The following is a 576716-nucleotide window of genomic DNA, read 5'->3' as shown; positions in this document are numbered from 1 at the left end:
CTTAAGAGTCCATGCTTTTGTATTATGAAATTTTAATTTTTACTCTTAGAAAATGAGCATTGGAATGTGAATTGACTTTTGTCCATGCAGTCACCAACTATAGATTTCCTTGCCTTTTCTTTAAAGTCCCTCTTTACACACCCACCATTCTTCAAAAGGATTCTTATCTTTTTAAATGTATGTTCCTAGGGGGAGCTGAATTTGGACTGGGGAATAGGTGCTGTCCACAGGAGTATGAGAGGAAGGCCACTGGGGTTGTGTGAATGAACTCGTTGTCTCCTTTTAATCAGAATGTTACATTTGGTCCTATAGAAATGACGGACGTCTCTCAGTGTACTTCTGTATAATGGGAAGCTACAGTTTTAGTAGTTAAATTAGACTGGTACAAGAATACATCCTCTTGATTGATGATGTCTGTAAACGCCAGGCCAGAGTACTGGCCTTTTCCATTTTATTGTAAAAGTTGGAGGAATGTGGTTCTATACTTGCCTAAAGTGTTAATGACAGGCTGTTAGTATCTAGTATGTAAATGTCATTTTAAACTCTCTTTTACTAGTAGTTTAAAAGTTATTTAGTGGTATAAATTTGGCAAATATAACTCTTATCTTTCAAAGAAAATTTTGGGGTTTTTGCCATTAGAATTTATATAATCTAGGGAAGAATATAGCTGAGTGGTAGAGTGCTAAGCATGCACAAGGTCCTGGATTCAATCCTCAGTACCCCCTCAATAAATAAATAAACAAACAAACAAACAAACAAACCTAATTACTCCCCTCCAACCACACACAAGCAAATAAAAATTAGAATTTATATAGTCTTGCTCATATGACTTTTGTAACTGATTTGTTGGTTAAAAGTTACTTGGCCAAAAAATAAATAATACTTTAACTATTATGGGATGTGTTTTTTTTCCTCAGGGTTGCCACATAATGTTTTGGAAATATTAAGTATTCCAATACCTTTTTAAACATGGTTAATATTAAACCCACTTTATAGTAGGGTAGACTGAGTCACTAAACATGTAAAATATATTTTTTGAAGCCATACAGGTGAATCATTGAAAACAGAATAGAATCAACAGACCTCAAATACCCTTTTAAATATCCTATCAACAGGGAAAATCTTGTGGGTTACATAAAGATGAACTAGAAAATATTTAAGGAAGGCTGTTTGAGGAGGAAGGTAACAAAGGTGGGTAAGAGACTGCTGTTGGTTATAATTCTTTTCTCCTTTCTGTCTTTTAATATCTTCCAGGTAAAGAAGTTATTTAAGTCCATGTGTGTTCCTTATTTTTTACTCAAACTTGATCAAGCAGGTAAGATTCTGTTTAATATGTAAATTATATTTGCTGACTATATATTTTATTTAATCTGTTCTGCCAGGCTTTTATTTTTATTTCTTGAGATTTTTATTGCTTTTTAAGCTCTTACCAGTTGATTCTTCTTCTTGATCATTTAGACAGCACACTCCCCTAAGACTAATCATATTTACCTTTAGTCTTTACCTAGTTTATAGCCTTGGTATTATTCTGAGTTTCCTATTGTTAAAATCTTTATTTCTATTAACCTTGAGTCAAGTTACAGGTACAGTATTTGCTGGTTTTATGGTAACTATTATTTTTGTAAACTTGTCTCCTTTCTGGCAAGTCATATCAAGTAATATTTTAATTAAATATAAATTGAGATATATTTAGAAACTGTGGCAAGGACATATAAAGAGCAGGAATGACAAAGATCCATAAAAGGAGCCATTGGGAAATAGTTGTGTATGGCTGGAAATCCTAGGGAAGGAAAGGCTGGCAGAGTAAAGTGGATAGCCTCATCCTAGGACCATGAAAGATTCATCAGTCAAACATTATTAAGCATCTGATCGAGTGCCAAGCATCATCATTTCTATTGCAAAAAATGGGTCCCTCCAGGTCAGGAAACATAGAGAACTTTCATGTCTAGTAGCTTGGGGAAGCAGAGTCCTAAGCATTTATAGTCTCAGCGCAGTCCCCAAAGGAATAAAACAAAAAAGCTGGAGAGCAACATGGGAATTGGGGTAGAAGGCTCATTTCTAGAATCAGGAGGAAGGAGGTAGTTGTGGGGCAGGAAACTATTATTTGATGCTTCTAAAGAGAGATTCCTTAACACAGAACCGGATAATACCTGCCACTTTATTGAGTGCCTGCTGTTTCATAGGGACTCTGCTGGGTTTATATACCAAGTCACTAATCCTCACAAGAACTCTGAAAACAAGATATTATCTGTGTTATAGATGAGAAAATGGAGTCCCAGAGAGGTGAAATAGCTTCCCTGAAGTCATACAAGTAGATCTATAATTTGGACACAGGCCTGTCTAGTTACAAAGTCTACATTCCTTACATAATACCATGTTGTCTGTCTCTCCTAGTATGACCTTTCTATTCCTCCGTCAAGGAAGACTCTTGCCGCTAAACAACCAATAGTATGGGGAAGGAAATCCCAATAATTAAAATTTCATTTGGGCCAAAAAATGGCCTTTTAAAAATAAAAGTTTTTCTGGGAAAGTTAAGCCACTTGCAACTTGGTGTGAATTAGGGGGAGGAAAAAGTAATTGAACTAATAAGATAAAGCAAATGAACACATCCGTTAAGGATGGGAAAATTAAGGGAAGTAACATTGGAAGAGGATGGTCAGGATGAACATACTGTATTTGGGAGGCATAAGTCGGAAGGCAAGGAAGTTGGGAAAGGTGCCAAAAGGTGGATGTGAGGTCAGTAAAGGCAAGCGTCAGTACTCTAAAGTTTTAATTCTGGCAACAACGATCAGGTGGGACGCTCCTTCCCTTTGCTATGAAAGTGGCCATAGATTTGTAGATCACTGCTGGGAGCTCCCACTCACCTCTTGATAGAGTCCAGCCTAAGAAAACATGAAGTAGATGAGTTGGGATAGGTTGAAACTGTCTGTAGTTGAAGGATGGGAGCCTCTTACTAGATGAGAGAGCAGATGGTCCTCTGTGTCCTCCCTTTTTGCTTCATCACACACGAGAAGCTATCTTCTCATATCCATAGTCTGGGCAGCTTGTAGGGACAGATCAGGATTTAGAAAGTAAATCAGCAGTTCTCAGAATGTGGTCGGCAGACCCCTGGGGGTACCTGTGACCTTTGGGGGTCCTCAAGGTCAAAACTTTTTCATAATAATGTTGAGATGTTATTTATCATTTCACTGTTTTGACATTTTCATTGATGGTGCAAAGCAATGGTGGGTAAAACTGCTGGTGGCTTAGCCTGAATCAAACCAGGGCAACTAAACTATGCTAGTTTATATTATAGTCTTCACCATCACACACACAGTAAAAGAAAATGTCAGTTTTGCTTAAGACTATTTTTGATGAAGTCATAAAAATTATTAACTTTATTAAATCTCAACCCTTTGAGTACACATCTTTCTAATATTCTGCGTGATGAGGAAAGTATGTATAAAGTGTTTTGCTGCTTGAAGTACGATGGTTGTCTCAAGGAAAAGCGCTTGTGCAGTTAATAGTTTGAGTTGTAAACTGAACTAAGTGCTTTTTTCATGAAACACCATATTTACTTGAAAGTATGACTGACAGTCAAACTATGGTTATTCAGGCTTGGGTACTTGGTAGACGTTTCCCCCAAAATGAACACTTTCCTGCCACTTCAAGGAAAACAACTGACAGTGTTTGTTGCCAATGAGCTTTCACATGAAAATTAGAATTTGGAAGCTGTTATCTGCCATGTGAGCTCAATAGCTTTTCAGTAAAGACTTGTCTGATGAGGTTGGTGGTACTATTTATGAATGTAATTATAAAAACTGTTCTGAGTTGAAATATGTCAACATTTGGAAGATCTGCATAACTTAGTGAATGAATATTTTCTTGATAATCAGTGTCTGATCTTACAAAGTCATTCATGGGCGAAAGAGCCATTCAAAGTGTAGGACAGACCAATGGGTTTTAATGTGATAGAGTATAAAAACCTCATCCACATGGTTTCAGATTCCACATTGCACCTAACCTTTAATCAACTACCACTTGTTGAGTTTTGATATAGCATCAAAAAAGAATGTCCCCAATTATCTGAAAAGTCTATTAAATATTTCCCCTTTTTTCAACTGCTTGTCTTTGTGAGACTGGGTTTTCTTCATATGTTTCTAAGAAAACAACATATATCACAATAATATTGAATGCAGAAGCGGATATTAGAATCATCTTCTTTAAACCAGACACTTAAAAGAATAGCAAAAATGTGAAATAATGCCAGCCTTTTCATTTTATTTTTTTGTTTAGGAAAATACAGTTATTTTAAAGTAGGTTATGTTAACATGTAATGGGTCAGTTATTGTTAATTTTGGGAGAATTAACAAATATTTTTAAATGCCTGTTTTAATTTCTAATACAGTAAATATTGATAGCACTAACCCATATAAACAAAAGTTCTTTGGGGTCCTCAGTAATTATTTAAGAGTGTAAAGGGGTCTTGACACTAGAAGTTTGGCGCCACTTGTTCTGAGGCTAGTAGGAAGTGTGAGTGTTCATGCAAGCACTTTGGATTCTGTGAGCCTTGCTTGTCCCCAGCTTAGGAGCAACACGGTCCAACACGTGTTGGGCCTCAGGACCAGCCATATGGAAGAGATACATGATCTCGTCCCTGTCTGCAGGAAGCTTGTAGTTATGGAGCTGGAATTGCTGGTGTGAGCTCTAAGTGCTGGTTTCACGAACAGTCCTTATCTGTTTCTGCTTGGCTCCACAAAGAACCCTCCATAGGCATGCTTTTCATGCCAGTCTTGGCTCCCTAACCTTTCCAGTGCCTAGATCAGCGTAGATTCTCAAAGAGCCAGAGGGCCAACTGGTAGTCAGGGGCATTTGGTATAGAATCAGGTGGGTGCATTTATCCTATGACCATGAAGCATGATTAGTGAGTGCTTGCCATGCTAGGCTCGGTACTAGGCACTGGAAATACAGCAGAGAGCTAGACAGGTGTGCTGCCTGGTCTTACGGAGTTAACGTTTGTCTTTTCCCCAGAAAACCCCCTTTATCTTCCTTTGAAGTTGAGAGCCCGTGGCAGCCAGTGCAGTGTACCACCTAACTGGATTGGTAGTGGAGTGAGTGCCTGTGTTTGCAGTGGTATCCTCTCTCAAAGAAAATCAGGAAAGGGAGGCTATGCTGCCGGGAACCTCCCCTGCCACTCTGACATTTTCTTCTTCCTTCGTTTTGGGCTGTATTTGGAGCCTGTCTATATGAATAAAGGTTATTATTTGAGAACAACTGTCAAGATGATCTGAGGTCTATTGAGATTGGTATTGGAGAGAGGCAGGCGCTCAGGGCGGGAAGGCATGACATCAGTATCTATGTGTGGGCCATGGTGATGGTCAGAAATACTATCCTCCCTGTGCCAGAGGCTTATGCATGCTCTCCTATTTAATCTTCAGAATACCATCAGTGAGGAAGGTGGTGATGCCATCTTTGTTTAATGAGGAAGCAAGCATAGAAAAGTACTGCTATAGAAGATAGGTGGCTTCTAATGAACCCATTGGTAATTCCTGGTCCCTCCCCTCTGCTTCCTCTGATTCCCTCCTCAGAACCTTTCCTGACTCACTGAACTTGCCTTATGTCTTGTCTTAATGGTACTGATACCATGATAGGTGTTCCTGGAAGTGACCTGTGGCTATTGTAATTGGAGGTTGTGCAACCTGCCACCATGACAGCTGCATCTTAGCTCTCCCTGTGGACGAGCTGCACTCACAGGGCTGGTTGGTACATGAAGCCTCGTGTCTAGGCCTCAGTTGTCTGCCCAGGGGCTTTGATCTGAGCAACAGACAACATCAAGTTAATCATCTTAATCTGATCTGGTGGCTGCTGCCATTCTTCGACTGTCAATGTGGAAAGCAGATATAAGATCTGAGAGGACTTGTGTGACAGTTTACCAGAAGTGTGTATCTGGATGTCATGTGTTGTTACTAGCTCAGGGGTTCTGGGGTGTATCATCCTTGTCCCCTGGCTGCTTACAGAGAGCAGGCTTTAATGCCTTCAGCAGGAGGGAGAGGAACTAACATTTGAGTTATATTGGTGAACTAACATTCCCTTTTTAAAATTTTTTATTTTTTATTGAAGTGTAGTTGATTTACAATGTTCGTTTCAGGTGTATAGCAAGGTGATTCAGTTATACATATACATATATACATATACTTTCAGATTCTTTTCCATTAAATTACTATATAGAAAATAAACAACAAAGACCTACTGTATAGCACAGGGAACTAAAGTCAATTTCTAACATTCCTTTCTTATGCCAGGGTTTCACATCTCTCTCAGTTAATCCTAACAATGACCTTGTGAAGTTGCTGGATTTGATTCTGTTTTGCAGGTGAGGAAGCAGGTGCTCAGCATTTTCGTAGCTTGCTCGGGGTTGCTGTGTCAAGCCCAGGTCTATCTTGGCCCCAGTTGCCTCTTCAGGGATTGCTTTCCTTAAGAAAATAAAAGCCCCTAACAGGGAGAGGTACCCAGGCTAGCTTAGATCTCACCACTTTGGTACTGATGCTTATTCATTTAACAGATGTATTTGGGGCACCTATTTATGTGCCAAGCACTGGTAGGAGAAAAAAAGATGAAAAAGGCAGACTCTTGTTCTTTAAGCTCATTCTACTCATTTGAATCTGTCTCCCTGCTAAAGGCTGTGGGATCACAGAGTAGCCATGATAGGATGTTGGACAGGTGTTTTCCTGGCAGAAAAAGGTGGTAGGGAAGGAATTCATCATGGCTTGTTCATTGAGAGTGAATCTAGTATGCAGGGCCTGCAGAGAGAATGATGACAGATAAAAGTGGATATGTAAAGAGACTTTATCCTGTAGGAAATGGGGATCCATGGGAGGTTGTTCTGTTTATTTTATGAATGAGGCTTTTTAATTGCCAGATATACATTCTAGTAAATTATTCATTCTTTTCATTCTTTTAACAAATATTGGAAGGTCTGCTCTTATACATAAAGGATATGAGTTCTGCCTTTCATGGGGTTAAATTTTGAACAGTGTCTAATGTAACATATTGTTGATGGTTACTGTGAATAACTAACGTGTCAAAGGGGAAAATCCAAAGTCTTAACCATACTGAGGTCTTCCTAGATTTATACTATGCCTCAGGATGTAATGGTGATAAATAGTGAATATCTACCACGTTCTGAGCCCATTACATCTACTTACTCATTTAATTTCCACTGCCACATAAAGTGCAGGTAAACTGAGGCACAAAAAGGTAGCAGAACTTGCCTAAGGGCATGCCGCTTGTCAGCAGAAATGCCAGGTTAGGTGGCTTCCGTAACTATTGGGCCATACTGCTTGTCAGGAGAAAGCTAGATGAGGCTGTGGGATCAGCTCAAATATCCACAAAAGAGGAGAACTGGCCACATTTGGAGGCAGGAGGACTTAAATATTAAATTGTCCTGGATACAAGTAAGGAGAGGATATTTAAGGGATGTGGAATCCCGAAGACTGCTTGGAATTGGGATAGGTTGTGGGGCTCTAGTAAAAGTGATCTTTAGCAGAGGTAGAACCATCCTCATCCTTCTGAGGTTGCAATGAAGTCTAAGTGTAGAGAGCAGCTATGAAGAGGAGATGCAGGAGGGAAAGTAGGAGGTACCTGATGACCTTAAGCTTTAGGTGGTATGCTGGAGCTGGTCCTTACAACTTCAAGAGAGCCATGGTTAAATGGTCAGGAATTTTGCAAGCAAGTTGGTAGCTTGAAATCAGTCAAAGTGGGAGTATTTATACCACAGAAATTGGTAAATGCTGTAAATTAGGACTCCCCCCACCACTGCCACCTAAAGCTGGTTTACCTGTACACCTTAGACTCTCTTCTCATCTCCACTTCACTAACATTTGAAAGCATGCTGTAGTGCCAGTTGAATTCAAACCTCAAGTGAGTGCCTGCCTGCTATGGGAAAGGCTCTGTGCCAGGTACTAAGGATACAAATGAGTTTACTCATCTGCAGATGGAGGTAATAATACATATTCCAAAGGGTTATTAAGATGATTAATGAGAACATGTAAAGCTTCTGGCACAGAAGTGCTCAATAAGGGACAGACAGTTCTACGGGTGGCAGACATGTAAACAGACAGCTTTAATGCAGCCTGATGTAAGAAATAAAGGAGTGACTAATTCTGTGTTTGATCAGAGAAGGCTTTACAGAGATCATGGTCCCCCAAGCAGATTTCAGAGTTTTCAAGGTGGATGGTTCATGGATGAATTCTGACTTGGTTCTTGTCAGAAAATTAATGCTTTTTTTGTTTTTTTGTCCTTACAGCATGTTGCTTTTGCCTTATTTTAGCCCACACCTCACTATACATTATTGAATCACAAGACAAACAGTGGATTTGGAGATAGGCACACCTAGATTTATATCCTAACTCCAACACACCTGCTTTGTGAACTTGGGCAAGATTCTTAACTTCCTGGAATTTCTGTTTCTAATTTTATAATATGGGTGTAATTCTTGGATGATTTTGAGGATTAACTGAGAATGTAGGGGAGAGAGCCATATACTTACCTGCTTTGTGAGCCCCAAACTGAATCCAGTATACATTTATAGTTTCACTTCCCCTTGTGTTTCTGCATCTAATGCAAAAACACACCATTTCTTTCCTACTACTGTGTTTTTGTACATATTGCTGCCTCTGCTTGGAAAAATTCTTCTCAAGAGGTAGAACAGCATTGTGGTAAGAGTGGGTATCAGTCTCAGCTCTGCCAATTATTAGCTAGGTGATCATGGGCAAGATAATTATCCTCCCTATACCTCATTTTTTTTTCCCATAAAATGGGGGAAAGAATGGTATCTTAGTCATTGGATTTTGAGGATTAAATTAGGCATGTGAAGACCCAAGTTTATGCCTGGCACATAGTAAGACCTGAAAAATTCTTAGCTATGATTCCCACTCCCATTACTACTCCCTTTATTACTCCTCCAGATATGGTTCAAATATCACCTGCTTTGTGAAACCTTCCCTAATTTTCCCATGCTAATATTTGCTTCCTTCTTTGAAGCTGATGGACCAACACAGTTTGAGCACTTACTGTGTTCCGAGGCACACTCCTAGGCACGTTACAGATGTTATATTATAGATGTTATTTTATTTAGACCACCCAGTATGTCCTAATTTACTATTCCAACTACCCTCGGATTGATAAAATTCTTAAAGGTCAAATTCATTTTTATAGGAGGACTGAGATCTCTGACAGTTACCATGTAAAGACTTTTTTTCTTTCCTTTTTTTTTTTTTGCTTGCTTTTTGGTGGGGGGAGGTAATTAGGTTTACTTACTTACTTATTCTTAGAGAAAATGCTTGGGATTGAACCCAGGACCTCAAGCATGCTAGGCATGCACTCTACCACTTGAGCTATCCACCCTCCCCTCTTTCTTTTCCTCTTAGAAAAAGATGGAATCCACAGATTAACTAGTAATATCCCCATTGTACAGACTGAGTCTTTCAACAAGTGTTTATTGAGCAATTTCCAAGTGTGTGAACTGAATTAAGTGCTGGGAACACTGTGGTGAACATATATAATCCCAGTCCCTGCACACGTGTGGCTATTTACATTTAAATTAATTAAACTTAAATGAAATAAAAAACTCAGAACTGCCATATTTTCCAAGGATTAAACAAGGAGAAATCTAGTGGAGATGCTGGGGATCGAACCCAGGACCTCATACATGCAAAGCATGTGCTCTACCATTGAGCTACATCCCCAAGTGCTCTAGTTCTATCTTATTTGCTCAATAATTACATATGGTTAGTGTATATTAGGTTGAACAGTGCTAATGTAGAATATTTACATCATCACTGAAAGTTTTATTGAACTGCACTGTTCTAGAGGGGAAGGCATTGATCAAATAACCATAAATAAAAATATAACTGCCATTGTGGTAAGTACTAATCGTAGAGAATACCATGGTAACACAGGAGCATTTCATAGGGGGATTTGGTCTATGTGACCAAGACATATTTGAACCAAGATTTAATGAATAATTGGGAGTTAGCGAAGTCTGTGGTTAGGTAATTAAAGAGACTGAAAAAAGGCTAATGGCCAGGGCATAGAGAGGAGGAGAGGTTTAGGTGAGATAAAAGAGGTAGAAGGACCACAGAGGACCTTGTAAAAGAGGATGAGGAAGCTGAGGGCCTGAGTAACTTGACTCTCTAATCAGTGATAGAACCTAGATTTGACTTAAGTCTATTTTGCAAAATACGTATATTCAAATGACTTTGCCTCTGTAATGATCTCCTCTCTCTCCTTTCCTCTTTGGAAATCACCAAATTTCCCTTTACTAGATTATTTCTTCAGCATAAAAACATGCTATAATAATTTCTTTCTCAAACAAAACAAAACCATAAAACTTTCCTTGATCCTACATCTGTCTTCAGCTATTCCCCCCCCTTTTTTTTTCTGTTTTTATAGCAAAACTTGAAAGAGTTGTCTATACTTACTATCTCTATGTTCTTTTTTTTTCTGTTTCTTGTTGAACCTCCTCTGCTTAGGCTTTCTTTCCCTCTGATCATTTTCAATAAAATCAGCAGTGACTTCGATGATTCAGTCCTTATCTTGCAGGATTTCTCAGCAGCACCTGATGTAGTTGATCTTCCTCCTTTTCGGAGCACATCTTCCTTGAGACACCGTATTCTCCTGCTTTTCCTCCTACCTCCCTCCAGCTCCTTCTCAGCCTCCTTTGCTGGGCCTTCTCTTTTGCTCTTTGCCAGGTCTCAGTACTGGACCATCTTCATTTCTCTAAATATGTTAACTTACTAGGTAATTTCATCTAGTCCCATGGTGTGATGGTTAATTTTATGGTGCCCAGTTGTCTGGTCAGACACCAGTCTAGATGTTGCTGTGAAGGTTTTTGGTTTTTTGTTTTTTTGGGGTTTTTTTGGTGTGATTAATATTGAAATCAATAGACTTTGAGTAAAGAAGATTATTTTGCATAATGTGCTTCAGCCTATCAGTTGGATGGGCTTAAGAGAACAGATTGAGGTCTCCTGCAGAGGAAGGAGTAGTACCCCCAGACTTGCCTTCAGACTCAAGAGTGCAACATTAAGACTGATGGAATTTCCAGCCTGCTGGCCTGTCCTGTAGGTTTCAGACTTGCCAGCCCTCACAATCCTGTGAGCCAGTTTCTTAAAAGAAATCTCTCTCTCTTTTTTCTACACACACACACACACACACACACACACACACACACACACACACCCTATTCTATTTATCCAGAGAACCCCAACATTGTATACAATGCAATATATATGGTATTAAGTATCTTTTATATTTGACTTCCAGTTTTTATTTCTAGCCCTGCCTTCTCCCCAAATTCCAGATTTGCATACCAACTACTTACTCAACATCTCAATTTGGGTAACAGTAGGTCTCTCAAACCACACTGTGGATTTGTCCCAAACTATTGCTTTCCATCTCTCCCATCCTCATCTTTTCCCCCTGGGTGTTCCCTCTCTTCATTAAGGAGTGTCCGCATTTACCCAAACGCCAAGGCCAAAACTCTGGCGTCATCACTGATCCTTCTTTCTTTTACATCCCTCATTCTGTCCACCTGTAAAACTTATTAGCTTTTCTTCAAATGTATCTTCTTGCTTCACTAATCCAAACCTTCATCCTCTCAGCTTGGACCACCACAGTAACTTCCTACCTGGTTTGTGTTCCTCCATTCTAAGTCCCTACCCCCTTAGTCTCTTCTCCACAGAACAAAGCTCTCCTTTAAAGATTCAAACTAGATCATTTCCTGCTCCTCCCTCAAGATACTTTGGCTCCTTATCACACTTAGATCAAAATCCAAAGTCCTGATTATGGCCTTTGGGATCTGACCCCTGGCTACTCCTCTGACCTTACTACCTACCACCTTCTTCCTCACTTGCTGAGCTGTGGACACACTGGTTCCCTGGCAGATCCTTGAACAAATCAGGGGGCTCCCAGTTTAGGGCTCTAGTACTCCCTGTTTCCTCTGCTTAGAAAGATTTCCTCCTTGTAAGTCTTACTCCCTCATTTCACTGCGATCTCTGCTTAAGTGCCTTATACTTCAGTCTTTCGTGACCTCCCTACGCAACTTTATTTATCCTTTAGGAGACAAAAAGTATTTTTATTCCCCCTGTGAAGGAGAGCAATGAAATGAAGTGGTAACTACCAGGCTTGGGCACATGGGATCATGGAAGGCTTTTTTAAATGGGAAAACTATATTATGTATTATTATGGGAATGATCAAGTAGAGAACAAGAAAACTGATGATGCCAGAGAGGAAGGCTGATTTGAGGAGTGAAGTTATTGAAGACTGAGAAGGCAAAAAAAGATGAAAATCTGCACACAAGTGGAGGAGTTGGCCTTCACTGAAACAAGAGTGAAGGCAGAGAATATGGCAGCTGGGTGGTTGAGATGGAAATAGGAGGGAGTTCTGTCTAGTTGATTCCATTAAAGTAGAAAGCAGGTCATGAGCCAATGACAAGGTGTAGGAAAGTGTTGACTTAAAGAAAAACACACAACATAAGAGCTGGGCATTTAGGCAGAGTGGGTATAGCTCAGTGGTAGAGCACATGCTTAGCATGCACAAGGTCCTGGGTTCAATCGCCAGTACCTCAATTAAAAATAAAATAAAATTCCACTTCTAAGCGTTGTGAGTTTAAGTTTTATTCAGGGTCTTACTGAAGACTGTAGACTGGAGACAGCTACTCAGCTCTGAGGAGCTGCTCTGAAGAGGTAGGGGAGAGGCCAGTTTAATTATGATATATATGATTTTTTTTCTTTTTTTGGCTAGGAAATATGCACACTCAAGCATACATCTTGGTAAAAGTTTACTGCTAATCACAAAGAACCGATACCTCAAGTTAATTATTCAGTGCTTATCTAAATATGGGAAGACACAAAGATCTGGGGTCATTTTCATTCTTCCTGAGATATGCATCTAAGGGCCTGTTTATCCAAAGCACAGAGGGCCTAGTCCTGATTGCATCCTGAATTCCTCTCAGGTCAGTGAGCAACTGCATTGGATTAAGACTTAATCCTGCAGAACTGGGTGGTGTGTGTTGTGGAGGGGGAAGTTTCCCTTCCAATATATTCTGAGATTTTGTGGCTAGACTAACACTAAAATTGACACAAGACAGATTAACAGGAGGAAGAAAATTATTCTCCTGTTCTCCATTTTAATTCATGCACATTGAGATCCCATAGAAATGGGACCAAAGCAGGCAGCTTCTAGACTTTTTAGACAAAGAAACAATACATGTGTGAAGAATTGACAGGACAGAGGAACTTAGGTTTTGGGTGCCCAGTTATTGAAGCATATAAACAGAGGACATGGGGTAGTAAATTAAAGAAGCAACAAGGTTTGTCTATGTAGACTTACTGGCCCTGAGTTGCCTATCTTTTGCAATAAGGCTGTGCTACCTCCAGATGCAGGAAGTGCACCTTTCACATGAGTGACTTCTTCCCTGCTTTCAGGGAGACAGGAGGGTCAGAGTGTCCCTCTTGCACTGACCGTTTCTTAAGTAACTTTAATTCCAAGTAATCAATTTGCATTAAAGCACATTTTAGGACAGCCTAACCTGGGCCCCAACATGAGCAATGCTCTTTGTTTTTGTTTGTTCACACTGTGTTAGAGGTTTGGAAAAAGAGGAATAAGTATAAAATAGTCACTCTGGAAATTGGGAAAACAAATATACCAGAGATGCAAAGGACTGCTGGGCAGCTTTGGGGACACATTGAGGTTTGTGATCTTGACTTTAAAGTGAAATCACTTTTAATTTCTATATTTTCTCCAGCAGTGTATTCTGGCTGTAGGGTACAGAATATATAGACATCTAGGCTTATCAAAGATGTTCCTTGCTGAGGCTGGAGGGCATAGCTCACTTGGTAGAGTGCATATTTAGCATGCATGAGGTCCTAGGTTCATCTCCTGTACCTCCATTAAGTAAATAAAGCAAACTTAACTACCTCGCCTTTCAAAAAAAACCAAAGAAAACAAACCCACAAAGATGGCCCTTGCCAAGTCAGTATATAATAGGGGAGTTTGGACTTTATTTTGAGGTTCCTAGAGAGCTACTGGAGGTTTGAGCAGAGAAGATTTGGGTGTCAGAAAGGTGGTTCCAGCTTAGTATGGTGTATATGTGTCTGAGAAAGGCTTATTGAGAAACAGTAGTTTTAATGCATTAGGACCCTTGATCAAAAACGCCTTCATAGACCTGTTAATAATGTGCTTAAATGACAGCTCAGGAACATAGAGAGTCTCTCCCAACATTTTCTGCAAATTTACTATATATAACAGGTTCTCAGTGGACAAGATAAATCAAGCAAGGGTTTGCCTTCCCAAAACTCTCTTGGATTTAGATGATTTGTGATTATTTTTAGGTGTTTGGAGACACAGAAGAGGAAAAGAATGATAAACACTGGGTAGGAATCAGGACAGTCCTCCTGAGGAGGTGACATTTTAGATGAGCTTTGAAGGAGTAGGCCTTTAGCGAGGGAAGATAATTCTAGGCAGGGGGTATAGCATGAACCCAGTCAAAAGATGTAAGATGTATGACTAGAACAAATGCTGCATGATGAGAAATGGTGGGACATGAGGCTCTTCTTCCATTAACAAGCAACTATGTAGAATTAAACAGTTTTCTGTATTTCCTGACAAGGGTAAGGCATCTGGACCCTGATCTGTAGTAAGACTGGTTTGAAAGGAAAGCGAAGTTTTTTTTTTAATAGTGATTTATTTTTCAGACTTAAAAAAAAAAAACTACATGAAACTACTCTAGGGATTTGTGCTATAATCTGATCACTTCAGGATAGTGTGAAGTCAAGGAGGGGAGGGTATAGCTCAGTGGTAGAGTGCATGCCTAGCATGCCAAGGTCCTGGGTTCAATCCCCAGTACCTCTATTATAAATAAATAAACCTAATTACCTACCCCCTCCAAAAAACAAAAGAAAATGAAGTAAAGGGGCCACACCTTAAAAAAAAAAAAAAAAAGAAAGAAAAGAAAAGAAAGAATAATGTGAAGTTAAAATGCCTTACCTAGCCTTTTCTGGAATGCCATTAGAAAATATCAACTGTGGTATCACTGACCTGTCTGTCATACAAGGCTGTTAGGAGTCAATCCTTATCATTTGTTTTTAGTACATTATTTTAAGTTAAATAATTTTAAAGTCCCTCTGTATCCTAAAACATGCTTTTGAAATGTTTTTATATATTTTTAAGACTGTGGACTTATGAGCCTGGTTCCTGGATTGTTATTGTATAGGCTAAATGAAATAAGACATGTAAAATGGTTAATACAAAGCTTGGCACAGCTGCCAGGAGTAAATGCTAAGTTTTCTCCCTTAATCCCAGCTTTCTTTCCCTCACATTTTTCATTCTTCCGTCCTTAAGTCCTCTTGTTTTCTAAACACCTGTATGCTAGACCCATACTCTGTTCTAAGGACCCTGGAATAAGGTGAAGCATACACTCACATAACCACTAAACAGGGAGACTGTTAGTTTAGCGTGTTGTAGGGGAACAAAACTTGTCATCCCCAAATGTGTCTCTTTGGCTTGAGGCTTATTTGGGGCCGATTACTTTTAAGAAACAAAAGCTCAGTAAGAACTTTTTACCTTCTCCCCTTAACCTAAAGGGCCTCTTCCAGGAAGAACAGCTATCACCATAGAAAACTAAAGTATAACATGAAATAGGTGTGGTAGACCGGGGAACTCAGCAAGGCCTGTTTGATCAAAGTCCTCTTTGGATCCCATTGTCTCTGCATGGCCCAGCAAACATTCATTTATCAAACATTTGCTCACTTTCATCTTCCTGTAAATTACTTCCTCCCCTTTGAAGTCCCAAACCCTTAACTTCTCTTTCTCTCGGAAGGTATATAAGCTTCAATTGCCTAAACCTTACATTCTCATGTTGCTCCCCATGTGTGTAATTAGATTTGATTTTCTCCTATTGATGTTTCTTGCCAATTTAATTCTTAGACCAGATAGAAGAACCTAGGAGGGTAGAGAAAAGGTTTTTTTCCCTCCCCCACAGTCTGCGGGGGTGGGAGGTGTGTGTGTGTGTGTGTGTGTGTGTGTGTGTTCACACTGCACCAGGCCTGTGACTTGCACTGGGAAGGGACTCAAAGGAGCAAATCATGGCTTCTCGCTGCCTTGAGAAACCAGGAACCCTTTCGCCTGAGCATGCTTCAGTCTGGCAGTATCCAGAAAAAGAAGTGTGAAAGACATTCATTTATTTATTTATTCAGCAAATAGTCCTTGCCACCTACTAGTGCAATGTGCTGAGTAAGATGATGAATAAGAGCAGGAAAGTATGAGAGCATGTGGCTGGCTTGGTCAGCTAGCTGCAGCTATCTTGGCATGGCTGGAGTTAAACATACTCTCTGTTTTCCTTAAAACAAGTATGACAAACCAAAAATTGAGTGGGATAAGGAGGAAGTACTATGAATCGAAGTTATGTGTTGGTGAGAATTAGTCAGGATGGACTAGATGATAATTTTCAAAGCTTGATCACTTCCTTTAGGGAATCGCCAGACTGACTAATCCATTCCCTTAGGGCAGTGGGTCCTACACTGCTGTTCACTGGAATCATCTAGGGAGTTTTAAAAAACTCAGATGCCCAGGTCGCACCCAATACCAATTATATCAGAATGTCTGGGGGTGGGAGCCAGGCGTCAGTATTTTTAAAGATCCTCGCGTGATTACAATCCGTAGCAAAGTTCTGGAGTCACTGCCTGAGGGCATAGTCTATTTGTTTTTTCTTTCTTTCCCCTTTTTTAATAGTCCAGTTTTATTCAGTTAAGACACACTCTTGGTTCTGGTTCCAAACATTCCTTAAATGGTTTTTGCCCCTTTCTGGGGTTGGGGGCGCTGTGAGCAGGAAGAGGATGTGCTGTCACCCAATTAGGAGATCCCACTTTGCTAAGTCCATCAGCGTAGTTGCCAAGGCTGCACGAGGAGTGGATTTTTGCTTTGTCATTCTGACTCTGGCGGTTCGCCCGCCCATTCAGAGGAGGGCGTGGCTTCTCGTAGCCACTGGGAGCCCGCAGCCCTTTCCCCTCAGTCTGCTCCAGTCCCGCATTGCATCGGAGCTGAAGGTGGTGAGACCGCTGAAGCAGCGCCGGATTCCCGGGAGCTCGCGTTCGTGTAAGCTTCGGTTCAGTGAAAACGGAGGGAGCCCCGAGCGTTTAGGCTGTGAGCACGCTGGGGCCGAGAGCATCCGCCGGTCGGGTGCCGGTTGAACGCTGGGGACCGGGAGAGGTTTGAAGGCGTGTCTGAGCAGGGGTGAGGCTTTTCTACGGCAGGTGAGCTTCCCGGCGGCGTTTATTGTTTTGCTCGGGTCAGTGAAAGCTGAGCTGTGGTAAATGAGACCGGCCCCCTGACGGCTGGTGGTTTCCTTCCTCTAGCTCTTCTGTATAGAGACGATTTGCAGAATATCGGAGAAAATGGGGTTTTATATCATTTCCCAGTGCCCGAGTCTTGAGATGTAGGTATCAATGTGATGAAGAGATTAAAAGACTCATCATCAATGAGAGTATAACGATTTAAGGATGCCTTTCAAGGAATTTGCACACCATTGAATCCTCAGAAATCATGAGAGGTCTCCATGTGTTCAAGTGGGGAAACCAAGGCTCAGACTCATGAGACTTTCCCCAGGCTGTTAAACAAGACAGCTAAGAGGAACCGGTGCTTATCTCACTGTATCAGGCGGAACAGGGAAGGGGTTAAAGGCTATCCCACACTGCCTGGGTGGAATCCTGGCTCTGCTATTGACAATAACTAGCTGCTTGAGTTTGAGCAAGATCACTTTTCTGTGCCCCGGTTTTCCTATCTGTGAAATGGACCTGATAGGACCTACTTCAAAAGGGTAGTTTGTGAAAATAAAGTGTTAATATATGCAAAGCACTATAGAAGCATTCGCTGCTGTATTATTATTATCAAACAACTACACTTTTGAGTGCTTGTATGGATTTTGTCTGATGAATGAGCCTGATACCAGTGTAACTGGAGTCTATTTTTACTTCTCACTGACTCATTCTGTACCTGAGTTCACCCATTTGTAAAACTGGACCAGCTGCACCCGGCTTGTCATGTAAGGTGTTGATGTATTATCTTAAGGTTCTTAAATAAAAACACCCTAAGTAGGCAGAGTGTTCTTAATTTTGCCCCATGGTTTCAAATTTCAAAGAAGCACTGGAAGTTGGTTTTTGGCATTCTGTACAGATGCAGAGTTCAAAGGCAGATTAAGTTGGGAGGTGTTTTGTAAGAGCTGAGATAATTGTGCCTTAAGCTTCCTTTTAAAGTTCTGGGTCTACTGGAAAAGTAGGACGTCTATTTCAGCGAGACTAGCTCGTCTTCGAGTCGGGCCGGAACCCTGGCGTTTGTAGCCGGCCCTAGGCCCGGTTACCAGCCAGCGTGCAGGTGCGCCGGGTGGGACCCGAGCCGGTGGCGGGCCTCGGTCGAGGTCGGGGATGGGGCTGGTAGGGATGCGCTGGGCGGGCGGCGGCGGCGGCGGCGGCGCGGTCCGGTCCCCGGGGGAGTGCAGTTGGGGACGCGGAAGCCCCGCCCCGCCCCGCCGCGCACTTCCCGCCGCGGCCGCGGGCGGAAAGACTGACCGTCCCCCTCTGCTTTTGTGCCACAGAGGACGGGCGGGGCCTCGAGCGAGCGCTCTCCGAACTGACCTCCGAAACCGACGTACCCGTTGTGTTCGTGGGAAGGAGAAAGCTAGGCGGCCATGGTCCGACCCTGAAGGTGGGTAGGGGGGCCTTAACGTTTCTTTCACCCGCCGGAACTTGGGAAGGGGCTCCTCGAGCCGGTGGTCGTCTTGGGCCCTGCTATCAAATCCCGGGCAGTTGTGAGCGAACCTCCAAACGGAGCACAGCCTTAGAAAACGACGGAGAAACGCGAGGGCCAGCTCACGTGGTTATCCACGTTGGTGAGACATTTCAGAACTGGGAACCTTGCAAGGGCATATGTACCTATTGTCATCTTTTAAAATAGGTTTTAAAATTGTCCTTTTCTTTCTAGTTCCCTTCCTCTTTTCCTCCCGATAAATCTAAGTAACAAAAATTTTTAGCATCGGTGTAAACTGCTTAAAGTGAGTTTTTTAGGGAAGTATTGAGAACAGTGGCTCAGGAAGTGCTTATCTTTATCCAACTCTAGCGTCTTCCTCTTTAGTTCTCAGGGAGGGAAACCCAGAAACCCTAGGCTCGGGGGAGAGCAACCAGTAAGCTCCTAGAATGAGTTCATTTCCCTTTAGGTGTCTTTTTTCTAGCCCAGAGTTAACAGCTGGGTAGAGGGAAAGGCGAGAAAGAAATCTTTCCTCTGGCTGGTGGCGGGGGCGGGGTTGCAATCTTCCCTTAGGACCACCCACGAAGGGTGGGTGGGTCATGGTCTAGCATATGGGCCAGGCGATGGTAGGCTGGGTACGACATGGATAATGTTCTACATCAGGTGTGGTTTCCAGGTTAGAGCCTCGTAATATCTTGATACATCTCCTTTAAGTTTTGCTGATGATTTTTTTTGTCCTCGTCCTTTTGTGTCTGTGTAATTTTTAAGAAATGTCACTCATACTTGAACATTGTCTTCTAAGGAGTGAGCTTGAGGTCTCAGGAAAATGTAAAAATGTATTTAGATGTGTGCATCTTTAGGAAGGGTATAACACTTTGCACCTTCGTTTACTATTTCTATCTTCTAAAAGAATCTTATTTACCATTTTGAAGAAAGGGTATGGGGAATGGAGATAGACTTCAAAGACAAAAACAGTAAATTGATGGAAAATAATTAAAGGAGATAAAAAAGGTTTTTAGCTTGATATAAAGTATATTGTGTTATTCAGACCTTTAGTTTGCAAGTAGAGACAGTTCTATCAATAGTCCATCCTGTCTGATCTCGTTTCTCCACCTGTGTCATAAATTTGCACTTAAAAAGTTGTATAGGCATTTGATCTTTATATAAATTCTGTAGACGGTCCTGGTTTTAACACCAATCGGAGTAAAAAAGATCACTTTTTATAAGCTTTGCACCCACTTTATTTATTGATAAGATCTGATATTTTCAATGCTATATGATCATAGTTAATTTCAGACATCTAGTGATGTGAATGAATGAAAAGCATGTCAAGTTATAATTAAAATTAAACTATTAAGCACATCTCTTCTAAGTAAATTTACCACTCTCCTTTCTATCATTTATCTTTGGTTTTTAATGAATACTAAGAAATGAAAGAAGACAAGAAGATAAGGAGTACTGCTTTGAAATATTTGTGAATTCCCAGCCAATTGTTGCACACATTTGGGACTAAATGGTAGGTTCTGAAATTCTTTAGGGAACATTGGGTTTGAGTGGAGAAAGGCATTTATTTAGTGGAGAAGTGAGTGATTATAGGATTAGTGTTATAATCCTGAAGTTGGCACCTTAAAAAAGGTTAAGATTTCCTACTTCAGCTGCAACATAAATAATGGAGAGGGAGCTCATTAAAATGTTTGCTTTTCCTTTCTCCTCTCAATGTTGTTTCTTCCGTTGTCTTCCTTAATAAACAACAGCAGCCTCAAAACCTACCTTGCTTTCACAGTGTGCTGTAGAAGACAAAGGTGATCCTATTGGAAGGAACTGATAAATTTAGATGACTACCTACAGGACGAAGGCTTTAAAGAAGTATGTTTCAAAGAACTGTAGTCTGTGCACCACCTGCACAGAATCCCCTGGGGTGCTTGTTAAACATGCATGCCTGGGCTTTTCCTGAGATCTTGTTCATTGAAGCCTCTGGAAGGGGCTAGGATCTGCCTTTTCAACAAGCCCCCTCAGTAATTCTTAGGATAAATATCACATCTGAGACTCTAATGTATAAGGTAGTTTGGTCACGATCAGTTGCTAAATAATTATAATCGAGGAAAACCAAACAAGACTACTCTTTAGTGCCTAAAAGATATTAGTTAGAAGAGAGCAAATAGTAACTCAACAGGTGAGTAACACTTTGTATCTGAATAGGAAAATGGGAAGTTATGCTATCTTTGGCCAGGGCTTGTATGTCCATGTGTGAAATTGGAACTAGTGTGTGAATAAATTCTTAAGAACTGTAAGTAGAGTTCCTACTGCACAAAGACATACACTTCCATAAAAATTTTAATGAGAATAAGTTTGCAAAATTTCTTACAGGGATCCTCTTTTTTATGTAAATCAGTGTCTCCAGGATTCCAGCATTTTGAAACCAGTATGAAATGAAATGAATTGGTGGTATTGAGAGGAAAAGCAAAGTGAGTGAAAAAGTGCTTCTTGGAATATTAAGTGCCAGGCATGGTTAAGACTTCAGTAGTTTGAGGTAATAGACTTGGGAGATAAGACTAAAACTTGCAACATGGGGTTTAATTTCTTCCAGGTAATAATAGGGATGATGGACACAAAGGAGTACGTGATTCACATCCAAGTGAATTATGGAGACAGTGTGGGAGGAGCTTAGGGGTAACCAAGTTTTAGTCAGGCTGGGGGCCCCACACTGGGGGCAGATAGAGGGGTGTGTGTGGGGGGGTTAGACACTGAAACAAAGGCAGGGCTCCTTTCAAGTCTAACTTTTAAACTTACCAGAAACCAGATTCTTAACTGAATAGATACGAGAAAATGAGTAGTAATTTAATAACTCTCCAGCCATTCCCTTTCCTTCTTAATACTCTACCAAAACTGGCAGAAAACTTGATTTCTTTTGATTCTTTCCTCTGAGGTAACCCCTTCTGCGGAGATTAGTAGTGTGTGTGCTTTTTGGCCTAGTTGTTAAGGTTGAGGCCTAAGGAGAACTGAAGGACTGCTTTGGGGATGAGGGAAGTGACTGGATTCTGGTTTGTGTAAGAAGGCAAGGGATAAGGACTCATGAGGTTTATAAGAGGCAGATTGTTAGGAATGCAAATAAGTTTGTCTGGTGCTGATTCTGTAGTAAAATTTTTCCTAGTTGTGAATCTGTGTTGAGACCAAGTGCTTCTTCCTCCTACCTAAACCAAGTGACAACACCAAGCTCTTCTTTGCTGGGTGTCTATTCTTTTACAGTAGTGTCACTGTTCTGGTCCTGGCTTCGAATTTCCTCTCATCTTCTGTCTGTCCATTTACCCGGCCCTGACTGTCTCCCACAGAGGTGCCTACCGCCTCTGTTACCTTTCGCCTAGGCTACTTCAGGTCCTTATTTCCTCTTGCCTAAACCACTTCAGTGGTCTCTGACTGGCCACCTGCATCACATTTCTCCCCTTCAAGTCCATCTGCTGCACAGTCGTCTTCCTGATCGCTTCCTCACTGCCCCCAAATCTGCTCCCAGGTTAAAGTGCACCTTCCTTGGGTTAGTGTTCTGTGTCTTCCAGGGTCTGGCCCCAACCTGCTTTTCTGGTTATCTCCTCTCCTCCTTACCTTCTGGAAGCTTGTGGGAATATTGTTGCAGCTGTAGTCCCTAAAATGTCCTTCCTTTGTTCTGTTCTTTATTTCAATTCCTGACTTCTCTTTCCTGCTCAGACCCACTTTTCCAACTGCCTGCCAGTTTCAGAGTACAAGGCCAGATTAGCCCATTCTTTCCCTCCTCTGTGCTCCCACAGCACTCCCACAAATCCTTATCTCTGGAAAAAGGGGGACCTTACCAACGATAAGGTTTTCGTTTACATATCAAAAGTGGAGTTAGACTTCTTTGTGCCTATGATCCCAGTTCTGTTCAGAGCTCAGCAGATACTTAAATGAACATGCCTCTTAATGATAGTAGCTATTACTTGAATGTCTACTGTGTGCTAGCCTCCAAATGCTGTAGTACCTAGTTGGTTGAATCCTCACAGCAGTCCCAGAAGGAAGTGGTATCATCCAGTTTTACAGAGGAGCAAATGGAGGCCCTTAGAATTTAAGAAATATGCCCAGATGACACAGCTAGTAAGGTGGCAGGGCCAGGAATGGAGCCCAGGCCTGTCGGTATAGTTCACTCTGGTGTACTCACACTTCTGGCACTTGGCTTTATGTTATCACCATGAGGATATGTGCCTGATCTCCCAGGGTGATTGTGTGCCCATGATTCAAGGCTGAGCCCATGCAAATCTTGGTATTCCTAGCATAGCTCTGGCAAATTGGCATGCATGCATAAGATGCTTGCTGAATGGAACTGCATTCCTTTGTGCCTACCAAACTGTACATTCCTTTAGCACAAAAATGATTTGTTTTTGTATCTTCCATGTGTTTTCTGAACATCCTGTATGCACTCAGTAAGTATTTGTTGAGTGAATGGATAATGGTAGGGCCCGAGGAGACTCACTTCCATGAGGGGTTTAGCTGCAAGGTGTCTGATTTTGTGAAGGTGGACTGTCTCTTTCAGGGATTAAGCCCTACGTTGCTCAGGAGAGAGCCTGGGCAGTATATAAAGCAGTTCGGAGCAGCACTCCCCGCCTGCAGCAGTTTGTGTGTCTGTGTCGTGGTCAGCTGAGAAAAAGGTCATATTACATCTATTTAGCTATTGCTTATTGAGCCACCTGTATTTTTGACATTGCGCTGGGCCCTGTCTGTTATCTCTAACATAAGTCTGTAGGGCGATGTATATATTTTAAAAAACATTTGTCAGCAGATGTTTGTCTATGATTTTTACAGAGTCACAACCACTCTGTATGACAGAGAGGAAATCCAATAGACTCGTACAAATGAGGAAATTCGAAAACTGTGAAGGAAGCAAGTGGAAACTATAATAAAGCACTAGTTTTAATTTTAGCCCAGGCCTCCAGAGCTGAGTTTTTTCAAGGCTACCTCCTTTAGAAGACCAATACCCAGTGCTTTTCATCCCCAGTCCATCAAAAAACGAAGCTCCTGGTCAGTGCCAATTTCTGAGGTGTCACAGGAGAGTTGATAATGGCTCCTATAACCTGAAAGGTTCTGTTCTCTTCATCTCACACCTTTGTTTATGTTCCTTCTTGAGACTTGGCAGGTCAGCCAGCGCTCGGTTTTCTGAAGTGTCAGTTAAGTGTATGACTTGACCACAGAGCAAGGGCAGAGGTTTTATATACTCTAAGGTATTTCAGTGCGTGGGTCTAAATTATTTTGTGGGACTTGACAGTCATTTTGTCTTTTACTTCAACTAACAACAAAGGCTTCCTATTTGAATAGAGCAGTTATTCAAAGCCTCTTTTGGATACCAAGTTTTTCAAAGAATCTGTGGAAATCTAAGGAGCCATTCATGAGAAAAACATACATAAAGAATTTTGCATATAATCTCAGACTCTTCGTGACCTGCTGCAGAATACCTAGTAGAGTGGTTTACCCTTCAAAATACTATACATACTTCCATTAGTTGAAATCTTAATAAGCTTTAAAATTACATGGCAGATTTATTTTCACTGGTAGTATAATGAAATACGTTTCTGTACTCCTTATGGATTTAGCCTTTAAAATATTTTTCTGTTCCCAAAACAACATCCAGGAGTGAAGCTACTAGTTTGTATACCTTTTTTTCTGTTTAGAGTCTAATGTTTTATTAATAATTTGCTATCTTTGGGATACTGATGATGTATTAAGTACCTACTCAATAGTTGAAAATATTGTCAGAACCATCACATAATTCTCATTCAATACATACAGTAACTTTATAATGTAAGTAGTAATATTCCCACCTTACAAACGAGGAAACACTAATAGCTAATAGGTCAAGATTGGAACTCAGGTTCGCCTCCTTCCACTGTCTATGGTCTTCCCAGAAACTCATTTTAAAAACACACAGATACCTGCCTTGATCATAGCAAAATTTGCCTTTAATACTGAAAAACCAAACAAAGCAAAAATGCACATACAAACATAAAAACCTTAAAGGAAATTAAGATGAAAGAGAACATAAACCTAACATCCTGATACTCCAGCAGATCAAACTAGGCTTTCACCATGTCTCTTCACAGCTGAGTGTTCAACAGATACCCTGGCAGGATGAGAGGAGAATAACTGCTGGAACAGAAAACTGTAGGGAGGCAGCTAATAGCAGGATAAGTTTATCTGTCAGAGTGTGAGACTTGAAACTGACTTGTTCCTGGCTTTGGCTGAAAGTCTCTTACATATCTATTTGTTGTAGATTAATCGGGCAATAATAACCCTACTAGAAAAGATAGAGGATCCTGTGTAACCTCTTTTTTCATTTGATTGTAGAGAGACCCGTAACATCCATCTATCCCATCATGTTTGTGTTGAACATGGGGTGTGGTTTGTGGGAAAGAGCTTAAGAATTCTTTGAATGAATGAATCTCTGAACTCCTAGCAAAGGAAATGAAAAATAATTTCAGAGAAAAAAACTAAAGAAAGGAAGAAAGGAAATGGAGGGCCATACGGAGCCTTTGGCAGCAACTCCTGAATGAGGAAAAGAGGGGAGGGGAGGCGCTAAATTATCTTGGAGGCCAAGCTGTGTCATGGGGTCCTGAGCTAGTCTTACTGCATGAAAAGGGTAGACTTTAGTGATTTCTTTAAAATACTTTGCACTCTTGCTCTCTGTTACAATCATAGAGAAAGCAGGTTGTAGAAGAACTGAAATTATGTATTGCTGTGCATGCTTTTTAAGCTGCATTTATATAATTATTACTAGTAACTGGATGTAGGGTTAGAAAATCACTGTTCAGTAACCTAAGGATTCACAAGTGTAGAAATCCTGTTCTTTACATGATGAGGGAAAAGCACAGATTTTTACTTTGTAGCAACACCTAAACCTTGTGCTCTAAAGGTAGATTTTAAAAGACAATACAATGCAAGTGTGACTTTCTGAGGGTGATCTCAGTTATATGTTACCTAGGTTCTTAGAGACAGGATCTAGCATAGAATGAATTCAGCACTGGAAATCACAGCTTAGTAATACCATGCTTGTCTTGATGTGTGCTGTTGCTCCCAGCAAGCTGTGTAGGCTGTTATCTGCTGAGAAATCTCTGTAAATGGTATTAGTAATACTTTATAAGTAGGTTGGGAGAATTTATTTTTCTAAAGCACTTTAAAATTCTTTGGTGGAAAGCTCTGTATGGAGCAGATTGGTGTCAGCCTGTTTTTCCTCCTCTGAGCCAGGAAGAAGATAGGCACTTTAGGGTGGGAAGTTTGGCTTATCTTTTGGAGTTTTGTTTTTTTTTTTTTAACATTTTTTATTGATTTATAATCATTTTACAATGTTGTGTCAAATTCCAGTGTAGAGCACAATTTTTCAGTTACACATGAATATATATATTTCATTGTCATATTTTTTTCTCTGAGCTACCATAAGATCTTGTATATATTTCCCTGTGCTATGCAGTATAATCTTGTTTATCTATTCTACATGGAGTTTTTATAAATTGCCTTTATTGAATTTGAAATGAGTATCAGAAGCTCCCAAGAATAATGTTAACTATAAAAGCAAAGTTTTATGGATTTGGAACTTGGAAGTATGTGTTTTCATCAAAGATTTAAAACAGATTTAAATATTAATTTGTAATTGGCCAAAATTTGGGGGGAAAATATATCCTTTGATGATTCTGGGTCTGAACTTTTTCTCTTGCTTTTTTTTTTTTTGTATTTCAGAGAAGGGATAAGGCTAGTTTTCTGAAAAGTAGTTAACTTTTATTTTCAATATGTAAGATCTGTTTCTTCCACTAATCTGTAAAATTGATATTTCTGCCAAATAAATTGCAGTAGATGCTGGAACAGAGTTTCATCTACACTAATACGTTTCAGTGTGCATACTTATATGTATTCATGTGAAAACAGTTTTGCTTGGACGATTTAAAACCAAGTTCTTGCTTTAGGGAAGCTAAAAGTCTAATAAGCCAGAGTAATATATATCACAAGTGACCATAATGCATAGTTACTGAAAAATTTGTGTTTCTTCCTGAATTACCGTTACTTAAAAATAATAATGGTGGACAATGAGGAATATAACTATTGAGTAATTTAAAAGTACTGGGCTTTGCTGTTCATGCATTTGCAAGAAACTTTCTGGTAATGTCAAAGAAAAATGAACCACTATAGATGAATAGGAAGGAAGGTAGGGCCAGTGTACTTCCTGGTGCCTTGAAACTGGAGCTGACAGATGCAATGTGGTGGTCCCTTTCCCTCTCTTCCTGTGACTGATGAGCTGAGCCCTTTCTCCAGCTGTATGTGATGTTCCAGTGAACTAATGAGTGTATTTTTCAGCGTACATTAGTCACCTGATTCAGCATTCATGTTCATATAATATTGTGTTTAAAATCTTAATAGGTTTCTGTCCTTTTAGGGTTCAGATTTACTATCCATTCGGTCTGAAACCTTTACTTTTGGCAGGCTTCCAAATAAACAGCTCTTTGGCAGAGCCCCTACCCATTTTATTCTTCCCTTGGGTGGTGGAGAACCAAAGACCACTTGTGTAAAGCTGGAGGACGGGGGTGGGGCGGTGGGGGAGTACACCTTCGTGCATGCGCTGGCTCTGACACAGGCACACACAGTGAACCCGCTCCCCACTGGGATAGGTTGGAGAGGATTTGGCCTTTGAAGGCTTTTGAGGGCCCAGGAAGATAATGAACCCAATTTACATTTGTATAATGCAGAATGAGTTTCTGGCAACTACTCTGCAAATGAACCCTGAGAATTTGGTTTATCTGTAACGGAGATGCTGCAGGTCACGACCCTTGGCTTTATGAGCAGTTTGTAATTTAGCCAGATTTGGTTCTCAAAAAAAACTAAAAAATGTCCCAACTTTTAATAATAGTAAGAAAGAAAGAACGCTGCTACAATATGTGACAACAAATATTTTAAAGCCACAGGAAATTTAGTCACCCCACAATTTTGTCATGAGCTTGTCCAAGTGTTTCTTTGAAAGCTAGATGGCCCTGTCAGTAAACGCCAGAATAGCACCTCTCGCATGAACCGGTGGCACTCCAGTGTGGGGTTGGGCCTGTCGCCGCCCGCGTTCTGTGCGGGTCAGGGACTTGTTCTCGAACGCTGGGGCTTGGGCTCCGCGGGGGCGGGGCGAGCTGGGGGCGGGGCCGCCGGGCCGCACCGCTAGTGCGCATGGGCAGACGTCCTCCTCGGCTCCAACTGACCCCTTCAATTTACGCCGTTGTCCGAAACGTTGCGAAGGCCGTTACCTGAGCGCCAGCAGTCCCCGACATGGCTGATGAAAAAGGTACCCTGAGGGGAGACGTAGAGGAGGGAGAGGAGCCGGTGGTGGCCGTCACCGGTAGTGCGCACCCTGGGAAGCAGGCAGAGGAGGAGGAGGAGGAACCGATGAAGGTGGGAGTGGCGGTGGGGGCTGATGCCTGCTCTGACGACCTCAGCTGTGGGGAGGCCGATATCGATCCCAGCCTCCTGGAGCTCGCGGACGAGGAGAAATGCCGGAGTATCCGCAAGCAGTACCGGCAGCTTATCTACAACGTCCAGCAGAACCGTGATGACATCGTGAACACGGCGAGCGACTCCCTGACCGAGGCTCTTGAGGAAGCCAATGTTCTGTTTGATGCAGTCAGCCGAACAAGAGAAGCAGCTCTGGATGCCCAGTTTCTTGTTTTGGCTTCTGATTTGGGTAAAGAAAAAGCAAAGCAGCTAAACTCTGATATGAGCTTTTTTAATCAAGTAGCGTTTTGTGACTTTCTGTTTATATTTGTGGGTCTAAACTGGATGGAAGGTGATGGACGTGAGTTGAGTGATTATGATGATAATATAGCTCTTTCCTTCTGGGAGACAGTGCAAAAGGAAGCAACATCTTGGATGTTGCAAGCTGAGAAATTCCACTTTATTTTTGGTTCATTCAAATCAGAGCCTTCTGCGCGAAAGCCCCGACTTGAACACCGGAAAAAAGTTCACAGAATGGAAGAAAATGGGGATATGCCTACAAAGCTGAGGAAGTTGGATCTGAACAGTAATCAAGAAGCAACAGAAAAAGAAGTAGAAAGGATCTTGGGACTGTTGCAAACGTACTTTCGAAAGTATCCTGACACTCCCGTGTCCTATTTTGAGTTTGTGATTGATCCAAACTCTTTCTCTCGTACTGTGGAGAATATATTTTATGTTTCTTTCATTATAAGGGATGGTTTTGCAAGGATAAGGCTTGACCAAGACAGGTTGCCAATACTAGAGCCAATTAATATTAACCAAGTAGGTGAGGGAAATGATCCCAGTTCCCATTGCAGAAAACAAGGAGTTATATCTTTGAGTTTACAGGACTGGAAAAATATTGTGGCAACTTTTGAAATTTCAGAGGCTATGATCACAAATTCATACTAAAGATTTTTGTTCTTAGTATAGGATGCATTTTGTGGCTTTTCTAAAGCATATCAAAATGGATAGCAAAATCCAAACAGAAGCACATATTGTATCTCTTGTAAAGTGATAAAGTATTTTCAAGAACATCAGAAATTGTTTTGCTGTGCAGTGCATTTTTCTTGGTAGTTTATAAAGTTGTCAAGATTGTTACTAAAAAGTTCATTGGCATGTTCACGGAAAAAAATTTTTTCTCTTTAAGACTTTATTAATAAAAGTTCTGAATTTCATAGATTAAAAGGTATTTGATAATTTGCCCCAGAAATCAGTTACGATTTTTTCTCTGTGATACTGCACTGCTTCCTCTGCTACGGGGAATCAAGGGAATCCCAAACAGGCCTCTTAACCAGGATGGGGGGAAGAGTGGGTGAAGAAAATGGTCAATAAAGACTACCTGTAGGGCAGTGTATGTGTGACCTTAATACTGAAAAAAAAAAAATGCAGATGCCATGCTGTATCGCAGAGAGGACTCAGTAAGATTAATGAGTGGGTATCCATAGTCTCCTGTGATTGGACTCAACAAAAGTAGAATATCTTTACTGTAGTAGATGAGGCATCAACAAAGTGCTGAAAGATGAGTAGGAATTGGCCAAAGATAGGAAAGCTATTCTAGCAGGGAAATATGGAGGCCAAATACATGGAATTGTGAGAAGTTATGGTACCAGAGACCTATAAAATTTTTTGGAACTGTTCCATTTGAATGTTATAATGGGCAAAAATTGATTTACCTCACCTATTTGTATTCTCAGCGGTGGAAAATATCTTTGTCAAATTATTTAAAACACTAAAGTCTTTTAGCATCCTGTTACAATTTTTATCTGCTTGGTTAATTTCTTCTCCAGCCCCTAGTTTCCCTTTGTAATTTTTGCTAGTACACACAGTGTTCCTCAGAATCAGTGATGTTTCATTATGTAACAGCCTTGAATATTTGTTCCCAACTCAATTTTGTATTTCTTAACAGGGCTTAAAATGCCTGGAAGTTGTCCTTGTTTAAACTGAAACATGATTAATTTATCCAAATGTTCTTCACTTGTATAAAGCCATAAAGTTTTTTTGTTGTTGTTGTTGCTGCTTTTAATTGTTTTAAGAGTATAAATTACAACCTTACTTGGAGGCTACTGCTGAAAATGTGGGTCTTCAAGAAAACAGTTTTTGAAGGCACAGTGAGCATGCTATAAACCTCTTGATCCTTAGAGAGTGGGTGGTAGTAGTGGGTCTTACTATTAAACATCATTTGGCAAGTGGATAAGTATCAGATTTGCATGGCAGTAACGATAAACTTTCCTAAGTCTAATGTAGTACAGGGAAGGAAAATCCAAAGACTAACTTAATGACATTGATTTTGAGAGGAGATTGAGATTGAGAGATTCTTCAGTAATAGTGGTTTTAGCAAAAATAGAAATTTCTCATGAAACTTGGCCAATTATTTTCTAAAGTACTCATTCTTCCCACTTTTTCATATGAAGGGGTGCTAACCCTTCCCAGTGTCTACCACCCTTTGATTTAGCAGTTGTGGAAGCATCATTTGATCTCACTGATCCTTTCTTTAGCGTGCCTCTACCAACCAGGTTCCTTAGGTTTTCAGAGCTTTGTTGTTTGGGGAAATGACATCTTAATGATAGCAAAAAGATCTTGCCTCAGGTCTGCTCACCAGCAGATCATTCTTTTAAAGGCAAGAGTCTTTACTAGGAGTGTTTGAGACTTAGTGATGACTGAAAGCATTACTAGAAAATGTAGAGGTTTGGAAGGAAGGTAATATTTTGGGTCTTCTCTGAAGTTATAGCTGTTAAAATATAAATCAAGTTGACCACTTGTTTCCATTTTTTAATTGATTGTCATGACACCTGTATTGCCTCATTTATTGGAAATTAAAGCAACTATTTACCTTGAAGAAAAAAGGATAATTGACCAATAGATAATACATTTATAGAGATTAGATATGAACCAAACTGAAAGTCTGCTAGTTCCTCACTAATATAGTTATAGTGGCTTAAATTTCACAGGTTCAATAAAATCAGATGAAGTTTAGGAGAATATTGTGGAAATTTTTTAAACTAGAATTTTGTTGTATAACAGAACCGCATTCTGATCAAAGGTCCTGGGATCAGATCCTGACTCTCAACTATTCTAGTTAGAGATTTTGGGGAAATTAGATACTCTTTAGGTAAATTATTGAACCTGCAAACTTCAGGTTTTTGATTTGCTAAGTGGGAAAAATTATGTATGTATTTACAGTAAGGATACAATTAGAAAATGTATGTGACAAGTACTTTGAATTACTGGCTATAGTACAGTGAAAAAAGAGATGTGTAATCATTTAGACCTGGGTTTAATTCTTGACTCATGGGCAAATTTCTTAATCTTTAAGGCTTTCTTGTCTTTTCTGAAATGGGAATGACGTACTTGGAAGACTATTGTGAGGATTAAATGGGATGGTATATGTAAAGCATCTACCACAGTGTGGGGCTCGTCATGAGCCCTCACATTAGTGCCTCAACAGATCATCAAAAAGTCCATCATGACATCTCTATCATGGTTCACTCAGATTTTTTAAATTCTAGACATGACTTTCTCTACCCTTGCCTTTGTTCTGGGGAAACCATTACCAAGTGATTACAGTTGGCCTTTGTTAATTCACTCAACGGCTATACCAGGCACTGCTCTAGGCACCCAGGGAAAAGTGGTAGACTGAAAATTGCCCATCTCTCACGGAATTTATATTTTAGTAGGTGTGTTAGTTTCCTATTGCTGCTATAACAAATTGCTGTTTAGTGGCTTAAAACAACACAAATTTATTATCTTTTAGTTGTGGAGGTTGGAAGTCCAAGATCGGTTTCTCTGGGGTAAAATTAAGGTGTCAGCAAAGCTGGTCCCTGTTGAGGCTCTGAGGGGAGGATCTGTTTTCTTGCCTTTTTCGGTTTTTCGAGGCCACCTGCATTCCTTGATCACAGTGTCTTCCGCCATTTTCAAAGCTGCCAGTGCAGCCTCTCTGTCTTCATCTTTATTACCATAATGAAGTCTCCCTCTGCCTCCCTCTTACAAGAATTCTTGTGAATAAGTTGGGCTCCCTGGGATAATCCTAGAAAAAATCTCCCCATAACCAGAGTCTCTTTTACAGGTAGTGTATTCACAGGTTCTGGGGATTGGGATTTCAGTGCTGCGGGACCGCTGTTGAGCTCACAGCATGCGAGACGACAGTAATCCTGTTGATGATGAGTGATGTGAGGAAAAACTGCTTGGATGGTGGTTGAGATGCTATCTTGGTGTGGTAAGGGAAGGCCCCTGGGAGGAGGCATTGGAAATAGAATGTGTTTGTTGTGAGTAATCTGCAAGAATACTTGATACAGAGTAAATGTTAAATATTACTGCACCTAGATATTTTGGGCACAAAATAGCTGAAGATCTGCATGATTAATTGGTTATGGAGAATCAACTTCCCTTTCTCCTTGGAGAAAGATACTGTAGCAAGCATCTCTACTTCCCTGAGCAGGAAGACAATTCTTTGATTTGTACTCACCTCAGTATTAGTTTGGTACTTTCCCAGCACTACCCAACAACTGACTCAGATTTTCCCTAGGCCAAGAGTTGGCAATTTTTTTTTCTGCCAAAAGCCAGATAGTAAATATTTTAAGCTTTGTGGGCCATATGGCCTCTGTTGAAACGAATCAGCTGTGCTCTTGTCGCAGAAACAGTGGCTATAGACAATATTGAAACACATGGGCATGGCTGTTTTCCAATCAAACTTTATTTATGCACACCAAAATTTGAATTTCATATAATTTTCATGTATCATGAAGTATTCTTGATTTTTTTCCCTCCTCATTTAAAAATGTTGTGAACCATTCTTAGCTCAGGGGCTGTTTAAAAGAAAAAAAGGCAGACCTACTGGGTTTGCTCCATAGACTATAGTTTGCCAATTCCTGTCATAGGCCCCAGGGCACAGACTCTTCTAGAAAGTTTGTAGCATTTAAACCATCATTTAATGTTATCTCCTGCTTGGCCCGTAATCCTCCAAAGCACAGCGAGGTTTGAGGCACAACCCCTAGCGGGTGCTGTAGCACACTGGCAACATAGTCAGGTTTCAGAGGAAACAAGCAGTCGGCACCTGGTGTAATTTGTATCATCACTGCAGACAAGGACCCCAGGCAGGAGAATTTCAGGAGCTTGCCCCCTATTATGTAAGAGGCAAAGTCAGGTTTGGATCTGGACTAAATCCAACTTCTAATCCATGATGCTACACCTCTTGTACCCCACACTTTTATTTTCTTGGGTGAGAAAGCTGAACTGAAGCCCAGCCTCTTAGTATACATAGCAGAGTAGAAGCTAACACCCAAGTATTTTATTCTAATAATTTTATTCTAAGAATATTTTCCAACATCACATACATGTAAAGTTGGCACTGGTGATACAGGGATGAAAGACAAGATGCCTGTCCTCGCAGAGTTGATGGGAGTGTATGAAGATGCCAGTGCATCCTCCTGGCTCCCTGCCCCTTCAGGAAGTCCTTGGAGGTCAAAATTATGTTAATACTAAGATGTTCGTTGTCTTTTTCACTCTAATTCTCTTGTAAGTCTACCATGGAGTTTTCCAAAGGCTTCATGGCAGGCAGTGGTGTAACAGACTGAACACAGAAAAGACATGAACTGTCTTTTAATCACAACAGACATCAGAGAGAATTATGGAGATATGAAGCAATGCCACTCTTCTCACTAATTAAAAAAATAATTTTAATCGTTTATGTTTAACAATAATGTTAAAAGTTTTAAAGATATTTAGTAACTTAAAATATTTTAATATTTAAGGTATTTAAAATTTCCCCTTACTTTTTAGTTTCTAATATACTAAGTCCCACACTAATCAAAGTTCTTTGAGTGAGAGGGGTCCTAAATAATTTAAGGTTGTAAAGGAATCCTGAGACAAAAAATGTTGAAGACCTCCTGATCTTAATCGGCTACTCTGATAAAGCTCCTGTTGCTAGCAGTTGTAGTTGGGGAACGGGGAGGATGCAGGGGGCATTTTCCCTCTTGCCTCACCATACCCCATCTGCGCACTCCATCCATGCTTACACTGTAGGAGAGCTGTCTTCTGCTGTCTGTCTTATTTATATTTCAAGTGGTCAACCACTTACCTGGAGTTGAATGACAGCAATTTCAGTTTTAAGTTTTAGTTCTGGGGTCTCCTGAATGCTATAATTGTCTTCCTGATTTCACTTTACAGAATTAAAAATCTTCAGGCTCACTCAGAGCTTTCTTTGTAAAATCTGTGCACTGGTTGATACAATTTGACTTAAACCTGAACCATAAGAACCCAGGTCTGATACAAAATTTTAGTATATAACAGATTATAAACATTGGTGGGAGGAGTCTAACTTTTCAGCATGACGGTGCATTTTCATCCTTTTGTTCCAGTATATATGTTTGAGGGAGGTCGTTTTTATTTAGACAGCCAGTGATTGTGTTCTGGCACCATCTGTGTTAAGTACATGCAGATAAAATAAGGCTGAGATTTAAAATGGTTATTTTTCCAGAACATCTAGCTGCGTTTGTCTCTTAAACTAGAAAGTCAGCCTTATGCTCTGAAATCAGCTAGAGAGGGACGCTTGTGAACTGAAGCATACGTTTATTCTCTGATCCGAAAGGCTGTTATTACCAAGTTGTGTCTCCCCCAATAGTGCACTGGAGGAGCCTGCGCCATAATGCCAGTTGAAGAGTACTACTGGCTCTGTTTACCAGCCTCTCCTATTAGACCTTTGGTCCAGACGGTCCGGGTGGTGCAGTCTTGCCCCCGTGGTTGCTGGTTGCCTCTCGTCCTCCCTTCCGTCCCTGAGCCCTCGTCGGTGCCTGCCCCCATGCCCGGCGGCAGCCACAGTGCCGCACCTCCTCCTCCGCCTTCCTCCACCGCACCCCCTTCCGCATCCCAAGCTGGCTGTCCTACTGACTCTAAGCTCTGCCTTTTGCCCCTCACATCTAATGGTAGGCAGGAGAAAAATGGGCAGTCTGGGCTGGTAAGTTTGGGGACTTTTTTATTATTAAAGTTAAAACTTGATTTTTTAAAAAGTATTATTTTGTGCTCATCAATTTTTCCAATCATTATCTCATGTTAGCACAGATTTTTGTTTTAATAAAAGTTAATATTAAATATATCACCAAAATAATGTTCCAGCCTAATGTGAAATGTGACTAATATGTATTAAAACAAATGGAATCAAAGGATTTTTCTAAAATTAAAAATCTAACATTTACATTGTAAATGCAAAGTACATGGAAACCAAGTACTAAATACAGGAGGCTTCGTGCATAGGTAGATTAAAGAAATGAGCTTTAAGGGTTGCTTATTTATTTAGCCCTTTTTTTTTCTTTTATTTAAAATGCCTTGCATAAACAAGTTTATACTGTATGTCACAGGAAACTATATTCAGTATCTTGTAGTAACCTATAATGAAAAAGAATATGAAAATGAATATATGTATGTATGACTTAACTGTTATGCTGTACACCAAAAATTGACACATTGTAAACTGACTATACTTCAATTAAAAAATAAATTAAAATAAATAAAATACTTCGCAGAAGCAGGGACTTTTACATTTAACTTTTCATGCAGGTAAATGTCAATTAAGGATTTTGTTCTGAATTTCTAGATTTTATGCTTTACCTAAACAATGTACAGAAGTGTTAAATATTGGCTGATCTGTTTCAGTTTGTTTCTCTTTATCAGGTCCCTATCTTAATCTGAGACCTTAGCCCACTCATTCTGCCCTTGACTAGAAAGTAAGAATAATTGCTAGATTGTATTGGGTCTTTTAAAAACCTACAGTACTGATGTTTTTTAAACTAATTTAAAGCCTCGTTTAAGAACTCTAGGGAAAAAGAGCTAGTCAAACTTAATTTAGGCCAAAGTTGATTTTATCGGTCTGTCTGGACCTTACTTTTGTAGAAGTGCTGTGTGAACACTTCAAAGTAGCTCTCTGTGATGTGGAAAGGAAGTAGGACAGTCTCAGAACGCAGGTCACTGATCACCACTTGAGGGAAGGCTGAACATTTCTAGTTGTGTGCTGTAGTATAAACCAAACAATATTTTCCCCTTTTGCTGTTCTTTAAAGAAGGGTTTTCTCACAAAACTTTTCAGACGTTGTTGCTTTTAAGTAAAATTATTTTCCCTTCCATTGTTTTTCTTTAGTCTTATCAGGAGGACAGACTTCAAAAGCTACAGAAAATGAATGGCTCTGAGGATCTCCCCGAGTCCTATGACTATGACCTCATCATCATCGGAGGAGGCTCAGGAGGACTGGCAGCGGCTAAGGCAAGGCTCCTCATGCGCTCTGGGATATGGGTAGAGAAGTCACATCCCTGACCAAGTTCTCAGGTTCTTGGTGGAATTTGTTTGAGCTACTCTTGTGACATTATGTGTATGTTAACTTGGGCAGGGCATGATAAAGGACATTTTCCCAAGTTGAGCTATATGTTCTTTTTATAAAAATATTGGGCCCAGTGTTTTGGGACACATTTTTATTTATTTTAAGTTTGATTTTTTAAGGTGATAAGGGGTTTATGTTGGGAATGGCTTGAAATTAAATAAATACATTTTTATTCTTTATAAATGTAATTGTTAGGTTTTTCCTCTTTGATGATTTCACTGTTCACAAACCCACCTCCCCAATAGAAAGATGGAGAGCAGTTGGATTTCTTAGACTTAATTATTAAGAGTGCTTGCCTTCTGTGTATATGAGGTGAGCTAAGAGTCCACTAACTCTGTGGCCTGGGGGTGGTGGGGCAGAGGGTGTACAAACAAGGGCAGTGAGGAGTGGGGCTCCTGGCCCTGAACATTTTCCATATGTGAGGGGCCCTTAGGCCTGCCATTCCTCCCCAGCAGTTTCTTTTAAAAGATGAGGTGGCTGGACTCCTCTAAGGTATAGCTTGTGGTGAATCAGTAAAGAAAAGTAAAGTGAAACTGTTCAAGTTGGGAGTAGGCCACTCTGCTGTCAAGCAGTGCTTTGCTGTAAATGACTCAGGGGTGAGCCTAGTTTTTTTTGTTTTTTTTTTAATACTGAAGGACACATGGACTCAGTCCTTTCACATCACCTTTGGAGGTCTGGTTGCAAATACACAAAACTAATTCTCTGGGAAAGATCAAGCATACTCTGCAAAATGAACTTCTGACTGTTGTCACCACTTCCCTAAAATATTTGGAAACCTTATAGAGATCTTCAACTTCTCCATTGGCTCTTCACATGAACATTTTAGGAAATCTTAACAATTTCAGAAGAAAAACTTCTCCAGTATTCTGCCTGTAAACTGAGTTAGATAAAATGTAGAGGTACAAAAACATTATCTTATTGGGTACAGGGTGAATTGGGGACTGTGGAGTATCAGTATATCTATTTCACTGGCTTTTACCACTTGCTTAGAAATGGCCACATATTTTTCAGATTATTGCTTAATTTGTTATTGTTTGAGTGGAATTATGTAAAAGGTTTCTAGAGTTTCCATCAGACTCTTGACAGTTTTACAGCTGTAATCTGTTTTCTTTAAAGCTACACTTGTGACTAAGTATTGCTTAATTTTTATCTTGAAGTTGCACTAATCATCTTAGCATATGAGATTCCCAGGTATTAATAACTGGTTATGCTTTAGGTTTTACAGCTTAATAAAAACAGCATGAATTTTTAACAGCCCATTTCCAGTCCATCATATTAACCGTTCTAACTCATTTTAATAATTTTATTTTCCAGGAGGCAGCCAAATATAACAAGAAGGTGATGGTCCTGGATTTTGTCACTCCAACCCCTCTTGGAACTAGATGGGGTAAGCATTTAAAATACCTTAGAAATGAATTTGTTCAAACAGAGGTTTTCCCTGGTGTTGGTTTAAATGGCTTCTAAAACCCAATTTAAAAATTTAAAAATTAAAAAAAGTACACAAAACCGGACACGTACTACTTTTACTTGCACTAAGTTAAAATGAACCCCAGTTAAATGTTGAAAATTTCCGTTCCTTGGCACAGAGCTAAGATAATACAAAGCCTTATCCACAGCTATTAATGGTGATTTAAAGCTGTGTATATATGAGTAAACTGGTACTTAGGGGTTTAATAACTGAAAGTTTAAAACTCTTTGTAGATTTCTGTTTTACATCCACCTCCTACATCCAACAAGAACGGGAATCATACCTTAATGGATAGTTCTTGCTTCTTCTGCATCTTGGTGAATTCTGTGTTCATTATTTATTTATTCAACAAATATTTTTTGAACACTTATTATGAAACAGGGCCATGGGGATATAGCAATGAACATGGTAGGTATAACATTCCTGCCCTTGTGGGGTTTTCATTCTAGTGGGAAACAGAAGAACATTATGAATTATGATACCTGGTACTGAAAAAATGATTTGGTGGAATAGAGAGGAATGGGTTAAAGAAGAATTTGACTTTGAGAAGATTATCAAAAGGAGAGCTCTGAAGAGGTGGCATTTAGATGAGGTCAGAGAGTAAGAATGAGCCAACTGTGCTAAAAGCTGAGGAAGAATCTTCCAGGCAACTTTTCTCTGTCTTTCTCACAGAAAAGCACACACAAAGGCCCTGGGGTAGGTGTTGTTAAGAGTCCTTCATGCCTGTGGTATGGATGGTAGGAGCTGGAGGTAAGATTGGAGAGAAGGACAAGTGTCAGACTGTACAGGTCCTTGTAGGCCAAGAAGAGGAATTTGGACCAGATAATCAAAACACAGTGGGAAGCCTTTGAGGAGGGACGTCATATGATAGGTAAATTTTATTAAAATGATCCAGCTGCTCAAATTAGAAGGAGGCAGGAAGTCTGGGTAAGACAGTGTCACAATTTCTAATTCAGTCATTCAGCAAATACTTGTTAGGTGTCTCATACTGGGCAGAGTCACTCTGGCCTGTAGAGCTCACACCCCATGTAGCTTTCTCCCCAGAGGGCCTAGGTTTCGTAAGCTTGAAGTCCATTACCATCTTGCACTCTTACTCGTGCCGTTTTGACTACCTCCCCTCCTGCCTACACTTTATTCTAATGGAAGCAAGCTATCACCGTGTTCTTTAAGCTTAGAGACACTAAATCTTTTTGGGGTGGGGAGGGGTGTCATGAATCCTTTTGTGAGAATTGACAAAGGCTGTAGACCACCTCCTTGAAGAAATGCTCATGTACACCAACTTTTACATGTGGTTCCAGACCCACTGCAGTCCACCCATGCCCGGCTCAATAGTCCCTTTATGTTAGTTCTCTTCATAGATTTGGTAGCAAGTATAATGTTGTGTGCATTCAGTTTCTGACATCTTTACCAGTAGTCAATGAATTTTGACTCTTTCTAAGTATATGGAAGTTGTGGAAATCTGCTCATTTTTGTTTTAGAATAATTTCACTATAGTTGGTCTGTAAGGCTTTCTGAACTTAGAAATGTCTCAAGACTAAGGAATAAATTTGAATAAACAGTATTGACCACATTAGGCAAATAAATTATGTTTAATAAAATAGTGTTGGGGTTTAGGGCAGGCTGCCCCCAAAACATGCACGATGGCATATTGATTATTTTGAATTAAAGTTGCTTAAGAAAATGGCCAATGCAAGAGAAACATTGTGACCCACCTTCTGTCTCCCTGATAGCAGGAAATAAATGACATGAAAGGTGCACTCCCTACATCTGGTGGTAGAAGGACACCCTTGGACACCCTTACCACAAAAGATAGGGAATCTGGGGCTAAGAAGCCTATATAAACAAACCTTGTTGCTTTTATAATTTACTGTCCCAAGCACAAACATGGTTTAGATTCTTCAACTGAGTATCCTGTTTCTTGGTCCTGTCAGTTCTCAAACATGTATTGTTTCTTAGTTTGAAAAGTTATAAAAGCTGCCTGCTTTGGCCACTTCTTAGGTCCCATTTCTATGACACCTTCATGTGCACAAGCTAAATTTTCTTTTTCTCCTGTTAATCTATCTTACATCAAATTTATTATTAGTCCAACCACAAGAACTCAAGAGTGGTAGATGGGGAAATTTACCCCTCCCTGACAGTGGTAATAATCGTTGGCCTTTTTCTGTGGAGGATTGTAGGGCAGGCTATAAACTGATTTCTCAACATTGTTGCAGGTCTCGGAGGAACCTGTGTGAATGTGGGTTGCATACCTAAAAAACTGATGCACCAAGCAGCTTTGTTAGGACAAGCCCTACGAGACTCTCGGAATTATGGGTGGAACGTGGAGGAGACCGGTATGTGGGGGAAGCCACTCTTCTGCTCATGCTTTTGAGGGATTTGAGCTGGGGTCTTGCAATGCACCATCCATTTTTATAAGACTAGCAAATAACCTGAAAGTTGTTTCTATTTTTTTTGTTTGTTTTTAAGTAGGTAAAATCACTGCAGTTATCCTGTGTCATGTTAGCCACGTAGCTATTATGGCAAGAACAGATACTGCATTTGGAGTATCTTTCTATAACAGAAAACCAGAGTTCTTCCAAATAAATTCTCATAATCATACAGAGCTTCGTAAGGGCTTTGATGCTGTTAATTTTTTCTCTCGCCAAAGAAGTCTGTTTCATGAGTTGATACTTGGAGGGATTGTTTGTTAAGAAAGGAATAGTTAGTCCTTGTTGGATTAAAAATACTTCGAGTGCCTTAGAAACCCTAGAAAAGTTGAAGAGGAATTTGTTGACTTTAGAAAGTAGACTGCATTATCTGTTGGAAAAACAAAAAGGTCTGGCACAGCTTCCTGGCTCATTAATTACCTTGGTCACGGTGTCCTTGAAGAGTGAAACGACAACTCCTACCTGATTTTAGTTTTGAGATCTGTAGACTTGGGACATTTAAGGGAAAATCTTCTACCCAGTAGCTCTGGTAATTTATTTTGTGGCTTTTTCTGAGTTTTAAGTAACAGTTTATTAAATTTATACGTTTTTAAAGGCATAAATACATGCTTTGAAAAATGTTGCTCTTACTCAAGCTAGTTATGCTGCCTTTGTTGATGCTTTTACTTAAGTTTTCTTACACTCGGGGTCATATCTCTCTCCTCTGACCTTTACAAGGCTGCTTTCTGTCCATGACTCTTGGAGACCTGAGGCTAGTACTGGGAATTTTGTTCAGTTCTGAGATGTCTTGCTCTGTGTCCTTCTCTCTTGTCCAACAAAAAGGGCAGTTGAGCAGACTTTTGACCTATGGAACAAGAATTTAACACATACTCTCCTACTAGTCTGCCTCCATTCTTTCTTCTGCCTCCCCACCCTGACCCCCTCCAGTTTTTGTTTACTCCCTGGTCTGAATGCTTCACAAGATCTGCCATTAACTCACTCTTTCCCTTTCTGGAAATTCCTCCTATTAATATACTCAGATAACAACAGGGGCACCCTTCAGTTAATGTGTTAGATTTCTTAGTAAACAGTTTAGAAATCCTGCTAGTGAGGTTGTATATTACTAGTGAGCACCTCCCTATTTCCACCGGCGTCTGTGCTGGGGAAATACAGAGATAAGTGATACAAATCCTGTAGGTACACAGGTTTTGCTCTCCATGATGTACTGATGTAATTAATGTACCAACTAGGTACCCGGGAGCCCAGAGGTGGGCTTGGTGAGTGTGATTTAAGACGTGACTGGAGATGATTTCTTAGATATTGTGTCCTTAACCATCAGCAGAGGGGAGGGGAAGGTTCACTTCATTTAGATGGTGAGAGAAGAATGAACAAGGTGCATATTTGAAGAATAGCAGATATCCCAGTGTGGCTAGAGCAGGTGCCTGTGGGGGAAGTCCGTGAGGAAGAGTGTGAGGACTGTTACTGCGGGCAGAACACTCTGGGTGGTTTGGTGCGAGGGTGGTAGGAGGAATGCAGATCAGCCTAGCAGGCTGCACGGTTTTGCTGAGGGCAAGTTTGAACAGATGCTTGCAGATACTTCCTTGTGTGGTTCTTGGGATAGTAGCAGGAAGAAAGTGGGGAAAGGAGGTAAAGACCATAGATCTGGGGAGTGGAGTAGCTGAATGTCACAGCTAAGAAATTGTTGTCACTAAGATTTAGACTGAGTTCTTTCTGACTTGAAAGCACATGGGGTTATACCACGAGCCCTCGTGGCTTCAGTGGCAGCCCTTTGTAGGGGCAGTTTTTGGGAGCTGTTGTAGGGACACATGGAAGCCTTTGCTGTCTCTGTGCACCTCTCTTCACCACATGCTCCCCAGAAAGGGTAAGTTCTGTGTGTGGTCTGTAGGTTGTGCTCCAATTTCTCTTCTGTCTTTGGGAGGAAAACCTAAGAACTACCCATTTTATTTTCTAACCACTCTTAAGGTCTGTGATTCCCCCACCCCCACCATTCCATGCTCTTCACCAGTGTTCTCAGTGAGACTTTTTTCCTAGAATCCTAGAATCACCCCTGCCCACTTGTCCCATCGTACCGGGTAGGTTGTTAGAGTAGATAGACTTGTGCCCTCATTCTGACTTTGCTATTTACTGCCTGTGTGGTAAGGATTAAATACAATAGTGTGATTAAAATACATACCCATCAACAAATGTTAGTTTCTGAACCTTCCCCCTGGACTCGCTTCTTTTAATTCTTCCATTCAGAGTTTCAGTAAATTGGAGTAGACTCTGTCAAGTACTTTTCTTGGTTCTTTGTCTAATGGGTTGCAGAAAAACACAGATATTATAGAAATTTGTGTATTTAAACCAAGTTAATTTCCTCTTAGAGAAGGACATGTAATGAGAATATTAATCTGACAAAGTCTAGAATTTGTTGGAAAAATAAGGTTGATTCAAGCAAATTTTGACTTAATGCAGTTATATTTCCATGTACTTTGTTTTTCATTCTGATTGCCACTGGCCCTTAAATCTTCACAAGTAACAGTGCTGTAACTTAGAGTCATAAAAATTGTATTCACTTGTATAAGGTTTCATACCCAAATTGGTGTGTTGACATTTGCTTTAAACTATCAACTAGTTGACGTTTGCTTTAAACTATCAACTCTTAGGGAAAATGAAGTCAGTGGAACAGAATAGCTTCATATGGTTATAAATGTTTAGGAAAAAATATATAGTGGGTCTTTAGAATCTTTAAAAGACAAGAAACACGTACAGGCTTCTGCTGAGTGAATTTCATTAACAGGGCCAACTACATATAATTTTAATAAATTCAGTAACCGAGTGGGTGGTGAAATATAATGTGAATTGACACAACTTCCCAGCAAAAGAGTATGTATGTGGCTGTCATGTAGCCATAATAAGCAGTGGCTATGCTTATGTATGTTGAATTTATTTCTAAATTACATAGTCAGGAACCAGTGATTGAGGCAATAAGGAAGCCACTACCAGCATGGTCCAGATCTGCACGGTAAAACCAGCAAAAGCTCCCTGAATTTCACAGAGTTTTAACACTTGGACCAGTCCTTACAGAAATTATTTATTCAACTAGTTTTAACAGTTTCAGCTATTTTGTGTTTCTTCCCCTTTTCCAGGTTCTGTTTGTATACCTTCTACCCCCTGTACTCATTTGTGAGCAGCAGCAATCCCCAAGTCTCTTGACGAGAGCTGGTGAAGAGCTGTGCCCTCTCTTTAAAGCCCTTTACTCTTCCTAAATGGAAGCCCGGTAGTTTTATTGTTATCTTCTCTTTTCTCTTTAGGCTGCAGGCCTTCTGAAGCAAGCTGTGGCCTGGCTCTGAGAACCAGAGCTGGGTGTGTTGGGAGTGGTCCACCGGGCCAGCCAGGACCCACCTCTAAAGGAGCACTCATTGCCTCCCTGCTTTTTGTGCTAGAATGCTTGTGGTGACGAATTCTGTAGATTTAGACAAAGTCCAGTTACTTTGTCATTGGATCTTAGAAGAAGAAAGAAACTCAGAGGTGTATTTTTCAGATGAGAACCCCTTAGAGGCTGCTTAATCCATGCTCCCAACAGATGAAGCATGCAGGCTTATTCTTCATTTTTCAAATGAAAACATATCTAATCTCGTGTCCTTGACCAAAGAACAGTGCTCCAGCTTTCTTGGAAGACTGTCTTCTCTGACACTGCAAATAGCTGTGAGCAGGGTGAGGGAGGAATGGGACCTGGGCCAGGCAGCTCAGCTGAGTCTGCCTGGTGACGGGGGAGTGACACGTCCAGGACTCAGCCATGATCTGCCGTTTTCGTGAAAACTCCAAGCTGAGAATGTGCCGGGAAAGTCTCAGGCCTTAAAAAAAATTGCTTGAGCTGTGAGCCATATAAACTGGGTGAATCGGTCCTTTCTGGAGGGTTTACTGGTTTCATATTTTTTCAGGTTTATTTGTTTGAGTTCTTCTGTGCTCAAAAAGTAAATTTGCCTTTAAAAGTCAAGCATTTTGGAAGTTTTAGAATCCTGTTGTCACTAGAGGGAAAGCAAGGTCATTGGTTTGCAGTCGGGGACCTGCAGAGTTTCTGGATGTACATATTCCCCCACTACACACCTACACATGATTCATACACGGTGTGGCTGTGATGGCCTTGAGTTTGTGTGTGGCCCTGTGCAGGTCACCCATCCTTCATTTCCCTGTGTATATAATGGAAATAATTTGTGTCCCTTCAGGTGCCTTGAGGTTCAGGTGAGCAGGTAAAGATGCTGGTTAGCTTCGTTAGCCTGATTACTGTTGGTGAATCTAAGGATGTGGCCTGCTCTGTTGTGGGTAGGGGCAGATCAGAAGCAGCAGAGAGTCCAGCTGCTGAGGTGGACGTGAGAAGACATCCGGGCGAAATACAAGTCCTGCCTAGCCAGCTGGAATCTACATTGCAGAGGCTCAGCATTGCATTACCACTGGTAGACGAAGCCAGCCAAAGCAGGAGGCCTAGGGGAAACGCTGGGGCTCTGCCAGTGAGTGGACTGAGTGGGGATGAGGAGTATTTGAGTATTTGGGAATGCAGGAAGGTGGTGGGTTTGGGTATTATTGGAAGGCAGGGCAACCCTGGAGAACTGGGGTTCTGGGCACATCACCACCCACAGTCCACAAGGATCCAGTTACCACTGGTAACATATAAAGTAGAAAAGTTTTTTTTACAAGATTTTACAAGACAGAAACTCAGTTCTCAGAATGGAATGCAAGATCAGGTCCATAGGAACAGCTGGAGTCCTGGGTGCTGAATCCCAAACTGGTGGGCTGGAATTTTTAAATTTCTCCTACCTAAGCATAATCACACTAGTGATGGGTGACCGCCTATTGTACCAGGGGATGAAGGAACTTTGGTAGAGAAAAGGAGATTTGAGGAGAAGGAGAAGGAGAAGTCAGGTGGGGCCTGACAGTTACAAAGGAAGGCTTTAACAGAATTGAGGTTGGATTAGGTCTAATGATTGAATTTGAATTTCTCTCATTGAAATAGTTTAATGTTTTCTTTTAGAACATGTTATTTTCCTGTAGGATTAGCAGAGTATAATCTGCTTAGGACTCCTACCACTGTAAAATTTCAGAAGTGAATCCTTCCTTTGATTCTGTTTTTTGTTTCTCCCTGGAGGCGTTATTGGCACGTTGGGCCAGATAGCTCTGAGTTGTAACAAACTATAGTGAAGGATATTTAAAATCACTGGCCCTTGGGTATCCCTAAGTCACAGTGACAACCAAAACCACGACCAGTAAAATGATGTCTGGGATTCGCTTAAAGTATCCTGGTACAAAAAGAGATGAATGTGTAATGAGATTGGTAAAATGTTGGTAGTTGTTGCAGCTAGACGATTGGCACATGGGAGTGAGTTACATGGTTCTGTTCTATTCCTGGTGGGGAAACAGTGAGTCTTCTTAAAGTGGTGGTAGATGGAGGTCAGACCAACAGGTTGGTCGAGGCTCTCTGCAGTGTCCCCATGCCCTAGCGCCTAGTCCATGACCACGGTGGCTGCCGCAGTCAAAACTTTTTTTTTTAAACTATTGAATGGATCCCTGAAGGTTTGCTTTAGTTCAGACATTTTATGATTCTATGAATTGAATCTCTGTTATTTCTTCTCTTCTTCCTTTTGGCCACAAACCAATTTTTGTGCTGTCATTCCCACTTCCAGAGGCTGGCCACTGGTTCTCATAGAGTTGATCTTACCACTTCCTGCCTCGCCAAGCTACTTATAACCCTGACCCTAAGACTCACTTCTCAGTTCTGTGACAGTTCTTCTCAATTTATGTTGATTCTGTTTTCCTTGCTTCAAAACCACAGCTTCCCCAGAACCTGTCTTCCTGCTACCACCAAAATATGTTTTACCTGTGTCCTGTTTTTTTTCCGGAGCCATTCATTGTTAATTATTAATGAATGAATGACAAAGGATTGATTTTTACCCATTGAAATTTAATGTTATATTAGTGCTTTGGCTCAAAGGATTAATTTTATGATAGAATTTAAAAGATCTTCCTCTCTGGTGAGATGGGGTTTTGTGGGGGGCCAAAGAGACTCTTAAAACTCTCTATCTAAACCAGGGATCAGCAGACTTTTTCTGTAAAGGGCCAGATAGTAAATATTTTATGCTTTGCGGGCCATCTGGTCTCTGTCACAGCTACTCAACTGTATCATTGTAGCACAAAAGCAGCCCTAGACAGTATGTAAGTAAATGATCGTGGCTGGATTTCAATAAAGCTTTATTTACAAAAAAAGGTGTTTGGCTGGATTTGGCTGGTGGAGCCATAGTTTGCCAGCCCTTACTCTGGATACTGTTACCAGTTTAGTAACTCCAAGCCTGGCTACTCAGAATCCCTTGGTGATTGTTACACATACAAAATCCTGGGCCTCACCACACCTCATTACCTGAACAATCTGTTGACAATCCAAGGTAAAATTGGTTGGTTGGTCTCTAGATAAAGAAGAAAAAGTTCGGGTATGGTTATTTTAGTCTTAAGAATTGCCAGGATTTTTGCACTAAGCTGCATGGTCATTTTCTAAAAGGGAGAGAATACGTGAAGATGAAAATGTTATGTGCTTGAAATGAAGGACTTGTCCTTTTAGACCAAATAGTTACTGAGAAATGATATTTGCCAGGTAGTGGGAAAGCTGAACGTTTTATCTTACTTTCTTGTGCAGTTAAACATGACTGGGAAAGAATGACAGAAGCTGTGCAGAACCACATTGGCTCTTTGAACTGGGGCTACCGCGTAGCTCTGCGGGAGAAGAAAGTCACCTATGAGAATGCATATGGGCAGTTTGTTGGTCCTCATAAGATTAAGGTAATGCAGTGACAGCCTGAGTAGCTTTTCTTTGTTTGTGTTTTTAAGCTTTCGTTGGGGGCCAGGGAGGAAAAGAAAAAGGTGATTATTCTATCTAATAAAAGTAATAGCCCCTGTGACCAAGACCGTCCAGTTTGGTGGTTTGCAGTCACTTCTTACGGTGGTGCAGTAAAGGGTTAAGAGGACTGGATTTGAGGCCAGGTTACCTGGATTTGAGTATTGGCAGCCAAGACTGCCACTTCCTGGCATTGTCACCTTGAGCAAGTCTCTTAACTACTCAGTCTTAATATCCCTTTCTTACTGCATTAGCAGATTTTTCTGAGGATCAAATTGGACAATATGGTAAACAGCCTTTTTCATTTGATGATAAGTTACTAAAAATTACATTGATTTCTTGTAGACAACAAATAACAAAGGCAGAGAAAAAATTTATTCAGCAGAGAAATTCCTCATTGCCACTGGTGAAAGGCCACGTTACTTGGATATCCCTGGTGACAGAGAATACTGCATCAGCAGGTAAGGACAGACTGCAGGAAGAAAAGACGGGCTAGTCTTTTTTTCTTCAAATCCATTTAATTCTTTTCCTGGAACTTAGCTTTTCACCACGTTTTTTGCTGAAAGGGGCAAGGGATTAGGAAAAAGAGAAAGGAAAAACTATTTCACAAAAGAGAACATTTAAAAAATTCAGAATTAAATGTTGATCATCTTATCACCCAGAGTTAATATCACCGCTAACATAGATATATGCTTATAGTATTTGTATTTGAAATTTATATATGTGAATATATATTACAAATGTATACTGTATAAAACCAGATGGATATTCACATTTTGGAAAATAATTGATACATGTGTATGTACTTTTTTCTCCTTTTTTGCAAAACTGGAATCACGTGTGTTATGTCTTATGTGGTTGCTAAAAGAATTCGAGGGATAGCACGCCATTTAGGTTTCTTAAACTCTAGTTTTTCCTTACTGATTGCTCTTTGAATGGTTGCAGTGTCAATGTAGAGGGACCTCCTGAAATAAATGAGTCAAGCAAGGTTTTGCTGTGTGATTTATTTTTTCCCATCAAAACATTGTTGTTCAGAAGTTTTGAATTATTAAGTTGTTAAGACAGACTGTTGATAGATAGGTCCTCTTAGTTGCTTTTTGCTCAGGAGCTCCTGATTGTGTTGTAAATTACTCGTTTTTATTATAATATGATTTTATCCTTTGTGCCTCCTCTGGGGCAGCACAGATGACAGTTCTTGTCCTTGCTGGCTTTGGATGGTCTCCCTTCTCATATTTTAAAATCTCACTCCCTGATGATGCTTTTATGATCTATCATGTCTTGTATCTTCCTCTCCTGGAAGATTTTGTCATGTTTTGCTTTTTTTACAGTTGGCTTTCATATTCCGAAACCCATACATTAAAAGTTTTTTCCCACCTCTCTCTCCACTCTTGATAATATTGTAGATGAGAAGTAACACAGGTTTCCACCAGGGAGAGCTGGGGGTGGGGACTTGGGTTTGCAAATGTATGATTTCTAAACGCATAAATGGAGAATTATTCCAAATAGTACAAAATAATACTGTTTGATCATGGGTTGGACTAATGTCAGAGTTACATGGTTTGTGTGGTTAGCCACGGGATCTTGAGCTACTCCCAGAGGAACTGAGTGGCTGGAAAGGGAGTGTCTAAGACCTTATAAAAACTTCTCAAGTATTATGCGTGTAGCAATTGTATGCTTTTAATCTGAAAAGTGTCTTGTTCTTAAGAAAGTAAAAATGTTTACTTTGATTTGGTCGTTATTCACATATGAACATTTTTCTCATTCTTTTCTTCTTCTTTTTTTTTAAATTTTTTTTCCAGTGATGATCTTTTCTCTTTACCTTATTGCCCGGGTAAGACCCTGGTGGTCGGAGCATCCTATGTCGCTTTGGAATGTGCTGGATTTCTTGCTGGCATAGGTTTAGATGTGACTGTTATGGTACGATCCATTCTCCTTAGAGGGTTTGACCAGGACATGGCCAACAGAATTGGTGAACATATGGCAGAACACGGTGTCAAGTTTATAAGGCAGTTTGTGCCGATAAAAGTAAGTGGGGTTGCTTAGAGGTTTGTTGATTCTATACTGTGCGAGAAAGAGTTGGGGTGGATGATTGGAGCATCCTTTCGGTGTTATAAACCATTAGGAATGCTAACATGAGTAATTCTTTGTGTGATTTGGGTGTATAAACTTACACCTTCTTACCACCTAGATAGCTTTTGTTCTTATTTGCAAATTAATAATTTCTTCCTTCCGTTCTCAACTTTACCACCTTTTGTTCTCTTCTGTTTAATGCTTCCCTTTATACATTCCATCATTTTATTATTTTTGGTCTATTATACTTTCTTTTTTTTCTACATACCAGAGATTTAAATAAGAGTTTTAACACTAGGCTGATTTCTTTTTTTTTCTTCTCAAAAGACATTTCTCCTTGGTATACAGTGTAGTTCACAGGTGCATTATATTATTCTGGCTTCCCTGGAAATGATTATTTAATTTTGTTATGTGGACTGACCTTTTTTGCTCATTTAATCTTCTTTCAAAAATGCTGAATAATAAGCCAAGTTATATCTGGGACTTGTTAATATTACCACAAATGTTTTGATAAAGTGACAAATCTATTACTTTGCATATCTTAAACTAATAGTTTCCTTTAGTGCAAGTAAGGATGGGACTATTTTGTTAAAGTTAAGAAATTTTTGCTGTCTTTTAAAAAATAACTTAATGGGTTAGTAACTTAGGTTGTTTGCAGGACCATGAATCTCTTGTAGCTGAGAGGTAACAATATGAGCACTGGGATCAGAATAACCTGGGTTCAAATACTGTTCTGCCAGTTTCTTGCTATATGACTTCGGGAGAATGACTTAATTTCTCGGAGCCTCAGTGTCTTCTGTAAAATGATGGTAATAGATAGCACCTATCTCAGAGTTCTCCTGAGGATTGTGTTAGCATTAGGACTATGATGGGAAGATGACAGCTGTATGTGTATGCTGTGCTGATGGAACAGCAGCGTCTTCCTTTATAATAGCTTAACATTTGGGGAGTTGTGGGCCTCCGAGAATGTGGTGGACTATCCCAGGTGACATCAACCTGTGTCTGTATACATAGCATTTTGCTCAGGTTACCAGGGTGTCTCTGATCCCTGAAGGCGGGAAGTGAATGCTGGCTGTATTACAAAGTGAGTGAGTGGAAGAACCTTCTACAGAGAGAAGGGAGAGAGTGCATTTTGGACAAAGAATATAGCATGTGCAAAAAGGCTGTGTGGAATAAAACTGTTCCAAAGGCAGAAAGTGTTCTGGATACAGAAAAGGCCTGACTGGAACACAGAAGTGAGTAAGGCAGGAAGGAGTTTGAGGTGGGATGAGACCCTTATTCTTAAGCAGATCTAAGCCATGAATCAATTCAACTCTTCTCCAAAGATTAGAATATTTTAATTTAAATTAAACAGGAAAGAGATTTTCAATATATTCAGAGGGGCTTCACTATTTAATAAATGAAGGGAATTTTAGAAGGAAATCTTTTCTATTTGTTGATGTTGAAAATAAAAGGACTTCACAGTTTTCCCATTCAGAGTGTGTTGCATTTTACAGGAAGAGTAGAACTTGCAGATGATTTTATGGGTTTTCTCCTAGTAAATGTTTTACAGAAACCGATGATTTGGCGGTTGACCTCATTGTGTAATAGGCTAAGTGTGTTCAGTCTCATTTGCCACAGCACAAGTACCAGGACTTGCTCATTCTCCGTACACCTTTAACAACTGAAGGCAGCCCCCAGTTGTGAAACATACCTCCATGCCCCTTATGATTTTTAGGGATTTCAAGCTCTTAACTGTATCACAACAGACCTACTCCCATGTCTGTTCTTTGCTGGCAAAGCTGAACATTGTAGTCAAAAGCGAATCTATGAATGTGAGCCCCAGGGTATTAATGGTTCTGGGTAAGTTAGAAGGTAGGAACCTGGGAGAAGCAGTAAGTCACTGGTTTAATTTTAGAGACTGTAGTGCACTTTCTCTGGCCTTTTTCCTTTCCCACGTTTCTCTCTGAGCTCTGTTCTGTTTGAGAACTATCATAAAGAAAACCCCTCTAGCAAATACTAAGCAGTGAGAAGACGGTAAATAAAAGAATCACATATCATCCTTATGATGTTAACATGAGGAAGGTGGGACGTGAAAGCCAGATTTCGTGTTTTAACTTTGGGTTAACCAGACAGAAGGAGAAGACACAGTTATCCTCTTGACACATGTGTTTACTGTGGAGTAAGACTTTATCACTCTTACAGGTTGAACAAATTGAAGCTGGGACACCAGGCCGACTCAGGGTGGTAGCGAAGTCCACCAATGGTGACACAACCATCGAAGAAGAGTACAACACGGTAAGAATGGGCCTCGGTCACACTTCATCAGAAAGCAAATAATGTGCTCTTTGGATATTTGCTGGGGAGTAATAATAATGGCTGTTTACTATTTCTAAAACCCTTGGTTCTATTCCTGTTCTAAGACATCTTTATTACTTGTGATATTATAATTTGTTTTGGTTACAGGGATGGCTTCAGATTTTCTCCACTGTAACTTAAATCTTGTTTGTCAAATCGTGATTAAAAAGTGTCAGCACTTTTAAATGAGCTAGAATTTCTCTGCCCCATGTTCTTTTATCTCCCCTGCTCACCACTTAAAATAATTTAGTTATAGGCTATGCTGTCTTTGTCTCTAAACTTGGCTAGATTTATTAAGGAATTGTTCACTCCCTTTTTCTTAACAAGAAATGGGTAAGGATTTTTACTTTATCATCTTCAGAAGATTTAATTTAAATAATTTTGATTTGTTTTAACTCTTATATTATTTTCTTAATGTATTATTTCTTTCCAGGTCTGGAAAATGAATCAGATTGGCTTAATAAGCAGAGAAAAATATGATAAAATAACTCATGCATAGCCTTTTTGTTAACAGTCACTATATATTAATAATTTTTCAGGTATTGCTGGCAATCGGAAGAGATGCTTGCACAAGAAAAATTGGCTTAGAAACTGTGGGGGTAAAAATAAATGAAAAGTAAGAAAAAAATCTTAATTATGTCCTATTAAATACTATTTTAGTTATTTATAAGATTGATTAATACTGGAGTCTTAGATTTTTTAAGTTAGCTTTTACCATAGTTGGCAAGATCCCTTTTTAAGCTTAGAAAACTCTTCTTTTAGTGCCACTCACAGTATTTCCTGTTTGTCTTTTTTTCCCCTCTTCAAAATCTAAATGAAAGATACCCTGCTTTGCATATTGTTTCTTTAAATGTTTATGTGTACAGAAAAAGACCCCTCCCCAGTTAATTGCAGGTATGTGCTTTGAAAGTTTCATGAAGTACGTAGATTTGAACCATGTTTAATTTAAAGCTACCAAGTTTTATGGTAATAGAGTGGTCACTACATTTCTAGTGACAAGTCTGAAAACTGATTTTTCAAAGGTTTTAACAGGTAAAATCCTTTGGACTATACTAGATAATAGAGACTGTTGTCTGCTTATAGGAGTGGCGTGGGGTATTTCCCAGTGTCACCTTTCTTATATCCAAGTGAAAACAAGTACACAAGTGCTGTGAACCGCTAGCTGCCTTGGAAACTGAAAATAGGACAGTTTGTTTTTTTTTTTACCCCCACCTTTCAGGAATAACATTTATTCAGAAGAGATTCTTAATCTTAGTATGAGGATTTTTGCTTTATTATTATTATTTTTTCCTTGAGTGGGAGAGACAAGGGAGTTGAGGTCTAATAAAATTTAGCAGACTAAATGTTCCACCACCTTAATAACCATCTAGCTTGTTTCCAGTTAAGGCCAGGGTTTTCCATTTTGTCTAATATTAATAGCTAACGTTTATTCTGTACTTACTGGGAGCCATGGACTGTTATACTAATGTTTTATATGCATTCTCATTCAGTCCTCACAGCCCCTTAAGGTAGACTGGTGGTATTTTTCTTCTTACTCTTATTTCTATTATCATTATTCCCACTTATAGGTGGGAAAATGAGGCTTAGAGTTAAATAGCTCTCCAACATGGCAGAGGAAACAACTAACAGACCTGATTATAACAATTTAGAATCCTCATTAATTCTTAACCACGGTGTTTTAGTTCTCCTGTTCTAGGGTTTCTAAAAATTTTCCTCCTATTGCTTTGATTTTCAAAATAGCCAGAATCTCTAAGCTTTTGGTTCCTCTGAGTTTTGGTGGTGGTGCTGCTTTGATAATAAATTAGAACTTTGGTCTCAGGTAGGGTCACAGTATTGGGCTTCTTTGGGAGAAAGGGGGTTTTGTTCTGCTTACTTAAAAGTGGTAATTGATGATGATTTTAACTGAATGAATTTGCAGGACTGGAAAAATACCCGTCACGGATGAGGAGCAGACCAATGTGCCTTACATCTATGCCATTGGCGATGTGTTGGAGGGGAAGGTGGAGCTCACCCCAGTAGCAATCCAGGCAGGAAGATTGCTTGCACGGAGGCTGTACGCTGGCTCCACCGTCAAGGTGAGCGTGTGGCTGCCACCCACCAGGATACTGTTTTTAATACTGCTCCCGGCGCCCTCTGTAGGGATGGTTGTGAGGTTTGACGGTGGCATCCTAGGTTCGCTTTATTAACTGTATTCCAGACAAAGAATCATTGTTAAGACTGCTGTTCCTTTGTGATTTATTAGGAAATTTTTACTCTTAGAATCACACTAAGAACAAAATGAGCTTGATTAATCAAGTTTCAGCACTATTATGTTCCATATACTCATAATAGTTACACTTTGCACCAATTTTATTATTGCCAATTCAAGTATAATTTTCTAAATCTTTTTATGGTACGTGTCTAGGCTATGACAGGATTTGGGGGTTCTAAGTAATAATGTCAGTGTGCAGAGCTGCTTAAACCAGAAGTCAGACTTTATTCCCCCATTCTTTCTAAAAATAGGTCTTCTGCTCGTGGAATGTGTAATGTGGTGTATTAATATTTTTAATTTAATATTAAATATTAATTAAATTAATTAATTTAATATTTAATATTAAAATATTAATATTTAATATTTTAGTTTTAAAAGTTAGTATAGGAAATTGAAACTCTTAGGTGGGTTTCATGGGACTAGATGGCAAAAAAAGAAATATGTTCCAATTTTTTTTTAAGACAGTTGTTTTTAGAGCAACTTTAGGTTCACAGCAAAACTGAGAATTGAAGGTATAGAGATTTCTCATATATCCTGTGCCCCATTATCAACATTCCTTCCCTAAGTATTTTCTTTAAAGGATTCTGGAAATGTTGATTGAAGAATTTAGTCATGACTCATTTTCATTGTGCATAAATCATCATGGGTTGATTTAGGTTAGTGACAGCAGTGGAAACCTCAGTACTGCTAGTAAAATTTGTGACAAACATTTTGAGTGTACCTGGGATTATGTTGGATTGTAGCATAATAAAATCTTGTATTTTGAAATTAACAAGATTGAGGTTAAAAGGGGTTAATCCCAGGTTGTCTGATCATCCAGGGAATAGTAGTTGGTTCATGTTGCTATTTGGAATAAACTTAACTACCTCTTTTTTTTTTTTAACTACCCTTGTGAGTTATGTCTTGTATTGTTGAAATTATTGAGTTACATGGTGACCAAGAAAGTATATTCAGAAACGTAGCTTGAGGTGCATTTAGTTTGTTCTTAATCTTTTATATTTGTGATTTCCTAAAATGGAAAGATATTTTTTATAACAATAACCAAAGGGCAAATATGCAAAAATTTGCGCCTAAATAAATTTGAAATTATTGTACCACAAAATTCTAAAAATCTAATGGATCTTTCCACCTACTTTGGTTAAATCCTTCCATGTATGGGTGTAGTAATATATCTTAGCATCTGCCAGGTTGAGCGAATTCTTTCTTAAAGTACCTTAAGCTTTTATGAGCAGCAGAATTTAATGTAAACTGAAATGAAAGGACTCCCTTTTTTGCTTGTTTTTTTGGTTTGTTTTTGTCTAATATGGAAAGTGCTTTACCGAACGGGAAAATAAACAGGTGGTGTTCAGTCCTTAAGTTTGAAATCTCACCAGTCTGTCCTTCAGTACAATAAATAAAGCTGAAATGTCAATAGATACCTAGACTAATTGTATTTGGAAGAGTTACACAAGTTTTTTTTTTAAAGAGCTGTGTAATCCCTTTAATTTTGTATTGATGAGAACGTTCACAGTTTCTGAGAGCGTGAGAGGATCCACATCTGCCTTCCTTGTTTCTAAAGGAGCAGCTCTCCCTTAAGCTGAAAAATTCAGCTTAACATAAACCCTGCCTAAATAAATCTGTTATGAGATTTTAAGAGAACCCAAATTGAATCATGGGTGTTTGTGCCTTCCTCTGAATTGATGACATATATTCACTGCTTCATGAGAATGTTCGAAGCAAAGGGGACAAAGAGCAGCTATGTTTGATGTGCTAAGTGTTGTGCACACTTATCCCACCTCGGCAGCTGTGGAGACTGGTGACAGTTACAGGAAATTAGGTAGCTGTCCAAGATCACAGTGCACAGAGGCAGTGAAGGCATAAATCCAGTCCACATCTCATTGTAGGTACTGCTGTCTTAACCATGAAAATGTATCATTTGAGAGAGGAGGAAGATTTGGGAAATATGGATTATAGAAGAATAGGCGATGAGGATAGAAAAGATGTTTCAAGACTTGAAAAAATATACTGCACCTCTGTAATTTAATATTTTACTAAATAAAATGAAGTGGAAGATATATTGGAAAAATTTAAATGAATCTTCTTAAACACTTAGTAATGATGAAAGTCATTTTCAAAGTTGCTAAAAGTATTTGCCACTAACTAAAGTAAATATTCTGTTTTTTTTGAAACATAAATGAAAGAATGAAAAAAAAATTACCATTTCAAAAACAGATAAAGAACTGACTGTAAAACTGAGTCAGCCTATAGATGATGGGCTTTCCACGAAGCTCTTTAAAAAGCCAAGTGTTCTGACACACGTACCAGCTTTAAAGCACAGGGTGATGATGGGCATTCCAGCTGTCATCTCCAAGGACCAGTGTCATCCCTTAGATCTTTTTAGAATTCCTCTCAAACACTTGAAATACTTTTATGTTTACAAATAGCAAGTGTTAGCGTCTTTATTATTACTTAAAGAGGTACTTTGTAAGTTAACTCAATTTTTCAGTAAATATAAAAACATTTTATATGGAAACTGTAGAGAAACCATAGTACACATATCTGCAACTTGAGAATGGGTTGTATTCTAAAAATTCATTAAGTTGCTTGTTGTGAAAACTGCAAAATGTTTTATCCAAATAAAAGTATTAAAAACAAGGATTACATTTCGCGGTCTAGGCCATAATAGTTCATTGAAACCAATTGGAAACTGAGTATTGGGACCAAGGAGAAAAAAAATACCATATTATGTGGACCCAGATTTCTATTTGATACACCATTTTCTGCCTGAAGAACTTCCTTTAACAGTTATTTAGTGTATGCACGGTCATGGTTAATTCCTTGGCTTTTGGGTTTTTCTTTTTTCCTCAAGTTTATTTTGCCTTCGCTTTTTGGAAGATAATTTTGCTGAATATAGAATTTTGGATTTGCAGGGCTTATTTAAATATTTTAATAATTTGCCCATTGTTTTCTGGTTGCACAGATTCTAAAGAGAAGTATGCCATGCCATCATTTTTATTTTTGTTCCTTTTAAGATTTTGTGTTTATCACTGTTTTTTTAGCAGTTTGATTATTGTATGCCTTGGCTTATTTTTCTTTGTAATTATTTTGCTTGTGTTTTTGTCAAGATTTGGGGGTTTATATATTTATAGTTTTTCATCAGATTTGGAAATTTTTCATCAAATTAACCATTTAATTAATTTTTCTGTTTTCACTCACATTTCTGTTTTTCATTTTCTTAGTCTATTGCAGTGTCTTCAAGTCCACTGATCCTTTCTTCTGCACTGTCTTGGGCTGTAAATCCCATTCCGCGTTGTTTGCACTTCAAGTGGTTTCTTTCATCTCTGAGTTTTATTTATTTAAAATATATTTTCCTTTTCTCTCTTCAGCAGGTTCTTTTTTTTTTTTTTTACCTCTTTGAATATGCAGAACGTATTTATAAAACCTCTTTTAGTGTCCTCTGCGAATCCCATCATCTCTTTTGTTGTGTCTGTGTTGATTCATTTTTCTCTTGGTATTGGTTCATGAATTCTTGCTCATTTGTTTCGTTACTTTGGATGGAAGTGAACTTTGTGCATTTTACATTGTTGGGAGCTGAGTTTTGTTGAATTCCTTTATATAGTGTTGGACTTTGTTTTGGCAACCCATTATGTTACATGGGAGTAGTTTTATCCTTGTGTAATTACTTTTCAGCTTTTTTAGGGTGTGTCAACAGCAAGCTTTCATCTAGGCCTAATTTAGTTCCACTCCTAAATTGATGCCCTTCCTAAGCCTCCTCGGTGCTGCCCTGCCTACCATCCAGTGTCTGCAAATGTGTTGCATATTTGTCTGGTTTTCTAACTAAAGCAGGAAGTAAACCTGGTCCGTTATGGCAATAAGCGGATGGCTACCTTTACTTTTGAATCAGAATTCCAAAGGTTTGTGTTCATTTTAGAGAAAAAAGATTATATACTACTTCTAGAGGGAGGCACATTTTAAAGATTTTACTTTACCATTTTAGAGAGCGAGAATTGATTGAATTTCTCATATTTTAAATGCAGAACGACTTACCTCTGTACAGATTTGGCTGGGTAGGTTTAGCATTTACAAACATATTTGGCACTTATGTAATTACATTTTCACAATTCACATCAGCATATTAAAGGCTCTGAGAATTCTGATAGTTGAGAAACCTGTTTATTTGCTTAATACAGCATTTTACAAACTTGTTTGACTTCAGAACCGTTTTGTCATCCATGCCTATTAACATAAAATATGCTTTAGAAAAATTATCATTTTAATGGCTCCTTAATGTTACACTGGGAATATGTACTATAGAACCACTTCCTTATTTGTGTTTTTAAAGCCACTCCAATATTGCCACTATTGATGAGAACTGTGGCATTGCTCAATTAATGCATGTAGCTTTTTCTGTATATTAAATTATTACAGATTTCTGAAAATGGGATTATTGGGCCAAAAAGTTTAACATGTTTTTGTGGCTCTTAGTATGTATTACCTAATTGATTTTCCAATAACCTGTTAACTTCTGCCACTGATAATATGAGACTTTCAGCATTGGGTACACTAGTATTGTTTTGGCTGCTTAATTTAAGGGAGAAAAAGTATATCCTTGTTAACATCAGTTGGTAGATCAATGGAGAAGCCACATAAGCCATATATTCATGACTAGTCTTGACAGACTTTAAACCTCTGCTAAAACTTTATTGCATCAGTTAATGATTCTCGGCATAGTAGGTTTTTATTAGCCTACTTTCCTCTCCTAATTTTGAACCTTTTTAAACTATATACTTTTTTGAGTTATAATTTCTTCTGTCATAACTCTCCTCCATTTTCAAACAGTGTGACTATGAAAATGTTCCAACGACTGTATTTACTCCTTTGGAATATGGTGCTTGTGGTCTTTCTGAAGAGAAAGCTGTGGAGAAATTTGGGGAAGAAAATATTGAGGTAAATTCTACTCTTTACTACTCTTTTTTTCCCCCTAACTTTAAAATAATTTCCAGCATACAGAGAAGTTGAAACAGTAGAAAGAACTTCCATATACCCATTATACAGATGCACGTATTACTAACATTTTGCCCATTTGTTTCATATTTTTCATACTCTCTCTTTGTCTGTCTCTGTGCATTGCATCTGTGTGTATTTCTTTTTCCTGAATCATTTGAGAGTAAGTTGAATACCCTTTTACCCCTAAATATTTCACTGTGTATTTCCTATGAACAGGACATTTTCTTATATAACCACAGTGTAGTTACTACTTTTAGACAATTTAATTTTGATACAGTACTTTATCTGACCTACCTTCCAGTTTTCAGTTTCATCAGTTGATCCAGTAATACTTGGTTCTACTTTTTAAAACCACTTTTATTAGTTTCTTTTTATTATTACTATGAGAAAAATACAGGAAAATACAAGGAAGAAAACTGAAAGGTACCTGCATTTCTCCTGTTCAGTTAGTAGAACCTTCTGTTTCCCTCTAATTGTACTAACTTTTGCCCCTCACCTTTTATCCTATAGTCAAGGAAAATGCGCATGAAATAAACTACTCTCATATACACAAATAACACCACACAAAGGGACTTATGTATTAACCCATTTAGGGGAGAAAGTTTCTAGTAAAACGTTCTTCTAAAAGACCAGATTTATGAATCAGTAAATTTTGTGATATAGAAGTCTAGTTTAAATTTCTTAACATATCTTTTATTATATGCTTTAGTAGTAGCATGTAATATTGGTATATTAGTAACGTATTATTAACATTTTTTTCTGATTATAAAAATAGTATATGCTCAAAGGAAATTTGAAAAATCAGGAACATATTCAGAAGGAAATTTTAATTCATGAGTTCATATGATCATGTTGTATGTATAATTTTGTGTAGGTCCATTTATCTAAAATTTTTAACTGTGATTAAGTTATATTCAGTTTTCTGTCCTACTTTAAAATTAATGTTGGATCACAAGCATTTCCCCCTAAAAACACCATCTTTTAAAATGAGAGATGCTGTACAGTAATTTGTTAAGCCATTCTTTTATTGGATTATTTACAGTTTTTCACCGTTATGAGTAGAATGATGACCATCTTTTATATTTGTCTGTTTCTCTGATTATTTTCTGAGGATAGATTACTATCAAGAGGTATTTAGGTTTTAAAGTTCTTAATATATATTTCATAATTTTTTTCATAACCTTTGGCTTTTGTTTTATTAGAATTTGCATTTTTCATTATAAAAGTAATACATTTGTGTTGAAGAAATTTTGAAAAATGTAAGGGAAATAGGAAACAATTACTCATAGGCCTATGTCTGTAACACAGCAGTTGTTAGCAATTGGGGGTAATTTCTGTAATTGTTTTTTTCCCTGTGTAATGGTTGTGACACTGTGATACTATACATTCAGTTTTGCAACCCACATTAAAAAAATTCACCTCATTACAACATAAAGGAATGTTACATAATGTCTACAGAATCAGTATTTCTTTAAAAGATCCTACCAACCATACATGTTTTGAATTGAAGCTAGCAGTTGGAGGAGGAAAAACCTCTCTTCAGTCACTTAAGACTTAAGCTTATGAAATACCAATACAGACGTCTGCGTGTCCTCCTGTCTGCCATCTTCCTTCCTCCCTCCCTCCTTCTGTACCTTTGGTGAATAATCCCACAGGAGGGGATGTCTTTGGAAATATTTAGCAAGAAAACTAGATACTTGCTATAATTGTTTCTGGCCCAAGTTGTCATTCCTGTGAGAATAGTGTTGGTGTTTGTTTCTTTTTTAAATTCAAGACAGCAAGAAATTACATGGCTTCGTCCTCTCATTTGCTTGCTCTTTGTTGTTGTTACATAAGGTTTACTCTTTTGAGTTTGAGATGTAATTAAGGGATGAGCTTACAGTGAAAGGGCTTGTCACCTATGAGTTTAAAGTTATTTATCTTTTGGCCAGATTCCTATTTATTTCATGAGTTTTACTGTTTGATGAAAGTACTTATTAAAGGGCCTGCACCATCTTCACTCTATGACTAGAGTTTGACAGGCTACTCCTTAAGACGATGGGTCTAAATTGTGCTGCTCTCTTCTTAGGTTTATCATAGTTACTTTTGGCCGTTGGAATGGACCATTCCATCAAGAGATAACAACAAATGTTACGCAAAAATAGTCTGTAATATCAAAGACAATGTAAGTGCCATTCTCATTTAATCCTTTCTACTAATTTTATTTTGTTCTTACTGTGTAACTCTGTTTTGATCACATGGTACATACACACGGCATTCCTTTAGTATTTTACCTGTCGGTCTCCCCAGCTTTATGGACATTATTTGAGGTGAGGACCGTGACGATACTGCTTGACTCCCTGCTGCAGTGGACATAGTGGACAGGCAGTCAGAACTTACTGAATGAAGGAACCAGGAGGGAAACTTGAGAACTGTTTGTGTTTGTTAAAGGGGACCAGTGACGCCATTGACTATGTAAAAATAACGACAAAAAAGAAAAGAACGGGGGTAATTACCCAAGTTTGTATCCTAAGCAGCTGGCACTAGTGAGAAAGTTGTATTGGGAAGAGCTCTTAATTGGGTTCTGATTTTAAGATTTGCTCGCTGCTTCACGCAACAACTAGTAATGAACGCCTGTGGGCAAGCTCTTTGACCTCACAGAGTTTGTTTCTGGACCTACAAAGTGATTGAATAAATCATTGGTTTTTTTGAGACTTTTCTGATTGCTGCCCCCATTTTCTCTTGTAACCCAGAACAAGTGTGTATCTCTGCACATATTCTGTAAATGTTGTGGATTGAATCCGTGTGTGTGTGCGTGTGTGTGTGTGTGTGTGTGTGTGAGATTAGAACTTTTACAATTTACTTTCTTAGCAGCCTTCATATATAACATTCAGCAGTGTCAATTATGTTAATCATGTTGTCCATTACATCCCTAGTACTTACTTATCTAATAACTGAAAGTTTGTACCTTTTGACTGTCTGCACCCAGTTCCCCTCTCCCCACTCCTTACCGCTGGTAACTACAAATCAGATCTCTTCTTCCATGAGTTTGTTTTGAAGGATAATTGATCTACAACACTGTATTAGTTTCTGGTATGTAACATATTTCTGTACATTTCAAAATGATCACCACAGTAACTAGTTACCGTCTGTCACCATACGAAGATACTACATGATTCTTGACTGTATTCCTCAGAGTGTACATTTTGTACCTGGGACTCATTTTGTAACTAGAAGTATGTTCCTCTTGATCTCCCTCACTTAATCTGGGTTAAGTCTCATGAGAATTGGTATTTTTAACATAGCTGAGGATCTTTTTAAAAAAGTATCCCCAACAGTAAAAATACAAACAATGCTAAGGAACCTGTATGTTAAAAGCCTAATAAACTCATTTTCTTATCTCCAGATTTGAATATAATTAAGTTATATATTCTGTTTAGAAACTACTGCTCTAGACAGCACAGTTGCAGATTGCTTTTTACAGAACACAGGATTCTAGGAAAACCTGGATCCTCTACAAAAAAGGTCATCATAAATGCATTTAATAAATGAATGTACTAGGATAGCCTGTACCAAGCTATACAAAGTTGACCTAAAGAACAATTTTATGTAGAGACTTTTCTTTTTATATTGTCTTATTAAAGTCATTTTTATGAGTATACATTAGACACCATGCTACTGTGATAGAAGGATCCAGCAAGAGATACTTCATTTGCACGTAACAGTCGATGAAACTGCAAATGTTTCCTTTACACCAAGCAAATCTATTTAATTGTATAGTTTTTTTGTCCTTTTTTTTAAAACTACTGTCAGTTGATGAAATGGCATTTTTTTATATAATATGAAAAATAATTTTCACTACCAGTAAACTCAGTTAAAATGACTGAGGCTGTAAGTAGGATGGTACTGTTGTTAATTATTGTCATAAACAAAGATAGAAGAGAGGAGTACTTGCCATTGCTTGTCATAGTGATCTCGAACAAAAGCGTGCTTCTAGAACTTGACCTTCCTTGAGGCATGCTTTATTCATTCCGAGTCATTCACTTCACAGTGTATAGATGTGCTGGATTTTAAGTAGTGTTTAACTTGCTAGGCTTTTATTCTTTTTGTATGCTATTCTATTTTTACATGAAATATTTAAAATTTACATTCAGAGATAGGGAAAATACCTACCATCCAGACTCAGTGAATAGTAACATTTTCCTATATTTGTATCAGAGCTTTCCTCTTAGAAGAGAGAAACCATCACAGAGGCAGTTTGTAATAGCCTCTATTTATTAGTGCTTGCTGTGTTCCAGGCCCTACTTAGTGGTCGACACGTACAAATTCATTTAGTCCTCACACAACCTTATGAGGTATGTGCTGTTCTTACCCCCGTTTTATAGATGAGGAAACTGAAGCATGTGGAAGCTGAGCAGTTGTGCCCGGGCACTTGCTAGTTAATGGCAGAGCAGGAATTCAGTGCTAGGCAAAGTCGAACCCGCGCTGTTAACCGCTGGCCTGTGCCTGCGTGGTCCTTTCCCTCCTCCTGGTGCTTCACCCGCCTTGCCTTCCCTACCCCAGACGCAGCACTGTCCTCAGTTTGGACTGTCTCACCTGTTCATATTTTTGTGTTATTTGCTGCCTGTTATGTATCCATAAACATCATACGTTGTGGTTTAAAGAAGAGGGGTATCCTTAGCTAAATAGAAGCCTGCACCTTTTTTTAAAATCTCATTTTTGGAGATTTGTCCATTTATTGCATGTAAATCTAGTATATTTTAAGAGCTATTATAGTTACGCTTTGTTTATCCCTATACTCAAACCCTGAATGTCAGGGTGAATAATGTGAGAGTCTAGAGTGGAATATGTCATGCACATGACCTTCCTGATGGTTTCCAGGGAGCTGCTGAACCTTAGATTTGGCCTTGCCCCTCACAGCCTGAGCTGCCTCATCTATTATGAGGGGACTGGGCTGGACAGTCTGGCTCAGAGCTGGCTCTCAGAGTCTGCACAGGGGAATGCATCAGGTTTCCCTGCTTTCGGCAGAGGTAGCCTGAGGTTGGGGCTTAGATTTATCCAGAGTAATTCCCACCCAGGTATTTCAGGGTTGCCAGATGTTTTTCTCTTGCTTTCAAAACTATTTTCACATTAGAAGGGTCTTAAGTCTGTGCTATCTACCCCCAAACCTTAGTATAAATGATTTTTTAATTTGAATGACTGCTCTTAAATGTTACAGCTATCACAGGTAGTTTATTTGGGGCTTTGATACAGCCAAATGGAGGAGATGGGGGGCCCACATTTTTGCTTTTCATGTTTTTCCTTATCGTCACTCGTGGCTGGTTCTTGCCTCTTCTTTCTTGATGTGACCACCAGGCTCTCTATTGGCCCGTGTAGGAGTATCTTCACCCAAAACAGCTTCTAGCAGCAAACATTAATATAAGTCTTTGGCCATTTCTGAGTGGGATTTTTAGATTAGACTGGGAGGATATTCCAGGCAGTTAAGGGGAAGAAATCCATGTAATTGTATTACTCTTTTATATCTCAGGAACGAGTTGTCGGCTTCCACATGCTGGGTCCAAATGCTGGGGAAGTTACCCAGGGCTTCGCAGCAGCACTCAAGTGCGGACTGACCAAAGATCAGCTGGACAGCACCATCGGCATCCACCCTGTCTGCGCAGAGGTGGGTCGCCCACACTTCGATAGCTCTGTTTAAAAGTGACAGCATCACCCAGCTTACAGGGGGCAGATCTGGGATTCTGCTGTTCTTCCTACTGTTCCTGAGCTGCTTCGACCACCTTACAGCTTATTAGTGATGGAGACTACCTCGAAAGAAGGTCTTGTCTTTAGGGGCAGTTTTTCCTCTTCCCAATGTTTCTCCTTCCTGGTAACTGGATAGTATTGCCATGCTATTCAGTGATAAAAATGATGAGAGTGATTTATAGAGATGTGCCTTAAACCTTACATTTCTCAGGCCTCCTAAATTATTTTGGGGGCAATTAGCTAATAATGTCATTCATAGTCAGCAGCATAAATCCTAGTCATCCTAGAGCCACCTGGAGGCTAAATGATGTGTACCTCTTTAACTTTTGGTATCAAAGAATGAGATTTCAAAGTGATGCTTTTTAAAAGATCAAGAGCTGGAACTGGACTAGTCTGGGCCTCTGGGTGTCAGTGTTTCTTCATGCCTGTCAGGGCTCATCCAAGAGTTGAATGTTGTGATACCACTAAGGAGGGATTGTAAACCCAAAGTGTGTCTACGCTGGAGAACTTGGAGTTTGGGAGGAGGTGTCTCATCAGGAGGCTTAAGTATGGAGCTGAACATTGTAGCCCTGGAAAGTGTTCTCACTTCCTTTTGCTTTGCCTTTTCTCTGATTAGGGCTAGTGTGTGTCCTTCTCTATATTAATATGCATCTGTTTAGTGACTAGGAAACTACTCTGTGTGTGTGTGTGTGTGTGTGTGTGTGTGTGGTTTGGTTTTGTTTTTGTGAAGTAAAACTAAGTTTCAAAAAAATAACATAAAAATTGAAAAGAGAATAATAGATTTTAAGAATCTCTTAAAGAACATGTAATTAGTCTTTTATTCAGTGTGATGACTAAGACTGTCTGCCTAGGGAAGGAGCCAGTTCATTTTTTTTAAAAAAAACAGTGTGTTAGTTTCCTAGGGCTGATGTAACAAAGTACCAAAAATGGGGTGGTTGAAAACAACAGAAATTTATTCTTTCCTAGTTTTGGAGGCTTGAAGTCTGCATTCGGGGTGTTGGCAGGGCTGTGCTGCCTCCAACGGCGCTCCCTGTGGAAGACTCCTTCCTTCCTTGCTGCCGCAGCTTCTGGGGGTGCCAGCAAGTCGTGACAGTCTCGGCTTGTAGATATGTGACTCCAGGCTCTGCCTCCATCTTCACGTGGCCTAGTCTCCTTGTGTCTGTGCTGAAATTTCCCTCTTGATATAGGACATCGGTCATTGGATTAGGGCCCACACGAATCCAGCAAGACTTTTTTAACTTGATTACACCTGCAAAGACACTATTTCCAAATAAGGTCACAGTCACAGATACCAGGGTATAGGAGTTGAACACATCTTTCTGGGGGACTTAATTCAACCCACAGCAGTGAGTATATTTAAATGTTTAGATGGCAGCCTAAGATACTTCAAAACAGCAAGTCCTCTCCAACATGGATAAAAACCTAACTTCCCAACTTGGGTGTGTGAGTGTGATTTTTTAACCTGAATTCAGTTCTCAAATGGGCTGATTAAGAGGCTGATGTGTGCTTGGTGAGTGCGGCAGCTTCTGGCGGGGGTGCAGCTGCCGGCTGGGCAGAGCGATGCTGGGAAGAGGCAGGCGTCTTCCTGAAGCCCGGGCCTGCAGGGAGGTCAGCCAGAGGCCTGCTCCCCGTGCTATGCCTGGCACTACAAGAACCCTTCTTAGGTTTTTGCTGCTGTGTATCTCCAGTTGTTGGTTCTCTTATGACTTTGAAGCTCAGAGGTGAATGTTCCATTCCTTTGATAGGGCTTTTTGCCTTTTCTTTTTTTCCAAGCTGGTGGCTGATGAATGAAATTGAAAAATTGGATGCTATTTTCTCACTCTCTGTGCACATCTGTTGTGCAGCTGTGTGCCTAGCACTGTGCTGGGTGCTGGGGGAGCAGTGGGGATTTAAGCCGTGATGCAGAGCAGGGAGACAGATGAGGAAATGCCAGATACAGTTCACTGTTGGGAATCCCGGGATCAAGGTACATATAAAATGTTTGTGGCAGGATAATTGGGGGTGAGGGGGGTGGTTCTTGCAAAGCCGAGAAGGCGGCATTGGTGTTATCCAGGCAGAGGGAACAGCAAATAGAAGAACTCTGTGGGTGAGATCATGGCTTCTTCAGGGAACTGAAAGGCCCTCAACATTGCTGTTGCTTGAAGAGCTTACAGGAAGATTAAAAAAAAAACAACAAAAATTAAGCTGGAGAAGTAGGTTAGGTGGGAAGATCATGGCCTTGTAAACCAAGACAGGGTATTTTGACTTTGTCTTGGGGCCACAGCAATTCAGCTGAGAGTTTGGAAGCAGGTGGAATGGGGTCTGAAGCATTCCTGAGAGAAATTACTTTGGCCCCGCCGCCATGGAGAATGGGCTGGAGGAGGCACATCTGGAGACAGGGGAGGAGGTGCTGGGTGCCTGAACTAGGGGAGTGGCAGTGGATGTCCAGAGACTTAGATATATTTGAGAGGGAGGAATAGGAGGTAGCGTTGATGGGACTTGCCCACTGTTCGGAAGTGGGGAGAGGGGAGAGCTGAATGGTTCCCTTTTGCTGCTTGAAGGAGGAAGCAGTCATACAAAGAGGGACTCCTGGGGAGCCATCTGGCAGGAGCGCCAACGTTTGTGAGGGTTTACTGTGTATCAGGAGTCTGCTCTCTCCCTCTGTGTGTTGTCTTATGTAGTCCTTACAGGAACCCCACCAGGAACGTTGCAGTAGCATCTCCATTCGACTGGTGGGGAAACTGGGGACAGAAGGGTTGAGTAACTTGCCAGCTGGAAAGTGGCAGAGCCGAGATTCAAACTCAAGCAGTCAGCTTCCCCACACCTTATGGATGATACTCAGCTTCCCCACTCCTCCCTGTCGGGTGTTGACGGGGAGAGGATGTGACTCGCAGGGTCAGGGAGCCATGCTCTGCGGAAAGTGACTAGGGCAGCTCCTGGCCTTTGGTAGATGTCCAGTAACTGCATCTGTTAGCTGGTGTTCCCCCGGATATTTCATTACAAAAGATGTGGCTTGACTGAAGGGTCATCATTAACAGCATTTTGTGGGGAGGGGAGGTGGAGGAAGGATGTGTATTTTGAAAAAGCTCCTCTGGTGATTTCTTTTACCTCCTGATTATGAGCTACTGGCTTAGAAACTAGACTTTGAAAAACCAAAGACTTCTCTGACAAAATCCTGACTATGGAAATCTTTCTTAAAGCTGCTTGATGGAGGGAAAGTGAAATGTGACTGGTAGGAGAATTTTAGGGACACTCTTGCTAAATGCTGGGTTCTCACTGGCGTAGGATGTAATTGGGTATGCTACTGGATCCACTGTTTTGTTTGTTTGTTTTGCTTTGTTTATAGCAAATAACCTTGTATTGTATAGGGCACCACTCAAAATGCAGTCCACAGAATGTTTGCTACTAATCCATAATGAGATAAGGAAGGAAATGAAAAAGAAAAGTTTAGAAACTTAAGGGATAATTTGACAATATCTGATACAGTAATAGAAAATCTGAGTTTTCATTTCATATGCCTTTTAAAAGTTCATTTTCCTTATTCATTTGATTGAATTTCACAAATGTCAGTCCATTGGTTGGATTAGAAACAATAATAATTTAAAAACTGGTCCTGAGCACTGCTTTAAAGTGCTCAGAAGTAGCCACAGCTCCCGGGCCAGTTGTAGGTGGTTTGCAGAATGAATCATTGAGTGAACACTTAACCACCATTCTGACAAAATAGCCCAGGCGATTGCACAGCCTTTGGCTCTGAGAAGTAATTACTTACAGAGGTTGACAAATTCTTCATTGGAGACTTTGAGCACAATAATTTCCAAAGAGTTTCCTTCTGGAGTTGCTGTAGGAGGAAGAGAGCCCAGTGTTGTTTTGACTGAAAGCCCCTTGGTGTCAACACGAGGGGGAGTCTTGGGGCCTGGGGCATCAGTGATGCATTAGCATTATTCAGTGTGAAGATAGTATGGTGAAAATTTATTCTGGATGCCTGAGCATTAATAATTGAGTGGGAAACTGATTATGCATTATTTTGAGTAGTAATTTCAACTAATCAAGTTTATTTGTAGGGCAGAAAATAATAGCTCAAGAAGAAAGAGCAAGGTCCTGTGGCATGCCATAAAATGAATTTTATGCCAAACATCACAAGTCCTGTTTTATTAATAGTCAGCATAATCACAGTCTCCAGTGAGGGGTCTTGCGAGGCTGGGAGGAGGTGCTGCAGATGGAGATGCGGCATCCGAGCCTGCCAAGGCATTTGTGCAGCATTTGACCTTCTGTGAGTGTTGTGTGTGTTGGGATAGAAAAGCGTGAAGGGGCTGCCTCTGCTCATTTTTTAAAATGGTGTGTTTATGAAAATTCTAAAGCAGCTGCGTGCAGAGAAAATCTTTGTAAGAATTGACCACACACACACACCCCCTCTGCCACCCATTTTTTCCATTTAGACTAATCAGTAATAACAGTTTGGCTTCTCCCATCTCTTTAACATCAGTGTGTTTTCAGTATAAGAAAATTAGATAAGAGCTATTTTTGTTTTGTCCTTAATTTGTTTCCCTCTTTTGATGGGTTTAGTTTTCTGTCCACATGTCCTACAATTTCTCTTCCTAAATTCCTGAGGAATAAAACTTTTAAGCTTGCAAATTCACAAACCTGAAATTTGCTTTAATGTATTCCCTGGCTCATTATTTTTCTTCCTTTAAAAAAACTGAACAGAGAGCATATCTGATGGAATTTTAAATTGCCCGTGATGCCATCACCCTAACACAGCTGTTTCCATCGTCGCACATTGTCTTTCTGTCCCCATCCACAGCCATGCATCTTTTAAACAGAGGAATTTACTTGCTTTTCAAAAAAGACTTGTACTGGTTTATAATGTCATCAGCATTGAATTTGAGTGCTAATGAAAACCTTGCAAAATTCAGTGTAAATTTTTCTTTACTGAATATGAAAAGCATAACTGACTCAAGGATTTTTACATATCTTTGTTAACGAGGATGAAACTCTTATAGTTATTATTTTTCTGGATGTGAATTGTTCATATATTTTCTTCTGGGTTCATACTTGAAATGTGTTAAGATACTAGCCATTATTACTTGGGTCTGACTTTGTTGAGGTGCTGCTGATGTGTTGGTATATAGAAAGGAAGAAGGCTTTGGTCCCTGCTTTGAGGCTGAAGTAGGGCAGGATTTCTTTCTGTTTCATTCCTCCTTAATTCACAAGTATTTCTGATGCTGATTCTGGTTGCTTTGGCCTGTATATATCAAGTGGCCTTGATTTCCTCTTTGTATAGAAAACTAGGAAACCAGTTATTTCTCAGAAAGAAGAGATTCAGCTGACCAGAAAGTCTGTCCAGGTGTCCAGGTGTGCCAGCAATGGTGCAGGCACTCAGTGAGTCTTGCTTCTACTAAGGCCTCTCCCAAATATGCCGTGGCCTCTTGTGTCATTGAGACACTCAGTGGCTCCAGAAGGTCAGCCTCGCTTGGAGCAGGACAGGTGGACACTGTAGAATCTCACCAGGGTTACCCTTCAGTTCACTTCGTGTGGCCAGAGATGCTTGGCTTGAAGTCTTAATTGTATTCAGTTACCATATAAGTTTCTGAACTTAATTGAATGAGCGCAAAGCCCTTTTGTGTTTTCATGCCTGAGCAAGTCGATGGTCAGCGTGGGTGGCATTTTTGGTTTTGTTTTGGTTTTTGCCTGTAGAAACAAACGTTTATTACTCACGGTGCTCTGTGGCCACTGAGGACCAGCTGTGGCTCAGCTTCCATGTGTCATCACTCCAGGGCCCGCTGATGGGGTGGCCTCTCCCCGGGTCACTGCTGGCTGAATGGCAGGGGACAGGAGGTGTCAGAGAAGCACATTGAGCTTCTGTTTAGAAGTGATGCTTCCCACTTCTGCACGTGTTCTTGGCCAGAGCAAGCCCCTGGCCCCCACATCCTCGTCCAGGAGGACAGGAACATATAATGTATGGGCTACACAGGAGGTCCTCACGGGTGAGGAAACCGTGTGTTTTGGAAATGAACAAAAATTTCACAGTAGTTCAGTCAGTGTTAACACAAAGAGGATCAGATTTGACAAAAAAGAAGCAGAATATCTAAAACTTACTAGTTGGTGATATATCAGCAGTAATACAAATAGAAGAATTAAGGATTAATTCCAAATGCGTGACCTGAGCAACCAAGAAGTGGTGATGGATTACAGGAAGGTAAAGGGTTCAGTACGGGACAGCGTTCGATTTGAAAGTGTCATCTTCCCAGAGGTGCTGGTCAGGTCTCACTGGCTTGGAGCTCAGGAGAGACACAGCGGCTGGAAAGGCTGCGAATCCATCGCTTGAAAAGGGAGAGAGTCAAGGCCAGGACCCTAGGGCAGTGCTTCCTGGCCTTGCTTGTGCCGCGCACACGTGGACGGCGGCAGGACTTGGCAACGCACTGGAGTAAGTAGATGAGGTACCTGGGTCTGCAGCCAGCTCACCTGGGGGATCTGGCCACCTCAAGGGCCAGGGGGAAGTGGTGTTTCAGCAGCACATCCCTATGATCGGGCTGAAGAGTAGCCACGAAAGAAGGAAACAGAAAAGAGAGCTCTCACGGAAACAAGAAAAGGAAAGAGTTGTTAAAAGGTCAGTGAGCTCAGCAGCAAGAAATGCTGCAGAGAGGCTGCAGAATCAAAACTGCAAGGTGCCCTCTGGGTCTGGCCAGTAGAGGGTTACTGATGAACTGCAGGAGAGCTGCAGGTTTCCTGTTTGGTGAAACTATGAAACTGAGCAACTGACGGTTAGTTCAGCGTGCAGCAGACTTCTCGGCTTTGGATTTTGCAGTGAACTCACAGCGTGTTGCCTACGCTGGTGTTCCAACAAGAAGTTCTAATATGTGGTCTTCAGGCATCCTGCATTAGAATTACCTGGGACTCTTGTTAAACATGGGATTCCTGGGCCGTACCCTCCGTCTGTCATTTCTGTGTATTTTAATCCTTGTGAACAGGTTTGAGAACCCCCCTTTTATTTGTAGAGGCCATGCTAAATAGTAGCAAGTCAAGGTCACCTAAAATGGTAAGGCTGTAAGTCCACAAGGACCAAATGTTCTCAAGGATGTGAAACAAGGAGAACTTGTCATTTACTGCAAACGAGAGTAGCAGTTGGTCAGGCACTTTGGAAGTGCAGCCAAGTCAAAGTTGCACCTGCCCTCCCAGTCAGCCGTTGTGCCTCTAGGTCTGGGAGCAGGGAGACGTACTGGAATGTCACAGCATATCGGCTATAGCTTGAATGGCCAGCAAAAGGAGCCCTGTTATGTAATTTGTAATATATTCATGATTTGAGTAATTGAATGCTGTAGTATGTACACTATACTCTATATGGTGTAGTATAGGATTGTAATCAAATACAATTCAGTGAAAAAAGGAAGAATTAGAGCTATTTGTGTCTGTATGCTTAAATCACAGAAATACAGTATTAAGCCAAGAAAGCAGGTAGCAGAAGAGTATGTATGTCATCTTGCCGTTTGTATATAAAGTTTTTAAAAACCTACAAAGAAAAGCAGGTAGAAATGCACAGAGGTGGTTAAGCACTGGTTAGAGGGCCAGGAGGAAGAGGTGATCAGGAAGGGACTCGTGTGGGGCTCCAAGCCTGTTACACAGCTCCCTGAGCTGGGTGGACACAAGGGTGTTTGTCATCATACTCTTTACTCCTTCTTTGTACCTAGAATATTTCAGGATGCGTTTCTTTTAGAGAATTGACAAGCAAGTGGGGTGATGTTGTTTTAGTTACCTCATGCTAATAAGTGCTTTATTAGATATAACTTAGATTTTTTCCCTCTCTCTCACCTTGGTTTTAAGATGCTCCTCTCCTTTTGTCCTCTGGGGAAATTGCAGATATCCTTGGTCATATTACTTCTCTGTTTCATTCATTTTAAGTAGTCATCCAAGTCATTCTTAATACGTATGGTGTTGTCTGAACTACTCCCTGGTAACCTTTGCCCAGATGTCTGAAAATCTCGTGCTGTCTCCCCCCCTGCAGGTATTCACGACACTGTCGGTGACCAAGCGCTCTGGGGGAAGCATCCTCCAGGCTGGCTGCTGAGGTTAAGCCCCAGTGTGGATGCTGTTGCCAAGATTCTAAACCACTCCTGTGTTTCTTGCCCAAATCCAAGGCGAGGTTTTTGGGGAAGGTTCCTGGGCTTCAGCACCTGCTTGTCCTGTGCTTACACTCCTGAAGCCCCCTTGGATCTCATGGGTAGCAGGTGGTGGGTGGAAGGCAGACAGCATCACACTGGGGTCACCATGATGGACTCGAAACTGACATTCGGTGAGCATCGGAGAGATGCGCCCATGAAGTCACCAGCCTCAAGCCCGTGCGGTGGGCGGTGATGGAACCGTCGAAGCAGTTTTCGCATGGCCTTTCCTTTGTGGGCTTTCTTATCTACATTGTCAAGCTTTCTAATGTTGATTGGTTTTTGTTTTTTGGGTTTTTTTTTCTCCAAGATGTTAATGATACTAGAGACGAAAAAATGTTAGCAGTCAATCTTTCTCCTGCTTTTGGCTTCAGTGTGGAGATGAGGTGGCTCGTTGCTGGGAAGGTGTGATGGGCTCATAGGCTTGTCCCATGAGAAACAGCCGCCCAGGGACCCAAATGTGGTATTTTGCTTGGCTGGCCTGTTCTGCAGTGGCTCCCTAGGGAGTTACATGCCCAAAACAAGTCAAGTTACGATTGGCCAAATTTGCCCCCTTGCGCTACACTGATTTTATTTTTAGTTCTGTTTAGAAAAGGAAATGGCTGCATGGCCAGCCTATTGGAAGTGCTGTTCCACTGCACGGAGCTTGGTGGCATATTGTGCTTTCCACCGTCATCTGTCACAGAAGCAGATGTACACCTGAAATGGGGAAGAACAATAAATGTCTTTATTTAGTCCATTGTGTGCTGGTCTAAGTGAGCTGAGGTCTTTTGCAATGGAAACACTTCACGTGTTTGAAACTTCGGTGGGTGGCTTTTGCTTTAGGCTAGAAACGCAGAGTATCACAGCTTGTCTGTCTTATGTGTATGTGTTACGTATCTATCCCTAAGAATTAGATTCATAGGAAAAATAAGTCTTTCCACACTTAAATGATTTCACTCTTTTGTGGTAATTACTTTTTTTTTAAAGGAAGCTGTTAATATCATAACTTATTATTTTTGAGCACAGGTGGATGTGAAGGATTTTCATTTAAAACCTAAATGTTTTGACTTTTTCTATTGAATGAATAACTGCCCGGGGTGGTATTTTTGGCACAAGTGTTTCTGCTCTGCTAGCATTCCAACTTGTATTACCACAGAGAGTTATTACCTCTGCAGTTACAGATTTTTTGCTAAATGTGCTGACTGCGGGGTATGTCAGGCCGTTTTCGCTCTAGAAGCTGGGTTTTAAGCCTGCCGTGGACATTGGGCCTCCCCCCAGCAGTTCTTGAAGCTCCTTTTTTCCCTTCCCCTCTGTGTGTGTTTCTCAGCACTGAGTGGTTGATTCAAAGTACATTTCCTGTCACCTCAGGGAACTCTTGCTTCTGCCCGGCGTTTGGTCAGCAGAGCTCCTAACCCTGTCTGCCGCACAGCTCTGCCTCATGCCTCATCCCGTCCGCCTGTGTGGAGAGAATGGGGAAGGAAAAGGGGGTGGGGGTCGAGGCAGCTGACTGTGTGCAGTTTTATTTATTTTTTTTTAGTTTGTTATTTCTCCGAGTCTGCCAGGCTCTGAAGTCAGAACAAGGCAGTGTGAGATGATCATGCCTAATCATGTTGTGATCCTGTCTTCCTAGTGGAATGGAACGTTCTGCCCCCACAAGGAGGATTACACCTTATCGACTTCTTCTCTGTAATTGTCCACTGTATCAAAACCCGTATTAAATTCCATGTATTTTTGTTAAAAGTCTTTTGAAGAAAACAATGTGAAACATTAAAAAGGTATTAATATCCACCCTGTGTGCCTTGTTATTGAACGGGGGGCTTGGAATTCTTTGCCCGAGAGCCTTGCGGCCGTCCGGCTTCGTGTTGGCGAGTGTGAGACCTCGCCGCTGGTTATTTCCAGTGACGCGTGCTGTCTGGAGTGGTCGCCGTGCTGAGCTTTACATTTTAGCAGCGTTGGCTTTTCAGATTCCATTTTCCAGCTTGTCCTAAGTTGACCTGTAAATCTTGGTCAAAGCCTCCCATCCCCCGCAGCACTGCGAGGGGGTAGGGTGAGCCTGCCTTTCTCCCTGGACCGGGTCAGGAACATGCTTGGGGGTTCAGAAAGTATTTCACGTCGATTGTCACACACAGATTTTTCACTCACGTGCACTGCATTCTCTTGTGTCAGTTGTTAAGTAGAAACTCCTATTTTGTGGTAATTCTTACCAAAAACCTCCAAGATTTTTCCGCCCTGAGTAATTGCAGCATGTTAACAGTGCCGGTAAATGCGTGTCCCTGCAGTGCGTGCCGGTCACACGACAGCCCTCAGTAAGTGCTCCTGTACCCACCTAGAGATGGAGAAGCCAGCTTGGGTAGAACTCCGCTTAGGATTGCACAGCTGGTTAGTGATATGGCACGTTCTCACAGCCCGAGGTCGGTCTGTGCCATCGGAGGCCCATCTGGTGTACTGCCTCCGTTTATCCTGAAGGTTAGTGGCTTTCAGGGCAGCAGACTCAGTTCCTGGCGTCTCATCTTTGTTCACGTGCCGTCGAGCAGTGTTGTCCACATGATTCATAAACACCTTGTCTGAGATGTTGAGATGTTTTAGAACTTTTTCGAACTAGTCTTCCCATTGCCAATTTAATTCCACACTATAGTCAGGATTTTATTGCTCAGACTTCCCCTGCCCCAAGCCCTCGGGGTTTTCCAAAGGCCCATAGTCCCCTGCCAGGCACGGCCTGTCACCTGCACTGCTGACCTCTTTTCACTTGCCCATTCTGGCCACACCTGCTCTCTGCTCCTAACCTCCCTACCCTGGATTGCCTCCAGCCAGGATTCATTCTGCCTGTACTCCACAGGACTATTTTCTCTGGAGCACTTCAGATTACCCTGCATGAACCCATCCCTAGAGAACTAGGGTTCTTCACCTCTGTGTGCTGCATGTCTAGCACAAAGCCCGCAAGCGCACTACAGAGGTATGAAAAAATTTTGCCCCTTGACTCGGGGCTGTCAGAGATGGCCACTTCGGGATACAGTTCATTTCTCTTATGTCAGGAACCTTAAATGTCAGGAACCTTAAATGTCAGAAAGGGCATTACCTCACTGGGTGAGGAAATGCAAATTAAACTGCTGTTAGACACCATTTCCTACCCTTTATATTGCAGATTTTTAAGTCTGACAGCATCAAATGTTGGCAAAGATGTGCAAGTGGAACATCTTTATTGCTGTCAGGAGTGTACGTTGGTACAATCATGGAAGATGGTTAGACATGACCCAGTAAAGTAAAAAATCTGTGCACACCCTGTGACCAGCTCTTTCATGCACAAATGTACATCTATGCACCAGAAGACACGGTACTGTTAGTACAGAGTGAAAAGCAAAACCTGGAAACAACTCAAGTACTCATCAGCACAGGAATGGACAGGTGAATTATGCTGTATCCATGTAACAGAAAGCAGTAGCAAAATATGTTTAACGGATGATTTAAGAAGCAGTACTGAGTGACAAAGTCAAAGGAGTGTTGCAGTGTGATTCCAGTATGTACACAAACAGGAAAACTCAGCTATCTGTGTATGTGTTTAGATGGACAATTGGGATAGAAGCATAAGGCGAGCAAGAGAATGCAAGTTCAAAATGAAGAACATGGAGTTGCAGCTGGTGGTTACCTAAGAGGGTAGAGCAGAGACTGCGGTCAGGAAGGAGCAACCAGGACCTGAAGGCTTCTTTCCTAACCCAGGTGGAGAACTTGGGCATTTGTTGTGTCATTATTTATGTTTTGTTTTGTTTTTAACAAATATTGTTTGCATCTATTCAGTAGTGCTTCATATAGCTTTAAAAGGGCGGGGAAGTGGCACCTTGGATCATTAGATGCCGGGAACAGGAATGTGTCCATCGAGGTTTCACTTAAGGAGCCAGGAGACCAGACTCAAAAGAGAAAGAATACAGCAGAAGGCCTTTCCTGTCCACCCATCATGATTCCATCCTTGATACAAGATCTCCGAATGGGCTGGACACGCACTGAGTTTTGGGTTGGTTTGTGACACAGCAGGAGATAATGGATGTGTGGGAGGTGGAGAGAGAAGTCACAGAACAAGCAGCCTCTTTCCTTAAACCCACTTTAAATCAGAGCACTCAACTTAACATTTCAAAAGATTTTATGTAGAAAAAGAAAATAACTTAGAACAATTTTTTTTTTTAATTTGAAATTCACTCTAAAGAAGCAAGGTTTTTTACTGCAGAATCTTTCCTGCTGACATCCTGTGGTGTCAATACCATATGTTGCTCCTTGGACACGCCTAAGAGTCTCAGGAGGAGCTGAGCAGAGCAGGATTGGGGTGTTTCTGGGTCCCCTGGCCATCTCTGGGCGTGATCCTGCCACCGAACAACCTTACTGCAGCTGTTCGTCTCTCAGGCACTATTGCGTAGGCTTTGAGATTAGAAAGGGAGGTCAGCTCCTCCAAGATCATCTACGGACACAGAAACTGAAGGCTGGACAGTTGAAGCTGCCTAGTCAACATCAAGGTCAAGGTTAAACAGCTAAACAGCAGAGACCAGAAGCCACCTGACTTCCAACTATATACTTTTCCACAACATGTTACTACTTTGTTCTGCTACCGTCTCCCTTGTAAATTCTCCCACATCTTTTAGCGCACCTAGCCGTGTAAGCACACCCTGGATTGCAGTGAAATTGAAGGACATGGTGTAGGATGTGTCAACTCTGAAAAAAGTCAATAGATGTTCCTTGGCCTGTGGTTGGCCCACAGTAGGTGTGCAGGAGATGCACGCAGACTAACCTGAAGTGAGGCATCAGAGCCCTCAGTGCTGGCCTCCCTGCGTGTGTGATGGGGATACCTTCTTGTCTGTCAGGAAAATGAGGCACAGAGCCTGTCTCGTCACTGTAGAAGCAGCGCCCTGGATGAGTGTTTACTAAGTGGGTGAAGAGATCAGAAACGAAGTGATGGAATGCTCCTTACACCAAGGCAGAGTGAATACAAAGTAAGCGAACACTGTGGTGGTTAATTTAGGCATCACCTTGACTGGATCCCAAGATGCCCAGACCTTTGGCTAAACATTATTTCTGAGTGTGTCTTGAGCTTGTTTCTGAATGAAATTAACATTTGAATTAGTGGACTCAGTAAAGTGGTTTGCCCTCCCCAATGTGGAAGGGCACCATCCAATCCACTGAGGGCCTGAATAGAAGGGCGGAAGAATTGGGCTCTTCTACCCGATGGCTTGCGCTGCGACAGCGATCTTCTCCTGCCCTTGGTGTTCCTGGGCCTCAGACCTTTGGACTCAGACTGAACTACACCACCTCTTTCCAGGGTCTCCAGCTTGCAGATGGCAGATTATGGGACCTCTCAGCCTCCATACTTGGATGAGCCAATTCTTTATAGTAAATCTTTTTATAAATATATGAAAAAAGTATATAAATATGTATTTGTAAGCATATATAACTACATAAGTACATGTAAGTATATACTTATAAATATATATCTATGAATCGTTACCCATAAAGCATTGAGAGCATATATGTATATAAATATATACTCTTATAATGTACTATATACTATATTATAGTATATTAGAATATACTATATAGTAAATCTTTTCATATATATAAGTATATATAAATTTGTATGTAAGTAAGTTAGTTCTATAGAATGTAAGATGGTGATGAGAAAAATATAAGCAGGGAAGCAGATGGGGTGTGAGTCGTGGGGAGGGGAATTTTAATTCAGGTGGTCAGGGAAGACCCCACTGAGAAGGTGACATTTGACTGAAGACTCAAAGGAGGTGATGGAGACCCCAGGGGAAGGGGCATTCCAGGCAGAGAGGTCAGCGAGTGTGAAGGCCCTGAGGCAGAGAATACCTTGGATGTTTGGGGGAATGACTGTAAGTCCGGCATGGTGGGGTCCGCGAGCAAGAGGGGATGAATATGAGTTGAAGTCAAGAGAGGTAAGAGAGGGCAGGCCATGCAGGGTCTTGTTGGTTGTAGTAGGAACCAGCACGACTGGGGGCATCTGGAGGGCTCTGAGCAGAGGAGGGGCAGAGGTGCGACTCCACTTAGGACTATCAGGGGCGTTCTGGGGGCGGGGCTGCGGGCAGCCTGAGGCTTGGGGCAGGGTGGAGGTGGCTGCAGTAATCCGGGGAGAGATGTCTTAGCCCCGTGTAGCAGTAGGTGTGATGAGCAAATCCCAGTCTGACATAATTTGAGAGTAGAACCAATAGGATTTAGTGTTGGGTTGGACCTGGGGTGGGAGAGAGAAGTTAGGGATGACGCCAACATTTTGGGGCTTCAACTCCGGAAAGACTGAGGCTGGAGGTGCCATTTCACTGAGATGGGAAAACTGTGGAGGAGGGACAGGTTCGGAGGGACTATCAGAAGGTCCAGTTCTGGGTGCCAGGGCATGATGCCAAGTAGACGTCTGAGTAGAGCTGTGGGGTAGGCAGTTGGACACATGAGCCTGGAGTTCCAGAAAGAAGTTTGGGATAGAGAGTTAAATGTCAGAGTGTCATCCCAGAGAGGATGTTTAAAGTCCCGAGAATGATGAGGCCCCCAGGGAATGGGAGCAGATGGAAAAGAGGAAACCAGCAGCTGCCCCAAAGGAGGGACCCTTGCCAGGGGAACAGAGCAGGACGAGGGGGTCTCCTGGGGATACTCCTGTGAACCAGATGGCAGGTTTTAAACCCATGGTATGGGGTAGAGAAAGGACTTTGCAGACGGACCAATCAAGTCGCAGAAATAGAAAATGAGAGAAAGATGGAGAGGCGAGTTGTAAGTTGTCCCAGACTTCAGGCCATTGCTTTTAGACGTCATCATGGGGCCCTGGGAAAGAGGTGGAGAGAGTACATGACTGCGGGACCAGGACTGGGGTGAGGAGAGTGAAGCAGGCACAATCAGGGTGGTGGACGTGCAGGGTCGACCCCTGCACAACTCTGAGAATTAAATCCCTCACCCTCGGCTCCTCACTCACCTCAATGATGGGCAGCTGGGACCAGTGGATTAATGTCTTACCTGACTCGAGAACCAGGCAACGCAGGTTAGAATTGCCACTCTGCCATTTCTTGGCCAAGTTGTCCAGGCTTATCCTCACTCTGCCTCAGTTTTCTCATCTTCAAAATGGGAACATTAATTGTAGCTTCCTAGAGTGGCTGCAAGGGTTAAATGAGTCGATACCAGTAAAGCATGGAGAGTAACTCATGGTAAAGTTGACTGTTGTTATCACACTATCTGATCGGGATAAAGAGTTGGAAAGGAGGGTCAGAGAGAGAAATCTGCAGGCAATTGCAAGTCAGAGCAAGAGATAACAGGAAGCCTGAAAAAGGCAGCTGTCAAAGAAAAGATGAGGTGATGAATATTATCAAGAGAAAAGTGATAAAATCGGTAGGACCTGTTGGTGTGCTCATTCACTCCACAGCTTATGTGTAAAGTTCTTACTACGAACTTGGAGTTGTTCTGACAGCTGATTGCTTGGAAAGCAAGGGAAAGTCTAGTCTTCGAAAGAAGACTCTGGGGGATAAAAGGAAATGAGCAGATGGCAGCCTCAGCTCAATCCCCAAACTTCCAGCTGGGAAGTTTGGCAAAAGAGACCTAAAAACAGGCTCATTCGTTGGCCTGGGGGAAATCCCAGGTGATTTGGGGGTTGCAGGTCTCAAAGCGGGAGGAAGGTTTGAATCTCCAGCAGGGCCTGGGGCAAGGCTTACCGCTGCTGCTCAAAGGAGCCTGATGGAGCTTGGATCCTTCAGCAAAGAGAGAGGCCTGAGCCCCGTGCGCTTCCAGGCAAGTCCACACGAGGCTGAAGTGGAAGGGGTGGGTCATGGGGAACATGCCTTGTCTCAGCACCGAGTCTCCCCTGAGAAGGGGACTACCCACTCATTCGTCGTGTATGAGTTTGTCTGTACTGCCTGTCAGAATCCCCCAGACTCGGTGGCCTCAGCAACAGGAATGTACCTTCTCATAGTTCTGGAGGCCAGAAGTCCAAGGTCCAGGTGTTGGCAGGTTTGGCTTCTCCTGAGGCCTCTCTCTTTGACTTGCAGACGGCCACCTTCTCCCTGTGTCCTCACATGGCCTTTCCTCTGTGCGTGCATCACTGGGGGCTCCATGTCCAAATTTCCTCTTCTTTTAGAACACCAGTCATGTTGTATGAAGACCCCGCCCAGATGCCCTCTTTGAACTTCAACCACCTCTCTAAAGACCCCATCCCCAAATACAGTCAGGTTTGGAAGTTAGGATTTCAACTTAAGAACTAGGGAGAGGGAGGGACACCATTCAGCCCATAAAACACATTCATTCTCAAACATTTCAGGGCCTGCAGTGCCCTGTGCTAGACCCACATTCGTGTCAAGCTAAAAGGACAAATGACATTGGTTTCCTTTTAAAATAAATGTATTAAATAGCGGTATAGCTGATACATGGTATGGAAAAAAAATTACAAAGGTGAGTTTTTTAGTGACTCCAGTTGAGAAAACACTGAAGAAGATGAAAACAAGAAGTGAGAATGCAGACTGACATAATCAACAAGCTTATATAACTCTTTCCCTACAAGGAGAAAAATACACACTTTTCTTTTACATCCATGAAACATTTCTTGAAACCACAAGAGAAACCATAGTCCGTTTCACAGAAATGTGGTATCACAACTCTAATACCTGATTACCTAAATCAGAAGCAAAAATGTAATTCAGAAAACTTGCCCACCTGGAAACTGAGAAACAGTCTTCAAAAACTGAATCAAAGAGGTACTTAAACTATAATAATTGAAAATAACAGAAAAGAGAAATACCTATGGGATGCAGTTAAAGTTGTACTCAGATGAATATATTTAGAGCCTTTTTTAATTAAAAAAATTAATAAATAAAAATTTTTTCAAAAAAATGAAATAAAGATTCAGTTGAAGAAACTATTAGTTTTAAGTATACAGCATAGCTAAGGTGACAGAAGGAAAAGGAAGCTGTGCACCAGGCATTATGCAGGATAGTATAGACTTTATTTTTTAAATTCTCACAATAATCTAGCTAGGTCTTATCCCCACCTTCCACAGGAGGAAACTGAGGCCTAGGGAGATTCTGTAATTTGCCTAACAATCTGTGATTCCTAGATTACAAAACTGAGATCGAATCTAGGTTTCAAGCGCTTGTTTAAATACAGATTTCAGGGCCTCACCCCAGACCAGCAGAATCAGATTCCTCAAGGGATCAACCAACCTGGTGATCTGTATTTTTATCAAATACTCCAGGTGATTTTTATGAGCAAGCCCGTTTTGTAAACACAAGAGTACATCCTATGGAAAGACTACTCTGAACAGAGTAGTAACAGCAAAAGGGAATTTAGTACTTTCTTGTCCAGGTACTTTGCACGTATTGACTCCTTTTTTAGAATCCTCACAATAACCCGAGGTAGGGATCATTAATGTCCCATTTTACAACTTAGGAAATGGGCATAGAGAGGTTAACAAACTTGCCCAAGGTCACAGCTAGTAAATGGCAAGACAAGAATTCGCACCCAGTGGTCCTGGTTCTGGGCCTACGTTCTCGGCTGCTACTCTGGAAAAGATTACCACCCACCCCCAGCCCCCGCCCTCAAGTGGCGGTCCAGACCCAGCACTCAGTGGGGTCCATCAAGTGGAAGATGGGGAAGGAGGGGCGGCACTGGGTTTGGCAGTGTTTACACAGAAGGGCTCATGGCAGTCAGAAGACGAGTTAGTGTTGCTCAGGGAGAGAAGGCTGGGCTGTTTTATCCACTAAGTGCAGTGAGCAAAAGACCTAGTGTTAACAAAAAGACTTGAGACCTTTTAAAAACTGCTTCAAAAGATGAAGAAAAAAAAAATCAATGCAGCAAAATTGCAGTGGGCAAATCGTTAAGTGTCTTCATTATATTATTCCAGCCAATTAAATGCAGTTGGATCCAATGCTCATATATTCATAAACATATTTCACGTGGGAAGGGGATGCATTTCATTATGTTTGGAATGATATGAGGATAGCTCTGCTAGTACAAGTACATGGCGGGGTGTGCGAGGGGGTGGGAAACAAAGGCCTTAAAATGGCCCTGAGAGGAACTGTGAAGAGAAGAGGCATTATTATTGGAGCTGTGGACCAGGAGAAAGAACTACACATCCAGGGCACTTTCCATGCAGTGAGTGGTTCAGTTAGTCTTTGTAAGAACCCTCAGGACCCATTCTTCAGGTGAGCAAAATGAGGCTCAGAGTCACTGGTCATTTGTCCAAGCTCACATGGCTTGTGAGGCGCAGAAAGAGAAGGTGTGCCCCCTAGTGTCCATCTCTGTGAACAGCAGGCTACCCCTTCTGCCTGGCAGCCATGGGTTTTGTTTTGTTTTTTTTAATTTTTTAGTTGAAATGTAGTTGATCTACAATGTTAGTTTCAGGTGTACTGCAAAGTGGTTTGGTTATACATATACATACATCTATATATTTTCTTTTCAGATTATTTTCCACTGTATGTTATTACAAGAAATTGAATATAGTTCCCTGTGCTATACAGTAGGTCCTTGTTGTTTATTTTGTATATAGTAGTGTGTGTCTGTTAATCCCCCACTCCTAATTTATCCTTCCCCATGCTTTCCCCTTTGGTAACAATATTTTGTTTTCTATGCCATGGGTTATTTTTTAAATATGTTTATTGTGGTATGGTTCCTGTACAGTAAACTATACATATTTTAGATATACAATTTGATGAAATTTTTTTAGCAGCTTAAAAATTATTTTCTTGGTTTATTTTATGTTGCTGCTACACAAGCCATCCCTTTTTGTGTGTCCATCAATAAGATATCTGTGGTGCTTTTGTACAAAGAACAAAGATGCTTTTTATCAATTTTCAGAAGTCTATAGGACAAACCATTCATGCTGTCAAACTCCTTAAAACCCTCTCAGCAAATAATGAAATCCATCAGTGACAAATGACAATATACTAATTTGTTAAATGCAAAACAAGAGCAACATTCAGACAAGAAGCTTCATTTCATGTTATATCAGCACTCCAATTTGTACCAAGTTTATGGCAACCCATGGATCATGCAGTATTAAACGGGACTGTGTTATAATGACTAAAACTGGGACAATAAACTGCCCTTAGCTAGAATGCTGATAGTGCAGCTGACACACATGCTGTGATTCTAGCACATTCACCTTCTTACAAACTACCAGAAATTCTATGAAGACACCTATTTCTAATAAAGAAAATATACATTTACCAGAAATATATTTGGTATAACCCAAATAGATGGGTTTCAGGTAGATGAGAAAAGAAACTCAAGAAATAAAATTGAAGTCCTAGAGAAGACCTTAAAACTCAGTCCAACAAGACCAATCAGAGGAAAATGAAATTCTTTTTTTATTTATCAAATTTATTTTTTTATTATGGATATTGTTATAGCAGAATATAAAAATTAAATGATAAAAGTTTTTCTAAGAGTACAATTTAACTTCACCTTAAAAAAGTTCATCTATTTTTTAAAAAAATATACATATTCAGGTAAAAAAGGCTCTTTGACTTAAACTTATGACTTCAGAATTAAACTCTAGAAATAAATGCTATGGCCATCTAAAAGTTTATATTGACAAACTGCATACATTTTCAAATTATAATCCAATATTTGTACACAGAATAACTATATATACACTTCACTTACATTGCTGATACATAATAGTTACCCAAACTGTCTTGAGAAATGAGGCTTAATATAGATGCAAACTAAGTAGAAGATCAGTTTCAATGACATTTCTTTCACAACTAATAAGAGATAATCCAAACATTTGCTGACTATAAAAAAAAATCCCATGCTTCGTGTGTGCTCTGGGAATTCCAGTATTATTTTAGATGAGAGATGTTGACATGAAGGAGTTCACTACTGTGCTCACTTGTAAAGTTCGAGGAACTCTGGTCTGAAGGAGGGGATTGCCCTCCATCCATTGGCCTCAGTGCAGCTCAGGTGGGGATCTGACTGAGTGAGTGAGTGCAGCCTGGCAGCCTGGGAGGCCTGAGTGGAGGCGAGGGAACAACACGGCTTTAATACGAGGGCCCACTCCTGGGAAAGGGACCATCAGGACTTGGTGCTTGGTCCCCTGGCTGGTTTGTAAAAGCCCCTTGTGATGTGCTGATTCTCATGACCTCTTCCAGGAACTTGAGCGCTTTTAGCATCTCCGCCCTCTCTTGTATAGACTGCAGGGATCTCTCTGTCTTCAGTTCTTAGACGAGAAAATTGATTTCCTTCCTCGAGCTCAGGTTGACCATCATCAACTTTCTCTAAGTGTCAGCGAGGCTGGGTATATTTGCTGGCTCCTTCTCTAGCCTGGCGTTCTTTACAGTTGTCTCCATCCTGGCACACTCCTTTTTAGCCACACAAAGCTTGTTGATGAGGTGGCATTTCTCCTCAATCTGTGCAGCCAGTGTTTTTGCCAGTTGCTTTTAATGTCTTCCATTAAGTTGACTTCTAACAGACTGAATAAGTCTGAAAGTAAATAAGATACCCACCAAAAAGGTGAGGACAGGCAGACTCAACACTGTCTCCCAGTGGAGGCTCTGGAACATGAACTGAGGAAACAGGCCATTGGGCGGCAGCAACACCAGGACCGCACTCAGCTTCCTAAGGATCAGCCCAAAGCTAAGCTCCACAGAGGATGGCAACCCCTCCATGGCACTGACCCACCACAGGGCTCTGCCTAGTTACCGTGGATCCACCAGCCACAACAAGTCCCAGGGAGCACCCCAACATTCCACCTGGAACCCAACCAGCAACTGACATCCCAGATCGGTCAGTTCTCTGGTCAGTGTTGGTGGGGAGGGGGAGGGTTGTCAGAGGAGTGGGTTGTAACTCAAGTGTCATTTTCTCCTTTATTGTCTAATGGTAATTTTTTTCTTACCTCTTTCTTTTTGTGTTTATACAATAAAAATCTGTATACAATAAAAATATGGTGAAATGTGTCAATGTAAAGTTTATGATTTTAGAAATCTTTCAAATTCCTAACCCTCAACAGTATCAGAAAAGTCAGTGTATGAACCATATGTTTGAATCACATACATTAACAGAGAATATATACCCTTGTCACATTTCAGTTGAAATACACACACTCTCATGACATGCATCCCAATTTGATGAATTTTGATAGATGTATACACCAATGAAACCACTACCACAATCAAGATAGCTAACGTTTCCTCCCTAAGAGGTGCAATTTTCAAATTCCCAATTTATCCCTTCCCATCCCCTTTACCCTCTGGTAACCATTGTTGTATATGTTTGTGAGTCTGTTTCTGTTTTGTAGATAAGTTTGTGTCATTTTTTTTTTAGACCCCATATGTAAGTGATATCATATGACATTTTTCTTTCTCTTTCTGGCTTACTTCACTTAGAATGGTGATCTCCAGGTCCATCCATGTTGCTGCAAATGGCATTACTTTACTCTTTTTTATGGCTGAATAGTATTCCAATTGTATAAATATACTACATCTTCTTTATCAAGTCATCTGTTGATGTACATTTGGGTTGTTTCCATGTCCTGGCTATTGCAAATAGTGCTGCTATGAACATTGGGGTACATGTGTCTTTTTGAATTATATTTTCTCCAGATATATGCCCAGGAGTGGGATTGCTGGATCATATGCCATGGGTTATTTTGATTGGAACACAAACTATCCTCTTGAATAAATAAGGCCACAGAGCCTAAAAAGTTACAGGGCTTGCAAATCAAAAGAGAAGGACAAATACTTTAGCAGATAATGTGTGGCAGACTCGATCGCTGTCTGTGTAACTGTAAAACCTCATCCTTATCTAGCACTGGATAACAAAGGTGAGACCTAAATGTGCATGGTACAGCCGTGAAGTTTATGTGGTAAATACCAAAAATATCTCTGTGACCTAAAGGTGGAGGACTTCATAAACCATGGCCTCAAAGCACAAGTCATAGGGCACAATGTCGAATGCATGGACTGCATTGAAAAGTCTGACCCATAAAGACTATCATGGAAAAGAGTTATTAGAGAGACAACCACACTGGGTGAAGACAGTTTTAGTGTCTAAACCTGACAAGGGACTTAGACCCAGATGACAACAAGGAATTCTGGCTCATCAATAAGAAGACAGGAGCCCCCAAAGGAAAGCAGGCAGAGGACATTGAATTGGTTATTCCTCAAAGAAGAAACACCAGAGTCTCTAACAAAACATGAGAAATGTACAAACTCATGAGTGATTGAGGCAAATTAAATTAATGAGAGATCGCCTTTTACTCATAAGATCTGCAGACAGAAAGCTGATGAATGCCAGGTGGGGAGACTCCCGGGCTCTGCTGGTGTGAGAATAGACCGCTTACTTCTTGGTGTGCAGACAAGTCAAGCACTGTGTGCCCCAGGACCCAGCATCCTGCTCCTGGGCATCAGCCCAGAGAAGCTGATGGACGTCTCACACGTGTTCAGGAGGGAGCATGCATGAAGACGTCTGCTGTGGCATCATTTGTGATGTTAAGAAGGTGGACCCAATCGTGACATCTCTCATTGAAGGATGGAGCAGGCCAGGTGGAGGTGGGACAACGCAGCAATATAGCAGGATGTACCATGACAGGGGTAGATGTGAATGAAAGACAACACAAGAAAGAGAATGAGCACATCCACCTGTACATGAACAAACAGATGAAAGCACAGCCTTGTGCCTTCCCATTTAGGAACCCTGTAAGGGGACATGGTGGTGGGTTTTATCAGGAGCCAATACCCCCATCCCCCTTCCCAAAGCCCTAGTGTAGGAAGGGGATTTTGTGGGATGAATCCCCTTCTAAGGAGTGACATGGTGATTGGCTCTGTCACCAGTACCTACCTTCTCTGGCCCTCTTCTGCATAGTGAATTTGAGCCTAGTAGTTGGTGAAATGAATTTCTCACAGTGAAGTGAGGAGACAAGAAAATGATTTAGAATGCAATTACCTTGCTTCCTATGTGGCTCACCAGCTTAATGACTGCCTTATTCTAAATCTCTTTTTATGATTCTTGTGGCATTCATTCTGCCGAGGTCCACATCCAGGGCTATTAAGCAGAGGAAGGGAAGAAAAGACCATCTGTGGCTGATCTGGCCTGGATCTGCTAAGGGCTTGTCCCTGGCGGGTATGGAGTCAGGTGGCTCCAGAAGACGGATGGGGCTCCCCCACGCCACATGCAGAATTTCAAGAACTGGGCTTCCCACGGGCGTAGCTTGCTGTCACTGTCATCACTCTGCCCTCCCCTGAGCCTCTGAAATCAGAAGGATGCTCTAATAAAAATGCCGTCTGCCACACACCATCTTTCCTGCATTATCGCATCCAGCTCCCAGGTGGACCCGAGTTGAGCATTATCAGCCTATTTTTCAGAAGAACCTCCTGGTGGTAACACAGATGCAGAAAGTGGACAATCTAGTTTCTTCAACATATAAAGTAGAAAGGGGCATAAGACGGAAGGAACCAGTGATCCTGGGTGACCAGCCCTGGAGCACCCCGCCCACCTCCCACTGCTGGATGAAGGAGAAAGAAATGTGTGGCTTCTCTGGACCACCCTTTGAAGATACAGCACTTTGTGGTCTCTGATATAGCAGCTTAGCCTGTATTCCAGCTAATACAGTCATTTAAATCTTTTTTTTTAAAGAAAATATTTAATGATATGAGAAAAAGCTTATAGATTACAGCTTAGGAGGAAAATCAGTATATAAAAAGGAAACTCATAGGGCAGTGTAACTACTCTGTACGATACTGTGATTGTGGATACGTGTCATTATACATTCATCCAAACCCAGAGAATGGACAATACCAAGAGTGCACCCTCATGTAAACTATGGACTTTGGGTGATAATGACGTGTCATTGTAGGTTCATGGATTGTTAACGGCGGGGATGGTGGCGGTGGTGGAGGCTGTGTAGGTGTGTATGTACTGGGCAGAGGAGAGGGTTATGTGGGAAGTTTGTACCTTCTGCTCAATTTTGCATAAACCTAAAACTGCTCTAAAAAATAAAGTCTAGTTTAAAAAACCGCCGTCACATAGGTGTACATCAAATATGAAAGAAACCCACATGTTTCTCTGGGGTGTGACCTCAGCCTTCTTACGGCTCACTGAGAGGCCCACACATTTACTGAAGGCAGCACCTGGGACTTGGAGTTTTGTATCCTAGTAAATAACATAAGAGGCATCTCTGTGAGAGATGTTTAGGTGGGTTCCCCAAGGTTTAGCTGGGCCTGGGTCTCAGGATCCCTCCAACCAATGAATGAGCAAGAATTCAGAGATCACAAGAAAATCAAGCCTGCTACTACGTAAGCGACCATCATGTGACACGCGGTGTATCACAGAGTGACTATTTATGACGGTCATAGGCATTTCTGAGCAAGTTTTCATTTGAAATTAGTTGGCCTTGTTCTGTGCAATGGTAGTCACGTCCCACCTCTTTTGAATGCAACACAACTCCTAAAACTATTTAGAAGAAGTATGTGCTTCGAGTTATAAGGGCTGATTTTGAGTCTGTGTGTATCCTCTGAAATCTAAATTTAGTCATGGATAATGACAGTGTGTAGCTCTTTCGAAACTTTGTTCATTAGATTCATGAGGTGTTGTATCTGAGAAGAATGAGAACGCTAATTGTATTTATAATGAAATTCATTAGTGCATAAATAAAATGCATTAATATTTTATCCATAATGATTACGAGCTGCAGGGGCAGCCAGCACTGTGCTGGGTACCAGGAGTTTGGAGCCATTGCTCCATTTCTGCCTGTTCTCTGCTCCTTTGCTCAGGTGCACGGGGACCCACAGGCACTCATGCAGGCATGTGCACACACCTACCCCAAGGACCCTCCCACAGAAGGAAAAAGGACGATGTCCAAGTGACACATCCTTTCTGGAAGCAAATACATGTCAGGCGTGATCTGATGGAGCCTTCATTCCTTGGATGTGACAATAGAAACAGAGACCCCAAATGGTTCTGATGGTCCACGGGAGACGGGAGATGCCCTCTGTGCTGAGAGCCTCCTCCTTAGGGTCTGTGCCCTCCGCCTGGGCTCCCCTTTCTTCAGGGGAGAAGAGGTCCTGGGGAGGGACTGTTCTTGAACCTCAACAAGCACCTTCTAGCCTCCCTCAGTGGGGGAAGACGGAGGGGGTAGTGAAGACCCTGTCCCCCGCCCCCTCCCCTGCAGAGATCCCCATGGACTTCCTGTGCGTGTTATCCTTCCTGAGTCACACTTTGTGTCACCTCTCTGTATTTATCTTGCACTCTACCTTAAATTGACCCCCCTTCTTTTAAATGTAAACACATTTCTTTGAAAAGAAAATATATATCCACATCGTAAATGGAAACCAGCCTCATTTGTCACAGAGATTAATTTTTAAAAATAAATACAAAAACATATTTGCATATACTCACATGCACGTAAAATATTTCTGGAAGGACAAATAAGAAATGCATGTGGATTGCCTGTGGAAAGAGAAGAGCTGTTGGCTAGGGGTGGATTTGGGGACAACTTGTAGTGACTATTCCTGTGGATTCCCACTGATACGTTCTGCTTTGGGAATTAAATAGAAACAGACAGTTTGGCATTAAATTCTGGCCAGATAGGGTCGCTTCCTAAAGGCACTGATTCCCCGGCCTCTCTGATAAAGAGGACTGGCACGCTCAGGGAGGTGGTCAGGAGATGCCAGCATCCAGCTGAGACGTTCTCTTTGATGTGATGAAAGGAGGAAGCAGAGTAAGAGACTATCTTTCCCACGTTGTTATTCATGCCGCCTTCCTTTCTGCCCTTCGTCATTCTGCTGCCAGGTCTCTGCATCCTGGCCCTGACTTACCGTAGGCATTGCTCCAGGAGCAGAACGGACTCCAGGAAGTCAGAACTGAAGGCCGCCCTAGGGGGCCTCCAACCGAATGTTCCCGCCCTGGTTCAGGCATCCTCCAAGGGGCTCCGTGAACCCTTTGAAATTTTACCCAACATTTTATGCTCATGCGTATTTCCTAGGGAGATGGTGCCTGGTCTTCGTCAGATTCCCGAAGAGGAAACTGTGACTTCTAAAAGCAGCTCACTTTGCAGAAGCAGAAACAGGTTCAGAAAGGAGTGACTTCCCCAAGCACATGCAGCTGGTGCCTGGCAGCGGCATCAGACCCACGGCTCCTGGCATCTCTCAGCAAACTCTTTTTGGATGCATTAGCGAGGTCATGGGAAGGAGGGTCCTAGATCTCTCAGCTGCAGGAAAGAAACTGCAAAGATTCATTTTGTCCAGCTGTCTGCCTCTCAGGTTCAATTTCCAAAGGAGGTGTGGAGGCCCAGAGAAGCTAGGAGATCTCAAGGATTCTGATGGCTCCAGCATTTACACAGTGATCAATGTCACTGTCATTCAAAGCAAGGCAACCCGAGTGTGGGAAGACCCGCCCTGACAGCGGGAAAATGGGAATTTCAGACATCACCGACTGCCGGGACAGAGACGGCACTGACTGATGGCTTGTGCTCCAGGGCACCTCTGCTGTTCAGATTGTGTTCTTTCCCAACTGTGAGGATGATTCAAAGATGGGAATGTGCATCAGGCCTAATTCTCTGTAATTCTGAAGGCTGTCTCTCCACTAGAAAGTGGAGCCTGGGACTGTGTTTTGGCCACGTGTTCACAATTAGTCAGTTTTCGCAGGAGGTTGAAGGCTCCTTCCTTTGATTGATGGGCGTGTTGACTGTGTTGGAATTTCTAACCTGATAGTTTGAGAGCAGTAGTTCCCAGCTAGGGGTGACTTTAGCCCCAGGGGACATCCAGCAGTGTCTGGGGACAGTCTGGGGGAGGGGGTAGGGAGGAGTGCTACCGGCATCTGATAGGGGGAGGCCAGGATGCTGAGAATCATCCTGTGATGCACAGGATGGTTCCTGCCACAGAGAATTATCCAGTCCAAATGACCAACCACATTGAGGCAGAGAAACCCCACTCAGGGTTACTTAGAACGTCTTTCAAAGCTGTTTCCAAGATGCCACACAAAAAACCCCATGGAACTCTGGAAGGACCTAGGCATTTGACACCTAGTTGGGTCACCTCTGTGCTTTCAAGGCCTAAAACAAAAGCCAAATCAGAAGAGGAGAGAAAATGGCATTGGCCCAGAGAACATGTCACCCTCCTCAGCTAGGTGGAGGGACTGAGGTTCTGAATTACAGGAAGGAAAAAGAGCCACTGAAATCATTTAGTTATCTGTTCATTTATTCCCTCAGAGACCACCACCGAGGGCCTACTGTGCCCAGGCTCTGTGCTAGACTTGAGGCCATGTCTGTCAATGAGACCAACAGGGTCTCTGCCCACATGGAGCTTCCAGTCCAGTGGGGGGAACAGACCTTAAATAAATAATTGCATAAATAATTATTTTATTACCATTGTGATAAGAGATACAAAACACAATACAGAGAACTTAAGACTATTTGAACAGGGCAAACCACTAACGCCGGAACTGGGGATGAGGCCACATGAGCATTTATACAGGCAGATGGAGGCCGAGGGTCATTATGTTCCTTTTTGACACACAGCAGTTGTGCTCATTTCTCCTGACATTATCCAAGAAGGTGGTGGCCAGGACCCAAGTGTACCAGTGACCACACTCAACCATACCTCTAAAGTGGGAGAGGAGTTCACTCAGTATTACTTAAACCAGACTTAACACATTCTCAAGCTTCTGACAGCTACAACAGTTACTCTTCCCTTTCTGTGACCAAAGTACCAACGGGTTAGTGTCTGAAATTAATTGAGAATGCCATCTTGCTTGCACAGAAACTTGGACCATTGACTCAGGAAAACACATTAACTGCTTGAATGAAGTATTTATCTTTCATGGCCAGTAGATTTTTCTGCTGTATGGAATTTCTGCGACCACAGTGGAGGCAGCTGTGAAACAGCAGGGAGAGGCCTACAGGGCATGAGAAAACTTTAGCCCATGTTCTGTTGACTAGCAATGGGACCTTGAACAAGACACTCATTGTCTCTGACCTCGCTTTCCTCATCTGAATAATGGAGATAGTAATACCCAAGTGTATTGTTTAGGAGTGGTTTTGGCTGCAAGTAACAAACACCCAGTAATAGGGGCTTAAACAAATTAGATGTTTATTATTCTCACATAAGAATTTCCATGGCAGGTGGTTCCAGCTATAGGAGCAGCATCTCAGCAATGTCAGGGTTCCAGGTCTGCTTTTTTGTAGTTCTCTTGTTCTTTCCCTCATGGTCACAAGATGGCTGCTGCAGCTTCAGATATCAAATCCATATTCAAGGTAGTAATAAGAGGGATCAAAAAGTGTGGAACCACCCTATTACATTTTATTCAACTGTCCTGACATTCCCTAGCAGACTTTTGCTTTTACTTCCTTGGACAGAGCTGTGTCCGTGGCCACCCCTAGCTGCAAGGGAGGCTGGGAAAGTAAGGGTTTTTCTAGCTTGTCCGGTCTATTGAGTAGATTAGTCAATAAACAGCATGTAAAGAAGAGACAACATTAGGCAGTGGAGGGAGGCAGAGGAGAAACTAATCTTTGTTTCATGCCTGTCCTCCTCCCACAGGCTCCGCCCACTAGCAATGGGACCTTGAATAAAACACCCCCCACAGTCGTTGTAGGGTTCAAAAAACATTGCTTATGTGAAAGAGCTTCGTAACGTGCCCCACAACAAGTTATAGTTGTCACTCAGAGCATCAGAGCTGCCTGAAAGGAAAACAAAATTAACCATCCTAAAACAGTCTGCTTTCCCCTCTGCTTACTTGTTAGAAGGTTTGGATTTGAGTTAAATTGTCATTAAGCAGCCTCAGCATTTGCTTGGAACCCTTACCTCTTCTGATCCCTCCTTGTTCTGTTCATTCTTTGTTCTCCGTGCAACAGGGACCAGTCAGTTCTCTCTGCAAATAAAATCAGCGGGAAACCTTCCGGGTATGCTTCCAGGCACAGACGGCAGCGTGGTGAATGCTGACTGGGCTGGGGCATGTTAATTCATCAGCAGGGAAAAGACTCTGTCAATATTTGCAGAGGACAGAAGTCTCTGCGAGTGAGAAAGGCCACATTATGGAAATGGAGTGTTTGATGCACAGAGACATTTTAGAATCAGGGAGGGTTGGTGCAGAAGCTCGGAAGGGTTAAGTACTTGTATGTCAGAATACGGCACAAACAAATCTACTGGCTGAGAAATAAAATGAGACTTCTATAACCTGCCCCGCCCTGCTGCCCCATGTCCCCATTTTAGGAAATAATGGACATTTCCCAGGGACTGTTCTGTGGAAAAATCTGGAGGTGCCTATGCCAGAAAGACTGAGGGAAAATCACCGCTCCGAATCACCACGAGGTCCTGTGTTCTGAGTAGTTTGGCTGCTTTGTTCCTCTTTGGCCAAAAGAATTTAGAGGAGGGTGGTTGAACTAACAGCTTCTTTTTACATTTTTAATTAGTTTTGAAAATTTTTATTGAAGTATAGTTAGTTTACAATGTTGTGTCAGTTCCTGGTGTACAGCACAATACTTCAGTTATATAGAAACATGCATGTATTCATTTTTATATTCTCTTTTACCGTAAGTTACTGTAAGATATTGAATATAGTTCCCTGTGCTATACAGTATGAACTTGTTGTTTATCTATTTTTTATACATTAGTTATTATCTGCAAATCTCGAACTCCCAATTTATCCCTTTCCACCCCTTCCCACCCTTGGTAACCATAGGTTTGTTTCTATGTCTGTGAGTCTGTTTCTGTTTTGTAAATAAGTTCAAACTTCTTAAGCTGGACAAGCTGGGTTCAAATCCTAGCTTAGCCACTTACTATGTGATTTTGGTCTTGTCATTTAACCTCTCTGTGCCTCAGTTTCCTCAGGTGTAAGATGGGGAGGTAACATCAGCACCTTCCTCGTGTGGTTGTCACGGGGATTAGATGAGTTACCTGACAACCAGGAGGCACGTAGAAAGTGCTCTGTCGGAGGTGAGCACTGATTATTCGTGAGGCAGGTGGCAGGTTTGGCTGTCAGGGAACACTGGGTTTTTCCCATCCCATGAATGTCTTGTGTGATCTGTCAAAAGACATGTTTTTCTCTTTCTTTCCCCTTTGGTAACCTGAGCAGTGATTTTGCAAACAATCCATGCATTTTTGAGAAGGAAGGCACAAGAGACAGGGGTGACCAGGTGCTGATAAACAGCATAGCCCAAAGGCAAGGCGTCCGAGCTTTGCCATCAGACACGTTTGGGCTTGAACTTGGTCACTGCTACTCATGAGTGCAGTGCGATCCTGGAGAAGTTACCTACCCTCATGTATGAAGGAGAGAGGGTGAATGCCCCAGGGTCGGAGGGCTGCTCAGCAAGGTCATAGGACAATGACATAAAAAGTTTGTCACCATGTCTGGCACATGAGGGTTCAATAAGTTAATTTAGTAATGATAATTCAATCAAAAGCAGCCTGTGGCTGAGGGAGAGGGGTTTGCCTCCCGACTGTCTGCGCCATAATCCCTCATCCCACCAAATGGCAGACGCAGACTGAATGCAGGGTGGAGGTTGTGATTGGGACCTGGCTTTGAATGGAAAGCTGCCATTTCCCACTCCACCCATTTCCGGTCATTCCTCGGCCAGTGGACGCCACATGGGCAGTGACCAGGGACTGCTAACAAGGTCTCGGAATCCTGGAGGGCCACCCCAAGAGCTGGGCTTTGAGAGGAGGTGGATGTCAGGAGCTGGCACTGGATAGGGAAGGGGGCTGTAAGCAGAAGAGACTGGACAACCTCCCCGCCGTCTTTGGAGTCCCCTTTCCCGTTTTCATGCATAAGGCGTGGGCAGAGGGGGCTTCAGGTGAAATCGCATACCGGCCTCTGTCAGGAGAGGAGCAAGCTATCCGATTCAGGAGCTCAAGAGAAGGCACTAAGCACACTCAACGCATTCTTTCCCCTTTGAGGGCAGCCTGTCCACAGGAAGAACACTTTCCACCCAACCTGTGCCCCAAATCCCAGCAGCTTGCAGGGGCAGGTCCAGGGTATGAGCGGGGTGGGGAGAGGCCTGCAGAGGCCCAGACCTGCCCCGGGGTTGGGTGACCGCTCGTGCTGCAGGGGTGTCTCAGGTACCCCGTACACTGTCTCATGCCTTCTGTCCTCCTGCCTGGCTCTTGGAGAAATGAGTTTTACTCTCCATCCTGTGACTCCCACGTGCTCCGTGGGCCGGCGGGGTAGGGAGGGGTGTTGCCGATTCACCCCAATTCTGTGTGTCCCTTCTGCATGCCCCAAGCAATGCTTTCTTGGCTGCAAATTCTACAGTTTTTAATTCAGAAGGATTTTTTTTTTTTTGTATTTGACTCAGGAAGATCTGAAAATTATTCAAATATAGGATGTTTAGCCTTTGGGGCAGAGACAGACTGCTTTGTTCATGTATCCCCTGGGCCTAACATAATAGGTATTCAATAAACATATGTTGAATAAGTAACTGAAAATTAATTTAAGTAATTGGCATCTGAAATATGTCATAGGCACGAAGATGTTTGTTGCAGCATTATTTATAATGGTGAAAAAATGATCTTTTATGGTCTGGGGGAGAAATCTGTGGTATTGAATACAATGAAATGGATGCTATTATTAGAATTAATGTGAGGACTATAAAAACATGAGAAATTGTTTATGAATATAAAAGAAAAGGGTACAAATGAAGTTTAATAACACTGTGACTCAAACAATACAAACATGGAAATGAACAGAGGTTAAGATTGGAAGGTACACTTGGAAATCGAGTTATTATTGTGTAAAATCAGTGGGCTTCTGAGCAGAGAAGCACTTTTGATAACGTTTTACAGTGGATTCAAGAATGTTTTCTAAACATCTTTTAAAGAAACCCCTGCAGTACTTTCTAAACAGATGAGCCTGTTGTTTGCTGTTTTCCAGGGTCTGTTTGGTGAGCTGTGAAAGGCCCCATTGGAGAGGGGGCTTCTGAAACTTTCCACCTCTCCACCTCCTGCTGCAAAGCAGTTGGGACTTGACAGAGTTATTCTTGGCAAACATAATCTGTCTGGGTTCTCCGTGCAGAGAGCCTCCAGCGACCGAGGTGCTATAATCTGTGTTGGTAAATCCTGGTCCACAGCGGTGGTTTGACAGAGGGCTTTTCAGGCCTTTATTTCCAAGTCAGCTCCTCCTCCTTTTCCTTTTCTTTTTTTCAGTTTTGGTAAACAACCCAGGGGTGTAGTTTTGCGCTCCTCCAGGTCTGTGTGGTTGGAACACGTGGAAGGAAGCCTTGCCCTGGCTCCCTCCCACCCCACCCCCACCTCCCCACCCACCCCCCGCCGCCACCTCTGCTCTGTCCCTGCAGCCCAGCCCCTCCCACCCCAGCCCCCATCTGTGGTCTCACCCAGGACCCCAGGGCTCACAGAAAGCCAACCTGTGCCCACTCTCACACCTCTTGCCGCTGGACCTCCCGTGTCCCTAACGAGACAGCTTGACTCTTTGTGGGACCTGCTGGTGTCCTGCCCAAGCGTTGGGTTAACTTGCTCCTGGAACTGCAGCTTTAAATTATCCATGCCTTCATTTGCAACAACCACCCTCTGGGACACCGAAATAGGTCTCCCTGGAGGTCCAGGTGGCCCTGGCCTGGGCTCTGCCCAACCCGGCTGGGGTGCCAGTGAGACAGGCCCCAGCTCACCAAGGCGGGCAGAAGCCATGTGGGGCCACTGCAGCTTCTGGTGGGCACTGCCTTCTCAAATTTCTGGGCCTTCTGCTAAGATGAGTTACAGCAGAATTCTGAAGCTTGGCTTTGGGGCCTGATAGTCTAGAAGGGTCTTAGTGTTTATCTGGCCCCACCTGGCATCACAGGACAAGCAGAAACTTTCATTTCACTTTTACTTCCCAGAACTGCCATTTACTAGGGCACGTTTAATAACCACTCTCATCTGTTCAGCACTAGTTAGGTGTATGCTAAGCATTTTACATGCTCCATCCTCTGTAATCTCCGCAGCTCAGGGGTATGTGTACTCTTCAGAGATGAGGTCCAGACAGGGCAAGCTACTGGTCCAGGGACACCCAGCTTGCAGTTGGTGAAGCCAGGATCCAAACACAGATGGATTTTCCTCCCAAGCCAATGACTTAATCCTTGCCATGCACTACTTCCGTCTGTCCTGCTAAGTCAGTTTCCCTCAAAAAGCAGCAGAATGACTATATGCCATGATCCCATCTCCATAAACCTAAACTGCAAAACTTCTGAACACTGGAAGTTGGTTAAAAAGAAAAAAAGTACTTCTAGCTCCAAAACTCTTCTAGTGGTAAAACCTGCCCTGAGCGGCCATGAGGCTCTTTGTGGTCTTGATTTATCTCACTTATTGTGAATGTTCATGTGTTTTACTGAGGAATCTAAATAATGAGTTGGGTTGTGGGTCTGCCCTGGAATCTGCCGGAGATGTAACACAGTATGTAGAGTGTACCTTGTGGTGCTTCTCTAGAACCTGGAAAATTCCGAATTCTGAAATACATCTAGTCCCAGAGGATTCAGGTGAATGCTGTGGATTGTATAAAACCGTCCCCTCACCCCACAAGGGCTCTCCTGCTCACCCAGTCCTTGCAGGAACTCGACAGATGTAGGCAATTTGGGTGTAAATGTTGGCATGAACATGCCCGTTGACTCAGCAATTTCTTCTCCAGGAATTTCTCCTAAGGATTTTGGGATAAGGGTATTCATCACCAGCCTGGGAACAGCCTAAACATCCCAAACTAGGGAAATAGTTTAAATAACGACTGATACATTCATACAGTAGAATGCTATGCAGCCATTAAAATTGGTGCCTGACTTGTAAAGTTAGTAATATGGAAACGTGCTCATTATGTGCTATTAAGTGGCTGGGAGCAGGGAACCCAGATTTACAAAATAGTATGTACTATATGTCCTATTTTTGTGAAAAGGAGAAAAAAGGTAAAATGACAAGAAAGAACATGGTCAACGCATGTCCACTCCTGGAAGAACATCTGTCTGCCTCGCATCTCTCCCTCAGCACTGGGCTGTCAGAGCACGGCGCTGGCTGAACTGGCTGTTGAGCTGTGATGATAAAGGACGCCGTCCATCCCTGGGTCATTCAGACCCTTCCTGTCCTCGTCACTGCCCTCCCTGTGCAGGGCCCAGGCGTAGATGGCTGAGGTGCTAGAACAGATTTTCATTGCAGCGTTTTCTGCAGCCTGATGTGGGGTCATCTAGGGATTTTTCATCCATTCCTTCAACAAACATGTCCTGTCTTTCCCAGGCACTGTGTCCAGTGCCAAGGGTGTGGAAACGAACAGGACAGGAGGCTCCTGAATTGTACGCTCCCCAGCAGTGGTAGCTGTGTCTATTCATCTCTGTCTGCCATGTTTAGCGTGGGACCTGCCACCTCCTAGGCAGGGCTGGCCAGATGAGTGATGAATGAAGGGGTCACTGTCACGGTCTGGGAGAGGGAAAGAGGTGAAGAAATAAGTTTGATTGGATGGTCTTGGCGGCACATCCTGGTGGGCACACACAGGAGGGAAGATTCATTCTAGGGGCGGGGGAGGGGAAGGCTGGTGCTAATTCAGGTTTGGTTGGTTTCACAAGCCCTCTCTCTGGGTGGATGAGCTCATTGCACCTAACTGGACTGTTAACTCCATCGCAAAGACAACAAGCTTAGTGCCTCGGAGCAGAGAATACGGGTGAATGTGGGCTGGGATGAAGTGCTCCTCGTGTTAAGTTCCTAATAAAGGATGGCGACAAAGATGATGTAGGCGCCTGCCTGTTTAACCCAGCATGCTCTCTCCCCGTTTGCTGTTTCAAGTCAAGGGGAACTTGGGGAGGAGTGGAGTCCCGGGAGTTCACCGGTGGAGCCATTTTATTTTTCAGACTAGTTTCATGGCCCTGAAAGTGCCCTGTGCTTTGTTTAACCACCTCCTTCCCCCAACCCCTGACAACCACTGATCTCCATAGTTTTGCCTTTTCCAGAGTGTCGTATAATTGGAATCATATGGTACATGGCCTTTTCAGCTGGGCGTCTTTCACTTAATAATATGGATTTAAGATTCCTCCATGTCTTTTCATGGCTTGATAGCTTCTTTCTTTTTAGCGCTGAATAACATTCCATTGTCTGAATGTACCACAGTTTATTTATTCATTCACCTGCTGAAGGACATCTCGGTTGCTTCCCAGTTTCAGCAGTTATGAACAAAGCCGCTACAAACATCAGCACGCATGTTTTTGTGTGGATGTAAATTTTTAACTCCTTTGGGTAAATACTGATGAAGTAGCTTGGGTTATGGCCATTCTGCTTCCTGGTTCATGACCCAGCAGGAAGGACCCAGCTAGGTGACACATGGTCAAGGGCAGGACCAGAGGGGAGGTGAATCTGGGCACCGATAAACAACTGGGATTTTAAAAAAGTATTTATGCTCATTAAAAGCAGGCATTTAACAAATAGTTCCAGCGTGCCTACTCTGGCCACAAACAGAGCTGCTCACAGATCTGACTTTCCAGTAAGAGCCCTTTGTCCCTGCAAGTGACAATGCCCGTGAAAGTGCAGTTGTAGACCAGGAGCTCTGAGGACCCCAGGGCCACTGGGGCATCTGGTATTCATGGGGAAATCAGTAGGGGACACATGAAGGGGGATGTGGGGGAGAGAAGCCCAGAGTCAGCCTGGAGCCTCCCTGCGTCATCTTCCCAACTCTGAAAAGTTCCCTCTTGACCTTTCGGAGGTGGTCAGGGAGACAGCTGTCTGTCCAGCAGCCAGAAAATACAACCACCTGCAACTTTCTGATCACCATGAGGTCACTTCAACCCCTTAAATGGGGTTTGTGGTTTCCTTTCCTTTAATCATAATTGTAGTGCTCTGTATATTCCAGACACCATTCTAAATGGTTTACATGCAGTAGCACCTGTAAAATTCTCACAACAACCCCGTGAAGTAGGTCCTGTATTTTGATTTTTGTATCCATTATTCAGAGGAGGATGCTGAGGGAGAGAAAGCTTGTCCAAGCTCACCCAGCTGATAATCCATAGAGTTAGGATTTGAACCCAAGCTGACTGAGCTCAGCACCCATTTTCCTAACGTCTGGGCTCTGACGCCTTGGGTTAAAATGCCAGTGGGTAGGATATGGTCTGCGCACAGGAGGCACATGACTTGTTGAGGGAGACAGGGCTGTAAATAAGTAGCTGTAATGCAGTGTGGTCAGAACTGTGACTGTGGTGTGTGTCTGGTGGTGGAGAGATGCTTACGGGGTGACTGACTGCCCAGCAATTGTCTATACTCCTTCCTCTCTCCCCTTCCTTCCCTCTTTCCCTCTGTTCCTTCCTTTCTGCCTTCCATTTCCAAATATTTATTGAGCATTTATTATAAAATGAAGATATGAACCAGGCTGTAATACAAGATACATGGAGTCTGCCCCTGGGGATCACTGTCTAACGGGGAAATCAGAGAGTGAGGGGGAATTGCACCGATCCTCCGAGTCTTGTGTAGGGTTACCAGATCATCCTGGTTTTAGCACACAAAATCCCCAATTCTAGGAACCCCCTCAGTCCTGGGCCAACAGTGTTGATTGGTTTGCAGGTTGTGTGCAAGGGGAAGTTTTAACTTCTGTTTGATTTATTTGTAAATTTGCTTTTTGATAAGTATCAGTTGGGATTTCCTTGTTACGTTGCCTTTCTTTTGATCACAAGGGAGGTTGAACAATGCTTTTGATGCTTTTTAACCAGATGTATCTCCTTGTGTGTGAGTCAGCTGCTCCCGTCTGTTGTCAGAATGTGTCTACTGAGGCAGAGGCTCTCAAACTTGAGTGGGCATCAAATCACCTGGAGGGAGAGCTTGTTAAAACAAAGATGGCTGTTTCTGATGTGGCGTGGGGCCTGAGAGTGTGCATTTCTAACAAGCTCCCAGAAGAGGCTGATGCTGCAGGTTGGTCGGTCCACCCTTGAAGAAGCGAAGTGGGAGCTCTTCATTTCACAAAGTGGCTCTCAGCCCCGCTGCACGTTAGAATTACCTGGGGAGCATCCCAAAACAAATACGGATGCTCAGCCCTACCCTGGACCAAGTGAACCAAACCTCTGGGAATGGAACTTGGGCTTTGGTGGTTTAAAAAAGCTTTTTACGTGATCTCATCATCTCTGTAGAAATGGGCAGCAAGTGGAGAAAAGAAACTGCATCCTACTTTCTTCAAAATAGCTTATTGTATGGGTGTGTTTTACACTTTAGAATTAGTTTAAATTTGCCTAAACCTAATCCCAAAGACTTTCTCCTGTCTTTTCCTAAAAGTTTTAGTTTTATGTTTTGCGTTGAAGCCTATCACCTATTTAGAGTTAATTTTTGTATAAAGTGTATGGTTTATTTTGAGGGTTTTGTTTTGTTTTAGGTTTTTTGTTTATATATTGTTTGTTTGTTTGTTTGCCTGTGGATGTCCAACTGCACTTGCACTGTGTATTGAAAAGGTTGCCTTTCCTTCATTGAATTACTTTTGCATCTGCCAGTAATTAATTGAGCATATTTGTATGGACCTATTTTGGGGTTCTCTATTCTGTTCCATTGATCTATGTGTCTAATCCTCTAATGCCAGTCTTAAGGGGAAAGCACTCAATCTTGCATCATTAAATAGGATGTGTGTGTGTGATGGTGAGGGTGGGGGGCAGGGAGGTAGGTGCTCTTTATTAAGTTAAGAAAATGTTCCTTTATTCCCATGTTTCTGAGTGGTTTTTTTGTCATGAATGGGCATTAAATTTTGTCAAATGCTTTTTCTGCGTCAATTTATATCAACACGTGGTTTTTCTTCTGTAGCCTGTTGTTATAGTAGATTCCACTGATTAGTTTTAAAATACTGAATCAGCCTTGCATTGCTGGGATAAACTACACTTGGTCATGGTGTACAGTGCTTTGTATATATTGCTGAATTCTACTTGTCAATGTTTCATTAAGGATTTTTATGTCTATTCATGAGGAATATTGACCTGTAGTTTTCTCTTTTGTGTGCTGCCTTTATCTGGTTTTGATATCAGGGTAATACTAGGATAATACTCGCTTCATAAAGTGAATTGGAAACTGTTCCCTCCTCTTGTATGTTTTGATAGACCATGTGTATAATGTCAGTCCTTCTTTAAGTATTTGATAGAATACTTCAGTGAAACCATCTGGATCTGGAGACTTCTTTGGCCGGGGTCGGGGGAACTTTTTAATTACAAATTCAATTTCTCTAACACTTGTAGGCATAATCAAATGATCTGGTTTATATTGAGTGAGTTGTAGTCATTTGTGTTTTTCAAAGAATTGGCCCGTTTTATCTATGTTGTCAAATAATGTGTGTTCTCAATACCTTTTTAAAATTCACTTTCTTCTATTAGTTCCTCTCGAACTGAAGTGAGTTACCTCCCACACCTTCCCCACCTTCATTCAGGTCACAGAGCTGATCAGTGAAGAAAAGCATTATTCTGTGTCTCAACCCCGAACTGGCATCCTGGACCCTCAGGCAGAGCCCAGGATGGGGCAGTCCCCACATAAACTCACAGAGTTTCAGGGAAGCAGCTGGCTTTGGGCTTCTCTCAAGTGTCCTGGAAACCAAGAGGGCAGGAGACCCTCTAAATCTTCCAAGCCTCCCTGCAGAGACCTCAAAGAAAGGGAGGTAGTCAGAGCCCCTTCCTCCATATCAGGTTTGAGAAGAAACTCTAGGGACCCTGGGCACCACTAGGTGGCGCTCAAAATGCACAGTTGCTTGCAGTGGCCAACTGTAGATCCCAGTAGCTCAGCTCAGCAAGACAGTTGGGGCATTCTGTTCTTTTAGTGAAATGAGCTCTTAAGTCTACAGCCTGCAAAGACCCTGGGAGCACTAGGCTGGAGGAGTCTGCAACACTTTCTCAGACTTCCCTGCAGACAAAGGTGCTAAAGCTTGAGAGGGTGGTGCTGGCTGTGAGATGTCAGAAGCACCAAAGAGCAGCTGCAGAGACAAGAATGTCTCCCCGGAGCCTCTGTCTGGTTAGGAGGCAGTGACCACCACCCACCAACCTCCCAGCCAGTCCTGGAGCAGAATCCCAGAGAATCTGCCCTGGTTCCCTTCTAGCCCTGGCTCCTCAATGCCAGGCTACCCATTCCACCCCCAGGATCCAGCCCCACCAGAGACACAGAGATCCCTCCCCCTCATTAAATATACATTAAGGAAAGAGCCCTCTGGAGTCCATGGTGGGGACAGAGGTTGTTTCTGCCTCTGCCACTACCCGTGCGCCTCAGGCAAGTTCTGTTCCAAGTCCAAATCCTGACTCAGCCACTCCCAGGCTGTGCCACCTTGGGAAGTTGCTTAGTCTTTGGGAGCCTCAGTGTCACGCCTGCCACGTGGGGATCATGATGACACTCGTAGTTTTGTGACACTTTAATCTAGGCTGATGGCAGGACAGAGTAAGCCCTCGATGGATGTCAGCAGTTATTTTTATTACTGCTCCTATTAGTTTCTGTGCCTTTCCCACCTGGGGCCCTAGCAGTAGATGTATCCGTTTCCTGCTGCACTGTTAACAAACTACTACAAACTTAGAGGCTTAACACAGCGCAGATTTATTCTCTTACAGTTCTAGTGGCCAGAGGTCTATGATTTAGGTGTTGGCAGAGTCACATTCTTGCTGGAGGCCTCGGGGACAACTGGTTTCCTTGGCTTCCCCAGCTTCTAGAGGCTACCCCAGTGCCTTGGCTCGTGACCCCGTTCTCACATCACTTCCGACCTCTTGCTCCCATGGTCACAGCTCTTCCTACCAACTCAGATCCTCTTGCCTCCCTTTTTAAAGGATCCTTTTTACCTTGGCCTCATCCCGATAGCCAAAGATAATTTTCTCATCTCAAGCTCTGTATCTGAATGATGACACCCAGTGAATAGAGGAGCAGTGTGTGAGAGACTCCAGGGAAAGTTCTTCTCTTCCACGGGTCAGGAATGAAAGTGAAAATCATTTAAGCAGTAGGTGTGTACAAATGCCACATGCAAAGGATTTTCCTCACAGCATTGCCCGTAACAGTGCACAACTTGAAGAAGTCATGGAGTTTGGTTAAGTGAGCGCCAGTGTATTGATAAAAAATGCTGAGCTGTTATTTAAAATTATACAGCAACTATAAAACATGAAGAAAGGTTTATAGAATAATATTAAGAGAAAAAATTAGGCACAAAACTCCGGTATATATTATATTAAATATGCTGTGATTATAACTATGTAAACATTATATGGGTCTATAAGAATTAAAGTTAGAAGGCCATTATTAATACATGGAAATAATTACTTTGTAAGGCTGCTGGGATTTTGAGTCGTTAAAAATACCCTTTAAACTATTCTACAGTGGACTCTATATTTTAATTCCTCTAAAGGCCCCCCTGCAGTAATTTCTGAACAGGTGAAGAGTTCATTCCCATTTTCCAGGGTCTCCTTGATGAGCACAATATCCCAATTTCCCTGGCAGTCACCCGCCACTCTTGAGGGCTCCAACCCTCAGATGGATGCTGTGTGTGGCAGAGTGGAGAGACTGAAGGGGACAAGGTCCCTCAAGGTCTCAGCGAGCTGCACGCCCACACTCGTGACTTCCACCTGGTTGGGCCCAGGTGTTTCCCAGTTTAACACAGCTGGGCTTGGGCTCCTGTCGGAGGTAGAAAGCATCATGACGTCAACCCCTTTCCATGATTTCTCCACAGCTTTCATCCCATGTCAACAACATTATAAGGTCAACATGTTACCTTTAAAAAGCTGTTGAAAAGAGCCACTTTTGGAAACTGTGTTCCATAGAAACCACCTTTCCTTATGTCCTTTGTCCAAACTTTTGTCCATTTTTTCCTACCGTCTTTTTTTCCCTAGAGCTATGACCCTCAAACTTAGGCTATGTCAGAATTATGGAGAGGGGCTGGGTTTTTTAATGCAGATTCTTGGATCTCACTTCCAGAGTCTGCTTTAGTCCAGTTCCTGAGTGGGGACTTTGTATCTACATTTTTACCAAGCTCTCCAGGTGACTGTATAACCACTGGATTTGAGAATCACTGTCCGGCTACATTCAGGGATTTGCCCCTGGAATCATGGGCAGACCCAGAGAGGGCAAAGGGAAGAGACCATCTGAAGAGAATCAGCAGTGTACCTGCTTCTTTTTCCTTCAAATGCATAATTAAACACCCGAATGAAAAACAATGATGATATTTACAAATCATGTATCTGATGCAGGGCTAATATCCAAAATATAAAGGACCCCTACAACTCAATAGCAAAAAACCAAATAATCTAATTTAAAAAATGGGTGGAGGATACAAATAAACATTTTTCCAAAGAAGACATACAGATGGCCAATAGGTACCTGAAAAAGTGCTCAAGATCATTAATCATCAGGGAAATGCAAATCAAAGCCACAGTGAGATATCACCTCATACCTGTTAGAACGGCTATTATCAAAAGACAAGAAATAATCAGTGTCAGAGAGGATGTGGAAAAAAGGCAACCTTTGTGCACTGTTGGTGGGAATGTAAATTGGTGCAGCCACTGTGGAAAATAGTACGAAGTTTCCTCAAAAATTTAAAAATAGAACTGCCATATGATCTAGCTGTTCCACTTATTTATTCAAAGGAAACTAAAACACTAATTTGAAAAGATATATGTACTCCCTCATTCACTGCAGCATTATTTACAACAGCCAAGACATGGAAGCAGACTAAGTGATGGACCAATGGATAAAGAAATTATTGTCTCTATGCACAATGGAATACTATTCAGCAATAAAAAGATTGAAGTCTTCCCCATTTGCAATAACATGGATGGACATTAAGAACATTATGCTAAGTGAAATAAATCAGAGAAAGACACATACTGTGTCTTACATGTGGACTCTAAACAACAGCAACACACTGAGCCCAGAGGTTGGGGGTGGGGATGGGAGGGCAAACTGGGTCGAGTGGGTCAAAAGACGCAAGCTTCCAGTTATAAAATAAACAAGTCATGGAGTTGTAATGTTTTGTATATTTGAAAGTTGCTACAAGAGTAAATCATAAAAGCTCTCACCATAAGAGAAAAAAATCTCTGTGCTAACTAGACTTATTGTGCTGACCATTCCACAAATATTGACTCATTATGCTAAACACCTGAAACTATCATCATGTTACATGTCAATTGTATCTCAGTTTAAAAAGTGACTTGTGACCTGCACATCCAGAAGAACTTTGGTAGAGATTTATATGCACCTGATTTGGGTCAAAATTAAGCAGCCGTGCTGAAAACTATGCCCTTGTCAATGACAAATTGAATGTGCTCAAAAGATTCATTTGAACAACTGATTAAGATCCTGACCGAGGTGAAAAGTTCTTTACAATCAGAAGAAGGCACGGACTTTTGATGATTCAACCATTTTTAATATGCTATGTCCTGTTTATAATGAGAATGTAATACTATTAACGTATTTTCATTGATTCTAAGGTGCAACTCCTGCCCCCCATTACACACATTTTTAGCAGTTGTGTAATTGGGTGTCTTATGATCAGTGTCTTATTGTTATTGACACAAAGTCATGACGTGGTTGTCATTGCCTGACACCATCTGTCAGATCCAGAGTGTAGCACCCTTGAAAGAACATTCCCTCATCAATGCCATCGATTGCCTAGAGGGTAACTTTGGGCTGAAAATAGGAACATTGACAGCATTGAGTTGAAAATCACTAAGAAGATTTGGACTGTGAAGAAGTTTTCAGAACAACTTAACCATTTTTTTCACTTGTATTTTCCACTTTAGGTGTTCCCAGTGGCGAATAAGTACTTTCGATAAGTCTGAAATACAAATGTTAAGAGAAAAAGCATTGCATCATAGTTTAATTGGTAGCAGTTTTTTCTTTCCTAGTGCATAGGACAGTGGTGCTTCTCACAACCGCTAGCATCCTAGAACCAATGAAATGCAAGAACAGCTCACACATAGCACTTCCGGCTTGCCAGGGATTAACACCTCATACCCACGATCTCATTCAAATCCTGTCAGTCCATTTTACAGATAAGGAAACTGAGGCACTTAGGAAATAGGGTCACACAGCCAGACACTGGAAGAGCTGAGTGGGGTTCCACCCCTGGCAGTCAGCTCCAGGGCCCAGGCACAGACACTGCACTACAGGGTCTCATGTAGAAGCGTGTACATTTGCAATCTGTCAGATAGTAAAGGGTAAAGAGTTTTCAACCAGATTGGTATTTTAGCATTTTAGCAAGCATTGTATTAATTAGGGAAGAAAGTGGAAATGTGCTGCAAAGACAAGGTCTATTCTGCGACAGGCAGAAGGGCAGCAGAGGCAGCCTGCATCAAGGTTATTTCTCACCCTGAACTCCCCTGCAAGCACTGCCTCGTTTTAGCAGGAGCACCTCACATCAGAAAGTGTCTCTCTGTTTCTCATTGCATCCAATGGAACATTGAAAAGAGCAGAAATAAAAGCTGTTTGGCTACTTATCTTTTCCCATATTACACTGAAATGAGGAACAACTTAATGAAGACTTTTGCACAGATGTTTGCTGCCTTTGTCAGGGGAAGAGGCAAACCCAGTTTTCAGGGATCAAATTCTGGGTTGAATTATTATTCTTCGCAAAAGATTAAATAGACACGAGGACAAAGGGTAAAAATGTGGACTCATGGTAGAGGCTACCTCACAGATTTGCTTTGCTTAGCAGATTTTTTAAAAGCCTGAATTAGTGCCAATTTTATGTTATTTTATTGCTCTTGCCACACATGACAAGATTGATACGATGACAATGAAATCTGAGATGTGGATGACTGCAGTTGATCATGAAAACTGAATCTTTGAAGGATTAGTTCATTTGCAGGTGACAAAAGTTCCAGACTTAGTGATAAAACAGGAACAAAAGAATCAATCATCTTTGCTCATGGAAAATTTCTTTTGAAAACAGTTTTTTTTCCCCCCGAGGTAAAAACAGCCACCAAAAAAAGAGACTGGGATCAGAGGCCCTTAAAGCCCATTGTCTAACTTAAGCTTCCTGCTCTCTCAGCAAGAGGATGCTCATGGACTGTCCCGGGACAGGAGACTCAGAGAAGTGCACAGGGCTTCATCTGGGTACCACTTTCTCCTGTGACTTCCCCACCAGCATCTGCCACCTGACTTCTGCAACCCATATCTTTATGAGCATCTGAATTCTCAAAAACCATGAAAAGAAACTGCCTGGGTCTTGAATCTGCTATGCGGCATGCACTCCCTTCAATTCAGCCCAAATTTTCTGGAATTTACAGCCTTGACAACTTAGTATTGACGGGGGGAAAATGTAGAAATGTTTAGGAAACTTAAGATTCATTTAAAGCACTAGTTTTGTGTTAAGAATCAAATGCAGCTGTATTACTGAGGAAATGTGAAATCTAGGTGAATTTTAAAGAGAAAATTAAAATTAGCAGATATATTTCTGGCTCCCTGGTCAGCTTTGTGCTAGACCCCCTACCCCTAACAGCCCCCAGAGTTGAGTGAGATTCGTTTCCAGCTGCCCTGAGGGATACTCATGTGGAAAAGTTTGAGAAGCTCTGCTTGACAAAGAGTCCCTTGAGCCTCATGGCCATTGATCATCAAGTGGGAAAATACACTCGGTCCCTTCTGTCCTGGGCTGCCTTCCAGTGCTGTCCACCCATGGCCGTGGTCTGCCCATTGATGGGCAGGGTCTTCGGAGTTGAGGGCTCCCTTGGCAGAATGCTCCCTGTAGTTTTAGCCCGGGAGCCCGTGTCGTGTGGTTTTCAAGGCTAAATTAGAGACCACCCTAGAATTTTGAGGCTGAAGTGGAGACTTCTCCTCACTCTGTCTCATCTGGTTTGGGTGTTGCAGGGAGTCAGAGCTGTGATGGGCTTGATTTGAGAGCCCAGTGAACAGAGCACTTTGAAAAACCAACAGAATCCACACCTTTGTGCATATAGAGGATGGAATCTTTGCAAATCTTTGAATAAAGCTTTCCTTATTTAAAAGAAAAAAATACATTTCCACATATTTGATATTCATTCAACCATATTTTGGAGCTGCTGTAGGCATAGGGAATGCAGCAGCAAACAAAACAGATGAAAATCCCTGCCCTTGTGGAGCTTACGTGCTAAGGTGGGGAGTGAGAGAATTTTAAAAATCATTAAAATATCTAGAATATCTGATGGTGATCTATAAAGAAAAATAAGGGAAGAGGGGTGAGAGTGTGCATGTTCATGGGTTGGCTGTGATATTAAGTAGGATGTTTAGATTTCAAACAACTGAGGGATTCTGGGTCTGTTAGGTGGCCTGAGGGATGAAATATAGGGTTGGATTGAGAGAAGGAGAGAAACCAGAGAAACCAAAGTGAGATAGGCAGCATATGGCATGGTTCCCAATGAGCCCTGCCTCCTGGTATTCATGTCTTTGTGTAATTATGTTCCTCTTGAGTCTAGGCTGGACCTAGTCGCTTGTTTCTAATGAGTAGACAGACCATGGCAAAGTTGATGGGATGTCAGCTGGACCTAGTGATTTGTTTCTAATAAATATAACATGGCAAAGTTGATGGAATTTTATTTCTGTGATTAGGTTACAAACGATTGTGATGCCCTCTTACTGGCAGATTCTCTCTATTGCCTGCTCAGCCTGCACGCTTCAGTGAAGCAAGATGCCTTGTTGGAGAGGTTCACATGGCAAGGATCTGAGGGCAGTCCCTGGCCAACAGCCAGCAAGGAACTGAAGCCTTCAGTGCAACAACCCATGAAGGAACAAATCCTGCCAAAAAGCACATGAGCTCAGGGTGGGTCCTTCCCCAGCTGAGCTTTGAGACGAGATCACAGCACCTCCTAACCCTGCGATTGCAACATGGGAGAGACCCCAGCTGAGCCCATGTCCAGATTCCTCACCCACAGAAACCTAGAGATAATACACATGTGTTTTAAGCTGTTAAATTTGGGGATAATTGGTTATGCAATAATATATAACTCACACACAAGATTTTGGGTATGAACAACTGGAGGAATTAAATTATCATTTATCATATCATAAGATGAGTGTAGATAGAAGGATTTTTTGGTGGGAAAATAGTAAATTTGGTTTTGGGTAAGTACAATACACACATATTTCTGTTTCTGTGAGCATGTGTCTCATGAATTTTTCAAATGGTAGCTACCATATATGATCTAGATGCACTGCCATGAACTGCTTTTAAAAATGTTAATTAATGCATCTTCAAAAATCAGATTCTATAATAATTTCAGTCACAATTATTTCTAGAAATGGAGAACATCAAATCTAGTATCAACCCATTAATTCTGATGTCTTGCTTTCAAAGTTTTTTTTTTCGAGTTTATGCAAAAACTGGGATAAATTTTTGTATTTCTATAAGGAAAAGTTTTGCTGGAACAGACCGACAGTATAAACCATTTAACAGAAAGAATCTTTAATTTTTAGCATTCATAAAGGATTTACTTTACGTTAACAAAGCCATTCACTGTTGGTAGAAGATTATCCAACCTACCAAGGTTTTGAATTATGATAGCCTAGAGAGAGACCAAAGTAAGGCATGGAACCAAGAGACATGAAGGAGGTAAAATTGGCAGACAGTGGGGATTGTTTGGTGTTGGGGTGAGGAAGAAGGACTGTGGAGATATTGTATGCTGCTTATCCACTCTCTCATCTTTCTTGCCTAAAGAATACCATTTTGTTTCCTGTATCAGGTGGCCAGTGTGACCAGAGACGCTGGGTCTATACATGACCCAAGAAGGTGAATCATTGTTAATCTCAGCCATTCCGATAATCCCATTCCCTTTGCCCATGACTTGTTTACCAGTGGATACATGGCACAACCCTGGGGCACCTCTGCAAACGGTTTCTGTGCTCTTTAGAAGAGAATATTGAGGGGAGACTTTTATATCCTACCTCTGGACATTGCTGTCTGCTTACATGACCTGGATCCAGAGACACCATCTTGGGACCATGAGGGGAGTCAGGCTAAGAGACTGAGTCAACAGGCTGAGGGGGGCCAAGTGGAAAGACAGAGGAACTTGGGTCCTTGGTGCTGAGGTTGATCTGCCACATTAGTCACTCCTGGAACTGCTGCATTTAGGGGCTTGTTTTTACATGAGATGGAATGTTTCCTAATGGTTTAAGCCATTTTGAGTTGGGTTTTCTGTTACTTGCAGCTAAAAGCATTCTAACTGAGACAGGAGATTCAGGGATAAGATCTAGTTTTCTGGCTTGGTCAGTGGACTCATTTACTGAAAGAGGAAATTCAGAAGGAGAAGGTACTGAGCTAATGAAGGAGAGAAAGTAGAAATGAAGGAGAGAAGGAGAGAAATGAAGGCCTGGGTTCAAGACATGTTTAGTTAGAGATGCCTGTGGGACTCCCAGGTGAGGACATCTGTGGAAGTCCTGATGTGCAGTTCTGCAGGTTAGGAGTGAGCTCTGAGCAAAGGAAGAGCAGTGGGCATCCTCGTGTAGCACAGAGGTGGTAGTTTTTAACACAGCCTTGGCTTGAATTTGAGTCCAAGAGTTACCTCTTAATACCTATGTAAGCTGGGGTGGGGAACGTAACTTTTCTACTTCCCCATTTGTAAAGTGGAAACGCTTGGTTGCCTTAGTGCTTCCAAAGTAGGAATCTTACTGCAACATAGCAGAGACCATGCTAGATCTTCATAGAATGAATCTGTTTTCCTTTCCTCCTGGGCCCATGGGCAAACCTCATGTCTCAGCATCCCATGCTGTTAGGTGGTATCATATAGACGAATTATGACCAGTGGGGATGTGATGCTCTCCCTTACCTCACCTGCCAGCTGGATGCAGAGAATCCAGAGGAGGCCCTGAGGCTCTAGAGAATGAAGGAACCTTTAGATGAAAGAAGCCTGGGTCCCTGAGTGACTTTGTCCCAATTATCTACATGAAACTGTGGCATGAGCAACGAATAAACCTAGACCATGTTGTTTCTGTATTCCCTGACTCGCCTGCCCAGCATCCCCTTCCCTGACTCACCTACCCAGCATCCGCTGCCCTAACTTGCTACATAGCAGTCCCGACCCTGACTTGTCTACCCAGCATCCCCTACCCAGACTTGCCTACCCTGGATCCCCTACCCTGACTTGCCTACTCAGTATTTCCCAGTGTTTGATAATCAAGATGATTTAGGTGGTACCCAAATCATTACAAATTTTAAATTGTTACACTTTTATTTTAAAGGTATTAGAAAAAATACATATGTGTGTGTGTGTGTGTGTGTGTGTGTGTGTGTGTGTGTGTACACAGAAAACTAGCTTGATGCATCAGTCTTATGATTTCAGAAATATTATTACCTGGGGCAAGGGCTGATTTAGTAAATTTAGTTGGTTAAAAAATATCAAAAAAAATACAGGTGTTAGGTGAAAATGGTAAAAATGTTAATGGCAACACACACCCTGGCTTACTTCATGAGGTGGCTGTGAGGCTAAAAGGACATAATGTATGTAAAGTACCTCTCCAAGGCCCAGCACATAGTAAGTGTGTGATAAATGCTAGCTTTCATCTTGTAGCTCACAAACCTGTATCATAGCATTTATCACCCTGCATCACATGACTGGTTAATCATTTACTTGCTTATGACCCCCACTAACACTGAGCATATTAAAGATGGGGGTCTATTTTATTTCTCTTGGAATCTCAAGTTGTAGCTCAGTGCCTGGTACCTAATGGGAAACCAATAAATGGAGGATGAATGTTGATAATCTGGGGGCATATCATTCTTTCTAAGATTACAGATTTAAATACACTAGACTATGAACCCCATGCAGACAAGACCCATCTGAGTCAGTGCTGGGTCCCAGCATCCAACACAGCATCGTTGGTGCTCAAGAAAGGTTTATTGTGAATGAATATGTTTAATTAATCACTCTCCTGAACTCCTCCATTGTCTTCATGGGCCTGAACCCATGTTACCAGCTGAAGATGAGGGACGTAAAGTCTAGAGAAGCAAAGTGACCCCAGGAGATCACATAGACACAGGAATGTGCCGTGGGGCCTTTGAAAGTTACATAGGATGTGGAATAATTCTTCATTGTATAAGACTGTCCTGAGCACAGTGGAACATCTAGTGTCCTTGCCAATGCCCTCTCATGCCAGTGGTGTCCCTGGTCCTTGCAATCATCAAATATGCTCTCACAGATTTTCAAAACACCCCATAGGGAACAGTACCCCAACTAGGAACTACTGGTCCCAACTACTCTCCCAAATGGATGAAGAAACTAAAACCTAGGGAGGGAGAGAGACTTGCCCAAATGCCAGAGCCAGGATTAGGATACAAATCTTTGATGTTGCATCAATAATCTTTCTCCAATCATTGATAGTGTGAACTGTTCAGATCAAAAAGTGAGCTCCAGGAAGGAGCCAGGGTTTGGGTTTGGTCATGACTTACCACCCCAAGGTGGTATTAAGGCTCCTCCCACTAGCTGATGAAAGTGGAGCCCATACCCTGTTCTCCATCCCTCCTCTTGTCTCCCAGCAGCTCAGTCAGACCCCAGGGAGGAGGAGGCATGTGGGAGCAGGGAGAGTGTGGCCAGTGAATCTCCCTCCAAGGTAAAAGCTGGCTCTGCCTCCTAATAGAACTGAGATGAGTGTGTGTGTTTTAAAGCAAATAAATGTTTCAGGACCTGAGAAGGGAGATGTTAATGGCTCCATTCGAATTCAGTAGAATTTATTTTCCATCAGGGCCAGACTTTCTGAGAAGCATGGTTCAATCAAGGTTAGACATGAAAGAAGCACTTGTGGGCTGAATGGACACAAAGTCAACCCCTAGACATTCGTCCACTGCACATTTCTTAATTAAATCTCTGAACCTGCAGCTGCCTCTGGCTGGAACACAGAAAGACATGCTAGCTTTTGCTTGCTCTTTTTGGCTTTTTCCATGTTGGAAAAGATCATCTTTTTAAGCTTGTTTTTCACAATCGGCTTTGAGACAACCAGCTAACTTACTCCCCTAGCTGACCACGTGTTTGTTGCTTCTCCATCCAAGGGAGTGCCCATCAGCTAGTAATGAGAAGTTCGGCCTGTCCTTTCAAAAAGATTATTTTAAACAATGAATAGTGTTTGCAGATGTGAGACTGCGAATAGAGATTCATAATGAATAGCTCCAGCAATAATTACTTATCTTCTATATTTATCGAAGAGAAAAATGCAGTAATTATCACAGCTACTTATCTACTTTCCTATTTTAATGACTAGCAATTGCTATTTTTTAATTACTAGGGCAAAAAAGAAAATGTTACTCCTTAGATGAGATGGCTCTAGTGTCCTGAGAATGCATTTGCACATTAATATCTGTAACTTGGTGTGCAGAGAAAAAAATATATGTGTAGTATTTGGGCTTTGCAGTAGATCCCCCAGTTGTTAGGCCTATGACAGAAAAGCAACTTGGGGTTGAAACTGTTTGTCCCTGGATTCCTAAAATGAGTTAGTTTTCCTCAGAGTTGTATGTGAATCACCTCTCTTAACAAAGGAGGCAAAGTCTAAGAGCCCACATTCATTTATGTTTAATGATGTACTGGTAAATGTTTAACGGGAGACAAAAATCCTAATATATACTGTTGGTCAATTTCTATGGTGTAGATACTCCCTTCATGGCAGATTTGAAGATACCAACATGATATCATTGAATGTGCATTTGAACCGAGATGTGTGTAATTGACTCTCATGAGCCAGAGTGAGCTGGCTCCAGCACATGGCTGGATATAAGTCATATCTGACACGTATTTATTGAGACCCTACTAGGTGCGAGGCACTGTCATAGGTGCTGAAGTCACAGCAGTGAATCAAATAGAAAAAGACCCTGCCCTAATGGAGCATAGATTGAAAAGGAGCGACAGATGATAAACAAACAAGCTAACCAGTGAACATGTAACATACCTTCAAGGAGCGATGAGTGAAAAACGAAGCAAAGTGAGAGGGAGTGTTGTGACAGGGTTGGAGGCAGGAGCGCTTTTGCATACAGTAGACAGGGATGGCCTTTCTGAAGGGTGTCACAAGCACAAATTCAGTGAAATGAAGGAGTGAGTCCAGAAGGATGTCTGGGAAAAGAACATTCTGGGGAGAGGAAAAAACAAATGATGAAGTGGGAGTGGGGAGGATGCCTGGTGTTGCATTTGGTCTCTGTTTCTGAAGGGCCTAAGATATGGCACATCTAGGGTTATCTTCTAGGACACAGATTTCTGGCTATTCATGCTCCAGTGAAGCATTCGTCTTCTAGATTTAGGCAAGGATTGAGACTGGCAGTGACCCACAACTCTCTTCCTCCCATCCAAGCACAAAGGTTCTCTTGCGGGGTTACATCCCAGCTTTTATTCTCATGTCTACCATGCCTCCAGCTCCTTCTTGTTTCCTCTCATAGACTGGCTCTTGATTTCCACATTCCTCTTACACTCAAACTTATGCCCCCTGCCTGGAATGGCGCTCTACAGGGAAATATTTGTACACTGCTGATTTCCCATCTTCCATAATAGGGCCTGGTCCTGTCTGCTGGTCAACATTCAGTAAATATTGAATTAATGAACACAACAAGATGTAAGCGTCTGACTGGTTCATTAGGACTTCCAGCCAGGTCTGGCCTGAGCTGGTACTCACACTCTCAACATTTCATGTCCCTCTTCCTGCCAGTTTTGTTCACCACTCAGCACCTTCAGAATTGTTTGGGAATAGACACTCATAAACATTTGTTGAATGATTGAAAGCATGGATATTATTTTAGTCTAACTGACTTTAATTTTTATTCTAAATTACTGTTCTTTCTTCCTCCTTCATATTATAGATAGGACATTCTATTGATTTTTTTTTTCAATTGTGTGTGCAGGGAGGTAAAATTATGATTTCATTTCAACATGGCAAGGGCGGCCTTACAATCCTGTGTTCTATGAAGGGGTACCTGGGTCTGACAGGTGTGAGAATTGCTGGGCTGGACAGAATGATCCTCAGTTTCTTTCTAGTTCGAACAAGTCCTGGTGGTCACCTTGAGCATCTCTGAGGCTGTAAGAGAATGTGGGCAGGCTGAGGGCAGCTCTGGGGACCTTGGGAATCTCTGCTGGGGTCTTCAATGAGACCCACATATGGGACAAAGGCAGGCTTTCCTTTCTGGGCATCCCCAGTAAGCACAAGTTAGAATCCAGAGGGAGAACCATTTCATTTCCAGTGCTTTTAGAATCTGTGCAATGATTCAGAGAGTGGAGGTTTGGAATGAGTTTCTCACTTCATGCCATATCTGATGTCCAGTGCACAGAGAAGGTACAAAGTCAGAGACCTGAGAAGTGAGGGTCCCTTCCTTGTGGGAGCTAAGTCTTGCTGGGTTTAAACACAAATCAATGTGATCTGTGCTAATGATGAGGTTGGGAAATACATTGACAGTGCAGGTGTTTTAAGTGTGAAGATAAAACAGACAGCTCTTTTGATCTATTTATCAGTGACAAGTCTCCCAGCTCAAGAGAGTTTGTTGTTCTATTTTATTTCTTTTTCACACTGAGTTTTAAGGTAAAGAAATTCACTGAAGGACCTGATCTACAGAAATAGGTAACTGACAGCTCAGGTTTCAGAAAATGATACTGAGGGCTGTCATAGAGTAGACTTTGGCTCTGCCTGCCACATCCTGTGATCAAAGCTGGAACACATCTCTGTGTTAGAAACCAGGAAACCAGGCTCAGAGAGGTGGATGGATTTGCCTGAGACCAGCCTTCTGTGAAGGGGCAGTCCCGGGCTCAGACACAGGCTTTCTGGCTCTAAGAGTTTTGACAGGGGAGTTAATAATAGATGGTAGGAACCATACTCTATCTCCAGAGAAACAGAACCAACAAGATGTGTCTACACAGATATTTAGAGAAAAAGAATTTATTCCAAGGAATTGGCTTACCCGATTATGGAGGTTTGGCACATCCAAAACCTGTAGGTTCAGCCAGCAGGCTGGAGACTCAGGAAAGAGTTGGAGTTTGCAGAGTCCAAAGGCCATTTCATCTGCTGGCAGAATTCCTTCTTACTCAGGGAAGGTCAGCCTTTGTTCTATTCAGGACTTCAACTGATTGGATGAGGCACACTCACATTATAGAGAGTAATCTACTTTACTCAAAGTCTACCAATTTCAACGTTAACCTCGTTGAAAAATACCTTCACAGAAACATTCAGAATAATGTTTGACCAAATATCTAGGCACCATGGCCCAGCCAAGTAGATGCACTAAATTAACCAAAGCACATACATAAATTTTTAAATATATTTCTTAATGATAGCAAATGCAGTATATATTCAATATAGAAATATGAAAATTATAAAAAATATATATAAAAAAAACTTTTAATCCTACCAGGGCCTATTGGGATGAATATTCCTTATTACCTCAATTCTAGGCATACAAACACCATAAAAATATTTTTTCATACCCCCAAATGGGATCATTTCATGATAATGTTTTGTAGCATTCTAGAGGAAGGTTTTCTTTTCTTTAGGTTTCTAGGCTGGAGCAAGATAGGTTTAGGTCTAAGATTGCTGGAGACCATTTTTGTCAATACTTGGACTTGATTCTAAGAATGAAGCCAGTATATAGGAAAGCAAAGTAGAGAAATGAAGAAAAGCAGACTCTTGATTACATTATTTGAACACCTGGATCCAACCATGCCTGAAGCTACTCTCCTATACTTTTCAGCCATGGAAGATAATAAATTCCTCCTTTTTTGCCTAAGCCAGTAGAATTAGATTCTATCACTTTCCCCTGAAAGAGTTCAGAGTCCTATCTGATATTGTATCTCTCCACCTGACAGGCACCAGTACGTGACTGTATGTTGTTTTTGTTTTTGTTTTTGTCTTTTTTGACAATTTACCCATGATGGGCAAGATGTTGCAAAGGGATTTGGAGATTGCAAGGTGACTTAGATATATTTCCTGATCTCAAGAAGCCTGTGATCCAGTAAGTGAGGCCAAGTACATTTTCATCACTTATAGGGATGTAATTCCAGCAACTTATGGGGATCAGGACAGCTTCTCGGAGGAATAAGCACTTGACATTGACCTTGAAGGAGAGGGAGGAAGGATTTAAAATTCCTTGTCTGGATCCAAAATATCCTATGTGGCCCAGTCCTGAACACAGTTTAATGTGCATATGAATGGTCTGGGGATCTTATTAAAATGCAAATTGGAATTCAGTAGGTGAGGGGTGGGGACAAGTTTCTGCATTTATAATGAGTTCCCAGGTGAGGTGGGCCCTGCTGGTCCACAGGCCGCACTTTGAGGAGGGAAGGTACAGCTCTTGCCCACTCCTGCCTCACCTCACAACAGCCCCCGCGTGACCCCTCTGCCCAGCCTGGAAGGCTTCTTTGTGTTCTGGGAGCACACCCAGCTCTGGCCTCCCTTGAGGCTTGCAACCCACTGGAACCTTTGCCTGGATTGCTATCTTGTGCCCTCCCACAAAAGGGCTACTCTCCAATCTCCACTCAGATGTCCACACCTCAGCAGGCCATCAGTATCCCTGACTATTTCATGCGGCACCTCCCCAGCACTCATTATTTGCAAGCTCTTTTCACATCATGGTGGAGGCAGGAAATGATACTGGTAGGGCTCACCGGACTAAATGGGTGAGGGAAACATCACGGGGCTCTGTATCTCTCACATCTGTCATCTACTCCTGGCACGTGGCCTGGAAGCTCTCTTAGCAGTTACCAGAATTTGCAATTATCAAGTTGATTTGTTCACCCTCTGCCTTTTCCAATAGAAGATAAAGCCCTGAAAGGCAGAGCCCTGTTCATGTTGCTCACTGTTCTCTCCTCAGTGGTGTCTGACACGTGGCAGATGCTCAGCAGATATTCCTGAAGGAACTAAATGCATGTGTGGATGGGGGCACAGACTGAGACAGGAAGCAAGAAGGACATTTCTGGCAAAGGGAAGATCCGGAGCAAAAGTGGGCAATAAAATGAATCCCCCAGTTTAGCTGGACCCTGAGCAGAGTGTAGAGGAGGAGGTAGATGGTAAGGAGGGTTCGGACTGTTCTGCAGAGAGAGCTCCTGGCGAGGAGCAGTACTTCATGTGACAGGTGATGGGCACCTTGATCAGCTTTGATCACACCTCAGCTGGAGGAGTACCCATCTGGCTGGTGGGGTGGGGAGAGGAAGAGGGGGCTGGGAACGGGCACCGGTAATTGCAGAAGGTTCCTAGGGCAATTCAGGTGAAGGTGGATGTGGCGGTGGGAAGGGAGAAGAGGAATAGATTTGCAGGCAGGTGAGGACTGGGAGTGAAGAGGATGATGAGAAACATGACTTGGTGACTGAGTCGGGATAAAGGACCAGGGGTGTGCACCCAACGAGTGTGAAGCTCTGATCAGAAACGGAGGGGCTAAAAGAGAGGGGCAGATTCTGAGGGGAAACCTGAGTGAGGTTAGAGAAATTCCTTGGTTCGTTGATTCTGGTTTGGAGGACAGATGGAGTTATATAACTTGAAGTTCCAAACTTAATGAAAGTGTCAGCCTGGGGTGCTGATGGCAATAGCAGGGGATGCTTCACCTACTTGTTCTGAAGTTCAGTGTCTCAGATCTAGAATAGAGGTGACAAGTGTACCTTGTAGAACTGTTGTGAGGTTTTGAGAGAGCACACATAGTGAGTGTTCGTGGTAGGATGCAGTGGGGGCATGTCACACTGTACCTGCTGGAACCCCTCCAGGACAGGAGCGTTTATTCCCCTAGTTGCTGGGTATGTTGGTGGCTTATGGCTGACAGCTGTCGCTGTAGAGCCCTGCCTCACCCAAGGTCAGCCCCACCTAGGGGCGGGTCTATGTCATGGTACAAAGGCAAGTCTGAATCCCTAGCCTAGCTCCAGAGCTCCCAGTGGGATAAACGAAGGTTTTGTTGTGACTGCATCACAGCTCATCCTCTCCCTCTGTCTAGTCCTGCTTCCTTTGCTTCTCCGACAGGGACATACATTCCCCAATAAACTTCGTGTGTGTGAATCTCCACCTCCGTTTCTGCTTCCTGGGGAACCCAACCTGTGATGGATGGGATTATTTTGGCACAGTGACTTTAAGTCACAGAATATAGGGTGTTGCACACTGGCCGGACTCTTTGACATTATTCTGCAAATTTGCAGAAGCTGAGAAAGAAAGCAGTGTGTTCTAGAGGCCTGGCCTATGAGTCACAAGGCTTCTCAGGCATGTTAGAAATTCTTTTTTGTGCTATGGACCCATTCCTAGATTAGTTTATAAACGCAAAAAACAAATACATAGGGTTGCAAAGGAAGCCCATTTTAATGAAACATAGTTATCACACTATTACAAAAGTAGACTATGACTAATAATAAATGATACAGCAATATAAAAATTATTGTGATACATTAATATAGCTAATGAAATTTCTGTCAGTGGGTCTAATAATCTAGAAAAACAATGAGTTGATATCTCAAGATGTACATGGCAGCTGAAATATGATATGAAAATATCTGGCTTCTGTTGATGAGAAAGTACAGGGTTTGCAAATACTGAGGTCAATGAAAATAAAGACGTAATTTTCCTCCACCCACAACCCACAGCCGAGGAACCCCTGAATTCTATGCATGGAAGCCCTGGGAATCTGTCCAGTTGAAAAAAAAGCCTTGGTATTATAATGTCTGTAATCTACCTTAAGATACTTAGTTCCAGACGGTTACGCCAGTTAGGAATCCACACTCCCCGGGTGATAGATAACATTGGATCAGAAGGGTCACACCTCAAGGAACCTGCAGCCAGCTCTTCTGTTTTCCTTCTCGCTGGTCAATGCCAGGTGTCTTACTAATTAACAAAGAGGCTAGCAAAAGGGGGATGTTATCTGTGAGGTTTGTGGCTAACAACCTAACAGATGTTAGAAATGGGATCTTGTTAATAAAATTAGTGATATTCAAGATTAGGGGATTGGCTGAAAGGTTTCTGAGACACTCTCCATGCTTGGATGAATCGGGCAGAAGAATCAGACAAGGCTCATCCTGCACCCTCAGGGATGGTGCCTGTGTCCGGCTATGGGGTTGGAGGTTAGCTGGTTGCCTAATGTCAACCATAGGGATAAGCGGGTCCTGCCTCTGAAATCCTGTCATCTGATCCTCAAGAAAACATTCCCTGTAACGTGTGAGCAGATCTGTTAAAAAATCGGAGAGCTGGAACTTTACAGAGTTTATAATTATGTGTTATAAACCACTTAACTCCATGCTTGCTAATAAGTAAAGTCTGTGACGTGTGGTAGAATTTGGTCTGAGGCTAACTTTCAGTATTACTGGTAGTGAGGTTTCAGAGACGTTAACCTTTGACCACTTCAGAGGTTCTGGAAACTTCTTATATCTCTCAAAATGAACCCAGGAGATTGTGCATGACTATATTGGCTTAGGTCCTTTTGCAACAGTGAGACTTAAAAGTTCAAGAGTTCTGTTGATCCAAAATCATCGACACCACCACCAGTGCTTTACAAAAGACAGGTTTAGGGTACAGATGGAAGACCAATCAGAGCAAAGGAGGTGGAGCTTTGAGTTAATTACCCTATGGATGTTTAGATAATTGGCCTGGAGGGGATGAGAGGAGGTCAGAGCTTTACCCAAATGGCCCCAGAGAGAGGGTCTGTTTGACTTGGCTGCTTCCCTACGCAGCTAATGTGGAACAATTCTTGCTTTGTTGGGATGATTCCAGCCTTAACAAACAGCCAGCCGGGCTCCCCTAAACGCTCCTCCAGAGAGAAATGAATCCTGAGACGGGAGGGTCAGGGAGGGCCAAATGTGAGAGTGCTGTGTCTGCTCTCCTCGCTGTATTGGGCTGCATCAGAGACGAAGAAAAATCTCTTTGAGTCTCTTACTTGGAAAAAATGCAAGGTTTTATCAGGAATGGATCATAGTCTGAAGTAATCCTTTCTTTTTACCAATAATCCTTTTGTATAAAATCAAATAGCACTCACAAGACTGGGGTGAAAGAAAATAACACACTGATGCATCTGTAAGTTATGAGAGAGGGGAAAGAGGAAAGAGATGAGCCTGCCATCCATCCACATCACCTCAGTAAACACTTCGTTCATCCCAGAACATACACTGAAGACCAACAGGCTAATCCATCCACCATCCACCCACTCATTCATTCAACATATGCTTATTTATTTATTTATTTTACCACCTACAGTGCACTGGTCACTCTGCCATACTGGGGCTTGTAAAGAACAGGAGAATGAAGGTCTCGTGGATCTTAGACACATAATTACACAAATTAGCATATAACTCTAATCGTAATAAATGTTAAGGGGGAAAATGGAGAATAGCATAATGTAAAATGGGAGGAGTGGCATCTAAGGTAGCCTGGGAGATCAGGGAAAGCCTCCTTGAGGAGGTGACATTTAAGCCAAGGCCTGAAGATTGAATCACACATGAGGAATGGCACCTAGCACATGAAGAGTGTGTGTGTCTGTGTGTTGGTGTATGTATGTGTAGAGCATTCCATGTAGAAGAGCTCATGCAAACGCCTTAAGGTGGGCAGTAGCCTGGCCAAGTTCAAGATGTAGAGAGAAGGTAGAGTGACTGAGGTGGCGCATAAAGGCAGAGTGGTAGGAGAGGCAGGGATTGTGCTGGGGATACCGATGTGAATTAGATACAACTGTCCTTGGGGCTCACCATCAAGTGGAAGAGATCATTGTAGGACTGGGTGAATCATAGCAAAACAGAGACAGCTACCAAGGGCCTGAAAGTCTTCAGAGAACAGAGTAGTTGATACTGCCTGAAGGAATCAGGGAAAGCTGCCCAGAGGAGGTGATATTTGATCTGGGTCTCAATGGTTGCATAGGAGTTTGTTAAGCCAAAAGAAAGGCAGATGGAAAAGCATATGCAAAGGTGATCAGAGTGACTAGATCATAGAGTGTGGTACAGGAAATATCAGGAAATGATCTAAGACCTAAGATGTGAGCTGAGGGCCAAGGATATTTATTTTTTCTTTTAATATTAGCTCAAATGTGAATTTACTCTGCCTTACAGACACATTCAGCTACATTTTACTGATTTGAAACACTGAAAATGTTGCCATCATTTTTGTTTTCTGGGCTCATAAGTGGATTCAATCCTTGTCCTTGGTTGGTTGGAATCTTTTCAGTGACCCCAAAGCTAAGGCCTCTGCAAATATCTTTAAAATAGTTATAATCTTGCACATTTATTCCACACTACCCAGCCCTGGAGTCTGATATTTACATAACTCAGATGTCTGAGCTGGGGGCCATGACACTGATTAAGCTTTGAGGAATTTACATTTTTCTATTTGGAGACTTAGTGAAGCACAGCAATAATTCTTGCTGTATCCTTAAAATCCTCTCATTACACACATACACTACATTGCCTGGATCTAGGTAGGGGCTTATTATTTCTGGAATATTCTCTAATCCCATCCATTTCCCAATCCATCAACAACATACTTGGTCTGCCATTTCCCATCAATAGAATCATGTCTTGGTTTTGGTTAAATATTAATATTTCCATTATACCAGTGATTAGCTATGCAGTAGTGTGCCAGTTAACAGGGAGGAGGAGTCATGATTTGTACCGTCTGCCAATTTCTATCGTGTGAATATTCCCGTCATGCTAATTTCAAGCAACTTATTTTTAACAACTGGCTCACAAAATTTCTAAAAATTTAGCAATCGGCATCCCACTGGAGCAATGTGACCTTTGTCAATTTACTTAACAACTTCCGACTTTTCTCATCTGCAAAATGGGATAATAATAGTAACTACTTCCTAGGACGGGTATGAATATTAAATAAGTTGATGCATTGAAAGCTCTGGCCAGAATACTCATATATATAATAGAGCATGCGTTTGACAAATAATTGTTGATTATTGTTATAGTTTACAAGTACCCAATTACTATTTAATGAATTAAGCCAAAACAAACAAACAAATCTGTGGATTTCCACAGATTGCCAGATAGGTGGGTCATGTATAGTTAATTTGCTGCATATGAGTATTTTATTAATAAGTGGGATTTTAGTCACTTCCATTTAGCAAAAGACAATTCTACAGTTGCTTCAACAGCATCCTGCTAGTGTATTGTTAAACTTTCATGACTTTGTCATCTTAAAAAAAATCTTTTGGCTTTTCATGATTCAAAAAAACCCTGCTGAAAGCATGAAAAATGTCCCTTACAATTTTCTCTTTAATACCCAGAAAGAACTGAATTATACCCTGTTCCTTTGTGTATTTCAGAGGGAACGGAAATTAACTTGCCTGCTTTATGCCACTAATAATATAGTACACGACGCTGTCAAAACAGCTTTGTAGACTAGCAGCACTACCTGCGGATGCCCTGCCTGCCTTCAGAAGTTATATTAATGGGCAGCTGCTGAAAATCTGGCAGAGGGAGCATCTGAGATAATGGTTTGGGTGAGAGCTTCTAGAAAGTCTCTTGTGATCCTTAAAGAAAAACAGACTAGGAGTGTAATAATCTTTCATTTTTATAATAAAGTGTCAGGATGTGTCTGGCTACACGTTACAGAATACCTAATGATGACTGGGGCAATAAAGACATTTAATTATCTCTCATAACACGATGTCTGACGATAAGCAGTTCCGGGTTGGTGCAGTGGCTCTGTGATGACTTTATCTCTCCCCTCTGTCATCTTCACTATGTTGCCTTTGTTCTTAGGCTTGTTGCCTCATGGTTGCAAGGTGGCTGCTGCAGCCCCAAGCATATTGTCCTTATACAACCATGTTCAAGGCAAGAAGTGGGGAAGGGATGGCATTAAGGGACTCTCCTCTTGTGACTTTTATCAGAAAGCAGAAGCCCCCAAGCTAACTTCTCCTTGAAACTCATGGGCCAGAACTCAGGCACGTGGCCTTGCCTGACAGCAAGGGAGGGTGAGAAAGACAGTAGCTGGCAGAGTGCAGTGGGATCACCACATTGGATTAGACCAATCATGATTTATCCCCTGCGGTTTGGGGAGGAGTCCTCAGTCCCATATTTCTGCTTCCCAAGTGCCTGGCACATAGTAGGTTCTTGTAGTAGTTAATCCTTCCATTGGGATATGGAATCTATATCCCTTCTCTTGAACCTGGGCTATGAGGTTGGTCAACCAGAAGAATGTGAGTGGATGCAACACTGTGCCATTTTTGAGGCCCAGGCCTGAAGAAACTGGCAGCCTCTGCTTCCTGTCTCTTGGGCACTTCGCCACCATGCTGTGAAGAATCCCAGGTTGCCCTGCAGAGAGGCCCCCATGGAGAAGAACTGACAACCAGCACCAACATGATAGCTGGGGGAGTGAGCCAACTTAGAAGTGGATCCTCCAGCCCTAGTTGCTCTGTTCCCACTGACACTGAGTGGAGGTGTGACCTGCTGTCCAGCAGAGCCCGGCTCAAACAGCAGATTTGTGAACAAATGAAATGATTATTGTTGTTTAAGCCGTTAAGTTGGGAGTGATTGGTTATGCAGCAACAGATAGCAAAATAGGGCTCAGAAAATTATTCAGGGAAAGACTAAGTAAATAAACCATCAGGATTTAAAGAGAGGAAACAATTTGCTCTTTAAAGGATTCTTGGTTGTTTCACCGAAGCGTAATTTTAAAGTTTATGAAGCATGTTCACAAAAGCAGGGAGGGATGATGTCTTTCCAAATGAATAATGCTCCAGCTGTATTTGCATCTTGTAACAACCAATTAAAAAGCAGAAAAATTCAAGAATGGCCACTTCACTTTGAATGGCTGAACTTGATGGAGGTATTGATACAGATTTTGTGTAATGAAGCTACTTGGAAAGGAAGATTTCAGAGTTCACTGTACCACAGAATCTGTTCCACTCCCACCCCCACCCCCAGGCTAAATCCTGAGCAGGGAGCTGGAATTGGGTTTCCAGGGTGGGAGGATCGTTTCCCACCCACTTCTGGAATCACCGAGTGATATTCTCCTTCAGGTGCAACCCAAGGTTTGATTACATCCCTAACAAGTCTGCTGAGGGGAGAGCACAGAAGCCCTTTCAGAGGAAAAAGGCATTAAGAATTCAACATCAAGATCTTGATTTATAACATTCACATCTACCTGTCAGTCTCCTTGGATACGCCTCTCAATTGCAGGGTGCGGTTTCGGTTAGGAATTCTGCTCACATGCCAGGGTTGGTAGCTGCATAATTGAACAGAAAAGAGTCACCCAAGGAAGCTGGAGGAAGATGACTGCCTTCGGATGGCTGGCTAGGGAGGAATCCCAGGACCTCAGAGCCACCTGCTGCTCTTTGCCACTTCTTCCCACCAGAGTGGGAGATGTTTTGCTGCCTACAGAAGGCAGGGGTTTATCAGAACTCCCTCTGACCTTTACTATTGATTGCATGGCCTAGGTCCGACGCCATAGCTTACTGATGCCTAAGTGCCCTCCCTCACTCTGCATTAGGCCCATTCACCTACCCTGGACCAGGCAAATGCAGGGCTAGACCACTAGAGTGGGTTGAATAGTGTCCTTCCCAAATTCATGTCTACACAGAACCTCAAAATGTGTCCTTATTGGACATATGATCTTTGCAGATGTAACTGGTTAAGATGAGATCTTACTGAATGAGTGTGGGCCCCAAAGCCAACGAGTGTTGTCCTTATAAGAAGAGGAGAGGACATAGAGAGACAGACACAGAGAAGACCCTGTGAAGACAGAGGCAGAGATCGGAGGGGATGCAGCTACAAGCCAGTGAACACCAAGGATTCTTCCTCAGAGCCTCCCGAGGGAACCAACCCTGACAACACCTTGACTCAGACTTCTGGCCTCCTGAATGGGAGGAAATGAATTTCTGTTGTTTTAAGCCACCCAGTCTGTGGTACTTTGATCTGGCAGCCCTGGGAAACTAACAACAGTCAAGGACAGTGATGTTCTAGGCAGACAACAAGGGAAAGAGGAAGGATGGACAGAGCCAGGAATGCTCTGGTCCTCTCCCAACTCACCAGGAAGATAAGTCACTTTGGGTTTGGAGGGGAAGCCAGGAGTATGCCCCATGTGGAGCTCATTTACATGGAGAGACTTGAAGGAAGATGAGAAATGTCTCCCTCGACAGCACCAGCAACAGAAATCACCCCAGTGGAGTGAAGCCTTAATTTGACCTTTCGTACTGACTAAGCTGGAGTCCTCACCTAATGAACTTTAATTCTTTCCTCTTTCTTTCTTCATCAGAAAAATAAATACGCTATCTCAAGGACTTGATCAAAACATAACCACATCCAGAGATGATCATAAAAACGTGCAGATATTTTTATCTGCAGGTTAGCAGTACACTGTTTGGCTTGAGAACAGTGACCATAGCTGTTCAAAGTGGCATGAGTTCATGGGGCTCAAATTACTCAGGCAGGAAAGGCCGCCAATAAATGTTATATTTCCAACCACAGGTCTGGGTATGGCTCAGTAAATAAGAAAATTCAATCATGTAGAACATATATGTATTTGCCTTGAAAATTGTAGTTAATCAAATTTCACTTCTGTCCGAGCCAGCCTGGGGATAGAGCCAAGCCCAGGTGACACACAGAGCAGAGAAGTGGATCTTGGTAACATTGTTTGGTGCCTAGATGAAGCTGTGCCTGAAGCCATCAGTGCCCACTGCCTTTTTTAAAAAATTGGACATGAGTGAAGAAGGCTGAGTTAATCATAATCCTCAGCTCATGGCACTCTATGCAGACTCTCCTATTTATTTCTCTATTTCTAGTAACTCTTACTGCTTACTCTCTTTCCCCATCCCTCCCTGTGGGCAGTCATTCTGAAGTGTCTAACGTGTAACTTTGTGTTTGTATGCTTTGTTGCATGTATTTTTAATTTACACAATGACTTTGTCATGTTTCATTTTTTTCCTTTATTTTTTTCACTATGTACCATGCTTTTTAAAATTGAAGTATAGTTGATTTATAATATTGTGTTAGTTTCTGATGTATAGCAAAGTGATTCAGTTATATATATATATATATATATATATATACACACACACATATACATGCATATATATGTTCTTTTTTAGATTATTTTCCATTGTAGTTTATTACAAGGTAATCGAATATAGTTCCCTGTGCTATACAGTAGGACCTTGTTGTTTATCTGTTTTATATGTAGCAATTAGTATCTACTAATTTGTCCCTCCTCTCCTTTCCCCTTTGAAGCCATAATTTTGCTTTCTATGTCTGAGTCTGTTTCTGCCTTGTAAATAAGTTCATTTGTATTATTTTTAGGTTTCACATGTAAATGATATTGTATGATTATTTGCCTTTCTCTGACTTATTTCACTTAGTATGATAATCTCTAGGTACATCCATGTTGCTGCAAATGACTTTATTTCATTCTTTGTTATGGCTGAGTAGTATCCTATTATGTGTGTATATCTGTATGTACCACATCAGTCATCTGTCAGTGGACATTTAGGTTGCTTCCATGTCTTGGCTGTTGTAAATAGTGCTGCTGTGAACATTGGGGTGCATGTATCTTTAAGAATTAGAATTTTCATCTTTTCTGGATATATGCCCAGGAGTAGGACTGCTGGATCATATGGTAGCTCTATTTTTAGTTTTTTAAGGAACCTCCGTGCTGTTTTCCATAATGGCTGCAACAGTTTATATTCCCACCAACAGTGTAGGAGGGTTCCCTTTTCTCCACACCCTCTCCAGCATTTATTACTTGTGGACTTTTTAATGATGGCCATTCTGACAGTGTGAGGTAATACCTCATCGTAGTTTTGATTTGCATTTCTCTAATAGTTAACGATGTTGGGCATCTTTTCATGTGCCTATTGGCCATCTGTATGTCTTCTTGGACAAATAGACAAATGGAGACATGTCCATTTAGGTCTTCTGCCCATTTTTTGATTGGGTTGTTTGGGTTTTTGTTAGTGAGTTGTCTGAACTGTTTGTATATTTTGGAAATTAAGCCCCTGCTAGTTGCATCGTTTGCAAATATTTTCTCCCAGTTCATAGGTTGTCTTTTCGTTGTGTTTATGGTATCCTTTGCTGTGCAAAAGCTTGTAAGTTTGATTAGGTCCCATTTGTTTATTTTTGTTTTTATTTCTTTTGCTTTGGGAGACTGACCTAGGAAAACATTGCTGCGATTTATGTCAGACAATATTTTGCTTATGTTCTCTTCTAGGAGTTTTATGGTGCCCTGTCTTACATTTAAGTCTTTCAGCCATTTTGAGTTTATTTTTGTGTAAGATGTGAGGGAGTGTTCTAACTTCATTGATGTAGTTATGCAGCTGTCCATGTTTCCCAACATCACTTGCTGAAGAGACTGTCTTTTCTCCATTGTATATTTTTGCCTCCTTTGTCGAAGATTAATTGTAGGTGTGTGGCTTTATTTCTGGGCTGTCTGTTCTGTTCCATTGGTCCATATGTCTGTTTCTGTGCCAATACCATGCTGTTCTGATTACTGTAGCTCTGTAGTATTATACAGAGTACCATGTTTTTAAGGTCCAGATATGATACTGTGGCTACTACATTAACCATGCTTCTTATTAATTTATACTTCTCCCTGGTGTATTATATTCACTCTATTTTACATTTATATTCCCCTGCCACAAAATATACTGTTTGAACATGCTCTAAATGTCCCCTGATGGAGCTAAGTAAGAGTTTTCATGGGTCATAACAGCATTGAGACTGCTGGCCCCTGCATGACTCAATTTGACTAAGCTGCCTGGTTTCTCTGGGTAGTGGATGTCCCAGTCTGCACACCCAATAGCAGTGTCTGAGGGTTCCCCCAGTCCTTAGCACTTTCCAGCTTTCTAGTTTCTACAGCCAAGTAAAAATAAGGTAATATCTCATGTTTTTAAAATTGGCATTTCTCTGATTACTAATGACTTTGAGCATCTCTTCATATAGCTGTATTTTGAGTCACCATTTCTACAAACTGCCTTCTATAAACCTCTGTAAACTGCTTCTTCAGATCCCTTGCCCATTTCCTCTTCTTAATTTGCACAGATTCCTAATATATTATAAAAATTAACCTTTGTTGGTTTTAGAAACTAAAATTTTCCTTTCTTTTATCTCTCCATGAACTTTCCCCACAGTTTCCTTTGTGGGCCAGAAATTCTTAATTTTAATGTCATCATGGTAGATAGAAATCCAAAGATGTCCTCCCAAGATTCTCGTCACCCCTCCCCCCACCACCAATTATTCAGTCACACAGTAATCAAGATACTGCAGTGCAGGGACTTTGCAGATGTAATAAAGATTATGCGCTGTGATAGTTGTTCTGGCTGCTACAACAAAATACCAGAGACTGGGTGGCTCACACACTTCTCTTTTGCCATAAACAAACGTTTATTTCTCACAGTTCTGAAGGTCAAGCTGTTGGCAGATTCAGTGCGTGGTTCACGGATGGCACCTTCTGGCTGTAACCTCACGTGGCGGAAGAGGCAGGGGAGCTCTGTGGGGCCTGTTTTATAAGGGCACTGGTCCCGTTCAGGAGGCTCTGCCATCATGACCTAATCACCTTGCAATGGCCCTACCTCCTCACACCGTCACCTTGGGCTTAGGTTTCCACACATGAATTTGGAAGGACACACACACATTCAGATCATAGCACAGACCTCAAAGTAGGAAGATTACCCTGGCTTATCTGGGTGTGTCCAAGCTAAGCACTTGAGTCCCTAAACGTAGATGTTTCTTTGGCTGACGTCAGTGAGATGCAGGAGGAGAAATCAAGAAGGGGAGTCAGACAGGTTGGAATCTGAGAAGAACTTGAATGTGTGCTGCTGGCCTGAGAGACGGGGGAGGAAACCATGAACCAAGGAATGGGTGTGGCCTCTAGAAGCTGAGAAGGACCCCTGGGCTGGCAGCCAGCAAGCAACCAGGGAGCTCAGACCCACAGCTGCGTGGAGCTGTACTCTGCCGACATCCTGACTTGGGACCTACAGAATTGTGAGATAATAAATAAATGCTGTTTGAGGTCAAAAAAATTGTGGTAATTTGTAGTGGCAGCAATAGGAAACTGGCATACTAATCAGATTTATCAGTTTTTTGCTTTATGATTTGTGCCTGCTTTTGAATTAAAAAAATTTTTTTCTCCTAACCTATATGTGTGCAGCATTGCCAGTGGGTGAGGTGGGATGGTGTGGGGGTGATCACCCCCAAAAAGGGGAAAACTAGTTTCTGAGAGGTGAAAGTTATCTTTACTCCTTTTATGTATAAAGCACAGCTATATATACAATATATAAACAGAATATCAGTATATATGGTATTAAAATTTCCCTGGGGTGAGGGTAGGGAGTTACATTTAGTAGAGAAAAATATCTAAAAAAGCTCCTTGAGAGGTGATAACAGAAGAAGACTGAGAAACATTGGCTCGTATCACAATGATATTCTGTATTTTTAAAAATTAACTTTATAGTTTTATCTTTCATATTGAGGTCTTTATGTACAATTTTACTGAGTTCCTCTAAAAAATCCATATGAAATTTTTATTGGGATTGCATTGAATTTATAGTTTACTTTGGGGAGAATTGACAACTTTATAATATTACCTCATCCCACCAAGAACACAGAAGGACACTTCACTTATTTGGACCATCTTCTGTATCTTTTACCAGAGTTTGAAAGTTTTCGCCATAGAGGTTTTGTGTATTCTTTGGTAAGTTGTTCCCAAGGCACTTTAAAATATCTGTGACAATTGTGAATGGTGTCTTATTTTCAATTCTGTATTTATTTGACTCTAAGATGCCATCAGTGTAAGATGCATCCCAATTTCAAAGATATTAAATGGGGAAAAAATAGTTTAAAGTTTTTTTTTCCTGTTGATGTATTGCTGGTGTCAAGAAATGCTATTGATTTTCATGGGCTAATCTTGTATCTGGCAACATTGCTTATAAATTCTAATATTTTGTCTGTTGATTCTGTTGGTAGTTTTCTAGGTAAATGATGACAGTTTTATCTCTTCCAATTTTTACACCATTTCCTTCTTACTTTATAGCCTTGGCTATGACCTGTAGTACTGTGTAATCATTAGTGGTGATAGTTGACTCTGAACTTTCAGTTTATTGGTTTGTAAGTTATTTTTTTAAGTCAGTATGCTTGGGTTTTCTGAAATTTACAATCCAAGAACCCTAACTGATATGAAGTAACTTCTTCAAGAGTACTGAGTGCAGAACTATATAGCCAATTCTTGAAGGAATCTTAATTTTTCAGTCATCCATCTTGTCTACAGCACCTGGTACAAATGTAGTGGCTTGATACCAGTTTGGTTTGTGAGTGAAGGCAGATTCTCTTAGAAAGGAGTGTGGGCAGGAAGAGAGTAATTAATGGGTTTAGTAGAGTGATAATAATAATTAAGATAATGACAAAGATAATGATGATTCTTCCATCTTTATGACTTTAAGTTTTCAAAGTAATCCTTTACCACATTTGAATCTCATGACAATCCTATGAAGTTGGGTAGGAAAAGTATCATCATTTTCATTTTCTACATGAGGAAAGGAGAGCTTTATTTTCTACTTGGGTCCATGGGTAGCTAGCTTCTTGGCACTTGGCTTACAAGGGTAGGGGGAGCAAGGCAATGGGGTAGAAGGGTCCCTGGATCAAGTAGAGCTGGGGTTGGGAGTGGTACTGCTTATTCAAGACAGCCTGCAAAGCATGGCTCAGATAAAGAGCTAAACATGTGAAGATGCCCACTGTCAGAAAGAGTATTAGATCTGAATGGAGAAGATCCAGTTGAGTAATTCAGAACTACGACTTTGAACCCAGGTCTGTGAGAGATCATGACTGAAAAAAAGCCCACATCACATTTGAAATTTTATGTCTGCGCTATGCTAGCATTTGCAGCAAAGGACTTGGACAGAGCAGCCCTGTTCAAAATTTTGTTAAAGGTCCTTCAGCCCCTGTATCAGTGAGAGTTCCACCAGAGAAGAGGAACCAGTAAAATTCCTATTGATTGATTGCAAGGAATTGGCCTGAGCAATTGTGGGGACCACCTAGGCAAGTCTGCAATCTGTGGGCCAGGCCACGATGCAGGGCAGGTGGAACTCTTGGCCATGAGCTGAAGTTGCTGTTCACAGGCAGGTTTCTTCTCCCTCAGGAAAGGCGCAGTTCTGCTCTGAAAGCCATTCAACTGATTGAATCGGGCCCATTCAGATTATCTAGGATAATCTTCCTTCCTTAAAGTAAACGGATTATAGACTTTAATCACATTGACAAAATGCTTACACAGCAACACCAAGATGAGTGTTACATTGAATAAGTGGAAACTATAGCCTAACCAAGTCGGCTCATAAAAGCATTGGCCCCTCTGGAAATAGCAGAACCACGTTCATCTCTTGAGTCTTTTCTAACCTGAGTCTGTTGACTCGAGAAGTAAGGCTGTTGAAAGGTGGTAAGCCCTGAACTGCACGAAGAGAAGACAGTAGGTTGATGACATCAGTTTCTTCCTCCCAAACAATCTCTTCCAACCTTCCTTCCTTGCTGCTGACTGGCCTACAGGAATAAACAAGCCGTCAGGTGTAATATAAATCAGAGAGAAATATTAAAACTAAAAAAGGAATATCCACCCATTGTACCTTGGCTGCCCCACCCTGCCTCTTTGCTGTCCTTGACAACTAAGCTTGTGTGGGTTAGAGAATTGTTTTGTGAAGCTCTTGCATCTATTCAGTTTTCTTGTTTTGTTGGTTATTACACTCTTCGATTTCATACATTATGCATGTTTGTCTTTTACAAACTCTCCTGAGGGTAATGTGGTGAGTTTCGAAGATGAAGTGTGAAGTGGAAGAGGAGAGTTCTAGGGCTCGGTCTGTGGGCAGTCCTGATGCAGTTAGCGACGAGGAGAACATGTGAGACCTGACACCGAAAGTTAGTCATGAGAAATTATGGTTTTCTGAGACATCTCCCTGCACTACTCAATTAAGAGACACAAGCCAACTGTTCTTTACAATGAAAGCCAATCATGGTGATTGGCTTTCACAAGCTGGTGATCCACTAGGTCCTGTCCCACTGTGCGCAGGTGTGACAAACAACTCAAAAGTGCAGCCGTGGCCTGGTCCACAGGAAAGGTGCTGAACTACAGGCCATGGTCATTGGATAAGGAAAGAGCTGGTCATCTGAAATGGCTACCGGAATCTCAAACAAACAGTGTAAAGCTTTGGAGAAGAAGTCACACTCAGGTGCAGAAAGCAGGTTATCTAGCAGCAGAACTTAGAGCCCAGAAAAGGAAAGGTCACACAGTTCATGCAAACCTAATAATACCAGTTAAATTTTAGTGAATAAAATATCAGAACAAGCTGTAGCATGAGGAATTGGAAAGTTTCCACTCTCAAAGAGTATTACAAGTCAGTGTATTGACGACATGTCACATGATGCTGAAGAGGTTTATGTAATAAACTGAAAAACAGTAGCTTCTCTATCCAGGTTGAGATGTCAACAGATTTCACCAATATATGTCATGGTGTAGCATTTGTAAAACTTATAAATGATGAAATTTTTCTGCTGCAAAGAGTTGTCCCAAACAAGCAAAGGCCAACATGTAGCTTTTATTGTCTTTTTTGCATCATTTTATTTTATTTTTCATTACAGCTTTATTTTGGTATAATCGCCATACAATAAATGGCATAATTTGATGAGTTCTGACATACTTGTACACCAGTGAAACCATAATCCTATAATCAAAATAATGAATAAACTCATCAACCCCAAAGCTTCCTCATACCTCTGTGTAATCCATTTCTCTCTGCTGCTGGCTCAGATGAAACCATTGATATTACTGCTACTATAGCTTAGTTTGCATTTTCCAGAATTTAATAAATTGCAATAATACAGTATGTATTCTTTGGTGTCTGGCTTCTTTCATGCAACATAATTTTTTTGAGATGCAACAGAATCATCCTGTTGTGTATATCTGTTCATTCTTTTTTATTGCTGAGTTGCATTTCACTATATGTATATACCACAGTTTATCCATTCACCTGTTGATAGTTGATAGTCATTTGATTTGCTTCTTCTGGCCAAGCCTCTAAGAACATTCATGTACAGGTATTTATGTGGACATACACTTTCATTTGTTTTGAGTAAACACCTAGAAGGGGAATGGCTGGGTCATATGGTAGGTATACGTTTGACTTTATAAGAAACTACCAAATGGTTTTACAAAGTGGTTGTACCATAGCAAATCTATCACCTGCAGACTGTGAGGGTTACAGTTGGTCTACATCTTCACCAGTATTTGATATGGCCTGTCTTTTCAATTTTAGTCATTCTATGGTGGGCAGTGTTCTCATTGTGGTTTCAGTTTTTATTTCTTGAATTACCAATATGTTGAGCATCTTTTCATGTGCCTTCTTGCCACCTGTATTGCTTCTTTGGTGAAGTGTTCAAATGTTTTGCCCATTTCTTATTAGGTTGTTTATCTTCTTATTGAGTTGTTAGTACCCTTTATATTCTAGATACAAGTCCTGTGTCAGCTATATGTTTTGCAAATATTTTTCTGTCTAGCTGGGCTTCCATTTGAATTTTCAGAGCTGTTTTTTGAAGAACATATTTTTAATTTTGATGAAGTCCAGCTCATTGATTTTTTTTCTTTCATAGTTCATGTTTTTTTGTGTCCTATTTAAGAAATCTTGGCTGAACCCAAGGTCACTAAGATTTTTTTCTAATGTTTTTGTTTAGAAATTTAATATATTTAATGTTTTTTTCACTTTGGGAAACAAATGGTCTGTCTTATTTGGCACCATCCATAGTTGACTCTAGGAAAAGTTTTGCCTCTCTTATAAAACTGACAGTCTGGATGTTGTCAGAACATCTGAAAATATAAAAAAACTCTTGGTGATTAATTGAAAAAATTCTGACTGAAGCCACAACAGTAGTTAACTTATTAAAGGAAGACAAATTCATTCAAGATTGTTTAAAGATGGTGTGAAAACCTAGGGTGAAGAAAAAGGACTTTTCTCTTGGAATACTCACTCTTGTGATCTAGCTGCCATGTAACAAAGCCCAAGCAGGCTATGTGACCACAGGAGAAAGAGAGGCCCAGTGTTCAGCCATCCCTGCTGTGATGCCAGACATGTGATTGAAGCTATTTTGAATGTTCCAGTCCCAACCACCATCTTACTGAAGCCACATGAGAGACCTCAAGTGAGACCAGCAGAAAATGCTACTGAGCAAAGGGCTCAATGACTGACATACATAGAAGCCAATACTATGGCACCACTTTCTGAGAAAAGAGCTTTATATGAGGTTGACCAGCAAGAAGACAGGAGGCAAGGCACAAATCTATTTCCCTGATTGGAGGTTTGGTCAGACTTTTATGAGTTGGGCGAGGGGGCTGGGTGGCAGAAGCACTGACTGGAGGGGTTTGGAACTTGGCCATTTAAGGTAAGGTGTGGTAGAGGGGCTTCAGCAGCAGATCTTCCTGGACAACAACTCTTCACTTCTGAAAGATTTCTGGCCTTCAGCTTGCGGTCTTGTTCCTGTCCTTTGGTTCCATGTGGGGAGAAACTTAGGTTCTGGGTGTAGTTTGAGGTCAAAATCTTCCCCTCTGCCCATGCTTTGGCTGCATGACTTGCAGGTTTGTTCCGTTGTCTCTGAAGATCAACTCAGTACCTTGTTAGAAACAGGATAGAACTAGTTTGGGGCTACTTTTGCCGTTACAAAATGAACCAGCTGGTCAACCCGCAGAATTCTGCAAGATAATAAAATGGCTGTTGTTTTAGCCATTAAATATTGGGATAGTATCTTACCCAGCAATAAGTCATCAAGCAGTCTAGTATAAAAGTCCCCTCGGAAGCTTCCAGGGTTGAGAAAATAACCTTATTGTAGAGTATGACATTGCCGCTCTTCCAGCCTTTGGTAAGTTGCTCCCATGACTGAACAGAGCAGAACTCCACCTCTGCCTTCCTATAGTCCTGCAGCCTGTTCCCAGCCTCTTCCGAGTCCAGCCAGCCCTGTCACCACTGTGCCCAGAGCAGGGGGTCTGTGGGTCAGAGATGCAGGCTCACATTCCCCTCTGCACCCCTGCCTTGGAAGCATTTGCACTTGTGCCCCAATATCCCTCTCTATGCCTTTTCTCTAGAAAGATCCCTGACTCTCAGGTTTGTTTCGAGAAAAAAAACTGTGTGTCTGTGTGACTTGTTAAAATGCAGATTCCTGGGCCATATGCTGCATATGTGGCTTCAGGATGCAAATAATTACACAGCAGATGATTGTGAATAGGCTGTCATGGGACCATGTTTTGAGAAACTCCACCCTGGGTTTACAAGGTTCTCCTGGTGGACAAGGGGCATTTCTTTGTCATGAGTTGTTCTTGATAAGTGACGGTGTGAACACACACAAGAATGTGTGTGTATAAGTGTGTGACCGCCAGCACGTGAGCACGTGTGAGTGAGCGTGTACATGTGATACAACTGTGTGAACCCACCACTGGGAGCATGCGCATCAGACTCCAAGTAGGACCCAGGGTTGGGCGGCGCACAAGCAGGGGAAGGGGTGCAGGTGTCCCGGGAGGAAGAGAAGGCCTTTGGGGTGGGACACAATTAACTTGGTGGCAGTGGTTGCTGTCCCTGGTGGCCGCCAGCGCCTAGCAGCTGCTCTGCTTTTCCTACAAACACGTGTGCCTGTGCTCCTGCTGAGTCCAGAAGCTCACGTTGTAAAAAGGTGTCCTGTGCAGGTAATGGAAAAAGGGCAAAGAAAACCATATGGACCTGGGAGGGGATCTCGGCTGTGCCGGAGCTTGGCAGGCGGCTGGGTCCTCCCCAGGCTCCCACCGCCGCCTACCAGCCCTCCATAGCCCACGGCCACACTCATAAACGGCCTGGATGGCGGGGGATTGCACCTTGTTTGGTACCGCCCCTGGCTCCCTTGAAGCGAACTCCTGGCACTTGAGCTGGCAATTAGTCTGGGTGTGCTTTTCAAAAATTCTCCACTGCCGTTTGGAAAGTCAAAGACATAAGAACAGTAATAATAACACTTGCTAGAATTTATTGAGCGTAATTCTCCATTCCAGACACTGTGTTGAGTGCTTTTGGGGCCTTTGCTCATTTAATTTCAACTTGTAAGATCATAGATATCGTCTATGATCTTGAATTTAACCTTAATCCTGAAATTAACCTTTAAAACAAAGTATAGATATCCCTGCTTAAAGGAAAAGTTTTAAGTAAAAATATAACATGTAGGAAAATGCACAGTGCATCAGTATGCAGCTCAGTGAGGTCCCATAGGTGAGCACACCTGTGTAACCAGCCTCCAGGAAGAGAAATAGGGCTTTGCCGGCCTTCCCAGAACCACTCCCGCAGGCCTGCCCAACCACTTACTCCTGCCTCCTTTCCAAAGGAATTGCTGTCCTTTCCTGTAACCCCTGGCTTCATAAACCTTCTGTGAATTGACCCACACAGGAGGTAGTTTCTTGTGTCCGGCTTCTTTCCCTGGATGTGTGCCTGTTAGGTGCAGCCAAGTGGGGCATGTGGCAGTGTTTCCTTCGTTCTCTTTGTGGTAGAGGATTCCATTGTGTGACGACACAGCATTTTATTTATCCATTCTTTGTGGACAGATCTTTTTTCGGGCTTGGACTATTACAAATAATGCTTAGGTAGCTTCACTTTTTATTGTTTGGTTTAAGGAAATAGTATGATATATTCATACCATATTCATACCATATTCAACTGACGGTCAAAAGTGCCAGATTCACATCCTGGATACACTGCTTACTAGCTCTGTGAAATTCGGAAAAATTCTTTAACCTCTCTGAGTCTCTTTTTCCCCTCCCTGGATGTAATAACAATGCCTACCTGACTTCAGTTTCCTCATCTTTCAAGTAGGAGTGGATAAAACCTACTTCCTAGGACTACAGTGAAGGATGGATAAGATAAGACCTTTCCTCAGTTCCCCCTGAGACCCTTGTGGAATTAAATGAGGCATTTCCTCCAACATGCTTGGTGACAAAGTAAGAACTGAGCCAACATATTTCCCTGTCCTTGTGTTAATACTGGGAAAAAGAAAAAAATAAATATTCCTGGAATATGTTAAAGAGAAAAACCATGGGCCCAAAATGGCGTCACTTGTGCTAAAGCCTGTGATACCAAACCTGTGTTTAATACCTAAGCTAACTGGAGTTTCAGTGTTCACTGAAATCTCAATCATGTAATCATGATTCAGACATGTAATCTTAATCAACCAGTTTGGAATTTTCTGGTCAACACAAATGAGGTGATTTTTCACGTGGGCTCTCTCTATTCCTGCAGTAAGTCCAATGAACTTAGTTTTGCCTGACCTCTGGGTTTTTCTGGTCTTTTGGGAGGTCAGTGGTCAGCATTTCCGTTTCTGCTCTCTTCTTTCCAAAGGTATCATCTCATTTGATCTCCTAACAGCCCTGGAAAGTGGGTACTATTTATCCCTATTTTATAGATGAGAACGCTGAGGGTCAAAGAGAAGTAACTTGCTCAAGGCTACAGTTTGTAAGTAGAGGGTTTGAAGTCGGGTCTGGCCACGCTAAGACTCTGCTTGCCTTTGTGCTTAGTGCCAAGCAAGTGGGAGGCATTATTTACATAGTTATTACCTAGAGTTAAGCTGACCCCTCTTTGCCTCTGACCACTGCCTCCTGCCTTTAGTCATCTGCTGTTCTAGACCCTGTTTTGTAGGGGAGGAAAAATTTTCCTTCTTCCCTTATAGATTCTTTGGCTGGTCTAAAAATTAAATTTACAGAAGACAGCTTAACTGGAGAAAAATGAAGTTCAATAACATGTATACCTCCTGTCTACATGGGAGAGACCCAGGAAACTGAGTAACTCTCTGAAAAGGTGGAAGCCTGCACCTTAAATACCATCTTCAGCTAAAGACAAAAGAAGATGTTCGGAGTGGGAGTCAGTTATGGGAGGTGACCAGGAAAAAGCACAGTGAACAAGGGTAAGGTTGTGAGGCAGGTTTAAGTCCTTGCCTTCTCCACTGATAAGAGTTTCTAGAGACTCAGTCATCCCTGTCTTTCTGGTACAGCAGGGAGACACCCTTACAAATGGTGTCTTATGTCTTATGTCTTATGGTGTACAAACCTTATGAAGGGTGACTTCTCTTTAATTTTCGGAGCTTCTCCCTGTCTGCCGTTTCTTAAAAATAACCAATTTAAGATAATCCTTATGCCCAAAAGACATATTTTGGGGTGACAAATTCTGCTCCCCTATAGTTTATATATTCAACTAAAATAGTCTTCTCATCAAGACAAGCAGCTGAAAGGTGGGGGGTATATCTCAGTGGTAGACTGTGTACTTGGCGTTCAACCCCCAGTACCTCAGTTAAGGGGAAAAAACAAAATTAAAAAAAATTTTTAAAGAAGACCAGCAGCTGAGTAGTGAAGACTCCTGCCTTTCATCTCACACCAAGTCAAAAGCTACTGTATCATATGTTCACCCAACCCCAAACACATGTTACTATTCCATACTCAATTCACCATTGAAAGTGCTGAATTCAAGTCTGGATACAGTACTTCCTAGTGCTGTGAACCTTGGGAAAATTACTCACCTTCTCTGGGTCTCATTCTCCTCTGGAAGTGATAATGCCCAACTTGCCTCAGTTTCCTATTCAATCTACAAGTATTTATCAAACAGCTGCCACACACCAGGCACTGTTTTAGGAGATTAAGGTGCCAATAGCACAAAGATCCCAGTGCTATTTTGTGCCTTCAGTTCCTCCTTTTTTTTCTTCCAGTTTTATTGAGATATAATTGACATATGTACTACGTAAGCTTAAGGTGGACAGCATAATGATTTGACTTTGATACATCATGAAATTATCACAATATGTTTAGTGATCATCCATCATCTCATATAGATACAAAATTGAAGAAAAAAGAAAAAATTTTTTCCTTGTGATGAGAACTCAGAGGATTTACTCTCTTAACAACTTTCACATGTAACATAGAGTAGTGTTAATTGTATTTATCATGTTGTATGTTACATCCCTAGTACTTATTTATCTTATAACTGCATTTTGGACCTTTCGCCTGCCTTCATCCAATTCCCCCTACCCCACCCTTCAGTCCCCTTTTCTGAGACGCTCTCTCCCCTTGAATCCTCCCTCTTCCTCTATCCCCACTTCCACATTTTCCCTAGCCATCGCCTCCTCATTCTCCTACACTCAAGTCTTCCTTTCCTCTAGGAAGCTGTCCAGCAGGGCACTGGTCACTGTTTACTGAAATGCTGGGGAGCTCATTTTCTACAGTGGTCTCTCCATCATCTGTGAGCTTCCCAGGCAAGGACTGGATTTCCTACACCTTTGCATCCTTGGTACCTATTTCAGGTTGGCTTATGGTGAATCTCAGTACAAGTTAAAAACAATTTCTGTTGTACAGGTGGCAAAAAAAGCCAGTGCGATGGACACTCAAGGCGTATCTGTTGAGTCATCGGCACTCCAGGGACATGAGTACTGCCCTCAGAAACCAGAGCTTAGTCCAGGTAGTTTGCAAGGGATTCTGCCATGTTATGGGGGTTTGGGTCAAGAACTTGCCTTCTCCAAGCCTCTGTTTCTCGTCTGTTAAATGGGAAGAGCAAGAGCTGACTTTACAGGGACATTTGGAGGCTTAAAAAATATATATGTGAAGTATCAACATCTAACAATAATGGACACACGGACTAAATGTTTACTATCTATTCACTGTCGACTGAAGAAAAACACAACCTAAACGTTGCCAGTTCTGTTTTATTTGGGGATCTTCCTGAGAACTGTAGTCTGGGAGACAGCCTCTTAGCTCTAAGGGACTGTTCTGAAGAGGTAATGGAGGAGCCAGGATATTTAGGAATTTTTGCTAAAAAACAAAACAAAATCCATGTAGTCGGATATCAAAAGATTACTGCTAATCACAAAAAACAGACATCTCAAGTTAATGATTTTCGTGCTTCTCTGTGTATGGAAAGATGCAAGAATCTGGACTCATTGAAGTTATTCCTTAGGTATGTATCTTAGTTTAGGGCCAGTGTCCTGTTTTAATCCATCCTGAATTGCCCTCAGGGCGCACCTTCAGGGGCAGCTACAGTGGCTGATGGCTTGAAGGTGGTTAACAGACACTGTTTACTGGAATGGCAGGCAGCATTTTCTGTCAGCCCCAGTTTAAAAAGTGCTTTCTATATTTCAACTCATTTAATCATCTCCACACTTTCGAGGGAGGGGGCTATCATTATTGCCCATTTATAGATGAGGAAACCAAGGCACTGGGGGTTTGGGGAATTTGCCCAAGGCTACGCTGACCCAGCCAGTAAGGAGCAGGACTGGAAATGAGACTGTGATCTTGACTAGCATGGGCCGCACGGCTTGGGGTTGCTGCTGCCACCCCGAGACTCAGCTCAGAACGTCCACAGAGCATGTTAGCACAAGCTACACAAACCCGGCGGATCTCTCTCTTCACCTGCTCGCTTCGGGCAGTAAGGTCAGGGCCAAACACAGCTTCCTTTGAAAGCCCAAGCTCGGTTCTCCTGTCTTTGTTGATGAGACCTCAGGACAGATGAATTCTTGCCTAAAGACAGCAGCAGCAGCTTATGTGTGGGGGGAGCTCAGCGAATACTAATGATAGTTGAATCGAAACACTCAATTCCGAATGTACTGATAATAGAATGAACTGATAAATTCATTCATCTTATTTAACAAATACGTTTTGAGCACCTACTCTGTGCCAGGGCGAACTAACTCTAAACAAGACAGCTGAGGGCCTTGCCCTGCTGGAACTTACATTCTTGAGTTGGGAGGCACAAAAAAAGTTGTGTTTTTTTTCCCCATCACTTTTCCTTCTTTTACTTGTTTAGTTTGTCCAAATTTTGGTATTTTGGTTTTTCTGGTATTTTCTGGTATTTGGGGGGGATATTTTTGGTATTTTGGCATTTCATTGTTACATTTTTTTCCCTAAAATATGAAAGAGAGTTTAAAACTTTATATGTATATATAAGATATATATACATATGTGAAAGTAAAAATGAAAGTCTTAAAGAGGGATTTATACAATCTAAGAAACATGAAATTCTAGCATTGGAAAGAAACTGTCTGATCCAGACACCTGTCAAGAGAATTCCATATGAAAAGTCACAGCACAGTAGAGCTGGCAGGGACTTCTGAGGTCTACTAGGCCAGTATTCCTCAGGCACTGATTTATGGAATGGCCTTGGATTTCAGGGAATTTTCCCCTACTTATAGAACTTCTAAATCTGAAGGTATTTACTTTTTGAGTCACCTGGACACAAATGGACAAACACAAACCTTACTCTCCATGGTCAAGCCAAAACTGTGATTTTTTTTTTATGGCTCTATCTAAATATAATTTCCCTATGAAGATTTGTGGGGTTTTATTAAGGCTAATGACTAAAAAATGAAAGCTTAGTAAAAAAAATTCCTAACTCTCCTGAGGAATGTAATATACATGCTACAGACTGAATGACTATGTCCCTTCAAAATTCCTCTGTTGAAACCCTAACCCTGCCATGTGACAGTTTTTGGAGATGGGGACTTTGGGAGATAATTAGGTCTCGAGGGTGAAGCTCTCATGGTGGGATTACTGTCCTTAGAAGAAGAAACAGGAGAGAGCTTGCTTCACCTCTCTTTGCTCTTGGCCGAGAGGATGTGAGGATATGGTGAGAAGGGAGCTGTCTGTAGCTGGGAGGTGGGCTTGCCTCCCCTCACAGTCAGCCTCAGAACCATCAGAAATCAGTGTTTGTTGTTTAAGTCACACAGCCTATGGTATTTTTGTCATAGCAACCTGAACTAACTAAGACAGTATGCTTAACGCATATCTGCTTGTGCTCTCTCTCTCTCACACACACACACATACACATTTATATATAACTATGCAATTTCAGTGAGCAATGATCAAAACTTTAGATATTTTAGCATTCATAGTCTTATTGAAAGATAAGGAAACTGAGGCCACCAAACATACACAGGTTAAACATATACATATGTTAAACACATATCCATATGTTTGGAAGAGAAGAGTTGGATCTGAGCCTGGAGCTGGTGTTGGGGGGTTGCAGGAATAGGGCTGATGAGAGAGGAGGGGCCAGTCTGTCATGTGATTACTAAGTCACCTGCTGAGATGGTGGGAGAGAGGTGACCAGTGGGACTGCTGAGAAAGGGGGCCGTTTCAATACCAACAACATGGGGGCTTGATTACATCTAATTGTATAAAGGAAATGTAGTGAGTGGTGAGAAGGGAGAAATCAAAATTTAGTCCAATAAATAATTTACACAACCTCTTGAGGGGTGGGATTCTCAAAATTAAACGCTCAGTCGTATAGATTCCATCCTGCACCCGCTTCTCTGTAAGACATCAGCTGGGTGCGCAGAGGAGGACTCAAGTGACTTCTAGAGGTGGGGGAAGAGGGCCTGGGTCAGGGCTCCCCAGGATCACCCCCAACTTTGAAGACTTGCTGGGAGGACTCTCAGGACCCAGCACGCCATTCTGTTTATGGCTGTGATTTATTACAGTGAATGGGTACAAAGAAAAGTCAGCAAAGGGTAAAGGCACCGCAGGCGAAGCCTGGAGGAGACCAAGTCCAAGAGCCCAGTGTTCTCCCAGTGGGGTCACACAGGATATGCTTTCCTTCAGCAGGGAGTTGTGACAGCCCATGTGATACGGTGTCTATCAGGGAAGCTCCACTGAACCTAGGAGTCCAGGGCCAGTCAGGTTGGCACCTTTGCCTGGCATGTCCGGAAATTCCAGGCTTCCAGAAGGAAGGCAGGAGTTTTGCATAAACCGTATCATTAATGCAAAGAGTTTTGGCCCAGGGGGCCACTGTTGCCGGTTCTGGGGATGGTGAGCACCCTCTCCAAACCTAAGTTCCCAGATGGTAGCAAAGGGCTACCCTGGCAAATAGTCTCAAGCCGGCTACGTTCACTCTTTTCTGCACCAGGCCCAGATCCACACGTGTCTTCTGGATCCTGGATCTGCGACCACGGGGAGCTCTTGGGAAAGAGGTGCGCACTTTCCTGCAGCAGACGCAGAGCTGAAGAAGGTAAGCCTGGAGCAGGTGGCGACCACCTGAGAACGAGGATGACACGAAGGTGAGCAGAGCAGAGCCTGGAGAGAGACAGTGTCCTCAAGACACAGCGGGAGACCTTGAGTGCAGTCATCCCTAAAGCTGGCTTTGCCCCTTCGAGATCCCAATTACAGGAGCCAGTGAAGGCCCTTTTTGTTCATCCTAGTTGGAGTTGGATTTCTGAACCCAAATGTTGCTGACTAATAGAGTTGCTTGGTCAGGAGTCACCTTACTGGTATCATTTGATGATTGATTTTGTTCAAGTTCAACACTCTTTTTTTTGGTAGGGGTGGGGGTGGGCAGCAGGGAATTAGGCTTACTTATTTAGCTGTTTTTAGAGGAGGTACTGAGGATTGAACCCAGAATCCTGTGCATGCTAAGCATGCACTCTCTCACTTGAGCTGTACCCACCCCCTGAAGTTCAGCACTCTTGAGCGTAATCTAGTACAACTCCACAGGAGGTGCGGTCTTGTCCAAATGGCATTGACCTTACAATTAAAACCAGGGAGAAAAGATGGATCCTTCACCCCAGAGAATGTTCCTGCCGAGAGTTACTACTTGAATCCTCTTACTTAACATATCCTAACAAACCCTTGTGTATCTGGGTATTTCTTTCCTCTGGCCTTATCTCACGTGGCTGTTGAGACCCAGGGACGGGCAATGACTTGCTTTAAGCCACCTGGTCAGCTGGTGTCTGACTTTGGATTGGAACTCCTGCCTCTGAATCCCGGCACTGCTCGCTCCCTGAAGCATCTTGTGTGAGCATAATCCCTCTTGCTCCCGTGGCTCAGAAAATTCACACCCTGCTGTTTACAATTAGTCCTTGCTGCCTCCTTTGCTCATCAGTGTTCCTAATTTCATTTTCAGAGCTCTGAGTTTATCATTATCATAACAAGATTATTTAACATCTTGAGTATTAAAAATTTGACTCCACAGAATAAGGTTTGTGTTCCAAGGTGATGGCTGTTTACCCACACCCATCATTCAACCTGCTCTTTTTTTGTTGTTTTTGAGAAACATCAGTTTGAGGGCAAGACAACCCCCCCCACTCCGAGAAGAGGTCATGTTTAAAAGGATCTCCTTTGGGTTCCTGATACAGTTGGCACTGATGTGACCCATCAGCGGGAAACTAGAATTATCAGCTAACAATTTTAGAGTCACCCCAGGATCAGAACAAGAAGGGATCTTAAAGGTTATTTAGCCTGGTCTTTGCAATTTTTAAAATCATATTTCTTCTATTATTTAAAGATGTGCTTTTGCAGGGGGAGGGTATAGCTCAAGTGGTAGAGCACATGCTTAGCATGCATGAGGTCCTGGGTTCAATCCCCAGTACTTCCTCTAAAAATAAATAGATAAATAAACCTAATTACCCACACACACACAATAATTAAATTTTTTAAAAAGTATTTTTTAAAAAAAGATGTGCTTTTAAAATTAACACTTAATTTTTTTAGAGCAATTCAAGGTTCATAGCAACATTGAGATGGACGTACAGAGACTTCCCATATACCTGCCCTTACTCATGCACAGCCCCCCATTATCAATATTCCCCACCAAAGTGAGACATTTATCACAAGTGAGGATATCCTGATACAGCATGATCACCGAAAGTCCATAGTTTACGTTAGGGCTCACTCTTGATGTGGTGCAGTCTGTGGGTTTAGACAAACGTGTACTGGTGTGTATCCACCACCACGGTATCACAGAGAGTGTCTTCACTACCCTAAAAATCCTGTGCCCCAGCTGTGCATTCCTCCCTCCCCTCTAACCCTTGGCAATCCCTGATCATTTTATTGGTCCATAGTTTTGCCTTTTCCAGAATGTCATATAGTTGGAATCATACACTGTTTGGCTTGTTTCCCTTAGAAATAGGCATCATTCCTTGCATTTGCCGATGGGAAAAGTGAGCTTTGGAAAGTCAAGTATGTATCAATGGGAGTTCTTGGTTTAAAGGCAACTACTCTGCTAGCTTAAGAAGATCGTGAATATTTGAAAGGATGTTAGATAGCTCATAGAAATCCTAGGAGGGTCAGAGAAGCAGGTAGGAGCCTTCTAAACCAGAAACTAGCCCCTCAGGGGCTGCTCCAGTAAAGATTTCGCTATTACTGTCTGTGGTGGGTTGTAGTGGATGATGGGTGGCCGCCAAAGTGATAGACGTAACCACCCTTGGTGGCTCAGCCCCATTGCTAGGATAAAGGACACCTGTACTTCCAAAGGGGTTGTTCCAGTTGCTTCAAGGAAAATGTATCATTTAACACAAACCGTTGCTACTTTGATACACTAAAATGGTGTCTAAGAACACCAAAATGGTGTTTTGGTTTGCTTATTTTAAACTACTGAGGGTATACCTTTCCCCATGTTCTATTATTGAGTTAACTGTCCTTTCTGGATGTGTGAAAAATGCCATCCGTGTCTTTCGTTCACAGTGTTTTTTGGGGTCTCGGTGGTGTATTAGGTTGTTCATGTGAGCTCTTTATATATAGTAGTTTCACCTTTCACCTTCCTTCCCTCCCTCCTTACATTCTTTCTTTCTTTCTGTGAACATTTCCACCAGATTTTTCTTTGCTGTTTAACTTTGTTCCTTTTTCTTTGACATACGGGAGTTTTATATTTTGGAGATAAACATTTAACAAATATTTCTCAGGCTGCCCACATAATGCAAGAGATTGTTTTTTAGGGAAAAACGTCTCTAACCCTGAATACTTAGCTAATTCCTCTTTTTTGTGCCCCGCCACCTCACAATGCTTTTGGGTCAGTAAGTTTATAGAGAGCCCTTTCATCTCCAGAGAGAGTCATAAACAACTCTGAGAGGCATGGTTTTTCACTACACCCCAGGGCAAAAAAAAAAAAAAAAAAAGACAAAGATGAATATTGTTTGAGCCAATCTTTTACACAGACTCAACTCATCCTTCCATCTAAACTATTGTAGGAGGAGAGGTGAGGGGGGACAGAGAGGCTATTAAGGTCTGGTTTAAAAGCCACTGAGATTTGACCCATACTAGGAAAGGCTCTGAACATGAGTTTGTCTGTGAGTGCAAAGGCGAGAATCCAGATGACTGGAGGAAAAACCTCTCCTTTAACTCCTAATTGCTTGCCCCCAGCTCCCCTGCACACTATGATCTCTGTCTCCAAGCTCATTTAAGGGTTGATCTTGATAAGGCATGATCTTGATGAGAAGTCTAGATGGGGTGCTGTTAGATGTCTGTGGAGCAAATAGACATGGTTGATAGACTCTGAAGCATGGGTCTTGGTTCAAACCCACCTCCCACCCACGTGGAACAGCTGCATAAATGTGGGCAAGTCCCTTAATCTTTCTGAGGCTCAGTTTTGTCATCTGTGTAATGGGATACTCATGCTGTCCTTGTGTGACTGATGTGAGGATTAGTGGCAGTGTGTGTCCTGTGCTTAGCAGTGTCTGGCCTGCAGTAGATGTGCAACCGGAGCCCATTCTAATGTATCAGGAAATTAACTGGCAAGGGCTTGTGGGTCATCTGCTGTGTGTCCAGCATTGCACCATGTCTGTGGCAATAGGTCCCAGCGTCAACCTTCCTGAGCTTGTGCAGCATGGCCCAGGAGACATGGCATAGCTCACCAACTGACTCTACAACTATTCAACAGCCTGGAAGTGCTGAATTATCGAGGAGGGGTTTAATTCTTAGAAACAGGAAGATATCTCTGTAGGCTGAAGTAAGTAGGGAAAGCTTCACGGAGGAAGTAGGGGCTTGAATTGGATCTTGATTTAAGAAACATATTCTCCTTTTATTAGAATCTTTTTTCCTCTGAAAATGAAATAGCTATACAGTTTTCCTTCTTAAAAATAATATATACTCTTTAAAAAATACTTACAGGATATAATAAATCAATTTTAAAAAATCTCGATACCCATGGAATACCTATTATTAATATTTTGTTGTATATATATTTGTATATAAATATATTTGTATTTGTTTATTTATACAAAGCAAGAGCACATCTAGACACCTTTAATTGGTTTGGCCATTTCCCTTTTTAGTGGCTGTAGAGTAAGCATTCCATTGTATGGAGGTTTTATAATTTGCTTAACCAACTCCTGTTTATTAGACACTTAGGTTATTTTTAGCCCAGCTCCAGATCTCTCAACAGTAACTTAGTGATATTAGTCAAGTTATTGCTGGTTCAATTTTCAGAAATGTTGTAAAAGTTGTATAATTTACACTCACTTCCACTCTCGGTATATAAAGGTTCTCTCTTCTCCACATCCTTCCCAGCACAGGGTATCACCAATATTTATAATCTTTACTAGGATGCTGGGTATAAATTATATCATTCATTTAAATATGTATTTCTAGACGGTCCTGTGTCTACACTGTCATGTTAGATGTGATACAAACGTGGTCCCAGAGCTCAGAGACCACTGGAAAAATACACATTAAATAAGTAATTACTGTAAATTCTTGATGAGGACTGTTACAATAAATTTCTTTGAATCAGGTCTTTAGTTAAATAAAATAAAACAGGCCCATTGAGGTTTTTCAGTGATGTAACCTCATGTCTATTAGTGGACCAAGGAGTGGCTGTTCTTTTTTGCCTCTGTTAACCCATGGAAGGACATAGATCATAGGGCAGCAATACAGGACATCCCAAGGGATTTGGGGGAGAAAGGTGAATTCAGTCATGCTTTTCTGACCTCATTTCTACAACATCATTGGAATTCTGTTATTATCTTGAGGACTGCAGCATGCTTATGGGGATTTACATCCTGATGTGGCATACTTTAATTGTACAACATGGGCTGAAATCATATAAAACAGTGCTGGAACAACTGGATATCTGTATGGAAAAAAAAGAAGAATCTCCATGCTTACCTCACACTGTACACTGCAATTCACTCAAAATGGATCAAAGACCTAAATATAAGTGCTGAAAATATGACACTTTCTACAAGAAGCCACAGGAGAAGATCTTTGTGGCACTGAGTTTGGCGAAGATTTCTTTCAGAGAACACAAAAGACATGAACCATCAAAGAAACAATTTATAAAACGGACTTTATCAGGTTTGAAAACTTTTGCCCTTCAAAAGGCCCAGTGAAGAAACACTAAAGGGCAAGCAGATTGAGATTAAATATATACCAACCATATATCTGAAAGAGCTGATACTCAGAAAACATAAGTAATTTAATAATATTACAACTAATGAAAAAAGAGAAATCACTCAATTTTAAAAAACTGGTGAAAGAGTTGAACAGATATTTTACAAAGGAAAATTTCTGAATGATCAAGAAACACATGAAAAGGTGTTCAACATCGCTAGTCATCAGGGAAGTGAAATTAAGACTAAGTAAGATATTACTACACACTCAGTAGAATGGCTAAAATCAAAAATACTGACAGCACTAAGTGTTGGCAAGGAGGTGGGACTCTCCTACTTGGCTGATGGGAAGGCAAAAGGGTATAGTCACTTTGAAGAAGGCACAGGCTCATGGAGCATCTTAGATGGTTGCCCAAGATAATGAAAACATTTGTCCATACAAAGACTTTTACGTAAATATGCATTGCAGAATCGTGTCATTCAGATTAGTTGAAAACTGGAAAAAGTGCAAATGCCTATCAATCAATGGATGAATTGTAGGAAATCGATACTACAGGATACTGCTCAGCATTACCTCTTCCAGAATTTTTGCCCCCAAGAATGTCTTTATCAAATCCCTGAGGCAAGGGAGCACAAAGCCTGCTTGAAATGGAGGAGCAGAGAAGTGAAGAATACCAGGAGAGCAAAAGCAAATGACTATTTCAATAAATTACCATGTTGTGATGTCAAAGTGGGTTCCAGAAATGCTAATGTCACTAAGAAGGGGCATACCGAGGGGCTAGCAGAGGTGAAAAGGAAAAAAAAAACAAAACCAGGGAAGTCACCCAACAGTCGCTGAGTGCCATGTCACCCTCTCTGGTGTCCTGCCCATTGCCGCAGCTATAGCTGCCTTCATTTTATAGGCAGAGAAGGTAGGGTATAGAGGGATGAGATGACCTGCCTCAGGTCACACAGACCCACCTGGTTGGTCTGAGCCCTCAGCCTGACTGGCAGTCTGGAAGGAGAAGAGAGGGGACCCTGGAGTCCCTGCCGCTGGTTGCTTTCTAGCTTTTCGACCTTGGATCTGCCAGCACCAGCTGTGTGACCCTGGGTGTGTCACCTTTCTCTGCCTCAGTTTCCTCCTCTGTAAACCGGGAAGAATGGCCCCATCTGGAGGCTTGTGGTGAGGGAAAATGTGTAAAGCACTGAGGACACCATGTACACATCTGGCTTCCCCTGTGGCCACACTGGAGACGGGTCCCTGGGGTCGGCAGAGGCAGGACCATCTGACTGGAGCTGAAGAGCTTCTAGGTCATCTGGATGGGAGTTTGGGAGTTGACCAGGGACCACCAGTTAAGAAATCCTTGAGAGAGATGAGCATCTTGGGGAGCTGATTTCTGGGCTGTGGGTGGAGACAGGGAGGGTGGCAGAGGCCACCGAAGGCAGTTGAAGGGAGCTTGGGGTAGTGCCCGAGGGTCTGAGGGTCCAACAGATGTCTTTCCTCTCTAACGGAGGGAGAGGAGTCTCTTGGGCCTAAACTGGGTGGAAGGTCAAAGGCAGAATCAGAAAGTGAAACAGAATAATAGCAGCTCTTTCTTTCCTCCCTTATTTTCCTCCTCTCCCTCCCTTATTTTCTTCCCTCCCTTTCTCCTTTCCTCCCTCTTTCTCTATCTCCTCTTCTCTCTGTTCTCTCCTCCCTCCCTTGTTCTGAAAGGCCAGGGAAGAAGAGCCTCTCTCAGAGCCATGTCATGAGTAACCCACTTGTGTACTTGCGGTTTACCTACCTGGAGAAGAGTGGTACCCTAAGGTCTCCACATGCTGTAGGCAAATGGTTTCTGATTCAACTCCACAAATATTTACTGTGCTCTGGTTAACTGAGCGTACTTTGTGCTGGAGGTGCCAGAGAGATGCAAATGGGCAGAGCCCATCCTGGGAGGAGCCAGTCTGGGGCTCCTGGCTGATGTTGGCTGAAGACATTACCCCCGCCTTCTCTAAGGATGCTAAAGAGCTCTCTGTCTACAAGTGCCTTGAGCCCACATCTCCTTCCAAAAAAGTGCAGAAATTGGCAGCCAGTTCTGCAAGATCTTAACAAGACTGTACATTGAAGGTGTCACCTACAGGAATGAGGTAGAACTCAGCCTGCAGGTATGGGAGGGCTTGGTAAAGATCTGCTGGTTCACTGCTGATGGCACACACAAGCTGGAATTCTGATGTTGCATCTTTCTCTCCTCTGAATTTTCCAAGATCATCCACATACACAGAACTTTCTCCTCAACATGGTTTTCAGGGGCCACACCAGCAGTTTGAAATTGACAGAGCCTCAATTTAATTTGTATATGTTGCTTCATTTGGAGAGTAAGATTCATGCCTCACGATCAACCAAGGGTTAGCCAGGCCCCATGATGAGCCCAGAGCCGATGTGCTGAAGCTCTCGGAGGTGAAAGGGTATTTAGAAAGACGAGGGAAAATAAGGTCTGAAGAGGGACAGGGGGCTGCAGTCAGGAAGACAGTTTCCAAATGCTTTGGGCTTTCTGACTTCCTGGCCTGGATGGGATGTAGAGCAGAATATGAGTAGTTCTGGCCAATGAATGATGAGCAGAAGTGACACGTGCCTTTTCTGGGCTGGATCACTGAATTGTTGGGGTGAGGCCTCCTTTCCCCAGGCAATGTTCTAGCGGAGTGCTGCTTAAGCCTCTTCCTGTACGAGGTATTCCACATGTTCAGCCCCTCTGCTGACCCATGGCAGACAGGTGTTGGAGTGAGACCTCAGCCCTGGATGTTTTAAGCCATTAAAGTTAGGGCTTGTTTGTTATTGCAGTGTAACCTCATCCGTCCTGACTGGTACATTGGGAAAACAAAAAGCTTGATGTGAGAGGCAGCCTTCTGTTTACTTCTCTTCAAAATTCAATACATCAAATATCCTTCCTCTTCAGTCTTATCAGTGAACACTGTCCTTTATTGGGTCAATATTTATCATGTAGCATGCATAAAAGATACAATGAAGTTTTGTTACGATAGAAAAGGAAAGAAAGCAATGACTGTGTGATAAGAAGACAAGAAATAGAACTTTTCTCTCATCCCTAATGTGCATAGAACAACAGAGTCACAGACTATCACCACTGACCATTACCATAGACTTCAGAAGGGATCTAATTCAACTTCCTAGTCCAAGAAGGCATTATATCTCCATCTCAGACTTATTTGTACCAGAGCAACCTGGTGCCAGTTGCTCTGCTGAGCACGAGAAAGCAACAGATGAATAAACTCAGTTTAGTAGGTACAGTGACCCAAGAGGGGTTTGGACCTAGTGCTCAGAGCAAAGAGGTGGAAAGAAGCCACTTCAAGTGAGAAATCAGGGAAGGCTTCTTGGAAGAGGTGGTGATTCACCTGTCAGAACCTTATTCCTCACTGTATGTTTGGGCCCATTCCTGACTGTGAGAATGCAAAAATGGATGCTGGGCATGGTTCACCATCCTTCCTCACCAGAGGGGCCAACTAAACCTTCCATGACCCACCTGGGATTTGGCTTCTGACCTCCACCTTGGCCCCATGACTTCCCAGACTGCCTTATGCATGTCCAGGCTTTTATACAGGAAGGCGAGAGACCAGTTGGGTGACCTGGGAGCAAATCCCAGCCTGTTTTATAAAACCAGGAGTTAAATGAGAGCCTTACATTCTCGGCTAAGCACTGCGAGTGCCCATCTAGCCATGCTCCTTGCAAGGAACCCTGCCTTGGTGGAGGTTGGGTGTGTAGGGTAAGTGTAGCTCTCATTCCTGATCTCCTGTTGGGGGCACAAATCACTGAAGAATGACTTTGTACTGGATCTTGTTTAGCTCGGCTGCCTTTACAGCTCATTCACAAGTAAGCACAAATTAATACAGTACAAACCGGCCACATAAATATTGTGCTGTAATTGTCTTCTGTAATCAAAGTCAAGGCTGCTGACTTTGTTACTTTCCCTACTTCCCAACTGCTGGAGGAAGACTTTGGGGGAGGGGAACTGAGGTTGTAGAGGTGGTTTTTGTTGCCTGCATCTGTTTTCAAGTTGTGTGTCTTATGTATTCAGAGGAGGATAAGGCTCATTACATTCAGATTCAATAAGTATTTATCAAATGCCTGTTATGTGAGATGTATTGAAAGACACATTATCTTATTTCATTATTAGATGAGTTAATAGTAGTAAAGATTTGACAACATGCACAAAAGTTAGTCTTTACAATAACTTTTTTTCCCTGGTATATATTGTTGGAATTTGAACAACCCTTTAACTTTAAAAAACCTGTTGTAAACGTATAAAAGGATATGACAGCCTTATCTCTTTGCTCACAGAATTCACAAAGGGCAGAACAACAAAATCTTCCACTCTGGGTAGTTAGATAAGTGGACTATAGTAACCAGTTTTCTCCAGCTAGTACTGGGTGAGTGAGTCAGTGATCTCTGCACTGTATACCAGTATCCACTTGATTGCTAAACAGTCTAAATGCATGGAGTTGGAATTTTCAAATCACTTCACCCAAAACAAGAAAACAACGCCATCTTTCCATTTACCTGCCAGTGCTAAAGCGGGCTTGGTTTTTTCCAGTGGTTGGTTGTACCAGGAGGAGTGACTTCGTGGGGGCATCCTCTCACATCCACTGCGCTGACTTTTTTTGCACTTTGGAGGATTTGGAGGGAGCTCTCCCCTTTGGGAAATCAAACTTCGAAAATCCAGAAAACCCTTTTTGCCCTGTTGAGGGGGGTGGGTGTCAGAGACTCTGCATAAACCCCCGGGAAAGCTCAGCTGTCGCCTGACCCCTGAGGGTTATGTAGTTTTCCTAACCCTGACCTCAAGTCAGCCGTCTTTAACCCCTTTCCAAAAGGTCGCTCATGCTGGGCTGTCGTTTAAAAGAAAAAAACCGAAACCGCTCGGTTCAGAGCTACAGGAAAAGGCCACTCGCTCCCTGGGGGCTTGGGGTAACTTCCAGGCTACCCTAACCAGGGATTCGCAGGAAACCAAGGATTCCGCTGGACCTGCTCTTCCCGTGTCCCACCCGCTCCCCGTCACTTCCCTCTTCACACGCCGGCAGGAGTGGGTGGCAGCACCGAGGCGATTTTACTCGTATTTTTTTCCTCCGAGTTTTGTCATGGAAACGCTGACACACACAGACGGCGGCCGGGCACGGCCGGGGACTGAGGGCTTTTGGGACCCTGCGGGAGCGCGGCGCGCGCTCCGCACTCCCCGGGAAACAGCTGGACGCGACCAAATCCAGGGTAGGGGCGGGGGGAGCGCGACGCTCCGCCCCGGCGCTCGGGTCCCTCCCTCCACCCTGCTGCTCCCCGCAGGCGCCCTCCCCTCGCCGGGGGCTGCGAGTTGCATTTGGTAAAACCCAGCCCCGGAATATATAGATCATTGGAGCGCAATGAAGTAGCCTTTGGAGAGGAGGGAGGGGGCCGGTCCGACTGCCACAACGGCCAGCGCAGCGGCAGCGGCGGCGGCACCATCATCATCGCTCGCACCCCAGCCGCCCGGCCCGAGAGGAGGCAGCGGCGGCCACCGGCGAGAGCGGAGGCGGCGGAGGAGAGGCGAGGAGGAGCAGCCGGAGGAGCAAGAGCGCGCGGCCGGCAGGTCCACGCATCTCCGCACTTCCAGAGCAACTCCGGCGCCTTCCACACCCCTGCCCGGGGCCGGAGGCTCCGAGAGCGCCGCGAAGCCAGTCCGATCCTCCTTGCGAATCCTGCCCAGCCTTGCTCTGCGCCTCCCGGGATCCGCTCCGCACGGCGAGGTCCTCTTTTACGCGCTCCGGGCGCGCCTCCCGGACACCCGGGTCCCCGTAGCCAGGACAAAGCCATGAAGCCGGCGCTGCTGGAAGTAATGAGGATGAACAGAATTTGCCGGATGGTGCTGGCCACTTGCTTGGGATCCTTTATCCTGGTCATCTTCTATTTCCAAAGTATGTTGCACCCAGGTAGGGGGCGCGTTAGCGTGGTTTTGTTGGATATTTTCTTCTCTCGCGCGCTCTCGCTCGCTGTCTCACTCCGCCTGGTTTCTGCCTCTTCCAACCTTACCTCTTCTCCCTGGGCCACCTCAGGGTTCCTTGCTGACCGGGTCTGCCTGGATCACCGAGTCGGGATGAGGAGGAGGAGGGAAGATGTGCACGCTCTTGTTCTTCCTTCCTGCTCGAGGCTGGAGGATGGGACCAGAGCGGCGGTAGTTTTTTTTTTTTTTTTCTTTGTGTCTCTGGTCTGCCAGTCTGCGAAGGTAGCAGGGCAAGACAGAGGTTGTGGGAAGCTCCTGGGGTGGGAGGTTGATTTGAAGAGAACGAAACTCCCTCCCCTCTCCTGCCGAGGTTTGAAGATGAAACAGGCGCTGGGAGTCGGCCGCCCCGCGCCCCAGCGCTCTGCCTCTTCCTGGCTGGGGGGCCAGGGGCGAAGGGTGCGCGCTCCAGCAAGGTTGCGAGTCCCCGCCGAGAGCTGGGGAGCCCGGGGCTAGGCTCCCACGTGTCCGGGGCTTGGCGCCGCGCTGAGCAGGTGTGGGGAGAGGTTGGGTGCTTGGTGCTACCCCTCACCTGGCTGGGGAAGGGGCCCGGCGCCGGCTGTTTGCCCCCGGGGTGCGGCTCCGCATTGACCTTGCGGCTGGTGCCTCTGGGCCTGCTCCATCCCCCACAACACCACCCCCTCGACCCTGCGCTGGGGGATTCAGAGCTCCTGGGTCGTGCCTCCGTAGTTTGGGAGGAAACTTTGGCCGAATCCTGGGCTGACCGTCAGATTGCATCCCCCACTCCTGGGTTCTGAGCATCTGGAGTCCTCTGGTGGCCCCGGCCGTGTAGGAATGAGCCCCCTCCTGGTAGCCCCCACTGTCTTAGACAAATTACGCACCTGAAATCTGGACTAGGGGAGGGACAGGGCTAGCCCCTTCCGAGGGGCTCGAAGGAAAGTTTGGGACTTGGGGAGGAAGGGGCGCCTTCGAGCGTGGCGGCCCCTAGTTCGCAACTCCGCTCTGAAGCCCAACAGGTAAAACCTTCCAAAGAGGCTTCCGGGGTAACGCGGATCTCCCCGTGGAGCCTTGGTCCTCCACTTCCTGCCCCCCAGCAAGCCCCTACGGGGCCACCTTGGCTCCCAAATACATTTTTCACGTCTCCGAGTTGCCCTTCTCTGTATAGTCACAACAATAATTTGCTTTTATAATTGCAAGGAAAAGGGAGCTGGAAACACATTTCCTTCCAGGGCTATAGGGTTGGTGTTTTCTTTTTGCCTCCTGCGTTCTCCTTTCAGTGAGTATCTAACACTTTAGCACACGCAGACCCGAATTCATCTAGCCTGCGTTTGGGTCCATGGCAGAGGAATAAAGCTGTTCTTTCCATCAGACAGGCACAGCTGCCGGGTGTGAGATTCCTTGACTGCCGGGGATGGGATGGCCCCTCTCCCCTGCTTAGTCTGGAGCAGTTGTTAAGGCGGCCACATTGCCAAGGATATGGTCATATGGCAGGACACTACCATATGTAACCTCAGGACATCCGAGCCAGTCTTGTAAAAGGTGGCTTTTGTTTGCAGCTGGGTATTTTTAGTTTCATGTCAGCAAACTACAGCGGTGTTTGTCTCCTCACCCAAACCAGTGGTTGTGAAACTTCTAAGGGAATTTAAAAATGGACCTGGCTTGCTTGCTGGCAGCCAGGCGGTGGTTGCAGTGGGCAAGACCAGACAGACAGCGGCATCCCAGAGACCAGGCCAGACTCCGCCCGAGGGCTGGGGGACTGGGTGGTGTGCAAACATACTGGGGCTCCAACAGTTTAAACAAAGGGTCAAATGATTTGGTCTAGACACTGCAGATGTGTTTGGGCCATTTAAAGTTTTGCCTGCACCGAATGTGCCAGGTAATTCTCTGCGGAAATGCCCGGAACAGGGATGAATATTAGTCTCCGGCAGGAGTGTACTTTAACCTGTGAGTTGTGTAGTGACATACTCACTAGTCAGACTGCTACTATCCATGGTTTTCATGCATCTTGTTCTTTTCTTTTCCTGTGTGAGAATTAGGAAATAATTTGCTAGCCAGAGATGCCAGGAAGAAACTTCCAACTTATAATTGGCACTTGCAAAAACTCCCAGCTCTATTTGGAATATTAAGGTGACTTGAAAGTGGCATTAGCCCCTTTCAGTCTGGCCTTTTGGAATCAGGGACAGAACCTTTTCTAAGGCTGTCCTGATAAAGCTTCTCTGTCCCTGAGCCTCTGCTTTCAGCCTTGGCCTCCCTTCTTGGTCCCATTTCCTCCCCAGAAATGGCATTTGTGGATTATTTGCATCTATATGAGTATGCTCATCTGATATTTTGTCCCCAGTCCATAGCAAATACTACTTTCAATACATTCTATTGAACATAGAAGGGCAGGTAGCTCAACTGAAAGGTCTTCCTTATTTTGAATTACATATGGTTCCAGAAAAACTCCATGTCAATGGTTTATTATTACATGGGACATAAAAATATGCTTTGAGATTCTTATTAAACATTTACTTTTGCTCTCCATTTTATTAAAGCACACTGATGACAGCTGATGCTAAATCTTTTTCTTATCATTTTGAGTTTCCTTAAAAGTTAGCTGAAATTTGTTTCTTGGAAGGATTCAGGGTAATGATAGATGATCCTTTAGCCTGCCTCTGCAGTTTCTGTCTCTCCAGATCACCCTGGGAGAGGCAGAAGGGACCACAGCATGGCACAGATTGTGTTGCTAAAAATTTGGAGCCCTCTGGCAGGAGGGCTATTTCTGTTTCTATCTGGAATAGCAAAATAGTATTCTAAAAGAAATGGATTCCTGGCTTCATTGATAGCTAGCGAATACCTGGAGTGTGTGGGGAGGGGGAGAAACAATAAAAGGAGACAGCTGGTGGGGGGCTCGCTGTTGCTCCCTCTAATTCTAATTTGAGGTTCATTATCTTTTATACTTTTCTAATATATAAACTTGAATAATTGATCTTTAATTTGGTTGGAGGGTTTGGCAGAAGTGGGCCTTGACAGTAGAGGTGGTTTTCTTTAGATCTTTGACACTCTGGGTTAACAGTCTTAGGGCGGGGACCAGATTTTAGACCCCATTCTAATCCCAGTGTTTTACACAGTACCCGGCACATAGTAGGTTCTCAATAAAATAATTGCTGGAGGAATGCAAGAAGTGCCTGGACTCTAGGAGATCTGCTTCTTCAGTTTTTAGCAAACCTTGCCAAGATGTGTAGTCAGTAAGTCTGGCTTTTGGGAGGGAGGGCAGGGGAAGGGACAGGGAGTGGGGGATGGAATAATTAATTCTCCGCCCTCCTGGGCTCTGAGGTCCCCTGAGTCTTGGATCTTGCTCACCCTGCACCAGACGGCAGCATTTCCCATGGCATAGATTTGCTGTCCTGAAGTGTGAGGCAGTGAGGCACTGCTGGGTGTCCTGGGCCCTGGGGAAGCTCGGCCTCATTTAGTCACTGACCAGTAGAAACCCATCCACATGAGAGATACCTTCTGTGGGCGTGAACTGCTCCTGATTTCGATGAGAATGGAGCTGCATGCCTGTGGTTTGTGCACATGTCAGAGCCATCAGTGAATGCATCCCGTGAAAGTGCATCCCCAGGATTGAAGTGTCTCGCCTACCTGCCCCAGCCGGCTGGCCTTTGATGGAGCTGTGTCGGGCAAGGCAAAGCAGAGGGGCCCCCAGGCTGCATTTGTGCTGAGTGTGTGAAGACAGCTCCTCTGAACCTTCCTTTTGTGTGACTCCGTAGGATTGTGGTTTTGTTTGAAAGCTCCTGTTCATAGAAGAGAAGCCAGCGGAGAAAGCCTTTTTTTGCTTTCTTTCTCCTCCTCTCTCTTTTTTCCCCTTTGCAATATGTTTACTTTCACTGTCGCCTGGGATTTCTTCGCCTTGGTTGAATGTATTGAAAGATTATACCCTTTATTTCCAGACTTCTTGGGTTACCCCTTTGTAGTTCACTTGATTAGACTGAATGTAAAATACTCTTGTATTATCATTTTAATCTAATTGTAAACACAGTGGGTGCTCACTTCAGAAAAATTTAGGAAGTACAGAAGAAAAACAATCTTTCATTAACCTACCACCCAGAGGCAATGGGGACTTTCTTCTGTAGATTACAGAATATATATTAAAAAATTAGTTGAGGTCACATCATGGGTTTTGTATCTTGTTTGATGGACAATATGTGTTTTAGACAAGTGCATCATTATAGTGACAAGTTATTAAGTTTAAAGACAGACAATTTAACCACAACTGTTTAAATTTATAGAGTTGCATTCACCTCTCTGCTCTTGCCCCCAGCCCCTTTGCAGGCTATCAGTCTGCAATGGTGCTGCTTTTTTTTCACCCCCTGCACATACTTAATTTTAAATTAAAGAATCTTTCTGCTGGTACATGAAATGAGTTTGGATCACACTAGTTTGTAGGGGCTGTTCTTATGTTATCTATCTGAAACTTCCTTTGAAAAGATGTCAGAAGGGCCTCAAATATAAGACTGTTATGAATCCTGGAAATAGCACTAAATAACCCAAGGATAAGACGTTTCCAGCATGGGGTGTCTCCTTGGCAGTTTAAATGTTTGCGCCTCAATGGGGAGTTCCATAGCTGCATGAAGATGAGACAGATACACTTAGGCAATTTCCTTTGACAGTTACAGCCACTGCCCAGGAGTCCCCATTTCTCTGCCTCTGAAATCGGAGTGGTGATCAGGCACTGGAGAGAGAGTGGTTGGGGAATTTCTGATGGGGCAGGGGTGAGGGACTCCACCCTCCTGCAAAGGTGGCTGCTGTTTGTATTTATCTGGATGAAAAGTCATTTTGCTTATGACGAGCTCTATCAGCAACAGCCATTTAAAAACAGGAAATCAAAGGCTTACAAGCACGGGCACCACCCTTTCCCTTCTTAAATCCACTAAAGGGACAAACCTCTTCTTAATCTGTTAGTAAGAAAGACTCTTGAAAGTCGCGACCACTTGTAAGGTCAGATTCTGAGCAAACCCGGAAGTTGTTTTACATACTCATTTTCTCTTTTTGTTTTTCTTCTCTTGAATTTTGAGTCCCCATCTTTATCCCAAGTGAAGAGAGAGGCATTTCATCTTAGGAGCTCATTGAGTGATCTGATCTGTCCATTAAAAAATCCCGGAGTTTGTAATGTGGTGTATTTTAGATCAGATATGACTGGTCAAAACTTGAAAGCAGAGTTGCTCTTTCTTTCTCTGTTTCTCTTTGCCCTCTACTCTGGGTCGTGTATTGTTCTAGGCACTGGGGGTATAACAAAACATGACTTCTGCCCTCATGGAACTTAGATTCTAGTGGGCTAGGCGGACATCAAGCCAAGGCAGAAGTCACATGTCTGGCATGTCAGATGGTGTGCAGAGAGAAGAACAAAGCAGAGGAGATGAATGAGGGCTGTGGGAGGCCAGGGTTGCAATTGAATATAGAGGTAATTATGGGATGTCCCTGATATGATGACACTGGAGAACAGAGATCTGGCCATGTGGCCACCCAGTCCCAGGCAGAATGTTCCAGGCAGAGAATAGCACAAGTCTAATCCCCGAGGGAGGCAGGACCCTACATGGCAAGCAGCTCTGAGTTTGTGGAGCAGAAGGAGGGAGCAGTTAAGATGATGAGGTGGGGAGACTGTGTGGACCTTGGTCTTGACTGGGACGGGATGGGAAGCCCTGGAAGAGTTTTCTCCTGGAGGAGGGGTCACAGAGCAGGGGTGGACATGCTGGAGCCTTTGTCTTGCAATTTTGTGTTTATCTTAAGGCAGCCATAGTGCCCTTTGGTGAAGTGGTTACCCTGTAAATCCCACTTTCCCACCATCAACCCCCCAAACTAGATCACCCCTGTTTTCCATTTTTTAAAGCAGTAATGTATGAATCAGAAAAAAAGATTTGACAAAAATTGTAACTGTGCTTGTGTTGGGAAATTCTTCAAATATTCAGGGTACGATCCATGGCGTTCGTAGATAAAAACAACCACAAATGGCCCCTGACTTGCACAGGCATTCAAGAAAACTGGAGACTGAATGGGTTGATGATTTGGGAGTGAAAGACCAGGGTCCCTGTGTGGGGACCCCCTACTGCCTAACCCCATGAACTATTATATTGTATCAATTTTAAGATACTCATTTTTTTTTCACATTTTCCTATTTGTAAAAATTTGTGTTGTAATCGATAGTGTCCTGATGCTGTGCCGACCTTTACCGAGGAGCTTTTTTTCCTTAGTGGTCCGTCAAGTGGTGGTATGTCTTACAGCTGATGCCCTCGGACCTGCTCCTGTAAATTGTGAAGTGCCTTCTGTAAACCATGGCACACTGTAACCTCAGTAAGGTGATGAAAAATGGCACTCCTGCAAGACTCAGGCTCCAACTGAGGGCCTGGAGGTACCTGATCAGCCCTGATCACCTGCTTTGTAAAGGCTTTGCCAGCATGCAGGCCTTTAAGTTTTTCCTGCCCTCCCTGGGAAATGTGCACTCTTTTCAGAGCCTTAGGGCTTGCAGTCAGTCTCTCTCTCTCTTTGGTTAACTGATGAGGTTGGTAAGTGTCAGAATGGGAATGTGGGAAAGTAAGTTATTTAACATGGGGCTCGAGCCTGGAAGTTCACGGAGAAATAGACATGGATGTTTCTTGGGGAAAGTGTCACCAGTGTGGATTTCTTTCAAGGCCGTTGAGGTCCCATGATCCTCGAGCATTTCTTTTCCCTAGCCTTTTTAGAAATGCGTTGTAGTTGGTTGTTTACTTGTACATCTTCCTCTTTTGAGAAACCTGTGCCATGTTCCTCTTTATAGCCTCTGAGTTTGGTCCAGAGATGCTTAGGAAACATTTAGTAAGTAAATAAGTGATTGGCCAAGATGCCTCTTCTGCCCCCACCCACATCCCACTAATATGAATAGAGTCCAAAGGGGAGAGCCAGCTTGGCTTACTGTGTCCAAACAGCTTCTGATATGGTCTGTTTCATTTACCTCCCAAAACTCTTTGCTCCTGGTTTGCTAGGATTCAGTCAGGCTTCAGGGCAGGAACTAGAAAGCGGTCTAGGTATTTTAGGCAGAAAGGTATTTAATGGAGGGAATCTGGTGCTTATAAAATTGATGAGAAGGCTGGAGGCATAGGGCTCTTGGCTGGGCCTCCAGAAATGGGTCCCAGCTAATCGTGGTAGTGTCTGTAATAACTTACAAGCACATATTGACATGACTGCTCAAAAAAAAAAAACTGACCCACCAAGCTTGCTACTACTTTCAAGACCATTTCTGGAACCACTGAATCCAAGAACAAACTAATGACACTGGGAATGGGGCATCAGAAATCCTGATTCCAGAATTGGAATGTTCTCCACTATAGTCACCTCTTGACACCCAGAAAGCCTTTTCATGAAGCACGGTGGCCCCTTTCATGCTGTTGCAAAAAGCCTTCACATCCACATCACCACGTCTGTCAGTAGGAAGACAACCCAGAAGGCGGGAAGGGGGCCTTTAGCTCATGGCTTCTTTCTAAATCTTGAGTGAGTGCTTCTATTTCGGGGAACCAAATTCACATTCAGAACCCTGGTTTCAAGAAAGCCTGGGAAACACAGCTTTTAAATTAACAGCCTCTGCCATGTAGAAAGGCCTTCTAGAAGGGGGTGGAATGCATGATGAACAAACATCCAGAGTACTCACCACACCCTATTGGTAAAACATATTTGAGCAGATATCCCCCATATATTTTGCTTATGGAAAATTTATACACATTACTCCCATTATCCAAATATGTAGAATAAGGATATTTATAACTTTCAACAATAGTGATTGTCAATCCACATGTTCTTTATCATCTGGATAATTCTGTTAACTGACTCCTTGTCAGTTCTGATTCTCTCATCCTTTTTGCCTTGTAATGTGGCATACAAGACTCAGGGAAAGAGAGGAAGGCCATTTTCTTGTGTGTATGCGTTGTGAATATTATGTCCAAGCTGTGGTTTCTTGGCTGGGATCTCTTTAAGCTTCTATGCCATTTTGTGAAGATTAGTTTAGGTGACAGTAGACAGTCATATCTGTAAATCTACTTACGATTCAGCTGTAAATGATGGCTCATTGAAATATGCTGAGCGTAGTGGGATTATTGAGTTTCTTCACCTTGTGACTTTCCTCCTCGGGATATCTGAGTTTCATAAACAGCATGGAACTTGGTATGACAAGTTAGATTTGGGTGTTTGTTTCAATTCATATTTAACATGAATCTGTATTTTTAACATTAAGTTTCTTTTTCTAGAGTCAATGAAAATGGAAGGCCTGATGTTTCCTATTCAGGCCCCTTTGTGGCAGAGTGCACGTCCACTAGGCTTTGGAACCCAAGGTGTAGACTTGTCTTGAATGTAGCTGGGTGATTGGCAGGCCTGCCACAGTCAACTTTGGGTACAAGGACAGTGTTAACCCAGGGCTAGTTCTAGCAGGGGTGAGTCAGAGTTTGGCTTTAGATAAATAGTATGGGCAGGACTGATACTTACAGGATCACTGGAGCTTAACTCTAACTCAGATAGATATGGATTAGACATGAAGAAACCTGGTAATGTAAGTGTTTAAGTCCTTATCAATCTCTGGCTTAAGCGGTTATCTTAAAAGCCTTGTGAAAAAAGAAAAGAAAAAAAAAAACCCACAAAGGCAACGCAAATGAAATAGGCTGGTGGCTGGGTTTCTGTTAGAAACTGTTAACTTCAAAGAATCCCGGAAGAGGCACAACACAAAGGCCCCTCTGAGGTGGTGGTGTAATGGGACTCATTACATTTCTTAACAGTTGACATAGTTTACCTTTAATGCCATTGTTCATGGTCATTCACTCTGGTGCAGAAAAGCACAGAATTTGCAGTCCAGAGACCAGTGTCAGGCCTTGGCTGTCCACTATATCCATTTGACATCACTGAAGAGATTTTTGTTGAATCCTTGTTGAGTTAGGCTCTGTTCTCGGTGCTGGACATTCAGCAGGGACAAGGGACAAAAGTTCATGTCCTCGTGGTACATCCGATGGGGCGGAGACATAATATAAACAAATGCATGTTTAAACCATAAATATGTTTGATGGTGACAAGTGCTACAGAGGAAAAATAAAGCCAGAAAGGGGGATGTGAAATAGAAGCAATGAGGGGACTGCTCTTTGAAATAAAGTGGTCAGGGAAGGCTCCCTGAGGAGGGGGCGTTAAAGATGGAGGGAGATACGGGCCCAAGAGGCAGGAGCTGAAGAAGAAATACAGATATTTATTGGATATTATTTATCGAAGGCTGACATGGGTCAGGTGTTTAATACGTATTATTCCTTACAGGAATCTGACATGGTCCACCTGTTATAATCACCATCTTACAAGAGTTGGGGGGAGACCGAGCTTACACAGGGAGGAGCTGATGACACTAGAATTTAAACGTGGCTGTCTGACTCTGTGGCTCTGAATGTCTAGTAGGGGCTCTCAGTTGGGGGTACTCTCTGCCTCCCCTGTTTGGAAATGTGTAGTGATGCTCATTTGGCCTGAGGATTGATGACGTCAGTTTAGTGGTCAGGGCCAAGGATGATAGACATCCCGCACAGGGTGGGATCTTTCTGCCCATCAAATAGTCATCCTAACCAAGGGCTGATGGTGCTTCTCCTGGAGAAATACCTTAAGACTCTTCATGCTTAACAGCATCTGGCGAGGTACCTGGCCACCCTCCATGGCTTGGGAAAGTGCCCAGCATGCTGTAGGGGCTTAATAATCGATCGAATGAGTGACTGAGTGAAAGTCACAAACTCAGAGATTTGGTCCACCTCATTTGCCAAGTGAAGGTAGTAATAGGACCTCTCTTATGTGGTGGTGGTGAGGATTCAATGACAAATGAAATGTGATAAAGACATTGAAAGTGGATGAAAGGTATATGTGTATTGTTAAAATAAATGCACTGTGGTTCCTCATCCTAAGATTTTAATCTTCATGTTTACAACAGTGCTGTTAGATTTCATTCTGCTTGAAACCTGAGCGAACGTTTATCTGTTTCATAGGTGTGACCTACACCGTAAGGTTTGCTGAAAGTGTCGTGCTCCTAGAGTCCCACAATACCTTCCTTCTATACACACTGACCCGCCGCCTGCTGTGCTGGCCTTGTCCCTGCCTCGGTGTAGTGGTGTAGTGGTGTAGTGGTGTAGTGGTGTTGTGGTGTAGTGGTGTAGTGGTGTTGTGTTTTGCAAAAGCAGAATTTATCTGGTGAAAAATCAGCTTTGTAGTTTCATGCTGAATGCAAAGGCCATAGCTCCCCCCTACCCCTGGTTATGCCCATAATTACCCATTGAGTTCCCATTAGCTTTGAATAGTGACACTTGAAAAACAACATGGGACACCTGTCAATGCCATTTCTGAAGCTGAACTCGGAGGTGGATGAGAGTCATTTCAGAACGATAACCGTTGGGTAGCAGCAGCCCTTACAGGAGCTGGGGATGGGGCACATTGCCTGGGACAGAATTGATTGGCCACTGTCTCCACGTTTGAGCCTGTGTTGTGCAGACGAGGACTTTATGGGTTATTCTTGAACAGGGACCAGTCAGCCCCACTCTTAACCTATTAGCCGGGAGCTTCCTCTGGTGCATGGTGCTCAGCAGGGCAGAGGTCTGTTTCTGAGCATCGTCACCGGAGCGGGTCCTGAAATTTAGTCTCAAGACTGTAATCTGGATTTGGGTGAGGTGCAGAGTTCTTCAGCCTGAGACCGAGGGCCTATCTGACGTTCTTCCTCTCCACCTCTGGTCCCTCGAGACAGTCCCTGCCGGGCTTGATACTTAAGTGTGAGTGGAGGAGTCTGTCAACGCTAGTGATTCTTTCAAGTTGAAAAGTATCTTTTAAACCATGCAGCTCTGCTGGTGAACTTTCCTCCTCCCTTCATTGATGTGGACCAGCAGTTTTCTCAGCTGGGGACAATTCTGTTCCCTTCTCTCCCCTACTGCGGGGGCCATCTGGCCATGTCTGGAGACAGTTTGGTTGTCACAGCTGCAGAGGTGGGTCCTACTGGCGTCTAATGGGCAGAGGCCATGGATGCCAATAAACATCCTACTATACACAAGACAGGCCCCCACAACAAAGATTATTCTGGCTCAGAATGTCAGTAGTTGTAAAAACCCGTGTTTAGACTTCATATTTTTCAGATACTTTCCTAAAAATAGCACTAATGAGTACGATCACTTAGTGATGCTGTGCATCAGACAGTATGCCAACGGCTGTACTTGGATGGTCTTCACCATGACCTGGTGAGGGTGGGCGTTTACCAGCCCCATTGTACAGATGAGGAAACTGAGGCTCAGAGAGGGTAAGGAGCTTGCCTGAGGTCACAGAGCTGGAAAGTTGGAACAGGACCCTGGCTTGGGTCTGACACCAAAGACTATAGTGTTCATTTCAGCAGTGTATCCCATCTACATGTTCTTGGTTTTTAGCTAATTAAGTCAAGAAGTAATTATTTTATAAGGGCCTTAAGCTCAGCATAGATGCTCAGTGGGACCTTCAGTGATAGCCCCTTCTCTTCTTACCCTCCACTCTATCCCCTGGTGAGCTCATTCCCCCTTGGGGCCGGCACTGTATCAGCTGTGTTCAGATGACACTCACCTCTCTTCAACTTGGATGTGTCTTGAGGTGAAAGTCCAGTTCATATGTTACCTCCTGTGTGAAACCAGAATGCAGAGTAAGGGGTTGGGTGTCCCATGGTCCTTCATGTGTGCACACGTCTGTTGTGACAAGTGCTGGTATGCCGGCTCATCCAGAGCAGGCCGTGTCTTGTTTGCCACAGTATCTCAGCACCTAAATTAGAGCCTGGTAATAGGAGTTGTCTTACTCTGGCTGGGCTGCTGCAACAAAAATCCCACAAGACTGGGTGCTTCTGAGAAAAAGAAATGTTCACATGTTGATATAGGGAAGTCGTTCTGGCTTGTACATGAATTCACTTGAACTTTATGCTAACCAAAACAGCCTGTTTGCAGCCTAGCAAACATACATTGTGCATCTGCTTTAATTATTAAAGAAAAGGGCACATTGACCAGAAGTAAAGAATGACCATGTTAAAAATAAAGATTAAATGCCCCTCTTCCCAAGACGCCAATGCTGGTCCTCCCTTGATGATAAGACTCCCTTCCCAGGTGCCAAGGCCACAGTGTACGTGCTGTACGTGCACGCACTGCTCTGGTGTTTTTGAAACCGTGAAGGAAGGTATCCCTGACTTGTTCAATGTTCTTTGTTCTGACAAGATATAAAGCTGTGCTGAAAACCCTGCTTCTCCAGAGAAGTTTCTCAGAGTAATCTGGGAAGCTGGCTTCCGGGTTAGTCCTCAGTTTGGCTCAAATAAAACTCTTTTTTATTCTTATTATTGATTGTTTATTGTTTATTTTCGTTGACACTTACAAACAACAGACATTCCTTTCTTGCAGCTCTGGAAGCTGGAAGTCTGAGATCAGGGTGCCAGCATGGTTGGGCGAGGGCCCTCTTCTGAGTGGCAGACTTCTCATTGAATCTCCACATGGCCATGGGGCAGGGGAGCTCTCTGGGATCTCTTTTATAAAGGCACTAATCCCACTCGTGAGAGCTCTGCCCTTGTAACCTAACCGCCTCCTGAAGGTCCCACCTCCTGATACTGTCACCTTGGGTACTAGGTTATCAACATATGAATTTGGAGCCGGGTGGGGAATAACACAAATATTTAGACCATAGCAGTAGTCACTTCGTAAATATTTATTGAAAGAATGAATACACTAATGGTAACTGGCCACCCAGAAGAAAATCCCCCTTATGGGGATGGCAGATATGGAATCTTCAGCTATTTCCTTGCCGATCTGATTTCAAATTTGAGTCTACAGTGAGTAAGAGAGCAAAGAGCAACTCATTCAGCACCATCGCTAGATGTAGACACAGCCAAATGGTGAACAACTCTAGAAGATGTGGTTATTATAGTAACCAGTGTGCCCTGGGAGGGGAGTCTGCTGACTCAGCTAGGAATGCCCTTCTAGGGCAGCGCTGCCCAATAGAAAATGCTGTCAGCTCCATAAGGAACCCTAAATTGTCTGGTAGCCACATTAAAAAAGTAAAAAGGAACAGATGAAGTTAATATCAAAAATATTATCATGTTAAGAAGCAATACATGTTAAAAATTATTGAGATATTTTGCATCGCTTTTTTTGTACTGGGTCTTTGGAAACCCAGTGTATATTTTACATTTACAGCACGCCTCAATTCAGACCAGCCACATTTCAAAATGCTCAATAGCCATGTGTGGCTGGTGGCTACCATATTGGATAGTGCAGCTCTGAAGCATTGAAGAACTTTTTATGCATTGGATTAGAGTTTTTTGGTTTACTTTTTCTTCTTTTTTTGCCCCTTCCCCCTTTTTTTCAGCATGATGCATTCTTCCCCAGGTTTAAGCTATACCCTTTGAGAAGACTGTTGACTCTCTTAGGACTCAAGGTGTTAAGTAAGAGCTATCTGTTGTGGCGTCAGATGTATATAGCTAATTTCAGGCCTCTAAGGTCTCTTTAGAGTCTCTTGGCTAATCAGTTGCCATCTGAAGTTTGACCCTCCAATGAGATCCTAACAGAGTCTCTAATGTAGAGAGAGAAACTATCAACTTCCTTCTACAGAGGCAGTGGAAACTCGGTGGAGTTCAGGGAATTGCTTAAATTTGCTTTAAAATGGTTCTAATGCAGAGATTTGAGTGCAAAGACTGGGCCGAGGAAGATTCATTCTGTTGGGGTGGACAGAAGCACGTGTGATTGACTGTTGTAGGGGGCCACACGTAACTGGGGTTACAAAGAGAGACAGACTGCTAAGGAAGGGGTGGGGTGATTGATTTAGGGAGGGGCGTGGAGGAAGACTCCACAGGACAGGTGATGTTTGCACTGGGCCCCGAAGGATGGGTAGAGATTTGCCAGGGGGACATGGAGGAAGGAGAAGAGAGACACTCCAGGTAAGGGTACCTGTCAGAGTTAAGGCAGGGCGGGAAGGAGAGTGATGCCTGGAGGCCGCGGAATGGAGAGGTGGGTGGGCAGCCGACCTGGAGGGCTCTGAGTGCTCTGAAGTTTGAATTTTATTCTTGGGCCCAGGGAGCCATAGGAGGTTTAGGGTCTCTTGTCTTTCAGATGATGAAGATTAAGCTCAATTTCATGAAACACTCTTGTTTCATTAGAAGGGCAGAGGTTTTCAACTCACTTGCTCACAATGAACTTGGAACCATTTTGAAATGGTTTCTATTATTATCATTTAATGGAGGCTAAGAAGATTATTCATGAATGTCTAAAGTGCAAAGTAGGAACTAGCTTAAAAGCACTCTGTGATGGGGCTTAAAACCCCGCTGTCTGCACTACTTGCACCAAAATTAGAGGCCGTGGAGGTTAAATTGCAGTCTCTCCGTTGTTCATGGGGCCCTAGGCTCACCCTCAGAGGCCCTGGGGGGAGTGGCAGGAGAAAGGAAGAGTGTGTAAATAGTTGCAGGAGGAGAATTTCTCGCTTCAGTGTGAGCTCTCGGGTCTGTCTGGGGTCAGGTTGCAGCTGTGGGCAGCCGTGGAGATGAGCCGGGTAGACTGGACCAAAGTCAGCCACTTCCTCCTGGGAACCCAGACCCCGAGCTTTAAGGCCCCAGGAGACGCGTCCCCAGCACCGTGTGTGGGGTCTGATCTCATTGTCTCCCTGAAAGCTGCCGCCCTGTGTAATCTGCTATGAAAAGGCTGCCTCTTTGGAGTCCGGGCTCCTGGGCTGTGGGAGAGAGGATGGGTTAATTGTAGAGCTCACACACAATGTGAAAAGGCATCTCTGGCTTTCAGAGTCACTTCTAGGGGGCATTGTGCTAGGCACAAAGCTGAGGGTCCCCTTCGTTTTCCCTGCTAGCCCGGAGCACTCGACACCTGATGGTAAATATGCTAGAGCTGGTTTCCTCATTGGGAAATCTCACCACCTTTGATCTCCCGTTTTCTCCCCGTTAAGACAACAGCACACAGGCAGAACTCTCCCAAAGGCTTAATTAAAAAACCAGAAAGTACCATAATGGCATCACAGATGTGCAGCATTTTGTAAGGGGTCATGTGGCCATGTAAACTACAGGGGTTTCTGGATTTACACTTGCCGATCTGTTAAGGATTTGGGGATTAGGGATTGGAAGGTCTAATTAAGACACTACCTGTTATTGAGGGTCTATGCAAAAGTATTGGAATCTAGCTTACTTTGAAGATGGAAGGGTTAGATCATGAATCCTTTAAGAGCCAAGGTTTTCTGGTACCTAAGGGCTCGCTGTATAATTTTGCTGTTCAAAAATGGAAGTACAGGTTTAAAATCAGAAATGGAACTGGCAATTTTTTAGTCACCTGTAATAAAACAGCTTTTACTGGGAAAGCGTGAACCATTCTATGAAAGACAATTATGTGCTTAAAGATACTAACTGGTAACGGTGGCCTTGCTCATTTTGGGGTAATCCATTTAATTCAGGAGGGGAGTGGCTGGGGGCTCTTTTCCTACAGGATTCCGGAGAGAATTCTTTTGAGGCTTGTGCAGCCTTTGTTTCCTGTGTCTGTAAAAGCAAATTGAGAATTTAAAAATAAATACGGGCCTGATAGCAAATGCCTTCCTGCAAATGGGATTCGAGCAACGTGAAGGATGTTGTCATTGGAAAGTCACAGCGACATTCCTCCTTTATTTTCATAGGAAATAAAAGAATCATGGGTTCAGAGTGCTGAGGTCTCAGCCTGTAAGCCTTGGCTTTGATTCGTTCTAAAACACGGGTAACCCTGCCAAGAAGCAGAGGTGCAGTTAAGGAGAAAGGGCGCTGGGTAGGGGGTCTGGTCCCCGTTCATCTAGGGGCCCTCTCACCTGTTACTAATGAATGTAGACGTTGGCAGTTTTCAAACTGCTCCTCCAATCCCAAAGCAGAAAACTTAATATCAAGGAAGGTTCCAGTAACCCCACCCTCCTCAGAGTGGCTCTGTGCTTATCTGTTTTATATTTTGAGGTTCTGAGTAAAATTTTGTTAGGAGAAAGTGTTTCAAGGCTAAAACCACCACCAACTTTGCAGTTGACTGCCGGGACTATTTCTAAGTCTGTTTCTCCCAACTCAGATTTTATTCTGTTAGCAGTTCTCAAAATTGATACACATTTACAGTTAGAGTTAAATCACAAGTGACGTGAATAATGACCATTAATCCAGTATGATCAGGTTGACCTCTTTCCACCCCTCCATCCATAACTCAAACATTTATTGACCAAAACATTCATCTGACTACAGAGACAAATCTAAATAAGACTTAGTTCCTGCATTCAGATAACTTGCCATTTAGCAAGTGGTGACAGACTCGTAATTGTGAGCTGGAAAGCTTTTCAGTAACAGCTATGGGCCACTAGAAAAAGAAGAGTAATTAATTTAGGGGAGGTCAGGGAACTTCACAGAGGAAGAACATCTGAGCTGGACCACAGTCATTTATTCAGTTATTCAACAAGCATTTATTGAATGCCTACCATGTGTGCCAGGACCCTTCCAAGTGCTAAGGAAACAGCAGGGGACGAAACAGACAAAAATCCCTGTCTCAATGGAGCTGACATTTCTTGGCATACAATTTATAAAGTGTCAAGTTTGGCAACACCGTTGGCTCCTTCTCCACCTTTGCCCCCTCCCCTGCCCTGCAGTATCAGAATAAAGCAATGGTTTGTGTGTGTGTGTGTATGTATATATATGTATATGTATATATATGTGTGTGTGTGTGTGTGTGTGTATATATATATATATATATATACTATATATATATATATATATATACATATATATATATATATATTTCAGATTATAAATTAAATTCCAGCATAATACAGAGAATTTTGAAAAAGATGAAAGCCACTTCCAAAAGAGTCACCCCTGATCCTCCCAGCCTCTGGGTAACCTCTAGTCTGTTTTCCTATGCATCCATACAAATATCTCTATTATCTATCTCTATGTATTTACAAAGATGCATATATTATAGTGTGTCTTGCTTTTGTCACTTAGTATTGAATCATAAGTATTTTCTCATGTCATCCCATTTTCTTTGAAAACACTATAATATTCCATCGTATGAATATGTCATCACATGGATGTAATTTAGTCACTCTCTTTTGTTGAACATTTACAAAAAAGATTTTCCCTTTTAAAAAATGGCCATGGTTCACCTTTCTGTACATAAAGCTTTGTCTGAGTTTCTTAATGTCTCTTTGAAATAAATTTCCAAAGGGGAATGCCCACGTTATAAACTGTGGGAGGCTCTTGGTAGGTGTAGCTAAACTGTTTTCTAGAAGGTTGCATCTATTTCTGCTCCAGCAGGCAGTGCAGGAATGTGTTGGTCTGCCTGATGGTAGCCGGTTTGATTTGGCCGCCGTCCAGATTACTAACAGAGCCTCCCTCAAACTCAGCATGGATGCTCTTGTTTAGTTTTTGGTCCACACCAGATAACGGGCTTCCGGAGAGCACAGAGCGTGTCCCTAGTGCCTGCCCTGTCACAGACTTTGAATATGTGCTTGCATGTCTGAACGAGTAAGCCGCAAAGGTGAGGAAGTTTCAGCCGACAGGGGAAGAGAATAGAACTTCTGCACCTTATCAGTGGACTTTCAGGAAGAGGGAAACCCGTCAATACACAAGTGCTTGTCTGAAAGCCACCTTCACAATCCTGATACATATCTTAGAGGCCTGTAAATCATCCTCAGGGTTGAAATTCATTTAAAAGATAACGCCTGGACTGCTGACTCCCTGAGCGTCCTTTATGTGTGTTAAATCTAGCGAGGGAGGCACTCAGTTTTAGGTGGGACTCAGAGATGTTTTGTAATTAACTTAAGGTAACACAGCACAGTGGTCTAAATCTTTGTGACCTCCCCAAATTCATATGTTGAAATCCTAACCCCTAGAGGTGATGGTATCAGGAGGAGGGAGCCTGGGGGGTGCTTAGGTCATGGGGTGGAGCCCTCGTGAATGGAATTAGTGCACTTATACAAGAGGCATCAGGGAGCTCCCAGCCGCTTCCACCACATGTGGGCACAGAGAGAAGGTGCCAGCTATGAATCAGAAAGAGGGCCCTCCTCTGACCATGCTGGCCCCTTGATCTCAGACTTCCAACTCCCAGAACTGTGAGAAATTGATTTCTGCTGTTTTGAAGCCACCCAGTCTGTGGGATTTTGTTGCAGTGGCCTGAAGGGACTAAGACACAAGACTGGTGAGTGATAGAGCTGCGATTTCCTGGTCTGTTGGACTTCGGATGCTCTCCTAAGAACCTAACTTCTGTGTGCAAAGCATGGGCTAGTGTCTCTGTGAAAACCTCCTGTCTGTGGTTGAGGAGGAAAAGTGGATACCAGGGCGATCCGTGAGCTGGAAGGAGAACAGAGTTGTTCTACAGTGGCTAAGATGTAATCAACCATAGATCAAGAGGCATTGTGTACCCGATGGTTCCCCACCAACAGTGAGGAAGGATTTTGTGTAGTGACCAGGATCGAGACATTGTGGCACTGTGGAGCAATTCCTTACATGCTTAGCACCACTCTCAGGAGTGTGCTGGTTAGCAGCGCCTGGAGAAGGAAACCTTTCCCTGGGAAGATGACGCTCCCAGGGTAGGGGAACAGGCTCCCCTAAACAGGAAGCGGGAGTGGAGGGGGTGGGGAGAGAAAACCAAAACCAAACCCAACACATGACTATATCTTTCCTTTTGCAAAAGTGAAAGATACTGCTGCTGTTCACACACACACACACACACACACAGAGCAGATGGGGGCTTCTCGTGTACTGTCTGCATTGCCTCTGCCTTCAAAGAGTAGGCCTAGATATAGTTAATCATTCCTTTTTCTTGGATATTTTAAAACACAATCCCCCCTCCTTTTTTTTAAAGCCACAATAACCATTTTTATACATTAATTTTTGAGTTTTGTATTACTTCTTTGAAATAAGAATGGAAAGTAATTTATTCCTGCTATTAGAAAGAGACTTGGTGTCGGCCACTCTGGTGGCAGCACCAAGGGGTGGCTTAGGGCAAACTGGGCCCCCCATAATTTCCACCAGCCCACACCAGGTCTCCCCAAAATGCACACTAAGGAAAAATGCAGTGTTTGCTATGCAGGTGCAGTGCCTGGCCCCGCTCCTCCTCCAGAGTCTCCCCACAGCCTTTTTACCTCCAAACTCTGGAGCTGTCATAGTTCCTCTCCCCGTATTCCTTTTACATACGCCCTGACTTTCCGTCAATGTGGCACTTAGTGGTAGAAGCAGATGAGGAGGAAGTGAGAATAAGTCTAAAATAGCCAGCTATTAGGTTTCCTGTTAAATAGGATGTAGTCAATTAACTTGGGTTATCTGTGCATCGAATTCAGGCCCCCCTGCAACAGTGAGTGTGCAGAGGGCCCTGGTGGTCCCTGAGTGGGCTGAAAGCAGTTACCGGGAGCACTGGGACCCGATGACCACCTTGAGAAAAGCCACTGTGATAGAGCCCTTTGTGAAATGAAGGTGATGCCACCTGTACCCGTCAGCAGTCACAGACAATTTCAGGAGCTCCAGGCGATGGCTGGAATCACCTAGTCACTCATCATTTAGGGGCTGTTGACATGGCTGGGTTCTTAACACGCAGTGGGAGAGGCTGTGAACTGGTCCCTCTGATCTGGGAGGTTACTGAAGGGAGGTTTTTTTTTTTAAACTTTTTTTTATTGATTTATAATCATTTTACAATGTTGTGTCAAATTCCAGTGTAGAGCACAATTTTTCAGTTATACATGACCATGTATATATTCATTGTCACATTTTTTTCTCTGTGAGCTACCATAAGATCTTGTATATATTTCCCTGCGCTATACAGTATAATCTTGTTTATCTGTTCTACAATTTTGAAATCCCAGTCTATCTCTTCCCACCCCCCACCCCCTTGGCAACCACAAGTTTATATTCTATGTCTGCGAGTCTATTTCTGTTTTGTATTTATGCTTTGTTTGTTTGTTTTTTTTTTAGTTTCCACATATGAGTGATCTCATATGGTATTTTTCTTTCTCTTTCTGGCTTACTTCACTTAGAATGACATTCTCCAGGAGCATCCATGTTGCTGCAAATGGCGTTATGTTGTCGGTTTTTATGGCTGAGTAGTATTCCATTGTATAAATATACCACCTCTTCTTTATCCAGTCATCTGTTGATGGACATTTAGGCTGTTTCCATGTCTTGGCTATTGTAAACAATGCTGCTATGAACATTGGGGTGCAGGTGTCACCCTGAAGTAGGGTTCCTGAAGGGAGGTTTTTTAAAACTGGAAATGACAGATGGAAGGGGAAGGGGGAGGGCCTGGGGGTGAGGAGTGTTCAAGGGCCATGTTTCAGAAAAGTTACCCGTCTTTATGGCATTTCCAAACTTGCTGCAAGTATTTGAGGTAGTCTTAAGGTATTGGTCAGTAGTCTTTCAGATGCAAGTCTTCCTCCCCCTGGCCTCAGTCAAATTGGTTTAAGCCAAAAAGGGACTTTGTTTTGGCTCCGGGAACTGAGAAAGTCATGATGGCAGGTTTCTGGGCTCTCATCCCTTATCTCTCTCTGTGTGGTGGCAGAATGGCTCCCAGCACTGGCAGCCTCCATCTCATCCTCTCAGCAATTCCAATAGAAAGAGCACTTCTCTTTCTGAGCAGTTTCCAGAAAAGTCCTGGAGTATAAACCTCACGAGGGCAGGGATTTTTGTATTTTGTTCACGGTCATATCCCCAGATCCTAGAATAATGCTTGGCTTAATATGTGTTAAGTGAGTAAGTCTTTGGTGTGGCTGGGGTCACATGCCTAGTTCAAGAGTTGGGCTGAAAGTAGGGGAGGATGGTTCCTAGAGCAAACTGGGGTGCTGTTCCTCAGGGTGGGGCATTGGGTGCTGGACAGAAATCACCCAGCATTTGAGCTGAGCTGTCCCAAGGCTGTCAGAGCCATGTTGAGAGCATTGGAGGAGCCGCCTAGCAAAACCGAGATGAGTCCTGGGTGCAGCCTGAAACCCAGCCACCAGGGCTGGGATCCTTTAACTTCATGATGCCCTGATTGACAAGCTCAGGTAAGAGCTTCCAAGACTTATCTTGTGACCAAAATAAGAGGCTTAGAATGGGCTGTTGAAAACTTTTTGAAAAATAAGACAGCATCTGGGCATGCTCGCCCCATGTACAACTTAGGGACATATGTACCCAGATAAATGTGGCCCGGAGACATGGTCCCCATGTGGCATCATGGCTGCTTTGGCCCAGGGTCGCCCTGGGCTGCTGAAGGATTTTTTTTTTCTATGATAAATAACTGAAGCAGGAGGTGAATAATCTATAATTGGATTTAAAAGACACTTGGTACTCTTGTAGTAGGTGGTACTCTTTGGACTTTTTTTTCCCCATTTGGAAAACCTATTTGTATTAAAAGTAGTGACATGATTTTTTTTTCATTGTGTAGTTTTTTCTTTTTAAATTGAAGTATAGTTGATTTAGTTGATAGTGTTGTGTTAGTTTCTGGTGTACAGCATAGTGATTCAGTTGTACATATATATATATTCTTTTTAATTATAGGTTATTACAAGCTATTGAATATAGTTCTCTGTGCCATACAGTAGGTCCTTGTTTATCTATTTTATATATAGTAGTTTGTATCTGCTAATTCCAAACTTCTAATTTATCCCTCCACCACCACCCCCTTTCCCCTGTGGTAACCATAAGTTTGCTTTGTATGTCTGTGAATCTGTTTCTGTTTTGTAAATAAATTCATTTGTGTCATTTTTTTTTTTTAGATTACACATGCAAGTGATATGATATTTGCTTTTCTCTGTCAGACTTACTTCTCTTAGTATGTACCTAGATATATCTCTAGGTCCATCCAGGTTGCTGCAAATGGCATGATTTTATTATTTTTTATGGCTAAGTAGTATTTCACTGTGTGTATATACCACAATTTCTTTATTCAGTCATCTGTCGATGAACATTTAGGTTGCTTCCACGTCTTGGCTATTGTAAGTAGTGTGGCTATGACCGTTGGGGTGCATGTATCTTTTCAAATTAGAGTTTTCTCTGGATATGTGCCCAGGAGTGGGATTGCTAGATCATATGGTAAGCCTATTTTTAGTTTTTTAAGGAATCTCCTTACTGTTTTTCTAATGGCTGCACCAAACTGCATTCCCACTAGCAGTGTAGGAGGGTTCCCTTTTCTCCATAGCCTCTCTAGCATTTATCATTTGTGGACTTTTTAATGATGGCCATTCTAAGCAATGTGAGGTGATACCTCATTGTAGTTTTGATTTGCACTTCTCTGATAATTAGTGATATTGAGCATCTTTTTATGTGCCTATTAGCTATCTGTATGTCTTCATTGGAGAAATGTCTGTTGAGGTCTTCTGCCCATTTTTTGACTGAGTTTTTTTTTTGTTATTGAGTTGTACCAGCTGTTTGTATATTCTGGAAGTTAAGCCCTTGTCAGTCGCATTGTTGCACATATTTTCTCCCCATCTGTAGGTTGTCTTTCCATTTTGTATATGGTTTCCTTTGCTGTATAAAAGCTCGTAAGTTTAATTAGGTCCCATTAGTTTATTTTTGCTTTTATTTCTATTGCCTTGGTAGACTGACCTGGTAAAACATTGCTACGAGTTAGGTGACATGAATTTTTGATTCCATCTACCTCCTGTGGTCCATATGTTTCTCAGATAAGCTGTTCAGGGCTGATGCAGTGATGCCCTGATGCTGGAGGCCCACACGCCCTCCATCGTGCTGCTCCACTCTGCCTGTGTCGTGATCTTCATCCACCTGTGGAAGCTGGCTCACCTCCATGCCTGCCTCCTGCCAGTGGGTGTGAGGAGCTCCGCCGTCACCCCAGAGGGCGAACACAGCACATCTAACACCCAGCCCTGACTCGGGGTCATTCGGCTTGTGTGCAGATGTGACAGCAGTAAGATGACTGAGTTTAGCCTTTCTCTGCCGAGAGAAGACCGACGCAGGCACCTTGTCGTGCTCCCATCCATTGTCGGAATTGGGAGCTTGGGTTCAGATCCAGAGCTTGGTCTTTAAGGTTGCACAGCACTTTTATGATTGGGGGGCTCACCATGAGTGCGTGAGCTGCAAATGGAAACGGTGGGACAATGAAAAGGCCCCTGACCGCAGACTTCCTGCTGGCCTCCCTCCCTCCTTCGTCGGGTGCACCCCGGGTTGTAATTACCGAAACGCTATTTTTAGGGGTCAGGGCGATCTAAGGTGAATTGGGTCTTTGCACAGCTTGTCTTGGCTTGAGGCTGGAGCATAAATCATCATGCAGCTCTGTGTGTGTGTGTGTGAGTGTGTGAGTGTGTGTGTGTGTGTGTGTGTATGTGTGTGTACGTGTCTCTCCTTCCCTCCTCGCATCCTTCTCTTCTCTGCTGGGGCTTGGGTGCCTCCTGTGCCATGAGTTTCACTTTGTGGGGCTTCTCCCAGCCCATGATGCTGCAGCTACTCATTCCTGCTTGACCTTTAGATTTTTCTCTTTAGGGAAAATATGATCATTAGATGTATTCTCGAGCAGATGTATTTGAATCACAGGCTGTCTTCCCACCTCCCTTCACATCCATGGGAGAAAAGTGTTTTAAAGTCAGCGTACATTTTTAAAAAATACTACAGAAATGAATACTAGATGAGAGGACCATGATACGGCGAATGGCCGTTCAGGTGAGAGTCCTTGCTTTTGGAAATGATGACTTCAGCTTTTGGGGGGTCTGGCTTTTGGCCTGTTGGCAACATGAATCGGCTGGACTGTGGGGTTCATGAGCCAGAGCCCAGCCCTGGAGCTCGTGGCCGTCTGTGCTGGAGAGTGCGCTAGGGCCAGGCCAAGTGTAAGGGCTGCCTCTTGTGCTTCGTTCCTCTGGATGGTGAGATCGTCTGGAGGGTGTGTTCCTGGAACTTCTCAGTCACCATGGTGTGTATTCAGTGACCACACATGAAAGGCCTGACGGCCAGGGCCACTCCCCAGGACAAACTGAATCACGGACTCTCAGGACTGGAAAGAGCCCCCTAGCAAACCCAAGGGAGGAGACCCTCCCTAGGGCTGGGGAGACCCCCACTCAGGGCTCCAACTGGCTCCTGTTGTGGCGGAGATGGATTTCTGATGGAGAGGGTGTTTAAAAGCCTTGGAAGCCTGGCTAGCTTTCCACTTTGGTTATGCAAATGAGTAACAGTCCAATTTAGTAATCCAGTAGAGCTGCATCCTTACGAGTAGGCATACCCAGATCGAATTAAGACTAAACAAAAGCAAGCCAAATTTCCGGTGTGATTTTTCAAGTCTCACCTTGTTTTAGGTGAATCCATTGGTGGAGGCATTAGACTGTATAAATGAAGAACCCGGCCTTGGGTCATTTTCATTTCTGCCTGCCTAAAAATAGTCTCCTCCCCACCCCATGACTGTCAAAAATTCTAGCTTATAATGACACACTGTTACCAACAATTACTAGACTAATAATAGTGGCGTGTCTTCTTGAGTGCCCACTACAAGCTGCCCTGGGTACTTTAGAAGCAATATCTTGTTTTACAAGATTACAACAGCGTTTACCAGATTGCAGCAACTTTGGAGAGGTTCTCAGTGTCCGTATTTTACAGATGAGGAAGTTGGGCTTGGAGAAGTAGGGAAATTTCTTTCAAGGTCACGAGTGGAACTTAGATTGCTGGTTCCATTGATGCTTAAGAATCCTGTTAAAATGCGCACGGAACAGTCTGTATCAGCTTTTTATAAAAAAAAAAAGTAAATCTTCCTGGGTAACAGGTAGAGTTATAGGTCGTTTTATTATTTCCGTTTCCTTGTATGTATTCTTTGCATACTGGTAAAATCTTCAAAAAGGCATATTATCTGACAACTGAACTTTTTATGTGGGTGATTTTTTCTTTTGTAATTAGGTTAGCTAGTGAGGGGCCAGGACTTGGGGGAATCAGACTGTGCACGTGGGAATAACGTTTGAGGGAAGGAGGGGAAAGAGGCTTGTTCTGTCCCAGGAAGCAGATCTAGGTCAAGGCACCTGGGAGACTGAGGATCGCTCCTGTGGGTGTGTATGTCTGTGTGTGTGTGAGTATGTGTACACACCCAAGCCTGCTTGTTCCCCACCATGTTAGTCTGCTCGGGCTGCCACAACAAAATCCCACAAACTGCGTGGCTTCAACAACAGAAATTTCCTCCCGGTTCTGGGAGCCGGAAGGCTGAGGTCAGGGTGTCGGCAGGTTTGGCTTCCTCCGAGGCCTCTCTCCTTGGCTTGCAGATGGCCACCTTCTCCCTGTGTCCTCGCGTGGTCTTTCCTCAGTGATTTACTTCCTTTCTTGAAAAGTTCAACACAGCCAAGAGGGAGATTGGATCTAATGCTATATTTTTACTACATGTTAAGTCTTGAAACCGTTTTTGCTGAACTCGGGATCGGGGAATTTGAGAAGTAGAAACTGGTCTTCTCTCAGGCTTTGAAAAGAGAGGATAAATTCATCGCAAGAACTGACTGACATTTCAAAAAAGAAAAAAGGCTTGAGTGCGTGTGATGGGTCTGAAGAGAGAACCACTAGATCTTAGGAGTGCTTATTTGTGAGCTGTTTCCAAAATTCTAGAGCAAGATGTGAGAAATAAAATATTGACCATTGTTCAAAGGGAAAAATACAGGGTGATCTTTGGCAAAGCTTGACATTTGGCTTACACTTCCCTCATTTCTCTTACTTGTGAGCCCCTGCCGTGGACCAGCTCCTTTGCTGTATGCAGGAAAGGTCTCTTGATTTTTTTGATCTCTGTGTTAGCATCGAGCTTAGTGGACACGGTATATTAAATCATTTACTCATTTACCCAGCAAGCATCTCTGAGAGCCTGTTGCATTTAGGCATGGCTCTGAGTTCTCAAATAGTCTCTCACTGGGCACATAGCAGATGCACATACTGTTAGATTTTCTCCAGATACCTCCCTTCGTGACCACCAGAGAGAATCCTGTAATTGCCAGTCCCTTCAACCACACTCACTGCATTTGATCCTGACTTTTTTGAGAATGACCTGGGGTAGGTTGGATAGGAGAATTTAGCAAGAGCATCTAAGTAAAATCCACATGAGGAAGTCAGACAACAGTCTGAAAGAGATTTTTTAAAAACAAAAATCAGTTTACCTTAGACCCTTCCTTAAAACCCTCCAGCAGTTTCCATCGCACTTGGGATGAAATTCTGACCACCGTGTACCAGGGTCTACGAGGCTCTTCAAGACCTGGCCTTTACATGCCTTTATGACTGTTTCCTGCTACTTGTGGCCTTACTTGCCATGCTTCAGTCACATGGGTCTTCTTTCTCTCTCAAAAACTGCCTCAGGGCCTTTACACTTGCTATCCCCACTACCAAAAATGCTCTTCTTCCTGAAGTCCACCTGATTTCTATGAATCAATCTCAGCTTACACCCAGCCTTGGAGACACCTTCCCTGACCATCCGTTCTAAAGAATTCCCCTTATTACATCACCCTCTTGTTTTTTTCAAAGCTTGTATCACTCTCTGAAATTAGATTCTTTCTTCATTTCCCCTATTTTTACCCTCTTCCCGCAATCAGCATAGAGGCTGCCTGAGGGCAGAGCCTCTGTCTGCTCATCCGTCCCTGGGTATCCCTGGCATCTATCCAACTACCAGCTTGGAAGTAAGAACTCAATAAATATTATTGTTGACTCATTGAATGAATAAATCCCTGTTAATGCCCTTTGGAAGCTGTGAATAAAGAATGGAATTCCTGTTTAAAATTACACTTCGGGCTGTTGAGCTAGGCTTCTGGAACAAGACTTAGCTTGGAGATACCACCATGGGGGCCTGGATCAGTTGAACTGATGCGGTTTTATTAACAAGCATCCAGGAGGTAACTGAGGACAATTTTTAGTTGAAATCCTATGCCACACTTACCCATAATTCTCTGCTCTGCTCTCAGCCAGGTTAGATTTTCTTGACTAAAAAAAAAGTGAGCACGTGAAACCGTCATTGAAATGGTGTGTTGCAGCTCAGTGGTTTGCTGGCAACTTGTGTAGCCTCGGCTGTTCACATGCACCGGAGGGGCTTCTGATCTGTGTGTACTTCAGATCTGGTGTCTATCGACGTGACAAGATGTTTATTGCTTTGTCATCAGATGATGGATGTGGAAGAGAATGTTTCTGCCTGGAACCAGGTAGGCTTTGGGCCATTTCTTGAGCTCTTTCTTAGAAACAGGTGTTTTCAGAGGCCCCAGTCATTCCCTTAACAGATGCTTATCGAGCACACCTATTAAGTGCGAGGTACTGGGTGTACGTTGTTGAGTAACGCAGACGTGCTGACTTGTAATCCAGTGGCTTGGGACACGTACTGTGTGAGACAGGTGGAAATAACATATGCAAATATATCACCTGCTTCATAGATGGTAAAGGCGTTATTTACTCATGTGGGAGATGTGCTGGGAAAGCAGGCTTCAGGTTGGCAGCGGAGGGGCCGTTTGAAGGCCTGAGGGTGTGAGGAGCCAGTGAAGCATCCCTCCCTCGACCCCGGCGCAGCTTGACGCTGTCTGCCCAGCAGGAAGGGAAGGACAAGAGGGACTTGTACGGAGGAAGACACTTAGTCACTCGGTGTGATGCTCCCTGGGGTTTTACATGTGCAGAGATGAGCTCTTTGCCATTTGTGACCCAGCCACTGTACGAGGATTTGGGACTCCAGGCTGGTGGATAGAATTGGGCTCCTTTCCCCAGATCTCCAGTGGGGTCCCATCTGAAGGGACAGCATGGAGACGACAGAGCCTGTACCGCAAAGCAGAGACCCTTGGCTGCGGCTCCAGAGCCGCCATCACCTGTTAATGTTCCTTACAGCGGCTCTTATTTGAATGGCTCAGAGCTAACAGCTTTGAAATGCAAAAATATGGTCTCCACTTCTGAGGATGTGATAAGTGATTTGGAGGCGATTTCCCAGGGGAAGGGTTTTGTCTCCAAGCATTCCAATAGAATCCATTCTAAGTCCGAGTACTTGGAAAGTTCACTTCTCGGAACTCCTCCATCCTTATCCTCTCACTAGTGGCAGACTCCACCACTTCTCTGAGCAGTCTTGTAGGTAGCTGAGCTCTGCAAATCACCAGCGATTCTGAATAATATCTCTGAGGTGGGGTGGGGGCCAGCTGATGGACTTAAAAGGCATTGAGAGGTCATTAAAAAAAAAAACATTTAAACAATGCATTTTTTTTTGCACAGATTAAGAAAATTGGTTGTTTAAAAAAACACATATCATAAAATTTACCATTTTAGCCATTATTAGGTGTACAGGTCAGTAATGTTCAGTATATTCACATCATTGTACAATAGATCTCCCAAACTCTTTGTACCTTGAAAAACCATATCCATTAAACAATTCCCCATGGCCCCCTACTCCCAACCCCTTGCAACCACCGTTCTACTTTGTTTCTTTGAATTTCACTATTTAAATACCTTATAAAGTAGAAACATACACTGTCTATCTTGTGACTGGCTTATTTCACTTAGCATAATGTCCTCAAGTTTCGTCCATGTTGTATGTCTCAGAATTTCCTTTCTTTTTAAAGGCTGAATAATATTCCAATGTATGTATATATCACTTTTTTTTTTTTAATCCATTCATCCATCAGTGGACGTGTGGGTTGCTTCTACCTCGTGGCTATTGTGATGAGTGGTGTTATGAGCATGGGTGTGCAAATATCTCTCTGAGATCCTGCTTTCACTTCTTTGGAATAAATATCCAGAAATGGGATTGCTGGGTCATATGATAATTCTGTTTTTAATTTTTTGAGGAAACACTGTACTGTTTTTTTGTAGCAACTGCACCGTTTTATATTCTTACAGTATACAAGGATTTCGATTTCTCAACATCCTCCCCAGCACTTATTTTCTGTTTTTTGTTTTTTTTTTTTTTTTGGATAGTAGCCATCCTAATGAGTGTGAGATGGTATCTCATCATGGTTAAACAATGCAGTTTTATTACTTCTTCATGTTGTAATCAATACATAAACTGGTACTAATCTAAACTACTAGCAACTGTTTATTGAGTGTTTGTTAAGTCTTCTAAGTAACTCTCACTACCATTCTATGAGGAAGGTTCCATTTTTACCCCATTTTACAGATGAGGAAATTAAGGCTCAGAGACTTTGAGTAACTTAGCCAAGATCACACAAATAGTAAAGGCTTACGTCTGGATTTGAACCTGGCTGTCTGACTTCTAGAGAATTCTCTGCCTCCTTCTTCCTAACTAACTAAGCTGTTTAAAATTCACACCCTGAGCTGACCCATATCACAAAAGTTACAATAGATAATGAGATTCTCACTCGAGAATAAAGCTCCTTGGTGGGCTCAGGAGTTCAAAATCCCAGAATAAGGCCCATGCTTCAGTCGTCACTCAAGCGTCCTGTGGGAGCCCAAAGCTGGGACCCCATGAAAGGAGGCCAAGCCTCCTAAGCCCTTGACTTGTCAAAGACTCTGTGCCTTTTTAGCCTGAATTCCCTTAAGTCTTGAGTAAATAATAGAAGAACTGAGGCAAGAGACATAATTTTAAATGTTTCTTTCATGACAGTATTCACCTCCTGAATTTAGTTTCTATTCTGTGTGTGTGTGTGTATGTGTGTGTTGGGGGAGAGAGATGTTGAATTAATGAGTTGTTTTTGCATTAGAGGGTTTATTCTTAGAGCCCCTGGATTTTCTAGAAAGCCATGGAAATATTGGAATGCCTGCCAATTTAAAAATCAATGTCAAATACAGTCTTCCCTTGATATTCTCTGGGGATTGGTTCCAGGATCTCCCACAGACACCAGAATCCCTGGATACTCAGTCCCTTATATAAAATGGCTTAGTATTTGCATATAACCCACACACACCCTCCCGTATGCTTTAAGTCATCTCTAGATTACTTGTAATACCCAATAAAAGTAAATGCATGTAAACAGTTGTAAATACAATGTGAATGCTGTATGAATAGATGCCAGTGTGTGACAAATTGAAGTTTTGCTTTTTGGAACTTTGTGGAAAAAAAATTTTTTTTTTTGATCCATGGTTGGTTGAATCTGCAGATGTGGAACCTGCAGATACAGAGGGTCGACTGTGTTTGGTTTATTTTTTTGTTCATCTTTATCTTATTTAATTGTTTTTAAATTAGGCTTATTATTAGGTTTCCTTTAGGGTGTTACTGAAGTGACTGCTGGCTACAATCCCCCATATCAGTTCTGGGGTTTGTGTTGGATTACTGTATTCACAAATGCTTTGAATTACATTAGGAAAACTACATTACATGATTTCAAGTCAGGGGAGCAATGCTGCACTCACACCCACTAATCCTGTCAGTAAATAATGGCCCACAGCCGTCCTAACAGAGCCAGTTCAATCTCTGGGCTCACTCTTCACTCCCTGAGATGTTTTGTTTACAATTTTCTTTTTTTGGCACCATAAAATCATGTCTCCATTAAGAGCTCAACTCACAGACTAATCCTCTAAAATTTTTTTTTTAAACAAGACAGAGAAAACATGATGTCGTTTCCTGTAACAAAGTCCTAGAGTTTGAAGGATGAGTTTTACGGTGTGTTCTGGGTTCACTGAACTGGGGAGTCCAGAAACAGCCTTTCCACTGGAGCTGGGGAGGGAGGCCTGCTCACCCCTGGCCTGGACTCAGCCCTACCTCTGTGGTTATGTTCTTGGATAATTTAGCCACCTTCTAACTGTGTGACACTTGGAGCCCTTGTCTATGGCTTGTGGAGAATACCTGCCTCCTAGGACCTCTGCGAAGATTTAAGCTGAGGTGCATCAGGGACCTGGCGTTATATGATTGTCACACGCCTTAAAGGATGGTTACTGCCACTGTCATTTGTTATGGGCTGAACTGCTTCCCGTCCCGTGATCTTGCTCTCTCTCTCTCTTTTTTTAATGTTCTTTTTTCAATTAAAAAATATTTATTTATTAAAAAATTTTTTTGAAGGAGATAATTAGGTTTATTTATTTATTTAGTTAATTTTTAATGGAGGGACTGGGAATTGAACCCAGGACCTCGTGCATGCTAAGTACACACATTACCACTGAGCTATCTTCTCCCCGACGCTGTTCCAAATTCATATGTTGGAGTCCTAACCCTCAGGACCTCAGACTGTGACTGTCTTTGGAGACAGGGTCTTTAAATAGTTGATTGAGTTAAATGAGCTCATATGAGTGGACCCTCATCCAGTCTGACTGGTGTCTTTGTAAGGGGAAATACGAACACATACAGAGGCAGCGGAGGTGCAAGCTCACAGAGGAAAGACGTGAGGACACAGGGAGAAGGCGGCTGTCTGCAAGCTGGAGAGAGAGGCCTCGGAAGCAATCAGCCCTACTGACACCTCAATCCTGGTCGTCTAGCCCCGGAACAGTGAGGTGACACATTTCTGCTGTCTGAGCCACGCAGTTGCTGGTGTTTTACTGTGGCAGTTGTAGCACACGGATTCCTTTGATGCTGTCACAACTTGCTGAGTACCTTGTGAGTGAAAAGAAAAGTTCGCATCCTCTTTTCTCTGCAATTAGTTTCCTTGAAGTTTTCTTCTTTTGTTGTTTTCTGGGTTTTTCTCTGAGGGGCCGAAGTCTCTTGGCCTCCACTCACGTTTCCTCCCCTGTGTTGATTCTGTCTTCTTTCTGGGGCCCTGGATCTGTGATGGGACTGGGATGGGATGGGGAAGAGGAAGGCAGATGCCAGCAAGCACGCTGAAGCCAGCTGCTCCTTCACGGGCCATGTACATGTCGACACGTGGCGCCTCGTCAGGGTCCCCTGTGCGCTGCATGAGTGCTGGTGGGCGTCTTCCTGGCCCGTCTTCTTGTCCCCTCCTTCGTCCCATCCTCTGGCTCCAGGGATGTTGGACATCACGTCTCATCTCCAGCTTCGAGAGGGGGATCTCCTCTCCCTCCTGGTCTGTCTAGGGGTCAGATGTAAGCTTCTCCGCTTCCCTATGCACATGGGTCCATTTTGTTTAAAAGGCTTTATTGCTAACCATTACTGAGAGACAGACAGATAGAATGAGGAGTGACTAGATTTCAGGGGAGTCTTAAACTGCCAGGGTGAGAGCTTCACTTTAGCCCTGTAAAAAGCAGAAGAACAGAGGGATGTGCACATGAAGGACAGGGGCGGTGTTCATGTCTCATGACCGGAGTAATCTACCGGAACTATTTGTGCAACTCCTAATGATTTCCGAGAGCCTGATCAAGTGGATGTGGGGAGGATTCAGTTCAAAGAGCTGGGATGCTTGAGTTAGCTATTGATTTTAATAGTCTTTTGCAGCTGATAACATTGTTAAAGGTATCTTTTAGGAAACTTCTAATAGTTTTGAGGAGGCTGGGGGGAGGAGTTATTTTTGTTACTGTTCTTTTCCAGCAGTAAGAAGAGAGAGAGAGAGAAGTGATTCCGTTTTTAATTTCTTCTCATTGGTTCTTGATCTTTTTAACCCCTTTTGAACGTGGCCACCACTCTCCTGCTCTACAGCCTTCAGTGGCTCACTATTGCCAGTCCTCGTCTTCTTTTTCTCCCAGGGCTAGTTTAATTTAGGTTTCCCCAACTAGTCCACGGTTCTTGTTTTACAGTTCATATGGATCTCAAAGACTAGAGCAAGCATTCAGCAAAATTATCAGTGACTCTTATTTGAGGGGAAGGAAGGGATATTTGGATTTTTATCCTTTTCTAATAGGCTATTAGAGAAGCAGTTTTTTTCTCATTTAAAAAATTTTTTAATTGAAGTATAGTCAATTTACAGTGTGTTCAGTTTCTGGTGTACAGCATAGTGATTCAGTTTTACATATATTTTCAGGTTATTCTGAATATAGTTCCCTGTGCTATTACAGTAAATCCTTGTTGCTTATCTATTTTATGCATAGTGGTTTGTATCTGTTAATCCCATATGCCTAATTTATCCCTTCCCCCCTCCCTTTCCCTTTTGGTAACCATGAGTTGGTTTTCCATGGAGAAGCAGACCGTTTTGGTTTACTCCTCTGCACCTGGACTTTCTGTACAGGCCACTGGGGGTGAGGATATGAGGGGTGGGTGTCTTTGAGCCTGGATAAGAATTGGGGTGAGACCTGTGACCAGCCATTTGGAGCTTCAACAGTTGAGGTAGAAATGCCTGTAGCCTCCTACTGGTCCCTCGCTTGAATGGGGTGGAAGGGAGGAATTGGGGGACCCCCATGTCCAAGCACCTGGGCTGTTCTTTGACCCTCTCCTCAAGCCTGGAACAGCAATTGCTTGTTGGGTCATTAACTTTATGCAGTTTGGGGGCCAGATTGTGCATTCTTTAACCTTGGCTTCAATAAGAAGACATCAAGAGAGAAGACCTGGAGAAAATGTGCCCTGACAAATGGATACAGATCCGTGTTGGTGGGTTGTGAGAGCTTTGTTGAGTGTGAATTAGTCATTATTATGCAAATCAAATAGACACTGAAGTCTGGACAGCAGGTAGCTCAATACTGGAGAGTTCAGACCAAAACCAAAAAAAGAACCCCCCCCCAAAAGACAGGAAGGGGAATCATCAAAAACAGGCATGGGTTCTCTGGGGCCTCAAAACCACCTCCTGCCACTGTGTAGGTCCTCAGTACCCCCTCCTCTCATTCTGTGCCTCCTTTTCTCTTGTCCTCTGGGCATCCCCCCACCTGGCAATGAGGCTGCCACCGTAGGGTCTAGGGCGTTCTCTGGCCCCCGACCCCGTACCCAACGCCTGGTCCAGGCAGCCGGGGGCCCAGCGGGGAGCTGCTCCCTCTTTTGACGGCACTAAACCAAATTCAGACAGCTTCGCAGAATTTAATCATGGACTTTTATTCCAGCACCCCAGGTGACCCTGAAGCTCTTTCTGTTTCCCCTCCACTGTAGCTATCTTCTGAGCTACATTTGCCCTGGCCTTGTTAATGGTTTGTTTTTTCTGCTTTGATTTATTAGATTCCAAGCTCTGTTCTTGGCCTCCCCGCCTCCTTGGGAGATGTTCTTGCTTCGTCTCCATAAAACGTTGCTGTTGGGCTTTTTCCTGGTTTATTGCTCTGCATTAATACCTGGCAGTTTACATCTGGGCTTTCTTTTTATTTCCTTAATATATAATATTGCCTCCCCTTTGGAGGGCCTGGTCCTTGCTAAGGGTTTGTTGGCCTCTTATTTTTTTAAGTTGGGAGGTTAAGGGTTTGGATTTATCAGAGCCAGCTTAGTGATAAGCAGCACAAGAGAATTTTAAATATTCATTTTAAGCAATGTGATAGCGGGCAAAATGAACCAAGGGTACAGAAACGAATGGGAAAGGAAGGAGGTGCATGGGCTTCTGACGTATTCTGCCCTTTGGGGTCTTACCCGTATATGACTGATTTGTTTCCAGCTTGGTGTTTCTCTGTGAGGCAGTAGAAAGGATTGCAGGAGCGAAGAGAGGAGCGTTCAGCAGGAAAGGGGTAGAGGAACAAAATGCTTTGGTGATTATGACGCTGGGTCTATTAAAGTCACAGATACACTTTTCCCCACAAAACCTATTTCAGTAGAGGAATTCATACCCCTTGCACGGCAGGGTTTCAGTTGGATGACAGCCGCAAGTCGTTTCTTGCCCTGGGTTGGCGTGGGACTCGTTCATCCTCAGGGTTTTAGCTTTCAGTGCATCCGATTCTCTGAAGTAAGGAAGGAGTTGAACTGTTGCAGCAGGCTGGTGGGTTAGTCTGGGATGTTAGGGAATAAACTGGGTGGCAGGTGGGGTTGGGGGAGGTTCCTCAGGTTCTGATCTCTGCAGGGTCCCGTCTGGAAGGTACGTTTTCTCGGGTGCTTGAGGGGGTTGGGTGGAGCCCTTTGATTCCATCCCTAGCGCAGCAGCCGGCATTCAGTGCAGGCAGGGCCCGCAGGAAAAGACGCTTCATTCCCCTCAGAGTCCTTGAGGATGGGAAGGGCTCTGAGCATCTCAGGCTTACAGGGAGAGAGGGGCATAAAAGTGGAGCAGCTTTTCAGAGCATCTGGAAGAAAAGCTAAGACCAGGATCTGGGGACAGAGTAGAAAGAAGCTCGAGATAGGACCCCTCTCTTGCATTCATGACTGGGCCCCTGACTGTAAAGGCGGCTGTCTGGGAAAGGACAGGTGTTAGTACATCCTGGTGGACACACAGTGGGGCGCTGGGATCCAGGAGGTAGCAAGGCGGCACTTCTGAGTCCCTGGAGGCAAGCACCTTAATTTTGCTGGGTAATCTTGTGGAGGCACTAGGCGGACGATGTTGGACCTGGAGTACTTTTCTCCCACTTGGGGACTGTGGTCTGGTGTTTGATGGTCACATCGTCTGTTCTAATCCCCGCCCAACCACAACTAGATCCTTGACCATGGGCAAGTTACTTAAGCTCAAGGATACTGAGGCTGACCCGAGAAATGGGCTCAGGTTGGTGTGGGGAGCATCCTCATGGACATTTTTTTGTCAGGAGGATGTGGGGGTCAATGAAGGGATTGGTGTAGGAGTAGATGGCTTAGGAGTTCTGGATCCTGCTCACTGAGAAAAATTAAAATTGCTAGTTATAAATGGCCTGTCCCTTTTAAAATAAGGTTAATGGAATCTTATTCAGCCTGAGGGCCGGCTAGTAACCTCAGCCTGGAGGGAGTGGACTTGTAGTTACAGTCTGCTCAGGTCCAGATCCATCAGGTGTCCCCAGCTGTGGGAGGAAGGACCTAGTCTGCCCCTAGGAATTCAAGGCAGGTCTCAAGTACCTTCCACCAAACCCTGGTGTCAGTCACTGTGGGAAGTGTTCCTTAGACCCTAGGACCCTGCCGATTTCAGGGTCAGGCACAACTGTGAGCAAACACCTGACCTTCCCTTCTCCCCCTGACAGCACATCTGTGGCCTCAGCCACTCTTTCCTCTTCCTTCTAAGTGCATGGTTTTTACAACAGACTGGATTGGCCAGATAATTCAGTTAATGAATATATACACTTGTCAGAGTGCCTGTTGCTTGTTATGGGGCAAAAAGTAAAATCCCTGAAAACAGAGCTCCTGTCTTTCCCCCAGGTGACTAGTAACTTAATTGGCTGGAGATCATTTGATTTGTGGATCGTCCTCTCCGCAGCCGGTCTTTTTGCTTTTCAGCCCCACCCCCTGCACGTGTGAGACAATTAACAGGTGAGCTCTCGGGGAGACAGCGCCCAATGCTAAATTGGGTAGCTGATGAGACGCTGTGTGAACAATCAGAAGTAAGATGGGGGGGACACCAAGGTGGGGCGTCATCAGGAAGGAGTTTCTGAAGGAAGTACAGCAATGGGAGTGAAAGCATCTTTTGTTAGGCTCTTAAAAACTCCTGAGGCCCAGAACCCAGGAGAGGAGATTCCAGGGGCAGCTCCTCATACTGAATCAGGAAGAGGAGGGTCTTATCTGCGCTTCTCAAATTGGATTCAGGGGGCTGGGGGCAGGGCCTAGGATTCTACCTTCCAACAAGCTCCCCAGTGATGCGGATGCTGCTGGTCTGGGGACCACCGTCAGCGTAGCCAGGTCTTAGGTACTATGTGTAGATCTGTAACGTGACGAGAGGCGTTAGTTACCAGGGAGAAGAACTGTTGGCACATGGGGCTAATACAGTGTGTCTGGCCAGACGTTCTCCACAACGGTTGCAGAGGTGAGTGGCTTTGTGTGGCCTGCTTCTTAGGTGTGTGACTTGGTGTCAGTCTCTTCAGGCTCCTCTAACAAAGCACCGCAGACTGGGCAGCTTATAAGCAACGCACTGATTTCTCCCAGTTCTGGAGGCTGGGAGTCTGAGATCAGGGTGCCAGTGTGGTCCGGGGAGGGCCCTCTCCTTGGTTCATAGCTGGTGCCTTCTGGCTGTGAGTTCACATGGTGGGAGGGGCTGGGGATCTTTCTGGAGCCTCTTTTTTAAGGGCATTGAGCCTGTTCCTGAGAGTTCCACTGTTAGATTTAAAGGACCTCTCAGAGGCCCCACCTCCTAAGGCCCTCATCTTTGGGGTCAGGACTTCAACATATGAATTTTGGAGGGACACATTCAGACCACGACATGGGCAAGTCGTTAACCCTCTCAGAGCCTCTTTGTCCACCTGCAAATGGGGGATAGTAATTAGTACCCACCTTTAAAAGAGTGTGTGTTTAGGAGTAAAAGAGCAGGTCTGTGTAAATGCTGACAGCAGCTCCTGGCCTACACAACCAACAGGAGTCTTTCCATTCTCTGGTCTGGGAGCACCTCTGCTTAATTGGACTTGATTAGTGAGACTTTCAGCCCACAGCCCTATGTCCCCTGGGGACCTGGCCTCCCCTCACCTGGTCCTTCCTGGGAATTCTGGCCACCACCAGCACACAGGATTCATTAGGGCCCAACCCCTCTCTCTTTGAAGAACTGACTAGAAAAGCCAAAAAGAAGGGCTGAGACTGAATGGATGTGGATTTGTGGGAAGAAAAAATCCTGTGAGGAGAGGAAAAAAAAATCATTGGGCAGATTCATGAATTAAAAATGGTGAAGCAGCTTGGGACTCAACTTAGTATTCTGGAGCTCAGAAAGCCCCTCAGTTGCTTTGTTCTCCGCCCAAAACTTGGTCACCGTAGCTTGGTGTGTAAGTCTAGGAACTGCAGGTCTGGTCCTGGGACTGGACGGCATGGCAGTCAGGGCTTCTAACTACACCCTGGGAGGTGCTGGCTGAAAATTAGCATTGGTTCAGGAAAGTTCCCTTCAGATATAGGAAACAAACAAAAGCAAAAAGATGGGGCCTCTGGGGTTCTTAAAAATGAGCCCAGTTCCCTTCTCACCGTAGGTGCTGAGTGTCCTGGAACAAATGACTCGGGCTCTGAGCCTCAGTTCCCTCATCTGCAAGACAGAGGCCAGGATGATGGAGATGGTGCATGCGTGTTGGATGCACACTGCGTAAACGTCAGCTGTGTCTCTGTGGCTCTGCCGAGAACCTTGCACTGAGCCTGCTCCCGTCAGGTTCTGGCTGACTGACCTGAGGGTGCCCCGTACAGCGGGCAGCATCCTCACAGTCATCCTCTCACTGCCGGCAGAGTTGGTGGCCTGGGGAGGAAAGGTTCCTCCGGGCCACCATTAGCACCTCGTGCAGTTCCGCAGCTGCGGAAAAGTCCCACGTGTGCGTCTGATTTCCCATGACTGCCCTTGGCTGGAGAAGCCCCGCCTTACCCGACTCCGTCAGGCCTTGTTAGTGTAATTAGCGGCAGGTGTAGGCGGCATTTAAGACCATCGGCCCCAGAGCGCTGCCTTCAGTCCTGCGGAGCGCCACGCTGCGGAGCTGGGGGCCTCCTCGCTGGGCCCGGAGCACCTGCGGGGCCCGTGTGTGGTTCATGCTGGTTGGATCGTAGCTTGGGGGAGCCTGAGGACTCTCAGGTATGATTTGGTTTCTTGGAGTCAACTGTCAGCAGCCTGTTTGGGTGGGGAGGAGGCCTGAGTCACTGACAAAGAGGGTAAAATCCTAGAATTTAGGGCCGCTTGGAGTGTTCTGGGCTAGTGCTTCCTAAAAGCCAGTTCAGGGATGCGGTGTATTAGAATGTTTTGAGGAGCTTGTTTAAAAGGCAGATGCTGGGGCCCCATATTTAGTGGATGTGGATAGTTGGGTAAGGCATCCCTTAATCTGTATTTTTAAAACAATTCCGAGGTGGTTCTCATATGCAGTGAGGTTTGGAGAAGCCCTGCTCTAGTCCAGCCTTTTTGGTGGTGGGGCTGGACTCAGGTGCAAATCTAAGTCTGTCACCCCAACTTCACAGGGCTGGCACAGACAGACCTAGAACCCAGTCCTTGGACCTCAGAGGAATTTTTTTGGCCCTGACAAACACACAGGCCTTTGATTTGTGCTTACGAACCTCTGATCCATGCCAGAAATTCGGCCCAGCAGAAAAGCACACTCATCTAACTAGTGGTTCTCAGCTGGGGGCTGTTTTGCTCTTCTAGGGGGACCTTGGATACAGCTGTAGATAATTTTGGTCTTCATGACTTGGAGAAGAAAGTGAGTTCCTACTGGCATCTGATGGGTAGAAGCCAGGGATGCTGTTAAACATCTTTCACGGCACAGGACAGCCCCCACAGCAAAGAATCATCCAACCACAAATGTCACTAGTACAGAGGCTGAGAAACCCTGGTTTAGACAAAATGCTTCTCAGACTTAACCTCAATTAGTAGGTTGGCTGTGTGGCCTGGGATTCTGCATTTCTAACAAGCTCCTGGTCAGTGTCCATGCTGCCCTTCTGGGAACCATTCTTTGATAGCAAGTGTTTTTACAGAGTTGATTTCAGAGGGACTCCGATGTGGGTTGAAATCACAGCTCTACTACTTAACTAGCTGTGTGACCTGGGGCAGGTTTTTCAACCTCTGCACATTTAAGTTTCTTCACCTGTGAGTTGGGGATAATATTACATGGGCTCAAATGAGATGATGTCTGTAAAGAGCTTGGCCTTGGAGAGCATTCACTAAATGTAGCTGTTATGTTCATTATTCCTGTTATTATTATTGGCTTAGCAATTCAACGCTATCTGTGTACCTACTTTGTGCCTCATGCTTTGCTAAAATAGGATTAGTTGGGAAGAGATACAAAGGATTATCTCTGTGAAGGTGAACTATGAAGATAACTAGTGTCAGTTTTACTCATAAATCACCCCACCCTTTGGCATTGGGTGGGAATTGAGGCTGGAACAGATGTAAAACCAACAGTGTTGTTTTCACATCCCTGAAACACAGCAGTCATACTACACTGGCTCACCAAAAGTGAGGATGGAGACAGTTTCCTAAAAATAAAGTTCCTGTTTTCAGAGGGGTTTTTTCTGTCTCTTTTTTTTTCTTTGAGGGGGAGATAGTTAGGTTTATTTTTACAGGAGGTACCAGGAATTGAACCCAGGACCTCGTGTATGCTAAGCATGTGCTCTACCACTTGAGCTATATCCTCCCCCGCAGAGTTTTCATTCTAATAACGTTTTGTGGATAATGGAGAAACATGACAAGTGAACATAGATCCCTATTTTCATCAGCTTTCAGAAATACGTACGGATGTCAGCTCGCATACAAGTATTTCAAAGCAGGTTTAGAGTGAGAGGTTGATTTTTTTGCTCAAAGCCCAACATTGCCAGGTATTAGCCATGTGACCTGGGCATTACTTACTGTCTCAAAGCCTCAGTTTCCTTGTCTCTAAAATGGGACAAAAACTACCTACTTCTAGAGCTGAAACGAGGCTGAAGTGAACCGAAGCATAAATTACTTGCTGACTGTGGACCAGTATTGTTCTCAGCCTACAGTGTAAGGTTGTCACTAAGAAGACAACTTTTAAGAGTTAGTGCGTTAGAATTATGGGGGAAACTTGTGAATCTGACTTCTAGGGCCTCCCCCAGGGAGTGTAATTCATTAGGTCCAGGGTGAGGCTCAGGAACCTGCATTTCAAACAGGCAGCCCAGGGGATTGTGGTACTGGTGTGCCACTTTGAGAAATGCAGTCCTAATGCTGAGGTTAGAGTGGTCACCTTTGGTACTGTGGTGTTGGGCAGAGATGGAAAACACACAGGAAACGTGGCCGAATGAAGGGGGGAGAGGATACAGTAACTCCTCAGAGCAGTTCTGACAGACATTTTATTTTGGCAGAGGCTTATGCTTTCTTTGCCAGGCTATCATCCATTACTTGGAAAGAGGCAAGAGCATGGGGTAGGGAGAGGGGACATATACAGCTGGCTGTCAGAGCAGTCAACCTCCAAATGGGATAACTTCAAAGCCAGGCTTCAGGCAATCTGGAAGCAAGACGTGGAGGTGAGGGAGGTGAGAGCGGAGGCAGGTGCTCAAGGCATTTCTGCAGATTTCCTGGTAAATGTGAAAAGGTGATGGTGCCAAGCTGGAAAGGCTTGCAGGGGGTGAGCACGGTAGGGACATCGGGTGGAGGGGACACCTTTGCGGCTCCAGGTGCTGGTGTTACCAGACTGAAGTCCGGTCTGCCTGGCTGATGCACAGCAAAGCTAATCTACTGACACCAGTTGTGGTGAAGGAAAGTAAAGTGTATATGGCGGGGTGCCAAGCCTGGAGGACTGGCAGCTTGTGCTGCAAAGACTCCAATTCCCCGATGGCCTCAGAGAAGGGTTTTTTCCTGTTGTTTTTTTTAAATATTGAGATATAGTCAATTTACAATGTTTTCTTAATTTCTGGTGTACAGCATAATGATTCATACCTATTAATTCATATTCACATATATACCTTTTCATACTCCCTTTCATCATAGGCCATTACAAGGTATTGAACATAGTTCCCTGTGCTCTACAGTAGGACCTTGTTTATCTATTTTATATACGGTAGTATCTGCTAATCCCAAACTTCCAATTTATCCCTCCACACCCACTTTGCCCCCGGTTACTTAAGTTTGTTTTCTATGTCTGTGAGTCTGTCTCTGTTTTGTAAATAAATTCATTTTTGTCCCCCTCTTTCTTTTTTTAGATTCCACATACAAGTGATTTCATATGGTATTTTTCTTTCTCTTTCTGGCTTACTTCACTTAGAATGGCAGTCTCCAGGTCCATCCATGTTGCTGCAGATGGCATTATTTCATTCTTTTTTATGGCTGAGCAGTGTTCCATTATATGTACCACAACTCAGAGAAGGGTTTGTAAAGGCAGCATTTGGGGTGAGGGTTGCAACACATGGACTTTCTTCTGATTGGTTGGTGGTGAGGTAACAGGGTGATGTCTGGAGGAGTCACAACCATCAACCTTCTGGTTCCGCTCAGTGTGAGGTCTCCGTGCTCGTGGTCAGCACGAGTCACCGTCCTCCGCTGGGGAGGGTGGTCTTAGTTTCTGCAGAACAATTCAAAGATAAGTGTCAGATTGTTGTCTGTATCCCTTCAGGAAGAACTAGGAGTCCTGTGACTATTGTTCTAACCATTAACTGCTTGAGTCTGCTCTTTGGAACAGAAGGAAGGCCAAACAAGAAGTGGGGGATACGGAGGGACTTTAGTACCTGGGGAGGCCCTGCAGGGTCCTGCTCAGTTTCAGCACCCCCTTGTCTTTGATACTCCTTAATCCTGAGGGGAACAGAGGTGGGGCAAGAAAGGGAATGAAGTTTTGGATAGAGAGATTCATCATAACCTTGGCAGGGGAGCTCAGGTTTAAGAGGACTGGGTTCCACTGGCCCCAAGGACGCATCTTTCGGGGAAGAGGATCTGAGTGGTGACGGTGCAGTGCGGGGAGAGGTGTGGGGAGCTCAGGTGGGCAGGCTCCCCCTGCGTGTTGCAGAGTTCCTGGGAAGAGCAGATGGTCCCCGTCACTGCCAATGCTAAGTCAGTGACTAGAGGGAGGTGAATGCACTAATTAGCAGATTCCCAGGCTTCCCTCCTCCCAGCCTGGAGGCCCCACCTGGAGCCCACGAGGAGTGCTTTGCCGCCTGATAAAGATTCAACTCTGACTGCTTCATGGAGAGAAGCTATGGTGAGTGAGGTGGATAACAGCAGAGACTGTAGAGCCACTGCCTGCCTTCAAGCTCCAGCTTCGCCGCCTACCCGCTGTGTCACTGCGACAGTTACTTCCCTTCTCTGTGCCTCTTCCTCCGTCCATAAACTGGGGGCGATGACAGTAGTACCCCCGCAGTTACTGCCACAGTGACGCTGCCTGGCAAACAACCGCTAAGCCTCAGTAGCACACGATAATAACCGATAACAGTTCACACATCTGGGGGTCAGAGGGCTCTGTGATCTTGCTTCTCATTAATCCAGAATGGCCTTGGCCGGGGTGGCTGAAGTGTTTGGACTCTGCTCCACGTGTCTCTCACTGGCAGGGTGACCCAGGCAAGCCCTCATGGATGTGATTCAGGTGCACTGACCAGCAAGCCACTCGTGCACGTGCTTTTAAATCCACTGTGGGATGTTGCTCTCATTCCATCAACCAACCAAGTGCCCCAGCTGAGCTCAGAGAGCGAGGGGCAGAGCGTGCTGCCCAGAATGGCACACAAACTTATGGCCAGAGGGGTACATCAGGGTAGGGTGAAGAAATGGGGCCATTTTTGTAACTGACCACACTTACTAACCTCACAGTTCTTTACACGAGCAAACCCTCACCCACCCCATATGACACAGGGTGATTTTTTTTTTTTTTTTTTTTTTTTTTTGTGGATGTGATAACCATGTGAGAAAATGTGGTGACGTGGAAAATATCTCCTGTGATTATTTGGTGGGACAGTCGTTCTAATAGCTGACCCAGCATTTTACTGCCATCGAACCATCATCCCTACCACCTCCTCCAGCACCACCAGAATTATTGTCATCATCCTTTAAGCCCTTGCCAGATCATCTTCTCTTGGATGACCTTCCTACCGGCTTCCCCCAAATAAGTAATAATGCTACACTATTTTGTATCTTGTATGTGCTCCTGTTCTGTCACACTGCATTTGGTGTCCAGTATTGTTGGGTCTCCTGTTTACCCCTCTGTAAGGGGGCAGAAAACATGTCTCTGAACCTTTGTATTGAGAGCAGAACCTTCCGTGGAGTGGGTGCTCAGTGAACACCTGTTGAGGAACCATGGGTAGAAGAGTCTTTCTTTCCTCACTCTGTGATACCGTCGTTCTCAGACCAAGGATCGTGGGACAAGCCTGCCAGGCTGCTGTGCTTTCAGAGGCGCATAATCTGAGTAGCGTTCACAGGTGACACTGGATCCCTGGATAGGCACATTTTAGGAAGCCCCAGATCAAGTGGGGGCTCTTAGATGTTAATAAATGGACTCCTCATGACTGCCAGTATTACTGAAAGTAACGTTAGCTTCAGTAACATAAATCCCCAAGTCTTAGTAAATGAACACAAGAAAAGCTTCTCACTGAGGCAGTGGTCTAGAGTAGGAGATCCTGGTTGGGCAGTTCTGTGTCATTTGGTGTTTCAGGGACCTCAGCTCCTGCCATCTTGTTGATCTGCCATTTTCAACACAAGGCTCCCAAGATCACTCTGAAGGTCATCTCCTTTTTTTAGGCAGCCAGACAGATAAGAACACTGAATTTACTGAGTCAGGCCTGGAATTGGTTCCTGTCACTTCTCCCATTCTGCTGGCCAGAGTTTTGTCTCGGTGAAGCAGAGAAATGTAGTTCACTATATGTTCATTTTCATTTAGTAAGACCTCCCATGGCAGTGTGTAGGCAAGAGATGTGTAGCATTCTGTTTTTTTTTTTTTTTTTAACACCTCTATCTGATTTTCCACTGTTGAGCCAATCTTAACCAAATCCGACTTCCATTTCATGCAACATTGGGTTGTAGTCTGCAGTCCTGTGACAAAATGGTGATCTTTGCACCAGGAAGGAGGGGTTGGAGAATGTGAGCTGCTACTAGCGTGTTGAAGATATGAGTGTTGCTCTATGTGCTGCTTAGAACATAGATCATTTTTAGGCTCAATGTTCATAGGTGTGGTATTGCTGGCTGGCAGCTCCAGGGACACAGATTCCATTTTGCTTGGTTTAAAGCCTTTGAGAACAAGGATGGCTGAATGTGCTTTCGGGAGCAGAATTTAATCTGCAGGGAGGTGGTGACTCTTGAATTTAGTGACTGCAGCAAAACTTTGCTTTTTTCTCTGTGTCGTGGAAACATTGTACAGCATGTCTTCCATAATCAATACAAGCGAGGCATTGGTGAAGAGAATCTCTTGTTCAGCAGACAAAGCTTTCTCTTTGTTGGGATTGAGAGGCTCAGCTAATTTCCTGGGAGTGTACTTAGGAGAAGGCGGTTTGTGATTCTTGGGAGTATGAAGTGAGGTTCTTGAATTTGGGTTTTTTTTTTTTTTATTTTAAATTTTGCAGAAACGTCAACAACCCATTGTGTTCTTGCAAAAGTATTTCGGTAGCTTCTAATTTGAGGAATGTACCCACAAGAGTCCCTAGTTTTATTACATACTTTAAAATAGGTTGGGTGGAGGGAGGATTTGAAACACGAACATCTCACTTGAAAGAAAAACATCTTGTGTTCCACCTGAAACTGCCATCCATCAAAGCATTATGGGAGGTGAATTTTCTAGATTCTATATGTGGGATTTCACTGACAAGAAGTTGGACAAAATGCCAGAGAAGTCCAGTGCAAACCCTTGGTTCAGTAAGTCTCCACCCTCGTGGAGTTTATAGCTTAAATGCCCTTCCTTCCGTGAAGGCAATTTTCATCGGTTCTGTTTAGTTATAGAACCTTCCCTCCCCTCCCTTCAGAGAAGCAGGGGCTCACTTCTTTTCATCACTTAGGAAATTCTGTTTGTGGGCCCCATTTTTGGGGTTGGCCAGCAAAGTTTATTTGGCACTCGGATATCGAGATGCCAATTTCTGCCTCCCTACTTTTGCTCAAAGAGAGGCTGTGCTGTAAGTTACCACAGGGTCCTGCTGGCGTTCTTCCAGGTCTCCTCTCTTTCATTTACTTTGAATCCACCTCATGTGAGAGTTAAGTCCAATAGACAGTCAGTGGTATAGTTGGACCACGCGTGGCCAATTTCATGGCTTTGTTTAGTTCACTGAGTATTATGCCACCTTGTCTCGATCATGAAATGGTTTTGAAGATTAACACGTTGGAACCGAGATGTTACGGCTGGTGAGTTTTCTAGTCAATGGAAAGGAATGAGCTTGGCCAGAGTCTGTGACCTTGCGGGAATTCTTTATTCTTGCTGAGCCTCAGTTTCTTTACAGAGAGACCAGGTCTACTAATGCTTTCCTTGTTAGGGTTGTTGGGAGAACACATCTAAGGTTCTTCAACTGTAATTAAATACACAGGACTTGGTAAGTGATTGCTACCTTTAATAATAATAATAATAGATAATAATAATAATATATATATTATTATTATTATTATTATTATTATATACACAAAATCACTATCAGTGAGAGATTTAAAAATAGCCATGGTGGAAATAGAATGAGCCAGAATATTGGAAGCAGTGATTTTTCTGGTAGGATTTTATTTTGTAATCTCCAGCATCATTTTGGAGGCAAATCTGTAGCAGCTGAATCTGTGGTACCATTTAGAATGCCTATTATTTGGAGATTTAGTTCCATAAATGTTTATTATTTAGCACCTATGGTGTTTCAGTGTTATGCCAGGAGCTATTTGGTTAAAAAGATCAGACAGAGTTAACAAGGTAAGACAATGCTCTTTTTCTAAGACCTTATATTTGGAGTGACCCTATGCCCCAGTTTGCCCTGGAGAATTCTAGTCTCTTGTGGTTGTCCTGGCATAATTATTAATAGTGCCTCTTTCATTTCAAAAGTATACTGTTTTGAGAAATTAATTACATGGTCACTAATAGTCTGCTATTGAGACAGAGGGAGTTTCTTAAGAAGAGAACTGTTGAAGTCACTGAACAGGACAGAGCACAGTGAAAGCTGTTCCTCAGTGAGTTGAATCCAGGCTAGATGGAGGACCAGAGAGGAGGAGGCAGAGGGGAAGGCATTTTGGAACTAGAATAAGCCCTACCAGTGGGATGGACAGAAGTCCAGCTGGAGACTTGAATTCCACGGTGAGAAGAACCAGCCTCAGGTGCCCAGGCTTTTTTGTTTAGGTTTTACCCATCAGCAGGTCCCCTCGTTTTTTCATGGAGACCCTAACTATCAGGTTTTAACTTTTGCCTAAAGAATTCCCAAGCAGAAGAAGGGAGGGAGGTCTACTGCCTGCATGTCAGATGCTGAGCTTCGCTGAGTTATTGCCCTGGTTTTTATGACCATTTCCTTTCTGATTCTAGGTACTCGGGTCCTGAGGGGTGACACTCAGGGCTACTTTTTGCATTTCCACCAGGTCTTCAAAGTGACCCGATTCCTGGGGGGGAGGTGGGGCAAGGCGTTAACCCTACCTTGACACAGTGTTTGAAATCGGAGGGCTTCGTTTGCTTCTTTGTGCCACATCTCACATACACAGAACACTGCTTGCAGTGGGTTTGGGAAGCATTATAAGGTGATATGTACATGTGTCCAGAGGTTATTTCTAAGGCAACAGCCAGGCAGAATGCAGTTCAGTCTTTTTGGATTTGGGATGTGAATTTTTCCCCCTGAGTGTTTGCCTTTGGTTTAAGCATCTTAATTACCATTCAGGGAACATTTGTGAAATTAAGGTGGAAAAAGAGTCACGCCTGGCTTAGGTATTGAAGTATGACACTGTGTGTTTATTGTGGAGCCTTCACCTTTGGAATTCCTATTTGCAGACCTGGGCAGCGCAACCAATTTTCTGTGTCGTTAACTTTTTCCTGTAACACCAAAGGGCAGGAGGCTGCTGGTCTCCACATTTGCTTTCTCCGAGGCAAGTTGCACCAACCATCTGTGTTGTGAGATGGATGGTCTGTGGTTGCCCTCTTGTTGATTTGGTATTTGTTTTAGTACAGGGATCTTTGCTGATTCTGATGCTCACTTCACTGGAATGCTTGCTCCCTGCTAATTCTCTGAAACCAATGATGAATTGATTGAGGTCTCTGTATCCAGAAAAAAATCAAAGAAGAGCAGTATTTCCTGACACATGAGAATTCCATGAAATTCAAATTGCCAGTGTTCATACAAAAAGTGTCACTGGAACTCAGCCCTGCTCATTTGTTTACGTATCTCTTGTGACTGCTTTTGCATTACCATGGCGGAGTTGAATAGTTACTCCAGAGACTGAATGGTCTGCAAAGCTGAACGTGTTGGCCTGGCCCTTGGCAGGAAAAAATGTGCCAGCCCAAATCTAGAGCAATGATGATTCTTGTAGCAAGATGAACCAGGCTCTCCACAGAGATCTTTTTCCCCTGATGAGGCTAAAGCTTTGGGAAAGCTCAAGCTCTCAAATCCCTCAGGAAGGAACTCTAAGCTAGTTTGTTCATTCATTTGTTTAATCATTTGTTCATTCTTCCTTGCCCCAGGTATTTCTTGAGTTCTTGGCATGTGCCAGATGCTGTTTTGGGTGGTGAGGAAAAAGCACTGAGCGACATAGAAAAACATCCCTGCCCTCACAGAGTTTACGATCTAATGACAAGAATTAGATAACACGTGGATGAAAGCCCCTGTCAGGGGTGAGCAGTGCTGGGGATGGGGGGAAGGCGGGGATGGTCAGGAAGGGAGGGGCCTTACTAGGAAGGTGATAGTTGATATGAAGGAGGTGAGAGGTGAGCCCTGACAGACATGACAGGTTTGGGGGCCAGGAGGGAAAACTACTCAAGCAGAGGGGAAAACAAGCCACAAAGCCTTGGGATGGAAGCTTCAGAGAAGCAAAGCAAGGCGTGCACAGTGGGGTTGTTTTGTTTGTTAATTTCAGCATTGGCTACAGAGCTTTGGTAATCTGATTTATTGCCATGTCAAGAAAGTGTCTATTGTCCTCTTCAGGCCCATTAGAAAACAAGAGGGGAGCCGATACAGTGCAGTGGATAAGAGGAGAAGTTCCGGGGCAGGGTTTCTCAGCCTCTGCACTGTTGACATCAAGGACCCAATAATTCTATGTTGTCCTATGTACTGTCGGATGGTTAGCAGGATTCCTGGCCTCCATCCACCAGATTCCAGTAGTAATCCCTCAGTCATGACAGCCAAAAATGTCTCCAAACAATGTCATACATCTGCTGCAAAATCACCCCCCCCCCCCCCACTGAGAACCACTAGCCTGAGGTTAGGCTGCTTATCAGCTGTGTCACTTTTAGTAAGTTACTTAAGCTCTCTGGGCCTCAGATGTCTCATCTGTAGAGTGAAGGTAATGCCTCAACCTGCATCCTAGGGCTGTTGAGAAGATTAAAGGGACTGCACCCAGCACTCAGCTCGGTGCTTGGTATGGCTCAAGCCCTTGACAGATGTTCACTGGGAGAGCAGAGACCCTCGCTCTCAGTTTTCTCTCATTCACCTTGTTCTTCAGCAGACAGCACAGTGTCCATTCGTGTCTTGGTGAGAAGTGTATTTATGTGCTTTATATGATTGGCTCAGATCCGTGTGCAAAAGGGTCATCTTTTATTTTTTTTTCCCTTGTCATCATCATCCTTCATGTGCAGCTGCCATTTGACAGCTTCCAAACTGACCTGTGAAGCAATGAGGCGGACATCATTTCTTTTCCTTTTACGGGTGGTTGGAAATGGAGAGCCTCTGATCTTAAGGAACACTCCTCAGGTCCCTGAGTTCTGAACCCTAAAGGCAGGGCGCTCCAGCTCCTGGGGGTCTGGGCAGCCCGGCCAGTGTGATGTGAAAGGGGAGGCAAATTGTGCAGTTAGAAAAGGAGACAAATTTTTGCACTGTTCCTCTGTGGCCGTGCTGTTGACATATCCATTAAAAATATATATATGAGGGGGAGCGAGTAGGTTTATTTTTATTTGTTTTACCGGTACTGGGGATTGAACCCAGGACCTCATGCATGCTAAGCACTCACTCTACTACTGAGCTATACCTTCCCACAACACATCCATTTAAAAGGGCTTCTGTGCCCCAGGGAGCCCCTGGAACAAATGCTGGCTAATTCTGACTCATAATGTCTCCTCTGGCCCTACTGGATGAAAGGGACACCTGCTTTAAGAGGAGTGACAACTGGAAAGAACTGGCAAGACACATGGCAACTTGGCATTTTAAAAAATTTTTTTACTTATTGAGGGGAGAGGTAATTAGGTTTGTCTGTTTATTTTTAGTGGAGGTACTGGGGATTGAACCCAGGACCTTGTGCCTGCTAAGCATGCATTCTGTCATTGAGCTATACCCTCCCTGCTGCAAGCTGGCATTTTTGTCTCCCAGTCCACTCAGGGCACCAAGAAGGGTCACACTGGGAGAGCCTGAAAGTGCCCCTGTGCATCTGTGTTCTCTGTTGGACTCATTTGGGCTTATTTCCTCCCCTGCACCGTTCACCTGTGTCTGGGTCGTGGGACAGAGTTCCTGTTGGCACTTCCTTATGGACTGTCGGTTGGCGAAGGAACAGTGACTCATGTTACTGAGCACTTCGAGTGTGCTGGGAAGTGCGCCCTGTGCATTATCTTGTTTCCCTCTCTTCCTCCCCATCAGGGCTGTTATCTCTACTTAAAGACCCAGAAGAAAGTTCCCAGGAGGTGAAGTAACTTTCCTAGGTTCAGTAATTTGGAGAAGCTAGCTGGAATTTGATCCCTCCAGTCTTTTTCTTTCACAAAATCTTGGATGCAACAGAAGAGTAGGCTTCAGATTCTCCAAAGAAATGAAAATCGCACCCCAAAGCTCAGAGTCTGGTGGGATTCCTGGGCTCCACCTTCAGAGCGTTTCACCTGTCACTGATCCTACTTTTCAGTATGAATGTGGATGAGCCCCTTAAAATCTGTCTCAGTGATGGGCCCACTATGTCTTGACAGCTTTCTGGGGAGTTATTTTTAATAGTCTTACAGTGTCCTCTCCATTTCTCCATCAGCATTCTGAAGCTTGTCAGTTTTAAGGCTGGGAGAACTGGGGTGCATGGGGGAGCCTTCCCTCAACCTCCCCCCCGCAGTCATCTTTATAGAGCACGCCTGGATGTGGAGGACTCCCCCCCAGGGATCTGGTTAAAAAGCAGATTGTGATTCCTTTGTAGGCCTGGCCTGGGGCTCGAGTCTACATTTCACATAAACTCCAGGGTGAGGCTGAGGCTGCTGCCCACTGATCACACTGTAGCTGGATATAGATGTCACCCTCACCCCCACTTCAGAGGCTGAGCCAAATTCTTAGAAGAAGAGTATTGCCCCAGAAGAGACTCAGGAACCAGGCCGCAGGAAGAATTCCATCTTTCCGGGGCGCATGGAATCAGTGTGATGTGGGGTTACTAAGCTGACTGCTGATGAGCCTGGTGGAATTAAGCCGGATGTTTTACTACTGATCCTGGCTATTAAGGGAGGGGCTCGTATCTTCTGAACACCTGCTATGTGCATTTGCCTTTTGCCACTGAAGAGCACGCTAGATCACTTTGGACCTGAGTTCCCTTTGGCAATGAGAAGTACAACTCCTTTCTAATAAGCTCTGGCCTTCAGTCAGCAAGCCCGCCATCCATCTGCTGGCCAGGAACCTGTGGGTGAGAGGGAAGATGAGATTTTACACACATTTTCATGCTGTATTTCCTTCATTAGTTACATGGGTTCTCAGGGAGCCAGCTTCTTGGAGGCCCGGTAAGGGATGTTAGGGAGGTTTGTCAGTTTCCTCTGCACCAGATTTACTCTGACTTTCATAAAGCCCCTGGACGGGCCTTCACTCTCAGACCCCATGTTGTCTGTGCCCGTTGATCCGGGTGGCACTTAGGAGAGCCTGGGCAGACACGCTGTCACAGTCACTACACCCTGGGCTTTCCCCTTGCTCTGCATATGGTGGCTTCTGTGAAGAAAATAGACTAGAAAATCATCTGTGTGTCTCTTGCAGGAAAAAAAACACTTCAGGTAATGAGGCAGGATTTGAGGATTTGAGTGGGAAGTGATGATAACAAACCCTTCATTCCTTCTCTGCAAAGTAGTCAGCACACCGTCTCCCAAGCTGCCTAACGAATGTAGCGCCCGACTGGGGAATGCTGGGGGGGCAGTAGTTTTTATCTGTGATCTGATATTAATTTGCCTTAAACAAAAGAAGTAATTCACTATGTACTTCTGAGGCTTAGGGTGTTTCTACTAAGTCCTTTTATCTTTTGAAAGATGGTGTTAGGCATTTTAATAAAAACTATTATTTTCTTTATAATCTTTTTTTTTAAATGTTTTCTTCTCTCTTCAATCAAATCATAGAGTTGGAGCTAATATTGCAGAGAGCTTTGAGACCCAGAGCTGCAAATCTTGAGGGGTGTGTGTGTGTGTGTTTGTGCAGACAAGTGTGGTACGATACCCTTTGTGGAGAAAAGCACAGTTGCTCTCCCAGGGGCCTTGAGCCTTCCCAAACTGTACTTGATTTGGGTTTTGTGCTGTGTGTGACGTTTAGCCAGTCTGTCAATTATAGGCTTCCTTTAAGGAGTTTCCAGGAAACCCTCTTACCCTAAAGGTACAAATTAATGTTTCTCTAGTTTAATGACAGCAGTTTTGAAAGGAAGCACCTTTCAGACCATTATCTAAAGCCGGCTTCCTTTAAAATTAGAGGAGGGCACAGCGTAATAGATGGAAATCTGCCCTAGCACGCTCAAAATCACCCATGCCTGGGGGCAGTCACGTGATGCCTTTTGCCCTCGGAGGAGAGGTTTAGTTTTTTTGGAGATCGGAGTGGGGGTATCTGTATATCAGTGAGTGGAACGCCTTTGTCTTAAGGCTGTCATCATCCTTGTCCGATTCCAACTCTCTCTTTAGTATCCACTTCCCTGCCTTGCATGGAAGTGACCCCAAGGAGCCCGTTATTACGGTCCTGGCTTGAAGGATAATTACTGGTTATGAGGTTTGATTTGACACCAGCATTTTGCATGATAGCCTGTTGGATTTGCTTGGCTCCAATTGATACTTCCATTCATCTGAGCCTGCAGCGTGGAAACATGGTGGGGTGGGGTTGGCCCAGATGTAAAGATTTCCTGTGCTATAGCCATACCAGGACAGTCGTCCTGAGAGCTGTTTCAGCAAAGCCTTCTCAGTTGAAGGCTTCCCTTGAAGGCTCTTCTGCAGATGCGGGCTTGGATTCTGAAGGATGATAGTCTGGTTTTCCTGGGAGACTACTTGCAGTGTGTGTACCTGTGTGTGTGTTTAGTGTAGGAAGCCCAGCTGTAGAAGAGAAGGGGACTCTGCCGGGGTACGAGGGCTCCTGCTGCTGACCTTTCTAGCTGCTGGCATCAGAACTGGACAAGGTGCAGGCTGTCATCAGAGTTGCTTGTCTTTCTGCACAGTCGTGCTGCAGGCAGTGAGGGCTGCAGTAGCAAAAAATAAAGACTTATTGCTTATCAGCCATAAGGCCTTAGGGGAACTGCTGAGCATCAGTTTTTTAATCTGTTAAATGGGTCTAATAACACCTGCTCTGCTTACCTCACATGGTCATACATATCCTGTGAGATACCAATAAGTAAATGCTTTATCAACCATGAAGGAGTAAATGTGGGTCCATTCAGTGAAAGGCAGTACCACCTGATGGTTCGTGGTGATGAGTGAGCAGAGTGGTTGGAGCAGGTGTTAGCAGTAAGAAGGGGGGTAGTTAGGGGGAGAAGTACTACGGCTGCTACTGCTTAGCCAGTTGCGGGGGTTTTTTGCCTTTTTTTTTTTTTAAACTGTTAGTTTACTATAGGACAGATGGTTCTGTCGCCTGAAATTCCAAAGCACTTGTTGAAGGAGATTCTTAGGTTGTACTCGTCTTGTTCCGCGATAGGACCTTTTTTGCGGGGCACGGCCCTGGCAGCGTACAGGCAAAGCTCTGTGCATCGAGCCAGTGCGGTGCGGTGTCCTGTGGGTGAAACTAAATCTGTCCTGGGCTCTGAGCCTCGGAGGGGAAGGTTTTGAATTCCCTTAAGGGCCCTTGACCTTTTGTCTCTACTCAGGAAGTCAGACAATCCACAGCCCCTGGTGCATGTATCTCCCCTTGTGTTTTCTGGCCTTGGAGGCTGCGGGCCTTTTGTTTTGAAGTCGACTGCCTGATACTCCTTTGGAATACATGAGTCAAGGGGGAAAGAGCTGGACACATTTCGAATTTTGCTGGTGGCCTTTTTTCATCTATTAAAGGAATCTTGGCATCACTTAATCAGACATCTTTTTTCCCCTAGTTGATTTGATTAAATAATGGTAATAATAATAATAATAATAATAATAATAATAATAATAATAATAATAATAATAATAATGTTGATAATTGATCTCAGTGTCCCCTGTTCCCAGTGCAGTTGCTCATATGTATTTATTCAATGAGTGGATAGACTTGGAGATCTACAGATCTTCTCTTGGAAGATTTGGAGATGTACCATTAGCTTCAAGTCTAGGGGGAGCTTTAAGGCAAACATTCTTTTTCTCTGGACTTCAACTCTTTCCTCGTCCCACATAACCGTTTTCATCTTATCCACACGCATACTGCGATGCACATCCCCATGGATGAGCTCGGGCAGTATGATTACAAGTGGGTTGGCTTTTTCCCTCCTACAGCTTCCCTGTGCTCAGCATCTCGGGAAACTTTATAGATGGTCCAGCCGGCCCGGTGGCTGCTGTGGTCTGGGTTTTGTATGATGTCAGAGCTGGTAGGGAATTCAAAGATGATCTCTTTTCACCCCTGCATTTTGGAAACTCAGGCTCAAAGTGAAGGGACTACTTGCCCAAGAACACCCTGAGTCAGTGGGGCGGCCAGATAGAAACCTTCCTCTCCTGACTCTTCCTAGCTCTGGCCGAATTCCAAGAAAGCAGGCTGTGACTTCTGCCCTTGAGGGCCTGGCAGAGATGACACCCTGGAGGATGATAGTCTGCATGAGGTCAGAGCAGAGCACCCTACTCTGCCCCTCTGGGGGACCCAGGGTGACTCTGAGTCTTTGGACACTGAGGGAAAATGGGCTTAGGTCTTCTCTGCTGTCTGATTAAGATGGGACTTGCCCTGCTCCAGTCTGACGAATGGTATCCTGTTTCCCTGCCAGTGGGCATTTTCTGCCATTATCCGCCCTCCTGGCTGCTGAACAAGGCACCCAGGCTGTGACCGGCAGGGCTGCCCTGCAGGCTAATGGACTTGGTTGGCCTCGTTCCTCCTTGGTGGTGAAATCCCAGACAGGATTGTTGCACCCTCCCTGCACCCAGAAAACACAAGTCTTTGCTGGAGCTTATAAAATTGGGGTGTCTGTCTCCACTGGCGTTTCTTTCTCAGTCCTATTAATCAATAATAGGAAATTAAATCAAGACATTCCTTGAATCTTCGCCAGCCTCTCAAATACTTTTGTGGTCTCCGTGTTCTAGTACTCACTCCAGCTCTTTTCCTTAGAAGGGGATTTTCTCCATGATTGCAGGAGCACAGAGCAGGCTTTCTTGAGAAATCCTGGAGGTTCATACCTTCTGGGCAGATCAGTATACAGTTGGTCCAATGTATTTGTGGATTCTGGCTGGAAAGCGGGGTTGGGTGAATCTGCAGATGCAGAAGCTGTGGATACTGAGGGCTGAGTGTAAGGGACTTGAGCATCTGGGGATTTTGGTATCAATGGGGAGGGAGGCTGCTCTGGAACTAATTCCCCGCAGACACTGAGAGTCCACTGTATTACACTGAGGTCCAGTTTTTGTATCTATAAATGGGTGTAATCATGCCAGTCTTGAAGATGTTGTAAAGATGACCTGAAATTATACTCTGTGTGGAATAGGTCTCCCTCAGGGCTTGCTGCTTGGTGGGTCTACACATTGAGGTGGATGCTGGCCAGACAGCCTTCACTCTGGTGTGATCTGTGTAAGTGTATCACAAGGGTTTTCACGCAGGCTGATCATCAGAATTACCAGGGTGCTTTCAAACACAGGCACCCCCAGCACCAGATACCTGGGCCCCTCTGGACCACTCATTCATTCAGATCTCCAGAGGTGGGCCCAACATTCTATCATTGTAAAAGGCTCCCTAGTGCTGCTTTTGATCCCCAACAATGTTTGGGAACCTCTGCATTTTTGATCAAGGCAAAAATGATTTGAGGGCTTAAATATTCTGGCCATTTATTAATGTTTGCTTTGGGCTCTGTTTTCACAGTAAGTTATGTGTGTTGGGACCAGTTGAGTGGGAAATGGGACAGTTATAAAAAATTGTCTAGTAAGAGAAAGTGTGATGCTTGGCTAATTAGAAATGGATAATTTACTCCTAAAAATGCCTTCTTCATAGCATGAAAGACAACTGGATTGTCTCTCTATTTGGGCACCCCTGGGTTTACTTCCGAGACGGAAATTTGTCTCTGAGACAGCTTAAAGGTGGAGTCAGTCAGCTTGCAGAGATGTGCAAGTTGCTTCCGTCTCTCTCCCAGTTCCTTCCCTCTCTCCTCCCTCCCTCCCTCCCCTCTTGGCTGGCTTGGAACTGAGAGAGATCTTACCACCTCCTGGAAGACCTTGGTGCTTGTGGCGTCAAGGAAGCCAGCTAAAATTCTGTCTCCAACCCTTAAATGGCTGGAAATTCCATAAAAAAGGGAACTGTTCCTAGCTTGCAACTTATCTGAGGATGGCCTAGCTCTCAATATGAGGCCTTCAAATGTTTCTCTTGAGCAATGAGAAATGTATCAGAGAAGGATGTAAAACGTGCCTCTTTTCCCTTTCTGGTTCTATGACCTGAGACAAGAAATTAATCTTATAATGTGAGCTGTGGTTCCCTTACTGGTTAAATGGGATGTTTGTGTTTCTTTCCTTCGCTTTCCCAAATGAAATACTATGTAAAGATGCTCTGTAAAACCACAGAGCCGTGTCACCTTATTGTATAAGGAGTGTTTTGTTGCTTGTTTAGAACACTGGCATTTACAGTTTTTGCTGGTTGTTTGCGTGTTATTTCTGTGTGTAACATGGCAAACTTTTGTATGTAAGTTTTCTTTTCTTTTTCTTTTTTTGCCCTTCAGTGCCCTGGGAACCCTTCTGTACCCAGGCACTTCGAAGGAGGGTTTTCTGGAAATCTCACATGGGTTCCCCCCAGCACCCCCATCTGTCTTTAAAAGTCTATCTCCTGTGCTGTGTTTGCTGGAGAGAGAAGACAGATGCCTCTATGCAGCGACTGACCAGCAGCCTCAGTGCTGCAGTGTTCACAAAAGCCAGAGGATTTTTTTCTTTGCTCCTCAGGTGGAATGGAGTGGCACTGCAGGACTTGTTTTCTGGTGTAGTTACTAACCCAAAGCGTCTTTCTTGTGAGTGATTGTTGCTTCCCACGATGGGACTGTGGATAGAGAAGTACACAGAGAGAAGATGACAGATGTGCTTTGGTGCCAACAAATGGAGCTGCCTTGCAGAAAAGTCATTTGCATTTATCATGTGTTTGTTAAATGGGGAGTTATAGAGTGCAGTTGCTGGCCTCTGTCTGCCTGTCCTTGGGGAAGTTTCGGTAGCAGTCCACCTTTGGCCCTATCGTCACTGTGGGCTCTCAGCTGGGTCATTTGTTTATCTGAATCTGGGATGGACTGTTGAAAAATATATACCTGGACAGAAAACAATCTTAGACATAGAATAAATTCCTTACAGATCATTTTTTCAGTGTTTAAGCATAGGTATAGCATCCCTTCATCCATCCATCCATCCATCCACCCACCCATTCATCCACCCCTCCATCCATCCATCCTCCATTTTGGCAAATGGTTATTAAGCACCTACTATGTGCCAGTTTGTACTATGCTCTGGGAATAAAAAGTAACGTAAGACAGGATCCCTTTCCTCAGGAAACGGGCAGTCTAAGGTGTGTGATGTTCTCCTAAATTTTAAACCTAAGTTTTCTTCAACATGTTCCTATTTTTATTTTGTTTCGATTCTCATCTCTTGTAAACAAAGCACAGCATGTAACTACTGTGACATTCTCACTTATTTTCATAAACCCAAGTTCTAGAGTTGGATTTCACATTTTGCATAACTCTAAGCACAGTGTATGTGCCTGTATTATTAAACAGAGAAAGGGAAGAAATAATTCAGAAAAAAAGATCAAATCTTAGGACAGCAAAAATGTATTAAGGTACCCATTGGAATTCTTAAAAGCTGTTTTAAAAGCCTCACAGTGTATAATATTCAAAATTGCTTTTTAAGCCTTGGGTAAACTTAAGTGCAAAACATCTTCTAAATATATTAAACTAGAAAGCCAGTTGGGAGGCACAGAGTTCCGTTTTTCACAATAGCACAGGGACAGGCATTATAATTAGTGATTACGAGTTCAGATTTGGGATCTGACCAACCTGGATTTGGGCTCTCTATTTAGCCGCTCTCTACCTGTGTGACCTTGGACAAGTTACTTAACCTCTCTGAGCCTCCAGTTTCCCTCTTTGTAAAATGGGAATAGCGACAGCATTCACCTGTGAGAATTATTATGAGGATGGAGTGAGAGCAAAGATTTGTAGAGTGCTTTGCACAGGCTTGACACATAGTAAGTGCACTGGAAAGTCTAGCTATTTTGATTATTATGAGAAAAGAGATTGGATGGTTCCAAATCTGTATATATAAATCTTGGCAACTTGAGGTTTTAGTGGTAGAAATGAGATGTATGGTGCCTTTTGGTTTTATGCAACTCCCAATCCCTTGAGAAGTATTAATTTGATGCTTTTCCAATAGCCTTTTTTTTTTTTTTGCTGCTTTGCTACAATGGGTGTGAATGGTGAGCAGGCAGGCTGTTTTTGCAGCCAAAGGGTTGGTGAGTGTGTGTGTAGAGAGCAGGGGGGAGAGAGAGCTTTACGCCTCTAAGCAGTGTCATAGATTCTCAGCTAACAGGTCTGAGCCGTTAGCGTATCATTCAGGTGGGTCACCGACTAAGGAGAAAATCCAATTCTGAAATTAACTTCAACAAATCAAAAGGCAATTGGTAACTGGAGCTGACATTATATTTTTTAAAGGGCCGACTAGCAAGTTCGATTTTATAGTAACACTTGAGGCAAAGCGTTCCATGTAGTGGAAATTATTTTCACAAAAGGATCATTTTCTTAAAAAAAAAAAAAAAGAGGGGAGAGGGGTTCTCTTGGTGTTTTGTTTTCCATGGAAGGTAGTTCTATATACTGTTTATAGAGGCCTTGATCCTTTTTAAATTTAAGGAGCACAGTTGGCCTCCGTGGTAATAAATCGAGAACCATATGGGGGCTCAGGGACACTTAATTTATGTGCTCGACTTTCCCCCCAAATTCAGCTGGCTGCTTCCTGGGATGGTGTACTTGATTGATGACTCTCTGGCATTTGGTGCTGCCGGGATGTCTTTTGAAGTTTCTCCTACAGGGCTTGAAGTTTGCCCCTGGAGGTGTTAATGGACTTCCTGCTGGGGCTTTATTTGTGAAGGGTGCTTGTTACAGGGGCCTCAGTGGAGCGGCTGGGGACACGGAGCTCTTGTTCTTCTGAAGAGCTGACTCTCAGGCCTTGGGTTTCCAGGCCCCCAATTTGTGTTTGGAAGGCACCGCATCCTTGTTTTTATTCCTGCTCCCCCAACCACAGTTTGTGTAGCTTCTGGGCATCCCCAGACCCTGGAGGTATTGTTGGTGGGTGATCAGGCCCAGCCTGGAACATGCTGGAAGAGTGAGTCTGAGAGGAGAATCGAATCCACGTGGACGGAAGGCTCCTCTGGGCAGGGGAGAGCAGGGATTCTCCCTGGGTGACAAGAGATGGTGTCTTGAGAAAAGCAGCCTAAACTCGTGCCGAGGTTGGTCACTGCACTGTTCTCCTCAGTGGCCGGCCTGCCTCTAGGCTCTCCCTTCCCAAATTCCATTCTCCTCACCACCAGCAGAGAGCTCTTTAGACAGTGAAAACCTGTTTGTCACTCTCCTCTTGCAACTCCTTTCATGGTGTTATGGGTTGTGTTGGGACCTCCTGAAATGTCTGTGCTAAAGTCCTGACCCCTAGGACCTCAGAATGTGACTCTATTTAGAGATGGAGTCTTTAAAGAGGTGATAAGATAAAGGAGGTCATATGGGTGGGCCCTAATCCAGTCTGACTGGTGTCCTCATAGGAAGAGGCGATGAGGACACAAACACGCATGCTCACAGAAGTGAGGCCATGTGAGGACACAGGGAGAAGGTGCCGTCTGCAAGCCAAGGAGAGACCAACCCTGCCAACACCTAGATCCTGGATCTTCGGCCTTTAGAACTGTGAGACAATGCATTTCTGTGGTTTAAGCCATCCAGTCAGCGGTATTTTGTCATGGCATCCCTACCAAACGCATACACACGGCTACCTTTGACCTGTGGTCTACCTTCCCAACCTCAAGGAATATCACAGGAGGTCCTTTGTTTCCTGGCTTCTGACTGCCTCTCTCCCCTGCCTGATGAACTATAGATCCTTCAGCTGAATTCAAGGGCCACGTGCCCTGTGAGGTCCCCCTAGACCCCCCATCTCTATCCTCACAGACCTGGATCTCCCCTGATAACCCTGCAGCTCCAGCGTTTCCCTCAGCCACGGCCCTATCCATCATTCTCTACTTGTTTGTTCTTTTGTCTCTTTCCCACATTAGACTGAGATCCTTGAAGGTGGGGATTTTGTTTATCTTGTCTCCCTAGCACGTAGCTCTGAGCCAGGTAATTAGTCTACATTTACTGAATCAGTTAAAACATACCTTTTACTATTGTTTTCTTAGGGAGCCTTCACTCCCCACACCTCCACCCCACCTTTGTATGGTATGAGAAGAGATGATAAACCTTGATTCTCCTTGGGGTGTTGATAGCTCCCCACAGGTGTGTCCCCAGGTGATAATGGTAGAACCAGTCATTTTAAACTGGTATTTATTGAGCACGTTCTAGATGCCAAATGAGCATGTATCTCATCTAATCATCACGACACCCTTTCAAGTAAGCACATCTTCAGGGAAACTGGGGCCAAGTTTCCCTGGAAGATGATGTAGCCTTAGCTGTGAGCAAGAAGGTGTGGATGTTAAAGGCTTCTGGGTCCTTCCTGGCAGCCTTGACAAAGCAAAATTTTAAGATGCTCAATTGCATAGTAAAATTTCAGTGAAACGGATGAGAAATGAAACCTCCCTTAACACACTCTTCATTTGAAAACCCTAGGGAGGAATTGCTTTCAGCAAAAGCCCTATTCACTAGACCTGTCATGAATTCCCTGGCTGCCCTCTAGCTTGGGAGTGGGTAACCCGTGGCTCTTTTCTCCCGGCCACTCTTTGGATATGGAACTGAGACCTGGAGGCATTTCTGAGACTTTGTCAGGTCCTAAGAAAAGTCAGTGATTGAAACAGGTTCTGCTGCTTTTCCTTTGGTGTCCAGATGGAGGAGTGAATTTTAAATTCGCTCTATCTCAGTACTGTTGGGGTTTTATAGCTATTCTTGACTTTGAAAACTTGTGAAAGAAGAATGACGACTGGGCTGTTTTCAGTTCAGTGCCTTTGACAGCATTTCCTTGTGCTGCTGTGTCCCTGGGACTGACTTGGCAATTCTTTCTGAATTGTGCCACATAACACAGGATCCACTGAGGGGAACTGTACTTTTTGGAAGGGAAGTGAGAAAATGAAAAAGCATAGTAATGCAATAAACCCATCGCTAGGCTTACAGAACCTCAGTCTAGGGTTGAGAGACCCAAGCAATGTCAAGAAATAGCTGTGTCTGCAGCCCTTCGGCAGAATTCCCATTTCATTTTAGTGTTCAGGTCAACTCTACGGAGGAAAATGAGATTTAAACGGAGAGGCAGCGAAGTCTCCACCTGAGCTTCCCTGAGTCTGGGAAAGGAGACCGAGGGCAAACTGATCCCCTAGAGACTGGAACGGCCAAGGACAGCCAAGGAATTGTGCCCCCTCACCTTGGCTGGAGAGATGATTAAGCCTGGTCTAAATTTTTGGAAATTGGTTAGATTCCTTCCTTGGTTCAGGTGGGCTCGTTGTGTGGCAGGGAGTTGCCAGATTCTAACCCCTGGAATCTGGCTACCTTGTTCAGTCAGGCCTTGCTATTTGCTTAACAAGTGACTTGTCCCTCTGGGCCGCAGTGTTCTCCATGGCAAAATGAAGGTAACAGCAGTACCTGCTTTATAGGGCTCCCTATGGATTAAGTGAGATAATGCATGTAAAGTATATAGCATTGTACCTAGCACAGAATTTTATTAGTTCAGCTGTTTTGAGAGGCTCAACATAATAGTTGCTTCCAAAAAATGAATGATTATTTCTATCTGACATAAAGGCCAGGGGAGAGGGCCCAGGAAGGTTACAGAAGTCCCACAATGATCAGGGACTCAGCTTCCTTTACCTTGTTGCATTGCTGTCCTTAATATGTACCTATTTCATGTTCCAAGGTGGCTGCTTTAGTTCCTGCCATCATTTCTACATTCCAGCCAGGAAGGGGAAGAGGGAAGTGGAGGGTGTGGTCTGCATGTTGCCCACTGTCTCATCCCATTGGCTAGCACTAAGTCATATGACCATATTTATTCAAAAATGAGTTAGGGAAATTTTAGTCTTTGGTACCCAACTAAAAACTCTTACTACTATGTAAAAAAGAGAGATTGGATATTAGGGAACAACTGGCAGTTTCTGTTCAAGAGTTAGGTGTTCAATAAATGTTATCACCACCACTGTTATTACTGCAATCATCATGATCAACATCATTTCTGATCTTAGCCTGTAAGATCATTCTCCATGAACACACTTCCTAATTTACCCCTCACTTCCCGTTTTAGACCATCTTAGCTTGTACGTTGTTCCATTACACAATTTACTCCATGTCCATGTACTTCTGCCACCTTTTTATACCTAGAAGTTGGCAACGTAATCACAGCCCTCCAATATCCCGTGTGGCAGAAGTGAATATTAAAGCTGGTGAAGACATTGACAGTTTAGGAATAGGGGAGAACAGAGCATGAAGTCTTAATAATTCATTTGGCACCTTAATTAAAATATTATAGGAAAAGTTGATGAAAGGAAGAAAAAAGTATAACTACCTTTAAATGTAGGTTAAGAATTTGTTTTGTTTTATCCCTTCTGCTCACATGTTTGTGAGCCTCTACTGGAGGTGTTTTGACTCTCCATGGAGGTCTTCTCCAGCCTCCTCACTCTCTTTTGAGGTTTCCAAGATAGAATAGGCTCAAAATCCTTAGCCTGGAAAGATGTGGAAGCTGAGTTTCTTCTAATTCAGAATCACTTTAAATAAATGAAGGGATTTGTTCCGTAGACCCTTATTCATGATTTAAATGCTCTGCAAGAATCTTTCGTGGTGGAGATGGTTCTTTGAGAAATCATATGGACTTAGGACTCATTAAAGTGTTGCGAAGACGGATGCCACTTTCCTGTCATAAATCCCAGTGAGGCTAATTTAATGGAGCTCTAGCTTTCACAGTTTCCATCAGCCATGTTTCACCTCTAATATTTGTCTCCTCCTTTCTCCTTTAAAAAATAATGTGTCAGAAAGTTACATTTTTCTCCTAGGAAGAATTGTGCCGAGATTACAACCTTGCTTCTTTCTGCCAAGGCACTCATCTTGAAAGATGAAGGGCCATGAAGACAAGGGACTGGGAAATCCCCAGAAAGAAACATCGAAGACATTGTCACTTTTTTTTCTCTTCCTCATCCTTTCCTTCTCCCAGCCCCTGGTGGTGTTCTCCAAGAAATCTCTTGGCAATTCCTCTCCTTTTTGTTCCTTCTGTTACTGTTCTAGTCAGGCCTTCAGTGTCCCTTGCTAGGACTGTTGCAGTAGTCTGGTTTTCCTGCCTCCTTCCTCTCCCCCATCCCATGCATGTTCTCCCAGCACAGATCTGGCCTGGTCCCATTCTTGGTTACAGATAGTCATTCCTTTCCATTGCAATCAATGGCACGGAATCAGCCTTCCTTGGCATGGGGTCCAAGGCCAGTTGTTACTATAGTTGTCTGCTAATGTATTCATAACAGGCAGAATAGTGAGCAGGGTGGTAGGTAAATAATTTTAATCCTCTTTCACAGCTGAAGAAATGGAGACTAGAGAGATTCAGTCACCTACCCAATGGCACCTGCTAAGAAGTAGTGGAATCAGCATTGCTGGCCCTCAGGCATCATGTCATGTGTTGGACTTGTTTCTTTTTGGCCTTTCTCTGGCCACCTCCTTCCCTCATGCCCTGGCTCCCAGCCCCACTAATTGCCTTTCACGCCTGTCTTGTTGCCGTGAACAGTAAGGCCCAGAAGTCGCCTGTGTCACTGTGTCTGTGTCTGTGTCTTTGCCTTTGCAGCGCCTTCTATGAAGTGTGCCTTCCCTTGCTTTTTTGGACTGGCAGAGTTCTACTTCAAAGTCTAGCTCACAGCCTCCTCTAGGAAGATTCCCCCTTCCCCTCCTGTTAGGTAAATGAGCCTAAGATGGTCACTGTGTATTGGCCCCAAGGTTTTTATTTCTCCACCACAGGCTGAGACCTATTAGATCAAAAACCTGCCGGCGCCAAACTCAAATTTCTACATGTCCAATTGCTTTTAAAATAGCCCAAACAAGCGGATTTTTAGCCGTTTAGGGTCTGTCTGCCCACTTTGCATACCCTGAAACTACGCCCAGCATCTGTTGGTCATTGATAAGATGGAGCCTGTGGTTGTAAAACCCCAAGCTGCTGCTGCCCTTTGGAGCTCTGTGACTCAGAGTCCCCCCACTGCTGCTGAGTGATAACACTGAGACAAGCCTTCCCTTAGAGCTCCCCTCCCTCGGGACTTCCCTGGTCCTCCTCCTCCTCTTCTGAATGGTGGACCTTGAGCCAAGCCTCTGGATGGCCTCCTGCTGTGAGGGGTGTCCCTTCCCAATAGAGCTTGTCGTGTGCCTCTTGTGGTCATATCTTTCCCTCAATCAGCCCCTGAATCTCTCGAACCCTTACACCCCCAACAGAGCCAACCACACTCTTTTATGAGTTTCCATCATCTTTTGAACCCGCCTCCAGTACTGTACTCATCTTGCCCCGGTTGGCAGAGGATCACAGACCAAGAATCTAGGAAGCTGAGGAGCCCTGAGTTCAGAAGAACTGAAGGAAGTTTAGCCCATGAACATGATCGCACTTTCCCGTTACAGATCCATCTGTTGTTCTGTACCTAAGCACACTTCATCCTGGTGTCCAGTATGTAAGTGTTGGTATTTTGTGAAATACTGGGAGTAGGTCTCATAAGTTTAATTTTTTCTGATTCAGAAAAACAAAAATGACCGTTGGAAATACATTGGGTAGGGAGGATGATGGAAATTTAGAGCACTTTTCATCAAATCTTCTTTTGATGGTGGTGTGTGTCCCGCCCCCTTTTCAATCTGGATTTGCCAGTAAAAACAGAATACAGGGATAAACAGGGGTTGGGGAGTGAGGGGAGGGTTACTGGCAAGGCGAAAAGATTCTTCTCAACACGTGTCCTTCCCAGTTGTGCTCCCCTAAGACTCTAAAGTGGTGGCTTGAGGGTCGGCAAGGCTTGGTGGGGAGAATGGAAATGCAGGAGCCAGCGGCAAATGCCGATCAGTAAGCAGTGAGAAGATGGTGCTTCGGATGTGGCCTCTGGGTCACATGCAGCTTTTTCAGAACAATGCTTTTTGGGTGTAGTTCATGTCTTGTTTATGTAAGCCTTCCCTCTTTCCTCCCTCCCTCCTTCCCTCCCTCCCTGTATTTATGCAGCAATTAATTTTTTTCTAGTTTTATTGAGAAATCATTGACATGCATCACTGTGTAACTTTAAGGTGTACAGCAAGATGGTTTGATCTACATATATTTTGAAGGGATTACCACAAGTTTAGTTAACATCAATCATCTTGAATAGACAGATTAAAAAGAAAAGAAAAAAAATTTCTCCTTGGGATGAGAACTCTTAGGATCTATATATTGTCTTAACAACTTTCACACAGCAATGTTAATGGCAGTCATCATGTTGTACATTAACATCCCTGGTACTTACTGATCTTGTAACTGCAAGTTTGTACCTTTTGACCATGTTCCTCCAGTTCCCCCTCCAAGGCATTTCTTGAGAATGAAACTAAAATGTACTCTCCCCCCATCCTTTAAATGGGATTAAAGTCACCCCATAATGAAAGAAAGGTGTGGGTTAGTAGAGATGCTCTTTAAGAAAGCAAAACCAGAAAAACCCCTGAAATTCTAAAATGTGATTTTCTTGGCACTTGGCAGGGTTCATTTTGAAGTAACTCAGGTCTTTTGTTTTTCTTTCAAGATTATTAATGTAATAGTGATAAGAAGTTTTAAGGGTAAATGCACTTAGTGAGCAAATCAACTTATTAAAAAATCTCTGTGACACGTTTGGTTTCCTAGTTGAGTATTTTATTAAGGAGCAAGAGCGGCAAACTGGGTACCAGGGGCTGTTCCTCTAGTTCCCATGTTCTTTGATAGTGTAACAGACACCACACGTGAAGACGTTGGCCCTGAGACAGTCGGTTGTTTGCCCAGCAATTCTCAAGATGTAGCTTCTTAACTCTTCTTCCCTCCGAGTCAGGGAAATGGAGTGAGAACACATTTCCGACAATATTTTTCCAAGTGGCAGTTAGTCACTTGCCGCTCACAGTCCCTCTTTACCGATTTCCTTTTCACTGAGCTTTTTGCTTAGCGTTGAGTGAAATTTACATTCGTTTTTATCCCATGAGAAACATGTATCTGAGGGTTGCCAGGAAGGTGGATTTCAGCTGATCCCCTTGAGGACGTGAGAGAAACTGCTGTCATCTTCACGTTTCCTTCCAGGAAGGAGGGATTTGGGGTGTAACCCCGTATGGGTTTCTGCCTCCCTCATCTGCAGTCTGCCAGGTTGAAGAACGTTAACGCGTGTGTAGGTTGATTTCTTGGGAGCTTTTGTTTTGATTAGTTTCATTTGCGTACTGGTTCATTAGGCACCAGAACATAAGGGCTCAATTTTAAAATTTTTATTTTATGAAGGAGCTCAATTGTTCTTAGTCTCCGGAAGCCAAGTTTCTTATTGAGCCGTACCACCCCGTCTACATTAGTCAACTGAAGATGTGAATTATACATTTTTTTTAAAAGTAGCTAATTATGGTAAAACCTGACACATTTGCATTTCTGTAAAACATCTTTCTGCAGCAAAGATTCTGGCTAGAAGACCGTATCATACTGAGTTTACAATCACTTGTGGTGGGAGCTAGTTCTTCTCATGAGAAAACGCGTAAATGTGAAAAGATTGCAAGTGATGCCTTCCTAGCCTCTATTCAGAGGCCTCGCTGCCCTTTAGGTGTCTGTGGGCTGTCATCACAGTCCAGGGGCTCTGTCCTGAGACTCCCTCGTCCTCCTGGGTTTCAGGCTGGATTTGGGGGTGAAGTGACAGGACTCTAAAGACATCAAAGGCAGACACTGCCTCCTGTTCAGGTGGCAGCTTGTCTTGGGGTGTGTCCGTCCTTGGGGCTCCACGGGTCACATGCACTGGGTCTTCACTGCAAACTGTCTCAGCACAATAGGGTCTTAATGTCTGGGTGTTCTGATCTGCTCATCCCGATGAGTTCTGCATGTCCTTAAACCTCAAGGCCAGATCTCACACTGACTCTTTGACTGTGCTGCATTCCAGAAGCAATGTGGAATGTTGCTTACCTCAAGGAACATAAACCTTACATTGTGGGACGGAGGCATTTGAAAATATCTTCCCCTCTCCTATTGCCAAGGTGGCTCAATGTGCACTAAAATTAAATCCATATGGGTACACTGAACAGATGGGGCACTTTGGAGGGGTTGGAAAGTACACTGCCTTATATGTCTGTGATGACATTCGTGTACCCAGAGGTAGCCTCAGAGTTATAAACCAGGGCATTATTGCCTAAACAGGCTCGTGTATTCATTTATGATGCTATAGAAAATCTAATTTTATATATATATATATATATATATATGTGTGTGTGTGTGTGTGTGTATACACACATGAAAGAGATCTTCGTTCTGGATTCAATGTTAATAATTAGATTCATTCTAGAATTCCACATACAGTGGTGAAGGACAATTCTTTTTGTTATATTACATTAACTTTCCTTTATGACATCTATTAGTTCAGCTATCTTCAGTGGTAGGTCAGTAAGATTTAGAGGGGATGTGCATTAGAACGGGGAGAGACTGTAATTTGATAAAGCATATCCATTCAATTTGTTATTTTTCTTTTCTATATAAAATCCAGAGAGTAAAGCTAGACAAGTCTTCTGGCCTAAGCAGGGCCAAGATGGGCTGGGAAAGTGTCTTAGGGATATAGGTTCGGAAAGGCTGAGAAATGGTGCCTTTGGGTTTGTGAAAAATGGTAGTGGGAACTCTCTCACACCCTTTGGGGGCAGAGTAAGACCATTTAATTTACTCTAAGTCCTGTGTTGGTGTCCATGAACCCAGGATATAAGTCTAATGAGGCCAGCCTCTCCCTCGTGTAGAACAGTCTGTGAGTTGATGGCCGTTGTTGCTGGGTAAGGGCGCCTACTCAGACATGTGGTCCGAGGACCACACCACCAGCATCACCATTGTCAGATGTTAGAAATGCAGAACTCGGGTCTCGCCTGCCCGGGTGATGCCCTTGTATAAACTGTCCGCACCTCTGCTTCGCTGTCCTTCCCTGTTATCCACGAGAGCCCGCGACACAGGGCATTGCTTTCTTCCTTGGGTAGCGAGGTTTTGGATCATGACAACCGTGCTTGGCTCTGCTGCTTGAAAGTTATTTCATGTCTCTGCCTCATTTTCCTCATCTGTAAAGTGGGGAGAACAGCCACGACCTTGTAGGGATTTTTTTCAAGCATTAAGTAAGAGAATATTTGTAAAATACTCGTTCAAGAGCCAGGCGGATAGTACATGGTGGTTACTAGTGTGGTAATGGTGATATTTGTGTCATATTTCCCCTGCAGATGGTACGTGTGTTAGAGGCTTCCTGTCTACTTCATCTTTGTTTTCCTCCAGGCCCCTTCTCTGTATCTAGAACCTGTTTGATGGGGGACAGTTTTGTTGTCCAGAACTAACATCTGTAGCTTAAAATCCTTGATCTTTGGAAGATTCAGTTGGAGTCGGAGGCAGCAGCCCTAATAACTGTAGCTCCACGGGGGAGCGTTCTGAAGCCTGTTACAAGACAGCTTCTTTGCCGTCAGGTTCGGGCAAGCCCACGACTGCTCTCTGAGTGCATACCGCATTGCACGCAGGTGTGTGGGACAAAAAGGAGTAGTTGCTGAGAAAAGGCCAGCTCACTGTTTCCATCATCATGTCACTTTGGAATGAGGTGGAAAATGAAGAGCCTGAATACATTTTAAGTTGGCTGAAATTGCCCATCAACCTGGGAAGATGTCGTCTTGGATTGGGGTGCGGCTGTGAGACACAGAAGCTCTAAAGCATCAAGTCCTGGGGCGGTGAGGTAGACTGTGGGCCACCCACCGGCTGAGTGGACCACGGACACAGCCAGTCCAGTGGGACTTTTAACCACAGGGCCAGCATTGAATTAGCACTGGTCTTGCAGTACCCACAGGGGCTTTCCATCGTACTAGCGGGCAGCGAGCCCAGGTATTAACTGGGTGGGCCCTGAGGTCTGATGACCCAGGTTGAAATCTTAGCTCTGTCTTCTAGCAGCTGGATCACTGAATCTCACTAAACTATACCACTAGCAAGAAAACTAAGGTGAATTTATGCCCTGCCTTGTCCCTGAGATTTTCAGTCGGCTGCTCAATAGACATTTAAAAGCCTCTTAAATACATTTTAAATTTTGCAATAATAGCTTTAGATTTAGAAAAAAGTTAGCACATTTAGTGAAGATGGCACAGAGTTCCCATATGCTCCCAGCCCAGTTGCCCCTACTAACATCGTACATGAGTGTGGTACGTTTGTCGTAACCAGTAAACCTCTATCAGTACATTATTATTAACTGAAGTCCATACTTTATCTCGATTTCCTTCACTTTTACCTCGTGTTCTTTTCCCAGTCCAGGATCCCCTTTATGAGACCACGTTACATTTAGTTGTCATGACTTCTTCGGATGTGGCTGTGACAGATTCCCAGCAATTCTTTGTTTTGGGGGATCGTGACCATTTTGAGAAATACTGGTATTTTTCAGAATACCCCTCAGTTGGGATTTTGTCTAATATTTTTTTCTCATGACTTGACTGGGGTTTTGGGATTTGGAGAGGGAGACCACAGAGGTAAAGGACTGTTGTCCTCATATCCTGTCAAGGCTATATACTCTCAGCATGACTTGCAGCTGTTGACTTTGACCTTGATCACCTGGCTGAGCTAGTGCTTGTCAAGTTTCTCCATTAGAAAGTTGTCTCCTCACCCCGCTTTCTATGCTGTGTTCTTTGGGAGGAGGTCATTGTCTGTAGCCTACATTTAGGAGTATGTTCAAAAGAAGTTTGTTTTTTAAATTTTGCCCATACCTTTATTCAGTGGTTTCTACATCCTGCATCTGATCAAAATCCATCCTATTTCTTCCCACCACTAGGTTGTAATTTCCTCTATGGGAAGAACCATGGCTTATTTGTATAAACATTATAGGTCAGGTGACCACGTTACTTGACATAGGGGATCAGGTACCTGATTTCCAATCCATACCCTAATTCAGTATAACAGGATCCATCACTGGGGAATGCTGACTGTATTTTGAGAAGTGCTGAGTTTTGAGTAACTGAGGCCTAGGAAGTTCACAGCGATAACAATGAAAGCTCACACCTATGTACGCTTCTCAGGGGCCAGACACAGTGTTAGCAGTTAACGTATGCTAACTTTTTTAACCCCGTAAGACAGCTACTATTATTATCCTCATTTTACAGGTGAAGAAACTGAGGCACAGAGAATTGTAGTGCACAGAGAAACATTGCCCAAGATTGTGCAGCTCGTAAACTCCAGAGCTGGGCAGTGGAATTTGGAAGGCAAAAAGTTATCTGTATGTTTGCTGACTCTTCTTCCCTGCTGCCCACACTAGCCGAGAACTCCATGAATCTCTTTCCTCCTGTGGTAGCAGAGAGTCCAGGCTTTGGAGCACAATAGCCCTGCGTTCGTTCCTGGCTCCAGAGCTTACCCACTGTGTGCCTCTAGGCAAGCTACTTCCCTTTTCTGTCTCTGCATCGGTAGAATGTGGATGATAATAATATTGGCTTCCCCTTGAGAAGCTTTGATAAGATAATGCAAGTAAAGCACCAAACCTAGCATTTAACATAAACAAATCCAACTGCCATATTTTCTGAATTAAGTGTAGGGAGACAGAGGGAAAACCGTGTCAGTATAGGGACAATCAGATGAACTATTTAAAATTTCATGTCCTGAAAGTAGAATGGATGTACAGTGAAACTATAAGATGCTCGGAAAGAAGATGGGAGAGCTCAGTGGTGGGAGAGACTGAGAAGCCAGAACAAGTCAGGCGCTGTGCCATTTAGGAGAGACGTATCTCGAGACCACCTCAAACACTATGGATTGTCGGCAGGAATAGTGTAATATGTAGTGAAGAATAAACCAAAAAGTGCAGTAATCTTTTCACACTTTTAAGAATTATCCAACTATAAGAGTAAAGGTCATAAATAACATTATTAAGTAAAGCTTGCCATTAAAGTGACCTGTGTTTTAAAATTTTATTGTGACTTAGGATCCATAAGAAGATTTTAAGTAGCATCTCAGATTTAGGGGAAGTCACTATGTTTAAGCTAAGAACTATCAACCCAGACCTTTTTTTTTTTAATTGACGTATAGCTGATTTACAATGTTGTGTTAGTTTCTGGTGTACAGCAAAGTCATTCAGTTACACATACATACATGTATATATTCTTTTTCTTCATAGGTTATGCCTATTGAATATAGTTGCCTGAGCTACACTGTAGGACCTTGTTGTTTATCTGTTTTATATATAGTAGTTTGTATCTGCTAATCACAAACTCCTTTATTTATTCCTACCCCCTCTTCCCCTTAAGTTTGTTTTCTATGTCTGAGTCTGTTTCCCTTTTGTAAATAAGTTCATTTATATCATATTTTAGGTTCCACATATAAGTGATATCATATGGTATTTTTCTTTCTCTGACTTACTTCACTTAGTGTGATAATCTCTAGGTCCATCCATGTTGCTGCAAAATGCATTATTTCATTTTTTTTATGACTGAGTAGTATTCCATTGTATAAATATATCATAGCTTCTTTATCCAGTCATCTGTCAATGGACACTTAGGTTGTTTCCATGTCTTGGGTATTGTAAATAGTGCTGCTGTGAACATTGGGGTGCATGTGTCTTTTGAAATTAGAGTTTCCTCTGGATATATGCCCAGGAGTGGGATTGCTGGATCCTATGGTAAGTCTATTAGTTTTTTAAGGAATCTCTCAATTCCTAGACTTTTTAATTTTAGCTTTGCTTCTGTCAGTAACTCTGGCAGGTATCTTTTTAAGGAGAGCCATATTTTGCAAAGAAAGAATGAAAGTAAGTGTGTGAGAGTATGTAAGAGATAAAACCCCATGCCATCAACCCATAAGGGCGGATCTCTGGTGACCTAAGGCCCCTCACCTGGCCTCTTCTATACCCTCACCTGGATGCTCTTGACTCAGATTTGTGCCTCAGCAAAATCAAACAATTGATGACATGTCAACATGTCAAGGACCTTTGGGGAAGGTTGCAAATGGGTAAAACCACCGAGTTTGGTCTGGGAATACCAGTGCTCTGTCCTCTAAAATTACAAAGCTAATGAGAACTGGAGCCAGGGCTCCAGATGGCCTGCGGTGAGCCAGGAAGAATTTGATGCCCTAAAATGGCACACGTTTTCATTCTGAAAACACTGTCTTATCTAATCGCTTATGTGTTGGATTGAAGTAGAGGGATGGAAACTGAACTTTGCCTCTGAGATTTTGCTTCCTGAGTTCAGGTTTAAGTCAGGTCAGAAAAATGCTTTTTCCTCTACCACTTCCCGACAGCCAAAGCAAAGAGCCAGTGGCAGAATTTCCGAATAATTTTTAGAAGACCCAACATCCCTGAAGTATCCAATGCACTACCTTGTAAGAACAAGGATCAAAATAAGATAAACATTTTTCTTTCACAGAATGTTTTCAAAGTAAGATAAGTCTCTAGGATTATATCCAGCAACAACCCTTTTTGGTTTTGTTTTCACACACACACACACACACACACACACAGAGTTAAAAAGTTTTCATCTGCCCTGGTCACGCTGTCCTCCTTTGGTGATTAATAGGCAGTCTTTGATTTCACTCTGTAGATGCAAAAGTCCTTGAAGGTGACCTCCATGCAGTAGTGTCAACCTACAGAGTGATTCATCACATGGCTGAGAAGTTAACGTCTTAAAATGACAGTCTGCCCTCACATCCCTTTTGGGGTTTCTTCTCAGTGCCTGCAAGACCCTTTCCATTCAGAGTGGTCCGTGTTCAGCTTGCTTGTTCTGTGTGGTTCTTTCTTTTCACTAAAACAAAAATGACAGTTTTCTTGTCTTGATTTCTTAAACCTCCTTGCCTGACGTTTGTGAAGTGGTTCTCTTTAACATTGGAAAAATTTCCATGGTGGCCCAGTGGATGTTCTGAAATAGAATTTCAGCCATTGCCTCATCCTTTAGCTATCCCCCTGTGAGGACAGGATCTTTACTCAGAATGCATGTGTTCAACATTTTAGAGACACTCTTGCTCTTCACCCTGTTTCCTGGGGGAGTTGGGATTACAGCTGAGAGAAGGTTATTTCAGGACAGTTACTCTGAAGGGCAAGAAATATCTTAGGAGTAAAGACTGTCAGACCACCTGTTAGACCACAAGTAATCACTGGAAAATAACACCACTGCATTTTGTTTCCTAGCAGTTCTCATGTCCACGATTTGAAATCTAGGATGTGTAGTATCAAGTTGGGATTAACATATAACTTCATTTCCCTTAACTGTGAGAAAAGTGAGGAATGCATTTTAAAACAGTAGTATACAACATCGTGGAAAGTATGCTAACATTTGTCTTAAAAGTAATCCAGCACATGCAGCTGCCATGAAAAACAGTATGGCGGCTCCTCCAAACTTCAATGTAGAATTACCAACGGAATTCACTTCGGGGTATATACTCAAAAGAACTGAAAGCAGGGAGTCAAACAGATAGTTGTACACTAGTATTTATAGCAGTGTTATGTACAATAGCCAAAAAGTGGAAACAACCCAAATGTCCATTGACAAATGAATGGATAAACAAAATGTAGTGTGTGTGTGTGTATATATATGTAATGAAATATTATTTACTCTTTAAGAGGAAGCAAATTCTGGCACATGGTACAGCGTGGATGAACCTTGAAGACATTATGATAAATGAGATGTTAGTTATAAAAGGACAGATACCATATGGTTCCCTTTATGCAAAGTTCCTAGAGTAGCCAAGTTCATAGAGACAGAACATAGGGTGTTGGTTGCCAGGGGCTGGGAGGTAGGTGGAGAGTTAGTGTTTAATAGGTACAGAGTTTCCATTTGGGGAGATGAAAAAGTTCTGCAGATGGACAGTGGTGATGGTTGCACAACAAAGTGGATGTACTTAAATGTTTTGAACTGTATCCTTAAAAATGATTAGAATGGTAGATTTGATATCTACTTTACCAGAATATATTAAAAAAAGAAAAAAGTTCACACATACCAGCACATTCACCCAGTCGCCTGTACAAGCACAGACCAATCTGGGGAGGATACACAGGAAACTGGTGTCTGTGATTGTGCTTTTATGCCCTGGACTGTTTTATATACAGTGTTCTAGCACACAGTGTATGTTCTATGAATACATTTTTTTTCCCCCAGTGAATACCTTTGAAAAGATGGCGGTTGTCTAGGGTGGGCGGAGGGGAGGAGGGAAGGTGTATTTGCGTCCTAAGTATCCTTTCGTGCCTTTTGAGATTTTTGGGTATTGCGTGGCTTCATCATTCATTCAAAAGATAAATTCACTCCTTAGTTCCAGTGGCAGTGAAGGTGGTCCAGGGAGATGGAAGTCCCTTTGAGAACATTTTGGGGCCTTGAAAGGGTTGTTGCCTCACAGAACAGTTGCTGGTGGCACTCAGCCTCTGAGAGGTCTTCGCAGACAGAGGCAGGGTTGGCTGGACAGGGAGGATAACTCTCGGTGTGTTTTCATGGGTGGGACAGGTATTTTTGTCACTGTGTCACAGTTCACATGTTTTCACTTGGTCCTGGATTGGGGGGAGGGGAGTGGGGATCACTTCTAGCCTTTGATGCCTTCACAGTTTTGCTTTGAGGAACATTCCTGGTCATGGCCCCCAGTCGGCCCAGTCTGACAGGAGCCCGAAGTGTCCACTGAAGGAAATAAGCACGTTAGGTTGAATCTTGCCTGATGTCCTTTATCTGTCTGTGGCCTCATGCAGAGTAACAGTCACTGAAGTCGCCTGACACTTTTCCTCCCCCTCCCCCTCTCCCTCCCCTGAGGAGTCAACAGATTCCACTCGCTTGGACCGATTATTGATCGTCTTCCCTTAGCTCAGTGTGGGCACCAGTTAAGAGATATGAAAAGAACTGATTAATTTCCATATATAGGATTTCTGAAGAGGACCTTCCTGATTCCGAAGAAGAGTGTTGACCAGCTAGCCTCTCTGGGCTAGTTCCTCAGAAAGCAGTGAGCAGAGTTAAGGATATTAGAGGAAAGTGTAAATTGAGGGACTGTGCCCTGTGCCAGCATAGAAGAGTTAACAGCTTGGTGGGGGGAGGGGAGAGGAGAAAATTTGTTCTGCTGTTGTGGAAATCAGAAGTTTGAGCAGAACCAATAAATGTGGCAGTCAGAGTCCTTCCCTTTTTGGTTTCTCATGATAATAATAAAGGCATTTCCAGCCCCATCTGAATCACTGCTGTAAATTTCTGTGGGGTGGATGCTGGCCTTTTCACAGCAACTGTGTGGTTTAGAAGTGTGCTGTCATTTTGCCCTGTGGCTGGAAGACGGGGAGTGGCTGTTAGGTTAGATCCGGCCAAGCAGCGTCCTTGTTTTGAGAAGTGGGAGGTGCGTCCGGAGTGTGGCACACAGTCCTTCTTGTTTGGATGGCCTCTGTGAATAGCAAGAATCCCCAGAGCCGGGCACAAACCCTCCCTGAGCGTCCTTGCTGTTACCCTGCAGGGAGAAAGGGAGAAGAGGACCAGGGGAAGTTCTGTTACAAGTGGCGGGAGGAGAGGGAGTCGGTTTGCTGCCTTCTTAACTTCTCAGCCACCTTGTGCAAGTGAGGTTTAAGGACTAGGAGCCAAAGGCCCCGCGAGGGTAGCGGGAGGTCTCCTGGCTTTGCTGAACTCTGGTGTTATGACCCTTGGAACCGATCCATCATGTCAGCCAGCACTACTTTGCGGAGCTGGTCCAGGTTTCCTTCATTGAATGAATGTGGACTGTGTTCCAATGGAGGGCGGAGGGAGAAAAACCACCCTGAGTCAGGTTTTTGAGAATAACATTCCTTGTCTCTCTCTGCTGGGCACATGCTTGGTTGATTGATTGAAAATCTAGAAACCTGGGCTTAAATATAGAACAAGTGGATATTAAGATGCTCTTTTTTTTTCAGAGGAAAACTAATATTTATTGAATGGAAACTCTGTGTTCTAAATATATATATATATATATATTTCATAGGCCTCCTAAGATGGAGGGAAGGCAGATAAAATGAGTAACATTAATTACAATCAAAACCATGTATCAAGTTCTCTTCTGAGTATTCAGTGTGTAGAATTTATGGATTTACTCCTTTCAACAGTGTTCTGAGGGTAGATTTGAGAACCCAGGACTCTGAGACACAGAAAGGTTAAGTAACTCACCCAAGATTACACTTAGTAAGTGACAGAGCCAGGAGGCGAACCCAGAGCTTGGGCAGAGACTGACCCGCTCCACTGTGGGTGGGAACCTGCCCAGCGGCATCCAGCTGTAAGTGATCAGTTTTCTTACTATTTCAGATGGATCAGGGATAGTGAAGAGCTGAGCTTTCCTTCCCAGGTTCTCCTTGGCTAGCATAATGGGGATGTTCTGAGCCACCCAGAGTGCCCATTTAGAAAGCTCGGATTTTGCTTCAATGCCTATTGAAAAGGGAATTAGAATGTCACCCCTGAGATGGGTGTGGTGGCACCTGGAGATCTTTTTTCCAGGGTCATGTCAGGTTCCTGCAGCTGCTTCAGTCCAACCACTTCTTTTCTCTCCCGGACAAAACCAAAACAAAGCAAAACAAAGTCAGAGAGAGGTGGTGGTAGGACCAGCTGCATTCCCTGTGGGTAGTTGGCGCTTGCTCCTGAAGTGAGCCCAACCTTGCATGACAAACACAGCCCCAGCCTGAGCCTTTTCTAACAGCTTCCTCCAAAGCCCTAGTTAAGTGGTGCTTCAAATTCCAAACCAGATGACTTTCTGTGCAGATTAGGGTTTCTGAATATGTCATAGGGACACCGGAGAAACCAAGTAAGGAACTTGTTCTGCTTAAAAAATTATAGCACAGGGAACTATATTCAGTTTCTTGTAATGAGCTGTAATGGAAAAGAATCTGAAAAAAAGAATATGTATATGTATAACTGAATCGCTTTGCTGTACACTTTGAAACTAACATTGTAAATCTGCACTTCATTTAAATAGAAAATTAAAAAATGACTAATAATAAAGTACTCAAGTCTTTTGGCCACTCTAGCAAACACTGATGTTTTTCCTCTTGCTGTGTCTCGGGAGGATAGTTGGTGGGGATGCCAGTGAGGTTGGAATTTTCTGTGATGGAGAAGTAATTGGAACAGTACGAACGGTAAGATCTTCCCAAGCAGCGGGTACAGTGAAAAGGAATGCAGCCCCAGCAAAGGGGGTGTGCAGTTACAGGCAGATGGGCCAAGGTGGTGGTCTGATTGCCAAGTGGACTAGAGCCCAAGTCTTCAGGTTTTCAAGTAGGTAATTAGCACAGGAAGGAGCCAAACGCAGGCCCGCTGGCGCCTGGAACAGCAAGATTTTCCGTTCAGGTTGGATGGTCATAGAGATTAGATGGGTGCCTGTCAGTTAACAAATGCAAGCACCTGATATGTCCATGTTTGGGGTGGGGGTCATGGAAGAGTGAGCAAACAGGATTTCCATTCCTGAGCAACAAAAAGTCTCAGGCTGAAAGATAAATTCATGCAGCAGTGGAGAACAGTACATGGCAACTAAATAGGCAGTAGATTGCATGCTTTTGCTCCCAGGTTCTAGCCTCTCTAGTTAGCAGTGTTCCTGACACAGTGCACGCTCTAGAGTCAGAATGTTGGGGCTTATATTCTGGCTGCTCAAGCTGTGTGGCTTTGAGCAAGTGAGTTCATCTTTTGGGGCTTCAATTTCCCTATCAATGAAATGAGAATAGTTCTAGAATCTACCTCATAAATTTGTTATGTGGATTCAATGATTTTTTTTTTCCTGGATAAAAAGAAAAAGGTCTCTTGCTCCTGCTTCTTGCTTTTGAATGCAGTCTCGATACTTAGAACCATAGCAGCTCTCCTGTACACATGAGGCAGTGAGCATGGGGAGAGTTGATAATACAAAGGATGGCCAACAGGAGGGGTGGCACTGTTGGGGACATTAATGACTCTGCTGCGCAGCCAGACCAATACTTACCTCCATACTACAGACTGCTTTCATTTACGAATGAACCACTGCTGGTTGGGATTCCTGGTTGCAGCCAAATGTATCTTAATTGATATAAATTTATTACAAGACTAAATTCATTGAAGGCAGGGCAATGATGTAATCGCCTTTGAGTTCTCAAGGAGAACCTAACATAATGCCATGCATACAGTAGGTACTCAATGGTTTATGAGGAAGGTGGATGGTTGGAAAGAGGGGAAGGAGGGAAGGTACTGGTAAATGTTTAATGTTAGCTCTCTGGGGGAAAGAGGTCCTGGTTTGTAGCATTTGTCAGGTTCAGTGGTGTAAATGTTCCCATCATGGCTGATTTCAGGCTGCCAGTGTGATGCCGCTGAGCTCAGTGATGGGAAGAGACCCACATGGTCAGCTCTTGTGGCCGGTGCACACCAGCCCAGCTCACCGTGGAGGGGCGGAGGGGAAGAAAGGGAGAGAGAAAAGGGAAGGAAAGGGTCTATTAAAATTTGTAATAGTGATCATGATAACAATAATAATGCCTAAAATTGAGAGTCTACTCTGTGCCAGGTTCTGCTCTGAGTCCCGGTGGTTGTCTTTCTCCTCCTTGCCCTAAACTGGGTCACACGGCCTTTTCCAGCTACCAGAGAGGCTGAGAATAGAGAACAGAGGGCAGTGGACATGCTGTAACGGGCTTGGACCATTCATGTGTCCTTCCCTAGAGCCGGGCCCCTTGCCTCTCTGAACACATGTAGGCATCTGCCGGCAATAAGGGACAGCTCTCAGATGGGCAACCAAGAGTGTCCCAAAGGGCAAGGCTTTCCAAGCAGAATGGGTTGCTTTTCAATCTTCAAAAGTGCCTTTTCAGCAAAGTTAACTAGCCCCATTATCGTCAAAATTATAGAGTTCTCCCCTGCCTTCCTCCATCTCTGGCTACCGCTCCAGACATCATAAACTGACCTCGTCCTTCACAGTAGAAGAGTCAATTTTCTCAGCCAAGCAGATACCAACTCCAGTGATAAATGAGGTGGGAAGAAAGGAAACATATGTGAATCCTCAAAACAAGATTGCAGTAAAACCTCCAGGAGAGAAAACAAGTGCTTCCAGTGTGCGGACTCACTGCATTTCATTTGGGCGGTGAAGTCCTGCATGGGTTCGGGGTGGGGACCAGCTCTGGCTGCAGCGAAGTGCAGAGAATGAGGCGATGGGGGTGCCCACTGCAGAATTCCTGCTTTATGGGGTCAGCTTCCTCCTTTACATGTCCTCCGGGCAGATTGCTCACACCAGAGTCTAGAGTCATCACCGTCCTCTGGCAGGTGGAAAATATATAATAAAGGAAAATGCCAACATTGGGGTTATTGTTAGGGGAAAAAAGGCAAGAACTATTGTAAAGGATATTTCTGTATCGCCTTCCAGACTTTTGTAGATTTTATATCCAGATGTCAGTTTCTTAAAAAAATAAAAGATTACAAGTGATTTATCAGTTCTACCTCGTCAGAGGCCCAGAGATTGGAGCAAAGGCAGAGGAGGAAGAGATGTGAGGAGACAAATGATTCTGCTGAGAGAACGCCACATGACAGGACAGGCCCAGGCACTGCTGCCTACCCAGTGGACGTGAGAGTGATGAAGGGCTGGCAGGTCAGACCATGCTGGAAGAAACACCTAGGAGAAAGGGGGTTCAGAGAGGCCATTCTTTCTCAGCAGGCTGCAGACCACACACTGGGAGTCAGAATCGATCCCTCCCTGACCCCTCTGACTGTAAAGGAGGCACCACCCTTCAGCCATGTTGAGTCGACGTCCAGGGGCACATCGGTTGGAGGCATCAGTTTTGGGGGGCTTTTCCAGTATAGGACTTGTTTTAACAGCAGAGGCGTGGTGTTGGTTCTTTGTTATCTACAGTGTTTTTTCCAGGTTGGCTGGCATCTCTGCACATGGTCCATCTTGTTGTTATAAAGGCAGAATTGCTCTAAGTTAGAGATCAGGATCTGGGGACCCAGTCATCAGCCAAATATTCTGACTTTTTTTTTTTAAATGCAGAATGGAAAGTACCTTGTCCTTTTACTCTGCTATGAGCATTGCCTCATTCTTTTCAAACAGGGGCTGGCAGACTTCATCTTAAAGGCCAGACAGTAAACATCTTGGGCTTTGTGGGTCATATGGTGTCTGTCACACCTTCTCAACTATGCGGTTATAGAGCAAAAGCATCCTTAGGTGATAAATGAATGAACGGGTATGGCAGTCTTCCAGTTAAACTATGGAGTTACAAAGACAGGCAGCAGGAAGGGTTTGGTTCGTGGGCCGTGGTCTGCTGACCCCTGCTCTAAGGGAGTCTTAGGTGGAATGGAAGCCTCCCTTGCCAGTATGGATGATAATGCACTGCAAACTGCAATGTGTTATTATGCTGCAAGACCCTTCCCCACTTGAGCTCAGAGTAGGGAACAGAAAGGGGACAGCAGACCCCCTCTTGTCCCGTTGACAGTGATACGGCTAACCTAGGGGTGGAAGAGGCAGAGAACGTCTTCAGGCCACTTTAATGATATCACTGCTCTTGTGTGAATGGTGCGCCCCTGAGACTTCCAGTGAGATGGTGTTGGTGTGTTTCGTGCTGGCTGGCCACTGACTTTCTGCCCAGGACTTTGCTAAGGCCTTCCTTCTCTTATTTCCTTCATCCTTCTAACAGTCTGGATGAAGAGGAAGAAAAGGTGAGTGCTGACAATTCCTACTTGACACATATGGCAACTTATTTCTCAGCAATTTTCAGGCTTTGGTTTTATTTCAAAGGCGACCTACTCTATTGTCTTGAAGTAAGAGTTGGGATTCACTAGCATTTTCTTCCAGACTGGGGATGGCTCTCCGAAGAAAAGAAAACAGTTTCCAGTTTTGGAACTGCGATTTCCCTCATAGACTTTCAATAGGACAGATTAACCCACAGTTGCACAGTGCACAAATCTGTTTTCACGTGAAGACCCAGAGGGGGTATGCTGGGGTCAGGCTGACGCCTCAGAGACACACACATCGGTGTGGAGATCAAGCCCCACTCAAGTTGCTGGAACTATCCAGTTTCAGTCACTTGGCGGTCTTGCAAAAAGAGATGATGTAACCTCACTCCCTCTTCTCTGGCGTGTGCTGTGCCATCGTAACTTAGAAGGGCGCCCTCTCTATGAAAAGTCTGGATTTACATATTTTGCTAATTGTAGCTGTCAGATTCCTCGAGGTGATTTAACAGTGGGGAGACCTGACGAGTGTGAAGAGTATTTTTAACCTAGTTGTGTGGGTTTGATAGCCATTTGCAGACTAACAGTGGAATCTAGAGCTCCATGTGAGGCTCCAGGGAAGCGGCAGGTGGGGTGGGGGCTGAGGCCATGAAGGACTTGGGTGTAGGCAGCCGGTGGGTGATTTGATCCTGAAGGGGGCTAGTGGTCTTCTACCACATTCTGCTGACAGCTGTCAGTCAGCCTGCTTATAGGGTGTGAAATTGACTCCCTGCTGTCTGGGATGGGGAGCCTGTCTGGGTGCTGTGAGGGCTGCAGATGGAGTTGGAAACTTGATCTGCAGAGCATTCATTCATTCAACAATCAGTTTTTGAGGGCCATGCACTAGAGTTTCTCAAACTTCCACATGCATGCAAATCACTAGGCTATCTCGTTAATATGCAGATCCTGATTCAGTAGGTCTGAAAAGCTCCTGGTTGATGCTGGGGCAGGGACCACACCCTGAGTCATAATGCCAAAGCTCTGTGTAGTTTGGTGACATATGACAAGATGAGAACAACAAGCTTGGACCCACCTCGGGGTCTACTTTCCCATGTGCCCAGATGCTGTTCCCCTGGGTCACTGTGTGGCTCATTCAAGTCTCAGTAGCAATGTCACCACCTTGGAGAGACTTGTTTTCCCTGATGGCCCACATCTAAAGATGGCCAGTCTGTTGGCCAGAGGCCTCCCTCAGTTCCTTGCTGATGGGCGTCTCCGTTGGACAGCTCACAATGTGGCAACCTGCTTCATCAAAGCCATCAAGAGAGAGTGTGGCAAAATGGAAATTGTAATTTTATGTGACATCATTACAGAAGCGACATCTCCTCACATTTACTGGATTCCATTAATCAGAAGGAAGTTGCTAGGCTAGCCCCCTCTTAAGGGGGAAGGGAGATTACACAAGGCTGTGACCATCAGGATTTGGGGATCATTGGGAGTCATCTTAGAGTCTCCCCACCACCCAAGGACCAAGGGTAAGAGAAGAGGGATAGGGTCAGGGATAGGGAATAGCACGTGCAAAGGCACCAAGGCACAAGGGGCCATGTCCTACTGAGGAAATGTGTGTCTGGTGGGTGTGGCTGACCAGCGCTTGGTGGAATGATTGGAGATGAGAATGGACCAGGAGCAAAGCTGCGTGGGCTCTGGTGATGGCACCACTGCTCTGGCAGTGACTGAGGGCATGTCCCTTGCTCTAGCCTTCCATTTCCTCAGCTGCATAAAACAAGATCAGGCGTTTTCACTTGGGTGCCAGGGAACTTGGGCTTCCACCGAGAAATCTCAGGGGCTGCTGGGGAGGATGGAGGCATGGGGAGGTGCACATACTCTCCCCCTCAGAGCAGCTCTGCTCCAGTCTGTCTGAGATTGGATTTTCTGCCCAAGGGTTTCTTTTAGCAGAGTCTTCCTTGGCTTAAGAACAGGTGGGAACTGCCTGCACTAGCTGCCCTCGGAGGTGGCTCTGATAGGGTTCAGATGGACTTGAGCCAAGACCAGGACCGTAGACTCTGAGCCACTCAATTCTATTGGCATCGTTTTCCCATCCAGAGTTAGGAGAAAGAGGGACTTGAGGCTGCACTGGGGTGGGTAGGTGGGTGGGTTACCAAGTTACTGGAAAAGCTGTTTCTAACCTTGTGATCAGGACTATTTCATTCATTGGCCCCAGTCATTCATTCATTCCTTTGTTCATTCAACGCGGGGTCAGGCATACAGTGTTCGGTGTCGTCCTGGGGCCTTCTGGGGTTCACCCCCAGTGTGCTTTGTTAATGCTGAGCATGTGGCTTAAGAAACTCTGATCCCAGTCACGTCAAGGAGACAGGTAATAACTGAGGTCAGCTCACCGTGCGGCTTGCTCTCCGGAGGATGGCAGGGGGCCCTGTTCCTTTGATCTCATCACATCAGGGTCATTGTCCCTTCCTTTTTCAGGACCCTATGGGAAGGTAGGAAGAAAGGACAGTGAAGATTAGTAGGGTAAGGAGGGCTTGACCCTAGGAGAGGGAACTATATTGCTGTAACAGGGTTTTCACATTTTAGACTCGTAGGTGTGAAATTCCACTAATATGGAATGACCCAGGGAGAAGTCTCGCTGATTTTCTAGACTAGAGACACACACTTTTCCCTTTGCCTCTTTCCCCCTCACTTCCTGTCTTCCTCTCTGCATATTTTTTTAGTTGAATTTGATTTACAATGTTGTGTTAATTTCTGGTGTATAGCATGGTGATTCAGTTGTGTGTGTATATATATGTATATATGTATTCCTTTTCATATTTTTTCACTACATACTATTGCAAAGTACTGAATATAGTTCCCTGTCCTATATGGTAGGACCTTGTTGTGTATCTGTTTCATGTATAGTAGTTAGTATCTGCAAATCCTGAACTCCCAGTTTATCCTTCCTCACCCCCTTTTCCCCTTCTCTGCATATTTTTAATTTTTATGAAAGACATTGCTGTTTGTAGGACTCAGAGCCACGGCAGGTCCCAGTTTAGGAGCTAACTGCCACTGACCAGCTGACGGACCTGGACCAGCCGCCCAGCCGCCCTGAGCTTAGGTGCCGAGGAGGAGGGGATTGGGTTGCAAGAAGCCCCTCCTGAGGCCTCTTCTGGCCTTGCCTGGAAGGCTGGGTTCTGGCTGATTGCTGTGTCCGGAAGCATTAAAATTCATTGTCTTCCCTGGAGCCAACTCTCGCTCCATTAAACAGCTTGTCCCCAAGGCAGATGGAGCTGGCAGGGGGACTGTCCTTAAAAGCAACAGGTTGGGTGCTGGCAGGCTCACAAAGGAAGTCTCTGGGGAGATCCAGCCTCCCTGCTGCTCTCTGGGCAGGGGCTCCAGAGCCCTCTCACAGCCTACTGGGCGGAAGAAGGGATTGCTGAGCCCAGAGTGGGAAAGTGCTCCCAAAGGCAGACCCTGGAACACTTGACGGAGGTGGAGGACGGTCCTGGGATGAGCTCCAGAAGGACAAGAAAGACCTCCCAGACACAGTGGTCATAGTAGTATCAGCTGATGCTTCTTCATCTTCTAGCTATGCAACTTATGTACAGTATCAGTAGTGCCGGGGATGATGTGGTGCCCCACTTTACAGAGGGGAAACTGCGGCTCAGAGAGCTCAAGGGACCTGTCTGAGGTGACTCAGCTCAGAAGTGATGGAGCTGAGATTGGAAGCCAGCTTTGGCTTCAAGGCCCCCGTTGGTCCGTTGCACCCAGTTAAGAAATTATAAGAGGGGCAGAGGAAGGGGCTCTGTGTGGTCCTGGAGTGTGTGTGGCTAGGTGCGTTAGTTTCCTAGAGCTAGCATGGCAAATTACTACAAATTAGGTGGCTTGACACAACTGCAGTTTATTCTCTCTCAGTTCCAAGGGCTGGAAGCCTGAAATCCAGGGCTGGTTCCTTCCAGAGGCTCTGAGGGAGACTCTTGTCTGTGCCTCTCTCCTGGCTTCTGCTGGGTGCCAGCAGTCCTTGGTGTCCTTGGCTTGTCAGTGCATCCCCTAGTCTCTGCCTCCTCCTTCTGGTGAGCTCTCCCTGTGTGTTCTGTCTTCATGCCATCTCCCTCTCTGCATGTCTCTGTGTCCAAGTTTCCCTTTACTTATAAGGACATCAGTTGTTGGATTAGGGCTCACCCTCATGTAACCTCATCTCAACTCGATTACATTTGCAAAGACCTCGTTTCCAAATCAAGTCGCATTCACCAGTACCCAGCAGTTAGGATTTGGACAGATCTTTTTGAGGGACACAGTTTAACCCACAGAGAGGGGACGGCTTTAAGGCGGAAATAGACAGAAAGAGGGGGTGGGGTTCATGCACAGCCGGGACCCCTGGGAGAAGCCAGCTCACAAGGGCTCAGGGACCCTGCTGAGGACTTTGGACTCAGTCCTGGACTAGGCATTGAGGGACCACTGAAGGACCAGTCAGGTGGGCGCGGTGAGCCCTGGGAGGAGGATGCGATGGGTAGGACCAGAGGGGACTCTTCATGCTATTGTGAGTCTCTGTCACACCCGGGTGGTGGGGGCGGGCGGCCGGCGAACAGGGCCTGAACTGAATGTGCAGGGCCTGATCTCAGGACAGGGCAGGAGGGAATGTTGTATAAGGAACTGAAGGATTCAGTAGAGGAGGGGGTGGACTTTGGAAGGAACAGAGGGCACGGTGGAAGGAAGCCCACAGGAGAGAGGCTTGGAAGCCAGGTCACTCCACCTGTGGACTTTTTCCTGGAGAGTGTGGGACCCGGGCTGGTTCATCTCAAAACTTCCTTCTGGCTCTAATATTCTGAGGTTTCTGTGATTCTGAATCCGTGCAGGCTGGGGCAATCAGAAGGCTTCATGGGGGAGGTGGTCTTGACTTCAGGGAGGATGTGGAGGGGTAAGAAAGTAGGGAGGGCATTTCAGGGGTGGGGACAGCCTGCACCGAGGCCTGGAGCTGAGCTGAGTGCCGTGAACGGAGCAGCTTTGATGTGCCCGAGTCCTTTCTCGGCAGCGCCAGTCCTCCTGTCGTGGGGAAATGCAGTTATTCTCCCTCATCAATATTTCAGCCTTGCCTCTTACAAAGCGCCTCCCTCTGCCTTTCGTCTTTCTCAGCAGCCTCCCACATAAAGGGAAGAAGTGTCCCGGCCCAGCTGGTGGGCCTGCCAGGGGGCTTCCCAGGCCTTTGAAACCTTTGCATCTGTTTGTGACTTGAGACAAGAGAGACTCTGGAAAGTGAGCCCCCAGTCCCTTCACCTGCACATTGGGGGCTGTCATGCTTGTCCCCGCTCTTCCCCACTCCCCTCCCCAAGTGTGTGAAATTAATTCCACTGTGCTATCATCAGTTTCTCCCTTCAGACAGGAACTCTTCATTCCAAGTCCACAGGCACTGGGAGCATCTCATAGAGACTTTTCAGAAATGGTTTTAGCTGGTTATCAGAGGCAGGGGTAGGGGTGGGGGTGGACAAAATGGGTGAAACCTATGAGCTTCCAGTTAAAAACCAAAGAAGTCATGGGGATGTTGTGAACAGCACGGTGACTAGTTAACCATACTGTATTGTGTATTTGAAGTTGCTAAGAGTGTAGATATTCAAGATTCTCAACACAAGAAAAAATATTTGTAACTATGTGTAGTGACGGATGTTAACTAGCTAGACCTATTGTGGTGATCATTTCACTATATAGAAAAACAATGAATTATTAAGCTGTGTACCTGAAACTAATGTGATATGTCAATTAGATCGCAATTTAAAAAATTAAATGAAATAGTTTTAAGCTCCACCGTCAGCTCTTGGTTACCTGCTGCCTGAGGGTTTCTAGGGGCCGGCTCTACTAAGGTGTGGGCGGAATAGGTTCTCAGAAAAGTTATTTGAGATCCTACTATGTGGAGACCCTGAGGAGGCTTCAAGGACACAGCAGACTCAGAGGAAGGAGGCTCTGCCTTCCAGAAACTCTGTCCAGCAAGACTCCGTCTCCCTCCAGCCTCCCCAGGTGGGCCACCTGCCTGTGTCTTCCTGGCTCAGCATCACCATGTTCTCCTGTGCAGACTGGCCCATCCAGGTGCTCAGGCTTGGAGCCCAGCACGCCCACTCTGTGGCTCCCGAACTGGTGCAGTGCCCGAGCCACGTGTGAAATCCACAGATGCTGAAGGAATAAAGGAACAGCATGTTGCCTTGGGCGAGTCACTGAGTCTCTCGGTGTCTCAGTTTCTCATCTGTGAAGCAGGGATAACAGAGGAGTCAATGAGATAGTGCTGCTGGAGTCTGAATTCCACAGCCCAGTGTGTAGCAGGTGTGCAGAAAACGTAACTGCTTTTTTTATGACATTGTTCCGGTCGCCCCTGACTGCTCCAGACTCTCAGAGCCTCGTTCCCTCTCCATATTCAGCTCCATCAAATCTTCCTCTTTTTCTCCCAAGTCTGCCTCGGGTTGGGATTGTCCAAGAGGGAAATCAATGATCTATTTTCTCTTGATAAGACATTTACCTTTTACCTGCAGGGGGCCTCTGATGGTGAGACTTGAGGCTTCCTGGCTGCAAATGGTGGGAGCAGTCAGGACCAGTGCACATGTCTCTGAACTGCTATCCTGAAACAGACTCTCAAGGCCACCTTGTACCACCCCATTTTTTAAGGGTGTTAGTAAATTGCTTACTGTGTATTGGGCCATGGCTCAGAGTACCCCCAGCAGCTAGACTCTCTGCCCCTGGTACTCGAGGAGTCTGTAGGCAGCGGAGTGGGATGAATGCATGAGGATGCCAGGGCCCAGGGGAGGAACCACGTGGTCCTGATGTTGCCCGCCTGGTGGTTAGAAGCCTGGCTAATTAGGGCATTCTGCAGTTGGTGATTTCTTGTTCTCAGCAGTCCCTTGAGACTGAACTGGTCCCCAGATCATTTCCTAAAGGAACACAGCATAGCATTCTTTCTCCAGCAGCTGTAGCATCTCGCTTGGCTGTGCAAGCTGGAGGGAAATGGAAGTGGGGACAGGAACACCCAGACTGTTTACCAAGTTTCTCTGAGCAGTGGGATGGGCCGTGTGGAAACCAGGTTCTCCTTCCTCTGCCCATCCTCGGTGAGTTCGCTTCCTGGGCCTGTCGACATTCCCGATCCCCTGGCCCTGCCCCACTGCAGCCCACAGCGGGATGTCTAGTCCATGTTACTACGGTGTGGGAAGAAGAGGACTTGGAAGCCGCTTGCTGGCTATGTGACCTTCATGTAAAGTTACCATCAACTCTCAAGCCTCAGTGTCAGTGCTGTAATGGGAATCTGGAAAGTTCCCCACAGACAGGTCTTGAGGCTTCAGGGTCCGTCAGTCACTTCTTTCTCTGTTCCCTCTCCCAAGCTCTATCTCAGACTCCATAGAAGTCATTATTGTCACCCGTGTGAAATTCCACTTTCTCTTTATTTTTTAAGTTTTATGGAAGGGGGGGTCTATCTATAGGTGAGAACTGCTCATAATGGGAATGATTTTAGACTCTCACAGAAGATATTGTGAGTCAGCAGCTGTGCAGAGATGCTGGGAAACCATTCCACCATCCCACCAGGTCCTGGGGGAGGAGAAACTCGTGACCACCACCTTGGGGCCTGCGTGTGCATGGAGCTTGTGGGAGTGGGTTTGGGACGGATCTTCCCAACACAAACAGTATTTTTTTCTCTATTTGCAGCAAAGAGATGGCTTTGAACTCACAAGTGTCCCCTTTATAACTCAGTGCTCAGAGTGTTTGAACTAAGAGGCCTTTAGAGATTCTAAAATAACCCTCTGTTTGGATCTCAGATGATTATTCAGGATCTTGGAACTATCAGGAGGGTCCTTTGAGCTGATCCAGGTACTAGCAAATAACCCTCCTATCTCTCCTTGGTGTGACCACAGTGGACATCACCAGTGGGTCCCAGCATCTCTCTCCACACCAAACCAGAGTGAGTCTTAGAATCTTTGCCTCACGGTGTCCAAGCCTGAGAAACCTTGTGCCTTTGCAGGTGTAGAAATTGAGACCCAGAGCCTCATGTAGGCAGCTCAGGGCAGATCTTCTTGTTAGGTGGACTAAAACACACACACACACACACACACACACACACACACACACACACACATACATGTTCATACACACATAAAGTTTATACACATAAAGTTTATATGAGCAGCTTTCATAATGTATAAACATGCACACGTGGGTGTGTGTTTAAAATAATCCATATTAATGTTTCTCCCCCATTCCTTTATATCTGAGGTTCTCCATCAGGACCAATTCACCAGAGGCAAAATTTGCTGATGTCTCTAAAGAATAAAGTATACTGTCACTCTGATAAAGTATCATAGCCACTTAAGCCAGCGCATTAAAGCTGCAAGAATCTTTGGGAAGTGGAGCCTCGTGAGTCAGATGGACCACATTACGTGAAACAGGCAAAATGCGTCCGAGGTGGAGGATGACTGGCTAGTTGGGCGTCTTTAGATAGGCAGGGAAGTGCGGTTGCAAAATACCTTCGAGCTTCAGTCTGACCTGGAAGACAATTCAGTGCTTTCTTAAAAGGCAGAGAAAGGTTTGTCTTCAGTGGTTAGCTTCTCTTTGGGTAGAAAGCTGTTCCCTGGGTGCACGGGTCTTGTGTCGTTGCCCTTTTCCCCTGTTTTGTCCTCTATTTCCTTGTGTCTTTTAAGATCCAGCTCCCTCCTCTGGGCAACTTTCCCTCTGCTGAGAGCCTGCAGCCCCTCTAGCTATGCTCCTGTTGAAATCCACTCTTGTGTTGCTCTGTCCCCAGTGAGAGATTCCCAAGCTCCACTTGGGCATAAGCTCTTTTGTGAATCTTCTGCCTCCATCCTGGAGGCGTGGGATGGGGTTCCAGCCGTGTAGAAGGCTTAGAGGCTAAGCTTGTATGTGCATTTTTGGCTTCTCAGGGCAGGTCACCCTGGGGAAGGACGAAGGTGTCTGTTCCTTTCTACACCAGGATTCAGAGTCTGGGGCTGAGCCCTGTCACTGGGGCTGCTGTTTAGGACTGGGGTCTCCTTGCCTTCCAGCCTCAGGGATGCTTGGATGCTGACTGCAAGGAGGAGTGGGGCTCTCCTCTCTCACTGCAGTTTGTGGCTGCTCTGCTGTCTTGGTGGCTCCCACTGAGAGGCAACAGCCAACGATACCGTGCCAGTGGGCTCCTCCCACTACTTGTGCGTTTGCCCCTCCGTCTGTCCCCCTTTGCTCTCAGCCCTGCTGCAGGATGGGGATGGGGGACTGGAGCAGCAAGCCAGGCCAACTTTAATTAATTTCTCCTTGCTACACCTTCACTGATGAACTGTATGCTAGCGACTTTGAACAGAGCTAAGATGGAGTGAGAGTGGCTCATGGCTGGATACCTAGCTGCTTCTTGGGGCTCTGACTGTTATCTTGACATTTTACAAATGTGACCCTGGGAATTGCTGGTGCTCCTTCCCCTAGAAATACAATGCCAACAGAAAACTGTCATGTTTTGCTATTACTTACTATGTGTTTTCACTCACTTAAGGCTGAAGGCAATAGTAGTTCCAAACTTTACAGAAACTAAATCTCAGAGAGGTTAAGTAACTTGGCCAAGATCACAAAGCAAGTAAAAGGCAGAACTGGGGTTCAGTCCCAGGCAATGTGGGTTTTACAGTTTGAGTTTTTAACCAGTATTCTATACTGCCTTTCTACTTGTAAAACATAAATTGAAACCTGCCCTTAGAGATCTTTAAAAGTAGGTCATTAGCTTTTGAAGGCAGTGCTGCCTTATGTATATAGCTACATTTATTAAGTATTTACTTAATAAAGTAAGACTTAAAAGTGTGTCAGGCACCTTTTAAGTGCTCTTATAATAGCTCATTCATCCCCACAACAGTCCTGAGGAGTATTACTATTAGTCCCATTTTAGAGATGAGAAAACTGAGGCAGGTGGAGGTTCAGTAACCAGTCTAAGGTTCCAGAGCTAGGATGTGACAGAGCCGGAATTGGAATCTAGTTTATAAAACAAAACAAGCAAATTTCTCTACTTGGTTATTCCAGGGGAAGAAATTCTAGGGGTGGAGAACCCTCCTGGAGTTACCATGTTAGTTACTAGAGCTCAAGTTCTGAGACCCCCTCATTTTTCAGAATGTTTTTAGATTGAATGAAAAAAAAGCACATGACAAATATAACCTGTTGAATTTACTTAAAGGAGCAATCAGGATTTGTGGACAGTTAACTTAGAAACCAGTCTCCCTTACATTCTCAATATTCTGTTCTGAGCAGTTGCCTTTAAAATTTAGAGACGAGTTCAGAGGATGTCTGATTCCACTTTGTAATCTTCATAACAGTGTAGGCCAAGGACATCCTAGGCACTCGGGGACACAGTCAACATGCTGGATTGATTGAAAATTGAAGTTATGCCTAGGATACAAGGATAATGAAGGTGGGAAAGATTCCAGGCTGGGTATGTAGGGACCACATTTTTTCCCCCCTTTTTAAAAAAAGTTGAAGTATAGTTGATTTACAATGTTGTATTCGTTTCTGATGTACAGCATAGTGATTCAGTTGTGTACACACACGCACACACACTCTTTTTCATTATTCCAAGCCGTTAAATCTACTTCCCTGTGCTATGCAGTAGGACCTTGTTGTTTATCTGTTCTGTACATAGTAGTTTGTATCTGCCAATGTCATTGACAGCAACGTGGATGGACCTAGAGATTATCATATGAAGTGAAGTAAATCAGAGAAAGACAGATACCATATGATATCATTCATATGTGGTGTCTGGGAAGGAAAAAAAACGACACGAACGAACTTATTTAGAAAACAGAAAGAGACTCACAGACATAGGGGCTGCACTTTTGGGGGTGCCTGGAAGGTACCCAGCCTACACCCTACCAGTCTGTTCCCCGGCTCGTGGGCCACTGTGGGACAGGTCATGGTGCTGAAGGCGAGTGGTGCAGGTGGTGCCGTGCAGCCCCTGACACCTGGCTTTCCCCCTTGAGGGCCAAGACTTCATGTAGAGTCTGCTTCATAATCTTATTTTACAGTTAGCAGAGGAGGACACGATTGCAAAAGAAACTCTTTGCAGTCAAAGCCCTTGGCCACCCGAGCAGCTCTGCTCCACATTCTGCCAAATTGCTAAACTCAGAAACAGTTAACGGTCTTGACATATCAGACGACCTGCAAAACCGCCACTCCGTGTTTGATCTTCCCTTTGGTGTCACAGAAGCACGAAATGAGCCTTGTGAGCCAGGCTGTGACCCAACCTGTCGGGGAGGATCTAATTTAACTCAGTGGCTCCCCTGCCCTCCCCCCAACTCCACTGCTTTCCCGTCTCCTGTGCCCCCCTTCCCCCCTTCCCCCTACAGGGTTAAGTTGCATAAGAGCCGGGGCGCAGGTGCCTGTTTCTCTCCTTCACACCCTGTTTGTTTCTCTCCCCATCACCTTCTTGTTTGTTGATCTTGTTGTCTGAGAGATAGTTGACTCATTTTTAACATTTAACCAGCCTCCCCCTCCACTGGTAGGTGTGTGAGCAGCTGGGGATTTTACCATCTGTGAACTCTCCACGCTCCCAGGAAAGTCTCTACCTTTGTGGTGCTGTGCAACCAACCCAGCCCTGCGCCTTCTCTGTGTCCCACCTACCCTGTCTCCCACACCAGGAAGCAAGCTGGATGGTGACGGGCGTGGGATGACTTCAAAAAGAAACCCCCTCATGTCCTTCCTCCTAGAAAAATGTGCCAGGCATTTGGTGTTAGGGATAGAGAAGTGAGTATACAGGGTTCCCTGCCCTCAAGGGGCTCGTGTGTTTACAAGAAAAGGCCACAACGTGGATGTCACTAACTGTCGCTGTTGGAGTGCTCAGGATGGGCCGGGTACAGTGCTTTACCCAGATAGTCTTACCTGATTCTCCCAACAGCCCTGTGAGCTTAGGAAGCCTTCTCCTCATTTGGAGATGAGAAGTGGCAGGGATGGTAGGTAAACTGGCCAAGGTCACATGGCTAGCAGGTGGTGGACTCAGGAGCCTGTCTTCAGAGGACAAACAATAGTAGCAGGATTCATAACATTTACTGAATGTCCACCACGTGCCAGATATCAAGTGCCTAAACACAGGCTGTTTTTCTGTCTCCCTGAAACACTGCGAGGGTGGTTTTATCAGATGGTCTTGACTTGCTGGGGACCACGCGGTAGGAAGTAGCAGCTCGGGACTGATACCAAAGTTTGTCTGATTCTAGAGCCTCCAGGTTCCTAACCCCGAGCTCTGTCACCTTTCGTTAGAGCAAGATTCACCATCAAACCTAGCCGCTTGTTAGTGAAAGGAGGAACTCTGAAAAATGGCTCCAGGACCCTAGGCACGGATAGGAACATCTCAGGGCCCCTGGGTTCTAAGTTCACCCTGGATGGGATGTACGAGTCAGTCATCAGGTATTTTCCGACATGCTGGGCACTGCTGTCATGGGGAGCATGAATGAGGGGCTCCTAGAGCTTGATGTGCAGGGGGGAAGGGGCTGTGATGAGGTCCTTTCAGGTGACGGAGAGGTCAGTGCTCTGAGAAAGACACACAGGAAAATGGGATAAAAGGGGTGGCAAGAAGGCCTCCTGCAGGTGGGGACGGCTGAGCTGCAGTCCAAGTGACGATCAGGGTGAAGAGGGTCTTGGCTAAGGCAATCAAGAAGGCAAAGTTCTGGAAGCAGAAACTGCTTGACCTTTGGAAGGAGGAGCAATTTCTGGGTGTGTTTTGAGACCTGTGAATGGTTCTGTGTGGCTGGAAGGTGACATCATTGGGTGAGGTGGAGTGCAGTCTGAGACTGTCCTGCCTGAGACACAGCTCCGGGTGGCTCCCCACGGAGAGACGCCGCTCCAGGAGCAGCAGGGTTGGGGGCCCTTCTGATAAAGGAGGCCTCTTGCCCAGAGAGTGGAGAAACTCACTTTTGAAATAAAAGAGTTGGCTTCTCAAAGTCACTGTTGGCACCTCGAAGCCAAAGGATCATGATTTGTAATCACAGGGTGGGTGGCATGTACAAGTTTTGGTCTTTCTTAATAATAAAAGGGTGACAACTCTCATCTCTGAGATGTGTTCCCTTCCAAGCACATCCACATGCAGCATGATAATGAATATACTAATAGTTAATACTCAAGTGCTTCTTGTGTGTGTCCCATTGGGTTGAAGGCTTGCATGTAAATGGACTCTTGCATCAGTCTGTTTAGTCCTCAAGGGAACTCCGTGAGCTAGGCACTGTTTTGTTACCATTCCAAAGATACGGAAGCTGAGATCCAGAGGGGCGACGTGTAAAGAGCCCAAGGCCACGCAGTTGGGAGAACAGGGCCTAGAACCCGTGATGCAACCGCCCTCGGAAGCAGCCAGGGCAGGCATTATCAGGCCCATTTTACAGAGGGAGAAGACTGAAGCGTGGTCATGGAAAGGGTGTGGAAGAGAGCTGGGCCTGGAATCTGGGTGTTCCGGTTCTGGCGGATGGTCCACTAGCTGTGGGAATGGTGGTGGAACCACACACGGTGTGCCTTGCTCGGACTTGGTCAAGAGCTCAAAGCCAGGCGCTGATGTTGGAGAAGAGCCCGGGCAGCCTTCCCTGGGGAGGAGCTGGCGGAAATCTCCTTGGCCCCACCCCTCTGGCCATTTCAAAAGCCCCTGTAAGGGCTGCATCTGGTCCATCTACCTCCTCTGCTCAGCCCTTTAATACACCCCGAGTCCCCCCACGTCACCTGGGACACTTTCAAAAGGGCAGATTCCTGGACCTGGAGGCAGGCCTGTTGAATCAAGACCCTGATGGTGGGGCCCTGGAATCTGCATTGACCTCCTCACAAGGCAGGCCTGAGGGGCATGCAGGTTGCAGAACCCCTGGTCTAGGCCTCAGGACTTCGCCCCCCGAGAGGGGTAGAAATGGCTGTGGGTTCACTCTAAGGTTCTGGGCATGAAGCTTAAACAAATTCTGTGGTTACTTTGGCCTGGGGGAGGCTATTATCATCAGCCCCAGACGTTTTGAGGACTGCTGGAAATAGCTCACTGGCTGAGTGTTTCTATTTTGTATCAGTATGATTAGGTGTGTCTGGGGGCCGCAGCCTAAACCCTTTTTATTTTGGTATCGTTAAAAAAAATTGTGGTAAAATATACATAACACAAAATTGACTATTTTAACCATCTTTTAGGTGTACAGTTCAGGCACATTAAGTACATTCACATTGTGGGGCCTGCAGCCCAATCCAGAAGTCTCCTTTTTTGGAACACTCGGAGGGGAGGGCTGGGTACACACTGGGTGCTTAATAATTGCCTTCAGATGACAGTGGAGCAGCAGGGGTGATTGGGGTGACAGGGTACATTCTTATGCATTAAGTAAGCATCCCCACTTCTGACTTTCTTATGAGCAAGTTAACCTCAGTCTGAGATGCTGGCGAAGGAGACGCTGGGGAGCTATGTTTAACGCTCAGTTTCTATTTCTGAGCCAGGCAGGACGATGAGTTCATTGTCTGGTCAATGCCAAAGGCTGGTCAATGCCAAAGGCAACTTCCCTTGCCTCCCCCAGGTCCTTCCCCAGTGGAATAGAGGATATCTCTGTAAAAAATCCAAATTTCCCTCCTACGTGCGTGTTGGTAAGAGGCAACCTACACTCATTTCTGGGACTAGGGTTTCAGATGCTGCCGACTCAAGACCAGTCTAGTTGAGAGTCAGACAAATGGGCCTTTTTATATTTAAGAGATTTTTTTCTTTTTTACTTTGTGTCAACAAAAGATCTGTAGATGCTCTTGTTGTACATTTCACACTGCTGACTTCATACATGTGAGAGCACCACGACCCATTTACATTTTTGGGTGCATTTGGGTTTATTTCTGTGGTTACCGCTCTGAGGAGGTCTACAAAGGCTGGCCTGTTCGGTGGTAGAGCACGTTGCCAATGGAATTGGGTGAGCCTTGCAGCAGTGGAGGGGAGGGCACTGAGCTGGAGAGCGGACTAAGAGTTACAGAAGTATTGAATTTTGCAGCTGGAAGGGATCTTAAATGGAGTAACCCCCCTTTACTTAAAGATGAGGAAATTGAGACTGAGAAAAGAGGGTGGGTCCTTACCCAAGGTCACACTGCTAGTGAGGAACACAGCCCAGCACTGGCTTCCTGGTCTGCAGCCCACTGGCCTTCCGCTGTGTCAGACCTTTCTAGACCTTGAACTCCAGCTTCCAACAACTGGATGGCTTACAGTGTAACAAACCTGCAGATACGTTTTCCTGACTTGAGAAGTTTTTCCAAGTTCATTTATATGTGTTGTGCCTTTGCCTTTTCCTGTATCTGGGTGGAGTTGATCTTTGCTCCTGAGCAGACCTTTCTCTTTGAGTTCCTTCCCTGAGATCTTTTTCTTCCTGATTATACTTGGAGCCTCTTGCCTCGGTTCGATGAGAGCCCTAGGTACACTGGCTCTCTCTCCAGGATGGGAGCAAAGCTGGTTGAAAAGCAGGAGACTGAGTCATCAGCTTTCTGGCATGGCTTATCCTGTCCCAGAATTCTGAAGTCCCGTCCGATGTTATTTCATCACTGTCCTTTTGGTCTGGGAAGTGACTCAGGTGTCAGCTATGGAGAGAACTCAACAGAGCCCTCTGTGATGGGGATGCTTGAGGAAGCACGGAAAGCTGGCTGTGTTACCTGGAGATGGATCACCACACGAGAACCAGACTCCTCACATGCCCGAGTAAAAACTTCTAGGAAGGCTCTGGGCTCTTGGGATGTGCAGTCATCTCAGTGGCAAAACCAGATATTAATGGGCCAAGTACTAAATGTTTATCGAGAACTTATTTTGTACTGGCCCCACTCCAAGTGGGAGACACAAAAGGAGTTTAGCACAGTCTCTGACAAAAGGAAGAGGCCATGAGATGGTGCCCAGGTACCTAGTAAGGGGCTTTATTACATGCTTCCGTTTCCACGTCACCCTTAAAGAAGCCAAGAAAGATGCCAGAAGAACGACAAAGGGCACTGTTGATCCTTGAAGCTCAACGAGGGCTGCATCAGCTCTCCTTCACCTCTGTGGTCCCAGGACAGTGTGGCTGCTCAGTGAATATTTCTTTCCATACATAACCCCCCTCTCTCCCTTTTTTTTTTTTTTAACTTTCACACGGGAGGCAACTGTTGTGTAGAAGGGAGTAAGACTGAATCTGGGCCTGAGTTACCTGGATCTGAGTCTCTGCTCTTCCGCTTAGCTCTGCACCTCTGGACAAGTCACTTACCTCCCCGAACCTCCGTTTCCTCATCGGTAGAAGGGAGATGCCATGATTCTTGCATCATGGAACCTCTCTGATCTTGGAGTTTTCCTTTTTAAAACGAGAGGCAGTGAGGGTGCGTGTGGAAGGCCCATCAGACTAGGCAGACAGCTAGACAGGCATTCGTTATTACCAGTCTCGTGTCAGGAATAGGCTTATTTACTCTTTCACCTCCAAGGCAGTTTCAGGAGTCTGAATACATTCCAACGTGGGCAACTTCCAAGTGCTGGTGTGTGGACCTGTCCCCTGGGCTGTGTCCCTCAGACCCTCAGCCCTGATTCTGCAGTTGTGCTCACAAGATGCAAGGTAGTCTGAGTAACTGTTGAGGCTAGATGTAACTGGAGGTAAAAGCTGGAAGTCCAGGAAGACTGTCCAGCAGTCCTGGCTGACTGGAAGCCACGTTTTGGAACACCTGCTGCTTCTGAGTGGCTTGTAGCATCACACTGTCCACCAGCATTGATCATTGAGAGGGACACGGAATGGTTGTCTGTAATTGAAGGCCACAGATAATGGTCACGTAAGATCAACCCTAAGTAATAGGTCCCTTTTATTTCTGATAGACATTTGAAGAAAAAGGCCTGAACTTTGAATAAAACCATTTGGTTTTTGCCTTCGTGGCCCTTCAGTTATTTCAGTAGGGAATTGATGCCAGAAATTGTTAGTGACTTTCCCCTTGTACATTATATAGGTTTGGGGGAATTAAATACCTTGTGGTTTCTGTTATCAGGAAGGAAGAGTCTAGGCTTCAGCAAGAGTATAAAAGAAAATTGAAACTAAAGATTGGTTTCTCAATTTGAGTAAAGTTCCCAGTATTCTCCAGCCACAGCGAAGCCAAAAGCTCTGACTGCATGCATGGGCTAGTGAAATAAAGCTCAGGGATGTTAAATCAAAAGGGTTTAATTAGGTCAATTAGGTTTGAATGTAAGCGTCCTGTTTCCAAATGCCACGAGACTCAATTTCATATTTTCAGTTGGAGTTTTAAACTCTCATGAACCGTAGACATGTTGATTGTGGATAAATTAAGAGAAGGGTGAATGAAGACTCGGTCTGTCAGGTCCAATTAGAGCAGGGTGGACAAATTTGGAGCTGAGCCTTCAACTTCTGCAGCAGGGCGAGAATCGTGCCTCAGGAAAAGCTTCTGGAAGTAAAGAACCCCATTCTTCTCCCCCGTGCTTGTTATATTCTGCTTCTGTGAGGTAGCTGGGGCCGGGATGATTTTTGTCAAGAAACGGGTGCTCAGTCCTCCGAAGCTCCTTACTTCAGTTGGAGGGAAGAGGGTTTTTCACAGTTCTTATTGTTGGCTTGCTTGAGTGAACAGCTCAGAATCTGAGGTTCCAACATGCTCATTGTGAAAAACAAGTGTTGACATTTATTGCCATTAGAAGGAAGTGAAAGGCCAAAGTGTCTTCCCTCTGTTTCTGTGGTCCTCCCACTTCTGTCCTGACTTCCCTCTCTGTGAAGTCACTCAGCCTCGACCATGGACATCCAGGAGCCTGCTTCTCCCATCAGAACTTCTCGTCAGCGATTGCATCCTGCATCCTCACGCTTAGGGACTTGGGTCCTGCTCCCAGGGGTGCTGAGCTCCTTTACCTTCTCCTGGAGGAACAACCTCCAACTTGATGAGACGGAGGATCACCTGGCAGTCACTGCGCTGTGTTAATAGTTTTGAGATATTAGTACTACATCTACATATGTATACATCTGTCCATGTATATTTTAAGCATAACTACGTCAGCTGTTTAACAAAGTGTATGGAAGAAAAGCTTGATAATTGAGAAAATTCTATCCCTGTTTGTTTTTGATGTGGGTTTTCAGACTTTTAGAAAGCTGGTTATTATTTGATTTAGTGGCTAAACATCAGAGAGTTAACTAGAAACCAATCATGTAAAGGAGCGCTGTATGGGATTTCGGGCTTCAGCAAGAGCCAGGGCAGTTATTTGGAGGAAGATTGGGCCTTATAATAGAGGGTCTTTCTTGATTCTGCTAAGGACCCACTGTACCCCATTCTGCCCGATACTTACAGGATGTGGTGGCTTCTGCTGCCATTAGGGATACGGGGGCAGGGGCCTTGGCATTGTGATGAATGGCTTGGGCACTGAGCTGTCTCTTTGGGGTCACCCTCAGAGAATACAAGGCATTTTGATGCTGTGGCACTTTGTCATTTGGACCTGAGGATATTCGTCTTGGCTTATAAAAGAAAGCATCAAACTTGCAGCCAATTGAGAGGGAGGGAGAGGGGGAGAGAAGGAATACATCCCTTTCAGGGGTTTGGGCTTTAAGATGAGGCATAGGGATGGGAGGAGGCCAGTAGATCTGTGAAGGGAGTCAGGGATCGTCGTCATCATCAACATTATCATGTCCTATTTTGTCCAGTGTAAAAAGGCTGTAATTCTGAGGTGCACCTCGATTTCAGAGAAGTTAAAAAACAAAAACATGTGCACATTAGAATCATGACCAGCAATGTATTCGGTGCTTTCATCTCATGTGAACTTCCTGATGACCTTAAAAAGTAAATTCTCTTGCTCCCATCTTACTGGTGAGAAAACTGGGGCACAGAGGGGTTAAGACTCCTGCAGAAGAATGAACGCTCAGCTGGCCAGTGGAGGAGCCCAGGTGGAAGCAGGAATTCCATCACCCTTAGAGCTAACATCTTAAGCCACTTTGCTCTACTCCCTGGCAATGAAGTCCATGGTGTTTGAATACTCTGATGTCAGCATTTGGACCCAGCTGTGTCAGACATGTTAACTCTGCTCCATGACTTTTAGTAAGTAACTTAAATGTCATCAACATATTTTCACGTTCTTACTCTTACTAAGGGATGGACCCACAGTCGTGAAATGCTGCTTTCTGTGTGTTTTGTGTCAGCTCTGCTCCCCCTCCTCTCCTACATGAGGTAGATCTCTATTGATAACTCAGAGTAATAAACATTTACCTGCTCTATCAGTCTAGAGAGTCTATCAGTTACTGACTGTGTGACTCCTTTGCAAATACCTCTCTGCATTTGTTTCCTCATCTGTAAAATGGGAATGGTAACACATTTCAGGATGGTAACAAGGAAGGGGAGGTTAAACAACATTTACTAAAGTGCCTGGCATTCAGCATGGCATATAATAGGACCTCAAAATATGTTCTGCTTGTTCCTGGCCCCTTCACCCCGGATCACCCAGATAGTAGGTGGCTGTGAGCCCTGAACCAGGGCCTTTTCTAACACACCTGGCCACGTCTCATATATACTGACAAGCAAGTGGCTCTCACATCCTCTTGTAGCTAGAATCATTTGCAAACCACCTTCCTATTGTTTTACAGCTTTTGAATTTGCCTGCACGAATAGAGGCTGCCTGGCTGACACTGAAGGAATTTTAATATCTAAACCCAGGGTTTAGTATTTAAACCCTGGATGTGCCTGCTGCATCCCAAGGGGCCAGACCTTCTTGCTGATCATGGCAACAAGGATCTTGTGCATAACTTCCTTACTTTTTGAAGCAAGATGGGACTCTGTCTCTCCATATTGTCACAAAGCTTTTTTCTTTTTTAAGTAAGTCTCAAAATGTGAAACATTTCCCTGGGGAAATTTGCTACAGTAGCTCGGGTGCTTTCTTTCCCCTCTTTGGGTTCATTCCCATCCCACTGCATGTCTTCGGAGGGACTATGAACTTCGGAGTGAGGTTCAGCACTGCATCTTGGATTCCCTAGCGGGGAGGCAGGGAAGGGGAGAAATGGGAGCGTGGGCATGCGTAATAGGATACAGCTGATCTTTTCCCTCTGACTGTGTTTCAAGACGAATAACATTCGAGGTGCAGCCTACCTTCCCCTGAAGCCCCAGTGTGCCTTCTCTGCCCCTGTCCTGAGCCCCTCTCCCCGACATTCATTTTCAGATCTCCTCTGGCACCTGCTTTTATCTGACTCACCCCTGCACCACTTCTTGATGGCAGCAACATAAGTTACACTTAAGCAACATATTGTCCTGACACATGCAGAAATTAAGCGTTCTAATTTTTTCAAAGATCTGTTGGGGAAAAATATCCACATTAGTGGCTGCAGATAATTCTGGGGTCTTCTTTGGGGACATTCCAACTTTTTATTTAGAACTCCTCTGGCTTTCCAATAGCACCTTTAACACTAAGACTTGATTTGTATCTAGTATTGTATTAAAGTCATCATTTTTAAGTTGAGAAAAATGATAACGTGGAAGAAGGCATAAAAGCCACTCTAACAATTGTTTTCATTTTTCTAAAAATTAAAGGGTAGTCAGTTTACAGTGTTGGATAAATTTCTGGTGTACAGAATTGTGATTCAGTTTTATATATATATATATATTCTTTTTCATTATAGGTTATTACAAGCTCTTGAATATAGTTCCCTGTGCTGTACAGTAGGACCTTGTTTATCTATTCTGTATATACTAGTTTGTACTTGCTATTTCCAAACTCCTAATTTACCCCACCCCCATTCCCCTTTGGTAACCATAAGTTTGCTTTCTATGTCTGTAAGTCTTTGTGTTTTGTAAATAAGTTCATTTATGTCTTTCTTTAGATTCCACATATAAGGGATATCATATGATATTTGCGTTTCTCTGACTTCACTTAGGTTTGATGATCTCCAGGTCCATCCATGTTGCTGCCAATGGCATTATTTCATTCCTTTTTGTGGCTGAGTAGTATTCCAGTGTGTGTGTGTGTGCACACGCGCACACGCATACACATGCCACAACTTCTTTATCCAATGATCTGTCGATGGACATTTAGGTTGCTTCCATGTCTTGGCTATTGTGAATAGTGCTGCTATGAACATTGGGGTGCATGTTTGAATTGGAGTGTCCTCTAGATATATGTCCAGGAGTGGGATTGCTGGATCATAGGGTCACTATTTTTAGTTTTTTAAGGAATTTCCATCCTGTCCTCCATAGTGGCTGCACCAATTTGCAATCCCACCAGCAGTGTAGGAGGGTTACTTTTTCTCCACCCCTTTCCAGCTTTTATTATTTGTGGACTTTTTAATGATGGCCATTCTGACTGGTGTGAGGTGATACCTCATCGTACTTTTGATTTGCATTTCTCTGATAATTAGCGACATTGAGCATCTTTTCATGTGCCTGTTGGCCATCTGTGTGTCTTCACTGGGGAAATGTCTGTTGAGGTTGTCATCTTTATACGTAAGTATATATTTCCATAGCCAAGATCCTGGTCCTCATACTATTATGAATTCCGCTGCTTTAACTTAAACTCCGTTTCCATGTCTTCATGTTATTACTTTTAATAACAGTATCATTTTTTGAGCAGTGAATATACTGTGATTTGTTAATGACATACCTAAGTGGACTGTGATTTATGAGATTATTCCTCTGATCTTGGACATCTTAGAGTGTTTACAATTTGGGGCCATTGGAAGAGAAATATATAGTGAACATCTTTGTGCATTAATCTTTTAGCTTCTGTTGAATTATTCCCGTGGTGTAATTTCCCAAGAGGGAAATTGCTGTAGTTGAAGGCTGTAAGCATCTTCACAGTTCCAGTGACATAGGGCATATGGGGATATTTTTAAAATCAGTGTTCTCTCTGGTAGCATCTTGTGCCAGAAAAATGTCAGGAGAAAATAATACAAATGAACAATTAAAAAGATAATTTCCATGTTTAACTCATCTAGACATATGGAAATGAAAATACGGATGCGTGTCGATGGGTGGCTGGCTGCCTTGGAAGGCTCCAGCTCTTTATTACTGTCAGCTTGTCTTTCCCTGTGGGAAGCAGTCTCTTTCTAGCTGTCTCCGGCCTCTGGAGAAAAGGTACTCATGCCATCTGTTCACACCCCCACTTCAGTGTCCTGCACCTGCCTCACGCTTGTTTTGAGCAAAATGGTTAGATACCCATTGTGCCTCACCAAGTCCTTCCGTCCATCAACAGCATCATAGTTCCTCTCTGATCTGTGAAATAACCTAATGTCCACAGATTAACATGTGTATATCATGTGCACAACTGTGAATTTGAGGTTGGAATAGAAGAGGATTTTGAGGGGCTCTATTAGGGGATAATTAGACAGAGAAAGTACCAGACATCAGGAGTGGTCAGCTAACTATAGCTTATTGAGCACTTACCTCGGGCCAGGTGCTGTTCCAAACACTTGATGTGCATGAGTTTATTTAGTCCTCACCACGCCCCTACTGCATGGGCATATCATTACCCACATTGTGCCGATGAGGTGACTGAAGCCAAGAGATTGAGGATCTTGTCAAGGAACCCATGTGTGTTTGTTTGCTAGAGCTGCCATAACTAAGCACCACTGTGTGTCCCTCTGTATCCTCTCCTCTCCTACCAGGACCCCAGTCATTGGATTTAGGACCCATTCTCATCCAGGACGACCTCTCTTAATTTAATAACATCTGCAAAAACCCTATATCCAAGTAAGGCTCCGTCCTGCAGTTCTGAGAGGACATGAATTTAGGGGGACACTATTCAGTCTATGACACTATGGTCTTGGCCAGAGCCCCTCCCTGCGTTCTCAGACAGGGTAGAGAAAAGGGGAAGAAGGCAGAAGCCCAGGTAGGACCATGTTTTGCCCAGGTGGCTTTGAGAGAGAGACAGGACAGGTGACAATTCCCTTGGGCCTTCGAGATGGCTGCATGGTGGGGACTGAGTGGAGCTCTGTGAGAGAGATGGGGTTGCCTGGTACAGCCAGACTGTTTCAGCATGAAATGATCCTGCCTGGAGCCAATCAGCTTTGGCTACTCAACTGGAGAGGGTAGGTTTGGGGTTAGGGACCCGTCACGCTTGAGTAGCTTGAGTAAAGATTCTGTAGAATATTTGCCTTCTCAAGCAGCCAAGTTATTCCTTATACCACGTTTCTGAAGCTGTAGGGGAACCCCGGAGGCAGATGTAAATGTCTCCGGTCGTAAAATCAGACTTGGAGCACTAGCCACAGGGAAGAAAGTATTTTGGCATATTATCTGCATCACTGCAAAATAAATTTTAAGCGTTCCAAGGAAACTGCAGGGGAGAGTGTAGCAATTCTCCAGCAGGCAAGGAAAGGTAAATGAAAATTAACTGTACAATGCCCATAATTACTCATTCGAGGTGTGTGGAATGTAATTAACACGATCCGGACTGCTGTGCTGTCTCTAGTTTTATGTAGGTGAACATAAAAGGTAATTTATAAGGGCTTTCCTAGGATAGCCGCCAGTTTAATTCCTTAAACTGTGCGTTTCCGCAGGCTCTTAGGTTTCTCAACAATAAAATTCAGCCACTGCTGTAAGGGTTTTTGGGAACAGAATTTGTGCTGAGGTTTGGGGCGGGGGCTGCTCTTCCTTCACCCGAGATGCTCAGTCCACTCCACTGTTAGACTAGCCCGAAGGTGCCAATTCCTGTAAATTCTCTGTTAATGTGTTTTCATGCAATTGAGTGTGAAAGTTGTATACAAAAGAAGCTTCTAAAAAACTTAAAGTTACAGATCTAGCAAGCTAGCCTTTAAAGTTGAGACTCTTACACTTTGACTTATAACTGTAGAAATTTACTAGATTTATATTTATGTACACTGATCAATAGTTGACCCTTGAACCAACTTAACCTCCTTTTAACATTTTAAATTGCATTTAAAATGTCTTATATTTAATTTCTTTTTTGAGTACTTCACATGTCTGATTAACAAGTACTTTAATGTAAGTCAAATACTTCAAGCTTAGATACCTAAAGTTTCTGAAATGCTCCAACATTATATGTAAACTTAGAAGGTTTCAACTTAAAATCTCGAGTCACATAAATTATTTAGTTGAATTCTTCATATTGGTATGGCAAGGTAGATCCTTCTACTCAACTAGGTTAGCATCTTGAAAAGATTAATCTTACGGGTTTTTAAAAAAATTTATGTACTTATTTTTTAAAATAGCCTTAATGAAATATAATTTATATATAAAATTCCCTTATTTTAAGTGTAGAAGTCAGTGAGTTTTAGTATGTTTACAGAGCTCTACAACCATCATCACAATCTAACTTTAGAGCATTTCCATCGTCCTGAAAAGAATTTCTGTGTCTGTTTATTGTTCCTCGCCACTCCCACTCCCAGCCTTAGAAAACCACTAGCCTGTTTTCTGTGTCTATATATTTGTCTGTTTTGGACATTTTTGGTACTTAATTTGAAATCATACTAGGTTTGTAAGAAAACAATTTTGACATCTCGAACAATGTTGGGGTCCCCTTCTCCAGCAATTTTTTGGGTTTCTCCCTCATTGGCTTGAGGTTTCTTTGTGAGCCAACCCTTGGCAGGGGAGTTGAGTTCCGCCTCCGACTGGGGGGGGGGGGGGCTCTCTCACAGCCCATGACCCAGACTCAAGTCACTTACTACCTAATTCAGATGTCTCTCCATGGACGACCAAACCCCACCAAGTGGCTTCATTCCATTCAGATTCCTTGCCTACCCACCAGGCTCCCTGCTCTAGTACCTACTTAAAGGGAGAGCTGACTGAAGACTTCTCGTGGTGGTGTCTGGCTCGAGGCCACCATCTGGTTCTGAGGTCATACCCTGTGACCACCTACCATCTTCACAGCGCCCGCTTGGAGGCCCTCAGCCAACGCACTCATCCTGCTGCCTCTTGGCCCTTCTCAGGTTCACATTCCAGGCACCAGCAAGACGGCTTAGAAAGCAAAACCCCAGCAGGGATTCAACACTCGTGTTCATAGCAGCGTTATTCACCATAGCCAAAAGGTGGAGCCAACCCAAGTGTCCATCAACAGATGATGGATAAACAAAATGTAGACAGATGTACAGTGGAATAGCACTCAGCCTTTGAAAGAGATTCTGACACATGATCCACCATGTATGAACCTTGAAGACATCATGCTCAATGTAATAATCCAGACACAAAAGGACAAACATTGTATGATTCCACTTATATGAAGTACCTAGAAGTGGTCACATTCATAGAAACAGAGGATAGGATGGTGGTCGCTGGAGGAAGGGTGAAAGGCAGGCAGGAGCTAGGTCATGGGGCCTCCTAGGCCATGGAAAGGACTGGGATTTTGTTCTAAGGTGGTGGGAGGATTTTGAGGTAGAGAGGATGCTGTTACCTGATTTATATTTGGAGAAGATTATTCTGGCCATTGACAGGGAATAGAGTAGGGAGGTCAAGGTGGCAGCAGGGGGGCCAATTAAGAGGATTTGTCCTAGTGCAGGTGGCAGTGATGGTACTTGAACTGTTGCAGAAAAATGTGTTACAGCTCAGTTGTGACAGCAACCTGGATCTGGGCGAGAGACCAAGCAGCACTCAGAGAGTTGGAGAACTCAGGTTTATTATCCCAGCAGGCCCAGAGGAGTTGACACTCCAAGCTCTGGACCTCCTCTGTAGGTTTACACAGGCCTTTTATAGGCTGCCAGTTTTACACTTTGCAACATCATATGCAAATAAAGTATAACAGAAGTTGACCAACCAGAAACAAGCTTTGTAGAAATAGGACCAATCAGGGAGTGAGAGAAATAACCAATCAGGAGTGAGCTCCATGCAAATGAAGTACTACAAATGGACCAATCAGAAGTTAGGGAAGTGGACCAATCAGAAGTGAAGGAAATAACCAATCAGAAATGAGCTCAGGGAACCAATAGAATTTTAGGTGTAAGTTAGCCGCTTTAGAGGCAAAAAGTGAGATAGAGGCCTCTGGGCGAGGGAATCGCACGGTGCTGGGAGGAGAGCAGTGGCCCTGCCTGGGGGTCCTGCCAGTCTTTTTATGGGGCTTCCCATAAAAAGGGACCTGGTGGTGAGGAGCTGATGGCAGGGAGAGGGATGATGGCGGGTGAGGGAGGGGAATTAAGAATGACTCCTGGCGTCTGGTCTGCCCAGCCGGGTGCATAGGGGTGGTGTCTGCTATGGTGGGAAACACTGGGGAGGGAATTTTAGGAATGGAAGTCATGAATTCTCTTTATCAGTGTTTAATGTGTTCGGCTCATTTGCAACCTCAAGTGGAACCTCAGCCTCAAGGCACTCTTATCCCTGACCTGACTCTCAAGGTATCTAAGTCAGGGAGTTTTTGGAGGGGAGGGTATATAGCTCAGTGGTAGAGCATGTGCTTAGCATGCATGAGGTCCTGAGTTCAACCCCCAGTACCTCCACTTAAAAAAAGAAAAGGGAAAAAAAAGGAGAGTGGTGGTACCAAGGGTGATGCTGAACTCAAAAGAATGTGAGAAATCTTTGAAGGCGGCAGAGTTGCCCACTCTGAGATTTCCTCACCCAATTCCCTCCTGATGGAATTTGAGGCCAGAGCCCTGGGTGACTGAGACAAGAGGGTTTTGATCTGAGAACTACCCCCATGGCCCTTGCTAGCAGGGGAGGTCTCCTGCCCTGCTTCCATACAGGGAGGGAAGGCATCCCCATTTATTACTATCATTATTACTGTTATTTGTAGATGGTATCTTTCCATACAAAAAACCATGTAGTCTCAAGCAGGATGGCCACCTGTGGTGGCAGATTGTAAACAGAGGAGGAAACTGATGGGACATCTGTTTGTTTCACAGCCAAGTGTTGTTTTTTCTTTCGTAGCCTCTCCTGGCCCCATACTCTTCTCTCCCTCCTTCCCCCAAACCTGCTTAACTCTCACTTGGCTCCTCTGCCCCCACCCTTGCCCCTTCTACCCTGCCCTTCTCCAGGGCTATTTTAACGTGTGGTTGTCCAGAGAGACCTCCTGCTGCCCTGTGCTTAGAAATTAGGAATTCTGAGTCAGAAGGGACTTAGAGATCACCTGGCTTTACCTTTTAACCTGACCAGGGAGAATTCTGAGGTCCAGGGAAACCATGTTCAAAGGGAGGCTCTTTGCATGGCGGCAGAGCTTACGGGTAGGATCCAGGCCCGGGACTTTTCTCATGGACACTTTTGGGGGCCAGGTCCCAGGCTAGTTTACATTTTCATTTAATCCCCCCACCCAGGATTTAGACAGTTTAACATTGAGTTTCAGAGATGAGGACATTGACCCAACATCCCAAGACTAAACCAGAATTTGAATCCAGTTCTGGTTGACACCCACTCTCCAACCTTCTTATTCCAAAGAGTGCTGTCGGGTGATGCAATTGTCCTGGATTGCCTGGGACTTTCCTGGTTTTAGCACCAGAAGTCCTGAGTTCCAGGAATGTCCTCAGTCCTGGACAAACTAAGACAGTTGGTCACTCTAGCCTCAGTTCTGTGACCTCTGAAGAGGATGGGGAAGAACTGTGACATAGTGACTTTCAGGGCAGGCTGTGGGCCCTGCAGCTAAAAGCAGAATGACCCGTCCTGATGGAAGTAACCCTCTGAGGGAGCTGGGTATCACTCACCCTTGTTCTGACTCGATGAGACTGACTCAGTCACTGTCCTGTTCCAACGTCCTTTTGACAGATGGGCTGGACTGGACTGCACCGGGGCACCAGCAAGAATTAGTGCCTTGGGAGTAGACATCTCTGTAACTGCATTGGTGCTCTGCACTCAGGGCGTGGGGTGGAGGAGGAGTTATGCCTGGGCTGTTAGCAAATTAGGAGATTTGGAAACAGTCCAAGGTCCACTGGGTGTCAGAGCTGTTTTGCTAGCAGGAGGAAGGCATACCCTTTTGGACTTGGGTGATTTAGGAGAGAAGTGCCTCACTTTGAGTGTCGAGGGATGTGAGAGCACTGATTTTTGCGGTGGGAGCTCTAAGTGTAAAAGCATCTCTTCCTGCCTTTAGCTAAAGCATAAGGTGGTTCTGGAAACAGAAGGTTGAAATTGGCTACTTGCTCTGCCATTTGCTGGGGGGTGTGATTTTGGGCAAGTTATTTAATCCCTCTGGGTTTCCCTTTCCTTGATTGTAAAATGGGAATAAGTGATATTATTTAGTATTTCTAATTTATGGGGTTCTCATGAGAATTGAATGAAGCAATGTGAGAAAAGGGCTTAGCATCAGGTCAGGCATCAGGCACTTGCTGAATTCTCAATAAATGGTCATTCTCATGATGACTGTTACTGACTATTGCTGTATTTCATAAGACCTGAGTTCCGGCCCTGCCTCTGCTGCCAGCTACTCTGGAGACCTAGTGCTTAAGTTCTCTTGAGTTTCTTCTGTAAATGGGAGGAGCTAGACTGTAATCCCTGAGAATTCTAATGTCTTTGGTTTTACAAAATGCATCAAAAGCGAGTTTCCACCCTGGATCCTGCAGCATTTCAGTTTTGTGTCTTTAGATCTGAATTAACAATCCTGCAGTTCCTTCTGCCCCAGCCACACTGGCAGGGTTGCAGGGAGCCGCTCAGGGAGTGAGACAGGCTTCACTCCTTTGTCGCTAGCTGACTTTCTGTCACCTGTTCTCGACTGACTGGAGGGGGAGTGTCCACTTAAAAACACGCTCTTCATCGTAACATGAAGCAACAAATACCAGCGGATTGATTTTAATTTTAATTTTATTTATGTATGTTGGCATAGTGACGGTTCCTGGCTTACGATGATTTGACCTATGATTTTTCAACTTTACGATGTGGTTGAAACCAGTTCACATTCAGTGGAAACCATACTTTGAATTCTGATCTTTTCCCAGGCTAGTGGTATGTGATACGATGCTCTCTGGTGATGCTGGGAGCAGCGGGGGCCACAGCTCCCAGTCAGCATGCGATCACCAGGGTAACCCACCAATACACAAACACCCATCCTATACCCAGACACCATTCCGGCTTTCACTATCAGTATAAATTACATGAGATATTAAACACTTCATTATAAAATAGGCTTTGTATTAGATGATTTTGCCCAACTCTAGGCTAATATCAGCATTCTGAGCATGTTTAAGTAGGCTAGGCTAAGTGATGATGGTAGGTTAGGTGTATTAAATGCATTTTCGACTTAATGATATTTTCAATTCATGATGGGTTTTTCAGGACATAACCCCATTGGAAGTCAAGGAAGATCTGTATACACAACTGTTTCTGGGTCCAAGAAATCATACTGTGAATTGGACCAATGAGATTCTTACAAAATGGTCTTGCAGTTTATTGATTTTCTTACTGGAAAATCTAACTGGTTCTTATCTTGCGCAGGAAAGAATTCAGGAGTGAACCATAGTAAAGCGAAAGCAAATTTAGAGAGATCACGTTCCATAGACAGAATGCCGTCCATCTCAGAGGGATCAGCGGCCCGAGGTGTGGGAGTGGTTAGTTTTTAATGGGCTGGGTAATTTCATATGCCAATGAGTAGGAGTAGGAGGATTATTCCAGCTGGTTTGGGGAAGAGGCAGGGGTTTCCAGGAATTGGGCCTCTGCCCACTTTTTGGTCTTTTCTGGTCAGCCTGGGAACCGTCATGGCATCTGTGGGCGTGTCATTTAGCATGCTAATATAGTACAATGAGCGTATAATGAGGCTCAGAGTCTATTGGAAGCCAAATCTTCTGCCATCTTGGACCTCATTGGTTCTAACCAGTTTATGTTGTATCTTCAACAGCTGTGTCATGCTTTTAATGGTTGTGCCCTACCCTCTTCCCTCCTGTCTCGATCTGAGTTTAGAAGGGAGAAAACAAGTGTTGTAGCTAAATAAAACTCGTGGTGGTGGGCACACAGCGGAAGGCCACCTTTAAATGTCCTCAGGGATTCCTCTCTTAGGGGTTTTGATCATCAGACCTTTCATTTTCAAAGGAAAAAAATAACAGCAGCCTGATGCCCCTGGCAGTTTCCTTTATACATAGTAGGAAACAATCTGTCTGATGGGTGTAAAGGGAGCCTTGAACCTGGATCATTCATGAACCTCTGAGTACCTACTGTGTGCCAAGCACCAGAGAAACGACATGAATAAGTGGGAGAGGGTCTTTACCCCCCTTACCTAATGTCTGGTGTATCCTAGGTGCTTAATAAAATCTTGTCGAGTAAGAAAATGAATACAGGGAAAAACTAATAGTTAATAGTTTGGCCATCACATCACATCATTTTGACTACTCCTATAATACTGGGTTACATTTTAAATTGGTCCTAGAAGTGGCCAGCCAGTCAGGTCTTGGGCCAGGAGGAAGCTATTGAAATGTTTGAACCTGGCACTGGACATCAGTCCAGCAGGGTGGCCGAGAGCATGGACTGCCCATGTTGGAATCCTGTCTTCACCTCTGCCTAGTCACAAGACCTAGACAAGTTCTCTAACCTTGCTGGGCCACAGTGTTCCTATCTGTGAGGTGGGGACAGTAGTGGTGTCCATCCTGTAAGGTTGTTGTGTGAGTTAAGGCATGAACTGCTTGGCACACCGTGGATGTTCTCGAAACGTCAGCTGCCACCCTCTGTGTGTGTTGGTCACTCAGCCTCCTCTGCTGCAGTAGACATGACCAGGATAAATATACTCGCATGTATCACTGCTGGTCCTTCCTTCGCCTCCCACGTACACAGTAGGTCCTCATTGTTATCATTTGGGTGTGAAAGAGCCCAGGAATCAGGTTTGAGCCTCAGCTTGGCAACTTCCCCACCACATGGCCTTGACCTTGGTCAAGTTCCTGAGGTTAAGGGAGGCTCAGAGAGGTTATCTGTAAAATGCATGTCCTTTCCTCACCGTATGAAGGATTACGGTCAACCAAGTGCCTGGCCCACAAGGTGCGCGCCTTAAATGGTGGAATTGTTATCGTCCCCATAAAAAGCACACAAGGCCCCTTGGCTTTTGTGGCCTGGGGTGCCGAAGTTGGGTCACCGGGCGCCAGTGAAGTCATGGGCAGGCCTGCAGGCAGCAGTGGGGGCGGACGGCCTTGGGAAAGGGCCCATGTTGCAGGCCCCACACGGCCAAAGCATTTTAAAGGCCTCGTATTAGAAACATAAACCAATGAAATAATACGGCCCCCATAAAAGCTGACTTTTAATGGGTTGTGTGGTGGGGTTTTCTCCGTGGCGGTCCTGTAGCCACAGGTCTTGGGGAGACTGTCTGCCGCCATGGGGAGAATTTAACCTTGCACGGGGTGGGCATGACTTTACAGGTTTTATGGCTGTTTTTTCTCCTCCAGAGTGTTGCTATGTCATTGTGCACCAAGGGCAACCTGCATACATTTAACAGTTTACCTGGTTTGGGGTGGAAATGAAAAATGAAGTAATAAATTAAAGAAAAACACAACGTGGATTTTACCCCCCTCTTCTCGAGGCAACCATGGAGGAACAAAGAACCAGTGTTTCCCCGGACCACTTAATCAAATTCTAATGGCTTTTATGTGTGGACACTTGCCTGCAGGTTCCCCCCTCCCCAGAGGGGGCTACAGGGCATGTCGGGTGTGTTTGGGGCTTGTACTGCCGACCCGAGGGCAGGGGTCAGCAAACTACAGCCCAGGGGCCATATCCGGCCCACCGCCTGTTTCTGTGAAACGCTTGGAAAAAAATCAAAAGAAGATCTCCTAACATGTGGGAATTACATAGACTTCGGATTTCTGTGTCCAGAAGTGGAGGTGTTTTGGCACGCGGCCCCGACCGTTCATTCCTGTGCCGTCTGGGGCGGCTTCTGCATGGCCCCAGCCAGACTGAGGAGTTCCCATATGCTGTATTATTCAAAGCCAAGTGCTCGCTCGCCCTTCATGGGTACGGTTGGCCGACCCCGCTCTAGGAAGTAAAGGAGAGGAGAGAAGACGGCTTCAAGTTTCTTGGAACTGATGATCACTCTCAGGGTTCCTATGGGGCTCAGAGGGACAAGTCAAAGGAGAACTGCATGAGAAGGAGCCTGGAGACCTTCCAGAAGTAATCGGCTACTTGTGGAGATGGCTTTCCTGGCTTTTCTGACCGCAGATTGGCTTCTGAGCAGAGGGGCCTGCGATAGCCCCCTCCCGTCAGCCCTCTTCGGCTGCCTGGCTTTCCTGTCAGAGAATCCCAAAGCCTGGCTTGAGGTCTGGTAACTTCTCATCAGCTCCCTTGATGTCTCAAAAATAGAGACATTCGCACTTTCCCTCCCAGGAGGCAGGTACTTTTTGTCCTAAGTGATGTGTAAAGCTAGTTTATAATCTCCAGTAGCTTCAGAAATTTATAACAAACACTTTTTGGCCAGTGCAGAGAATAATAACTCATTTAATCTTCACAACCAACCCAGGGAGGGAGCTCCTTTTCTCACTTTCATTTTACAGGTGAAGAAACAGAGGCACAGAAAGGTTAGGTATCTTGCCTAATAAGGTTGCACAGCAGGTATGAGGTGGAGTCAAGATCCAAACGCGGGCTGCCCGCCCTGCTGCCAATACACAGGGCTGAACTCTTTTGACCCGTGCACGGGTCTGCTTTCCTTGTTCTGCTTGTGCCCCGCCCTGTTATTCCACAGGAAAACGGCCTCCTGCATGGGAAGAAAGCACTTGTTACTTCGTTAATTCATCCCTCCCTCCTCCGTCCTTCCCTCCCTCCCTCTGTCCCTTCGACAAATAATTATCAAGCAGGTGACTATGTGTTAGACACTGTGTGAGGGACTGCATGAATTGAAGGTGTTTTGTGAACAAGAAGAATGAAAAAAGAGTCTTTCCTTTTAAAAACGGTTCTTGGTGTCCTCAGTGCTGTTGGGTTTTTGAGACGTTTGCTTAATTCCCCCTCTTTTATTAATTGTAAGAGCTCTCTCTGTCAGTCTAGAACCATACACCCTCATCCTGTCTGCCTTAACCTAATATTTTCATGAACAATAACCTATCTACAAGAGGCTTTGGGGAGGCCAGGCCTCTGACTTAGCCAGTGGGAAGGCCCTGCGCCATTTCCCCCCCTCAGCACCCTCAAAGGAGGCTCCCACTGGGGTGAACTCACCACCCAGCTCGGGGACCAGGAATAAGAGGTCATAACTGGTTGCTGAGGGAGGAGGTGCAGAATTTTAAAAATAGCACCCAGCTTGGTATTGGCAGAATTCACTCTCTGGGGACAACTTTTACCCTGTATCCTGTAAGTGGCTTCATTTGAGCGTTTCCAATGCCTGTCTTATTTTCTCAAGGATTTGCTGGGAAAAATTTTCAGCATGATTTATGTCCCTCTGGGTGTGGACAGGCCTGAATGTTGGGGAAGACACAGCGGCCCCGTGGTGCTGGACGAAGGAACAGCTCTGCCAGAAGCCCAGTCTCTCTCCCTTCCCCCTCCCCGTTTCTTCTCTCCTCCTCTGGGCCTTTTTCTGTGTCAGTTGGTAGACGCTGGTTGCCCATTTCTGATGAGCCTTCACTTTCTCTCCTCAGTCATGCGGAGGAGCCCCTTCGGTGTGGACATCTGCTGCCGGAAGGGGTCGCGAAGCCCCCTGCAGGAGCTGTACAGCCCGACCCAGGTAAGCCTTGCGACCTGCCTTGCTGCTCGGCTCTGTCTCCATGTGTCGGTTTCTTTGGAGTGGGGGATTACAGGGTGGGATTGGAAAACTCCAGAATTCAGTTCTTTTGGGGATTTGCTCGCCATTTTACCTTCCGTGGGTGCTGTCTCGGTCACCCTTCCTCTACGGAATGGCTCTGAAGTTCTAGTCAGAGATAGTTAGTATTAGAGGAACGGCTTGGTGGAGTGCTGGACTGAGCTTTCAGACCTGCCCAGGTTTTGGATCCCTGGGAGCCACACGGTCACAGGTGCCAGCAAGGGGGACTCTGAAATTACAGAGCCTGCCAGGCTGTGGGGTCTCCCCCTTGGTACCCCCAAAGAAGGCTCACATGGGGACGAACTCACTGCCCTGCTCCCACATCCAATTATCCGAGCCCAACGATGCCCCCAAGAGTCCTACCGCGCTGCACCAGTTTGACAAGAATCCCTCGTGGGGGGACTTTTTGCTACGTGACTGTCACGGTAAGTTCGGACTTGATGATGGAAAGAGTTCCTCTTTGAGCAAAGTAAGTTCCAACCAAGGCAAAATTGTCCTCTGTGGAAAGCTAGGAGCAAAGAGGTGACCTGGCTGTCATGGCGATGGCCTTGGTGATGTGTTTGGGTCTTGATGTGCGGACTCCAAGGGTGGTCCTTTTATGGGAACGTTAGTTAGCTCGTGATGCCAAGAACTGGTGAATGAACAACTCGTGGCCCATCAGCTGACCTTTGATAGCTGCTGACAAAGGGGAGAAAAATGTATTGCTTTAACTCTAATCTCAGAGTTTTGATTTGTATCAAATTCTTGATTTTATACTCCTGTGAGCAAGGTGATTGGTGGAGGAAGATAATGTTTGGTCCTCAAAAGTGCTGAATCCCCAGAAGTCTTGCAGAAGGATGAGCCTGAGAACTTTGTGATCCCACATCTCTTTCCTGTCTTTCACCCACACTCCCTTCTGGAAAAAAATGGACTCCTGTGTTTGTGCCAAAAAGGGTGGCCTAACCCTTTGAATTCACTTCCCTGTCAGCCCCACCACTTTGGAGCTCAGCACAATGAGGCCAGATTAGGCAGGTCATTGTAAACTCAGATTGCCTGAAGCCTCCTTTACTGGGCTCTCTGGTGACTCAGCAGGGAATTTGGATTTGAGTTTTGTCTGGTAATTATAGGAAAGTCTCCCAGCCTGTTCACACAGGGGTCCTAGGGAAGAGGCAGCACCAGCGTTGACGGAGGAGAGGGTTTCTGGTGAGCCATGGGGAAAACAGCGCGTGCTAGTGAGGTGCAAACCTTCTCTGTCTTTTAGTAGACATCCTCTGCTCTCAGATCACTTTCTCCTTCAAAACAAAACTGCTGAAGCACTCCTGCTTTCCTGAGGAAATTTTGTGGGCAACATATGGTGTCATGGGAAGAGCTATTTCTGAAGCCCCTCTGGGCAGGAAGTCCACAGACTGTCTGTGCTGGTCACTGTTGTATCTTTAGCCCTGGTCCCTAGCAGGTGCCCCCAAATATCTGATTGAAAGCGTGAAAGTCCAGGTTCAAACTCCTGCTTCACTGCCAGCTGCTTGTGCAACCTTGAATGTGTGGTGAATTCTCTTTAGGGGTCAGCTTTTGCATCTCCCTGGAATGTTGGGAGGAGGAAATAACTGACCTGTCGGGCTGTGTAAACATGATTCGTCATTATCGTGGTCATGAGAATGGCTTCAATATTGGAAGCCTTGCCTTTAGAATTTAGGCTGGGTTCAAAGCCTGGTGTCCTCATTTGCCAGCTACATTAGCGTGGGCAAGACCCTAAGCCGCCCTGAGGCTGCGTTCCTCCTTTATGTTCTAACAGTTCCTTCCTTGCAGTGCTGCACGAGAAGATGTGCTTTGCTCGGTGCCCTCTGTGAAATTTGTTCATTCCCAGACGCATTCATTCATTCACTCATTCATTTTTCTCTCCGCTATTACAAGTGCCCCACTGCGTGCTGCGTGTACCACGTGCTGGGCACAAAAGGGCCGGCAGGGCCTGTGTGGTTAGCCTTCTGCGTCTGATTCTCTTCATTATTCCAGGGTTGACTTGAGTAAGCTGCCTGGCAAGGGAGACCCTGCTTGGTCCATGTGTAACCCAATCAAAGGGCAGAGAACCTTCCTGGGAAGAGGTTATCTCTTCCATCCGGTGGTGTTGAGTGAGATGCTCACTGAGCAGGAGCCTCGGACCTGGGGGACTAGTTGGGGAGGTGGGGCTGTAGAGGCAGCTCTGGGAGCCATTTGTGTGGGCGTAGGTGGGTGAGTCACCACCCTTCTCCAGAACGTCATGGGCAAGCTGTCTGGCCCCTTTTGCTGGTAACCAGGAAAATGTTCCTGCAGGAAGATCTCCCCGTTTCCTCGGGATGTTGTCCCGGGATGTTTTTTCTTAGGCTGATTTCCTTTACAAGCTGCAATTATGTTCTCTTCCCACGCAAGTTCAGTCAGTGGTGCTGCTTGGAGAAACCATCTTGGTGATCTTTGGGGGTCGTTGCGGGCTGGGGAGTTCAAAGGACAGAAGGGAGCGAGCACCCTTGTTGAGTCGGGTTAGGTTTTGTGTCCACAAGACATTGACAAACAGTGTACCCAATCGGCCTTGGTTGTGGTTTCTCCCGTTCCCCTCGCAGCCAAGCTGTGGAAGCCGCTAAGCCTGGACTGATGTTATCACGGAGGCAGAGGGCAAACCTTGTAATTGCTAGAGTCCCAACTGCTCCCGGAGATGCCGTTTCCCCTTTTTCTGCTGACTGGTTATTTGGGTTTGATATGGCAGTGAAAGCAGGAACTGTTTATTTTAGATGATAAGAAACCAACATTACAGCAAGAGGGCACCATCTTGGTTGCTGTAGACCGGATGCTTTCTAGATGCTTATGAACATCTCGTCGGATGCTTGTATTAAGCCCCAAGCTAGGTATTACACCCCCGTTTTATGTTTGGGAGAACTGAGGTCAAGGAGAGAAATGCCTACATGCCTAAAGTCACGCAGCTGGTAAGAATCAGAGTAAAGGTTCAAACCCAGGACAGACTACAGATCCATTTATCTCCATGCTGTAGTCACTGTCACAGCCATAGCAAAGTTCTCTCGGCAGGAGTTACTCCATACAAAGAAAAAAAAAAAATCACACCCAGATTTTCATTGCACAGAGGCTTAAAAGCTCCCTTAGGAAGACTGGCTATAATCTGATTTTAGTGTCCAAGGTTTTCTTATTTTAGTGCCTTGCAAACCCCCAACTGTTACAACAATCCGTGAAAAAAAAAAGTTTGTAGTTGATATTCTTAGAAAAACTGCGCTCTGATGTCTTATAATTTTCCTGGTTCTCTGTTGTCTTCCTGGCCCTAAAATAAAACGTAATTGCTGATCAGATCAGCTGGCGTCAAGTCACCAAAAGTTCAGGAGTTGCCAACTGCATATTTGTGGGCCGAGCACATCTGTGGGCCGCCCGGCTCAGCTCAGACTGCAAGGCAGAGCTGGGCTGTCAGCCATTAATAGGGCATAATTGCCTCTCAAATGCCAGCGAGGGCAAGACAGCTTGTCCTGCCTCGCCCACCTCCCAGTCCTCTCGTGGGTTCCCTGAAATCTTCCCAGCATCACTCATGTGGTTCAGCCCTGCCCTGCCTGGTTCTTTCTTTAGCGTTTCTACTTGGCTCTGTGATTACCGTGTTCCGAGAAGACAGATGCTCAGCCGGGGGCTGACCAGGAACTGGTAAATGCTGAGTCTAGGAGGCTTCCACAAGGTACCAGCGGTCTGTGAGCCTTCCTAGGGCCTCTGAGGACCGGTCAATATAATCTTTTGACCTGTCAGTATTTAATAATAGTAATTATTATTATTATTGTAACATTATTATTATTATTATTATTGAACTCTAATTGATCCAGTCTTAATGTGTTGAAGTAAATTTACTTCCCCGAAAGGTAGGCTCCAGGAGGAAGGATGGAGAGAAGGGGGGAGGTAAGAAGGAAAGAAGGAAGGGAAAGAGAAAGGAAGAAAGTTACTGTTTATAGAATGTGTAACACATGTCAGTGACTCTTCAGGACACACATCTCATGGAATCTTCACAGCAATCCTGAAAGGAAGGTATCTGAGAATCCCATATTTTAGATAAGTTAACTGAGGCCCACAAGGGCTAAGCAACTTGCGAGGATCGCACAGCTTCTGAACAGTAGTGAGGGTCTGTCTGACCTGCAAGATCATAGGAGGAAGAGAGCCTCTCCCTTTATCTTTCCCGGGTGGAAAAATGCTTCCTTGAGGTTCTCTTTCACAGCGACTGAAGCTGAGATCTGGGATGTGCTCGGGATAGTTGTAAAATTCCCAAAGGCCGGGGCCAAGGCTTATGGTATGGAATGCACAATAGATGTCCAATAAACGATTGCAGATTTCTTTTTTCCTCACTGAACCCGATACTTGGAAGGGCCTTTGGTCTCCGGGCTGGAGCCAGGCTAAGCAAGAGTCACCCTCACCCTGCGATGGAACAGCGCAGCTTGGTGCCCTTTGGAAGCCAGGATCTTTGTTTCAGTTTTAGATTGATAAAAGCCTGAATCATCCAAGGAGGCAGGGAGTGGGAAACTTTCCTAGTCCCAACCTAAATCATCTTCTGAGCAAGGCTTGCCAAGATTTGTTTCTTCTGCAGATGTTTATAAGATAAACAGAGGAAAAAGACACAAAGCATGTAGGTAATAGAACTTGTTAAGTACTGTGGGATCTAGGCGTTTGAAAAGGTTACAGGAGAATCTGGAGTGAGCAGTTAACCCTTTGAGGTGCAGGGCACAGTGGGAGGCTTTCTAGAGGAGATGGCATTTGAGGCAGGCCTCTGAAGATGCATCAGACTTGACATGACAGAGAAGAGGGAACAGCATCACAGAGGGAAGGAGCAGCAGGAGTGAGGCGCACAGGTGGGACAGTCCAGGGCACATCCAGAGAATGGTGAGGGGTTTGTGGCTGGTGTGATGGAGCGTGCTGGAAGCTGGTTGTTTGGGGAGGAGGCAGGAAAGGCAGGTGGATACCAGCTGGATAGGGCTTGTTCACCCTTCTGGAGGATTTAGTCTTCACCTGTCAGCAGGATTGATGGTCCTGGGGAGCCCAACAGAGATGGTGTGCAACTTAAAAATCAGCTTCTGCTTCAGACTTAGCTGCTTGTTAACTGTGGGGCTTCTCTACAGAGGTCTGTCCCCTCCTTCCCACAGCCTCCTCATCTATAAAATGAAGGGGTTGGACCAGATCCATTTCTCAACACCTCCTCCTGCACTCAGGACCTCTGAAAAAATATGCAGTGCCCAGGCCTTACCCCCACCCCAAGATTCTGACTGTACTGCTTGGGCTGGGATAGGGCTGGGGCATCTGTTTTTCCCCCATCCCTAGTTGATTGTAATGGACAGCCAGAGTTTAGAAAGACTGTGTTGGAGATTCTTTTCTGTAAGGGCCTCTCCAGTTTTACAATCTTTGATTCCCACATAACCCGTGACCCATTCCTTGAGAAGCAACTCAAAGCGCGTGCACTGAGGTTGCTCACTCTTCCCTACTCTCTTTCTATATGAAGGCCCTGTGTCAGTTTCTTTGCACTCAGCCTCGTCCACTAGGACATAGAGACCACATTCCTTCATGTGCTCCATTGGAAGGTTCGTGGGTCAATGCCCTGAGTATTGGAGACTCATTATGTGGACAAACCCAGGAAATGGAACCCTTGGGTAGAGTTTTGGGTGGAGCCCTGTCTAAATGATAATTGAGCCACATGGCTCTCAATCCCATAAGGAGAGCCCAGACTTGTTCCCTGCCAGGCATCAGGTGTGCATCTGGGAAGGATCAGCTTCAGTCTTATGAATAAATGTGAAGGGGAGAAAGGACTCTCTGCCTTTTAAATTGTTCTTTGGGAAGAATGACACAGAGTGGATGGATACACAGGGGGTAGGCATGAGAGACCAGACATTGTACAGCCCCCAACACTGGTCAATTCATCCCTTCCTTACCAACCACCTGGTAAATGACAAGTCCATCTAATTATCTTGCTTTGACCCAACAGCTGTCTACCAGCCAAAGAGGGATTAATTGATTTAGCTGTGGACTGGCTCCTTATGCAAAGATATTACTTACTGTCAGCCTAGCAGAACGGCAGCTGGCTGGCAAAGATGAAATATTACATCAACCTGATCTTACACACAGCACTCAAGAGAATGCTTCATTATTAATTGCAAATTACAAAAGATGAGCAAAGCCCATTGCAAAAACCAGGGTCAGTGGGCCACCTTTTTCACTGTGGCTCCATTATTCTTGAACCAGGGAAAGTGCCCTGGTCGGGTTTCCAATCAGGCCGGGCCAGATGGAAGATCTAGAGTCCGTCGCAATTCAGGTCGGAGGAGAGGACTGGATGCTGGAAGGAACGAGGGGTCGCAGCCCAGGTGTATGACCTAGGGCAATTACTTAACCTCTCCAAGCCTTGATTTCCGTATCTGTAAAATAAGAGCGTGATTCCTGGCTTGCAGGTTTGAGAGGTGGTGATCATCAGTAGCTGTCAGTGATCTGGGTTGAGTTAGGTGACCTGGGACTTTTCTTAGGGGGTCTGGAACCCTACTATGTCCCTGCCACTGCAGACTCAGACATTTGGCGGGTGCACACTTGGAATTTTGTTAAATGTTAAGAAGGCGGATGATTTTCTCCTGCCTGGAAGCCAGTAGCTGTTCATCATGAGCTAAAATTTTTGATTCAGATTATGTGTCTGGTAGACTCTGTTACTGGGAAGCCCGCTTTTGCTGATTGTAAGGCCATGAGTGCCTCGTGTGGGAGTGTGTGTGCATGTGGGTGCTCAGCCCACATCCTGGAAAATGGGCAGATACAGCTGTTATGTTGTAAAGGTCTCCTGTGGTTGTGTTAGTCAGACCCCCAGTAGCTAGCTAAGTGCCTCAGTAATTCTTGTTAAAATAAGACCATCTCTGGGCCGTGTTCATGTGATGCCATTGATTTTATTGATTGGTCTGCATTTCATTCAGTTTTTATAGGCAGTTGTTCTGTTTCTGGAAGCCTGATTTGACCCGATATATTCAAATCTGGATAGCTCAGTGCTCTAATGGGGTTCTTCTGTGTCAGTCTGTGTGGGTATACTCTGGCATATTTCAGCTAGAGGAGGGCATTCAAGTGACAAAACGACCTTAGCAATTTCCAAATGGTAACACAGCTGTAAAATCTGCCATTTTCAGAAAGTTATTTCCTAAATTACCCTCAATTATAAGAGGCCTCTACATAATTTGATTTTTCTGTAAATTATACAACTCAAGGAGCTTCTCAGCCAACTGGATTTTAACCTTGTTGGATTGGATAGAACTGAAACAAAGCCCTGGCTTGTTTTCAGATTCTCTGTAGGAAAGACGTGGGGGCGGGGTGGGGTGTAGGGGTGGGTGTTGGCCTCCCCCCTATCCTGCCATCCTCTTGATGGCGAAGTTAGCCGGCAGGTCTGGTGGGGAGCAGGGTTTTCACCCTGCCTCTAGCACTAATTACTGTGGACTCTGGGGCCAACAGCTGAACCTTTTTTAAGCACTGGAGACCTTGCTTTTAAAGTAGGAATAAAATACCAACTGTTCAGTTATTAAGGATTAAATTAGAATATAAATAACAAGTTCTGGGCACATGGCAAGCTGCTCAGTCAATGCCGGGTATTTTGGTTGTTGTTTTTTTAAAGTGCAGGTGAAACCTCCTACAGGAAGCCCTCCCTGATTTCCCCCCTTTTCAAACTCAGGTTAAATGTCCTTCTAGAACGGTGCTATCTATTCACAAGATATATGACTCACGTATGTTGTTTGCAATTTTCTGGTAGTCACATTTTTAAAAGTAGAAAGAAAAACAGGTGGAATTCATTTTAATAATATATTTAACCCAGTATAACCAAAATGTGATCATTGCTACATGTAATCAATAAAAATATTAAGATAGTTGACATTCTTGTTTTTGTACTGAGTCTTTGAAATCTCATGTGTATTGGACCCAGCACATCTCACTTTGGGCTGGCCATATGTCACATGCCTGATGGTTCCCCTAAAAAACATCCTTCCCAAAATGTAAGTGCAAGGACTGTGGAAGGGCTGACACTTAGAAAGATGCTGGTCATTTACATCTCAGCTTCATTTTTATAAGATTCTCTCTTGAGATTGGCATGTGACAGTGTGGGGAGGGTAGAGAGAATGTGTGCAGGGAATTGGATTTTTGAAAGGACTGCAGAAAGTGAGTCAGAGACTCAAAAAAGAATGGGGGAAGGGCAAGGGGCTGCTTAATCCAGACCTCGCCCTTCCTCAATACACAGCCCATCAGGGTGACAAAGGCTATGCACACACCAGAGCACACACACATCCAGCCCTCTTTCTTTCTTCCTGCCCTCACCCTCCTTCCCTCCTTCTTCCACAGAGTGTAGCACAAGTAGAAACTCAATAAACATGCATTAAATGATACAGAACTGAAATTCCTGGACACCACCTTTCCTTCCCACACTTTCCATATACCCATTGTATTCATTTGCTGTGGCTGCTTACTGTAACACAGGACCGCAAGCTGGGCAGCTTAAACAACAGAAATGTATTGTCTCCCAGTTCTGGAAGCCAGAAGTCTGAGATCAAGGTGTTGACACGGTTGGTTCCTTCTGAGACCCGGGGTGGCATCTGTTCCATGCCCCTTACCTAGCCCCTGGCAGGTGGCTGGTAATATTAGGCATTCCTTGCTTGTAGAAGCATCGCCTCAGTCTCTGCCTTTGTTCTCACGTGCACTTGTCCCTGTGAGTGTGTGTCTGTGTCCAACCTTCTGTTTTTTATAAGGATTCCAAATGTGCTGGCTCAGGGCCCACCTGCTCTAGTAGGACTTCATCTTAAATAATTATATCTACAATAACTCTCTTTCCAGGTAAGGTCACATTCTTGGGTACTGGGGTTAAGACTTCAACATATGAATTTGGAGGGGTGCAGTGCAACCCATGACACCTACTGTATGCATAGTAGTTTGCCAGATGCTGGAGCATTTAAGACAAAGATGTCCTTGCCCTCTGTGGTTCATTATCAAATGGGCAAGTCAGGCCAATAAACTGACCGTCACAAAACGGAGCTCTGTTTGAGTTCGGTGCGTGATGCTGGGGGAGCGTAGAGATGGACCATTAAATTAGATGAGGCATGTGCAGGTGGGTGTGTGTGCTCTGGTGTGTGCATAGCCGTTGTCACCCTGATGGAGCAGAGGCACAGGACAGGTGGCACAGAGAGGAATGTCTGTTTTCACCCTCCCCCGCACAAACATCAGCAAAGAGGAGAGGATGCACTGACTAGCCAGGCACGGGAGCACGGTCCCTCCTGGGCAGGTACCCCCATCCACACCCCTCTGATTAGGACCGGCAGGCCAGGGATGTGTGAAAACCGATTTGACTGTAGCTCCTAACTTCTAGAAAGGTCTGCAGCTCCAGCGTCTACAGCCAGTGTTCTGCTGTTCAGTATCTACATGACCATGCCAGGGGACACTGCCAGGTTGGCCTCACCCCAGGCTTGGCAGGTGCAGAGCTGCTCTGGAAAGCAGCTGGTCGTTCTGGAACATGCCACAGGGGTGTGACGCCTGGGCAGACTCCGCTGCTGCCTAAAATGGCCTATTGCAATATTTCCTTCTCTTCGTCTTAAATCAGAGGTTTAAAGCCACAGAATGGCCAACATATAGTTCTGGCAGTCGCTTGGACGATTGGAGAAATAGCTCTGGTTGTCTGTTCTATCTCCAGCAAGTTCCATGCAGGATATCCACAGGTATCCACAGCCATCATGAGTCTTGCCAGTGCAGGGCTTGGCTGTTCAGAGCTGGGCAAGCTCACCACTTGCTTGGATCCAGGCCTCACGTCCCGTCCCAGTGTCTGGGGGGAAGTTCTGGGAGAAACGGGAATGTTTGAGGCCCTGAAAGTGATTAAGAGCGCAGACCTTGGAACCGGCTGGAAGCCAAAGCCATGCCCTGTCAGCTGTGTGACTTGATGACGCTTCTTACCTTCTCTGTGCCTCGGTTTCTTCACCTGTAAAATGAGGATAAGACATCCTAGCACCTACCTCATAGGGTTCTTGTGAGGATTAAGTAAATGAGGACACGTGGAGTGCTTAGAAAGGTGATGGAATGGGGCAAGGCCGACGTGTTTGCTGTTACCATTATTCAGGCACAAAAGCCAGAAAGGAGGGAATGAGTGATCCATGAGGACAGATGAGCAAGTTGAAGTTCAGATCAGATCCCTTGGAGGGCAGAGCTCCAAGGAGCCAGTTCATCTCTGTTAAAAGGGGGCTCCAACCAGAAATTGACACAACATTGTAAACTGACTATACTTCAGTTTTTAAAAATGGGGGATAATAAAAAAGGAACTCCATTTTCTAGCGCAGAGGGTCTCCGTTTTGGCTGCTTTCAGAATCAAAAAAGAAAAATTTTTAAATCCACACTTTCAGCCCACTAGATAAGAATGTCTTTGGTGTCGGTACTTTTTTTAAAAGCTCCCAATTGATTCCAATGTATAGCCCAGTTTGAGAACCAGTTGCTCTGGGTTTTTCCTGCTCCAAAACAGGTCCTGCAACCAGCAGCCAAGGCCTCACCTGGGAGCTTGTTAGAAATGCAGAACCTTGGCCACCACCCCAGCCTTCCAAATGGAAACCTGCATTTTAACAGGGTCCTGGGTGCTCTGCACCCGCATTAACTGGAGAGGGCTCCTGAGAGAGCAGCCCACTCCCTGGGGACTCCTGCCTTAGACAACAAAGGACAGGTGGTGCTGAGTCTGTATGGATTTCAGAGGCAGGGACCAAGAAGTGGTCCTTACCCTTCCTGGAGCTTGGCACGCTCCTGCTTTCTGAAGACTTAGAAGGCAGATGCTATGTTTATGCGCATGGAGTGCTTGATAGTGGCAGGGAGCTGGAGTCCCCTGGTGGGCTAGATGGATGGACAGCCTCTTGGGTCCTCTGGACACATTAACTGTGAAATAGATGTGGCTTTGAACGGGGACCATGGAAGCAAAAGCCGCTATGATGCCCTTAAAAGGCAGCGTTGTCCTTCCTGGGTGCTGGGTCCCTGGGGTGAGGGGGATTTGCAGGGTGAGGAGCTGAGCTGGGCTCCCGTGGGTGGCTGCAGTCTGAGTTTGTTCCCTTCATGACTGGGCTGTTCCTGACCTCACTTTGTTAGGAAGGAGAATCCCACGGGAGGCCATCCATGCGCTCCCACCCTCCCTCCGGCCTCTACTTCCAAATGATGTTTTTAAGTGTCATCCTCCCTCCCAGCCCCATCGCACCCTCCCCAACTGCCCCCAAATACCAGGCACAGCAAGTCTCAAACAATGCAGTTTAATGGGAAGAAAATGGAATTTAGAGCCATAAGTCCTGAGTTCAGATTTCTGCTTCTTTCCACTTACTAGCACTGTGATCTTCGGCAAGTATCTCAAAGTGGGACATAAATGATTAATTTTAGCTGAAGAGGCTACATAGTATAGCTGTTAAAACTGGGGGTCTCGGAACCAGGCTTTCTGGGTTTAAATCTATACTTGCAGGCAGAGTAACCTTGGGTCAGTTATCTCATCTCTGGGTGCCTCAGTTTCTTTATCTGTAAAATGGGGATAATAGCAGCACCTACCTCTTCGGATTGTTATGAAGATTTAATGAGTTGATTTGTGTCAAGGGCCTAGAACAGGAGCTGGAAATAGTCAGATATGTCAGCGAGTATTGTTTTTTGACCTTTATGTTCTCACCTTGAAAACTTCCCACTCGTCTTCCTTCCAAAAAAATTGTCATCACAATTTGGTATCTAGCAATAGACTCTCAAGAGAAGCTTCTCTTGCCCAATGAAGTTTATAGTGCCTCACTTTCAAATAACCTGTTACTGCTTTTCAAATGCAGCATTCCCCATTTTTCAGATGGGGAAACCGAGGCACAGAGAGGCATTATTGTCTTTTAAAGTAACCCATGCAGGGTCATCCAGTCCAGCTGAGGAGCTGCAGAGCCACAGCTCAGTCCAGATCGGTAGCCTGTTGCTCCTGGGACCAGGCCACCTCCGCCAGCTCAGTGGGTATAGAGATTCTTTGACTCCATGAGTGACCTGAACTCCTTTGATTCTTAATTCACTGGTCCTTAGGTAGAGATGAACTCCCCTCTTCCCCTGAGGGAGAACTTGCAAATGGCTAGCTCCTGCCCGCCCTGGGTGGGTGGGGACCATGGCGCTCGGTGAGGACATACCTGGGTGAAGGTTGCCACTCCTGAGACCTTCCTAGGATGGGGGCATGTATCCGCCTGCACTCTGTGCTGGCAACTTCTCTCCACTTCCTGGCTTCTCAGCCTCTCCCAGAGCCTCACTCAGACTCCTCATGAGTCAGACCGCACATCCTTAAACCACGAATGAGATTGCTCAGGTCAGAGATGGTATCTGAAACAGCGAAGTTACAGGAAGTGCATCTGAGGGTTTAAGAGTTGGAAGACTGCTTTTCTGAGTTCTTCCCTGCTCAGGCACAGTGACCATTTGTAATTGTCTCCTCAGTTCGTTCTTGTCAGGAGCGAGCAGTCAGTTTTCAGTCATCTTCCTGGGTCTATGTTATGAGCTCAGTGGAGACACCATCTGTCAGCCACCTTTCATCTACTGGCCAGAGCCTCAACCAAGTAACAGTGTTCAAACAGGAATCAGGCTGATTCTAGGTTTCTTTCCTAATTAATGAGAAGCACAGAGCCACCAAAACAGACAGACAGCTTGGTAAGGGCAGGGTGGGGGCTGCCCATGTGGGGAAGGGTTGGCCACACTAATTGGTAGATCCACTGGGCTTCTGCTGGATCCGTGTTGGTTCCACAGCCTTGCACAGACCACAGCAGCAGCCGGCAGAGGGAATGGTAGGAGTTAACTCACCCCCAGACCCACTGATAACTAAGAGTAAAGAATGAAGCAGACTCACGCAAAGCCATTGGTTGTTGCAGATGGAATGTTCTGGGTTTCACTTTTTGAGAGCAGCCTGGAAGTCTGTTAATAAGGGGCAGCTTGTCATCTTTCAGAGGGTCCCTCAGCTAACAAGTGAGCCCAGCCAAGCCCTCAGCACAGCAGCTTTATAATTCTGTAATTGTCATTCCTGAAGAGCCCTCATTCTAGGACTGGTGGAGCTGCTTGAAAATTTCATCTCCTTCTGCAGGGAAATTGCATCCTTGCATGACATTTGGAAATTAGGAGTCTTGGGACTTGTCCCTCAAACGCATTTTGTCACCACAGAGACCAGCTCACCAATGGTACCCCTGCTTTCTCGCATTGCCGCACTGGGTCTCTCTCATTCATGGAACAGTTAATCTCCATTTAGAATCTGGACCTTGGCTCTCAGTAGGTTTTCCTTTATTCCGCAGGATAGATGAGCTGGTGCCTGAAAAGAAATGTGACTTTTTAAAGGAATTGGCAGATAGAGGGGAGTTCAGAGGCAGCTGATGTCCAATTATTCATGGTCATAGGGGAAAGGGATTGAATGAGAAATAGAAATCCACACATAATCTCCAGACCTCATGTTAACCAATAGCCTTCTCTTCCAAGATGCCTTTAACCGGTGCCAAGAAATGGGCTGATTCATTGCTTTCTTCAGAACTGAGGTCCTGAGAGAGCAGTACAAAAGAAATAATTTGCCAACCCTTTTCTTCATGAGAAGCACTAGAGGACCTGAAATTCTTTATTTAAAACTTTATTATTATTTTTTTACTCACTCAGAGTGAAGTGTCATTTTTCTCGAGCAAGTGGCAAAACAAGCTTCTTTTGTGGGTTGGTTTGTTCATTGTCTTATCAGAAAACAACATATAACACTGTGGTTTTCTTTTTTGCCGAAAAAGAAAGTGATTGTTGGGATTCAGGCCTAGATCCCGTTGAAATAAGAGCCAGGAGCTAGAAGGAGAGTGGATTGCAGTTGATAATTGAGTCTCCTTCCCCAGATTTTATGCTGTAACTCCATCCAAGGGGAAGGAGTGATAAGTATCTTGCTGAGATAAGGCCTTGCCAAAAACAGCCCCTGGCAAATTGCTGCCATTTGTTCTCAGATTAGTGCGCAAGGTTCAGTCTGTCTTGAGCCTAGGAAACCAGGCTTGCCTTTATCAGTTGTGTTGTTCAAACTGAACTTGCTATACATAGCAATGTCCAAATCCAGTGCAAGCCTCAGAAGGTGTTGGTGCTTCTGATACCAAGCTTTGTGCAGTGGGGTCCTAGGGAACCCCACAGACCACAGCCACTGGTTTGAGGGTGCCTTAGTCAAAGTCCAGGGAAAGGATTTATTTGAGGAATAAAAGCCAAGCCTGACTCAGAGGTGAAGCTAAGCCCAGGTAAGGGAACTGGAGCAGACGTCTGCTCTCCCTCTCTGGTGCCGTCCTTGCCCACGCCCCTGCCCCAGGGTCATTCAGAACCCAGGGCCTGTGTCTGCTTGCCTCCTAAACCCTGGTAGGCAGAACGGCCCCACAAAGGATGTCCACGTCCTAATGCCCGGAACATGTGACTGTGTTACCTTACGTGGCAAAAGGGACTTTGCAGGTGTGATTAAGTGAAGGATTTTCAGATGGGAAGGTTATCCCACCCTAGATTACGTGGATGTATCCAGCATAATTAAAGGGTGACAAGAGGGTCCCAGTCAGAGTGGGAGGTGGAGATGGGATGCTGGATGGAAGCAGAGGTCGGGGTGATATGAGGAAGGGGCCATCAGCCAAGGGATGCAGGTGGCCTCCAAGAAGCTGGGAAAGGCATGGGAATGGATTCTCCCTAAGAGCCTCCAGAAGGAACTACCAACGCCTTGACTCTACCTCCAGAACTGTAAGAAAACAAATTTGTGTTGTCTTAAGTCATTGGTTTTGTGGTGATTTGTTACAGCAGCCTCAGGAAACTAACACACCAGTTCCCACCCATATCCGGGGTCCGAGATGTGGGTCTGTGATGTCAGGAAAGCAGAATCTAGCAGCAGTGTGGTGAGTATGATGACGAAGGTGGTGGTGATACTGCCTTCCTCAGAGATTGTTTTGAGCATAAGGGAGGTAGCAGGAAATGCCCAACAAATGCACGTTGTGAGCCCACATCCCTGCTGGCCGAGGCTCTGCTCATCGTGGCTCAGGAACCTTCGGGGATTGGCTGAGATGACAGCGCCCAGACCCTTATATTTGTAAGCATCTTTGTGACGACTGTACACGTCACCTGAAATTTACATCAGAGCAATTTTGTTGATGGGTTCCCATAGTTACTATCACTTTGTTTAGTCAATACATTTTTTAAAAAAGAACCACATACTTATTAGGAGTTAATGGTGTTACATTTGTCAAGATTTTCCTTCATGATTACGTAACACTGCCAGTGTTCTCTAAGTACCTTCACATGGGCTAGCGTCACTGAAACTCACAGTGCTGTGAGGATCGGCAGGGTGTAGGTGTCATCTCCCATGTTGCAGATGTCAACAGAAGGAGCTCAAGATACTAAGTCTCCAAAAGCCAGCTCTTCATACATGACTGAGATGAGACTAAACCTGAACGTCCAGCCTAGAGAGGGGAGTAGATAGTGCTGGTTAAGACCAGGTAGTCCTGCCAGTCACTTGCTGGGTGACCTTAGGCAAGTTACTTGACCTCTCTGCTCCAGTTGCCTATCTATCAGTGTAGGGATAATCATAGTATGTACCTCAGAGGTTTGTTTTGAGGACTAAGTGAAGATAAAGCAATAAAATGCTTAGAACAATGCCAGGCACACAGCAGGGCATTTGATTGTGTATTGTATCCGCAGCAGCAGCCACAAACCCCAGGCAGAGTCAGCCGACTACCTAGTTCAGTGTTCGATCCAGGACTGCCCACAGACTGAGAGCCAAAGCACCCCAAGCCATCTTGCTCTACTGAACCCTTCCAAAGTGCTAAACTAAGTTGGTGCCTCAAGCTCTGGACCAGAGGTTTGCAAACGTTTTCTAGACAGTCAAAGTTTAGGACTCCATTGGAACGACTCAGCTTTGCTACTGGAGTCTGAAAGCAGCCATCGGCAATATGATGGGCACAGCGGGATTTGGTCCACAGGCAACCTCTGCTTTAGACACTGCTGAGAGCCAGAAGCCCTGAGTTCAGGTCCCAGCCTCCCGACCCTACAAGGGCTTTCTTGAGCAAGTCAAAAAGACTCCCAGGGCTCACGTCTTTCACCTCTAAAAATAGGAATAAGAGTGCCTCTCAGGAGAGATGGTGAGATGATGAGAGCATTTGTAAACTGTAGAGGACTGAGCTTAATCTGGTTGTTAGTATTTTGTTGTTGATGTACAATCGTGGTCCAGGCCACCTGTGGTGGATAAAGCATGCATGTAGAAAAATTTTGGGTGCTGGCCACCCAGCTCTCTTGTCTGCAGTTGCATGATGAAATCCGGAAAGGGCTATTTAATTTCAATTACATTCATCTTATTTGGGGATAGGAGAGAGCACCAACCTCTCAAAGCTTCCCTCTACTGCTGTGAGATATTTCTTGAACAACAGTGCCTTCGGCCCAAAATGATCCCCATTCTGGAAATTGCAAAATGACTGTGATGAATGAGGGCTCTGGAGAAACACAAAGCTTGGGCTCAGTGTCTCAGGCAGAAGAAGTGAAACCTGGAGACTTTATTGAGAGAAGATGGGTGGGAAATGAATTGCCAAGCCGAGTTGCATGATGGTTGGTGAATCAAAGCATTGTGCTGAGTAATTATGCATCTCATTAAGATGCACTCAGTTTCAGCTGCGAGACTAGGGGAATTGTCAGAGCAATTATGTGCAAACCTCAGTTTCGAGGTTTAAAAAGGGGTCAGTGCATAATTGGCAGGAGAGGAAAAAGAAGAGAGATGGGTTGAAACAATTGGTATTAAATGGCCGTTGCTACAAGGAAGACAGGAATGGAAAGAGGCAGATGCCCTGATCACTCAAGACTAAGCGTGTGTGGTCTCAGCAACACATTCGGGCCACGTGGATAGTGCATTTGGTGCCCTTCATAGGCCTTCTTGCAATCAAAGCAGTTTTCTCTGTAGAAGGTTACAAGTGTGCTTGGGACGTGTTTGTTGAATGAATAAATGATTGGTGCTTGCCACATGATTGCCCAATGAGTGAATGAAAGAGGGAGGGAATGAATGAACAAATGAATAGACCAATAACTCATGTAAATGAAGATTATAGCAGTACCTACCTCGAATGGCTGGTGGAAGAATTATATGGGATAATGCATCTGAAATCCTTAGCACCGTGTTTGACACCAGCAGGCACCCAGTTTCAGCTAGTACCGTTACTACGTTTTCCCCAGGTGTACTGGTCTACTGGGACAGCCACAGCAAGATACCACAGACTGGGGGGCTTAAACAACAGATGTTTATTTTCTCAGTCTGAAGGCTAGGAGTTCAAGGTTAAAGTGTGGGCAGGGTTGATGTCTGGTGAGGCCTCTCTCCTTGCCGTGCAGACAGCCCCCTTCTTGCCATGTCCTCACGTGGCCTCTTTGTGTGAGTGAAGAGGGAGATCTCTGGGGTCTCCTCCTCTTCTTCTAAGGACACCAGTCCTGTTAGATTAGGGCCCCACCCTTTCGAGCCCTTTTAAACTCAATTACCTCCTTAAAAGCCCTGTCTCCAACTACAGTCACTCTGCTGGGAGTGGGACAAGGTGGATTAGGGCTTCGACATACTCATTTGGGGACGGCACACTCTGTTATACTCAGTGAAGATTCAGACTTCGCTTTTGCAGTTATTAGGCTGAACCTTGTCACTAAGCCAGCTACACTAGAATGATCTTTTCCTGAGAAGAGAAATGATGCCCCAATGTTCTGGAAAATTCGATGGACTTCCCATAGCATAAGTCTTTCCACATGAAGGTGCCTGTCTTCTGCTCATCAAAGGCCCCAGCAGTTACCCTTTTACTCTCCACTGTTAGACAAATAGACAGCTCACTGGTGTTTCCCCCTCCCCTCCCCCGAAAAGGGCAAAACACCTGAACTCTCTAAGGCTTCCATAAAAACAGGTGCCTGGGAGCGGAAATCGACCCCATGAACTCGCTATTCTGTGTTAGAGTGAGCGTTAACTAGATCTCATTTCTTTTTCTATCTTCTTTTTCATCTCCAAATCTGCCTGGAAGACAGTGAAAGGTCATTAATTTGAACCCTGCTAATTTAGAATACGAAACATTTCCTTCCAAGTTCACCATGAAGTAGGAATTCGTGAAGCAAATTAATTGTGTGAACATAAGTAGAAAGGATGAGTCGTGTAGAGCTGGGAGGTACCTGGAGGTGATCCAGTCCTTTCCCTTGGTGGCTTTCTCTTTTCAAATGAAGAAATTGAGGCCCAGCAAACGTTCCTGGCTCCACCAAGCTCACACAGTGGGACTGTTTACCCTTGTTAAGGACACCAGCCTAATTCACGGAGTCTTGTTTGTTTGTGAAAGACACAGGCACTTTACTCCTATGGGCTCCTTTTACTATGTGGGCTTCACATATTAAAAGTACATTTTTAAAAAAAGATTCTGCATTTCAGGTTTTCCACTAATTATGACTGGCCGTCTCCCAAGTTAGTTTGAGCTATTTTGGTGAGGTTTTATAGTTCTTTAATAAGAAAAGCTTTTTAAAAACCTCGTAAAACCTTCTGTACAATTCATTCTAACCAACACTCCCTCTTACAATTATGTCACTAACAACTTCTTTTTGAAAGACCAGAACTTTTGTCTATTCATGTTAACCTTAAAAGCAGCATTCACCGAACCCCTGAGAAACAAGATACGTACTACTTTACAGGACGAGGGCAGAGCAAATGAAATAATGCATGTGAAAGGGTTCTCTACATTTGGGAAGCAGGTACAAATGCTTTATGTTTTTCTTAATTGCCATCTCTGGCCTGGGCAGCCCCCCCAAAGAGTGGTCAGGATATGTTTATGGATGTAAATGTAGCATTTCCTTGGAGATTCCTCAGGCAATGGGCTGTTTTTCCATGTGATTAAAAAAAAATAAATGAGATGCCTATTTATAAGTCTAAATCAAACTGTAACTGCCACAAGGACTGGAATGTTCTCATCAGCGCGTTTTCTCTCTGGAGTCAGACCAATTAGGGCACCAGACAGCAATCAACAGATTATTTAGTGAGCCCAGGCTCAGAGCACCAGTGAGGTGGACAGAATTACAATGTGTTCCTTAGCCTTGGGACTTGAGCAATTCTCTGCACAGCCATGATCAACAAGAGTGGACCACTCCCAGTATGGGGGAGGATTCTGAATCTCTCCTTCCTGGGTACTTAATGCATTTTAACCCCGTTTCAGGATTGTGGAAGGTTAAGGTTGACTCCCTTGTTCCTGAAGCCAGTTCTGCACTTGGTAGGACGGTGGGAATGGTGGTGGTAACAGCAGCAGTAGTAGTGGTTGTTAATATTCCTTGCACACTCACTCTGTGCCAGGTAATATTTTGAAGCTTTCCACATCATTTGAATTATCACAACCCTATAATGTAGTAACTCTGTTTGACAGATGATGATGCCAAGGCTCAGAGAGGTTAATAACCTTCCTGAGGTCACACAGCTGGCAAGTGACAGCAATGGGAGGTTAACTGCAGCCATCTCATACCACTGCACTGCTGCCTGGCACAGTGCTCTAAGTCTTCATCTGTCAAGGTTCTTAGGAGTCCCAAGACACATGTTGCTCCCATCATGGAGACTCTGAGGACTGTGAGTGATGTATGTCAGGACCCCAACATTAAACCTGGGGTCAGGAGACAGGAAACTGCAGTTCTCTTGCTTAATCCCAAATGTGCCATTTTTCCTGTGTTTCCTTTGGAGCCTTATCATCAGCTGACAGGTGCTGACAGGTGGCCCCTCACCTCACAGAGCCCACTGACCACATGTGCCCAGACCATCTCTTTAGGGTTCAGCTTTTTGCATTCAAAAAAAGACAAAGATCGAAAGATTCCTATTTTTAGCTGCCAGGGTCACAACATGAGCCTCTCAGAGCTTGCTGAGTTTGGAAGCATTTCCAGTTTCCTTCTCAGAAAGCAGTAATTTGACTTTGGGCCACTGGTGCTCAGGAAAATGAGTTTCCCTTATCTAGAATACTGTGGCATTGAGTTCATCTGATGGGTAAGGGTCAGCTGCTCAGCTACCATGAGCAGCATCGTTTCAGCTGAACTGGCCCCTCCTTCCCACTTCAGTCTCATCTCAGGCCCCTCCTTCCCTTCCCACCATGGTTTACTTCCTCTGCTGTACTTGCTTTTCCTGCCACTGGGCCTTTGCACATGCTGTTTCCACTGTCTGAATAGCTTTCTCCCCTTCCTCACCTCTATTTGGTTGGCTCACGCTCAGCCTAGGACCTGTTTCATGTTCCCTTAACACTTTTACTTCTCTTTTTCAGCACTTTACCTATTATAAATTATTTTATTTTTTTGGCTATTTATTTAGTGCTGCCTTCCCCATTGGAGGCTAAGGTCCATGCTGGCTGCCTCTGTGCCTGCTTTATACCTAATGTAGTTCCTGACGTGGTGGGTGCTGGGTAGTTGAGGTGAGAATGAGGTGCCCCTTGCTTCATGAAAGCTAGGTCTTCTGATCAGTCTACTCAGTAGCTCCTTTTCCATCCACCCCAGATCCCAGATCTAGAGAAGCAAATAGAAAAGGGGTTAAGGTGGGAACTCCAGACTCAGGCTGTCTGGATTTCCATACCAGCCTTGCCTTTTACCAGCTATATTTTTCTATTCCTGAGTAACAAATTACCACAAATGTAGCAGTTTGCAGCAACACACATTTATTATCCCAGTTTCCATGGTTCAGGAGTCCGGGCAGGCTGAGCTGGTCCTCTCTTCAGGATCTCACCAGGCTACAATCCACGTGTCGGCCAGGGCTACGGTTCTGTGTCAGACTCAGGTCCCTTTCCAAGCTCTCGTGGTTATTGGCAAAATTCTTTTTTTTTTCCCTCCAGCTGTAGAAATCACAGCAGCTTGGCTTTTCCAGGTCAGCAGGAGAGTTTCTGAGTTTAAAGTCTAAGCCCTCTTTAAATTGCTTACCTTTTAGATTAATACAGAGTCAACTGATTAAGGACCTTAATTACATCTGAAAAATCCCTTTGCCTTATAATGTAACATAATCATGGAAGTGATATCCTGCCATATTCCCGGGTCCTTTCTGCACTCAAGAGGAGAGGGTTGTGTAGGGCATGTATATTAGTGGGGCAGAAATCACAGGTGCCGTCTTAGACTTCTAACTACTGCTCTAGCTGTGTGGCCTTGGGTAAGTTGCTTAACCTCTCTATGCCACTGTTGCCTCATCTGTAAAGTAGGACTAATAGTAGTACCCACTTCACAGGACTTGTTGTGAAGATTAAATGCATTAATGTCTGTTAAATGCTTAAAACAATTCCTGGTAGGTGGTGAGTATTCAGTAAACGTTAGTTGTTACAACCGTAAAGATGATGATAATCCCCGACCAAGCTACTGGGATCCCAGTTTAGAAACACAACCCACCAACTAGCTGGAAAGTGAAACCGGAGAAGCCAGGCCGAAGGGGGAAAGAAGAGACTGGAGAACATCAGTGAGCTTGGTAAACTGGCCCTGCTAACAGGCAAGCTGACTGCTTCCACCCCACGGGGTGGGCACGGGCGCAGCAGATGGAACGCTGTATCAGGTTACTAAAGCAAATTAGACGTAAGTGGGTGCACGTGCTCCCCATTTTAGTTACTCTCATTAAAATCTCTCTTCTCAAGGTGCAAGGAGTTAACATACTCATCACTCCAGAAAGCTTAAAATCCCTTATGTCAGGAATTTTAATTAAGACCGACATCCCGAATATGAAGAAATGAGTATGACTGGATGTTTGGGCAGTTTTTGTAAGCAGCTGCACCCCCAAATTTAGCTCTGACCTAAAGGAAGGCTTTCTTCTGAAAGAGGATCTCAGTTTGTTCAGTATAAAAATAAGGGTCCCTCGTTACTCCGGTGAGACCCACCATCTTGTGAACCAGTATTGTGCACCGAGGCCAGAGGGAGGCCAGCAGGGAAAACTGCTACGTGGTGCGTGCGTCTTGGTGGAGAGGGTTAAGAATTGATTTGCTGCTCAGTCTGGGATGCTGTTAACCAAATATGGGAAGATGCAGCGAGGTGAGTCAATGAAGCAAGTTCATGGTGGCATATTTATGCGTCGCGGCTGTCAGGGAGAGAGAGGTGATGCAGCTTCTGTCTTTGGAAGGGAGTCCCTTCACTGAAACCCCTTTCAGCTGGGTCTCCGAGGGCAGGTCATTCACTCTTCTTTGGATCTCATACTTTGCATCTAATAATTCAAGTCAAGTACTGTTGATGGTGGTAGTGGACACTGTTGACACTCTGCCCAGACCCCCTCGCATCCCCTTATGGGTTTGGACACCCATCCTCCAGCTTCTACGTGCTTTGTTTCTAATGGCTACACCTGCAACTTGCTTCTGAGGCTGTATTTGGGTTTCTGGAGTTGCTTCCTTTTATGCACAGAGACCGGGAAGAATAGAGGCTTTACTTTTGTCTGGGCAGCCCTCAGCCTGGGTCTGTCATTTCAAGTCAGGACAAACTCAGAAGAGTAAAGTTATGCTCTCGAGCTCCCCAGGGGATCTGGTTTAAGATTGTCATTACGCCTGAAATTACATCCTTGCTGGGCTTCTTCAGTCTCCTATCCTATTCCCAGGACGAGTGACGTAAATTGCAGGGCCCCTTGTTAAAATGTTATTAAAAATTAAGAATCTCAAGATGATGACAGCAGAGCATTACACCCAGCATGAGACTCTTGAGGTTGGCAGGGTCCCTGTGACCTTACAGGTTGCACACCTGCAAAGCTGATCCTGCCTGCTCTCCACTTTCCTGGGAGCATCCCTCATTAAGTCACTTGCATGTGAATTCTTGTCTCGTGCTCTGCTCTGGACGGATTCTAAGATGAATATGCTACCAAGCCTTCCCTCGAGAAGCCAGGGGAAGATAGATCAATGGCACAGATCATTAGATCACACATCAGACCGTGAGGCAAAGCCCGACCCTGGAGGTACCTGCAGCGAGTGGTGTGGGGAGGAAAATCCATCTCAGAGTTTGTGAGGATTTCTGGGTTCCAGGCCTGGGCTCTTTCTTCTGCCCTGGGAATATGGTGTGTGTCTCAAATGCTGGACAGATAGAATTGGGGTTGATGGTATGGGAGAGGGGATGGGAGGTGAGTTCAGAGAGGAGGCACAGCATAAATAAAAGTATAGAGGTAGGATCTCTGTTTATTATTTAGCAGGTGCCTACTATGTGTGCTCAGTGCAGGAAGTTTGAATTAAAAATGACCAAGTCCCTGCCCCCAAGGTGCTCCTGAGAAATGCTTATAACCAGGTTAAGTTGAATTCTGTACAAGGAAAGTGCTAAGCTGAAGTGGGCAAGAGGAAGTACTAGATATAAGAGAGGGTGTCTGGTCAATGCCTTATTAGACATTAGGGCTCCTAGAGTTCATGTCAAAGAAAATACTCTCTAACTGTGGAATTTCAGAAATCAACAAGCTATTGGGATTGATTTTGGGGGGAGATGAGGGGGAACCTCTGGAAGCCACTCCATGTAATTGGTTCTCTAGTCCACTCAATTTGGTTTCTCAGCCTAACTCATCAGTTTTCTCAGATGAGTGTTAAATCCTCTTCCAAGTTTGTTCAACTCTTAATTGAAATGAATTGAGGTCTCCCAGTCACACTTCAGCTGCATCCCAAACTGGGCTGGTGATAATGCTCTGTAGACAACACACACTCTTTCTTGTTCCTCGCCAGGGAGCCCACAAACACCCCAACAGTTTCCCAGAACTCTGAAGCAATTGTTGACATGAAGGAATCTTCCCCTCCAAGACAGGAAATGCAGGCACTGGCTGTGGTCCTCCCAGTGAAGGAGGGAAAGGGAGGAGGTACTGAAATGCCCATGGTTCTGCAGAACCCTGAGAAACTCTTTTCTTTATCGTGGACTTCATCAAGCTGAAGCCATCCCTCATTTTTCACAAGCTTGCCTACGGGAAGGGTAGATGACAGCTCTTCCACTGGGAATAAGAGCATAAATGCCCTAAAAGTTGCCGGGCTTTGCCAGGAAGCAGGAGGAAGGGGTCTTCTTCGCTTTATGTTGTGCTGTCTTTCTAATGGTTGAAATATTTCGCTGCTCCAAAGTGAGCACCCACTGATCAAGGCTCATAATTCTTCCCTGGCAAAGGTCCCACTGGGATAATAGTTCGTGATTTCTTCACTGTCTTCTATTAAGCAATTAAAGGAAGACACATTATTCTACGGATATACATAATCAAATGATTTTTAATTACTTAGTGGTGTTGGAAGGGGGAGAGAATGGTGAGGGGAAGAGCTTCACAGTTTTCTCTCTCTACTGTCTTAATTTGGATTTTTTTTTTTTTTTTTTTTTGAAGGCTTGAAAAGCATCCTTGAATGTGGCTCTGCACGCTGGAGCCCCTGCTGGCCTCGGGACATGTCTCAGAGTCCTGTTTCCTAGGGAGGTTTCTTTCCATCCTTCGATACTCCTGGCCGCGCCTCCCGTCTCACTTCCCTCTGCCTGTAGCGTCCTCCACAGTCTCAGATCTGCTTACCGTGGCTTCCTCAGGAAAACTTTCCCTGGTGCCCCCAACTAGCTTAAGTACTCTCTCCACAGGCTCTTCCTATGCCCTTTGCTTTTCTTCTGTAGCACTTCATTCAATCAGTGAGTCTTTATTGAACACCTACTATGTGACAGGGTCTGTTCTAGGCACTCATGACTTATCAGTGAACAAAACAGACACAAACCCCCATCCTTACAGAGCGTATGTATTCTAAATCCACTGAGACTGTGGCAATGAGTAATTGTTTGGCTATTAGTTTATTGATGTGTCTTCCCCAATAGCCTGGAAGCTCTGGGAGGGAGCCCTATCTGTCTTTGTTGACCACAGTCACTATCGTGCCAAGTGCCATGAATCCCTGGTGCAGAGTAGACGCCCAGTAGGTTCTCAGGGAATAGGAGGCAGCTGGTGAGCTGTGGCTGCTGTTTGATCAGCTGGGCTCCGTGAGGTGGCCGTGTCTTCCTTTGGAGTCCAGACGTCATCGTGTGGAATTAGCTTCTCAGGGCTGGACCACAGCCCATGAGAGGGAATGTGAGGGAAGGGGTGTTTGCTCAGCTACAGGTCTCCCAGAACCCCGGGGGTCTCCTCTGTAATGTACCCCACATGTCTCGGCCAGCCTGAGATGCACCAGATCTCTCCTGTTTAGTTTCTGTGTGTTTTAGCTCATACAACTTCTTGGGGTCATTTTATTTTATGCCAAATCTGTATTTGCTGGGTGATTGTGAAAGGAGGCCACCTCATCCAGGTGTCACAAGGGGTCTCCCTGTGCTTGGGGGTTGGTTAGGCAATGCCTGTTTCACCACCTTTGTTTTGAGCCCACGTCTGGCTACTTCCTTCTGATCTATCTTCAGATCAGGCATTAACCTTCTAAAAACCCTCCTGGAAAGAAAAAACAAAACCTGAGCTGGGAAATGGATCATTGCCTTCCTCAACAAGAGGTATCTTCTCCATTTATCTTAAGGAGGGGGTTCATTTAACCACGTGTTCATTATGCATTCATTCATAAAATGAGGGAAGGACAAAGGGAAGGAGGGAGTAGGACCAGGACTAGATCTAGCCAGGCAAGGCTCCCAGGTTTGAAAAGGTAGGGCAGCTTTGACTGTCAGGGCTGGGCAGGTGCAGGGTAAGTGCAGGGCAAGTGCTGGTGGGCAGCACTGGCCCTGGGGGGAGAGAGGGAGAAGAGGAAGGAAGGGTCTATGGGTGTGATTGAACACACGAAGGTCTTTGTCTCTGGAGCAGCAATGGAAGTGCAGTGTTGCCCTGTCTCTAGAGCCAGCTCCACCCCTTATAAATTTCATTGATCACAAAAGCCTTTCACTAGGTGACCCTGACACCCAGATGTGAGCCCAGGGTAGCACATCAAGGGGCCTCAATACAGCATTTCTGGATCCCCCCACCATGTCTGTGCTCTGAAGGTAGCAAAAGCCTGTGAAAGACAATGTGGAGAGGGGAGAGGCCAGAATCTCCACATTTTCAGGAATGAAAAGTACATGTTTACACTTAAATGATCATTTACAGGCCCCTTCCATCGCAGATGCTGCCTGGTCATCTGGAGGCATGTGTCCAAGGCTTGTGATCTTTTCATATGTGCCCAGACTCTAAAGGGCTGCAACTGCCAGTTGTCTTGCAAGCAATCATCTCATCACAGAGGGGATTAGGAAGAGAGTTCAGGAGGCAAACAACAGCAGGAACACCTGGCGAATCCAGTTCAGCTGGATAATGTCTTTGAACAGGACAAAAAATGACTGTGTTGACGGCTGAGCGTTTCCAGACATTTGGTGGATTGACATAACCGTAGGACAGGTCTGTGGCCACGTCTGCTGTCTCAGACCTCAGCTGAGTCCCCGTGTCTCACCACTAGCTGGGGAAGAGTTCATCCGTGCTAGTTTTATCTGAAGAAGTGAATTAGGGAGTCTGATGGTGGCATGTGTTGGAGTGTGGCTTGCTAACCACTAATGGAGAAGCAGCTGCTGCTCTCCAGGCCTCTGTGTTCAGCAGCTCCCAGGCCATCACGTGACCCAGCCTGAGTGAGCCTCATTCTCATTTGGCCCCATGTGGTTTTCCTTCCAGGCAGGATGGGCTGGACCAAGTACAGTTTAATAGCAGTAGTAATAACATAGCTAACACTTACTGTGGATTATGTGCTAAGAGCTTTGCATGAAGTTCTATAATGGATTGAACCATCATGGTCCACTCCTTGCTTTACAGAGGACAGTGGAAGCCCGGAGAGGGGAGGCTGATCCAGAGAAACATCCCAGGTCTCTATCCTTTGCGTGTTTCTGTACATCTGTTCTCTCTGCCAGCCTGAGATGCTCCTCTGACAGTCCTTGGCCCTTTGGGCATGCCCCAGTGTCCTCCATCTCAATGACACCTTTTATGGCCAATTCAGGGAAAGAGGCAAGAAAGAGCAGCCTCTTTCCTTCTCTAACACTTATTTTTCGTGCCATTTATTTAATTAGGGACATTGTATAGTGTTTAAGAGCCTGAATGTGAACCTCAGCTCTGCTACTTACCAGCTTTGTGACCTTGGGCAAGTCACTTAACCATTCTGTGCTTCAGTGTCTTCATCTACAAAATGATAATGCTGGTAGCAGTAGGTGTGGAGTGAGGGGCAGCCACAGGCCTGGACCTGCACTACCGCCCTCCTGAGTGGAGGTGGGATGGGAAAGAGTGATCAACACCCGACTGCTGCTTTGATTGCCGTCACCCACCATTCTCATAAAAAAGCAACCGCTCGGGGTGGGGTGGGAGTTGGGATGGGGTGGAGCATGGTGCAAAGTTGGGGTTGGGGGTCACACGGAAAACCAGCTGAAGCGTCTGCCAGGAATCTCCTTCTGTCGGCCTGGCCCTTTTGAAGAGAGAGTTGTGGGAATTTGTCTCCAGTTCCTCTTCCTGTGCTGCTTTGGTAGAAATCTCCAGTGAATATGTGACGGAAGAGTTTCTTTATCTGGACAGGTCCTTTTGTTGGCTGTAAGTTTAGTTTTCAGCTCCTCCCCACCCTCCTTCTTCCTAAAACAAGAAGGGTATCAGCAGTCTTCAAAGAGTGGTGGCTTTGAGTTCAGCAGATCTCAAATACCAACGGCAGGCACAGATCCAAGGAGTGTGCACAGGCTTTTTCTCCTGGCACTCAAGCTGAGAATGTCTTTTCTAGAAATGTCAGTTTGAGAGTGGAAAGCTTGAAAAATGTCAGTGTGAAGTGCATTTCCTGGTCTTGTTACTTTAGATGCATGTTGGCTTGGCCACTTTCAGGGACGTGCTGGGGTCTCAGTTACACCTGGCTTCCCATGACCTTAGTTAGAACGTTAGGCCATCCTGGGGTCAATGGGACGTGTGGCAGTAACTTCTGACTAATGTGCTTTGAAATACAGGTTGGGAGTCCCATATCCCATATCACCATTTTTGGTATCAGTTGACACAATTTGGACTAAAATAGGACATACTTGTATATTACAGGTTGAAAATTCATATGACAAAATATTTTAAAGCAGCTGGTCATAGCACAGAGATTGTCCATGAATGTTCATAGCATTATTCATAAAGGCTTTAAACCAGACACAGTGCAGATGTCTACAAACTTGTGAACAGAGATATAAAATGTGGTACATCCTTGCAGTGGAGTACTACTCAGCAATTAAAAAGGAGCAACTGCTGGGACATGCAATAACAAGGCTTAATCTCAACAACATTATGCTGAGGGAAGGAAGCCAGGTTCAAAAGACTGAACTGTTTAATTCCATTCATGTGAAATTGTAGAAAAGACAAAACTATGGTGGTAGATCAGTTGTTGCCTGGGGCTGGGGGTGGGGAGGGTTTGACTGCAAGGGGCACAAGGGAACTTTTGGGGGATGATGGAAGGATTTTAAAATTTGGATGTGGTAGTTGCAGCTACTAATGTAATGTATATTTATGGAAACATCCATCTGAACACTTAAAATGGGTAAAATTTATTGTATATAAATTAACACTCAATAAATTGGTAAAAAAAAAAATGACTTTTAAAAGACAAGAAATATAGCTGGAATGATTAACATGACCTAAAAATTGATTATACTTAGGCCATTCAGGAGAGAACACAGATGTCAGTTAAAAGATGAAGGTACCCAACCTCACTAATAGTTTTTTTCAAGGGTGAAGTTAAACAGTGAATCTAGACATAGGCCTAATGCCTTCCACACAGATTAGCTTGAAATGGATCAGAGGCCTAAATGTTAAATGCAAAACTATAAACTGTAACTCCTGGAAGATAACATTGGAGGAAATCTAGGTGACCTTGGGTTTGGTGATTGCCTTTTAGATAAAACAAAAAAAGCATAATCCTTGGAAGAAAAAATTAGTAAGCTGGATTTCATTAAAATTGAAAACGTCTGCTCTTCAGTAGATACTGTTAAGAGAATGAAAAAAACAAGACATAGATGGGGAGAAAATATTTGTAAAACACCTATCTGTTAAAGGACAGGTATCCCAAATACACAGAAGAATCTTAAAATTCAACAAAAAATACAACGCAATTAAGTAGGAGTCAAAGAGCTTAACAGATGCCTTACCCAAGAAGATACACAGATGGCAAGTAAGCATATGAAAAGATGCTCAACATCATGTCATCAGGGAATTGCAGCCTAGAACACTGAGACACCATGGCACATTGATTAGAATGGCTAAAATCCAAAACATTGATAATACCAAATGCTGACGAGGCTGTGGAGCAACAGGAGCGCTCATTCCTCTCATTCATTGCTGGTAGGAATGCAGAATGGTACCACTACCTTGGAAGAGAGTTTGGTCATTTCTAACAAAGCTAAATACTCTCACCATGTGATCCAGTCATTGCAATTCCAGTTATTTATCAAACTGAGCTGAAAATGTCAGTCCATACAAAAACCTGCATGTGGGTGTTTATAGCGCGGCCTTGTAGTCATTTGGTTACAGTGGTTATAGTTACTTGGTCAAGTTTGTCAGAAGTTAGAAGCAACCAAGATGTGCTTTGACAGGTGCATAGATACATAAAATGTGGTACATCCCGACAATGGAATATTATTTAGTGCTAAGAAGAAACATGCTATCAAGCTATGAAAAGTCATGGTGGAACCTTAAATGCATGTAACTCAGCTACATACTGTATGATTCCAACTATGTGACATTCTGGAAAAGGTGATACTTTGGAGATAGTCATAAGGTCAGTAGTTGTGAGGGGCTGAGGGGAGGGAGGGATGAATAGGCGGAGCACAGGAATTTTTAGGGCAGCGAAACTATTCTGTATGATAATGATACATGTATGATATGATAATGGTAGATAAATGTCGTTACACAAAGAATGAGCCCTAATGCGAACTATAGCCTTTAGTTGATAATAATGTATCAGTATTAGCTCATCAGTCGAAGCCAATGTACCACACCAACGCAAGATGCTAGCAGTAGAAGCTGGGGGTGAGGGGTGAGGAGAGTAGATGAGAACTCCCTGTACTTTCTGTTCAGTTTTTCTGCAAGCTTAAAACTGTTTAACCACCCCACCCCTGCCAAGTCTATTAATCTAATTTAAAAAACAAAACAAAACAGTGGGCTGACCCTATTCACCTTCACACCAGCAAAAATGAAATGGAGAATGGATACTCCTCAGTGCTGGCCAGAGCTGTCAATCTCTGGAGGGCCTGTTAGCAATGGGTAACGAAATGAGAAGGATGTAATCCCTTGAACTCGCTCATTCCACTCATAGGAGTTGGTCTTCCTTCCTTCCTTCCTTCCTTCCTTCCTTCCTTCCTTCCTTCCTTCCTGGAGGTGGTCTGGTCTTGTCTTCTTTCTTTCTTTACTTTAATTGAAGTATAGTCAGTTTACAATGTTGTGTCAATTTCTGGTGTACAGCATAATGTTTCAATCCAACATATATGTACATATATTCCTTTTCACATTATTTTGCATTGTAGTTTATTACAAGGTATTGAATACAGTTCTCTGTGCTATACAGTAGAAATTTGTTGTTTATCTATTTTATATACAATAGTTAGTATCTGCAAATCCTGAACTCCCAGTTTGTCCCTCCCCATCCCCTTTCCCCCCATAAGTTTGTTTTCTGTATCTATGAGTCTGTTTCTGTTTTGGAAATAAGTTCATTTGTCTTTTTCTTTAGATGCCACATGTAAGTGATATCATATGGTATTTTTCTTTTTCTTTTTAGCTTACTTCACTTAGAATGACAGTCTCCAGGTTGATCCACATTGCAGCAAATGCCATTTTCATCTTTTTATGACTGGGTAGTATTCTGTTATATATCTATATATATATATATACCACAACTTCTTTATCCAGTCATCTGTCGATGGACATTTAGATTGTTTCTGTGTCTTGCCTGTTGTAAACAGTACTGCTATGAACGTTGGGTGCATGTATCTTTTCAAATAGAGTTCCCTCCAGATATATGCCCAGAAGTGGGATTGCTGGATCATATGGTAATAAGCCTATTCTTAGGAAGTCCTTTTTAGTTTATTTTAAGGAATCTCCATACTGTTTTCCATAATGGCTGCACCAGACTACATTCCCAGCAACCGTGTAGGAGGGCTCCCTTTTCTCCACAGCCTCTCCAGCATTTATTGTTTGTCGACTTTTTAATGGTGGCCATTCTGACTGGTGTGAGGTGACACCTCATTGTAGTTTTGATTTGCATTTTCATAGGAGTTGGTCTTAAAGCACTGGTTCTCAGCTGCCCAATGTCTGGACACATTTTTGGTTGTCACTGGGGAGCTGCCACTGGTATCTAACAGGCAGAGGCACCTAACAGGTAGCTGCTGCTAAACACCCCACACTGCCTACGACAGCCCCCCACAACAGGGGTCATCTAGACCCATCTCTCATTAGTGCCGCTGCTGGGAAACTCAGCTGGGGAAGTGGGCAGGACATAGATACTCATCTCAGTGGTGTTCATAGTAGTGAGAAATTAGAAATAACCAAAGTATCATTCAGCAGAGATTAGTTACCCAAAAGATGGTGTATTCATACTGTGAAATCCTGTGCGGCCTTTGCAGATTCCTAGGAAGTACACAGCTAATATGAAAAAAATGTTCATGAGACATTGCAAATGAGAAAAGATTACAAAGCATCATGCAGAGAATAATTGTGTCATTGTGAAGTCTGAGTGTCTACGCATGTCTTAAAACATCTGGGAAGATAGCTACCAAAATCTCATGTTGGTGTCTGCGTGGTTGGAATATAAGGTGATTTTTATCTTTTGAAATTATTTTTGATGTTTAGAATTTTTTTTTACAGTGGACATTAATTATTTTTCCAATTAAAACAACACAACAAAAACTTTTGAAACTAAAAAAGTTATGCAAGTGGCAATGTAGTCAAGTAAAGTTGGCTGAAATTTTAAGGTTGATTATCAACTGTGACTTAACATTTGAAAGTATTTTAAGGAATGAACTCCTATACCAGTGAAGAACCTGCTACTTGCCAGATTTCAATATACCTCATTTGCTTCTCAAAATGCCCTGTGGTGTTGTTGCTCCTTAGCCCTGTTGAAGAGATAAGGAAGCAGGAGGGTCACCCGAGTCAGTAGCAGTGATGGGATTCTACCCCATGGTTTCCAGATCCAAGGCTCGTCCCTTCCCTGCTGTACACAGTAAAGTCTCCGCCATGGCGCACAGTAATGTGCTGGTGTTGGGTTATCGGTCATACATTATATATTTTTTTCAATACATCTTTTAAAGAACCCTCACACATTTAGGGGATTTCCATTTTGAGAATTTAGAGAACATTCTGAGCATTTCTGTTCATACACAAAAAAGTTTTCATTACTATTTTTTGTTTGTTTGTTTGCTAATGACAGTTGGAGAGCTTTTTCTTATTGGGAAAATTCCTTTGTCTGGAATAGCCCATTCTAGAGCAAGGATGGAAACGTGAGTTTTGCCAGAGAGCTGGGGTTGTGTCTCTTGAATGTGTTTACTGGCTCCTATGACACAAAGACTTCTCTGCTGCAACCCGGGGCGAGCAGGGAGCGCATCAGAACGTTTCTGGGCTGGCATCCACCATCAGACAGTCATGCCTTGTTCCTCTGGTACCCAGAGGAAGCAGTTTGAGTTCCCTTGTTTCCCCTGGAGTTTGAGTGCAGTTAGTGATGAAGGGACCCCTTAGGTGTCCTCAGCTTCGCCACCTGCTAATGGAGGCTGGTTTTCTTGGAGGGAGTTGTCTGGCACAGTTTGGAATGACTCACGGAATGGAGAACCACTTCTTCTTGAGAGCAAGAGGCATTTTCTCGCTACTCAGAGTCCTTACTGATGCTGATAGGCTGGTGGGAAGTGAGTCCTGCAGCTTCCACTCAGCACTCACCAGAGCAGACACTCCTGAGCATCTGTCCAGAGAAGTTTCCAGACATCCCCAGAATGGCTCCCTCCCCACCTCTGACGCACCTGGGCCGGATCCTGCGTCCCCTGCTGTGTTTCATCTCAGATTGCCTTTTGATTCTCCATCCCTTAAAATTACATGCATCGGCCTCCCCAAACAGCACCTTCCCACTGAGGTCTTTCCTCAGTCACCTTCTAAGTGGTTTCTCTTTGGATCCGTCTGTCATCAAGGACAGATTCTATTTCCTGTGTCCAGTGTCTAATGTGTGGCCAATCATCTCCCTTCAAAGGCAGAGCGACTTTGGGGACCTGCCAAAAAGGCACACCTGTATCCCTCCAGCTGGCCTGGCGCTGCCTGGGCGTCCAACAAGCTGGCCTTCCTTCCTTCCGGAGAAGTGTTCCTGCTTTGTGTTTTAAAGGCCCCAGGAGCAGCATTGGGGAACAGAGGAAAGGGCCTGGGGCTTGGGGTCTGGTATTGAGTCCTGGACTTACCATTGGCAGCAAGCAGTGTGGCCTTGGCCTTGTCAGCGTGGCACTCTGGACAAGCTGGTTCTGTCTCTGAAGGAGGCTACAGGACTGGCCAGCTTGGGTACATGAAGGACATCGGGGGACCCCCAACTCAGGTCTGTGCCTTGAAAGAGGGGTCAGGATAGATCCCTTGGGTGCCTGATTCTGGGAAACAGTCTGGGGTCAGAGCTGGGAGGGGTCATTACAGAGGCTGGGCCTGGGTGCCGGAGTAGCCATGGCTTATTTGCGTGAATGCCTGAGGACAGATCACCAAAGCTGGGCTTACCGTACTTTTCAGTGAATAATGATAGCACCATGGTGTGAGTGTGCTCACCATGCACCGGGTACTTGCAGCAATCCTCTGACGTATCTGATTACTCTGATTATCATCCCCATCACACAGGTGAGGAAACTGAGGCTCAGAGAAGTTAAAAGAACTGGCTCCACCCAGAGCCAGGGGCTAGGCCGGGACCAGAGCTCAGGCCTCCCGGCTTCTGCTTTGAAAGAGGGATTTGCGTTGGGAACCCGGCCTGAGCTGGAGGAGGAGTGACCCCCAGGTGGCAGTGGGCACGCAGGTGTCTTTATTTTGGCGCCTCCTGAGTTTGCTGCCTGTCTGCCTGAGCTCTGGAGGTGCATCCCCAAACCCCGCTCTCCCCGCCCTGGGCCCCCAGCCCTCCTCTCCACCCTCCTCCTGGCTTAGCTGAGGACTAATTCCTTTTCCCATTAGGTGAGCCAAGACAAAATTAGGGCTTTATTAAAAGGAAATTAAACTAGGAAATGAAAGGATAAACAAATCCCCAACGAGAAAAAACAGCAGCAGCAAAGCAGATGAGGGTACTGAGCACGTTCTTCATCCCACGGGGCGGACACCTGCCCACACAGCGGTGTGGCTGCCACCTGGCGCCGTCAGCCTCGTGTCTCCCCCCTCACCGGCTCTGCAGGTGGGCCGTGGCCATGGTGGTCTCAGCAGACGTGGTCCTCTCGGGGCCTGGCAGTGGCGCCATGGTCTCTAGCACCTCTCGCACATCGGTCCCTCCTTTGGCCCCTTTCTGGGTCTCACGTGTAGAAAGCTGCTGGGTCGGCCAGCTGTTCCCTGGGGCAGGGACCCAGGTAATGGCTTCCACACATCTTACCCCATGGGTGGGGAGAAGCTGCATTTCATACCCCTCTGCATCCCATTTCCCAAGGCCGTGGGTGGCCCAGTCCACTCACCACTCCAGCCTCACTGCTCTTCCTCTCTGCTCCTGCCCACTGTCATTTCTATGGCCCCAGGCTCCTCGTGGCCTCTGCCTGTGCCCTTCTCTCCCTGCAGTCCTCATCCCCCTTGCCACCTCTTTTCTTGGCCCAATCCAACATTTTCTTCAGACCCAGTCTTAAATGTCTTTCTCAGGAAGGCGTTCCCTAACCTCCCTAAGCAAGCTAGGTTTCTCAAGGCCCCTTGAAATCCTCCATTGCTTTCATGATAGTGGTAATTAGGTATTTCTTTAATGCCCATCCCCTTTGCTAGACTCTAAGCTCCTTAAAAGCCAGGACCAAGATGTGTCCTACTCAACACTAAAACCCTGAGCTCTAAATGCCTGGCAAATAATATGTATCCATTCCGTTCATCCATTCACTTATTCAGTCATTCATTCAGCAAATACTTCCTGAGCATCTGCGGTGTACTATGTACCATGCTAGGTGCAAAGAGTGCAGCAACGAACAAAGCGAAGTGCCCACTTTCATAGTGCTGGCAGAGCAGCCACTCATTCCATGTTTAGGAACACCTGTTCCTTCTTACTGAGATGTTTCTAATAAGAAGAGTTGCAGCCAGTGGACTGGCTGCCCTGTGTGGAGGTGAGCTCCCTGTCACAGGAAGTATTCAAGAAGAGCCTAGACGACCCAGTGTCATGATGCTGCAAGTGGAGCCTCCTGAAGGTCCCTTTCCCCAAAACATCTTTGATTCTCTGAAGGACACTGTGGGCTGGCTGCTGTGTTGTAGATATCAAGCCACTGCTGGACTCAACCCACAGTGGGGAACAAAGTGAGATCAGGAAAAGGACCCCAGGCAGCTTCAAGAGGGATATTGTCTCCATGTTTTCTTGGTGGAAGTAAACAGAATTCTCTTGAAAGCTAGAACCAAATATTTTCATTTTATATAAAATTAATTTCCATAAAAAAAGCTATCCCAGGGAAGCAAAGTTTTTAAAGTACACTTTTTTTTTTTTTAGATTATAAAAAGTGATCATTTTGGAAAACACAGAAAAACTTGAAAGAAAATTGGAAGGACTCTTAATTCACCTACCCAAAGATAGTCATTATAGACATTTTTATTTACCTTTATTTTCTTCCAATCTTTTTTGATGAGTATATAAAAATACACATGTTAAAAAAAATGGGACTACATATTGTGTCTTGTTCTCTTCACTTAGTAGATTGTGAGTATTTTTCACTTTGCTAAATATTGTTCCAAAATAAGATTTTTACTAACTGTATGATGTTTCCATTTACATATTATCTACTGAAATCACCCCAAAATTTAGTGGCTTAAAGCAACACTAATCATTATCTCTTCCAATTTCTGTGGTTCAGAAATTTGAGAGTGGCCTGGTTGGGTGATTCCGGTTTGGAGTCTGTGGTTTGGTTGCAGTCAGGTGCTGGCTGGGCCTGCAGTCATCTGAAGACTAGACTGCTACTTCCAAGGTGGTTCACTCTCGTGGCCGCCAAGTGGCTCTTTTCTTCATGGCCTTTGCACTGGACTGCTTGGGTGTCCTCACAACATGGCGGCTGGCTTCCCCCAGGGTGCATGGTCCCAGAGAGACAATGAGCCAGGCAGAGGCTATGTCTCCTCTATGACCCAGCCTTGGAGGTCACACCTGCCATTTAGGCAGTATTCTCTTTGTCATACAGGTGAGCCCTGTTGTGTTGGAGGACATGAATACCAGGAGGGAGGATCATATGGAGACACCATCAGGCTGACTGCCACCCCCTCCTACTTCTGTAACCACCACTTGCTTAATCCCCTACTGTTGGACAACTGTATTATGTCTGCTGTTTTGCTATTCTGTGGAAGCCTTAAGCATTTCATGTTGTGCAAGTGCCTCACCTGCAGTTGGTTTCACTTAGTCCAGCCAGGGTTCCAAAGTCATTTGGGGGCGTACCCAGAGCTGGGCCCCCTTTGGACCACACCCTATAAGCACTGACACGATGATGTCCTGGTAATTCAGTGAATTATCAGGGTCTGGCAAGAGACAATTCAACTCAGACTGTAATGAAGGAACTTACAGGGATGTGAGCAGGGAAGGAAACTTAACAAGATTTGAGGCACCCTGAGACTGGCCAACAGAGGTGAGCCATGACCACCCTGAGGCCCGTGGGGGCAGGGCAACAGAGCTGCCAGAACCACAGTGCAAGCAGGGAAGATAGACCCTAATCTCCCTCCTCTGTCCACTCTCCTGTCTCTGTCTCTCCCTCCTTCCCTCTATCCTTCCGCTCGTTCCTCCTATTGGCCAAACTGAAACAGAGGTCAGCCAATAGCCAGCATGGAGCCCGATTAATGTGGTCCACGGGGCCAGCCTAAGGGTGAAGAGAGAAGCCTGGGGGCTGGATGGGAGGCTGGAGAGAAGAGGGAATGGAGACTAGCCAGCACACTGTCTGTATTTGGGGGATATCCATAGGGTCCAGAACAATATATCAGAACAGAGGTAGGAACCCCTGCCATGCTGTAGATGTGGAGTAATTTTATTATTGTTAATAATCATAACAGCAGTTTAGCCATAACGTGTTAAGTATTTTCCATGTCCAGGGCAAAGTATTACATTACAGGGCGTTTTACACATGCTGTTTCTAATCTTTATAGCCAATCTGTTGGGCACATGTTATTATGAGCATTTTTCAGGCAGGGAAATATGGGCTTGGAAAGGCTCAGGACCCTGCCCGAGGTTACCAAATTAGTAGCAGAGCTAGGACTGGACTCCAGTCTGTTTTACTCTCAACTCCAAATTCCCTACTCTCAAAGCAGCCTAGGCCAGCCTCACGGCGTGGACCGATGTGGTTTCTGCAAGAAGCCTTCAAAGACTTCTTCTAGAACAGAGCAATACTTTTTTAAAAAAAGAGTAAATCTTTAACACACCATCTCGTCTGGACAGCTGCCCAGGAGTTCAAGTATCTAGGAGTTAAAGTGTATTTGGCAAATTATGAGTTTTGTGCCAGTGCATGCAAAGTAGTCAGGAAGAAAAAAAAGCAAGATCCCCCTTGGAATAGTGGAATGAGGGACACAGCGCTCAGCAAGGTGAGCTGACGTAATGGAGGTCACCTTCGAGATCTCAGTCAATTGCTGTGCTGAGGCCGCTGCTGCGGGAGGTACGCCGCCCTATCCCCCCCCCCCCCGCCCCCGCCTCAAAACAACGGCCTGGCAGTTCTGGGCACCCAGGAGGCACTCTGTCAATTACTTGGTTCTAGAAGAAAATTTCCCCTTTGCTGCAGATGGATGGGTGTGAGGAGGATTGGAGAGAAGTAGGGGACGGAAGGGGGAGAGAGATGTAACTTAATTGCATGACTTCACAGTCTGCCTTTTGCAATAATGAAAATTACCCACTCTGTCTTCAGTACTGGACACGTGGCAGTACTGGACACGTGGTAAAAAAGTTCAGGAACTTCCCTGGTTTGTTTTCATCTACATCCTTGGGATTCTTCTGTAAGGGAGAAGTGGCCGTGGCAACATCATGCTGGAGAGGTCACCTCGGTGGAGGAGGGGCTGGAGCTGTGGGGAGGACCGTGGCTCAATGCTTCGCTCTCCTGGAGCTGCGGCCAGAACCTGGTGGGCCTGGGGGGTTTGTTTTGCATTTCTCTTCCCTGTAGAGATTCTTCTATTTATACTTCAAACTCTAGGCGTCATGATTGAAATACCTAATCAACCCTGGGGTCATGAGACATTTACCAGGGTAATCTCGCTAACTGGAAGCCAAATCTGCTCAGGGGTCTCTGGAACGGTCACCCGAACACTCTGCTTATGCTGGAGATGCAGGCATAGCATGGGGGTAGGGGTCGCAGTGGGGAGGAGATGCTGGTGGGGGTGGGCAGCCCGTGTGTTTACAAAGTTCCCAGGGCCGAAAAGAGAGGACCAGGTCTCCATCCAAGCCTTTGCCAGCCAGTGGGACAATGCATGGACTGGAATTTGAAATCAAATATGATCTGAGCCTAAAATGTGGAAAGCACAGTAGGGCTTGGTGGACTTTGGCCTCAGATCCTGCTCACAGTAGGTGTTCCCTCAGTCAGCATTACAGTGTGGGGTTGGTTTAGGATGGGGCCTTGGGAGCCAGACCACCTGGGTTTACATCCCCTGCTCTGTGATCATGGGCGAGTGACAGATAATAGCCCTGCCTGATGGGGTTGTGACAAGGGTTAAATGACTTAGTACTTGTGAAGAGCTTAGCACATAGTATCTATTAGTCATTATTATCCCTAGTTTTTAGCCCCATTTTCAAATAGTAAAGATGGCCCTTATACCTGAGTTTTTTAGGACCCCTGTCTGGGGGCTCCATTGCCAGTTCACCTCCTGGTTCAAACCTATTTAGCATAACACCATCAGATTAATTTCTAAATTAATTTAAAGCTCTGTGCTCATTGCTTATTTGCATTAAAAAAATTAATACGGAATGTAAGAGCCCTTGCTTACAATTGGCATCCATTCACGGGAATATGATCCATGGGTTCACGCTGAAAAAGTTCAACGCGGGCCAAGAATGTGACACCCTGGTTTGTTCGTTTGGAAATGGAGGATGTTCGGGTGCATATAATTTAATTAACATCGATTGAACACCTCCTCTGTTCAAGGCCCTGTGCGTTCATCACTGCACATCTCAGCAGTGCCTCTCCCACCCCCGCCAGTGGTGTTGAGAAGAGAAACACTTTAAACAAAATATTAACTTGGAACCTCAGATAAAGAGAATGGTTCCAGTTTGGGGTGGGGTGGGAGAAGCCCAGGGCCCCCCGTTCAGCCTTTCTCCTGCAGCCAGTCCTGCGTGGGGGCCCCAGCCTTGCCCCTCCCTGGTCACTGCTTCTGTGTACCCGTGGGAGAACTGACCGGAAGGGCCCAACCCAAGGCCATCCAGGGAAATAAACCCAGAGCCCATGACTCCCAGCCCAATGGCCTGCTTTCTTTTCTTAAGTCTTTTATTGCTCTTTGCTCCTAATTAAAAAAATAACTTGTTCTTTCAACTGCCCCTGACGCCTCCCAACTCCAGCTCATGCTAACTTGACCTATTTTCTTACGCATTGGATCTTGCGTCCAGAAGTTCTTGGTAGGTTTTGGTGGGGGGGGGGGTAAGGGTAGGGATGGGATCGCCACTCTCCCTTTGCCTAATACAAAATTAACCTCCTTTCCCTCTTTCTCTTTCTTTCTCTTCCCTCCTCCCCCTTCCCCTCCCTTCCTTCCTCTTTCCTTCTCTGTCTGCCCACTATTCCCCCCCCCCCCCCCTGTCTCTTGCAATCATGAGCAAGTCCGCTGAGTTCTGGATTTACTGATTAGGTGACATTGGATGAGGAAGGTGATTTCCCTAAGCCTCAGTTTCTTTATCTGTAGTGTGGGGATAAGCACACACACTTAGCTGGGCTATGGGGCATAAAGGAAGTGTGACTGTCTCCAACCCAGTGTTCATGAGATCCCCTCCTTCCCGCCTGTCCCAGCTCAGAGAGATCATGAAAACTGCAGAGGGTATTTTTTAAAAGTATTTCTTAACAGTCATTTACATTTTCGGTGCAGTCGCACATGCAGTTTGATTGAGGGGAGAAGAATAACCGGCAGATGCACTAAAAGCAGCACTGGGCAATGACAGTCATTGCCGGCAGTGGGATAATTGATCTCATCACACAAAGGAAACAGCCCACTGGGGATCCGTGCCTGTCAGCCCTGCAGGCAGCAGCTGATGCCAAGCCAAGGCCTGGGTGGCTCCAGGAGGCCTGGAATGGGACACACAGGTGAGGGGACAGTGAGGCGGGCAGTGTGCCTACAGTAGGAAATAGTTTCCATGGAGCCAGCAAGTGATCACTGGTGTATATCCTGCCTGGTTGCCTCTGGAGAACAGAGCACAGAGCGAGCACTCGAGATGATTTAGAAAATATTTTTGGACTGTTGTATTGACTGTTAACTCACCCAGTCCTGGTGGGGAAACTATTAAATTCCTAACACCCAAGACAGAGACATCATTTACAAACACAGCCTGGAAAGAGCTACCCTCAACATCTTGGAAGCCCCGACACGGCTCCCAGGTGGAAACGAGGCTGTGAATTGGTGAGTCTTGTTGGTTTTGATCCTGAGCTGTAGTCCTCTCTGGAAGCAGGTGCAAAGGGCCAGGGGCTGCCGCCTTGCTCTGAAGATCCTCTCTACCCATGCCACAGGCCAACCTGCTTTGCCCTGGGCCTAATGACCACCCATTCTCTTTTAAATATGGTTAAAAAATGACACATAACGTAAAATTTACCGTCTTAACCATTTCTGAGCATACAGTTCAGTAGTGTTAACTATATTCACATCATTATGCAGCGGATCTCCAGAACTGTTTCATCTTGCATATCAGACACTCTGTACCCCTCAAACGACAGCTCCCGTTTTCCCCTCCCCTTAGTCCCTGACAACCACCCTACTACTTACTGTTTCTGTGAGTCTGAATACTTTAGATACCTGTGTAAGTGGACTCATACAGTATTTATCGTTTGGTGACTAGATTATCTCAATCTGATGCTCTCTGGGTGCATCCATGTCATGGCCTGTGAGAGACTTTCTTTCTTAAGGCTGAGTAATACTCCACTGCATGTATGTGCCATATTGTCTTTATCTGTTCATTCATTAATGGATATTTGTGTTGCTTCCACCTGCATTTGCCCTTTTAAAACAAAGATTTCCTGAGCACCTATTATGTGGTAGGTACCGTGTCAGCTGCCATCCCCAGCACCCCTTCTCCATGTGCCCAAATGTGTACAAGTGTGAGGCACAGTGTGTGTGATCCAGGTACCTGGGAAGAAAGAACACTGCACCTCCCACTGAGAGCTAAACGCAGACCACAGCAAGCCTATGATGTAACAGCCGTGTTTATTGCATCCCTACTGTGTGCCAGGCCCTGGGCTGAGGTCTGTATTTGTGTTGTCATTTTACCTCATCTCATTTAATCATATCAACAACCTTATAAAGTGGGTGCTACCATTGTCTCCAGCGAGGAAACAGACTGAGAGAGATGAAGTGACATGGCCAAAGTTGTATGGCAGGGAGTGACGGGAGCAGGACCAGGACCCGGACCCGGGCAGTCTGGCTCTGCACCTGCAGTTCTGAACTGGTAGATGTAATAGTTACACTGTGGACTCAGGCCCAAGCAGTGAGGAGCATCCCGAAAAAGCTTCTCAGGCAATTTCCTTGCATAGCCTTGACCAGTGACCCCAAGACCCTTGTCCCCACCCCTGTTCCCCCAAAAGAGCTGCAGGCACTTGCTGGAAAACCTCAGGAGGGTGCTGTGTTTACATCTCCATGTCCTTTGCACCTGCCAGGGGCCAAGATGCTGCTCCCATGGCAGTGAAGGCCCCCACTCCTACCCCACCCCATGGTCTGGAGCAAATCATGAAGTGTGGGTGGTTTCCCAGTTCGCAGAAAGTAATGGGGTACCGTGAGAGGCCAGAGAGAGCCCAGCGGGCTGACCACCCTATGTGGCCTTTTCCTGTCTTCATAAGACAAGGGAGCGGGTATGGGTTTGTGACATTCATCTTCCAATTATTTATTAAGCACTTACTATGTAGGGTGGAGCTTTTGGAAGACTGAGGCCAGAAATTAAGGGGAGGGAGCCCTTGGGCCACCCACCTGTACAGATGGGTGGCCAGACAGCCCCCAGCATTCAGAATCCTCCAGGCTCATCCTAGCACTTGGTGGATCCCAAAGACTTTTCCATCAGCTCCTCCCTGTAGAGTTTTCTAAAAAGGCTTAGGGCCAAGAGTATTAAAAGTGCTGCCTGGTTGTCACAACAGGGTGGTGATGCGATCAACAGAAAGATGCCCCAGACCTGGTGGGAAATGGCCCAGGGCGTGGAAGTGTATGGAAGGGGTTGTAAAGTGGGCGGTGACACAGTGCACTCCTGGCCGGGGGTGCAGCTTCCCGGCTCCCTGGGTTCCCTGTGGGGATGACACCCCACCGAGAGGAGGGGGCCTGCCTGGCGGGAAGCTTTGGTCACCATTCCTGTGGGGGTTAGACCCCTGCCCCAGCCCAAGGATCTGGAGACTTGGCCTGTCCGCTCACCAGGAGCGAAGACTTGGTGCCAGATGACCCCCGCACGTTGCTGAGGCTGGGTGATACAGGATTGCTTCTGGAAGGTGCTCGTGAACTCGCCAACCATGCATCCTCTCCAGCCCTACTTTTTATTCATCTCCACTGCTAACTTCCCCCAGAATGTGGACCTCATCATCAGATCACCGGCCCCTCCTTCTTCAAAATAGAGATGATAATGGCATCTGCCCTGTAAGGACTGAGTGAAGTCTATGTGACATACTGGCTCAGTGTCTGGCAAATAAGGAACACGCTGTTAGTTCTCATTTCTCTTGTCCTTTGACAGCTGGCATGTGTATTTTAGGTCTCTCTCTCTTTCCCTCTCTCTGTCTCATCCCTTCATGAAATTCTGGGAAATGCTCAGAAATTGAGGGGATTTGTAACACTTGGTGGAAATGGCAGGGGGCTTTGTGGAGTGGATGGGGAAGTTTTCTGCCTGCCCCACTTTGGGTAGTGGAGGAGGGGAGCGTCTTTGCAGAGCTGGGAGCAGAATTCCAGCTGCTCAGCACAAATCCTACCCAGACCTTCCAGCTGCAGCAGCAAGCAGGTATTTTCCACTTCATGGCATTTCTTTTCATTCTTTCCTGATTAATGCCAGTGTGGAGGCAGCTCTGCCCCTTCAGCCTCAGCAGGATGTTGAGGGATGGATTCCTTCTGTTCTTACTCCCGAGAAGATCCATCAAGCCTTTTCCCTGGGCCCTGGGCTGGAGGAGGTGGGGGAGGAGGTAGACCCGTCTTCTCGTGACTCCTCCACGACATACGACGTGCGTTAGGGGAGACAGGCTGCCTTCTCAGTTTCTACAGCCAGAGGTCACTGGCAGATGTCAGGCTGCCTCGCCTTACTTCTTGCTGCTCAGACAGAATATGCTGGAGAATCAGCCTGACAGAGAAACTGTTCCATGAAGTGGATAAGAGACTTGGGTAAAAGAAGAATGGAAATGTAATTGTCTTGAACCCTAGAAGCCCAATTGGGTTAGAAAATTCCAGAGCGTAATGGGGATGCTGTTAAACATGGTAAACCAGGGTGGACCCATTCAGGTATCAGTTACAGAGACCCCCACTATAGTGGCTTATGTGAGTTAAGAGGGTTTTTTTCCTCTCTCTTGAGAAGTGCAGACTTAGAATTGTTCTCATTGGGTCAGTAGCTCACAACTGGCAAAGCCGAAGTCTCTGTGATTTTCCTGGTTTTTCCCATGTGGTAGCAAGGTGGCTGCTGCATCTCCAGTCATCATGTCTGAATTCCAGGCACCAGAAAGGAAGAAGGGGGATGCAAGACAAAAGTGGCAGTGCCTAGAGCTAGAAAGCAAGGCTTTCTTAATAAACCCCTGAAGATTTCTTGTTAACAATTCGTTGGGCAGAACTATGTCAGGTGGTCATCATGAGGGAGGCCAGGAAATTTACTGTCCACTCCCAGGAAAATCAGGTTCTCTTTGGTAAGGAACAGAGTGGGGTGGGTAATTAGCACCCCTGGTATAGTGCTTTTCTTGAATTAATCAAATTCTGTCCCCTTTAGTAACTTCCACTTAACTTTTCTCATTTTTCCTATTTATCTCCTGCCTTTTGTCCAAGTCATGCTTGAGGCTCCCCAGCACTGAGATGGAAGTGGTCAGCCTGGGACTGAGGTCCAGGATCTGTCTTCTTAGACTAAAGACAGTGTGCCTGACCCCGCCACCCTGCAACGTCTCAGTCTCAAGTGGCCACAGTGACTGTTTAGATCTCTGTCATCTGGGGTCACCCACTGTGGGGCCAGCTGCGGTATACTGGCAGAAGTCCTTTGCTCTGGAATTTGAACTCCAGAGCATCCTCAGCCCCAGGCTAACTACAACTGGTTTAACTGATGCAAAAGTGGCCCCTGCCAGCTTTGCTTCTGAGACATTGGAATTTTGCCTCCAGCCAGGGAGTTACAGGGCAACACACCCACAAACCATCTTCATATCCACAGGGGGTTTGTTGAGGTGGAGGGGAAGACAGTGGAGGAGAAAGGAAAGCCAAGTCCTTATGTACTATTTTTCTGTTCAGCAAGCATTTATTGACCCTTTTTAGGGACTCAGGCTACAGAGGTGACCCAACCCAAGTCCCTGCCTCTTGTTCATACTCGGGAAGTTCTAAAGTTTCTGATACATGAAATTCTTTGCATAAGGACGACATGCTAGGAAAGACTGACACATGTTGCCTAATCAAACTTCATCTTTTAAAAAAAAATAATTAATGAAGAAAGGAAGCAAGTGTGGCCTAGGGAAATTAGTGAGTTACTTACAGCAGCAATGTTTATGAAGTTTCTGGAGCCCAGTCTCAGCTCGGGGTCTGTGGGCTGTCAGTTAGCCCCGTGCTAGCACACCAATTTATTTTTCCAGTTACATAACAGTCTAGTGGAATCACATTCCCTGTGCTAGGAAGCATCCATAATTTACAATTTGTGGGTCTTTGTCATCTCTGGGAGAGAAACCAAAAGAATAAACCTTGAAGGTTTTGCATCCTTCACCCTAAATGACCATTCGTCCACATCCTACGTTACTGTCAGTGATCTGCATTTTATAATACAAGGCTTGCGTTTAGCTAATTCTCTGGGGTGAAAGGCATGATTGATTAGAAACTAAGAAGCTGTTCACAGAGAGGAACGTGAGGTCTTTCAGGAACCCGCCTCTCACGCGGCAGTTTTAAGGATGGAGAATTGATCTGGGAGTCAGGGCATCCTCTTTCTTCCATGGCAGATGAGAAAAACCCTCAACATCATTTGCAGCGCCCCCACCCCACTTCTGTCTGTGAGCAGCATGTGAGAAATAATGCACATCTCATTTCACAGCTTGGAAAATTAGCAATAATTGTCTCAAATTGCTGGGCTTTGGGAAGGAAAAGAAAGATAGAAAATTCCCAGTGCCCCATGTGTTTGAATGAACTGATCATCGTGGCGCTGGTGACCTGAGCGGCTCCTGCCACCTTCGCCCTGAGTTGCTGCTCGGGCCTCAGATGGATGTCTGTGCATTTTTGAGGGTCCGAGGGCTCCAGTGTAGTGTGCTGGGTGCACGCGGAGGGAGAACCATGCTCAATGAGCCACTGTGTCTGCCTTGGCTCAGGCTGGAGCACGGTGGCCAAGGGATCCTGGACCCGAATAAAGACACGCTTTATTTCCCTTTCAGTTGACAGAGGGGGATTTTGAAGGTAGCATAGGAAACAGAGTGAGCAGTGTTCAGAGCTGCAGCCCACCTTCCTGGGTAGTTTTCCACTGCGACAGCCCCGCTGAAGCAAGCTGGCCGCGGAGACAGATTTTACAAGCTCGCTTTGCGGCCTGGGGCCACGCACTGACCGGGAGGCCCATTTGCAAGGCCCCCATCTGCAGCATCGCTTGGTCAGGGGTATGGGGAAGATGTGTGTCCCCATGTGTATTAGTTTCCTACAGCTGCTGAAACAGAGAACCAGAGTGAGCGGCTTAAATGACAGACGTTACTGTCTCCTGGTTCCGGAGGCCAGATGTCCAAGGTCAGGGTGTGGGCAGGGCTGGTTCCTTCCCGGGGCTGCGAGGGCATGAGCTGCCTCAGGCTCTCCCCTTGGCTTGTGGATGGCCTTCTTCGCGTTCACGTGGCCTTCTCCCTGCGCGGCTGTGTGTGTCCAGGTTTCCTTCTCTTCAACAGGCACCAGCCATATTGGATTGGGACCCTTCCTGATGACCTCACTCTAACCTGATTACCTCTATGAAGACTGTATCTCCAGATAAGATTACTTTCTGAGCTTCTAGGGGTTAAGACTCTAACATATGAATTTTGGAGGGACACACACAGTTCAGCCCACGACAGCATGAACCTTATTTATATTCCATCTTATTTATCAGGAGATGGGGAAGCAGCTGTGGGGCCCACAACTTTGGCATTTGAGAGTGGACTGATGATTGGCCCTTTTCTCTGCCTTCTCCTTCCATCCTCCTCCTTCCAGACACACTTGTCAGAAACCCCCAGATTCTGAACCCTGTTTTATATCTTAATAATTAGAGCTACTCCTTACTGGGTGCTTCTTAAGTACCAAGCAAGGTGCTGGGCACTTTATTTGTATTAACTCATGTAATCCTCATGATGACTCTTGAGGTAGGCCCTATTATTCTCATTGTACAGACAAGGGAACTGAGGCACAGGAAGACCAAGTAACTTGCCCAAGGTCACACAGCTAATCAGTAGCAGAGTCAAGATTTGAACCCACGCCATTTGGTGGCAGAAGGTACATTATAAACTACTTCTTTACTTAACAGACTCAATATTCAACATGAAGCCTTTCATACCCTCCATGCCCAAGAATTGGAGTGATGTGATGGGTCAGAGCATGAGCTCTGGATTCTGCATCTATGTTCATTATTTACCAGCTGTGTGACTTTGAGCAAGTGATAGAACCTCTCTGTGCCTTGCTTTTATCATCTATGTCATGGGGATGACATTCTCTTAGGGTGGTTTAGAGAGGATCACATGAGAGACTGCTTAATAAATATAATTATTGGTGATAGCATTATCCCTCAAAGAGCCCATTGCCATCTCCACCTCGTTCTCCATCTTTACAGTCCAGAGCAGTGCTGTTCAGTATGGTAGCCCTAAGTCTTACTGCGTGGTTATTGAGCATTTGAAATATGGCTAGTGTGAACCGAGATGTGCTATAAGGATTAAACACACAACATAATTTGAAAATTTAGCATCCCCCCCCCACAAATGTAAATTATTTCATGAATAATTTTTATAGTGATTACACATTGAAGTGATAATGTTTTAGATATATTGGGTTAACTAAAATATATTATCAAGATTAATTTATTTTGCTTCATTTTTTTAATGAGGCTACTAGAAAATCTAAAATGGCATATGTAGCTCACATTATACTTCTGCTGGGCAGCATTGGTCTAGACTGTAGACCATAAGCTCCACAGAGCACATCTGCTTCGTGTACTGCTGTATCCTACTGCCTTGCTCAGATCCTGGCCTTACAGGAGATGCTCAAAATACAGTTGTTGATGCAGTTTTGATTATACAGATGCTCTGTTCTTAGCCCCTGCTAGGTCTGTAGGGTACCAAGCCAGGATCTAGGAAAGCCCTTGGTTCCCAAATCTTGGGGAAGCCCCGTAGGCTGGAGTCTCCAGCTCACCCTTGGACTCGGCCAAGGCTGGCCTCCCACTGGAAGGCTAGTTTTGATGGCTGGGCCTCTGACTCCCTTGAGATAGTCTCGCTATTCAGCCTGAGGGAAAGCATGGCTGTGGAAGTCTCTTCTGTTTTCAGCAGGTTAGAGAAACCAATTTTGCACAGAGGACATGAAAGCTCACTTTATCAGCCAAAGGAGGCCCGTGAAAGAGACCACTGTACATGGTGAGCAGGAGAGAAATGCTCGGAGGAAATTTCCACCAGGCTTGAGGTCCTCTTCTGGACTTGGCATCTCAAATTGAGCCTTATAAGTTAGCAAATTTAATCTTTCTACCTCAGTCCCTCTTCCACATCCCCTTCTTCCCAAATTGAACCCCAAAGCCAGCCCTTGTAAGAGGGTGTGTATCTGACATCCCTCTTTGACCTGAGGCCTATGGAAACTGAAGCCAGCTTTACCCGCAGTCCTGACACATCCCAAGATTTGAGGTCACTGGAGCGCTCAGGGGAGGAATTCCAGTCAAGGAACGCTGGAGCTAGAAGGGTTCTTAGGGACTGGTCCAGTCTCTTCTCCCTTGGATTTCTGTGGTTCTTATCCTTCCTGTGACATCTCTGCTGCCAGAGAGGGCTCGGCACATAGGAGACGTGAACCCCATGACCTCATCCAGCGCTTGACCTGGTCCACTTCCTCCTCGCGCCACAAGCCTCTCATTCCCTCTTCGGAGGGTGATGTCTCAGAATTTATATGCACTTTGATTCATCTGTACCCAAATCCTGATATCACTTTGCTTGAGTCATATGTTTTCAAGCAACTGATGACTTCTCTGAGACTCAGTTTCTTCTATAAACCTGGGAATAGTAGCACCTGCCCAGCTTGTCCTTGGGGTTATGTGAGATAAACATAACATTACATATATGATGTAAACAGCAGCAGACAGTGCCCAGAACGTGGTAGACGTTTCAGAAGCACGAACGACCCTTGTCTACTTGTTCCGAAGTGTTTGCTCTTCCATCTCACCCTGCTCTGCCTCCTGGTTCACGGCAGCTGGATAAAGTGCTTCCTTCCTCTGACAGGGACAGGTGAAGGCGGGTCTCTACCTACCACGTGTAGGATTTTCACCCCAATTTAATGGCCCCTAGTGAAGCAATCTCTTACATGACACTTTGAAATCTGGAGAAAGTATTCTGGAAGTTGGAGATTACTAGTATTCCTACCTCTTGGCCTCTCAGAAGCCACCTGTTCTATTTGTGTCAGGATTAGAATAAGGAATCTTGGCAAAGAGGAGATGTGGCTTTTGATTAAATATCCAGAGCCTCATTTCCCATTTGGGGATGACTCAGTGAACTCCATATGGGTGCAGAAGGGGAGCAGGAAGTCATTTTTTACATGAAGTATAAACTTGGATGGTCACAGGGATTATTAATGAAAGCGTAGGATTCACATTGCTTAAGACGGCACCTGGCACGTCGTAGGATCTGTGTGTGCTGAGTTTTTGTCAAATGTCAGCAGACTCTGCCCACAAGCAAGCCACTTTCCATCTCTGAGTCCCAAAGAATTTTCAATCTTGAAAACTGGGAATAACCACAACGCTACCTACCTCATGCGTTGGTGTTATGAAGGCTGAAAGTGTTCTGTAACGGCAAAAAACAGAGTATAAGTGCCCCATTCTTAATTATTGTGGCTAATGATAATCATTGTACCTCTTATTTGATTTGGGTAGAATATTAGTCAATTCCCAGTTGTGATTCAAACTAGATTTTTTTTTTCAAATTTCTAGACCATTTCCCAACCAATTAATGATCATGTTTGCTTTCTGGGAGAAGAAACTTAGGTGTCTTTCATTTTTTATCCCTTTCTGCCTGATCCATAAGCAATCCCCAGCTCACCAAGGTACCAGATGGGAGATCAGGAGCTCTTTTGAAAATAAAGAAAAAGCCCTTTGAAAAACTGTTGATATAGAATGTTTATTTAATTGCAGAGAAGGAGGTGACTGTTTTTGTTTTTTAGGTGCAATGCAAGTAGAGTTTATTGCTGCTTGAGCTTTTAATTGGTTTACTAATATTTTTTATAGCTTCTTATTTTAATGTTTGCAGGTCCCCAGATGCTGAGATTTACTGACATCCATGAAAGGATTGATAAATTATTTAGTTGAAATAGCAAAACTAGAGGCATTGTATGAATTAGAAATTGTGCCATAGAGCCCACTTGGAGTCAGTAATTTGTTTAATGTGATCTGCGTTCTGCAGCTGTTCCTCACCACAGCCACAGGAAAAACAAATATTAACTGTTCCCCCAGAAAAGCAGGGGGTTGCCCTAGGGATTGGGGCGAGCGTGGAGGGCGTCCAGTAGGGGCTGGCAGACTGGTCTGGGTTAGGTCAGCAGGACTGGACTTCCCTCTCTTAATCCACTCCATCATCACCTCTGTGTGAGTCTGATGGGGTTTGTCTACATGAAAGGAGGGGAAGACGGACACATGATCCTCACATCACTTCAGAGCACCTTTGGGACTTCTGCAAACAGATTTACCATCTTACGTCGGCTAGGGCAGAGTCCCTCTAACGATTCTCTCCTGAGTCTGTGATTTTGCTGAGGCTGATTTCTGTGGGCTTGTTTGGCTGTTACGTTTTCTTCCCTGGCACAATTAGAGATTTCTTGCAATTTTTAAAATGCTTTTTTTTTCTAGTATGAAAGAGATCCTTGTTTATTACAGAAAACATAAAAAATACATACGGGTCAAAGTGAATTAGCTAGAAATAGATAGCAAATCCATCATCCAGGGATAATCATTGTTAACAATTTTGATAAATATTTTTCCACTTTTTTTCTCTGATATACATCTTTATATTTTTAAAAAATGGACACACGTGGCCTGCATTTTTGGTAGCCTGCTTTGTTCACTAGTCATTCTCTGTAATTGTCAACAGTCTTAGGCTGGTGTTCAAAGGCGCTTGTTCAAGACTGACCCTAATAAGTATCTGGCAGGAAGTGGTTTGCCCAAGTGCATGGTGCCCTTGCAGAGATGTGAGATTGACTGAAGCTGTGCATTTCTGTTTGGGTTGTTTCAATGTCATCAGAGAGCACTGACATACTACAAAAGCCCATCTCCTTTTCTTTAGCCCATTTAAGGTGGCATTCTTAACAAATTCTTAAGGGTGACTGTTACTCTTGTTCCCTTCCTTTCTTTCATCCATCCATTCTTCTGTCCAACCTATTGTTCATCTGTCCTTCCATTCAAACATCCATCCATCCAATGTATTTAGCAACTAGGCTGTGCCAAGCTTTGTGTTTGGTGGTAAAGATGCAGAGATATGTAATACAGGCCTTTACCCACCAGGAGTTACCAGTATCCACCCAGAACTTCCATCTGCCGTGGACATGAGATGGTACCCTCCGTCCAATGTCTTCATCATGAAATTGATCAATTCCAAACAGCTAGCAGGCAGATAACTGGGGGTATGACGAGTAATTGCTCCTGTACGCTGGAGTAAAGGGTAAAAACTCTATATTGCTTTTTTTCTATAAACCCCTGAATACTGACTACACCTGTAGCCCAGTACTCTGTGGGACCACAAGAACTGAATATTAGAGCAGACTAAAGTGGCAGCAACATTTTTAAAAAGCCATTTTCTCCTCAACTATTATGTATTTCATCTGTCAAAGAAGGATGAGGACTTTTGGCTCTTTTTAAAAGGGTGGTGTCTCTGAGAGACAGCAAGTGTATTTTGTTGAGGTTTGAACAATATTCCCCTCCCTCGTGGTGTGTTCTAGAGAAGCACGGCTTTGTGTAAAAAGGTAAGATTTATTTTTGCCAGTAAAATACAACTCAGAGCACAGCCCAGCAACAGCATACAGCAGGAGGAAGTGCCTCATTGGATGCCGGCAGCAGTTACTGTAAAATGTTACAAGTGTGAACAGCCCCCACTCGCCCCCACCTCAGACAGAGTAGGCTGCATTTTTTCCAGGGAAGTGGGTTGTTTCTTTTTATGAGCCATTTCGACTTCCTAAGACCGCCATAGATTTATAAGGAAATAATTCTTCCAATGGGCCTTAGTGACATCCTTAAAGTTTTACATGTGCCACTTATGAAATTGCTAGAACCGTTCCGTGCAAACATTTCCATGTCACCAACTTAGGGCCGTTTATTACCTTTATGCAACTATGCTGTATGTGTTTTTTTTTTTTTTAAGATACCAAAATATTTTTAATAACCCCAACCCTGAGGCAAACCTCGGAAGTTAATTATTATAACGAATGTGCTCGACACCCTTGCTCTGCAGAAAGAAACGGGCTCCTGGCTTTGCCTGAGTGCTGCAGACACATCTTCCACTTAGCACAGAGCCGGGAGCTCCTCCATAGCCCCCTCATCTTCACCGTCCCCTCCCTGCTGTCATCTGGCCACCCTTGGGTTGATTGCAGATGTATGGGATCAGCCTGTGCCTGAGGTCTGGCTCTATCCACCCAATTTGTTGTTAGTTGTGTGGCTTTGGTTAAGTTTATCCTCCTCAGGGCTCACTTCTCCATCTGTTAGAGGCTGTAATAATAACACTCATCTCAGGATTTGGGAAAAATAGAGCTTTGGGAGGGGAGCAAGGGGAAATATAGGAAGAAAAGAAGGAAATAATACTACTATACTACTTTACCATCATTTAAAAATGTACCATCATCTGGAAAGTCTCGTTTCAAACTGCACTGTCTATGTAGAGGTAGTTGTGTTGGAAGTTACAAGTGCAATTTTGGGGTCACACTGGGTGTTAGGTGAGTGTGTAGTGTGCGGCTTTGGGCAAGTTATGTATCCTCTCTGTGCCTCCATGTCCTCTATGTAAACTTGGGATAATAATAGTAACTATTCATGGGGTTGTTCTGACCATTAACTTAGATAATCAATCTGAAGTGCTGCACACAGTGTCTGGCACATATATGTTCAATAGATGTAAGTAGTAGCAGTTTTAATTCTTAACTTTTTTATGCCTATTGAAAACTGCATGTAAATTTGAAACAAAAATTTGTAAATTTTCTCTGCATACAGAGCAAATACCCATTTCAAGTGGGTTTTTTCCTTCTTCTTTCCTGTGTCCTTCCTTCCTTCCTCCTTTCTTAGCATCTTTAGGCCAACAGAGATAGAATTGGCATTGGGATACTTCATTTAAATAGCTACCAGTTGCAAGTTCTGTTTAGGTAGGGGTTAAAAATATATTTCATATTTTGAAATTGTGGGAAGGGTAGCTTCCCTCTCCCTGAAAAAGACCTGAACTATTTTCCTCAAACTTTCTCAGCCAACTGAACTTTAGATGGAGGCAAGAATAGAGAAATTTAATAAAGGAAGTTTGGGGTTTCTTTTTCCCAAAATGTGATACAGGAGACCAGGGGCTATTGTGAAACACGTGCACTCTCTTGCAGCCCCCTCTGCCTTGAATTCTGCCTTGCCAACACAAGATTTTATTAAGATGAGACAACCCAATTTCCTTCTGTTATTCTTGGGACTCCGCATTTTTGTAACGCATTTGCATCTCTCTGCATGTTGAATTCTAGAGGGTATGATTACGGACAAATAAAATGGGATGAAATAATATGGGCATCTTGCTACATTGGTATTCAAATTCAGTATTCAAGGCTCAACATGCCTGAAATACAGATTTTGCTCTGAAATACAATGGATGGCCAACAAATGTTTCTTGATTAAACCAAGAAAGAAAGGAAGGAAAGGGCGGAGGAGAGGCAGCAGGAGAGAAGAGGGTACAGATGGGGAATCCAACGTGGAGAGGTAGGCTGGGGTCAGAGAGGTGGGGAGCAGTGTGATGACTCCCACAGTTCTACAGCACTGGGCGTGACAGGGTCTGTGGGGGAGCCAGGACAGCAAATTGCTGTCCCATCCTCTTCTCCCAAACTGTGCCAAGGGGAGCTGGTGAGGACTCTCTCCCGTTCATATTCCTACTGCCTGGTAAATAATAGGTTCCTTAAAAACACTTGTTAAATGAAACATTCTGCTGACCTGACAGTTGTGTAATGAACGTAGCTCTTTCCATTTACACAACTTGCGCTAAATGATGTGACTATATTTTGAGAGGTAAGTGGCCCTGACTCATCCTCTAGAATCATTCAGCTTAGTGAGTTTGATCCAGCAGTCTCTGGTTCTTTACAGTCCTTTGGCCTAAACTACCAACATTAAGGTTCTTCTGGCCTCTCTCATAAGATGTTGACAGCATCTTAGTGCCTTGGAGGTCTGCAGCTGTCCCCCTCCCTGGCTGCTCTTTTTGTAATAAGATGTGACAGCCATGCAGCCGCAGCCCCTGTGACTTGGTGCTCTGGCTCCCATGGGTCCTCCAGCTCCCAGATTGCACGCCATGGCTGTGTCTTCCACAGGGCTTGCTAGGACATGCGTCTGGCCCTAGATCAATGTCATACAGCAATGACACGTATGCTTTTGAGAACTCCAGCCCTTGGAGTTTCATATCACCCCTCACCTTGCATTCTCAATTAGCAGCAGAATTTTGCCCTTTGTTGGGGAGGGGCCCAGTGGAGACAGAGAGCCATGTTGGACAGTGGTCCTCACCTCTTCACCCATGTCTCCATACAAAGCAGGCTGTGGGGGCTAGAAGGCACTGCAGCGCCCATCCAGGCTCTGCTTCCTACTTATTTATGACCTTGGATGTCCATAACCCCTGGGCCTCAGTTTCCTCATCCATAAAGCAGGGATAGTAGTGGTCTACCCTTAAAGGGTATGAGGACCAAATGAAGCATGTTAGCTTCTTGGCACCACCTGAAGGCCCAGATGATGCTGGTTATTGTGGTCACACATCCAGATCACCTAGAGGGCTTTTCAACTGCCTGAGATGCCCAGACCTGACTCAGAATCTCTGGAGGGGGTGCCCAGGAGTTCATGTTTTTTTAAAATCCCCAGAGATGATTTGCAAGTTCAGCCAGGGTTAAAACTGATTCTAAAGGAACTGAATTCATGGAGTTTTCTCTACAGGAGACAGTGTAGCTAGTATAACCAACCCATAGAAGCTGGAGTCAGATATTTGGGTTCCAACCCCAGCACACTTCCCTCTGTCCCACCAAAACCATTTGTCATTGACTGTGAGCCAACAACTTAACGTTTGTGAAAGTCAGCTTACTCAACAAGAAAATGAGGACGTTAGCACCCCTCCTAGGGTCAAATAGGGATTAAATAAGGTAATATATGTCAGTCTTATAAGTACCCCAATAAGTGATAAGCACTTTATACATATTAACTCATTTAATCTTCATAACAACCCTAGGTGGTAGATACTGTTACCATCCACATATGTGGAGATAAAGACATGGGGCATTTATGTAACTTAGTTCTAAGGTCACAGGTGTTTGAACCCACTCCGCGATACACCGTGCTCCTCACCACAGCACGGCACAAAACAAGCCGTGATGAGCTGTCAGCCAAGCCTGAGCATCTGCCTCGCTAAATGGCCTGTGAGTGCCTGGTCCAGGAGCTGCAGCTGACCACACAAGTGGGCACAGAATACGTTCCCCGTAATGATGTTTATCTTCTCTGGGGCTAGCCATCGGCTGTGTGGTGCGGAAGGGAAGAGGCATTCCAGGTCCTTCCAGCTGCCTCCCCGTGAATGTTTACTGTGTGCCCAGGGTGGGAAGCATTAATTCATACCAGTCAGATGGCAGCAGCCCCCAGAGATGTATATGTCACAGCAGAAGAGGGAGACGCTCACCCCAAACCCATGCTTCTCGGAGGGAGGCGGATTCTGGGGATTTATAGCCCTCCGTGTACTGTCCTCCTTTTTGGAATCAACGCAGTTGTTTTCCTGTGGGGGAGAGAAGCCCCAGGCAACTCTGGTTTCCAGAAGTGAAGGTGTCCTCAAGCAGCCATGGTAGCCCTGACATTTCTCTCTCCCATTTGCATGAGCCAGGAACACTGCCCCCAGGAATCAGGGGGGGTCCCCAGCTCCATCGCGCCTCAGACACACGGTCCTCTGCAAGCCACAGCCCACACAATTGCCAGCTCTGTCTCCTGCCAACCAGCTGGGCTGTGCGTTCCTGGGCGCCCAAGCCTTTTCCTCCCCCCTCCCCCCTCCCCTCTTCTCCTGCCTCCTGGCTGCACACCCTCCTGAATGTTCCATTCTCAACAGCCACAATCAGGAGCCTGTTTCTGTGCTGGGAAAAAGAGCAGCATGAAGACTTTTAAACTTGCTGGGTAATTTAAGGTATTTATCACTATTCGAAGAGCTTTGCTTGTTTTGAGTCCATTCCCCCTCCAGCTTTCAGAAATGGTGCAAATGATTATTTTTTTTTCCTTTGAAAAAGATGCTTCTGGGTCCTTCCGCTGCCCCAGAGGTTGGCTTCTGAATATAACCTCCAGACCTGGGGGCATTAGCTGAAGTTTTGTTCATTCTTCATTCAGCCTGGCCATAAACATTAATTAGGCGCCTCCTGGTTCAAGGCCAGACTTCTGTCTGCAGACAGCTCCCCCTTTCCGTGCTGGACTGTGTTTCCAACATACGCAGCAGCAGCCTCGGAGGTCAGGGAGTCTGCGTGGTCTTGACTCTGAGGTCAAGCAATGCTCTGCCAAAGAGCTGTGGGACCCTGGGCACAGTGCTCAGTTTTTCCAGAATTTTGTTTCCCATCTGTAAAATGAGTGTGATGATGGGTCCTACCTTACTGCTCTAGAAGTCAGACTAATTGGGTTCAAATCCCGGCTCTGCCACTTCCTCCTTCTGTGGTCTTTGCTTCTCTGTTCTCTGAGTTAACTTATCTTTAAGTTAGGAATAACAGGGAGTCCTCAAAAGGTGGTGAGAGGACTGAGTGAATGTATACAAAGTGCTAATGCCTGGTACTTAGAAAGGGCTCAGTGAAACCAGTGGCAGAGGAGAGAGACAAAGAGAAAGCACACGCATCCCACCGTGGCAAGAGGCACTTGATGACTCTAAGTTACTCTCCACCACTCCCTCCTTTCCTCAAGCCAGAGCAAGCCAACAGCTGGACAGTGGCGGAAGCTTGCCAAGAAGTTGGAAGCGTCTGTGTTCTCCACTCAGTTTCCTGAAGCTCTTACTGCCCTGACAGGGAGAGGAAGGAGAAGGGGGTCCCCTCCGCAGGCACACTCCGGCTGGAAGAGTCCACAGAAGGCCCCGTGGTCTACTAACTCCTCTCCGCCCTTGAGATGCTAAGGGAGGCCCTCTCTAGGGGACCTGCAGCAGACATGGTCTCAAAACCAAGGCTCCGAATCTACAGGCAGTGTCTGCTCCCTGAGACACAGTGGTCCTTTCTCCTGTCCTGCCTCCTTTTCCTTTTCAAGTCCATCCATGAACTGCTGCCATCTCCCCTGTGTCCCCAACTCAACCTCCTTCATGCACAGCCCCTCGCCGCTCACCCCGACACACACTCCCAGCTTAGTGTTTCTGCCTTTTCAGTTACTTTGATTTTCCATGTGTGGATTATCCAGAAAACAAAACTGGTTTTCCTGACCTGCCTTCTGAGGATGACGGGCAAATGAGAAAGCCTTGAAACCATGTATAGAGATGAAAAGATAATCACCTGATTGGAAGGTTTGAATTAAAACAGGCAAGTGGTGATTGTTATCTTTTCTCATGAACAGGGGTGGGAGCAGGTGATCTTTCCTCCTCAGCTGAATTACCTCTAATCTGCTATTCTGCATCCCCTCCTCCTCGAAGCCTCCCGTGACCTCCACTCTGATTGGACACTGCAGTTTTGTGCTCCCACAAGCCTGACCAAGGGATGCAGAGAGGGCAGGTCGAGCCAGGCTGCTTGATTGAGATCTTGACTCTGCAAGTGATTTGCTTTTGCTGTGCCTTGGTTTCCTCCTTTGCAGAATGGAGCCATTATTAGTCCCTGTTTCATGCGTTGTTATGAATATTCAGTGAGACAATCATTATGAAGTGCTTAGAATATCTGACCACTTAGCATTACTATTACTAGTATTATCTTGATTTTCATCACAGAAGCACTTACTAGACTGGACCTTAATCAGTGATTTCCTTGTCTACTTCCTTCTCCCAAGGGTCTGGCAGCAAATTAAGAGCCAGAACAGTATCCTACTCAACTCCAGAGAACAACTGTAATGGAGAAAAGGTCACTGTTACAAGCAAGGTGATACTTTGTTTCCAGAAGATTCCTTTACTTACAGAAAGGCTCTCTTTAACTTAGGGTTGGATATTTAGACATTTCAGCCACTTTTTCCTTTTCTCTCTCACTTCTCTCTTTCTTCCATGTTACATAAAGTGACCAGAGACTTTTCCACGGCCCAGAGGAAGGCCCCTGCATTCCTTACAGGTGTGTGGCAGTGGGAGCACCGAAGCCAGCCAACTGGGGGCGATGCAGCAATTTCCTCCCTGTAACTGGGGTCACTGCCAGCATTTCTTCCGACCATCAGCGATATCAGTTAGAAAATAGCATTTTAATTATCAGCCTTGTAGGAAAGATTTCTCTGATTCTCGATGTTTGGATAAGATTTAGAGTAGCCTATGTTTTTTTCTGTGTTTTGTTTGTTGGTTGTTTGGGAGAGAGTAATTAGATTTATTTATTTGTTTATTTTTATTTAACAGAGGTATTGGGGATTGAACCCATGACCTCGTGCATGCTAAGCATGCACTCTACCACTGAACTATACCCTACCTGATAAGGTAGCCCATGTTTTTGATCCTTAACCTTGAGAATGCCTGGGCAGTACAAGGGTGGTTGTTTCCAGAAGCATGATGAACAAGGCTCTGGCATGGTGCCTACAGGCTCCCCGAGGTCCGCCTGGTCCACACAGTGGGATGGAAACTGCAGGAGTAAGGGGGCTGCAGAACAGTTTCCACAGTGAGCCCTAGCGCACAGAGTAACAGCTTGTAGGAGTGACATGTCCAGCTGTCCAGCTGTCTTACTGCAGGTGTCCATGAAGAGAAAGGTGGGAAAGAGCGGATAGCTCCAGAAATACAGAAGAACGAGGCTGTTGCTTTCTGTTTCCTGGCAGATTCTATTAAGATAGTACAATAAATGAAAAACTTTAAAGGAAAACCACTTAATGAGGTATCCTGTAACTTGCGTCCATTGATTTCATGAACGACTATTTCGGAGAGCCGGCCACCTGCATGGCCCTGGCTTCCTGCTGTAGTTGCACATGTGAATGTGGTTGGCTTCCCAGAGCCTAGTCTGCCAGTCTTAACCTCCAAAGAGACCTTGGAAGGAATAACCACCCAGCTGGGCAAGATGACTTCCTGGGATGGACAGCTTGGTACATGACAAGGAGTTACACACTCTGCCAGCAGCTCTCCTGGCCGGAAAGCTGCCTCATTATCTTAACTACAAATCTTACTCCTACTGCTTCCACGCAGTGCTGTGTCTTCCTCTCCTCTGTCTCTTAGAAGGACACTTACCATTGGGTTTAGCTTCCACCCTGGTGATCAAGGATGATCTCATCTCAAGACCCTTAACTCAGTCACATCGCAAAGACCTTTTTTCCAAATAAGGTATCATTCAGAGGTTCCAGGAATTTGGATGGGATATATTTGGAGGGTGGGCCACATTCAGCCCATGGTACCTCTTAATGGAAAGGTCACTTGTGGATTAATACTGACGTGAGGAGGTTTTCTATGATGAGCCCAAAGCATTTTCTCAAGAATAAACGTCTGGTGATACCTGTTTGTAGCTGTTTGACAGATTACTTCACCTCTCCGGGCCTCAGTTTCTTCACCTGTAAAATGAGAATAATAATCATAGTACCTACCCATAGGCTTGTTGTGAAGACAAATGCAATGTATCAACAGCCATCTGGCACATAGCAAGCGCTCTCTAAATATTAGCCTTTTTTATGGTAATTATCATCATGGCATTATAACCACCATCGGAATCTACCCCATACAGCGAGACTTTCCAAGACCCCTCATTTAACATTCAGTGTGTTCATTTACGTCTCAGCCTCTTGGCTTGGTGAAAATAGCTTGGAACTTGTTGCTGTGTGACCATGGACAAGTTCCTTAACCTCTCTGAGTGGTAGAACTCCTCCCGAAAAGGCTGCTCAAAGATTAAAAGCGGTCAGTTGTGTGACATATGGTTCATATCAGTCCACATTGGCTCAACAGTGAGAAAACAGCATGTTTACAGTTTGCTGTTGTTTCACAAACAGTGGTAGCATTTTTCTTCCCTGCCTTTGTCTTTACTGCTACTTGGATTTCCTCCGCTGTCAGCTCTCCCCAGCCTGTAGTGAATGGCGCACTGTTAGCTTTCGTCAATTTCCCCCTCTGAGCCTAATTTTTCGTCAGCTTCCAGTACAGATGAGGCTCTGTGTTCCAGACTGCTGTCCCTGAGCGGCTTCTTGCTGGCATGTTAGGGGAGGAAGTTCATCGGCATCTAAGCAGACCACTGCTGTTCCATTAGTTACAAGGTTTTTAGGTAACTTCTAGCTTGGTGTGCTTAAACCTCCTAACCTTTTGTTAAAATGCTGCCTCGTCTCCCTCAGCGGTCTTTCACAGTGGGCAGTAACCAGACCATAACGCCTCTGGTAACTAGCACTTCTATGCTATATGGGCACTCTTACATCGTGCTCGCTCACCTGCTGTGAAGACCAGCCTCAACTCCTGATACTCAGCCACCCTTCCTGGTCACCTGCCTAAGGCTGCCCCGACAAACGACCACACTGTCCTAAGCCCTTTTCTGTCCCTCCCCCTATCCTAATGAGGAGGATCCTGTTACAGTCCCCATTTCACAAGTGAAATAAATGACGCCCCCAAAGTTTCAGTAGCTTCTTGCCCAGTATTACGCAGGTTATAGGTGGTGGAGCTGGAATTCAAACCCAGGCGCTCAGAGTTCAGCAGCTGGAGTTGAGCCCCTCGTGAAATGCTGCAACAATTTCTGGGAGGCACAGGGTTCCATCAATGTCTTATAGAATTGAGTGTTGAATAGCTTTCCTGTTCACTGAGGAGCCTCGGTGTTTGCTAGCAAACTGGAACGTCTGCCCCACCCCCAGCCTGAGAGGACTGCAAATTTGTCTTTAAGTGGATTTTCCCACCTAGGCTTGTCTTCTTACCTGTGCATAGTATGAAGGGTTGGTTTTTCAAACCCAAATTCTGTGTGATCTGGGTAAGCCATATTACCTCTCTTAGCTTTCATTTTGTGGGATTCATAACATTTAACACATTAAGTGTGTTAATGTATATGAAGTGCCAGGCATAATAGTAAGTCTCAATACACAGTATCCTGAAAAGAGAAATAAAAAATACTTTGCATTTTTTCTGAAGAAAGGTATTGTGTGATTCTCAAGATACATTTTTATTTTGCTTGCTCAGAGAAGTCTCGCACAGATACCTCTATTACAATGACATGCATTTTTAGTGGAGATCACTCTAATGCTATTTACATTGAACTCTTCTGGCCAAATGACAAGTTTATAAAGAATACTTTTAAGATTGAATCAGAAACGGATGATGATCACCAGCGTTATGTATGAAACAGAATAATTTCCCACTGACATGGGTCTAATTCAGAATTGATAATCGCCATCAATTACTTCGGCTTCTCGTGGAAGCTGTGAACCCTTGCATGCTTCCTCCAGAACAATGAAGGATGGTCTCGAACTGCCTGGTGTGGAGCCTGGCTCTTCTCTACCTGGATGATGCAGAGTTCTGGCTTTCCAGCCTTTGTTGTTCTCCTCTCTTTTTCTTGGAACTATGTATCGTCAGTAGGATGCATTACTACCTTCAGGATCCAAAGAAATTAACTGGGACCAAGAATAACGGTAGTCATAATAATACTGAATAATGCTAATAATACTAATGTTAACAGCAGCTGTGAGGAGCTCAGTGCTTACCCAGCACCAGGTATCCTGTGTTTGTGATTGAAGGACCCTCCCCCACCTCCAGCTCTGAAGTCAGATTCCTGGTCCTGAGCCACGTACTTGACTGAGCAAGTGATTTCTCTGTGCCTCGACTTCCTCTCCTGTAGAATGGAATTTGTAACATTACCCTTCTTATGGGGTGGTTTTGAGGTTTAAAAGAGATCATAGGCGTTAAGTACAGAGCACACTAGCAAGCTGGACGCACTTGGCCATATTTATTAATGTTAATTCCTCGGAGAACTTTCCTGGTGGAGGTAGATGAGGAACTCGGGCTCTGGGAGGCTTGGGGTCACGTGTGTGTTGGCTGCAGGGGACGGGGCAGGGGCTCAAGCCCAGCTCTGACTCCAGAGGTGGGACTCACATCCTCTATCCTCAAACATCTCAACTGGTCACCTCCAGGAAGTTCGTCTGTACAAGAAGGAAAACGAGCAACGATTACCATTGTTATAGCAGTTTGATGTCTGGACCATTATCTTGTTTGGGCAAGAGAATGGCCTTCTGTGTGTGGATGATACATTAGTTTCCTATTGCTGCTGTACCAAATTGCTACAAATTAGGGTCCTAAAACAAGATAGCTACATTATTTCATGCTCTGAAAGTCAGAAGTCTGAAATGGATCTTACAGGGCTAAAATCAGGTTGTCAGCAAGTCTGAGTTTCTTCTGGAGATTCCAGGGGAGAATCTGTTCCTTGCCTTTTCCAGCCTCCAGAGGCTGCCTGCATTCCTTGGCTTGTGGTCACAACACTCCCACCTCTGCTTCCATTGTCACATCTCCTATGACACTTACCCTCCTGTCTCCCTCTTATAAGGGCCCCAGTGATTATCTCCTGAGTAATCCAGGATAATGTTTCCATCTTAGGGTCCTTAACTTAATCACATCAGCAGAGTCTCTTTTTGCCACGAGGTCACGTGTTCACGGGTCCCAGGATTCGGACATGGCCTCTTTGGGGGCCGTCGTCCTGCCTGCCACAGGTGGCCCTCCACCCCCCGCCTCAGTGCTGACCATGTTCTCGTTTCTCAACTGCCGTGTGCTGTGGGATTCAGGATGAGGAGGATTTAGTCTCCATCTCAGCCTCTCCCCTTAGCTGTGAGCCCAGGCCAAGCATTTCATTTCTTCATGCCCCGTTTTCTCCTTTCCTCGTCTGAAAAATAAAGGTTTCCGCACCCATGTTTGCAGGGCTGTTAAGAGCACAAAGTGAAGGTATGTGTGTAAAATGCCTGGTCCTAATTGGCTCTGAAAAATGGGAACCATTATTCTCACGATGATTCCTTTCAAATTATTTTTCATGCTCCTGTAGCAACAAACAGAGCCCAGTGTCTTAGTCAAAAAATGAACAAGGGTCTTAACATGTAGGTCAAGGGGTCCCTGATAATAGCTTGCAAAAAGCAGGGGGAAAAAAACCCAACCTGGTTCCAGCTCACCACAACTGGACTCAGTGGGGAACAAAAGGGTTATTCAGCTGACCAGATGACAGGGGTGATGCAGAAGGGGACAGGGAGCCGAGATTAGCTTGTCAAGCAGTATTTTACTGTGAAAGCTGCAGATCAAGGCAGTCTTTTGTAACAGCGTTTATATTGCAAGAGGCACAAGATATTTTATGGCCCCCCTCGTGGCTCAGAGCCTAAATGGCAACCCTGTTTGATTAGCCTTTCACAGGTTATGTGATGTCTCCAGGAGGAATTGGGTATAAATCTCTCAAGGTGTCCATCTGAAAATGGGGGGAACCACTGGGAATTTGAGGGGAGTAGAGCTGAGGGAGGGGAAGGGAAGTCCAGCCCCTCTGAGCTGTCACAGAATTTCAGTCCCGGCATGTGGCCGCCTTAGGCACCCTGTTGCCAAGACGGACAGTTGGAGACTGGGTGGCAAAGGGAAAGGGGTTCTTTGTTTCCTGAAGAACCACCTTTCTCTTCCAACTTCATCTCACATCACCCTGCCTGCCATCTGTGTCCCTCAAACTTATCCCCACCGTGGGACTTGGGCAGTGGCCATTCTGCTCCAGGAACCTACGTCCCCGTTGACCACCCTGTGGTTGGCTCCTTCTTGTCAAGCCTCAGATGAAGTATCACCGCCCCAAGAGGTCTGCCAACCTCCAGTCGCTTCTCTGTGCTTCGCCTTCTGTATTGTCTTCACAGCACTCAACACCATCAGAAATGAGCTCGCTCATTTGTTTGTCTGTCTGGTGTCTCCCTCACTGCCTCTGGAATGTAATCTCAAAGGGAACAGGGACCCTGGACTGTTATTTACTGCTGTCACCCAGAGCTGGGACAGTGCCTTGCACACAGAGGGTATTTATGATAATAATCACTCACTCTTACATATCGCTTATTTTGTGCCGCATCCCATGCTAAATGTCTCAGGTGCATTAATTCATTTAATTCCTCTCAGCTAATCCATTTCACAGATGAGGAAACTTGAGACATAGTGTGATAAATGAATTAAGTCAAATCAATAGGCTATTTAGCCGAATGCCAGATATGACTGAATTAATTTAGTAACTCTCAGTTATCTATTGCTACCATCATTCTGTATAACAGAACACCCCATTTCTTCATGATAAGTGTCAAGGGTGCCAAGGAACGGTAAGAATGAGCTTTTTTATTTTTCCGCTGGATGGGAGATAGAGATTGCATTTTATATTTTCAGAGAGTTGCTGTGCACATTAACTGAGCATCTCCCCTGCGCTGGGCATTCTGCTACATTTTATTTTATTTAGTTTCTGGGATTCAATCTCCACAGTTGAGTGCGTTTTATTTTTAAATAGTGAGAGCAGGCCTAGGAAGTACAGCACTGGACCTGCTCCATTCAGTCTGGAAGACTAAGGGGGGTGACAGCCCTCACGCCCTCCCGGTGTCTGTTCTACGTTTGTTCTCCTGAGAGCCTCCGGATAAAGCCTCTCCCCAGAGCAGAGCGCCTCGGACGTGGTAGCTACTCTGTAAATGTTAGCTGAACTGAATGAAGTGGGAGAGGGCACCAGCCAGCCTGTGAGAGTGGGATTCCTATCTTCATCTTCCAGATGCCGAGACGGAAATTTCAGGAGATTCAGGTCAAGGTCACCTAGCTAGTCAGTGAGTCAGGATTCCATCCCAGACGTTTCCAACTCCTCCAGCCAGTGTAGCCAGTGCAGGTGAGGCTCAGGACCCACAACGTCTCCTCTGTAGTTTTTAGATGTCTCCCCAGGAGAGAAGCGGTGGGGTCGAGAGTATACATGTAGCTTGTGTGACCCCTGAGAGGCTACCCACTTGGGCCCAGAATCCCCCAGGCCCGGGAGCACTGCCTGGCCCTGGGCTGCCATCCACTTTGAGTGGAGCTCTGGAGTCTGTGTTCTGCCCTGGCCTCTGCCCCGTGTGTGGCTCCGGGAAGATGGGTTGGGAATAGAAGGAGCCCTCCAAACAAAGCCATCCTGCCTGAGGGCCTTCCTTGGACAGTGAGACCAGGCCTGCATGGATGATGTGTAGGATTCGGGGCTTGGCCAGAGTGTGGCTGTCCAGCCCTGGCCGCCAGGACAGCCAGCGCTGACACTGGCCATAGGGCAAGCAGACACCTGTCATCTCTTTTGGAAACTGCTCAGGCATCATTCACCACCAAGTGTGGAACAGGTGGAACAGAGCCCTGCCCTGTGGAAAATCTTAATTAGCTTCCAGAAGTGAGGCCAGAATCATTGCTAACTTATTCCCAACTCCTGCCACCAGGCAGCTCTGACTGCAGCGGGGAGGCCTTGCCCACAACCCCTGTGCTGTGTGTTGTTGTACTATTGCTGTTGGTTTGTGGATCCTCCCTCCCCCTAATCAGAGTTTTCTGCTGGACCGCCTCTCAGTTGGCAAGGGTCTACTTTCACTTAAGCGGCCTGAATCTATTCGGCATTCATTCACTCACCAAGCACTGATTGGGCTCCTGCTATGTGCCAGGTTTGCACCAGGCCCCGGAGACACAGCAGTGCACAAAGTCATCTGACTCTTGTCCAAGGGGGACAGAGTCTAGTTGAGGGGACAGGGCAGTGCCAGAGAGAGAATGAGAAGACGCCAGGTAGTAACAGAGTGCAATAAAGACAGCGTGGCTGGGCGATGGGACAGTGGGGAGGGGGATCAAGGAAGACCTGGCTACAGCAGGGACATTTAAGTTGAGTGAGGGGAAGGAACCAGCCAGGGGGACACCTGGGGATGTGTTCAGGCAGAGGGCAGAGCAAAGACAAAGGTCTTGCAGTGGGAGCAAGCTCGGTGGTTTGAAGAACCCAAAGCGAAGACGGTGCGGCTTGGGAAAGACAGAGGGTGGGAAATGTGGGTAGGCAGGCGGGGGCCAATCCACAGAGCCCATTGAAGGCCACAGAAATAAGGATGCTGGACCAGGAAGCGTCTTCAGCCCGTGATGTATGATTTCACTTCATCTACGTGACACGTCCAGAATAGGCAAATCCATAAAGACAGAAAGCGGTTGTGCGGCGTTGGGGGTAACTGCTGCTGGGATGGGGGTTTCTTTGGGGAGCAGCAAACATGTTCTAAAATTAGATTACAGTGATGGTGCAGAGCTCTAAGTATATTTAAAAGTCACTGACCTGTACACTTCAAGTGAGTGCATTTATTACGAGATTCTCCTACCACCCACCCCAGACCTTGTAACTTCGATGGGGTCCATCCTTGATTTGCCAACACTAGACTATCACTCCCAAGGGGAAATTTTTTAAATTATTATTTAAATGTTTTTATTTGACATTTGAACCTGGTTCATTGCTGTATCCCTCAGCACGTTGGTGGGCGGTTTGTAGAAGCTTAGTAGCTATTTGTTGAATGAATGAAGAAGTGAGTGAGTGAATGAATGTGTGAGTGAATGCCTGCATTTGCACCTGTGGGAAAATACACTGCTACAGGATATTCCCCTGGATTCAGTTCCATCATGCTGGTGTTTCTTAGCCATGTAACCCAAGCTGGAGAGGCAGCCTGGAGAGGCCTGCATCAGCAGAAGGGCAGAGAGGACAAAGAACGTTCCCATAATGGTTGGCACTTGACTGTAAGTGCACGCTGCTGGCAGAACAGTCAGCAGTGGGAATGAGGGAGAGGCAAGGAGCCGCAGCAGAAGCACTAGGGGGGCAAGGCTGCAGATCCCCAAGCTGATGGCATTATTGGCAGGAAAGGACTCTTTCTGCTTAAGCCCAGACGCATGGGTGTGGCTCCTTTCCAAAGGAGCCTTTCCTTTTCTTTCTTTCAGGATTACAGAATAAAAAGGAATTGGTAGGAAATACAGATGGACAGATGGACTGGTGGATGGATGGATGGAAGAACAGACGAGTGGGCATTCAACATGGCGCCGTGTAAAGAGCTTTGGTCTTGAATGGCAAAACTAACAGCCTGCTCGCTCCCTGAGCCCAGTTCTGTCATCTGTAAAAAGAAAATGATACGTCCTGCCCCTCCCTAGCTCTAAGGGCCATCAGAAAGCTCAAAATAAAAGCCAGACACCTTTGATCAATCATAGGGCTTCACAGCTGTAAGGAATTACTATCTGGGTAAACTCTTCCCCTCCAAAGACTGCCTGTAGTCCCCCACATTGCAAATATATTATGATTAAAGTGCAAGAGTAAGTCAAAATCTTAGTAAACTCTGTGATCACTTTGGAATTCCTCCAACGAACTCTGCATGGATTTTTTTTCCCCCTCCTCTCAGCTCCCAAGCCATTTTTCTTATGTTGGAGGTTGCCAAGATTTTATGGCTATTTGGTTATCTTATCCATGCAGATGGTTAGCATTAATTTATGCTGAAATAAATCTGCAAAACCTCATCTGTCTTATTGCTCTAGAAGCGTTAGGTATAAGGCCTAAAAAAAAAATCCTAATGTATGGCCTCTAAAAGAGCTGAGGTGTGATCTGCATGCTTTTTATTCATTTTGACTTGAAATTCTTCTTTCTATCCCTTGATATTTACATATAAGCAAGTTAGGTTGTTTGGTATTAAAAAAAAAAAACTTATTTCTATGACTCTTAATACATGTGCTTGTCTCAAATTACTGAGAGTTGCTTTGTATTGAGAAAAATTAGGCTGTGATTTATCATCCAGTGATAAATTTTGAACAGCCCTTTTCCATTTTAATTTACTTTATTGTTTTTTGGAGGTACTGGGGATTGAACTCACGACCTTGTGCATGCTAAAAGCATGTGCTCTGCCACTGAGCTGTACCTACCTGCCTCCTTTTTGATTGTTAAACATTAATCACTAAGGCACAGTACGTGAGTCAGCGACCAGGGATTCAAACGCTAATTAGCTGTGTGACCTCGGGCAAGTCTCTCAGCCTAGCTGAGCTCCATTTCATCACGCAGGTGAACACCTGCTTGGGGGACTACTGTGAGGGTGTGTGTGGAGTACCTGGCGTGTAACAGCACTGAGTAAATGCTATTAGGTAGCACTGTTGTTGTGGTTGCGCTGATGGAGGGTTCTGTGTGAGAGATTGGCCCAGATTTTCCTTTAGAGCAAGTCAGACCTAAATAACAGCTGAGCCCCTGCTCTCTGTGCATTGCCTGATCCCTGAATTGCTTTGCCCCCTTACTCTTGTGCTGTTTGGGGGTTTTTCAGTCTTATGCTCTGGTGTTTTCTGATGGCTCCAGAAATTCATTCAAAACATTTCTACAGAGTGATTCCATCAAGTTGACCTGACTTGTCCTAAAAGTCAAAGGGACAGCTTCTTTCTTGCTGTGCTCCAGGGCTTGGCTGATTGTCCCCAGGTGCCGGGCTGTGGGACAACAATTCTCTGGGAGAGAGTCTCCTGCATCTCCTAGCTCACCCAGGTGCAGAAGACGCCAAAGACCAGGTGGCTGGATGATGACCGCTGTCATAAAGTGTAGGAAACTTGATTCTGGTGCTCACTGGGCGCACACAAATCCAGCTCCTTTGTGTCACTTTCTGTGGGCTCCTTCTGAAGAATTTTAGGTTCTGCACAAGGCGAATGGTTTGGAGACGACTATATCTTAAGGCTTTCAATTGTGAAGCAGTTTCCCTCTGTCTGTCTGTAGGTGTTGGTTTGAGACTGGTTTGTGTAGGTTCCAACTTGCAAGGCAGATAGTCCTCCTCATGTGTGGATGCCACTGACCTACAGTTCATGCAGCAACCTCTCTGCGCATCACCAGGTATCAGGAGGGGTTGTGATGGAGCCTGGGATTCAGGAGTTGCATTGGGGAGCCAGCAGGGCCCATGCCGTTGACCAGCACTTCAGGGGCCATCATGTTAGCGCCAAATGTTTTATACCTTATCATCTTCTCACTTAGGTGTCCAAGCCAATGGTTGCTGACTGAATTCTCAAGAGCACCTTGCACATTAGAGGTATTAAGAAAATGTCTATAAATCCTACCTAGCTCGGCAGTCCACACGACTCATAATAATGGCTCTCGCGCTTAGCGGGCACTTACGGCACGGCACACACCATGCCAGAGTGCTTTGCTCAGATGAGCTCGTCTCACCCCCCAGCTGCCCCGGGAAATAGATGCTGTGAGCAACCTCATTTTACAGATGAAGACGCTGAGACCAAAGAGCTTAAGAACTTGCCCACCGTCACAGCCAGAAAGCAGGCGCAAGGCTTTGGCTCCAGGGCGGTCTTTAGACAACTTCTGGGAGGTGAACCGGTGCTGTGAGGTGAGACGAGAGGATGGGTGCCAAACTCAGTTTAGCTCAACCTTCCTTTGAAAGAAACGGACTTTTCTGCCCAGAACGGTCGTACTGCAGTTAGCGCGCAAGAAAAATGTTCTTCACGACTTTAGAACTTAATTGAGAACTAGTCCAGATGCAGTCTTCCGATACGCACGCCTCTTTCGTCACACCACGGCCGCGTTGCCCGCTGCTTAATGCTATTGGGGAGGGGGTGAGGCTGTCATTCTGTGTTTCCTGCTTGCAGCCCGTGTGTGGAGGGGCAGGAGTTCACATTTGAATTTAGCAACAGTGTGGTCGTGTTTTCTGTGCGTCACTTCCCGGCATGGCATCCGATGAGCCTTATAATTCTCAGAAAGCCCAAAGGTGCCTGGTTATTTCTGTGTCTGTCAACCGGGGACCCCATGTGTGTTTTAAGGCTATTACAGCAGAGGGGAACCTTGGAGACCCGGGGCCCCTCCGTTCTCCCATTTTGCAGAGGAGACACAAGCATTCAGGCAACTCATTGCGCTGGATTTTAACTGTGGATGAAACGTTTGCTGTTAGAAAAGCAGCTTCAGAAAAATTCCCGGAGCTCTCATCCTGGTCCTTGATTTGGCCGTAGCCAAACTTCCTTCCTCCCTAACCCGCAACCTCAGGGCCGTAAATCACCCACCACCTCCTATAACGAACGTGCTTCCTTCTGGTAGAACCACATTTTTCTGTTGCTGAGGATGAGGCCAGTGACTGTTCTCTCCCATGTCAAGCAGACCACGAGACCCTGGTTTGTGTGTTGTGTGCTGATTAAGATGAGCAAGACTCACCCCCAGCATCTGTGAAGCTGAGGACGAGGTGAGCTCCGTCTGTTCAGGGTTCTCTCATGATCCATTTAATGACCTTTTATGAAGGACTCACTGTAATTTTGTGATGAATAACAGTAACTGTACTTACTGGATGCTTCTCTGTGCTAGGCACTGTGTTAAGTGCTGTCTTACATCAGTGCCCAAGACATCCCAAGGCTAGAATGGGTGGGGGAGGCAGCTGGTCTATAACATGATGGAGAGTTTCGGGCCACCCTCGGAGAGGCAAAGCCCCAGGAAGGCCATCACTGGGAAAGCAGAGGCCAGCACAGGCACCATCTGCGTCCAGCTGGGTCTCTGTCCCCAGCTCTGCCCCTGCACGCCCTTTCCCAGGCCCCTCTCCCGAGCAGGTGTTTCTCTCCACTTTCTTCTCTTTACTGTCCCTGTCCCCCCCCACCTCTCATACGCATCACTTTCACAAAATGCTCCATGTATTTTTTTTTTAAATACTACTGTGCAGAAATTACAGTTTAGGTCAAAAACAGGTAGATTCCATGTGGGAAGCTAGATGAGGCCGTATGAAGTTCTCGAGAGTATTTTTAATTTGTCTAATAGCTGTTGTCTCCCCATTCAGGTAGGCTAGAACCCTCGTGACTAAGGTGAGGATTTAAATATAAATGATTCTCCTGTAGCCACAGGAAATCAAATGAGCAGAGAAACCATTGGAAAGAAAGAGCAAGCAAGGTTTAGTTTTCATTAAAATAACACGGTCCCTATAAATAAGGTGAGAATCCGGTTAATAGCTTTCTATTCAAGAGGAGGCGTGACACTCCAGAGACGTGTGTGTGGGAGTCCTTGAAAACTGAGACCTTCCTTTCCACTTACATCTTCTGTGCATCCTGAGGGCTGAATCACTTCATCTGTAGTTCTCTTTTCAATTAGCTAAAACCATTGTTACCTTTTTAAAAAGTTATCTTCCCTGTTTCCTTCTTGGGTAAGAGTAAGTTGGCTTCTGACTCCAGCTCATGTGAAAAATGGAAGCATTAAAACCAACATTCGAGGCCTTCCTCTGGCCAGTCACGGAGAAAACAGAAACGGCCTGCTTGAAAAGAGGTAGGAATGTCTTAGAAATTTCCCTGGAGCACAGAGGCCCTACAAAAATATTTATTGTGGCACTGTTTATAATAGGGGGTTGTTTGGATACCCAAATAAACCATGTTATATCCAAACTATGAACTACTAGGCAACAATTAGGAAGAAGAAGGTAAATCTGAGTCACATCTGACTGTTGAAGAAAAAGCCAGTAGCTAAAAAGTCCTTTCCAATACTGCATAGCATAAGAAAATTGCAGTATATCTTCTGTGGGCGCACTTCTGATAGACCCATATGAACGTACAGAAAATAGTCTGGGAGGACTTACATCAAACTGAAATCAGTGGCTACATCTCGAAAGGTAGAGAGGGGACCAGGAATAACTCATGGGTGACACCCTCAGAGTCCTGTCCTCCTTGGTCCTTGGAGCCTGAAGCCTGAGAACTAGGCTCCTGGGCTGAATGCTCCCTGACCAGCCTGGTAAGCTGGGCCTTGGGGGTGGCTTTGCCCCACCTCTGAGGTCAGGCGCTTTGTTCATCCAGGCAGCGTGTGCGACTGTCTACCTGGACAAGACACAGTGTTAGCCTTGGGAATTAGCGTGACTTCCAGTAACAGCTAACGGCAACGTGTCAGGTACTGTTCTAATCGCTTTGTCCTCACAATGAACCTATAATGTAAACACTATTTTTATTTACATTTTAGAGGAGGAAATTTGAGACCCAGAGAAGTTAAGTCACTTACCCATTGTCACACCACTAGAAAAAGCCATGTACTTAAGCTACTATTCAATACATAGGACAGCCGTACGATTTATCCTCCAAACTGGGATGCTTTTGAGAATGAACAGGGAGATTAATACTTATGCAGGTCAACAGGCATGAGCTGGGACTGTTCCCGGCAAACCACCAGGATGTGTGGTCACCTAAACTGCACTGTTTCTCGACCCTGACAGAATGGTGCCTGCCCTCCTTAGAGTCTGCTGTTCGGGGGGGGGCGGGGGGGGGGGGCGACAGCCTGTGGGAGTTACAGGGAGCTTTAGAATATGGCAGCGCAGAGAAGGGCCCCTGCTTTGGTTTCTGGGAATCAGAGAGGGCTTCCTGGAGGAAGGAACAACTAAGCTGAGACTGAGGGATAAGTAGGAGTTAGTCAGACAGAGCAGAGTGTGTAGTGGTGAGAGCTGACATCGGAGGGTTACCAAGGCCTGAGTCTAGACCGGACGTCTCTGGCCTCAGGCACACCCCTGCTCTCCAGGACCTCAAAGTGAGATGTGGATTATAGGGTTTATTTAGGAGTCTGCAAACATTTTCTTAAAGGGCCAGATAGTAAACATAGGCTTTGGGGGCCAAGAGGCAAAACTGAGAACGTTGTGTGGGAACTTATATAACCATTTAAAATATGAAGATCATTATTCGCTCTACGACCGAAAAAAAATGGCAGGGGAGGGGGGCCGGGGGGCAGATGATTGGATTTGGCCCTGGGGGTTTATGTCAGAGGTTATATGTTGCCCAGGTTTAACTGGCGTATCTATTCAGCAGAATGCTTTGCTGGATATCACATAGACAGTGGGGAGGCAGCTTAGAATCAGGGACATGATGCAGCTCAAACCCCAAAGGCCCAGCGGCCCCATGCTCAAACTCAGCGCTGCCACTGAGCAGCAGTCAGCCTCCCACAAGCCGCTTAACCTCCCCCAGCCCCAGATTCCTCAGCACGTGAAAGACAGTGGGCAGCCCCCAGCTTCCCAGGGCTGCCGTGAGGACCCAGTGAGAACCCATTGGTTCGCGCCTTCTTTCCTCTTACTCAGCACATATTCTGGGCCAGGCGCTGCAGCCGGCTCTGGGCGGTCAGAGGTGACCCTGTAGCCAGGACATCATCCACAGGTATTTTTTTTTTTTAATGTGTTTGTGGTGGTCATTTCTATGAAAACTCTGGGCCCGTGATCAGAAGCACAAGCCCCTGTTCTGACCCAGCTTTGGTGGAGGGAACGAGTTCGATGTAGAATGTGTCTTCGCCTGAGTCGTGGCCGGGGGTTCTACCTGGGATCATGTTTACTTCAATAAAGTGATGCCTGAACGTGGCAGAAGGGGCGGGAGGCTCTTTGAATCCCTGGGATAAAAAGACTGAGGCGTCACTAGAGCCGTTCGTCCCTAGGCATCAGTCCTGGGTGAGTGGGGACTGATTAAAGCTGGCTGGAGTCGTCCTTTTGTATCAGAACTTTCTCTGTGCCCTTAGTCAGAGCGGCTTTCAGTCCTCAGCTTTGATGTGGGAATTAGAGTTCCTCGGACCTGAGTCAGACTCCAGGCCCTGAGCTGCAGAAGTTGGGAGCTTCCACATGGCCGAGAGAGTTCTCAACAGACCCTTGGCAGGGTGGGAAACAGAGCAGCCAGAGAAGACTCTGGAAGCTGGGCCTTGAGTCAGCTCTTGGGAAACTGCAACAGCAGGGGGCACGGGGAGTTCTTTGAGGCTGGATGAGCTTTCGTCACATCCTGGCATCATCACTTACCAGTACATTGTGTAACCTTGAACAAGTAACAGGGCTTCTTTGAGCCTCAGCTTGCACCCACCTGTAAAATGGACATAGTACTGCCCTCCCCCACCCTGGCTTGTGAGGACTAACTGGGGAAAATCACTGACAGTGAGTGAGTGAGAGCTTCATATGTGCAAGCTTTGGGCTAAGGGCCTCATCTTGTCCTCTTCAAGGTGCTGTGACGTGATGGTACAGAGCCAAGAGAGGTTCCATGTACCAAGAACTTAGGCAATTTGGTTCGAGAATCCATATCCCAGATCATTAGGTGTCACTGCCCCGTTAAGAGAGAGAAAACTCAGAAAAACAGAAACGTAATTCTCAGAAACATGTGTTGGGGTGAGGGGCGTGGAGTTCTATTTCTTGAGCAAGCATTTCCTGGGCAGCTACTCTGTGCAAAGCCCTTGAGACATAAAGATGACAAAGGCACAATTCCTGGCTGTAAGGAGGGAGCTTCCGACAACTACTTAATCTTGTCTCTAAACTAATGATAAGAATGCTTCCTCACTCTCAGTTCCACCCCTTGTGTGCTTGAACTTAATAACAAGTCACTTTTAAAACTCTGTGCCCCATCACAGTTGTCCTTTCTTGTGCATATCTGGTATTGCCCCATAACCGAGGTGACTTGGATATGACGCTTGACAGTGCAGTCACATTCCTGCTGGGACTGCCAGGGACAGTGGGACAGCCAGGAAGAGCGAACAGGATGGGTAACGTTCTAGGAGGCGTGCAGACACAGAGGACCTCGTGTAACTAAAGCGGGTGACTCCCCCACCCCAATTCTGGCAGTGGTGCGGGGCTGAGAAAGGGCTGCACAGGCAAGGCGCTTCTTTGCCTTTGCTGGAGCAGTCATTCCCAATGTACGCAGCACAGAAGCAGGCCCGGGGAACCTCTGGGTGTGTTAGATAACCATCTGCACAACCTTTGCTGTGCAAAGACCCCAACTGGTGGGGCTTGGTGAACAGTTTCCAAGCCTTCTGTTTTGCTCCCACTCCATCTTTTTCCTTTTTCTTTTTTTTTAATTTGGGAAATTTTTGAAGATAAAAATGTAGCATATGGTATAAAAACACCTTTTACTCACTCTCCCAAATGAACAAATACAGCATTTTGGTGTGTTTGCTTCAGCTCTTTTACAGGTACGCCATTTAATAGAAATAAATCATCATCAACGTAGAAATGTTTTAACCTTCCTTCATTCCCCTCCTCTCAACCTCGTATTACACATTTACTATATAAATGCCAGTCTGTTTTTACACTTGAACCTCCACTCTGGGTAGCCATATACAATACATAGGATAGGTTTGTGTTTCAGAATTCATATAGATGCTGTCATCCTGAATACATGAGCCTTCAGTTTGCCTCTTCCACTCAACCTTGCGTTTTGAGGTCCAGCCCTGTGCGTCTTAGTTTAATTGCTGTATTGTTTTCCATCATAGGACTGTGCCACATTCTATTTCTCCATCTCTCTGTAGATAGACGCATCAGTTGCTTCCAATTTTGGGTCACTACAAACAGCATTGATTTGAACACTCTGGTGCACGTCCGCCTCCGGATGCACAAATGTAAGAGTTTCCCTGCAAACGGTGTGTCAAGACGCCCACCAGCAGTGGGCGAGGGCTCCTGAACCCTGGTATCCTCCCGGCCACTTGATTTGGCAGATGTTCTGCATATCTTACCAAAGAAATGATCTCTCTATTGAAAAAACAAAATGTAAAACAAGGGGGAAAAAATAAGGAGCTGGCACCGAAGTGTCATTAGCCTGCCCTGGGGCTCTTAAGAGATTCTGGCTTCCTGAGCCTCTTCTCTTTCTTTCCTGGGACTTTTCAGCCTCTAACACAACAGCTTTGCATGTCGGCTTTAGCCAAGTGAAGGGAGACTCCCTACAGCAATTTCACCAAGTCTTGACTTTCTTACTCCGGGTCATTTGAAAATATCTGTGCTTCATCTCCCATCTGCTGTCAGCGCTTGGTCCAAGTCTCATTACCCGCCTCTCACCTGGATGGCTGCCCCTCAACCGCACTGGCCTCCTGGCTTCCATTTCCCCCCGTTTCAAGACTTCCATTCATTTTATGCAATCATTTATCAGTCCATTTACTCATCCATGATTGACTAAAGCCCTGCACTGTGCATCCCTGTGACTACGGTTCTGGCCCCCATTACCTGTGGGGCCGAATCCAAATGCCTTAGCCTGGCCTTCAAGGCGTTTCACCACCCCAACTCCAGCCCCTTCCCCTGGCATCACCTCCACCTTTTGCACCCCAGGCAGCCAGTCTGCTCTCCCACAGTTCTCCAGACACTCCTGACAATGTTCTCGTGCTCTCTGCCAAGGTTCCCAGTCTTCACTTGTTAAACACTTTGTGGTGGCTGGAGGCTCAGCTCAGTTCCCATCTGAGGAGCTTTCCCGGGGGTCCAAGACAGAACCGATCTTTTCCCTTCTCTGCTCCCACAGAGCTTTGCACATCGTTACCCATCTTGCCAGCTACTGTGTAAACTCTTCCAGAGCATGACCCATCCTCATTCACCTCTGTAGCTCCAGGGCTGAGGGTTGTGTCTGGCATATAGAAGGTGCTTAATTAAAGCTTTTGATGACTCTCTCCCACCCCCTTCCCTGCTGCACTTCCCAGTTCAGCGCAGGCACCACTACCATCCAACTGATTGTTATTTGTTAAGGAATTTTTCTGTTGAGCAAGTTAGTGCTGGACACATGATTGAAGGTTTGTTTAATCTTAAAAAAATTAATTAGTTCTTAAAGAGTTTAACATAGTGTGTGCCAATGACAATTCTCTATTTTTGATCAGACTATCTTATCTAAAGCAAGCATTCTACTTAGAAACTTTTTGGAGTTTACTTTTATTTTTAAAAGTAATTCAACTGAATGTTATCAAATGTTGAGGTCTGTAATTCAGATTTTGCTAATTAAGATCAAGCTTTTCCTAGTCCATATAATTAGAGAAGAATCCTTGCTGGCTGTCTGGCCAATCTCAGTGAGGCACCGTAAATGACCGGGCTGCATTTTGTAAGCTCACTGGTGCCAGAATGACCAGTTGCATCAGAATCTCCTAGAATGTGGGTTAAATACAGATTCCCAGGCCTCACCCTAGCTCTAATGACACTGAGAACATGATGGGGCCTGGAAATCAGTATTTTAACAAGTGATCCAAATAGACAGTGAGACGGAGAACCATAGATTCGGATCTGTGCTGTCCAGTAGTGACATGTGGCTATTGAGCACTTGAAATGTAGTCAGTCCAAAGTGAGGTGTGCTGCACGTGTGAAATGTACCCTGACCGTCAGGCTTGGTACCCTCAAAAAGGAAATACCTCATTAATATTTGTTAAATACTGGAGACATGTTTAAACCACACTATTTGGGATATACTGAGTTAAATTATTAATTTCACTTGTTTCTTCTTAATCTTTTAACATGGCTGCTAGAACACATTAGATTACAAGTGCGGCTTACCTCGCATCCTTGTGGGGCAGCGCTGGTCTGGGTGGACGCACTGAGAACACGGTGCTCGTCTCCTGGTACATTTCCGACAGTTGGTATTCATTGTCTATTGGATGAATGAGGCTGATCGCTAACACATGGCTTCCGCTTACCTTCTGTGGGACCTCAGACAGGCTGCTTCGCTTCCCTGGCCTCAGTTTTCTCATCTGTGAAAGAAGCAGAGTAACTGAAGTGCTACAATCTGCTTCCAGTTAGATCTTGTCAGTCATCTGGAGACAGGATCTCAGTCCTCCACTTGCAGGGACTGCGGAGCATAGCGCAGCGAGGGCAGGAGGTGATGGTGTCCCCGGCTCACTGAGTGGGGAGGTCGGCAGCCTCTCTGGGAACCCTCTGTAACTTCATCTTCCGTTGCAGTCCTCCCCAGATCTCCTCGGGGCTTCAGTTAGAACCAGGAACAGTCCTGCCGCAGAGCCCATCTTTCTCACAGCTGTCCCCACATAACTTCTGGAATTTATTATTCACTTTTCTCCCATCACACATAATTTATGACTCAACTCTAGAAATATCAGATTAAACATCAATGGGTTTTTTTTTTCCCTCCTACATTTGCTTTAAAAATTATGTATTCATGAGGCAGTATGGTAGTCATAAGGGCAATTTCCCAAGTCAGATCATCTGGGTTCAAATCCTGCCCCCTACATCTTTCTAGTTATGTAACTCTGGGCAGAGTACCTCAATTTCCTCATCTGTAAAATGGGGATAATGCTAATAATGAACTCATGTAAGATGGAGAGGGTTACATGAAAATAGGATATGCAAAGTAATTAGCATGGTAATATATTATTATACATAACTGATTATATATCATAATTCATACATTTATGATTATGCTACTGATTGCATTTTCAAAACCTTTATTCCATACCCACTCTATGCCAGACATTACTGGGATAGTACCCAGTATCCTAGAGAAGGAAAGTTTTCCCCCATTGTGGCAGCTTTTAGGGAAAATAGCAGAGAGAAAAGATGAAGGGTCTAAGCAGCCGTAGATTCAGGAAGGAGAGGCCATACAAGCTGGCCAGGCACAATATACACACCACCGACAATAATAACACTACCGAACACCTGCCACAGACCAGTCCCGTTACACATTCGCTACATGCACAGTCTCATTTCATCTTTATAACTACTTCCTTCGACACGGATGGAGAATCTGAGTCTCAAAGGCTGAGTCCAAGGTTGACCCACTACCGAGTGGCCGAGCTGAATCCAAACTCGTCCCTTCTGTCCACAAGGCCTCTGCTGCTTCTACCACCTCCACTTCTCTCTGTTAAAGTGCTGGGATCATTCCTTTCGATGTGTTTGAGAATCTTCTGTTCCTATAATAAGATATTTTCTTCCCCCACATTACTGAAGACCAGGCAAAAACAAATCACTGAGGTTAAAGCCAGAAGACCCCCCTCTTTCTGAGAAGTGCACCTCTCGGGCATGCTGCCTGGGTGGGCTGTCCATGTCGCATGCAGTGTGTAGGATGGTTAGGGGTGGGGTGGTTGGCTGGGCTGCCTCGGTTTGTGGAGCTCCCTGTCACGCAGGAGTCTAGCAGAGGCTAAAGGTGCAGAGGTCAGGAATGTTCAGCACTGAGATCAGCAAGGTCCCTCCAGGTGAGACTTTGAGATGGGAAGTCAAGATGGGGCAGGGAACTAGACAGGAAGCTGGGACCTTGATCACCCCCTGGCCGTTCAGCACATTCTGTCCTAGTGGGACTGGGCAGGGAAGGAGGAATCTGGTGCCCACTTGGGGCTGGAACGTGGCAGGGGCTGAACCCTGGCCACAGACTGTCCTACATACCCCTCCCCAGTCATGGCCACACTGTTTCTCCTGGGGTTGGGGTCAGGGTAGACTCAGCATGCACTCACTCATGGGAGCCAGGCTGGGCCAGGGCAGCCAGGACTCACAGGTGCACATACCTGCCAAGGTCACCTTGGATTCTAAAAGTCCATCTTCTACTCATTTGACAAACAGGCTGAGAATTCTTCTCTCTTCCATTTTCAGAGATCCCTGGAGAGAGTTTCTCTACCTTGGGTAAGTCATGATAGTGTCTCATTCACCTTGCCCTCTTACAGGCTGTCTGTGACCCACTTCAAAGACACCCTCAGGCCAACACATCCTAGGCGCTCAGTAAATAATAACTGCTAACAGTTGCTGAGTGCACTCTGTGACAGACACTGTTCTAGGTCATGCACTGTGCAGCTTCATTGAATCCACCCAGCAATTCTGTGAGAGTCCACAATAGCCCTAATTTATAGATGTGGAAGCTGAGGCACAGAGAGGTTGAATCCTTTGCCCAAAATTGCACAGCTCGCCAGGTCAGAACCCCAGATGGCCCTGAACCTGTGTTCTGAATATAGACACAAAGATACATTGGAGGACGGGGCCCGGGGGACTCCTCAGGGTCCACCAGGAAGCTTCAGGAAAGGCTCAGACAGTCATGCGTCCCAGGAGGTTGAACGACCTCCAGCCCGCTGCGGCAGATCATCTCTCTTCCCTGCTCCCTCAGCTCCTTCCCAGATTCTGTCCTGCCTCATCAGTGTCTTAAAGCCCACTGGAAACATTTGCTCATCCCCCGCTGTTCGTCTTGGCTGGTGTTGGCTCAGACGGTACAGTTTGGACATGTCTCCAAGGGCGGACAGCAGGGCGGCAAGAGTCGATAATGGATTCCAGCAGGTTGGACACCGTTCAGGTCTCATGTGAGGCTGGTGTCCGCGTCCTCCTCGAGTACTAGCAGCTGCTGGGTGCGGCTTCCCGGGAGGGGCTTGGGTCCCAGGGTGCGAGGGGCTGGGGGGCTCAGCAGGTGGGTGGTCACGGCTGAACTCCTGGCCGCTCAGGCTCCCCAGCATCTTCCCTTGTCATCGTGCCCTCCCAGGCCTGCTGGTTCTTGGAAACTCACACGGGCATGACTGTCTTTTTGCTCCCCGCTGCATCTGCTGCAATAGTGTCAGCCCACAGTAGGTGCACAACAGGGTATTTGTTGGTGTTTGTTGAATGAGCATTGGTAGTTCCTGTCTGTAGTCTTGCTTGGCTGACACACGGGTCCCCTGGGCTCCAGACTTGCCTTCCTGTCTGCTTCTTGGATGTCTTCATTGGACGCTGCCAACTTAACATGCCAGAGAGTGAGGCAAGCACTCCGCTCACCTCTCCCACCTCAGCAGATGGCAGCCCTTCCTTCCAGCAGCTCAGAGCAGAATCCTCAGAACCCACGTGGACACGCTCTTTTTCCATGCCTCGTGTTCAGCCCATGCACGATTCCTCTCAGCTCTGCCTTCAAAACAAACCAAGAACGCGACGGCTTCTCCCCACCCCCACTGCTGCCTCCTTCCTGCAGTCTCGCCTGGATTATCCCAGCTTCCACCCCTTTTCCCAGCAAAGAACATTCCAAGGCTAAGCCAGAGCTGTTCTAGAACGTAGATTGTTTCATGTCAGTCCTGCACTCACGCCTCCACCTCACAGTGAAGGCCCGGGTCCTCCCCATGGCCTGTGAGGCCTGGTGCTCACCAGCCCTTCCAGGCTGACTGCTTCTTCCAACACACTGGGCACACACCAGACGCACGCCAGGCACACGCCCGACCTGGCTTTTGTCTTGCTTTCCCAGATACACTTGTGGTTAGCTTCCTCACTTCCCTTTGGGCCCCTGCTTAGTAATCACTTTTGATGCTTTGAGGATTAGTGAGTTAACATGTGAAAAGCATTTAAAACTGTGTGGTAGCTTTTGTTGCATTCTCATTAGGGACTCTTGGGGCCTAATTCATAGCAGACGGTCAGGTTGGCCAATGGGCCACATGTCCAGGGCCTGGCTTGACGCCTGGCACCAAATGGGAACTCCAGCATCTGTTGAACTGAAAATGCAGAGTGAGGCCGTGCACCCCGCCTCTGCCCCCCGCCTAGTGTAGGCCATGAGAACTTAACAGTTTGAGAAAATGCTGGGAGCCCATCATTTCTGTGTCTTGTGGAGGCAGCGTTTCCTGCCTGCGCCCACTGGCCCACCAGCCTGGGGAGCTACCCCTGCCTGGCTCACTTTACTCAGGCCTGACCCTTCCTAGCTCCAAGCTCAGGGACATTGAGGAAAGCCAGAGACGAGGCCTTCTGGCAGGAATCGGACTCCTGACCAGGCTGACGGGGTGGCTGAGGGTGGGGAGAGGGAGCAGGTGACAAGGTGGAGGCAGCCTCCCCTGCAGAGATGACCCCTTGTACTGGGCTCTGCCACCCTCACCTTTGGCTCCCAGGTTCTGCCCAGGCCTTCCGGAAATTGCTGCTGGTCAGAGGAGGTTGGGACCATGGGCCTCGGCTGTCACAGCTTCTGGCTTTTCTTTCTCAGCCGCCCCGGGGAAGCTTTTGCCCCGAAGTCTGAAGATGAAGGTTGTGGCCCGAGTCTCTTGGTCTCTTTCTAGGGCAGAAGAGCCTTGTTAATCTGCTCTGTTTGGAGTAGCTCATAATTTGAAGCAGCTGCTGTCCCCAAGCAAAACCACTCTGTGGGTGTCCCAGCCTTTCAGAGGTCTCCCCTGGTTGATTCGACCTTGGCTGTTAGACCCTGAGACTCAGAGGGAAATGGAAGGTGGTCGTTTCTGCCTCCCTGGGCCCCCTTAGCCTCTAGGACCATCCCCAGCCGCACGCAGAGCTGCGCACCCAGCTTTAACCTCAGGGCACTTGATCGGGGGTAGTCAGTGCCTGGGTTTCTGTCTGTTTATGCCCCAGTATGTTGAAAAACAAAAAGCATGGAAGGTACTCGTGGATAAAACTGCTCTGTGAAACTTCCCTCCTCCTCAGCAGGGATGACCCAGATGTTTGTCAGAGAGGCATCTCGGCTGCTGATTAACCACACACCCTTGATAGACAAAATAGAGCAGTGCTCTGTCCCTGCGAAGCTTGCTTTGGAAGGATCCTGGTTTGGGTCATCTGGTTTGTGCAATGTTGTTATTTTGTGAATGGGAACATCATGGCCTGGTAGGTCTGGAGTCAGGGAGACCCAGGTTTCAGCTCTAAATCCATCGCTTACTCACTGCATTTATTTCACCCCTCTGGGCCTTCATTTTATCATCTCAGATTCGGGAGTGATGATATACACCTTGCAGAATGTCTGTGAGTACGAGGGACCGTGTATGTACAGAGCCCAGCACATAGGTGCTCAGTAAATGGGAGCTGTTATTCATTGACCCAGGCAACTGCTGTTTATTGAGTGCCAGCTGTGTACTTGATGGGGAATAACAGTGGCAAAAATCCCTGCCCCTGTGGAGTTAACATTCTAGATGGGGAGCCAGACAATAACCAGATAAACAAGTCAAATAGGTAAGTCAGGAGGGAAGGTCGCAGTTTAAACAGTGTGGACCGGGGGAAGGCTTGCCGAATAGGCGGCATTTCAGCAAGAACCTAAGGCTGAGAGGGGGCTGGCCACGCAGACACCCCTGGAGAAGCAATGCCGGCCTCGAAGGGGAGGCTCACCCGCCGTCTCTGCTGCTTTTGACATGAGCTGTCCAAAACATGGTCTCTGAGCCCCATTGCCTGGCCTCTGCCCCTTCATTTCTGAGCCTATTGACCCACTGAATCACCCTCTGCAAGATCAACTGTGTCTTTAGGGAGTTTGTCTTAATAATGGAATTAATCAGACTGAATGTTATTTTGAAATGTTCCAGGGAAAGAAAGAATATGTGCCACTGTAGGGCTTCCAGATTTGAATGTGGAGTACTTGGGGCAACGTGTAACTGAAAAGGAAGAGGAGAGCGGGGCTGGGGAGGGAGGGACAGAGTCACTGCCTGTGTCTGAACTGAGTTCAGTTTCTAACCTCTGACGATGGAGACTGGAGACAAAATACAGGATAGTCCTTCTCCCCTGCCTCTTGTGATGCCAGCTCCTTCTCATCATTCAAATCTCAGTGCCAATGTCACCTCCTCCGGGAAGTCCTCCCTGACCAGCCCCACAGAATTACCTTCATAAACCTTGTCACCACCTGAAACTATCAAGTGTTTTTAGGTTTGTGGTTTATTATCTTCTTTAGAATGAAAGTGCCAGGAGGGCAAAAAACTTGTTTCCCTAGAACCTAGACAAGTAGTTGGCATGTAGTAACTGCTCTATGTTTATTTGGTAAATGGGTGAATAAAATCACTACATAGAGCTAGGGGAGGAGTCACTATAGACCAGTGTTTTCAGACTGCAGGTTATGTCCCATTAGTGGGTTGTGACAGCACTTTAGCTGACATTTTAAAAATTGAAATAGAGAAGAATTTAAAATACCAGCACATTACATGTGGTAAGGGTAAGTTTTGTTTTAAGAAACATATATACATACATACATGCTATCTATATGGAATGACATACTTTATTTCTCACTGTGGAGTAGTCAGAAGAGTTTGAAACTCAACAGTGAATTCTAAGTTTTCTCAGGCTTGATCTTCAAAAGGAACATTCTTCTCTCAGAGACTGTAAGCCTAGTCACATAAAGTTTACATTCTGGGGCCCCAAAGTAGAACTTTAAGAAAAGATTCCTTTGTTTCCTATTAACTGAAAAAAATGAATAACTTTCTACTGTAGAGGGGACCCAATCTCCTAAGTCTCTCCCAACACACATGGGGTTAAATTTACACACTCACTCACACATATACACAATCATAGATACATAGCCACCAACACACAAGCACGCAGACACGTGCTCACACACGTGCACACAGACACGTACACTCTGTGCACACACAGACATGAACACAGTAATAGTCACAAATACACATCTATACGTACAAACACACGTACACACAGACACATCCACAGATATAGACAAACATTCATGTATACACAGACACAGAAGCAACACAGACACAGTTACAGACATGCACATGCACACACATACACACTTATATCCACACAAGAACATCCCTGTTCCGTGGAGACTCCCAGGCCATTTTCAGATGGGCACCCAGGCAGGGGCGCCTGCAAAGCCCAGCCTGTCCCTGACCAGTGTCCGTGGGTGGCTGGACTGGGCGATTCCCTAGGCTTTGAAGGTGGGCAGACTTGTCTTCCAACTTCTGCTTACTGTCTGGGCAACTTCGGTCAGGTTCCTCCGTCTCACGGAGCCTGATCACCTTGGGCAGGATCCCTGAGAGGAACTAAGATCTGTAGGAGGAGCGTGGGCACAGGGGCTGACAAAGCTTGTCACAGGCTCCCCCTGCCTCCCAAAGCTGTATCTGCCCTCTCAGAGCCTGCACCACCCTGTGCTGTCCTCTGGGGCCACTCGGAAGCCAGGCTGGGCTGTCCCTAGAAAACTACTCTCTCTGCCAGTTAAAGATCTCCCTTTGAAATGACATCTGTAATTTCTTGTATGGCTCTCCCCTTACTTCTGTGTGATAAGGATCAGCTCCCCACCTGCAGAAGGCTCTGGTATAAGGATCCCATGATGCCTGAATTGGGGCCCCCTGCGGTCTCCCTGGGGTACAGTCGAAAAGACTGTGTCATTTTCACTTTCATGGTTTCATGGCCTCTGGCCATAGGGAAGAACATGCCAAGAGTCGTGAATGTAGGGAGAGACAGGTCACCAGGATGGAGTGAAGGCAGCAATCATGGTCCAGGGACAAGGCACATCCAAATAGAACAGCCCGGATGGGGAGAAACAGCACATCCCAGGTACATTTTCTGCTCTACATTTTGCCTCCAGAACACCACAAAGCCACAGATGTCAGTGACAAAGAAACTGAAAAACAAAGACATGCATTAAACGTAACCAGAAGGCAGCAGTTTGTCTTCTGCCTGGCGCTGCCTCCTGGCCCTCCCAAGCTGGCGTCCACATGGGGGACCCGTGAGCTGTTCTGCCCACTGACCTGCCACACACACCCCCCTCAACAGCTCCATGGCCACCTCTCTCTCCTCTGCTTCCTTCCATCGTCAGCCAGAGCACATGGGTGTTTACTGAGGCTCTGATACGTGCCCGGCACACGCCAGGCGCCTTTGGGGTCAGGAAAGTGAAGGAGCCAGTCCCCGCCCTCCCGGAGGTTTTCGTCTGGTGAGGGGACAGATGTTACCTGAATCATGACGCACCCACTGCCCAGGAGACTGGTTTCTCTGCCAGCTCAGGGTAGGGTCTGGGAGGTGGCGTGAATTGGTTCAAATGAAGTGGTTAACTGGTGACATCCCATTTACTCCTTACCACCTCCCTCTGAGGGAGGGGTTCCAGCGGCCTGCCAAGGAACCCAAGTCTAGAAAGAGGTAGGGCTGGGATATCTGGTCAACACGTGTGGTCCTTTCACTTAGAACCAGTCACAGAGAACCACGTCCTGTGCAATTCCATTTCCATGAAATGTCCAGAATAGGCCCATCTGTAGAGACAAAGTAGACCAATGATTGCTTAGGGCGGGCGGACAGGGGGAGATAGCTAAGGGGAGGGCTGGTAGGTACGGGCTTGCTTTCTGAGGTGATGAAAATGTCCTAAAATTAATTGTGACGATGGATGTTCAACTCTGAATACTGACGACCACTGAGAGGGATGCTTTAACATTGTATGGCATGCGGATTTTATCTCAAAAAGCGGTTTTTAGATTTTTCTTTTAAAGTCGAGCCCTCTTCTCCTCGGCTCAGCTGGCCTGTCCCTGCAGCTGGGGAACAGCTGGCTCAGGTTCTGCTGTCTCTCTGCCTCAGGCTTTTAAGTGAGGAGAGCGGGGGAGCGGAGGAGACGCAAGACGATTCTTACACGAGTGATGCTGTCTCGAGTTGGCCTTGGCTCTAGACCCGGCAGCGGCTTCCAGCGGGCTCCTTCTTGTGTGGGTTCTTTGGAGACTTCTCAGTCCCCGAGGATCTACCACCTTCATTTTCCTTAAAGAGGCTCTATCCCAGCTTGTTGCTTCCACCTTGTTCCTCAGCCCCTGCTGAGGACCTTGCATCCCACAGTTACCCTGCGGTTAGCCCAGGGATGAGCCTGGTGGGCCCTCCCTGAGCAAGGCCCTCATCTGGTCCCTGGGGAGCCACATCCATCCCTTCCCTGATGAAGCCCCGAGAGGCAGCTGCTGTCCAGTTCAGCCAGCGTTCTTATTTGTTGTCAAAGCTGCTAAGAAGTCGATATGGCCCCTCACATGATGGGAGACCCATCTATTAAATTCTTCAGTGATTTCAAAGCCCCCCTGCCCCCACCACCCGCCATCAATTTAAGATAAAGGGGAACCTCCCAGCCCTCTCACTTGGGTGTGTGGGTAGGTGGGATTTGTGGCTCTTCAACAGCTCTGTACAGTAAACCACTCTAAAATTTCTTCCCATCTCTTAAAACTCAACGCTTTTGTGTTGATGTGGGCAATTCTGGGTGGGACTGTGGGTCGGGGTTAAGAGTTGGGCCACTCAGTTCCTAGTACTCACTTTGCAAAGTCCACCTGTAGTCCAGTACCTGCTTTGAATCGAGCCATCTCGTGTATAATGTAGCTTTGCACTTCATCGGAAACTTCCATTTTAATAGCCTGATCTAATTATAAAATATTTGTCAGGGAGGGAGAACATGTTCTCACATCTTCCCCGGAGCGGCTGTGGCTTGTTCAGTAAAACCGAATAGATGCCAAGATGGGCTTGTCCACTGAATACATTTCCTGAGATGCCCCATACATGCTTTCTAAAGATGTCCTTTTTCAAACGGTGCCTGCAGTTTCCAGATGGATTTGATTTTTTCACTCATTTATGGATGAGTTTCCTCTTGTAGGAGGTCCCAGTGTTTTCTTGTCCCACCGACACACCACTTGAATAGGTTATATACTCAAATAAATAACAAACACCTTTTTTAAAAAAAAAGAAAAGAAAGTCGATGTTCCAGAATTACACTGGAGTTTTGACCTGTTTGTTGGCACATTTATCCTGAAGTGTCTAGCAGGGATGTTACAAGAAGATGGTAGAAAATAGCATTAGAAATTACCCCCCCCCTTTCCTTCCTCTGTGAATAAACAGGCAGGCTTATGTTTTTTTGTTTTTTTCAGAGTTTTTTGTTGTTGTTGTTGTTCTTTTAATGCCCTTAGTGTTGCTTTTACAGTTGATCTTGGGAAGGACCCAAAGACAACATCAGCCAGTTTATAACTGAATCCAAATTGAGGGGAGGGTGTCAGCAATGGGAAGTGAGTTTATTCTCCTCTCAGCCATGTGCAGGGTCATTTTTCAAGCACTGCTGCAGGGTGAATTACAAGAGGCTTCAGAGGGCAAAGTCGAGCTGGCAGCCAGGCTCTTTGAAGATGAGGGATGCTTTCGGAAACAACTTTGAAGGGAAATAACTAAAACACAGAACCTTGATGGAGACCTTGCATCGCTTGATTCCGAGTTTACCTCAGGCTCAGGATCTTACTGGTTTGCCCTGTTTCTCTCCAACAAGAAAAAATGTGAAGCCACAGCGGATGGAAAAATCCTCCTCAAAGCTTCAGTGTGGCCCCCTTGGTGCTTTCTCTGACCCCAAAGAATTATCTTTATGGGAGGTATGGGAGTGTTGGCAGCAGGCAGAGGCACGAAAGGAGTATCTCAGGAAGAGCTGAGTCTCACTGGAGATGTGGTGATTGGGTCTGAGCATAAATTAGGATTGGGCTGAGTTGGGCCAGGAATGAGCTGTCAGGATGGAAAAGTTGCCCTGAGAGTGTCTGTTTATCAAGCACTCCGCTGTGTATAAGGCACTGCGTGAGCGTTTTATACAAATAGTGTCATTTGGTTTCTATGAGGTCAGTACTGTTATTACTCTCATTTTACACCCGTGGAAACTGAGGCACAGAGAAGCCCACCTTCCCCCATGGTCCACAACCAGCTGAGAGGTAAAATCAGGATTTGGAGTCTGCCTTCAGAGCCCGTCTTTCACCCCTCATCCTCCCTGATGAAGTAAGAGGCAAAAGAAACAGAGGATACCTTTTGATTGTGTGTTTGCTGTGTGTCTGATAGAAAGCTCCTCACAGCAACCTCATCTCTTAGCTCCCTCTTCAGGGATGAGGAAATTAGGACCCAGAGAGTTTAGGTAACATGTCTAAGGTCACACAGATGGAAGGTAGTAGAGCTGATATAAAAATCCAGGCCTGTCTGGTTCCAAAGCCCACACAGCCATCTTCTCCCAGAGCCGCTGAGCTCTGGAGAGCTGCGGGAAAGCATCTGGTATGAAGACCACTGGGCAAATCTACATTGATCCGCTGTTAACCCTCAGAACTACCGACCCAGAGGAATCCCAGTTTGCCAGAGCCTGGCTCCCTCCACAGTCCCTCTGACAACACTGCATGGACATTCTTAAAGCTGACGTCATTAGGCTTTAAGCCTCCCTGCTCTCACCAGCACAAACGGCCCTTTCTCCGTGGCTGAATGGATGAGGGCCGTTCCTCCCAGTTTACGAGGGTGATGCCAATCTGAGCTCTGAGCAACGTGGCTGGGTACTTCTTGTCGACCATGGGGGCAGGGGGCTTATTATTTTAGGGGACAGTCTTCTATTGTTTTGTGCAAGCAGGCCCTTACTCCCAGCCTCCCACTGTTGGACCCCAAGGTAAGTAAGAAAGTGCGCTTGATAAAGGACCCCAGCCCGTAATTCTCGTAGCTGGGCGGTGAGGACCCAGAGAGAATGTGCTCTTGTGGTTCTCCTGGTGGCCAAGGAGCACAAATTGTGCCTTGTCAACCAGCCTGGCCATGCTGTTCTGGGAGCTCAGCCTCTGCAGACACAGGTCAGGCTGCGTTTACCTCCACCTCAGGCCCCCTCAGAACTCCAGGAGTTATTCGAGCACGTGGCTAAGTCGCATTCATTCTGCTTGGGCACGTGACATGGCCTGACTTTCCAGTACTCTTTAGTAAAGACCAGTGGGTGCGTGTGTGTCTGTGTGACAGAGCCCTCCCCGACAGGAATCGGCCGGGCTAGCACAGCAGCCTATGAGTGCGTCCTCTGAAAGGCGGCTGCTTACCTGCCTTTGACCGCTCTTGAGTGCTGTAGGTACATCTCCCAAACCTAGGTGGGAGCCACCTCCTCCAAGTATGCCTAGCCAGATGCAAGGAGACTGTTCCCCTCACCCCTGCGTAAAGATGAAAGAGAGCAACCCACACTCTGAAGTTTACTCTGCAAGGGTGTCTAACGGCAAGTAGAGGGCATGTGACAAGAGGGGATGCCTGGCTCTGTGACTTCCTCCCTGGGGAGCCCTGTGGATGACTCACATCCTCTAGACCACGTCTCTGTCGCACGTGGCTGATTCCCTGAAGTCTGATCCCAGTGGGATTTTGTTTCCTGTTCAAGGCCTCTTTTTCCCAGCACCCCTTGATGCCGCAGCTTCTGGGTCTCTCATCGTGGGATTGCTAAGAGGTTTCCTCCACGCCCACGCCTGTGCAGAGCCCACCCTGAGAACCTAGGAGCCATGGGCATGGCTGGAGGGTACACATATCGGTTGCATTTTTGCCAGCCCGCCCTAAGTGGGCCCTTTGTGGTCCTTCAGGCAGCGGGTTCTCCTTGTAGTCAGGATGCTGTGATGTTTGGGGAAGCTGGGCAAAAAGAGCTGTTTCTAAGTCTCCCCAACCCGTCATGTGCTATCAAGGTGCCTTGTGGGTAGCTCCGTGACCCCTTGTCTCCCCCCAAAAATGTCTTGGAACATTGTGATTTGTCCAACCCAAGTCCAGTAACATGAGGCTGTGCACACACACTGATGTTTCTGTACATTCTGGGAGGTCAAAGCACATGAAGAAGGAGCACAGAGGGGGACCCCTCAGGGGAAGCCCCATCCCTGTGAGCAAACTGACCCCAATCCCTTTTCGGAGGACTTCCTGCTCCTTCTCCCCAAATGCAGGGGATGAGCAGATGGGGGCGCCGGGGGAGAGGCCCCAGCCTGCGAGGTTGTGGAGCTGAGTGCAAAGCCTCATCTGCTCCCAGAGAACCCTGGGTGGGCCTCAGGCAGTTTCACCCTCTGCACACTGGGGTTGTCTTCCCTGCCTCTGTTCGCTATCCGAGCTGGGCTGAGGCTTGAGGGACCTTAAGGGATGGATGGTAAAGAGCATGAAAATATACGAGATGCTTGATAAATGTCAGGAATCGGGTTTGCTTCGATGATGGTGGTGACAATGGTGATGGGCTCTGCCGGACACAGTGCTGTTTGACCTTTGACCCTGGCACAGCATCCAAAGGCTCCTCTTCCAAGTGAGCTTTGATGGCAATGGGAAACGCTACATAGCAACAGTTTGTATGACTGTATAGGGTAGCATGTAGTTGAGAGACAGCATAGAACAGTATCAGAAGACTGCCTGGGTTCCAAATCTGACTCCACTACCACCCAGCTCTGAGACCTTGGGCACATCACTCAGACTCTCTGTGCCTGAGTTTCTTTATCCCTACAAGAGCAGTACTTCCATCATAGAGTCCTCGGTTTCAGAGACCATAGGCTGGAACTGGAGACCTAGTGTTCAAATCCAGACCCGGTGCAAACTCAGAGTCTCTGACCTGGAGGCAGGGCTGTGGGAAGAGCCAGTCTTGAGTCTTGGGTGCAAATCCTACTGAGACCCTTGACTTGCCAGGAGTCCGTGGGCAAGTTCTGGCCCATCTAGGAGACTTGGAGTTCTCATTTGTAAAATACAGTACAGGTCACTTCTCAGAGCCACTGTGCAGGATAAAATAAGACTCTGTGTGACATAAACACAGCTCCCACTGAGTCTGTGGTCATTAGGTGCCAGCCACCCAGCAAAACACTTCATATTGTCTCACTTAATCCTCCCTGACCCCCATCAGGCAGGTATTATTATTGTTCCTTACTTTATGGGTGTGGAAGCTCAGATCTGCGAGGTTAAGGAACAGGGTGTTGGAGGTGCAAGTTGAGGGATGCTGCAGCCTCCGTGCACCGCAGCCCCTCCCCACTCTCACTTGGCTCCTGTGCCCCCCCCCCCCAGTGTGAAGCCTTGCCATCTCGTGGAGCCCACCACTTGGGGAATATTGCGCAGGGATGAATGGGTCTGGGGTGGCAGGCTGTTGCTGGAATAAATGAGCTCGTGTGTCACGCCTGTCTCTCACTGAGTGAGCATCAGCCTATGAATTCTCGATGAGCTTACCCAACGGACGGCAATATTGGATCAGCCTTTCAATGGATAGCCTTGTGCTCACTGACAATGAGCAGTCAATAAAGGACTGTTGACTGTCGGCTCGCTTACCCTGCTCGGGCTCAGGCGTGGGGTCCCTGCCAAGCCTGGAGAAAGGTGCAGCCCCAGCCCCAGGCTCCAGTGGATCTGGTGGTGCTTAATTCGCACAGGGGGTGCCAAGGACTCTGTGACCCTATTTAGCATTTACTTTCACACCTGCCTTCTCAAAATCAGCCCCCAGAGCCAGCATCACAGACACCTGCTCTAAATGGGGGCTCATCCTTGTCCAGGCCAGAGGAACACCTTGGGGGTCACAGTCACACCTACATCCCCTCTGGGACTATCCCCATTCCCTGTTGTTTTAGACGCAACCTCGAATACTGTATAAAACTGCCTGGACCCCAGAGCTGGCCCGCCACCGCCCAGCTCTGTGACTGTGGGCCTATCACTCAAACGCTCTGTGCCTCAGTTCCCTCATCTGTAAAATGGGGGTGATAACCAGTGCCCCAGTACCTCCTTCAGGAGTGCTTGTGAAGGAGTTCAAATCTGGAAAGGGCTGGCCCCGGGCCGTGCACATAGAGCGCACCATAAAAGTGTTCATGAGCTTCCTCCATAAATACCTGCTCAAGATCAGTGTCCGCTGTTGTCTCTGAGCTCCGTGAGGGCGGGGTGGCTGTCTGTCCTGGTCACTGCTGTGTCCCCAGTACCTCGTGCCCGGTCTGACCTATGGCAAGTTCTCAGAAAGTACCTGCTACAAGGGTGAGTGAGTAAATTACTGCTCCCAACTTGATGGGTGTGGAATGGGAAGAGCTGCTGCCGAGCCCTTTAGAAGTTCTAAAGGCCGAGAAGGAAACATCTGGGGCTGCGTTAGTTTCCTATGGCTGCTATAACAAATTACTACGGATTTACATCTCACCATTCTGGAGGTCAGAAGTCTGATGTGGGTCTCACTTGGCTGAAGTCAAGGGGATTGTAGCTTCAAAGGACCCCCTGCATTCCTTGGCTCATGGCCCCTCCCATCTTCAGAGCCAGCAACACTGCTGAGTCTTTCTCACATCACATAACCTTGATACAGAGTCGATACTGACTCTTACCTCTTTCCCATTTAAGGGACCTTTGTGATGATACCGGACCTACCTGGATAATCCAGGATACCCTCCTTAAAGTCAGATGGTTAGCAACTTAAATCCATCTGCTGTCTCAGTTCCCTCCCCCTTTGCCAGGTAACGAAGCACTCACAGGCTTGGGGAGCAGCATGTGACCATCTGGGGGACTATTCTTCTGCCTACCACAGGGACTTCCACTTGTTTAGGAAGATGGGGAAGCTAAGGCAGAAACTCTCCATTTAACTGCCCCCAAACCATTTTTGGAGGGTCAGGGTCTTAGAACCAGCACCTCCTTCATGGTAGCTCTTCCTGAAATGCAGAACTCCAGACTATGCTGTGGTGATTCTCTAGAGCTAATGGTGGGTGCCAGTAAATCCAGCCTTAATAAAAGATAAGAGCCCAGAATCAGAATCAGGAAATGTTAAGTGGGCCCTTCCTATGGGCTAGCGTTAGCTGCACTCAGCAGCATTCCTGCTGTTCCAAGCCAGTCTGGGTTCACACTTACTCTGGGAAATGCACTCGACCAAGCACTGGATGCCCGTTCTCTCACTGCATTCTCATGACAGGCCCTTACTGTAGGTTCAGTTGTCACCCCCACTGGACAGATGAGGAAATCATGGCACAGAAGGGTTTAGTGACTTGCCCAAGGTCACACAGCCCATCAGTGGCAGAACTGGGACTTGAACACAGAGTTGGACTCGAGAACACTGCTCTCCCCTGGTTTGCTCTCCTGCTTCTCTGCCGTTCATGCACATTATCTCATTTCAGTTGTACATCTGCCAAATGAGGGCAGGGTTTCTTTTTAATCCCCATTGCTAAGATTAGGAAACCAAGTCCAAGAATGTGATTGCGTGGTCAGCCCAGCGATACCCAGCCGCTGAGTGAGTGCCCTGCTTGGACTCTTTCTCTGTGTCAAGCTGCCTCACCGTGTGTTACTGATGAGGAATTTAGAAAAATGACAAAACACTCCCCATGCCCCAGTCCCTTTCAGAAGTGCCGGCTGCTTTTAGTCCCGCCCCTCCTTCTCACAGGTAAGTAATCACTACTGTTAGAAAGATTGGCTGATGTCTCCCGCCTGCCACCCAGGACTTGCATTTAGCAGAAGAGCCTGAAAGGCAGACAAGGTCAGGATTGCTTTCCAGAGGCTATGGAAGAGGGACCAATTCCTAAACCATTTGCACTTTCACTCCAGGAAATGGGTGCCAGGCAAAGAAAGCTGTGAGCAGGTTGCTGCGTAGGAAGTGGCTTGGGCCTCCTCGTTCCTGGGGCTTCTGGAGGAAGTAGAGCCTGTAGGTCACCACTGGCCACCCCCCTCCCTGAGCATCTCCCAGTGCCGGCCACTCCTCTGGCCAGCTCATCCTCTATGCCACCTCCCCAGGTCTGCTGGCCACTCAGTAACTCTTTAACCTGAAGAACACTTAAAGGAAACGAGGAGTCTCAGCTAAAATGGGTGTTTATAACTTGAAAAGTGCTGCTGATATGCCTACCAGTCATTTGCCCTGAAGTAGGTATTAGCTAGAGCAGCATTTCTTGGAATTAAAAAAGAACTATGAATACACTGTTTGGCTGTATCTGCAGTCAGGGGCCTCCAATTAATGGCAGGAAGCCTATATTCCTGCTGGACTGCAGCCAGCATTGTGCATGTGCGTGTGCGTGTGCAAGGGAGAGAGAGGGGGAGAGAGAGGGGGAGGGGGAGAGAGAGAGAGAGAGAGAGAGAGAGAGAGAGAGAGAGAGAGAGAAAGGATGAGCTGGCCAGAGGAGTGGCCGGCACTGGGAGATGCTCAGGGAGGGGGGTGGCCAGTGGTGACCTACAGGCTCTACTTCCTCCAGAAGCCCCAGGAACGAGGAGGCCCAAGCCACTTCCTACGCAGCAACCTGCTCACAGCTTTCTTTGCCTGGCACCCATTTCCTGGAGTGAAAGTGCAAATGGTTTAGGAATTGGTCCCTCTTCCATAGCCTCTGGAAAGCAATCCTGACCTTGTCTGCCTTTCAGGCTCTTCTGCACTTTGGGGTCTGACACTGTTGTGGTTTTACAAACATGTTGCTTTTTGTGAAGTGAGTGAGCGGACTTTTCTGGTTCCATAAATACTGCTGGAGGCATCTGGGGCTCCAGGACACATGCTTCCTCCTGAAACACACCCCCAGCAAGCAGGTTGGCATTCAGAATATTGTGTCGGCTCCATTTCTTGAGGACCTGCTGTGTGCCGAGCATCTGCCCCACGTGGGGTCCAAGGCTCTGCTGCGTGGTGGGTAAACATGACCTTCCCCTTTTTATGACTAAAGAAGATGGAGCCGAGGAAGGGGCAGTGAGCCTGTCCACAGCTTCACAGTTGTGAGCGGCAGAGCCAGGATTTTTGATGTCAAACTAGGACAAGCACTTGACCCAAGTTTCTGGGGACTTGGGCAGTCATCACTGCCCTGTTTTTGAGGTGTTTGTCTTCGGTTCTGTGCCCACTGCCCTCCTGAGGGCTGTGACTCAGCCTCCCCTTCAAGATTCTTGTCCTGCAGGCCCCTCACTGGGCACGCCTGCCCCGCGTCTCCCCCCTCCAGCAGGGCGTGGGGGCCGGCCACACTCACCCCATTAGCTGGGCGAGCCTGCTCCGGGTCTCCCCAGGACCACGGCCATCTAACATCCATTTCCCCCAAAGATGAACTGTCACAGCTCCTCATTTCAGACAGTGTAAAATGCCACGGTCAGCGCCAAGACTGAACAAAGCCGACCGGTGCTTAGCCTCTGAGGGAGGAGAACACTGTGAACTCTCCATCGCCTTCCTTTTGATTTGCTATTCAATTAAGAAAGAAAAAAAATTGGAGAGGATCAGTGAGTAGAAATCTAATTTGAAAAAAACAGAACCAGTTCACACAAACAGGAAGTGTGGTGTGCTGTGAGCTGGTCGAATGCTGCTTCAGGGCTTTTTAAAATGACAGTGCATATTCTAGACCCTGTGTGCGTCTCTCCTGCCTCCCTTAATGCGCCGGCGTTCTTAGGTGTAGCTTTCTGGGGTCAGAGGAGCAGGGCTGAGCATAAGGGACGGGGTGGGAGTGACATCTCGTGCACCCTTTGCTCCTCCGGCCACTGTGGCTTCCCTGGTCTTATTGTCCATTTACTTCTGTTTTCCTTGGGAAATGTTTGCTTGCAAAGGAGATAAACCCACCTGATGCTGCTAAAACAAAAGGGGAGTTTACTGGAGGGGCAAGCCCTGGGGCAGGAAGGGTATTTGGGTTCGTGCCTGGCTCCCACTTCCATTCCCACCCCATCGGGCATCAAGGGGTCAAGGATTTGGCTGTGACTCCCCAGCGCGCGCTCTCTGGCCCTCGAGTCTCTGCCACTGCTGCTTTCTTGGTCTCTACCTCTCTCCCTCCCTCCTGCTCTCTCTCATATACAGACCATGTAGCCACCTTGAAATGGTGCCTTCAGCCTAGAGCCTTCATTTCCATTTCCACTGCCAGATCACCCTGTCCTTCTGGTCTTCAGTGCCGCATTCATGGGAAAGAGCATATGACTGATCCATGTCTCTCTCTGCCTCCGTTTCCATAAAGACAGGGATGTTAATAATACCCACGTCTAGAATTTCGGTGAGGGTGAAATGAGTTAGCGTTGCTTAACTCACTTAACTCTGTATAACTCTGTGCCTGGTACATAATTAGTGCTCAAAACGTGTGGCTATTTCTGCCGCCCTCTCTTGTTATTCAGTAGTCCTTGTAGAAGGAGTCATGTGATCAAAGATGTTTTCAAAACTACTTCAAAAAGAAAACAACTGGCATAGAAAAAGTTTGTTTCTCTTGAGGCACTAATATGAACACTTCATGACAAGTAAGCTCTTCGTAAGATATTTTTAATGTTCAAAGTCCTGCCACTGATACACATTTCATTTGATTCCCCTAGTATTTTGCAGTATTAGTTAAAGACTGTTCCATAAGGGAGGAAACTGAGGTATTGAAGTTAAGGTATTGCCGGAGGGTATGTGGTCTGCAAGTGACGGAGCCTCAATTCACATCTGGTCTCAACTCTGAATCCTGTGTGTTTTCAGCTTCATCAGAGGTGGAAGGTTTCATAATCCATCATATTTCTCTTTATACTTTGGCTGCTAGCAGCTCAAGCTAAGTGGACGCCCAGACTCAGCACTCCCCTAGCCATGGCTCTCAGTGTATTTCTTGTATTGTGATCAACTGCAGTACGCAGAAACAGTAGATCTGCTTTGTAAAACACAGCATTTGTGCTTTTACAGGTAGACAAATTATGCCCTCCCAAAGCATGAAAAGTGATGAGGGTAGATTTTACTTCTAGAATGTCATGATTTCTGTTTGTGAGAGAGGACAGGCTCTGGTGGATGCAGCCCGGACCTTCTGCCTGCCTACGATGTGGGCCTCTTTTCCAGCTTCCATGTCAGGGGTATTTGCCCATCTCTTTCTGGAGAAAAAGGGTCCCTTCCTCCTCCCCAGATTCTCTCTCTGCCTCTCTCTGATTTGGGGGCGGGAGAGGGGCTTTTCTCACAGGCCCTGGCAGTGGCACATGGTCAAAAGCTTGCTGAAACCTCTCTGAGGCTGCAGTGGGGACAGCATCTTTGTGGAGCTCTAAGCAGGGTCAGCCCCTTAAAGATTTGAAACTTGTCACCAGTAAACCAAAGTGCATTATGGGAAGGGTTGATGTGTGTCTGGGTGGAGTCTAATGGTTTTCTTGGTTTTTGTCTCCAGTTCTTGGTGGGGGGTGATGCTGGGGTGCTTGGTCAAACATCTCACACAAGATTCTGATTTCCTCCAGAGTTCCCCTTCCCCTAGACAAGAGCCAGACATACCTGGCCTGAGTCCCAACTCTGGTGCCATGCAACCTCCTGAGCCTCATTTTCCTGATCTGTAACATGAGGGTCGTGTTACCTCCCACAGGAGTTGGTGGTAACAGCCAGCGGTCTTAATGACACTGATAACAAGGACAGCAGACACTCAGAGAAGACTTTACCTACCATGTAAGAATACAAGCTAATGCTTATTAAGCGCTCACGATATCGCAAATGCATTAGTGAGCACTTTGTGTGTTTTCACACGTTAATATCTCACAATGGCTGGTGAGAAAAGAGAGGTTAAAATTTGCCCAGAGTCACACAGCAAGTACACAGCAGAGGTGAGACCCAGAGATGAATGGAAGGCTCAGACCACAGCATGCAGTGGGTTTCTTGGCCCTTCCCCAGGGACTGTGAGGCCAGTAGCCTGTCTCCCCTGTGGGGTCATGCTTGCTGGCAGGGCGGTCAGGGCCTCCCCTTGTTCCTCTTTCTCTGAGCCCCTTCCACCCTCCACTCATCATTTTCTTTCTCCTGTAAAAACCCAGCCTTGGCCTTAGCAGGCTGCATGAGGGGCTGGTTTTGCAGTTTCCTCCTAAGAGCACCTGCAGGGTTCTGGGGCCCCCAGATCCCCAGGAGGGACAGGGACACCCCACTGGTTCTGAAAGGGGCCTGAGAGCATCTGACCAGAGAAAACAACCAGAAGCAAGGGGCTTGTGTGACTCTCCCTTTTAATTTTCCTTATTTTGCCAAATCAGTCCTCTTCTTAATCTAGATGAATTCTGTCTCCCAAATCCCACTAACAGACTTCCCAACACACCCATCCAATGGGGCTTTGTCTTCTGAGCATCGCCTCAGTACCCCCACCTTCTGGAAAATAGCCACCTCTCACGAGCACTTGCTGTCTGCCAGGCATGGCTACTCGGGGGACCAACCTCACCCCCACCCTGGGGTACCGCCCTGTCAGCCCCATTCCTGATGGTGCAGACAAGGCACAGGGGCCAGACCGCGTGCAGCCTGGTGACCTCGCCACACAGTGGTCCATGGTTCCGCTCTGGGACTCCGCCTGCGATGCTCGCAGATGCCAAAGTCTTGCTCAGGCTGTGGCCGGCGGCCAAGTGGGAATTTACTCTTCTCCCTCCCCTGATGCTCACCCTCGGTAAATCACTCCCTGTTTTAGTGGTATTGTTAGAGCCAAAATAAAACCTCCCCGGAGGGCCCCATATATCTGCCTCTGGCTTACTGCTGGGACCTCTGGTCAGGAGAGAAGTGCCCCTAGGAGGTGGTGAGTCCTATCAAAGGGTGGGGGGTCCGAATTGGACTCTGGGGAGGGGGCTGCCTCAGTTGCCCTGCCCCCAGTGCCCTTGACTGTGGTGACCTTGGCCAGCCCTCCCTGGAAAGGGGCTCCATCCTGTCCCATTAGAGCCCAGAAGACTGAGTGTATCGGGGTGTTTTCTGCATCTCTTCCCAGAGAGAAAGGGCTAGATAAAGTGAACTCTGTTCAGCCTAGAAAAGGAAGGAAGTCCTGACGCAGGCACAGCATGGACGAGCCTCAGAGGTGTTGCGTTCGGGCAGTAAGCAGACACAAACACTGTCCGATTCCGCACATGAGGTACCTCGGGGAGTCAGGCTCATAGAGACGGAAGGCAGAAGGGCTGTCACCAGGGGCTGGGAGAGGGGGAGTGGGGAGTTAGTTTCAGTCTGGGGCGATGGAAAGTTTCTGGAGCTGGATGGTGGGGATGGTGGCACAGCAACGTGAATGTATCTAATGCCATTGAACTGCACACTTACAAATGGTTAAAATGGTAAATCCTGCATTGTGAATTTTGTTCCACAATTTAAACAAACAAACAACCTAGGTGGTTTTCTGCTTATGTCCCTGCCCACGGGGTTCCTTTTGTTCTGTGGAGTGAGGGTCTGGGGAGTCATCCGGGGACCTCCCTGGGTCTCCCTCCTGCACCTTCAAGGCCTCAGTGTCAGTTTTCTGGGCTGCTGTGAGCAGCTGCCGGAGAACTCGCTGAGTTACTGAGCTTGTGAGATCAGCTGCATCAACCCTGTCATTTTACAGAAGAGAACGGAGACCCCGGGGAGGCCTGCCTGAAGCAACACAGTGTGTTAGAGAAGGGATGACAGAGAAATACAGGGTGCGCAGTTAATGTCGAGTGTCATAAACAATGAACAGATGTTTTAGTGTAAGTATGTCCCATGCAGTATTGGGGGCACACACACAAATTACCTGAAGTTCCAATTTCACTAGCACTTTGCATTTTCTTTGCTGAGTTTGGCAAATGACATCAGAGGCCACCCACGTCTCATTCTCCCGGGTGTCTTAGCGCTTCCTGGCCAGCAGCTGGTGGTGGAGAGCGGCCTTAGGAACACAAGCTCCCGTGTCAACCTGGTAACCTGTGTGACCTCAGGCACGCTACTCAGCTCTATGAGCCTCAATTCCGTGTCTGCAAACATGGATGATAATAGTCTCTACCTCATGAAATGGGAAAGGATTAAATGATAAGACCGGGGAAGCCCTTAGCACAGTAAGCATTCAGTTAGTGGTAATGCTTCAGTTATTCTCGTTACTTTCCTTCCTTTGTGGATTAAAGATAACCATTTACTTGAGGCTGTGGTGCCAAAAGAGAAAAACATTGGTCCCAGCCTTGCTGTCATAGGCTGTGTGACCTTGGGTGAATCCGTGAACCTCTCTGGGTCTCAGTTTCCTCAGCTCTAAATAGGACCAGACAGTTCTAAGATGACTTTCAAATTCAGGAGTGTAAATTATACCTCAATAAAGCTGTTAATAATAACCTTTTTTTCAAGTTCCAAAGTGTGCCTCCCCTGTGTCTGCACGAGGCACCCCTGTCGGTTTTCTCACAATGTTTGAGACCCTGAGCAGTAGGGCCCCCTTTCCCCATGTGGCAAATGAGTCTGAGGACTCAGAAGAGCTCAGTAACTTGCCCAGGGTCACACAGCTGTTACACGGCAGAGCCTGGCTTCCAACGCTGGCCATTCTTACCATCCTCTACAGACCAGGGATTGACCTCCCTGGAGGTGACGGAGAGTGGGCAGGGTCCCACAGCCACAGCCTCCGGTCAGGAAGAAGAATCCCTGGGTAGTGGGTTTCTGGGCAGGCTCACCACCTACCAGACTCCAGCAAACCCAGGCAGGGCAGGTGTGCATGGCTCTGAAAGGCCCACAGAAACTGCGTGTGGACTAGTCTCCCTGCTGCTTTGCCGCCACCATCGTGGACAATGAAGGTGCAGCTGGCCAGCAGAGATGTCTTCAGCCTTTAGTCATCCACCCCTGTTTGTCCATCCCTTATGCCCCTGAAGTAGGGTTGGCAAGAACAGTGCCTGTGATGAAGGCACTCTCACCGAGGCCTCTGTCAAGCAGAGGACAGAACAGAAAACAAACACACCCTCTTCCCGCCTGGCAGAAGTAACTGCATATTTCATCAGGGGTTCGCAGCGGCTCACCTAGAAGCCTTAGCAGAATATGTAGCCAGATGCTGTTTAGTCCTTTGCTTTAGGGCCAGCTTCAAAGTTCAAAGGAGTTTCTGTCCTTTTCATTATCTGACAAACCATTCTGAAATTGGGTTTTGGGTGGTCTCTGCTGACCCGTGAAGACTGTGTCGTACATCCCTCGGGTGCGGAGTCCAAGCTTGAGGCCAGACACTGGAGCTGCCCCTCCGGGTGTTCTAAGAGGAAAACCACAGCCACTGGACGGAAATGGAAACCTAAGGGGCTTGTAATTAAAAGGCTGTGGTATAAAGCTGGGGCCTGGGATGGTACCTGCTATGGCAAATTAAAAATGGACCCTTTCCGCAAAGCAAATGGGAAAATCCCAGTGACGGTGGGTCACTGGGAGCTGGAAAACAAGAGGCAGCACACATCTGCCCACCCATCTCCACATACACCACCCCACCCCCAGACAGAGGAGCTGAGCAGTGCTGCTCCACAATGGGCTTTTCTAGAAATGGCACTCCAGGTATACTGGTGTAATGCGGTAGGATGGGGTGCGCTAGGATGCGAGGGTCCTCAAAGGCTGCTGTAAACCTGCTGGAGGGCTGAGACGTTACATGTAATTTCTCAAGTGTTTTCTAGACACGTGTTTTAACTGCACTTAGATACGTGTGATTAGAACACACTGCCAAGTAATGTATCTGAACAGCCTCATATCTGTCTAGCAGAACTCAGGGCCCTGAAAGACTAGGGTGTGGGGCAGATAAGTCTGAGCAGACAGATTAGAGAAGAGATCAGGGACAAGTTTAATAGATTAATTAGGGAGAATGATTTTGCTCACTTGGCAGTTTTGTCTGGCCCACCAAGCTGCCTTCAGTCACCAGTGTAATTTTGAACAGACAGGTCTCTTGGGACCTAAAAGGAAACAGGCATTTATTTGGCTACATGTTCCCCACCCTCCCCACCAAGTGACGATGTAATCATGGCAATGACAAATTACACTAGTAGAACGTTCTAGAAAGAATAGTACCTGCTCTCTGACAATTACTGGGGATTCCTGAGATCTTGATTGGTCAAATGGTGTGATATACCCCACTGGGCCCTACTTTTAAGACCTTTTAAGGTCAAACCTTGCTCCCAGCTCATCCCATTAACCCTTTGAGGAGCAGTAGATGCGTTAACCTAGCTGAGAGCTGACACCAAGGCTGGGGACGTGGCCTCTCCACCCAGGTGACTGAACTTACACGAATCCAAACAGAAATTTGCTCCTCAGGGCCCAACAAGGCAGGGCTATAGGGCCAACAAGAGGGCCGGTGGGTGTGGGCGGGCCCCAGGAGCACAGGGCTCTCAGGAAGCAGGGCCCCCACACCCTGGCATGGAGTCTCGGATGGAGATGGAGTGGAGGTGATGAGATTGGACCAGTCCATCCACCCCTAACACACTGCGGATGCTCCTCAGTGTTTGTTGAATGAAGAAGTCAGTGTGCTTTTATAATTGCATTTAGACAGAAATCTCTACTCAGAAGCTGAGGAGGAAATCTTTGGGCCTCCAGTCTCCTTCTTTCAGTCTCAGTAGGTATTTACTGAGCATCTGTGACTAGCTAGGCAGGGCTGGAGGTGTAGCAGTGAACACGACAAAGAAACTCCTTAACTGCATGGAGTTTGTGGAGAACAAGCAAGTGGTCACAGTCACGAGCTATGCTGGGAAGGAGGAGTACCGGGCCCTCACGGGCTCAGCAAAGTCCTCCCAGGAGGCGACATTTTAGCCTCGGCCTGTCAGGTGAGGTAGGGGTCGGCAGGCAGAGGGGAGGGAGAAGTGGCCCCAGGCAGATAGCGGTGCCTTCTGGTGGGCACTGGGGTAAAATCCAGGACTGACAGAGCCGATGGCCTCTAGACATAGCACAATTTTTGAAAATACTACTACTCATAGCTGTGATGTCTCACTGCTCTCAATCAAGAGAATCTTCACTTCCCTTTCACAGGCTGCAGCTTTAATTGGGTAAGTGGTTCCCTTAGAAATAATGAGAGATTGTAATAAGTCACTGTTCAGAAGTCTTTGCAGGAACTAATTTGCAAGTCTCTTCAGGCTCGGCCTTAAAACTTCCCCAAAGCTGTGAGGACGTGTAAATCAAAGCCCCTGAGAACCACGCTGGGTTTCAGACTAAAAGAGAAGAGGAAGTGCCCACAGTCAGCACACACCGTCTCTGAGTCTCAGTTTGTGGCAGCTGTGAGTTTGCTGTCTTTAAGAAGTATGGAGTTGGGAGCTGGAGTAGGACTCTCACACACAAGCCACCCATCCCTCTGAGGTTAGCACAGAGTTCAGAGTCCCAGACCTGCTGTTTGAAAACTAGTCCGTCATGGCGTTCTGCATTTTGCAGTGTCCCTGTGGGAAGTGCTAGTTGCAATGAGCTATTTCTCCCCCATTTCAACTAGAGAAAACAGTGGACACCCCTGAAGTCCTGCCCCCAAGGCCTGGATCATCCACAGGCCCCCATCCCTGCCCAGGAAGACTTGCTCCCCTGCCCGCCCTCCCAGGGGACCACCTGCTCTTGTGGTTGCTAGAGGGGCTGGGGTAGAGGATGACGGGGCAGGGGCCAGTGAGGAAGGCAGTGGGCGGAAAGGGATGAGGTAGACAGCCAGTGTCTGTCTCCCCTTCAAGGCCCAGTTAAAGCAGTACTATGCTTGCTTTTGCTTAATTGTTGGAAGGGAAAATGTGGTTTACAAAATAGTGGAATCATCAGTAAAATGTAAGAACTAAGCTGGAAAAATACACCAAAACACTCATAATAATTATCTCTGGTCAATGGAAGTTTGGGGGATTTTTATTTTCCTCTTATTGTTTACCTCTAATTATTACTTTTAGTTTCTAGAATTGTTTTAAATATTATAGCAGGAAAAAAAGAGAAACTGAAACAGACATAGAGGCCAAGATAAGCTGGCAGAGAAACGGACACATGGCTAGAATGACCAATAGACCAGGGCAGTCTAAACTTGTCTCCCCTCTGACTCGCTCTGTCACGTTGAGCTAATGGCTCTCTGAACTTCAGCTCTCTCATCTGTGCAGTCATGTGCCCATGCCGCCTGTCTGGACTATCTTATCAGTTGTGGCAGTGCTCAAGGGAGAAGATGTAGGGGAACCTGGTAAATTATGAGATTGTGTACATGAAGAGGATTATTTTTACCCAGTAATTAAGTACTGAGGATTTAAACAGTATTTTTTTTTTTTTTGCAGGTGATTTGCTAGAATAATTTGTTAAGAATGCAGATTCCTGGGCACAGATTGGCTCCCTGGGAGTGGGGCCCCAGCATCTGCATTTTAACAGACACATACATGCCCCTTCACCTCCCCTGCAGATTCTTGTGTTCATTAAAGTCTGAGATCCAGGCATGTAAAGAAATGGCATCATGGCAAGAACATGAGAACCGGCTATGTAGAACCATAGTGTGTGTGGTTAAATAATGTGTATGCTTCTTCAGAGGCAGCTCGACAAAGCTAGGGAAGGGAGATCTGCAAAGGGTGGGTCGGATTTAGAAAGATGAAGAGGACAGGAGGTGCGGAGCATCTGGCTGGGGGTGCCTGGGGAGCAGGGGCACAGAGGTGGGAGGGGATGTCCTCCCCCTCCTCTGGTCTTCCTCTCTGGATGCGTGTCGGGCTGCTGGGGTGGTGGTTGGGGTGATTTTGCACTCTCTGTTCTCCGATCTCCACCTGCCCCCATGACTTGGGGGCTCTAAGTAGCACTAGGCTGACTATAGTACAGACTTGCATCTGGTTCCCTAACCTACTGGGCTGGCTGGTGTCCGATGATGGCAGAGCCACTCCAAAAACAAAGGCAGCATCGTCACCTGCCTCTGGGTCCATGTACTTACTGGTCTTCTGCCCAGTAGGCTCTGAAAGCCTGTCTGCATCGCCGCCCCTCCCCACCCCCCGCACCTGGTTCCTTCACCCATTCATTTGAGAGGCAGCATGGCGCGATGGCCAATGCACCCAGGAGCCACCTGCCCAGACTGGAATCCTGTCTCTGCCTCTCGCTCACTGTGTGACCCATGACCAGTTACTTAACCTCTCTGTCCACATGGCTGCTCATCACTGAGGGTTACCATTAAGGATTCTCACTGAGATGATACCCACAATGCAGGGCTTACATACAGGGCTCCGTAATTGTTAGGTATTGCTAAAAATTATCAGCTGTTTCACCCAGGTTCATGGGAACCTACTGTGCTAGGTGTGGAGGAAGGGCTAGAAGCACTAGATGCTTATCATGCTGGGGCCTGAACAGGTGTGAAGCCGCTTCTTGTGACACAGAATGATGACAGCAGTGTGTCCAGGGCACAGGTGGCACAGAGCGTGGCGCGGCTGCCTTGGCAACTGGCCCAGAGGAGGAGATAGTGGGGTTGGGCCTTGAAACAAGAAGGGGCAGAACTGGGTGTGGAGGCATTTGGGGGAAGGATGAGAGCTGTGAAAAGCAAAAAAGCCTAGGGTATGACATCCTTGCTCATTTTCAGCTCTGCTTTGCAAAGAATGGGATAGGACGGCCTCTTGATCGCTCACCCTCTGACTCTGCAGGAGGCCGACAGTTGAATTCAAGGCCACCTCGGAGCAGACGGAAGGTAGTTCCCCAGAAGGGCTCTCCTGGCTCCTGGGTTGCAGCTGCCAGAAGAGTCCCAGCCTGGCAGGCACCCCAGCCCAGCTGCAGGGTAGTCAGCCTCTCAGAAGCACCTCTGCAGCACCCTGACGTCAGTGCCGGTACACGGTGAGCATCTTCCCACTGGCCTGCAGCGGCTGTGCAGTGTCCTTCTGAGCATGGCCTGCTGTCCTCTGCTCACAAGCTGTCTTCCTGGGGCCAGTCTTTGCCACGTGCCCCCTTTCATTGTTTGTGCCTTGACTTTGGCTGTCTCCTCTGGCATTCCAAGCCAAAGAGCACACACTAACCAGAACTTTCCTTGGAGGGCTGGTTTGCTGCTCACACGGCTTTAGAGGAGTGGAGGGTGGATATATCCATCACCCAGATTCGGCTGACCCTCCACCCTGAAACAAGCACAGTCCAAACACAGTTGCACCCCCACCAGCAGAACAAACAGGAAGTTCAGTCCATAGGCAAACCAAAGCCCAAAGGTGTGCACCAGAGAGATTTCACTATTGCCTGATGCGTGCGGGCTGGTGGCTCTCTCCCACGACCTTGGAGCATAAGCCCGGCTTGGGTTGGAAGTGTCAAGAAAACAAGCCTGAAGGGAGGCTTCTCCTAGTTTTATTTGGGGAGATGGGGAGCAGAGGAGGAGGCAATCTGGTACCTCCTATCTTGTCTATGGGCTTTCAACCTATCGCCCCGAGGCCAAATTTTGTAACAGAAGAGCAAGCCAGCTGGTGTGACCCCAGCACCCCTCCTTGCCAGTCCTGAGACTCAGGACCAGAACTGGACCTCCCTGACTTTCAGTGTTATCTGTCAATCAGAGATGAGCTTACCCACCTCTCAGGGTTGACATAGGGACTCAGGAAATACATCACGTTTCTAGCACCAAGTAAAGGTTTCTGAAATGTTAGTTCCCTTCCCTCCCCTTCCCCAGGATGATCCCCATGTGTCATGATCCCAGAATGTGATTTCAAATGAAACCATGGCCTCCCCCAAGGGCGTTTGTTCCCCAAATAGTCCTTAGTGCCTGGTGCTGTGCTGGGCTTGGAGGATCCAGCTGTGAAAGAGACAGGAGTGGTGCCTGCCCCCATGGTCTGACGCCCTGCAGTTATTCTGGCCTTTGCTAGAGTTTCTGGTGATGGCAGGTCTACCTCGGGCATCCTGGCTCTGGCCTCAGGCAGGAGAACATGGAACCAGTTTCCCAGCTATGTATTATTGTTCCTCCAGGGAGATCATGGAACCCTGGTGGCTGGAAGTTGTGTGCTGGGGCTCAGGGGCAGGGAGTGGTGGGTCATGTCCATGCTTTGTATGGCCTCTCAGGGGTCAATGACCTGAGACCATTTGGACTTGACTGTGCCAGTAGCATGTTCTGTATTGGCCCACGTGCCGGGAGCTAGCAGGGCTTTTTCTGCACACACGCAGACCCTGGGAAGATGAAAAGCAATGATGCCTGTTACTCTAAGGACCTTCTAGTTCTTGACCACGTCTCAGCAGGAAATCTAGACTGTTGGCACATTTTCATGGCTGTTTTAACCCCAGGAGCATTTATTTGCATGTGGCCTGAAAACCAACTCTGAACTTTCACTTACTTTTAAAAAATTCATCTCTCACATTGAAAATCAACCTTCTTATCCTATTTCTGAGTTTCCCTGCATCTCTTATCCCTTCTCCAAGCCCACCCTCCAAGGGGTCAGGGATGAGAGGGACTTCAGGATGGGGGATGGGCAAGACGATCATCACCCACATTACTAGATAATGAAACATCTCTTGGTGTTTCGCCAGCTGAAGTCACCCGGTCCCACTCCCCTCAAAGTGGCGGGATAAAAACCTGAGCTCAGTTAGGTAAACCCATTCATATTGGTGTCTGGGCATCACGGAGGCGTTTGCTGAATCTGGGCGGTTGACATCATCTCTCAGATCATCAGTCTCCAGGGTCCCTTGGCTTCCTCCTTCCCAGCCTGTTCATCACTTCTAAGACCAGATGGCAAAACAAACTGTGATTTATTCTGCAGTGACGTGAAGAACTGGAAACTTTCTTTCCTTCTGGGATTAAGTATTTATTAAGCATTTTTAAGCCCTTATTTGCAGACACATCATCCACCAAGAGAAGGCATCAGCCTGTTCTTTGAACTTGACAGGTACTGTCTAGTTTAATCCTCCCTGTGCACTCTTTTGTGTGGGAGGTGCTACCAGCCCTATTACATGTAGGGAAACCAAGGCCCAAACCAGCTAAGTGACCCACTCCAGGTCACACAGCTGGGATTCCCACCCCTGCCGCTCGTCTCTAGAGTGTGCGCCCCTCTCCGTGATGCTAGGCTGCCATCAGGCTCTTTAACTAGAAGATGTAGGTGAGAAGTATCTTGCACGTAAGTATAGAGTCCAGACTTTGATTTTTGCTTAATATAAGATGTTCAGATCACACAGGGAAACGATCTCCAAATTGATCCAAGATTCCCCTGTGGAGTGGAAGAAAGAGGAAAGGGGACGTTTATAAGGCCTTTGTGGGAGGGAGGAACCCTAGGACTGTGGCTGTCGAGAAAGGGCCTTGCCTGCTATGGGAGCATCTTCGAACCTGGAGAGCTCCTCAGTGCCCACTCCTGCACCCTGAAGCCTACCCACCAATCAGTTCTAAGCCCCTGAGCCCGGGTCACTTGGTGGTAATAGGGGCCAACACTATCACTGGCTGTGTTTCAGGCATTCTTCTGAGTGCTTTACATATTCTGTGAGGTTGGTCCAACTGCTATTCCTTTCCTAATGGATGAGGAAATTAAGGCACAGAGAGGTAAAGTAACTTGCCCAAGGTCACAAAGTGTGGCAGAACCAGGGTTCAAATCCAAGGAGATTGGCTCTTATCTCCACTGGCTCTGAGGGAAGGAACTCTGCATTTGAGACTTGAAGTTAGGAGGAGAGGTGGGTTTGGGGGTGGAGTGGAGAAGGGGCGGGTGTCTTCGAAAAGGGGTGATGTGAGCTGAGGATGCCAAGGTGGCTGTTCTCCAAGGTCACCTCTGGTGAGGGTGAAGGCCTGAGTGTTCACTGGGGCTGCCCAGGAATGTGGGCTCGGGCCCCTCCCTGCACCTCCAGCTCTCTCTGGCTGGGCCTAGCTGCTCTGAGGAAGGCAGCAGGGTCCTCCCTGTGTCAGCAGCTCCCGAGACAGACAGCGGGGAGGGGCAGGAGGGCCGTGCTCCTGCCTGCAGCGCTGTCAGCCGAGGGGCACCCAGCGGCGAGTGCTGCCGCTGGGAGGGGCGCGGGGTGCTTGTTCAGACCCGGCTGGCAGAGGGGCCGATGACTTCACCCTTCCCTACAAAGTGGACGGGGTCCTTTCTGTTACTTCTATTTTTTTTAAATTTATTTCAAAGCGGTTGGAGATACTTAACTGCTTGAGGGAAATCCAGCCCCAAAATTCCTAAGAAAGAGGGTGGCTGGTTTCAGGGCCTGATGTTGGTTCTGCTCTGTACAGGAGAGAGGTCCCTCCTGAGGGGCCAGTAATTCTAGGTCCTAGGTAAGCACATGATGGATGGCGTTCATTGCCCTCTCACCCTGGGCCCGTTTTTACAGAAAACAGAAACTGAGGCTCAGGGAGGCTGACTTGTCCAAAGTCATGTGGCAAACAAGGGGCAGGGTTTGGACTCAGGATTTCAACTCAAGCACCTGCTCGTTCCTCCTTACCCTCGCCCTGAATACGGATGTAGGTGGAAAATGGGATGGAGGTAATACTCTAGTCCCATAGTTCTTACTCTGCCAGGGGCAGGGGTGGGGGGCACTGGTTCATTGCATCCTTCACCCCCCAGGATCGAATGTATTATATTACACAACTAGAAGTTAGAACAGTGCTTGGCACACAGCATTCAAAAAATCGCAGCTCTTTTGGTGGTGCTGTTGGCTGTGCAGTAACAACGATAACAGTAATACTATGTGCAGTGCGAGAGGTAAGCCCAGGTCCCTGGGGGACACCAGGAAGAGGTGGGACCTAACTGATCTGAGCCCGGAGGAGTGGTCATCTTTTTGGAGAAAGTGAGGTGTGCAGGGGGGGTCTGCAAGCCCACAGCAATTAGCAGGAAGAGAGTGACAGGAAGAGGGAGGTGTGAGGAGTGAGGCTTTGCAGCAGAAGGCTCACGTCTGCACAAGTCTGCTGTGCGAGAAAATGTAGCACTTCCAGAGAAGCCACAGCTGGCCGGCATGCCCACCGGGCAGCTCTGCACAAGGGAGCTGCTGAGAGACGTCGGACACACACGTCCAGAGTCCAGGCTCTGGAATCTAACTCCCTAAGGAAGGCAGCAGACACTCATTGGCAGCTTAAAGCACATGAACAGTTGGGTCAGTGCTGTGTTCAGAGGGACTGATCTGGTTAGTAGGGGACCCGTGCTTGGAGTCCCAGCAGCCATCCAGGCTAGAGGTGATGTGGTTTGTGCCAAGGTTGCCTGGATGAGATGTGGCCAGCCTACGGGGAGCAGATGTCCAGGAGTCTGGCAGGGCGCTGGGCACAGAGCAGCGCTGTTCCCAGAGGTGAGGACACGGAAGAGGCGGGTGACGAGTCACCTTTATACATGAGGAGTTTGAGCTTCCTGTTTCCAGGGGGATAGCCATTGAGAAGGTGAGCACGTGCTTTCTACTTTCTCCCTACAAAACAGCCACCATCGTGTCCCTGTAAGGTCTGGGGAAGGAGCTTTCCATGTAGAAGGGACAGGAAGTTCAATGAAATGAGTGTGGAGAAGGAAGGAAGGTGGGTAGACTGGGAGAAGGACATGAAGGGGAGGGAGGGACAGAAGCAAAGGACGGAGGGTGAAGGGAGGGCAGGCAGGAGGGAGGCCATGTCGCAGAGGAGGATGCTGGGGAGGGGGCAGGAGACTCCAGCTCCAGCCGTGAATGCCTGTGCTGGAGCTTTGCCCCGAGGCCTCCAACTTAGTCCTGTGTATTTCCAGATGTTTCTGGTTAGACGCTCCCATAAAACTCAGAGAAAGTGTCCCGCCCCTCTGGATTCTGGCCTGTTTGAAGAGCACCCAGGCTGACTGCGCCATAGCGGAGCCCAGAGAAACAGGGTGGGCAGGAGGCCGGGGGTGGACCTGAGCACTGCGCTGTGCACTGAGCCGGGGTGTCCGAGCTGCAAAAGGCTGGTTCAGATCTGCACGCCACCCGTGTGCCCATGGAAGGTGGGCCCCTTTCAGTTCCCTGAACAGAGCTGTAGATGTGCCGGACGTCATGCATAAACTACCGTGAAAATCCGATTTATGAAAGCCACAGGGAAAGACATCCATCCCTGTGCTGTGTGAGGCGTCCTCATTGCAGGTCTGGGCAGATGCAAAATACGGCTTCAGGGGACAAGGCAGAAACCACGCCCTGTGGCTTACAGAAATGGAACTGGTAGTTTCTTTGAGAAGAAAACTTGATTTCTCTTTTTAACACCATGTATAGATAATCTTTCTGGGACATGCTGCCTACGCCATGAGTTATGAGAATTGTTGAAATTCCTTAACAGCTTCAGCAAGGGAGTTTTATCAGCTCTTCCACCCTAAGAGTTTGGTTCAGTAATCATTGCCTCAGTGTCTTACATGCACCCAGATGGCGCACCTGCCCCTCTTAGATAGATCTGGGCTGTGGATCAGCCTATGTGCTCCAGGCTCTTCCTGATGGGAATGACTGAGGTCATAAAGGTGGATCAGCTGAAGGTCAGTATGGGGGTCAATGTCTCGGAGCTGAAGACCCATGTTCCAGAACTGGGCCACCAGGGTCGAATCCATGTCTCATGACTTATAAGGTATGGGCCTTGAGATGTTTAAGCTCTCTGAGCCTCAGTTTACTCATCTGTAAAGTGGGGATCATACTTCGAGGTTGTCATGAGGGTTCACTGAGATGGTGGCTGCCAAGTGCTTAGCAGGATGCCTGGTGCATGGCGGGTGCCCAGTGTCCTGACTGGACAGGCACTGCCAGCACCCTCCATGTGGCACCCAGGCACAGTTCCCCGACAGCACACTGCGCTCCAGGCATAAACATCCCGATCACGGTGGAAAGTGCTTTGCTGGGTGAGAGCAAAGACGGACTGACGACTTTGGAAAATTTCTTAACTTTCTGGGCCTTGGTTTCTTTATCTGTAAAATGGACGTGTTAGTTTACACCTCATGGAGTTATCAGAATCAGACATAAAATTAGGTAAAGCCTCAGCACAGTAGGGCTGGGTCTGCCATCGCCATCTTTGTGACTCCCTCTTTGACGAACAGGCCTCCTGCTGTCAGTTTGGCTCTGATTACATGGTGCCTTCACATAAGGATGCAGAGTTCCCCATGGTAGTAAAGAGGCAGGAGCCCCCACATACTCGTTTATTTCTCAGTCCTGTTGGTCCCAGGCAAGAGTCCACCACGATGCAGAGCCCCTTATCCCAGCCCACGGTCTTCCCGCTCCGTCCCTGTCTCTCCACCATCTCTGATCCCCCCATTCAGCCCAGCACCTCACCTGCCACATGACAAGTCCTCACTAAATGTCAACCTCAGTAAATGTAGCATCTGGTTCTCTTCCTTCTTCCACTTGAGACTGCAGGTGAATTTGTAGTTTCCTGCTGTCTGACTGCCTTGGGGTTGGAGGTTTGTTGACGAATGGTCCATTGATCTAGACTCTTCCAGATCATTGCTTCACTCCAGACCTCATGCTGACCCTTTGTCCAGCATCTTCCTCAGAGCAGCCTAGGAGACACCAGAGTGGAGGTATTCCTGCCTCTCGAGTCACTGGAATTCTTGTTTTTTCCAACAGAAAAGAGAAATCAGGGAGGGGACTCCCTCGTCAGGTGGTTTTGCACCCGGCCTGACCTGCAGAATTCGCAGAGCCGTGGGGGGAGGGGAGTGCCAAGGCTCCCTCCCCTGGGAATGCGGGGTGGCCTGTCCCTGGGCGTCATCAGGTGCCTTTGTTCCCTAAGGGGCCTCCCCTCGAGGCTTCAGTCAGCACAGGAAGTAGATCCATTCATGAAAATCAGTCCCCCCAGACCCTGACCCCACTTGCTTTTCTGAACCTCTGCTCATTGCTTTGGCTCAGGGAAAGCCACTTAGTGTACAAAGACAGACTCCCGGCGGCCCTCCTTGCCCCACCCGCGTAATGATGTCTGTGAAACTTCCTTTCTGGAAGGCCTGGGGCGGGGGGCGCACTGCCACCTCCCAGGGCCCGCAGGCTCCTTTAGCTTCCACGGACCAGCCTGTCCTTGCCACTGGGGGCACAGACAGTCCTGCTCGCTGTTCCTGCTGAGTCTTGCTTCCTCTCCCCAACTCCCTCCCTGGCTCACATGGCCTTTCAGTCCGGCTCACAGCTTCTTATCTCTCCAGCTTCTCAGGAACACTCCTCTCTTGGGGAAGCCACTTCCCACCACAGAGAGGGCGCTGCCTGTGTCTTCTGGTCCTACTTCATCCTCACGCCTACTCGTGAGATATGCGGTCTCAGGTGTTAAGTGCTTTTGTGCCAGGGTGTACGGAGCTCTTCTCATCTGATCTTTCCCACCACCTCTGAGGCAAGGGGCTCTTGTTTTGCCCCTTTTACAGATGAGGAAATAGAGGCTTGGGGAGGTTGAAGAAGCCCCTCGCCTCTAGGCTAGGAGGTACTAGGTCCGGGAGCCTGCACACTGCCACACTGCATTATAATTTTTCCCTTGCTTCATCTGTGCCCACCGTTAGGATGTAAGATTCCTCCCCGAAGACAAACATTACCTGGCTTGGCACCTGCCACCCACCAGCACCTGAGCTGGGGCCTGGTTTCTTAGCTGGGCCAACTGAGGCACTGGGGCAGAATATGGAGCGGCTGCCCAGTTGGAGTTGTCTGTCCCCCCTGGGCCTAGAGACCAGGGCCAGGAGGTCAGGGACCTACTGGGCAGTGGGAGAGCGGACAGCTGACCAGTCCACAGCCCACCCAGGCATCAAACAGGACCTGCAGGTTGTAGTCTGGGTCAGCCCGGAGGCTAGGGCACCACTGTGTTGCATGCCAGTCAGGCGTCAGGGCCCCTTCCACCAAGCTCAGGAGCCTGGGCCAGCAGTTCTCTCTCCTGCGCCGCCTTGGACTTGCCACTATTTGTCCTCCCCCCAAGGGAGACGGGGAAGTGAAAGGACAAATGACATCAGGCTCCCTCCTTGTCAGCACTTGAGGGCAGGGGTCTAGCTAGGGAAGGTAACGTGGGGTGTTTTCTCTTTGTTACCACATATGGCCTGAATAGAAGACGAGCAATGCCTCTGTGACAGTCACCTGTGCATCCCCAGTGCGTGGGGCAGACAGTGAGCTGTTACCACCATCACAGTAGGAGGTCAGTGCTGGCATGAGCCCCGTTTTACAGATGGGAATGCTGAGGCAAGTAACTTGCTCAAGTTCCACAGCCAGTAAGTGATGGAGCTGGATTTTAACCCCAAGCTGTCTAGCTGCAGAGTCTGTGTTCTGAGCCATTCTGCCCCTTGATGGAAACAGTTACAAAGTAACTCTTTTATTTTTCCCCATGGGAAAGAACTTTTAACTTTGAATACTAATTGCATGTGCATTAAGAGCAGCTGTGAGCCAGGTGCTGTACCTAGTTCTTTGCAGACTTTATCCCTTTAACCCTCATGACAGCCTGGGAGACTTCTGCTGCTATCAGCTCCCACTTTACAGATGAGGAAACTGAGACTTGGAGGATGGAAATGATGACCCTGGCTCATGACTGCCTCATTGCCAGGAATTCGTGTCCATATGTGCCTGCCTGACTTAAGAGTCTGACCTCTGACCTCTGTGTCTAGTTAAGCAGAATCCTAGACTTCCTGGGCAAGAAACCAAATACTTTCATTTGTTCAGTATTTATTTAATAGGATCAGGGAGACACAAATTTTCTATAAAAATTTTATCCTGAAATTGAGTCATGTATTTTCTAACAGTCATTATTCTTTACAAAGAAAGAAAAGAAATTGTCAAGACTTTGCCCAGTTCTTGCTCCACTTTTCTTTAATGGGTTCCTCAATCTACCAGCCCAGGGGGACATATGCCATAGTCCCTATTCTGGATAATGAAAGAGGTCACTCACTCCTCTTTATTTTCAGAAATTCCACTGATCATGACTCTGTGTGTCACCAAAATACTCCTAAGGCTGATGGAAGTAGGGTTGTGTTCTCCACCTTACAGAGATGTTTTAGCACCATGTAGATGGCCCACCCATCGTTCTGTTCCTGAATCCATCCCTATGCCTTTCGGTTTACAGTGCAGCAGCACAAAGGGGCAGAAGTCTTGGGTTCCAGTTCCAGCTCCGCCACTTCCTGGGAGTGGGCTGATGGGTTAGCATCTCTGAGCCTCAGTTTTGTCATTGAAAATCAGGATGTGGTAACAGATGATCTCAAGGGTATTTTCCAACCCTGAAGCTCTGTTCCAAGGACTCTAGGGATGTGAAATCACTCAGAAGCTTATCTGTTAGTTCTGATCAGTCTATGTGCACTGTCCCCAGAAGTGACCTGAGAAGCAGCCTGGGTTCTTAAGTTTCTCAGTAAAACAGCTAATGAATTTATACACACACACACAATTTTTTTATTGAGGTATAGTCAGTTTACAATGTTGTGTCAATTTCTAGTGTACAGCATAATGTTTGAGTCATACATGAACATATATATATTCGGTTTCATATTCTTTTTCAGTGTAAGTTACTACAAGATATTGAATATAGTTCCCAGTGCTATACAGTATGACCTTGTTGTTTATTATATGTTTACTTTAGACTAGTAGTCATGTAGGCACAAATACATCCTAAGAAGAATGAATGGAAAAAAGGAGAGAGAAAAAACTATTTTCTTGCTCCCCTCTCCCTTTTAGGATTTTGATGTCCTTTCTTTTTCACATCTTCATGTTTATTCTCTTTCAACTCATTGTAGTCATCACATTTCCAATTATGCTTTTCTCATTTCTATAGCTTCCAGCTTCGTTTCTATTTAGAGTAGGACCTTTCAATATTTCTTTTAGTATAGATTTAGAATTACTGAATTCTTTCAGTTTTTGCTTGTCTGTGAAATTCTTTCTCTCCCCTTCTACTTGAAAGGATAGTCTTGCTGGATACTGTATCCTAGGTTGCAGCTTTTTCTCATTCAGAATTTTGAATATATCTTGCCACTCCCTTCTGGCCAGCAGTGTTTGTGTGGAGAAATCAGCTGAAAGCCTTATGGGGGTTCCCTTGTAACTGACTCTTTTTCTCTTGCTGCCTTTGGAATTATTTATCTTTAGCTTTGGCCATTTATGTCTTGGTGTAGGTCTGTTTGGGAAGTTCTTGTTTGGCACCATCTTTGCTTCCTGTACTTGGATATGTGATTCCTTCTTTAGGTTTGTGAAGTTTTCAGTCATGATTTCTTCAAATTCCTTTTCAATCCCCTTTGCTCTTTCTTCTCCTTCTGGGACCCCTCTTCTGCATAGGCTGGCACACTTTATATTATCCCACAGGTCCCTTATATTGCTGTCATTGGTTTTTACTTGCTTTTCTGATTGACTTCTGCTGTCCTGTCTTCTCAGTCACTTATTCGTTCCTCTGCATTATCTAGTCTGCTTTTGTCTGCCTTTAGCTTGGCTCTTGTCTCAGCCATTGAGGTTTCTGTTTTTAATTGGCTCCTCTTTATAGTTTCTATTTCTGTTTCATAGTATTCTCTGTCTCTATTCATAGTCTCTCTTATTTCCTTCAGTGCTTTTATCACCCCCTTTTTGAAGTCATGATCTAGTAGACTGTTGAGATCTATCTCATTGTTCATTCTTTGAGGGGACTTCTCCTGTTCTTTTAATTGGGAGTGGTCCCTCTGCTTCATTTTACTTACATTTCTCTGACTCTATGGATTTAGGAGTATCAGTTATCTACTGTGGTCTTGGAGGGCTGTTTTATTTTTTTATTTGTTTAAATAAGTGGGAGCATTCCTGTGTAGACTGCATCTAATAGTTTTGTTGCAAGGGCTGTTCTTAGTATGGATGGTTGCCACCTCTTCCGTGTGTGTTGGCTGTTATCCCTTTGATTGGGGGTGTGATTGGTGGTGTGGTAATCACCTGCCCTGATTGTTGTTGTCGAGTGCAGCCTCCTTTTTTGTTCTGTGGTTGTCACAGCCTTGATAGGGGCTGGGTCTGCTGCCCCTGTTGCTGGACTAGAGGCTTCTAGACCCATTTCTGTGCTGTGGTGTGTGGTAGGCAGGGTTGGAGCACTTCAGCTGGAAAGAAGAGTCACTGAGTACCTCCGCAGGAGATGTCCCATTGGGAGGTGCTCTCTATTGTCTGTCACTTTATGCGGGTTTGCTTACGAAGTACTCTTTGTTGACAATGCTGTTGTCCCCGCCTTAGCTGCGGGAATGTCAGCCATCTGCTCTAGTGTCCCCCTGGTTCTGGGCCCCAGGACCACCAGTGCAGATCCACCAATGTCAGGTGCCAGGACCTGCCGTAGCAAGCATGCAGTCGCACACCTGATTCCGTGGTGCACCACAGGGTCAACGCAGTCCCCAGCCACGCATCCACATCCGGTAAGGTAGGGTATGCCAGCCTGTTGTAAACCCGTACTTGCCTTGATTGTGCTCCAGAACTCTGCTTACTGCCTGTTCATCCCCAAGACACGGGTCCATGAAGGATCCAGAGACGGCACATTCGCCCTCCACCTGGGGCTGTAAACAAATCTCAGTCCCACCCGTAAAGTTGCAGGGCCACTGGGTATGGATTCAGCTTTCAGCCCCGCCTCCACACAGCAGTGATGGCTATGACTGAGCCCCAGCCTCTCTTCTTGGAGAACACCCCAACAATGGAGCCAGCGTCTATGGCACAGCTGCATTGCACCCCTCCCCTCCACGCACACCAGCAGCGGTGTGTTTTTAATGGGGTCCCAGGGCTGTTCTGTTCCGCACACACCCCAAGCCAGAGCTCACACTGTCCTCCAGTCCCCTGAGGCTGCCTCTATGCAGTGGACCCCAGCCCTCTGCCTGGGCTCCCCACTGATCTCTAGCAGCCAGTCCCGGCTTGTCCCTGCCGGCTTATGTCTAGGACTGGGGATTGCAGGGACCCTGTGATTCAGTTTCTCTTAGGGGCAGCCGCTTGGCAGACAGAACGTTCTCCTCCAAGCCTCAGAAGCTCCACTTCTGTCCCCGCTGACCTCCTAGCTGGAGAGGGGAAGTCCCAGCGTGAGGGTGCCTTTCTTCCCTGTGCTGCTCCCTCCCTGCAGAACCAGTGCTACACTGATTTTTTTCTTTTTTCCCTTTTTCTCTTACCGGATTTTGTGAGAATCCTCCTGTACTTTGAAACGAGACACTCTGCCAGAGTTCAATAGGTGTTCTGTGCGATTCAGTGGGTTTGTAGATGTGATTCTTGGTGTATTTGTGGGAGAGGGCGAGCTGTGAGTCTCTCTGCTCTGCCGTCCTGGCACCTCCCCCAGCTGATGAATTTAGATGTGCGCGTACCTGTAGTGCTCAAAGATGGTCTTCCTGTTGCACGATTATGATGATCTCAAATGGGCCATCCTTGGACAAGGGAGAAGGCAGCAAAGCAACTGAGACAGACAAAAAGTCTTAGTACCAGAGAGGCATTAACATGTTGGCACAAAGCTAGTCACACTCTTTTCTAAGTCCTGCAAGTATTGGGCATTGCATGCCTGTCACTGAGACAGATCAATATTTGGGCTGTGTCCTAACAGCCCTGGAGGAGGGAAATGAGTTGAACTCACATCTTTCATGGTGATGTAAATATGATCAGGCTGGAGCAGCCTGAGACAAAGGCGTCTGGGTAAAAGTGTTGGAAATGGCTCCTTGGGGGCCCAGGTGTGTGGCTGAGGGAGTGGTGGGGTGGGAGGAGGGCTCTGAGGCCCCATCTCAGAGCGGGCTTCACCTCTCCTCCTAGTGAAAGACACAACATTCAGGAATGAAAACCCAAGGGAATATACCCTTTGAACAATACGGAAATGGGGTATTACTGAAACATGCTACTTGAGTAAGAAATAGACTAACCTTCTGGGGTATCTCCCATCCAGCGTTCACTTTCTCTGAAATTCCACGCATGCTGTGCTGTCTGTCAATACATATTAATAGCTAATCTCTTTACAGCTAGAAAATTGCTCTTTAGACCTCCAATTTACTTAACAGCTGCCAATCCAAGTTGCCTCCACTTGCTTCTATCCATCTCCGATGTCAGTGAGATATTGAATCGCCTGGAGCCAGGCACTTTGCACAGATGACAAATGTGTTGGATGTTAAATGCAGAACCTGCTCATGTAAAAGAGATGTTTGATCAGCAGTTTTCAAAACGGGACACAGGACCACCAGCCTTGGAATTGGCCTGGTAGGATCTCTGGGGCACCTGTCAAGAGCACGTACTGGGGACAACCAGACCAGCTGAGTCAGAATTTCTCAGGGTGGTGTCTAGGAGTCCACATTTCACTAAACGCCCATGTGATTCTTAAACACACTGAAGACTGAGAGGTGCTGCTAGACAGAAGAAGGCAGGGTAGCGTGCTTGCTGTACTGCTGGCCACTACTGAAGCCACAGGCTGCGATGCTTATAATGACAGAGAGAAGTCCTGTTTACAGAGTGCCTGCTACATGCGAGGCACCACACTAAGCACTTTCCTTGTAGGCTCTCCCTGAATCCTTTCAACAACCCTGAAAGGTAGACACAAGAGTCCCAATTATTGTCCCCATTTTCCAGATGGGGGAACTAAGACCTCAAGAGATCAAGTGATTTGGGCAAAATGTTAGTAGTAGGGACATTCTGGTGAGTCTAGGAGGAGAATCAGAAAGAGAATCAATGAAGCCAGTTGGTCCAGGGAGGGAGAGACCAAAAGGAGAAGCTGGTGCGTCATGGCCCTACCTTAGAAGATCATCACCCTCTAGGAGGCCAATCGGGGTGGGGTGCTGTCAGCCACCTAGGCTGGGAGAGGGGCACTAGAGGAGTGGGCTCTACCCTCCTACCTCCTGGCTGCCAGCAGTGACTTCCGAGGGCCCCAAAGCATCAGTCAGCCAGGTGTACATTCCACCCACCCTCTGACTTCTGCTTTCCCAGGAAATCCAGCCTCCCAAGCAGTGTGGGAGCCACATCCCTTCCCCACCATTGTCCCTGTTCCGGGCTTCCATTCATCGGACACCGGTCCAGCTTGGCAGCAGCCCCATCCCTGCACCCTGCCCAAGCCTCCGGAAGTCCAAACAGCTGATCTGAGATGGAAATGAACCCTCTCCAGCCGCACCTGGCCAGGCTGAAAGGGAGCCCTGGCAGCACGCACCCTGCAACAAACCCTCCCAAAGCAGCCCTTGGCAACAGCACCCTCTCAAATGAGTCCCCTCCTCCTGCTTCCTGGCCTCGCCATTCAGGTGGAAAGTGCCAGTCCCCCCCCCCCACCAACACTCGTCAAACGCTGTTGCAGACACCCCGAGCCCATTTCCACCCGGTGCCAAGCTCCCCAGATGCTTGTCTCTTGGCCTCCGGCCTCTGGGCTGATACTGAGCTCTTGTATTGCAGCTGCAGGATCTGTGCCAAAAACCCTCCATGGGAAGATGGGCTGGGGCTGTAGGTTTAGGCACCAGGAACCCCAAGCCAGCTCATCAGCTATTTTTCAGCCTTTAAAATCCATGCCATCCCAGGATCATTCTTCATCCATTCATTCAGCAAAGCTTTGAGTGTCTCACTTGTCCAGGGCACTGAGGTTACAAGAGTGAACAAAAAAGTGAAAACCACCTGCCCTCTCAGCGTTTATGTTCTGGAAGGGGAGAGACACATAAAATGAGCAGATTGTGAGGAGAGTGTTAGAAGGAGGTATGACAAAGAAAAGTGAAGCAGGAAAGGGGATGTAGATGGGGATGGGGAGAGCCGAGGTTCTCATGGTAACAACTGCATTCTGGAACTTCTGCAGCCTGGCCTGAATTTTTCTTCCCCTCTCTTGCTTACAGTTCTGTTAACTGAGCCGGGCAGCTGGGCAGGAGGCAATAGTGGTGGGAGCTGCTCGGAACAGCCAGTTGCAAGAGGGCACCTCCTGACTAGCATCACACACCTGGTGGCCCTCAGGCAAACCCAGCCTAAACAAGTTTTTTAAAAATTTTAAAAACACCATTTAAAAAATTTTTAAATTATAGCTAACGTTCAAGAACGCAGATTACACAGAAGATCGGGTCTTCTGGCTTACCTTGAGAATCTGAAATGTCCTGAAAGACCAGTTCCCCATTTCCTCATGCCAACATGAGTGAGATTTAAGTGGCATCTCTTACCTTCTGTGGTCCAGGGGCTCCCTGCTGTCTCCGGAGGGCAACTGGGTTTGTCACCTAAACCCAGGTCACCAAATTTAAACCCTGGATACAAAGGAAGGATCTTAACCAATAGTCTGAAGCAACCCTCTGCTTGCTTGTTTCTGCTTACAAAGCTCCCAAGGTCAGAACGCAGCTCAGAGCCTTAGCCTCACCTGTGGCCTTGTCAGCTGAGCCTGGCTCGGGGGCTGCGTCCAGAGGTCAGCACCCTCCATCGCCCAGGGTCTCCTGTACCCCTGCCTCACCTTCCAGAGCTCAAAATTCTTCCCATTCCTTGTACCTTTTCCTTTGCTTTGGAAAGATAAGTAAAGCTCCTGCAGAGATTCAGTCCTTGTAATCAAACAGGTGATTCCCTAGTGACAAGCTGAAACCCTAAGAAACCAACTTCCCTGGCAATGTTACATCACTTCTTTCCTAAACTCTTTAAGGTTTGTAACAGGTGCAGACTAGATCGTTTCTTGAAAGGCTCAATATTTTTCTCCTTTATTTCCTAAACATAAATGTTTTTAAGCATTATAGACTTCCTAGTGGTTCCCTAAGGATGCAGCCAAAGATGTCAGAACTGTGGCCTTCTAGACCTTTGATCTCTGGCCCTACAGAATGGAAAAACCCTTTGTCTCAAATCTGAAGACAGGAAGGTGGAACTTGCCCAAGATCCCACACCAGTCACTCCTCAAGTCCACTGTGTGCTTTAGTTTACAGCTGCTGGCATCGGAGCCTCTAAGGCAGTAGGCCCCACCTGGGCAGCTTTCGAATACCCAGGGAGCTGGTCACACACCCAGAGCAATCACATCAGAGCTCTGGGGTGGGCCCCTGGCCCCAGTGGTATCTAAAGCTCCCCTGTGAGCTCCCGGGGTTGAGACCCATGGCTCCAGCGCCTGCCCTGGCAATGGTAACTCCCAGGTGGGCCTGCAGACCCTGAGGGGGCTGCACAGTGCAGGGTCTCCAGGCACAACCTGCCTGGATTTGAACCCCAGCCCCAGCTCCCAGCTCCCTAAGCTCAAGCAACTTACTTAATTCTCCCTGTGCCTCAGTTTCATCATCCGTAAGCTGGGGGTACTGATGTACCTATCTGTCAACTGTGAGGCTTTAACAGTGGCTGGTACATAGTAAGTGCTCAGTAAATGGTAGCTACTATAAATATGGGCCTCTTTTTCCCTCTGGATGTGGTTTCTTCAGTGATTCCTCGTGACTAGCCTTTCTCATGAGAGTTTAGGAGTTTCTATACCAGAAGGAAATATAATGGAATCATAGCAAATCAGACCATTGGGTTTTCCTCTCCCTCTTCTGGTTCTAAAATCAACAGGGTGATGGCAGTGCCACTGAGATGCTTGAAGGGGTTCTGTATTAGGATTATTCAAGTGGACAGTTGTTAATGGCAGCTTCTGCCTTCAAATTTACCTTTTTCTCCAGGTTTCCATTTCTCTGCATCTCCCCAACCCAGGGCTGTAAAATGGACCGGTTGCTCCTCCCTCCCTTTGGGTTCTTGTGTCTGAAAGAAATTGTAAACACCACAGAAGATGTTTTAACTTAAGGGAAACCAGCTTGCCTTCCTTTCAGGATGAAATGTAATAGTTTTAAAGACTTTTTCAAATGTCCCCTAAATTTGGTCCTTAAACTAATTATAGTTGCCGTTTTAAATGTCTGAATTAAAAAGAGACATCTACAATGAGCACGCAGGACCCGGCCCAGAGCCTGTAGCCATATTCACAGTTTCCTAGAGTCAGCCCTCCTCTGCCCTAATTTATGTTCTGGGGAGATCAGAGGGAGGTGCAGGCGGTCGGGGCTGGAGCTGGAGCTAGAGGTAGAGGTAGAGGGAGGAGCTGCTTGGCAGGCCGACGCCCAGTTCAGCTCTGTGTTCTGTAATTAAGAGTTGCTCTGACCTGGTGAAAGATGTCCGATTACAGGCCTTTCCTCGGCGTGTGAAGATGTGGTTCTCAAAGTGTGGTCCCTGGACCAGCAGCATCTGCATCCCCTGATGTTCTGGGCTAAGCTGTGCCCCACACCCCCATACCTCAGAATGTAATCCTGTTTAGGGACAGGGCCTTTAAACAGGTGACAACTAAACCAAGGTCATTAGAGTGGGCCCTAATCCAGTGGACTGGTGTCCTTGTAAGAAGAGGAAGAGACGCGGCAGGTAAAGATGCACAGACGGACGACCCTGTGAGAAGGCAGACGTATGCAAGCCCAGGCGAGGCCTCAGGAGACCCGTTCCTGCACCTCCAGAATGCTGAGAAAGGTCGTCTCTGCCGCGCAAGCCGCTCGGTCTGTGCTGTTTGGCTGTGGCGGCCCTAGCAGACTGATAAGCCGAGAACTGGCTAGAAATGCACATTCTCAGGCCCAATCCTCCTGATTTGGAAACTTGGGGTGGGAGCCAGCAAACTGCATTTTAACAGGCCCTCCAGGGGGCGGCCATGCATGCTAAAGGCTGAGAAACAGTACTGTTAATACCTGGTGGGAACCAGTCCAGAAAAAGATGACACGTGGTTGGAAGTAAGAGCTGGTCTGCTAAATATAAATCTTCCTTTAGGAGGCTCTGGAGAAGTCCTGGTGGGATCCTTAAGTGGGACGGTGGGTGTGAAAGTGTCCTTTGAATGCTGAAGTGTTCTGTGGACATTGGGTGGTGGTGACGCCTAACACTAGTATTCGGTGAAGAAAGCAACCCTCTGAAAACTCTAACAGGAGCAAATTGAATCCAGAAATCTCCCTCCTCGACTGAAATTTCTGTCTCTTAAGATCTTGTACATTTTCTGCCCCAAGCAATTGGAATGTTTCTCCTTCCCAAGAACAAAAGCAAGGAGATTTAATCACATTTACCCTTTTGTCCCTGCTCCTAGGAAGCCCACCTCTAGAAAAGATCCTTAATCACAGCCCTCTTAGATTTGTTTTTTCCTATTTCAGTTGTATACTACACATATCCTCTGTTATGGTCTCTTCAAATACCTTTGAGAAAAGAAAAAAGGGAGAGAAAGGGAATAAAAAAGGGAAAAGATTGATTTCACAGCTCAGATAATTATCAGAACAACAAACCTTGTTTGTAAAATTGATAAACAACTGGAGAAGGCAGATGTTTCTTCCAGTGACAAGGGAGCAAACTGTTCATCAGTGAGTGCTCGTCACCCCCCTGTCTTCCTGATTCCCCAACTGGTACTCAGGGAACCTCTTAGTTGCTAGAGAGTTGGGACTATTACAGAAGCTCCTGTGAACCCTGCTTGGGGACAACTGTGGAGGTGACATGATCAGCTTTGCATTTTCCTTAAGGTTAGAAATCACTATTTACCTGATCACAGTTTCTAACTGGCTCTTGACCCTAGTAACAAAAATGGAAATATCTGGAACAGCCCAGGCTGCTATGCAAAATCTCTACCGGAAAAGCGAACCCTCCTACTCTGTTGGTGGAAAGTGTAATATGGTGTAGCCACTGTGGGGAACAGTATGGAGGTTCTTTAAAAAACTAAAAACAGAGTTACCATATGACTCAGCAATGCCATTCCTGGGCATATATCCAGAAAAGAAAGATGAAAACTCTAATTCAAAAAGGTACATGCACCCTAATGTTCATAGCAGCACTATTTACAGTAGCCAAGACATGGAAGCAACTCATGTCCACTGACAGATGACTGGATAAAGAAGTTGTGGTGTATCTATATACAATGGCATACTACTCAGCCATGAGAAAGAATGAAATAATGCTACTTGTAGCAACATGGTTGGACCTAGGGATATTAAACTAAGTGAAATAACTCATAGAATGACAAATATATAGTATCACTTATATGTGGTATATATATCACTTATATATCACTAAAAAAATGATACAAATGAACTTATTTACAGAACAAAAACAGACTCACAGACATAAAAAACAAACTTATGGTTACCAAAGTGGAAAGGGAGGGGATAAATTAGGAGTTTGGGATTAAGAGATACACATTACTAGATATAAAACAGATAAACAACAAGGACCTACTACTGTATAGCACAGGGAATGATATTCGATATCCTGTAATACCCTATAATGGAAAAGAATCTGAAAAAGTCTATGTGTGTGTGTATATATATGTATATATATAAAAAACTGAACCACTTTGCTGTATGCCTGAAACTAACAACACTGTAAATCAACTATACTTTAATAAAAATAAATAACATTTTAAAAAAGAAAGCAATCTCTCCTGCCCCATCTTGGCAACAGTGGTGAAGCCTTCCTCCCTTCCTCTGACCCGTCCATCCAGGCATCCCCTTGAATCTTGGTTTGAGAAACTTGGATTAAAGCATCCACATATATAACTCCCAGGGGTCTGAGTTGTGTATGAGAACTAAATTAATTTCACATTTTTATTTTGTGTTTTTATTTGTATTTGTGTAAAAGTTAAAGCATTTCTGGATTATCGGGGCCACCCCTTATAACCTAGTCCTGCCACGTGAGATTATGGCATATGTGTTCACTGATTGTCTCAATGGTACCACGTAGCTCCGTTTTTATTGTCTTGGGCTAATTAGAAATAGGCAGAGACAAGAAATACATAAATGATGCATTTGTACCAAGTAAAAGTCACTGTGCTATTACAGGGTGCTGGATTTTACAGTAACTAGAAAGGAGAAGGTGGTGGGAAAGAAAGTGAGGAGCACTGAGAGGAGGGACGCCTTACTGCAAAGAGCCTGTCCCAGGTGGACAGCAAGCACCCTGCCTGTTTTAAGCGGGGCTTTGGTTCCAGTAAAACAACATCATCCGTCAGGTTAATGTTGTTCATTTGAATGTTTCTGTTTGTTTTGGTCTTGTAGTTGTATACCTAGTTTTATATTTATGCGTATTTTAGTAACATTGTATTTTAATAGGTTAAGTCAACACTAGCCTGGAATTATTTTAAAATAAAAAGGTAAAACAAGTTAAAACGTTTTGTTAAAAATTTCAACATCAGAGGCCTCGGTGAATTTCCTCCTCTGAGAAGGGGCCCGGACACGTCCCAGGATTGAGAATATGCTTATACTCTGAACCTGAGTCCTCCTGAGGGAAATGGTGCTGCCTCGCTGTGGCAGATGCACCATTTGCCACCTAAACTGCCGTGGAGAAGAAGGAAGTGGAAGAGAAAGGAACCTCAAATACCACATTTCAAAGCCCCTTTGAGTTATTTTTTGTCTCTGCAATTGGACGTAAAATGACACTGTGGTATCGTTTCCATTTTTCATGGCTTTGTGGTCCTGAATGCAATATTAACTGACATGCCACCTCCCCAGGGATTCAGATGGCCAGAAAATTGGCTCCAACTGAAAAGAGCGGGGCTGGGGGGTCGGGGAGGGAAAAGGAGATCCTCTCGTTTCTCTGCTCATTTAGCAATTTATTGCCTTCAGAACTGCCCAGCAGTGAGTCAAATGGGCAAAGTTGATGGACCCTTTTTCCTCCCTAGTCCTTCTGTTTCCTTTAGGACAATTTTGGTTTAGTTTGGTTTTTAAGTGCCATGAATGCTCCTTTTAAGTGATGAGTACTGCTCAGAAGTCAGGAAATGCAAAAGTCAGAGTTTTACTATTCAAAATAAATATTAATTGAATGCCATGACCTAGGGCTGGCCTGCAACAAAATTACAGAGCTTTCACCAGAAAGTTGTCTTTGAGATTTCTGGCCTTCTTTTTTGGATTTTTTTTCTTCTTTCATAAGGAATGCATATGTGTTAACTGCTTCCTGCACATTGTACCCCATCCAAATTCTGAACTAGACTTGATCTTATTTTCTAAACGCCAAACCACACCTTTTCTGATTTAATCAGCACCCCTGCAGGCTACGTGGTACTGTTCCCATTTTGCAAGTGATAGAACTGAGGCTTAGAAAGTTAAGGGCCTTGCCCAAGCCTAGGTCTCCTCATCTCAGACCGCAGCTACTTACTGCTCTAACACCCTTTCCTTACTCTTCTGTGTAAAAATATTGTCGTGTATAATGTCAGCTTCTCTTACACATTTATGTTTTACTGTAATTTGCTCAAAGTTAGTGACTGAAGGCCTGGCTCCTGTATTAGTTTCCTAGGACTGCCGTAACAAATTACCACCAACTTGGTGGCTTAAATAACAGGAATTTATTCTCTTACAGGTCTAGAGGCTAGAAGTCCAAAATCAAGGTGTCAGCAGGGCTGTGCTCTCTCTAACGGCTGTATGGGTACACCCTCCCTTCTCCTTCCCCTTTCTGGTTGTTCCCAGCAAGCCTTGGCGAGTCCTGACTTGTAGATACCTCACTCCAGCCTCTGTCATCACCTGCCTTCTCTATGTGTCTCTGAGTCACTGTATTCTCTCCTGATAAGGACACTAGTCCCTGGACGATGGCCCAACTTAACCCAGGATGACCTCATTTAACTAAGCGCATCTATAAAACACCGACTGCCAAATAAGGTCACATTCTGAGGCCCCCCTCCATGAATTTGGGGGGATCACTGTTCATCCGAGTACAGCCTCTACTAAGAATGTTCTGGCATCTATGAACAATTGGGAAGTTTCTCTAGTTAAAGAGGGGCCTCCCTACTGTCCTTATCAAGTATCCCTGAAGAGATCATTAACCAATTCATTCATTCACTCAACAAAGACTTACTGATCATCTACTACGTGACTTGCACTTTTGCAAGCACCGGAGAGGCCGCTGTGGAATGACGAAGTTCACATTTCATGCTACTTATACTAGACAGGGAGACCCCCGTGCCAGTGTGGTCTGGAAGTATGGCAGCACAGGGTGGGCACCGCAGGGCTTCCTCACAGGCTCCAGAACTCACTCGTCATCACTTCCACCACATGCTCCTAGTCAGAGCAAGTCACAGCCAGCTGGAGTCAAGGGGCTGGAGCAATGGACTCTACTTCTTGATGGGCAGAGTGACAGTGTAGGGTTGCAGAGGGGAGTGGCCATCAGGAGGGCACTAGCGACTCCTTTGGGATTTTCCACAGTTACTGGTAAAGCTAAAGTAGCCAAGACACTCTTGTTATTTGCACATGGAACTGTCAAAGCATTAGCACTGTGTCTTGGTTTGCTTCCATCCCTTGAGTGTGGACATTTCCAGTGATGATAACATCGAGTTCAAAGAATTGCTGGGAAGATTAAAGACAATGTATTTCAATAAACTATGAAGGTGCCTTACACAGAGTAGCTCCCCCTACTGTCTGCTGCTGTTTCACACCATCTGATCATCAACATCAAAATCGTTGCCCTGGGGACTATGACAGCAGACAGACACAGAGCCCTAAAGTAGGGTGTAGTGACTTCTCTCCAGTGGCGACCAGGATATCCCTCAATTACCCAGTAAACTCATCAGTGTTCCTAATTTAGGCCCACCCCAGTTGCCCTGTGCACATTCTAAAATGAACTGTACAGATTGTGGTTCAGAGTTGGAAACGCAGGGCAAGCTCTTTGCGTCCCACCCAAGCCTTGGCTCTACCAACTTGGCTGTCCAGGTGGTGGTGGTGGTGTATCACTGATCCTTCTGCATTCTCAGGACTCAAGGCCACCCACAGTCTGGCCCAGAGTGGGTGGTGGCCACACAAGGCCACCCACAGTCTGGCTTGGAGGCGGTGGTGGCCCTGTGGCTCTGAATCCCTGTGAAGCAAGCGTTCGCCCAATTTGAGAAAACCAAGCCTGAAGTACCCAGGGAAACTGCGCTGTAAAGGACACTCAGTGGGAGGGAGTTCAGAGGAAGGAGCCACTCTGCCACTTGTGTGGCAGGACCTTCGTGGATTGTCTGGTTTGTACCAGCAACAGTGGAAAGGGAAGGATCCCAAATGGGAATGGCTGGCACAAAAGGAAAAGAGTGAATAATTGCTTTCTTGGGAGCTCCCTCAGTTCTGAAGGGGGGAGGAGTGGGAAAGAGGCTGGAAAAGTCACTGGTGCTGGACTGTTAGGAACTCAGAAGATGAGCATATGGATGGTGACTCCATTCCTGGGGCAGGGAGCAGCCCCAGAGTGTCTATTCCATAGCCCTGGTGCCTCAGTTTCTCTAAAACTTAATTATTAATCATAATTAATATTAATATCTTTTATATTTAAAAGAAGAGCCACTTTGCATATTCAGGAAGGTAGATGGAGGCATAGCATTAAGCCAAACAACCATAAGGCATCTCCACTCCGTAAAATCTCTGAGTCTCTGGGATTAGAGACCAAGACAGTGGCACATCAGGGCAGCATGGTCTGTGGTCTCCTATTCTAGGTAGACTGTGAGAACTAGTTCAGGTTGCAAGTGAATGGCTTTGGGGGAGAAACTTTTGCTTCTAGAATTTAGAGGAGCACACACATCTTCCCCTGGGCCCCTACTGAGATTGCCAGCATTCTGGCCTGGTACCTCCAGGGCTGAGCCCTTCAGGAAACGGCTGTATCTCCCACGGATGCTGAGCATAGTGCCCTGTACATTGTGAGGTCTGAACACATGCTTGAATGGACAGGTCAATGGAAGAATATGGCAGAGAGGAAAAGCTCAAAGGTAATAAATACTCATATATGGTGGTTCCAAATACTATAATCCAGACTCAAACTGCATTATGCACCAAAGCAAACATACTGACTAATACAACAACAGTCCAGGAGTTGGGGTCTGGTTCCAACAATACACAGACCTAGGTATTCAGATGTCACTGGGAATGCACTCCCTTGTCTTTCAGCTCATCTCTCCTCTGCTCTCTTCATTCTCAGTCTAGTTCTCCCTGCATAGTGGCCCTCCTCCCTGTCTCCAAGCTCCAGGCTGCCATTCTCACAGCTCAGCATCTGGAGAGGAAAAGGAGTTGAGAATGAAAGAAAATGGGTTCCCAGAGGAATACTGAGGCACTGGCACTGAGGAAGCAAAAAGCAACAGATGTCCACAATGATGGCTTATAGCAAAACTGGATCCCCTTGCTTTGAAATAGATCAGTTAAATGCCAAAACTCCATGCTTTCTCCCTGCTGCAATCAAGGTGGGAGTACTAGACATCAGATTAGAGTGGGAAGTGGGCAGCTTTGGTTACCAGGAAGAACTGAGTTTGAATACTGACTCTGTCTCTTCCTGTGTGATCTAAAGCTAGTAACTTAACTTCTCTGAGCCTAAGTGCCCCTTTCTTTCCAGCTAGACTGTCAGCTCCATAAGGGCACTTACCTTGGTGTACGTTTTTCATTACTGCGCCCCCAGTGCCTAGCAGCATGTTACCTAGCACAGTGGCAGGTATTTGATACAGTTAAATAAATTAGTAATGGTTCAAGTGTGCTGTATGGAGAAAAGGAAAACTGTATATGAAGCTCTAGTAAAATGCCAGGCATGTAGACGGTGATGGAAAAGTTACAGGGCTGATCATTATTAATTACTCTCCAAAGGAAGTATGGTGGAACAAACAAAAAATAGTCGAGACAGCTGATGGAGAATTGGAAATGGAGAGGGGTCATTTAGGTTGTCAGCTGGGGCCGCCTTGGCCACCGTGGTTGTTGATGTGGCCAAGTATAAACATCCCACACAAGTACTGAGTTCCTATTCCTCTGTGTCCCCTCTGCAGCCGGAGCTCTCCAACACGGCCGTCCTGCACCAGATGCGGCGGGACCAGGTCACAGACACGTGCCGCGCCAACAGCGCCATGAGCCGCAAGCGGCGGGTGCTGACCCCCAACGACCTGAAGCACCTGGTGGTGGATGAGGACCACGAGCTCATCTACTGCTACGTGCCCAAGGTGGCGTGTACCAACTGGAAGCGGCTCATGATGGTCCTGACCGGGCGGGGGAAGTACAGCGACCCCATGGAGATCCCGGCCAACGAGGCGCACGTCTCGGCCAACCTGAAGACCCTGAACCAATACAGCATCCCCGAAATCAACCACCGCTTGAAAAGCTACATGAAGTTCCTGTTCGTCCGGGAGCCCTTCGAGAGGCTGGTGTCCGCCTACCGGAACAAGTTCACGCAGAAGTACAACACCTCCTTCCACAAGCGCTACGGCACCAAGATCATCAAGCGGCAGCGCAAGAACGCCACGCAGGAGGCGCTGCGCAGAGGCGACGATGTCAAGTTCGAGGAGTTCGTGGCGTACCTCATCGACCCGCACACCCAGCGCGAGGAGCCCTTCAACGAGCACTGGCAGACCGTCTACTCCCTCTGCCACCCGTGCCACATCCACTACGACCTCGTGGGCAAGTACGAGACGCTGGAGGAGGATTCCAACTACGTCCTGCAGCTGGCGGGAGTGGGCAGCTACCTGAAGTTCCCCAGCTACGCCAAGTCCACGAGAACTACTGACGAAATGACCACAGAGTTCTTCCAGAACATCAGCTCAGAGCACCAGACACAGCTGTATGAAGTCTACAAACTCGATTTTTTAATGTTCAATTACTCAGTGCCAAGCTACCTGAAATTGGAATAAAGGGCGGGGGTGGGGAGAGGGAGAGAATCCTGCTTTTTAATTTAAGATTTTTATTTGTCAAAAGAATTATATGGATATTGGGTTATTTTGTAAATTAATATTTCTTTGGGGGTGATGCTGCGAGCAGCATAGTGAGAATTATTTAAAATCCTTAGTAGGGAAAGACGGCTGTCTTTGCAGGGGAATAGGATGGGTGTCCTTGTTTTTAGACGTGAATACTGCAACACTGTCTCAGAGGTTTCTTTGCATTCTGGTGAAGTCCAGGAATCGCGCATCCCATAAATTCTAATTAATGTTATTTATAGTTATTTAAACATGGTCTCTGTACAGATTTCTTTCTGTGGCAGCAAGATTCTAATGTCTTTGGAGAAGAAATCTATGTTTCGTTCTATGCTTACAACAGCTCATGTGGGGGCATAAATGTTCTCCTTATGAACCGCTCAGCGAGTCACTGTGTGATAACAACCATTGTGATGTCTGTTGATGCCAACATTCTGGAAATTCTGCTCGAAATAAACAGAAAGAGCCATCTTTGCAAGGGACTAATTCCAAACCGATTTCAGTCAACCCCGAAGTCCCTCACACTTTGTAAAAAAAAAAAAAGTGATTCTTTTTAACCCAAGGAAAGAGCCATCTTTGCAAGGAGAGAGCTGATTGTGGCTTTTTTATTTCCCACCAGAATTAGCAGTCTGATAGAATAGGCTTTTCTACAGAAATTTCCAGCTGGCAGTGCCAGTTGTGATGAAGGCGAAGTGGCTGTTGCTTTATTTATTAAGCAACTACTATGTGCTCGGCCTAGATATGTGGATAGAGCAGTGAACAAAACCAATAATCTCGGCCCTCAAGAAGCTTTACAGGGACACAGAGTATCCAGCTCAACAATCAGCAAACCCCTGAAATTCATGGACTTACCGTGAGGCTTGGACTCTTCATGAACAACCCCAGAAGGTCCCTGACCCCTACAAATTTGCATTTTTCTATGGCCCAAATTTGAAAATCACATGCTTGGAGCAGGCCACTTAACTTGGTGAGTAATCCAAGCTCACTAGCCCAACACAGGAGATGACAAAAATGTTTCCTCTCATGTGCTCACTCCAGTTTATTGGTAGTATCTGCCTTTAAGCCCCAGAAGAGATTTGCCAGGCACAGCAGGGAAGAGTGCTGTGATTAACTGGTGATGTCTGCCTTGGGTAAGGGAAGGGGAATATTTGCCAGCCGCCGCCTCCTGTTATTTCCTGCCCAGCATTCAGGTCTCTGGGCAGAAGTGTTGTTTTCTATTCTTTGCCATGTAAAAGGTTGAAATTTTGTGGCTGGTCTCATACATTCAAGGATTTGCAAGGGTCTGGCATTTTTTACTCCTTGTGAAGTTCAGACGTGGAGTGTTTGTACACATATGCACGTGCAGAGCCCCTCCCAAGTCCTTCAGAGGCCGAGAGACCGCAGGCACCTTTGCGACCACCGGCAGTCAGCAGCAAGGACAGCCTTCTGTGATCATAATCCATGCTCCTTTACTTTGGAAGGCTGGAAACATTCCATTTCCCGCACCTTGCTAATTAACACGCTTCTCATGTCCAGCCATTTCTGATGCCTTGGTTGAAGTTTGAGCCACATCCCTCTTACAGCTAGGGAATGAGTCAGTAGCAGATACTGTAAATAATAATAATAGTTCTAATAATATGGGGAGGGTGGGATGGGGTGTGGGTCAGTTTTGCTTTGTTTTGTTTTTGATGCAGTGTATAGCACAGAGATGAGAATATTCTAAACAAACAAAAACGAATAATTTATTCACAGAAACTATTAAAATTGTATCATAAAGCTCACAGCCAGCTCAGTGAGCAGCAGCCGCCACGTCTCACCAAGGAAATTATTTTGTTGAATGTGAGTGAGGCGTGCACTTGAGAGGGTGGTCGAGGCTATTTACGAAAATGTTGTGTACCTTCTTCCATGCTCTCTCCCCTTTGCCAAGGGCACAACGACTGTACCCTTGATGGACAGAGGTTTATGCAATGTGTTTTACCAAGTGACAGACTTCAGCTGTCCCTGGAATTGTCCCTGGATCCTATTTCCAGTCAGGGGACACTGTCCTCAGGAACATGGCTTCTGCTGATGAAACAGGTTTCCAGCATTTCCTGATACTGTGCTTCACAGAACACAGATTCTAGGGACAAGTCGGTGTGATGCAAAATAAAGGTTTTGTGGTCAGATATCCTTGGGAAACAAAGTGAAGTCAGTTTCCTTTCTGCAGGACTTTTCAGAGCCTTGACATTGTGCTGTGCATTGGGAATCCCTAAGCGCACCACTGATTGAATCAAGCATTTCCTGACCTTATGTGAGCAGGATGCCTCTATCCTTGCAGATCATCTCACAGAGCTAGGGTTCCACAGATATCCTTTGGTTACCTTGCTTGGGCATATCTGAGGTCTTCAAGGATAAAAACTGCTTCCTTGATCACCCCTCTCCCTCCCCAAAATAAAACAGCACCACAGTTCCACCTGGTTTACAGCAACAGAGGTACTTCACCAAATGAATTCAACTTTTGCTTAAGCACTGATGGTTCTAATTCTGAATGTTACACGGGCCCCTCCCTCCCAAAGGGAGTGGAGAAGAGTCTCGGGTGGTGTGGGCAGGACCGAGGGGACAGGCACAGGTACAGCTGGTGCCCTTACTGTTCTAGCCTAAGGATGCTCAGAGCGAGCCGAGACAGCTCATCGCTTGACGACTGCTCCTTCAATTCCCTAGTTTGGAATTGTTCACTGTGTGCTTTTTGTTTTTTAAGTGGAAATTCACGTAGGTGTCCCAAGTTTTGTGTTTCCGCGTCGCGTACCGTTTTTGATCAGCTGCGCGAGCCGCTCCGTGCCCGGTGCAGATGCCTTCTTTCATGCCTTCTCTCTCTCCAGTGGGAAAGAGTATCCTTCAGGGGACGACCCGGCAGTCTGGTTCTGCAGTGAGGGGCTCTTTCTCCTCCTGTTGTGTTTTGTGTTCACATTTTATTTTCTAATGGCATAAAAATTAAAAAATTTTTGATTCAACTGTTTGGCAGAATGTAGAAAGTTCTCTGTGTCCTTGGTTTAAAAGGATCTATGGGTGAAAATGTGCCTGGAAAACAAAGTTCTTGGATTTTTTCTTTCTTTTTTTTTAAATTTTTTAATGAAAACTGTTTGGAAAATGCTTTCTATTGCATGCTTAGCTGGAGAAAAGTACAGGCAGGTGTCCCATCTCTCAGCCACTTTTCAGAGATGCTGCTGTGTTTTCAAAACCAGGTACAGAGTAGTATTTACAAGGATATTCCTGCTTAAGTGCTCCGTTTAGTTGGAAAACTCTAGAGTATTAGCCACAGGATTTGAATTCCTGCAGCTTCTCCAGACGCCCCTCTCTCTGCCTCCCAGCTGGTCTGGGAAGAAGGGCAGTCTGCTGACCTGTGGTGTCTCAGAGGGGACCTTCCTTCCTCCCTGTCCTGCCTGTTCACCTGGTTGGCGCAGGAGAGCAGTGGGCAGTAGAAACTTCCGTCGGACCAGTCCTCCTGGTGGCAAAGATGTGGAAGCACAAGGGTCTAACCCCTGCTGGCAGAAACTTCCCAGGACAAAAGCCGAGTCCTTCGCACCCTTAGCTAGTGGGGTCTGGACCAGTGCTGAGGTAGTGACTGCAAAAGTCCCTGTTCTGGCCAGAAACCGAGGGACTCTGTCCCTGGTGGGTGGTGCTCAGAGCAGATCTCTCACAGCCTGGTCCTCCCCAACACACACTGTCTAAGCTGCCCCATTCTGTGCGATCCTGGTGACCAGAAATCCCTTGCCCGCTCGTGTCAGCAGGACTGACCTCCCTCATCACTCCCCCAAGTTCCCACAGCCAGTCTTTCCTCCAGCCTTTTCCCATCACAACCAACTGGACCGTACGAGCAGGCAGCGGGATCTTCTACAACCAGCTTGACCCTTGGCAATTAACGGGCGAACTGCCAGCCTCCTACTCTTTGTCGGGTACAGAAGGGGCTGCCCGTACTATTTTCTTATGAGCATGCTCATCACGGCATATGGACATATAATTTAACATCTTTGTGGAGTGTGACTTTTTTTTTTTACATATTCGTATGCAGTAGAAGGCTTGTTGTAGAAAACTCTCTCTGTATCTTACTGTACTGTTCAAGAAAGAAAGCTGAAATTCTACATTGCCAACAAAAGCGTGAAAATGTTCATGAACCTTCCTCCAGGAAAAGCCATTCAAGCCTGATTATTTTTCTAAGTAACTTCAATTAAATTGAAGAAAAAAAAGAAGCTTCTCTCTGTGTACGGTTTGTTCATGGCTCATTGACAAAAGACTGTAGGGATGGGTGGGCTGTGTTCCTTAGCACGTGGGGGGCCCTGCTCGTGTGCATCAAAGGATGGAGAGGGACAGACAGAGATGCAGACCCTGTTGGCAGTCTTGGCCATGGTAAAGAACGCCACAGATCCGAACCCTTTCTTTTTAGCAGATGAATAGAAGCTTTCTTCATTTCTGTTTTGTCCATAAATTCTTTGTAGATCAATGCATGAGAAGGCCCACCATGATCACACAGGCCATTACCCATGTGAAAAATAAGGAAATAGGCCCTGGAAAACTAAAGGACACTGGTGGCAGGGCCAGTATTCAAACCTGGGCTCCTGTGCCTGCAGAGCCCCTGTGCTTGTGGCACTAAATGACGTGCCTCTCTGAATGACTGTCCACTACCCAGAAGTTACAGACCTGCCCTCCAGGCCCCAGTTTTCCAATTCCAAATCCATTCCCTTTCTGATGTCTCAGATAGCTTTTTTCAGTTCCATGGATGGACTTTTTTTAACTTTACTGATAAAAAATGTTTATTTGCCAGAGAAGAAATCACCTGCAAGGTTTTCCATTTTATCATACCCTAACTTCTCTAAACATATTATGTAAACATATCAGCATGAGAATATTGGATGAGGAGATACATCCCATTCTTCAACCTTTCAATATGGTGTATAATGTGTCTGCTCACCAACTGGTTCTGACCACCAGTGGCTCACCTCCCACCCATTCTGGTGTCATCGCTGTCCTTGCTCTGGTCTCATCTGGTTGGCAAATGGCCAGACCGTGGAGCTTAGTTTTCTTAAATTAATGGGACATGTGCTTACTCTCTAATGTGGTGAGTGGCTCTGAGTTTGTCATGCCTGGCCCTGTCTCGTCTGGGACACTGTCGTATCAGTGTGAAGCAAGGCTGGAAGAGGATATCCGGGTCTTAGTTTACTCCCCCTGGAGTAAGACTAAGATGCCCTCTTGTGTGTGGCCAGCTAATCATTATTTCTGATGGTGCCACGGGTGCCCTCAGGCTGACACTCAGACCTACAGAAACCAAGCCAAGGCCAGAGGTTATTACTGATCCACTACTAAGGGAACAAAAATAGCACCAGGCAGAATCATTCATATTCAACGCCAAAGTGTCCTTCCTTGGGAAGAGTGCTCATTCCTGAAGTTATGTCTCTCCTGCATTTTGGTATTCTTCCATAATGGCAGATGTTAATTGATATTAGAAAGTAAAAATATTGGCAATTTTATAACAGCCCCCCAAAGTCACTTCAGGTATTTTCTCAAAAAGTCATGATATCCAAAAAGACCAGAAGCCGTTGACCAAGAACGCATCTAAGGGGGCAGAGACCGTGGGGGCTTGGTGGAGAAAAGCACTCTGGGAAAATCCTTCCTGCACAACTCTGAGCTTTGCAGAGCCAGGTACCCACATCCTGCTGCTTCACCATGGGCCCTGGGGTCCTGGGATGACTTACAAGAAGTTCAAGACTGGTCTGGTCTACATTCAGTTCACCATAGGGAGTTTATCAGACATCTTGGGTCTGGGGTGAAGGGTAATTCCAGTATAAAACAAAAAAGGGACAATCTAGCAAGAGTGACATGAGAGAAAAAATCAACCAATCGAACAGCCTTTTCCCTGCTCCACCATCCTCTCCGGGTACCAGCTTCATCCTCATGTCATAACAACCCACAGAACAGTCAGAATGGGAGCAGCCTGCTGTTTCCAGATACGCAGCTGGCTGAGAACCGTTCACAAACATACTACCTCAGTCCCGTCCTCTCTGATACAAGCGAAACAGCAACATCTGACCTATGCCAAAGTTGAGATAAATAAGAACCCTTGAGATCGCAAACCTGCAGTTCATCCGCCAAGGAGTTGTTTGTACTCTAGAGATCATCCCTTCCTATTTGGGTTTCAGTTTCCTCAACTGTAAAATGACCAAATTGAGCTCTATCTGTCATTTTCAATTTTGGGGGGAAAAATGAGTCTCTTAAAAGTTTTTTTGTGTGCTGAACTCATATGTAAAATAGATGAAACGGAGATATTGTGATTGAATAGTTGGAGGCCCAGCTGAGCCTCTTTTTTCTGTAAAATGCCTGTGGACCTCAAGGGACCCCCTGCGGTTCTATGGAACAGTTTGAGAACCACTCAGTTAGAAGACCTTGGCACCTCCAGTGTTGACTTTCTCTAATGAGCTACCCAAATCCTCCTCTGCGCCTCTTTGTGGCTTCACACCAAAGAGGTCAATGAGCAATTAGACAGTACCACGGAAGTAAAAAGTGTTTCCAAGAGGGGATTAATTTCATTCCAATGCTGTTGCCTTAAGATGGAAGAAATAAGGAAAAAGAAAAAGGTAGAAGCAGCCTCAGAAAAGAAATGACTCTACACCCAGATGTAAGATGGGCGGAACCAGAGTTTACACTCCACTTTCCAAATGGTCTTCCAAGGATACACAGGCTCCAAATTTCTACAAACCTCCATTAATTTGAAATACAAGAGACTGGAACGAAAGTCTCTGTATTAATCTGCCTTTTATTTTTCAATATTTGTTTTTAAAAATAATAGAGCGTCTGGTTATGGGAGAACAGCAAGGGCTTTGGATCTCCTGTGGGTTTGGACCAGCCGGCAGCCAGAGGAGATTTTTTTGTGGCCACGTCCAGCCTTGGAGCTTTACCTGAGAGATCCAGCCAGAAACAACTCTGTGCCTGGAACCAAACTGGCCACAGGATGAAGGACAGATGCCTGAGGAAGCAACGAAGTAAGAAGGACCTGTGACTACAGTAATGATGCCTGAACACTGAGCTTCTCAGTACAAGAAGTACAGAATCAACTGCAGGTGGCTTGGAAGTGTCTGCTTTTACTGTAGTCTTTTCCAAAAGTATATGGGTTCATAAACAAAGCTGACCACGAAAGTGGCTAAATTTTACTAATTCATATAGTTTATTATATGACTTGTGTTAAATGCTTTCCATTCAATCTTCACAACAACCAACAAGGTAGATATTTTTTACTCTTTTTACAGATAAGAAAGCAGGTGGTTGGAATGCTTAAATAACTTGCCCCAAATTACTCATCTAATAAGTGGCAGAGCCAGGATTCAAACCCACATCTGGTTGACTCTCTAGCTTGTTGGAATCAGTATCACTGATGGGCCAACAGGGGAGGGGACCAGAAGTCTAAACCCTGGGGGTAATGATGCTACAAGCAGACATGGAGAGACATTAAACTTTAGCCAACGTGGCAAAAGCTGATGAAATACAGCTGAAAGAAACAAAGACAGGATAAAACAAGAGAGCAGGAAGACTAAAAGGGTAAACTTTACCCTAAAATAGTCACAGAAACTAGATGATCCATCTAAGTAAGTTGAGTTCCTCCCTGTGTTGTTGAGCTAGGAACCACTCAGTTCCCCTCCTGTGTTTCTCCTTTCCCCTCACACCACTGTCACACTCAACACTTCTAATGCCAGATGAGGGAAGAGGGGTGGTTTCCCCACAACAGACAATTCTCTGCGACATCACTGGGTGTCCCAATTTAACTCAATTCTGACACCATCTACCTGGACATAACATCAGATCCCACAGGTTAAGGGCTCAGTCCTACAAGACTGATCACCCCAAGGCCAGGTTGTTGCTTGTGCTACACATCAGACGTGCCCACAACTCCTCCCTCAGGTTCAATATATTTGCTAAAGTGATCCACAGAACTCAGGAAAACAGTGTCCTTATTGTTTACAAATTTCTTATAAAAGAATTTGATAAAAGGATATGGGGGAGGGACCAAGATGGCGGAGTAGAAGGACCCTCTTAGCTCACCCTCTCCCATGAATACACCAAGAGACATCCACCAACCCATCCATTCACTCAGAACACCTGCTGAACTTTGACAGAACATCACCTTCTTCAAAAGACAAGACTCCTCACAAATCTGGTAGGAGAAAAAAAAGAATAAGAAAAAGGAAATTACAGTGAGACCTGTCCCGAAGGGAGGGAGTGGCAAAGGAGGAATAGCGCTCTTATGCTGGGATGTCCCCCTCTCCAATGGAGAGGTCAGCGGGGATGGACGGGGAACCTCCGAGGCTCAGACAAGTGCACAGCAGCTCGGCCAACAAGATTGAGAGAAACCAGAAAAAGGGTCCCTGTGATCCCCAGCCCTAGACACAAGCTGGCCAGGGTGGGAAGGGACAGGCTGCTGGAGCCAGGAGGAATGCTGGGGCCGACTGTGCAGAGGCAGCCTCAGGGGGCTGGAGTGTGCTGCGTGCCATGGCTGGGAGTGTATACAGAACAGAATAGCCTGGCTCCCACCCCACAAAAAAAGAAAAAAGCAACACTGCTGGTATGCACTGAGGGGAGGGGCACAAGGTGGCTGGGCTGTAGCCTCTGTCTCCGCAGACCCATGGCACCATCGCTGGCTCCTTCTCAGGAGAAGAGAGGCAAGGCTCAGCCATAGCCACCATATCTGCAGGCAGAAGTAGGGCTGAAACCTGAATCCAAACCCAGGGGCTCCGCAACTTCACAGGAGGGGCTGAGATTTGTTTACAGCTCCAGGCAGGGAGGAGCATTATGCTCAATGGATACCTTTGTGGACCCACGCCTCTAAGACAAAAGAGCAAGGAGGAGAGTTGTGGCACACAGCAGGGGTGAGGGCTGGTGCAGAATTTTCAGCAGGCCTGCCTACCATTCACAGACGATGCGCTGGGGATGGAGCTGACCCAGTAGCACGAACACACAATCGCCACAGGGCTGGGGGCTCTACTGGCGGAGCATTTGGTGCTGGGGATGGGGCTGACCCGATAGTGTGCAGCGATCCAGGTGCACGACCCAGAAGTCAGTGTAACTGCGCTGGTAGCTCAGAGGGCAGAGAACCTGGGGGACACCAAAGCAGAGCACTGACACTCCCACGGATAAAGCAGGGACAAGGGCAGAGTCAACAAAGAGTACTTAAAGCACTCCACCCCACCTACCACGCACCACAGCTCAGAAATGGGTCTGGAAGCCTCCATTCCAACAAAAAGAGAACAGGCCCAGCCCCTGTCAGGGCTGTGACAACCACAGAACAAAAAGGAGGCCCTGCTCTACAACCAGGGCAAGCTCTGATCACCACAACACCAGCCACATCCCCAATCAAAGGGACAACAGCCAACACACATGGAAGAAAGATGTGGCAACCATCCATGTTAAAACAGACCTCGCAACAAAACTATAATGGGCTCACAGTCTACACAGGAACACATCCTCTTTAAAAAAACAAAACCAAACCAGCCCTTCAAGACCAGAGTAGATAACTGATGCTCCATAATCCATAGTGGCACAGAGATATAAGTAAAATAAAGAAGCAGACGAACTACTCCTAATTAAAAGAACAGAAGTCCCCTCAAGAATGAACAATGATAGATTTCAACAGTCTACTAGATCATGACTTTAAAAAGGGGGTGATAAAAGCACTGAAGGAAATAAGAGAGACTATGAATAGAGACAGAGAATACTATGAAACAGAAATAGAAACTATAAGAGGAGCCAATTAAAAACAGAAACCTCAATGGCTGAGATAAGAGCCAAGCTAAAGGCAGGCAAAAGCAGACTAGATAATGCAGAGGAACGAATAAGTGACTGAGAAGACAGACAGCAGAAGTCAATCAGAAAAGCAAGTAAAAACCAATGACAGCAATATAAGGGACCTGTGGGATAATATAAAGTGTGCCAGCCTATGCAGAAGAGGGGTCCCAGAAGGAGAAGAAAGAGCAAAGGGGATTGAAAAGGAATTTGAAGAAATCATGACTGAAAACTTCACAAACCTAAAGAAGGAATCAGATATCCAAGTACAGAAAGAACAGAGGGTCCCCAACAAGAAGAATCCAAATAGACCTACACCAGGATGTATTATAATTAAGATGGCCAAGGTTAAAGATAAAGATATGATTCTAAAGGCAGCAAGAGAAAAACAAAGAGTTAGTTACAAGGGAGCCCCCATAAGGCTTTCAGCTGATTTCTCCCCACAAACACTGCTGGCCAGAAGGGAGCGGCAAGATATATTCAAAGAATGAGAAAAAGCTGAACCTAGAATACTCTTATCTGACAAGGCTATCCTTTAGAATAGAAGGAGAGAGAGAATTTCACAGACAAGAAAAAATTAAAAGAATTCAGCAATACTAAACTGATACTAAAAGAAATACTGAAAGGTCTACTCTAAATATAAAAGAAGCAGGACACTACAGAAAGGGGAAAACCAAAATTGCAAATGTGATAACTACGAGTTGCAACAGAATAAACATGAAGATGTAAAAGAGGACATCAAAATCATTAAAGGTGGAAGAGGGGAGGAAGAAAATATAGATTTTTTTTTTCTTTTTCTTGTTCTTTTTAGGATGTGTTTGAGCTTATATGACTACCAATTTAAAGCAAACAGATAAAGTAATGTGTTAATATACTTGAAAACCAAGGTAACCACAAATCAAGAGCATACAATAGAGTCACAAAAACCAAAAGGAAACCAAATAATACAAAAGAAAATTATCAAACCACAAAAAGAAAAAGAAGAAGAAAGGAACTAAGAGGAAATGCCAAATCAACTAGAAAATTAAGTCCAAAATGACAATAAACTTAAACATCTGTCAATAATTACCTTAAATGTCAATGGACTAAATGCTCTAATCAAAAGACACAGAGTGGCAGATTGGATAATAAAACAAGAACTTACAATATACTACATACAAGAGACCGACTTTAGGGAGAAGGACACACATAGATTGAAAGTGAGAGGATGGAAAAAGATACCTCATGCAAATGGAAATGACAAAAAAAGCAGGAACAGCAATACTGATTTCAGACAAAACAGACTTTAAAACAAAGGCCATAAAGAAAGATAAAGAAGGACACTATATAATGATTAAAGGAGCAATACAAGATGATGATATTACACTCATTTACATATATGCACCCAATATAGGAGCATCTAAATATATCAAACAAATACTAACAGACATAAAGGGAGAAATTAATGGGAACACAATACTAGTAGGAGACTTTAACACCCCACTAACATCATTGGACAGCTATCCCAGACAAAAAATCAACAAGGCAATGGAGATACCAAATGATACAATAGAAAAGTTGGACTTGGTAGATATTTCTAGGACATTACATCCCCCCAAAACAGAATATACATTCTTTTCACATGCTCATGGAACATTCACGAGGATATATCACATACCCAGGCACAAAAGAAGCCTCAACAAATTTAAGAGGATAGAAATTATTTCAAGCATCTTCTCTGACCACAGTGGCATGAAACCAGAAATCAACTACAGAAAAACAGAGGAGGAAAAAAATGACAGCATGGAGATTAAACATGCTACTTAAAATCAATGTGTCAACCATTAAATCAAGAAGAAATTTAAGAATACCTTAGACAATGACAATGAAAACACAATCACACTAAATCTATGGCATGCAGCAAAAGCAGTCCTAAGGGTGAAGTTCATAGAGATATAGGCCTTCCTCAAAAAACAACAATCTCAAGTAAACAACCTAAACTACCACCTAAAAGAATTAGCAAAAGAAGAGCAAACAAAATCTAAAGTCAGCAGAAGGGAGGAAATAATAAAGGTCAGAGAGGAAATAAATAAAACAGAGATAAAAAACAACAGAAAAAAATCAATCAAATCAAGAGCTGGTTTTTTTTAAAAAGTAAACAAAATGGACAAACTTCTGGCTAGGCTCACCAAGAAAAAAAGAAAGAGAACACAAATAAACAAAATAAGAAAGGAAAATGGAGAAATTACAATCAACACTACAGAAATACAAAAATCATAAGAGAATACTATGAGCAAATATATGGCAATAAATTGGACAACCTAGAAGAAATGGACAACTTTCTGAAAATATACAGTCCACCAAAACTGAATCAAGAAGAAACAGATGACTTGAACAGATCAATCACTAGAAATGAAGCAGAGTCAGCAATAAAAAACCTCCCTACAAACAAAAGTCCAGGACAGATGGCTTCACTGGGGAATTCTACTAAACATAGAAAGAACTCATATCCATCCTTCTCAAACTCTTCCAAAAGATTGAAAAGGACAGAGTACTCCCAAACTCATTCTATGAAGCCACCATCACCCTGATAACAAAATCACACAAGACACTACCAAAAAAGAAAATTACAGGCCAATATCACTGATGAACATAGATGCAAAAATCCTCAACAAAATATTAGTAAACAGAATCCAACAGCACATAAGAAAAGATCACACACCATGATCAAGTTGGATTCACCCCAGGGACACAAGGACAGTTCAACATATGCAAATCAATCAATGTGATACACCACATCAACAGAAGAAAGGACGAAAATCACATGATCATCTTAACAGATGCAGGAAAAGCATTTGATAAAATTCAACACCCATTTATGATAAAAACTCTAACCAAAGTGGGAATAGAGGGAACATATCTCAACATAATAACAGCTATTTATGACAAACCCACAGCCAGCACAGTACTCAATGGTGAAAAGCTGAAAGCCTTCCCGTTAAAATCTGGAACAAGACAAGATGCCCACTCTCACCACTTCTATTCAACAGTCTTGGAAGTCCTAACGCCAGCAATCAGGCAAGAGAGAGAAATAAAAGGGATCTAAATTGGAAGAGAAAAGGTATAACTGTCACCATATGCAGATTACATGATACTATATACAGAAAACCCTAAAAGCTCCACACAAAACCTACTAGAGCTGATAAAACAATTTGGCAAGGTAGCAGGATACAAGATTAACATTAAAAAATCTGTTGCATTTCTTTATACTAACAATGAATTAGCAGGAAAAGAAAGTAAAAAAAAAAAAAAAATCCCTTTTAAAATTGCATCCAAAACAGTAAAATACTTAGGAATATATCTGACCAAGGAGGTGAAAGACTTACATATGGGGAACTACAAAACATGGATTAAGAAAATTAAAGATGACGTGAAGATATAGAAGGATATCCCATGATCTTGGACTGGAAGAATCAATATTGCTAAAATGGCCATACTAACCAAAGAAATCTACAGATTTAATGTGAACCCTATCAAATTATCCAGGACATTTTTCACAGAACTAGAACAATTAATCCTAAAATTTATATGGAATCACAATAGACCTAGAATTGCTAAAGCAATATTGAAGAAAAAGAACAAAGTTAGAGGAATAACCCTCCCAAACTTCAGACAATACTACAGATGTACAGTCACCAAAACAGCATGGTATTAGCATAAAAACAGACATATGGATCAATGAAACAGAATAGAGAGCCCAGAAATAAACCCACAGATCTATAGTCAATATTAGACAAAGGAGGCAAGAATATACAATTGAAAAGAGACAGTCTTTTCAGCAAGTGGTGTTGGGAAAACTGGACAGCTACATGTAAATCAATAAAGTTAGAATACTCCCTCACATCAAACACAAAAATAAACTCAAAATGGCTTAAAGACTTAAATATAAGACAAGACATGATAAACTTCCTAGAAGCAAACATAAGCAAAACATTCTCTGACATAAATCTTAGCAATGTTCTCCCAGGGCAGTCTACCCAGGCAAGAGAAATAAAAGCAAAAATTAACAAATGGGACCTAATTAAACTTATAAGCTTTTGCACAGCAAAGGAAACCATAAGCAAAACAAAATGACAACCTACGGAATGGGAGAAAACATCATTTGCAAATGATGCAACTGACAAAGGCTTAATTTCTAGAATATATAAACAGCTCATACAACTTACTAAGAAAAAACAAACAACCCAATCCGAAAATGGGCAGAAGATCTAAATAAGCAATTCTCCAATGAAGATGTACAAATAGCCAACAGGCACATGAAAAATGGTCAGTATTGCTAATTATCAGAGAAATGCAAATCAAAACTACAAAGAGGTATCACTTCACACCAGTGAGAATGGACATCATTCAGAAGTCCACAAACAAAAAATGCTGGAGAGGGTGTGGAAAAAAGGAAACACTCCTACACTGCTGTTGGGAATGTAGTTTGGTGCAGCCATTAGGGAAAACAGAATGGAGATTCCTCAAAAAACTAAAAATAAACCTATCATATGATCCACCAATCCCAATTCTGGGCATATATTCAGAGGGAACCTTAAGTCAAAAAGATACATGCACTCCAATGTTCATAGCAGCACTATTTACAACAGCCAAGACATGGAAACAACCTAAATGTCCATCAACAGATGACTGGATAAAAAGTTGTGGAATATTTATACAATGGAATACTACTCAGCCATAAAAAAGAATAAAATAATGTCATTTGCAGGAAACTGGATGGACCTAGAGATTGTCATTCTAAGTGAAGTAAGCCAGAAAGAAAAAATACTATATGATATCACTTATATGTGGAATCAAAAAAAAAAAAGGCACTATGAATTCATCTACAAAACAGAAACAGACTTGCAGACATAGTAAACAATCTATGGTTACCAGGGAAAGAAGGTGGGAAGGGATAAATTTGGAAGTTTCAGATTTACAAATGTTAGCTACTATGTATAAAAATAGTTTTTAAAAAACAAGTTTCTTCTGTATAGCTCAGGGAACTATAGTCAATATCCTGTAATAACTTTTAATGAAAAAGAATATGAAAAAAAAAAAGAAAATACATGTGTATATGCATTACTGGGACATTGTGCTGTACACCAGAAACTGACACATTGTAACTGACTGTACTTCAATTGTTTTTAATGTTAAAAAAAAAGATAAGGATATGATAAAAGACGCAGATGAACATCTACATGGAAGAGATGCACAGGACAAGGTATGAGAAAGGGGCTAGGAGCTTCCATGTCTTCTCTGGGTGGCACCTTCACCTGTTCACCAACCCAGAAGCTCTCCAGATCCTGCACTTTGGGATTCTTACAGAGGCTTCGTCATGTAGGCATGATCGATCATTAATTCCATTTCCAGCCCCTCAACCCCTCTCTGGAGAATGGGTTGGGGTGGGGAGTGGTGAAAATTCCAAGCTTACAATCATGGCTTGGTCTTTCTGGTGATCAGCCTTCTCACCAAGAGTCATGTCATTAGAACAAAAGACACTGCTATTACCCCGAAAATTCCAAGAGATTCAGGAGCTCTGTGTCAGGAACTCGGGTCAAAGACCAACTCTTAGAATCCAAGATGCTGCTAGTATTCTGACTAGTTAGGAAGTTACAAAAGTTTGAGGAGCTCTGTATCAGGAATTGGAGCCCAGACCAATATTTAGATTTTCTATTATCTATTATAGTATCTTACCAAAACAGCTGGACTAATTATCAACAAATTTGGACAAACTATTCAGAATGGTTGAATAAAAAAAAAATGGTTGAATAAAAGCCAAATGGCAAAAGTGAAATTCAAACTGGGGTCTCAGAGGAGGCTGGGAGTCTGACGAAATGGAACACATAAGCCATAAATAGTCTGATGGTCTGGACAGACAAGCTAACCTGGGCTTCAGACATCAGCCTCAAATGAAGTTTCAAGGGCCGCCACTCAGGATGAAGATGTTGTGTTCAAGCAGCTGCTCACGTAGCAATGTCGTGCAGCGCACCCTGGGTGAGCAGCAGTAGGACAAATGACCCTTCTAAGCAGTGTAGAGAGGCCAAACAAAAACAGGTCAAGAGAGAAAGGCTGTACAAGGGATTTTTAGGGCAATGAAATCACTCTGTATGATACTATAGTGGTGGCTACATGTCATTATGCATTTGTCAAACCCACAGGATGTACAACATCAAGAGTGAGCCCTAATGTAAACTATGGACTTTGGTTGATAATAATGTGTCCATGTTGGTTCATCGATTGTACCAAATCTGCCACACTGATGAGGGATGTTGAGGGTAGGGGAGTATGTATGTGTGGGTGGGGAGGGCTATAAGCGAACTCTCTATTTTCTGCTCAATTCTGTTGTGAACCTGAAACTGCTCTAAAAGAATAAAGTCTATTTTAAAAAAAAAAAGAGAGAGAGAAAGGCTGAGGGGCAGGTGGGAGAGTCTTGGGGCAGAAACAGCTCTAGGTGTCCATCAGGCCTCTGTTCTTCACAGCTCCCTCAGCGTGGTCAGGCTTCCTGCAGACATGTCCACGTGTTACTCCTAGCCCTGGGCAGATCTCCTGTGAGCTAAGTCCTGGGCTTCCCCATCCCTTCTAGGAACCTGCAGCTGTCTGAGGAGCCGTTCGTTCATTCATTCATTCAAATATGTGTTGAGCATCTGCCTATGTTAGACCCCCATGCAGGATGCTGAGAATACAGGGATTCTTAGAATTCATAATTCAGTGGGGAACACAGAAATGTTAACAAGTAGTTATAAAATAGTCAAAACATTCACATTTCCACCCCGGGGAAAGAAGTGATCCAAGTCCATTGCTGGAGGAACAGAGAAGAGGTGAGGGTTTGGAGCAGCGGTGATTTTACCCCCTAGGTGGACAGACATCCACAACAAAGAACTGTCTGCCTCAAAAATGCTAAGGTTGGGAAACCCTGAACGGGAGAAATATTAAGAGGGTAGAATCTGTGGCTTTTAGTAGCTAAATGGATGTGTGGATGAGGAGGAGGAAAATGAGGCAAGGAGGAGGAGCGTATTCCCAGGTTGGGATACAGTAAGTGGAGACTGGGGCCGTTAATGGAGGCCAGGTATTCAGAAGCAGGTGTCTGGGAAGGGCACAACTTCGGTATGGGACACTGTGAATTCAGTTAATGTGAGACATCCAAGGAAAGATAGGTAAGTGGGTCTTAGAACCTCACTACGCAAAGTGTGGTCCCTGAACCAGCAACATGAATATGACTTGGGCGCTTGGTAGAAACAGTGTTTCAGGCCCCGCACCAGCCCTCCTACATCTTAAGAAGCCACACGATTCACATGTAGAGAAGCACTGGTCTGGAGAACAAGACACAGTCTGAGGTGCCTGGCCAAGGATGGGGCTGACACCCGACATTTAACCTGAAAAAAGAGATGTGTTTTTCTTACCCTGATTGCCAAGTTATCCACAGAGGGGCTGTGACCACCCAAAAGGTGTACTGTTCTAACATGCACAAAACCCCTAAGGCCTAGCAGTGGCCCTACATATAGTACAGTTCCACGCTGCCTTATCTGTGGTTTTTAAATCTACAACACCCTGAAAACCAAAAGTTTTTCCATAGATTGGCAGTAAGCTCACTTGACAGCAAAACCCAACCTTAGCTAACATGGATTAATTATAGTCTTTATTTATTCCATTTACTGTGAATACACCTACATTTTCCTGCAGAAATACTAATGTAAATATAAATTAATTTTCTTATGGGGTGCAGCTCCATGCACTGCTGAAGTATTAGGTAATACATGTTATTTGCCCAGCATTATTTTTTTCTAAAATTTGCAAAATTCTTAATTCTAAAACACATCTGATCCAAGGGTTTCAGACAAGAACTGTCAACTTGACTACCTCAGTTTACACATGTGGAAACTGAGACTCAGAGAGGTAAAGTACATGAGGGAACCAAGGTTCAAACCTCCTGCTCCTCTGCATCACACTAGTTCCAAGAAGCGTTTTACGTCAGATGCTGCACCACACACAGTCCAAGCCCCTCCCTCACAGGCACTGTGCATTTTCGGACAGAAACATGCGTAAGAGGCACAAGGATCTGCCTTTTGTGCGGGTCTCCCGTAACAGAATGCTAGTCCCCGGGCCTGAGCGGCACATTTCCAGACAAATCTCCGGATATACTGACAAAACTTAGCCCAAAGCCAGGCACCCCATGCTAGAAGCATCCACCAACTTCTGCCTTGTTGGCAGACACAGAGAATCCCAGCAATACTGCAGGAAAACAAAAGCAAGTGAATTCTCTACGGATCTGTGATTGAAACAACACTAACTAAAGCAAAACGGCAGGGATGGTCTGCTGCTGGGCTCGTCTTCTGCTGGGCTCTTCTTATTCTGCAGATGGAGGTTTCCAGCAGCTGCAGTGGGTTCCAAATGCCAGTTCCTTCCTGAAAAGACACTGTGTGCTTTGGAGTGCACAGTGCCTGTCATCTCTTCAGAACCGAGGGTTGCTCCTCTTTCCTCTGCTCCTTTAACAAAGAACTGCCTTTATTCTAACAGAAATAAGCCTGGAGCTATAAGTTATCAGCCAGATAAGAGTCAGTGGGCCATCCTCTCTGAAATTTTGCCAACTCTTTAAATTATATTCATGTGAGTCACAGCTGTATTCTCCACTTTCAAGTTTACATGTTTGGTGTTGCCACAAGCTGCATGCTGGAAATTTGTCAGGCTGTCACCAAAATCAATGACCATTCACTCTATTTAAATGAATTGAAGCTTTTATAAAAATATTTGCTTTTTTAAAAACCATTTTAAATCATTTCAGTGAATACTGCACTCAAAATTGTTTTCTGATTCATTTGACTCTTTCCATTGGGTATATATGAATTACATATTTATGTGTGGTTATCACTTTATATGATTTAACTATACATTTACATATCTTTTTTGGAGAACTGTTTTTCAAATTTTTTGCCCATTTAAAACCTGATTTGTCTTATTATTGACTGGTAAGAATTCTTTATAAATTTTGCATTAAAGTCCTTTATCAGGAATGTGTTTTGCAAATGTTTTCTCCTCATCTGTGGCTTGTCTTTTTCATTTTCTAAATGGTGTCTTTCAAAAAGCAAAAGTTCTAAATCTTGTTGTAGCCCAACTTACCCATTTTTATTTTATGGCATGCTGTATCCTATGTAAGAAATCTTTGCCCAATCTGAAGTCTCCAAGATTTTCTCCTGTGTTTTCTGATTGAGTTGTTATAATTTTAGCTCTTACATTATTGAAAGTTAATTTTGCACACGGTATGAAGTAAGGGGCATAGTTAAGACCATACAGATACCCAGTTTTTCGAGTGCCATTTGTTGAAAGAACTGTATTTTTCTCACCTTGGTACTTTTGTCAAAAGTTGACCACACATGTATAACTTTCCAGCCTCTTTATTCCGTTCCATCGATCTGTATGCCTACCTTCATGCTGATAGCACACTGACTTAATTACGGTAGTTTCGTAGTAAGCCTTGAATTCACGTAAGTATAATTTCCTCGGGTATGTTTTCTTTTTCAATTACCCTGGCTGTGGCCTCCAATACAAGGTTTAATGGAAGTGGTTAAGAGGAAAGCATTCAATTTTGGTTAAAGAGTGCAATGGCAGCCGCAAGCCTTTTGTGGATGCCCTTTGTTAGCAAATTGAGGTGGCCGATCGGCTATTTTATTAGGGATTCTGCATCTATGTTCATGGGAAATATTGTCCTGTGGTTTTCTCTTTTCATAATGTCTTCACCTCGTTTGGTGTCAGGGTAATGCTGACCTCGTAACATGACTTCTTCTTTTTTCTGGAAGAATCTGTGTACAAATTGTATTATTTCCCCCTCAAATGTTAAGTAGAACTTACCTGTGAAGCCATCTGAACCTTGAATTTTCATTGTAGGAAGACATTTAATTATAAAGTCTTTTTAAAAATAGATACTTGGATACTTAAATTATCATTTTTCTTGACTGAGTTTTGATAGTTTATACCTTTTAAGAGGTACATCCATTTCCTCTAAGTTGTTAAATTTATTGGCATAAAGCTGTCCGTAATATTCCTTTATTACTTTAATGTTTTTGGATATGTATTAAATCCCCTTTTATTATGGTGATTGGTGTCTTCTCTTAGAAATTTATCAATTTCATTAATTTAGTTTCATTAATTCTTCTCTGTTGTTTTCTGTTGTCAATTTCATTGATTTGTGCTCTCATCTTTATTATTTTATTTTCTTCTTGCCTTGGGATTAATGTAGTCTTCTTTTTCTAGTTTTCAGTGGTACCTAAAAATACTAATTTACATCTATTCTTCTTTACTAATACAAGTACTTAAAGCTATCATATTCCTTCTAACTCCCCCTTGAACTGCATTCCATACACTTTGGTAAGTTGTGTTTCCATCTTCATTCAGGTCAAAGTATTTCCTAGTTTTCCTTGTGATTTCTTCTTTGATTCATGGGTTAGTTAGAAATATGTTGGGAGTTTCCCCTATTTTCCAGTCATTTATTTCTAGTTTAATTCCATTATGGCCAGAAAAACATAACTGTACGATTTCAATCCTTTAAAATTTACTTGGATTTGTTTTGTAGCCCTGAATAGGGCCAATCCTGACGTATGTTCTCTGTGTATCTTAAAAATACATGTATTCTGCTATTACTAGGTGGAGAGTTCTATAACCATCAACCAGGTTGAGCTGGCTGACAATGAGGTTCAAGCCTTCTATTTATTGTTTCATTAATTATTGAGAAAGGGGTTAGAGTCCCCTATTATAATTGTGAGTTTATCTATTTCCCCTTGAAGTTCTATCAGTTTTTGCTTCATATTTTGAAGCTTTTAAAATTAGGTACATACACATTTATTACTATTATGTTCTCTTGATGATTAACCCTTTGTCACTATGAAAAGTCCTATTTGTCATTAATATTTCTTGTTCTAAAGTCTACTTTGATACTAATACAGCTATTCTAATTTTCTTTTTTCAGAGTTTGCACTGTATATCTTTTCCTTTTCTTTTACTTTTAACCTATCTGTATCTATATTTAAAGTAGTGCTCTTTGTTGACTGCACATAAATGGATCTTTTTAAATCTAACAATCCCTGCCTTTTAATGATAGTATTTAATTTAATCTACTTGAACAACTCCTGCATTTTTATTATTTAGACTATTTACGTTGAATGTAATTATTGATATTGTTGGGTTTAAAGCTACTATCTTGTCATTTGTTTTTTATTGTCTTATCTTTCTTCCTTTTTCTTCTCGCCCTTTCTTTTCTTGAATTGATTTTTTAATGATTCCATTTTTTCTCTACTCTTGAGTTATTAGCTACTCCTTTGCTTGTTATTCTCAGTGACTGCTTTAGGATTTAATGCTAAATTAATGCTAATATGCAGCTTTTAATTTATTACAGCCTATCTTCAAAAAATATTATACTCTTTGTACATTTTGTGTGAGAACCCCACAACAGATTACTTTTATTTACTTTTCTTTTCCTTTTTACAATTGTTGTCATACATTTTGTTCTGCATGTCAGAAACTATACAGTATCTTATTAGTTTTGATTTATCAATCATCCTTTAAAGAAATAAAAAATGGGGGAAATGTTTAATATTTACCCATACCTTTATCATTTCCAACACTCATTGTTTCTTTGCATGACTGCAAATACTGGTCTCATTTTCCTGCAGCCTCTGGTAACCACAAATCTGATCTCTTTTTCTATGAGCTTGCTTATTTGTTTGAAGTATAACTGACCTACAACACTATGTTAGCTCCTGTTACATAGTGGTTTGACATCTCTGTACATTTCAAAATGATCACCACAGTAAGTCTAATTATGATCTGTCACCATACAAAGACTACACAGTTATTGACTATATTCCCTACATTGTGCATTTCATACCTGTGGCTCGTTTATTTTTCAATAGGAAGTTTGTACCTCTTAATCTTCCTCTATTTCTTTCCCTTCCTCTCTACTCCCCTCTCCTCTGGCAACCACCAGTTTGTTCTCTGTATCTATAACTCTGTATAATACTCTCCATATCCATTTATGTTGTTGCAAATGGCAAGATTTTGTTCTTTTTTATGGCTGAGTAATATTCCATTGTGTCTGTATATGTGTGTGTGTGTGTGTGTGTGTGTACTCACATCACATCTTCATCCATTTATCTGTTAACGGACACTTATTTTGCTTCTATATCTTAGCTGTTGTAAATAATACTGCTATGAACAGTGGGGGTACATATATCTTTTGAAACTTAGAGTTTTTGTTTTCTTTGTGTATATACCTACAAGTGGGATTGCTGGATCATATGGTAGTTCTATTTTTAGTTTCCTGAGGATCTACCACGTTGTTTTCCCCAACAGTTGCACCAATTTACCTTCCCACCAGCAGTGCCTGAGGGTTCCCTTTTCTCCACACCCTGGCCAACACTTACTATCTGTTATTTTTTGCTAATAGCCATTCTGAAGGTGTGAGGTGGTATCTCATTGTGGTTTTGATTTGTACTTCCCTGATTAGTGATACTGAGCATCTTTCCACGTGCCTGCTGGCTACCTGTGTGTCTTCTTCAGAAAAATGTCTATTAAGATCCTCTGCCCATTTTTTTATCCAGGCTGTTTGATTTTCTGATGTTGAATTGTATGAGTTCTTTGTATATTTTGGATATTAATGCCTTATCAGACATATTATTTTGAAAATATCTTCTCCCATTCAGCAGGTAGCCTTTCGTTTTGTTGAGTTTCCTTCTCTGTGTGAAAGCCTTTTAATTTGATGTAGTCACATTTATTTATTTTTGCTTTTATTTCTGTTACCTGAAGAGACATAGTCAAAAAAATATTACTAAGACCAATATCAAAGGGTATACTACCTATGTTTTCTTTTAGAAGTATATGGTTTCAGGTCTTACATCAAAGTCTTTAATCCATTTTGAATTTATTTTTGTGCTTGGTGTGAGAGAGCAGTCCAGTTTGATTCTTTTGCATGTAGCTGTCCAGTTTTCCCAACACCATTTATTAATGAGGCTGTCTTTTCCCCATTGTATATTCTTGCTTCCTTTGTTGTACATTAATTGCCCATATAAGTGTGTTCATTTCTGGGCTCTCTATTCTGTTCCATTGATCTATGTGTCTGTTTTTGTGCCAGTACCATACTATGTTGATTACTGTGGCTTTGTAGTATAGCTTGAAATCAGGATGTGTGATGCCTCCAGCTTTGTTCTTCTTTCTCAAGATTGTTTTGGCATGCTGGATATTTTAAATTTTACATTGTTGAGGGCTCAGTTTTCTTGGATTCTTTTAAGGATGCTGGATATTTTCTGACAGACAGTTGTATTATTTGTGGATTAGACTGATCCTTTTATGGTTTGTTTTAAACTCATATAGGGTAGATCTAGAGTAGACTTTATTATAAAACTAATTAAGTTCCACTTGCAAGGTGTGACCTTTCTGAGGATCCTATTTAGTGCCTTGAATCCAACAGGATCTGTCACTCTGGCTAGGGGCAACTCAAATAATTTCTGGCACTGTGTAACATCTGAGCATTATTTTTTAATAGATCTTCCCAGCAACTGTCCTTTCCTTGGAGATTGTTTTAGTCTCCTTATGGGATTTTACCCTAGACATGCAGTCATTGGTCAAAAACTCAAGACCTCCATCCAAATTTTTGAAGCTCTTTCTCCGTACAGCTCTCATCTCCTAGACACCTTACTCTGCCAATTCTAGCCACCGTGGCCTCACAGAATTCCAGCCCATCTCCTCAGCTCAGAGAGACTAGTCAGTTGAGTCTGGGGTTCTTCTCTGTGAGCTACAGTCTGGGAGTTACCTCCAGACAGAAAGCCCTGACAACAGGAGACCTCACCTCAATTGTTGTTCCCTTTTCTTAAGGATCACAATCCATTTTGGCCTGCTGTCCAACATCCAAAAATAGCTGTTTCCTATATTTTGTCCATTTTACTAGGTTTGTTTTTTCAATCATGGGAAGGTAATTCTGGACTGTGTCAATCCCTCAGGGTCCTTTGCAAATGTCTGCTTGTTGTTTCTGTAGCTTGTAGCTTATAGCAAAGCCTACACCCCATGACTTAATTATTCACTTTAACACTGAGAATGTGGATTATTTAATTTTTAAAAAATTATAAACAGTGCCAATGTTGGCACAACGTTGTTTTAAAAAAAAAAAGTCTTTCATTTTCTTTAGAATATATTTCCTTGAGACTTAGTAAAGTTACCAAAACAAACAATATGAACAATTTTATAGTTCTTGTTACAGTATTTCCTTATTGTTCTTAGAAAGATAAAACCCATTTACAGTGCCACTAGGCACTGTAATATGAATACATTTCTCTTGATTGCCAGCATTGGACTTTATCATTTTAATTTATTTTTGTTAGTTGAAACAATGAGAAATGGTGCCTCGAAGATGGCTTAATTTATTTTTTTCTTATACTGCTATGAAAATTGTGCATTTTTGCATCAGATAATTAAATGTCTGAATTTGCTTGGATATAAACTGTTTATCAACCTTGATGACGTATCAGGAGGAATTATGGTATTCATTCTGTAGGACCTCATTATGTTTCGTAGGCTAGTAAGCTACATAGCTTAACCACTTCTTTTTCTTAACGTATGACTTTCATTTTTAAGCATGCCTCTTTAAGTAACATTGTTAGATTTTGTTCTTAATTCTGTCAGTGGCTCTTCTTTACCTAGAGGATTCCATCTTGTTAACTTACATATAAGTGATACTTTTTTTTAATTTTTCACCACCTTCTATGTACATTTTTAATTGTTACAATGGCTTGCTTTCTATTTGATAGCTGCAGCAATAAACTTTAACGCCTCAATTTCTCTTTATTCTGTATCCTCCTCAATCCACTGGACTTTAAATTCCACAAACCATGTCTGTGCTGCTACCTAATGTCTAGGACAGCAGCTGGCACACTGATTTATTCATTTAAAAATGATTACTGAAACCTTAACTCAAAAACATACATGCACCCCAATGTTCATAGCACTATTTACAAAAGCCAAGACATGGAGACAACCTAAATATTCATCAACAGATGACTGGATAAAGAACCTGCAGTATATTTATACAATGGACTACTACTCAGCCATAAAAAGAGTAAAATAATGCCATTTGCAGCAACATGGATGGACCTGGAGATTGTCATTCTAAGTGAAGTAAGCCAGAAAGAAAGAAAAATACCATATGATATCATTTATATGTGGAATCTAAAAAAAAAAAAAAAAGACAAACTTATTTACAAAATAGAAACAGACTCACAGACATTGTGAAGGAAAAGCTGGGCTGGTCTAACAAGATAACTCACAAGTCTAGGAATGTGAAGGAGAGGCTGGGCTGGGCTAACAAGATAACTCACAAATCTAAGTATTGGAATACTGATCAGAGTTCTGCAGGACTAACTTGTAAATCTAGGTTAATTAGTGTTGGTTTGCTGTTCATGTTTTTTTGCTAGCCAGCTGGGTTTTCGAAGATACATATCTGGCTTTGGAATGTTGGTTTGCTGCCTCCCTGCCTCCACTTTAGGGATAATGATGCTGCTAAAGCTGTTCCATGCCTATTGGCCGAATACCCCAAGCTTGTACTTTACCCTATAAAACCTCATGCACACGTCTTGGAGGTGCTCAGAGCTTCGGAGCAGAAGCCCCTCTGAGCCCGCCGGTGTAATACATCTGAGTACTCCAACCCTCCGAGTGGTGCTTGTTTCTTGGCTGGCCTGTCGTTTCCGTAACATTTCTGGAGGCCCCAGCGAGATACAACCATGCCGGCCCCTTGAGCCGCTGGACTGGTGGCTCCGGCCGACAGGGGGACGGGACTCCGGCAGCGAATGAGGTGGCGCTGCCCGACAGTATTCTGGGTTCTCCTTCGTGACAGCAACTCGGCCGGGTGGCTGGGCTACAACCAGAGCCAGACTCTGTGGAGGGACGGACAGACTCACCAGGTGGCCGTCTGGACAAGGTAGGAACCCCTGGGAGGAATCAGGTCCTGTCCCATTGGACAGAAGAGGAGGCTGATCCCCTCCTACAGGCTCTCCGTCTGATGGTATTTCAGATGGGGAAATCAGGTCAGGAATCAGGTCCTGTCCCAGGGGACAGAAGAGGAGGCGGATCACCTCCTACAGGAAACAGGATATTGGTATTGGTGGGAGGACTGTTGTTAACCTGTGTGTGTGTGTGTGAGTGAGTGAATGAGCGGCCTGTGAAGCATGCGATCAGGCTCGAGTTTGTAGCTCCACGGCATTCTGCTACAGAGTTCGAGTGAGTCCCAACCTGTGGTTCCGTGGTGACCTCATACGGCTCAAGGCGGTATCGGTCCCTCAGGGTCCCGATCGGAGTCAGCGGCTTATACTGACCCACCAAAGCTAAGAGGCACCTTCATCCCCACGAGGGGAGCGGCCAGGCGGACGCATCGAAAACCCTCCCTTGTCTTGTCTGCGACACCGGCACAGGGTGGCTACACTGGGAGGGAAAAGGACATAGACAGCCAATGAGTCAACGCCCCTGTGCCCTCGGAGGCTAAGATGCTATTTATTTGAGAAAGTCTCCTACCTGATTCTGTCACAGAACACCCGAGACTTATTGTTCCCCTACTGAACTGACCCAAGTAGTGCCCCTTTTGCCTAGCCTCAGACCCCCAGGACTCAAGTTTAGAAGACGAATTCCTTCAGGACCAGGCTCACCCGGCCTTGGAGGTCCCTTTTCTAGTCCATTTGTTTTACCATCTGCCGTCAGTCCCACGCCCTTAATACAATAGTTCAGATTATAGAGAGGATTTAATGAAGAAAGTCCCTGGAACTGCTTGAGGCCTTGAGCTCCAGAGACATCAGCTGTGACTGGAACCCAGACTCCCTGACCAAACTAGCCTTCAAACAACTCATAGACCCAGCAAGAGAGCAGTCTCTCTGGGAACTCCGGTGTTTTGAAGAGTAAGAAGGGAAAGATATAAAGGCTACCTTCCCAAACATCTAGAACAACAGATCTATTATACTTAAACATCTAAAAAGAATGGGAGGCTCTAAGTCGAAACCCACCACTCTAGACTGCACGATTAAGAATTTCATAAAGGGGTTCTCAGGAGACTATGAAATTCGAATGACCCCTGGCAGGCTCCACACTTTTTGTGAGCTTGAATGGCCTGGCCTTTGGAGTTGGGTGGCCCTCAGGAGGAACTCTGGACCTAGCAACAGTGCAAGCAGTCTATCAAATAATCACTGGAACCCCAGGCAACCCAGATCAATTCCCTTACATTGACTCCTGGCTGAATATCGCCCAGACTCTACCCCCATGGGCTCGGTTCTGCTCAAATGGACCTGGACAATGCAAGATATTAGCAGCTCAGCCGGTCCAGGCCAGAAAGACAGAAAAAAAAAGCCTATTTTCCAGGGAGACACAGAGAACAAAATGTGCCTACCCCCCTCCGTATGCCCCCAGGGCACCAACACCTCCCCAACCTGAGGACCCAGAGGCAGAGCCCAGCCCCCAGCCTGAGCCGGTAGGAAGGAGACTCCAGTCAGCACAAGCCGGGAGGCCAGCACCACCAGCCCTCCAAATGCCGCTGCAGGAGACACAAGGGCCACAACAAGTTGGGGAAAATGGGACTGTTCAGCCCGGGCAACCCGTACTCTGCTACCAACCCTTTAGCACTACAGCCCTTCTCAATTGGCGCCATCATACTCCTTCCTACTCCGAAAAACTGCAGGCATTTCAATCACATTATGGTCTAAACAAAATTAAGAGCTTCCACAATAATAGCAGATAAAGAGCCTCTGGTAAACCGGTCAGGATTTTTGGCCTGCCCTCCAAAAAAAAAAAAAAAGGAGTGAAAAGTGTCGGAGCGGGCCACGGAAGGATGTCAAGGAGAGCCACGCCAAGCAGCAGGGGATGGAGCAGCGGCCACAGCTGCCCAGCAACAGCAGCAGCAGCAGCCCCCACAGCCCCGGTACCGCCTCCACCTCGGCCGCTGCCGCCTCCATGGCAGCTGTCGGGGAGCACCGGCCCCTGCCCAGTCCCAAAGCAATGCTGGGATAGTAATAGGGCTCTGTCACAAAGACATGTGAATATTTGGTCTCTGTCCAGCCCACGATGATTTCTACTTGGTGGTATGTGACAACTGTAATCAGGCTGTCAAGCTGCAGGCTATGATTGACCTCGTAGAGTCTATCTTCCATTCTCACCGGCCCACCTGGGAAGATGTCCGCCAGCTGCTTCTGACTCTTCAATACTGGAGGAGAGGAGACGCATTCTCACTGAAGCACGAAAATGGCTGCAGGGCTGAGCCCCTGGGGACACAATGGATGTTGAGGGGTGGGCCATGACACATGCCCCTGACACCAGACCAGATTGGGACTTCAACACCCAAGAAGGAAGAGAAGCACTGCGTGAGTACCAGGAGGCCATCCTACAAGGGCTAAGAGTGGGAGCCAAGAAGCCAATTAACATGTCTATAATGACCACAGTGACCCAGAGGCCAGACGGAACCCCCACTGACTTCTATGAGACTATGTGAAGCATTCCGAGTCTACACTCCTTTTGATCCTGAGGCCCAAGAAAACCAGCGGATGGTCAACGCTGCCTTCGTAGCCCAATCATACCCAGATATACGCCGGAAACTCCAAAAAACTGGATGGATTCGCAGGGATGAACGCTATATAGCTGCTGGAAGTAACAAAGTTTTTGTAAACCGAGAACGGGAAGCCCAATGAGAAGCAGACCAGCGAATGAAGCAGAAAGCCGCACTCCTTGCAGCAGCCCTGAGGAAAACAAGCTTCAGCCAGAATCCTGCACCACCCCGGAAGAGGGGACCCCAACCAAGGATGCCCCTGAGCCGAGACGAGTGCGCATACTGCTGGGAGACAGGACACTGGAAAAATGAGTGCCCAAACAGAAAGGATAGAAAGAGAGCACCCCCAAAAGGCCTACTTATCAGCTGGAGCCACCAGCCAGTAATCACAGCGGACTGGCTGGGGTCGACTCAGAATAGGAGAGACCGGGCTCCCTGCCCCTGGGCCCCCTGGGAGCCCAAGGTCAAGATGCTTATAGGGGGCCAACCAATGACTTTTCAACAACAACACGAAGCCACACATATGGGAAAAACGGCATTGGAGGCCCTCTTAAAGTGGTATTTCCAATTTCTCGTCTCCCTACTCTGTGCGCATCAGTCTCTCAACGCTGCTTGCTCTGTGCACAAAACAATCCAAAACAAGGGCTCACTGGGCCAATGAGAATACAACGATGCAGACTGGCTCCCTTTGAAGATTTAGAAGTGGACTTTACTGAACTTGGGCCCAGTAAGGGATGTAAGTACCTGCTGGTTTTTGTCTGCACCTTCACAGATTGGGTAGAAGCCTACCCCACCAGGACAGAGAAACCAAGGGAAATGACAAAGGCTCTCCTCAGGGATGTTATCCCTCGATTTGGAATGCCTACCTCCATCGGGTCTGACAATGGACCCACCTTCGTGGCAGAAACTGTACAGCAAGTGGCAAAGGCACTGAGCATCTGCAGGAACCTGCACACAGCATACCAGCCTCAAAGCTCAGGGAAGATAGAACGAATGAACAGAACTCTAAAACAAATGATAGCTAAAATCAGCCAAGAAACCCAGCTCCCCTGGGTGGACATTTTACCCTGGGCTCTGTTGCAAATAAGATGCACCCCAAGATTTAATATTGGGTACTCTTCCTTTGAAATCCCCTATGGACGACCACCACCTTTAGTCAGGATGGGAAATCCCACCCCAGAAATAGGAAATTTAGGGCTCCACCAACAACTGTTGTACTACGAGAAGTTTGAGGTTGGGTAATAGAGAGAAACCCCATTTCGTTAGGGGTCCAAGTGCATCCCCATAAACCAGGTGACCAAGTATGGGTGAAGGATTGGAAAAAGGAACCTCTCAAACCAACATGCAAGGGGCTATATTTAGTGGTATTAACTACCCCTACAGCTGTTAAAGTTGCAGGAATCATCCCTTGGATCCACCACTCCAGGGTTAAGAGAGCGACTTCACCTCAGACAGAGGGTCCCTAGAAAATTGAGAGTGTCCCAGGAGACCCGCTCAAGATCAAGATTAAGAGGGACCAGAGAAGGATCAATGAGCCCTGCTCTAGCCACACCCGGAAGCTGGCTAGTCAACGCAAGGCCGAAGCTTGAGGAAAGCTCAACAAAGCTGTTAAATGTATTTCTTTTGTGCTCCCTTGCCTCTTTCCTTGTTTGCTATACTAGTCTGCGCATTAGCAGTGGGGCTAGCTAGGGCCGCCCCACCTGACTGGAACATAGGCACAGGAATCGGTGGCATAGCCTCTTCCTCTTATTACTATTATCAGCTTACAGGTGAATTCAGCCACAATCTCCAACGAATAGCAGAAACCCTGGGAACTCTGCAAAATCAGACTGACTCTCTGGCCGAGGTGGTCTTACAATACAGGAGGGGTCTGGACCTACTCACGGCCAAAGAGGGGGGACTACGCCTCTTCCTAAACGAAGAGTGCTGTTTTTATGCCAATCAATCAGGAATTGTCAGAGGGATGGTTCAAGAGTTACAAGACCAAGTGGAAAAGAGAAAACATATTTTAGATAAAAGCCCATGGACAGGACCCTGGGGCTGGACCTCCTGGCTGGCACCGTTCATAGGTCCCTTGCTCCTGATTTTTGCAGTTCTGCTATTTGGGCCCTGTGTCCTAAACTTCCTGACCCGCTTTGTCAGTTAGCGGATAGAGGCTATAAAACTTCAGATGTTAGCCTCCAATTATGAGCCCCTGCAACAGATAAGTGATGATGCTTACTCCAACTAGGGTTGTGAAAGCATCAAGAGGGGGGAATGTGAAGGAAAAGCCAGGCTGGTCTAACAAGATAACTCACAAGTCTAGGAATGCGAAGGAGAGGCTGGGCTGGGCTGGGCTAACAAGATAACTCACAAGTCTAGGAATGTGAAGGAGAGGCTGGGCTGGGCTAACAAGATAACTCACAAATCTAAGTATCGGAATACTGATCTGAGTTCTGCTAGACTAACTTGTAAATCTAAGTTAATTAGTGTTGGTTTGCTGTTCATGTTTTTTGCTAGCCAGCTGGGTGTTCAAAGATACATATCTGGCTTTGGAATGTTGGTTTGCTGCCTCCCTGCCTCCACTTTAGGGATAATGATGCTGCTAAAGCTGTTCCATGCCTATTGGCCGAATACCCCAAGCTTGTACTTTACCCTATAAAACCTCATGCACACGTCTTGGAGGTGCTCAGAGCTTCGGAGCAGAAGCCCCTCTGAGCCCGCCGGCGTAATACATCTGAGTACTCCAACCCTCCGAGTGGTGCTTGTTTCTTGGCTGGCCTGTCGTTTCCGTAACAACATAAAAAGCAAGCTTATGGTTACCAGGGGGCAGAGGGGTTGGGAAGGGATAAATTGGGAGTTCGAGATTTGCAGATACTAACTAATATATATAAAATAGATAAACAACAGTTTTATACTATACAGCACAGGGAACTATATTCAATATCTCATAGTAACTTAGGATGAAGAAAAATATGAAAACAAATATATCTATGTTCCTATATGACTGAAGCATTGTGCTATACACCAGAAATTGACACAAATTGTTAACTGACTATACTTCAATCAAAAAAAATACATATATATATAATTATTGGGACCTTACTATAAATGCTGTGGAGACTAGGTATGTGGTTTAACCCAGAAATCTGACTTTTTCTTGAGTCAGGTTTGCATCTCGGCTTCTCATATTTTTAGTGGTCTCACTGGTAGACATTAACATTCTTTCATTAGCCATGCCCACCCTGGGAAGATACTAGACAACTTCTCTTTCAGAAAAGATTTCCTTTAGCTCAAATCTGCAGAGTTTCTCATTAAAGTTCTTGCAGCTGTGGGATTTGTTCCAGTACCTCTTACAAACACCCTTTTGCCTTCTAAAAGAAAGGTCAACATGGTCTTTATTAAAGGTCAGGCTAAAGGTTAACCTGGCCAACCCTGCATGAATACCGACAACCTCGTTTCTCTTAGCTTGGTGCAAATTTTCCCCAAAGCCTTCCTCTTCTATTCTCTAATGGTTTAAGGGGTTAATGCCAAATGTTTTGTTTCTCTATCTCTCAGTGTTTCCTTTCTTAAATCCTTAAAAGAGCCTGTCTTTAATTCTGATGTTTAAAACCTTGACCGGTAGCTATTTTCATTTGAGCTTTGCTCCTGCATGGATTTCTATATTGTTCCCTCCCAATGACGGAATCGAGGTTGCCATTCAGGTCAGAACACTGATCTTGAGTAATTTCTGTTCGTCCTGGCCTTTCCTCTGGAGCCCCAGACACTCCTGGGATGTGTTTGTTCTACTTCGTTCATTAGGTCCCTGCCAGGACTTCCACGGTCTGTTAATTTTGCTTGCATTATACTGCCTGCTTTTATGATTTGGTCTTGATTCAGGTTGTTATACCGATGCGACTTCCACCTTACTCAATTCTCTGTGCCAAAGCAGTCACCTTCATTTAAGCTTTCCGTGGACTTGCAAACACTGGGCTCGAATGAAATCTTATGCAGAAGTCCAGTGCGGAAAAGAGACACACCCAGAGCTGCTCTGGGGTGTGGTGGTGGTGGTGGAGATCCACAGCCTTCTCAGCCTCTTCGTCTCACGAGGGGACTCTGAGATCCCGAGGGATCCTCTGAGGAGCTGTACTCAAGCCACTCTAGTGTGTCAAAGCCACCCTCCCTTCTCAAGTCCTCTCCCCGGCCACATGCATGAGCCTCCCTTCCGTCTTTTATGTTTGCTCCACTTCCCTTTTTAACAACCATCATTTCTTACTTAATCTTTCACATTAATTTAATATCTTATTCTTTATGCTTCCTTGAGGGTCTTTGGCAGCTTTGGTTAATTTTTTTTTAAAGCTATTTACACTTAAGGATTGTAAAGAAGCCAGGAAAGAAGTGTTGGATTTTAAAAAATACACATATGGGTTTCTTTTTATTTATTAACAGCTTTTATACATTTTCAATATTATTCCTTAAAGCAGCTGTTTCTTTGGATTCTCTTTCACACCTGCCTGTCACTTCAGATTTCCATTTGTTAATTTACAAATCTGAATTAGAAGTGATAAAAAGAAAGCACAAGGTAATTTTACTGATTTTAAATCTGGACATATATCTGAGAGTCATTTAGAAGTTCTATGTATATTCAGCTAAGGTCACAGAGACAGCACTGGTTCATTCCCCATCCCCTATGTACTGTTTCTGAGGTGTTAGTACTACTATAATATTTGCCAAACTTATATTAGTTATGCTTGTATGTTTTTACTCCTAGATTGTGAAAATTCTGAAGGGAATATTTTTTCCTCTATCCATCATCAGTGGTATTGTGAAGGAAAAACCGGGCTGGTCTAACAAGATAACTCAGAAGTATAGGAATGTGAAGGAGAGGCTGGGCTGGGCTAACAAGGTAACTCACAAATCTAAGTATTGGAATACTGCTCTGAGTTCTGCTAGACTAACTTGTAAATCTAAGTTAATTAGTGTTGGTTTGCTGTTCATGTTTTTTGCTAGCCAGCTGGGTGTTCAAAGATACATATCTGGCTTTGGAATGTTGGTTTGCTGCCTCCCTGCCTCCACCTTTGTGATGATGATGCTGCTAAAGCTGTTCCATGCCTATTGGCCGAATACCCCAAGCTTGTACTTTACCCTATAAAACCTCATGCGCACGTCTTGGAGGTGCTCAGAGCTTCAGAGCAGAAGCCCCTCTGAGCCCGCCGGCGTAATACATCTGAGTACTCCAACCCTCCGAGTGGTGCTTGTTTCTTGACTGGCCTGTCGTTTCCGTAACAGTATAATGCAAGTGAATAACATATGCTTTGCTGGAAAAGGCATCATCTATTCATACTTTCAAAAAGTATTAAAATTAAAATTTAAAATTAAAAAGGTTAATGATCTTGGTGTTGCAGAAAACAGGATACAAACTGACTTAAAGAGAGAAAAGAGAATAGGGGTAATGTTCCTTTTCGTAGGAAGGAAAGAACATAATGTTCCCTGCTGGTCTCAAAGAGAGCGCATTTTCAGAGAAGTGGCTCTTCAGGGTAGTGAAATGGCAGAACGACAGGGCTGACAGTGGTACTGACAGCACTTCAGTGTGGCAAATACAAAAGGGGAAAACACCCAAATCAAACACACACAAGGGTGGCTTGGGATCACTACATGTAGCCATCCCTCGGTATCCGTGGGAAATTGTTCCAGGAGCCCCTGCAGATACCAAAGTACCGGATGCTTGAGTCCTGTATATAAAATGCTGTAGTCCAGTGGCCCTCTGCAACCCGGGTTTGCATCAGCAAATTCAACTAACCAGGGAGAGAAATGTCCATCAGCAGTTGGTTGAATCTGCAGATGTAAAACCCGGAAATAAAAAGGGCCAACTGTACATTTATTGGAAAAAATCCACATAAGTGGACTCATGGAGTTCAGCCTCTGTTGTTCAAAGATCAACTGTAATTGGAAGTCATTATCTCTAAGTTTAGCTTTGAGAGAAAGTATGGGAGAATGAACTTAGTCTCACTGGTGAGACTAAGCAGCAACATAGCACAGCAAAGGTGATGGTCCTCCTGCCAGGCCTGGGCACATGCAGACCCTTGTCTCCATCATATTCGATCTGAGTTGCCTCATCTGGGGTGGATTGCTAAGGGCCTGGGCAGTCACCTCTGACACATTCAGCAGTTAGCTGGCCAACATTATTGGGTTGGTGTTATTTGATGAGCTGGGCCAGGCTCTAAGTAAATCTCCACCGCACTCAGGTTATCCATTCATTTATTCCACGTGTATTTACTGAGACATTGAGGAATATCAAGGTGGATAACAGTCCTTGTCCTCAAGTTGGTCAAGGGCATAGCTCAGTATCTTGCAAGGGAATCACACTGAGACAATGATACTTAAGTGCTGACGTTTGCAATTCTATGATTGACCATTACTCCTTGCCTCCCGATGTATGAATAAGCCTCTTGCAATATACATGTTACTTGGGATCCCAGAGAAATGTCCTCCATAGAAATGGCCAACTGCCCTAATTATCCTAAAGTGACACCCATTAGTCAGCAAATGAAACCCATGCGTGGTCTTACTCTTGACTATAAGCTGACTATAAACTGTTAAATTAAACAAGAAAGCCATTAGACTGGTGTCTTCTGGCATAAGCTGCAAGGCATTAGAGCCACTAAAATCTAAGCCTGTAAGTGCTTCAAGGTTATGAAATCAACACCCTAAGGACAACCAATCACAAACAACCAACTAGGCTTTAAATTATAGCCAATTGAATAATTTCTCTTCTTTGTTTCTGCACTTTCCCCATGTAAGTCTTCCCCCTGGCCCCATGGGTGAAGAACTCCTAACCACTTCCTGTTTGGTGCTGATTTGAATGTACTTTGGTCCAAATAAACTCTTAAAATTTTTAATATGCCTCAGTTTATCTTTTAACAAAGCATATAGCGAGGAGTCTCCAAATATTTGCGCAAGCCATCCAAAACAAACAAACACAAAGCAAAGAGAAAAAATAAATCCAGAGAAAATAGAGAAGATTAAAACAAACAAACCCCACTAAGTAGAGCTGGTATCTTCCCAGAGGTAAGAGAGGATATTGTATTCATAAAGCAAGAAATGCCAAGAACAAGGAACAAACAGAGAATAAAAAGAACTCTTCGAAATTAAAAATAAGAGAGCCAAAATAAATTCAATTGAAAGATAGGGAGATGAAGAAACCTCAAAGAAAGGAGACTGAAGAAAAAAAAAAAACAAAAACAAACAAACAAAAAAACCAGGGATAGAAAACAAGAAAGATGAGAGGGGTGGTTAATCTACCCACAAGGTACAATTTCCAACTAACAGGAATTCCAGGGAGATAAAACAGTAGGAAATTATCCAAAAATAGTGGAAAATGTTCCGGAAGTAAAAGGAGAGACTATTCAGCACAATGAATAAAATATAAAATGCCCACACCAAGAGACATATCATTATAAAATTTTGTAACACCAGGAATAAAAGCTTCTGGTAAAAAAATAATAATAATAGTAAAGGCTCTACACATAGAGGAGATGAGAAGAAATAAGAATTAAAATAGAACACAGTATCTTTTGGTTGAAGATGACATACTGAGCAGTTGAGTTTATCACCTCGTATTCTTGGAAACTCAGTGAAATGATAGGGAAGAAGAATTAAAGTGAATAAAGTCATTAAATTGCTGTGAATTGAAAAGGAAGTGGGCACCCGTATTCTTCAACTGGGAAGACCAGGAGGATGGGAAATGAAGAGGGTAATACAAAAGAGCAGGGAAGGAACCTCATCCCAAGCACATGGTAGAGAGTTCTTGCCTCCAGGGTCAGCAGACACAAAGGACAAATATGGGATGAAGAGCAGATGTTGATGGGAATCATGGAAAAACATCAATCATCAGCTTCCCTTGCCCATGCCAGTGATGGTGGCATTTGCTCCCAGGCTGAAATCTGAGAAACATTCTCTAAATAATTAGACTAGAAGGATTTCAGGCTCCTCCAGTGGTGACTGAGATCTCAAAGTAGAGAGAACCATCCTCATCTGGAAATTTTGGGGAAGAAAGTGTATCTGCCCATTCCTAACCTGTGCATATGTTAGTGAAAGCTTTGAGTGAAGTCGGCCGTTGGATGTGCTCATCAGCCACCCCTCCCTCGCCTCAAACACACATGCACACACATGCACAACTACAGATAGACACCCACAGTATAGTCAGCCCTCCCACTCAGGAGAAAGGTCAGTAAAGATAGAGAAAATCATGCCAACTACCTAAATGAATGAACCCAGTGTCTCATTATCAAATATAAACAGGTAACTAGCAATACAAGGAAGAGCTACTGCACAAAGTGGAAAAACTGAGGGCAACACACAAAATGACGGATCCTCTCATCAATCAGGGCTTTGAGCTGCAGAGCACAGCATCCACTCCACCTGAATTTATTCATGTATTCAGTGGATACTCAAAGACCTACTATAAAAGGGGCACTATTCTAGGTATTGGGGGTATAGCAATGAACAAAACAGGCAAAGGCCCCTCCTTGCAGTCAGGTGGGTCCAGGCCTTCTGGGTGAAGAACAGCAAGCAGAAAGGCCCTGAGATGGGAACAGGGATTGTATGTTCAAGGGACAGCAGGGCCCCTGTCCGGCTTGGAAAGAGAACAAAGGGAAGAGCAGCAGGAGGTCAGGTCGGACCACACAGGGCCTTTCAAGTCATTGCAAAGAATTTTGTCTTTGCTATGAGGGAGATTAAGACCTATAAAATGGATTACTTTGACTCCACATTGAAAACAGACTCTAGAAGGATAAAGGCAGAAGAAGGGAGACCAGTGAGGACACTACTGCAATAACCCACATCAGAGATGGTAGTGCTTTGGTCCAGGGTGGTGGTGGTGGAGGTGATGAGAAGTGGTCAGATTTTAGAAATATTGTGAAGATAGAACTGATAGGATTTGCTGACGGCTTGGCTATTAGTTATGAGAGAAAAAGAGAAGTCAAGGATAATACCACTTTTTTACCTCAGCACTGAAAGGATAGGGTAGCCATTTATTGAGATGGGGGAAGACTGTGAGAGGAGGAGCGTGTTGGCGGCAGGGCCTGGTTTTAGACCTACGTATTAGTGAGCTATTGCTGCATAGCATATTATCCCAAAATGTAGTGGCTGAGAAACACCAAACATCTATTATCTCACAGTTTCTGTGAGCCAGAAATCAGATACACTTTAGCTGGGTCCCTCAGCTCAAGGTGTCTCATGATGTGGCAGTCAAGCTCATGGGCTAAGGCCCCATTTGAAAGCTCAACTGAGAGGGGATCTGCTTCCCAGCTGACTCATGTGGTTTTTGGCAGGCCCTGGCCTCTCACCACGTAGGCCTCTCTGCAGGGCTGCCTTATGACATGATAGTTGGCTTTCCCAAGGGTGAAGAATGATCCAAGAGAGAGCTAGAAAGAGTGACTGCCCAAGTTGGAAGCCACAGTCTAACATAAAGTGTGCCAAACTAAGCATTATACAGGTCTCAGAAGGAAAAAGAGCAAAGAGGATTGAAAAGGTATTTGAAGAAATCATGACTGAATCAAGAAGAAATAGACCACTTGAACAGACTGATCACTAAAAAGGAAATAGAATTAGCAATAAAAAAAACCTTCCTACAAACAAAAGTCCAGGATAAATGGCTTCACTGGGGAATTCTACCAAACATACAAAGAACTCATATCCGTCCTTCTCAAACTCTTCCAAAAGACTGAAAACTCATTCTATGAAGCCACCATCACCCTGATAACAAAATCACACAAGACACTACCAAAAAAGAAAATTACAGGCCAATATTACTGATGAACATAGATGCAAAAATCCTCAACAAAATATTAGTAAACAGAATCCAACAGCACATAAGAAAAGATCACACACCATGATCAAGTTGGATTCACCCCAGGGACACAAGGACAGTTCAACATATGCAAATCAATCAATGTGATACACCACATCAACAAAAGAAAGGACGAAAATCACATGATCATCTTAACAGATGCAGAAAAAGCATTTGATAAAATTCAACACCCATTTATGATAAAAACTCTAACCAAAGTGGGAATAGAGGGAACATATCTCAACATAATAACAGCTATTTATGACAAACCCACAGCCAGCACAGTACTCAACGGTGAAAAGCTGAAAGCCTTCCCGTTAAAATCTGGAACAAGACAAGATGCCCACTCTCACCACTTCTATTCAACAGTCTTGGAAGTCCTAATGCCAGCAATCAGGCAAGAGAGAGAAATAAAAGGGATCTAAATTGGAAGAGAAAAGGTAAAACTGTCACCATATGCAGATTACATGATACTATATACAGAAAACCCTAAAAGCTCCACACAAAACCTACTAGAGCTGATAAAACAATTTGGCAAGGTAGCAGGATACAAGATTAACATTAAAAAATCTGTTGCATTTCTTTACACTAACAATGAATTAGCAGGAAAAGAAAGTAAAAAAAAAAAATCCCTTTTAAAATTGCATCCAAAACAGTAAAATACTTAGGAATATATCTGACCAAGGAGGTGAAAGACTTACGTATGGGGAACTACAAAACATGGATTAAGAAAATTAAAGATGATGTGAAGATATAGAAGGATATCCCATGATCTTGGACTGGAAGAATCAATATTGCTAAAATGGCCATACTAACCAAAGAAATCTACAGATTTAATGTGAACCCTATCAAATTATCCAGGACATTTTTCCACAGAACTAGAACAATTAACCCTAAAATTTATATGGAATCACAAAAGACTCAGAATTACCAAAGCAGTATTGAAGAAAAAGAACAAAGCTAGAGGAATAACCCTCCCAGACTGCAGACATCAAAACTGTGGTATTGGCATAAAAACAGATATATGGATCAATGAAACAGAATAGAGAGCCCAGAAATAAATCCACAGATCTACATTCAATTAATCTCCAAAAAAGCAGGCAAGAATATACAATGAAACAAAGACAGTCTCTTCAGCCAAGGGTGCTGGGAAAACTGGACAGCAGCATGTAAATCAATGAAATGAGAATACTCCCTCACTCCATACACAAAAATAAACTCAAAATGGCTTAAAGACTTAAATATAAGACAACACATGATAAACTTCCTAGAAACAAACATAGGCAATACATTCTCTGACATAAATCTTAGCAATGTTCTCCCAGGGCAGTCTACCCAGGCAATAGAAATAAAAGCAAAAATTAACAAATGAGACCTAATTAAACTTATAAGCTTTTGCACAGCAAAGGAAATCATAGCAAAACAAAAAGACAACCTATAGAATGGGAGAAAACATTTGCAAATGATCAGACTGATAAGGGCTTAATTTCCAGAATATATAAACAGCTCATACAACTTAATAAGAAAAAAACAAACAACCCAATCCGAAAATGGGCAGAAGATCTAAACAAGCAACTCTCCAATGAATACATACAAATGGCCAATTGGCACATGAAAAAATGCTCAATATTGCTAATTATCAGAGAAATGCAAATCAAAACTACAATGAAATTTCACCTCACACCAGTCAGAATGGCCATCATTCGAAAGTTTACAAATGATAAATGCTGGAAAGGGTGTGGAGAAAAGGGAACCCTCCCACACTGTTGGTGGAAATGTAGTTCGGTGCAGTCGTTATGGAAAACAGTATGGAGGTTCCTCAAAAGACTAAAAATAGACCTATCATATGATCCACCAATCTCACTTCTGGGCATATATCCAGAGAGAACCTTAATTAAAAAAGATACCTCAATGTTCATAGCAGCACTATTTACAATAGCCAAGACATGGAAACAACCTAAATGTCCATCAACAGATGACTAGATAAAAAGTTGTGATATATTTATACAATGGAATAATACTCAGCCATTAAAAAGAATAAAATCATGCCATCTGCAGCAACATGGATGGACCTGGAGATTGTCATTCTAAGTGAAGTAAGCCAGAAAGAGAAAGAGAAATACCATATGGTATCACTTACGTGTGGAATCTAAGTAAAAAAGACAAATGATCTTGTTTACAAAACAGAAACAAGAGTCACAGACATAGGAAACAAACTTATGGTTACCAGAGGGGGAAGGGGGTGAGAGGGGATAAATTGGGAGTTCAAGAATTGCAGATACTAAGTAATATATATATATATAACTGATATATAATATATATAGTAGATAAACAGTAAGTTTATACTGTATAGCACAGGGAACTATATTCACTATCTTGTAGTAACTTATGGTGAAAAGCAATATGAGAACAAATATATGTATGTTCATGTATGGCTGGGGCATTATGCTGTATACCAGAAATTTACACATTGTAAACTGACTATACTTCAATAAAAATATATATATACAAACAAAAAAAGAAGTGAGTCAGTATGCTCAGCCTTCCCACATTCAAAGAAAGGATTACACAAGGGCATGAATACCAGGAAGTGGGGTTCATTGGATGTCCATGTGGCAAGGTTATGTGGGCAGTTTGAAAAAAATCTGGAATTTGGGGGAAGTCCAGCTAGAGAGTCATCACCAGGAAAAGTATTTGTTACTGGGTATTAGGCATCTTAGAAAATCTTTGAAAGGATAGGCAGAATCAATCCTCAGTCTCCAGAAACATCTCCCAGAACCATACTGCAGAACCAGTCTGGCAAAGGATCTACTGTGGTCCCTGCTGCTACAGATCTCTGAGAAAGTTTGCCTCTGCGTCCTGTCAGTGCAAAATATATGCCAGGTGTCCTAGCAGTCTCTGCATGTAAACAACTTTAGAATCAAAGTTCTCAAAGAAACATATTTTGATTGACAGAACCCAAACCTATGTCCTAGTTACAAGCAGTTGCAAATGTGATTTTTAAAATACATCCTTTATGGGAGGAAAACATTAATATCATGGAGAAGTATTAAAATATAGAGTGCTCAAAAGATGTAAGGCATCTTACAAAGGACCACTGTCCTCACATTCTGAAGGAACCAAGATAATTTAGCAGAAATTGGGGATCATAAAACAAATCTAACTAAAAGCCACAAACAGATATGGATAGATATTAATCATGTCCATTAAAAACTCCAAAAAGAAGCAAAGAACAAGAAATAGTTTGTGATAGTTAAAGATGTAGATACAGAAATTAAGAATGTAAATTAGGTGGAAGAAACAGATGTGAGAATCTTCCAAAGTATAGAACAAAAAGAAATGGAAAATCTGAAGAAAAAAGATAAGAAACACATAATCTTAATCTAAAAGGGCCCACATTTAACCAAGACATCTTAGAAAGAAAAGAGGGCATGAAATTATTTTTTTAATGTTTTTTAATTACCAGAACTAAAGGGAGATACTTGAACAGTTCTTCTGAGTACCAAATTCATTGAGTGCAAAAGGACCCACAGTTTTAGTATCATGAAATTTCAGAATACCCAGAATATAAAGATGTTAATGACGATGAAACTGATTCAAAAAAAAGCTAGTATTTTTATACTGCTTACTGTGTGTGAGCAGCTGTTTCAACTTTATACATATTACATTATTCAATCCTCAAAATAATCCTATGAGTTAGCTACTACTATTATTATTATTAGCATTTTTCAGATGAAAAAACGGAGGAATTTACCCAAAGATACAGAACTAGCAGGTGGCAGACCTGGGATTCAAACCAGCAGTCAGTCTTAGTACTCCTGACCACTACTTCCTTTTTCAGTGACACCAAATTCTAGAGGGCAGGGAAATGCCTTCAACATTTTGAAGGAAAATGACTTTAATTTTAAAATTAACCAAAACATTCATCAGATATTAGGGGAGCATAATATATGTCCTGATACGCAAAAAATCATCTATTCCCAAACCCATTTTCAGACATGCAAGAACTCGGATAAGTAAAAACACATTTTCAGACATGCAAAACACTGTATACTTTTTCTGAAAAAGTAACTTAAGGATCTAGTGCGACAAAAGGAAAAATATATCAAAGACAATGACATGAGCTCTAAAAACAATGAAACTAAAGAGGGTAACAAAAAGCTATCCCAGCATAACTACTATGCAAATTACCTAGAAATAAGTCAATGTATATTCATAGCCTCAGGATATATTGAACACCTGGAAGGTATTAGTTATAGGGTAAAAAATTTTCCCCTTACAACAAAAAACAGACTTTTAAAAATGCCAGGGGTACAAAATCGTACAAGAATATTAACTCCAAAAGCAAAACAAACTACACATAGCACTTTTCAAAGTACTTGACAGAGTTTGAGGGATGAGAATGGATTTGACTTTGACTCTTGGAATATCCTTGTTGACATGAAATTTGATTTTTCTGCGCATCCAACCTGCCCTGTTTCTTCATTAAACAATGTTTATTTAAATGTAATTTTCTAAACTATCTTCCATTAAGATAAACTGACAAAATAACACAGCTAACTGGACATGGAAAGAAAAGAGAAGTAAAGAAATACGCAGGCATGCAAATTCCTCTACTGTGCATGTTAGTAAAGAAACAATATCTAAAGAGCATGGCTCAAGAAACAAGTTTAAACATATCACTTAAAGTTATCAAAGTAACCAAAATAAGACGCAGTCTTTAAAAATAGAACTAACAAGAGCAGGAGGAGGGTGTCAGAAAAGGAGACAGTAGAAGTGAATTAAATTCCGCGTTTTTCACGCTGGTAATTCGTAGACATTGCTTAAAACCCAGGAACCGCGGCGCCGAGGCGTCAACGACCACGCGGGTAGCGCGCCGGAGGCAGCCGTGAGGAGACGCAGAGACTGCGACAGGCTTACCTGGGAGCAGGACGGCTGCAGAGGCGAGCTAGACTATCTCCGTCTTGTCTGAGTTTCAATTTCCAGATACACGTTGAAAGAAATCCAAAAAGGCGGATGCTTTCCTCAAAAAGTGGAGGCGGCCTGGAGGCACGGCCGCGCGGCCCCCCTGGGCGCCCGCCATCTTGCTCCCGCTTCCGCGCCTGCTCAGGTGCGGGCTCGGCTCCAGGCGCAGGTGCTTCCGTTTGGAGCCAATTGACCTCCCGCCTCCTGGACCTTTGGCAGCGCGTGGATTGGCCCAGAGAGGGGCCGCGGGTAGAATCTGACGCCGTTTCTCAAGAGACTCCAGCTGCCGCGGCCCGAAGCGCCTTGGGCATCCGAGGAGCTCAGGAGGGATGGGCCGCACTGGCCCGGGAACGGGGCCCTGCTCGGGCCGCTCCAGGTTCTGCAGTTTTGGGGCGCCTGGAGAGTGGACAGCGGGCTGTCAGGGCAGCAGGAACACCCCCCCCCCAAGTGTATCTTGAGCTTCGAGCATGAACTGGGAGGTACTGAGCTGAAGAGCTTGAATTATGTCGAAAAGGACCACCCCCCAACCCCGGGGCCACCTAGACATCACAGGGTGAGACTCGGAGAGGGAGCTGGAGGTTCTGTGATATGCAAACGGAGTGACACGCAGGAGACATTTAAGTCCTGCAAACATATTGGAAATACCCGAGACCTTGTTTGTACTCACAGGTTGGTGAGGTCTAGGGAAACTTGAATTATATTTACCCAGCTTTCAAATCATCATCATCATTCTATTCTGCAGAAACTCAGTGTAATATTAAACGTATTTTATCTCACCTTTTTGGATGCAGAATGTGTTGTCTGTGTCCTGATCCAGCCTCCCAGTGCTGGCCTTGCTCTCCACGTATTGTCTCCAATCCAGCAGCTGCGGCGGCGGCCCCTGAGAACTGTAGAAACACACAATGCAGCCTCGCCCCAAGCCTTCCCCAACCAGAAACTGCAGTGCAGCAAAAGGTCTCCCACCCCGAACTCCTCATGACTCATGAAAACATCAAAGCCTGAGAAGCCCTGCTCTGAAAGAGTAGTTCTTAACCTGCCTGTACTTTAGAATCACCTGGACAACTGAAAAAAATTCGGATGCCTGGGCCCCACCTCAAAGCAATTAAATCAGAATCCCGGGGAGTGGAGCCAGATGGCAGTGTTTTATAAAAGCTTCCCCAGGTGATTCTAGTGGTCAGCTCCTGTTGAAAACCTTTGCTCAAAGGGTCAGCCTGACTGAATTTAAGGGATGCCTTTACCGTGGCTGCCCTCCTTACAGATTCAGATATGCTTCCCTCTCCTTCTCTCTGCCATGGACTTGCCTACTTTGGGCTCCTTCTTTCTTAATAAATGATCCTTTGTCCAGTGCCAGTCGGGAGTCAACCATGGAGGAAGATAAGGAGAAGTGAGCTCAGGTGATTAAATGAAGAGTGAGGAGGTCAGCCCTAATACCAGTAAAAGCTTGTGTCAAACTGAAGTGAAGGAGGGAGAATTATGAAGGACCTTGATGGCTGGGCAGAAAAGTTTATTTAACGTGGTGGGGCGGGGGAAGAGAGCCATTGACGATTGGAGAGAGGTGGAGAGAAAGGTCTGATGAGAGTTTAGTTTGGTAAACTGAATCTGTATCTGAAAATACATCTTTACCCATTTCAAACCAAAAATTGAGATGATAGTCACTTAGGTATTCTTCTGATAACCACCTACCAAGGTGTTTCTCATACCAATCTGCTCTGGGGCCGATAATGAAATCCAGTAAACCCTTGCTAATTACATTCTCCAGTGAATTGTAAGACTGCCTTATCCACAGTCCAGAGATTTGTGTCATCAATAACTGTGTTAAATATCCTCAATTCCTTACATTTGGGGTTTAATTTTGGTGTTAATTGTACCAATTAACTCACACAGCATAGTTTTACATACCTGCAGGACAGTTAGTGTGCTGATTCCTCTGAGGACACTATCCACGTTTCTCTGGCCCTGAAATTAATCAGCCTTCTGGATAAATAACCGAAAAGTCGAAATTTCTTCCTCATGTGAAACACTCCATAATATCTTTGAATTAAAACTCAGAATCAACCTTACTGGTGTGGCCCTATCACAAATGTGGCTGAAAGATAGATTAAAGAAAGTGAATAGGCTTCCATCCTTCAGATCTCCTTGAAGAAGGACATTTGTCATTTGAGCTAGCAGTTTTAGGAGCCAAGGTCTTCTCCAGCTAATCAAATCATCTCCATCTACTAGTACTTACTCCTCCCTGCCTGGGCTGTATTATAGTTTCCTTGTATTAACTTACCAGGAAAATTGGTAAACCCAAGTGGCGTGTTTCTCCCTAATCTCTGGGTTGGGTGGGGCAGTGGAAGACAATTTACAATAAAATCAAACTGCATATTTTTTTCACTTATATTGTGAGAATTTCCCCCCATGACATTAAATGCTTTTGGAAAATATGATTGTACATGATATAGTTTACATATATTTTGCAAATTACATACCATAACTTTTTAAACCATTCCTCTACTGTTGGACATTCAGTTTGTTGGACAACTTTTATTCATCAATAACTGCCATGAATTTTCTCCTGTGTAAATCTTTGACTCCTTAACAGATTATTTACTATGAACTGCAAGTACCTTGTTTCTCCTTAGCATTCTCCTCAGTGCTAACAGTAGGCGTGGTTTCACATATGGCGCTTAATAAAAACACGTTAACTCCACTCGTGGTCTAGATCAACTTGCATTGGGGCCCTATTAAAACTATCTCTTTAAGAAAGAAAAATACCATATGATATAGTTTATTTGAGGAATCAGAAATAAAGGACACAAATGAACTTATCTACAAAACAGAAACAGGCTCACAGACTTAGAAAACAAACTTATGGTTCAGAGGGAAAGGGGATGGGAAGGGATAAATCAGGAATTTGAAATTTGCGCCTCCTGGGGAGTGATAGAAATGTTAGCTATCTTGATTGTGTGGTGGTTTCATGGGTGGTATCAAAATTTATCAAATTGTATATCTGAAATATATGTAGTTTACTATACAGGCATCATGCCATAATAAAAGTGTTTTAAGAAACTGTCTCTTTAATATTAAGCTATACAGAATCACAAGATTGTGGCAAATCCAATTATCATCTATCATGAGTTGTTCACTCTATAAATAGACATCTTACATTTTGTTATATTCAACTTCTGAAATGTAGCAGACACCATTAAAGCACTAGAAAATCAAAGCACAAGTAATAATTCTTTTAAAAAAACACTTTCCAACATGTATATATCATGCATATTTATTCATCTGCTGCAGCAGCAAAACTCCCTATTCAAGTGATGTCCTTTCAAGAGGAACTATTTAACAAACCTTAGGCAGTACTGGATTTAAGCTACCTTCCTGGTGCCTTATATGATGTATGCCGTCATATACAATGTATACCATCATATGCAAATTATAGCATCAAGTCCCGATTTGACTGTCGGATGCAAACATCACACGCATGCACATGTACGCAAGCACACACACTCATATTCTGTGTATGGCAGTAATGTCCCAAGACTAACGTCCCAGGACTGATATGACTATCAACTGTTGAGTCATCAAGAGAAACAGAACACCAAGACAGAGGAAACCTACATCCCAAAGCTATTTAACTACTGCCTTTGGGGAAAAACAGAGTAACAAAAATACAAAACACTTCCAGAAATCATCTTTAAAATGTTTAGTTTTCCCAACATCATGAAGTAGACTGAACCCAAATAGGATTTAAGTATCTATCCAGCTCTGGGCCCAGAGTTGCTCACGGAATACAGGTTAACTTCACAAAGATTTAGACTGAGTCCATTTACTTCTGATATATTGTGGGGTTTTATTGTTGTTGTTGTTTGTTATTTTTGTTTGTTTTGGTGGAGAAGTACTAGGGCTTGAACCCAGGGCCTCGAGCATGCACTCTACCACTGAGCTATACCCTCCCCCAATTTACTTTTCATCCCTGCAGGGGTTCTGGAATTGTTTCCATTCTCTGTGGTTTTACCTGATAGCAGCTCATTTTACATGAGGGGAAAAGAGATTCAGTCATATTCAATCTAAGGGCATCCTTAATCTAAGGGTATCCTGCTTCCTAAGCAATCTAGGGACAACTGGAGATTTACCATTTCAAAAATCATCCAAGTACTTTCTGTGTATATATGTAGGCTATATTTAGGCTCTCATTATCTCTTTGTGTTATGTAACTTGACTTTGCAACTTTTACTTCTGAAAGTGCCTGGTTACAGTCATGTATAACATACTTAGCAAAGGCTGTTTCCTGGCCTATTCCCAGCAGTTACAAAAGAAACTTTCAGGCCACCTTCCCTATGATGTGCAGATGGGTTTGGTGTGCACCCCAGAGATGACAGTCGTCCCCTCTGCCCTCTCTGTTAGAGCCAGAAGAGGCAATCCAGTCACCTTGTGATCCCTGACCTTACCTGGCCTTAGCTGATTGGACACCAGACCCAAGATGACTCAAGCAGATTTTCTGCCCCAAGGACTTGGAGACAGCGACTCTGTGACTGAGTTGGCTAGCTGTATGTGTTTCTCTTTCTTGTGTTCTCCAAATAGCTTCCAGCCCTTCAGCTTTCTGAGTCGTGTGCTCCTTTAATATCCAAATAAAATGTAGTGAGTGCTGTGATGGAGACACATGCCATGTGTTCAACCAAATTTCATTTCCTTTTTCTCTTCTTGGGCACACATTTCCCAGCCTCCTTTACAGTGAAGTTGGGGCCATGGGAAGAAGTGATGTCAGCCAATTCCATGTCTGGTCCTTAAAAATGCAGTTCCCCAGCTTTCTCCTTCTCTTCTGTAGTGACCTTAGATGCCATGTGTTCAAGATGGTGACGAGCCTCATGTCCTACACCAGGCTAAAATGTTTATGGTGTGAAGCCACTGAGATTTCAGAGTTTATTTGTTATCCCATCCTAGCCTAGCCTTTCTTGAAGAATACAAGCCTCACTTCACATATGGTGACAATCCCCAAACCTCTAGAAGTAGTTCTGAAAATTTCCAAGAACGCGCGAGGGCTTTAATTCTCCTAGTCCTCTTTGTCTGAATTCCTGTAACTGTTGAATTCTTGATGCCTCTTGAGCCACTGTTCTTGCTTTGTATTCCCTTCCCTCCTGACCTGGAAGGGCTCTTTTTCTGTTGCTATAAAGCTGTTGTATGTTAGTCTTTTTACTAAAAACTTTGAGACAATGGACCAAAACAACATCACAGTACAGAACAGGAGACAATTTCAAATTAACCATTAGACATAATAAAAGTCAATGGCTATCTCATGGGGCACAGGTTAACAATTTTGATACTGCAATACACATGTGTTGGAGTTGGACAATTAAGTAAGTAGATGGCAAATGGTTGAGCCAGGCTTCTCTAGTTGGGAGTGGGAGTTTATAGTAAGCAAGGGGAAGAGGCTAGGATAATCCATGTGGTAATGGATTAGAGTTGGAGACATCAGTATAGATTCATGTTTATCTTGAAATGAGAGAGATGGTTACATATAGAAATATTTACAGGTAGGTATGTATGCATAGGTTAACAAACATGCATATATTTCCTTGTTCTCTGAGCTGAGAGGGCTGCTCCCCAGCAGCAAGGAACACACATAGCACCCAGATCTTTGTTTCTAATACCATTCTCTAATAAAAGGAACCAGGGCTCCTTGGAGAAACTGCTGATTCTAGGACTGGGGCAGGAAACATACAAGATGAGCCCTAAATTTCTAGTCACAAGGGAAAAAAATTGTAACTGTGTATGGTTACAGATGGTAACTAGACTTATTGGGGTGATCATTTTGCAATGTATATGTATATGGAATCATTATGTTGTACACCTGAAATGAATAGAATGCCATGTGTCAAATGTATCTCAATACAAATTTTTAAATTTAAATTTTGAAAAATGAAGAGGCAATTCCTCCAGTATTTGTAAAATACATAACTCATAGAGAATTTCAATATGAAGAATTCCTACTACTCAGAAGACAAACAACACAGTAAGTTTAAGATATTCGTGCTATAGTATGCTCAGGAAAGGTGATATGGTCTCTAGAGTAGAAAGACATTCTAACATCTCTTAGGACACCCAAAGTTAGTGTTTGTTCCATCACAGCAAAATGCTTCTTTTCTAAGACCAAGATGAAATAATACAAGGGTAGAGTGGAAGACGTTCTCCTTTCCAGACACCGTATGTACATAAAATATGGGAGAGAATTAGTCCTGGAAAAATCTAAATGCAGTAAAAAAGTTTTCCCCTATTTTCTGGAGTCTTGAGATAACACTCTACAAATACTGAGGACATATACATTAAAAATCCATATCAAACTCTTATTAATTCAGAGCATTATGGGGGAAAAAAAGGGATAAGCCAGGAGCATGTTACAGTGCCAGAAAGTAGGAAAGTGCACAAAATCAAGAAACAAAACACAAAACTCAAATAATGGGATGTGTCAAAGCAATACAGGGGCCAACTGAAAAGGAAAGAACTCCTAATGGCCAGAGCTGGCCAACATTTGAGCAACAAAATAAACAAAGTAGTACTGGATTATAACCCAAAGCATAAATAGCCATGAGTCTATACTGACATAAATAAATGACTGAATAAATAAATGGGAGGCACAGACAAATATCTCATGCAGAAAAATTCTCTTTCCAGCAATGCCCAGTGACCTTGCCTGTCACCACCAGAAATGCACATTAGGGAGTCTCTCGAACAGGCTTCTTCCTCTGGCGTCCCCCCAACACAGTTGATGCATCTTTCTTTTTTTTTAATCAGGTTGACCTTCTTCATGTGCTCTGTCATTCTGATGAGCTCAGAATTCTCCCAACTCTTTCCTGAGCTATTGTGGTTCCCCGGTCGCAGCTCTCAGAGAAAACATGCACCAGGGAGTGGGACTTGCAAAGGCATTAGGAGAAGTCAGAGGAAGCTGTGGAGGTGGAGGGGGACAGCTCTTGGTGAGGCGGCTTTAAATTTTTTTCCATTTTTGTCTATCATTTTTCTGGACTTGGTGAGAAGGAACGAGATTTCAGGGTTGGCCATGCTGCCATCTTGAAACTGGTCTGTCCTCTAAAATGTGCAAACAGTAGAGCTGTTCCTTTCTTTTCTTTTCTCTTTACTAGCATTTTCTCCTTCCTATAATCAGCCAAACGCCCCCTGCAGAAACACTGTATATGGATTGGCAATTTAGTTCCCCAAAGTTCAGTTGTAACTCTGCAGATGTTTCAAATTTAAAACTATTTTTTTCCATCTCTGGTTTCTCAAAGATTCTTTGACCCTACAATTAAAAAAGGAAAAACAAATAACTACCAAATGAACGCACTAAAGACCATACCTCTTGACTCAGTATTGTTAACTGTCTATATAATGTTAATCACCAACCCCTGAGTTCAGGAGAGCAGACAGTGTGTGCGCACCCCCGGGAGCTGATGCGCAGTCCCCTCAAAGACGGCTCTCCTGCACTTGAGTGGGTATCTCATGTGACCCTGATTTTCTCACAGATGTTTCATGCTGTAATTCTTGATTCTACAGTTGTTAATCTTACAGAAATAATTTAGCAGAAGGCAGAAAAGCTAGTATTTATTAAGTACATCCTACCTGCCTACTATTTTGTTCCACGTACTTTATCTCATCTAATGTTCCCAACCACCTCATGAGGTAGGAATTACTACCCACTTCTTATAAATGAGAAACCTGAGTCTTGGAGATTAAATGAACTGCCCAAGATTGAGCTCCTTATTAAGCGGCAGAGGCAGGATTCAAATCCAAAGCCCATGTCTTTAGAACCCACCAAACTGAGAATTGGATACATTTAAGTGAAAACATTGTGGAAAACATGTTCTCCCGATAATTACTATTCATTCAGCCCTTATAATATACATACTTTCTCTCTAATCTTTGTGAAATCTGTAAGTAGGTATCATTGCTGTTTTATAGAGAAGGAAACTCATCCTTCAAGGTGTTGATTTGCCTGCAGTCAGTCTCATGGTCAGACAAGGAACTGGTTCCATACAAGGGTGGGACTGAGGTTGGAACCCAGGTCCATGTTGTTTCAGAGATGTGCTTTTTTTTGGTAGATCAGCTGGATCTGGTGAACTCACTGAGAGTGACTGTTTATTGAGGTCTAATTATATGCCAGGCACTAAATGGAAGAAATTTTTACATATTGAGGTATGGAGAAGTCATTCTGGCTTATACATGATTTAACTTGAATTTTATGCTAAGACAGCCTGCTTATAGCCCAACAAACAAACATTGTGCATCTGCTTTAATTATTAAAGAAAAGGGTGCATTGGCCAGAAGTAAAGAATGTCGATGTTCATAGTGAAGATTAAATACCTCCCTTCCGGGGACACCAATGCTGCTCCACTTTTGATGGTAAGACTCCTTTCCCAGGTGCCTAGGCCATACTGACGTGCTGTGTACGTACTGATTTTTTTTTTTTAAACGATGAAGGGTGTCTACTGATATTATCATCATCTGATTGATTGATTTTCCATTTCTACTCTAAAATATAGACCCCACACAGATTTTAGGGGAGTCATTTATCAATGTACCCCCAGCTTCTAGAATAATGCCCAGCATAAAAGAACTGCTTAGTAGATAACTGAGTTACACTAAATCAATAGGCTAGGTAGATTCAAGTATTTGTTGAATTAAATTGCATTAAAAGGTTAGGATCTGTAATGTGTCTGACTGACACACAGCTAGGAAGCGGCAAAGCCAGAAAGTGAGCTCTGCTTATTCCAGCACGTGTTTATACAGAGGAAACCCAGGGAACAGGAAGGAAGAAGATCTCAGTACGTCGGCGATATAGCCCAGGGGTCAAAGAAGACAGGGGAAGGGAAAGGGTTTCGGCTGACAGGTGCTGAGCAGAGAGGAAAGAGTGAGGAAGAGGAGGCAGGAGCAGCTACTGCACAGAGAGCTGGCAATTGGAGAGGAGAGTGGACAGTGTTAGTGGAGGCTCCTCCCTCTAGGGGAGGCTTTGGCATAACAGGGAGCGGAGAGTGAGATCCTGATGCTGAAGAAAAACAGGTAAGGGGGAGATGTGGCAGAAGAGGCATAGGTGAAAGGGTCAGCTTTCAACAAGGCGGGATGTCAGGCAGGAAAAAAGATGAATGGGTAGCACGTCCTGGAGGCCTCAACCTTCTCCTTGTGGGGGAATGTAAAGAACACCTGCTGAGAAGTGGGGGTGGAGAAGGGGGGCAGGGAGAAGGCTGGAGAGGGAGGAGGTCGGGAAGTGTCTAAGGGCAAGCTTGTGCAGATGGACAACATAGGTTTGTAATAAACCAGGTCTGAAGAGTTGGTGCCAATCCCCAGAAGTTCGGTGAGGCTTGGGAGAAGCACCAGAAAAGGCTGCCTGCGGGAACTGCCCAGAGTTGGCAGCCTGTGACAGTATGACGTCGTAGCCTGAACGGCTGGTGACAGGGAGGGAACTGCTCCCCTCTTCCGGGCCCACATTTATGTGTTATTTCTTCTTATAATACCCCATCATCATTAAGTATGAAAGCAGTCCACTTCTGCAGAATATCTTTCCTCACCTGCAAGAATAAAAAAGAGATTCCCATTTTAAAAATACATTAGGTGATCATTACTAAACAGAACAAAATCAATCTTTTTTTTTAAGAGTCTGAACCATGGTTAATTGCTAATTAGAGTTGGGGACCTGTTGTCTAGAAAAGTAATAATTAGAACAGATTTCAAAAAGTAAATATACAAGCAACATGTTCATTATTGAAAATCTGGACAATACAGAGAATTTTAAGAAGAAAAAAGTATCTGTAGTCACATGATCCAGAGGAAAAAGCATTTTTAATATTTTGATGATTTTTAAAGCTGGAATCACCCCGTTGATTATTCTGTACACCATGCTTGTCACACACTGTCAGGAATGTTTTCTAACTCATCAAAGAATTTTAAAACTATGAATTCACTAACTGTGTCATACATTTTATAGATATACTACATTTAATTTTTTTTAACTTTCAGCCTGTTTCCAAGTGAAAAATTTCAAGTTGAAAATTGCTGCAAGGTACATTCTAGTCATTACCTTAGAACAGATTTATAGAAGTGGGACCAGTAGGTCAAAGAATGTATTTTTCAGGTAAAATTTTAAAATTATTTTTTGAATGAGTAATACACACATAGGTCAAAAATCAGAATGACCTAGAAGGTCCACAGTCTTATTCCCATCCCTGCCCTTGTGCTCTTTGACCCCTATAGTTAACTTTTTAGTTTCTTATTTTTCCTTCCAGTGTATCTTTCTTAAATGTTTATCCTTAATTCTCTCATTCTTACAAAAAAAGAGAGACTATCTTTACACAACTGTTCCATGTCTGGTTTTGTTCACTTCATTATCCTGGACATCTCCCCCTATCAGTGTGTAGAGATACTTCTTATTCCTCATCTCCTAGTGGTTATGTTTGATGGTGTGGTTGTACCACAGTTTATTCCACCAGGACCCCTGAATTGTCCTCCTCTGCTATTATAAATAAAGCTATCATGAATAACCTTGACATATGCCATTACATAGATGTTCGGAAATAGCTGTATATAGATTCCAAAAATGAGATGTAGCGTGACCCCCTGCCGCCAGGGTGTGCAGGAAAACATTCTTTGCAGAGCTTTGACCTCATAAGCAATCTGATTTTTAAATGTTTTACAAAATTCTTGGGCCCATGTGAAGTATAGAGATTTATCGCTGAAACTTTAGTATAATGAGTAAAAAAGAGATACTTACATATTTGTGGATTGTCCAATAAATGCCAAGATTCTTCAATGTGCAGGTACCATCTTTTTGTGTTCGTTATTGTCACATGCACCATTCCTAATTATTTCCACTGTTAAGATAAAAGGAGCAAAACTGTTATTACTTGCAATGCTCTGGCTGTTCGGGATCTACTCATATTGCAACAGTATAGATTTTCTGGCCTCTGCTTTTCCCTAGTACCATTTATTTAGTGCTGTTCACATTACTTGTTGCCACATCATCCATCTTGCCCCCGGGGAATACAGACTTCTAATGGCTTTCTTCAAGGTTGTTACTGTGCTGTGTTGATGGCATCCACAAACTCTAGTCTTGCCAAAAGTATGCAGGAAAACGTGATTGGGAATTTTTTTTCTGATCATGGAAAATTTACCATTTAGAATTTTATCACGTACGTGTACGACAGTTTCCAACCATGTCTTCTCTTGAAACTTTAGCCTGTGGTTACTACATTTCTAGGTGTGATTTCTTTCAGTGTCGACTGCACCCTGACAAGGAGTTAAACTTTAGTCAGGCTCTGGAAACTTCTCCTCGGTCCATCTATGCACTTCCTTGTAAAACCCAGATGTAGCAAGAACCCCAAGTCAATTTAACCAGAACCCCTCACCCTAGATAACTGATCACCCTTGATATCTGAATGGGTTTCTCATCCCTGACCATCCCCCAAGTGATGTCCTATTACCTTGGCCTCTTCAGCAAAGAAATCCCGTTAGGCCCAATGAAGACAATATTTCAAGAAGGGAGACTCTCAAATACTTTGAGAGACTGAGTAAGATGAAGATTCCTTACTGAGGACTGATCACTGACATGCAACATAGAGACTGCTGGTGTCCCTGACAGGTGTACCTTCAGTGGAGCAGTGGGGACAGAACCCTGATCTCCTAGAGAGTGAAGTAATTAGAGAAACAGAGTAGGCTCCTGGGCAGTTGAGGGGTAACTTGATGTCTGAGGTTATAAATCTGAAGATCTGCCCTAGCAGTCATGTGCTTTTCATGAGCCATATTCAGCTGCTCAAGTGCAGGCAAAGAGGAGGCAGAGGAGAGCTGTACTTAACCAGAGCGGTCCAGTAAGTATGAAGGAGGCAGTTGAGGATGTACGGATTGACGGGCCAAGGAATGTAAGCTGAATAATGAGTGAAAGAGTGGTAAAGCAGTTGAGTGGAGTTCTAGGTATGGTCAAAGCCCAATTCAGTATGCTTGTAAATACAACATGCGTACACAGATCAGAGTCTCCTCTGGGTGAGTTCCACACAGATTCAATGTTCATCTAGTTTATCAAGAAGTAAGTACAACGAGGCCGGGTAAATATGTTTTAAATTTTATTCTTATTTGAGTTTACAACAATTCAAAGATGGCAGATGCCCATTATAAATGGGTATACTATACCAAAGCTGTATTATAAGGCAAGGAAGCCCAAAAATTACTGAAAGATCTTTAAAAATGTACTTCATTTGGCCACATCATTGATAGTCTACGCTGTGGAATTTTTGATGTCTCTCAGAAGATACATTTATGTCAATTTTCATTTTTATCAGGTTCTAAGAAACTTCATTAAAAAAATGACTGGTGGGAAAAAATGTTTTTGAAAAGATTATTTGTGTTTAAATAAAATGCCTGATAAATTAGTGAAAGGAAGAAGTTTAGAGGGCAAACTTATAAAAATACTGTGAATTTGTATTAAGTAATACTGATAATAAATGATTTTTGTGGGTAGATAAAGAAAGTAATCTTTTTGGTTCCATATGTATATAAAGGCTTTCAAAAAACCAGTAAACATTTTTAAAGGAATTTAAATCCCTTTTATAAGTTAATTCAGCTAATTAGTAACTGACTTTTCTATGCCTTTATTTTTTTCCCCCATTACATGTCTTTTGGACATTTTGCTACTGTAACCAATATTGGGTAGCAAAAGAGAAAGGGGACAGAACTCAAATCAGTCATCGAATTACTTATTAGCATCTATGAAAAATGCTAGATCTGGGAAGGGCTGTGACAATTAAATGTTCTATGAAATAAGGCATTGTTCTTTCTTCCAAAATTTTCATTTATCTTTGTTTTCCTTGGCCTTGGGAACATGAATAATTTAGCATTGCCTATACTTACCATCAAGGTACATTAAATGAAGATTCCCTTGTCTGAAATCAGAAAGATGTAGCAATACTCTATTCTACTTTAGAAAATCCTGTTTCTCCAGTTGATTTCCTCTCAGTTAGTTAGGTACTCTTGGTACACTTGGAGGGTCTTAGAAAGATAACTGGCCTAGGAGGTTGGAGACCTGGACTTTAGTCACAATTTGGGCAATTTGCAGCTGTACAACATTAAAAACGTAACTTCTCTGATTTTCAGTTTCTTCTGCTGCAGAGACAAGAATATCTACCTGACCTATTTCACAGGTACTGTTGGGAGTACTAAATAATACAGTGTATCTGAATGTGCTTTGCAATATGTAATGCATTAGATTAAAGTTGTTGGTAAGTGCTTTAAAAATGTGGTTTGCTATTGGTAAATGCTTTAAAAATGTGGTCTGCTGTGTTCTTTTTATGTTAAAAAATCAAAACAGAAGTCATTGGGAAATATAAATGCTTATGAATCATATAGACCAAATGTAAATAAGTAATTTACAAATGCTTTACAATAAAATCAAAGAAATTATTTACGGATTTTTTAAAAATAAAAAATCTTTGATGCTAAATATTCATCAACTTAACTTAATCATTCTTTCTTTTATAAGAATGTTCACTATGTGACATTATAACTCTCCAAAGGAGAAATTCTATAATTAGTTCAGTTCTCTGCCTTTAAAGCTTCATTATAAGGCAGAAGAATGGAATAATTGAAGTTTTAAAATAAGCAAAAATATATAACTCTAAACCACAGTCTCCTTATTTTAAAGAGCTTAATAGGAACACTTCCCCCAATATATTTATAAACAACTTACTATTTATATAATGTTAACACTAACTCACAACTTAAACCACAATGATCAAAGTCAATGTGCATTTCTTCTTCCCTTTATCAGTTAAATTACTAAATATCTGACAGTCTTCAGAGATTTCTCTGTATTTATTTTAAATGAACTATATGTAATATAAAAATGCTTATCTATTGAATAACTAAGGTGTTGGCCAAGTGTTTGGAATATAGATCAGGATTTTAGAAAAAATATCTGAGAAACATAGCAGTGTACCTGGTAGTGTCTCATGTACAAATCAGCCTGTGCAAACAGATGATATGGACAGGCATGAACAATAACTGAAGTAACCCACCAACCCCTCTTTTAAAATGGTAAGCTGAAAAGTTTCAATAGACTTCTTAAGAGCAAATGAATCATTAGTTCATTCTAAATCTTGTATCTTAGTTATATTAAATAGTGCAGTTTTTTTTAAATAAGAAAAGTATTAATTATAATGTAGGTATAAGAAATACTAAATTCTGGGCAGAAGCAAAATTCTTGCACCAAATGACAAAAGCGTAACAATAAAATGTGTTACTGAGTAACTCTAGAATGCTAATATGCCAACAGCACTATCATCTTTGCTATCAACAGTCCAAGATTCAGCTCTCCATCAAGAGTCTCTGTCTCCCTCTCACACACATACACTCTGACGATTTCTCACAGCATCTTGTCTTTATAAATGCAGCTCAGATTATCTTGTTTTTGACTATTGTCTTCTGAAAAAGATCAACATTCTTTCAACAGATCAGTGATCAAAAATGACCCCTCACTTTCATTAAAGGCCATTCTGTCTTTAAAGAGTAGCCTGCCAAGAACTTGCAGAGTTGAAATTAAATTAGCATTAAATTAAATTAAATTGGCACATACAAGCAGGTGAAAGTGAGTTTGTCTCACACTCAGCAGAACATACTGAGATCAGGTTAGGAGCAAGTAATTGGTAAATTTACCCTCAGCGGGCAGAGAGGTGGGCACAGTTAAAACTATTAAAAGCTTGACCAGGCCCCTTTCATTGTAAAGTTTGCTTTGCAGTTCACCCCATCTGTGAGACAAGAAAGACTAACCAGAACTCTGTTTCCTCTAACATGGCATTATAAGTTAAACAGTAATACAGTACATTTCTGCTACTGTCTGCGGTTTTTAAATTATTCATTGTAAATGTCCTATATTCTTTCCTATTTAATTAATTTCAGGGATTGAGCTTGGATCTATGCCTACGTCAAATTATCATTTATTCTCTGAAAAGCAGCACAAATACTGTTCATTCTGGTTTCAACACAAGTTCCTTAAAAAATGTTAAGGCCATTTAATGGAATCAAGGTCAACTGAAGATTACCCTGGCAGAAGTCACACTACTGAATAAAAATTTTTGAAAAAGAGCCATAAGTGGTTGTCTTGTGTTTTCCTTCTTGGTAACTGGAGAGCAATTTGTAGGATTTATTAGTCTCCAACATCTCCATCTCGATCTCCGATAAGCCAAAGAAAATGAAAACTTAAGGCTAACAAGGCTGTCCCGAGCAGATCACCCAGTGCCGTCAGATAGGGGATGGAGAAACTGTCTGGGTCCTTTCCTTTCCTCCAGAAATGATGGACCATCCAGTCGGCAATCCACAGCAAGGTAAACACCTAGAAGAGAACACCAAAAATTACTGCTGTGGCCTGGATGGTCCCAGCCCAGACAACATGGCCATATGGCTAAGACACTGCTTTCTCAAAGGAACAGCATCTAACTCAAGAACCATTCTGGAAAAGAATAATTGACAGGAATATTTTCTTTTCATAAGGGAAAAAAACCTATGTATCTCTGCAATTTATAACATTTTTCTTCAACTTGTCACATCTTTTCATTTTCTTCTAGCCTCCCCAAAACCACAATGATCCTTATATTTAACAGTGTTTGTTTTACAGTTGCCAAACCACTGTTACATGTCAACTTCTTTCTATGTGATAAATCTGTGAAGAAGGAAGAAGACATAGGAAGAAGGAAATAAAAAACTAAAATAAGGAGCAACATTCTCCTACTGCAGGTATAATGAAACTAAATGAAGATGGAGAACGCATCATTCATTTAATTACTAACTATGAGGCCCTCAGTGGATTGTCAAGGAAAAATCCAGTGCAATAGTTAGAACAATAGCCAGAAGGTAGGTGAACTGAGGAATGAGTTGTCTGTATAGATACAGACATGGACAGAGTCAAAATATTTCAAATGGCTGTTCAAATATGAAGGTGATAACATGGATTTTCTAGGAGATCAGGAATATTAAGACCTTTGTAATGCTGTGAATTTTGAGATCGGACAAATGGTTTTTTTCTTTGATCCATTTAAAGTAAGAAGATTCTCTAATTTTCAAACTCTTGAAGTATAAAAGGGATTTGGAATTAGAGAGGTTAATGTTGACTGGCTTGGGCCTGAGCTGGCAAGTATAGTGCAGTGGTTAAGAGCACTCCTCCACACCTTCTAGCTGACTGTGGGCAAGTTATTTAACCTCTCTGATTCTGTTTCTCCAAATGAACATGAGAGATAATAATGGCATCTACCCTCGTGAGGATGCTGAGAGGGTTAAACAACAGACTAAATAATTCAGGGCTGGGCACGCAATAAACTTTCAATAGACGCCTGTTATTAGTAGATTTTAGCAGTGTCACTGCTGTTACTAGTTGCAGACTCTCGGACAGTGAGAACACGGGTATGCAGAGGAGGAGGCCCACCCAGGTCTAGCCTCACCCAGGGTCTGTTACCCTTCGGTGCTCTGACAAGTAGGCTGTGGAAGTAAGGTGTCTGCCCTGGTTTCTAAACTTCTGTGTGCTGTGCTTTAGCTCGGACACCTTGTCCAAACAGAGAGATATACACCTGTCCCAAAGGAGTGAACTGCAGATGTCTTTGGACGTCCATCAGAGAGAGGGGTTGTACTTAAGTCCTATTTTCTTTTGCATGAGGTTGATTCTTCGTTAGTGTTTCACTGGCAAAGACTGCGAATCATACAACATTTCATCAGGACAATCTGTTTGCATGTGCAGGAAGCATGGAATATTAGAAATATTCCTGCACTTGGAAGTCATAAGGTCTGGATTTGATTCCCAGTTCTGCCATTTATCAGCTCTATACCTTTTGGGCAAACTTATTACCATTGAACCTCAATTTCCTCATTTGAAGAAAACAAAACCCAAAAGGGCCTAATACCTGCCATACTTAACTTTGAGATAATTAGCAGGAGCCTTGGTTTAGGAAGATGAAGGGAAAGGTAAAAAGGTGGCACGGCCTCAGGTTACATTAATAAAAGTGTAATGTACAGACCCAGAGAGGGTGTCAGCCCACTGGGCCTGGAGGATTCCAGTCACATCTAGGCAGCGTGTTAGGGACTTGTTCACCCCCATGTCTCTAGTGCCCAGCAAACTAACGAGCTCACAAAGTAGACGCTCAAGAGCTGACTGAACGCATGAGAACCAGCTGCAGACAAGGTCATACGAGAGACTCCTGCGAGAAAGAGGACTGTTTGTCCTGGGCAAGGGGGGCAAGAGATGTAAACTTAGGAAGGTTATTCTGTCAGCAGACACCAGTTTATAATACACAGCACCAGAGTTTTAGGGTAAAGGATAAAAGTTACCAAAACAACTTAAAAAAAAAAAAACAATTTGAGCTATCTATAAATGGAACAAGTTATACAGTAAACCCTGTATGACTGAAGTATATGAAGGCTTAATAAAGAAATGTGCTGACTGTGTGAGTAATACGTGCAGGAGGAAACAACAGTTTTAAAGACAATGAGGGGAGCTATTTTCTCTGGGATTGGTAGGAAATATAAACAAATAATCCATATTATATATGTGTTATAACATTACATATTTATACATTAACAATGTATTAAAGCTATATTTATGTACATTTAGAAAATGTACATCATACACACATGACATACAACTCACTGACTCCTAGTATAACATTCAGACTGAATGGGAGGTTCATCTAGAATGGGGGCTGGCAAACGACAGCCATGGGCCCAATTCAACCTACTGACTGTTTTTCATAAATAAAATTTTACTGGAACACAACTCTACCCATTTGTTTAACATTCTGTGTATCTAGTTTATGATTTAGTCCTCACAACAGTCTTATTAAGTAGGTACTATTATTATCTCTAATGTTCACTTGGAGAAAGTGAGTCAGAGAAGGTAAGTGACCTGCTTTGGGGCTACAATAACAGAATCACGTAGATGGGACAGAAACTACATGGCCCACAAAAACTGAGATATTTACTATTTGGCCTTTTACAAAAAAGGTGTGTCACCCCCTACTCAGGGGACAAATGCCTGCTCATGTGGAAAGAAAGAAAACGGCATCCCTACCTCATTCCCCCAGGTGAGATCCAGGGAGAGACAACTATAGAGAGCAGTACTTGGAAAGTTTAAGAAGACAATGTAAGAAAAGATCTTCAAAGCCTTAATGTAGGGAATCATTTCATAAATAAAATGCATAGTATATTAAAGGATCAGTTTATAAACAGTCTATAACCTACATTAAAGATTCCTGTGGCTCAATAAATACCATAAGTAAAATTAAAAATCATGCCCCTGGCTTGGAAAAAAGAAAATCTCTGCACTACATGTAACTGACAAAACATTGGTATTCCAAATATTTAGAGAGAATATCCAGAGAACTCCTACAGTTCATTAGAAAAAGAAATAATCCAACAGAAGAGAAAAGGAAACCTAAGGCTCTAATAAACATATGAAAAGATGCCCAACCTCACTCATAATATACGGGTGTAAACTGAAACCACATTGGACTCCATTTCATATCCATCTGACTGGCAGAAATCAACTTTTAAATGACAGTAACAGTGAACATTGTTTTTGAAATGGCCTGTTATGGGGCCATGCAGTGTTCAAAGAGGTTAACATGTATGAATTGATTTAATTTTCAAAACATCTCCGTTAATATGCTATGGATTTTTACTATCCTTATTTGATATATGAAAAAACAAAGGCCTTTATAGAGTGTAAGAAACCTGCCCAAGATCACACAGCTCATAGGTGGAGTCAGGCTCAAACTCCTCCACTGAAGTTTAGTCTAACACTAAAGTTCAAGTTCGTATCCATCGGTACAGTACACTGTTTTGATAAAACAGAACTCCACGTTGGCAACAGGAGTGCAAACTGGCACAACAACTTGGGGAGCAAAGTGGCCCTGTCTATCAAGTGTGAAGATGTGTATCCCCTCCATTCAGCAACTCCACATACAAACTGTTTTTTTTCCCCTTCTGCAGCACAGGCAAAAGGATAGAGCTATGTAGGCTAGAGGAGGCTGGCTAAGGGGCTCTGCTGACCCCAGGTCCTATGTGGCCCCCAAGGACTGAGGGGACCAATATCTGGGTGTCCTTGTGGCTGTTCTGTATACATACGTACTAAGGGAAACGTACAAGAGTATTCACTGCATCGTTGTTGTAAAAGCCAAAAACTGGAAATAAGCTAAAATGTCTACTGACAGAAGAATGGTTAAATTAACTCTTAGATCACACAACTGAACACTTTTATAGAAGCTAAAATAAATGAAAAAGAGCTACATGAATCAATATGAGTATGTCTCAAAAGCATAAGGTTGAATGAGAAACAGTTAAAGACTATGTACAGTATGTGATTCTAATAAGGTTTATAAGTATTAAAAGCAATACAATGTGTTATTTATAGATACACATATCTGTAGCAATAGTATAAAAACATGCATGGCAACGATACATACCAATTTGGAATGCTAATAACTGCTAGGGAAGGGAATGAAATGAGACCAAGAAGGGATACACAGGAGGTACCAACCACATATATAATGTATTTTTATTGATCATTTTGAAATAGTTATTTAAATAATCTGCTAACGGTTGCTAAAGCTGGGTGGTAAGTACATGGCTGTCTTATTTCCTATAATCTCCTGTACACTTGTACTTTGTAATACAAAGTGTAAGCAGCTGGGACAGTGGTAATTCACTGACCAGGGCTGCCTGAGCTACAACTTAAATACCTATCCAGAGGGCTGCCGAGAAAGGAAGGCAGTAAGTATGCCCTGTAGCATCCATGAAAGTTTGGATTTGTAAGTACCAAGTGGTGCTGAGGCTGACACCAAATGATTATTTAGAAGTCTGTGAATGGAGTAAGCAAATGTCTGCATTTTCTCAGCATTCTGGCAACTGTCCTCCCCAGGTAAGAGAATAAAGAGATGTTTTCTGGAGAAACTGAATGGGAAAGACTCAGGCCTCAAGGATACTAGGCTAGCCTATGAAGTACTGGCTGAGAATGAGGCTGAATTGGAAATCTGCAGTTAACAGTGGAATTCCTTCAGACCTTTATTTTCCTCCAAGAACAGTGGCAGGCAGGCATGTAACTCCCCAGGGAGGAGGTTGGATGTTCAAATCCGGAGGGCTCCCAGCAAAATGGCCAGCTGCCCCTGCCCCAATCCTCCAATAGTAAAGTGCCCAGTCAACAGTTGTCCCACTGCCAAGCTACTTAGCCTCTCCACGTGTCAGTCACCATCCTGTAAACTAGAGGAAACAACCCCTAACTCATGGAGAGGATGATGGGCGTATTAAGTAGTGCAGAACACTTAGGACAGTGCTTGACACACAGAAAGAACTTAACTACTCGCTATGAGTTTCTAAAAAAAAAAAAAAAAGGGTCCTATATGAAGAAATAAGAATCTAACTTTTTCAACAGCAGCAGTGGGAGAAAAGGGAGCAATACCTTCAAAGTCCCAAGAGAAAAGTATTTCTAATCTGTAATTCTGTGCCCAATTTATCAACCAAGTGTTGAGGGTAAACTAAAGATATCTTAAGACATGCATGTACTTAGATAAATTCTCCCATGTTCTCTTTCTTTGGAACTTTCCTGAAGATTGGTTGATGCAAAATGAGGGAGAGAACCAAGAAAGACAAAGGCTTGGGATCCTGGAAATAGAACAGCCAACCTAAGAGAGAGTGAGGGAAGGCTCCAGGATAGAGCTGGACAGCAGGCTGGGGACAGAATCCAGACAGAGCTGGAGGACAGGGTGCTCCAGGATAAGGGCAAATTAGCAATTATCTAATATAACATAGAGTTTTGGGGCAAAAGCCTAATTATAGGTGGGTGATAGCTGTGATGGAGCACTTGGCCAAAAAATTAAGGATAGGTATACAGAAAATGATGCAAGTGAAAAACACAGGGCAATTACCTCCAGAAAAAAACTAAAGAGACTTAAAAGGAAAGGAAATAAATTATAATACATGATATGGCTCTGTGATAAATGATAATATATAAATTACAATATAATTATTACTTATTTATTAAATAAAAATTGAGCATTACTACATTAGAAGGATGAAAGTTAGGGACATAAGGCTTTGGATAAAATAGCTAAATCCTCACTAGCATAACTCTAGGTCCACAGATAATTTCTTAAATTGATAGAGCAGTATTAGCAATACAAGTACAGTAGAGAGATAAATAACAGAAGAAAGAGCCAAAGGAGCTCTGGTATCTAGAGTATTAGTGTCTAGTGTTTACACACACATAAAATATCTAGAATAAAATGAATACAATGGAACAGAATAAAAACTATCAGCATGTAAAAAAAAAAGTATTAGCATGTATAGCACACAGTAAGGATATTTCACAAAACTTTTGTTTCAGCTATGAAATTATATAAATTTATATATAAATAAAACACATAAGTGTGTGTGCATTTATTTCAATATAAACATATTTCTTACTTAGGGTTATAGTAAAAAATGTTTAAAAGCTACTGATCTAACATGGACACCTTACCTGTTACATTCTAGGGATTCAACAAGTAAATCCCTGGAAGAGGAAAACCATGTCTTCTTTCTATTTGATCTCTTGGTTCCCAGCAGAATATTTACACATGATAAGCCTGAAACCAGTGGCTGGGTACTGAAGAGGCTCAACCACTGAGTAACCGTGTTACTGTTAACAAGTGAAAAGACCTCTACGTCTTAGTCTCCTCATCTCTAAAATGAGACTCCCAGGCTGGTCACAGAAGTTAAATGAGATAATACATTTAAGGGGTTAAGCAAATATTTGGTACAATAAATATTAGTACTATCATCATTGACCATTGATTGTTACTCTGTCTCAGAATTTATGATCTTCGTTTAAAAAGTAATTGGAATACAGACATGACTTTTAGCCTTCAGAAGCCTTCGTTTGGGCTTCTATTTAAAGTGGATGACTTTATGGTTCCACATGTTCTGGGTCTAAAGTACAAAAGTAAGAAATTTGCTGTCATGAACCACATAGTGATTGCTCTTACCTTTGCGTTTCTTCCCCCACCCCTACCCACATTCTTAGTCTAGTAAAGGAATTTATTTAAGTTCCCTTCCCATGCAATTTCTTTTTAAAGGTATTTTGACCACTGAAAGTTCAAGCAGGTTTAAATTTATTAATGTTTTTATAAATTAACAAAGGATATCAGTGTTTTTTTTGGAACACTGTGTAAATCAAAATCACAATAAGTATCAGATACTTCTTAAAGCAACATGCATTATTTTCAAACAAAATGATTACTTAAGAAATGTATGCTTTTTCACTGGGAAAACACACCCAAAATCTAACCAAGGGTAGACTGTGTTCTTACATCGTCTGTTTTTTATGAAATATGCATAACTTCTTTGGGTAAATATATCTTCTGAAAAGGCAACTTTGTAGCCCCAGCTAATTATGCATGTTCTAGATGTACTGCTTGGAATTTAAATAAATACATAAAGCACAAGAATATATATTTGCTTTGGACGATACTAATTCTCTCAGCCAGCTCCTTTTTTGAGCTAGAATCAACATTCTCATGCAACTACCCCTCAGTGTCCTGCTGCCAGTAACAGCCTTGTGTGTCGTGTGAAGAAAGATGATTTCTTGGGGAGAGAAATGTTTAGAAAGAGGACACAAATAAACACCACAAATAGCAAGTTAGTACAGTTCTTCCTAAGCTTTCACTTGCAAAGGCTGAATTTATTTCCCCTATGAAAATATGCTTCTCTAATTCCCAGATTGGATATGCTACTCAATAAAATCCAATATTTAAACATCTGCTAAGAAGAATTAAGGATATCGGTCAACAGGAATTCAATCTACTCCTGATATACAGATAAAAGCATCTTTTCTTTGGTGTGAATTATTTTTATGAGCTGGAACATGGGGGGTAATAGTCACTGAAGTTCCCAAGGAGTCCATGACACAAAAATGGTTATGACCTTTTATCCAAAAAAACCCCTTAGAATGTGTCCAGGAGACCATACAACAATATTCATAGCCTCGATTTTCAATAGCAAAAAAACTACAAACAACCTGTAAGTCCATTAAAAGAAGAATGGATGAAAAAAAAAAAAGAATGGATGAATAAATTATGGAATATTCATACAATGGAATACTGTATAACTAAAAGAGATGAACAACAGTTCCACATATGAATGAATATCAAATACAATGCTGGGCAAAAGAAGAAAGCCGCTTAAACACAAGTTCACTATGACTCCATATTTATAAGTTTCAAAACCATGCAAAACTGAAAGTATACATTCTTAGGCATACAAATAAATGCATTAAGTCATAGGGAAAAGCAAAAACTTGTCAGCCATGCAATTCAGAATCAATAGTTTGCTTTGAGGAAGAAAAAGGAGTGCATAGGTAGCTTTAAAAGGCACAGGTACTAAGGCACCAGTAGTGTTATAATTCTCAAGCTGACTGGTGAGTGTCCTCGTGTTCATTGTATTATTATTCTTTATACCTTACGCATGCCATTATTGTTTATCTATTCAATAGTTAACATACAATTAAATTTTTCTAAAAAACACAGTAATTTTTGGCTGAGCATTCATTAATCCTGGCCCAATTATTCCTGTCATTGGTCACTCCCTCATCTGACCATGTCATTCCCTTCCAATCATGCAAAGAACCAATGATAGCTAATGTCACTTAATATTATGATATGACAACCTGAAAATCAAGAAAAAAGTCAAACTAAATAAGATATTTCTTAGTTTAATAATAATAAGGAAAAAAGAGGAGAATAAAACATATATAAACAGCTAGAGAAAATGAACATTTACTGATTTTCTACTACACACTAAGTAAAATTACTTTAATGCTGTTAACATCCATAGAATATAAGGGAAAGATGCAATCAGCAGAGATCAGGCCCTAAACAATTTAGGTATTTCCTCTTTGCCCTCTGCCTGTAGCCCAAAGATGGCCCTGCTTCTAATGCCACCCCCTTTTCAAGTAGTAAGACTGTTGTCCAGCAAACCATTTCACTGGAAAAAAAGAATATTCATTCATTCAAAACTATTTATTGAGTGTCTTTTCAATATATTACTCAAATTTGAGATATTTAAAAAAAAAATAGCACACAATGGAGATTCCTCAAAAGATTAGGAATAGACTTACCATATGACCCAGGAATTCCGCTCCTGGGCATATATCCAGAAGGAACCCTACTCCAAAATGACACCTGCACCCCAATGTTCATAGCAGCACTATTTACAATAGCCAAGACATGAAAACAGTCTAAATGTCCATCAACAGATGACTGGATAAAGAAGATGTGGTATATTTATACAATGGAATACTATTTAGCCATAAAAACGGACAACATAATGCCATTTGCAGCAACGTGGATGCTCCTGGAGAATGTCATTCTAAGTGAAGCAAGCCAGAAAAAGAAAGAAAAATACCATATGAGATCACTCATATGCGGAATCTAAACAAACAAACAAAAAACATAAATACAAAACAAACAGACTCATAGACATAGAATACAAATTTGTGGTTGCCAAGGGGGCGGGGGGTGGGAAGGGACAGACTGGGATTTCAAAATGTAGAATAGATAAACAAGATTATACTGTATAACACAGGAAAATACACACAAGCTCTTATGGTAGCTCACAGAGAAAACAATGTGATAATGAATATATGTATGTTCATGTATAACTGAAAAATTGTGCTCTACACGGGAATTTGACACAACACTGTAAAATGATTATAAATCAATAAAAATAATGTTAAAAAAATAAACATGCAGAGAAACATGAAAAAAAATAGCACATGAAAATATTCGTGGTGGTAGTCTTTGAGTATGGGGGTTATGGACAATTATACAATGATGAATAGGTGTTGCTTTATGATAAGAAACAAAACTCAATAGACTAAAAATATCCCCATGAAACAAGACCAAAAAGCCCTTCCTTGACTGAGCTCAGTATGGAAATCTGTTTTTCCCCTTTACTAGGTAACATACAGTCTCAGAGAACAGATTTAAAAGGATAACAGTGAAATCTATAGGAACTGAGTAATGGATATCACTTGAAAATGAAAACTACCTGAAAGAAAATTTTGCAGGTAAAAGAATCAGAAGTACAGTTCTGAACTTCTCTGACGTACGAAAGCTAAACAAACCCTGAAAAGAAGATAACCCATTTTTATGGGAGGGGATTAAAGGAAGGGGCAAAGAAATAACTAAGATATTTGAAACCTAGAAAATAGATCTTTTCTTGATAAAGAAGGGTGTAGTCATTAGAGACAGAATATAGAGAAAAGAAGAGACTAGAATTGGATATACAAAGGAAGGAGCATGCTTAATTAATTAACAGCTAAGAAAAAGCAGCTTTGAGAAGTGCAGAATGGTATAATCACTTTGGAAAAAGAGCTTGGCAGTTTTTTTTTTATAAAGTTAAGCATGTATTTCCCATAAGATCCAGTAATTCTACTCCTGGGTATTTGCTCACAGGAAATAAAAACATATGTCCTATACAAAGACTTGTACACAAATGTTAATAGCAGCTTCATTCACAACAGCCCCAAACTGTACACAACTCAAATGTTCATCAGCAGGTGAACGGATAAACCAACTGTGATATATTCATAGGACGGAATACTAAGGACCAAAACAGAACAAATTATTAATACATGTAACAATATGGATACACTTCAAAAACATATGCTGAGTAAAACAAGGAGAAAACAAAGAGTATATACTTAGATTCATTTATATGAAATTCTAGAAAAGGGGAATATAATTTATAGTGACAGAGAAATGATCAGTGGTTGCCTAGGGCCAGGCTTGAAGGGGAACTGACAGCAGAGAAGCATGAGGGAACTTTTGGGGATGAAGGTAATATTCTATATGTTGACTGTGGTGCTTGTTACATGGATGCACACATACGTCAAAACTCATCAAATTCTACACTTTACATGGGTGTATTTTACTGTATGTAATTATACTTTCATGTTATTTTCTTTTAAATTGCATAGGTTGGAGAGGTCATCTTTGTATGTCAAGAAGCAATGTGCTGCACATAGGAGAGGTCTGACAAATGTCTGTTGAGCTTTTGAACCTGTCCAGAAAGGGAATGCCTAAAAATCTACAAGGACTCTGGTAGAGTTTTCTTCTCAGCAACAGCCTAGAGCAGGCGTCGGCAAACTACAGCCTGCAGGACAAATTTGGCTACCACCTGTGCGGCCCATAAGCTAAGAACGATTTTTACATTTTTAAATGGAAGGAAGAACTGTATTTTGTGACCTGTGAACATGATATGAAATCCAGTTCTCAGTGTCCATGAGTAAAGTTTTGGGGGCATGGCCATGTTCATTTATTCACACATTGTTCATGGCTGCTTCTGTGATGTCATGGCAGAGCGGAGGACTTGTGACAGAGGCCATGTGGCCCTGCAAGGCCTAAAATGCTGACTACCTGGCCCTTTACAGAAAGTTTGCTGCTCCCTGCCCTAGAGTACAGAGCCTCTTGCCGTCATCCTTCACCAGCAAACAATGAAATTACCAGGTTAAGTTCTCGGTCCTTTTACTTGTCCCGTGATGGAGCAGACAGAAAAAAGACTTTGGAGTAATACAAATCTAAGTGCACATTTTATCTACCACTTAACTACTTCTATTACTTTTGGCAAATTTTTAAAGCTTTCAGTTTTCGTATGTGTCACTTGGCAAGTAGGGAAGGCTATACGTATCTCAGAGGATTGCTCAAAGGATTATATGAAATAATGTAAACAAAACACATGTCTGGCAGTTAATAGACATCATAAATATTAGCTCATATTCTTCTAAATGAGGTCTTCAAGAACAGTGGCTTATCAAAGGGGGCAGGGTAGGGGGAGAATGAACATGATCACCCACCAAAAGCTATTGTTCCCCACTTTGCCTCAGTTCTATTCTGGCAGAAGTTAGTTATCAAGCTTCATTTACTTTTTTTTTTTTTAAGCTGTTAATGCCCATTTCTGTTTCTAATGTAAATTAAGTGCTCTTTCTGTGTCTGGCTTCCTTTGCTTGACCTCATGTTTGTGATAGTCACAATATTGTTGTGAATGTACTGTTGCATAAAAGCGTAGATCATTCATTATTCCTGCTCTGTTCATAGTGAAATACACTATATTTCATTGTGAAACTTTGGTTTTTAAAATAACTTTAAAGCTTAGCATTCTGTTTAACTGGCTAAGATTTTTTTTTAATCTACATTGTTATAACGCTTAAGCAGTCATAAATATTTTATTTGTACTTGTTAAGCATATAACACTGCTTTTTAAAAAAGATATCCTCTTCAAATTGTTCTGTGTGTATGTTTCACCTCTCCAACAGATCTATTATCTCTTTTAGATGGGGAACATTGTCAAGTATTTGCCCTATTACCCAAACAAAGTACACTCAATATATCCCGAATCCAATTTAACAAATATTTACTTATATCTAACATACAAAACACTGTGATAAACCTTCTGGAGCATTCAGAGTAGAACAAGACATGGTTATTGCTTTCAATGAGATCAGAATCTAAATGAAGAAATATAACTGAAATGCCAAAAATAATCCAAGAATAATATAAAGCTGAAAATTCATTTTATAAATATTTACTGTACCAGGCAGGGGCTGGATGCTGAGTCAACGATGATGAATAAAACATAATCCCTGAATGAGCCTGAACTAGCAACACACTCTGCTATCCTCTGGGGAAAAAATGGAAGAGCACCCAAAGTAATAAAATATCTGGGAATAAATCTAACCAAGGAGGTGAAAGAATTATACACAGAAAACTATAAACCATTGATGAAGGAAATTAAAGAAGACTTTAAAAAATGGAAAGATATTCCATGCTCTTGGATTGGAAGAATCAATATTGTTAAAATGGTCACACTGCCCAAGGCAATCTACAGATTTAATGCAATCCCTATCAAATTACCCAGGACATAGTTCACAGAACTAGAACAAATCATAATAAAATTTATATGGAACCATCAAAGACCTAGAATTGCCAAAGCATTACTGAAGAGAAAGAAAGAGGCTGGAGGAATAACTCTCCCAGACTTCAGACAATACTATAGAGCTACAGTCATCAAGACAGCATGGTATTGGTACCAAAACAGACATATAGACCAATGGAACAGAATAGAGAGCCCAGAAATGAATCCACAAACTTTTGGTCAACTCATCTTCGACAAAGGAGGCAAGAATATACAATGGAATAAAGACAGTCTCTTCAGCAAATGGTGTTGGGAAAACTGGACAGCAGCATGTAAAACAATGAAGCTAGAACACTCCCTTACACCATATACAAAAATCAACTCAAAATGGATTAAAGACTTAAACATAAGACAAGATACAATAAACCTCCTAGAGGAAAACATAGGCAAAACATTATCTGACATACATTTCAAAAATTTTCTCCTAGAAGAAATAAAAGCAAGAATAAACAAATGGGACCTAATGAAACTTACAAGCTTCTGCACAGCAAAGGAAATCAGAAGTAAAACAAGAAGACAACATACGGAATGGGAGAAAATTTTTGCAAGTGAAACCGACAAAGGCTTGATCTCCAGAATATATAAGCAGCTCATACAACTCCATAAGAAAAAAATAAACAACCCAATCCAAAAATGGGCAGAAGACCTAAACAAGCAATTCTCCAAGGAAGACATACAAATAATCAAAAAGCACATGAAAAAATGCTCAATATCACTAATTATCAGAGAAATGCAAATCAAAACTACAATGAGGTATCACCTCACACCAGTCAGAATGGCCGTCATTCAAAAATCCACAAATGACAAATGCTGGAGAGGCTGTGGAGAAAGGGGAACCCTCCTACACTGCTGGTGGGAATGCAGTTTGGTGCAGCCGCTGTGGAAAACAGTGTGGAGATTCCTCAAAAGACTAGGAATAGACTTACCATATGACCCAGGAATCCCACTCCTGGGCTTGTATCTAGAAGGAAATCTACTTCAGGATGACACCCACACCCCAATGTTCATAGCAGCACTATTTACAATAGCCAAAACATGGAAACAGCCTAAATGTCCATCAACAGGTGACTGGATAAAGAAGAAGTGGTATATTTATACAATGGAATACTACTCAGCCATAAAAGCCGACAACATAATGCCACTTGCAGCAACATGGATGCTCCTGGAGAATGTCATTCTAAGTGAAGTAAGCCAGAAAGAGAAAGAAAAATACCATATGAGATCGCTCATATGTGGAATCTAAAAAACAAAAACAAACAAACAAACAAAAACAAAGCATAAATATAGGACAGAAATAGACTCACAGACAGAGAATACAGACTTGTGGTTACCAGAGGGGTGGAGGGTGGGAAGGGATAGACTGGGATTTCAAAATTGTAGAATAGATAAACAAGATTACACTGTATAGCACAGGGAAATATACACAAAATGTTATGATAACTCACAGAGAAAAAAATGTGACAATGAGTGTGTATATGTCCATGAATGACTGAAAAATTGTGCTGAATGCTGGAATTTGACACAACACTGTAAAATGATTATAAATCAATAAAAAATGTTAAAAAAAAAAATGGAAGAGACCCTTGGCAGAGCTGGAATGTAACACCACAGAGACCTAAACTGACATTCTCCAGAGCACTTCCCGAAGCAGATGATTTATGGAAGTTAATTATTAACCCAAGATTCTCAGAGAGAAGAGATGACTGCACAAAGTAGACAGCTTCTACCCAAGACCAGCAAAAGAAGTTATAGTTACAGATAACAGAATGGTTTTTTAGACTTTCTTTTGGCCAACCAAAACTATTGCCAACATTTCATACTACACATGAATTAACGTTACAGGTGAAATAAAGACAACCTACAGGTAGGATAAAAGAAAAGCTATTCCCTGGTTACCTAGGAAATCGCTGAGACTTGTTTTCTTGGTCAGGCCTGGAAAATCTGAGGTTATGGAAGTGAAGTGTACTGTAGCCCCTTCTTAACAATACTTCTAATTCTTGCTTATCTCACACATATTACTGTCCAGTGTCTCAAATGTTCGACCCAGCTACTGTACCATCAGATGTTTCAATAAAAAAATTCAAAGACCCCTCCGCCACAAAGAAATTATGCTGACTGACTCAAACTGAAAATCAGATACCCCATCTTCAAGAAGAATCAACACGTGAGGTGAAGGTCTGGATAATCCTTACTGATATCCTGCAGCTTTGACTGAGTGAGGAACAAAAGAGGGGACTGAGAATGGAAAACATTCCCACATCCCTAGGAAAAGACTGATCTTTAGTCATGGTAACAAGAAGCCACCAAAAGTGGTTTCAAATTCATTCAATCAATAAACAGCTTGCCTTACCGAAAGCATTTTAGAAGGAAGCCACTCAGTCATAGTCTTTGCTTCTGAAGTAGCCAATTAGGAATAAATCCAGTTTAATAAATGTAACTCTGAGGACCAACCAAACAACAGTAGTCACACCCAAATATCCACACCTCTAAAGATGACACCAGCCTACTCAAGCTTTTAAAAATCTGCCCAACCCTGAACTCCATGCTTCTCTAAAACTCTATAAAAGGCCATTGGTTTGCTCTCCTTGGAGAGATTTTGCCTGATCCCAGCACAGATCCCTTACAAGAGTAAGCAAGACATTTAATTTTGTCTTTTTACTTCGGACACTGAATGATGGTCTCATCACCCTTTGATATCCTTTAAAGGTCCCTTTTAATAAATGCAAAAATCTTTAGAGACTTTTTGCTTTTACACATTTCTCTAGATGGTACAAAAAAAAACCAATTTAGATTAGCTTTATTATGCAGAACTAACACAGTCACTTAGCTTTGAAATAAAAAAGCAGTATGGTGCTAAACATTTATTTTTTAAATCACAAAAACCAAATTTAAATTACAGAATCATTCAGGTCAGTATTTTCTGGCTGAATATTCTGGGATCACAAGCAATCGAGATTTTATTCTGGCAAATTTCTTGAATAAGGATTTTTATGCTTTTCAATTAAGTGCTTTCACATAGCTGTGTTATAAGATTTTTTTTTTTTTTTTTTTTGTAGATGATGTGAAAATTCCTCTAAGTCATGTCTGCAATCTCAGCAAAATTCAGAAGACAGGCAGTAACATCTTAACCAGAGCACTAGGAAAAGAGGGCTTAGCTTCTCTGGTCCTAACTGCATCCTCATTAGCCCTGACAGGAAGGAAAAGAGCTCCCTTTCTCAACGCCTTGCTACACAGGGCTTTCGCACACTGTGCCTCCAATGAGGCAGGCAGTCATTTCATCTTCTGTGCTTACTGGCCTGGAGCCCAAGTATATCTCTCCAGAGAATGAGTCATAAATATGGATTTAGGAAAGTGTCTCAATTTTAAAACCCTACACCTAAGCTATAACAGAATAACACACTATTATATCACAAAAATGCAATCACAGGGCTAAAAAGGAATCTTAAAAAAATCACCCATTTTAATTTCCTACCTTAACCATATTAATCAACTCCCAAAGGTAAAGGAGGTATTTTCACAACTATTAAAAAAAAATCTTCCAACTGGAGATCCTCCCTTTGCACCTCCCTTATCATTCTCTTCACACTTTTCCCTCAACCCAAGCTGACAGACAGAAACCAATTTAGAGACAGAAGCAGAACAGTCACATAGAAAGAATACAGAGATCTTTACTTTCCAGTTGGAATCTAGTGGATTTAAATCCTGAAGAATGAGAAAGAAAGGTGAGTGAAGTTAGGCAACCTTTTAAAATCTCCTGGTTGCTTAGCTCTTTCCTTTGAGATGTCATCTGGGAATGGGATTTGAGTTAACGTCATAATAAAAAAAAGACATAATCACACCATTTAATAGGGGCCTACTATGTGTCAGATATTTTAACATTATAACTGCTGTGCAAAGAGGAATCATTTTCCTCGTTTTACAGGCAAGAACAATAAGACCCCCAAAGAATTAAGTAACTTGCCCAGGGCTAAGCCAATTAACTTGCTCAACTACTGGGTGGTTATCCTGGGATTCCAATTATGGCTACGTTGCCACCGTATGGCTACATTTTCTTTACTCAGAAGAATGACTCCAAAGAATGAGTTGGGTAGCAGAATCATGGTAGGGACTCAATGCTAGACTCACAGGTTCCGATCCCCTCACTGACACCCTGAGACTCACTGCCCCGGTGATCCACAGCTACTAGCGATGATGATATTAAAAGGCTAAGACAACAGCTGCACCTTACATGCATTATCTCATTCCATCCTCACACCAACCCACAAGGTAGTTCTGTTCTTAGCCTCTCTTTACAGATGAGAAAACAGATGTGAGATTACCTTCACTAAGCCGACACAGGCAGTGAGTGGTGAAAACCAAAGCCCAGGCCCCTTCATAATATATGACCTTGCATCACAGGACTGGATTAGATTTCTCAAGTTCGTCAAGAGTGGAAAAAAGTGGAAAATCATTATTCTATACAAAAACCAAACTCTTCAGTCTGGTCTCCAAGGTCCTTCATGATCCTGCCACAATCTATAACCGTCAAGTTTATTCTCCATCATTCCCTTGCATAAACCATATACTCCAGAAAATTTTTTACTATTGCTGTAAATATCCTGAGTTTTCTCATTTATTTAATGTCACTCCTGTCTGCTGAATGGCATTTTCTGTGGATTCCACAAAACAAAATTTTATCCATTGGAAAGCTTCCCTCCCTACCTAGGAAAAAGACCTCTCCCACTACGGAGCTTCCGCAGTACTTAATCCTTCTCTCCGGACATATTTATGTCCTTGACTGGATTCCTCCTTGACTTCTGTAGGCACAGATCCTGAGTAAACTTTGTGTAACAAATGTCCTTAGAAGGCAAAACACCTGGCTGGAAGAAATATGAAGATCTAATGAAACCAGAGAGAAGAGGCAGCTTTAAGCCTTCAGCAACTGCCATCTTAAAAACTCTGACCCTCACTAAGAGCAAAACAAAGTGTCAAACTTATTCTTGTAAAACACAGTGGTTAGGAGCATAGGCTGGATCCAGACTCCATCTTGCTGTGTGGACTTGGACAAGTCCCTCAACTTCCCTCCACATCAACTGCCTCATCTATAAGTGGGAACTAACAGTGTAGCTTGCCTCAGTGGGTAGTGGTAGGTATTCAGTGAGCTCATGTATGTGAAGTGCCTAGGACAGCACATGGCTCAGAATAAATGCTATATAAATATTTGCTATTACCATTTTTGAAACTCATATATACTGAAAAAGTGGCTCAGATCACTAAACCTCACGAAGGGAATTGTCAGAGATGGAAAATTTTCAGAATGAACAACTTACGTGATAAGGAGATGGACTGGCTTATATGGAAGAGAACCAGTTCTTTTTATCTTCCAAAAGTTGCAGATGAAGAGGAAATATAGCTGAACACTATAAAATAACAAGTCAAATTATGGCAGAAAGAGATAAATATAGACTTCCAGGTAAAGTAAGAGATACTAGAACACAGAGTGCACCTGGGAATCTGAAGGAGACTGTTTTAGGCAGAACAAATATAAAAACAGACAGCTTCTAACTGAAAAACAGACTAAATCTTTTCACTTGCAGCTTCCTGTCTACCATCCCTACTGATAGGGGAAAGATTATGAGAGAAATAATTTAGTTTTAGACATGTTAAGTTTGAAATGTGTTTTCAACGTTTAACTGAAGATGTAAGAGCCCAGCCTGGATCTATCAGTTTGGGAGTTAGCAAGGAAAGGGTGGTATCTGAAGCTTAGGGCACTCACCAGAAGAGCAAGAAAAAGGGGTCCTGCAGTAAAGAACAGGGGTCAAAAGGAAGGAGAATGGTGAGGAGATGAAGAAGGCCTCAGGGCACTGAATAACCAGCTCCAATAAAGAGAGGAAGATAAAAAAGGCGTCTATGACAATAATGAAGATATACTGCAGCTACCGCCATTATTGGCAACTTATTATGTTCCAGGAACTCTACCAAGTACTTTATTTGCCTTAGCTTAGTCTTCATTACTATCCTCTGAGGTAGGGAAAAAATAAGGCCAGAGGTGTTACGAAACTTGACTAAGGTCACAAAATAAGCAGCAGAGCAGCAATTTAGACTCAGGTCTGACTCTAAAGACTCTGTGATCTTTCTACAGTGTTCTGCATACTGGGATCTTACCTCCCCTCTTCTTTCCTTTGTCCTTTGTATGTGAAGTACATGATGATTTATAAGGTTTATAAATATTTTTCTTCTGGGAAAACATTTATTTTTATGTCTTCACAGTTAAATGACACTGAATCACATGAATGTGACTTCAGAACTAAGACACTGGCAATGCTTCTGTTAGTAAGTATGCAGACCATATTTCTACTACCATGTTCTACTAGATGAGAAATGGAAGACGTTTGCTCTCAATTTGTACTATTTGTGTTGTGGCCATGTTCATGTCACAAACACAGGTTTCAAAATAACCATGAACTATTACTTATAAAACAGAAACACTTCTTAGGACATCCAATCATCAATATCCAGTTTATATATTTTTTTCATGAAGGGCATTCACTTGCTCATTTAAGTTGGGCTTGGGATTTGCTGAGAATAATTATTCTTGAGACTAAGAATCTATTGGGAAGTGTAAGATGGTGCAACTTGTACATAAGTGTAAAATTAAAAAAAACCAAACACTGCCTACTGAAAGGTAGTAATAAAAACTAAGGAGATTTCTGCTTTCAAAATTATATTAATAGGAAGTATAAGTATTACTATTTTGCTAAGGGCAGTTTCACATTTATTGATATGGATTCAAGTTTCTCATCAGGTGTAATGTAAACTTTGAACCTCCCTTCCAAAAAAAAAAAAGTATTAAAGCACTTTTAAAGAATGAAAGCCACGCATAGGCACAAAGTGTGATTCTGAAGTTACACAGGAAGATGCCTATAACTTATTGTTATAAGAAGGTAAGTCTTAGGCTCCTCTCTAAACTATCCCATGCATTTAAACCTCATCTCCCACAGCTTAGAGAAGATCCTACAGCACAAGGACAGTATCTTCTATTTCTTTGTACAGTGACTAGCACAGTGCACTACATATGTGATAAAATCCTGATATTTATAATTCTCACCTTTATATACTGAGAATCTGTCATTCCACCATTTAAGGGAAACGTTTGTCTCTCCCACATTAAAAAACAGATACAGGCACATTTTCTACAACCAAACTTTCACATTAATTTCCCATGGGATTGGGTACTTCTAGAAGTTTAGCAAAATTCTTAATAACCTAATTTTCTGTATGAAACAATCACTGCTTAAAAACGGGAGTTAAAATTTTCATTTAGTAATAGTTTTGATTCATTGAATTATATTAATGAACACTTTGCCGGAATTTAACAGGCACCTAGGGCTAGAAAAGTCATTCTTCTTTCCTACTGAAATATTTTCCAGCAGAAAAAAAAAGTAATATACTCCAAATGGGCCTATCTTTTTGCCTTCCGTAGGTTATGTCATCCAAAGTTTAAGCTTTTATCTCTTTATAGACAAAGGAAGCATACTAGGATTTCAAACACAAAGGGGAACTAGTAGAGGCTTTAAATTAAATAGGGAAATGAACCACAATGTACAGCTGTTTTTTCTTTGCTCAAGAGATTGCCACTCTGTTTATCTGACTGACAGTTACCTTTGTACCTTCTCCGGTTTATTATGCTATCCACGTATTATGTCCTTGAAAAAGGCCATAGGGAATAAGGCAAACAAATGAATTACAGACAGAAAACCCTGAAGAGGATATCAAAATTCCCTTCTGCATCTCTTAGAAGGAAGGCCAACAAGGTCCACCACAGCCTGGAATTCCATATTATGCTTTTGATTTCACAAATTAACAGGTTTTGAGCAGTCAATGGAGTATCTGAATAAGTAAGATGTGAAGGCAGGGAAATGACCGCTTAGAGGGAAAGAACCCAGTCATCTCTAAATTTGGAGAAGAAAGTACACTCTGGTTCTCTGAAGTTGTGGGTTCAGTGGGCTAGTTTGATACAGAAGAAAAATTACGTTCTAAACCCAACAACTGTGCCCTTTGCCAGAGTCTCATGAATGCTGACTGACGGCACAAAAGGTATAATGGGTAATCAGTATGGTTACCTTGGTGCCAACCCATTCTTCATGTGGAAAAAAAAAAAAAACAAACTCAAAATGCAGTGTGGCTAGGGGTGTACCAAATATGAATGCCTTTTGCACATTACTCTGGCCTTGACATATTCCAACCACTCTGATTGCTCTTGGGCACTGCGTAAGAATATGAGTAAGAGTACAGTCCAGCACATCTACAGACTCTGGTTCAGTGGCCTTAATGTCACAAAACAAAATCACATTTGTTAGGTTCCTTCTACTCTCAAAACACACAACAAACACCTAAACAATGAAACTGACATGTAAGTAGATTGTTAAATTTTTTTAAAAGTTTCAAAAAATGGAGTCAGTGGGCACCTATGGCAAAATGAGACACGAACCCAACCACTCTAAGTCTCAAACAATTTCAAACTCAAGTTGTCTTCTTACTTTTCACTTTCAGTAAGAAATAGTCAGCTACAGGATCAAAATTAGAAAGTCAATATGCTCTGAAAAATCCTCATTTTAAAACTCCTTACTATGTAAAAATTCAAATATATACAAAAGTAGACAGAATAGTACAAATTATCCCTACACCGCTCATGTTCCATCCTTCAGCTTCATCAATTTTCAACTCATTTCCAATTTTGCCTTATCTAAAGCCAAACTTGCACTTTCCCTTGATATCAAGTCACTTCATCTCTAAACATTTTAGTAAATTCTTACAATTTTGACTGAATGCTGATAGCATTTGTGGTTTTGTTTTATTTTTCATTGCTTTTATTTTAAATACCTATGTCAATGAAAGAGGAAATTTGAGCAAGGAGAAGAAAATTCAGTTTTTTTTTTTCATTTTTTCTGGAATTTCTGGTACCTAAATACAGTTGTATACTTTTCTCCTTCTGAAGGGGAGACAGAGCTAACAAGATATAGTCATTCAGTCTAACAAACAGTAATTGAGCACTAGGGATGAGGCTAGGTGCTAGAGATACAAACATGAGTAAAACAGAGACCCTTTCTCTAGAATGGGTAAAACAAACACACAAACAGATAATGTCAATACAATGTGGAAAAGCTAGGATAATGGTATTCATGGGTACCACCACCAGAACAGAGAATAAAGGCACTTAGACCAAATTAGGTATTCAAGAAAAGCTTCCAGGGAGAGATGATACCTGAGTAAAAGCAAAAATACTGCAAAGAACTGTTACTATGTCATTATAATAAGTTCAATATCAAGTTTCCTTCCATAGGATTTCCTTCATTTAGTTGACTGGGGAGTTAGGGGGCGGGGGTGGGGGTTTCCTTAAAGAACATTAGCCTGGGAAGAGGGTGAAATATCAAGAATTAAAAAAACACTCTATCATGTCTTATGGAGAAAATCAAAAAGAAAAAAGGCTTGGTCTCTACCCTCAAGGAGGTAGGAATCTGGATGGGGAGAAATCAAACACATATTAGAAAATTTTACTATATAATAGTCAATCAAAATACAGAGTTTAGTGATAAGAAGACTGGTGTGTACTGAAATATGTGAGTAAGAGCTGGAACTTAAACCCAGGTTTTGAATATAAATTTACCCAGATGAAAAAGGAACCCAACCAAGTAAAAATACTAAAAGTTGAGTCTTAAGTTGTGAAAGTCTTCATCTTTAAAAAAAGTATCTATTTTTTTCTGTCCATCTTTGAATGAAGTATGCAGGAAAAAGTGAAGATCTTCCATCTAACCTTAGTCTCCAAAGAGATGTACGAATGTGTGTGTTTGTGTATGTGTTATATATGTTAGTGTCAGAGCACGAAGATTTGATTTGAGAAGTTACAGTGTGATTCTAAGCTGTTCTGTTGGAATAATGCACAATGTCAGGTACAAAAACAAAGATCTACTCTGGCAGATACCTGATTTTGGGGGAAAAAACAAAAACTAAAACCCATAAAAATGACAGTCATAAAAGACACATAAGAAGATTCACTCAATACTATAAGGTAAAAAAAATTTCAATTGTCATTCAGCAATCAATGGCTCACCATTTATAATTGTTTAATAACAACAACAGCAGTGTCAGGTAACACTCATATAGCATCTACTACACAGCAAGCTTTATGTAATTAATTCATTTAATCCTCAAAAGTGCCTATGAGGTAGGAACTACCACAGATCTTCCTTGACTTATGATGGGGCTCCACCCCAATAAAACCACGGTAATTTGAAAATACTGTAAGTTGAAAATGCATTTAATACAACCCTACTGAACACCATAGCATAGCCTAGCCTGACTTCAACATGCTGGGAACCCTTACACTATCCTACAACTGGGCGAAACCATCTAACACAAAGCCTATTTTATAGTGAAGTGTTAGAGTAGCTCACGTAATTTATTGTACTGCAAGTGAAAAACAGAATAGTTGTTTGGATACAGGATGGTCTTAAGTGTATCGGTTGGTTACCCTCATGAGCATGCGGCTGACTCGGTGCCGTGGCTCACTGCTACTGCTCAGCATCAGAAGAGAGTATCACACTGGATGTCACTAGCCTGGGAAATACCAAAATTTAAAACGTGAAGTATGGTTTCTACTGAATGCATTATCGCTTTTGCACATCACAGAACTGAAAAGTCCGAAGTTTGACTGTCTGTGTTCCTCCCATTTTATTGAGGGGGTAACTGAGACACAGAGATATTAATATTCTTTCCTCAACTCAGTTTTTCAAACTTCACTGGTCAGAATTTAGGTCAGAGGTTTAAAAAAAGACATCTAGGTATACTGTGAGCATAGGTTGAAATCTAGTATTTTTATAAATTCAGAAAAATTTCTTATATCCTTCACTAACTTAAGTGAAATGATACATGATCGTATACTGGCACAGAACCATAAACATAAATGTCAAATCAATCCATGAGGTGAAGAGGTAAAGTTACAAATAGGAATTTGCTCTAAAAGTGGTGTGTTTATTAAAAGACCAAAGAACAGTTTCTTAAATATTGCCCATGGGATTAAGGAATGCATCTTTTTCATAATACTTACACATATGGAGAACATAAATTATAATAAATGACCGTATCACATACAGCAATAAAGATAGCCAGTAGTAAAAAAGGGTATTTGAAATAACTTCGTCCCTAATGAACAGCAGAAAAATATTACTCCCCAGGTAGAATCAACTGCTTTTTCTTCCAAGCCCTGACAGCAAATTATGCGTACCTATTCCCAGCATTAATATTATGTTACATTATAATACAGTTATTTGTTCATGTAGTAGTCTTCCCTCCAGACTATGAGTCCTTGAGGATAACGTCTGAATTTATTCATCCTGGGATTTAAAACCCACCGTGCATCAAGTAGAATGATGGTTTACTGAATGAATAAATGAATGAATGAATGATTTAGTAGGTAACTTTTAATAAAATCTCAAGCATTAGAGAAAAGTTACAAATATCAATTAACTCACAGGGTTTTCGTTATTTTATGAGTAGATTCTTGTCTCCCTTATCTGGATTTAAGGCCTTTCTACATCAGCCCTAATCTACTTTCTTAACCCTATCTCATCTACTTTTCTTCTCTTGTTAGATCCTCTGTATGAATTACTTTCTCTTTCTGGCATACACTCTGTGCTTTAAAAATTCAGTAATCTCCAAAAGCTTTAGACTATGCAGCCCTTCCAATGTAAATGAGAATGCTTACTTAACATTGTGCTAATAGATTATGTTTACTGGAAAGCGATCTTAAAAATAGAAGAAAATAGACATTTTAAACAAATAAGGTTAACATATAAAAGTTTAAAATCTTTTCTTTCTGTGCACAAGGCACGGTTCTGTATGTACTTCAGTTTAAAAATCACTGATTTATATCAAAAGGACAAATCTCATAGAGTGTGAGAATTAACTGAATCTGTGCATGTAAAGCACTAAGAACAACACTGGTTGTATAGGAAACACATTAAATGTCAGTTAATGTCATTAACATCATTATTATCAATGCAGTTTCTTTTGACTGGCATAATTCCCCATACTTACCCTCCAGACTCACTCCTACAAACTGCTTGAAGGCCAAATGCAAATGTTATCTCTTCAAAAAATTATTTGAATGCATCTCTTAAGTTAGGATTTCTCACTGTAGGAGGTACCAAATCCTACAGAGCTTAGCAAGAACCCATGGCCAAGAAGCCAAAATAAAGTTGAACAGTTGGAAAAAATTAAAAATGGGTTTATGGAAAATGATGCAAATGAAAAAAGATGTGATTATTAACCTTAAGAAAAATAAAATACACAAAAAGAAAGAAGGTACATTATCTGGCTCTATAGTAAACAATGTTTAGATAGACCTAATGATAGAAACACTGACTACTAATGAAACCAAAAACTGTGATATAACCATATGGGAAAGACCGGTCATTATAAGAGCACCCAAATCCTCGATTTTCATTAGCAAGAGTCTAAAGGAGATTAACCATGAACTAGAAATTCAGGCATATTATTTTCGGATTTACAGATATATACCAGAAGAAATTTAACAACAGGGAAAAGGAGAAGACCTTTGCAAGCTTCTAGAAATATAAAAGTAGTTTTGTACAATGAGATCAGCAGTGAGAATGGCATGTGTTGCTATTTTTCATGGTAATAGGAGAAGTTAAAAAGCAAGGAAACAATGCCTTCAAACTTCTAAAGAAACAGAATTCTATATCCAGGCAACCAATTCATGAAAAACCATTTTACAACATGCAAAGACTCAAAAAATTTTTCCTTATGTAGCACTCTTTCTCAGGAATTTATCTGAAAATGTGTTCATACAAAACAAGAGAACAAAAAGGAAGACGCAGAATCCAGGACACAGGAAATTCAAAGGTTCCATTGATCAAATTAAAAGTGGTCCTGAGTTACTAGTTTTAAGAATATCAAGTCAATACACGAAGGCATTCAGCTGAGGTTTGAAACGCTAAAGTATTTCTTTTACTTCAACTTGAGCATAAAAGAGATTGCAAGAGGTTTTAACTCTTACCTGTAACACAGCAGCAATTAAGTATACCACTACGAAGATTACAGTTAAAGAAGTGTGACCACTTTTCATCAAATGAATAGTGTAGAGGAAAATTAAATGTCCAGGTATCACTAACAGCAGCAGAACTTGAGCTGACTTATTATTTACTCCTGTAACATAAAATGTAAAAGTTGTTAAAACAAAATCATATTTTGGTGAATAAAAGGTCGCGGTTGTTAAAATTTGAGGATTACTTCTAGTTACTATATTGTATAGAATCATATAAATGTCAATTGCTTAAAATAAATTTTAACTATTTACAATTCACTTAACTTTTAGAAATTCTTCCTATATGTTACCTACTTATTAAATGAAAGATAGTTGCTGAAACCTTGCTCTGAAGACCTTTGGTCAAACTATAATATCTATTATAAAAACAGAGAGAAGACAAAAGAAAAAATATAAAGTTCCTAAAGTACTGAAATGTTTAATTTTATTTTTCCTTTAGGATTCTTTCATTGCTATTACAAGACTGGGCATTTCTGATCCTTATTCAAAAGTCAATAATTACATTTACTTTCATCAGAGAAAAAAGTTGTCAAAAATTGTGAGGTTTAAAATTGTTTAGTTTTCTGGGCATCCTATGTCTGGGACATAAACAATGCAATGTTCCTTGTAACTGAGGTTATCCTCTCTCATTCTGTTTGGGATCAAATGCCTACACTTGGAAAGGCCAAAAGGATTAACATACAAAAGACAGTATATCTGTCTCCTTAAATCACCTCGCAATGCTTTCTTATATGTACAAGGCCCCTCTTTCTTGACTCATAAACAAGATATCCCAGAGAAAGATAAAAGACAAAAATGATGCAAAGTTCCTCAGCAACTACAAAATTGATACAAATTCTTTTTTTTGTTGTTGTTCACTGAGATTTAGTGAACAAAATCTATTTAAAATCTACTTAGCTCTCAGAAATGGAAACCTGTGCAACATTCACAAAACATGTATTCAACAAAGGCTGCCTGCCTATACTCATAAGAGTTCACCCACGAGCACCTACCTGGACCAAAAAAAGTTCTAAATGGGTAGTAACAACCTTTGGGTTCATCAGGCAGTTCTCCTGGAATGCTGTGTAAATGGAGGTAGGTAGAAATCCTGCTAGCCTGAATGGCCACCAAATTACCACCAATACCTGGAAACATAAAGAAAAACAATGTAGCTATCTTCTTATTTTAAATAAGTTGCATAAAGTCAAGTAAATATAATCCAATTATGTCACATCGTGGGCCAATAAAGCAAAACAGAATTCTTCTGAAATGTTGACTTATTTAATGTTGAGGTAGATATTCCAAAGGCATAAAATCATTGTTGTGAAAGACTCATTCATTATTTTTTCAAATCTAACTGGTCTGAAAGCAGAGTAAGTAATTTAAAAAAATTACTATTACAACTAAAATATAAAACTAGGTTATATGATGTTTCACGTTCATCATCTTAATGAGAGGGAAAATGAGCTAGATTTATCCAAATAGACAAGGTTTGATATTTGTCTTCTCAGGTTACTAAAGAAACTGGTATGAGACACTGAAAGAAATACTCAAGAAAGTAATCTTTTAACCTAGATTATCCTCTCATACACTCTGAGAAAGGTGAGTTCGCAAAGGGCAGTAAGCGCCCCAAAGGTGAGTTAGGACACCCAAACTCTTTCTCCTTTGACAGAGTATAGGAGGAGGATGTAGTAGCCATAAAATCAAGTAGGAAGAAAACAACTGAAAATTTCAAATCCTTAAATACTAAGTGTGGGCTAACTGAACCATTGAGAATACCTGGGGACCCTACTTACAAGGGGAGTCCACGTTCACCTGCTTGCTATCTCTGGGTGTTTGTGAGACAGACTTGAGATAGGGCAGAACACTTGACATAGCCAACCTTGATGGCACACAGCAAGAGAGCACATCCATTTCTGAATCTCTCTCTCACATGAAACAAACTATGCTTGGGGTGGTGAAGAAAACACCCCAGCTGTCTGATACCAGGCAAAGATCAGCTGCCACTGGAGGAAGAGCAGAAGCAAAAGCTGTCTTCCTGCTCAAAAGAAAGTCTTCCTGCCAAGACCAATCTAGCAGAGTGACAGCCAAAAGGGGAGGGAAAGAAACACTAAGAAAGCCTTACCTCTGTGGACCAAGTGTATAGGGACTGCCTAAGAATGGTAATAGTACAAGAGAATCCCAAACTCCATCCCATGCCTTGCATCATGTAGCAAGCATCAGCAGTCTACCATGAGCAGAGGAGCAAAAGCACAAACAGTTAAGCCTTCCATGCTGCAGGCATATAGAACTCCACGTTTCACACTAGGCGTAAGGAGCAGGAGCTCATCAATAAAGAAATTTGAAGTCAGTGATGCACTGAAGGTAACTATAATTACCACAAAAAACAAACCCAGCTCAACTGCTGATGAGACTGACTCAGTCCTCTATGGAAATGAACTAACAGAAGAAAAAGTCTACCTTTTTTAGGCACAGATAATATTTGTCTCAGTTGCCAATGTTCTTTTATACACATTGCCCAGTATTCGATAAAAATTTGAGACCGTAAAAAGCAATAAAGAAAACAGACTATTGTCAGGAGTTAAGAAGCCAAAAGAACCAGACCCAGAGATGACTAAGGTGTTGAAACTATCTGACAAAGATGTTAAAATAACTGTGGTTAATACGTTAAAGGATCTAGTGGAAAAGATGTACAACGTGCATCTTTAGACTCATAGACATAGAATACAGACTTGTGGTTGCCAGGGGGGCGAAGGGTGGGAAGGGACAGACTGGGATTTCAAAATTGTAGAATAGATAAACAAGATTATACCATATAGCACAGGGAAATATACACAAAATCTTATGGTAGCTCACAGAGAAAAAAAATGTGACAATGAGTGTGTGTTTGTCCATGTATGACTGAAAAATTGTGCTGAACACTGGAATTTGACACAACATTGTAAAATGATTATAAAACAAAAAATGTTTAAAAAATATGGGGATATAGATTAAAATTAAAGGTATGGAAAAATATAGTATACAAGCACAAGTAAAAAGAAATCTAGAGTGGTTATAGCAATTTGAGCAAGGAAAAAAGAAGACTTTGTGACCGGGAATACTACCAGGGATAAAAATGAACACTGAATAATGGTTGAGGAGGTCAACTCATGAAAAAGACATAACAATTTTAAATGCAGATGCAAGATCTTCAGAATAGATAAAGGAAGAACTGATAAAACTGAAAAAAAAAAAATAACTCAGACAAGTTCTTGTTTATATTTGGAGACTTTATCACTCCTCTCTCATTAACTACAATACACAGATTAAAAAAATCAAAACTACATAGATGTTTGAAACAATATTATCAATGAGTTTGATCTAAAGGACATTTATAGAACACACCACCCAACAATAACAGAATATATACTCTTTACAAGTAAACACATGAAACATTCACAAAGATAGACCATATCATGAGCCATAAAATAAGTCTCAACAAATATGAAATAACTGGAACACATAAAGTATGTTTTCTGGCCAGAACAGATAGATATCTAAGAATTCCCCCAAATATTGGAAAGTAAATAATACACTTCTAAGTAACCCACAGGTCAAAGAAGAAATCACAATGGAAATTTTTAAATATTCTGGATTTAATGAAAATGAAAACACAACATATTGAGATTTGTGGGAGACACACAAAGCATACTTAGAAATTCACAGCATTAAATCTTATGTCAGAAAAGAAGAATGATCTTTTATCAATAATCCCAGATTCCAATCTTAAGAACATAAAAAAAGAAAAAATTAAGCTGAAAGAAAGTATAAAGAAGGAATAATAAGTTTAAGAGCACAAATCAATGAAATAGAAAACAAAAACAACAGAGAATAAAGAAATGAAACCAAAAGCTGGTTCTTTGAATAGATCAAGAATAAAATATACAAATTTCAATAGTAAGAATGAAAGAGGGGTCACCATTACAGACTATGCAGGCATTAAATGAATAATATGGTTATGCCAGAAAATGAGAGCTTAGATGAAATTTAAAAATTCCTTGAAAACCACAAACTACAGAAACTCACTTGACAAGAAACAGTAATATGAATAGCCTTATCTCTATAAAGCAGTAGTTCTCAGCTGGGGGTAATTTTGCCACCAAGAACCAACCCCCAATTAAAAAAAGAGAGATCTGGCAATATCTGGAGACATTTTTGGTTATCATAATTTGGGAGGTGCTACTGGGATCTAGTGGGCAGAGGTCTGAGATGTTGCTAGACATCCTACAATGCACAGGATGCTTCCCCCATAATAAGAAATTATCTGGTTTCAAATGCCGATAGTGTCAAGCTGAAAAACCCTGTATTAAAGAAAATGAATTCATAGCTAAAAAGTTGTCCACAAAGAAAACTTCAGGGCCTGATGCCTTCACTCTATGGAAACCGAGAAAACACATCTCCAAATAACTTGTAAATTAAAGAAGAAATCATGATTACAAATTAAAAACCATTTGTATTTGAATGGAAATTAAGTATTACATACAAAAGCATGTAGGATGTAGCTAAAGCAGTACTAAGAGGCACACTTACCTTCTTAAATGCATACACTAAAAAGCTTACGGACCTAAGCATCTATCTCAAGAAGCTGGAAAAGACAGAACTATTAACACAAACTTGAAGAAGAAAAATAATGAAAAGAGAAAAAATTAAGAAAGTCAAAAAAGTTAAATACCGGTTATTTGAAAAGAAAAAAGAGGAAGCACAAACAACAGGGAAAAAAAGGAAGTCATAATTCTAACTGCTGTCAATATTTCTAAAATAACAATATGAACACCTTTATGCCAATAAACTTAAAAATTCAAATGGGAAAATATCCTAAAATATACACAACAACAAAAGTAACTCAAGAAGAAATAGAAAACTTGAATCATTCTGTAATGATTAAAGAAATTGAATCTAAAATTTTAAATCTTCCTCAAAAAACCTCCAAGCCCACATAAGATGTTTGCTTTATTGTTTTTTTTTCAAGTGAGTTCCACTAAATATTTAAGCAACAGATAATAAATAATAAAAACAGCAAAATCTTACACATACTATTTTACAGTGTAAAATGAGTAGTATATCTAACTCACATAATGAAACTAGCGTAACTGAGTTCAAAATCCAACAAGAGCAATATGAAAAAGGAAAATTATAGGCCCACCTTATGAATAAAAACACACATAAAAAGATATCAAACTAACTGTTGGCAAACTAAATCCAGCAAAATGTTAAATGCATAATATATCACAAAACTGGATTTATCCTAGGAATGTAAGGCTGATTTAATATTTGAAAATAATGTAATACAGTGTATTAACAAATAAATGGAGGGAAAATATAATTATATTAAAAATGTAGAAAAATAAAAGTAAATGCAGAAAAATTAATAAAATTCAGCATTTTACTATTTATTATTAAAATCTCTAATGGAGAGGAACTTCTGATAACCACACACAGACATACACACAAACACACACACACACAAACACGCATAAAACACACAGAGGAGGTGCTGCAGATCATTAAGAGTGCTACAGACTTTTCAATAAATAGTGCCAAGATAACTAGTTATTAATATGCCAAAAAAGTCATGAAATTGGACTCCTGTTCATACTCTACACAAAAATCAGTTTCTGGTAGATTAAAGGCATCATATGGAAGACAAAATAACTAACATAGTGTGGAAGCTTATTAAAGTTTTAGCCTCCCATGGAATTAAAACCCCATTATGAGCTCATCATGATCCCTGATTATATTTTTAAACTACAGCAGAATTATTACCTTGGAATAATTGGCTTTCCTTAATGCCAAAAATGCTTTCTTATTATCATGACGTACACTATACTTCTACTAAGAGCTGGGCTATCAGCATTTCTTTTAAATTACTTAAATTCCTCACAGACTAATTATACTACTAAAGCTAGTGGAGAACATCTAAAGATTGTCACATAAATTAATAACATTAATAAAAGCAGACTTCCAACATATTAAATAATTAGTGAGAGGCTTCGGTGTCCACAAGAACTAATTTTTAAGTACTTTATTGCTAGAATGGTAACATATGGTTTGATAGTATGAATAAATTCAGAAGGTTCATCTAAGGACTACTTTAAAATCCAACCTCATGTTTTATTAAATTTAGAAATATGTTTCCAGGAAATATTTAACACTCACAGCATAGAATATATTTCAAACTATGTCAATGATTCTTTTGGACTGTCCCAAGGGGACCTGAAGTGAAAGTTCATTTCATTAAAAAGTAAACCCTTATAATCAACAGCACAACAGATCTCGTATCTTCCATATGTACCTACATATTTTAGGCACCTTCACTTCTCCTCCTTTCATGACTCCTTATCAGAACTCACATACAGGTATTGCTCTTTTAGTTTCAAGAAATGCAAAGGGTAGTAGAAATAGACATAGAAAACAAACTTAACGGCTACCAAAGGGGAAAGAAGTAGGGGAGGGATAAATTAGGAGTTTGGGATTAGCAGATACACACTCTATGTATAAAATAGATAAACAGTAAGGTTCTACTATATAGTACAGGGAACTGTATTCAATATCTTGTAATAATCTATAATGAAAAAGAATATGAAAGGAATACATATATATTTATAAATGAAACATTATGCTGTACACCAGAAATTAACAAAACATTGTAAACAGACTATACTTCAATGAAAATTTTTTAAATAAAAATAGTAGATAAACAGCAAAGTCCTACTGTCTAGCACAGGCAACTATATTCAATATCTTATTTATAAAGCACAGATATACATATAGTACAGAAATGGATCTGTGATATTAAAATTTCATGGATGGGCACATTTAGGGGGAAAAAAAGGTTTAAAGTGGCTCCAGAGGGCAACAATGAAAAAAGGCTGAGAAACGCTGCCTAGAAAGGAACTTCCCAAACTAGAATGTCTTAAACAGGTTACAGGTGTGTCTAGGTACTGTTCTCCTAAGCTCCACATGGGTAGGATAGGTCTGAGGCAGCTGCGGCACTCAAGGGGTTGCTTCTGGTAACAAGTGTTCTCCTCCTTCTTCACCCCCATGTGCCATCCAAATATTGTAATTTTCTGCGTGTGCCATGACATGAAACAGTTTGGCAAATACTGCCCTAGAGAAATGAATCTATCTACCTTTCTTGGGACAACTGAGAATGTCACTGTAAGTAAGGCCCTTCACCTTAGTCTCTCTTCAGGACTCCTTTTATTACTCCATCGAAGTAAGGGGTATCCTTTCTTTCTAAGGCTACTTTGTAGCCCATCATTTTGTGGACCTTATTCCTTCATTATTTACCATTGCTCATGCATCCTTAATCCTTCCTTTTCTATTACTCCTTTGCCTCCCTGCCAATAAATGTATCAACATCTCTCTCACCTTGGTGAGCGAATCAGGAAGGCTACTTTATTACTTGAATGATGGCTGGAGTGAGACATTAGTAGAAAACAACGGTAAGACATGCTTGTTATATAAGTAAATGAACAAGTGAATTCTGTTAAAGCACAAAGACACAAGGTTTGGCCATCATCTATTCAAAGAGGATGAAGGGCCGGGTTGAATTAAATGGTTCCATGATTTTAAAGGCAGGTGATGGGCAGAATGTTGGTACCAGGAAAACCAGGAAGGGCATCTCTGGGGGAAATTTGTTCAGTTACCCCAAGATTAAAATGTTCAGTAAAGATTTTTAGGTGTGAAATTAGATTTGGAGAACTTGCTTTCATATATTTTCTTATACATAAGTACATAAAAGTAATTTATATTAAATGTGTAGTATATCCTGTGATGTATATTTCCCCAGGTAGAATTATTTTTTAAAGTATATAGGCTTGGGCTATACTGAAATCCAATTTAATGACAGCCAGCCCAAAAGCCAGTAGGACTAGACTAAAATTATCTTATTAAATGGAATCTGTACAAAAAAATCCCTGTGAATTTAAGTATTGTAATTTCCATTTTATAGATAAGAGAAAATTTAAGGCAGATTTGAAAGGGATCAGCAGAGGTATGATAGATTTTAATGGACTGAAATGACACCAGCAATGCTTAATCCTAGCTAACCCTAATAATTTACCCATCAAAATCGACAAGGGCAGCGACAAAACAATACAAGGCAGCAGATAAGCCCAAAATAAACAGTAATACAGAATTGAAATATCCCATTTTGCCATACAAACCTTAAAAATCAGGTATGTCTGACTCTCAAACAAATAGTGGTAAGATTAAAAAACAGTTGTTTTTAAAAAAAAAAATGTGTTCTGCACACAGAGAACAGGGAAGGTACCTTCCACCAGCAGTAACAACCTAGGATCGAAAATAAAATGGACGGGATGGGAAGACAGACCTTTTAAAATCTGAACCCAAAGATACCTGTTAGTACCTAAGAATACAGAGAGATACGGTATCGTTATGAAACAGTATATCTAATTCTTACCATTAATAACTGGTGTGTAAACAACAATCCCAACCAAGTTTGGATCAGATACAGTTGTGTCCAGAATAAGGCCCCCAATGCTGAAAGATATAAAAACATACAATTTAAGGAAAAGGAAACGAAATGTGCTAATTTGAAGCTGTTCTTTATATACAAACACCCTTACTTTTACAAATAAAATATTTAGATATTAAAAAACAGAATAAAAAGAAAAAATATTCAAAGCAAAAATCAATGTCAACAGCAAAATGTTGAAAATAAAACATGGCATAAGCTGTGGTCCCACATTTTAGGGCTTTCTTGTCTCCAAGATATGTTACATGCAAAAAAGAAAAAAGCATAAACTTTAAGTGCATTAAAATGTCTGGAAGGACATATAAGAAATTAAGTATGTCAATCTCTAGGGGGTGAGACTGACAAGGGACTCATGGTCATTTAATATCTTTCTATACTTATTAATTTTTAAAAGCCATGTTCATTTATTACTCTTACAACTAAAAGATAGTTTTAAAGAGAGTATCTTTTCATACTTCAAGTATACAAGCCATTAAAAGGATAATTTTTATCATGTTAAAACTAGATACAGTTAGGATGTGTCTTATCACTGGTAAATTAAAATAATCAGTTGTAGCCATAGAAAGAGCTCAATTGGAGAACAGAGGTCTGGAAAAATAAAATACGGTTCTATAGTAGAAACATATACACTCTCAACATCTCAATGGAGCTGAGCGATCTGTTTTTGTTTCCAAGATCATTATCAACTGGTTAACTTCAGTCTCCAGGTCTACATACTATAAAGCATTGCCAGTCGCAATATTCCATGGGATCCTGTTGCCTAAATCTTCTAGGAAAATGCAATCCACATTACAGGAGAATGAACTATATGCTGACACAGAATGGGGCTGATGCCAAATATCAGATCAGATCTTACCACACTACCTGAGAGTTAATACTAGGAAATTATTATATTTTTATTATTTTAATTTTTTAATAAAATAAGTGAATGGCTTAATAATGGTATAATGGTAGGAGTTCCCATTAAAAGGTATACTATAAAGTCCAAAAATAATCACCCTTAGAAATATTTCAGTATTTTAAGCCCTAATTAAAAAAAAAATACATATTTTATAGAATAAACTAGTTATGTGTTAAAGAATAAATTTCCCTACCAAAAATACTCGGATCATGTTGTATATATAACATGAACACTTGCTAAAATACATTTTAAAATATTTTTATTACTCAGGTAATAAAACCTATTATAGAAAAACTGGAAAATACAAACAAAAAGAAAATAAAAATCAACCATGGTTAAACTGACATATAGCCTCCCAGACATTTTTAAACACGTATATTCTTAAAAACAAAAACTCAAACTGTAAAAGCATTCTTCACTTTCATTAAATATTTTTATCAAACAAATGTATGAGCATCATTTAAAAAGTGAAAGCACCACAAAACTTATCAAATAGTCCCCTGCCCCACCCCGGATCCTGCTCTCTCTTCACAATGCTTTTTAACTTCTTTAACTGTTTCTCCTGGAATTTAATCATCTACTGCTAAACAGATTTATACAGCTATTTCTTGACTCTGACATTTACTAATGACTTCCACTGCGGCAGATGAGCATTCAGTCTCTCTTACCCTCCCCTCCCCACCTTAGTCCCTTCACAATTCCCTTCCTCCCTCTTTCCTGCCAGTTGGCTATATTATAACTTTTTGGTGAACTACTTAGGGTTTACTTTATTATAACATCATCATTATTCACAAATGAGCCACAAAGTGTATGATCAGATTTCCTCACTTGTACTTTTTTGTGCTGTCTTATATTTTTCTTAATTTTTTTAGGTACTTATTACTAATTCACCTCAAATTTGTAGCAAAGTTAATGGAAGGCCTCTGAATAGGGTCAAGCTCATCAGGTAATCGATCAGTTCCACTTTTTTTTCCCTAGACATTCCTCCCTAAGCCCACTGTCCTCCTGCCAACCTGGACACCTCTCTCTGGGCCTGATGCACCACTGTCATTCCACACCTTCCCTTCACTCTCCCCACGATGGGTCTTGGTCTGCCTACTATGATCGAGTCCCAACATTTTTGGGGATCCTGTTGCCTGAATTTCCCAGGAAAATGCAATCTGCATTACAGAAAAATGAACCACATGCTGTCATGGAATATGTTTCCTCCTTCCTGTGTCACCCTCCTTCCCAATGATTTTCTCACTTTGTTAGACCTTATCTACTTTCAGCTTCCATATGAAAAGATATACAGGAAGCAAATTTTTTGAGATCCCACATGTCTGAAAACTTCTTGAGCCTACATTTGGTTGATTTAGTGTTACATTTTATGTTCAAAATAATTTTCCCTCAGAATTTTGAGAGAGTCACTTTTGGTGTTCCAACTGGGCATCATTCCAGTTCCCAATACTTCATAAGCAATTTGATTCTTCTTCCTGAAAGCTTCTGAGGTTTATGATAACATGCTTTGATTTGGGTCCCTTCTACTCTAATCCACTGTTCAAGGTACTCAGCAGGCCCTTTCAATCTGGAAACACACATTCTTCAGTTCTGGGTAATTTTCTTGTATTATTTCTTTGATAATTTCCTCTCCTTATGGTTCGCCTCCAATTGTCCACCTCTTTGCTTTCTGTTCTACTTTCCAGGATAGTTCTTCAACCCTATCTTCAAAATTTTTCTGCTGAATTTTTTTGTTTCTGCTATTTATATATTTTTAAATTCCCAAGAGCTTTTTCAGCTTTTCAAATCCTCTTTATTAGAGTATTCTGTTCTTATATTATAGATGCCATAGCTTCTCTAGTTTCACTAAGAATACTGGTGATAGTTTTTTGAGACTTTTGGACTATGCCTGTACTTTTTTTGAGCACCTTTTTTTGGGGGGGGGTCTCTGTCATGTTAAAAGCCTTGATAATCAAATGTCTGACAATCCTTTACTGCCTGCTCCTCCTTTAGGGACAAATGCAAAGCATACTTGGAGCTCTCTGTGTATGTGGGCAGAGCTTGTCAGCAGGTGGGCCTCACTGAAGAATGGTCAGGTAGGACATGCAGCTCTTTCACTAAAGGACCCACAGGGTCAATCTCTGCAGGTCTTTCTTTTGTGCTGATGAGTTTCCCCAGAAAGGAATGACCTAATTTTTCACCAGGGGGTATAAGCCAGACTGCCAGCATTCTATGAGAAAAGGAAAGGAAGTAGGATAGAGTATTCACTGTTCAGCATGTAGACTTTTCCTTAATCCTTGTTTTTCACACTGCTTAATCTACAGCCTCACTGGTGCAGGTGATTCTGAACCGAGAGGCTAATTTAGCCTCTCCAGGGTTAATTCTCATCTTCTGCTAGAGTGCAAGGGGGCAGGCACCCTGGCACTCAAGCTGGAAAAGGGCTTTTAGGAACAATTGCTTCTTATATTAACACAACCAATCTTCTTAATTTCAGCTTTTTGAAGTATTTAGTGCCTCTAGTTCCTCCATCTTTGGGGGTTTCCAAGGCTTAAATCAGCTTGCCTCTTATGGGTGCCCCCTTGTCCTATAGGCAGTTAGATTTAAATTTTCTTCTTTCTGTTAGTTCAGTTAACAACCATCCAACGAATTCCTATCTTACTAATTTTACTAAATCTCTCACCTAGTGTCCTCTCTGCTCCCCTTTTGTTTTTGCAGTTGTATAGCTTTTTTCTTTTACTGTCATTTTAATAGTTTCAGTAAGAAGACAAACATGAGTCAATCTACCAAGTTTAATAGGAAATTCATACTCTTTTCTAGTTTTCTCCTTTCACTCAATTTATAATGAACATCTTTCCACATCAATAGAAACATTACAATTTTATTTCTGACAGCTGGCTAATATTTCATTTTATGACTATGCCATAATTCATTTGATCAATACATGATTGCTAGATATCTGTATTCTTTCTCTTTTTTTGTTATTAAAAGTTCCACTGTGATGAGGATCTTTAAAACTTAATCATTTGCATATATCCTTAATTATATCTTTAAGTCCTGTCAGAATCCTAGAAGTGGAGTAGTCAAATGGTATGTACATTTCTAACATTTTCTGATACTTATCTAAGCAACTTACTGTTCAAAATAAGTAATGTCATTGTCAGCTTAAAACACACACATACACACAAAGATAAACACCACTAAATTTTAGTCATCCTTCTGGTAAGAATTTGGTTGGGGAAAATTTTGAAACCAGTAGCCAAATGAGGATTCTGTACATCTACTGATTTCAACAACTCTTGTAATTTCTATCCCTACTACCTGGGATAATAAAGAACTCACATTAAAATGACGGATCTAAGAAATAAAAACAGGCAACTGGTTTGTTTATATCAATCTATCTATATGTCTATTTATATATAGATAGATACATGTGTATAGTATAAACTCGCCCTTCCCCATCCAAACACACACACACACATTTTAATACTAACCTACTTATAACCATAGCTGTTATGACAGGCTCCCAGCCTGAGTGGAGAACTGTCCTTGTGGCTGGATGTTTGGCAGCTATTATAATCCAGATAGGAGTTAGAGCCAAGAAAAAGACACCAACTAATGGAGAAATGTAGTAATAGGTCTCTAAAATTAAAAAAGAGAAAACACTTCAATCTCTCTTCTAACTATGTAGCAAATGTAAATATTAAAAGTAAAAGTTTATCAGAAGATATGATGTTATCAAAGTTACTCATGCCATATATTTTCTAAAAATTTCAAACAAACTGAAAACTGTAGATAAGGTAAAAATGTTAAATAACATAACTGAAAACTAATACATTTAATTCAGCAAGCATTTATTGAAATAGCTATGTGACCCAGATGGGAACTAATGTCACCAACAAGAATATCAACAGTAGAAAACCTAACATTATTTGACTCCTACCATTTACCAAGTACTGTGGTAAATGCTTTATATTCATCTCATTTAACTGTCCTCACCAGTACAAGGTAGAAACTCATTTCAGTCTTATGAAGAAACTGAGGCCTAGGAGCTTAAGAGCATGGCTAAGAAACGGCAAGAGCTGGGAGAAAATTACATCTGTAAATGACGCTGAAGTTAGTGCTCTCAACTTCAAACTATAAAGTCAAATAGAACTAACAAATGAATTCAGCAAGGCAGCAGGATACAAGATTAATAGATAGAAATCTGTTGCATTTCTTTACACTAACAATGAAACATGAGAAAGAGAAAGTTAAAAAAACTCATTTGAAATTGTGTCAAAAAATAAAATACTTAGGAATAAAGGAGGTGAAAAACATATACTGAAAACTATAAAACACTGAGAAAGGAAACTGAAGATGATTCAAAGAAATGGAAAGATACCCCATGTGCTTGGACTGGAAGAATTAATCTTGTTAAAATGGCTAAACCAGAACAAAGAACTATATTCAATACACTGTAGTAACTTATGGTGAAAAAGAATGCGAAAACAAATGTATGTATATTCATACATGACTGAAGCATTATACTGTGCATCAGAAATTGACACAATGTTGTAAACTGACTATACTTCAATACAAATATATATATATATCTATATCAAAAAATGGCTATACCACCCAAAGCAACCTACAGATTTAATACTAACCAGAATAACTAATCTAACTATCTAACTAGAACAAGTAATCATAAAATTTTTGTGGAACCACAAAAGACCCAGAATTTCCAAAGCAGTTCCTGAGGAAAAAGAACAAAGCTGGAGGCATAACCCTTCCAGACTTCAGACTACACTACAAAGCTACAGTAATCAAAACAACATGATTGGCACAAAAAGAAATATATGGATCAATGGAACAGAATAGAGAGCCCAGAAATAAACCCACACACCTACAGCCAATTAATCTATAACAAAGGAGTCAAGAAAGTACAATGGAGAAAGAATGTCTTTTCAACAAGTGGTGTTGGGAAAGCTGGACAGAAGACACATGTAAATCAATGAAATTAGACCACTCCCTCACACTATAAACAAAAATAAACTCAAAATGTTTTAAAGACCTAAATATAAAACATGACATCATAAAACTCCTAGAAGAGAACACAGACATTCTCTGACACATATTGTAGCATTATTTTTTTTAGATTAGTCTCCCAAGGCAAAAGAAATAAAAGCAAAAAAATTTAAAAACCCACAAAAATTAAAACAAAACAACAACAACAAAAACACAAATGGAACCTAATCAAAGTTATAAGCTTTTGCACAACAAAAGGAAACTGTAAACAAAAAGACAACTTATGAACTGGGAGAAAAGGTTTGCAAATGATGCTACTGACAAGGGGTTAATATCCAAAATATATGAACAGCTCATACAACTCAATATTGAAAAAACAAACAACTCAATCAGAAAATGGGCAGAAGATCTAAATAGACATTTCTCCAAAGAAGACATCCAGATGGCTATCAGATACATGAAAAGATGCTCAACATTGCTTATTATCAGAGAAATGCAAATCAAAACAACAATGAGGTATCACTTCACACAGGTCAGAATGTGCTATCATCAAAAAGTTTACAAATAAAAAATGCTGGAGAGACTGTAGTGAAAAGGGAACCCACCTACATGGGTTGGTGGGAATATAAATTGGTGCAGCCACTATGGAAAACAGTATAGAGGTTCCTTAAAAACCTAAAAATAGAGCAACCAAATGAGCCAGCAATCTCATTCCTAGGTATAAATGGAGAAAAGACAAAAACTCTAATTTGAAAAAAATATATGCACCCCGATGTTCACAGCAGCACTATTTAGCCAAGACATGGAAACAACCCAAGTGCCCAACAACAGATGACTGGTTTAAGAAGAAGTGGTGTGTGTGTGTATATATATGTATGTATGTATGTATGTATGTGTGTGTGTGTGTCTATATATATATATAGACACACACACACACATATATATATGTGTATATATATATATACACACACACATATACACACAATGGAATACTACTCAGCCATAAAAAAGAATGGAATATTGCCATTTGGAGCAACATGGATGGACCTACAGAATACTATACTTAGTGAAATAACTCAGAGAAAGACAAATATTATGACATCACTTACATGTGGAATCTAAAAATTAATACAAATGAATCTATATACAAAACAGAAACAGATGCACAAGCATAGAAAACAATCATATGGTTACCAAAAGGGAGAGAGGGAGGGATAAATCAGCATTATGGGATTAACAGATACAAACCACTATACATAAAATAGATAAGGAACAAGGATTTATTATATAGCACAGGGAACTATATTCAGTACCTTGTAATAACCTATAATGGAAAATAATCTGAAAATAAATATATATAACCAAATCACTTTGCTGTATACCTGAAACTAACACAATACTGTAAATCAATTATACTTCAATTTAAAAAAAGAATAACTTAGAACCTGAAAAACAAAGTCAAATAGGATATTGTTTTTACCCATAAGGATCTTATAGTACAAGCATTCCATAGAATATTGGTCAATCGATTGATTAACAGATAGCCTCCCAATCCTAAATAGCATTCCAAGCTCCAAAATAAAATTGACATGCTAGGTTTGATAAAGTTAGACACAGTTCTTCACTGCAGAATTGCTCAGAACATTTAATATGCTAAGATAGAATACAGTACACTGTATTAACCATATTTCAATCAGACTACCTAGTTTCACATGTAGGTGTTAAAATTTACCGTGGACAAGAAAGTTAACTTCTATAAATTTCAATTTCCTTATCTATAAAACGTTAAAAATTACAGTACCTATTTCATGGAGTTACTGTGAGTTTTAAGAGAATTAATACAAGTTAATTAGAATAATGCCCAGGCACAAAATTAACATTTATTCAACACTTACTATCATCATAATCATCATCACCATTATTATTAACATCCTGCTATTTGGGACATACTCAGATAACAGACTGCAAGGACTTTTTTATACCTCTCTGTGATAGACTGTCTTACTTGATCACAATTATTCATTGTCTCCCCTTGTTGTGCTTTCCTACAGAAAGAGTTTAGGAAAATCTTGCCTACAAGAACAAAGTCCAATACTTTGCAAGGAAAAAAAAGTCAAGCACCTAACATTACATTCACAATGTCTGGCATCCAACCAAAAATTATTTTTAAAAGTTCAGAATTATATTTGGTTGCATTTACAAACTTAGGAAAACACACTGAGATATTCTATTTACTTTAGACATTTCACTTTCTCACAAAAGTTTCCTAGAACTTAAAATAATCTTTCTAAATCTAATAAATTAAACACAGAAATATGGTGAGTCTTAAGTTTTCATAAATATTCATACCATGCATACAAATTTGGTAATCTTTCTATTTAACAACTACAAGAAAAAATGATTAATTATAAATTTTAAAATGGAATTAAGACTGACATGTTACTCTAACAGGCTAAGTAACAAGTATACTTTAAAAACTGGGGGAGGGTATAGCTCAAATGGTAGAGCTCATGCTTAGCATGCATGAGATCCTGGGTTCAATCCCCAGTACCTCCTCTAAAAATAAGTAAACCTAATTATCTCCTCCCCCTACCAAAAAAAAAAAAAAGGTTAAAAATATGTACTGCCTCTTTAGCATAAAACCATTCATAACATAAATTTGCTTCTCAAATATTTTTATATTTAGTTTTAAATCTCCCTATGTTTAAAAAGTTGCCCACATTCTTGAAATAGTTACATCACCCCCAAAACATGTTTGGTAATATAATTCTAGCTGATTAAGGTTTTATTACTATCAGAGATTTCAGCTAGGACATTCCTGAATTTTTCTGAAGAATTCTAATACTTACTTTGTAGGGTAGGGACTTCATAACTTCAAGACTGAGTTGATCTTACAGTCCTTGTAGCCTGCAGTCTTAGATTTAAGTTAAATGTTACTAAACTTCTCTGACATCTCACAAAATTCTTCAACCCTTATTCATATTCTTATCTCTGATTGAATTTTGTGTTTCCTCATCTTCTTGAGAGATTTAAAGCTCTCCTCATCTATGACTAAAGGTGTTTGAATTAGATAGAAACTCAACTTTTTATTCCAATCACGTAGGAACAATTACTGTAAGTATTAAAATAACATCCAAATTTTATCCTCATGGCTTTGTCTGGATTTGCCACCACATCTTCAAAATAATTAGAATAAAACAAAATTCTTTAAATATTTTCTTCCACTTAAAGGGACAAGACTAATGTTACATATAGAATCATCTTCTCTGTAATTTTTTTAAAAATGAAAAAATCTTTATTGGATGGATTCCCAGTTCTCCTTGCTAAACCATCAGACAGGGATAAGTAACATTTCAACTAGGAGGCATTCTTACCTCCTAAAACAACTAATGTTGCCAACAGTCTCTTCATAGAATCAAACAGAAAACTAAAAGCATTAAAACCCACTAACAACAAATGAAAAGAACTATTCTGCTAAGTCAGATCATCTTGGTATTTCATTTTCAGGTCAAGAGAGGAGCACCATGCCAAGCTTTTAAATTATTCTCAACATTACATCTCTGGAAGGACATTTGAAGTTGAAAAAAACACTCACCATCCTAACCCCAGAATCACTGCCCTGAATTTTCAAAGAGGGGAAAAATTTCTCAGGAAAGAAATGAAAAATAACAAGTGGGCAGTTCCTCAAAAAGTTAATGAGTTACTATATGATCCAGAAATTCCACTCATAGGTATATAACAAGAGAACTGAAAACATATATTCACACAAAAACACAAAATGTTTAAAGCAGCATTATTCATAATAGCCAAAAAAGTAGAAGCAATCCAAATATGCATCAAATGGTAAATGGATAAACAAAATATGATATAACTAACCATACAGTGGAATGTTATTCAGCCATATTATTAATCCATACAAGTAAATATTATTTATGCTCAGATGAACCTTGAAAACATATCAATTAAAAGAAACTGGATATGAATGGTCACATATTATATGATTCCATTTTTTGGAAATGTTTAGAATAGGCAAATCCATAGAGACAGAAAGTAGATTAATGGTTGCCAGTGCAGGGAGGAAGGGTTGAATGGGGAAGACAGCTAAGGGTTTCTTTTTGTGGTGATGAAAATGTTCTGGAATGAGATAAAAAGTTGCACAATCTTATGAATATGCCAAAATCTACTGAATTGTACACTTTTAAAAGGTAAGTTATATATGGCAAGTGAATTATATCTCAATTTTTAAAAATTCCAACAATGAAAAAAAAAGGAGGGGGACTATATTCTTTAAAACTGTTAATGTTATAAAAGACTAAGAACATACATGTATACATACAGAGAGATGAACAGAATAAGAGATGAAGTATATGGGGTAAAATGTTAACATTTGGTGAACATTGGTACAGTGTACACAGGATTTTTTGGGTACTATTTTATTTTTGCAATTATTCAATAAGTTTAAAATTATCTCCAAATAAAAATTTTAACATTAAAAGAAGAATGGGAAAGCCATGATAAAATAAAAATATCTAAAATTATTTTCTGCAAAAGTATTCTACTTCAACTTCCCATCAAATCTAAAATGCCCATTCCTAATGAATTAAATTATATGTTAAGTTGTATAGGACCCTCCTACCTTTTCCCTGGTTAAATTCTAATCCAATAGGGGAAAATTATGAATATACAAAAAGGGAAGGTGCTAAAACATACCTCTTTTTAGGATATATTGGTGTTTTATATATGTCATAAAATTAAAGAATTACCTTTAGAAAACCACTAATGACACAATAAGCAAGAGAAAATGCTTGATTAAAAATCAACCATAGACTTCTATATTAGTATCAAAACCTAAATGTGTCTTCCTTCTAAATGAAATGCATTTAAATGATCCTAGTCAAAACAACATTTTGTATTAATTTCTGGGCATATCATAACGGGTATTGTGGTAAGCTGAATAATGGTCCTCAAAGGCATCCACACCCTAATCTCTAGAACTAGTGCATGTTATCTTATATGGTAAAAGGGGCTTTGCAGATGTGATTAAGTCAAGGATTCTGAAACAGGGAGATTATCCTGGATTACTTGCGTGAGTCCTAAAGTAATCACAGGTGTACTTACAGTCAGGAAGCAGAGAGGAATCTGACTGCAGAAGACAAAGCAATGTGACCAGAGAAGCAGAGATCAGTAATGTGACTGCAAGCCAAGGAATGTTGGCGGCTACCAGAAGATGGTACAGGTAAGGAACGGATTTCCCCCTGAAAGCTCCAGAAGGAATCATCCCTGCTGACACCTTGACTTTAGCCCTGAATAATTGACTTATTTTGGACTCTGGCCTCCAGAACTATATGAAAATTATTTTCTGTTGTTGTACAGCAGCAATGGAAATGAATACAGGAATACAGATAAAACTTTGTGGAATTTCAAGCCTAATAAATGTCTGTGTACATTAGTACTGATTCCACAATATAGGTAAACTACAGAACAATAAGGATTAACACAGCTAAAGTGGTTCAAATTGCTATGATTCCACTTAACCGCCAAACACAACTGCCATCTTTTGATTCACAACTTTCACCTTCTATTAGATTGTTGGAAGCACTTTGCAATTACTGTTACATAATTTCATTAATAGCATTCATTATTTTCACCTGCAGTACTTCTGAAATATGTAGCTGCTATGAGTGACATTTTTATGTTAGCTGTTTCTGGGCAAACAACAAAACGATGTGCATGAAAAGTTGTAAACATTCTTTAAATGCCTTTTATAACACAACCATCAGAATTTTCTCACTAAACTGACCTGTTAGGAATCACTCTAAACTAAGATGGCACAGTGCACTGAGGAGCTTTGTAGAAGAGTGAAATGTACGATACTTTAGGTTCTACTCACATCACCACATCAAGGCAGTGATATTCTAGGATGTTCTGTAAATAACCAGGTGGCATCCCTGTTAGTCTCCACAGGACTGAAGTAACAACCTAAGGCTGACTGTTATTGCTCTTAGAGTTTATTGCTTTGCAAGCCATCTTTTTAAAGTTAACCTTGAAGAATGAGAAATGAATAAAAACTTTGCTTCCCAGGTCTTGCCTAAAAAGAGAAAAGCTGATAATTTTTCAAATCAGTAAACATCATGTACATACAAGGATTATACAGTCATGTAGTTATAAATAACTGAAAGAGTCTTTAAAATCCTATTGAAATTATGCAAACAAGAAAGAAAAAGCAACAATCACTGTATAAGTATACAGGTATTTCAGTTACTGGCCCAACTTTAGATCCTTTTAAGAGCTTTTAAAGATTGCTACATGTTTTAAGATTACTATATGAATGAATAAATAACTTTATATTTTCTCTCCAAGTCATATCAAAGCATATCATAATCTAGAGCTTAGGATACTCTCTAAACTTGCTATTTCCTCTTCTATTTTCATTTGAAATAGATCTTTTCTAGGCATATGTTGCCATTTTAATTTTTCTATGTTGATACTACTTTCTAGACATTTCCTGCTAAGGCACTCTACCATTCCAATATTTTCCTAATAATATGTCCTCACTGAAAGGATCTGTTTTTGAGGGAGAGGGTATAGCTCAGTGGTAGATTGTATGCTTAGCATGTACGAGGTCCTGGGTTCAATCCCCAGTACCTCCATTAAAAAAATAGTAAAAAATTTAAAAAAGAAAGGATTATTTTTTCGTTACAATCTATTATGTTAGTGGACAGATACTGTGGCAAAATCATTAAGAGGGATAACTGTCCTCCATTTTCCATGCATATATACCACTTCCCAAATAATTTCTACTCACATTAACTGGATAACTTTCAAAAGGAATAAAGCATTTGGTAAAGTGTTATTTATTTAACATCCACTATGTATACGGTACTATGGGGTGCTACAAAAAAAATAAAATAAAAACACAGTTTTGTCCATAAGAAGCTTATATACCCTCATAAGGGCAGGTATCATATTTACATAAAAAGCTATAATGACATGCCAAATGTAAAGAATCAATAAAGAGAAGACTCAATAAAGTGTTATAGGAATTCAGAGGAGAAAAAGGTTCCCTAAGATTAGAGAAATCTATGAATTTAGTATTGAAAAATGAGGATCCTAACCGGCCTTCATGGAGGAGAGGGGAATGATGTAAGAAAGATAAGAGAAAAATCACAGGCCGTGTATGAGAATCAGTAAATAGCTGAGTATGGCTGGAGCACAAGAGAAGGAGGAGCTGGCGGAGCTTGAGAAGGTGAGACCCCAGGAGGCCTGAATACCGGGCCAAAACTTCCACTTTGTTCACTAAGTAATAAAGATTACTTACAGTGACTACCAAAAGTCAGTAAGAGTAAACAGAGCTTTGTTTCTTCTGCCCTTTTTTGGAGAACTGGAGAGGTGAGAAAGGAAATTCCAGATTGACTTCAGATATCAGAAATCAGCACATTTTATCAGGAATAAGAGAAAGGTAGCAGGTTAAATGGATGTAGAGTGAACCTTAGTACATGTATCAAAGCTAACAAGACACGAGGGGAGCTGTTCAAAGTCATTTCCAAATATCCAAAACTCTAAGTGGGGAGTTAAGTGAGACCTTCCTCAATGTCCAGTTCTTTGAGAGCTATACAGTTCATGGCCTCTATTGATAACCAAAGCCTATGGCCACCATGAAATCCTTTTTTAATCTCTGAAGACTGCTAAGTGTTTCTGATATAGTTCAGGAATTAAACTTTGTTTCCAAGAGCTAGGCATCTCAGCAGGATGAATGGGATCTTGGAATTTAAGCCTGCCCATTCCTAATCTCTGTGTTCAGAATATCCCCAAAACTAGGCTTCCAACTGCTGGTTTTATGAGGCCCCCTAGTGTTCATAATGCAGACACTTTAGAAATTCAAACTGACACTTCAGAAACACCTTTAAATTAACTATGGAATCTATCAGTAGCCCATTAAAAATATCTTTTTAGGGAAACAAATGATACAGATGAAACGTAAAAGATACTGTTTTAATAATTCATCTGGATATTTTGAGCCAACTTTCAGAAGACAAGTAAAGGCCTAGAAAAATCAAAGTACTATTTAATAATAAAATTATCTTTCAATGAACAACTATATGGAAACAAATTGGACAACCCAGAAGAAATGGAGAAGTTTCTGGAAACATACAGTCCACCAAGAATGAATCAAGAAAAATAGACCACTTAAACAGACCGATCACTAGAAATGAAATAGAATCAGCAGTTAAAAAAAACCTCCCTACAAACAAAAGTCCAGGACCAGATGGCTTCACTGGGGAATTCTACCAAACATACAAACAACTCATACCAATCTTTCTCAAACCCTTCCAAAAGACTGAAAAAGAGGGAGTACTCCCAAACCCATCCTATGAAGCCACCATCACCCTGATACCAAAACCAAAGACACTACCAAAAAAATACATTAATTTCAAAACTATGGTATGTAATTTCACTTTTTTATTTCTTGATCTAGTTAAACTACTAATGTATCATCTGTAACACTCAAAGTACTTGAAGCTTTAGAGAACGGATTGATTAAGCTTTTAATAAGGAGAGTTTATCACTTCCAATTTTTAAAAATACAATTTAACAAGTGAGCACACACTATTTTCCTTAAAAGCTCATTTATCTTATGGAATGTCATAATATTTAGTCTGAATCATTATAACAAGTGTCACATTTATTATGACAACATTCTTCAATGGCTTCAAATGAGGAGACATCATGGTATTTAGCAAGCAGCTGAGAAATGTGTTACAAACGACTTCATGGTAATTTAAGTACCCAAGTCTATACTAAGTTAAGCTTCTCTTGATAGCTCCAAAAGTAGTAGAAAAATGACTGCCTTTATTAGGTGAAAGCCCTTTCTTCAAAAACATTTATCTGAGACTCTTCTTCAAATCAAATGTACTTTAGATTTATTCCAAAGTATACCATAAATCTGTCTGGAATCTATAAAAATATATGAGGATATGTGAATAAATGTTTGCTTCTGGCTTGGCTTATAAACCTTATTTGTATTGCTGTGGGTTTCTATTTTCATTTTTTAAAAATCTGGCATCTAAAAAAAAAATGAAACTACAACCACCTTTCAGCACTAAACCTATGTTCACAAATGACATTCATTTACACTGACAATAGTCCCAGAGTATAAATTTACATTAAAGCAATTCATTAGAGTCTATAAATATTCTCTTACTATCAACAGGAATCACATATATAAGATGGCTGCAAATTCACACAGCATTCAGGTTAATTTTCACGGTGATTTTTTGGTGGTTGTTATTAATTGCCACATTGGTTTCTGATGGGGGGAAAATCACTAAATTTCAAATACCACCATAACTTTATGTTCTGAGACAGTAACACAACAAGTGTACCAAAATCCTCTGGGTTGACTCCTCACTGCCTGCACATTGAGATGAAAAGGCAGAATTCATAGATGACAGGCCTGTGTTCAACCTTCCTACCAGTACTGGGTAACACATGTAATCTCTACGACCCTCAGTTTTCTCATCTGAAATTAGAGACGATAATCCTTATCTTCTAGAATTTTAAACTCTCTAAGAAGAGAAGACAATATGTGAGAATGACAACTCATAGTAGGTATACAACAAACAGTAGTTACTCTAACCAGCTACAACCACAGTTCTAACACAGATGAAGGCCAACATGGATTCATCACATTGCTGCAACAACATTTACTTAAAGAGACTCTGAACAACACATTATATTTAATTTCAAGTCAACTTACCAAGACAGGAGTACAAACCCTGACTTATCCAAGCTAATATGGCAAGAGTTATAAGGTCGCCAAAACTAGCAGCAATGGGTGTGGCAACATTATCAGGATTTATACCAGTCTTCTTTGAACCAACGATAACCCCAACCATTATTATTCCTAGAAAAAAGAAAGCTCATTACTTTTTGTGCCATGATTTAAAGAAAATCAATCTTCCTAAATACTGAAATTTACAGGCTAGACAAACAGCATACCAGTTCCAGTTAGACTGCTTAGATAAGCTGACTAAAGCAAACAAAACATTTTACTCTAATGCCTTAGCAAAATGTCTTTCAACAAATTCCAAGTGGGGATCACAAAAGATTTGGAAAGTTCAATGTTGCATTTAGAGATTTGAAAAGCTACTGTTACAATTTTAAAGCTAAAGTTTCAAATTTAGTAACATGCATGCCTTCAATGTAATGTATTCATGTATATCAAAGTCAAAGATTTTATTTTAACCCTTAAAGTATGAAATGTCAAGAAAGGTGAGTCATTTTTATACACATAGCACTTGGGGAGAACATCAACAAAACCAGATTTGTTTACATAGTGGTAGCCAGCAATGCTTCCTTCATTTTATTATTAAAAAGTGTTTAAGTATTAAGAAGAGAGAAGTAATTAAATTTTGAACACTGGAGACCAGAATACAAGAAGCAGTCTTTGTAAAAGATACTCTTTAAACTCAAAAGTTTCTGAGTCTGAACCTCCAACAACAGAAGATGAAAATCTGACTGTGTTCTTATACTTTTAAATCTTTATATTCTTGAATCAAAGAAACAGGAGAAAAATAGCATTTCTATCCATACTCAATTGTACAGATTTTCTCATGCCAATACATTAAGAGGATGTAGTGCAGAGAAAATTTAAGATTAGTTCATTTATGTGCTAACCATAAATCAATATGCAAGCCTATATATGGCTATAGAAAAGAACCAGACTTTCACTGCATTTTTAGACTGAAAAATGACTCAAAGGATTTTATTCTAAAGTATTCATTTTACAGATAATAAAACTGAGGTACTAAGAGTAGGTTTAAATTCTTGCCAAAGGTCATATAGCTTGTAACTGGTTTTTTTCTACTACACCATAAAGCCAAAATTATTAAAAGCAAAATTTTTGTCTTGGTTCACTGTCTCACGTCTTATATTCTGGAGGGTTTTTCAATTTAAGGACTTATCTTCCCCATGATATTATTGTAAATTTTAAAAAAAGGCGATAGAAGTTTTTTTTAATGTATTATATAATAATCAATCAAGATGTGATCATATAGAATTCTTTTTTCAAAATCAGCACCTTTTAAGACTGATGTGGAAACTTCTCCTATGACAGAATGCCATTTATATCTTTTCAGCTGAAAACAACTATTTTGTCATCATGGAGAAGTGGAAAGAGCTGGGAGGCAAGAACCAGATTTTAATTCTGATTTTTTTGTGAACAAGCTGATGAAATTGGACGAGTCCCCTTACCTGAGTACGTTTTCTCACCTACAAAAGGTGGTTAATAGTATCTGCTCTACATAAAGGTCAACTTATCATAAAGTCAGAATATGTATTATTCAAAGTAAGAAGGCTTAAGCAAATGTATTTTTAAAATCTGAATTTTTATGGTTTTAAAAACCCCAGGCAATACAAATATGTTAGACTGAAAATTTTTAAATAATTATTTCTAAATGAAACAAGATTAGAAAGAACACAGAAGCAAATAAGCCTAAAGAAACAGAGTGCTAATGCTTTAACATTTGTTTTACCAGAAATTAATTTTCCAATAGCATAACTTCACTCTGCTTTTGCCAGTGTTAACACCATTCAATTCTAGTAATTCTAATATAGAAATAAGAAACCACCCCTGGTATAATTATGTACTAAAATAAAATGCTTGAAAATATTTTGGAAGTCAAGTCTTAATTTTAATAAGATTCTCTAAATTACCAGAACCCAGACAAAAAAGTTAGCTTCGTTGTATGATCACCTGACATGAGAATTTTCCATTTTAAACTTTCCTAGTTATACAAAGTGAGAAAACGGCAATAATAAAATAAAAAGAAATCAGTTTTTATGATTATGATTCCATAAAAGTTCTCTTGTGTAAAGTTAATATTAATAAATCAATATTAAGAATGACATCCCAACAAAAAAATTATAATGTAGTTAAACTTTAAAACCTTCTGGCTCTTTAAAGTTCTATAGCCAACAATATGCTGTGTTAAGCATATGGTTATACTTATATTGCCACAGAAATAGTAAAAAAAAAAAAAATTGAAATCTGAAACTTTAAGAAATTTTAACAGAGGGACTGCTTTTGAAGCTCAAAATTCCTAGAGAACTAGTTATTTGAATGACAATTCAGTAAATCCTCTGCATTATTTCCAGAAAGGTGTTTCTCAGTTAATTTAACTTACAGGAATAAATGAATATCCAGCCTATTTTCCTGATCTTGTCTGGGAACTGTACCAGGGGACTGAAGACCGGGAGACAACCGCAGAAACTTGCTCTATACTAGGTTTACATATAATACATATAGATATATCTGAAGTGAGATATTTTAAAAGGTAGATAACTTTTCTGCTTTTTATAATGAACAAGTGTCATTTAAATAAAAACAGTTAACATGAAAAGTAATTAGAAAGTAAAAGATTGTAGGGTAGACATTTACCGATTTACTTACCCTGCAGAAGAGATGCAATGAAAGCAGTTGCCACACTGCTAGAGCACAAAAGTATGGAATGATCAAGATAGTATTTTCCCTCTGGAATCCACCCCAAAATAATTGCTGCCACAGCTGCTAGAAAGCCAACTACTGTTGCTTGAACCTTAAAAAAAAGTTTTAAATAGAGTCCAACTGAGTTATTCATTTTCAAAACACATTTTTATTTGATTCTGTAAATAGGCATACAAGTTGAGTCAGAAGAAATAAAGTATATTATTCGGTAATTGAGCTGTCTTACCTTTTGAAGAAGCTACTGCATTTTAGCTTTAAAATTCCCTGAGGTGATGGGTTCTTAAAGTGCCCTAATCTGGCAGCAGTAGGAATGGAAGGGGATCTAGGAATCTATTTTTAACAAGAACCCCAAGTGAATTTGATGGTGTAATCCACAGATCTAAGAAAATACCAACCTTAAGACTGAAAAGTACTCAATCCACACAATGGAAGCCTAACTCTAGAGGCAATACTGGCAAGAGATGGATTCTATAATTGAATGACGAGAGTTTGATTTCTGGCTATACCACTCAATCTTGTGCCAAGTTATTTAAATTCACCCACCCAACAAGCATTAATTCAGACTCTACTATGTACAAGATGTCTGCCTGGTGCTAGGCTACAACAGCAGTCAAAACAGATTTATTTCCTGCCCTCACAGAACTCTTGTCCAATGGGAGAGATGGACATTAAAAAATAACCTCACAAATAGTCACGATCCTGATTAGTGCTATAAAACTTCCACTCCTAATCTGAGAAATGGTAACAATAATATCGAACATGAAAGGGTTATTTTGAGATTTAAATGAATCAAATACAAAAAGTGCTTTCCACAGTGGTGGCACAAAGCAATCCCCACCCCCCGCAAAAAAAGACAATTTTAAAAAGTCACTATGAACTCTTAAAATCATATTCACTAAGTGTTAGAACTAAAAGAAACCCTAAAGGAATCATCTAGTTCACTGATTCTTAACTGTGTTTGTACCACGGACTCCTTTGACAATCTGGAGAAAATTTTATTGAGCCTTCCCTCCACAAAAACACAAATGCATCTATACTTGAGTAGAATTTATGGTTGATCACAGATTTTATGAAGCCATACCATGTACTGGGATCCAGGGACACAGGTAGTCTAATCTTGGCACAGAGTAAATCAATGCAAGAGCCCAGGCTAGCGAGACCAGATAGCCTAGATTCTGGTCCCAGATCTTTCATTACGGCAGATTCAGAGCTGAGATTCAAGCTGTAAGGATCACTGAATATACCAGGTGCTAAGATATTTCAGCATTCTCATACTGGTTATTCAATAATATGATATGTAAAAGCAATAAAATTAACTAATAATGTAAATTCTAGCATTGTGATTCCAAGGTTTTTCTTAGAAATAAAACACAGAGCTTTTACTTCTTGGAAATAAAATACAGAGCTAGGGAGCCTACAGAAGATATCACAGCATGCATGCGCGCGCGCGCGCACACACACACACACACACACACACACACACACACAAAGTTTAGATTAAGAAGTCTTGTTCTGTGAACCTGCAAAGGAAATGTCCAATTGCACCAAAGAGAAGAGCAAAGTCTGGGTTAAGGAGAAGGTGGGGAGGTTCACAAGAGACACAGGCCTAAACAGATGTGAGTGCCAGGGCATACCCTCCTCGTGGGGTACTGGTTCTTCATTGGGATTGGGAACTTAGCTTTATTCGACAATTTATGGACAGGTCGAGGTGGCCACTGGGTATAACTGTGAAGAAATCTATGACAGGTCATCTGCTTCGGATCCCATTTAATAGTCAGGGAAGCTGATGACAGCACAAGCCTCCTCTGTCCTTTCCATCCTTCCCTACATCCACCCTCCACAGCTCGTCACTAGAAAAGGAGCGCTGCGAGCCCATCCCACTCCTCCCTCCATGTGATCTACTCTTTCACAAGTTTTGGCTCAAGTTTTTAGATAAAGCTTCAGAGAGAGCACAACCGCCACCCCCCACCTGACCTTGCTTTCTTACTCCCCTCTGCTTTCGTCCACAGGTAAGTGGGCTCCAACCAGCTGCTGCCTTGCTGGCTGGCACCATCTGTGTCCTGATGGGCCTGTGTGGGCTTCCCTGTTTCTCATGCATCCTTGGTGGAGTGGGACAAAAATACAGACTTCAGGCTATGGTAACTAGAGTCAGTGACTCCCCGGCCATCTCTGGCTCCCATCCTAACCAACAGATGCAGGGAGACAGGAAGACAAGGGAAGGGTGGAGAATAGGAGTGAAAGGAAAAATTAAAAGCCTAGATGGAAATTATTAGAATAATTTGATAAATAATCTATAGTACAACTCACATCACTCAGTAAGAGGGTGTTTAAAGAAGAAAATGGAATATATTTTCAATTTTAATTCATACATTAATTTATAGTAGTCTACTTGTTAGATATTTTGGCTATTAGCCCTGCATAGACTTCTACAGTTTCAGGAAAACGATTATGGACATCCCTAGTGCAATACTGTGACTTAAAAGAAGAGGAAAATGAAGTGCAGGAAGGTCAAGTAAGTTAACAAAGATTATATAGCTGGTTAATGTTAGAGCTGAGATTAGATACCAGACTTTATTTCTAACCCTGTGATCTTAGAAGCAGATGCATAGATTTTTTTAAAGCCTACATTCCAAAAATTCCTTTATTTCTTTGTCTTTGAAACGTGTTACATGATATTACTTTTCTGCAACTCAACATTACGTTCCAGTTAACCTAACATTAAAATCAGTGAGCATTTCCTAAGCTCACACTTGCTAGAGAATTGTTAGAGGGCTGCAGTCTTGTATCCTGGGGATAGGAGAGGGTGGTGGGAGAGAAAGAGATATTCCCCTGAGATTAGAAGGAACTAGATACACTATTTACAACAGCCAAGACATGGAAGCAACCTAAATGCCCATCAAAATATGACTGGATAAAAAAGTTGTGGTATATCATACAATGGAAAACTTATCAGCCTTAAAAAAGAATAAAATAATGACATTTGACGCAACATGGATGGACCTGGAGATTATCATTCTAAGTAAAGTAAGTCAGATAGAGAAAGAAAAATACCATATGATGTCACTTATATGTGGAATCTTAAAAAAAAAAAAGGACACAAATAACCTTATTTACAAAACAGAGACATTCATAGACATAGAAAACAAACTTATGGTTACCAGGGGGGACAGGGAGTGGGGAGGGATAAATTGGGAGTTCGAAATTTGTATATACTACTATATACAAAATAGATAAACAAGGTCCGAATGTATAGCACAAGGAACTATATTCCATAACTTGTAATGCCCTATAATGAAAAAGATTATGAAAAGAAATATATATATGTACAAATGAATCACTATGCTGTGCACCAGAAATTAAACATTATAAGCTGACTATACTTCAATAAAAAAAGGTATCCTAGACTTAAAAAAAATTTTAAAAAGAACTAGATCATCTATATATAATTCATGTATACATAATTAACAATTTAATGTGATCATTTATAGTAACACTGAGAGCATTAACAAATTAAAGAAAACTCAGCTTAAACACACATCTGACAACGACATATCAAAAAGAGCTAAGTTTAACTAGAAGGTTTACTTTAAAAAAATCAGAGTTAAAAAAATAACACCTAAGCACTGAAGTGCTAAACACTTACTTATGGAGATATTAACTCAAATTCTGGCTCTATTACACACAAAGTAGTGTATTTATTCTGTATTTTGTATATTATATATTTTTCATATTTTGAAGAATCTGATCAGTTTCTAGAGAAATAAAACTTTCAGAAGCCATGGGTATCAATTTACTCTATCATTTTTTTCAAAGCACTAAATTATTGTTATAGGTCCCCTGAAATAATTAAATGGTAGACTTAAGAGCACTAAAATTTATTCCATTCTTAGAGACAAAACCCAAGAACTATAAACAAATATGTGTATCACTTACCTGTTTTAAAGCCAAGTTGCCAATTATTAGGTTCCACTTTTCAATGGGTGAATCCATCTTCCCAATATTTACCTGTTAAGGTGGATATTTTCATATATCACTGAATAATCTATATGCCCTCTACTCTGTTTAAATAGCATATGAAGTCTTAAAGCCAAAAATAATCCTTTAGTATATCCTATGTGCTCACACTGCAAACTAATAAAATTCTGAATTCACTACAAGTCTTTCATCTCACATTCAGCTTGCCTGAGATGCTGAGAAAAAAATTTCTTTCTACTTGATTATTAGTTCACAAGAACTAGTGAACTAGTTAGTTAGTACTATCTACCTAACCTCTGATGTTATTTTTACAACTCACATCATCAGGTGTCTATTTGTTTGTTTTTTGTTTTGGGGGAGTTGGGGGGTAATTAGGTTTATTTATTTATTTATTTAAATGGAGGTACTGGGGACTGAACCCAGGACCTCGTGCATGCTAGGCATGTATGTACTCTACCACTGAGCTATACCCTTCCCCTCATCAAGTGTCATACTAACATGCCAAACTCTGTGTACTGAGGCCCAATATAAATAATTACATAATTATGAGCTGCTAGGATTTAATCCCACATCGTGAAACATACGTAATTTGAAGAATTGACCAAAAAACCCAGATACAAACAAGTCATTCATATGTACATGATTTATATTTGAGTCATGACAAAAATTGTTATCAACAAAAAATTCATTCAGTTCACATATAAATTTTGATAATGTATCTCACTATTAAAATTTATACATCTTTTGGCTAAATGGAAGAATATTCTCTAAAAAATAATATTATTCACGTACTCAATTGCTCTGTAGGCTAAATCATACTTATCAATCTCTTAGGATTCAAAAAATATATATTCAAATCTGACAAGATTTTCTAATGCAGTCAATTGGAAAGCAATAAGCAATCATTATTAAAAATATACTGAACTGGGTTTCAATTACTCATCATCCCATTGGTCATGGAAGACAGGTGAATGGGTAAAGAGGGAGATACATAAGGGTTATTACTTATGGGTAGTTTTAATTATGGACAAACTAGAGTTTAGCTTGCTGGCTTCAGACCAAAAGATTAAGTGGGACATCAACATTTCCTGTATCAATAGGGAAAACAGATTCTGCTCTCAAACCTCACTCTGAACTGTGGTCTCAATGTATCAAGCAAATGCAAGTATTAAGATTTCTCAGTGTTTCAAAATAATTATTCCTGCTGTCTTTATTTGTATATTTCTTAACTAAGCCTAAAAATCCAAATTATTGATGAAATTTGTGTTTGTAGTTCTAGTAATCCCAATCTTCACGTTAGTGAATACGTTACAAGCAATGTTTAAAGAGTGAACTTATCTCAGGCTTAGTGTTCAAGAAATATGTATGAGAAAAATGAGTGTTATTTTTAATAGCTTTTAAAAAGATTCCTATAGGTATAGGAAGCAATCTAAAATGATTCCATGAAAAAGTACAAGTTGTCAAGACTTCAGGACTGCTTGATGATCAGTGGAGACATACAGTAACTGAGGTCCAAGAAAAGGAAGAAAGATGAGAGTGACAGAATGAATGAGTGCTATGAATTAGGTATGCAACTGTGTCAGATTCACTTGGTTTCATTACTGCCAGTGATGCCTAGAGAAACATTCCTCAAAATCCCCTTCCCTAGAGCTTCAGATTATAGTCTGCCAGTGAGAAGAACCTAAGATTTGAAAGGCAAAAATGAAGGAGAGGCTATTATTTTTGGAAGGTCTCACTGGTCAGATATGGTAAGTATTAAGACCTCTTCACTGCAAAGCACTCGTGGCTTTCTCCCCCTACTTCAGAGTTTCAGGCTGTTTCTCTGACCTTCCCATCACAGATCTTCATTTCAATTTCTCCCACATTTGTGTAAACCCAAATGGGTCTATTAAATTTCTTACTGCCACAGTACATAACATGGTTCTGTTTTCCTGACCAAACCCAAACTGACAGAGCAACTTCACACTACTCAATGAATCGCTGTATAAATGATGATGATCACAATCTCTAAGTCCCTTCTAGCCTAGAAATCTCTGAGTCTATAATCCTTTTAGTGCAAAATAAATAATTAGCAAGTTAATGGCAGATGTGAAATAAAATAATTTCATGTTTATGAAATATAATTTATGATGTGAAATTTTAAAAGCAGAATATATTCTCAAATAATAACTTCATTTTTATACAGCAAAGACTTTTAGACATAAGGATTTAAAAAATAAAATAAAACTAGAGGAATGTTGACCCATTTCCATAGCTAGGGAAGACAGTTATGGTATGGGCATGCATTTAAAGTGGGGGTGGGGATATGGGAGGACACAGAAAATTGATCTTTGTTGCCTCCATCTTGTGAAACTGTACCAAGAATTGGGCTGACCCATCCTACTGTCCAGAGGCCTAGGATGAATAAGAACCATCTACATTTTTCCAGAGAAGAAGAAGCATAAATGTTATATCTAAAGGCCTTTGTTCTACCTACGTTAATTAGATTAGTTGACCTGATGGTGCTCAACTAAAGAAACTAAGAACTTGAAAGCTGATAAAGCATAATAGAGCATGATATGATAAAGACTTCTGTGTAACTCAGATTCATTTAAATTACGTCTGTCTTAAAAGTATTAGGAAAAGAGGCCACTATTTTGGCAGAGATACCCACTAGTCTTTTAGGAAAGAGTAGAGCTGAGGTAGCCAGAGCCTGAAGGTGGTGTTACGTTTGGCCAAAACAGTGGTTTTAAATTTCTGAATCTGAGTGCCATTAGGTGGAGTCTGCAGTCTCCACTTTTTATAATTCTTAACACCTTTCCTCTTCATAAATGTATGTTATTCATTATTTATCTGACCCTCAAGTATATGAGTTATAGATAGGACTCAAGATTTATTGGGGCTAAAAATAAAAATGGGTTGGGATGACCTTGAAATTATACATATACAAATATAGTTACTACAATTGATACTAGAAAAAATATGTTTCACATGTAAGTACTTGAAACAAAAGGGTACTAGAAAATTTCCATTGAAGTACTAGTCTTAAAAAAATAAGTATTAAATATAACACCAAAAAGATAGGCATATAAAAAAATAAACCATTGTTATTTCTGGATGATGAGTTTATGGATGATTATTTTCTTCTTTGTTCTTCAGTGAATTTTTCAAATTCCCATTACTGAAAAAATAGTATTGGTATAATGAGAAATTTTATTTAAAAACACACAGTTGGTGAATTTAAAAACTGGCAGCTAGAAAAAGAAATAATCTCAGCTTTTTGTCCACATGTAGGTTCTACAATATAAGTGACATTAAAATTCAAAGAGTATTAAGATGAAGACCATAATATAAACTAATAAGACCGCTCTAAAAATAGGAGAAACTGGAAGTGAACTAAAGAATGATCTGCATACAGTAAGACACTAAACATCTGGAAGAATGAAAAAGTGGAAGGAGTAGAAGGAAAACAAAGAAATGAGAATAAAGTTGGGAAAGGCTTCTAGGAGAAAAATTTGTTTTCCTTTGAGAAGAACTAGAGAAGTGAGCATAAAATACATAGAATCCTTGAGTCTTAGCCACTGACGGTTGGTACACTTTTCTCAGAGGCTGTAAAATCTGCTCTTCTTAAGTTTTAAAAAATCGGTCAATTCTCACCTATCTAGGACACACTCGCAGTCTTGCACAAAGTAAAGATTTGACTAAACAATCTCTCTTACAAAGACCACAAATCAAAACTTAAAAATATGTAAAAAGTCCTGTAAAATATTAGTATTAATTAAAATGGTAGAAGAAAATACCATAAACGTGGAATCTAAAAGCAGTATAGAACTAAACAACTTAAAAAGCCTAAAACCTCTAAATACTATTCCCCACTCAAAAAAAACAGGGCTCCTTCGAGAAATGGCCGGTTCCAGGGCTGGGACAGGGGAAGTATAACGGTGAGCCTGGAACATCTTGTTGTGCCAGAAAGTAACAAAGTGCTCAAAAAATAGTAAGGGCATGTCAAAAGGACACAGGACTCAGTTTGAAAGGGCTTCCCCAGCCAAATCTGAGACAATGAGGGCATCAAAATGAATAATGGCAGTAATGGATTGTGACACCTTGAATAAAATAAGAGCCTATTGAGTCCACACTGTAGTTTAACGGTCAGCCAAAGATCTGGGCAGAATTCATACTCAGATTTTGGGGCCCATCTTCTCTGTGGTTCGCATACTGCTGGGATTTCCCCATAATTTCCACCTGCTCTGTCAGCTCCAAGCCTTGGTATGTAATAATTCAAGCCAATAAAACTGCAATTTTCTGCCACCATAGCTAAGCATAAGTCACAGAAGGCACTTAATTAAAAATACCAAAAACTCATAAATTTTAGCCGTGTATTTTTCTTTCAAGTATAGGCCCCTCTCATGTTTCTGCCTACTTTTCTCTTTCTTTTTTTTTTGCCAGACTCCTTGACCTCTGCCATCCCCAAACTGGTAAGACTTGGGTTTTCTGCCACATGAGGCTCAAGAACTGGGGAATTCCATCAGGCAAAGAGAACCACAAACTTTGCAAGTCTTACCCATTGTAGTTATGGTCTTTTAAGGTTAAACTCTAGCTTCTGACTGCCTTTGATCACTTTCCATTCCCTTCAAATTATTTATTATCCAGATTTTTAACTTATACTCTGGGAAAGTTCATTCTTCATTCTGCCACTATATATTGGGAATAATTGAAATAATTTTACATGCTTGAAATATTTTATAATAAAACATACTAAACCACACACATATACCCACATACACACTCTAATTGCTTTTTGAATGTATAGGGGTGATGCTCATAACCCTGATTGTGGTGATGGTTTCAGGTACATACTATGTACTGAAACTCATAAAATGGAAGACTGAATTGGTATAGTTTCTTATGTCAATTATATCACAATAATGCTTCAAAGAAATGGGGGAACTAAAAATCTAATTGATTGAAACAGTTTTAGATAAACATAAGCAGTTCTACTCCACAAAGCTATGACTATGGGTTGGTATTTATAACTTAGGAGATACACTTTAAAATTAAGAACTAATTAACAAATATGCAATTCCATTTGTATCTAACAATTAGGGTATGACATGAACATATAAAATTCTAAATTATGCAAAATTTAGGAAAAAATACTGAGATTTTAACTGTACCTAAATTGTACCATAGTTATTAATGTCATTATTTGGGGCTTTATTTTTCCTTATTTTAGAAGTTTTACAATTTAAATGGAAACTTTGATGTAAAATTATTAGAGAAAGAGGTTTTGCCAACTTCTTCATATCCTTCCACTAGAATGTAAGCTCAATGAAGGCAGGAATATTTTCTGGTTTGTTTATTACAGATTTCCTAGCACACAGAGCAGTGCTTAGCATATAGTAAGGGCTCAAAAATATTTCTTCAGTTAATGAATTTAAAAGGTAGAATGTTTCAAAATAATTTCAGAGGATCAAGAGTTCTCTACGAAGAGGTTTAAGGCAACAAAAATCACTTTTGCCTAGAGTGGAAAAGTGCTAGGCAATTTAATCCTGAAAAATAGTTTTATAGGCTTTTTTGCTTTTAAATACTGTCTTTAGGACAGTGAATATCATTTCTGACTCTTATATCTAGCATTCAGAAGCAGAAAATTTTAGACCTCAGATAACAGAACTTAATCTCAGCAATTTATAGAATCACTGTACTTGGTTTATTTTTCAACTATATACTACTGTTACATATCTACAACAAGATCTACTATAATATATATCTACTGTTGAAAAGATAAAAATTTGGCAAAAATTATTCAAGATAGTCATTATACCTTTAGAAATAAATTTTGACTAAAGAGGACAAGATAAAGTTGATTCAGATTCAAGATTACTAAATCTCCCTTGTTAAAAGTGGAAACCTATTTTATTGGAATATCTTTTTATCTGTGAACATTTAATCTTTAGCCTTATAGAATAAAATTTTAAAGATAATTGACCTTCAACAGACTGGATGAGGAGGCTGTATCTGATATCCTATGTTTTAAGTTCTCTATCTTTATACTTACCCAAGGCCTTCCTTAAAACCCTATAAGCTCATTTATCCTGATTCTACTACAGACAATTATAAAAATGAGAAAAGAGAAAAGAATTTAATGGAGCAAAAAGAGTGAAGTAGATTGGCCTTCAATAGTTAGAATGATTTTTATTCTTGCTTTCACAAGTGAAAATTAATACTACATAGGAAAATTGTAAAATTTTGAAAGAATTATTATTAGTTTTTTACCATAAATGAAAGAAATGACTTTCAAATGGTGTTTGTTTTAAGTTTTAAAAAGATTATACTCATCCATCCTTCTCCCCGGAACCAGGGAGTACAGCTAGAAACCTGCTACAGCAGTCCCAAGTATAGACAATAGATGACTAAATTAAGGTGGTGGCAGGAGGGGGAAAGGGAAAGAGAAGAGGATTTCATAGGTGGAACTGGCAGTCTAGACAGTAACTGGATAAGAGGCAGGAGGTGATTGGTAATGTTAATAAACTGATAAATATAGAAAGCACAGCTAAAGTAAGGGAAGAAAATGAGTTTAGTTCTGAATGTAGTGAGTTGTGCAGACAATTGAAAACTCAGCTCTGGAAGTCAGGAAGGAGACTGGGGATATGACTGAGTCAGCAATGTGCCACAAGTGGTGGACCACATGAAACTACTGATGGAGAACATATAAGACAAGGTACTAAAATTTCAAGAAAACCTCAAGTCAAGAGGATAAGCAAAGAAAAAGAAACCAAAATAATAGACTAAGAAGTCATGATACTAACTAGTATATATAAAATAGATAAACAAGTTCATCCTGTATAGCATAGGGAACTATATTCAATATCTTGTAGTAACTTATAGTGAAAGAGAATATGAAAACAAACATATGTACATTCATGTATGACTGAAGCATTATGCTGTACACTAGAAACTGACACAACATTGCAAACTGACTATACTTCAATAAAAATACACATATACAAAAAAAAAGTCATGAAAGAGGGTGGAGAGTGAAGAGAATGTGGGGTCTCAAAGTCAAGGGTTATAAAAATTTCAAGTAGAGAGCAGTCAGTGAAGAGTCTATGGAAGATGAGGCTTTGGGGGTTTTGCTATTAAGAAGTCATTAACCTAGAGTTGCTTTAACAGCAAACAGAACATCAGAACTGGAAAACTGCTGACAACGATTTTTCCAGCACTCCGTAAGAATGGTAGGACTCTGCCAAGCAAACTTGAGATCAAATTCTCTAATGCTGCCTTTAGAAATATTTTCTTTGAGGTAAGTTAGCCAAAATTTCAGTTTTCCTGGCAAAGTTATCAAGTTGCTTAAATGTCTGTATGCTTAATTATATTTATCAGAACAAAGTTCACTTTCCAACAAAATGAAACTAAAGCCACCTCTTAACTCTCATTCTAGTAACTTTCTTCTACCTTACATGTTTCTACTTTTGTTTTCCTAGATCTCTTCTTTATTCTCTCCTGCCAAAAAGCCTCTTGGGTTGAGTTCTACCTAGGTAACCGACCAGTTTTAAAATGTAATGCAAGTGTAGATCACCAGGAAAAGACGGCAGATAGAACACAAATACATAATTTCACTAACTCTGAAAACCTTAGTAAAACTACATGAAAGTTTTTGTTTTGTCTTTTAAGACAAAAACTGGAGGTACTCTGGACACACATTCCAGCTGGATGCCAAATGGCCAAGTATTATAATAAATATTCTTCTGACACCAATGTCACCATTATATGATGAACTGCTAGGATTTTAGAACAAATGTGAAATTTAATCAAATTTTTAAAATCTTATGACCATTTTATTATTAAATTTTTTTAGAAATAATTTAGCACTGAGAGCTGCTAGATTGATCCTAAGGTCACTATACTTCATATTTGAATTACTATATAGATGCTCACTTTCAAAGCCATTAGAGAATCAAGATTGTTTCTGGTAGTTTTGTCAGTCTAGATACTGCTGAAAATGGTAGTGTTACTAAAATTTTTGGCTTCCTTTCCTCTTATATTATAATTGATAAAAGACTTATCTCCTCTTTAATTCCTAGGTGGAAGTTTTGGTTGATAGTATGATATAATTTTATTGAAATAATTCCATAAACTGAAGTTTTATACATTATTGCATGACGACGATGCTTTCTAAATATTTTTAGATGAGTCAAAGATTGTTGCCCTAAAACAATTTTTTTATTTTAATATTTTTACATGTACCTACTGCTTCACACGATCACTTGAGAAAAATCTGCATTTAGCCCTTGAATCTAAAAGTGTAACAAATAGAGCAACATGACTGGCTTCCAAGACACCAAAAAAAGTAGTAAATTTCCATTTACAGCTCAGCTTTTATTGCATTCATGCCAATTTCAGGATCTTCTCAGGAGGAGAATGATAGGAGGACTTTTATAGAAGAGACTTTGTAAAAAATACTTGTACACTTCAAGGTACATCCATTTGGTTACTTGAGAAGGTTCCAGTAAAAGAATTGCTTTCTCTGTAAGCAACCAATGGTTTATTAGTAAGTCTTGTGACTGTTGCCTTCAGAGTATAACATGAAGGCTATTTTGTTCAAGCAACTCTCCTTAATATATAACTTTTCCATCTTGTTTTAATATCTCGCAGAAGTACACCACAAGGCAGTTTTGATATCTCTTCTATGCCATGTAATTTTCCTTAGGCCAAAAGAAGTTTCCACTCCTGGCATCTAGAATCAGTAGTCCTCCAAATCTGTAATCCAGCTCTGAGACCCACGGCGTAGAAGGCCCCACTTTGCACCTCCTTTAGCTTTGCCCCATTCTACAGGAAGAAGAATACACAGGGCCCAAGCAGTGTGCCCACTCGAAGCCTATGCTTCATCTCCTTCTAGGCCGTGCTCCAGATACCTGGGACCATGAATTTCCCTGACCAAGTGGCCTGCAGCCCAATCCTAGGGCCTCTTCCTGAAGTCAGTCCTCCTGAAGGCAGATCATACCACCATTGGTGAATGCCCAATCCAAGGAGTGCTCAAGGGCTGGCTGATTGCTGGGGGTATAGATGGAGCTTGGACATGAGGCCTGAGGTTGTGACATATTTCAAAGTCCAGGACACAGAGCCAAGGAGAGGGGAGGAAGGGAGCAGGCCTCAGACCAAGGGCTGGCTCTCTCTACAACATTATGTTCCAAAATAGGACCCAAGAAGTCCAGGAATTCTAAATTTGATCTTGGACTTACAGATCTTCAAAGAACATATTTGCCAAGGTAGAAAGATAGAAAAAATTTTTTTAACTTGTAAGCTTGTTGTACAATTTTAAACTACATAGATATATGGTCATATGGGCTTCTGTCTGTATTCCTGCCCCAGGCTCAACTGCAAAAGTGAATCTGTATAGAATACTTATAAATACCTCACATTATTACACTAACATCATTACACTGATTAGATACAACCGGAACCTAGAGGGGTCTTTTCCCAGATTTTGACATAGCTAATTCACCTTTATTATTCAGGTTCCAGCTTACACACCGCCTCTCAGAGAAGTCTCCCCTAACCACCAATTATAAAATAGCCCTCGTGAATCATCTTTCATCACATTATCCTGTTTTATTTTCTTCACTGCCCTTACCAGTATCTGAAATTATTTATGTAAATTCCACCATAGCAGAGACCTTGCCTGCCTTGCTATTCATTTACAGTCTAATGGATTCTTATCTTATGCCACAGGTTATAATCTGTAACTATCATTATTTTGTGGCCCAAAATGTCCCAGATCTGGCTAGTATGTTACACTCTATCTTTTGTTGTATCCTCATCTCTCTCTCTTTTTTTTTTTTCTTTTTGCATTTCTTTACTTTCTGGCATGACAAGATGCCTCAGTCTCTCCTCTGTAAAACAGGAATAGTGCTTATCTCCTAGGGTTGTTATAAGATATCCTTGTAAAGCAGCTAGCACAGTGCTGGTGCACTATGAGTGCTCAATAATACCCAGTATTTCATTACTGTCCTGGGCAGAGTATGGCTATATGACCTTTTATCTGTAAAAAAAAAAAAAAAAAAAAAGGGGGCTTAGAAAGTTCCATAGGGCATACAAAACATTTCCTCTTAATTGAGCAAGTGAATAGTAATATTAATAAAACATTATTTAATGCATTTCCTCTCCAAACATCTGCTTTACTCAAGAAACCTTAGGGAATGTGTAGTTGCCTGGGGAAAAACAGGGAGAGGGGAAGAGGAAGAAAGGAGGGCTCCCATCAGCAACATGGTTGTTCAGCATCCACATCTTAGCTACCTTTAGATACACAAATGTTTTTTCCTAGTTCATAGATAGATTCACTTGTTGTAGCTTCTTTAAAGAAAAAAAAAAGCCTCATCTACTAACAGCACTGCAATTAGTTAACTTTTGATGATGGCTTAGTTAACTTTTGGCTAATACTCAGTGGCTCATTGACATGAACCTCATTAGCTACATGGTTTTAACCATAATTTGATGAATCTCCAAAGAATGGTATAGTGAGAAAACAATGTCTTTTTGGGCTACTAAAAATAACTCAGAACCTTGAAAGTGGCCATATTTTCAAAAATGTTTAAACTTTCTAGATGACAAATTTGCAATATGTGGCTAAAGTCTTAAAAGTATGTTTTTTTCCTGAACAGTAATCACAAGGCTAGAATTTGCCTGAAAGAAATTAGGAAAGAATGCAAAACTATACATATAAGAATATTCATTACAACATTGTTTACAGTAGCAAAGCCTCAGAAAGAATCTATGTATTCAGTAACAGATGGTGGATTAAACTGTGGTAGAGCTATGCAACAGAAAAACACATAGCCAATAAAAATAATGACATAGGTCTACATTTACTGACATGGAAAGATGATTATGATGTATCTTCAAACGGATATCACAGATTATAAAAGAGAATACATAATTCCAGCTCTATTTTAGAACATACAGTATGGTTTTATATATATAGTGTGTGTGTATATATATATCTACGTTATGATATATTTATGCTTAAGTAGAGATACCCAATACCCAAGTACAGAAGGATCTATACCAAAAATATTAATAGTGATTATGCCCCATGAAGAATTTGAGGTAGTTCTAAATTTTCTTCTTTATACTTTTTTCCCTTCCTTTTTTATAATAAACATGTATTATTTTCACAATCACAAGAAGTTTAAATACCAATCAACCAACCATCAAGCCATAAAGAATCTCAGTATCTCAGCTGCCCATGTCTTAAGCACTGATGATAACTACCCAAACACCCTAGAATGAGAGGCAAGAATACTTCTTCTCAGGATAAAGGAGGGTCTATTATTCTAAGATGAGACAGTTGGGGAACATTCAGGGCATGATAACAGGCACAACTACTTAGCATAGCCCTGAGGTTCAGAAATGTTATCAGTAGACAGAGGAGAAAATCTTTTCCTGATCCAAGTTCTCCTTAATTTAGAGAAACAGTAAATATAAAGATAAAATACATGCTTTGAGGTAGGAAAAAACTTACCGCAGTGGATAACCGGGATGCCAATGTCATTTCCAAGTTCCCTTTGAGACCAAGAAGTGCAGGAACTAAAATGAAAACTTCCGTTACTTTTTTGAACACCTCCCAGTGCTGTAAGAAAAAAAAAATTTTTTTTCTGACACTCTTTTAAAAACATTTGAGAACAAAGACATCAAAAAACCTCAGCCTTTTTTTCCAATGTTGTGTCTACATTTTGAGTAACTATACAGGTCATTTAATCAGTGAATATTTAGCTTAACTCTTCACCAGAGTTCTGAAACCTGCATTATTTGAGAAGATTCAGTTAGAGCTGGGAGTAAGAGCTGACACAGTCACCACAGCCCATACACCGAGTGTGCTACCAACTCTGTTACTCTTACATCTTACTTTATCCCTTTATGACGGCATGAGTCAGTGTAACTAGAGGTTCAGAGCACAGACCCGAGAACCAGATAACCCGTATTTGAATCTTGATTCCAACACTAATTACAATAAACCCACAGAAAAATTAAACTAATATTATTAGTTAATTTCACAAATGAAGAAATAAAGATTCAGAGAAGTTGAATGATTTTTCCCAAGGTCAAAAGACGGGACCTAGAATTGACTCCAGGAGCCCTGAGTCATCCCATGTTCTGGCCCCCATTTTAGGGTGTGAGGCAAGAGGAAACTGGAAATAAGAAAATTTGTGATACCAGGCATGGATCTGTCATAACCTGGCTGTATGATCTGGATGAGTTATGTACCTTTCTGATCTCAATTTCTTCATCCATGAAATGAAGATAAAACCTGCCCTGTCTAGCCTATAGGAAATAATGAAAATGACAGATATTAAAGTATTTAATAAGGTAAAGAGACCATACAAATAACTTAACACAAAGTGCTTTTTTATAAGTGCTATTAAGAGGTAATTGTCCCAGTATGAGACTTTACGGACTTAGCATATTAATTTATGCCAAAAAAAATCAAGAACATAGTTTTGTCATTAACATCAAGACAGGTGAGAAAAGTAAGACCTAAATCCATCAGATAAATGAGAGAAAATTTCAATTTGTCCCCACAGTTTTCCCTAGAGGCTGTTTCAAACAGGTGCAGAACTAGGGCCTAAAAAGAGTTTAGGAACTGTTCATCAGATCAGGTAAAAACCTGGTTCAAAAGATTCACAAGGGAATCCCTCCACAGTTCAAGTCAATTAAGGATGGGCTTAGAAAAAGCAGCTTCTCAGATCCCTTAACCTGTCAAAAAACTAACAATTTTGTCTGTTTTATGATGGGTAGGGATTCTGCTGTGCTAGTGGGATATGCACCCTTCAGAGATGATGGTGGCAGTGATGATAATGACCATGATGAATAACAAAATATTATTATTAGTAATAATAATAATAATAATTTTAAAAAAGTAACAATATTCAACTGATTGCTTGTTACGTGCCAGATCCTGTTCTTAAGGCTGAATCATTTAATCTCAACAACAAACTTACAAGATAGATATCATTTTTATCAAATTAGACGTAATTCAGGAATACATTTTCCCTAGGTCGTAATTTTAAGACATCTAACTATATGACTTTAGAAACACCAGAATATCCAAATTTCTCTGTCAGTCACATGTCATCCCACTTTAGATCTGTTGGAATGCACTCCTTTGGGTGATTAGCACTCTTTCCAAGCTGAATTCAAATCAAATGCTCCTGTGAGAATTACTGTGAAATCACTAACACTAAGCACTGCTAGAGCAATAAGAACTATCACATTGATTTCCTACCTTGTGCCCAATAAATTTGCCATTCTTTTCTCTACAACTGTAAGGGTGTGCTTATAGACGTTCCCAAACTTTCTCAGCTCACACGTACCCAGGTGTTTCAGCAATGTTTTCATGGCATCCCAGGCCAAAAGAAATACCTAACAGTCCTACTAAGTAGCTAGGTCCAAATAGTAAGTATTTCCTAACAATTTTGTAGTCATATGAAGAAATAATACAAATAAACTGAAAAAAATATTTTTATATCATATAGTACTTACTAGTGGGATGTGTGTACCTCTTAGGAATGGCACAACTTCTCAAGCGTTGGAATTGGCAATTACCACCTTCATTTCTTGTTCTATATTGATTTTTGTCTGACACTTGCTTTTTTTCACAGCACCACTGAAAATCTAGCTTTGCAAAGGTATGTCATCAAGAGAAATAGAGTATGATCTAATGTTGAAACACCTCGAGCCAGCAGTCTATAGCTTGTCCAAGAGATGTCATTGTGTTTCCCTCAAAAATTTACAGTATCTCACAGCAACCCTGGGGTGTCCAGACACACAGTTTGGGAAATGTGAGGACAGTGAAAACAGTACAGTACATTAGACAAAGGCAAGGACTCTGGAATCAGATTATCTGAATTGAAATTCCGATACTACGATACTACTACTTTAACTGGATAACTTGAGCAAAACTACGCTTTACTTTCTTCATCTAAAATAGGGTCATAATGGTACTTATCCCATACAGTTGTGCTCGGGACCATGCCTGTACGTAGTAACGAATAACAATATTGAGTGTTTATTAGCTATAACACCAGAATACATTATCAGTTAATTTTCCTGTCAAGAGGACATAGTGCAAAAAAAAAAAAAAAAAAAAAAAAAGTCCAGAAAGAGGATGCTGGGACAGCTGGTGCCCAAAACAAATCTCACTTACTTACAAATTTTGCCATAACACAGACATGTCCTCTAAGGCTATGAAAATTATTATGCACTGCTAAGCTTCTCTACAAGAACATACCCTAAAGGAAATCAACTTCTAACCTTACCTAATTTTGGATATCTATCAATATCCACAATCTTAGGCAAGCACACAACAAACTTAGTGTCAGATTGCTAACACAGGTACTGGACTCAAAACCAAAAAATCTATTAATGTCCAAAAGGACAAATAAAAACGAAACAAACAAACAAACAAAAACCAATAAAATAAGTTGAGGAACACATCCATAGAGTCCTATCTTAAACAGAAAAGGCTTTAAAAAATCTAATTGGTAAAAGAAGTTTATGCAGTTTTAAAAAACTTACATACCCCAAGTTTGGAGAAGATTTGTTTCTCATTTTAACTTATAAGTTGTTTAAAAAACTAAATCCATTCACTTTTAGACATATGACAAAATGACCAACCTCACTCATAATTACAGAGATGCAAATGAAAAGGTGATCAGTTTTCTTCTGTGAGACTGGTAAAGATCAAAAAGTTGAATAAGGGAAAGGGGAACAGCTCAGTGGTAGAGCACATGGTTCAATCCCCAGTACCTCCGCTAAAAAATTAAATTAAAATTTTTAAAAAGTTGGATAATACTCTGTTGTTAGAAAAAAAATACCCTGTTGGTAAGAGCATAAGGAAACAGGCACTCTATTACACTATTAAACCTATGTAAAGGTTTAATTTATTTAGGAGAATGTGGCAATATCTATTAAATGTAAAATGCACAAAATTTTCAACTCAGAACTCTACTTCCAGGAATTTATCCTACATATAAACTTGAGCATGAATTCAAACATACATGTAATGAGTCAACTTCACCACTGTTCATAATTACAAAAGATTTGAGGCACTTTAAGTCCCCTTCATCAGGTAACCTGGTAGAAAAACAATGACACATGCATACAATAGAGCATTATATAGCTGGACAAGAATCTGGTAAATCTGCGTGTATCCATATGGAAGATCTGAGATAAACTGAGAAGAGTAAGGTGAAGAGCAACATTATAGGATGTTTTTTATTTGTGTTTTTTAGCAAATACACACACACACACACACACACACGTTAGCATATATATATGCATGTATATGCATTGTGTGTCTATTGAAGGAGACAGAAAAAAATACCAGTAAATTCTAAAGAAGGGGATAGGGGAAGGACATATAAAAGGAGACTTCTTTCTCCACTACATATTCTTTCACACAGTTTAAGTATGCTTTACCAGATACATAGGTTTTTCATTAAATTTTTAATTTTGAAATAATTACAGATTCACATGCAGTTACAAAAAGTAATACAGGGAAATTCTATGTACTCTTTATCCAACTTCCCCCAATGGTAACATCTTGTAAAACTATAGGACAATATTACAACCAGAATATTGACACTGATATAATCAAGATATAGAACATTAACATCACAAGGATCCCTCCTGTTGCCTTTTATAGCCACATTCACTTTCCTCCACTCTCAGCCCCTTCTTAATCCTTGGCAACCACTGATCTGCTCTCCATTTCTTGAATCTGTCAATTCAAGAATGTTATATAAATGAATATAGTATGTATAACGTCTTGAGATTGGCTTTTTTCACTCAGTATTATTCTCTGGAGATTCATCTAGGTTGTTGCATCATCAATAGTTCATTCCTTTTTGTTGCTGAGCAGTATTCTATCATACGGATTTACCAAAGTTTGTTTAACCATTCAACTTTTGAAGGACATCTTGGTTGTATCCAGTTCTTGGCTATTGTGAATAAAGCAGCTGTAAACATTTACAGACAAGATTTGTGTGAACATAAGTCTTTATTCTCTAGAATAAATGCCCAGGAACACAATTGCTAGGTTGCACGAGAGTTAATGTTTAGGTTTTTGTTTTGTTTTAAGAAATTGTCAAAGTGCTTTCCAGAGTGGCTGTACTATTTTAAATTTCCACCAGTAGTATGAGAGTGCATTTCTCTACATGCTCAACAACATTTGTTATTATCACCACTTTCTGTTATAACCATTCTGGTAGGTGCGTAGTGCTATCTCATCGTGGTTTTCATAAAGTAGAAAGGTACTGAGTATCTTTTCAAGTTTATTTGCCATCTGTACACACACTTCAGTGAAATGCCTCTTTATGTTTCTTTGCCCATTTTCTAACTGTTTTTTATTCCTTTTTTTTATTCCTTTGTTTTTGAGAGTTCTTTATATATCCTAGTCTTTTGTCAGATGCGTGCTTTGCACCTATTTTTCTTCCACTCTGTAACTTGGCTTTTCATTCTTTTAACAGGGTCATTCACAGAACAAAATTTTTATAGGATGAAGTTCAGTGTATCCACTTTTCCTTGTATGGATCATGCTTTTGGTGTCAAGTCCGATTCTACCGAGCCCTAGATCCTGAAGATTCTTGCCAATGTTTTTCTAAAAGGTTTATAGTTTCGCATTTTATATTTAAATATGTGATCCATGTTGAATTTATTTTTCTATAAAGTATGAGACTTAAGTTGAAGGCTTTTTTGTTTTGTTTTGTTTTGCCTATGGATGTCCAACTGCTCCAGCACCATTTGCTGAAAGGGCTCTTATTTTTTCTCCACTGTATTTCTTTTGCATCTCTGTCACGTTTAGTTGGACATATTTGTGTGGGTCTATTCTGGGGTTGTCAGTTCTGTTGCATTGATCTGTGTGTCTATCCCTCCACCAATACCACAGTCTTGATTACTGTGGTCATTTTAATAAGTTTGAAATCAGGCAGACCGATCCCTTTCACTTTACTTTTGTTTCAAAAAAGAAAATTCTATTTTCTTTCCCTTTGCATATAAATTTTAGAGTATTATTTATTCTATAAAAATCTCGCAGGGATTTTAAAAGTTCTGTTAAACTTGTATATCAATTTAGGGAGAACTGACATCTTTATTATGTTGGGCCTTTGAAGCCACGAATATGGTATGTCTCTCCATTTATTTAATTTTCCTTGATTACTTTCACCAGTATTTTGTAGCTGTCAGCATACAAGTCCTATACGTTTTGTTAGATTTATATCTAGGTATTTATTTGAGTAAACGCTATTTAATTTTTAATTTAATTTGTTGTTAGAAAAAGCATTTATTTTTGTATGTACTGTGTATCCTGGGCCTTACTTACTAAACTCATTTAACAGTTCTAGGAGGGTTCTGTTTTTTGTGTGTGTGGTGGATTCCTTGAGATTTTCTAAGTAGACAATCATGTCATCTGCAAAGAGGAACAGTTTCATCCTTTCCAATTTCTGTCTTTTATTTCCTTTTCTTGACTTGTTACACTGCACTCTGTTAAAGGTAACAAATGTGGCCATCCTTGCCTTGTACCTGATCTCAGGGGGAAAGCATTCAGTATTTCACCATTAAGTATAAGGTTGAGGAAGTTCCACTCCATTCCTGTTTACTCGAGTTTTTCTCATGAATGAGTGTTGAATTTTATCAAATGCGCTTTCTCCATCAGTTGATATGGTCATTTGATCTTCTTCTTTAGCCTGTTAATATGGTAAATTACATTGATTTTCAAATAGTGAATACTTGCATCCCTGGAATAAACTTCGCATGTTTGTGGTGTGTAATTCATTTTATATGTTGCTAAATTCTACTTGCCAATGTTTTGTTAAGGATTTTTCTTTCTGTATTCAGAAAAGATACCGGTCTGTAAATTTTTGTTTGTTTTGCACTTTCTGGTTTTGGTATCTGGATAAGACTAGCTTCTTAAAATGAAGGTAAGTGTTCCCTCCTCTTCTATTTTCCAGGAAAGCTTGTGTAGAATTAGTGTTAATTCTGCTTTAAACACTTGGCAGAATTTTCAGGTGAAACTATCTGGGTCTGAAGCCTTCTTTGGGAGCTTTTTAAATTATGAATTAAATTTCCTTATTAGGTATAAAGCTATTCAAATTATCCACTTCATTTTGGGTGAATTATGGTAATTGTGTTTTCTGAGGAAGTGGTCCACTTTAAGTTGTAAAATTTATGTGTGAAGAGTTGCTTGTAGTACTCCTTTGTTACCTTTTTGATGCGTACAGGCTCTGTAGTGATAAGCCCTATTTCATTCAGATATCGGTAATTTATATCTTCTTTCTTTGTCTACTGCCAGTCTTGCTATGAATTGTCAGATTTGTTGATCTTTTCAAGGGATCAGCTATTTGTTTCACTGATCTTTTTCTACTGTTTTCCTGCTTTCAATTTCATTGATTTTTGCTTTTATCTTTATTATTTCCTTTCTTCTGCTTGCTTTGGGTTTATTTTGCTCATTTTTTCCTAAGTTTGACATGGGAACTTAGATGACTGATTTGAGGTTTTTTTACTCTAATGTATGCATTTAGTTCTATAAATTTCCATTTCTGTATTGCTTTACCTGTGACTCACAAGTTTTGATGTTGTATTTTCATTTCATTCAGTTCAATGTTTTGTTTTGTTTTTTATTTTTCTTCTTCCTCTTTCACCCACGGATTATCTGAAAGAGTGCTGTTTGGTCTCTAAGTATTTGGAAATTTTCCTTATGTTACTGATTCCAAGTTTGATTACACTATGGCCAGAGAACATACTCTGAATGATTTCAGTATTTTAAATTTGTTGAGGTTTAGCTGATGGCCCAAAATATAGCCTATCTTGGTATATGATCATTAAGAGCTTGAACAGAATGTGTACTCTTCTGTTTTGGGGTGGAGTCTTCTATAAACGTCCCTTAGATCTTGCTGGTTGATGGTGTTGTTGAGTTCTTCTACATCCTTGCTGATTTCCTATCTAGTTGTTCTATCAATTATTGAGAGAAGGGTGTTGGAGTCTCCAACGCTAATTGATTTTTCTATTTCTGCTTTCAGGTCTATTGGGGGCTCTCATTGTCAGCTGACAGGATGAAAGTGCCAGCACTCTATTTGCCCTTCTCCGATTCCATCCTGGCTGAAGTGTTGCAGCACCTCATTACAGCCTCCTCTCTCCTACCCCAGCTTAACTGACAGATAAAATTATATATAATACATTTAAAATGTACAGCACAATGGTTTGATAAACATATACATTATGAAAGGATTTCCACCATCAAGTTAATTAACCATCCATCACCCCATATTGTTACCTTCTGGGAGTTGTTTGTTTGTTTTTTGGTGAGAATGCTTAAGATCTACTCTCTAAGCAAATATTGAGTATTCAATACAGTATTATCAACTACAGTCACCATGCTGTATGTTAGATCCATAATGCTCTTGTAACTGAAAGTCTGTACTCTTTCACACCAATCTCCTCCCACTTCCCCTACCCCCACCGTTCTACTCTCTGTTTCTGAGTTTAACTTTTTTTTTTGGCTTAAGATACCATACATCTGTCTTTATCTGACTTATTGCACTCAGCAAAATGCCCTCCAGGTTCATCCATGTTATGCATTACAGCTTCTTAAGGAGGAAGTCTAAGTTCCCCACTGGGCCTTCGCTGATGCGGGTGTGGGTGGGGCCACTGTTTTTTCTGTGGTGTCCAGCTAGAGCAGAACAGTAATTGTCTAAAACTTTCCTGTCTTGTTAGGGCGCCCCCTTTCTAGTCCTTTAGCTACAAAGAGCAGGCTTTTGTTGGGGTTTTTTTGGTTTGTTTTGTCTGCCCTTAGCATTTCTCAGTTGCTGGCTTTTTTAGCTCTAAGTCTGGGATACATGAAGCAAGAGAAAACCGAGGGAACTCACCACTGTTTTATTCCTTGAGTCCTAAGCCTAGGCGGCCTGCTTTCTTCTTTCCACCTTTCAGGGTCTTCTTATATTTGTTTTATACAAAGTTCCCAGTGCTTTTTTGGTACTTAATGGGAGAAATAGGTAAAAGTACATCTACTGCAGCTTCTTGGAAGTGGAAGTCCATCTATTATTTTTAAAATAAAAACTAGAACATTACATCAAGGTGCTCGTGCCTTCCTGGGGTCATAGCAATGTTAAAAGAGGTATCTTTAACACAAACTCTAAAACTGCAGCTATATTTTATAGGGAGGGACAAACATGGTGTGACACCTTTCTAGCTTTGCACAATGAGAAACTGGTGACAAAAATTAGTCCAACATTGATACTGCCCTCTTACCTTCTCTTTGCACTTCTAAAACACTGGTATTTAATTCACAAAACTTTAACAAAGCATCCCTTTCCTCTCTGACCTCTCTACACATCAGAAAAACAGCTCTACTCAGAGTTTCAAGGTTAGAAACATAACTCAGGTATTGTATCATTCCATTGAATTTTGAAACATACACACAATGCATTAACAGCACAGTAATAAAATAAGGAATACTTGAGAGCTATACTATGGTTTATTTCAAAAGAATATTTTTCAGCACTGCAATAATACTGTCTTCATAAAATACAAGATCTTGGGGCTTTGTAGACATCAGCTTCCAATAATATTCTAATAATAAGTACAAATTTACCTAGGAATTACTGGAAGTTCTAAAGGTATTAGCTCAGTTTACTTACATTTCTTTTAGATGGATGGGTGGCTAACACTAATCTCATTTTACAGAATCTTATAATATATTAAGTCTATAGACAATCCAACATTCACATATAGCATGCTATACAGAGAACAGGATTTATCCACAGACAGGGCTCTACCATTTACTAGCTGCATATTCTTGTCTGAATCACTTAAAACTCTTTGCTCATTTTCAGTGAGAGAAGAAAAGACAAGGAGCTTGGACCAGGCAATTGCTAAGGATTTCTGATCCTGACATTCTATGACTTAAAACTCTTAAGTTTGATCATCAAAATTCCAAAATTTTTATAACAGAGGTAGAACTTAATTTAACTCATTCTTTTCAACAAGGAATCACGGAATGTCTGTTCTGTGTAAGGCGTTAGGCTGGTTTTTCCGACTGGACCCTACTACAGAGGGACCAAAGACTACGTGGCCAGTCTCACCCAACCCCACCTACTAGTTGGAAGAGAACTTGGATTTATTTAGAATATTAGTTCTCAAACTTCTGCCCACATCATAACACTAGGAATCCTTACAGACTGCTTAAAAGAGATTGCTGGGCCCCACCTCCAGGGTTTCTGATTCAGTGGAGCTGGGGTGGAGCCTGAGAATCTGTGTGGCTGACAAGTTCCTAGATGATGCTGAGGCTGCTGGCTTAGGGAGCCCACCTGGAGAATCTGATTCAGGTAAGGTCCTATATATGAGGAGCCAATCCTCTAAAGGTGTCATTCCTGCCTTCTCTGCACAATTTTCCATCTTCATCTTCCTTGATACAATACCCACTCCCTCTCCTTGGAGAAGCAGGAACATTCCTATTTTTTGTGGTTCTGGTGAAATTACTGATCTGAATGCTCGTCTGTCCCAGGGACAGCAGTGTAACTTGAACTGGGCTAATCATAATACAGTACCTCCCTAATCACATCACTGATTCTAGGGGTAAGTGTATGACCAAAGACAAGCCAACTGCTCCATTTTCCCCTAGAATTTTCCAAATTAAAGACAGGAGAGTGCATTCTTTCCTTTGTAAAACAAACTAAAAGGATATGACCTGACAACTGTCAGCAATCATATGCAATAGGAGCGAATAAGGACAACAAACAAAATATAAGCTGAAGTAAAAGACAAGACAGAGAGAAGGTAGAGAGAAGGTAATCATAAATTAAGTCCCTGATTTATTTGTATAAGGTAGGCTGTACACCTGCTTTTCCCAGTTACCAAAGACAATGCTTTCTTTCTTTCTTTGGCTTAAATTACAGTTAATTTAAGTTAGTTGAGTTTAAATTTCTTATGACAGAAGAGTGCTGACTAGTAGAAGGTAATCCAAAGATAAGACATGTTCCCTATAAACAGACAGTACGGTATTTGAAAGCGTAAGTTTTAGAGTGGGTTTAATTCAGCCAGTTGTGTGAACTTAGGCAAATCTCTCAGTTTCATATATAAAATAAAAATAACATCACCTACCTCAGAGTCCTCATAAGCATCAAATGAGGTAACTCATGCAGCGTACCGACAAAGAACATTCACTCAATGAATGATACGTGTTAACATTACACCACTTACTGAACACTGATCTCCCAGGTACTGTACTAGTGCTCTACATGCTCTTTTACTAATTTGCGGCCAAAATGAATATAAGGGATGTTCAAGGCACAAGCACACAGAGGTAGGTTAGACTGAGACAAAAGCTTACTCCTTTGGATAAGCTTGAATATGTAAAAGCAGCATTCTATATCCCTATAGGTCTTTTTGGTACCGCTATAGAATTCCTATGGCAAAGAATTTTTACCGCTATGGGTACTTGAATATATCTGCAACAAACAGAAAATCAATTTTTTAAGAACTATATCACTTACAGTAGCATAAAAAGCATCAAATAACTAGGAATGAATCTAACTGAAAATGTAAAAGACCTATAAAGACCGAAACTGTAAAACGTCTATGAGAGGAAGTAAAGACGACCTAAATAAACGGAGGGCTGGTCCATGTACATGTATTAGAAGACTAGGCATTGAGAGTCAATTCTCCCCCTAATTGTCTCTGAATCACAACTGCAACAACATTTTTTGAAAACCTATAAGCTGTTATACTGAAACCAGAGTCAGCATCAGTTCACTTTAACTAAAGGATAAACTAAATCTAAATATGTTTGAGATTAGTAACCTACAGAAAGTACTTTAAACAACAAACACAGTGAAGTTAAACAAAGATGAAAACCCACCTGGACTATATCCAAAACCATGCCAGCTGAAACTGTTCCAAAACCAGCTAGCAAAAATGGCACAAGTATTTGCAGTGCCATGACACCGCTGGATTCCTTTGGTAACTTCTGGTTTGCTTCCACAATGACATCTTCATCACCATCACTAGATACATCTTCATCTTGTAACATGGCCGTAGTTTCCGAAGTCTCCCTTCCATCACAGTAATTGTAGTTGGCACAGTCGTCATACTTTTGGCTACAGCTTGATGGTGTGTGCCCATTATTGCCATGAAAAGACTGCTCGGAGAAACTGTGATATTCCATGTGTTGTTCAGATCTATTACTAAAAGTCTGTGCTGCAGCGGATAACCCATCTTGCCAAATGCTGTTTGCTTTTTTGTGCCTATCTTCCTGGTTTTTCTGGTAAATTACTGGAACCATACTCAACAGCAAGTTTAAAAACTTATCAGACTGAATTGTACTTAAACTTGAAGTCCAGTCTACAAAACCTCCTCCATTACTTGGACCATTACTTGTTTTATTAGTAATAGACCTTCCTTTAGTATTAGTCATATTGTCATTGCAAAAGACCCTGCACTCCTTAGATCTCAAGATTCATGAACTATAGCAGATGAATCAGAACCACACCAACACTGGTTTAGATTAAGATGTTGACTTCATTGTGCAAAAATGTTTCCACTAATAAAAGATGTTCAGAAGTTCCACAGAGGGAATGGATCTGGAAAAATAAAATAATTTTTAAAAGTCAGATTAACTTTCTTGATACTTCATAGTTAAAGGTATAAAATATACAAGTTCTTTAACCAACCCCAAGGTACTGATGTTATACTCTGTGGGCTTCACACATAACCGCTTTGTGCCATACAACTACTTTGTTCATAGAAATATACTAGACAGTTTTTTGTGTTCGCTAAATCTTAAGTGTTTATCTTTGCATATTTTATATAATTAATACCCATGTTAAGTCTTCAAATATCAAGTATCTGTAAGTTCTACAATAGACAAATTTATTAAATAAATGGCTTCCGTTACTTATGTTGAGGTCTCAGAATCAAATTGCTACAGCCCTTAACGTATGTCAGTACAACAAAAGGGAAGGTACATGACATTATATTTTAAACGTTAAATAATAATCCATGTTACTTTATTTACAACTTAATATAATATACATTTTATTATTAAAATATGAAGAAACAATGACAATGTTCACCATGAAATTACTTTATAAATATCCTGAATACTGTTCAGGGTATTTATTATACATATAAAATTAGGCTGATGTCATAGTTCTGATATAGAAAAAAGTCATTATAGTTGATTTAGGAATATAATCCCTCTGTTAGCTAGGAAATAACCAAAATGGAAAGGGATTACAATATTCACTTAATCCTCTACTTTGCAAGCCAACCAAAAGAAAGCTTGTAATGCCCTTAATCACTTAATGTCCTTCTCAAAGTCAGCTCTGACCCTCAATCCCAGAGTAGGCTCTTGATTGGCTGGCCAGTGATGAGATTCTCCCTAAAGGTCTTGAACTAAGAGACACAGACAGATATTGTGACTAGTTTGAGAGTGGCGGGCACTGAACTTGCGAGGTCATTCATACATCACCTGCCCAGGGAGAGAGTCTATTTGGCCTGCTGCTACCACAGATCTGGAGGCTTTCAAAGCTATCAGAGTAGGTCTAAAGGCTTCAGGAACACCCAGCCCTGTGTTACACTTTCAAGAGCACCCAAGATCAAGAAATTGGCCCTGATTTGATAAAGGATAGATGGCCCCACTGCCTAACTGGACTGCCCACCCACCTAGACTAAGAATTGCTCCTACTATACTTCTGCTTTTAATGAAAACTGTCATATTCTTTAATATCTGTTTTCGATTTCTTAGAATATCGATCTCCTCTTCTTGGATAGGAAGATCAATAACAAGGAATGGCTGAGGGAAAAAGAGAAAGGGTTATGTTGGGGACAAGTGGATGCTAAGGCCTGGTTCATCTATTTAATCACTCACTCACTTTCCTTTCTTCCCTCTTGTAATTATGGAGGAGTCTGGGAATTCCTGCTGGGGAACACTCCTCAAATACAGATTTTAGGACTCCAGACCCACTGACTCAGAATATCTATGTCTGAGGCACATAAATCTTTTTTTAAGCTCTCCAAGTGATTATAGGGCAGACATCCTGTGGACTTGCACCGAGAATCCAGACATTAAGCACTAGTTGCCATTTTTGCCATTTGCAGGCTGATACAAAGTCAGTGTTTAAAGAAAATCAAATGAATGGAAACAAGGTCCAGAGTGAAGCAAAGAAGAAACTAAGCAGTCCAGAAAGAGAGAGAAGGCCAGAATAGCTGCCTGAGAACCTTCCATGCAACAAGAGGTTCAGCTTTATGTTGGAAGTTGTGAGCTTCCAGGCAGCCTTACGTGAGTCAGTGGTTTCTTTCCTTCAACCCATCCACCTCTTTTTAAATAGTGAGCATGCCCCAAAGAGATCTTTAATCAAACAAAATATAAAGCAAATCTCAAGGGGATTGAGCTTTAAGACAAGTCTACTCCTCTGAAGGGCCAGTGATGGATACAGGCAGTTTATTCTTCCTCTTGAAGCAGAACTATAAGAATGATCAAAAGGAAAATGCAGAGAAATGTAGATAAACAAGAAAGATGACAGTATCTGTATCACCACTTAGTCACCATTCAGCTCAAAATGCATGCTCAGGAAACTTGACCCGTAACACTAAATAGAAAAATGGAGGGGAGAGAAGGGAAAAAAGGGGTGAGGGAATCTCCCAGGACATCTCTCCTAGAAAATTTGCAGGACATGGCTAAAAAGCACATAGTTTACACTGAGTTTACTGAGTTTACACCGAGTTGACTGGTGGGATCCAGATGCAAAGACACATCTAGCTCATACTTCTGCTCCTAGCATTCTTACTTCACTATAAGCTATCTAGGTTAGACAGATACTCAACCAGGGCCACTGTGTACAGAGATTAGACAGCCTTTGTATAAATTTTAAGAGCGCCTCCTAAAAAAAAGAAGCTCCAGGAGTGGAGTCTTGGGCTGGATTTCAGCCCCACTCCATCCCCTCAGCCAAGTACCATCATGCCCTGCAGAACCTGCACAACCTTACACAGCAGACTGGGCAGCTAGCTGAAATATAAACCATGCTTAGAGAACATAAAACATGTATTTTTGTTGCTGTTTCCTCAGCATGTTTCCAATTTTTAGCTAATGGTACCTCCATTTCCTGCATGAAACCACACTTGTCCTATTCCATGAGATTCTGGTAACCACAGTACCCTACCCTCCAGACCACATAATGACAAGCACCTAGAGCAGGCCTGAGTCCTTCCCTGGAATTTCACTTGTTTGTTGGCTATTTCCTGAGTGTGCCTATTAGATGCTAGAGTTACATGATTAATAAAAGATTCACCATTCCTGCTTCTAATGGATTTTACCTTATAGCAGGAAGGAAAAACAACAGTCAGTTAAGCAAATAAATAAATGAGATAATTTGTGATAAAGGCCATGAAGGAAACAGTTGATTTAAGAAAAAGTGAATGACTTACAGGGCTATTTTAGAGGGGAAGGCCTCTGGAAGAGTGTTTTCTTACTTCCATTTGGAGTGAAATAATTCTGAAGCTGTCACTATGCCTTCCTCCTCAAAAAGCATCATCCACCACCACCCCACCACGAACATCTAGAGGAAAGCTCGTCTTCATTATAAGGGGTTCCAGAGAAACAGAGAATCAGAGCTAGCAGATGATGAGAGGGTCCTGACAACATAATTAGAACTTCTATCTCATTTATTTAAACCCTATTCTTCTATTCCCTATTAAACCCTATTCCCACCCCTATTCTTCCCAATTAGACTGGCCAATAAATTTCATCGCTCAAGCTAGTCTTAGTGGTGTTCGTCCTAACATCTGTTTTTTAAATAATGTAATTTGGGAGTACTAGGAATTATCTTACTACAAGTGCGTGCCATGGACTACATATCACCAACCTGCACTGAGGAAAACATGTTTATTTTTATTTATCCTTCATTTTATCCAGGTAATGAGCAGCCAGTTATTCTGATGCTTGCATACTGACAAGGTCTATTAGCTCCCTAAAGACTCCTTAAACTTTCTTCCTTTAAAGAAATCACTTAGAATAACTGATTACAATAAAAATACTCTGTGGCTGATTTTAAATAGGTAATGTACATATATGCCACTAAAAAAAAAAGCTGGTTGCTCTATATTGTTATTTAGCCTAGAATAAATAAAAACAAGTAAAAATTTTAAAAATAAGTGAATAGAATTGGGCAAAGTTTCCACTGGTTTAAGGTGCTTCAAGTAAAGAATGCCAGTGGAGATATTTATGGGTCACTCTTTAGCCAAATCTGGTACCAACATAGCTGAGAAGAAACAATATCTCTAAAAGTTTGTATAGTGAATTAGGTTTAAATTCTCAATTCCCTTTGTAAGTTATAAAGCAACCCATCTCCAGGAAAAAAAGAATCCACTACTTTATTCACTAATGGCCAGTATTTGCACAAAACAAGAGAATGGTCACATTTGGGGAAGCAGTATAAAAGCACACTGGCGTGGGAGTTGGGAGTAGTGTTAGAGCGTGTGCTTATTAGCAGGCATGAGATCCTGGGTTCAATCCCCAGTACCTCCATTAAAAAGAAGGCACGGGGGGAGGGCCTCCAAAGATAGTGGTTCCATTTTTTTAAGCTTGGTAGTAGATACCTAAGTGTTTATTGTTCTTTAAAATTATTCATTACATTACATGAGTGCTTCAGTATGAGTGATACTGTGACAGATTTTACTATTAATCCCAGTTATTGCTTTCCTCCTACAAGAGGATTATTATCTCTACCTCTTATCATGTTACTTGCAGGGAGGATTATACTTCCTCATCTCCACTGACATCAGGGTTGGTCGTATGACTCATGATGGCCAATGGAATGAGAGCAGCGGTAACATCTACAGAGACAGTGATTCAGCTTTGCCTTCTCCTCCCTCTGTCATGAGAATGACATGTCCTAGGTAAGTGCTGCTTCTTCAGACTGGGTCCTGGGACAAATAGAACATGCAGACCCGAAGCTACTGCAGCCAGTATGCAGCAACCTACAGGCAACACGTAATATGAGCAAGAAATAAAGCTTTGCCACTGACAGACACTGAGAGTTTAAAATCGCTTACAACCCACAGCATGACCTAACAAAAGCTAACCAAAAAAGTATGTATTTTAAAAAGAAGTCTGAGAATAGGAAAAAGAATATGTATGTGTATAACTGAATCACTATGCTGTACACCAGAAACTACTATAACATTGTAAATCAAAAAATTTTTAAAAATAAAAATAAAAAGTAGTCTGACCTACAGATTCCCACCTATGTTAGTTTAGGAGAGTCTCTCTGATATACTAAGCACTTAAGGGTTGTGTCTATGGTTAAAGAGTTTTAAAACAGTGGTTTCTAAACATTTAGATCTCATTAACTCAGTCAAATTTCCACCCAAATTTGACCAAGTTAAAAATAACCTTTCCCTTAAAAATAAGTGTACATTTTAACATGAAAATGTAGGAAGGACAAAATCTTGGACTAAAAACTTTCCACTGAACACATTTAGATTTATGAAGAACTCACTCTACGTTCCCTGTAAAAGCGTTGTCACGGGCCAGCATTAATCCACAGAGTCATGTCAGGGAATCACTGACTTAAAGGAAAATAAACTAATACCAGACAATCCTTATGAATTCAACTTTAGTTACAAAAACAAAAACCTTAATGCTAAAGTTGCTAATTTTTAAAAATTAAGAAAAAGAAGTGTATGTGTGTTGATTTACTAAATCAGTATCTTGTAGAAAATCTGCGGGTTGTGCTGAAGGAGGGATTCTGTTCCATTGCAAAGGTTAAATGATACAATTGAAAAACTTAGCAGAGCTGTGAGTTAGCAGGCTTAAGTCAAGCCTCATTACTAAGAAAGGCAATAAATGGAAGTTTAATACTTTGTTATCTTCTCATAACCAAAACAAAAAGATTATCACATGCAGTCAAAAATCCGTTATCAGGTGGGTATTTTACATTTGTATAAACACATAAAACCACAGCACTTTCACACACATATATACATACACAAAATGACCTAGAAGTCAAGTCATATTATGGTGATTATGTATTCTGAGCTTTGCCACTCTGCAAGTGTGCATTCTGCTCCTTCTATTTCCTCTTTGAGTCTCTGTCTTCTGTGTTTCTGTTTGCTAGTAAGAGATATAGACAGTTACCAAACAGGATGTACTATGTGGTCAGCTAAATCAGCTTTCAGAGAAGTCACGCCAAACAAAACTAGACCTTAGCTGATATTGTACAAATTATTTTCTTTTCTTTTAAAAAGTTTTGGTACATTCTTTTGAATAATACCCAGTGAGCTCTAAATTGTTTAACTGTAAATTGGTTCATACAGAAGGACTGTGTCTATTTAATTTACTTTTTGCAGAACTCCCAAATCAGGCTGACTTTATGGCAGCTTAGTTTTCTTCAACTATTTTCATTTAAAGAATGAAACCTGTATAAATGTAAATCCTCACCAATTTCAATGATTAACTCTTTCCATTTAAACAAAAACGGTTTTTAAAGTCTCAGTAGCCTTTTAGGTATCAGTTTCATCATCTGAACGCCTCAGCTTCTTCATTTCATACCCCAAACTCCTTTTTCCTGAAGAATTTACCATCACATCACTTTTCTCGGCACATATCCCAAACAGCTCTTAAACAGTCATCCTTCCAGTCTTTTCATGTTCACTCTGATGCCCCTTTCTGCCATCCTGTCTGCTGTGACTTGGCTGCCAAACCCTTCTCCCTCAAGAACTCAACAGAACCCACAAGGACATCCTAGTCCCATTTATGCGGATCACAGACCTTGACTACTAAACCATCAGAGCTAGCTCTACAGCTATTACTAAAATCATTCCTCCTTTTTAACCCTTTGACTTCACTATTCTCACTAGGCTCCCTACATTGCTTATTTTGGGTTCCTAACTGTTTTAAACTGACTCACTGCCTTCTATTAGATTTCTTAAACCAGTTAATTATTACCTTTTATTCTTCTCTAAGTTTCCTTTATTCAATCAGATTTCCTTTATTCAGCACTTCTACATTTTCTACCAAAGTGTTCCTAACGTCTGGGAACTTCCACCTCATTCAAAAGGTCACACTAAAAGTTTACTACCTCAAAGAAATCTACCCAAATTAATGTAGGATTAAGGGTACAGAGAGGGAAAAAAACAGTAAAAATTAAATGCCCAAAACAGTTAGCAATTTTCCTATCACTTACAGCAAAAAAAAAATTTTAATGGGAAGTATCCATTTGGATATCTAGCAATTCTCACATAGCAAAGATGACATCTTGTTTTTCCTATGATATTTAATATATCACATGACCCTCAAAAGTTAAAAATCAATATGGCACTGTAAAAGAAATCTCCAGAATTCCAAATGCACCATTGCTGCTCAGCAGAAGTATAATTCATGCTATCCATTAAAAATGTGTAACTAGAAAGAAAGGAAAAAAAGGGTACAGACGTCTCCTGTAGCTAACCAAGGAAAAAGGACTATCCCAAAGCAACAATTCTAAAGAATCAAGGTATGTCCAGTCAGTAACTATCCCACAAACTTCATAAGGTGTAAGTCCAAACAACAGCTGAAGTATAGTAATATACATATCTTGTCCCACAATTTTTATACTTGTTTATTAGCTCATTTAAAAGTACTTGGAAACTGAAATACAAAAAATGCTACCTCACAAATACTGTCCTCCTTGATTAAAAAGCTCACATCTAAAGTGGAATGAAACTATCTTCTCCCCCACTCCTTTTTTTGTTGTGGCTGAAATGCATAGACTTAGCTTCTAAAACAAAAAATATCTTGACTTCTTTGGCTTAAACTGGTAACTGTCTACTTAAATTGAATTTAAGCACTCACATAGCTTGCATTTAGGTAAAAAGTGGTGACATCAAACTTTCTTGGTTGGGTAGTCCTGATATTCTGTAACAAACACAAAAGCTCGAGAAATCACGGGCATGATTCAGCTACTGATATCCTAAAGCTAGCTGATTCCACAAAACATCGCTCATTTCTAAGCCTGACCACTGATAGAAAAGAGTAACATCATAAAATTTATCCATCCTAAAATTTCTATCTGCCTGAAAGACAGCTAAACATTTGTAAAGAATTTGTTTGAGCCCAGAGAAATAAGTGGGTATAATAAATCTTCTGTAATAAATCCTCAATACATCTGATACATTTTCACATATTGAAATATAGGGAAGTCATTCTGGCTTACACATTAGTTAACTTGAATTTTATGCTAACTGAAAAACAGCCTGTTTGCAGCATATCAAACATACATTGTACATCTGCTTTAATTATTAAAATAAAGGGTATACTGACCAGAAGTAAACAAAGTCCTTATTAAAAACAAAGATTCAATGCCCCTCTTGCCAGGATGCCAATGCTGTTCCTCCTATAATGATAAGACTCCCTTCCCAGGTGTCACGGCCATACTGACTCACTGGTCTTTTTTTTTTTTTTTTTTTTTGAAAACTTTAAAGAAATATATCCCTGACTTTGACAATGTTTCTTTGTTCTGACAAGACATAAAACTGTGCTGGAAGCCATGCTTCTCGGGAACAGTGCCTCAGAGTAATCTGGGAACCCAGCTTCTGGGCTAGACCTCAATTTGGCCCAAATAAAACTCTTTCCTATTTTTATTACTGTTTATTGATTATTTATTTTGATACATCTCAAATAATTTTTCAGAGGAAACCAGATCCAGACAACTGATTTTGTTTTCAGAATCATAACCCTCAATCCCACTTGAAAAAAAAAGTATTTTTTAAAAGAATGTTTATTTGGAAGAAGGATATATCTAAAATAAGCCAATGAGTCAACTAAAACACAGTTAAACCATTTCTGCTTATTGAGAAAATGCTGACAGAATACACACGGTATATGTCCAAAGAACTAAGTGTAGTGCATAAACAAACTACAGTTCATTCTACCAGGTGCTATCAGTTAGATTATATTTAGCCCCTATCAAACCAACTGAAAAGTGAAAAAAAATCAATTATTTAACTCAGTATTCTGACTAAATTAATAACAATACATAAATAGTTTTATAATACAGGAAGAACACAATTACTAACAATATCAGTTAGTACTACTGTTTGAAACAACTCAGTGAATGTGGCTAAATTGCAAAGGAGTTAAATGAGAGGACTCTGTTCTGAAGCCAAGAAACTGCCTTTAAACAACAACAAAAATATATTTCTCACAGTGTCTTCAACATTTCTTACGTGGATCTTATTCAAAAAAGCTACCAAACACACAATGACTCTCTTCTGCAATTAGCTTGCAACTGACATTCATTAATTTCCTGCAAACTGCTGGGGAGAAATCACCTCCCTCATCCCTATATAAAGACGCATGAAACTTTATTTAGAATTTATATCTACAGAAAGCCTTGCTACTGAAAATGGTATTTTTCTTTAATAAAGACTGAGTCTTTATTAAAGAAATAAAAGACTTTTATTTTACTTAAGCAACAAAAAAACTTACAGCTACATCTGAAACTCAAATCTATGATGGATTTATTCATCTTAATATTATACTCCTAGTTTTATTTTCTCTGGTACTGGTTTTGTAACTTTTTTCTTAAACCAATACTTCTTGTAGATATTGTCTTTTATAAAAAGACTAACACTTTTGTATAAAAGATACTGCACATAAATAATATATTTCCTTACTGGTTTCTCTGGTACTTATAAATCTGAAATACCTAAATTTAGAAACTAGGTAACTAGAGTTCATCAGTATTTTAAAAATACAGAGTAATTATTATTCAGAACTCACTAAAAAGTATACTTTCATATTTTAAGCCTTAATACATCTTTATATTCTTAGAGAGAATTCAGTTTTTTAAATGTGAGCACACTTCTGGGACCTACCTAAAATACACACTTTACTCTTTGTATAATTCAACTGACAACTAAAAACAAAAGCTTTCAGAATTGTAAAGTGCAGAAAGGTTGCCAATGTGTCAAAGTTTAAAAGAAAAAAATCTAAGGAAAGGGAAAAATGATTTGCCAATGTAAGGTTCCCATTCTTCTACATTTTAAGACCCCATGATTTTCATGGTGATTCCATTCCAAATATTTACTTAGAGCATTTCAATTCATCCAGGGACCCTTCTTTTTTCCCTGCCCCGGAGGTGAAGCAAACATCATGATAACACCCTGATCAAAAGGCCACACTATAAATTACATTACCTTCCACTAGGTAATGAAACAGGACAGCTCCCACACTGAGCGAGGTCTTCCTCAGGTGGCAGCCTAACATTACCTTCCCTCACTGGGACACGTTCACAATGGCACCAGCCAGGGAAATGAAGCTGATCTTCTACCTCCCCCAAACTGTATTTTCCCTCAGTCCTACTCCCTGGTACACAGAGCTATGAAGTCAGCTTAAGTTACAAACTCACTACAAGAGATTCTCTGCAGATTAGGTGAACCACAGGTACACAGTGTCCTGTTACTCAACCATCTTGGCATCAAACTGAAACAGTGACCTAACTCTTTCAGTATCTTTACTCTCTGCAATCAAGTCTCTGCTCTACCCTTTGGTCACAACTGCGGACTTTTTATTCAAATATCAGTTTAAAAAAAAAAAAAAAGGAGCCCTTCCCTGAAGGGCTCAAGTCCAACTTGAAGTTCAAACTAGAACTATGCTCAAACTCACCCCAAAATGAACTTGGTTGCCACATATTTGGTCTTTGCTCATAAAAATATCCTGACTACCCTTCTTTCTCAAGCTCATGTAAAACAATGCTTCTAATGTCCACTGGCATAGTATTCTCTTTTATTGTTTTTCTGTTTTTCATAAAAGCAATATGTATCCAATGCTTGAAAAAAAAAAAAGCCAAGGACAAACAAAAATTGTTTATTCTGGAAACTCACCATCCAGAGATAATCACTGATGATGTATTAGTGTATATGATAGCTTTACTATATTTTTCTCTATATATATTCAAAATAAAAATAGACTCATATTATACACCCTGTTTTGCATTCTCTCTGCATTTCATAAAAAATCAAAAATGAGTTTATCAGTATTCTACAGTTATTTTTAATGGCGACTTACAACTTCCTCTTATTAAAACTCCCAGGAACTCTAAAATTTTTCCTTTCTTTCCTACTTCTCCCCCTCCACAATTCCCCAATAAGAACACAACCAAAAGGCAACAGCCTTCACTCAATTAACATAAACCTAAACACTTCCAAACAACTAACATTCTGCTGTATTCATAGCCATGATTTCACTTACATCTTATATTCGTTAGATGACTGTGAATAAATAACTGTATCCGCCCCATCAAGCTCCAAGGCAGGGTGAGACTGCCACCAAGATTATGGTGTGTCTCATCCATCCACCACATATAATTCAAAACAATAATTACTCCAAACAAAATAAGAGTCACAAAAAAGTACAACTTTTCCTAGAAAGAGTACTTCACTGTTTCTTTAAAAATTACAAAACATTAACAGATGGTCAACAGGCACATGAAAAGTGCTCAACATCGCTAACAGAGAAATGCAAACCAAAACCACAATGAGGTGCCACTTCACACCTGTCAGAATGGCTATTATCAAAAAGTCTACAAATAATAAATGCTGGAAAGGGTGTGGAGAAAAGGGAACCCTCCTACACTGTTGGCTTGAATGTAAATTGGTGCAGCTCTGATGGAGAAGAGTATAAGGGTTTCTTAAAAAACTAAAAATAGAGCTACCATATGATCCAGCAATCCCACTCCTGGGTATATATTCAGAAAAGACAAAAACTGTAATTCGAAAAGATACATGCACCCCAATGATCATAGCAGCACTATTTATAATAGTCAAGACATGGAAACAACCCAAATGCCCATAAACAGACCACTGTCTTAAGAAGAGGTGGTATATATATACAACAGACTATTACTCAGTCATTAAAAAGAATAAAATACTGCCATTTGTAGCAACATGGATGGACATAGAGAATATTATACTTAATGAATTAAGTCAGAGATAAACAAATCATATGGTATCACTTATATGTGGAATCTAAAAAAATAATACAAATGAATCTATATACAAAACAGAAACAGACTCACAGACATGAAAACAGATTTATAGTTACCAAAGGGGAAAGGGAAGAGGGAAGGGATAAATTAGGAGTATGGGATTAACAGATACAAACTACTACACAAAAGATAGATAAGCAACAAGGATTTACTGCATAGCACAGGGAACTATATTCAATATCCTATAATAAACTATGATGGAAAAGAATCTGAAATATATATATATATACAGAAGTGAAAAAAAATTACAAAACATTAAATTACTAAAATTTTCCCCCTCTTTTGGTGCCCTCTTGCTAATGCTCAAACACATGCTTGGATTGTCTATTAAACACTGGCCCCAGGGACTGAGAAAAGAATAGGTTTTGTTCTAAGGAATAATACAAGTTTAAACTCAGATGAAAAAATCTACACACAATCAAAATCCCATACCTGAGTACACAGATTTCAGTCAAACACATTTTGAAAAGGAGAATATTAACTGCCTGTTCAAACCTGTATTATTCATGTGGAATCACGGGCAAATGTTTTATGCTATGTTTGAAACTGTACAAAGCTTATCAAGATATTTGAATGTTTTCATTAGATGAATAAATCAATAACATGATTTGCATTGAGTGATTTGGGGGGGAATTTCAAGTGACTTATTCAGCAAATCTTCACACTTCAATTAAAAGAGATGATTTGCTTTCAAAAAATTAAATGTGAAGAAGTGTCAACACACTAAGATACTGATAGCGTCTGGGCTGGGCTCTAACATCAAACTGCTTTGGCTTAAATTCTGACTTCCACTAGCTACGGGACTTATGCCTCTATACTCGCTTCCTCATGAAAAACTATCTTCTCCATTGGATTATTGTGAGGATTAAATGACTTCATACATGCAATGTGCTTAGGACAATGTACTGGACCTTCAATAAATATTAGCTAATTATCGCTGTTCTCATCATTATTATTATACATTTTCATAGAAGGCTCAAAATCTAACTTCCCATCTCTTTCTCCCTTTACTAAGGAATATACTAGCCCATACAATTACAGAAATGTTATACATTGCTGTATTAAACCCCTGGCTTATACTTTTCAGATCAACTATCTTGTTCTACTCTTCTCCAAAAATAAACTGAAGTTTAATATTTACATTTTATACAACATACTGATCCTACTTTTAATTAAAGTGTCAGATTGCTACAAAGTACTGTGTGTGTGTATATATATATACAGTATATATATATATACACTGACTGGTATATACACACACCAAACAGTATGTATGTATACTAAACAACACAGGTTTTCAGGAAACCACAATGTTTTAAAAGGAACAAAGAAAATGAAAGCTGGACTAGGAAGTAGCTCTAACAGTGCTGTTAAATTTAAATATCACATTTACTGTATTTTTTAAATTTTAAAAAGATATCTAAACAACATTTTTACAATTTACAAATAAAACAGATGACCTTAAGCCATTACTTTAAAGTTTATTCTGGACTAGAGAACTAAGATTACTCACCAGAATGTGAAGCATTACAAAGAGAATCATGAGTTTGGGGTTATTCTGAAACCTTACAATTCAGAAATGCCATAGTACAAGAATTTTCTGATTTTTTTAAAAAAGAGAATTAGAATGTTACTATAAAAAACCTTTATTGTTTGTTATCTAAAAGAGGAAAGTAGCAGATAAAATGAAAATAGACCAGGCTTTAGACTCTGGGCCTACTTATTAATTTTGCTTTCTTGATCACAGATAAACAGTCTGCTTTAAATCCCAAGGGAATAGACCAGCTAATAAGGGAAAGGATTTACTTCCCCACTAAACATTCTCTGGCCCTATTACTTTCCTGTATTGTTTATTCTTATCTTACCAGGGATAAGAATAGCTTATCAAAACGTCACTCTCAGACTAAAAAACACTTCTTCACAGAACGAGAGTCTAATCCATAAGGCCTCCAAAATATTTAAAAACTTAAACTCAAAAGAAAGGAGAACAGTCACCCATTCTATAGAACATCAAAACCACTTAGAGCAAAAAGAATAGACTTCATTTGTCTGTACTTATATAATCTTTTCTAAAAACCTAGAAGATAGACATGTTTCTATGCTACAGTTTGGGAAACTGAGTCTCAGAGAGGTTAAGTAATATGCCCAAGTTATAAAGTCAGTTTAGATAAAGATACAGGACTCAAATCCACGACTTTCTGACTAACCAGCTAATGATAAAGAAGAAACTACAGGCATCCTCTGTACACCAGTGTGAGTGGCCACGGGAGACAAGGAGTCCAGGACCAAGGTCCTTCCAGTGCTCTCTCCCAACTCCATTTGTGCCCAACAGTGGAATCCAGTCAGTTGGATCTGGGTTGTTTTGAACACCGTTGACTGCTCAAGAATGAAAACTAAGTCCTAAGTCTCCTCTCTAATTCACAGGTGAATTACCTTCTGCATTATTTTCTTACTACTCAATAAAAAAGACCGGAAATGTACCCATATAATCAACTACCCTTTTTATAAGTGCCATATAAAATAGTGTAGACGAGACCACATATATCTTCAGTATCCGCCCCTCAAATGCTCTTACTTTATAATACATAACTGCACTTATTTACATGAAGGTCACCCTCTACTAGTCTATGAGCTTTTGATACAAAATTCTGTATACTCCCCACTCAGTAATTAGTCAAAAGGTAGGTGGTGTCCACTAAATACACCTAGAAAGAAGGCGTGAACGAAAACAATAACAAGTCAAACCTTAAAGAACAAGTAACATTTAGAGAGATGGGAAAAAAAGAAGAGTAGGTGCATTCTAACAAGGTGGCTGGCAGGCAGGCAGGCAGAAAACTGCTGGGGAAATGAATAAATAGGTCTCAGTAGAACAGTCCTGTCACCAAACAGCAAAATGGTAAACTGGAGAAGATCTGGAATTCCTAAGAGGGTTAAGACTTCATTTTCTAAATAAGGCTAATTGTTTTTGAATACCTATTTTGAATGCAGAGGAATTCCTTGTTTAAACTAAACCCTGTGTGAAATCCCAATACAGACAACAGGTAAAAAGCAAAGCAGTCCAGGATGAACCACCACTCAGTCCCCACCTCACCTAATCTGAAAAGACCCCAACGCCCCTCCTTGGAGCACAGTTTGAAAATCACTGGGTTAGAAAAAAGGCCTGGAAGGACAGATACCAAGAAGTTCAGAGCACTGACCTCTGGAGAACCCGCTTGGCCTAGATTGGAGAAGTAGGGTAACGAAGGACTTGAAATACTATTTCCACTTTTTAAATTCTGTATATTTTTATATTATTTGAACTTCTATTTATATTGAGCACTCTTTACTTTTTAACTTAAAAAGTAGTAAGAAACTACTGCTCTAAAAAAGTATTTTTAATGGTTAAATGTCTTCAAGTCGATTGCCATATTTTAATGAATCACATCCTTATAGCAGGACACTTTCTTGTGTAAATTACACCGCACTGAAAACGAGCATCTTTGTGCATAAAACTTTCCCATATTTAGAATTACTTCCTTAGGATAAATTTATACAAGTTAACGGTTTCAATTTAAGTTCTATAATGCACGGCTTAAAATAGGACTCTGTAGAACATAAAAAACACAAAATTCAAAAGCCGTCCTATACTAGCAACATTTGATTCTAGTGTTCATGTTTAAGATACATAAAATCCAATTTACAAAACTAATTAACAAAGTTTCCACATCTCAAAAATGTATTAAGAAGAAATCTGAATCAGAACTTGAAATCTCTCTACCTTTCATGAATTTTTCGTAACTTCTCTTGCCACTTATCAAAACCATACACTGAAAGAATTTTCCTTCACAGTTGGGTTTCACAATCTAATTCTGTGAAGTCACAATACTGTGACAGAACAATCATTCTCTGGCAACAAACTGACATCATTAAATTCTTATTTGTAAGGTCTATGGGGTATATGGATGTTCTATTTTTTACTTCTTCTAAGACCAAAATATTTTCTGCTGCCTCTCCATTAAGCTCATATGATTGACACATTTTAATCTAATTTTTCCTCTTTGTCCCCAGCCATCTTTGTAAAACCACCTTTTGGAGAATGTTCAGAGAATCCTATCAATTCAAACAAAATATAAATGGCTGCTGGATTGCCTCCTCCTGTGAACAATTTGTTACGGCTTTGTACTCCTTAGGAGAAACCCCAAAGTGAGAAAGTCTTGTTCTTTTTGTTATTTCTACTATTGTTTTAATATAACAAGAGTACTTTTTGTTAAATTATCTTTTAAGTAAATGGGATTCTATTACTAATGATTCCAACTATGGAAAAAGAATTTCTAGTAAAATCTTTTACTTTTTCCAAAAGCAAGTTTTGCTAGAAACATCCAGGTTATTTCTACGTCTATGTAACAGCTCTAATAGTAACGGTATTTAGACTCTTATCAACAAAGATTTTCTTAGTCTGTGCTGGGTACCAGGCACTAAGCTAAATGCCAGAGATTCGACGTGAATGAGAGAGAAGGAAGGTCTGCTCTCGCAGATTTTTCTGGTCTTGGTGCAAAGGCACTTTGGCAAACCGTCAATCTTTGTGAAATGAGAGGTTCCACTACCAAAAATAGTAGAAATATTTTTTAGAAAAAGAGACCGGAACCAGATTTTGGAATACCTATGACACTGGGCCAAGGAATGTGAAGTTTATATTCAAGTAGAGAAAAACCATGTACTCAAGGGATCTTTAGAAAATATTAATCAGGCCCTGATTAAAACTTTTCAATGGCTTCTCATTTCCTCTAAGATAAATTCAAAATCTCTAAAAAAGGTTAACTAAATCTTGCATCATCATCATCATCCCCACTGAACCAAGATCTGTGGTCACATTGTACTTTTTCTCTGTTTCGTCTATTGCAGGGATTTTCAAACTTTAAATGTCACAATCTAGTAAGTATCTACGTGTGACAGACTTTTTTTCTATTTTATTTCATTTTAAAAACATGCAAGTCACAACACTAAATTGGTTTTACAGTCTCCGGGTAGGTGCCCGCAATTTGAAAAATATCACTTTAGTATCACACTCTCTCACTTCTTAGCCTTTCCACATGTTCTTTTTGCCTGAACACTTCACTCATCCCATTTTCTGGCTACTTCCTATTCTACTTTGTGACCTTAGCTCTCAGACATCATCTCCCTGATTCTCTTAGATTAGTTTCCCCTCCTCTGTGGTCCCAAACACTCAGTGCTTTCTAAGATTTTTTAAGCTTTATTGTAGCTGTACATGTACTAATTGTCTTTCTAGGCTGTAAATTCCATGACTGCCAGGACCCACTCTTGTTCACTGCTGAATCTGAGAGCCTAGCTCAGTGCCCATTAATATATTAGGCACTCAACAAATGTTTGAGGAGTAAAACAAGTGTGCCCTTGAATCAACTATATATTTAACCATACAATGAAATAATCACCAACTTAAAAATTGTTAAGAGGTTTAGCTATTTCCAAGGAAAATGTATTCTCAGTTCCAGTTTTATAAATGGTGATTAAGTTCCTAAGCCAGCCTACAAAACACTATTACCCACAACATACTTAACTGATGAGAAGACAGGTCCTTATTTACCTCTCGGCAAGGACAACAGAACTTCCACTCCTCTAGGTAGGAGAAAACAGGATTAAGGGACACTTTGCTTTTTTTCTACCCCATCAGTTCCTCCTATAGCAAAGTGACATATCTAATGGCTGTGATAAGAATAAAGGTCAATATTCCAGACAGGCTCCACCCCTGAGCTCTCACTGGCTCTCCTGGACTTGTATGCCTTCAAGAAGAGAAACCCTTCCTTTCCATTCTAACTCCCTTGAGGTAATCTCTCTGAGACAGGATTTTCCCTCCCTACAGAGGAGACCTGCAGTTTTTTTAGGTGCTCTAGAGTCATCTGGGTAGACAAATTAAGGAACAGATTCAGCATGGGTCTCAGCTAAATTCTCCAATCCAGTTTTGCAAGAAATGAACATTAAACCCTATTATAATCTTCATCTGGCTTCTTGAATCTGATCTCAATTTGCAGAGTCTGGAGAAGAGAGGTAATCAGCCCACTGAAAAGCTCCATGAGGAACAACAGTAATCCCAGTCTGCTTTCTGGGTCCTAGGAGAAGAGAAGCACAGAGGAACAAGGTGGAACAAAAGGGAAGAGGAATGGAATGAAGGAGTAGAGGGTTTCTCCCACTTTTCCTATTTTGAATTTTTCTTGGGCAAAAATATCTAAACAAGTTGAATCTGTCTTCGTGTCCTACAGCCTTCCCTTCCAAACTGTTTCTCACGCTTGCTTTATCTTCCAGACCCATTATGCTGCCCAAAGAGCCCCATTTTCAATACTTACACTTTTAGAAATAGAGCAAGTTTCCCCCAAACCTCCAAAATGTTCCATGACCGCATACCACTTACCTCTCCTATCTCCCAAGTCAAAACTCCCATTTCCTCAGTGCAACTGGTCAGGAGGAAAGCAAACTGATTAAACCCATTAACATTAAGATAAAATAACTGGCTGACAGTATAGCCTTTGAACCCTACTAGAGATATATACATTTTTTATTTTACACACACACACACAAACACACACATTTTTAAGTCATAGAAATCTAACCACAGTAATTTCAGAGAAAAGATGAGGGGTGCCTAAAAGTCCTACCATAAAAGAGGCAGGTCCACTCTGACCGGCATTTCCCAGGGACCATGTCCCCAAAGTTGTTCACACATTGCCCCCAACTTTCGGTCCTTAAGTGACACTAAAAACTCCAGGGGGCAGAGAAAGCCAACTTGGGAAAGCATCTGTAGCTACAGGATATTTGCACATTCACTGGGTAAGTCAGTAACAATCAGCATTAGGCTGGATAGGTTATATTTTCAGTATGTTTGATAATCATTCTATTAGCTAAAACAAAAACAGTCAGGTTATACATTGGAATCATTACCTCATTCTACTAATGAAGTCAATGAGGCATAAAAGGGTTAAATAATGTTTCCATTGTTTAAAGTTCAGTGAATTGAAGAGCGGGATTGGGCTGCTCTTCATACACTTTCAATCAGTTGTTTATCCACTAATTCCATACGGAATTCTTTAATTTTATTTTCCATAACATTTCTAAAATTTAGCAGTATACTTCTGAACAGTCATATTAGAGTAAAAAAAAAATGAGCCCAAATTCTTGGGAGGCAAGCATCATGTCTTTTTCAGTGATTTTGTATCAAACACCTGAGACTAATGCTGAATTTTTCTGCACTCAAATTAACCACGAAATACAGCATTCATTCAGGTGCAAGTGGCTCTTAACTTCAGCGCCATGAAAAATATTTGCTACCACAATATTGATACAGTTATAATAAAGACCATACCAACTTAGGATAACAAGATCTTCCACTTTGCCTGAAAAGCATATGAAGTTTTAATTGGGTAATTGGTATTTGCTATTTTTTATTGGTTTGCTTAGCTAGTCACCAAAATAAAGTATTTGTGTACTTAAAGTGATAATTGGGACTTTTCAAACCAAGCACAGAATGAAAATGCTAACTTCATATGGTCTCTCTTGACTCTGGTCATGAATCCACCTTTTATGGCTTTTCTCAAAATACCATAAAGGGTAAAGGGGCAGTAAGATGCCCAACAACTGACAGGGTATTCTGCAACATTTAAATGGCACTTACTCACTTTCCCCAAGTAGAAGCATTATGTTGCTTGGTATCAGATTGGTTGGCTTTTTTAGTCAGTGCTAGCCCCCCAAACGTAGAATTTGTTTTCTATAAATGAACGATATAACTCAACAGTAAAAAAACAAATAACCCAATTAAAACACAGGCAAAAGATCTGAGTAAACATTTCACCAAAGAAGATGTACAAATGGCCAATAAGTACATGAAAAAACGCTCAACATGATTAGTCATAAAAGAAATGCAAAGCAATACTACTTCACACCTACCACAATGTCTGTAATAAAAATTAGCCAACAGTCAATAACAAGTGTTGATGAGAACGTGGAAAAACTGGAAGCCTCATCCACTGATGAGAATGTAAAACAGTGCGGCTACCTTGGAAAAGTTTGACAGTCCCTGAAAAAGTTAAACATACAGACCCAAAAGAATTGAAATCATATGCCCACAGAAAAACTTGTTCACTAAATGTTCATAGCTGCATTATTCACAATGGCCAAAAAATGGAAACATTCTTAATATCCATCAACTGAAAACATATAAACAAAATGTGATATTGTGGTACAGCAATACAATGGAATACTATCTGGCCATAAAAAAGAATGCAGTACTACAGCGTGGGTGAACCTTGAAAACATCATACTATGGAAAGGAAGCCAGACACAAAAAGCCACATATTGTATAATTCCACTTATATGAATTTTCCAGAATAAGCAAACCCACAGAGAGGGAAAGGAGACCGACGAGTGGTGGCCAGGGCGTGGGATAAGGCGGGGAATGAGAAGTAACTGCTGATGTGCACAGGTTTTCCTTTGGGGGCTTGGAAAATGTTCTGGATAGTTGTGACAGTTGCAAAACTTGGTGAAAATACTAAAGGCTACGCCTTAAAAGGATGAATTTCACAGTATGTTAAGTGTGTGTGTGTGTGTGTGTGTGTGTGTGTGTGTGTGTGTATAAAATATTGCTCACTTACAGAAAGATTACATATACAGGTAACATACCTGTAAGTGTAACGTTATATACATAACCTTCTATAAATCAACGTTTGGGGTCTTCTGCTGAGCTATACTTCACATATACAAAAGAATGAAAGAATATGGTGACACGGAGCAAAAGTCGAGCCCTGAAGCCGTGGATCTGGGGTGTGCCCCAGCCTGCCTCGCAGCGTCTCCATCCGTGCTCACCTTCCACCCATCGCTCAGCCACCACCCGCCGTCTGGCCCAGTGTCAGGGCCCGGGACAGCACACCCGCGGCTGCCCGGCTCCGGTGCGGGCGCCCAGGGCCAGCCTGCCCTCCCGCCCGAGGTGGGGCCGGCGCGGCGGGCCGGGCTCCGGCGCTGCCCGCGGGCCGGGCGCAGACACGGCGGCTCGGGCGGGCCCCGTCGCTCGGCCGCTGCCCTGGCCCCGGCCTCTCCCGCGCCCCGGCAGCCGGGTTCCGAGCCCGGTCCCGCCGCACCTCCCTCTAGTACCTGGGATGCGCCCGAACACGGCGCCGCAGCCAAAGCGGAGACTTCCCCTCCATTATCACCTGCCCCGGAGCGCGGTGTGAGGAGAGCGGACCCCGCCTTCTCAGACGCGACCGAGGACCCGGGGCGGGGGACAGAGGGAGCATTCACCTAGTCCCCCCGCGGAGGCGGCGGCGGCGGCGGCGGCTGCCGGGAGCCCGCGGCTCGTTCCCCTCAGGCGCCTCCTCGCGCCGTCGCGGCCCCGCGTTGACAGCCCGGAGCCAGCTCCCGCCGCCCGCTCGCTCTCCAACGCCCGCCCCGCCCAGCCCGGTGCTGCCACCCTGCGCAGGCGCAGCCGCGCCGCCGCCCGAGGGAAATCAGCGCCTGGTGATGTGGCCGCGGGGGCGGCGACCTGGAGCGCCAGCGCCGCCCCCTCCCGGACCCTTGGCCGCACCCTGACCCAAGCCGGCTGGGAACCCGATGGAGCAGGGCAAGAGGGAAATTTTCAAGGGAGCCTACTTAACAGAGAAGGGCTGTGGCCTTCCTTGTTCCGCAGCCCACTCCGTCCCCACCGACCTACGCACATCCACATCGCCCGTTGCTCCTAGGTCCGAACCCCGAAATCTATGACTCATGATTTCTGTTCTCAAACCAGGGGCCTCCTGTTGGCTGGCTTCGTGTTTCCTTCTCGCTGACTTAGGTTAAAACTATATGCCTTTCCTCAGAGCAGCTCAGAATGGGCCATGCTTGATCCGAGGTAGGAGAGAAGGGGATGGACCCCGAAGGGGATGAGATTTTAGAGCAGCTCCCAGCACGCTTGAAGTGGGCAAGAGAGGTATGGGCAGAGTGCATGGGCATGTGGAGGTGGCTGGAATGCCAGACTTTTCAAGTTTGCCCATGCTTGTTTTTAAATCTGTGTAAAAGTGAGCCAAAGTTTGCAACGTGAAGCTGAGAACTCATGTATTTTATTCAACAACTATCTGGTGAGCATCTTTTGCATGTGATTTAGTTGATGGGCTACGCCTGGGAAGTATACCAGTGACTGAAACAGGTTTCCGTCCTCAGGCTCTTCTAAGAGAGAGACTGTCCTTTTAAAAAGTGCAGAGCTAGTGTCCTCAAATCAAAGCTTCCACCAACTCTAAGTCACTCCAATGATTTAGTAGTAGATTTTCAGGTGCTAAAGTATACCAGAGCATACATTTACCCAGTTTTTTTTTTTTTTCCGCTTTGCCATTAAACTGAGTTTTGACCTTCACCTTCAAGAAGGAAAGGTGCTTCTGTATCACTCTTGACCATCTGAAGTAACGCTTTTTATAATGGCCCATGCAAGTGTTCTTCACCTTTAAACATCCTTAGGAATGAAAGTATAATTGCAAGGAATATGGAAAAGCAGTGTTTTAATTGCAATTCCAAATGGTTTTTGTTCTTGTTTTTAATAGCTTTTTAAACTTTCAGGGAGTTTTTTTCTTGGGAAGGGATTTATTTATTCTTTATTTTTAATGGAGGTACTGGGTATTGAACTTCATAGGGGAGCTATATCCTCCCCACAACATTGTTTCTAATGTTCTGAATTATATATCACTCAAAGGTAATTAGCTGCTCTTGAAAGTCTGGCAGAAGTAAAAGTTCCAAAAAAGTGTTCCTTCTCTGTTTCAAGTAGTCTTTCAAGATTTCCGCACAAAGCATGCATAGGAGAAGCCACCCTCTACCGATTTTGAAAATTGTACTAACGTTTTTTCTGACAGAGCTGACGGTTTTGACTGCCCTAAATTTCACTAGTTGACATGTGGCAGGCAACCTTCTACTTATGCGGTGCCCTTCATTCTGCATACCACAACATAGTAGGTATTTTGTTTTAGATATTTTAAGCTTCAAGTTGGAACCCAAATTTAAATTAAATTTCAACCCTGAAAATAGCTCAAGGTGGAAGCTGGCAAAGAGATACCCCCTTATGAAAAAAGGTCCCCATGTGTGCCAGCAACACCATCACATTCCTACTTCATCTTCTGCCTGACAACTGGCCGCTTCAAAGGTGAAGCAAGTGACTTAGAATTGAGGATATGTAGTAATTACTGTTGTGATGATTGCTAGAGAAAATCCTGGGAGTTATGAAAGTGTGTAACAAAGGGATCTGTTCTAGGTGGTAAGAGAGATCTCTCTGAGGAAGTAATATTTAATCTGAGCCATGGAGAACAAGGAGTAGGCCAGGCAGCAAACGAAAGGGGTGGGGCAAGGAGTGTGCCCTTGAAGCTGCAGAAACTACAGGTTGGAAGGCCCTTTGGTAGGAAGGGGTTCACCTGTTGAGGCCCTGGCTAAGGGCCACTGTGGCTAGCGAGATGGCTCATTCTGCAGGAGACAAAGGGGAGGAGCCTTGAAGGCCACGATTAGGATTTATTCCTAAAGACAAAAGGAAGCTACTAAAGAGTTAGAGATGGTCCATCCAGACATGATCAGCTGTGTGTTTGTAAAAGACATTTCTGGCTGCAGTGTGGAGCAGGAGTAAAAAGGGAGCAACAGAGGAGGTGTGAAGACCAGTTTGCAGGCAATGGGAATTAGGAGGTGGTGAATCAAAGAAACAGATGAGGGTTAGAACTGTAAGGACGTGATCTTTGGCTGCATGTGGAAGGTGCAGGAGAGAAGAGTCTCCAAAAATGACTCCCAGGCTTCTAGCTTGAGCTTCTCCACCCCCTGAGATGGGGAACCTGGAGGAGGAAGTCTGGAGGGGACCATTTTGAGTTGGTTTAGATACAAGTCTGCTGTCTCTCTGAGACATCTCAGTGAAGATGCTGAGAACTCCAAGTAGAGATCTGGATGAAGATGAAATCAAAGCTAAATTCTAAGAGAGTAGGGAATATGACCCATGTGTAAGAATTTAACCTCTAATCTTTAGAGAAAATGAGCAGAAGCAATGGGAACCTAAACTTACTACTTGTGAGACCCTTCACAGAGGTTAAGTTATTTACTCCTCACACCATGTGAGGATGGTAATATAATCCCATTTTTCATATAAGGAAACTAGGGTTAAATCCTTGTTCAAAATTACTTAAATTCCAATTAAATAAGAAAAATTGAATAAGAATTTCTGATGATCACTGAGGTTAAAGAATCACCCTGTGGACTTCTTAAAAGTGGTCCCAAAGCCATATAAAACACTTGTAAAGAGAAAGGATCAGAGAAAGCCATGATTTGAAGGGCATGCAGCCCATGCAGCATGTTTGCAAACACATGTCCCAGTTTCTGCCCCCCCCATCCTCCATTCTCAGCACCTTTCCTGGGAATCTCTAGAGCATTCATTTATTCATTCTCTCAGCAGGTGGTTACAGTGGATCTACTGAGTGTCAGAAAATCATTCATTCATTTAAAAATATTTATTGAGCACTTAAACCTAATGCCATGGTCTTCCCGTCCTATGCTCTAGGAATAAGCAGTGCACAAAAAGAACAAATGCCTGCCTTACAGAGTTCACATTCAAGTGGGGAAAGACAACAAAGACATATTTATGTACCGACAGACAAATGTATATCCCATTCAGTGATAACTACTAGGAAGACAAAACAAGGTAAGGAGTTGGAGAGTTTGAGGGCAGGGTTGTGGGGGTTGTAGAGAGAAGTGGAGACTGTTTCATACGGGTGATCCAGGGAGGTCTTGCTAGTCTGAACAGGAAAGAGTGAGGGCACAGCTATGCTCTCTGAGGGAAGTACAGCAAGCACAAAGGTCCTGAGACAGAAGTGTATGTGTCGTGTTCGGGAGATAGCAAGGAGTCCTGTGTGGCTGGAGTGTGCAGTGATCAAGGGGATGGTGGTAGCAGATGCAGTCGGTGAAGTGGCCTGAGGCAGGTCACCAGGCTCGTAAACCAGCATAAGGTGTTTGACTTTCATTCTGGGTGAGACAGGAGCCAGTGAAAGGACCTGAGCGGAGACATGGCTTACGTTTCACTGGGATCACCATGGAGGACTGACTGAGGGAGGAAGGGTGGAAGCAGGAGGACCGGTCAGGAGGTTTTTCCAATAATCCAGATGAGAGAACTGGTGGTCTCGCCACCAGGAGGGCAGGCACAGAAAAAGGGGTGAGGAGGGGCTGGACCCTGGATCCATTTGTTTGAGAGTGGAGCTGACAGGATTTGCTAATGGATTAAATGAGTGTGAGAGAGGTTCAGAGAGAGAGGAGTTCAGGATTCCTCCAAAGTTTTGGCCTCAAGCCATGGGAAGAAGGGAGTTAGCATTTGCTGAGAGGGGAAAGGCTGTGAGAAGAAAGTCGGGGGACAGTTATGAGGTCATCGAGTGAGGGCTTGGGTCTGGATGAACTCATTCAGTCTTCACGACAACCCTCTAAAGCGAGTACTGTTTTTATTCCTATTTTATAGATGAGGAGTGGAGGCATCATTCTCCAGGGTGCCTCAGAGTCCACAGCTGTAAAAAGGAGATAATATTACTCCTGAGCTTACTACTGCACTGTCCATCAGGGGAGAGAGACCACTAGGTAACAGTTACAGCAGAATCTAGCTCTGTGCGAGGGGAAGCCTGAGGGGCTTCAGCTGTACAAAGTAAGAGCATCTTCCAAAGTTTGAGGGTAGGAAGACAGGCAGGGGTCAGGAAAGATTTAAAGAGAAGGTGACAGTGGGCTGAAATCTAAGGGATTAATAGCCAAACTACAAGACGTTGTAGGAGGTACTATAGGAAAGGAAGGAGAGAGTATTCCAGGGCGTGGGAGCCAGTTGTGCAAAACAAAAGAGAGGGTGGGCAGTGGGGATTTTAAGGAATGAAAAGAATTTCTGTATGATGTTTGTATCTCTTTTAGAGCACCTTGTTGATTGGTCCCTGTTGAAAGTTTTCCTCCACAAACTCACGGGAATGAACCAAGGGTACGCTGTTCCTGGTGTCTTTGGAATCTCTCTGTGAGAAAGCAGAGGCCCTAGAATACTCAGGAGGGCCCTGTTGTTCCTCAGCCATGCCCACCAATCCTGCCTCCCAGCTTCGGGACTTGCTGTTCTTATTAAGTAGGACACTCCATTTTCCCATAAACCTTCCTGGGTCTGCACCCACCAGGTGGACTCAGGGTCTTTCCTCTTTTCTTCTAAGACAGCCAGTGAAGGGCATGATCATATCACTTAAAAGTACCACGTTATAGATACACATTACTGTAAATAAAGTAGATAAACAACAAGGACCTACTGTATAGCACAGGGAACTATATTTGATTTCTTGTAATAACATATAATGGAAAAGAATCTGAAAAAAATACACATATAGTATAACTGAATTGCTTTGCTGTACACCTGAAACTAACATTGTATATCAACTTCACTTCAATAAGAAAAAAAAATACTATGTTGTAAAGGTTTACTTATCTGTCCATCTTTCTACTAGGTTGTCAGCAGGGCCTTTATGTCTCAGACTAGCACACTGTAGTTAGCCCTAAATGGATACTCAATAATTTTCACCCTGAAATAATTGACCTCCCTTTAGTTTTAGTGGTGCTGCTACTGACATTTTGATTTCCTGTTCCCATTCCACTCCCAGCAGATTTATTAATATATTTTAAGATATAATTATATATTGCATTGTTCTGGCTTCTTGAACCTGACTTTGGAATTTGTTGGGAGACAGTCTTTCTGCAACACTGGTACGCTGATGGCTGAGGTATTTTTCAGGAACATCTGGGTGTTGACTACTCTTCTGGAGATCAGGATGTGGCCTTGCTGATACTGTTTGGCTTAAGGACCAGGCAAACCCAATATCTGTAACCATTCCTTTAAATGGATGCTCATATATCCCCGCAAAAAAGACTATTTAAAACTGTTGACAGCAGTTTTGTCATAGTTGTCCAAAACTGTAAATAATTAAAAGTTCATCAATAGGAGAATGGAAAAACTAATTTTGGTATGTTCACAGAATAGAATCCTACTCCACAATGAAATGAAACAAACTATGGATACACTTAACAAAAAGGATGAATCTCACTGACACTATACTGAGACAGAGAGAGCCCAGACAGAAAAAATATACATACTATGCATATTCGTTTTCCATTGCTGCTGTAACAAATTACCACAAGCATAATGCCTTGAAACATTTGTTGTCTTGCAGTTCTGTATGTTAGACGTCTAATATGAGTCACACTGAACTAAAAAATTAAGGTGTCAGCAGGACTGCATTTCTTCTGGGGGCTCTAGGGGACTATTCTGGAGGCTAACCACATTCTTTGGCTTGTGGCTCCCTTCTTCTGTCCTCAAAGACAGCAGTGTACACAGAATGTTTGACTCTCCTTCCAGCCTCATATCCCCTTTTTCTTGAGGGGGAGAGGAGGTAATTAGGTTTACTTACTTATTTATTTCTAATGGAGGTACTGGGGATTGAACTCAGGACCTTGTGTATGCTAAGCATGCACTCTACCAGTGAGCTATAACTTCCCCCAATACTCATATCTCTTTGATTCTCTTCTTGTGCCTCTCTTTTCAACTTTTAATGACCCTTGTGAGCACATTGGGCCTATGCGGATAATCCGGGATAATGTCTCTATTTTAAAGTCAGCTGATTAGCAACCTTAATTTTCTTTTACCACATAATGTAAATATTCTGAATAGATATATATAGAGAATAATGAAAGTCAGATTTCCAGTGGTGCTCTGCTAAACTGGTTCTTTTGCAGGGTATTAAAAAAAAACTGATCTGCAGCATTTGCCAGTTGAGATAGTGTAAATGCTCCCATGGCTGATTGCAAGCAACAGACCAGCTCACAAAATTACAAATAGTAATCAGTCTTCCTGAGCCGATTCATGCTGGTTCCAGCACACTGCTGCAAGCTTCTCATTCTTGAAGTTTTAAAATATAGAAATAAATATAGATAAATTGTGCATCTAAGTATATATGTATGTGTTTCCTTGCCCCCTACAATGGGAGGGCCTAAAGACTAAGACGCATGAGTAGCAATTCACATGCTTGGCTAACTAACACATCCAGATCTTGCTTTCTAAATACCATACTCAACATTAAAAAGGAACCAGTGCTCCTTGGAGAAAAGGTTAATTCCAGGGCTGGGGCAGGAAGAGTACAAAATAAGCCTGAAATAACTTCTACCAGAAATTAAGGAAGTGCTCAAAGAATGATGGGGATATGTAAAAAGAAGAGATTTACAAATTAAAAGGGCCCCCACCTGGGACAGTTTTAGTATCAAAATAAATTATAATAGTAATGGGTTAAAACCCATTAAGTAGAATAAAAGTCCATGAGCCAAAACGGGTATAAATAATGAATAAATAAGTAAATAGGAGAAGAGAAACTCACAGTGGAATACCAACTAATACATAGAGTATGAATGAAAGAGTTAGAAAATCATCAATAGACGTAAAAATTAAGGAGTGAAAGTTTAAATTAAACATATCTCCCCACAGATACTTGTGAATTGAAAAGAAATAACTAGTAATTTTTCAGTGCAGAATCTCACAGACACCATCTTAACCAAGTGATTAAAGCTGACATCACCCATAATACGACAAATCTATATCAAGTGAATTCCTGAGTCAACGGACTGAGAAGGACTTGATATCACCTCTGTGGTATATTTGCCAGAAATATATGATCTGAGTTTAATCACAGAGAAACAGGAGAGAGACCCAAATTGAGGGACATTCAACTAAATCTCTGGTCTGTTCTCCTCAAAAACATCAAAGTCATAAAAGCAAAAAGGTGACCAAGGGAACTGTCACAGACTGGTAGACAGGACTGAGTATAGCACATGATCTTGTGTTGTGGATCCTGGACCAGAAAAAAAAAAAGTTATAAAGGACAGTATTGAGACAATTAAAATTTGAATACCAACAGTGGATTACATAATGGTACTATATTCATGTTAAAGTGTCTGATTTTGTTCATCATACTCTGGTTATGTAGGAAGGATCCTTATACTTAGGATTTATACATTGAAATATTTATGGGTAAACAGACAGGAAGTCTATAATTTGCTCTTGAATTACTCAAAAGAAAAAAAAGACGTATGTGTGGTATGGGGAGAGAGAGAGAAAATATGACAGCACAAAACAAACGGGGCAAAATATATCCATTTTTGAATCTGGGTAAAAGGTATACAGGAGTTGTACTATTGTCGCAACCTGTCTATACATCTGAAATTATATCCCCAAAAAGTGACAAAAAGATTGAGATGGGGGAACAGGACATAAGAAGTTACTTTGGCAACATCCCACCAGTGTGGAGGGAAAAAACAAACAAAAATGTGCTGCTTCTGCTTTTGCTGTCTGTAGCCACCTCTCTTCCGATACCTTCTGTATTCTCGCTAAAAAAAAAACAAAACAGGAACTTAGAGCCAGTGTGTAGGTGGTCTGTTTGGGTAACTTCAAAGGAAGACAGCTTTTGTGAAAATGAAAATACTCATTTTAAATTAATAAAGACCTCTCCGTCTTGGATAGCAGTTTGGGGCTCTGTCATAGTTTGTAATCAGAATGTGTAAACTTGCAAAACGTTCTTAACATGAGATAGATGAAACAGGTAGCATAGGATGAGGAAAAAGGAACAGTACAAAGTGTACACAACTTGCCATGTTAAAAAAAAAGTGTTTCCTTCCAGTCCCCTCCCATGATTTAACTCACGGGTGTTACTTCTGATTACACTGATATTTAGCAGAATTTAATATAGGTCTTCTTTGTGCCCTACTATGGATGGAACTTTGAGAAAGAAATGATGCCTTGTACTATACACAAAATTCAACCCTGAAAAAAATTTTAAAATTCCAGCAGGTGAAGTTTTAAGCCAGTTTATTGAAGGTGGCTACTCTTCAGAATACTATTAGAAATAAAATCCTGCTACCTGCACGTCCCCACTCACCACCCCCAAGAGAAATTTTTACCTTGCTAGAAAATAAAGCATTTCTTTGAAACAAATGTTTGATTTTGTCCATAGCATTAAATAGATGAATTAAGAGGCCAACCAAAACAAATTATTTGCAATATAATTACACCATAATTTCCAGCATTAACGTATAATGTCTCTAGAGATAAAATAGTTTTGATTTGCAAAATTGAGTAATTAAATTAAGCAGATAATTGTTCCTAAGGGCCTGGGAGCCAGGTAATAGCAACTTGAAGAGTTACCAACATAATCTGGTTAGTCTGCTGAAGATTTAAAAAATTGAGTAAAATTTACCTGTTAGGAAAAAAACCTCTAAATAATAAATTCTAAGTATTATTGACCATAGTAGATGTGTGGGCGCCTCCCTAATTTCTTTTGCACCCTTTCCCTATCACAGCGACTCTGCCAGCTGCAGGGGTAGACCCTGATTGGCTTAAACCAATTAGGATAATTCATTCCTCGTTTTTCACCAAGCTCAATGGTACACCCATGACCCAAGCTGGTTAGTTCTACATTTTAACTCTTGAATGGCAATTTGATTCCAATTTCTTGGAAAGGTTTTATTGTAACACCCAATCAGCAACCAGGGGCTGCTGTTCTCTCCTGATTAGAGCTTGTCGATTATAACACCTATAACCTGTATGCAAGTCAACCAAGTTTCTTATACTGACATGCCTTTTAATACCTTAATATTTAAAGCTCATCTTCCTTTTGTATGATTTTCCTGTTGAATAAAACAGGTATTTATCCTGTAGGATTTCCCACATTGTAGATTTGGCTGATTGCTTCCTTCAGGAGTTTCACGTAACCCTCTTTTCCTTATATTTCCAGAAAATGGTAGGTAGAACTAGGGGCTTGATTTAGAAAAGTTTTCACCTTTTTACAAAATGTACTAGCTGGTGGGAATCTCTGGAGTTTGTTCCAGATTCCTTGTGACAAGATCCCAGTAGTCTTTGAGAGCTTCCTGGCTTTCTGGCTCCATGGATGTTCCAGGCTTGAATTTCCTGACTCAGCTTGTGATCCGTCATTCGTCTAAGAAGCTCAGTTCCATTTTGTGGAGAAAGGTATTTAGCAGGCATGATCAGAACTCAGGGATGCTTGTTCTGGTGGGTTGTTATTGTTTCTAGACCTTCCAGTGGACTAAGCTAGGGAATAAGTAGTTTTTCAGAAAGAGAAAAGGAAATCATGAATTCATACAAATATTACCAATTCAAATTTAAGATTACAGGACAGTTTTACTTTTATTTTTTTCTCTTCAACAAAAAATTTGAGCTGCAAGTGGTGTTAATGTAATTACTTATTTGCTTTATCTAAGAATATGTGTATAGCAGTTTCAAAATAACCATACCAATCATAGTACTAAAAATTAAGGTGATTGAATACATTTTAAGAGTTCTCTGAGGGTGTGTGGTTATTGTCATTATCCTTAAGACATACCATACAAAAAATGTGCTGTCCTAATAGAGAGTTCTAAAGTCATCTAAAATAATTCTTTTCTGTGTTGTTATGCCACAAACTTGATATATAGTTAAATTTAGTTATTTCAGTCTGTTTTCAGTTTGGTGGGGGTGATTTTCTTTCTTTTTGTATTTAATATTTTTTTAGTATAAGGTATTTATATGATTCCAAAGTCAAAACTATAAAACAAAGCGCATTCAGAGAAGTCCAATACCCTTCCCTGTACCTTTTTTTTCCCCTCTAGGTAACTATTTTATTCATTTTTGGCTTATCCCCCACGGATTCTTTTTGAAAATACAAGTATATGTGCATGTGTACGTGTGTGTGCGTGTATCAACATATATAGATATTTTCCTCATTTTATTGCACAGAAGACTATATACTATAAACACTCTTCTGCAATTTGCTTTATTCACTTATCAGTGTATCCAGAAAATCACTCCATAGCAGGATACACACATTTTCCTTGTTTCTTCTTATATTGGGTAGTATCCCTTTTTCCTTTTGCTCAACTAGATCCCCGTTGATAGACATCTAGGTTATCTTAGCTTTTACTATTACAAATATGCCACAGGGCAAGTGTTATCTTGCATTTTTCCCCAGAGTATCGATAGGAATTTCTGGAGAGGAATAGGGTAAAGGTGAATGCTTACGTGTAATTTTATGAGATAATGTCAGTTCCTTTCCATAGCAACTCTACCATTTTGCATTCCCAACATTACTGTATGGCAGCACCTGGTTCCTTATAATTTTGCCAATAGGTGTGTTGTAACTTTCTATTGTTGCCATTCTGATAGGTAAGAAGTGGTTCCTCAGTGTCATTTTCTTGTGTGTGTGTGTGTGTGTGTGTGTGTGTATTTTAAATGAGTGAGTTTGAGCATCTTTTAAAACATGTTTGAGCACCATTTGTATTTCTATTTCCATGAATTGTCAGTTCATTACTTTAACTCCTTTTTCCATGGAGTTATTGGCCTTTTTATTCTCAGTTTTTAGAAGCTTTTAATGTTATGGGTATTGACTCTTTCCAGTGAGAGAAGTTGGAAATCTTGTTTTCAAGTTTATCTGCCTTTGCACATTGCTTATGCTGATTTTTCTTCTGTAAAAGTTACTTTGAATTTTTATATAGTCAAGTCATGGATCTTTTCTCTTACTGATTCTAGGTTTTGAATGATAGTTAAGAAAGTTTTCCCCATCTATTCCAGTTTTAAATTCTCTCTCTCTTAGTACTTTAAAGGTTTCATTAAAAAAATTTGAATCTCTAATACATTTGGAATTTATCTGGATGCACAGTGTGTGGAATGGATCCAGATTTCCCTTTTTTCCCCAAGTGGCTATTCTTTTGTTCCCAAACTACTTATTAAAAAATCCATCTTTTTCTTACTGATTTGAGATGCTCCCTTTATCCACACCAAATTTCCCAATGCTCTGGGATCTATTTCTGAATTGTCTTTTTTTGTCCTGTGTTTTGATTATGCACCAATACTGTTTTTAATTATTATGCAGACTTTATAGTATGTTTTAATATCTACCAAGGGTAGTTCCTCCCTCCCACTGTCACTCTTCTTTTTCAGAGTCTCTTTGCTGCTACTGTTTGTTTGTCTTTTTGTATGAACTTTATAATCACTCAAAGGGAAAAACATACCTGATGGCATTTTTATTAGGATTCTGAAAATTTCATAATGTACTTTGGGAGATTGACATATTTTTGATGCTGAGTCTTTTTATCCAAGACCATGGATATATGTGTTATAGCTTTCCATTTATTCAGATCTATTTTTTATCTTTCAAAAATGTTTTATGGTTTTCTTTATATATTTTTTGCAGATTTCTTGTTAAGTTCATGCCTAGATATTTTACTTTATTTTATTCCTCTTAAAAATGGGTTTTATCTTCTACTTTATTTTCAAATTGGGTGGCATTTATTTTATTTCCTGTTACTTTACCAAATTCTCCTGTTTGTAGCCATTTTTCTGATGCTTCTTCCCACCCCCAACTGTAGATATAATATCTGCATATAGAAATAGTTTTTTAAAAAAAGGAAATAGTTTTACCTCATGCTTTCCAATTCTTACGATTCTGTTTCCTCTTATGTAATTATTTTAGCTAGCACTGCCAGCTCAATGTTAAGGTAATAGTGAGGACTGTGAACATCCTTGTATTTCCTCTGGAGACTTTAGCAGGAAAGCCTGTATTTCCCCATTAAGTTTGAGGGCAGAGGTATAGACATTTTCTTATGCATAATAGGTATCAGTTTTCATCTTATTGAACGTTGAATTTTGTCAATTATGTTTTGGACGTCTCTGGAGATGATTATATGATTTTTCTTGTTAATTCTGTGAAACCGATGAATTCTAATAATGACTGTACTAGTATATTGATGAATATACTAATTCCTCCTGGAATAAGCACCTCTTGTACAGCATCTATTTTTTAATGTGATCTTGGATTCTGTTTGCAAATACTTAATTTGTTGCATTAATATTCATAATTAAGACTGGAATTGTAGCAAAAGTTGTCAGAGCCTCACCCAAGCCCCATTGGCACTTACCATTTGTGTACACATCTGCCCAATTTTCAATAGCCAGCGCTGTAATTCTTTGCCTGAAGATTTTCTCTGGCCACTGGAGCCCACTGAACTAGAGAGAAAGGAGCAAGCCAGAAATGCAGGGAAATTCCCACCCCCTAAGGGCACCCCTCAATGATGACTGACATAAGCTGGTGGATAAACACCTAGTATCACCCAGAATAACTGGAGAATTTCCCAGAAGGATTAAGTTCCAATTGCCCTTAGTGACAATTTGCTTGGTAGTAACACATTATTGAGTCCCTTCTTTGCATGTTTCTCTTCCCCGTTCTGGCTCCCAAACTGCTTGCACTTAAACCTTATCTCTAGGTTGGCTTCTAGGGAAACCTAATTAAGCCAAGTCTATCATTTTCTTTTTTTGTACAATCTTTGTGAAATTTGGATATCAATGCTATAATCAATTCTTAGAATCTGGGACATTTACTTTCATTTCTAATACTCGGAAATAGTTTAAGTTGTGATAGATTTGTCTCATTTTCAAAGGTTTGATAGAAATCCCCTATAAAACCAACTGAGCATGGTGTTTTTATGTGGGAGCTCTGACAAACTTCTCTATAACTTCTATAGAAATAGCTCTATTTAGAACTGCTACTGACACTGGGGAAATTTTGTATATTTCTGGAATCTTATCCATTTCAAATGATTTCATATAGATTTTCAAATTTATTTGCATAGAGTTGTGCAAGGTAGTATTTATAAGTTTTTTGTATATTTCCACTGATTTTATGGTTATTATTCCATTACCTTTTATTTCATATATTTATACCTCCTCGTCTTCCCTATTTTGGTCTAGGTTAGCTAGTAGTTTGTTTATTTTCTTGACTTTTTAAATACTTAACTTTGGGGGGCACAATTTCATTTCACGATTTCCTCTTGATGCAAGGATTGTTTGTATAGTTTTAGGTGGAAGAGACTTTTGTATGTCATTAATTGCTAGTTATATAGAATTGTGACCACAGAAGGCCACATATCATTTGCATTCTTATGAGGTATTGAAATTTTCTTTGTGGACTATATGTCAATTTTGTGAATTTTCCACATGACTTAGAAGAAAGTTTAATCTCCATCATCAGGATTCAGTGTTTAATACACATTTATTAGATCTACTTTGTTGATAATTTTGTTTAGTTCTTCTAGATCCATATTACTTTTTTGTCCAATTAGGTCCATTCTGTTCTGAAAGGGTAGACTTTCTGTTTATTTATCTTTGCATTCCTTTTTAGTTTCTGCTTTATAATACTTATTGCTGTCTTAGGCACGTGGATTCTAATGATAGTTTTCCTTTGTAAATTGTAGTGTTTAGCATTATAAAGTGTCTTTCTGTTTCCTTTTTGGGGGATGGGTCTGAATTCTTCCTTGTCTAATAATAAAGCCTTGACCCTTTTTTTTTAAGTTGAGATCCAATTGACATACAACACTGTATTAGTTTTAAGTGTAGAACATAATGATTTGATATATGTATGTATTGCAATATGATTACCAGAATAAGTTAACATCCGCCACCTCATGTGCTTATAATTTTTCCTTGTGATGAGGAACTTTAAGATCTATTCTCTAAGCATCTTTCAAATACACAATACAGTATTGTTAACTGTAGTCACCATGCTGTACATTACATCTCCATTATTTCTCTTATAACTAGAAGCTCACCCATTTCTCCCACCACCACTCCCCTCCACTGGCAACCATAAGTTTCTTCTCTGTATTTATGTGTTGTGCTGTTTTTTTTTCTTTCTAAGATTCCACATATAAGTGAGAACACACACAGTATTTGTCTTTCTCTATCTAACTTATTTTGTTTAGCATAATATCCTCAAGGTCCATCCATGTTGTTACAAATGGCAGGATTTCCTTCTTTTTATGGCTGAATAATATATATATTAATATTTATATTAATTATATAGATATAATAATACATATATCTCACATTTTCTTTATCCATTCACCTGTTGATAGACACTTAAGTTGTTTCCATGTCTTGGCTGTTGTAAATAATGCTGCAAAATACGGGGGTACAGATATCTTTTTGAGTTAGTGATTTCACTTCCTTCAGATAAACACCCAGAAGTGGAATTGGTGGATTACATGGTAGCTTTATTTTTAATTTTTTTCAGGAACCTCCATACTGTTTTCCATAGTGACTACACCAACTTACATTTCCATGAACAGTGTACAAGTTTTTCCTTTTTCCACATCCTCACCAACACTTGCTATTTCTTGTCTTTTTTGTAGTAGCCAGTCTAACAGGTGTGAGGTGATATCTCATTGTGGTTTTGATCTGCCCCCCTTGCTTTTTAAATTTAGATTTTATTTAGAATGGATATAGATTAATCAGGTGTATTTAAATTTAAAAAATACCCTTTTATTTTACCATTTTAATTTTATATTTTAGGTAAGTCTCTTCTATCTAGTATATTCACTTCCTAGAAAATCTGAAAATCCTTTCCTTTTTATAGGTCAGTTAGCTCTATTGCATGTATTGATAAAATTGATTTGCTTTGCTTTGGTTTTGTCATAATCATATACATTTCTTGCTAAAAGTCTGTTTTATTTAGCCCTCCCTCTCTCTCTCTTTCTATCTCATTAATTTTGGTATTTAGGAATATATTTATTTTATTCTAATAACTTTACTCAATACCATTCAGTCCTCTTTTATTTTGAGGTTGTCTTCTTACTATGAACAATATTGTAATTAGCTAGTAACTTCCTCTTTCTCTTCTCTCCTTTACCCCTCAAATCTAACTTAAAAGTATTATCCTTTTATTCCCAGTTTTTAAAAAGCAAAATTTCCTCTTCATATACAGTCTTTGCTTTCTCCCCATTTTTGATAATTTGTATTATATCCATAATATCAAAACCTATAAAAATTAAATACTGTTCTTTCAACCTTATTCTCACTATTTCTCCCCAGTTCTACTGTAAAATGCTCACCACAAAAACTTAAATTGAATTTCTCCAATTTTTGGAATCATATTCTCTGGTAAATTTCTCAAGAAGGCTATGGGAACAGAATTTCTTGAGTCCTTGCAAGTTCATAATGGTCTATGTCTCTAAAACATGATCGTGTTATGTATATATAAGAATACATCAATAATTCAATAACGACAAAGCAACTTGTATTAAAATGGGCAACGGACTTGAATATACATTTCTCCAAAGCAGACATACAAATAACTAATAAACACATGAAAAGATGCTCAACATCACTAATAATCAGAGAAATGCAAATCAAAACTGCAGTGAGTTTACAATTAGTTATCACCTCACACCCAGTATGACAGCCACTATTAAAAAAAAAAAGAAAGAAAAAGAAAATAAGCGTTGGTGAGGATGTGGAGAAATTGGAACCCTTAGGCACTATTGGTGGGAATGTAAGATAGTAGTCACTATGGAAACCAGTACAGAGTTTCTTAAAAAGTTAAAAATAGAATTACTATATAGTTAGTAATCATAATTCTGTGTATAAATCCAGAAGGATTGAAAGCGCTATCTCAAAGATGTATTTGCA

At 42.9% G+C, this 576716-nt stretch overlaps 4 protein-coding genes, 4 long non-coding RNA genes and 1 other non-coding gene across 22 annotated transcripts; 4 read left to right on the top strand and 5 right to left on the bottom strand.

Moving 5' to 3' along the window:
• Positions 1–1293: 1293 nt before the first annotated feature.
• Positions 1294–74652, top strand: TXNRD1 (thioredoxin reductase 1). Of its 4 annotated transcripts, none has more exons than XM_032493460.1 (15): positions 1294–1315; positions 18627–18736; positions 36395–36517; positions 37947–38019; positions 40314–40433; positions 47188–47330; positions 47731–47846; positions 49185–49410; positions 51640–51732; positions 52332–52408; positions 53711–53867; positions 58862–58969; positions 61098–61193; positions 64536–64670; positions 72729–74652. In XM_032493460.1, the coding sequence occupies exons 3-15, from the start codon at positions 36431–36433 to the stop codon at positions 72789–72791; spliced, it is 1494 nt and encodes a 497-aa protein (XP_032349351.1). In that variant the 5' UTR covers positions 1294–1315; positions 18627–18736; positions 36395–36430; the 3' UTR covers positions 72792–74652. The 4 variants fall into 4 exon arrangements, with proteins under 4 accessions (XP_032349351.1, XP_014422332.1, XP_014422331.1 ...); XM_014566846.2 differs by lacking the exon at positions 1294–1315 and adding an exon at positions 17008–17131; XM_014566845.2 differs by lacking the exon at positions 1294–1315 and adding an exon at positions 17047–17289.
• TRNAA-UGC lies at positions 9654–9725 on the bottom strand. The gene has a single exon. It is a non-coding gene; the product is annotated as a tRNA-Ala (tRNA).
• Positions 27353–30279, top strand: EID3 (EP300 interacting inhibitor of differentiation 3). Its single transcript, XM_006193700.3, has one exon. It carries the CDS (start codon positions 28067–28069, stop codon positions 29177–29179), a length of 1113 nt encoding a protein of 370 aa, XP_006193762.2. The 5' UTR covers positions 27353–28066; the 3' UTR covers positions 29180–30279.
• A 77397-nt stretch (positions 74653–152049) lies between the features above and the next one.
• Positions 152050–155366, bottom strand: LOC116667691. The gene is made up of 3 exons (XR_004324676.1): positions 155190–155366; positions 152425–153478; positions 152050–152178 (listed from the first exon to the last, which is right to left on the bottom strand). It is a non-coding gene; the product is annotated as an uncharacterized LOC116667691 (long non-coding RNA).
• A 324-nt stretch (positions 155367–155690) lies between these two features.
• On the top strand, positions 155691–405235 carry CHST11 (carbohydrate sulfotransferase 11). 4 transcript variants are annotated; one of them, XM_032493452.1, is made up of 4 exons: positions 155691–156571; positions 270300–270385; positions 349456–349485; positions 400116–405235. In XM_032493452.1, exons 1-4 carry the CDS (start codon positions 156469–156471, stop codon positions 400968–400970), a joined length of 1074 nt encoding a protein of 357 aa, XP_032349343.1. In that variant the 5' UTR covers positions 155691–156468; the 3' UTR covers positions 400971–405235. The 4 variants fall into 4 exon arrangements, with proteins under 4 accessions (XP_032349343.1, XP_032349342.1, XP_032349345.1 ...); XM_032493451.1 differs by having other exon boundaries at positions 155691–156586; XM_032493454.1 differs by lacking the exon at positions 349456–349485 and having other exon boundaries at positions 155695–156571.
• LOC116667689 lies at positions 224253–248651 on the top strand. The gene is made up of 4 exons (XR_004324674.1): positions 224253–224263; positions 234720–234724; positions 244813–244821; positions 248316–248651. It is a non-coding gene; the product is annotated as an uncharacterized LOC116667689 (long non-coding RNA).
• LOC116667690 lies at positions 253125–270828 on the bottom strand. The gene is made up of 3 exons (XR_004324675.1): positions 270599–270828; positions 256455–256457; positions 253125–253134 (listed from the first exon to the last, which is right to left on the bottom strand). It is a non-coding gene; the product is annotated as an uncharacterized LOC116667690 (long non-coding RNA).
• LOC116667688 lies at positions 386291–445109 on the bottom strand. Of its 3 annotated transcripts, none has more exons than XR_004324672.1 (7): positions 444935–445109; positions 444113–444553; positions 392035–392125; positions 390598–390678; positions 388351–388605; positions 387619–388239; positions 386291–387021 (listed from the first exon to the last, which is right to left on the bottom strand). It is a non-coding gene; the product is annotated as an uncharacterized LOC116667688 (long non-coding RNA). The 3 variants fall into 3 exon arrangements; XR_004324673.1 differs by having other exon boundaries at positions 387619–387896; XR_004324671.1 differs by having other exon boundaries at positions 387619–388605.
• An 11109-nt stretch (positions 445110–456218) lies between these two features.
• Positions 456219–560600, bottom strand: SLC41A2 (solute carrier family 41 member 2). 6 transcript variants are annotated; one of them, XM_032493445.1, is made up of 11 exons: positions 560330–560600; positions 539032–539752; positions 527644–527751; positions 516105–516176; positions 512118–512262; positions 509424–509570; positions 498151–498298; positions 493705–493784; positions 486254–486385; positions 485214–485362; positions 456219–459500 (listed from the first exon to the last, which is right to left on the bottom strand). In XM_032493445.1, the coding sequence occupies exons 2-11, from the start codon at positions 539584–539586 to the stop codon at positions 459315–459317; spliced, it is 1722 nt and encodes a 573-aa protein (XP_032349336.1). In that variant the 5' UTR covers positions 539587–539752; positions 560330–560600; the 3' UTR covers positions 456219–459314. The 6 variants fall into 6 exon arrangements, with proteins under 6 accessions (XP_032349336.1, XP_032349339.1, XP_032349337.1 ...); XM_032493448.1 differs by having other exon boundaries at positions 560389–560600; XM_032493446.1 differs by having other exon boundaries at positions 560477–560598.
• Positions 560601–576716: the final 16116 nt, after the last annotated feature.

The sequence above is a fragment of the Camelus ferus genome, chromosome 12 (assembly GCF_009834535.1).
Source record: "Camelus ferus isolate YT-003-E chromosome 12, BCGSAC_Cfer_1.0, whole genome shotgun sequence".
In the NCBI taxonomy this organism is placed as follows: Eukaryota; Metazoa; Chordata; class Mammalia; order Artiodactyla; family Camelidae; genus Camelus; species Camelus ferus.
This window is presented reverse-complemented; position numbering and strand designations above follow the sequence as displayed.

Coding starts and splice junctions, on each gene's coding strand:
- EID3 (XM_006193700.3), top strand. CDS start 28,067: ATGGCTGATGAAAAAGGTACCCTGAGGGGAGACGTAGAGGAGGGAGAG.
- SLC41A2 (XM_032493445.1), bottom strand. CDS start 539,586: ATGACTAATACTAAAGGAAGGTCTATTACTAATAAAACAAGTAATGGT. Junction 512,263..516,104: donor GCAACTTGGCTTTAAAACAG/GTAAGTGATACA, acceptor CTTTTTTTTAAG/GTTCAAGCAACAGTAGTTGG. Junction 498,299..509,423: donor GGGTTTGTACTCCTGTCTTG/GTAAGTTGACTT, acceptor TTTTAATTTTAG/AGACCTATTACTACATTTCT.
- TXNRD1 (XM_032493460.1), top strand. CDS start 36,431: ATGAATGGCTCTGAGGATCTCCCCGAGTCCTATGACTATGACCTCATC. Junction 47,847..49,184: donor AGAGAATACTGCATCAGCAG/GTAAGGACAGAC, acceptor TTTTTTTTCCAG/TGATGATCTTTTCTCTTTAC. Junction 64,671..72,728: donor TCCACCCTGTCTGCGCAGAG/GTGGGTCGCCCA, acceptor CCCCCCCTGCAG/GTATTCACGACACTGTCGGT.
- CHST11 (XM_032493451.1), top strand. CDS start 156,469: ATGAAGCCGGCGCTGCTGGAAGTAATGAGGATGAACAGAATTTGCCGG. Junction 156,587..270,299: donor CCAAAGTATGTTGCACCCAG/GTAGGGGGCGCG, acceptor TTCTCTCCTCAG/TCATGCGGAGGAGCCCCTTC. Junction 270,386..349,455: donor AGCTGTACAGCCCGACCCAG/GTAAGCCTTGCG, acceptor TTCCATTTTCAG/AGATCCCTGGAGAGAGTTTC.